The sequence below is a fragment of the Macrotis lagotis genome, chromosome X, assembly GCF_037893015.1.
Source record: "Macrotis lagotis isolate mMagLag1 chromosome X, bilby.v1.9.chrom.fasta, whole genome shotgun sequence".
Classification (NCBI taxonomy): Eukaryota; Metazoa; Chordata; class Mammalia; order Peramelemorphia; family Peramelidae; genus Macrotis; species Macrotis lagotis.
In genome coordinates, this window is record NC_133666.1 from 496,958,720 (window position 1) to 497,448,164 (window position 489,445).

Consider the following 489,445-nt stretch of genomic DNA (forward strand, 5'->3'; position numbering starts at 1 on the left):
CTTACATTTTTGTGTCTTTAGGCTGATAATGTGAAATTTTTTTGAAATGTGTGACCAGCATGAAAACATCACTTCCCTGTCCCTCCTAAAATGTTTGGCTATAAATTTTCCTGTAAAAGAAAGACATTTGACTTCATTTCAGGATTTAAAAGTTAGGAATAAGCATACAAAAATTATTCTGAATTTTATCCTGTATTCCCCTTTGGCTTTATATATGAATGACTTTGTGAGTGGATGAGGTACTAGAAGGGCTGTATGGGTTAATATTGAAAGATTTTTAGCCTATGAATTAAGGAAGAAGACATCTTAATTTTTGGAGCTGTTGTTGTGTTAAGCACTTTACAGCCAGACTCCTCTTTGACGCTAAATCCAATAAATCTGTAGGGCTGAGGGACTGGAGACTTATGCATAGCTGCTAATGCATGCCAGCAGTAGTTTCCCCAGTGAAAGGAAACTGTAACAAGCAGTGCATAAAAAACATACATAGGCACACACATGCATTTAAATTCAGGCCCTTGCTTTACCTTGGCACCAGCCTTAGCTAAAGTTCATTCTCTAAGTGGTGAACATATGATTGCTGTCAAAGATAGATGGCAACATTTTGATTCAAGGAAACCTGCCCGGGATGAGGGTTAGATAGAGACCATTCAGCCTCACACAGAGATAGGAAGCGATGACAAATTCCAAAGAAAGCCAAGAAATGCCATGTGACTACATGTGTCACCAAGCCACCATCATGTTAGCTTGGGTGTTTCCATGATTCAGTGTCTTACCAATAAATCCTTCTTTTCCTCCCCAACCTATCTATAATAAGCTGATGCTCCCAAATGATGACAAAATTTTAGTAAGCTTGAAAAATTTGTATATATTCCATTTATATCTCAGAATATGTCTGCACAATTAATCCAAACTAATCACATCTATTATACATAACATTGGTTTCAGAGCTAAAAGGAATTCTGGAAATAATCGAATCTCACCACATTTTTTAGATGGGGAAATTCTCTATTTCAAAGCTAATTATTCAATTTATTGAGTACTAAAATCAAAGAATGAATAAAAAAGGGATATCTATCAGTGCCTTAGAGAAAGATAGATTTCCTATTTATGGTGAGATTTTCCTAAATGCTACTATTGTTTGATGACATTATATTAATTCCAAAGCTTCACTGGTGAAATCCACAGTAATGAGAAAGATTAATCTAACCATTCATTCTGGCAAACCAAACTGTATAAAAAAAAATACAGAGACTATGATGGAATTAAATGAGCAGGTCATCAAATTAATTCTTATAAATGCAAATATACATCTTACACAATAAGAAGAGAATAGATGGAGGATCATATTTGAAAAATCATGTATCATATTATTTTATCCTAAATTTCTTGCTGCATCAAAAAACCTATCTAGTTAACACCAATATTTTCGCAATGATGCTATTCAGCTGATAATCATGATATATTCATAGTCCAGCAATTTTAAAAAATGACCCAATGAAACAGACCAAATAATGTTTAATAATTATTAATAAACTAAAAAATGAAAAGAGTAAATGATTGAGTGAAAAGAATATTTATTAAAAACTTAAAATGCACTCAATCCTGTGAATACAGATATAAAAGTAAGACAACATCTACTCTCATGGAGTTTCCATTCTAAAGGAGATAGTATGGAGAAGAGGTAGTCAGGGTGATCAGGAGCTGAATCATATTAATAATGATGAAATGTGTTTTCAGGGATATACAAGTCTAAAAAAGGAAGGTGGGAGCAACACTTTTAAAAATAAAAGATAATATATAGTCTAGTGCTATTATAGCTATAATGCTGATTTGATTTTTTGCATATTCAACAAATATTTTCAAAAAGTTAGCTATATGCATGACATAGTACCACTATGTACCAGAAATGAATGAAGAAAACATCAAGGAGATTTTAATCTAGAAAACAAGAGATAGAAATAACTTTAATATACATTAAATAAGGCAATTACATGGGAAGAATACAAATAAAATGGCATGAGACCAGTTCAGATGAGTTCTCTTCAATTTATAGTCCTAGAAATTAAGTGGCTCACAGGATTACATCTTTTGTTGTTGTTTAGTTGTTTCAGTTATTTCTGATTCTTTGTGATGCTATCTTTGGGGTTTTTTTTTTTTGCAAAGATACTGAAGGGGTTTGTCATTTCCTACTCCAGATCATTTTTCAGATGGGGAAACTGAGGGAAACAGGTTAAATGATATACCAGAGTCATATAGCTAGTAAATGTCTGAGGCTGGATTTGAACTCATGAAAATAAATATTCCTGATCCTAAGCCCAGTTCTCTAGCCACTGAATCTAGCTAGGAGCTAGAATAAAACATAACTGTTGTTCATCAGGACATAGTAGCACTGTAACAGGGATGCACTGGAACCAGATGTGGAATCAGCTCAAGGATTTTCAGTGTAAATATTTAGACCTCAGACATCTACAAACTACAAATCAAGGCTTGGTTTATTGTTTTGTTGACTGTCTAGATTTACGAAAGTGATGGGAAAGATGCTAATGATACAGATTAAATTTAAAATACATCCTGCATTCTTAGAGATCTCATGATTGAACATTAGCAGTCTATACATTAAGGGACTAGTATAAGAAAGAATAAGAAGAGGCATGGTATAGTGGAAACAGTTTGAAACTAGGAAGACCTGAGTTCAAGTCCCATCTTTGACAAGCACTGTCTTAGGCAACTCTCTACAAGTTGCATGGAAGGTGCCCACCTGCATTGTTAGAGGGATTGTAGAGGGAACTCATCTGTGAATCTCCTGTTCAAATTAAATCACATGTACAGCAATCTGTAGCCAGAAATAAAGAATTAAACACTTCAGATAAGACAAGAATATTAGCTTTCTCTTAGATTCTTTCCATTGGTATTTAAATAAAGCAAAAGGAATCATAAACATCATATATATATATATATATATATATATATATAAATCTCATTTAATCCTCCATTCATATTTCTGGGATAATAGTGTTTCTTAAGTTTTTAATCTGTTCTTCCCTTAAAAACTCTTCATGGAGGGGCAGCTAGGTGGTGCAGCAGATAGAGCACCACCGACCCTGGAGTCAGGAGTACCTGAGTTCAAATCCAGCCTCAGACACTTAATAATTACCTAGCTGTGTGGCCTTGCAAGCCACTTAACCCCATTGCCTTGCAAAAACCTAAAAATAAAAAATTGAACTCGATCTCCCTGACCCCAAACCCAGAAGTCTGGGAACTATGGCACCCAGTTGCCTAGATCACATTATTCCCCTACATATCCTCAGACTTCAGACAAATTGATACTTTTACACCTCTCTCAGTTCTATTTGTCATATTCTTCCCAAAACATGGAGAGTTTTCCCATCTTTTCTTTGACTTTTGGATTTCTACTCCATTCTTAATTCAAATGCTTCCTTCTCTGGAAAGTTTTTTTCCAATCCCTTTCAGTAAAGACTTTTCCCCCTCATTCATGCAATCCTTTTTTTCCCCCACTCTAATATTTTCCCAGACAGCTGCACACAGCATATGTTTAATTAATAAATGTTTATTGACTGATGTGGCAAAATTGAAACTCTGGACAGCTACATGTAATGCAGATATATATGGAGATCGGCACAGGATAGTCAAAGCTTGCCTGGAATAACAGGTATGGACCAAACCCTAAATCAGGGGCTGTTAACCATTTTGTATTATGAACTTCTTTGGCAGTGAAGTTTATGGAAACCTTCTCAGAATAGTTTTTTCATACATAAAATATAAGGAAATGTATTATACTAAAGTATAATTATCAAAATATATAGCTTTTAAAATACAAATTTATCAACCCTTAGTTAAGAGCTTCTGCCTTAGAGGTATCCAGAAATTGTCATTCAAAATTGACATTTGGGATTATGAAATTCATAATTAGGTTTCAAATTCAAAATTAGGTTTCACATGGATGGACTAGGTTAGAGGATAGTAGCGGATTAAAAAAAAACAGGAGCCAGGAGAATACAGATAGCAAAATAGCATCAACATTTATATAGCACTTTCAGGTTTACAAAGTACTTTCTGTAAATGTTGATTGAACTTCACAACAACCCTACAAGTCATATTTGGTTTGGGTTATGGAAATTCTAGTAAGAATGAATATCATAGATAATAATAATAGTTATGATTTAATTAGCACTTACTTTATAACAGGACTGTGCTAAGATTTTATTATTTTCTCCTTTTGATCTTCACATCAACCCTGGGAAGTAAAGTGTTATTATTATTCTCATTTTATGAATGAGGAAACTGAGGTTGACAAAAGTTACCTACTTTCCCAGAGTTGCATGGCTGAGGCAGATTTGAACTCAGGTTTTCCTGGCTCCAGGTCCAGTGCTTTATCCACTATGCCAACTAGTTGTCCCTATTGCCCTGAAAGTAATAAAAAGGATTTGGGGAAAAGGAACACAGGGCCTATCTCTCTCTCTAGCATTCACTTTTCTTGAAACAAAGCCAGAGGCAACATTATTTTCTTTGGATCTGGTTCCCAGCCTGACCCAGAAGCTCCTTATTCTAATGGGAAGAACAGTAGCCTAGTATGAGCTCTTACTCTCCTTCCCCATACACATTTAACTTCAAAGTTGTATCAAGGATGCTCAATGGGGCCATTGGAGAAGAAGTGATTTATAATAAAAATTTCATTCTATTTGCAAGGATGTTTGTTTCTTTATATTTGAAGATTTTCTGTCAAAAATTATATTATCAAGTTGTAGAAGTAATATTTTGTTTGTATATTTATATTTGAACTATCCCTGATTGCCCAAGAACCACAATGGAAATAATGAAATACCCTCCTACCCCATCAGAATGTCATATCTGTTTTATTGAGTGATATTCATTTCAACACAATACTCTTTCAATGATTTCCTTTGGAATCCTGAGAACTATTAAATAGGAAGGGAATTGAAGGAAGGATGATTGAGGTAGAAGAGCACTAATTTGGGGATCAAAGGACTTGGGTTCAAGTCCCACTTCTGATATTACCTGTGTGACCTCCCTTGAAACTCAGTTTCTGCATCCATAAAATTAGGGATTGAACAGATATTCACTTAAGTCTTTTCTTCCTCATTTCTATGATTTTTTTCTATCTTCATAACAGACTACCAGAATATAGATAGAATACTAGCAGACTCAGAGAGAAATGTTTTCAGAAGACTAGAGAAAAACAGAGACATAAATAATCAAATAGAAGCTCAGAGGGCTATGGGTGAAGCATGCCTGCCCTGGCCTCTTGTTATAGAATTCAGGGATGGGGAATCTTTGGACCTTGGGCCTTATCAATTTGCCAAGGCAAAACACAGGCAGGGACTCAAAATTCAATAAATCTATATAAATCTATTCAATAAATCTTTTTAGGGGTGAATTAATTAAATGTTTGACCACATATAGCCCTTGAATTATGTTATAAATATCCAAATGATCCTTGACAGAAAAAAGGTCATTCCTGGTATGGAAGCGTCATACACCATAAGATATGGTCAGTGAGGTGACTTGTTTAAGGAGGCATCAAGAAATGGCAGTTTTATATCCAACATGTAGCACAGTGCCTAGCTCATAATAGATTCTTAATAAGCACTAGTTGGTTGACTATATATTTTTTGAAAGCATCAATAAACTTTAAAAACCTTAAAGGTCTAAAAGAAGGAAAAATTAGCATAGTATTTTAAAAAAAGACAAGACACCTTTATTTTATAGATACAAAAATTAGACTTAAAATGTTAAAGTGATTTGCCTAAGGTCACACAACCAATAAATATCAGAGCTAGGGCTTTAAACATTTGAAGTTCTGGCACTTAAAGAAAGGTTTGCTTTGTTTTGTTTGACTCTAGTGGGCAGAACTAGGAACATTGGGTAGAAGTTGCAGAGAGACAGATGTCTGTTAAATAAAAGGATCTGACCTCAATCTATTTTTCCAGTCTCATTGTACATTATTTTCCTTTCCACATTCTTCCATCAAGCTCAACTAACCCTCTTTCTGATCTTTACACTCCAGTCCCTGTCTTTATGCCTTTGCCCTGGATGTGCTTTATTCCTGGAATATAATCTCTCCTCCTGTCCCCCTCAGAGAATCTCTCTTCCTTTAAGACACAGCTCAAGCACTACCTTCTACACCAAAATTTCTTAACCTGAGCCCTTTTAACTTATGTATTTTTCTTTTATTTTTTCCCTTAATTTTTTATTTATTTAAGGTAATGGGATTAAGTGACTTGCCCAAGGTCATACAGCTAGGCAATTATTTAGTGTCTGAGTCCAGATTTGAACTCAGGGAATTCAGGTATTTCTGACTCCAGGGCTGGTGCACTATCCACTGTGCCACTTAACTGTCCCCCTTTTAACTTTTAAAAATATTTTGATAACGGTATTTGAAAATAATTAATTTCCTGTGTAATCCTACATATGTTGTTTTGCACATTTGAATATATTATTCAGAGACAGGGTCCATAAGTTTTACCAAACTACAAAGAGGTCCATGACCCAAAAAATGTTAATGACCTCTGTTCTACATGAAGACTTTCCTAATTTAATCCAATCCCAATCTAGTAAATATTTATGAAGCACCTAAGAACTAAGGATACAATAAATAAAAAGAAAGACAATCCTTCCCTGATGGTATGTGCAGTCTATATGGGGAGACAGCACACTAACAAGGCAAGAAAGCAGGGGGTAAGGAGATCCCCCTCCATGGGGTATCTTGCTCCAAGCAGCTGAAACTAGACAGAGTTACAGATGCAAAATGGAGGGAACTGAGAATCAAATTTCTGGTCTCTATAAAGAAAGGTATTGGGAGGAGTTTGATACTCTATCCTCTAACCCTCCAATCGGAGACTGGAGGGAAGTGGTTTCAATTGAGACTTGAGTTAGAAGTGTCGTGGTGAGTTTAGAAGTCATGAGTTTAACCTGGGAGGGGTACCTTGTACCATGAAACTGAATCAGACAGGGCAGCAAATGCAAAGGGGAAGATGCAAAATCATCTTAATTATTAGTGGCCTCTCTCCCAACTACCTTGTATTTCTATTTAACTATTTGTTAAATATTTGCTCTCTCTCTCTTCTTTTTTCTTTCCTCTCTCACTCTCTGTCTCCCCCCCACCCCTTATATCTTTATCCATGTCATCAATGCCCATTTTAATTAGCACAAGGTAAAGCATAGATTGCTGGGATAGTTTGGAAGTTCCCTTCCAAATTGACATTGAACCCTTAAAGATTACTCTCTGAATCTAAATATTCAACTGATTTCAAATCCACTAAATTCTTTTATTGTCCACACCTCTTCATCTCTTTAAAATTATCTGTTTCCTGATTTCTTACAGAACAACATTCATATACTACAACTTATACAGTCATGATTCCTGAGAAGTTCCATGTGATAAGTTGGTTTCTTTTTAAGGTCAATTGTAAGGGGCAGCTAGGTGGCACAATGGATAAAACACCAGCCCTGGAGTCAGGGGAATCCTGCCTCAGACACTTAAATAATTTCCTAGCTCTTTGACCTTAGGCAAGTCACTTAATCCTATTACCTTGCCAAAAAAAAAAGTCAACTGTAAAAAGGGGTCCTGATCATGTCATCAGGGCACACCCTTCTTTTTTACCTCATTATTAGTTTCTTTAATTCTTTCTAAGGTTATGAGACTTCTCGAAGAATGGGGATATCTGAAAATTAATGTAAAATAAAAACACATCTTTAAGACATTTTTTAAAAATTAAAAGAAAAGAATGTAGGAAGGCAGTATTCTGAATTTGGAGTCAGGTCAACATGGATTTGAATTGAGTTACTGCCATTTTAATAGCTTTATGATCTTGATCAAGTCGTTTCCCTTTTCTAGGCCTCATTTTCTTCATATGTGAGATAAGGGTTGCCACAATGACCTCCAATTCTGAATGTGTGATCCTTTGAATATATACACATTTGGATTTATAAAGTAGGTTTTAAATATCTGGTTTAAGATTAATCCACCCAGATCCTAGCAAAAGATAATTTCACATTCCAATAGTGGTCAACAACCACAATTAGGTGAAATCAAACATTTATGTAGAGATGGGGAGTAGTTGAAGGTTGAGCCAATAGAAAGCCTGTAAGCTGATTTCTTGTGGGCCAAGACTCAATTGGCAGTAAAAGTAAAAATCAAGTGTATAAAACCACAGTACTTGTGAAGCTAAGTGATTGGAGGCAAACTTCTAGCCTCTGGGCTGTCCTACAGGAACAATTCCTTTCCTGGACTTCAGGTGCCTCACTCAGTGGGACTAGTCTGCTGGCTACTTGAGTTTGGTTTTGCCTGTGAGGAATCATTATTCATGCTTGGGAAAGCAAGGGTGAAAATAAAACAAAAATTTATTAAAAGAAGTTACAGTACAAAAAAGGATCTGGGAGAGCGAGAGCAAGAGAGCGAGAGAGCAAGCAAGCAAGAGAGAGACAGGGACAGAGAGAGAAAGAGAGATAAAAGAACAGCCAGGCAAAGTTGGCTGGGCCATATCTTGGTAAAGAAGACTGTGGTCCTGAGCTGGAGTTCAGTTCAGGTTTTTATATCTTACCTGTCATCCAGAGGGCAAAAGGTAAACTCCCTTTCTCTTACAGATCCAGGAATTAGGTAGAATCTAAAGCCTAAGGGGATCAAAATATAAATTTTACGTTAAACAATGAATCAATGGTACATCAAAAATGGGGATCTCCACCCAATTTGAGCAGCCTTTATGATTACAGTTGTTTCTGTTAGAATCATAATTCTCTACTTATAGTCAATTTACATCTCAAGAGTAGGTCTTAGTCAATTTGCAACTTCACCCAATTTTCTTTGTTATATTCACAATTCTCTTCCTTGAACTCATCTAAGGCTTACTAAAACTAAATGTATGTCATTTAGAAACTACCTCTCTATCAATACTCCCAGTGTGGAAGATGTCCTACAGAAACCTCTTGTCTTCAGAGAGATGGCACAAGCTAGCATGGCATGGAAGAAGAAGGTTAGGAAATGGCCACTGGCATCTAATAATCAGGGTGCCAACATAGTTTGGGATGCCAAGCATGTTACTCCCCTGTCCTTGGTTGTTCTATTTGTCTTATTAGTCAGAACCCCACTCAGCATGAATGAAATTACTTTCCCTCCATTTATACATATTTGAAAAAAACAGAGATTTCCAATCTCACCCATAAGCAGTTTTGAAATGCCTGCCTGGCAGCATTCTGTGCTGCCCTTTGGCATGGTGCTGGGTACCCGTGTTCTCTTTATACTCTCCTCCAAGTTTGAAATTCATCATGGAATCCAAACCAGATGTACCGAATCGAGGGAGGTCTTGAGCAGCATTGTTTTGTTTCTGGTGGGAATGCCCTGAATAAGCATGTTCTCAGGCAGACATTTCTGATAAGATCCAGGCAATAAAAAATCCCAGCATGCTTTAAACGCAGCCTTTTTTGCCATTTGTGTCAAAGGAAATTTCCAAGGGATGGATTACTAAAGGAGAACTGACTGAGTTTATGGCTCCACCTTTCACTGAAATATTCGCATTTGGAAGATGTCACAGACCAGAGAACCAGACATTTGGATTAAGAGGAAGAAACAGTGTTTGGAGGGTAGAGCTGCTCACTCCATGTATGGACTGTAATTCAGTGAACTAAGATATAGAACAAATGAGACCAAATTTGCAGATTTAATTCTGGCATGGGTCAGCCATTCACACAGGTATGGATCAGAGCATCCATATCATTCAGAGATGTTACTTAGACAGCCTATGTTAGTGGAGAAAAGAACCAGATTTGGGAATCAAAATTCCTGAGTTTGTAGATCACTCATTAGTTAAATCAGTTAAATCTGAATCTCATTTTTTCTATATTTATAAAATGAAAATAATAATATTTTATACTCCCTATCTAATAAAGCATTTGTAAAGATTAAATGAGATAATAACAGTCAGATAATAAGCACTACAGAAGAGAGTAATACATTAGAATGCCAGAAAGATAGAAAAGGACCAAGTTATAAAGGGCTTTAAAGACCAAACAGAGTATTTTGCATTTGGTCCTCAAGGAAACATGGAGTCAGTGGAGTTTGCTGAGTAGGTTGGTCTGGGGTTGGGGGGGGGGGGGGGGAGTGAGATCATGAAGAGTTAAACAAACTTAAAAGTATGCTGGGGGCACGGCTAGGTGGGGCATTGGATAGAGCACTGGCCCTGGAGTCAGTAGTACCTGAGTTCAAATGTGACCTCAGAATTTAATAATTTAATAATAGCTGTGTGGCCTTGGGCAAGCCACTTAACCCCATTTGCCTCGCAAAAACCTAAAAAAAAAACTAAAACTAAAAACAAAGAAACAAAAAAGTATGCTGGCTATGATATGAAATAGAAAATGACAACTACACAGGAGAGCTATTAATAAATATTTATAAAAATCAGAGGAAGAAGAAATTACTTCTAACTGGCAGTGAGGAGGATCTAAGGAAGCTTCATGAAGGAAGTGGCATTTGAGCTAGACTGAAGTATGGATATTGGGGGAGTTGTTCAAATGCAAATTGTGACTTTTACTGAGTAATTCCAACAATAGAAATTGAGAGGGTTGGTAAGGGCATCCTGGGCATAGCAAATGAATAGAATAAATTTGAAGTGGCAAGTAAATGTATCCTTTGGCAGGATCATGGAGTGCATAAGGTGGAAATGTATAAGGTAAGGTTGAAAAAGGAAGTTGAAATTAGATTATTAAGGGCTTTTGATGTGACACTAAGGAAAATGGACTTAATTCAACAGATAATTTTGAAATTTAAGGTATTTTTTTTCTAACAAGGGAGGGGAAAGTAAATAAAATAAAGCTTGATAAAGTATGGAAGAGACTGAAGACAGAGAAGAGAGAAAGTAAGATACAAAAATGACATGTGTTTTAGCTACTGATTAATGTGGGAAGATCACAGAATTGCAGAATTTCACTGTTAGAAGAGAACTCAATGGCCAACTATTCCAAACCATAACTGAAAAATGATAGCTGTTAAAAACCACCTGGCAAAGAAACAACCAGCTTTTGCTTAAAGACTTCTTTGTAGAGGGAGCCCTCTCGCTCCTAAAACAGCCCATTCTCAGTTTTGTACCTTGTATCAAAAAGGAGCAGAGATAGAAAGATTGCTCAGGGTAGGGCAAAAATACTTGTTTAAAAAATAAAAAAAGAATCTGATGACCTTTTTTTGCCTTCACAATTCTATTTTTGGAGAAATTTTCAATTCTGTCTAGCTAGAAATGAGAGGAAATACATATAAAAATAGTTGGAGATTATTAGCATTGAACCAAATACCAAAGGACAGGAGGATATGAAGACCCATTAAAAGCCCTCTGGGGAAAAAAATGTGCATACCTTTTGATCCAGCAATACCACTACTGGGTCTATACCCTGAAGAGATTATGAAAAAAAGGGTAAAAACATCACTTGTACAAAAATATCCATAGCAGCCCTGTTTGTGGTGGTAAGAATTGGAAACCAAGTTAATGTCCTTATTGGGGAATGGTTTAACAAACTGTGGTATTTGTATGTCATGGAACATTATTGTTCTATTAGAAACCAGAAGGGATGGAAATTCAGGGAATCCTGGAGAGATTTGCATGAACTGATGTTGAGCGAGATAAGCAGAACCAGAAACATATTGTATACCCTAACAATAACATGGGGGTGATGATCAACTTTGATGGACTTGCTCATTCCATTAGTGCAACAATCAGGGACAATTTAGGGCTATCTGTGATGGAGAATCCCATTTGTATCCAGAGAAAGAATTGTGGAGTTTGAACAAAGACAAAAGACTATCACCTTCAATTTTGGGGAAAAAAATACTATTATCTTATTATGTAATTTTGCTATTTCTTATACTTTATTTTCCTTAAGGATATGATTTCTCTCTCATCACATTCAACTTGGATCAATGTATACCACGGAAACAATGTAAAGACTAGCAGACTACCTTCTGAGGGGGGTGGGGGGGAGGGAAGCAAGGATAGGGGGAAAAATTGTAAAACCTGAAGTAAATAAAATCTTTCTTAAAGAAAAAAAAAAGCCTCTGGTCATCATTGTGGGAGCAGATTTAGGAGTATGAAAGCAAGTTAGGTCTTTGCATGTCACTAAGTTTCTGGAGCAGTTAGTTCCAGGGTAGTACCTCTGAGATTTTATCCCTCCAACAAGACAGGTTAAAATGCTTTCTAAAACTTAAAAGGCAGGTCAGTCACCCCCTTAAAACAACATAGGTCAATCTTCTGACAATGAGATTCTCCAAACTTAATATGACCCATCTGCCAGACAATAGTACATAACACAGACCATCACTAGACCCAAGCTTGAAGACTTTCCAACTTGGTAGTGTCTGTCATGTCTTTTCCTCCTTTGGTACATGTTGGTCCCCTCTGTGTTCCAATAAGGCATTAAAGTGAGATTTTAGAGGAGGTCATGAATAATCAATCAAGAAATCAATAATCATCTATTGTGTCTTCTATGGGCCAGGCAAAATGAAAGGGGCTGATACAAAGACTAAAAAAAAAAAAAAAGTGAAGCAATCCCTGCTCTTAAGGATTCTATCAGAATAGTAATAATGCTTGTCATGATAATAGTTCACATTTATAGAGTACTTCAGTTTACATAGTATTTTTAATACTTTTATCACAACACTCCTGTGAGGTAGAAAATTGTTATCTCCATCTTACAGATAAAGAAACCGAGACTTGGGCTAGGTTAAGTGATTTGTCCAAAGTTACACAGATAGTAAGGGAAGTGGCACCCTCAGAACGTGATCCTGCTGAGCTTTCTTGTGTGGGAATTAAAATGCACTGACCCTACCCGCCTTCAAAGGCACTGAACTCCCAAATATTTGCTCATCCCTACCCTTAGAATACCCTACTTTCTCCTTTTTTTTTCCCCCTGTCAAACTCCTTTAATCTAAAATACTTTCTCCTCTAGGAAACCTTTTATCCCTCCAACTGATGACTATAAGACCTCATATTGACACTTAGTTTTTTAAACAAACTCTAATACAATTAACATGCAATTTTATATTTTACAGTTGTCCATGTTTGTGGTTTATTCCTCTACTAGACTGTTAATTTCTTCACAAGAGGTATTGTCTCTAACCTAAATGTTGCATCCCCTTTCTTCCCTCCCCAAGCTCCCAGCACAGGGCTCTTCATATGATAAATAGTATCTAAGAAATATTGAATAAAAGAAGTCGTCTTTTATAGCTAGGATCCAGTGGAGAAAATTCCACTAAAAGCCTGCTTTTGTGGCAAATACTTTAATTCAATGGAAAACTACTTATTTAGATCCTTTATTAAATGGGCACCCCCACAAGAATACTTGGCAGAGCACATCACTCTCTATTTTATTATTGAAATTTGAGGATTTTGAAGCCCTCGCTTGACCAGCAGCAGATGGAACAATTGGAGTGCCTAGCACTTAGTATCACCATGAATAGACAGTGAGATAGCACTCATTGCTTGGTTGCAATATATCATAGTGCTGCAGATTTCCAGAGGCAAATAAGAAGGAGCAGCAAGAAAAGTTGCTCCTGTGGTGAAAATATAAAATACATCAGAGATCAGATTCCCCATTCATAAATGGAGTAAGAAAAGCACATGCATATTTAATATGATTTAGTAGAAAGAACACTAAACAGAGAATCTGGGAACCTGAGCTTAAGTCCTCACCAATATTTGCTAGCCATATGATGTAAAATGGATTGGAAGGGAGAGTTACTTCTAGTTCTAACACTATGGTTCAATAATTCTCTTCAAGTCTAATCTTCTCATTTTAAATATGAATAAACAAAAACTCAAAGAAATCCATTATCACATACACAGTAAGTGGATCCAGGATTCAACGCCAGGTTCTCTGATCTGAAATCTCATGCTCTTTTTATTACATCAAATCCTTATAGCAAGTATCTGGCAAATTTTGTTCCATGGAAGAATTGCAACTTGGAATCACAATTTAAGCCTATATGAATTAATTCATTTTGCCTAGTTTTAGAAGAATCATGTAAGCATTTATCTATTTCCAGGAGTTCTTCAAATACCTTAAGCCATGACTACAATGATATAAGTTGAATATCATGGGTAGTTTCCTGGAAGAAACATCTTCATTTTAGAGTCATGCTTTGTATAATATAGATAATATGAGAGAAACAACAAATAAGTAAATGAATGAATGAATAATAGATTCATTTTGTTTTGTTGATATTGAATTTTCACTTTTAAAAAATCAAGAAGTATTTATTTGAATCCCAAGCCAGCCAACAGTGTCTTTGTAAATGAATATACTTGAAAGCAAATGCCTAGTTTACTTTTCATCCAGCAGTACCTAAAATGGTTACAAAAGAAGAAAACAATGAGGTAGAGAGGCTATTGGAAGAAGTACACACCAATGCACCACTGATGGACTTGTAAGTTAGATTATCTGTTTCAGAAATCAATTTGTATTTATCCAAGAAAAAGCAGTGCACTGTTCCTATCCTTTTACCAGTAATCTCTCCACTGAATATAAGCCTCAAGGATGACAAGGATCACAAAGTGATAAACTATTAATAGCAACAATCATATGTTTGCAAAAATATGGACACAAAACAGTTGTCTTTCAACTAATTATCATCTATAAATATAATGGAAAATTGTTGTGCTATAAAAAAATGACAAGGATGTGGAATTCAGAGAAATGTGGTTAAATTATGTAAAAAATGATGCAAAAGAAATAAGTAGAAGAGGAAAAACATATTCATAAAGACTATAATATAAATAAAAAACAACACTAAACAGTAGTCAAATTCTGCTATAATGATCAGTATTAACTTTGGAAATGGATAATGAAGTATATTTTTCTCTACTTCATAGAGAAACAGGGGACTATGTATGTGAAATGTTGCATTTTCTATTGGATGTAATCACCACTGGAAGTTATTTCTTCTTAACTTTTTTCCATTTTTGCAAGAAAGGGTCTGTTATCTGGAAATGACTATGATGTAAAAACTAAATGCATGAATAGAGCTATTAAAGTTATATTTAAAATTGAACTGTGTTTCAGCATGCTTAGTTTGGACAAAAAATTAACAATAATATGAAATTTCAGATTTACAAAGCACTTTCTTCATAGAAGGTAGGTAGTATAAGCATTATTGTTTCCATTTTGCAGACAAGAAAAGAGGGTAAAAAGACTTAAGTGATTTTCCATTAAGAATATGATAACTGAAATCAGCATCAACTTTACATTTACCCACAGTGTACATTCATTCCAAAGCCGGGTCTAGGTTATTCAGAATGACCAAGCTATTTATTGCTGGCATTTAGCAAATGTAAAGTAACAATCATAAAAATTGCTTCCTAGATTTAATGTGAGAGAAGTTTTGCTCAAGAGAAATTTCTAATCTTGTTGGTATCAGGTATGTATCATCACACACAATTTACACTTAATGCTGCTCATTTGACTGTGTATTACAAGCTTTAATTTTTAAAACAAAATGACAAAATATATCAGTGTTATAAGCAAAGGCAACTTGTAAAACCTGGGCTTCAGGCAAGAATACTGCGTTTCAAACACTAGAAAGAGTGGATAAATGGAGCGTTGTAAAAATACTTAATGTGAATGACATTAATGGATTGTCGTAAGAAGTAGACCGAACTCTGATTGTTAACAACAATGCCTTACATCCATGTTAGTCATATGGTCAAAGGAAACACTGTTTGTAGCAGAGGGGAAAAAATGACTTTTCCTGGCATCATCTGAAAATTCTCATCCCCCAGGACATAGCTGCAATACTTTTTCCTAGAGATAAACAAAACTTTGATTGAGGCTTTTCTGACCCTACATGTTGAGCCTGTTAGTTAAAAGTTGACCTACTTTATATCCATTCCTCTCCCACCCACACTTTAGAAAACTAATTGGTGCTTTCTTCGAGTACTGTTATATGTTTTGCTTCAAGTCATAGCTGCAGAATAAAGATGAAGTGTTCAGTCTGCAAAGAAGGGGGGGGAGAAGTAATTCACCAAAATAGAACACAAACATCTTCTGTAGTTTCACTGTTTATTAATAACACATTTTCTTGCCAGCTTATTTCTTTGTAGACCACAGAAGAGAACAAATCTCATTTATGCTGAATACAGACGTCAGTGAAAGTTGTAATGCCCTTTGATTGATCCCTTGGAAGGAAGTTTACCTCATTCCCCTAAAAATAAAAGCAAACATTCTAACCTGAGAATGTCTGTCCCCTTTCTAAAGGAAAAGTTCATTCAAATAGAATATGCTCCATGGCTTAAGTAACTTCCTTGCTTTTTCCTACGACATGCTAGAAATATTAAGAGTTTGGATCAAATCTGCTATTGTAAAAAAATTAAGTTCAAATTATAATCAACATAATTGCAGATGAGGAACAATCTTAATTTAATTCCTATTGATCAGTGTCCTAAGTACAAGACTATAGCAGTCAATATCTAGGTGTCATCATCTCTATTAAAATGTGGCATCCAGAATGCTAGCTAGTATAATATACAGTAGGACTATTATCTTCCTTCAGCCAGTCCTATAACTTACCATGCTTGGGTTGTCATGAGAATCATGGACATTATATCATATTGTCAGCTATTATTATTGTTACTATCATATTGATTAAAATCATCAAAAACCTATGATTGCCTTAAGTTTTTTTGGAATCAGCATCGCATTGTCAAATGAGTCATATTGAGCTTGTAGAAAACAAAATCTCCTAGGTATTTTTTCACATGAACTACTTGCTATCAAGACAGCCATGTTTTTACTCTATATTTGGACAATTGCCTTTTTAAAATTTAACTCAATTCAACAAGCATTTATGCAGTAACTGTAGGTGCCAGGAACTGTACTAGGCTATGATGACGAAAAGACAAAAGTAAAAATAGCTTCTGCTCTAAAAAAGCTTACATTCTGCTGAGAGAAGCAACATGTACACAGATAAATAAACGCAAAATATATACAAATAAATACAAAGTGATTTTGAAGGAACAGGAGGCATAAGTGGGTGGAACAGGAAAGAACATGGTAGGAAGTGAAATTTGAGCTGACCCTGAATGGAGGTAGAGACTCCAAAAGGCAAAAGAGAGAAAGGTGGGGGTTGGGTGGTAGCAAAGCATTCTAGGCTTGTGAATAGGCTATAAAAAGGAGGAAGGTGGATGACAAGATGTTTTATACAGGGAACAGCATATTGGCCAATTTGACTGGAATATAAAGTTGTATGAGAGAAATATAATGGTAAATAAGCCAGGAAAGATTATAGATTTAAGTGGAGTGGGACTATATTTATATCTATTATTGCTAATTTCATTAGCCCCTTCTGAAAATTTTTATGCTAACATCTACTATAGTGGCTTTCTCTTCCAGATTTGTCATTTTCAGAATTTTATAAACTTGTCATAAACTTTGCTATGACTTTGGAGACACCCTATAATTTTACAAGTACCCCCAATAAAAATATTGAGCAGAAGATCAAAAATCAATCTCTACAACATGCCATTATAGACATCTCAACAGGATACCATCAACCAATTAACTAATGCTCCTAAGGTATCCAATTATTCAACGAAATATGAATCCAATCAACTATATTATCATTAAGACATGAAGGCTTTCCAAGATTATCTTATTAAAATATATAATATAAGGAAATACAGGTAATCTTGGAAAAACTTCATATCTTAATGATAAAATAGTTGATTGGATTCATAATTGGTTGAACAATATTGCATATTACATATACCCATACCAAAATCACATACAAAACACATTTAAAAAAAGAGTATGTGATAGAATTTAAGCTCCTTGAGGTCAGTAGCAATTTTGGTATTTTTTTTTCTTTGAATGTCCTATCACCCAATAAAGTATGCCATTAAGATAGGCATGTAGATTAAAATATTTTTTTAACCTGAAGAGATGACTTCGAGCTGAGCTTTCAGGGAAACTAGAAGTTCCAAGAATCTAATATAAGAAGGGTATGCATAACGGACATGGGGACAAGTTTATCCAAGGGCACAGAGAATGGGGATGGAATATCATTAGTGAAGAATAGCAAGATGACCCATTTAACTAGACTAAAAGAATATGTGAAAGGAAGTGATGGATATCAAGGCTGGAGAGGTAGGTGGGAGCCAGGACAGGGAAAACATTATATTCCAAGCAAAAGAGTTTATAAGTGATATTAGAGCTAATAGGGAATAACTGGAGTTTATTGAGAAAGGTTTGATATCATCAGAACTGCATTTTAGGAAAGGTACTTTGATAGTCATGTGACATATAGTTTGGAAAGAAGAGAGATTAGTTTTCAGGGAGCCCAGTGAAAAGAGACTTTTGCAATCATCCAAGTGAGAAGTCATGAGTTGATTAGAAGGGAATAAGAGATACTTTGAAGATGTTTAGACTCTTCATAATTGCCTTTAGGGTTTTCATAGAAAAGATATTGTAGTGGTTTGTCATTTCCTTCTCCAGCTCATTTCACATATGAGGAAACTGAGGCAGAGCTCCACTGTGCCACCTAGCTGTCTTGTGAAGATAGAATCAACAAATCAGGAATTATGTAATTAAATGAAACAATCAGCATCCCCAAAACTGCAATTAACCTCTCTTCCCTAGATCGTTTCTGTTAGTGGTATCATTACTTTTCTCAGTTTTCTAGATACAAAACATTAAATTTTACTGGATTCTTTACTCATTTTTCACCTTCTATATCCAGTCTCCCATCAAATCTGATTGTTTCATCTTTCCACTGTCTCTTGGCTTTATAGCCACACTGCCACCCCCTTAGTCCAATTGTTATCATTTCAGTCCTGTAATAATTGTGAAATCCTCCAGAATGACCTTTCTGCATCCTCCATCTTCTCTCTTCACTTCAGTTGATCATGTATATTACTGACTACAAATATCTTAAAAGACCACTTTAATCATGTCACCCTCTTGCTCAAAAGTCTAACAAATATATCCCTTTTACCTGCCATAAAAATTCCAAGTTCCTCTATTTTGTTTTCTAAACCTTCTGTAAGCTGGCCATCATTTACTATGCTGCCACTTTTAGCTTCCTGTTGGTATTAACCTCTGACAGCTAGGGCAACTAGATGATACAGAGGATAAAGCACCCAGTCCCAGAGTCAGGAGGACCTAAGCTCAAATCTGGCCTCAGACACTTATTAGTTGTATGATCTTGGGCAAGTCACAATTCTGATTGCCTTGCATTCAGAGCCATCTCCAGTTATCTTGATCCATATCTGACTACTAGACTCAAAAGACTCCAGAAGAGAAAGTGAGGCTAGTTACTTTGCACAGCACCCCCACACTCAAATCCAATTCATGTGCTTATCATGGCATCACTTCCCTGATGTTGTAGTCTTCCCTGAGAACAAAGGACAAGCATCATCACCATCATCAATCTCCTGAAAACTAATTCTTGACAATTATTGGTCAGTAAAAAATTATGAATATTAAGGTTACTGTTTTTAATTTGATTTGTCTAGAACCAACCACTGAATATTTAATACTTGAAATGAAGTTTAGTCTTAGTTTCTTTATCTTTAAAAATGGGAATATTAATATCACCTATCTCACAGAATTGTGAGCATAAAATGAGATAACTTAGTTTGCACCTGTTAAACCACATATAAATGCTTATTATTATTATTGTTAGTTTATGATAAAAAAAATATCTTGGATTTGGGACCTCCCTAGGTTTAGGTACAAATTTCATCTCTGCCTTATATCTAGGCTTCCATATCCTTTATTTATAAAATATGAATATGCTAACTAAAGGAAGATAAAACAAGATAATAGTATACTTCGCAAAGTTTAGACCATTAAAATGTTAATTATTATAGCAAAACTGAGAAGATATTGTTTTATTTTTTGTGTTCTTGTTCCCTGTTAACACAGTACCTGGCATAGGTGCTTCATTAGTGTTAGTTTGATTGACAATGAAAGTGGCTGTTGAAAATTGCATGACTTCACGACAATAATAAGAAGCCAATACCAGGTATTTGGCAAAATATAAGGCAAGATAACAGTAAAAGTGCCACCCAGGAGTGAACACTGTTCAAGGACGAACCATGGTCAAGCCAAAGATGAAGAAGCTGGGTGGAATGGGGCTACAGTGGAGATTTGAATAGAGGCTGTTTGAATATGAAGTTAGAGAAATGGAAATTGACAGCCAACCTTTCCTAAAACCCTTGAATATTAAAGGAGGAATTTAAAAGGCCTTGCTAAAGGCTGGAGCAACCCCAAGGGATTTTAGAACAATTCTCCCTTGGTGGGACTATAATATTCATGTAGCTTATGTCCCCTGAGGTGAACCTGCTCGAACTTGTCTGGTATACAAAGTTGGAAGAAATTAAATGCTTCTACTTAGTAGTAAGACTAAGTGAGCCTGAGTTGAAGAGTGGAAACACAATTCCCTAGAAGCCAAACTAAGTCTGAGGCTGCCTGGCTTGGTTACATAGAGTCAACCATCAGGAAAGACCCAAAAGACATCCAGGATCTAGGGTAGACCATACACAATTACCAAGTGTATAGAAACTGCAGGGATAGGGATAGAAGATTTTCTAGCTTTTGCCTGACTTGCCACTTATAGGTTTCATGTGTTAGACTTTATTTCTACTATTCTCATCAAAACTTTTTTTTTATAATATGCTCTTGTTGGAGCAGATAGGTGGCACAGTGGATAGTGCACCGACCCTGGAATCAGGAGGACCTGAGTTCAACTCTGACCTCAGACGCTTAATAATTACCTAGTTGTGTGACCTTGGGTAAATCACTTAACCCCACTGCCTTGCAAAAACCAAAATAATAATAATAATAATAATAATAATAACAACAACAATAATAATAATGTTTCCTTGTAAGTGGCCTTCAGTGAAAGGAGCACAATGGTTAAATGGAAGTGGCCTGCTGAATGGAAGCGTACAAACTATAAGATTTAGTTGAAGGGTATGGTCATATTCCCCAGACTGATGGAAAATTTAGCAGCAGAAAGAAGCACTAGGTAAGTAACTTAACATCTATCCTGAGAGCACATGGAGACTGGGGGTGTCTCAACTCTGCCCTCCACTGCTAGGTAGATCTGGCTTCCTTCCCTCCTGCTTCAACCTTAGTCCAAGCGTACCCAAGACAATGAACAAAGTTTTGTGCCTGGGCAGGTAAGGACAGAAAGAAACATTCTCTTGTCCCACCTATAAAACCCCACACTGATTACCCAATAGAACCTATTGAGTACAGTTGGCTTGTTTTAAACATCAGATATAATTGATGACAAATATTCAATTACCTGGAACCTTAATTTCTAGATAGACAATTTTTCATCATTTTCTTCAATTTCTCCCAGAGGGACATGAAAGAGATTATTACAGTTTGATAGACATAGTAACTAAGGAAGTTGCTAGGTGCCACAGCAGATAAAGTGCCAGACGAGAAGGTAGAAAGACTTATCTTCCAGATTTCAACTCTGGCCTCAGACACTTACTATCTGTGTGACCCTGGGCACCTCACTTAACCCTGTTTTAAGTCTCTCATCTTTAAAAAAATGAGCTGCAAGGGGCAGCTAGGTGGTGCAGTTGGATAGAGCACTGGCCCAAGTCAAGAGGATCTGGGTTCAAATTCGGGCTCAGATACCATTTTCTCACTGTGTGACCATGGGCAAGTCACTTAACCCCATTGCCTCTCTGGGGAAAAAATAAATGAGTTGTAGAATGAGATGGCAAACCACTCCAGAATCTTTGCCAGGAAAACCCCAAATAGGGTCACAAAGAGTCAAAAATAACTGAAATGACTAAACAACATCAGCCAAGGAAGAGTGTTATACATTGTCAAATGACGGAAACATAGAATAGAATTTAGATATTCAAATTAAAAGTTTATTGTTTATTAAATCTGAATGGATTGTTTCTATTCCAAGCTGGAATGAAGTAGTGAATGAATTTGTTGTGTACGTCCAAAATATAGAATTAGGGGGAGGCTAGGTGGCGTAGTGGATAAAGCACCAGCCTTGGAGTCAGGAGTACCTGGGTTCAAATCCAGTCTCAGACACTTAATAATTACCTAGCTGTGTGGCCTTGGGCAAGCCACTTAACCCCATTTGCCTTGCAAAAACCTAAAAAGAAAAAGAAAAGAAACACAAAATATAGAATTAGGAAGGACTCTGATCTTACTTAGTATCTATCTCTCTCTCTCTCTCTCTCTCTCTCTCTCTCTATATATGTACATATATATATATATATATATATATTATATATATATTCTTCCTTCAAATGAGCAAGATTTACAATTTTTTTTAGGTTTTTTTGCAAGGCAAATGGGGTTAAGTGGCTTGCCCAAGGCCACACAGCTAGGTAATTATTAAGTGTCTGAGACTGGATTTGAACCCAGGTACTCCTGAATCCAGGGCCGGTGCTTTATCCACTGCACCACCTAGCCCTGCCCCCAGATTTACAATTTTGACCTTATCTTTAACTCTTCACTCTTTCTCACCCTACATATCCAGTCAGTTACCCAAATCTTATCATTTCCAATTCTGGTATCTGCACCATCCATCTCTCTATTCAGATAGCTATAACCCTAGTTCAAATCATCCTAGTTATCACTTCTGATACTACTGGAATAGATCCTTCTTTGGGTTTCCTTCCCTAAGTCTCTTCCTCCTCTAATTTCTTGAAATGAAGATCTGACCATGTTACTCCCCTCCTGCATAAATTCTAATGGCTCCCAAATGCCTCTAGCCAACCTGGAAACTAGGTGGAGCAGTGGGTTAAAGCACTGACCCTGAAGTTAGGAGGACCTGAGTTCATATCTAATCTCATTCACTTGACACTTTCTGGCTGTGTGACCTTGGGCAAGTCACTTAACTCCGAGTTAATTCACATCCAGGGTCATCTCTAGTCATCCTAACTCATAACTGGTCACTAGATTCAGATGGCTCTGGAGGAGAAAGTGAGACTGGTTACTTAGTAAGTACAGCACCCCCTTACTCAAAGTTAATTCATGTACTTGTCATGGCATCACCTCCCTGATGTCATGGTCTTCTTCAAGAATGAAGACAAACAACTACAACGATATCAACTTAAGCTGCTCAGTTTAGCTTGCTAACGACAAATGACATAGCCCCAATTTCCTCTCCAATGCTATTATATATTTCAATCTTTCTTGCACTTTATAGTCCATCTTAACTGGCCTTTGTGATTTTATCCATCCTTGGTTGCTCAAATTTTATCTTTGTATTGACTTCCCCCGGACCTGAGCCTCTTAGACTCTTGTTTTCTTAAAAAAAAATGAAGAGAAAAGAAAAGGAAAAACTGCTTAAGTGCTACCTTCCATATCAGGAATGGGGAACCTTTTTTTGGCCGAGGATCATTTAGATATTTACAACATCATTTTCCTGGTATATTTGGCCAAACATTTAATTAATTCATCCCTAAAGAGCTCCTAGATTTATTGAATTCTGATTCTTGCCTACAGTTGTGGGATCCAGCAGAAATGATTTCATGGGCCTTATACAATCCATGGGCAGTTCCTGCCCCAGGTCTATGTGACACCTTTTCTTATTCTCTTAGCTGCTATTGCCTTCCTCCCTACCAAAAACAACAAAAGACAACAATAAAACTAGCTGGTATTTATTAATGTGTATGTGGTTTTCACATAAAGTACAGACTGCTATTTTTTTATATTTGTGCCCCAATACCTAGATTAGATCCAAACACATAATAGGTGCTTTAAAATCTTTGGTGATTGATTGCTTTGTAGAGGGAATAAGATTTGAATGTCCTGGTCAAAGAAGAGACCAGTAGTAAAGAACAGACTGTAAAAGAATGGGCCAAGATACTAGTCATAAGGAGGAGTTCTGTGGGATGATGCAGAGGCGGGGGGAAAAGAGTTAAGGTGACATTTGAAAAGAAACATCACAAGCAAAAGCAACAAAAAAGAAGCACATATCCAGAACAAAATTGAACAAGGAGGAATGAGTGGTATCTTTAAAGTAGAGAAAGTAAGTACAGTATGAAGGGATCAACTGTCTTATTCTCAGCTTAGTGAGTAAAAGTAATGGGTTATACATAGGCTGTGCCTGTACACATCTGACAAGTGACACTGTGGTTTAGATTTGTAGCAACAAAAGGTTCCATTTTTATCAGTCAATTGCACAAAAATTGTCTTGAGGCAGGAAATAAAGGCATACAGCAAAAAATGTCTTTTATCCTCCTTCATTTTGGAGATGAAAGAGATCATATTTTTCAGAAAAAATAGCCTATTTTGGCACTATTTGAAAAAAATAATTAATGCTATGTTGAAACATGTTTATCTTGGGTTCTAGAGAAGGAGTAGCAACAGGATAGTCAGTCAGATGCCAGGAATGGCCTACTCTACATTTTTTCATGATATCCAGAATTTGACCCTGGAATAGCAGTTCCTATCAGTTAAATTGTGAATAGATATTTGCCTTGCATACTTTCTTATGGAATCTACATCGCAGTAAGGGTACTTACAAAAATGTGAAAGAATGAACAATAGACATTGTTAACCATTACCCTTAAAATACCAAATGTCACAAAATGAATGCTTCAGCAGATGGCAAGATGCCCTCCTCCTCCCTGGCCAAGCACCAAGAATATTAAATGAGAGGATTTTAGAAAGACTTTCCATAGGCTGAAGCAACCCTGGGGGATTTGGCCCTATTCCTGTTTGGCATCAATTTGGAGGCTCAAGGGTCAATTTAGAAAGGTTTTCTTTAAAATAATTCACTTTCACCTGTATTCTAAATGTGTTTCTGTGGAAATTCAGCTTTCTATCAGTCCACAATTGACTTTTCACTAAGGGAATTGTTTTAGTTTTGATGTCTGATCATTATCACCTTTCAAAGGGCTCAATACTAATGACAGAAATCATTAAATTAGACACCATGCCTGGGAATTCTGCCATATAAATATGATTCTCAGATACAGAAAAATTTAGAGGTGATGAGGGTATAGATTTAACATGAATTTTGAGAGAAGAGATACAATTTATTTGCTGTATTCTCTTGATCATCAATTTAATAAATCCTTGCTAAGAGTTCCTTCTCCTTGCCCACCCCTGACAAATCACAGAATTTGAGAGTTAGAAGTGATCTTAAAGGCTGTTTAGTCTAAAGCATGCCTGATCAAAAATTCTCTATACAACATACTTATAAAAATGATAATTCAGGCTTTATGAGGCAGAATTCACCAGTCATTTTCCTGCATCAAACTTTAATTTGCCTATCAGAAATTTTCTCTAATGAGCCAAGTGTTTTTGTTATTGTTGTTCAGTCATTTCAGTCATGTTTGATTCTTCACTGACCCCATTTTTGACAAGATACTGTAATGGTTTGCCCTTTTCTTCTCCAGCTCATTATGAGGAAACTGAGGCAAACAGGATTAGGTAACTTACCCAGGGTCATACAGCTAGTGTTTGTTAAAGGCTATATTTGAACACAGGAATTTGAGTCTTCCTGAGTCCCAGATCCAGCACCCTATCCGCTGTGCCACTAAATGACTAGTGAGCCAAGTAAAATGAGTCTAATCCATCTACCACATGACAGCTTCTTCAAAGTCCTGAGGACAGATATCATGTCATTCTCTCCCAAATTCTTCTCTTCTCCAAGCTAAACATTACCAGTTCCTTTAACCAGTCTTCATTTGGCATGGCTTCTAGTCCTTTCACTTCAGTAGTCACCTTCTTCTAGACATGTTCCAGTTTATTCTAGGTTTTTCTAAAAGGAGCATACTCAAGAAAAGTTTTAATCAGAAAAGAGTACAGTGGTTGTATCATCTACCTAGTTCTAGGGAATTATAGTGTTAAAACTCTTTTGACACGTTTTGAGATCTTAGGTCACTGAAATCTCCAGATCTTGTTTACCAGAACTGTTTCCTAGTTATGCCTTCCTGATCCAGTACTTGTGGAGCTGATTAAGGTGGAAAAAAGATCTAAGTATAGAATATTGCATCTATCCCTAATAAATTTAATCTTATCCAAATCTTTGGCCAATTGTTCTAGTATATAGAAATATTTGGGGATATGCTGACCATGTCATCCAATCTGTTAAGTCTCCCACCTGTCTTGATGTCATTGCAAATTTAACAAGTGTACTCCCTATAGCTCCACCCAAGTAGCTTGCAAAAATGAAAAAGGCACAAGCCCAAAGACATATTTTTTCCTTTATAAACATAAAGGTATACACCAGGCTATATCAGGTTTTCTTCCCCTTTGCCCTCACCTTCTCTTGATGAATTGATCCCCTGCCCTCAAATCCTCATCTTTTCTACTTCATCAACCAGGATCAGGTCCATGGAAGCAATTCCTTACATTGCTTCCTCTGTCTTTTGAAGGATAAAATGATCATTAAGGCATGTAGAGAATTTATCAGCTGCTCTGCCTTTGTCAGGAAGAGCACCAACAAATGTCTGAATCTTCAGAGTTCCCCCATCACTATAGTATCAAGTCTCTGACAAGTTTCTGACATGTTTCCCAAACTCTTTTTCTAGTTCTTTCTTCTGTTTGTAGAATAGGCCAGTGATTATTCTTGTTTCTCCCTTTGTCCATCCTCATTCTCATGTTCTCTCTCATGTTTTTTCTGATTGGATCCCAGTTTCCTCTGAGCCTATCTTACCATACAGTGGTACTCCATCAGTCTTTTTTTTAATAATCTATTCTTTTTCTTTTTAATAAGATATTCTGATACATATTACAGCCATATGAATCTCATCCCATCAAGTGTAAGGAATATTTCTGAGGTCTAAATTACTTCCTTGGTGATGAATTTTTTTTTAACCAAATAAGGGATAGAGATGATAACAAAAGATAAAATGCAATTTTGATCATATGAAATTAAGTAGATTTTGTAGAAATAATATTTATTCGACTAGGATAAGAAGATAAATGACTAACTAGTAAAACATCTAATGTTCAAATATATATAGGAAATTAATAAAAGATAATATATATAGGAAATTAATAAAAGATAAAAGACAATCAATTCCCAGTTGATTCATAATCAAAGGAAATGAGTAAAGAGTTTTCAGATTAGCAAGTTTATATAAATAATCATTTGAAAAATCATTACAAATCATTTATAATATAAAAATCAAAGTTACTGAAAATTTGCCACACACAACAAATTGGGAAAGATGACAAAAGATGGAAATAATCAGTGTTGGAGAGATTACAGAAACATAGCATACCAACACTTCTGGTGTAATCATTCCAACTTTTCTGGGAGACAATTTGAAATTATGCAAAGAAAGTGACTAACAGTGACTTTGACCCAGAGATTCCACTATTTAGACATATAATTCAAGGAGATCAACATTATAAAAGAATCCATTTAGATCAAAATATTTATAGGAGCATTTTTTAAAATTTCAAATAACTGGAAATAAAGATCAAGATTAAGGATGATCAGTTAGGAAATGAAAATATGGTGATACATAAATAAAATGTAATATTGCTGTCTAAGAAACTGTGAGTATGATGAATACAAAGAAGAATAGGAAAACACTGGGAGGGATGTAAAATAAAAGTGACAAGAATTAGAACAATGTTTACAATGATTATAACAATGTAAATGGAAAGAACAGCTAATCTGTTAAAACTGAATGGTATGATATTATAAAGATCATCTTTGAGCCCAAAGAGGAGATTCTAGGTACCTCCCTGTTTTCTTAAAAGAAGAAGAGGACCATGAGAGAGGAACCTCTATATAACATTGAATTTTTTTAATATATTGGATTATTTTGTTGCACTGCTTATTTTTCTATTTTTTAAAAAATTATTTTATATTGGGGCAGCTAGGTGGCGCAGTGGATAAAGCACCAGCCCTGGAGTCAGGAATACCTGAATTCAAATCTGACCTCAGACACTTAAATAATTACCTAGTTGTGTGGCCTTGGGCAAGCCACTTAACCCCATAGCCTTGCAAAAACCTAAAAAAAAAAAAAATATTTTATATGAGATTGAATGAGAGGTATAAGGGGAGAGATATATTAGGAAATGTAAGAGATCAAAATATGTCAATAAATGTTTATTTTTAATTGCCTTCTTACATTAAAATCTGTAGTTCACTCTGTTATCCCTATACACAAAGTATATATATCTAGACATCTGAGGACATGTGCTTTCATATCTTCTTATGTTAACTGCTATCACACATTGATAGACTCGGCAGATTTCTGTGTGTAGTACTTTTCTTCTCTCCTCTTTTAATTTTAAGTCCAAGGACTCCAAGCAGATAAATAAGTATATACAAATGCATTTGTGTGTGTGTGTGTGTGTGTGTGTGTATGTTGAGAAAGAAAGAAGAGTCCCCCGCATTATAATATCAAATGTATAGGTGTATGTATGTCTTTGTGTTTCTCTCAAGAGAATTTGACCAGATCTCATAATTCCAATATTATGTACAATGATATAAAAGTCCAAGTCACATCCTAAAATACCATTTTTCTCAGTCAGCTGTTCATTCCCCTAATCTATTAATCTCTGTGGAAAGTTCTAGAATTACCTTTACCAATAGGATAATGAACACCCCTTTATAGATCTTAGCAATACTTTCTAGTTGTTTTTTTCCTGATGATAATGCAATCATCTCCCTATAAATACAGATGTGTAGACAGTGGCTATTGGGTTTAACAGTTCTTGAAATGTTCTCTGTCATACCTCAGATTAATAACCAGGATAAACAGACTGTTTCAATATCCCTCAGCAGGGAGTCGCCAATGACCACTCTTCTATCTCTACTCTGACAATTCAACTAGGTTAAGAAGGTAAATGACTGACTAGTAAAACAGCTAATGTTCAGATATATAAGAAACTAAAACAATTATAAAAGGCTGATTCAATTCCCAGTTGATTCATAATCAAAGGAGATGAGTAAATCATTTTCAGAAGACTAGCAAACTTGCATAAGCAACCATTTGAAAAATCATTACAAATCATCTGTAATATAAAAAATTCAAATCAAAATAACTGGAATTTTACCTCACACACAGCAAATTGGAAAAGATGACCAAAGATAGAAATAATCAATGATGGAGAGAATGCAGAAAGATAGCATAGTAGCAAACTATTGTGGATCAGTCCAACTTTTCTGAGAAGCAATTTGGAATTATGCAAAGAAAATGCTAAATGTGACTTTGACTCAGGGATTCTACTGTTTAGGCATATAATTCAAGGAGATCAACATTACAGAGGAATCATTCTAGGATACACATCAACATTCCTCTTGATTCCTCTTGAGATCATCCAGTTTCCTCAACTAATGGAAGACTTCACTACACACCTATTACTTGGCCTCCAATGTTCAGTGATCTTTATTCTTCCTTTTCATCTCTGTCATGTTTACCTCTAACTTCTCGATACATATCAGAATTCTCTTCAACCTTTTCACATCCCCTCTTTTATTTCCTCCTTGCATTATGTCACCTACTGTTTTAAGGAACATTGTATTGTCACTGAAAAACCTAGAGATTAGAATTGCATTCTTCCAGACCTGTCCTCTAGGAAGAGACCTACTTACACTTTCTATGTAGAAAAGACTGCTTGAAGCTGACAGTAGAACAAATGTAGCAGACTCTCAGCAGATCACTGAGCAATTCTCTTTGTTTTGTATATTTACTTGAAATCAGATCCTCAATCCTTTGTCTTCTTTTTTGGTAGTTCACTGGTGAACCCTTGTAACTAACGGCCTGTTTGCCACACCTGTTTGCTGAAGCAAACTCTAAAGATTGTAAATTCTGGAGTGAAGTTTAATTTGCTTAGAATATACTTGCTACCTTTTCTTTCAATAACACCCTTTAACTAGCAGTTAGCATATTACTACCAAACTCTAATGTAATTTTTGGCAAAGTCAGGTAACAGCAATATTGTAGGATGTTCAAATGTGAATCACTTAGCTATTCTCAGCAATACAATGATCTAGGATGATTCTAAACGTCTTAAATGATGAAAAATCTACCCACCTCCAGAGAAAGAACTGATGAAGTCTGAATGCAGATTGAAGCATACTTTTTTTAAACTTTATTATTTTTGAGTTTTTTCATCTACTTTTTTTTGGTAACATGGCTAATATGGAAATGCTTTGCATGCCATACTATCAAATTGTCTTTTCCAGGAGGGGGAGGTAAGGGAGGAAGAGAAAGAATATGGAACTCAACATTTAACTAGATGACAAAGTGAAGAGCAACCCTGGAGTCAGGAGGACCTGAATTCAAATCTGACTTCAAATGTTTGACATTTACTAGCTGTGTGACTCTGAGCAAGTCACTTAACTCCAGTTTCCCCTCCAAACCCCAACTAACTAATGTTAAAAATATTTGTTTACATGTAATTGAGATAAAAAATTAAATTAAAAAAGCAACAGCAGACTTTTGTAGTGGAAAGTGGGATAAATTCTTACTTAGAGGATCTCTGTTTTAAATCTCAGCTTCTGCCACTTGCTACTTGTATGACTTTGGGCAAATAGGTTAAGCTCACCAGTTTCAGTTTTCTCAGCTAAAAATAAATAGGCTGACTAGATGATATATAGTCCTTTCTAGTTCAAAATCTGTGATTCTTATTTAGCTATTTGCCTTTCTCATTCTCTCAATTTCTGTCAAAATCTCCTCCATTCTTCAAAGATCCATTTTATATGACACCTTCTCCAGGAAACTTTCCTCTGATCTTGTTGGCTAAAATATTTCCCTCTGAATTAGAATAATAACTGATATTTATCTAGTACTTTTTACTTTACAAAACATTTTCTTTACAATAACTTTGTGGGATCAGATAGTATTGTCATTCTCATTTCACAGATGAAGAAACAACTTCAAAGAGTTTAATTAATCACATCACAGTTTTATTAGTCACATCACAGGTGGAACTGGAACTTGAATCCATGTCTTCAGATTCCAAAGCCCATACTTTCCCCCTTTATCCTTAAGTCCATTTAAAGTTTTTTAAAATTTATTTTAAAAATCACTCTTATGTTTCACTTTTGTGGAACAGAAATTGGACTTGTTCTGCCTGACTTGAAAGAACAGAACTAAGAACTAGTTACCAAAAGGCACATTTTAATACCAAATAAGGAAGAACTTCCTAACAAACAGAGTTATCAAAAAATAGAGACCATGTTAGGAAGTTTGCTCCTTGTCCTAGAGAGATTCAAACAAATCCAGCTGATGACTTATCAGGATTGTTATAATGAAATGGGTCAAGAATTGGACTGTAAGGTACCTTCCAAATTCAGGGTATAGCCCCAAGAAAGAAAATACTTTTAAAATGATAAAAAAGATTTCTATCTAAAATAATCAGACAATTAACTGCCCCCCCAAAAAAGAAGATAGCTTCTTGTTTCCAAAAGTAAGTCATGAAATTTTCCTTGAAAATGAAACATCCTCTTTTCCCGTAGACTCTTGGGCCTCTGGATTTTAACATGCTTGTTTAGATCCTATGTCTTTCTTAAACTTCCTTGATTGACACACTTTCAATCATGAAACTGTCTGCACATAATTTGCCTGTAGAATAGACTTAATTTTTTTCCTTTTAATTTTTAAAATTACTGTCACTTCCTCCAATAACACCTCTTTTTTCTTCCTTCTTGGTGATGACGGAAGGGGGAAGAATATGTACTTAAATAAATCTCTTTTGTTTCTGTTCTATTCTTCTGTGAGCTTAATTTAAGCTCCATTTGACCTATTTTATTAACAAATCTCTAACAAGCTCCGTGCTGTGTGGCCACCCTTCATAGATACTATGTTTGCCAACTGGTGGCCAAACCCTGGCACTGACTCTTCCAATTAGCAGAGCCCTCCATCTGGTGGCTGAACAGCTGAGGTGCACATTTTTAGGTCTGTTATTTTGTTTTTAAATTTAAACAAGACTCTCTGCCTGAAACCTTTGTTGTCCAAATTCTGCAGTTTGACCAAGCAAAGCAAACCCAAGCCAGGGTGAAGTTTGGCTAACCTCTTCTTTAGAAGTAATTTTTTTAGTGTAGCAAATTCAATGACTTGAGAAGGACCAGGGACAATAATACTTTGTGTTAGGATCATTTTTTTCTATTGGAGGGGCACAAGATGACTTCTAGTACTAAATATTGGGTATATTCTTCCTTTCATGTTGGTGCCTGGCTAACATATACCCATTAAAAGAAAATTATTTGGGTAAAGGGAGATGTGTTATGAGGAGATTGCTAAAGCAAACATATTTTAATTAATTAGCAAGTAGTTAGAAAGAAATTGCAGGGAAAAAATCATCCATTATATCCAATATACATATCATTTATTACTAATGGAAAGAGATTGTGATATTGTCTCTAAAAGGAAACTAATTCTTGGAGTATGTTCCATGAAGCTACTATTGTATTTCTAATTATAAAATGTATATTGATGATATGAATTTGTGACTACGAGCTTAAGAGCATTTCCACTAGCTGAAGATGGAAGATAATGAGGAACTTGTAAACTGAAGATGGAAGATATAGTCCTGGAATGTAGTTTAGGGTGTGCTTTTGGAGTGTCCACTACCTGGGATCTGGAGTCCACTGGAGACAGAGGTGGCTCTCTGAAGGCTTGCTCAATTTCTAGGACTCCCCAGTTGCTGTAGGTCCAGCACACTCCTACTCCTACTTTCTTCCTCAGCTTTTTCCTTCCTTCCTTGAAAATAGAGTGCAAAGAAAAGAGGCCTATCTAGAGTCTCAGGCAGCTCTTCCATTCCAGGTCTCTCCAGGACATTCTTACAGACCTTCACAGAAGTTCTGCCTTGTCTGTTTAATGGTAATTCTTCCTGCTAGAGTCAGTGTCAGATTCTACCAGTGTCAGACAGATTGTCCAACCTCTTCTTTCTCAACCCCAGGAGACCTGCGTTCCTGTGTTGGGACTTCTGCTACCTATAGCCAGAATCAGGGTGGGGAAGAATCATCTAGACAACCCCCCCCCCCCATTTTAGATTATTTGGACACTCTATGTTCCAAGGTTCAGCCTTCAGTATATGGTCTGGGCCTCTAGGTGTTTGTCAAAGAATGCAGGAAAGTTAAAACTCTACTTTTTAAAAAAATAAGTCTTGTCATTCTTTAAATTCCTTTCAAAATACAGCATTAGGGGAATGGGGTCCAGTTGGAAATATGCTTTTTAGCCAAGAAGGCTAAGTCAAAAAAGATTGTTCACTAAGGAGAAGAAGGAATTTTTGGAGTTTTTTTGGTTTTAGAAGTCCTTCATAAAGTTTGTACTCTAAAGTATAGTTGTTAATTTTTAAAGTATTTTTAGTTTGATTGATGATATAAACATAAAATTTATATATATATATATATATATATAAATACATAAAGACATTTATATAATATTTATATAGAAATATTTTATAGATTTATTTACATGATAAATATAAATGATTTAATGATTGACAAGGTCTTAAGAGGTTATCTCTCACAACCTGTGCACAACCTGTGAGAGAGGTGATATTTGTTATCCCCTTTTATAGATGAGGAAAACTAGGAAAAGAAAAGTGAAATGAGGTGCCCAGGATGAGATGGCTAAGAAGTGTCTTAGAGCAGGTTTTGAACACAGGTGTCTTCAGCTACATGCCCTACCTTCTATTTACTGGACCACCCCATTACTGAATCAAGTCATTCATAGGCAAATTAAATAATTTCTTTTATGTCAGAGTTAGCCTTAAGAATGTTAATATAATTCTCCTCATCCATATCTTGCTTTCCATACACAACACACTCACTTTTTTTTATTGTTTATTTATATTTATGTTATTGTATTCACTGTGAAAGAATCAGTATAGTGAAGTAGTCACTGACTGCTATGAACATTTAGGATTAAAAAAGTGAAGTGTATAATGTACTTTGGATCTTAAATGAAGTTTTGGTTAATTTTGCTAAACTGCCTTCCTTGTCCCTTTCTTCTTATTCTGCACTGACAGAAAAAAAGAAAAGATATATTGGGAAATTAAGTTAATTTTTTTAAAATCTTTTTTTTAAAGAATGAACTCTATGATTCAATTGTGTTTCTTTGATTTGTGTGGGTGACCTTGAGCAGCAGAGCAGGAAGCAATGTGTTACACCCAGAAGAGCACTAGATTAGGAATCAGAATACCTAGGTTTGAGACCCAGCCTTCTATTTATCTACTGGCTGTCTAACTTATCCCACTTCCTCTCTCTAGACCTCAGCACCCTCACTTATAAATAGAAGATATTGGGCTAAATGATTTCTAGGGTCCTTTCTAGCTATTTCCAGTGACCAAGCTTACCCTGATATTATAAATTATCCAATGATACTGAAGAAAAGAGAAAAATTGAGAAGTATCCTTCAATAATGGATACAGAAAAGCATGACAAGACCTATGAGAACAAATGCAAAATATAGTAAGCAAAACAATATGCACAATTATTAAAATCATGTAAATGAAGAACTTAAAGAAAGGCAATTGAACCTGAATTTTTGAAATTATATTGAGTCATAGAGCTAAAAGAAAGCTCAGATGCCATCTAATCTAAACAGTTGAGAAAACTGAGGAATGGGAAGGCTAAATGATTTGACAAAGGTAGCAAGTTGCCAGAGGCAGTATTTGAAGACATTTCCTGATTCCAGAGCTAGTTTTCTTTTACTGTACCAAACTCCCTTCAATAACCAAACTACACCCTAAAGATGAGATATTGAAAAGCTATCTCCCTGATCCCTTCTCTGCATAGATGATAGAAAGAGAGTATAGAACACTATTCATACATAGGTAAAGATATAACTATAGATATATATATATGTCAAACTTTTTCAATATTGTGCCCATGATGATAATGTTGATTTTGCTGAAGAATATTTTTCTTCTCTTTTTAATACTTTGCTAAAAGGGGTCTGGAAGGGGGAAAGGGAAAGAGAGATACTGGGAAATGTAGATATTATTAAAATGAATGATGTCAATAAAAATTCATTTTGGAAAAAAAAATCAGCTAGTGCTCTGCAACTTGTACAGGTACAGTTGCCTGGCACTGAGATGCTAAATAATCTGCCAGAGTTACACAACAGTATATAAAGGAGAGAGCCTTAAGCTTGGATCTTCTTGATTCAAGATTGGTCATGCTACTTCTTACACAATAAATATAATAATATAAATAAAATCAGTAAGATAGAGGCCCTAGGTCCTATTTCAGACACATACTTCCTATTAACCATAGCAGGTTTCTTGACTTCTCAGTCCCTCCAGTGAGCCCCCTATAAATTTCAGAAGAATGTATCAGTGGAAGAAGTTTCCATATTGGAAGTTTCCTACACTGTGGAAGGAAGGAAGGAAGGAAGGAAGGAAGGAAGGAAGGAAGGAAGGAAGGAAGGAAGGAAGGAAGGAAGGAAGGAGGGAGGGAAGGAGGGAAGGAGGGAGGGAGGGAGGGAGGGAGGGAAGGAAGGAAGGAAGGAGGGAAGGAAGGAGGGAAGGAAGGAGGGAAGGAAGGAAGGAAGGAAGGAAGGAAGGAAGGAAGGAAGGAAGGAAGGAAAATACTAATTGACAAGACTCAGGTCTTATACTTAAAGATTATTGGTGCCTGGGGCAGCTATGGTGCAATGGATAGAGCACCAGCCCTGGAGTCAGGACCACCTGAGTTCAAATCTAGCCTCAGAGACTTAATAATTAGCTGTGTGATCTTGAGCAAGTCACTTAGCTCCATTGCCTTGCAAAAAAACAGACAAAAAAAGAATATTGATGCCATACTGTTGCAGTTTAAATACTTATTGTTCTTTTCTTTTAGCACTTGATGAACAATGAAAGTGAAAAGTGATATGTACAATCAGCAACAATCGTAGTTAAGCTACCACCTAGCTGTTTTGCTTAACTGTTTCTGGGGAATGAACAGGGACAGGAAAGAGGATGTCACTGTATTTGTTGGGAGTTGTCTGTTGTGACAAAAATAAATAATTTTTTAAAATGTCATAAAAAATTGTTCTTCAGCAGCATCCTCTTTTGGTAGTAATTTAGAAAAGGAAATACTGATTCCTCTGCCTTCTTGGAGGTCTCTCATCTGTGACTGCCAGAACTATACTACACAATGATAGAGAGTACTAATAATGGTAAATGAAAATATTAATGATTACTAAGTTCTTTGGAAATGCCCAGTTCTAATCTGACCTCAGCTCTGCCATCAATAGAGAGCAATAACTGTACTTCAAATATCTTCTTTCTTCAATAATCAAACCATCAAGCATTTATTGGGACTATGTGTGAGGCTAAACATTGGGATTTTAAAGAAAGGCAAAAGATAGTCCCTGATCTCAAAAAACTCACAATCTAAAGGGTGAGAAAATATGCTCATAATTATGTACAAACAAACTATATACAGGAAATTGGGGATAATTAGTAGAAGGAAGGCATTAGAATTAAAGAGGAATGGGAAAGTTTTCCTGTAGAAGGTGAGATTTTAATTGGGACCTGAAAAAAATCAGAGGAGACAGAGAGAGTTAAAGATAAAATTAAGTTGACCTAGCTTCCCTGTTGAGGACCCAATATTTTCCTTAGACTCTAAAGTTTAGAGGAAAAACCTTTCAGAGTAGTGGGGGGGGGGGGGAGGGAAGGAGGGGAAGTAGAAAGTGTAAGTCAACAGAATGCTGCTCTGGGAACATAGGGTGATGATGTTTGTCCTTTGTTCTTGAGGAAGACCCTGATATGAGGGAGGTGATGCCCTGACAAGCATATCAATTGGATTTTGAGTGAGGAAATGCTATGCTAAACCATCAACTTCATTTTCTCTTCTGGAGTCATCTGAGTCCAGTGGCCAGATATGAATCAGGACAACTGGAGATGGTCCTGGATGCAAGTCAATCAGGGTTAAGTGACTTGCCCAAGGTCACACAAGTGTCAAGTGTCTGAGGTTGGATTCAAACTCCTGTCCTTCTGACTCCCAAGTTCAGTGTACTACCTAGCTGCCACAACATAGGGAGTGTAAAAGCAGAAGGAAAACAAGGCTAAAATCCCAGAGTGAAGTAGAAATGACAGAGAGGTCTTATTCTCTCTCTCTCTCTCTCTCTCTCTCTCTCTCTCTCTCTCTCTCTCTCTCTCTCCAAGGAATCCCTGCACAATACAAAGATACATCCATGGAAACTTCTACTAGTTTGCAAATATACCAGGGAAGTTTTTCTTGATTTACTAGTAGAATTCCTTCCATTCTTTAGTGAATGTTATAGTTTAGATGGGCAGCTATATAGTACAGTGAAAAAGAGTGCCAGGCCTGAAATCAGGAAGAATCCTTTTATTTGGCCTCACATACTTACTTGTGGTGTGATCTTGGGCAAGTCATTTAACCCTGTTTGCTTCAGTTTCCTCAACTGTAAAGTGTTCTGGAAAAGAAAATGACAAACCACTCCAGGATCCTTGCCAAGAAAATCCCAAAAGGGTCAGGAAGAGCCAGATGTGACTGAAAAACAACTGAACAATAACAATAATGGATTAGGGTATAGTGATAACTCAAACCATGGTGCTAAGTAAGTGATAAATTTTGTTGAATTGAATCATGGTCTCAGAACATGTAATTAGAATAAGTAAAGGCAGGTAGAAAAATTAACGTTGGAACATATCTATTTGGTGACAGAATAGAGGTGAAATTCCTCACTTTTCTCATTTCTAACAAAAATCATTAAAATTACTCGATTAAATTAAAAGAAGTAAAAAACAAAAAGATTTACTGATTCACCCCAATCTACCAAATAGGCAGAAAATAGGCAGATTCCTGAATTGTGGTGTTTTGTCATAACTTCACTATTGAGAATTAAGTGAGTGTGCGCTCGCTCTCTCTCTCTCTCTCTCTCTTCCCCCCTTCCTCACACACACACACACACACACACACACACACACACACACACACAGCCCTAGATACATGCAAGTATGCAATCCCATCTGTGTTTTAACCAAACCTCCCTGCAGCTGTGTGTTTTTTTTTAAACATGCCCTCTGATTATGACATTACTCACAAACCTCCCAGAGAGAAGGTGGAGATGAATAAAGGACAGGAAACCAAAGCAATTGTTTCACTGTTCATTAGGTTGGAAGCCTCTGTGAACCTTCTGACAACACCAAGCTTAGTCTCTTTAACGTAAGACTTTCTACCTAACGAAACTAAGGAGAGATTTTGCTCCCTATGAAAAAGTACAGAATTTCTCAACTCAGCCTGCTTCCCCTCCTCCCCCCCTGTCCTGCTCCCACATCCTGATTCGTGACATGTTCTGTTGGGGTCTGCCAAGGAAAAAGAGAAGTGTGAAAAGGAAATACTCTAAACAAGTATGTATCTGCAAAGTCAGCAGTTACAAGGTATGGTTGTAAAAACTTGGTAGTGAGTCTTTATTGACCCTACCCTCACTCTCTTCTTGCTGCTTAAATTATGCTCTGGAAAGGCCAAATACTCTGAGCCATCCCACTGGCAGCATTTATTGTCTATGACATTTTACAATGAAAATGATAGAGCAATACTTAAACATTGGAAATTAAAAACAATTTGTTTCTGATGACAGCTCTTTGAATACAGGGACAATGTCTTATATTTCTGTACTTCAGGAGCTCTTAATAAATGTTAATAATTAAGTAACTGCAATAGTAATAATATTTTTGTATGTGGTTAGAAATATAGTTGAATTATCATTTCTTGGCAAAATGCCTGAGCTAAGGAAAAGGATAGTTAGAACAGGAAGTCATTTGTGAGTAAAGCTGGGGACTCCTTTACCTCTGCTCATTAAGGTAAGGTGTTAATGAGGCAAAGGTGGCAGATTAAATTCCTCTGTGCTAGCACTATTTGATATCATATCATGGGTGATCAAAAAGACAGGATGAAGAAGTAGGGATGAATCAAAGCAAATTCATTCTTCCAAGAAATATTTGTTAAGATCCTCTTGTAGATAAGTATGTAAGTATATACTGTGCTACCTCAGAAAGATTAAGCCATGGCCTCTATCCTCATAGAGTTTACAGTCATATAAATTTATGACAAATCATTTAAATCTGTGCAAGCAAACCGTATTTATATACAAAGAATAATGTTCATAGACAGCAGCAATCTGGAAGAAAAATGGAAAGAGTTGTAGACTTGGAGTGAGGCAAGACACCTTGAAATCAAATCTTGCCTCACACAGTTATGTGACCTTACAAAGTGTTTTCAAACTTTGACGCACTATACAAAATGCTGCCTATTATTAAGTTCAATAAAGACAAACTATCAAACACAGGAGATAATAGTATGATAGAAAAAGTAAGTAAAAACACAATTATGTTTGTCGTGATCATGGAAATTGAAAATAGCAATATCTGTCATTTTCAACCTGATTGAGGAGTCATTAGAAAAAAAAGATTAATACTTGAATGGATCTGCCTGGTATTTTAGAATAATCTCCTTCCTATGTAAATAATTGCTGAGGATGCAACTTGTTAGTATTATTGATTCATTTTCAGTTTTGTCTGATTCTCTGTAACTCCATTTGGCGTGTTCTTGTCAAAAATACTGGATTGGCTTGCCATTTCCTTTCCTAGCTCATTATAGATGAGAAAATTGAGACAAACAGTGATAAATGACTTATCCTGGGTCACACAGCTAATAAGGGTCTGCTGTCAGATTTGAACTCTGGAAGTTGAGTCATCCTTACTCCAGGCCCAACACTCTATATACAATGCCACCAAGATGCCCTACAATGCAGTTAAGCTACACCAAAAAGATATTATGTGCTAGATACTTCTAGCACTGTAGCCATCACCCTGAGGGACATCATGTGCCTCCAAGTCAGAGAATGCAGCATCCAGTTATTTTCTTGCATTTCTTTTCTTCTTTTAACATCTAATAATGAATCAACTAAGAAGATGCTGTACTCTATAAGCAAAGCAGAATTACAGTAACTGGAAAGAAATGTGAGATGTTCAAATTCAGACATCTCCACCCCCAATGTTCATGTGGGTTATCTGTGCCCAACTATGTTAGAGCCTTCCAAGCTCATCTTGATCTGATCCACAACAGTTGGACACAATGTACACTGATCCCCGACCTAATGATGTCATATTAGTCCTTTCAAATACAAAAGACAACAATCAATACTGAACCAACCAATTCTGCATGTTCTTGATAGTGCCCAGTTATTTCTAACTACACTCAAGTTAAAGATAAAGATAAAGTTATCTGGCCTAAACATCTGATCCCTAAATCCAGATGAAATAGAACTGGTTGTGCTAGCAAAACTCTGCAAGTTACAGAGAAGGTGCCAATCTACATTGATTCACTTGGAAATTCCCTAATGAGGTCTAGTCCCTATCCTTATTTTGATACTAGTGACCTGAAGAACAAATACGTTGACCTAGACTCTATCATCATTTTATGCAGGCATAGTTCACACCTTGATGGGAACAGAGAGAAGCTGTAGTAGAGATATGATCATACTGGGATATCAGAAGTTTGTTTTTGGTTTTGGATTGTTTTTTGTTTTTTTTTAGTTTTTCGGCAGTGGGATTAAGTGGCTTGCCCAAGGTCACACAGCTAGGTAATTATTAAGTGTCTGAGACCGTATTTGAACTCAGGTACTCCTGACTCCAGGGTTGGTGCTCTATCCACTGTGCCACCTAGATTCCTTGAGAAGTTTTAATGCATAAGGACACACACACACACACACACACACACACATACCATCCCAGTTATTTACATACTTATAGGCACAAGGAATAGAGCACCAAGTCTGAATTCAGGAAAGTCTGGATTCAAATCCAGCCTCAAATAATTACTAACTGGTTGAGCAAATCACTTAACCTTTATTTACTTAACCTCACTTAACCTCAGTTTTTCTCAACTGTAAAATGTGGAGAAAGCAATAGTACATACCTCCCAGGGTTGTTGTGTAGAACAAATGAGATAATATTTGTAAAGAGCTCAGCACAGTGCTTGTCATGTAGTTATGCTATATAAAGGTTAGCTATTTTTATTATACCATAAAAATATCTCATTTGAGGATAAAATGACTGCTTATGGTCATACTCTGAAGCCACATTTTAGAATTCCTCTAAAGAGCTCCATGACTCCTGTAAGTTTGTAGCATCTTATATATTATTTTTCTTTCATGAAAACTAGATATTTTGAGGAGATACCTGTTGCAAATGAAAAGCAGCATGTGCAGCCACAGTTGATCTCAGTTCCATGGTCTGATGATCACTGTGGGAGAATTCCCAAACTGAACAGGGATTGAAGTTTACAAATAGAATCAGTATAACTTTGAAGGCAAGAGAGAGTGGCTGTGAGAAAAATTATTAACAGGATACTGTAGGTGGGGCTAGGAGTGTGTGTGTGTGTGTGTGTGTGTGTGTGTGTGTGTGACTTCTTATTACTCTTTTGCTCTCCATATGTAAATACTGGTTGAATTTATATATATATATAAATTTCCAGAAGACAAAGACTCCAGAAGACAAAAAAAGTTCTATCGCTTCAATGACTAACCTGTAAATGATGGAAATGATGCTTTCCTCCTGAAAACATGAATGCAAATTCTCCCTGAAAACATGAATGCAAATTCTCTCACTATAAACAAACAAAAAAACCACATAGGATCATGGGTTGGAAGGGACCTTAGATATCCCTGGGTTCAACTGGCCTCTCTGGACTTTTCAACTGAGTGTGTATATAAAGGGATTCAATGGCCTGACCTTTTCTTTTTTCTAGCCTGGTTGCATTTGAGGAAGGAAGCAATAATTGCTGAAGTCTCTGGGTAGAGAGAGTGTCAGTGCCTATTCTTCATATATGTATTGACACATAGGCCATTGTTCCTTCTGTCTGTATTGTATCTGTTCTTTCCTGCCTTAGGTAAAGGAGTATTGGAGATGGAATGAACTAGTAGGCTATGACCTACTGAGCTGCAAAAGGAGTTCAGGAATTGCAAGTCATACTCAGTGAGAAGCAAAACTCCAATTATTCCTCTACCCAGCCTTGCTGTGAATTGACTCCAGTAGTGGATTTTGCAAGCAAGAAAACAACTCTTCTATTTGTTTTGCCACTTTCAGAAGTGAACTTGGAAAAATACTTTATAACAACCACTTCAAGTTGATCCTACTTTCTCCAGGGACTGTGGTAGTAAAGGGGAGAGAGTGCTCTCCCATTTTGCACCGTTATCTCTCAGAAAATAATTTGTTGTAAAAGCTAATAGGTATGAATAGATTAAATTAGTAGTGTCATTTTCAAAAGAAAGGAATCCCTTCAGGCCACCCATTGATTTAGTAAACCATAAATTAACATTAGCTATATTCTGTTGTATTTTTATTAATTTTGTTAAATATATATACCAAATGCATTTAAAGTTGTCTTAAGAAGGGTTAAATAATATTGGGGTGCTAATCACTGAGTCAATAAATTTCACTGGCAATTGATTTAGTGGAAAAGATACTAAATTGGGATCATAGCCAAATGCAATACCATAATCCTTACATCCACCTCCTAGGACTCTAAAGGAGAAATGCCCCTAGTGAGTTTGGGGATATAATCCATCAGTGAGAGTGAGAGGATATGTAATTCCACATTGAAATGCACTCCCTACTACTACTCAAAGAAGGATAGAGTTTCTACATGGTCATTCACAGAGAATTTCTTGTTTTCCCTAATCCTTTATCTCACATCATTCAAATGCCCTTCGCCATTCACCCCTGTCTCAAATGAAGAGGTAGTCCTTCTCTTTGCCAAAGCAAACCCCTTCTACATGCACAAGAGACCCATCCCATCCTGTCTTCTGCAACAGATTGCCTCCTCTTTCATCCCAGTTCTCTCACTTATCTTCAGTCTCTTTCTATCTACTGGCTCACCTCTGCTACCTACAAAAATGTCTATATCTTCAAAAAGGGGAAAAAAAGCTTTCCTTGATCTAGCTGTCTCCATTGACTACCATCCTACATCTTTGCTCCTTTTTGTGCCTAAACTCATTGATAAGGTCATCTGCAACTGATGCCTGTATTTCCTTTCATCTCACACTCTTCTTAACTCATTTGGTCTTATGACCCTATCATTCAACCGAAACTGCTCTCTCCAAAACTCATTGATCTCTTAATTGCCAAACCTAATGACCTTTTCTCAGTTCTCAGCCTTCTTGACCTCTGCTCAACCTTTGATGTTGTAGATCATTCCCTCCTCCCTTATACTCTCTCCCCCATCTGCATGACCATTCCTCAATTAGTCGATAAACATTTATTGAACACCTACTATGTGCTAAGTGCTGGGCATGCAAAGAAAGGCAAAAGATTGCCCCTACTCTTGTTAAACATCACACAGTTCTATTATATGAGAAAGCAATCACATAAGTTATGTACAAACAAGCTAAAAGCAAGATAAATGGGAAAAGATTAATAGAGGGAAGAAGTATTAGAATTAAGAGGGAATGGATAAGGTAGAAAGTGGAACCTGATATTTACTGGAACCTGAAAAAAAGTCAGAGAAGTCAAGAGACAAAGATAAGGAGGGAGAGCATTATAGGCAAAGAGATTAGCCAGTAAAAATGCACAGGGTAAAAAAATGGGATGCCAATAGAATAGGTAAGTAGGACAGTGTCATTGGACTGAAGATAAAGTGGTAGTGTATAAGGAATATGAAGACCAGAAAGTTTTGGGGGACCAAGGTACAAAGGGCTTTGATCATCAAACAGAATTGTCTGTTTGATCCTAGAAGGCACCGGAAGCCACTGAAATGTATTAAGTAGAGAGATGACATAGTCAGGCATGCACTTTAGGAAAATCAATTTGACAGTTGAATGGAGGAAGTATTAGAGAAATCTGTAGTAGAGACCAAATATCAGGTTATTGTAATAGTGCAGTCATGAGATAATGAGGGTGCACCTTGCATCAGAGTGATGACAGTGTCGGAGGACAGAAGGGTGTATGAGAGAGAGATTCTGAAGTTAAAGGTAGCAGACCTTCTAAAAGTTGGGCATGGGTAGGGAGAAGGGGTGAGAGGAGATGAGGAGTCAATGATGACACCTAAGTTGAGAGCCTAAGGAACTCAGAAGATGGTCTTGTCCTTGACAGTAACTGAAAAGTTTTTGAAAGGAGGGAGGGTTTGGGGCAAAAAAAAGAATGAGTTCAGGGTTGGATATATTGAGCTCAAAATATCTATACACACAGTTCTAGATATTTCATAGGCTATTGGAGATGTGAGATTGGCTATCAGAGAGGTTAGGGCCAGAGGTGAGGACAGCTAGGTGGAGTAAAGGAGAGAGAACAGGGTCTGGAGTCAGGCAGACTCATCTGTCAAATGATGAAGGTCACGAAGAAAATGCCAAAGAGAGTCAAAAAAGAGATGAACATGACTGAAAAAATGACTACAACAACAACTATAGATTTGAGAATCACCAGTAAAAAATAATGAACACTTCTGCAAATGGACTTTTCTCTCAAGCCCTACCCTTTTTTCCTATTACAGTGGACAGCATTAATTATAACCTAGATATCATCCTGGATGCCTTACTTTCTATTTATTACCCTACCCCCATATCCGAACTCTTGCTATCTCCTTTGGATTTCACCTTTATAACATTTCTCATATATGTCCCTGAGGGAAATTAATATTAGCCAATTGTTAATTTCTGATCCATCCTATTTTTATCAAAACCCCAGTCCAGAAAAGACCAAACTGTCTCTGAAAGTTGTAACTGAGTAGTGTGATCAACCCTAGCCCCCAAGGTTACCTAAACAGGAGCCCTTATTTTTATTTACCCTGTAAACAAAAGGGATGGAGTGGGGGCAAAGTGACTAAGTCCTTCTCAGGGGGAGATTCTTCTCCTGTCTCGTTATTTCTCTCATCAAGATTTGAGACCATCTGGTCTAAGACCAAATTAGTAAAAATCTGATTGAGATGGCTTATGTTTTTCTGACCAGATTTGCTAGAGGCAAGCTAGGTTTCATAAATCATAAATTTCATAAGTGCCAGACACTGTCTAGTCAGCCACATTTGAAGGACATTTTCCCTAGCTATAAAATGATCCATTCAATTGAGGATTAGACCTTTATCTTTGGTGCAAATGGAGGCAAACCACTTTATTCATGGTGGGTAGGTGATGCAATAGATAAGGCATCAGCTCTGGAGTCAGGAAGATGTGAGTTCAAATCTTGTCTCACGAATTTGACACTTACTAACTGTGTGACCTTGGACAAGCCACTTAATCCTGCTTGTCTCACATCCAGCACTAGCTCCAGTCATCCTGATTCATATCTGGCCACTGGACTCAGATGGCTCTAGAGGAGAAAGTGAGGCACAGCACTCCTCATTCAAATCCATTACATGTGCTTATAATGGCATCACTTCCTTGATGTCATGGTCTTCTTCAAGAACAAACATTATTCAATCCATCAACGGCATGAAAGATACTAATCTCATAGAAACCATTCTTTTTTATGAATGCAATGTGCTGTTTCACTTGTTTTGTGTGTTAAATAAATATGATGACCAGAAATATTAAAAAAACACAAAGATTTAGGGTGGGATGACATTTGTGGTAGTGCTGAGTCCCTCACCTCCTCAAATGTTTCTCCTATTATTCTGAGAATAAAGTACTGATGATGGTGTTGATGATGATGATGATGAAGGGCAAACTCAATATCATCAGCAGCAGCAGCAGCAGCAGCAGCAGCATCATCATCATCATCACACTACTTTGTTCCCAGCCTCATGCCCCTGCAAATGAAGAATATCTGATCAGAGAACTCTTTCAGATTGCCCTTTGTTAAATTTCTGCAAAAACATTCCCTTTTCTCCTCACCCTGATCAAGTCTCTTATCACCTTCTGCCCGGACCATTGTAATAACCTGATACTTTGTTTCCTGTCTTAAGTCTCTCCTTACACCAATGTCTCTTCTACTTAACCTAGTATTCAAGTCCTTCATACACTAATCCCTTCTTTTCCTTCCTGTCTTATGGCACCTTACCATTCCTCTCTCTCCCCCATTTACTCCGTGATCTAGTGAAACCAGTTTCTTGTTATTCATTGCATTAGACTCTCCATTTCTCCAGGCATTTTCTTTTTTTTTTTATGTTTAAAATACATTTATTTATTTATTTTTGAAATTTAAAATTTTTACTCAAATCTCGCTTCCCTCCCTCCACCCCCCACAGAAGGCAGTCTGTTAGTCTTTACATTGTTTCCATGCTATACATTGATTTGAATTGTATGTGTTGAGAGAGAAATCATATCCTTAAGAAAAAAGTAAAATAAAATATAAGAGAGAGCAAGATTACATAATAAGATAACAGTTTTTTTTTTAAATTAAAGTTAATAGTCTTTGGTCTTTGTTCAAACTCCACAATTCTTTCTCTGCATACAGATGGTATTCTCCATCGAAGATGCCATGAAATTGTCCCTGATTGTTGCACTTATGAAATGAGCAAGTCCATTAAAGTTGATCTTCAACCCCCTGTTACTGTTATGTTGTACAATGTTCTTTTAGTTCTGCTCTTCTCCCTCAGCAAATCCCTCCAGGCTTTTCTAAATTCCCATCCCTCCCTCCAGGCATTTTTTCTAATTGTACCCCATGCCTGAAATCCTCTCCCTCCTCATCTCTGCCTCCTAGCTTTCTTCAGTAATTTTTTTCAGATTCCTCTAAAGAAGTAATCTAAGTAAGTAATCTTTTTCAGATTCCTCTAAAGAATTTTCCCTCTGTTGATTTTCTCCAATTGATCCTGTGTGTGTGTGTGTGTGTATGTTGTATCTTGTTATATGTAATTGTTAGACTCTCCCATTAGATTGGGAGTTCATTGAAATAAAAAATTGTTTTTTACCTTTTTTTTGTAATGCCAACATTCTGCACAGTGTTTGGCACACTGTAGCATCTAATAAATGCTTATTGACTTGACTTATCTTCCCCACTTTCAGAGAAAACAAATGACAGGCAGGAAAGAAGCTCATGGATGAAGGAGCACAAAATGGAAGAGAAGATTTTGTTTGTTTATGAAAAATCATCTTAATGGACTTTCCAAGGGGGGAAAAAGTCCATATAAAGAGAAGTATTTCCTTCTGAAAATTGCTGGTGTGTCAGATTTTCCCTAATGAAAGTAGGCACTGTATATTTACCCCAATATCATATGCAAGAATTTTGACCCTAGACATAGAAACCAATTACAAAACACTTTCACACTGATTATTTCATTGGACCTCAGAACAATTCTATGAGTTAGGAGGGGAATCATTACTATTATCTAAGATGACCTCTAAGGTTCCTTTCCTGTGCTAATATTCCAGAGTTCTTTCCATGAGTTTATTAATTTGCTCTTTTTTTCATGAAGCAAATCAGTAGCTCAATTTTCTACTCAAAAAGCCCCAGAAATAATCATGGAGCACATGACACTATAACTGCCTGGGGTGGGGGAGCTTTTTATTGGAATGTGGACATCAAAAAATGAGAAAATCTTCACAAATACCCAAGTGTGACTATGGCCCTGAGTGGCTGGGTTATGACCTGGTTTATCTGGGTATACTAATTACAGAGATGGATTGGTTAAGCCTCTGTAGTACAGCAATGGTACTTAATATGGTCAGGATATCATATTCATGCTTTGGAACTGTGAGACTTCTTTCCAACTTTGTACTGTTTGGCTAAACAGGCAGTTTCAAACTTCTTTTCTAAAAACTCCTTTTAACTCTTAAAAATTGTTGAGTGCGGTGGCTAGGTGGCGCAGTGGATAGAACACTGGCCCTGGAGTCAGGAGTACCTGAGTTCAAATCCGGTCTCAAAACACTTAATAATTACCTAGCTGTGTGGCCTTGGGCAAGCCACTTAACCCCATTGCCTTTCAAAAACTAAAAAAAAAGAAAAAAAAATATTGAGCATGCCTCAAAGAGGTGTTATTTATATAGGCTATATCTGTAGACATTTGCCATATTTGAAATTAGAATGCCTTAGTATAATTGTGACTATTTTGACCTCATAGAACCCTGAAAGTTCTTAGGCATCCCAAGGGCTCAAACACAGAGAACATTCTTCAAATATGTTTCAAAAATTTCCCTCTTTTTTCTTTCCATCCACCCCCAACTCTGGCCCTATTCAAATGGATCTCATATGGACCTGTGATTAATTTAGCTAAACATTCCTTTTTCTTTTCAGTTGCTCACTGATATAAAACTGATCAGATTCTTGACATTTTCACCCCAAATTTGTTTTCACACAGTTCATGTAAGGACTGCTTCTAATCTTTCACTTGTGATTGAAAAACCTGCAAGTGAGTTAAGCGATTTTATCTTCAAGATTACTGGATTAGATAAATGCATGTAGTTTAAATCTTCTCTTCTATTTCAATGTCAGGGAGGAACACAATTAAAATGGAAAATATTGAACTGGACTAGACAAACAAATGCTCCCTAGTCTTAGGCTATAGTTTTCTTCCAACTTGCTTAGGTTTAAAGATTCTATTTGAAAGACCTCTCCTTAAAATATTCATAATGGATTGTGTCTACATTAGCATTTCAATGATGCAGAGTTTCCATTGTGCTATAGAGACCTCTTTAGTCTGTCACATTGATTAAATAAGAGAGGCAGCCAAATGTTCCGGTCACAGAACACAGCAAACATTCGTAAAACTTACCAATCTAAGGAGTAAGATTTAGTCAGGGTCAAGATGACTGAAAGGTCATTATTCCTTGTCCAGAAAATTCATGGAATCTATTTTGCTTCTGGAGCAATAGGATTTCTGTTGAAGAGCATGGTTTCTGTAAATTTTTACCTATTGGAATCAGTCCTTCCCCACCCCCCACTCCCTATGGCCCCAGAAACATAGGCCGTTGGGTGAGGAGAGATAGAGGACTCCTTTCCTCTAACTCCTTTACACATTTGCCTACCTAGCCAGATTTATGCTTGGTTACCCTGGAACGTGGTCTGACTGCTGATAGCAACTGCTCTCACTGTGTGGGAAGTTAGAAAAGTAACAAGAAAAGGAAAAAAGACTAATAATAATGCCTAAAATGATCATAGGATTTAGCAGTTTGTAAAGAACTTACAAAGATTTTATAATTTGATCCTTATTACACTGAAAAATAACAACCACCACAAGAGCAATAATATTGCAGATGACCATTTTGAATAGTGCTTTAAGTTTTGTATAATGTTTGCACACAACACATGATCACACTTGAGGCTCAAAACCCTTGGTGACCTCCATGAGTTTGGCCTTAAAAAATTAAACATCTGTTAGCTTCTAGAGTTGTCCTAATAAAGGGCAAATAACTCAAAAAAGAACAAACAGAATTAAGTTAACATGCACGTTTATTAATATTTCTCTAAACTGGCTGATTATGTAGGTGTTGGGGGAGGGGAGGAGGAGGAGGACAGTTAGAGAACTAGGATTTTGATATAATTTTATTATAAGAAGGCAAGATCTGAAAAACTATTACTGCATTTTCTTCAAGGGAAAGGCCCTTTACCTAGGATTGGGAAGGGGAATGGGGACATCAGACATTCCATTAAAAGGAGTGCCTTATCAGTCATGCTAAAGATCTCTACAAAGCAATGTAAATCTTCCCCCTCCAGGTGATGCCCCTCAGTGATTGTTAATGGAGATCAGAGGTCTTCATCCTTTATTATCACTCCCATTTAAGAATGAGGATATTAAAATTATGTGGTTGACCAGATGATTTCTAAGGTTCCCCTCTTACTCCAAAATTCTATAATTTTTCCTATTTTTTCCATGATTCTGTTAGTTGCTAAAGGTCTCATAATGAATTATTGGCACACTTTAGAAATATGTAGTCTAATTCCTGAACTGGAAATGTACTATGTATAAGACACTCCCAAGTAAACAATGAACTTTAATTTTGGGACCTGAAATTTGAAAAAAATTATTACATAAAGTTATTGAACTCAAGTTTTATTCATCATAAAATTCATACAACTTCTCATCACTGTCAAAACTCCCATCCATCAGTTCATCCTCATCTGTGTGTGATGACGAATCACTGTCTCAGGAGAGTTTCTGACTGCTCTCCTGCCTGTGCTCTGGTCTATGGTTGACCAAAAGCTCTTCCTGGTCCAGTCTGGTGCATGGACACATGCTTAGTCCATGCCATTTCATGAACCTGAAGCACCAGTTGTGTCCTCCTTTGAAATCAGTCATTTCTTTTTTCATTAGCAATTCTTCTGGACTTCTGCTGAAACATCTTTGTGAATACAGAAATTCCAATGGCCCTTGGCACTTCAGTCTATATCTTCAATTACCTCTTTAACTCAGGCCATTTGGTTGAATTGTCTCTCATGGCCTTCTTCGGCTGTGGCTTTCTCAGGAGTGTTTCTTCTTCCCATGGCCAGTCTTGGATTATTTTCTCAGTTGGAGGAGGACTAGACTTATGTTCAGCAGCACAATTTCCATTCACTTTTGCAAACTGGATCACTTTGAACTTGAATTCAGCACTGTACAAAAATCTTTTCTGAGCCATTTCTGGGCAGAAGGTGGAAAAATGTAACCTTAATATACTGGTAACAAATGCAAAACAATGAGTGCACAGACAGCAATCACCAAAAAAAAAGCAGGAAATGCAAGTAAAAAAATCTACAACCACTGTATAAGATGTTCCCAGTTTTTAGACCCCAAATATTTCCAAAAAGGATGTGTCTTAAATATGGGGAAATATGGTAGTTAGACAAATGATGATAGAAACATTTCAAGGGATGCTAACTTACTCTACTCACATGTGATGCTCAGGTCATTGCTTCCTTGGGGGTTCTAGAGCTAGCATAACCAAATAAGAGTTGGGTCATGTAATGAAATGAAACAAAGACACATCAAAGGAGTACAGATTCAGTTCCAAGGTTGCTCTTTTTTCCATCTTCTATAGTTGTCAGATCTGATATGTCTTTCTTAAATTTTATTTTATTTTATTTTTCAAATTTTATGCAAAAGTAGTTTTCAGCCTTTATCCATTTGCAAGTTTATGAGTTCCACATTTTTCTATCACCTTCCCTTCCCTCCCCTGTCCCCATGGTGGCAAATAATCTGGTAAAAATTGTACATGTACAATTGTGTTTAACATAGATGTGACATGTATTAATGGAAATGACTCCTATTCCCCAGTCCCCAATTAACATTTTCTATTATTACTTTCTCCCATCTCCTGGAAATTATTTTTATTTTTTAATCTTAATTTTATTTACTTTGTATTAATTACTTAATCTGTTTACATGTTGATCTTTCTAATAGAATATAAACTTCTCAAAGGCAGGGACTGCTTCATTTTTATCTTGTATTCCCAGAATGTAACTGAATGTCTGGCACATAGTAAATGATGGATAAACACTATTTGAATGAACAAATGATTCTCCAAAAACAGTCAATATATCTCATAGAAACTGTCCTATTTCTTTTGATTGGATTTTCTTTAAAGGACTTCTTATTACTGATGTTTAATCATTTTACTATCACTCTTTGTAAAAATAAATATTTGTTTACTAATTAATTAAGCTCAAGACTAGGCTTGATAATCAATGATCAAAAGGAATAATCTAACTTCATAGTAAAAGACTTGAGTTATTTAAATGTAATTATTCCCTTTCCCTACCCCCCCCCGTAATACAGAGTTCCTTGAAATCAGTCTCTTTGAGATTTTTTTTCTTATGGTGATTGTAAGGAGTATGTAGGGATTGTTGACTTAATCCATAACCCTGTTTAATAAATGCTTCTTGACTTGGCCCCTCTCATAAATTAGGAATAGAAAACTATACCCCAAGGTGATAAAGAGCAGCAGCTATGGTTGATCTTTATATGATTTTGTAGATGAGATTGACTTCAGTTTATGAAAAAATTCTAGCACTCATTTTTAAAGGGAAAGGTCAAGAGAAAAGGAAAGACAAAGAACCAGCTGGGCTTCATCAAGAGCTAATAACATCAACCTAACCCTATTTACATTTTTTGACAAGGTTACTTAAGGGATAAATCAGAGAAATGTTATTTTAGAAAGATTCAATATATTCTTGTAAACAGCTTTCAAACAATTAAGTGAAATTAGAACTAGTTTGATAATTGTGTCCAAAGATTAGTAATTAACAGAGCCAGGTCAAACTGGAAGAAGCTCTCTACTGAAGCATTGCATGTATCTGTTCTTGGTTCTACATTATTCAATGTTTTTTACCAGTGAATATGAAGAAGGGATAGATGGTCATACTTATCTAATTTGAAAATTACTTGAGATCAGGAAGGATAGCTAGCATATTGGAAGACAGAAACTCTAAAGATCTAAGTGGCAAGAACAATTGGCCAAACCATATAAATTGAATTTTAATAAGTATAAATATGATACTCTATACTTAAGATCAAAAAGTCAATTCCACAGTAAAGAAAGAGAAATCATGGTTAATCAATAGTTCCTATGAAAAAGACAATGATTTTGGTGAACTACAAGTTCAATATAAGCACCAAAAAAATTAACATGGTCTTAGAATTCATCTTTGATGGGGCAGCTAGGTGGCATAGGGGATAGAGCACCCACCCTGGAGTCAGAAGGACCTGAGTTCAAATCCAGCCTCAGACACTTAATAATTACCTAGCTGTGTGTCCTTGGGCAAGTCATTTAACCCCATTGCCTTTCAAAAACCAAAAACCAAAAAAAAATTCATCTTTGAAAAAAGATTTAAACAAAATTAAAGGGACAATGTATTTTAAACCTTGTTAGCCAGTATCTGGAGTTCTATGTTCAAAGGTCAGAATGTACATTTGATTAGGGAAAACCTAGGATGCCAGAAAACTTAGAATTTGTAAGCAAGTAATTATGGCTCTTCATTGTCTGGTCTTCCCTTACACTGCAGTTACTGCTTCTGACAAAATGTGAAGATTTCATAGGCAGAAACTATAGAGTGGAAAAAATGTGGTTTTTCTCCATCCCTCAGATCCTCCCTTCTTCCTGGAAATTGCCTGGATGATCCCTTAACTGGTTCGGGCAGTCTAAGCTATTTATCTGTATTTGTATGTCCATTTATTAGATATAATTTTTATTGCATTGTGGTCTGAAATGGATATATTTAATGTATCTACTTTTCTACTTGTTTCTAAGATTTTAAAGTCCTAATACATGGTCAATTTCTGTAAATGCAATATACAACTAAGAAAAGGTGTAATCCTTTCTACTCCCTTTTAATTTTCTCCAGATGTCTATCAGATAAAATTTTTCTAAAATTATTTTCATCTCCTTAACTTCTTTCTTATTTTATAGCTAGTCCTACAAAGGAAAAGTTGAGGTTCTCTGCTAGTATAGTTTTACTATCTGTTTCCTCCTGCAATTCATTTCATTCATCATCTTCCCATATAGGAATGCAATCAACTTAACTATGTTAAGTCCCCTATGATCTCTTTTTCACGTTTACCTTTTTATGCTTCTCTTGAGTCATGTGTTTGAATGCCAAATTTTCTACTCAGCTCTGCTTTTTACAACGGAAATGCTTAAAATCTTCTCTTTTATTAATATTCATTTTCACCTGAATGTAATCTTAGCTCACTTGCCTTTCAGAACATCATATTTCAATTCCTCTGTTCCTAAATGTTGCTAAATTTTATGTGATACAGATTGTAGCTCCATGATATTTTAATTATTTCTTTTGAGATGCTTGTGATATTTTCTCCTTGACCTAGGAGTTCTGGAATTTGACTATTACCATATTTCCCCATGTATAAGATGTATCTTTTCTTGAAAAAATTTGGGGTCTAAAACCTGGGAACATCTTATACAGTGGTTGTAGAGGTTTTTAACTTGCATTTCCCACTTTGTTACTGGTATATTAGGTTATATTCTGCCATGTTCTCTCCAGAAATGACTCAGAAAAGATTTTCATACAGTGCTGAATTCAAGTTCAAAGTGATCCAGTTTGCAAAAGTGAATGGAAATCGTGCTGCTAAACTAAATCTAATCTTCCTCCAACTGAGAAAACAATCCAAGACTGGCCATGGGAAGAAGAAAACCTCCTGAAAAAGTCAGGGCAGAAGAGGCCATGAGATGCAAGTCAGCCAAATGGCTTGGGTTAGAGAGGGAATTGAAGATATGGACTGAAGCACCAAGGGCCATTGGAATTCCTGTATCCACAAAGATGGTTCAGCAGGAGGCAAGAAAAATTGTTGATGAAAAAAGAATTTACTGATTTCAAAGGAGGATACAATTGGTGCTTCAGGTTGATGAAACAGAATGGACTAAGCATGTGACCATGCACCAGACTAGACCAGGGAGAGCTTTTGGCCAACCACAGACCAAAGCACAGGCAAGAGAGCAATCAGAACCTCTCCTAAGACAGGGATTCCTCATCCAACACAGAGCTAATGGATGAGGGTTTTGACAGTGATGAGGAGTTGTGTGAATTTTATGATGGATAAAACAAGTTCAATAACTTTATGAAATTCATTTTTTTTTCAAAATTCAGGCCCCCCAAAATTATGGTGTGTCTTACATATGAGGAAATATGGTATATTCCTGGCAGTTATCATTGAATTATTTTTAAAAAGTGGTCAGTGAATTCTTTCCATTTCTATTTTGCCTACAATTCTTGGATATTAGGACATTTTCCAGGATACTTTCTTTTTTTTTCTCTTTTTTTTTGCAAGACAGATGGGGTTAAGGGGCTTGTTGAAGGCCACACAGCTAGGTAATTATTAAATGTCCGAGGCTGGATTTGAACTCAGGTACTCCTGACTCCAGGGCCAGTACTCTATCCACTGAGCCACCTAACCGCCCCACAGGATACTTTCTTGAAATATTCTGTCTAGACCCTTTTTTTTTTTGGAACATGGTTTTAAGATAGTCCAATAATTTTTAAATTTTTTTCTCCTCAATCAATTTTCTAGATCAGTTGGGTTTTTTCCTGATGCAATATATTACATTTTGTTCTGTTTTTCATTCTTTTGACTTTTTTTAGTTGTTGCTTGATGATTAATAGAGTCATTTACTTCCATTTGCCCAATTCTAATTTTTACAGGATGATTATCTTCAATGAATTTTTGTACTATTTTTTCCCCATTTGGCTAATTCTGCTTTTTTAAGGAGTTCTTTTCTTCAGTGAATTTATGTGTCTTTTATCATTTGGCCAGTTCTACCTTTTAAGGTGTTATTTTTTCAGTTGTATTTGTGTGTATGTCTTTTACTAATCTGTTAATTATTTTTACAAAATAATTTTTCAAAATTCTTTTTTAAAAGCTATTCCAGGAATGATTGTTTGACTTGCATATAATTCACATTTTTTTATTTGAGACTTTGCTTGTAGTTGTTTTAACACTATTGTCTTCTGAGCTTGTGTCTTGATATTTCCTGCCACTTTTTAATGGTCAGGTCTTCTTTTGTTGTTTGCTCATTTTCTCCAACTATTTCTCAACTTTTAATTTTATGTTAAATTTGGGCTGTGCTCCCAGGGTGTGATTGGGATAGCACTGACCAAAAATTCAAGGATTTTTTGCTTCTGTTTTCAGAGCTAGATCTAGGAATCTAAGTTTTTGAGTGTTTCCAAGGTGGTATTGATGTAGAGAATTGTGAATGTAACAAAAATAAAAGCTGTTGAATTGTTGGAGGTTCCTGCTTTTGAGATTCTGCCTCCCTTGGACAATGTTGATTGTATCTTGTCCCTATTTTCCACTTAACTTTGACCTGGATGCTGGCAGGCAGGAAATGTCACATTCAAAGGACAGGAAGGATCAGTACATTGGGGTTATCTGGCTCCAAAGTGTAGGACCACTCCCAAGCACCACCCCCTGACCAACCCACCCCAGAAGGAAGCACTACCCCTTTGAGCTCTCTTGCTTCTTCTGGCCTCCCATTCAGAAGGATTCGGCTTTCTCTGGCTTTTCTTTAATGGAGCTCCATGGGCCCCACCATGTGGCCTGGTTAGCACAAGTCTCATGGTTGCTGTCCCTTCTTCTTAACTTTCCTATTACTTTCTTTGTGTTGTAACTTCTTTTAATAAATCTCTTTTAGGGAAAATGAATGACCTGGAAAACAGATCCAGAAGATACAGTCTACAAATCACTGGGCTACCAGAAAGGCTGGACCAACAAAAGAACCCTGGAAAACATCATACAGGAAATTATAAGGGAAAAGTGCCCCAACCTATTAGAACAAGATAACAATATAACAATTGAAAGAATCCATAGAACCCCTCTAGAAAGAGACCCCAGGATAAAAATTCCAAGGGCTGTAATAGCCAAATTCCAGAACCCTCAAATGAAAGAGAATATTACAAGCAGCATAAAGAAAACAATTCAAATACAAAGGGAACACGATCTGACTCAACATTGAAGGATTGAAAGAACTAGAATAACATATTTCAGAGAACTAAGGACCTGGGATTACAACCCAACAAAATTCAGCATATACTGTCAGGGGAAAAGATGGATGTTCAATGAAACATAGGACTTCCAGAACTTCCTGACTTAAAGACCAGAGCTAAACAGAGAATTCAATTGCCAAATACACAACCGAAGAGATACATTAAAAAAAAGGTACATGAGAAAGGTGACTGAAAAAAAATTGTTTTAAACAAATATTGGTCTCTAAAAGGAAAGATACAACAATTCTAATTCTTTAGAATTTTAATTCTCTAAGGAAAATTAGAGATTAGAATGTAATTGAAGAGAATGAATCTAAAGGATATGAGTATAATTGGGTCTTGTCTCCCAACTGAAGAGGTCCAAGATCACATCACTATGATTGAGATGAAAAACCCTGAAAAAAAAAAGCAAGGGGTGTTAACTTCAACTTAAGTGTCTCATTATACTATGATTCACTTTAATCACAAGGTGCTAAGCATCTTGTCTAAGGAGAGCATCTTAAGCTTCAAGGACCTGAGACAGTATCTATTACTTACTCATTTGTAAGGTTCTCAGTGAGACTTCCAGAGCCTCCCAATACTTAGAGTTCTTCAAGATACAGTTAATTAGATCAGCATGTGGTGCTTCACTTAACAAGGGGTAAAGTAGCCTGGTGGTGAGGGGAGGTAAATGTATGAAAGAAAATAGGCCTGGGAGGGGCTGCTAGGTGGCCAAAGTGGATCAGGAGTACCTGAGTTCAAATCCAGTCTCAGACACTTAATAATTACCTAGCTGTGTGGCCTTGGGCAAGCTACTTAACTCCATTTGCCTTGCAAAAACCTAAAAAAAAAAAAAATAGGCCTGGGGGGGAGGAAAAACAGTTCAAGAAATGATATGACTTTGGATTATACATTGTCTCATGAAGAAGATTGTGTGTACTTGAAAGATCCTTGAAAAGGGGATAAGGTAAAAAAATGATTATAATTACAATTTGATACAATTTGAGTCAATGCTGCTTATCAAGCAATCAAGTAAACAATCTGTGATGATATCTTGATAGGAGCTTATCAAGCAATCAAATAATCAAACTGTGATTGATAATACCTGATTAATAATATTAGAGCACCAAGGGAAGAGACACAAAGATTTATAATTTTAGAAGGAAAGAAGAGAGAATGTGAATGCTGAGTAAATTCTTTTCAATAGATTTAGCCCAGTGAGGGAATAAGATACATTTCCATCTGGGTTTAAAAATCTAACAATTTACAAGGAAGGGGAGGACAGGGAATGGGAAAGGGAAGGGAAGAAGAGACTGATAAAAGGGAAGGAAAGGTATAAATGAAAATAAACTGCAAGTTAAATTCCTAAAGTAAAAGTCAAAAGGGAAAGGTAGTAAAATTTTGATGAGGAATAAGAGAAAAGAAAAGAGATAAATATAAATGGAGAAAGATAGCATGGAGGGAAATACAGAATCAGTAATCTTAACTGTAAATGTGAATGAGATGAACTGTCCCATAAAACAGAAGCAGATAGCAGAATGGATTAAAACCAGAATCCTACAATGTGTTGTTTACAGGAAACACATTTGAAGCAGGGTAGAGGTAAAAGGTTGGTGCAGAATATATTATGCCTCAGCTGAAGTAAAAAAATCTGGGGGTAGCAATCCTAATCTCAGACAGAGTAAAAGTAAAAATTAATCTCATTAAAAGGGATAAGGAAGAAGGCTAGATCTTCTTAAAAGGCACCATTGGTAATGAAGCTATATCATTACTAAACATGTATGCATCTAGTGGTATAGCATCCAGATTCCTAGAGGAAAAGCTGAGTGAATTACAAGGAGAAATAGACAACAAAACTTTAATAATGGGAGACCTCAATCTCCATCACTCAGAACTAGATAAATTTAACATTAAAATAAATAAGAAAGAAGTTAAGAAGGTGAATGAAATCTTAGATAACTTAGATATGATAGACCTCTGGAGAAAAGTTAGTGGGGATAGAAAAGACTATACCTTTTTCTCAGCAGTACATGGCACCTTCATCAAAATTGACTGCATATTAGAGCACAAAAACTTTAAAATCAAATGTAGAAAGGCAGAAATAATAAATACACACTTCTCAGACCATGATGCAATAAAAATTACATGTAATAAAGGGTCAGGGGAAAGATAAGCCAAGAACAAATTGGAAATTAAATAATTCTATCTTAATTAATGGGATGATCAAGCAACAGATAATAGAAATAATCAATAATTTATCCAAGAAAATGATAATAATGAGACATCATATCAAAATTTATGAGATGCAGCAAAGTCAGTTGTGAGGGAAACTTTATAACTCTAAGTGTCTATATGAATAAAATAGAGAAAGAGGAGATCAATGAATTGGATATGCAACTAAAAAACTAGAAAAATAACAAATTAAACAATCCAATTAAATCCCAAATTAGAAATTCTGAAAATCAAGAGAGATTAATAAAACGGGAAGCAAGAAAATCATTGATCTCATAAATAAAACTAGGAGTTGGTTTTTATGAAAAAAACAATAAAATAGACAAACCTCTGGTTAATCTGATTTAAAAAAAGATAACCAAATTACCAGTACCAAGAATTAAAAGGGTGAACTCACCACCAATGAGGAGGAAATTAAAGACATAAATATTCAGAGCTATTTTTCCCAACTATATGCCAATAAATTGGACAATATGAATGAAATGGATAAATATTTACAAAAATACAAACTGCCCAGATTAACAGAAGAGGAAATAAATTAAATAACCCCATTTCAGAGAAATAAATTGAAGAAACCATCAATGAATTCCCTAAAAAAAAAAGTCTCCAGGTTCAGATGAATTTATAAGTGAATTCTACCAAACATTTAGGGAATAATTAATTCCTATTCTATGTAAGCTATTTTAAAAAAAATAGAAGAGGAAGGAGTTCTGCCAAACCCCTTTTATGACACCAACATGGTGCTGATACCTAAACCAGGAAGAACCAAAACATTGGTTTGATATAATAATATTAGATCACCAAGGAAAAAGGTACAAATATTTATAATATTAGGGGGAAAGATATAGACCAATTTCCTTAATGAATATTAATGCCAAAAAAATTTAGCAGTGAGACTACAGCAAGTTATTACCAGGATAATTCACCATGATCAGATTGGATTTATACCAGGCAGGCAGGGATGGTTCAACATTAGGAAAACACTCGACATAATTAAACATATTAATAGTAAAACCAACAGAAATCATTTAATTATCTCAAAAGATGCTGAAAAATCCTTTGATAAAATACAGCATCCATTCCTATTTAAAACATGGGGGCAGCTATGTGGCACAGTGGATAGAGCATTGGCCCTGGAGTCAGGAGTACCTGAGTTCAAATCTGGCCTCAGATACTTAATAATTATCTAGATGCGTGGCCTTAGGCAAGCCACTTAACCCCATTGCCTTGCAAAAAAAAAAAAAAACTTAAAAAAATAGAACAATGGATCAGTGGATTAGAATAGGTTCAAAAGAAACTGCAGTAAACAACTACAGCAATCTACTATGTGACAAACCCAAAGACATCAACCTCTGGGATAAGAACTCACTATTTGACAAAAATTGTCTGGAAAACTGGAAAATAATATGGCAAAAACTATGCATAGATCCACATCTCACACCCTATACCAAAATAAGGTCAACATAGGTTCAGGATTTAGACATAAAGATAAATTAATAAAACCAAAAAACTCTATCTATCTGATCTATGGAAAAGAGATAAATTTAAGACCAAACAAGAATTAGAGCACATTATAAACTACAAAATGAATGATTTTGACTATATTAAATTTAAAAGTTTTTGTACTAATAAAATCTATGCTGTTAAAATTAGAAGAAAAGCAGAAAGTTGGGAAACAATCTTCACAACCAGGAGTTTTGATAAAGGTCTCATTTCTAAAATATATAGAGAATTGCATCATTCTCCAATTGATAAATGGTCAAAGGATATGAACAGACAGTTTACAAATGAAGAAATTAAAGTTATATATAATCATATGAAAAAATGCTCCAAATCACTATTGCTTAGAGAAATGCAAATTAAAACAACAATGAGGTATCATCTCACACCTAATAGATTAGCCCATATGAGAAAAAAGGGAAGATGATCAATGTTGGAGAGGTTGTGGGAAGATTGGAACATTGATGCATTTCTGGTGGAGTTGTGAATGGATCCAAATTTTCTGGAAAGTACTCTGGAACTATGTCCAAAGAGCAATAAAACTATTCATACCCTTTGACCAACAATTCCAGTTCTAGGATTATATGCAGAATAAATTGTAAAAAATGGGAAAAGTCCTACATGTTCCAAAATATTAATAGCAACCCTTTTTGTAGTGGCAAAGAATTGGAAATTGAGGGGATGCCCATCAGTTGGGGAATGGCTAAACAAGCTATGATGCATGAATACTAGGGAATACTATTGTTCTATAAGAAACAATAAATGGTCGTACTCTAGAGAAGTGTGGAATGCCTTATGGGATCGGATGCTGAGTGAAGGGAGTAGAGTCAAGAGAACTATGTATACATCAACAACATTATGAGATGAACAACCTTGATGGACAGAACTCCTCTTGACAGTCCAGAGAGCTAGGACAACTGAATTAGACTGGTTATGGACTATATTAAACCCAAGCAGAGGAAGAAAAAACAAAACAAAACAAAACAACCAGAACAAAAAACACCCCTACCGAATCTGATGAACACTTTATAAAAAGTATCTCTTATGTATCTTTTTCCCTTAATCCTAATTCCTCATGATAAAAATTACTAATTTGTAAATATGTTTAACAAAATATGTATGTAAAATGCTAACCTGACTATTTCCTATTGAGGGGAGGGTGGGAAGGAAGGAAGGGTGGAGGGAAATTTTGTAACTTGGAAATATGCATGTACAAATAAAAATAATAAATCTCTATTTTCTTTTACACCTACATTCCTGGTTCAAAAGAATGATTCTTCACAGGCCAATAATCGATCAATTGGCAATAGTATGATCTAAGAAAAAGTGTGGTCACCCTTCTCCTGGTCTACATCCAGGTTTATAACTCAAGAAAGGCCCTGCTCCCCTGTAGCTTCAAGGACTAGTACCTCTTTTGGCCCTGAGACTAGAACCAGGTCCCCTTCTCTCCTGTTGCCAAAAGTATTATTGCTCCTCTCTTCTTTGGAAGTGATACCAGGTCTCCTGCTCCTTTGTGAGCAACCACAAGTGCTCTTCTCCACCCTGGTATTGTACTCCCAAACGCTCCTCTCTGTCTTGGAACTAGGACAAGGATAAAGACTTCTGTTCCTGTGGCAACAAGTGCTAATGTTCTTTACCCTAGAATTGCAATCAAGAACTATATATGGGTAATACAATAGGTTCCTGAACTCAGGGCAGAAAAGGGTCCTCTATAATCTCTTTTTGACCATTTGTTCAATCTCTTTGCCATCTCTGGATTGAAAACTTCCAAGGCTACTGCTGCTACTGCTGTTGCAGCCACCTCCAAGGCCTGCTACTACAGTTCAGTTCCAACCCCAGCATTGAAGACCACTCCTGACAACTTTCTACATTGTTTTGAACTGGAAAAATATCTCACACTGATTTTTTTTATTGGACACAGAATTCTATTTGAAGCATTATTTTTAAATTGTTTGTAGAGGAATATTGAGAGAGTTAAGTTAGGTTGTTCCTCTGCTTCAACATCTTGACTTCAGTACCTCAGCTTTATGAGTTCTTGATCATCTAAGAGATACTGCTTAAACAGTTCAAGGGAAGTCACTGACAAAAATAGGCCCTATCACATCTTACTTGCCTGCCTGAACATTACAGATTCATTCCCTTGGGCATGAAGACTCCAAGATTCCACTGTTAAAAGGAACTCTGGGGGAAACTAAGTGGCTCAGTAGAGCACCCCCTCTGAAATCAGAAGGACCTGAGTTCAAATTTGACCTCAGATATGGGACATTTATTTGTTTTGTGATTCTGAGCAAGTCACTTATTCCAAATTACCTAACAAAACCCCCCAAGACAAACAAACAAACAAGAAAGGAACTCCCCCTGGAGCCACAATACATTAAACCATTTTCAGTCATGGTTGTCTAAGCCTGAACCGTATCATATTCTCAATTTTCAGGTTCCTGAGACTTTAGGTCCTAATGGAACAGGACTTAGGACACTTGGATTTTGTTAGGAAAACAAGTGGACTAAGTTCTGAGTATGAGATGGGATAGAATAGTGCTGGAAATGTATAATAAAAAATACTAATTATTTTGTTGTAAATCAAATGAATATAGTGTTATAAATATCTAAAAGATCTGGAAATGAAACAACTGACACTCAGCTTCCTTAGAGAGAATAAGTAAGCCAAAGAACTCTATATACAAAGAGAATGGTGTCACACAGTCTGATGCTTATATAAATTCCTTCCTTTCAATTCTGAAATCTTGTGATCTGTTCTTTTGTTTTCGTAGGCTATCTTGGCATTTTTGGGGGGTGGAAAGGGCTTAAGAAAATGTAAGAGTATTTGCTACTTGTTGACAAGATAAAAGAATTGTAAATAACTTAGCTTTTTCTTTCTCTTCCTATAAAGAAAACCAGAAAACAATAAAGATCTTTAAGAGAGTGACTCTAATTTGAATAAAAACTCAAGAAATGATATAATTCATTGTTGAAAATTAATTACAATCATGAATATAATATGCTCTTGAAATGAAAATTATTCCTTTGCTAAGCATCTACAAGAGATGTAGTCTCATGTCTCAAATAGATAAAATAATCTTCACAGCCTGGAGAAATGCACAGAAAGGTGAACAGAAGAGGCAAAGAAGAATGTTGTCAAGATAATCATTATCTTTTTCAATTAGAGAGAGATAGGGTGGTTGTGATAGGATGGGAAGGCAAACCTGATTGTCAGTGAACTTTCTCTTGGTAAAGAATCCAGATCATTGATGGAGTGCCTTCTTTTCCTTTATTAATTTCTCTTTCCCCTCCTTTTTTATCTGAAGGGAAAGATGTTTAAATCCAGTGTTCTGTGTCTCCTTTCAAATTGTAATTTACTATTCTAATAGTATTTTAAATCTGATTTTCTGTAGATAAAAGACAAGATTTATCTTAAGTGTTTTGCAAGTATGCTTTTAATTGCATGCTTAGAATGCCAACTGGGAAGCCTTTGGCTGTTGAAATACACAGATTTTAATTGGCTGGGAAGTTTACTTTTCAGCTTAGTGGCAGAGGCCACTTGGGACTTTACAAGCTGTTATAATTGCATTAATAATCAGTGCAAAAGGGGACTGGTGAGTAGACTTAGTGTACTTGGCTGATGCAATCTCCTCATTGAAGAGGCTGAAAAACTTTTTGCTGGACAGGCATGATAACATGTAATGAATGGACCCTGCATCTCAATTTGGAGAATATATACTCATTCTATAACTAGCTCCATTCTGCTAACCACCTGATAAAAAAGACTCTGCTACTGTTGCCACTAGATTTGAGTTTGATTCTGCCTGTGAAGAATCACGATTCAGATCCAGGAATTCAGGTGTGGAAAGAAAAATAAAGACTTATTAAAAGAAGTTACAACACATAAGAAACTGATAGGTAGAGACAGTGAGAAAAGAATAGTTAAACAGAGTTGACTGGGCCAGAGTCAGAGAGGACTGGTCTCTAAAGGAGGTCCCACCCAGATTTTTATGGTCTTGCCATGGGAGACCTCCTCCCAATTTAACAAGATTTAACAGCTTTTAAGATTACAAATTTTGCTTCTACTACATTCATAATTCTCTACATCTTTTCCTTGCATCACTACTGGTCACATAATTAGGTCTGGGGTGGATACAAAAGGTATTAACTGAGCAATAAGAGAAGGGGGTCCTCATTCCTGCCTGAATGTGTTTACATGAGGAAGCAAGGACTCAATTCTTGGTGGGCAGAGAGGTCTCATTCACTCATTTATTTATGTCACCATAGGGGCCATGTAATTCAAGAGTTAAAAAGCCAGATTGTGCAGAAGTTCTTAGCAACTGACCCTGTTGTGAGCCCAGAGTAATAGAAATATAGGTCCATTAATCCATTTATAGTACCAAATATTATGGGGCAAATATGATCTGAAACCTCTTGAATCTGAGCCAACTCTCCCAAAAGATTGAGGAGGGATTCCCTCTCCTCACTTCTAATGCTAAAATACCTTAAAGTAATTATATCTTGCTACAATCTCACAGTAAATATATCTTTCCAAAAGTGAATTAATGGTAATTTGTTAAGTAGAAGTTGGGTCTAATCACTAATTGTTACACATAAGGCCACACACTTATAATGCAAGATTGAGTCAATAGTATTAGGGGAAGCCATCCCATCACCTTGCAGAGGTATCATAGAGTGAGTTCAGTCTTGGTACACTAGTATTAAGAGTATGGTTTTTGGGGTGGCTAGGTGGCGTAGTGGATAAAGCACCAGCCTTGGAGTCAGGAGTACCTGGGTTCACATCTGGTCTCAGACACTTAATAATTGTCTAGCTGTGTGGCCTTGGGCAAGCCACTTAACCCTATTTGCCTTGCAAAAACCTAAAAATAGAAAAAAAAAGAATATGGATTTTTTTTCAGCCAGTCCACATTATCACAGGAAAGAATTCTTATGAATCTGGACTAATGAGAATGGAGATAAGCTAGTCATTGTTCATAGTTTTAGCAGGTCACTTGATCAAGGATGCCAGGGACAGACAGATAGACAGAGACAGAGAGACAGAGAAACAGAGACAGTCAGAGATTGAGAGAGACACACACACACACACAAACACACAAACAGAGTGAAACAGAGACAAAGAAATGAGAGAGACAGAGACAAAGAGAAGCAGAGAGAGAGATTTAAGGAAGGTTAATACTTAAAAAAAATTACAACCAGGGTCAAATTTGTTTTGTTTTGTTTTTTAGGTTTTTGCAAGGCAAATGGGGTTAAGTGGCTTGCCCAAGGCCACACAGGTAGGTAATTATTAAGTGTCTGAGGCCGGATTTGAACCCAGGTACTCCTGACTCCAGGGCCGGTGCTTTATCCACTGCGCCACCTAGCCACCCCTACAACCAGGGTCAAATTTATGGACAAAAAGAAACATAAATGCAATCAAGAAAGGATTCAACTCTTTCCATTCCCAGAAAGAAGGGTACTCCCAGCCATTGTGTTCAGGAAATAACACTTGATTTGGGGTCAGAAGATCTGAATGTAAGAATTGGTTCCAACATATATTACTTCTTTGTTTATATCAAAATTTATTGTTCCACTGTATTCCTATAGCATTAGGTTGTGTGTCATTTATTTGGCATTTAGTTTATCAATCAATTAATCAGCTACATTTATATTAAGCTTATAGGATTTGCTAGGCACTTGGATAAATGCTGGAGGCAAAAGACAGTCCTTGCCCTCAAAGAGCTTACTATCTAGTAGGAGAAACAATAAGCAAACAATTATGTACAAAAAAAGGTTTATACTGAATAAATGAGAAATAATCAAAAGAAGAAAGGCTTTGGAAAGGTTGGGAAAGTTTTCCTGTACAAGATAGGATTTTAGTTAGGACTTAAAGGAAGCCAGGGCAGCCAGTAGGCAGAGATGAGAGCCAGGAGGGAGAGCATTCCAGGCACCTGGGATAGCCAGAAAAAAACACCCATGGCCAAGACGTGAAGGGTCTTATTCAAGGAACAGCAAAGAGCCATTGTCACTGGATAGAAGAGTATGTGGCAGGGAGTAAAGTATAAAAAGACTACAAAAGTAGGATGCTAACTTCTTTTGTGAAAGTCCCTTAAAGAGAGGATATGTTGAAATTATTGCCTTTTTTTTTCCCCTGCAGCACATAAAACAGAGCTTTGTATGATAGGTACATATTAAATATTTGTTGGATGAAATTAAAATATAAGTATGTGCAAATTTCTGCTTATACATATATTTTTCAAGTATATATCAGAACTACCAGAGTATATTGTAAATTTAAACCTAGGAAGGAAAAAAATGTGATGTAGAAAAATGCTCCTCACTTGAACAAAAAAGAATTGGCTTCTAGCCAAGACACTTTGCACTAACATGCAAGTTATTTTATTTCTCACAAGAGACTAAAAGAAATACATCATCAAGACTCAATTTTCTCATGTGTAAAATGGGAATGATAATACCAGCCCAGTTTATCTCTGAGGATTGTCATGAGGATCAGATGAAATACTGCATGTGAAAATTAGAAAATGCTATGAAACTAAAGATAATTGTTACTTAAGGTTTGGGATTATGTTTAAAGTTCTTTTTTTATCTCTCTAATAGGTAGTATAGTGCTTTACATCTAATAAATGCTTAACAGATGTTTACTGACTATAATATAAAAGCATGATGTTTTTCTTTAAGTATTAATCATCTTTTTTAATTTAATTTAATTTTTTTATTCTCATTTTGTACAAATGGTTTTTTTTACATTAATAAAATATTCTTGTTTAAGAGTAAACAAAATACCCCTCCCCCCATGAATATAGACTCCCTTGGGTGACAAGTAAAGGGGAGAGAAAAAAAATTAAAATAAAAAAAATAATAGTAATAATTGTAGGTATGGCCAGGTGGCAAAATGGATGAAGCACCAGCCCTGGAGCCATGAGCACCCGAGTCCATATCCAGCCTCGTAAACCCAATAATCACCCAGCCATGTGACATGCAAGCCACCCGATCCCCACTGCTCTGCAAAAACCAAAAAAAAGACCTAAAATAAAATGAAATAGTTATAATAGTAGGGTGGATAGACAGAGTAATAATAGTAGGGTGGCAGACAGAGCATTGGCCCTTGAGCCAGGAGCACCTGGGTCCAAATCCGGCCTCAGACACCCAAAGATCAGCCTGCTATGTGGCCCCAGGCAGGCCATCCAGCCCTACTTGCCCTGTACCCTCCCCCAAACAATAACAATAAAAAATGTGCTTCAGTCTTTGCTCCAACACCAACAACTCTGTCATGGGTGGATCACATTCTTTATGATAAGTCCATCACAAAAGTTACTTCCATATTTTTCCAAAATTGCCATTGCTGATCGCAACTCCCTCCTTTCTTATTTCTCCACTACCATGTACTCTATTTTCTCTCTCCTTTCATTCTGACTCTGCTGTAGGGTCGCTGAGTGGTGCAGCAGACAGATCCCTGGTCCTGGGGCCAAGAAGCCCTGAGCCCCCATACCACCCCTTAGGCCCAGCATCCACCTGGCCCTATGGTCCTGGACAGGCCTTCCAATCCCAGCCCCTTGCAAGAAGTAAAAAAGAAAATGTGTTATATCTGACCACTCTCCCCCCATGGTCCATCCTCTCCTCCTTTATTCACATCCCCACCCCTTCCCCCTGCTCCCCGCTCCTTCTTACTCCAGATGCCTATACCCCATTGAGTATATTTGCTGTTTCCTCTCCTAGTCACCTCTGATGAGAGCAAAGGTTCCCTCATTCCCCCTTGCCTCCCCACCTTCCGTATCATTGCAATAGCTCATTGTAATAAAAAAAATCTTATTATATGAAATATCTTGGCCTATTCCCTCTCTCCTTTTTCTTTCTCCCATTACATTTCCATTTTTTTCTATTGACTCCATTTTTACACCACATTTTATCTTCAAATTCAGCTTTCTCCTGTGCTTCAACTATAAAAGCTCCCTCTACCTGATCTATTAACTGAGAAGGTTCAGTATTATCAGTGTCATTTTTCTATGCAGGAATACATGCAGTTCATCATCATTAAGTCCCTCATATTTTTCCCCTCTCCTCCAATCTCCATGCTTCACCTGAGTCCTGCATCTGAAGATCAAACCTTCTGTTCAGCTCTGGCCATTCCAAAAGGAACATTTAAAATTCGCCTGGTTCATTGAAAGTCCATCTTTTTCCCTGGAAGAGGACATTCAGCCTTGCTGGGTAGTTCATTCTTGGCTGCATTCTAAGCTCTTTTGCCTTCCTGTATATTATATTCCAAGCCCTACGAGCTTCCAATGTACTTGCTGCTAAGTCCTGTGTGATCCTGACTGCAGCATCATGATATTTGAACTGTGTCCTTCTGGCTGCTTGTAATATTTTCTCTTTGACTTGGGAGTTCTGGAACTTGACTATAATATTCCTAGGGGTTGGTTTTTTGGGATCTCTTTCTTGGGGGATCGGTGGATTCTCTCCATTTCTATTTTGCCCTCTGCTTCTAGAATATCAGGGCAATTTTCCTGTAGTAATTCTTTTGAAAATGATGTCAAGGCTCTTTTCCTGATCATGACTTTCAGGTATTCCAATAATTTTTAAATTATCTTTCCTAAGTCTGTTTTCCATATCAGTTGTTTTTTCAATGAGATATTTCACATTTTCTTCTAATTTTTCATTTTTTTGGTTTTGAAGTATTGATTCCTGATTTCTGTTAAATTCATCAATCTCCCTGAATTCTATTCTTTGTCTGAAGGATTTGTTCTCCTCAGAGAGTTTTCTTATCTCTTTCCATCTGCCCAATTTTGCTTTTTAAGGCATTCTCCTCAATAACTTTTTTGAACGGTTTTATCCATTTGACCTAAGCTGGTTTTTAGCATGCTATTTTCTTCAGCATTTTTTTGGATTTCCTTGACTAAGCTGCTGACTTCATTTTCATGTTTTTCCTGCATCTCTCTCCTTTCTTTTCCCAGTTTTTCTTCCAACTCCCTCATTTGATTTTCAAAATCTTTTTTGAGCTCTGTCATAGCCTGAGCCTAATTTCTGTTTGTCTTGGAGTCTTTAGATGCAGGAGCTTGTGCTTCCTCATCTTCAGACTGAGTATTTTCATCTTGGGCTCATTTGCAAAATATTTCTCAATGGTCTTCCTTTTGTTTCTCTGCTTGCTCATTTTCCCAGCCTGGGCCTGGTTTTGGGGTGCTTCCTGAGCTTTTGGGACACTCCCACAAGGGTTTCAGTGTGTGAGGTTCTGTCCTCCCTCCTGGTCTGTGAATGACCATAAGCACCACCCTCTGCCATGGGGCTGAGGTGGGGGGGGGCCCTGCTGTTCTATGGGGGGGCCTAGACTGCAATCAGGATCTTAATGTGGTCAGAGCCCCAGAGTCCTGTTCCAGGGGCAGAGGACAGAGCTCTGCAGTTTCTCTCTTCACTTCCCTCCCTCAGCTCAATGGGCTCATGCTCTGGGGGCTCCTGCTTACCAGCTGCCCCTGCTTCTGTTTCTGGATCTGAGCTGCAGAAACACCAAGCTACTCTCTGCATGCCCAGAGGGCTGGGCTCCACCTGCTCACTCTGGCAGAGGTCCCCAGCTGTTCCCACACTTTGTGCCCAGTGCTCCCCCCGGGGTGCAGCTCAGGAGACTCCCCACTGCTGTGAACCGTGGCTCCCAGCTCCCTGGGGCTGCCTCCGGGTAGCTGATGTTCTTTCACTCTGGTGGGCCAACCCTCTGGCGGGCCGCCCCTCCGACCCCGGGGAGCAGAGCCTTTCTGCTCTTTTCCAGGTTACCTTGAGTAGGAGAACTGCCTCACTGGGTCCCTTTGTGGGTTCTGTCTCTTGAAAGTTTAGTTAGAATCCTTAGTTTCAAGTTTTATCAGAAAGCGCCTAAGACTCATCCCTTCTTGTCGCCATCTTGGCTCCACCCCCTCTCATATTAATCATCTTAACTCTATATATTTATCCTGTATTGGGGGGAATAAAGAATGCTTCCATTTTCTCCATTGTGCTCAAATTTTATAATAATGCTACTTGCTAGTATCTTTGTGGAACTGTCACAGTTTTATACTTAGTATAGTGAAAAGAGTAGAGAATTAGGAGGATAGACTGTGAGATTTTGTACAACTCCCCTAACTTGTCTATGTCTCAAGATCCTAACTTATAAAGTATATACAATGGAGGAGAGTAAAAGGGAAAAAACCCTCACTTTTTTCTGATGCCCTGAGCAAGAGGCATGGTGCCAATAAAAAGAATTCTATCCCCTTAATACCTTGGGCCTAAGATGTAGATTTTTATTTGAGGAGAGTTGAGATTTATGGGAACATGATATTGCCACTATCCTTCCAGGCTTCCAGGTTCACAAAATTAAAGCTTTCTTTGATTAATCCTTCTCCCTCAAACTCCATATTCAGTTATGTCCCAAGTTTTGTTGACCTTATCTTCACAGCACCACTTTAATCCATTTCCTTCTTACTACTTATACAGCTAATACCCTCATTCAGGCTCTACCACCTATGAAAGCTCTGGTGTGGATCTGGACATGAACTTCCAAGAGTCAGGTCGAGTAGAAAACATACCCAAACACACAAGGTTGGGGTGTAAAAATCTAGTAAATTTACTTTGGAAAGTTAAGACTTTTTATAACAAAAACTTATCTCAGGAATGACTGGTTAAAGGAGACCCAGTTTCACAATTTCCTGGGTAAATTTACAATATTTGTTCTTAGAAATCTGCATACTTTTCTACCAGATAAACCTTTTATAACCACCTCCAGAGCCACAGGTCAGGGTTCACAGGAAAGTCAACAAATCCATACAATGAGCAATGATACATACATATCTCTGATAGAAAAGGTCATGAAGGATATGTGTAAATCACTCCCCCGGCTGGCCCTCTACAGATTCCCCCTTCTTAGACATGCTGAAGCTTTAGATGGTGTGTTAGGGCATCTATATTTTGTCCCAGTGAAAAAAGACATTTAAAACAAATGGGAATAATACACAATATCAATAATAATGCAAAGATACCAGGAAGCATGATCATTAATAGGCTCGTAAAATGAAAAGGATGAAACCTATTAACAGAGTTAAACGAATTATCAATATCTGAGTCCATTTCCATTCTAGGTACCAATACAATATCATTAACGATTTTATGCAATTGATTCATATCCATAGTTATAGAATCATTATACCATATTCCACTCAAATAACCTTTTATATTATCCCATGGAATAAGTGAAGTATTATATTTTAAAGGAGTAACACATATAGCAGAAAATTTATAATCACATTGCAACTGTCCCTTATGTTCATTACAAAGGTTTGTAACACATTAATCAAATGATAAAGATCTTTATTAACTCTCTCCTGAGCATTTTCTTGTAATTCTTGAATATATTTAGCTTCCATGTTTTCTTTATTCCCCACTTGTACAGAAATAGGCACTGAAATGGCTGCTATAATGGCTGCTATGATACTTAATATTCCAAACACAATGCAACTAATGCATCTCTTTTGCCTAATTTTCTTAATACCTTTTCTAAGAACTCATCAGAAGAAGATATATACCAGCCTTCCACCTTGGTGAGTATTATAGCAAATTTTGGTTTTCTTATCATGAAAGCAACATCATCATCCATCACTTCCTTATTTATACATGATCAAATAGTGCAATTGTAACAGTTAACATTATACCCCCCTTTTTTCTCTGATAATATTGGCATCTTTGAAAGATCCTCTCATGAAGGCAATATCTGGTCCTGTGCATGCAGTCACAATTTCTTTTCTGCATAAGATGTTTTGTCCAACATCTTATTCCATTGTATATACCTTATCTCATCTATAGATGCTATAGCCTTCCCTATCTGAATTAGCTAATCCAATTTCTAGGTATATAATTGGTTTAATACCCAACAGAACAATTCTATCAGGAGAATTCCACACTTGTAGCAAAATAGAATGATCATAAATTCTTCTATTAGGGTATGACAGGAAACCCAATGTGGAAAACATTCATTTTTGAAATCCCAAGCATGTAAATTTAAACAAGGAGGTTCTGTAGGAAATATCTTTCTTCCTTCAATACTTTCTACAAATGTAATTCCTGATATTTCTAAGGTCCTAAATGCTCCCATGTTATAAATATTTGGATGAGATGAATGATTAGTTTTACTAGATTTAACACATGGTTCAATAATACATGTTTTACAAAAACATATAGGTGTCACAATATTTAAAACAGAAAAATTATGCCTAACTTTTCTTCTCAGCATCTCTTCTTTGATATCTCCAGTAGGAACTTTGTTATATCTCAAATAATCTGCAGCTTCCCCTATTAAAACAATTTCAGCCATACTCTCTCCCCATTGTAGAATAGTGACCCATGGAGGGTTTTGAACATAAGTCCAATATTCAATTCCTTTTGCAGTCCCCAAATTGTTCATGAGTCATAAATTGTCCCATAAGTCCATGACATATTCTCCTCTCATCTTTTCCTTTTCAATTTCTTAAGTGTAAGTTATTCATTTTCTATATTATTTAATTCATCTGGTCTACACGGTCTGATGTTTCTTTCTTTCTTTTTTTTTTCAAGGTTTTTGTAAGGCAAATGGGGTTAAGTGGCTTGCCCAGGGCCACACAGCTAGGTAATTATTAAGTTTCTGAGGCCAGATTTGAACCCAGGTATTCCTGACTCCAGGGCCAATGCTCTATCCACTGTACCATCTAGCCACCCCGATCTGTTTCTTTCTGGTACCCAGGAAGTTTCTCCTTCTGTGGACAAAACAGAAGCATACCCTCAACCCAGGTTAATAATTGATCCAGTCATTTTCACGTGACCATGCCCTTCTCTTCATGTTGTATATCCTTTAAAAAATCTTTCTGCAGCTGTTAATTGTTTATCATTCAATGCTAAAAAATTCATGGCATATAAGACAAGATTTATTCTCTTCTTTTGTTTCCTCTTTGTCCCTATATATTCCCCTTTCTTTTGCACTTCCAGAAATCTCTGAAGATCTTTATGTTTTCTTTCTACTAAAGTTTGACCAGTGGGGCTATAGGGAATGCCTCTATGTTTTAAATTGTAATATAGGCAGAATTGTTTAAATGCCATAGAAGTATATTGAGTGCCACTATCTGTTTTTATGGATTTTGGTATTCCTGCAATAGCAAAAAAATGGAATAAATGATCAGTCACACCTTGTGTGGCCTCTGAACTTTATGCTATTGCCATTGAATATGCACTTGATCTTAGCCAAAAAGCCAAGAAGCGATATTGCCATTGTATATGAACTAAATGTATCTACAGTAACATGAATGAATTTCATTTTTCCAAAAGATGCATAATGAGTCACATCCATCTGTCACAATTCATTAGGAACTTGGCTTCTAGAATTCTTAGAATAGTTTGGAGGGATAGGTAAATATGGAATGCATAGTTCACATTCCTTGCTTGCTCTCTAGAGGCATTCTGATGAAATTTTTTGTGACACTGCCTAGTTTGCTCTTCTACTAAGCTTATAAGAAGTGGAAAGGTTAATTGATCAGCCCTATGATTGCCTTCATATATAGGCACAGGCAATCCAGTGTGGGAATGTATGTATTATCAATCTCATTATTATAGAGATTATGTCTATCTCTTATAACTTCTTATAACTCTTTAAAGAGTTGATATAATTCTTCATCAGTGCTATGTTTAACAAAAGCTGTTTCTAAGTATCTGACCACATGATAACTATACTTACTATCTGTAAAAATGTTAAGGGTTTGTGGCTGTTCTACTAATACCATTAATTGGGCATATAATTCATTCTTTTGTTTTGATTAAAAAATAATTTTTTAATTGCATTTATGCTTGGACCTACAGGTCTAGAATAAAGTCCATCATAATGTTTAAAAATTTCAGGAAACCTAGACTGTCATAACTTCAGATGTTTCCCTCATCACCTCTACAGAGCAATCAATCATTAACTCCGGGGTTTGACATCATTACAGTAAAATAGCTTATGTTGATAAAACTAGATCATATAATTTTTCAACATCTTGCTCCTCAGTAAATTACCTAACTATGGGTTACATAATTTTCAATTTCCCAATCATTTTTCAAAACCTCTCACATTTATTCAGTATTATTGGAAATAATTGCAGTTAAGCTATATACTTCCCAATTTCTTATACAACCTTCTAAGGTTACCATTTTTGCTTAAGATTAAACATGGGGTGGCTAGGTCGCACAGTGGATAGAGCACCGGCCCTGGAGTCAGGAGTACCTGGGTTCAAATCCGATCTCAGACACTTGATAATTACCTAGCTGTGTGGCCTTGGGCAAGCCACTTAACCCCCTTTGCCTTGCAAAGTTAAGAATTTAATGTTTAATCTTTTAACTTACATAAACACAATATTTCCATGCTGACATTTCATTCTCTTAAATATCTATTCTCTAAATATCTGTTACACATAAATTTCTTTCACATCTCTGTTTTATAAGCTTATTTTCCTCTAGTTCAAATACACTCCTATTTTCAAAAAAGAAAATAAGATTATATGAATCTAGTTTTATATATATAAAATAACTCCAAAAAATCCATTGTAAAACTTTTACCAATGCCAGGGTTACAGGATAACATATATAATTTCTTCTTTTTAAATAGCAGATATTACATAAGTTATTTTGATCTTACATATAAATATTCCCTTTAAGAAACACTAGGTGGAAGAGTACAGCTTTTCACAATCTCTCTGAGCCAAAAGACCTTGAGAAATATAACCTTGTTGTCAAGGTATTCTCCAGTTTTCTTATAACAAATCTTTACAAAGGTGATGGGTGATCAATTCATCCATTGTTTGAAATTGTAACAGAATCTTAAAGTTTCAAAAAATTGTCTGAATCTGTTCTTATACAAAGTTTACTAATTATACATAACACATTTCAATTTAATGTATATTCCCTTTACTCTCTAAAACTCTGTAATACATAAAAATTTCTTGAGAACAGATGTTTCTAAAATCCCTCTTTATGATTACAAGATTTTCTTTATAGTTCTCTTAATAATCTTATACATTCCAAATTCATATTCAAAATTACCTTATTTTCCTTTTCAAAATATAAGTTTGCAAATCCTTCTTATCTGTCTCAGTGCTATTCTAACTTATCAATGCTCTAACTTAAAAGAGCTTTCCATCCTCACTGACACAATGATGTTCTGGCAATTGAACATTCCTTAAATTTTTTTAATTTTTTTAATTTTTTTTTAGGTTTTTGCAAGGCAAAGGGGGTTAAGTGGCTTGCCCAAGGCCACACAGCTAGGTAATTATCAAGTGTCTGAGACCGGATTTGAACCCAGGTACTCCTGACTCCAGGGCCGGTGCTTTATCTACTGTGCCACCTAGCCACCCCAGAGATTCCTCACATTTTGAGATATCTAGGTAGTATGCACTAATTATTTACCTTTACTCCTTGTTAAACCCCCCCCCAATTTTTATTTCATATATATATATATATATATGTATATATATATATACATATATATATATATATATATATATATATATATATATATATCTTAACAAGGTAATTAAGACCAGTCCAAAAACTAATTTTAGGGACAATTTCAATTGTTCCTAAGTCCCTTATAAGTATAATTTGCTAAATCAGTAAATACAATTCTATTAGTCTATCAGACCAGAAAAGAGATAACAGAAAATAAGAGAAAATAATAGAACCTCTTCTCCTCCAAAAATAACATGATTCTCAGGAAAATTTCCTTTTTTTGGCACCAATCATGAGTTTTTGGAAAAAAAGATCTAATTTCGAAAGGAGAGAATGGAAAGAAGATTGGTCACTCAGAACACAGAGACATGACAGCAGGCCGGAGAGACAGCAGAGAGCTTCTCTCTCTGTCTGTATTTTAAAACAAACATATATAGACTCATAAACGGAGCATTTAGAACTAGATAGGCCCTCCAAAAAAATCCGGGGAAACCCCACTCTGCTCAAACTAGAGGGTCCCTTTAAATATTACTCAAAGACAAAAAAACAACAGGATACCAGATAAACAAAACAAACAAACACCAAAAAAGGTGATAAATCTTCCAAGAGGAAAAATGCAGAGAACATTCTATTTTTCACAATATATTTTTCATTCAGAGGTTTTGATATCTAACACTTCTTGATTTTAACTATAAATAACTATAACTTTTTGAGAAGGCAAACAGTCACTCAAAAATCCCTCAGCCTAATTGGAATATTCCCTGTCCCCTTTCAGTTTAGAGTAAATCAAATAGCTTCTTTTTAAAGGAATGGTCCTAAATCTTTTCTGGGAGAGGAGTCTTCTATTTTTAAATCCTCAATCCTCCCATTATTTTCTGTAATAATCAAATTATGTACTTTAAAATGAACCTGATTATCTTGTCTTTTTGAAATTAAATAGCATTTTTAACATTTTATTTTAATTTTATCAAGTCTTCATGAAACAATTCTCTCTCTTATCTAGTGCTTTTTCTTAATTCCTCTCTCAGTTAACTTCAAGAGCTGGATAAAGGAGCCAAGAGTAAACAAGCTGTATGATCTCTCACACCCATTGTCTCCTTCTTTTTCAGGCAATTTTAACCATGCCTGTTCATGTGCCTGTAAATTATACCCAATTTGATCGTCTACTCCTACCCATGGACCAGTGTTAGAGAACATTTCAAATGTTATTCTTAACCCTGCTGTTTCATATCTTTTAGCCTGACTAGTACAATTCTCAAAAAATTCAGTTTTCCATATTAAGTAATCTCCTGGTGTAAGAGCAGTTTTTGCCATTGTGGTCCAATCTTCTGGGGCTAATATTTGTCTACCTAATATTTCTATTATATTAAAAACATATGAACTGGTGTTACCATAGGTGCTTGTTGCTGATTTTAATTCTCTAAATGTTTTAAAAGCTAAATTATAGTATTCTCTCAAAACAATCCCTGGAATCTTTGGATCAGGTCTCTCAAGCATGGGAAAAGAGAACAATAACTCTCTCATGAACCATGGAATCACTGCTTTTTGAATAGCATTTATCTGCCCCTTATCTCTGTTAGTGTTTTCTTCTTTAGACCATAAAGGAGCAGAAGGTAGGTTATTAGAGTTAGGAAGAGGTGGAGCTGGTTGGGGAGCTGCCACAGCTGCGGCAGCCTGAGGGGGTGGGGCCCGGCATCCTGGAGACTCTCCAGTACAAGTTCCTAAAGCAAGAGCCAGGAGGAGGATTCTCCTGGGAAGGTATTGCCTCTCTTTCCAACCCAAGGCAGATGGGGTCAGGAGATGGCATTGGAGGTAAAAGCCACCACATTTTTATTCTTATCTTCCTGCTGAATAGTTTAAACATCTGCATCAACTTTCAATATCCTCTGAGCCAAAGGAACATCTCCAGGTGGAGTCAGGCAGAATTTTAAAATATTCCACAATGAAAAGATTCCTATAGGAAATGTCTCCTGACTTTCCTGTTTAAAATGTTCACTCATCTGTTTCTCTACTCATCTGTTTTCCCATTTTTCAATACTTAGTATTCCTTCTTCTGGAAACCAAGGACAACATTTTTGTATACATTCAATAAATTCTTCCAATTGTTTTGTTGTTATTAACCAGCCTCTTTCTTTAATTATCTGCTTTAGCACTTTCAAATAATGTCCTCTATCCTTAGACTGTCCCTGTCCCATTTTAATGCTCTCTGTTTTAGACCTGATGAAAAAGTAAAAAAAAAAATTATTTCCCTTAATTACCTGCTGTCTCTTTAAAAGCACTCTTGACCCACAGGTGTCCAGACTTTATCTTTCCTTTCAAGATTGATTCCCCTCCAGGTTCCTCTGTCCATCTGTCCATCCATCCATCCGTCAGTCCCTGTTCAGGCACCAACTACCACCTGTGATAGCTCTGGTGTGGGTCTGGACATGAACTTCTGAGCGTCAGGTTGAGTAGAATAACCATACCCAAACACACAAGGTTGGGATGTAAAAATCTACTAAATTTATTTTTGGAAACTCAGACTTTTTATAACAAAAACTTATGTCAAGAATGACCAGTTAAAGGAGACCCAGTTTCACAATTTCTTGAGTAAATTTACAATATTTGTTCTTAGAAATCTGCATACTTCCCTAACAGAAAAACCTTTTACAACTACCTCCGGAGCCACAGATTATCCCAGGTCAGGGTTCACTGGAGAGCCAACAAGTTCATACAATGACAATCATTCATATATACATATATATATGTATATGTATATGTATATGTATATGTATATATATGTATGTATAATGGAAAATGTCACCAAGGATATGTGAAAATCATTCCCAGAGGCTGGCCCTCTACAAGGTTACAATCAATTCTTTCATGGATTATTGCAACAACCCCCTAATTGGTCTCCCAACTGATGAACTCTCTCCTGTCCAATCCATCTGTCACATAACTGCCATATTGGTATTCCCAAAACACAGATGTCCTCATATTATTCCCTTTCTGAGAAATCTTCAATAGCTCTTTTCTCCTGCCTCTATGATAAAATATAAAGTCCTTTACCTAGTATTAAAAAGTCTCTTGTTTCCCCCTATGGTCTACTAAATGAATGCCCAAAGATCAATAGTTTCTAAACTTCTCATCCTAAAAATATTTTAATATTCACTTTCAACATATGAATATAACCCTTGGTTTCTCTGTATGTTAAGGAGAAATGAATGCTGGGGATGAAATCTGGCTTGCCAAAGTCAGAATTCTTTGTGTAACTGGCATCCAACCAAGACTGGGGCATTTTGTATACTATTGTAAATCTGATGTGACTGGATTGAGGGAGAGAATACTGAGCCTAATGCAATGCTGTGTATATACATGAGTAAGAAACTTAATGAGTTGGGATCACAGCTTCTTTGAGTAGAGACATATTTAGTTCACATGGCTATTTAGGAGAGATAGATGTGAAGAGAGAAACTGCACATGTAGGGGAAACTGCCTGCTTCACCTTGTTTTCCTAATGACTGTTGAAGTTGAACACCTTGGGGGAAACTGGGCTCTTTCCTTTGGTTTATATTCACTCCCAGCTGAAGGGCTCATTCACATATGTGTATGCTCCAATGCTTGCTTTCTATTTTGCCTGGATAAATAGATTTACTTGATATTTAATATTTTCTGATGACCTTTTGTGTAACCTGCATTTGTTGGGAAAAAGCTGAGTTGGCATGAGTAAGGCAAGGGTTACCATTTCTCTTAGTAAGTAATTTTCCTTGAGAAACTTTAAACATCGTTTTGCTAGTCCAGAGGTATTTAGTGCAAGAGAGTGGAAGATAGTTTTAATTCTAGCCTGATTCTCTTCATGGAGAATGGATAAATGAGTTCCCACTTCCTAATACTCCTGGGACCTGCTAACTCCTCTTCCTCTAAGCTCCCTATCAAAGCTTATTCTTGACTCTCCTTGTCTCTTGAGGTAAGCATGTGTCTGGAATGGGTTCAAATCTAGTTTGTATCTTCTTTCCTTTTTTTATAAAATCTTGTGAGATTTCAAAAAGCAATAGTTACGATTCCCCTGGTTAACGATGCAGCCACAGAGGAGTTACAGTAGCGAGTATCAACCATAGAAGTATACTGACCAAGTGAAATAGAGTGGCCTACAGAATACAGAAAATAAAGATCCCTCTTGGCACTGATCAGTCTGTGCTCAATAGAGGTAGATTGTAAAATAGCTAATGAGAAACCCTGTAGCAAAGCCTCTCATCTAGTTGTAATCATTATATGATTATTGCTTAGAATTTCCTTTTCTGTATTTGGGAAGAAAACTGCCTATTCCATATCTGATTTGTGTTTGTGTTCTGGGTACCATTTTATTTCCCTATCCTCATCATCTGCTGGGAAGTATCCCTTATATTAGAGTCACAAATAGAATTGTTCCTCAGGAATCCTTAGAAATCTGTGGTGTTGAAATTAGAATACCAGGAAACCTGAAAGCAATGAACCCAGAACAAATAGGAACTGGTGAAGCTCCCCACCCTCTTTGACCAGCCCTCCAGACACCTTTGGTGCCTGGCTAATGGCTGTGATAGATGATACAGACAATTTGGTCATTATTTCTCCTTATTTTTGTATCTCATTATCTCCTAATTGAAAATTAAGAATACAGTAGAAATGCTTGTTTTATTCCATAAATTCAAAATAAAATAAATAAAAGTGAAAAATTTTTAAAGAAAAAAAGGGACAGAGAGAATGGACTGTCTATAAGAATTCTGTATTGACTGGGAGCTCATAAACAATGTGACAGAGAATTATTGATTGTTCTATTGTATCAAAATTTCCAAAACAAAGTAAAAAATGTGCATCCTGTCCTTTAGTTTTCTTCTAGCCTAAAGGAATTGTGAACTTAACATTAGTATTGGAATCCTGGTGCATGCTGGGTGCTGAGTTACTCTACTTTCTTTCTTATTCTCTTTTGTGTTTGCTTAAAGAAATCTCTCTGGCATGAGTGGACCTAAAAGTGGTGACCAGAGAATGAATTCTACTTGGTGGGAGGACAAGGAAGATGGCTAAATAAAACTCATATTCTAAAAGTGTCTACAAACATCTATATTCCAAGGGTGAGTGCCTGGAGAGAGGTAGGAGTACCTTCCTTCATAAAGTAGTCCAGGTAAAACTTTTTTTTCAACTTTCAAGGAAATAAACCTCTAACCTTTCTTAAATATCCTGTTGGATAAATATTTATTTCTTTATTAATTATATATATCTCCTATTATATCACTGATATTATATATCAAAAAATCAAAAAATTCAGTATTTTTTTAAGAAATTAAATAAGTTAAATAAAATTTAATTCTAGAAACAATAGAGAGCCAATAGAAGTTACTGAATAAGGGAGTGACATAATGTCACCTCAGTTTTAGGAAAAACACTCAGACAGTTATGTAGAAAATGGATGATAAATGAAAGAGTCTTAAGACCATGGGACCAATTAGGAAACTACCCAGGCTAGAGGTGATAAGGGCCTAGAATAGAGTAATGAATATGCTGGGGATGGGAGACAAAGTAAAGGGAGATGGAGAGGAAAAGTGAGGGGGAAGACAAAGAATTTTGCCTATGTAGCTTTTCTGGAGACCATTAAAGTCACAAGAAGTAACCACAGAGATGCTATGCCTGGGGATAGATGTATGATTGGCCATTGTGAGAGGAACAGAGTAAGAAAATGTTGAAGGAGCTGGGTTAGTTGTATTGCAGACAATTCTATGATTAGCCATGGTGGAGAAAGGTCACTGTTCCCATCTTCTGATTGACTGATTACCATCCCTTGGTGTCAAGCCACAGCCACCTTGGGGTCATTCCATGTCCCTATATTAGAGACCCCTAACCGAGAGGATAAAAAGGGTCACATAGCTCTACTGGGTTCAGGTTTAATTAGAAGATAGCCTTCAAAGGTTACAGAGATGGGTATAAATGACATCAGAAATAGGGTTGAAAGCAGACAGGATCAGAGCTGAGATAGACACAGTAGCCACATCTTCTCTTATGATACTCATTATACCTCCAAAACATAGTAATAAATTTCTGTTCCCAGAGCAAGGTCATATGTCCCCTTCATCGTCCCAAGTTAAACCTGAGGAGTTGGGGGGAATCTCTGGTGCTATTGGCTGAAACCACCCACTAGTATGCTTGCCCCTGAGAACTATTTAGGCAGGCAGTCTCATGTCCTTTTACAAAGGGATATTTACTGAGTGGCACAGTTAAAACATTTAGTACCAAGCATCCTCCCAAGTCTGCAACACATTCTCCCTCAAAGTATGTGGAGATTCTAGGGGGAAATAGGCTCAAGCTGAGAGAGCACCTGGAAGAAAATGATGTCTCATGTCTCTTAGTTATTGAAATCTCTTTTCTCTTATTTGTTTCCTTAAACATGGTCAATCTGTTTTGTCTGTCCTTGGCTTCTAATGTAAACACTGGCATCGGCTGAGACAAGGATGCTATTAGAACACTGGTGAGAAAGGGAAATCTCCAACTTCCCTTGGACCCTTTAAAATTTTCCTATGACCAAGCTAAAATTATCTCCTCCCTTCCAAGTGCCACTTTCTTAGGAATTTAGGTGGAATATTCTCTCCTCATTCATTGATCATTGGATTCTTTTTCTCTAATTTCAGTTCTTTTATATAGGAGAAAGAAAATTTACAGTTCTACCAAGTTGCAATTTCAGGAACAAGATGCCCCTCCCATGATAAACTTATTATTTCTAATCTCTGCTTGGATACCATCTCCTCTCCCCTCCCCTTACTCTCTAAGCCTTCCTTTATAGAGAGCAGAAATTGGACTCAGCTCTCTCCATTCTCCATCTGTAGCTCTGATTTCCCTTCTGTAAAACAAGATACCCCTTACTAAGTCTGGTTCTACATCAAGCAGCTTTCCAACATCCTTTTGTATGTTGTCTATCTCCATTAGATTGTAAGCTCCTTGAGGGTTGGGGCATTCTTCCCCACCTTACTTGTATTTCTAGCACTTGGTATTTAGTAGTGTTGCATGCTACAGTGTTGGTTCTCCTTAAACAGAACAATCAGAAGACCCAGCCTGGAGAACAAAAGGGTATTTGGTCTTCTCAAGAAGAGGGCACAACCTCCTTAACATGAGTTACAGTTCTAGGAGGAGTGCAAAGTGTAGAGGCATGCAAGCCCCTTTTATTCCAGTCCCTAAAGTAGAACCCCGACCCCCTGGCCCAATACCTAATGGCTAGATAGCTGGGCTCACAATCTTTCTGCAAGTATCTAGCCAATTGGCACAAAGCATTTTCAAATCCTATTTGTATAATTATTCAGATTCAGTTCTACCCTATCAAAGAGAGAAAATTCGTTTTACCCTATCAAAGAGAATTCTGTATCCTTCCATATATGGGAGTCAATCAGTACAATGCTATATAATCTTTGTTACCACCTGACCTTGAAGAAGTGGAAACTTTGCAACTCTTGCTGACTTAACTTTGGGAAAAAGGAAACCTCATTGAAATCATGAGGGAGGCTTCACCAGTTATAGTCCCACTCAGTAGGTGCTAAATAATATTTATTAAATTGAATTGAATATTAGAAGAATTTCCTGTCTGGTATCATATCACTTCATCTAAGAATTTTCAAAGACTGAAGTGCCCTAAGCTCAAATCTAACCTTTCTTGCATAGCTTTAATTCTAATAAACAGATAAATAATATTTGACCTGTCCTACCTCATAATTTATAATGTTTTAAAACTAATTAGAATAATGGATATGAGATCATTCGGAAAGTATTGGAAAAACTGAAGTTTTTTTTATTGTTGCTAGTAGCATAATTTGAGATTAGCTCCTGTCATCTGAAAGCCGAATTCTGAATATATGGGACACAAGTTAGGTATGTTTTATAGACTGAGGGTCCTCAAACTTCTCTGAAGAGGATTGACTGGTTGGGAAGATCCCTTTGCAGAGAAGACAGCTCCTGACCAGTAGGTGAAGATACTGTGCATTTCCCATGGGGTCATTGAGAATTGGCAGGGCTGAAGAAAAGGGAGGGAAATAATGAAGGTTTATCTTACTTATAGGCTAAGGTCTCCTTTCTCCTTCCTCATTTCAAGTCAACTCCTCTTAACAATGATCTAGTAGAAAGAGAACTGGATTTATACTCAGAGAATCTGGGTTCAAATTTGAGATTTGGGGGCAGCTAAGTGGCACAGTGGATAGAGCACTGGCCCTGGAGTCAGGAGTACCTGAGTTCAAATCCAACCTCAGACACTTAATAATTACCTAGCTGTGTGGCCTTGGGCAAGTCACTTAACCCCATTGCCTTGCAAAAACTAAAAAAACAAACAAACAAACAAATTTGAGATTTGACATTTATTAGCTATCTGATTTTGGACAAATCACTTAACATTCTGGATCTCCATTTCCTCATTTGTAAAATGAAATTCTGAGATTCTCCCCAGCATTTAAGATATGACACTGTAATAATAAACATATATAGAAGTCATTTATAGTTTTCCCTATCAATCTTCTCTTTTCCTGACTACCTCTAATTCATTCACCATATTCTGTAGAGTGTAGAGAAATCACATGAAAGGAGAACAAGTAATCTATTCAAGTCTTCTTATATCAAATTCCCTCTCACCAACACCACCATTTACTTGGCAAACCAGTGACACTGGCCTCCTTACTCTCAAACAAGATCCTCCTCCTAAAACTAGGCATCTTCACTGGTTGTACCCCATACCTGGAATGTTTTCCTTCTCATTTCTGCCTCCTGGCTTCCTCAGTTACATTTAAGTCCTAGCTTAAAATCCCACCTTTTACAGGAAAATTTTTCCAATGCTCCTTAATTCTAATGCCTTTTCTCAGTTGATTATCTCTAGTTTATCCTATATGTAATCTATATTGTTTGGACATCATTGTTTCCATGAGCTCAATTAGATTGTGAACTCTTTGAGAGCAGGGACTGGCTTTTGCTTTTCTTTGTATTCCCAATACTTAGCACAGTTCCAAGCACTGACTGACTTCTCAATCAAAAATGCATTTTCTTAGATGCTGAGAGTTTCAGCCAGGACCTGGTCTGCCCCCCAGTATGCCAGAAAGAGGATAGAATTTCCTGGCTTCATTCAGGAGCCAAGTTGTACAGCAGTCAACTCTATGGCCTCCCATTTCCACATAGATTTCATTATTTCAGATACAGGTCTTTCTAGAGACACAGGAAGGAGGAAAACACTTTGGAAAAGGAATTGTGGAACTCTTTTTTTGTGTTGACAAAGAACTGAAAATTGAGAGGATGTTCATCAATTGGAAAATAACTGAACAAATTGTAATATATGATTGTGATGGAATACTATGGTGATATAAGAAATGATGAGGAGGATAGTTTCAGAAAAAGTGGGGAAGCTGTGAATTAATGTACAATGAATCGAGCAGAACTAGGGAAACATTTTACACAGTAACAGCAGTATTATAATGGTGATCAACTATGAAAGATTTAACTACTACCCTACACAATACAATAACCCGAGACAATTCTAAAGGTCTGATAATGAAAATATTCATCTCCAGAGAGAGAGAACTGATGAATTCTGAGTGAAGAATGGAGTATTCTTTTTTCACTGTTTTTCTTGCTTTTTTTCTGGCAGTATGGAAATATCATTTGCATTATTTCACATGTATAATCAATACCATATTGCTTGCCTTCTCAATGAATGGGAAAGGATCAGGAAGAATGGAGAGAATTTAGAACTCAAAATTTTACAAAATGAATGTTAAAAAAGTTTTAACTTTAAAAAATATATAAAATTTGTCTTTAAAAAGAAAGAGAGACAGAGAGAGGGAGAGAGAAAGGTAAGGAGAGACAGAGATAAGGAACAATCGAGCAGAGTTGATTGGGACAGAGAGAGGAGGCAGCCAGGAGCTAAGGTCTAACTCAGGTTTTATAGCTTTGCCCCTTCTCTGGGCAATGAGGGCAAAAGGGGAACACCCTCCTCCTGACAGATTCAGGTAGAGGGTTGAAGAATGGCTTTGTAAATAAGGAGATTAGGATTCAAATTTTTCATTAAACAATGAAACAATGGGAGTCAATTCATTTCTCAAGAGCTAGGAACCTCCACCCACTTAACAAGATTTAACAGCATTTAAGATTACAGAATTTTGTTTCTGCTACATCCATAATTCTCTCATAATTCTCTGTATCACATGCAGTTAGGGGTTCTTAGACCTAATTAGAAATTTTTATTTTTGTTTTAAAATTCCTTTTTGTATCAGCTAATAGGGAAGAAGGGAAAAAAATTCTCTTTTCCTCCCTGCCCTTCAGTGAGCCTCTACTCTACATTCCATCCTACATGTAAATATTAGCTTATATTAGTTGTCTGGAAGAATAAAACCTATCATGTTGGGAAATACTTCAGATATAATGCTAAATTGCATAATTGGCTACATTCATTTAAATACCTTGTACCATACACAATCAGATTGATTAGTTTAGCTTAACTATTTTTTCTTTATTACAAAGGAAAGCTCACTGTGGGTATAGGAGGTAGGAAATATATCTTATAATGTCTGCGATATAAAAACAAGAGGCATCAATCAAACTTTAATTAAATATAAAGATATACTTTGAACCAAAATAGTCTTTATCTTCAATGAGCAACCTGCAAAATTTTGGCTTCAAGATAGTGATTTTCTGAAAGGAATATCAAAACATCTAAATCCAGGGAACACTCTAAGCCCATTTTAGGAGCAATGCAATCTGATTTACTTCATTTTCTAAATTGCCCTTCAGATCTGGTAGGCCACCCTATACAATAGTTTAGATAGAAATTCATTTTTAGTTATTGATGGGCAGAGATTTTTAAATAGCAGTTCATCTTAGAAATGTTAAAGCAGCTCATTATATTTCCCAGCAGCACCTCTGCCAAAGGTGCTATTTATTTACAGTATTGCAACTTATTGCAGAATAAGCCATTTCACATGGGGAAAGAGCATGAATTGTCTCCCCATCTTTGCTTTCCAGTCTGTTTTCTCACTACCTATTTTTGAAAGTGAAGTTATAAATCTTAAAACAATGTAAATTCTACATGTAGTCTAAATGACTAGGCTATAAATATAAACATAATTAATATTTTGGGTTTTTTCTTTTTAATCTGATATCTGGAATTAACTTAATGAAGTACAGTTAAAAGAAATGTTTTTCTGCATCCCATTTACAATAGGTGTATGCCCATTATATATAGCTTTAGAATCATTCGTTGATGGGAGAAGTATTCATTCTTTGTGTTAAACAATTCCAAAATTAATCTGACCTGGATACTTTGGGGTGCATTGTTTGAGAATGACTTTGGCTTCAGTATCAAACTTTCAGATTCCAGTTTCCTTAAGGGTTATTCCTCTGAGCAATACATGTAAAGTTTCCCTCCCCCAGACACTTCATCTAAAAGAGGATAGTCGCAGTGTAGGTTGGATTTGCTTGACTGTTTTTCTTTGTGACAAGGGAGGACTCATGGTGGTAGCAGTGGGGGAGGACACCTCAGGAAATGACTGACGCAAGAACAAAAGACATTAGTAAAACTTATTTTATTAAAAGAGTCTGTGAAGGAACATTGTTCACCACTCTTCTCTCCACAGTGGTCTTGAAGCAGCATAGTGGGAGACAAAGGAGAATAGTTGGTTGTAGAAGTAGAAGAGAGGGAAGAAACATTTCATGGGATCATGGATTATTGGATCATAGATTTAGAGATGAAAGAGGTCTTAGGGAAAAAGGAAGAGATCAAATATTTATATAACAACTACTATTTGCCAGATCCTATTCTAAAGCTTTATGAAAATTATCTCATTTTATCCTCACAGCAATCTGAGGTACTGTTATTATTCCTATTTTACAATTGAGAAAACTGATTCAAATAGAAGATAAGTAACTTGTCCAGGGATACTTAACTAGTTAAGTGTAAGAGATCATTTTTGAATTCAGATCTTCTTGAGTTCAGGAAGTTCCAGTGCTTTCTCTACTATAGTAGCCTAGAGACTAGAGAGTCCAACTCCTTTAATTTCATAGAAAGTGAAGCTCAGAGAAATGAAATGACCTTGCCCAGGGTCATACAGTTCATACAGTTAGTAAATATCTGACGCCAGATTTTCTAACTCTAAATCTAGTGGCCCATCCTCTTGGACCAGACTGCTTTGTGCTATGTTCATAGAATCAGTAAATCAGAATTATTTATTTGTAAGTGTGGGAAAGAATCAAGTGCTTTCAAAGGTGAAAAGGGGTATTGTCAGAGTCTCACAGATATCTCTGAGGATAATATATTACAAAAATCAGGATATCTGGTCTTTGTGGAAATCCAAGAGATGCCAACCTGTTTACAGAAAGGAGAGAGTTAGGACAAAAGGAAAAGGTTAAATAACTTTGCATAGGTTGAATGGGAGAATGTGCTATTGTCCCTTGCCCCTGGAGAAGGAAGTAGCTGTTCTTGCTCATTAGTATAAAGAGCAAGGTAGGAAAAACAGATGGGGGCCAATGTATCAATTAGATTTGTGACCCCAGCCAAAGACTGGTGTGAAGGGGGCAGGAACAAAGCTTTTGAAAGTGCATATAAAATCTAGCTTTGGGGGAGTTTCAGGTCCCCTCTCCCACCTTGAGAGAGGTGTGCCATTAAGATATCTTAATAAAAAAAAATTTTAATTATTCTGGAGTAAGTATTCATGAACCATTTATGACAATTTGGGGGCTTGTTTGGGATATTATAATATAAATCTCCCCCCACCCATTTTCTAGGAAGAACACAAGAAAATAATGCATGCAAATGGTTTGATTTCAAGCCCACTTTCTTGGTGTTCTCTGCAGGGAAAATATCTCAGAGTTCCTGGGAAGACTGGCCCGGGTTTGGAGCCAAGAGTGATTGAAATGTCTAGGGGTAAAACCACAGTAAGGGGGCGATCTCCGGGGTGGTGAGGTGGTGGTCAGATCCGCCCAGAGAAGCCCTCAAAGAAGGAGAGGCCAAAGGATGATAGGGTGCCCCAAGGGAGGGAGGGAGATTTGGAGTCTCCTCCTAGGAAGTTCTCCAAAATCCAAAGCCAAACAAGGGGAAGGTTGCAGGTTGGGCACAGGAGGCCAGGGAACCTCTTGGCCTGGAGCCAGGAGTCTGTAGCCAGTAATTGAAAGGTAGAAGGAAGGAAGCTGCCAATTGGATCTAATGTGAGTATGGGGAGGGGGCAGGTATGTTTGGTGTGTGTGTGGTATTTTGTGTGTGTTTTGTTTTGTGTAGGTGCTCTGGGTTAGTTATTTCAGGAACAGTTTAAGTTTTAAATTGGGGGAGCTGAGCCCCAGAGTTTCAGAAGATGGGAGGAGGATGAAGAAAAGATCTGCAGTTCACAGTGACTCCCTCGTAGAGATCAACCTCACCCCCACTGAGCCACAAGTAGCAGTAGCTGGTAGATGGAGCTGGAGAGAGAAGGGGGAGGATCTTGAAGAGAAAGCTGTGCAGGGAAGAGTTTAAAAGGAAGAGAGAATTTGAAGGGAAATGATGATTAAGACTGAGAAATTATTGGAGAGATGATTAACTTTAACTCTAAACTTAAGTCTGGCTGGGGGAGTGGGGGGGGCACAGGAGACTTAGCCTTAAAAGGAAAGAGACCCCATCACAGGTGTGATATGTGATTGGGAAAGGAAGAAAATGTAAAAACCAGGAGTTTGAGGAAGCACTCTGAGGATTTTTAAAGAGGGTTATTAGTATTGCTACATTCTAATAAAATTTGTACAGAATGGGAGTAATTAAATAATTTAGATTGTTAAATTGGCTTGGGATCTTAAACTCTATTGAAACATCTTTGAGTTAAAGGAAAATGGTATTGTGTTCCTGAGAGAAAAAATATAAAATTATGTTATCAGGGATATTTACTGATTTCTTTTGGGAAAAAGCAATATTGTACTAAATTCTGTGATCTGATTTGTTATGATGTTAAATTGATATTGATAATACATCATCAACAATCTAATAAGGCCTTTTGTTGGTAACGGAGGAAAGTTGGTAATAATTTTGTCTTATCGCATGTTTGTGGAAGGGAATAGGTGTGTGTATGTATATATATGTATATATGTATAAAACTAAAAATGAAATCTTAACATCAGTTATTTGAAAATAAGAAAATGTATTAACAGTGCCTAGCATTTATAGCATAAATAAGAATTGCATTGGGGTTTTAAATGTATCATCTGTATGAGATTGGAGTCTTGGAAGATCTGGGTAAAGAGGTCTGCAAGACAAAAGTGTAAAGATAGTGGAATATTCATTTTTCTCTTGTTCTAAAGGGAATTAAATGTTTAAATAAGAATATTACATTTAAGTAAATTAATGTTTGTTTAATTTTAAAGAAGTCAAAAATTGGACTTCACTCTTGGCAACTGCAGACAGCTGATGCAAGGGACTCTGATGGATGACTGAACAAAAATCAATTGTGTAGGACAAGAAGGGATCGAGTCTTAGGAGCTCTCTGATAAAACTCATCAGCTAAGGACTCTAACTAAACTTTCGAGAGACAGAACCCACAAAGGGACCCAGTGAGGCAGTTCTCCTACCCAAGGTAACCTGGAAAAGAGCAGAAAGGCTCTGTTCCCCGGGATCGGAGAGGCAGCCAGCCAGAGGGGTGGCCCACCAGAGCAAAAGAACTTCAGCCTCCCAGAGGCAGCCCCAGGGCGCTGGGAGTCTCAGCTCACAGCAGCAGGGGCGTCTCCTGAGCTGCACCCCGAGGAGCACCGGGCACAAAGTGGGGGAACAGCTGGGGACCTCTGCCAAAGCGAGCACCTGGTGCCCAGCCCTCAGGGCACACAGCAAGCAGCATGGTCTTTCCCCAGCCCTGATCCAGGAAACAGAAGCAGGCGGAGCCGGTAAGCAAGAGCCCCCAGGGCATGAGCCCATTGAGCTGAGGGAGGGGAGTGAAGAGAGACTGCAGAACTCTGTCCTCTGCCCCTGGAACAGGACTCTGGGGCTCTGACCACATTCAGATCCTGATAGCAGTCTAGGCCCCCCCCATAGAACAACAGGGCCCCCCCACCTCAGCCCCGTGGCAGAGGGAGGTGCTTATGGTCATTCACAGACCAGGAGGGAGGATAGAGCCTCACACACTGAGACCCTTGTGGGAGTGTCCCAAAAGCTCAGGAAGCACCCCAAACCAGGCCCAGGCTGGGAAAATGAGCAAGCAAAGAAACAAAAGGAAGACTATTGAGAAATATTTTGCAAATGAGCCCAAGAAGGATGAAAATACTCAGTCTGAAGATGAGGAAGCACAAGCTCCTGCATCTAAAGACTCCAAGAAAAACAGAAATTGGGCTCAGGCTATGACAGAGCTCAAAAAAGACTTTGAAAATCAAATGAGGGAGTTGGAAGAAAAACTGGGAAAAGAAAGGAGAGAGATGCAGGAAAAACATGAAAATGAAGTCAGCAGCTTAGTCAAGGAAATCCAAAAAAATGCTGAAGAAAATAGCATGCTAAAAACCAGCTTAGGTCAAATGGATAAAACAGTTCAAAAAGTTATTGAGGAGAAGAATGCTTTAAAAAGCAAAATTGGCCAGATGGAAAAAGAGATAAGAAAACTCTCTGAGGAGAACAAATCCTTGAGACAAAGAATAGAATTCAGGGAGATTGATGAATTTAACAGAAATCAGGAATCAATACTTCAAAACAAAAAAAATGAAAAATTAGACGAAAATGTGAAATATCTCATTGAAAAAACAACTGATATGGAAAACAGACTTAGGAAAGTTAATTTAAAAATTATTGGAATACCTGAAAGTCATGATCAGGAAAAGAGCCTTGACATCATTTTCAAAGAATTACTACAGGAAAATTGCCCTGATATTCTAGAAGCAGAGGGCAAAATAGAAATGGAGAGAATCCACCGATCCCCCCGAGAAAGAGATCCCTAAAAACCAACCCCTAGGAATATTATAGCCAAGTTCCAGAATTCCCAAGTCAAAGAGAAAATATTACAAGCAGCCAGAAGGACACAGTTCAAATATCATGGAGCTGCAGTCAGGATCACACAGGACTTAGCAGCAGCTACATTGGAAGCTCGTAGGGCTTGGAATACAATATACCGGAAGGCAAAAGAGCTTAGAATGCAGCCAAGAATGAACTACCCAGCAAGGCTGAATGTCCTCTTCCAGGGAAAAAGATGGACTTTCAATGAACCAGGGGAATTTCAAAGGTTCCTTTTGGAATGGCCAGAGCTGAACAGAAGGTTTGATCTTCAGATGCAGGACTCAGGTGAAGCATGGAGATTGGAGGAGAGGGGGGAAATATGAGGGACTTAATGAGGATGAACTGCATGTATTCCTACATAGAAAAATGACATTGATAATACTCATATGAACCTTCTCAGTTAATAGAGCAGGTAGAGGGAGCTTTTATAGTTGAAGCACAGGAGAAAGCTGAATTTGAAAATAAAATATGGTATAAAAATGGAGTCAATAGAAAAAAAGGGAAATGGAATGGGAGAAAGAAAAAGGGGGGGGGAATAGTGCAAGATATTTCACATAAGATTTTTTTTATTACAGTGAGCTAGTGCAATGATATGGAAGGGGGGAGGCAAGGGGGAATGAGGGAAACTTTGCTCTCATCAGAGATGGCTAGGAGAGGAAACAGCAAATATACTCAATGGGGTATAGACATCTGGAGTAAGAAGGAGCAGGCAGCAGGGGAAAGGGGTGGGGATGTGAATAAAGGAGGAGAGGATGGACCATGGGGGGAGAGTGGCCAGATATAACACATTTTCTTTCTTACTTCTTGCAAGGGGCTGGGATTGGAAGGCCTTCCCAGGAGCACAGGGCCAGGTGGATGCTGGGCCTAAGGGGTGGTATGGGGGCTCAGGGCCTCTTGGCCCCAGGACCAGGAATCTGTCTGCTGCGCCACTCAGCGACCCTACAGTAGAGTCACAGTGAAAGGAGAAAGAAAATAGAGTACATGGTAGTGGAGAAATGAGAAAGGAGGGAGTTGCGATCAGCAATGGCAACAGTGGAAAAATATGGAAATACCTTTTGTGATGGACTTATCATAAAGAATGAGATCCACCCGTGACAGAGTTGTTGGTATTGGAACAAAGACTCAAGTACATTTTTTGTTATTATTTGGGGGAGGGTGCAGGGCAAGTGGGGCTGGATGGCCTGCCTGGGGCCACATAGCGGGGTGATCTTTGGGTGTCTGGGGCTGGATTTGGACCCAGGTGCTCCTGGCTCAAGGGCCAATGCTCTGTCTGCCACCCAGCCACCCCTACTATTATTACTATTTCATTTTATTTTAGGTCTTTGTTTTGGTTTTTGCAGGGCAGTGGGGATCGGGTGGCTTGCATGTCACATGGCTGGGTGATTATTGGGTTTACGAGGCTGGATATGGACTCGGATGCTCGTGGCTCCAGGGCTGGTGCCTCATCCATTTTGCCACCTGGCCATACCTACAATTATTACTATTATTTTTCTTATTTTAATTTTTTCTCTCCCCTTTACTATTTTCGCCCAAGCAAATCTATCTATATTCATGGGGGAGGAGGGGTATTTTGTTTACTTGTAAACAAGAATATTTTATTAGTGTAAAAAAAATTTGTAAAATTAGAATAAAAAATAAATTAAAAAATCAATTGTGTAGTCCCACTGTAAGGTAACTTATTGATAAATAAATTGTATTTATCAGTTATATGATACTGTTTTATAACTGCAAAGAGATTGTATTTATAATATTTGGTTGTCTCTTGTGAATATATAAGCTATTTAAATGTTGTAATGTTAAATCTTAGGATTAACAGGATTGCTTTGAAGGGGTAATAAAGAGAATACCAAAACTTATGAGCCCTTTTGGGATGGATCTGTGGGTTCATGTATAATATAATAATGGAAGGATTGTTTTGTTCAATCTAGTAATTTGTGTGATATTCTTATTGCTGTTTTGTTATATTGGAATTATTAACACATGTTGGAAGTTTTAAGTCATCTAAGATGTTCTAATGGTTTTAAAGAACTCTGAAAGTAATAATTTATATGTAAAGGAGTAGCTAGGTGGCACAGTGCATAGAGCACTGGCCCTGAAGTCAGGAGAACCTCTGTTCAAATCTGGATTCAGACACTTAATAATTGCCTAACTGTGAGACCTTGGGCAAGTCACTTACTCCCATTGCTTTGCAAAAACCAAAAAAAAATTAATTTGTATGTTAAAGATGGCTAGTAGCTAAACAAGTTTTTGTATAGAAATTTCTAGCTAAATATGTGAATTGGGAATATTTTGGATATATATTCCAAAACTGTGGTTGTTTACTTTGAAGTAAAAGGACCTAAAAGAAAGATTAAACACAAGAAAAATAATTTGATATTTTTCCGTGACAATATTTAGCTTAATTGTTATGTGAGAATTTAGGAGATGATAGGCAATGTCCTAGCCAAAGGAGGTATTTATTTGTTGTATAATACAACAGGCTAGAAGGAGGAGTCTCTAGCCAAGGGGAATCTGATATAACATCTTTATATAGAGATAGAATAGATATGAATTCAGACAAAGGGATCTGGGTCTGGAGATCAGAGGCCTGGAGTAAGAGGTAGGAGATGAAGCATGTAGGGTCAGTCATAGTTAGAATTCCTGGTTTTAACAAGAATCTAGGAAGGGCACTCACTTAGGTAGGGAATTCATTAATTGGGACCCCATTAAGACTATAATTGGGATTTAGTGAACTCACTTGAAATTCTAATTAGGTAAAACAACTATTTTAGATCATGGGACTTTTAATCAATTTTCTCTTTTTATTTCAGATAACAGACTAGTCAGCAAAAAGGAAATATCACTGGGTCAATGTGTTTGTTCTTAGAGCCAAGGAAGTCAATAGGCTGAAAATGTCAGGTGACAGGTATGTGCAATTGAAGTATGACCTGAGGTTGGACCCTTTTGACTTGATTTCCCCAAAGTGACATTTGGATAATGTCTTACGTGGTAGAATAAATCTGGCCTAAGACATTTAACTACCCACATGACCTCTGCCTGGACACTGACATTCAAAAATTATATCTATAAAGGAATTTTCCTTTGATGTCCTGGATTTTTATAGTAACTAAGCAAATCTGAAAAAAGAAGTTTTAGTTCAATTGGATTTCACAGCCAGTTAGGTTAGGTGTGTGGCTCTTGGCACCTGCTGTCAGTTACATGTTAAGATAGGAATTAAGATTCCTTAATTTTTATGTTAGGGGGATATTTAGGTAAGAAGAAGAATGGGAAGTTTTTAGGATAATTACAGTTTCAAGGTCTACTTTAAGGAAAGGAATGTGAGTCAGATAAGTACATCTAGAAAAAGGAAAATCTATGGTATATTTGGGAATATTTTAGGAAAGAAAGAAATTCATTTTGGTTAAGGATGTTTGAGTCATTAAAGTAATGAGAGCAAAAGGTTAAGAAATGTATATGTTATAAGCTAAAGTTAATGTGGTATTTCTCAGTGGAGTTTACTCATGTGGTGAAGCACTTATGGAATTGATTGTGTTAAAATGAAGTATGTATGTCAATATGACAGTCAAAATGTAAATTGGAATAAGCTCCAGAATCTCATTGTCTTGTGATGAAAACATGTGTTTTATCTGAGTAAAATGTTAAGCAGTTTCTTTACCAGAAGAGAAGGTCTCAACAAGTCACCTGAGCTGGAGAGGAGGACCTTTTGGAACAGACTCAGTAGATGCAGAAGGACATAGAATGTCACCAGTGGAGCGGAGAGACCCTGGACCAATTCATCTCCACCATCTCTCTCCTCTGTGTACATTGTGTAGTCAATGGATCTATTCCTTTTGATATCTGTAACTTCCTCTCGTTTCTCTAAGTGTGACATCCCTATTTATGCCCCTCTCCTTATGGAAAGGAGGAGGAGAGGCAGGGTGAAGATGTTCACCATTGAGAGAAAAGAAGGTTGAAATTATTGGGTGGCATGATTATATCCTACATGAGTCTGTATATCCTATCTAGGGAGAGTCCTATCTTCAATTTAGACAAAGGGGTATTAGTAATGGTGAGAGGAGAATCTAGCTGACAGAAGTCATTACCCAGTCTTTTGGTGTGACTAACTGTTGGACTTGTGGTGGTCCACAGAAGTTTGAGAATTGGCCTTGGTGCCAGTCCCCAGAGCCCAGACTAGGTCCTGGTCAGAGGTGCACTGTAGCAGAGGATTCTCATCCAGAGGAGAGAAACATGAGTGGCATATGACTGAGTCAGTTCAGGGTGACTATTGTTTATATCAGTCTGGACAGGATATTTTCTTGGAGAGTAGCAAATGGCTGTGACCTTATGTCCAGAAGCAGGGTACACATATTCTGGACTTTACAACTTACAGAGATAGGTGAACTGAGACTCATGTGATATGTAATGATGGAACCTGGATCTTGTCAGGATCCATTATGGTAAAGAAAATTGTGATTTCCACTGCATATACCCATTTACCAAGGGTTGGTAAGGGAGTTGTTATCTAGACTTATGGGCCTGCAACCTGGGCACAAGATGGGAGTTAGGGCTATGGAACCCCAATTTATATCCTGATCAGATTCTAAGCTGTAGTGGAAATAATTACCAATCAGACAGCTAGGGCCCTGGACTTGCTGGCTGGCTAAGTCACACAAACAAGAGGGAGAGTTATGTACCATCTGTTGATTGGAGGAGGAATTTGTGGTAAATTGAATCTTTCAAGTTGCTGCCTATAGATGACAGTACTCAAGTAGTAAAGAAATAGGCAGGGACATCAGAAAGAAGCTGGAAAATAGGATGGGTCCCTTCCTATAATGAGGAAGTAAGATCTTGATAGAAAAAGTCAGTAGTCATGTCAATAATAAGGATTATGATTTGAAGGAGGAATTACTAGGAAGGTGTGGAAAGCAAAATTGATAAAAAGGAAAAAAGGGGGAAACTGTGGAAAAGAATTAAATGTTTTGCTTTTACAAGGGTGAAAAAGGGTATTGCCAGAATCTCACTGTGAAGATAATACATTACAAAAACCAGGATATCTGGTCTTTGTGGAAACTGAAGAGAGGCCAACCTGTTTACAGGAAGGAAAGAGTTAAAGACAAAAGGGAAAGATTAAATAACTTTGTATAGGTTGAATGGGAGTCTGTGCTATTGTCCCTTGCCCCTGGAGAAGGAAATAACTGTTCTTGCTCATTAGTATAATGAACAAACTATGGAAAATGTATGGGGAGAAGGGTGAATATATCAATTAGATTTGTGACCCTAATCAATGATTGGCATGAAGGGGCAGGAACAAAGCCTTTGAAAGTACACACAAACATCTAGCATTTGGGGGGTTTGGGTCCCCTCCTCTCTCACCTTGAGAAAGGTGTGCCATTAAGATATCTTAATTAAAAAAAAACATTTTAATCATTCTGAACTAAGTATTCACAAGCCATTTATAAAAGTAAGGAACCTCAGAACTCATCTAGTCTGATCCCAACCTAAATAGGAATCTACTCTGTAGCACTGACCTAATGAACAAATGGTCATCTAGTCTTTACATGAAAACCTCTAATGATCAGGAACTTACAACCTCATGAGGAAATTTATTTAACTTTAAAATAGCTCTGACTGCTTTAGGAAGTTTCTATCACTGGGAAATCTCTCTCTCTCTCTCTCTCTCTCTCTCTCTCTCTCTCCCTAACTTCCATCCATTGATTATAAGTTCTAACTTCCAAGACTGAGTCAAGCTAAGATATAAAGACAGTAATCATGTCCTATATAAGTCTGCCTTTAACTTTATGCAAGTGCCTCTTGGGACACAGGGAACTGAACATTAAAAAGCAAAATCCAGTTGGTAGAACCATGTCTGTTGGCTTAGATTCATGGTTGGAAGAATTCTAGTGTTTGAAAGAAATGAAATATTCTATATTCTATAAATTCCATAAAAAGAAGTACTCAGTAAAATACAGAGGAGGTAGCTAATCCATGTAACTGCATTTTGATTGAACAATACCAAGTAGACAAGTAGATGAACATTTAAATCAAGATCAATGTAGAAGTAGGATGATTTGGGGTTACTTGGGTTCATTATTCTGACCATTGCCTAATAAGCTTATACTTATTAACTTCTCCACCCCAGGTGGAACTTGAGGTTAATTATAATAACATGTGATGTATGTGGAGGCATGACCAGGGTTGAGGAAGATATCAAGGAGTAAAATATAAGAAGTGGACCAGAAAATTGGGAATTATAGAATCCCCAGCTATTGAAGGCCTAAGGGAGGGAACTGAAGTTTCAGGGATAGAGAAAAAAGTCACTTGTTTTTTACTTCTGTGTGTGTGTGTGTGTGTGTGTGTGTGTCTGTCTGTCTGTCTGTCTTTGATGACCACACCCTTCCTACAGTATTACATTTTTGAGTAACTTCATTCACCCTGGAGTCTTTGTTTTTCTTTTAAAGATTTCTTTTTGTTTTTAAATTTAAAAAAAAAAATTTAGGTCTATTTGTTTATTTATTTATTTTCATCCATATTCACATGTATATTTTTAAGATACAAAATTTTCTTCCACCCTCCCTCTCTTCTCCTCAGTGGTGAACAGCCAGGTTAGCATTGTATGTACATATATTTGACAAATATATTTACAGATTAGTCAATTTCATTATGAGGAATTAGGATTAAGGGAAAGAGATACATAAGAGATAATTTTATAAAGTGTTCATCAGATTCTGAAGGGGTTTTTTTTGTTTTGTTTTTTCCTTTGGATGGGGATAGCATTGTCCATAGCCAGTCTAATATGGTTGTCCTAGCTCTCTGAACTGCTGAGAAGAGCTGCTTCCATCAAGGTTGATCATCTCACAATGTTGTTGTTAATATGTACATTGTTTTCTTAGCTCTGCTCCCCTTGCTCAGCATCAGATCCTGTAACTCATCCTATGCTTCTCTAGAGTCAGATCATTTGTTTTCTGATAGAACAATAATATTCCACAGTGTTCATGTTCCATAATTCATTTAATCACTTCCCCAACTGATGTGCATCCCCTCAATTTCCAATTCTTTGCCATTACAAAAAGAGCTGTTATGAATATTTTGGAACATGTAGAACTTTTCCCACTTTTTTATAATTTCTTCTGGATATAGACTAGAATTGGAATTGCTACATCAAAGAGAATGAGCAGTTTTATTGCTCTTTGGACATATTGCTCTCTAGAATGGTTGGATCCATTCACAACTCCACCAGCAATGCAACAATGTCCCAATCCTCCCACTACCTCTCCAACATTGATCATTTCCCCTTTTTCTCATTAAAGATTTATTTTTCTCAGTGCTGGGTAGAGATGTTCTGGCCCAATCTCCCAGAGCCAGGTCAACTACATCTGCCCTCAGGGTTCTAGGGTATCCTGAAAAGTTTGTGGTTATCTATCTTTACTGTCAGTGACTCAAACTCCTACTATCTATGTTCTTCCCTCCGCATATAGGTACCAGTGACCAGTGACTCAGTTCCATTTGACTACTTTACATTGATTAGCTTTGGTAAAGAGATATTTACTTTAAACTTATTCAACTACTGTTCAGATGAAGCCCTTCTTCATTTCAGCCTTCCAGGCCCTCCACAGATACACTCCTACTTGTTGCAGCCTAGCCTTCGAGTTTCTCCTCTGAAGTCATCTAGGTCCAGTGAACAGATATGGATCAGAACAACCAGAGATGGTCCTGGATGCCATTAGGGACCTTGATCTTTTTCAGCTATAATTTTTAAACTTATTGCAAGAACAAAGTTACATTTTTCTCAATATCTAAGGATTCATTCTCTTCTATAACAACTCAGTCTCTGAGGAGAGTAATCAGTCCATCCTGAGAGATAGGAAAAAACTATTTCAAAGGAATGGATGGGTGACAGCTCCATTGCCCTCAGCTGATCAAATGTGAGTTGGGTTCCAAACAATCCTGAAATGCAGAGTGACAGAGATGGGAACGGCAAGTTATCCAGTGTGGTGCTACAACCAATCTGGGAGAAAGTAGTGGGCACCCTAAGGAAAGTTCTCTTTGTGATTAGACCATGACTGGTGAATCTAGCCTCAGATAATTACCAGCTGTGTGCTCCTAGGCAACTCACTTAACCCTATTTGCCTCAGTTTTCTCATCTGTAAAACAAGTTGGAGAAAGAAAGGTAAATCTCTCTAGTATCTTTGCCAAGATAATCCCAAAGGGGATCCTGAAGAATCATAGATCATTGAAGCCACTGACTTTAGAAAGATTGGCAGAATCCTATAAGAAAGCTGTCAGGAGTGCCAAAACCAGGATGAAATAAAATTGGTGATGAATGCTAGGGCTTTTTAATTTTTTTAAGCTTTGTTGAGAGCAAGAGTGAGATCAAAGAATAAGTAGGGTTACATCAAAGAGTTAATAGAATAATGGTAATGGAGAATGGAGAAAAGGCAGAACTATTACTCTTTAATTTTGTTTCTATTTTCTTTGTCAACTAAAATGATATTTGGGTTGAGACAGATATGTAAAAAATGTTTAAAAGATTATATAAAACCAAGGTGAAAGAAGACAGTATTATTCTTAAGAATTTCAAGTTACCCTGCCCTTATGAACTAAAGACAGTGTAGTCAATGTAATCTTTGACAAGTGTTCAGAGATCTTTGAAAATTCAAGGAAGAGTTGGGCGGGGGGAGAGCACATTGACTATCACCATTGTAAAGAGAAGTGTAATTAATACAAATCACATGGATACCAAATAAAAGACCAGAAATTACTAGCAAATATGTTCCAAGTAAAGAGAAAGTACTATGTTCCAAGTTTTCCAAGTAAAGATATTAGTTGTTTAGAGTAAAAATTCATATGCAAAATATGGAGGAATAAGACATTAGATTTTGGAAAGTATAGAATGAAAGAATGTCTTTATTTTTTCTATTTCCTATTTTTTGGGAGTTAATGACATTTAAATATGTTTAGTTGAAACTGGTAGAGAAACATTTCTTCTCCTCTTTATTTTTCATTTATTTGATATTTATTTTGATCTTTGCCTTAACTAGTTGATGACCTGTATTTACAAAACAACTAAATCTGAAATAATTCTTTCATCAATAGTCATTTCCCAAGGGTAGTTTTATTTTTTTGCTGTTTTTCACTGCTTGCCAAATCTAGAATCTTCCAACTCTCTTCATATATATCATATTCATGGTATGCATGCATATGGACTCTAAGTTATCTATACTTTGTCCTCTTTCATTTCTTGATGTTAAAACATTTTAAAATATAATTTTCATCATTCCAAATGGTGAAATCTGTTATATAGATATGCTATAGAAGTGAGATTGAAGTCATTGAGCATCAATTCATAAGTTACTTTAGAATGTCTTTAGAATGTCTTCCTGAACCAGACAGGAGGGCATAAATAGGCCTGGATACATAGGACAATATGTAGACATAGGTGTTTACAGGATAGGACATAATTTGATCAGTACCCATGGGCCTTATGCCTAAGCCCCAGCATGTTTTACCAAGTGTGACATGCCATTAAGTTGTCTTGGTTTTTTTTTTAATAGAACATTTTTAAGGTGGTGACAAAAAAAATTAACATGGGCGGGGGAAGAAGAGGGAAAGAAACAAAGGAAAATAGAGACGGAGAATAGAGAAAGGCAGGGCAGAGCAGGAAGAATAAATCACATTTGAAATTGTTTCCCACCTTACCTAAAGAGATATAATCCAAAAAAGTTCTTTTTTTATTTTTAGCCTACTTTTTCTTTGCTTTATTAAAAGGAGAGTGCAAGGAAGTAAAATCATAAATAGCACTGAAAGGTATACTCTGCCTCAGAGACTGGTGCTAAAATGTATAGAGGCTCCTTTAATTCATTTTCACCATGTTTATACTGAGGGAAGGCAAAAAAATTTCACTAAATTTGAAGTATGACTTTCAGAGAACATTATTTCTAACAATAGTATTATTCTGACAATATTGTAAGATCTTTCTCTTTTTTCCCCCTCTCTCCTTTAAGTTTTAGGAGTGGAATCACGAAGAGATCAGATGTAAAGTAATCATTGCTTCAGGATGACATAAGTTTTAATCACTCCAGCTTCGTCTGCTGAGGTGTTATTATTATTCCAACTATAGAGATGAAGCACAATGGTTTTACCTAAAAGGATTCCGAAATCAAAATCTAATGTCACCGTGACTAATTTTATCCATTGAAAATGTCATGGGGCCCTTTCAGAACAAAATAATTGATTTTAAAAGTACTCTTCTTTAGTGAAAGGAGAGAAAACAGTACTGTCCCCAAAATAAAAGCTTATCATCATCACCTCCACGATCTGCCTGCCTGCCAAATGCACACACACACACACATACACACACACACACACACACACACACACACACAATATTATTCTTCACTGAGCAAAACTTTTAATGACTTGAATGACAATTTTGGAGGTAGAACAGTACCTTAAGCTGGCGAATCAGAACAATAACTGTGGAGATAGAAAAAGATCTTCCTACATACACATAGGAACTGTGCCTCCAAAGTGACTACCTCTGTACTGTCCTAGACATGAATCTTTTAAAGGTAATATGGATCAAGGTGGGAATGAGGAACATTAGTCAGTGTGAGGCTACAGTTCTTCTGTCAGTGCAGCTTATCTATCTATCTATCTATCATCTATCCATCTCTCTATATTTTTTTAAGAAAAAAGGGAAACTTCATAATAATGCATGCCTCAGGTAGAGATGTAGTTAAACCTAGATCTGTAACTAGGGTAGGATGGCTGGGGATCTGTTCCTGGGTACCACCATCTAAGGGACACATTTTTCCTCAAAAAGATCTGGATACCACCATCCCTGTACCTCACAGTTAGAGTCAGGTGGTGAGGAGCCAGCCTTCAGAAGATGGGGACTACAGTGACAAAGACCCGGGAAATGGTAGCCAGAGACTGACTGAGGCAATAGTTTGAAAAACAACAAAGATGCGGATACCTGCATAGGGATTTTCCTCTGGACTGCTATTATCTTTCTCTCCTTCACCAATCTTCCCCAAGCTTGTGACTTCAGATGAAAAATTCCTATTTATGATTCTGGTTTGTAGTCATCAAGTAATAAACCAACCATAATTCAATTCTCCAATCCATCCAAGTATAAATTTGGCTAAATCAAAGCATATGGAAGAAAAATGGAGAAGAGTTTCCTCCTTCTTGTCTAGAAAGATCCATAGTTAACTGTTGCCTGGACCATGTAAGCATAAGAAATAGTAAAGGTTCTGCCTCTATTTAGTTGTGTGGCCTCGGGAAATCCACTTAACCTTTCTACTATGCTAGGTCTCATTTTCCTTACCTGAAAATGAGAATATAACACAAAATAGTCTGATCTTATCTAAGATTTCTAACTTTAAAATTCTTTGATTCTGAGATTCTCTTTTATCCTCATTGTCTTCTAGTCAAAATCATTTAAAATAGTTTTTAGAACTTTCCTATATCCTATGAAAACTATTCTAATGCTCTTAAGAGTGAACATCTATATCACTGGTCAAGTTGTAAAAGCTGATTTTCAGTTAATGTTTCATGAGTAAACATTATTATGTATAAATTTCAAGCTATGGCCAGATGGAAGTAAAGAGTATAGAGAAAAAAGAAAAGAGAAGAAAATGTCTCCCTTCAGATCACAAAAGATAAGAACTAAAATGCAAGGGATTAATGGAAAGATCTTAATTTGTTCTCTTTTATGACTTCTGCTAATCTGTGTGGAAGGATACAAATTGGTATCTACTTTAGGATCTAAGAAAGAGAGAAGGTGAGTTTGAGGACTTGATTTTTTTTCCCCAGGTGAAAATAAAGAGGGATGGAACATCAAATTTAAGATCTTGGGTAAGAGTCTGATTGCTTTAGTCTCATAAGGCCATTTCTCAGAAATAAATTTTACTGCTAACAATCTAGTGAACTGCTTCCTCCAATTCCCCACAACCAGATGAACATTTTATCTTGTAACCTATGGGTTAAAATGATGATGTGGCACACAATTATTTCTATTTAATACTAAAGAACACAGGACATGATTTTGTTGTGCCAGTCTTTAATGGGTCAACTCAGAGATAAACTCAGAAACCTGTACTACAGGTAATTTGGGGAGGTGAGAGTTACAGGTACAGAAATAGAGGAATATACTTGTTCACAAAGTCCTAATTCTTTGAAATAACATGGACTCCCCACCCTGCAATCCCCTTTTCCCAGAGGAAAAAAGATGGGCAGATTGAGAAAAAATCAGAATCAGCTGCCTCTCTGAGGCTGATTTTTATAGTCTCTGGCAGATTTACTCCAATAGGGGCACTCACTGATGAGAATATACCTTAGTGGCACCATTTGTCATCTTCTCTATCATTTACCTGTCTCCTCATATTCTCTTAGTCTTCCATATTAACTGCAAAGCTGCTACCTGTGATGGTTTTGTGGGCACTACTTGCTTTGAGTGCATATGTATCTGTTTATTTACTATCAGATATCTACACTCCAGAACCTCAGAACATTATCTTGCTGTCAGCTATGATAGATTTGAACTGCTGACAGCCAATATCAAAAATAGCTATTACTGTGAAGGTAGCTAGAAGGTCTTAATTCCAGGAATCTAGTGGGTTTTTAACACTTGAGTTAAAGAATGATTTAATGTTAAAAACTCAAGGAACAAAAGTAAAAAAGTGGAAGGATTAAAATTCATAAAAGTTAAGAATTAGTGAGAAAGACCTTTATTGTCAGCACTATGTGAGAATTGCAGAAGAATTAATAGCCAAGAGCCACCAATATTCCTGTGGGAAGTTAATGCAAATGAAGTAACCAGAGAGCAGAGGAGGAATCATCAATTTTCAGGAAATAGTCAGAATTGTAAACTAAACATGAGTTGAATTAATAAGAATGTGACACTGAGAGAAACAGAATAAGGCAAACAGAACAAAGTAAACTAGAACAGAGAAGTCAGAAGTCAAAACCACAATGAAAGTATACTTTCCAGGGATGTACATAGATGATGAGGTTGATGTATGCATTGCCAGAGCATTTGGAAGGCTCTGAAAGAAGTCTGGAAGAGAAAAGGAATTAGGTAGCATGCTAAAAGTCCATAGAACTTTTGTACTGTCTTCATTATTGGATGCCTTGTGGAACATGGATAGTCTACAGGGCTATTCCATTTGGATTGTCTGAAAGTTCTGAAGATTACCTGGCAAGATAAGAAACCAGACAATGAAGTTCTCTCTCAAGCTGAACTGCCAAGCATTCAAACTTTACTGCAGAGAATTTGGGTCATATAGCTCAAATGCCAAATGTACTTACCTAAAAGACTATTTTACAGAGGATTTGCACAAGTTAAATACTCACATAAAGGTCAGAAGAAATGGTACAAGGAAGGTCCCTGAAGGACTTTAGTATCAATTGTAAGACATAAAAGATGTTGGCATAGGACTGCTCAGCATGGCAAACCTGCATTAAAGAAAGTGCTGTTCAATGAGCAAAGTAGAAAATCAGAATAATAAAGGAAATGTGAGATGAGCAGATTTAGCCATCTCCATCCCAAATGTTCAAATAGACTGTTTGTGGCCAACCTGTTGCAGAGCCTTCTGAACAATATGGGACTGATCAGCCACTGTCAAACACCTATATCTGGATTCCAACGTCCACAACATGAAACTAAGCAAAAATGAAAAGAAATTGTTGAATGTGAAAGAATTCTGGGGCACCTGAATATGTCAGTTTTACAAAATATAGTTAACCAAATATGGCTAACTCTTGGAAGAAAATTTTATACATGAAGTTAACATCTTAGATACATTGTTCCTAAGTGTTTATATTTCTTTTTTTTTGTATATTCACAAATGTTTAATTGCTGAATCAAGTTTTGGGGGTGACCATGGATGCACTAATGGCACATCTCCATGCAACTGAATCCTCCAAGTGCATTAAGTTTTAAGTATGGCTACAGATGTAGTACTAATGGTACATCCCTAAACTGGACTCTCCAAGTGAATATACCACTGCTATTCACATACTAAGAACATGTCTGTAATCTTTCAATTCAACAGGTCTTCAAAACAGGTGCTTAGCAAGTCAGGAGATCCTATCTCCAACTGAACTCCTGCAGTGATGGGATGACCTTTACTTAAGTCCTTAGACAATACACTGAAATGCCTTTCAACAAGTTAAAGGCAGTATTTAATGAAATCATTGTAATTAAGTTACTTATGCACGAAGTTAGGGAACTTAAGATGGATTCAATAGGACTGGCCTTTGGACAGGCTAGGGCATAACCCCCCCCCCCCCACCCCAAGAACAATTCCCCCACCCCCAAAAACCTGTAACAGGTAAAAGTCATATGAAATTACTGAGTAGGCTTTCCCCATAGTTTGGTGAAAGAAGCCAGATTTAATTAAAACTTTTCTAAGATGTGGGGCACATAGCCCTTGCTTTAAAAAAAAAGTTGCCTAAATCTTTTAAAATAAACATTCAAGTGTGACAGCTTGGTTGTGACTGGACTTATGGCTGAAACAGAGAGAAGGGATCATTTCTTATCTAAACCCAAGCCTACCTAATCTACATAATTTCTCTATTAGAACAGCCATTCATGATCGAAATGCTCAGGTCGATGAAACCAATTTAAATAGGGTCGTTCTGGTACACGTACAAAAAGGAAAGAAGTCTTATCGGCTGCTTTTTAAAATAAATAAGGCAGAGGACAAGCATTACTCGTTGGTGGCCTTCTTCAGGTAGGCTATCAAGTCGGCCCTCTCGCCCTTCTTCTTGATGCCCAGGAAGATCATCTTCATCCCGGGGATGTACTTCTTGGGGTTCTCCAGGTATTCCATCAAGGTGTCCTCTCCCCAGGTGACCCCTTTGTTCTTGTTGGCGTCACTGTAAGAGAAGCCCGCGGCCTAGCCCATTTTGCGGCCAAAGAGCCCGTGCAGGTTGGGGCCAGTCTTGTGCTTGCCGCCCTTCTCTACCATGTGGCACTGGGCGCACTTCTGCACGAAGATCTTCTTGCCCTTCTCCACGTCTCCCATGGCGGCCCAGTCCCCGGCTCGGCCCGCTGTGCCCGGTGCTGCCTCTGCCCAGTGTTTATATTTCTTTAAATTTTGCTCTAAATTGTGTTATTTGTAACAAGATGCCTGCAAACAAATTCTTGTCTTCCCTATTCCAGAGATTCTTAATTTAGAGTCTTTGGACTTGTTAAAAAAAAATTATGACTATTTCAAAATAATTGCTTTCCTTTGTAATCCTATGTATTTTTAATTCCCTTAAAAATGTTATTCTAGGGGAGGCTAGATGAGACATTGGATAGAGCACTGGTCCTGGAGTCAAGAATACCTGAGTTCAAATCCAGCCTCAGACACTTAATAATTACCTAGCTGTGTGGCCTTGGGCAAGCCACTTAACCCCATTGCCTCACAAAAATCTAAAAAAAAAAATGTTATTCTAGGGGCGGCGCCAAGATGGCAGCTTGAAGGCAGCATTTCCCAGGAACTCCTTCCTCCCAAACTCCAAAATAGCAAAGGGTGGCTCTAGCCAAAATTTAGAGGGGCAGAACCCACAGAAAGACTCAGTGATACATTTTCCCAGTCCCCCAGTCCAAGACTTAAAAGTTCCACGGGAAAGGTGTGTTTTAGGGTGGGGGGGAGTGTTGGAAAAAAAGTCAGGGCCACAGTGTAGCCCAGCCCAGCCCAGCACAACCCAACTTGAAGGAGCAGGGAGAGAACCTGGGTGAGTGTGCAGTGGGGGAGTGCCGGCTGCAGAGCCTGCAGAAGGGATCTGGAGAAAGCAGCCTGCACCCCCAGAGACTGTAAGGGAAGTCTGCAGAGATTTTTCTGCTCTCCCTGCTGTAGAACTCTGCTGTTTGCCTACACTCAGACCCAGGTTGCGTTGGGCTTCCATACTAAGATAGCAGGATCCCTCCTTATAGCCCCAGGATAGAGGGAAGTGGGGGGCATCTACATATCAAAGCACAGGCAAGAGAGCATAAGATATTGGAGAAATAAAGGTCCCAGTGGGGTGTCCCCCCCCAAAAAAAACCCCAAAACCTTGGAAGTGCTGTCTTGGGCTGAGGAAATGAGTAAATAACAGAAAAAGAAGAATCTGACCATAGAGAATTACTTTAGTCCCATGGAAGATCAAAACACATACTCAAATGTTGACAAAATTGAAGCTTCTGTATCCAAAACCTCCAGGAGAAATAGAAAATGGGCTCAGACTGTGGATGAGCTCAAAAAAAGACTTTGAAAAGCAATTAAGGGAGGTGGAGGAAAAATTAGGAGGAGAAATGAGAGCAATGCAGAAAAATCATGAAAACCAAATCAAAAGCTTGGTGAAAGATATACGAAAAAATACTGAAGAAAATATGTTAAAAACCAGTTAGGGGGTGGCTAGGTGCACAGTGGATAGAGCACTGGCCCTGGAATCAGGAGTATCTGAGTTCAAATCTGGCCTCAGACACATAACAATTACCTAGCTGTGTGGCCTTGGGCAAGTCACTTAACCCCATTGCTTAGCAAAAAAAAACTCAAAAAAAACAGTGAGGCCTAATGGAAAAAAGCAAAACAAAAGGCAAATGAGGAGAAGAATGCCTTAAAAGCAGAATTCACCAGCTGGAAAAGGATATAAAAAAGTTCTCTGAAGAAAATAACTCCTTCAAATGCAGAATGGAACTAAAGGAACTGATGACTTTGCAAGAAATCAGGAAGAAATAAAACTCTTCCAAAAAAGCCAAAAATTAGAAGAAAATGTGAAATATCTCATTGGAAAAACAACCAACCTCAAAAACAGATCCAGAAGAAATGATTTAAAAATTATTGGGCTACCTGAAAGTTTTGACCAGGAAAAGAGCCTGGACTTCATTTTTCAAGAAATAATGCAGCAAAATTGCCCTGAGATCCAAGAAGCAGAGGGAAACACAGAAATCAAGAGAATTTACTGGTCACCTCCTGAAAGAGATCACAAAAGAAAAACTTCCAGGAATATTATAGCCAAATTCCAAAACTTCCAAATCAAAGAGAAAATTCTAAAAGCTTCCAGAAACAGACAATTCAACTACCAAGGCTCCATAGTCAGGATTACACAGGATCTGGCAGCATCTACATTAAGGGCTCATAGGGATTGGAATATGATATTCTGAAAGGCAAAAGATCTTGGTTTATAACTGAGAATCAACTACCCAGCAAAACTGAACATCCTCTTTCAGGGAAAAGACGGACTTTCAATGAAACAGGGGACTTCCAAACTTTCCTATTGAAACAACCAGAGCTGAACAGAAAGTTTGATCTCCAAGTACAGGACTCTGGTGATCCATAGAGGGAGTGGAAGAGAGGGACTAATTATGAGGAACTTCATGATGTTGAACTGTTTGTATTCCTGCATGGGAAGAAGATATTGATAACTCATATGAACTTTCTCATTTATAAGAGCTGTGAGAAGGAACATGTAGGGGCGGCTAGGTGGTGTAGTAGATAAAGCACCGGCCTTGGAGTCAGGAGTACCTGGGTTTAAATCCGGGCTCAAACACTTAATAATTACCTAGCTGTGTGGCCTTGGGCAAGCCACTTAACCCCATTTGCCTTGCAAAAAAAAAGAAGAAGAAGAAGAAGGAACATGTATAGACAGGACATAGGAAGGAGCAGAATATAATGGTATGATGTGGTAAAGGGATGGAGTCAATGAGCAATGGGGAAAAGTACTGGGAGGAAGGAAAAGGAGATGAAGAAGAAACTGAGAGATTTCACATAAGAGTCAAGGAAAAGCTTTTTCAATGAAGTGGAAAGGCGGAAGGCAAGTGGGCCTTCATTCTCATCAGAAATGGATCAGAGAGGAAATAACATACACACTTAATAGGGTGAGAAAATCTATCTTACCCTGGAGAAGGATGGGAGGAAAGGGACGGGATGAGGGGGGCAATGGGGGGGGAGGGAAGGGGGGGAAATAGGTGACAGAAGAGAGGGAAGATCGAGAGAGAGGGTATTCAGATTCAACACACTTTTGGACAGGGCCAGGATGAAAAGAGAGAAAGAGAATAGAATAAATGAGAGTGGAGAGAAATAGAGTGGATCAACTATGGGAAAAATACTGAAGCAAATTCTCTGGTGTATTTATGTATGATAAAGAAAGCAACTCACCCCAGAGGACAGAGCCATTGAAATTTGAACACAGACTAAAGTACAATTTCTCTCTCTCTCTCTCTTCTTGAGGTTTCTCATCTTCTTGGGGGGGGGGTATGTTTGCTCTTATAACACATTCAATTTACATCAATATATGGCATGGAAACAATGTAGACACTGTCAGACAGCCTTCTGTGGTGGGGGGGAGGCAAGGGAGGGTGGGGGGTAAAATTGTAGAATTCAGAGTCTTGCAAAAATTGATGGGTACATATTACTACTGTATATAATTGGAAAAAAATAAAACGTTAAAATGTTAAAAAAAAAAAGTTATTCTAATAGGGAGTCAATAGCCTTTCCCAGACTGCCAAACAGGTCCATGAACACACAAAAAGTTAACTCTTACTCTACTTTTTGACTTACTAATATTACCATGTGATTGATAAACTCCCATTTCTTGGGAGGGAGAGGACAGTGAGATTAGTGATGCCCAAGAATATACAACTGGAAATGAGCAATTAAGAGAAAATGAGTACACTGGGAAGGGGGTCAGAGCCACCATTAACACTAGCACAAAACTTGAGAGCCAATGATGCTACCAGATAGAGATGCAGAGCTACCTTTAGTATGATGCCAGGGGAGCAAAGACAAATTTCAGTCAATCAATAACTATGTTCTAGCCATTGGGTTAAGAAGTAGACAAGAAAGGATGCATATTGTAAGTGCTGGCTTTCACAGAACAATGTAGTTAGTCTAGTCCAGTGATCCTCTTTTTTTATTTTTGCAAGGCAGTGGGGTTAAGTGACTTGTCCAAGGTCATACAGCTGGGTAATTAGTAAGTGTCTGAAATTGAATTTGAACTCAGGTCCTCCTGACTCCAGGGCTGGTGCTCTATTCACTGTACCACCTAGCTGCCCCTAGTCCAGTAATTCTTAACTGATATTTGTAAACTTGGTATTTAAAAAAATTTTTGATAGCTGTATTTCAATATAACTGTTTTTCTTTGTATAATTGTTATGTCTTGGCCCTTTTTTCTCAGCAGCAGTTCTACCACATCCATGCCTCCCTGGGATATGTGTGGTTTGTCTTTCCTCTATTTCATTTGGTTCAAAATCCCAGTGAAGGGATCAGTGACTAGTGTCTCATTCCATTTAGCTGCTTTGATATGACCCTGACTCCTAGATTCTTTTAAGTAACACTTCTGATCAGCACAGAAGACTTTATTCCCTAACCCTAAAACAGAAAAGAACAACGAGTAGGCAAAAACCCCCAAACAGTTTGGAGCATAGTGGGCTCCTAAGGGCCCCTCCTTTACTACAGGATCTCACCAGGAAACCTTGAGTTAACAGTTTACCTTGCTTCCCTGAAATGTGAATGCAGCAGAGACAGCCAGAGTTGATTCAGGCCCATTTTGAAAATGTCAACAGTTTTAGCTATAGAACTAATGAAAACAAATTCCTCTTAGCCCTTTGGTAAGCTAACCAGAACAAGTTACAGAATGTCCACACATGTTCCAGTCTTTCCAAAACACTTCCCTTACATGTCATCACAAATTTCCAGAAGGAGTTCCCCAGCATCCTCCATGTGGAGGGGCACCATCTCAAATGGTCTTGACGTGTGCCAGATCCAGTTAAATTTATAACCTTATGTATCTTATTTTTAAAAATCTAAGTGTGGAAAGGGGCAGCTAGGTGGTGTAGTGGATAAAGCACCAGCCCTGGAGTCAGGAGGACCTGGGTTCAAATCTGGTCTCAGACACTTAATGTGTGGCCTTGGGCAAGCCACTTAACCCTGTTTGCCTTGCAAAAAAAAAAAAAAAGCAAAAACCTAAAAAAAAAATCTAAGTGTAGATTCAGGAAGATATAAGTTCAAATATGACCTCAGATATTTACTACTTGTGTGACCTTAGACAATTCACTTAACAGCTATTTGCCTCAGTTTTTCAATTACAAAATTGGAATAATAAAAGCACCTCTCAGGATTGTTGGGGAGGATCAAATAAGATAATATTTGTTAAAAAAAAAAAAAACCACTTATCAACAGTACCTGGTGCATAGTAGACACTATACAATTTTTTTAAATGCATTTCAAAACTGAAAAGTTCATAGATTTCATTGGATTGAATGGAATCCACCACATAAAAAAAATGACTTACAATTTTAAAGTGCTAGAGAAGGGTTGGTGGTATTGTCTTTTATTTCCTGTTTTTTAATCCCTTCTGTGAGTCCAGAACTTTAGGCAACAGAATCAAGATTTCTGGCCTATTTGCATTTTTTGTGGCATCCAGTAATAGCTCCTCTGAGGATGCAGAGCTCCAGCTATCCCAGAATCCATATAGCTCTGTTAGCTCAGCTTACTAACAGCTCCTGTGCATGGAAAAACAAGAATGGATGTACAGCCAAGGAATTGCCAGGTACCAAAGGTCCTAGTTGATTCTGATTACCAAAAAGGCAAAGAACTAAGTTTTCTTGATGTTATAAGGAGAGATAATGTTACTGTAGGATTTGTTGTCAAAAGTGAATGAATTCACATTTTTGCCCTGGATTTGAAATAAGCTTAAAATTTATTTTCACAGGGGCCAGCTAAGTAGCATAGTGGATAAAACATTGGCCCTAGAGTCAGGAGGACCTGAGTTCAAATCCGGCCTCAGACACTTAATAATTACCTAGCTGTGTGACCTAGGGCAAGTCACCTAATTCCATTGCCTTGTAATAAAATCCAAAAAAATTTATCTTTACAAGCCTGCAAACTTTACAAATTAAAACTCTCCTCCTCCAGGAAAGTCTGTAAGCAGCTTGAGGACAGGGGTGCATAACAAAAGGCTAGGTGAGGTCCCTGAGAGAAAAGAGAGTGAAAAGGGAAGCAGCCAGGAAATCCGGTTGAGCTGAGTGTGAGAGGGAAAGGAGAAACAACCATAAGGGCTGGCTTAGACTCAAGGGAGTGGGGCTACATGGCAGAGAGGCCCATGGTTCTCCAGTGGCCTAGGCAAGAAGCACATGGCTCTAACTTAGGGAGAGAAACCACTATCATTGCAGTGTGTAAGTAGGGTGAAGAAGAAGGGGGTTTCTTTTCTGGTCTGACTTAAATGCATTTCTGTAGTGAGTTGGACAAGAATAGCACTTGAGGAGTGGTCCTGCACCTGGCTCCAGGTATTCTCCAACAGGTAAGCTGCTCTTTCCTGTTCCAAAGTGTGTGACCTCCAAGTCCAACACATCATTTCCTGTGGAAGATGATTATCGTACCAGCATAAGCTTGACCCATCCATGATAGCATGATCAAGGTCAGGTAAAGACTGGAAGCCAGAAGATGGAGGAGGGGGAAGAGTTGAGGCCTTTCCCATTTTGGAGAATTTACATTTAACAATGGACTCACTTTGAATAATAATAGGGAGCCCTCAGGACCAGCATCTAATCACAATATCTCCTACATCCATAACTCTTTGCTTCAGCTGTATGTGGCTGAGATAACATGCAGTAGGATTCTAGAGACACTGGCATAGGCCACCAATATGTCATGCCCTCATTAGAGAGGGTACAGCACTCTACATACAAGGCAGAATTGAAGCAGCTCAAAGGAAATGTGACATAAGTTAGTTTAGAGTACCCACCCCAGGTGTTCACATGGACTATTTGTGCCCAACCTCTGGTAGAGCATTCCGAGCTCATATTGGTCTGATCAGTCACAGTCAGATAATACTGTGATTTGTCCCAAACAAAATGATGTAATTTCAGTCTTCTTCCATAACAAAAGATAAGAATAAGACCAGAAACCAGACTAGAATTCTACAAAGTCCTTAATAATGGTAAGTTCCTTAAGCAATCTGTTGTCATGAAAGCAAAATTTCTTTATAGGAACCAGAAGAAAAGAAATGATGATTAACTACAGAATTTTGGAGATGACCTTAAGTCTTATTTCAAAATAATGTATTCTTCATAAAACAATAGCAAACTTCAGAGAGTAACCAAAAATTTATTTCATCTGTTATTCTTACCAGAGATTTAGCCCAGTCTTTCTGGCTCCTACATGTCAGGAATAGAAAATAAATTTATAAATGCATGTATATAAACAGAGCTAGAAAAGCCTCAGAAGAATTATTGAGAGATTGTTGGGCCCACAGAGACTAGGTATAACTTCATACTCTGTTCTATATCAATATATATGACCTTACTGGGCTCAATTCTGGGGAGGCTGGTCTTTTATAGGGGGCAGATCTTTTCTCACACACAAGTTATCTCTTTAGACTGGATAGGTATAAGTATAGTTATAGCTACATTAAGTTTTGTATAGATGTGGGAATATAACTATATCTTAGATTATGGCCCAAAAGACTAGTTTTCACCAAAGAGGTAGAATAAAAAAGGTATTAGGTACTCAATATGAATCAGGGTATGGGTCATATAATTTATTCCTATGCACAAAACAGAATATTAAACATCAAACATTTATATGGGTACTTGACAGGATTTAGTAACTTAATTTTTTTTGGAAATAAAACAAAAATTTATTAAAAGAAGTTACAACACATAAGAAAATGGTAGGTAAAGAAAGACAGAGACAAAAGAATAGAGCTTGACTGACCAGCAAGTCAGAGAAGACTGACAGCCCTGAGTGAAGTCCCACCCAGGTTTTTTATATCTTGCCTCTCATCCAGAGGGAAAAAGATGAACTCCTTTCTCCTTACTGGACCTTACTAAGTAGAATTAGGTAGAAGGTGAAGCCTAAGGCAATCAGGATGCAAACTTTACATTAAACAATGAAACAATGGTAGTTGATTTACAACAAGAATGAGGATCTTCACCCAATTTGACAAGATTAGCAGCCTTTAAGATTACAAATTTTGTTTCTGTTACAACTAGTCAATTTACATCTCTAGAGTAGGTGGTAGCTAATTTACATCTCCATCCAATTTCTACATTTATAATCCTCTACATCTTTTCTCTGCATCATTTCCCCCTCAAAATTATTCGGGACCTGGGTCTTTCCAAGCCCATTAGGAAATGAATGCATTACAGCAAGGACTTCATTGAGGCAGGGTCCAGAGAATGATTGGCTGACACATCTGATTGGCATCCTGCAAAGACTGGTCTTGGAGATATACAGCTAGAGAAACAAAACTCAAGAAAAAAAATTGAGCAAGCAAAAACCAGAGATATTGTAACAGCAAAGGTTATTTATTTAACAGAGGTCCTATAATTAGGAAAAAGCTAAAAGGTCTATAAGGGGCAAGAATTATATTTTATGATCCTAAGCCAGTATCTATATATCAGTATACCTTTTATAAGAACATGGGTTCCAATTTAACACAGATTTATACAGATTTACACACATAAGTTGTAAAGAAAAGCTTAAAAATAGTATAAACAAATGTTCTGGAAAAAATGCATTTTAAAACTGCACATGTCCAAAAGGTAATTTGCAACAAAATTTTCTATTTTGCTTTGGCCACGTTTAGAATGAACAAAAATTCTAGTTGAAGAATGGATCTGTCCTTTAAAGCCGTTAAAAAATATACCAATAAGGTATTATCCTGATATAAACAGCCATACTGATATTTCTTTTCCTTAAGGGAACTTGTAGTAAAAAGTCACATCCTATGTTCAAAAGCCAAGGCAAAAATTACTTGCCAATTAATTAAAATTTAGAAGATAGAATTCCAATGGCTCACTCTCATAGCTAATTATGATGTACCTGGAATGATCATGGCAATTTGCTATTACAGAGTAGAGAGGGACAAGAGGGCATGTCCCCTTATGAAGTCATACAGACAATCCTTTTCTTTTCTTTTTTTTTTTTTTAGTTTTTTTGCAAAGCAATGGTGTTAAGTGGCTTGCCCAAGGCCACACAGCTAGGTAACTATTGACTATTGAATGTCTGAGGCTGGATTTGAACTCAGGTACTCCTGAATCCAGGGCCAGTGCTCTATCCACTGCACCACCTAGCTGCCCCTAGACAATCCTTTTCAATGAGCCAGGTGAGGGATTCCTTTAAGAGAATCCTATCCCAGTTGAGGGTCATCTTTCAAAGGTCACTTACTCTGTCAGAAGCTTTTAATATCAAACCCCATAGGGCTAAATGACTTCATTGGCATATTGTCTTTCTATTTTAACATACCTAATGTCAGGCAGATCAATTATCAATATGTTGCAATATAATAATTACCTATAACCAGAGCTTCAGGTGACTTGAGCACTAAGGAGAACCAAGGCTGTAATTTAATATAAGAGATCCAGGGGAAAAAATTAAAATTCAGTTGTTGCTCATGTACCTAAGGATAGTACTGCTGTAAATGAAATGCAATAAACAGATTCTGAAATGTAAAAAAAAAATGCAATAACCCTAACTCATATATTTTTTTTTTGGCAAGGCAAATGGGGTTAAGTGGCTTGGCCAAGGCCACACAGCTAGTTAATTATTAAGTGTCTGAGACAGGATTTGAACCCAGGTACTCCTGCCTCCAAGGCCAGTGCTTTATCCACTGTGCCACCTAGCCACCCCCAACTCATATTTTTTCAATGAAATCAACTTTTTTTGTAATGAACTCATTTAGTTATTAACTGTGTTGAAAGTAACTAAACATCTCCTTCTGGCTAGGAGGTTGCCCATCATCTCCATACTTTTCACATAACAATTAGCTAGAGATTGCCATAGCGAAATCTCAAATCATCACCATTATTTTATCTTCCTCATGTTACACAGATGCTCACCCCTCAAAGCAAATAACCATAGTTTAGCCCCAGTTTACATAGCTAGAAACTTCTATACATAAACTTTTTACTACTAGCTATTTTCACAATACAAATTATTACTTTCAGAATTCTTAAAAAAAATTAGAACATCTTAGGTAAACCTTAAATTTGTAACATGTTATTGATTCCAATGCAATTAAACAATAGTAAAAACAACCAGGCGTTCAAGTCAATTACAACATGAGTGATTATGCATGAATCCACAGATATATCACAGAAAGGGGCCATAATTTGTAATATTTCCCTTACTACCTCTTCAAAGCAATTACATGTTAATTCCAGGCCTTAACATTACAGTATTCAAATAGCTTACATGTTGACAAGAAAACCAAACACTGTTAATATAATTTCTTTGAAGCTGCAAAGGAATATCATATAACTGATAAATACATATACATGTATATTCTGTTCCATAAATATCTAATGATAGATAAGAGACAAATATTATTACAAATTTCCTTCTCTTACAAATAAAAGACCTTTGTGAGATTGTTGACAATTATCAATATTGATTTAACATCAAAACAAACCAGATTACAAAATTGCAATATTTCTTTCCCCAAAGAAATCAGTAAATATATTATATATGATTAAATATTCCCAAATTCCTTGACACACAATTTATCCTAATTATATCTTCCTTATTAATAACACATATAAATTCTTAAGAATTGTTACAAACTTTCAAAGGTAACTAAATTACTCTCAGATTGTTTCTGTTTTTTTTAAACACAAGATGGTGACTTTTTCCTGTCAAAGGCCTTCCCTCCCTTTTCAAAGCCTCAGGAAGTCTACCTACAAACTTAGCAACTTAAAAACTTTCAAATGGTATAGGCAGATCCCAACTTCATTAATTACCTAAAATTAGATTTTTAAGCAATTAAATTAAAAAACCTAAACTAAAAGGAGTAACATTTAACTCAGGTAACTATTTCAGATCTGAATTACAGACAGGCACAAACACACAGAAAAATTTCTTTTATATAAACATTTCAAATTTACCAAAGTGAGATTGATTCCCTGGCTGGTACCAAATCTTAGAATACAGAAACATTTTCCCACCTCTCCAGGCCAGTAGAGAGATGTAAAAAGTTCCATTGATGTTTAAATACACACATTTTTATTTTAAGTATTTTTTAAATGTACCAATTAAAACCAGTCAAAAATTAACTTTTAGAATTAATCAGAATTTCTTGGGGGAACCTCATATATATATATATATATATATATATATATATATATATATATATATATTAAGATTTTGAAGTAGTCAACCAATAGTTACAATTGAATGCATTCTTAAGTAACTTTATAAAGTTCAAATCCAGTTACTCTATTACCAGAGATATTAGTTATTAGCACAGGCTTAATTAAAAGATGAAATCTAAATTTCCTAGTCCCAGAAAAAATTATCTAATTGACCATGAGGCTTCTCAATCAATCTGCCCATTTCCCCTTCCCCCTCCCAAAGGTGAGGCTTTCTCAGTTCAGCTATTGACTTTAGGGAATGGGGTTTGGAACTGATAAAATACATGTAGTCTAAGAACAACATGGTCTTTTTCCCCTCTCCTCCCCAAAAGCAGGAAGAAGGCATGGGAGTCCCCTATTTTAAACAATGGGGCCAAAACAAGTTTTGGGGGATCTTACCCTTCCTTCAGTAAAGCATGTATTCCATCTGAAACAAAGGTTTGAGTTTTGAAGTTCTTAAAAGGAAGATTTCACTCTCCCTCCCCCGCTCTGCAGAGGGAGGGGGCAACAGAGAATGAGAGAGAGCATTTCAAAGAGAGAGAGAGTTCCACCCAAAGGTAATTTCCAGGAGCTCAGGTGTTTTGCTTTTGTCAAATCTAATTCCTCCCAAGGAACAAGTACACAGTGGGGGTCTTTGGTACAAAATTTCCCCCATGTTTTAATCCTCCATCAGTTTATAGGTAGGCAAACACATCAATTGGACATATGCCAAATGTCCTTCCCTAACGACCCTCTCTGCAAAGTGAGTATAATCAAATGAACCTCAGAACTGCCTTTTCTGCTCAGTCTGAACAGAACACAGGCCACACCAGGGCTACTGCAAAACACCACAGCAGACCAGCTGAGCTGACTCCCCACAATACGCAACCTTTTCCCATTTTGCAGTAAAAGGGAAACACAGGAGGGCTAGAGTCCAATAATTTTTCTTTTTTTCTAAAAACCATCTAGGATCTAAAAAAACAAAAAAAGGAATGTGCTTCTCATCCATGGAGTTAGATCCAGTTTCCCAAGTCCAGGCAGAGAATTTTATCCTGGCTGGCTTGCCATTATGTAGCTGCTGGTTACTTGAGTTTAGATCTGCCTATGAGGAATCATTATTCAGGCTCAGGAAAGTAAGGGTGGAAATAAAACAAAAATTTATTGAAAGAAGTTACAACACATAAGAAAATGGTAAGTAAAGAGAGACAGAGACAAAAGAACAGGATTGACTGGATCAACAAGTCAAAGAAGACTGGTAGTCTTCAGTAACTTAAGTTACAATTACTTAGAATTACAAAGAGCTGAGAGGTGTTTTTGTTTTGTTTTGTTTTGGGGTTTTTTTGGGGGGGGAAGCAATGGGGATTAAGTGACTTTCCTAAAGTCACTCAGCTAGGTAAGTATAATGAATCTGAGGCTGAATTTGAACTCAGGTCCTGCTGACTCCAGGATTGGTACTCTAGCCACTTTGCCACCTAGCTGCCCTAATAAGCTGAGTGATTATGCTTCATCACAACATAAAACACTTAATAATTTCACAAGGGCTCAATACTGTCTAAACAGCACTATTGGTAAGTTGGCCTTGCTTGGGCCAATCTTTTTTCTGTAGTCCTCCTCTCTAAGAGCACTGGAATCCTGAGTTGCTCAGGAACTTTTCTCTGGCTTTCAGCTCTAGACCTTTTAACTTATGAGATCATAAGCAGAAACAGGACAGGTTATATGTGATTGAAGTAGCATGCACGATAACTCTACAAAGTTTCTGGTAAGGGTAAATTCCCTAAGCATTCTATTGTCATAAAGGCAAATTTCATCAACAGAAACCCCTGAAGAATAGAAAAGATGATTAGGTGTCCTAAGGCAAAAATGCCACAGAATTATGGAAAAGACCTTAAGTCTTATCTCAGAAACAATTTATTCTCTACAAATAAATTTTGGAATTGGTTATGCTAAATTCTAGCACTGGTTACTTTAAACAAATAAACAAATAAACAAAAGAAGATACAGATAAATAGATATTCATATGTGTATATACATGAATGTGTATATATGTATATATATATATACATATACACACACACACACACACACACACATATGTACATTTGGTTTTACAAAGCCTTAAACCTTACAAGGTCACCCCCACTCCTGGACACATGAACCTGAGTTCAGGAAAGAACAAACACACAAGAGGTAAAGGCCACCTAGAGCCAGCTCAGCCTTACTTATCGGTAATCACTGTGCATTAGAGTTGTCTATGATTTCGAGGTACAAAAGACCTACATGTCCTTACCCATTACTCACTGGAGACACATTCTACCTGCTGGAGAGAGATGAAGATAGGAAATCAAGCTGTCTTTTAATAATTGCTATAGTATCCATTCCCCCTCTCTCCTGTCCACTCTCACAGAGTTTAGGTACAACTAAGGAATCTTTCATGGTTTATCACTTAAAAAAAAAGGAAACTGTATTCTGGCAGTTTATTATCCCCCAAAAGCGCATGTCCTGGAAACCTGAGATTATACTCCCTAGTAGAACCCTCTGTGGGACCATTTGGCTTCCACAATAGACACCAGGTCAAATAGCTCTTCTAGCTATATGTGTTTACTCTACAAACTAATCTTTTTTTTTTAAATGAGGTCCAGAGCAGAATGTAAAGAAACAGAGCAGTTAGCTTTCTAATGCACATAGGAATTCTCATCTAGCAAGCTTCTATCATCTCTATGAATTCGGAGAGAGGGGGTAGTCCAGTTTGGAGCACAGAGTACTAACAGGGGAATATTGCAATTGAAATTAAGGTAAACTGAGGCACAAGTTTTTAAGCATATTCAATTTATTGGTAAGGCTAGCAATTATAAATAAAAGGAAACTTGACTCCTCAGACAGTCAAAAGGTCACAGTTTAGGGCTTATTAACCTTCATATCATTTTGGAAAATTCAAGAGCTCAAAGAACAAGAAGCAAAAAAGAATATGACTGATTATAAAGTCTGAAGTATCATATATGATAGGAAATTATAGGATTGGATGGAAGTCAGGAATGCAGAATTAGCAACAGCCATTTCTTCCATCTTGTTGTTTTGGAAAACTCTTTGGTGGTGTCTTCTTGTATTTTGCAAGGCTTGTTAGTAGGATAACAGTTCTCTTAATTGTCCATGAGCAGTAAGATATGTAGACAATATATTCCCTTAAATTAAGGTGATTTATAGGACAACTTAACTCAGAGAGGAAAGCTAAACTTCTGAACTTAACTCAAAGACAAAGGAACATGACTTAGGTGATTTTACAGCCTATTGGGAGGATCTAGAATAGAATTAATTACAAAATGGAATCAAAATCAATTTGATTTTCTCAGGAGTAATAAGAGAAAAGTTGAAAAGAGTGTGAAAATCAAGTTACAACAAGTCTGTATTTAAGTGCTCAGTATGTGTTGTGAGCTGCTTTAAGCATTACAAATACTGATGCAAAAATAATCAACAATCTAATGGGGAAGAAAATATGCAAACAACTATGTACAAATAAAATGTATATGAGAAAAATTAGAATAATTTAGGTTGGGGTTGGGGAGGAGGGAAGAGATTAGTATTAAGGGGCAAAGGGGAAGGTTTCTTGTAGAAAGCAACATTTTAGCTGAGACTTGAAAGAAACTAGGAAGCAAAAGCTAAGAGAAGGAGCATTTCAGGCAAGGGCAACAGTCAAGGAAAATGCATAGTCAGGAGAAGGCTGTCTTGTGCCAGGAAAAGCAAGGAGACCTGTCTAACTGGATCAGAGTGCATGAGGGTTGTGGGCAGCAAAGACAAGATGTAAGAAAGTAGTGTTCAGGAATTCCTGGTGAAAATTGCCCAGAGTCAGCAAAACAAAAAACTAAAAAAGTCAAACATAGAACTTTTGAAAGTGGAGATAAGAACTGACCAAGGTCAAACTGAGGTCAATAAATCAAGAAACAAGATTAGGAGAGAAAATGTTTAATTAGCATAACCTGATAAATACTCCCCAAGGTGCCTGAAAAACTCAGAACAAAGGAAGATACAGATAAATAAATATTCATATGTGCATCTACATGAATGTGTGTGTGTGTGTGTGTGTATACACACACATACACACATATGTATATTTGGTTTTACAAAGCCTTAAAGCAACATTATTACGGGGGGGGGGGGGAGATCTGTTTGGTGAGGCTATTCAGTCAATAGAGTTGAAAGTTGAGAGGTTGAGTAATGGAGGCAACAGTCTAGTGATGGGGGCAGAAGTTTTAATTTTGTGGTAACTTGTCAATCTCGTTGTTTCAAAAATGAGCAAAGATCAAGGCTTATTCTGGTGGGGGGCTTCTTTGTAGTTAAGCCCATCAGACCATCTGGGGAGCTGGTGTTCTGGAGTTAAAAGCATCAGATATTATCTAAGTGAAACTAGAAATTTCAAGAAAAGGTTGCAGCCTCCTTCTAGATAGACACCATTGTAGGCACAATATTTACCATAGTCTAGACATGAAGTGATGCTGAGAGTGGTGGTGTTATGAAGATTAGGTCCTGGGAATCAGGAGGATGGTGGTACCCTTGATAGCAATAGGGAAGTTAAATATAGAGGGTTAGATGAGTTCAGTTTTGGACACATCTCAGTTTAAACTAACATATTTCCCCCATGTATAAGATTTTGGATCTAAAAACTGGGAGCATCTTGTACAGTGGTTGTAGATTTGTTTACTCACATTTCCTGGTTTTTAATGTTTGTTGACTTTGCACTCATTTTTTCCATTTGCCACTGGTATATTAGGTTACCTTTTGCCATGTTCTGCCCAGAAATGGCTCAGAAAAGATTTTTGTACAGTGCTGAATTCAAGTTCAAAGTGATTCAGTTTGCAAAAATGAATGGAAATCATGCTGCTGAATGACAGTTTAATCTTTCTCCAACTGAAAAAACCATTCGAGACTGGCTACAGGAAGAAGAAACCCTACTGAAAATGCTCTGGCAGAAGAAGGCCATGAGAGGCAAGTCAGCAAAATGGCCAGAGTTAGAGAGAGAATTGAAGAGATGGATCAAAGAGTAAAGGGCCATTGGAATTCCTGTCTTCACAAAGATGGTTCAGCATAAGGCAAGAAGAATTGCTGCTGAAAAATAAGTGACTGATTTCAAAGGAGGACGCAATTGGTGCTTCAGGTTCATGAAACAGAATGGACTAAGCATTTGTCCACACACCAGACTTGCCCAGGGAGTGCTTGTGGTCAGCCACAGACCAGAGCACAGACAGGAAAGCAGTGAGAGCCTCTCCTAAGACAAATGACAGCAAAGACAGATGAGGATGAGCTAATAGATGTGGGTTTTGACAGTGATGAGGAGTTGTATGAATTTTATGATGAATAAAACTTGAGTTCAATAACTTTATGTAATACTTTTTTTTTTTCAAATTTCAGGGCCCCAAATTAAGGTGCATCTTATACATGGGAATGGTATGGTATCTATATGACATCCATCTCTGGATGTCTAATAGGAAATGGTAAATGTGAAATTGAAATTCAGGAGAGAGGTTAAGACTGGATAAATACATTTGAGAATCATTAGACTAGAGATGATAATTGAATCCATAGGAGCTGATGATGTTGCTTATTAACTTACTGAAAGTTTAATTTTTCACAAACACATACACACACACACATATATATTACTTCATTTATCAGTGTTTTATGATAAACCCCATGTTTTTATACAGTACATTACTTAGTTTCACTTCAGAAGATGTATTTTTTAACTGCCTCTTTTTAATGGGAAATGATAAAAATTTAATTTTTATCATTTCCCATTAAAAAGACAGTAAAATAGCAATTAATAACTAGCCAACTTTAAGAACATTCTTCTAATGACCCACTATTTAAAACTAGTACATGCTCTTGACTCAAAAGGGAAAAAAAGAAGATATTTCCATTTAGGTATTTGTGTTTTTTCCTCTATCCTGTTCTATGTTCAATCTATCCATCTCTTTTTTCCTACACTGGGCCTCCTTTTTATTGGCCAGTGAATCTCCCTAACTAATGTGTGAGAACTGAAACCCTTTGAAGCATCTTTAGATAAGCTCTAAATAGGATTTAAAGAGAATTAATGAGTCATTGACTTGATTAAATTATTCAACATATTCTTTTCTGAATATACAACTGAAACATTATCCCCATAGTCCAAAATCCAATTGCTTATGCTTATAAGATAGAGATGAAACTGAAAAATTATCTTTGGTCTTCTGAAATTCTCTTGAATTTGAAACACAACACAATAGAAACTATTCATATTTTTAGCAGTGAAAATGCCAGATAATTCTAAATGTCTACAGTGCAGGTTTGTGGATCCCAGAAACAGCCTTAGCAGGCACAGCAGGAGGTATACTAGTGAGAAATAAGAATTAACAGTCCAGGAACAACCCTATAAATCTCTTTCCTTTATTACTACCCGGGTGAAAAGACAGGGAATGCTTGTAGGTACCAGTCAGGATAAGAGAAATCATTGACTTATAGAAACTCAGGTATTTTTAACTATCTCCATTTAATTGTAGCTAGTGAAAGGGTGGAGGTTGGTTGATACAATCAATCACCCTTCTCATATTAAAGTAACTTCTAAGATCTCCTCTTTTTAACCCATATTTTTATCAGGTGAGAACACTTTGATTCAATCAATCAAAAGCTTTTAAATCAGTTGCAAAATGTTCTAAATTAATTTAGAAAGAATAAAAACCACTGGATGAAATGAAATGATACATAAGAAATATCCTGAGATTATTTAAAAAGACTCAATCACGCCCTATGAGTCTTTTGGGAAAGTTGGGGTTTTTTTTTATTGTTTTCTATGCAATCTTTTTCTCTTTTTTGTAAGGCAATGGGGTTAAGTGACTTGTCCACGGTCACACAGTATTGTGTCCCCCAGGTCCTCCTGACTCCAGGGCTAGTGCACCACCTAGCTGCTCCCTATGATTCTTTAAATAAAAAGCAAACCAGTTCAAAAAATGTAGAATTCTGCACTCTGGTCTGCCCAGTAGTGGAAGCAGTTTGAGCCAATCCCCAGAGAGAATTCATTGAGGTGGACTGGAAGAGGAGAGTGCTTCTTTCTCCTGACTTCCTCTTTAACTTGAGGTTGACCATGGTAAATTTCAAAGGAGTCTTAACAACATCCCTCAAACAGCATGTGTGTCAGGCAGTTGGGGGCAAATTAAGTATACTGAGAAAAGATCTTCAGCAAGGCAGTTGGTTAGAGGAAGATCTGAGTTCAAATCTAGATTCTGTCAATTATGGTATTTCTCATTTACTGTATTTCCCCCTGAGTGGAATATTCCCTCTGAAGAGTTAACATTCCTAGTGAAGTCCTCGCAGGACTAAAAATCATTAAAACAAAGACAGACTATTACTCTTAGACTGTTCTTAGAAGAGGGAGAGAGGCTTTGCATTCTCAGTCAAACACCCTCCCAATTCTGCTAGGGATTGAACAGTGGACTATTTCTTTTTTGTAAATTTTTTTTAATTAAAGATTTTATTTATTTTGAGTTTTACAATTTTTCCCCCCCATCTTACTTCCCTCCCCCCACAGAAAGCAATTTGTCAGTCTTTACATTGTTTCCTTGTTGTACATTGATCCAAATTGACTGTGATGAGAGAGAAATCTTATCCTTAAAGAAGAAACATAAAGTATAAGAGATAACAAGATCAGACAATAAGATATCAGATTTTGTTTTTCTAAATTAAAGGGAATAGTCCTTGAATTAAGTTCAAACTCCACCATTCTTTATCTGGATACAAATGGTATTCTCCATTGTAGACAGCCCCAAATTGTCCCTGACTGAAGGAATGAGCAAGTCCATCAAGGTTGATCATCACCCCCATGTTGCTGTTAGGGTGTACAGTGTTTTTTCTGGTTCTGCTCATCTCACTCAGCATCAGTTCATGCAAATCCCTCCAGGTTTCCCTGAATTACCATCCCTCCTGGTTTCTAATAGAACAATAGTGTTCCATGACATACATATACCACAGTTTGCTAAGCCATTCCCCATTTGAAGGACATTTACTTGATTTCCAATTCTTTGCCACCACAAACAGGGCTGCTATGAATATTTTTGTACAAGTGATGTTTTTGCCCTTTATCATCATCTCTTCAGGGTATAGACCCAGTAGTGGTATTGCTGGTTCAAAGGGTATGCTCTTGTTGCCCTTTGGGCGTAGTTCCAAATTTCTCTCCAGAAAGGTTGAATGAGTTCACAGCTCCATCAACAATGTAATAGTGTCCCAAATTTCCCACAACCCTTCCAACAATCATTATTATCCTTTCTGCTCATATTGGCCAGTCTGAGAGGTGTGAAGTAGTGCCTCAAAGAAGCTTTAATTTGCATTTCTCTAAAAAGTAATGATTTAGAGTAATTTTTCCTATGACTATGGATTGCTTTGATCTCCTCCTCTGTAAATTGCCTTTGTGTATCCTTTGACCATTTGTCAACTGGGGAATGGCTTTTTTTAAAAAGTATAACTCAGTTCTCTGTATATTTTAGAAATGAGTCCTTTGTCAGAAACTTTAGTTGTAAAGATTGTTTCCCATTTTAATACATTTCTTTTGATCTTGGTGGCAGTTGTTTTATCTGTGCAAAAACTTTTTCAATTTAATGTAATCAAAATCATCTAGTTTGTTTTTAGTGATGTTTTCCATCTCTTCCTTAGTCATGAACTGCTTCCCTTTCCATAGATCTGACAGGTAAACTAGTCCTTGATCTTCTAATTTGCTTATAGTATTGTTTTTTATGTCTAAATCCTGTATCCATTTGGATCTTATCTTGGAATAGGGTGTGAGGTGTTGGTCTAATCTAAATTTCTTCCATACTAACTTCTAATTTTCCCAGCAGTTTTTATCAAAGAGAGAGTTTTTATCCCAACAGTGGACTTTTTCAAGAAAGACCTTGCATTGATTCTGTTAGGGAGGGAAATAGTGGAATACTTCCAGAGAAGAGACCTTGAAGTCTTAGTTAGCCACCTATTTGATAATAGATTGTAAGAACAGTAGCCTGCCTTCTTTTGTTTGATGATTACTAAACTAAGAAGATAGTAGAGTTCCTTAGAAGACCTTGCATACTCAGGCATTAATTCATTTACCAGAAGGTCATTAGAAATCTTCTTCTGATACTCTCACCATCTGGATGGTAAGGTAATATTCTATGAAAACATTTTATTCTTCTCTTTGTTGCTGGGTAGATTGTAACTCTGAAAACCTTAACGAATCACGTTGGAAGAGAGGGGGGCTAGGGAGGGGGGAATCATGCTAGGCCATATAATCGTGCTTGACTGTCACTTCGGGACAGCTCCTTGATCTTCACTACCTTTGTAAGACTTGGGGTGTGCCCTTTTCTCGAGAAAAGCCAAAATAAACTTTCTTTTTTTTTCTCAGAGGAGTCTCTGTATTTTTTTAAGTGGACTTTTTATCCCACACGTCCCCAAAATAAAATTGGGTCTTATATTAATTTTTGCTCCAAAAGATGCATTAGGGCTTATTTTCAGGGATTTCTGGAGAGATAGGCAGTCATTCCTGTGGGAATCATTATTTACTCTATTCTTTTCTCTGTAAGACATGTTCTTCATATCTTTAGGGTGGTAAGTGTGGGAACACAGGCTATTCTAATGGACATGACTCAGATCATTTCCAAATAACCGCCACCTGGACACAATCTCAGGAGTTGGCATGCCACCCTGAGAGATAAGGTGCCCCCAAGTCCTTGGGAGCTGGTCTTTCCACCCCACAGACCAAGGGCACAGGACACAGCTGTGTTTAACCGCCTCCCCACTAACATACCCCCTTATCCTGCAACACAAGTGCTGCATGTAGACTGCTTGAACATCCCCCCATTTCCTCATTTTCTTTATTCTACCCCAGAAGACCTAACAGTATATATGTTAGAAGCTAAGCAGTAATAAATTTGAGCTTGAGGCATAAGGCAGTGTGGCTTGACTCCTTATTCTCAGCTCCCCTCCAGGAGGGAGGTCATCGCTGAAAGGTGAAGCAAGCTGCAACAGGTGAGTACTGGTTGAATCCCAGATTAGCACACCTCTTTGGCCACCTCACAAAAAAACTGGCAGCATTAAATTGATCTGCCCACTTCTTTACAACTTGTGTGTCCTGGGCTTTTTTGGTTTCAAAAACAAAAATGTCTGAAACACTTCAATCTAATCTTTCCTCTCTTTAGTGTTGATTAGAGGTAGGGCTTTTTTTCCATCTAGATGTTATGAAATAAGCAAGTTATTTGTGCATTGTGTCTATACTGATTGGTCATTGGGTAATAAGTTTTGAGCTATGTGTTTACATAGGTATTTACCTCTTGTCCAAAGGCGCCCACTGGGGTATTTACAAAATTTTAATTATAACCTATATTATCATTTATTTTAATTATTAATGTCAATAATATTATTTATTTATATTTAATTATATATAATATTATCATCTTATAATTCAATATATCCATTGTGTGTTGCAACAGATGTACTAAATGCATCCATCTGACTGGTATTTTTAACTGGGACTTATTTTCGGGATAAGGCTTATAATTACAAATCTGAAAAAATCATGCTAGGCTTATTTTCAGAGAAATACAGTTTTAGCTATGTGACTTTGGATAAGTCATTTAATCTCTATTTCCTCAGTTTCCTCCTCTAGATAATAATATCTACCAAAAATGGTTGTTGTGATGATGAGATATATTTGTAAACCTTGAAGTGATATATAAATGTTGTTATTACAGGAATCCCAGGAGACAGTTACACAATAAGGGAAATTTCATGAAGATCCCATGAAAGGTGAAGCAAGGAATCCTAGCAACCAGTAGTTTAGGAATAACTGCTTTGTCATATGAGCTCTCTAAACTTGAGCATACTTTCTCTTGGACTCTGCATGTTCTTTTAGGAAAATGTGGACCTGATTGGTACCAATTGTTCTTATTCTAACACCTTAGTCAATAATTGTTTCTAAAAGTTAATCAACTTTGGGTAATTGATATCAACTGAGCCTGAAGAGAAAGGGAAAGAGAGAGAGGGAGAAAGGGAATGGGGTGGGGGGAGGAACATACTAATGGGGTAGATAGATACCCCTACCCACTCATGGTTATCCTTAGATCTCTGAGAAGTAGTAGCCATGCTCTGGAGACCCAGCCAATGCAGGGCTCAATTTCCCAAGTGCAGATTGAGTTGGTGAACCCCAAAGTATCTGCTATGTTAGTAAAATGGTTTGAATAAAATTTCTCTTGCACATTTCAAATAAGAACAGGTTTTTGTTTTAAGTTTTCATATAACATTCATCCAATAAGCCTTAATATCTTCTACTTTTTTCACATTTATTTTCATGCATGTTTTCTCCTCTACTAAATTGTAAGCTCCTAGAAGTTAGGAACTAGGCCATTTTCATCTTCACAGTCTTAGAATCTACATGTATACATAGTAGAAAATTAATATTCACTGAATGTAATTGAATGAACTGAAAGGGTTCTCTGTGCAGTTCCATTCCATTTCAATATTCACTAGCATGTTTGATTACTTTAGATGACATATAATCACCCAAAATATGTTAGCCATAATATACACATGCATACACATGTACATATATATATATATATATATATATATATATATATATATACATACACACATATGTGTGCATATTGATACAAAAAGATAGGTGGCTACCTCTGAGGTGTGTGCCCAAGACAAAACATTACTAGGCAACCTGATCCTTCTTGCTAATGCCTAATGAACACAGCTCCTTGTCACCTTCTATTTCACAATAAAACTGGTAGAAAAAGTACAAGTGTTGGAGTTGAAAGAGTGAGTTTTATGATCAGGAGCAAGACACAGTCTTCAGGTTGTATCCACAACCACAAAGTTGCTTCTTTGTCTTCTCTGTCACAGTTATTAGATCAAATTAGGTAACTAATGTGGATGCTCTGTGAAGTTTTTTTTTAGGTTTTTGCTAGGCAATGGGGTTAAGTGGCTTGCCCAAGGCCACACAGCTAGGTAATTATTAAGTGTCTGAGGCTGGATTTGAATTCACATCCTCTTGACTCCAGGGCCGGTGCTCCATCCACTGTACCACCTAGCTTCCCCCAAGATAATGATTTTTTAATTTAGAAAGACTACCAGCATAGTCTCTTTTGTTTCTAAGCAATCTGACTCTTCTTAGACCTGAATGAACTCCTGGTTCATATTCTACCAGGCCAAGGGTCTGAGTTGCTCTACTTTTCAGTATATAGACTACCATCTGCCCATTATCCCCAAATAGACAGTTATACCATATCAAATGGACTCTACAGCAGTTTGTCAAGACATAATTAACATCAGCAGCAGCAGCAAATTCATATTGGTTTACAAAATTTTTACTTTCAAAGGTTTTTTTCTTTTTAGAGCATACAAATTTCAGAAATAGACTCCTTTCTCTCTCTCTAACTTCCTCCAAGCATCAGTTCCTTTGTTCTAAATTTCTGGGGTTCCAAGAGCTACTAAGGACAGGGAACATGTTTTCTTTTTAACCCCAGTATTTAACATCGTGCCTGGTACATTGCAAATGCTTAAGAAGATAAATCAGGGGCAGCTAGGTAGCACAGTGGATAGAGCACCGGCCCTGGAGTCAGGAGTACCTGAGTTCAAATCTGGCCTCAGACACTTAATAATTACCTAGTGGCAAGCCACTTAATCCCATTTGCCTTGAAAAAAAAAACCTAAAAAAAAAAGAAGGAAGGAGGAGGAGGAGGAGAAGGAAGAAGAAGGCTTAAGATGAGGCACAGTAATGCTAAATCCCCACTGTAACATGTTTTACAAGTGGTCACCTTCCTCTGCCTGAAGAACTCCAATGAGAGGTAAGTTGCCTCTTCCTGAGGAAATCCATTCCATCACTGGCTTGCTCTAATTATAAGAAATATTTTCCTAACATCAATCCCAAATGCTTGTTGAATTCTGATAAACTGAACTAAGTCTATGCAAACAAAAAAGTCCATGAAAGATAATTTAGTTGTTTTTCAAATCTAAAATAAAGTTTAGTCCATTTGATAGTCTAAGTTCTGAAAATATCTATTGGAATATTTTAGAGACTGAAAAGTTTGTGACTGAAGAAATGAAGATGGGGAATTCAGTCCATCATGATCATGACAACTGTATGGTTCAGTTTTTCCATACAAACCATAGTCATACCATTTCCACTAGAAGACAACTAGAAGGGGAGAAATGACAATAGGACTCCAACATCCTATACTTATAACCTTTAATTGTGTTTATTCTTCAATTGTTTCAGTCATGACTGACTCATTGTGACCTCATTTGAGGTTTTCTTGGCAAAGATACTCAAGTGGTTTGTCATTTTCTTTTGCAGCTCATTTTACAGGTTGAGGAATTGAGGCTTACAGGGTTAAGTGACTTGCCTAAGGTCTCACAGCTAATAAGTGTCGGAAGCCAGATGACTTCAGGTCCAATATTTCCACTGTATCAACTAACTATCCCAATTTATAACTCTGGAAACTGCTAAAGGAATCCTCAGTACCCAGCTAAAGGGAGAATTTCAATTTGAGAATGTAGCACTCACTGATGACATTAAAGACATTGTCAGAACAGTTCTAGTTGACTTGATCTCTTAAGACCCACAGTTTCAATTTAAGTGGGGCAACTGAAACCAGACTCAGTCCTAATCTGAGGCATATGATTTTTGATTATATACTAGACCCATTTTAATCTTAGATTACCATTTAGCCCTAGGCTTGACTTTCTGAGAAAATATCTGATCACTTTAGTTCATCCTAGGACTGACTTTTGCATGCCTCTGATTAAGCCATGCTTGTCCTTTGTCAGTAATATCCAATCATCCCTACTTTTCCAGTATTAACTTTTGTTTGTCCCAGACCAGTTTAACTAGCTCCTGAATACGTTTGTCTTTATATCTCTATATAGCTATAGATACACACACACATGAACATATATTCACATACACATATACATATATGTAATTTTACATGATGGCTTACTATTATCATCATTATTTTATTGTTTTTATGTTTTTTGATGCTTGATACCTACTGATAATTAAACGTGTATTATGTTGCTGCTGTTAAGGATGTAACAAAGAGAGCAAATGGCCAGGTATCTGACTGAATATTAGGGAATCTGCCTGTTGGTGGCAGGGCTTTTGGTCCATGGTCAAGACTTCAGCTTTGCAGTCTAAGAAATTAACTTATTTCGTTCTTGAATTAGACAGGATAATACAAATCATCCAATCTAATCCCTTCATTTTCATGATGAGGAAGATGAGGCACAACAATGTCAAATCTCCATTATAATCTACTTTACAAGTGGTCATCCAGACTTTGCCTGAAGACCTCTAATGAGAGGGAACCTCCCTCTTCCTGAGGAAATCCATTCCTGGCTCTAATTGTTAGAAATATTTTCCTGATGTTAATCCTAATTAGTTACTATGTGATCTTCACCCACAATTCTGGTTCTGCCTTCTGGGAAGATTCAGAACAAATCTAATTACTCTCCCACATGACATCTCTCCAAATATTGGAAGGCAGTTACCATGTCCTCCCTAACTATTCTTTTTTTCCCAGACTAAATAACCCCAGTTCCTTCAATTGATTCACACAAGGAATAGACTCAAGGTACTTCACTATCTTGATTATTCTCCTCTCAGTGCTCTACAACTTAGCAATGTCCTTAAATTAAATTATGGTACCCAGAACTACTCCTCATTTCTTCCTCTTTTCCACAAGAATAATAGGAGATACATTTGAGGAGGTGAGAGACTCCGTTCTAAACTTTTGTTTTTAATAATTCTGATCATATTTATTTAAAACACAAAACAAGTAAAACAACATACTACATTCATAAAAAGGTTGCTGTTTTTATGACATTAGTATTTTAAATGCTGTTGATTGAATGATTGATTTTTGTACTTTGTTCTTGAAGAAGACCATGACATCAGGGAGGTGATGCCATGACAGGAATTAGATTTGCGTGAGGGGAGGGTCTGTGCTAAGTCACCAGCCTCACTTACTCCTCCAGAGTCATCTGGGTCCAGTGGCCAGACATGGATCAGGATGACTGGAGATCACATGCTGTACAGTGACTTTGAAGCTGCAGCTGGAGCAAATATTTTATGGCTTTCCAGCATAAGATACAATGATCACATCAAGAGAAAATCACATGACTGAGTCTGAATGATAGCAAGACAATGAGGAGATGTTCCCAAAGAGTACATGGTCCAGAGTTCTTTTTAACAAAATCTAGCTGCCTATAATAAATTTATGTATGTATACCTATGGTAGTAAATGATACAATAGAATAATAGCACATAGTATTTTTTTATTTTAGTTTTTTCCAGTTACATGTTAAAGATAGTTTTCAATATTCATTTTTTTTGGTAATGTTTTAAATTCCAAATTTTCCTTCCTTCCTTCCTTCCCTCTTTTTTTCTCCCCCCTTCCCCATAACAGCAAGTAATCTGCTATAGGTTATACATACAATCATTTTATACATATATCCAAATAATATATAATATTTATGCATTTATGACATTTTTTCCTTTTTGGATATATGAATCATTTGCAATTTTTATGAAGCACACTGCAAATCTCTCAAAATTCTCATTTAATTATCAATAACCAATCTGGGAAATAACCAAAACTTCAATTGTGAAACCCATGAACATTGAGAGATGACTGTTCTTTATAAATTATTTTGCTAAAGTCTCAGTAAACTGTATCACTAGCATATGTTTGTTTTACTAGTTTATTAATCTGTCCAAAAAACTTAATGAGTTTCATTTGGCATTGTTTTTCATGTAGCTATACTGAACTAGATCTTTGTTATCACCACTTCTTTTTTCTGGAGGCAACTATGCTGCACAAGGGATAGGATATTTGAAATAGAATCAGAAAGACCTGAATTCAAATGTACTTCAGATTCATACTCCTTTATGATCCTGTCCAAGTCACTTATCTAAAAACTATCTGCTTCAGTTTCTTCATGAGTAAAATTAGGGTAATAATAGCACCTACTTACCAAAGTTATTGTGAGGATCAAATTAGATAATGTTTGTAAAAGAGCTTTATAAATTTTTAAACAACTATATAAATATGAGTTAATTTTTAAAAGTGTTGACTATTTATAATGATATATTCTATGTCACCCAGAAATCAGAATCAAATTTATTGATCTATGGTTTTATTTCTCTTTTCTTTTTTTTTCAAATTTGGAACATTTGTCCTTCAATACTTTTCCCTTTTTTTGATCTTTTGAAGACCACCAACATGACTTAGCTATCATTTCTGATAGTTCTTTCAGAACTCAAAGATGTGGTTTATCTGGGTGGGGTAATTTGAATTCATAAAGGACAGTTAGGTGTTTTCTTCCTTTAGTCTTAATTATCTAATATTAACAGTTTGTCTTTTGTGTTCTATTGTTTCAAATTCAAAAGTCATTGGCAGAGAAAACTTAACAAAATGAAGACTGAATACTTCCATATTTTTCTCATTTGTCAGTTTTGACATACCTTAAACAATAGTCTTATTTGCTTACTTGATCTTCCCCTTTCCCTTTATTTAACTAAGGTCACAGGTAGTAAGCAGCAATGCTATGATTCAAATCCAGAGTATCTGTTGCTCAACTAATCAATCAAAGAACATTTATTAAGTATCAATGATCTACCAAGTGGTATATACTAGGCACTAAAAAAAGATATAAATAAAATGGTCCCTGATCTTAAGGTTAGTGTTCTGCTGACTTCTGACATATCCTGAATTTTCTTATTTTGCATAGTAGGTATTAACATTGTTGTCATTATTTGTCCTTCATACTTGAAGAAGTTGATGACATCAGGGAAGTGATGCCATGACATGCATATGAATTAGATTTGAGTGAGGAGGTGCTGTGCCATGTCACCAGCCTCATTTTCTCCTTCAGACCATATGGATCTAGTGGTCAGATATGAATCAGGATGACTGGAGATGGCCCTGGATGTGAGGTAATCAGGGTTAAGTGACTTGCCCAAGGTCACACAGCTAGTAAGCGTCAAGTGTCTGAGGGCTATATTTGAACTCCAGTCCTCTTGATTTCAGGGCAAGTGGTCCATCCACTGCATCACACAAAATATTAAAAAAACAATACAGCAAAAAAACAGAAGTTGAGAATAGTTGAGACTGTTTGCCCTGGAAAAGTGCTCCAATATTTGTATCCATAGTAGGGTCCAACATTGAGTTGATATATTTTAAACAAGACAGATATATAACAATTGTTAGTGTTGCTCTATAAAGCAGTCCTTCCATAAATTTGTGGATATGGTAGACAGAGAGTCGGATGAGTCCAAGGGGAGCATGAGATGAGTTTTAATGGCATTTCTAAAAGACAGAGCTTAGTTTGAAGTGCATTCCTGTAATACTGTACCACTGGAGTATATTGAGGAGGAGAGTAGATCTGAGCTTAAGGAAAATCACTTTGACAACTCTACATTTATATGGCTACTCCTTTAGTTCAAGCCTTCATCAAATCTGCTGAAGCACTGGATAGAGTGGATAGAGCACTGGCCTTGGAATCAGGAGGACAGGAGTCTGAATGTGGCCTCAGACACCTGATTCTAGCTGTGTGACTCTGGGCAAGTCATTTAACCCTGATTGCCTTGCATCCAGGGCCATCTCCAGCCATCCTGATTCATATCTGGCCAGTGGACCCAGATGACTCTGGAAGAAAAAGTGAGGCTGATGATTTAGCACAGCACCCCCTCACCCAAATCTAATTCATGTGCTTGTCATGGTATCACTTCCATGATGTCCTTGTCTTCTTCCAGAACAAAGGACAAACACCATCATCTTCATCAAAATCTCACTGAGACTTTTGAAATAACCTTCTAATTGATCTTCCTGCTTCAAATCTCTCTTCTCCTCATCCACCACTTAGCTAGAGTGGTAAGAGAGTTGTGGCAATGACAACAATTTCAGTAGTCTAGACAAGAGCCTAATTTAAGGTAGCTTCTACCTAAGTAGAAAGAAAAGGAAAAGTAAGGAAAACAAGGAAGCTTCAGCAGACTGGGAACTCCAGGAAATTTTCCTTGTGTTTTACAGGGATATCCATCCCTTTAGGAAAGGAGATTAGAAGGAGGTTTCCTATCTATGTCTTTCTATACTTTTTCTTGTACTGCCTATGTTTGTTAAACTGCCTCAAGGACCAGACACAGCTAATAGAATAGGGAGGACATGTCCACATTCAGACTCCATTAAAATTGCATACTGGTTTGGTGCTTTCAGAGGTCATATTTGTCCTAGGAAGAAAGTTTCGAGACTTGAACATAATGCCAAGCATGATCAAGACCTAGAGAAAATGATTTATGCAAACAACTTATAAGAGACTGATCTAGAAAGATATTCCAATTTACTAATTTACACTGAAAAATATAGCTGCCAAAAAATCAATCAGAATATTGATGTCAGATGGTCTACACATTTGTTCCTGAGTAGAAAAGTCTACATGGGAAAAATTTTTATATCAGGAAGTTAGTTGATAAATAAAAACTCAATATGAATATATTTGGATGTTTTCTCAGAGTTGGATGGAATCCAAAAGGTCTCAAGAGAAATCCTGTCAACAATATGCCCAACATGTGATAATTCAGCTTCCAGTGAAAGGGAACTCAATGCCTCCTGAGACAATTAATGACCCTTTTGATAAAAAAAATTGACATTTTGACTGAATAACCCTCTATCATGAACTGTTCCTTCTGTGAAATAATTTCAAGACTCCCCTTCTACTCACCTTTCTGGAGATGTCTAATTGATTAATTTCCTTCTTTAAAATATATTTTAAAAAAACAGCACAAGAGGCAGGCTAATACATTGAAAAGAGTAAGAGACTTGGTAATAGACCACTTATGGTTTAATTGATAATGCACTAATCTGTGGCAATCATTAAAATGACTAAATTGACTGAGCCGGGGATCATCTAGCTATTTCTCAGGAATAAAAGCACAGGATTTAGAGAAGGATAATTTGTATAGGAATCTATAATTTTTTATCTCTGTGACTACAGATAGGTTCTGACCAATTAACCATTATTCTGAACACTCTATGTGATTCAACTAATGTCAGGTCAAGGATGCATTAATGTTTTTGACAGCCATATCACAGTATTGATTCAAATTAAACTTATATTCCACTAAAAGCTTCAGTTCTCTGTTGCCTTCTTTCTATGCTAGAAGAACTGATTTTTTAAAAAACATAAATTCAGTACTTTACATTTATTTTCTATTCATCTCATCTTATTAGATTTTGGCTCAGAGTTTCAGCCTGTTGAGAATTTTTTGAAACTTGGATATGTCATTCAGTTTAATAATCATAACTCATGGGTTTTGTCTTCTACAGATTTGGTAAGCTTGGTATTGCCATTTTCATTAAAAGTTTGAATAGGATTGCATCTAAAGTCAAAAAACATGCCACTAGAGGGCTCTGGAGTCTCAGTCCAATATTCTTTCCACACTACCACAGCTCTTCGCAATAGTTTAATTGATACTGTGCTGACCTGGGATAATCATTAAAATAGTCTAAATTGCCTGGGCTCTGGATCATCTATATTTCACATAAATTCCATATTAATGTATCATAAAAGCACAAAATTCAGAGTTCAAGTATTTGGATAGGAATCTATAATCTTTACACCTTCACCTCTCCAGTTCTCAGAGTCTTCATTTCTGAAATGAAGTAGGTGAACTAGATATCCAACTGCCATTGTGTACCAAAATTTTTAAATTTTGTTTCCAATGTTATGGGAAGTTGATGACCCAGGAAATGTTTTGATAATGTATAGATTTATTTTCGCTGTGATGAATGCCTAGCAAAGGAATGTTTTATTTGGAATCCCATTTTTCTTATGTCTAGTTAATTCCCCTGAATCCACTGGAAGAATTTGAATCTGTTATTTCACTTTATTTAATCCCTAGATGAGAGATGATAATGAGTTTCCTACTGACCCCTTTATAGAGGCATAGGATTAGAGCTGGATGATTTGTTGTTGTTATTCAGTCATTTCAGTTGTATCTGACTTTTCTTTACCCCATTTGGGGTTTTCTTAACAAAGCAAACCTTTCTTCTACAGCTCATTTTACAGAAGCAGAAACTGAGACAAACTTGCCCCAAGTCACACAGCTAGGTAAATTTTGAGGCTGAATTTGAACTCAGATCTTCCTGATTTTCTGATTCCAAGTCCAAAATTCTAATTGTAAAGATTATCTAGTCTAATATACTAATTTTAGAAATAAAGAAACCAAGATGGTTTAAAAATGACTTGCCCCAAGTCACACAGAGAGTAAGTGATAGAGCAAAGATCTGAACCAATGTCCTTTGAACTCCAAACCAGTATACTTTGTGATACCACACTATTACTTTAATATTAACCAAATCATTTAGGATGAAGGGATTTTTAGTTTTGAAATATTTTGCAATTGTGGTGCTATTTTCATTTTTTTTTGTTCTACACCTATGATTTCAAAGATATGGGGAGTTTCTGATGAGGAACTTCCCTCTGTCAGTATAGGCCAACAACAGTTCCTCAATTTAACTCCTTGTCTGGGGCACTGAGAGATGGATGATATGATATGCTCAGGGTCACATAGCTAGTATATGTATGTCAAAGGCAGAACTTGAACTCTTTCTATTTCTAAGCCTATCTCTCTCTAACCACTAAGTCATATTGTCTGTCATTCATTCATTCAGCAAGCAAAATTTATTAAATACAGGAGTATAAAGAAAAAATTATTCTTGTTTCTATTCTCACGGAGTATTTATTCTATCGGAATGGAGGAAGAAGGGTAATTTGACGAACACAAATATGTAAATATAGATAGTGAAGGGGTGAAATTGGGAAGTTTATCTTTGGGGCTCCTAGGGTGTCCCCTCTTCCTAATAAGCCCAAGAGTCCTAGTTTCATACACTTAGAAACAGAATGGACCTTAAAGCTCATCTAGTCCAACTCCCTCATTTTATAGAGGAAAAAACTGAGGCCCAGAAAGGGGGAGAGATTTGTTCAAGAAAAAAATTAAATTAAAATGTACTAAGAGTATAAGGGATGACTCTGAGATAATGGGGAAGAGGAATACATGGAATATGTAGATGATGTAAAAATAAAAGATAACAAAAACTTATTTTTTTAAAGAAAGAATCTACTAATTGCATAAGAGATGTCAAACAGAGAAGCAGGAAACTGTCATTGGCCATCTCAGAGATAACTTCTATCCCAAAGCTTTCCATGACATTCAGTCCAGAGCTGATCTTCCCTCTCTCTGAGTTCTCATTATACTTTATCTGTATGTCTTCTCTTTGTCTCCCCTGGCTCTAAGATTATTAGACTGGTAGAGCAGGGGAGTGTCATAATGATAGGATACCTGGAATTTAAGGCTCTCCTGCCAGGCTGGAATAGACATAGGCTGGATGAGAGAAGAGATAAGTGGATATAGAGGTGGCAAAATATTAGATAAATAACTAAATCCAAACAAAAAGTGATGACCAGCTCATGTCAACCCAACTGAATAGTGACATACTCAGAAATTTGTGCTCGGCCTTGATTTTTAATCGGTTTTATTGTAATGGTTAATTTGTTTATGCTTCTCATGAGCCTAGTTAAGACACATCTGAATATCTTATGAAATAATGTTTCTTTTTGCCTTTGGGTACAACTGTCTTTTTTTGTCTCTCTGAGGAGGACCAGTCAGCCGTTTTTTCCATTTAGCTTCAACTTCTGCATAAACTTAACTAGCAATTTTGTTACCAGGATAAGCAGTATGCCGGCCCAGGGCAGATAGTATAGATTGAATCCTGAATCAACCTTGTAATTCATGATGTGAGAAGAGTCCAAGAGACATTTAAGACAAATTGAGTTGAGCTGGAGAGGAAATTACTATAGTGGCTCACAATGAATGTTATTAAAAATTTGCTCACCAAATGGCAATTTTGCTTTCTCTAAGGTCAGGTTTTTATTTTTTTCCTCTCTGTACTACTGAAGGATAGAGTTGTTAAATTTTTCACCCTTAAACTTTGGTGCCCTGGGACAAAACCCTGTCACCACACCTGAAATGTAACTCTGATCTTTTGATATAATTTACAAGAAGAATATCAATGTGGCTATGATTAATTTCTTTAAGATTATCAGTTTCTTAGTATCTGACCAAACACTTCACATTTACAGTTTTAATATTTAAATTTATAATTTTAGTTGACCTAAAAGCCATGTGATTTCTAGATCCTCTTTACTATCACTTTGGTACCATCATTACAAAATCATCATCACAGAGGCTCATATTTTATTTTTTTCTGTTTAGTAGCTAAAATATTCATTGTCTAGTAGTTAACCATCTGATGATGAGCTATTTTCAGGCAGGTAGACTAATCCTTAAACAACAAATACATACTTTATGCAGTCTTTTTAACTTGTTGGACTTCACCAGAACTTAATACATTACTTTAAAATAGCTTCTAGTGGTGCAGTGAATAGAGCACCAGCCCTGGAGTCAGGAATGCCTAAATTCAAATCCGGCCTCAGACACTTAATAATTACCTAGCTGTGTGGCCTTAGGCAAGCCACTTAACCCCATTTGCCTTGCAAAAACCTAAAATATACATGCATACATACACACACACACACATATATATATACATATATATATATATATATATATATATATATATATATATAATAAAATAACCTCTAACATGTCTCAGAGTAGGACTATTTTGGAAAACTGAGTCCTCTAGGAAAATATTATTTCCTTTATCTGACCATAAGAACAAAACTATAAAAAAATTTAATTTTAATTATCCATTGATTTGAAAACACCTTTTGCTTTTCACAGTGAATGATTTTCATCCTTCTAATTTGAGTATAAGGAAATACAGGTCTGAGATGCTAGAAATTTCTAAATCTGGCATAACCAATGTGATTTTTCAAATGTCTACTTTTTTATCAAAGTCACAGCATGACACAAATGTGTATAAAATGCAAAAAAACTAAGGAAGGGGAAAATAAAGTGATGTTAGATTAAGATAAGGTGCTGCTCTCCTTTACAGGCATCTTATTAGTAAAAAAGTAGCATTATTACTTTGCTTCAGACAAGTCAGCATACATATAACTCCCTGTAGAGAGCTCATCCAGAAATAAGCTCAGAGGTTTGAAGCAAGCTGGATAATTTGATTTTTCCCCCAGATGCAATTTATTTCTATGATTCCAAATTCTGTGTACCATTCAGAAAGTTTTATTGGTGCTTTCCTTTGGCAATTGATAATGTCTTGGTAAAAGACTCCAATAAATCTGTCGCTTCACAGAAATATGCAAAAGAATGTCAACCCCCAAAGAGAAAAAATATTTTCCTTTTTTATTAGGCCATAAAATAAGGATTCATCTTGCTTAAAATGGGTCCTTCTGAGAGGAAGAGACGGGGACTTATCAGTGTAGGGCAGTGTTATCAAACTCAAATAGAAATGGGGATAAATTGTGTGTGTGTGTGTGTGTGTGTGTGTGTGTGTGTGTGTGTGTGTGTGTGGATCCTTGTAGCCTGCCTAATGATTTAAATTTTAAAAGGTAATATTATCTATTTTATTGTATTTTTGTTTATTTTGTAAAATATTTTCCAATTATATTTTAATCTAGTTCAGGTGTACTTGGGAGTGTTGCAATCCACGTGCCCCCCATCCCTATATCTATGGCATAGAGAATGATTCTAAGGTGGATGGTGATTGAAGTTAACAAAACTGGTTAACAACAGGGATTGAGTTAAGAAGGATAATAAAAATGAGGTATAATCCAATTTTCTCTGAAGATCTAAAGTCATTTATCTCATGCTTAACCCTCTTTATTCACTCAATTGATTAATAACAAATCAAGAAGCATCTATTAAATGCCTGTTAATAAATTATGTACTTTAGGATAAAGGCATAAGTTTAGGATAAAAGGATAAAAAGGCAAAGTTAGAAAGTCCTTGTTCCCAGGGAACTTACATTTTACTAGGAAGAAACAAAATATATTCAGGAAAATAAATACATGAGATATGTACCAAATAAATACAAATTGTCCCTTCTTTTCTAGTAATAAATCACACATATAGAATACTATAATTTAATACATACTTTCTTCATTACAATACTATAAGGTAGATGGTAAAAGTATTATTCCCATTTTACAGTAATGAAGATTCAGTAAAATGATTTGCCTATGACTAGAAAGTAGTGAAGTCGGGATTTGAACTCAGGTCTCCTGACCTCACATCAAGCAGAGTGTCTTGCACATAGAAGGTGCATTAATAATTTTTTCCAATTGATTTTATTTTAATTTCCTTTATACTAGAGAGTATTTATCAACTAAGTGTTCTTGGCAAACAAGAAAGTATGTAGACTCCAGGAATCTTTTTGTAACAAGTGATTTTTAAAATAATAAAATGCCAAAATGGAAATGAAGGGTACATGAACAAATAATTGACACAGCTATTTGAAGAATTTTATTACTGCAACTTTGGAATCATAAATAGATTCAACACACAGTTGATTGGTGAATTATTACTTTTCATTCCTTTCACAGTGTCACAGAAAATAAACTTTTAATATCATTTGAATAGTTTTCATTTTTAACTCAATGGAGGAAGTTTTATATGTGTCTGAGAAAATTAAATATGTTAGGTGAACATTTAAATTCTAATGCTTCTGACCTGTTTTGCATAACATTCAAGTCTATGAGCTCCCCTTGGATCTGGAATATTTGACTAGAGTTGACCTGTTTCTCTGCCTTGACCTATGGTAGCACAGTGGATAGAGCTCCAGGTCTGGAGTCAAGAATACCTGAGCTCAAATCCAGCTCAGACACTTATTAGTTGTGTGACCCTGGGCAAGTCATTTAATTGTTGTTATTTGCTTCAGTTTCCTCATCTCATCTGTAAAATGAGGATAATAATAGCATCTACCTCATAAGGTTGTGAATGTCAAATGAGCACAGAGCTTGGTAAACAGTAAACACTATAATACAGAAATGTTAGCCATTGCTGTTAGTACCTATAGACTCTAATTTTGAAACACTCAGCTAAATTAATCAAATCTGCTCTCTTTTGACTATTAGTTCTTGGATGCTTATTCAGATGTGGTCTGCATTCATGTGAGTTCTCTATCTCACATTTTCAGCATTAGTCATAATCCTGGTTCCAGCATCATATTCCATCCTCTGCTACCCAATGCTTACCATAACCTCAGTGTAGACACCTATATTTAATCTTTAATAGATATCCATTGTTAGAAACACCTCAGAACCTTAGGCAGATATTATCAAAATACTCATTGCATAGACTAAACAATCAATCCAAGGAGAAATGAATTAACCTGCAACAGGAGGAGTAAAAGCATCCTCTAAGTGCTTTGATCCTGTCCAGGCTTTATTTGGATTTTGTTTGGAGGTTTATTTTTTTTTCATGATCACTATTGTAGTTTACTTTTAAGCTCTGTCCATTTGCCTCCTGAGAAATCTGCCAATCATGGAGAGGTTAAGGAATAATTGAGGATGGAAAAATATGAATTTCTAAAAAGATAAAAGGGAAAGGGAAGAGAAAATAAATAAAAATTAAAAGGGGGTAGAAATGTGGGGCAGGGTTAGGCTCTTTTTGTACTGATTAAAATTATGTACAAATATATAGTTATGTATAATATATAGTTAAAGTTCATAATGAAATTACAGAATCATACAGAATCTCAGCTGAGAGGTCATTTAGTTCAACCTTAACCCATTCAGTAACTATCTACAATATACTTACCTTTCTAACCTAATCACATACTCTGCACATACACATACTGTAAGCACTCATCTTGCTTATCTTTATATGTAGAAAACGCTTATTTATCATCTCTACCTCTTAGAATCTTGAAAGGAAATTGCAATCTTTTCAACACTTAGCTTAAGTACCACTTTCTACATGAAGACTTTCCTTTTCTCATTTCCAAATTACCTTGCACCTATTTTCTACATTTTTTTACATATACTCACATCAACACAATTGGTTGTCACTTTGGAGTGTAGAGTTGACTAATCAGTTGTTGTTGAGTGTTGTTGAGTGACAAAAGATACTTGATTGGTTTGCTATTTCTTTCTCCAATATGTGTTCTTATTTTATTGAGAAACTAAGTCAAATAGGGGTTACATGACTTGCCCAGGGTTACACAAGTAGTATCTAAGACCAAATTTGAATTGAGGTCTTCATTTAGTCCACTCTGACACCTAGATTCCTAGTACCAATCCTTTCTGCTCCTTGCACACTGCTGATAGGGTGGAGTTGAATCTTTCTTAGCTTTCCCATCTTCTCCCTTGGGAGTGTTTGGGATAAAGACTTCTGACTTGGTCAATTCCTTCCTTTCCCTCTCCCCTTCTCTTTGGAGATTTGAAAAGATATATCTTGGTTACAATTACCTCCATTTTTAAGCTTCTAAGATCTTTTCTTTCAAGTTTCCCCTCCATCTTATAAAGAAGGGAATATAACTAGTAGCTTCAATCAGAGCCTTCTCTTTGAGATGCCTATAAAGTCCCAAATGTATTCCTGCCTTCTCTGCTGAAGTTCTGTCCTCCTTTAAATTTATCCTTTTGATGAGATGACTGGACCTCAGTAAAAGATCTTACTACTCATATATACCTGCAGATGTTATAATTAAGGGACTAAAAAGAAATGCCATTTTTCTTCTAGATTATATTGAGCAGGAATATTGCAAAAGTATTCAAGGTGTCCTTTCTTAAGTCCAGAAGACTGACTTTCTTCCAATTCTGCCTAAGTGTGAGACCTGTGGTATAGAAGAGGACTGTCCTGTTGTGCTGCAAGTTCAAAACTATTATTCCCTTTCCAAGCCACTCACTTGGTCTGTGATATCCTTCAGGGAGCAGGGTACCACCTTCTCAGAGAGCACTGGTAAAGTGCGGATTCCTTTGTCAGAGTGCAAGGATCCCTTGGCAGGGTTTAGGAACCCCTTGACTTCCCTCAGCCTATCTGGCTGACTGCTGAGGTGCTGGCTGTGGAAAGTAATTGACCTTTGGGTTTACCTTGAGTTAAGCTGGAGAGAACTGGAACTAGAGATAATATCCCACATTGGGCACCAAAATATTTGGGTAGGCTTAAGTGGGTTGCAGGTTATCTTGAAAGAATTCAAAACTCACACTATCTCCAATTCAAGAGAAGGCATTTAATTGGGGGAATCATGTTCCCCAGGATCGGGTTGGTCTCTCAAAAGGAGAAAGCAACTGATGCAGGAAGATGAAGTAATGGGGAAGTGTAGATGAGGAGCAAGTAGTTCAGAAACTTAATCTTTACAGCTATGAAAAAGGGCACAGGCTTGTCTTGAGCCTGGGGCGCAGGGATTTATTGAATCTCTATTGGGGAGCAAGACTAAAATTCAGTCACCTCATCACTTCTAGTATCCTATGTTCAGCCCAGGATCTTTTCCAGTCCAGTTTGTAAAGCATCTACTCACCCCTTCCTCTCATTCTTTTCCTTCAGCCAGCTTCACTTCCTTCCTTCCTTCCTTCCTTCCTTCCTTCCTTCCTTCCTTCCTTCCTTCTTCCCTCCATCCTTCCTTTTTTCTTTCCTTCCTTCTTCCCTCCCTTCTTTCCTCCCTCCCTCCTTCCTTTTTTATTTCCTTCCTCCCTCCCTTCCTCCCTCCTTGCTTTTCCTTTCTTCCTCTCCCTCCCTCCCTCTTTTTCCTCTCTTCCTCCCTCCCTCCCTCTTTCCTTTTTTCCTTCCTGTCTTCTTCCCTCCCTCCCTTGCTTCTTCCTTTCCTCCCTTCTTTCCTCCCTCCCTCCCTTTTTCCTTTCTTCCTCCCTTTCTTCCTCCCTCCCTGCTTCCTTTTTCCTTGCTTCTTCCTTTCCTCCCTTCTTTCCTCCCTCCCTCCCTTTTTCCTTTCTTCCTCCCTTTCTTCCTTCCTTCTTCCCTCGCTCCTTTTTTTCCTTCCTTCCCCCTCCCTCCCTCCCTCCCTTCTTTCCTTCCTTCCTCCCACTTTCTCTCTCTTCCCTCCTTCCTTCCTTCCTTCCTTCCTTCCTTCCTTCCTTCCTTCCTTCCTTCCTCCATTTCCTTCTCTCCCTCTGTCCACATAAGGGTATCTTATCCTTACCTGTGAGTACTCTGCCCAAAGTAATGTGAATTTTGATCACTGAAACCTCATATCTTGGGGTTTTCAGGCTATATTTCTTTCTTAAGGGCCATGTGTTAAATCTAAATCTCTCTGACTTGATTGGCTAGCAATAGGTCTCAGGCTAAAACTTACTTGATCATTTTGGGTCTTGATAGCTGAAAGTGAGTGTAAATAATTGTATCTGTTTTGGCCAAAATCCCTGAGGATCTTCCATCCTAGATAGATTTTTTTTTTGACTAGGTAAAAGAGACCATTCTTACCTTACCTTATCATTGAACAGGTGTTGTTTTAGTCAAACTGAGACCTGGGAAAGATCTTAACTAAATATGGCCAAGGTTTTCTACTGCATATGAGCTATTTCTAGTCATACTGTTCTATATCTTGTCACTGGTCTCAGATGGCTATAGAGAAGAGAGTGAGACTTTGCACAGCCCTCCCTTAATTAAATCCAATTCACTTGCAAGTCATGGCATTATTTTTCTGATGTCATAGTCTTTTTCAAGAAAAGAACAAACAGCTTTCTCAAAGCTCTGTTTGTCTCTTTTAAAACTCTCAGGTATGCCAAAGAGATATTAAAATGTGCTTACTCTTTGACTCATTGATACCATGACTAAAACTACCTCCCAAATTTCAAAGATAAGAAGATTCTCTCTCTCTCTCTCTCTCTCTCTCTCTCTCTCTCTCTCTCTCTCTCTCTCTCTCTCTCTCTCTTTCTTACACACACACACACATAAACACAAACACAAACACAAACACACATACACACACACACACACACACACACACACACACACACACACACACTTAGAAACTTAGAAGCTGCCCATTAACTGAAGAATGGATGAACAATTCATCAATATATGTTATACATATTTAATGAAATACTATTATTCTATAAGAAATAGCAGAAGGAATGGTTTTAGAGAAACTTTGGAAAACCTATGTAGACTAATACAGAATGAAATGAGCAGAACCAAGTGAAGAGTTTTCATAATTTGATCAATGCAATGATCAACCAAGATTCTAGAGGTCTGGAATGCTTAGTAATATTCACATCTTCCTAAGAGAAGAAAGACTAATGGCCAATATAAGAATTTATTTTTCTTGACTATGCTTATTTATTACAAGAGTTTTATTTTTTCCTTTTTTAAAAGTAGTTCTGGGAATGGAGAGAGGAAAGAAGTAGGAAAAAAACAAATTCTTGATAATTATAAAAGATCAAATTTAATTTAAAAGAACAATTAAGGGGGTGGCTAGGTGGCGCAGTGGATAAAGCAACAGCCCTGGAGTCAGGAGTACCTGAGTTCAAATCTGACCTCAGACACTTAATAATTACCTAGCTGTGTGGTCTTGGGCAAGCCACTTAACCCCATTGCCTTGCAAAAATCTAAAAAAAAAAAGAATAATTAAAATCCTGGACATCACTTTTGCTCTCCTTCATGTTCAAAAATCAAAATGGCTTAAATTGCTCTTGGATCTATGAGTTCCCTCTAAACCACAAATTCCAGAAAGTCAATAAATTCTCAAGTCCATTATGACCTATCAAGATTTTTCTAGATCTAGATTGGTTTTAGGGGATTTGAGAGCTGACTGGAATGTCTAGATTTAGATACATGCTACTCATATTATCTTTGCTAATAAAAAAATAAGTTCTTTGAGGGCAGAGATTGCTTCACTTTTGTCTTAGTATCTATCCTCAATATCTTGTAAAGTGTTTTGCACATAGTTGTCACTTATAAATGTTTATTGATTGATTGATATCCAAGTGTTTATTAAATTCTTATCCTCCTCACCCTCACAGTAAAATTACAAAAAAAGAAGAGAGTAAGAAAAAGGAGAAGATATAAGGGGAAGGGTGCTGGGTAAGGGCTAATTTTGTATATCCTATTTTGGAAAATACTTAATAGTGTTGCATAGAATTAATTTTAAATTAATTGACAATTGTGTTTCATTGATATTAATGATGATGTGTTTTAGATCCAAAGATGTTTAAGCTAAGTTTTCAGGGTTTTTCTTTTTCTTTTTCTTTTTTTTTTTGCTTTGCTTTGTTCAATTTCATTTCTGTTTCTAAATACAATTACTTCTGCCTCACTCATCATACCAAAACATCTATATCAGTTACAAAATAATAAAAGCTAAGTTATGTCTTCTATCTTGCTCTTGACTTGCTTATTATGCCAATTGTTATAAGAATTTCAGGTTACTCTGAGATCTTTATTATGATATTTTGTTGTTTACTTCAAAGCTTCAGCACAAAGAATTGTTCACAATAATGTGAAAACCTTCATATCTTCTTTTTTTTTTTTAGGTTTTTGCAAGGCGAACAGGGTTAAGTGGCTTGCCCAAGGCCACACAGCTAGGTAATTATTAAGTGTCTGAGACCGGATTTGAACCCAGGTACTCCTGACTCCAGGGCTGTTGCTTTATCTACTACGCCACCTAGTCGCCCCCCCCTTCATATCTTCTTGTGACCACACATCATGCAGTTAATTCAGCTTTACCATAGTTTTCATATCTGCAGTTTCTAGTGTGCCTTAATGGTCTGCTTAAAAAACAATACAGAGACATGATCTCTATTGAAGGGTATCAGTTGATCATGTAACCAATAGCAAACAACATTCTGTTGCATTACATTATGTCAAACAAAACCCCACAATTATTATAAGAAAAGACTTAGAAGGATAATTACAGGCAACCTTTTTGGGGATGAATATACTATAACTGAGGCTTGTCTATAGGAGAAAAATAATTCTCATGGAATCAAGAAAACCAAGAAGTAAAGATAATATGAATCTTATGCATTGATTTTCTATATTGCTTTCTTAGAGCACTTTTTTTCTGGATTTCTCCTTTGACCTTATCACATCCTGTCTTGGATTATACTTACATATGTATATATTTTGTTCCCCCTTATGAAATAGGGATAGAAATCTTATGCTTGGTTTAAAAAAATCACATTCACAAGCTAGATATTCATTTGCCTGGGAAGATTGGGAGGAGGGAGATTAGTAGACTAAAACATAAAAATCTACAATGTAATTAGGCAGCCAAAAAAGGCTAATGTGATCTTAGAATGCACTTAGAGATAGTGTACAGAATGAGGGACTCTTTTGACTTAGTTATCCCCTGTGTTCAGTTCTGGAAGTCATATTTTGAGAAGGTTATTGATATTCTAATGAGAGTCTAGGGGAGGGTATTTATATTGGTGAAGAGTTTCAAGATACGAGGATCACCTGAAGAAACAAGTGGTATTTAGCCTAGGGGGGAAAAGGACTTGGGATGTATATGATAGTTTTCAAGTATTTGGTTTCAAGTATTTAAAGGGTTGTCATATGGAAGAAGGATGAGTTTTTTGCTTTGTTTTATTTAATTTTTTTTTTTTGCTTGGCCCCAGTGGGTAGAATAGAAGCAATGTGTGGAAGTTATAGAGACAGATTTAGGGTTGATGTCAGGAACAGCTTAAAAAATCAAAGCTATGCTAAAGTGGAATGGGATACTTCAAGAGGTAATGGAGTTTCTAGAGAGTTTCAAGCAAAGACCAGATTTCTAGTATTTGGAAATATTAAAAAACAGGTGTTTTTTCATATGTGCTTTGAAATAGTTACTCCCTGAGGTCATTTGCAAGCAGAGATTTTATGATTCTGTTTACAAACTTGTTTTGTAAACTGTATAATATGCTATTAATAAGAAATATTATTATAAAATTAATAATTGTAAGATGTAAAGAGAATTCAAGGAAAAGATAAATAGAGCCATGCTTCTGACAACCCACTATATATATTAACAAGAATTTAGGAAAACTAGTATTACTTCTAAGCTGTATGTGCCTGAGTAAGGGATATTTGTTGCTTGACTTTTAAATTTTTTCTTAATCTTGATCCTGTCTTACCTTTCTAGCCTTCTTATTGTTATTCCCTTAACATACTTTATAATCCAAAAATACTAGCTTTCTTGGTATTCCTCACACATGATATCCCATCTCCTGATTCCATACCTTTTTTTTTTTTTTAGGTTTTTGCAAGGCAAACAGGGTTAAGGCCACACAGATAGGTAATTATTAAGTGTCTGAGACCAGATTTGAACCCAGGTACTCCTGACTCCAGGGCTGGTGCTTTATCCACTGCACCACCTAGCCTCCCCTACATACTTTTTTTTAATGGCTATCTCAATGCATAAAAAGTTTTTCCTCCTCACCTCAATATCCTGAATTCCTTGGTTTAGTTCAAGACTCAGTTCATATCCCAGCTTCTCTAAGAGATCTTTTCTGATCGTTAATCAAGTCATAGCTACTATTTCTTTGATGTCTCTTTTGCAAGAAACAATAATCTTTAGACTTACAACCCAGTGAAAATACTTTTGAAAAGCACTTTATCTGTCATCTACTCTTGTTTTCTTTGTTCTTTTTCTCTTACCTCTCAAACCTTGGCAAATGTCTACTCTAGCTAGGTTAATCCTACCAACTCTTTTTCTGCTTCTATTAGAATTCATCTGAATGTTGCTAGAAGCCTCAAAATCTAGCTCCTTAAAGTACATCACAAATTTTGCTAAATTATATAAATCTGCCCTTTCCTACTTCATGGCTATTCTTTTATTCTTCTTGAATTGACTGTCACACATTTCACAATGACTTTTCCAAACTCCCTATTAGATATATTCATTTTATTTTTTTTTTTAGTTCCATAGATATCTTAAACTTAATATATACAAAAGTGAACTTAAAACCTCTCTTCCTTCTAATTTTCCCATCACTATTTAGGATAAAACTATCCTCCTAGGCTCATAATCTAGTCATCATCTTTGACCCCTTAGTCTCCTCTATCCAAAAGACTGAACAATACTATCTTTGTAATATCTCTGCTAGATACCCCATTCTCTCCTTTGACACTGCCACCACCCTTACACAGGCTTTCATCATTTTATACCTATTGCAATAGCTTCTAATTGGTCTCCCTGTATTGTCTCTCCATACTCCAGTCTATCCTCCTCTCAACTATAAAAATTATCTTCCTAAAATGAAGGTGTGACCATGTCCTACCTGTCCTGAACATCCCCAACATAAAACTCTTGTAGTTTTGATTACTTCTAGGATCGAGCATTAAATCCTGCTTGATTTTTTTTTTTGCAGGGCAATGGGGTTAAGTGGCTTGCCCAAGGCCACACAGCTAGGTAATTATTAAGTGTCTGAGGCTGGATTTGAACTCAGGTACTCCTGACTCCAGGGACTCCAGCCACTGTACCACCTAGCTGCCCCCATCCTGTTCAATTTTTAAAGCCCTTTATAACCTTTCCTAACTTCCCAATTTTCTTACATTTTGCTTTCCTCTGTGTATACTACAATTCATGCTTTTCTTCACACTTCAACTAGAATCCCTGCAAGAGATAAAGAAGAGATAATAAGAGGGGTGGCTAGGTGGTGCAGTGTATAAAGTACCAGCCCTGGAGTCAGGAGTACCTGGGTTGAAATCCAGTCTCAGACACTTTTGTTTTTTGGGGTTTTTTTAGGCTTTTTCAAGGCAAATGGGGTTAAGGGGCTTGCCCAAGGCCGCACAGCTAGGTAATTATTAAGTGTCTGAGACCGGATTTGAACCCAGGTACTCCTGACTCCAAGGCCAGTGCTTTATCCACTATACCACCTAGCCACCCCTCAGACACTTAATAATTACCTAGCTGTGCAACCTTGGGCAAGCCACTTAACCCCATTTGCCTTAAAAAAAAAACTAAAAAAAAGAGAGATAATAAGAGTTAAAATTTTCATAACTTAAATAAAAATATTAGATCAATATTTTTTTTAAAAAAACGAGAACTGTGGAAAAAAAGAATTGGATAGTAAATCAATAACTTTGCATAAAAAGTACAAAACCTTACCCAAACAACAAACACTTTAAAAATTAGAATGGATCAAATAGAAGCCAATTATTTGATGAAGGTACAAGAAATATTAAGACAAAGGCAAAAGACTGACAAATCAACCCAGCAATCAATAATTATTAAACATCAACTATGTGCCAGGCTCTGTGCAAAGCCCTGGGACTTATGAAAAGAGGTAAAGATAGTCTCTGCATTCAAGGAGCTTACAAGTTTAATGGGAGAAATTACATACTAACATAGTTAAGCACACTATATACCAGATAAATAAAAATAATTAATAGAGGGAAAAGACTAAAAGTAAGACAGGTTGAGAAAGACTTCCTATAAAAGATGAGATTTAGGGGGATTTAAAGGAAGCCTGGGATGTCAGGAGACAGAACTGTTAGTATGTTTTTTCTCCCATTAGACTTGTAAGCTCCTTGAATGCAGAAATTATCTTTACCTCTTTTCATAACTCCCAGGACTTAGCACAGAGCCTGGCACATAGTTGATGCTTAGTAATTATTGATAGATTGGTTGATTTGAAGCAGGCAAGCCCTCCAGAAAACTATAGCAGAAATTCAGGTATAAGATGATAAAGTCTACACTAGAGTGGTGGCAGTATCAAGGAAAAACAGAAGGGTATATTTGAGAGATTTTTGCAAAAACGGAGTTGACAGGCCTTAGTAACAGAATGGATATGGGGATGGTGGTATGCAGAGAAAGTGAGGAGTCAAGGATAACTCTTAGATTGCAAGACTGAAGGACTGAGATATTTGGATATTGTTGATATTGTTTTTATATTGATGAAAAATGTAGAAGGCAGGGAAAGGTTTAGGGGGGAAGATAATGAATTATTTTGAACATATTGAATTTAAGATGTCCACTGGACAATCAGTTTGAGATGTCTAAAAGGCAGTTGATGATGTTAGATTGGAAGTCAGTAGAGAACAGGATAGATAGATTTAAGAATCATTAGCAAAGAGATGGTAATTAAATCCACAGGAGCTAATGAGATTACTAAGTGAAACAGTACAGAAAGGAAGCAAAAGAAAACCCAAAACAGAACTCTAAGGGACATCTTGGGTAACAGTGTATGATCTAGTTAAAAATCCAGCAAAGGAAACTGAGAAATAGCACTCAGACAGTTAGAGGAGAGAGTGAATGGAAGAAAATAGAAGAAAAATGTGAGGCATAACATACCAAAAACAGATAACTTTGAAATAGATCTAAAACAATAAATTTAAGAATCAGTGGAGAGAGTAGAGCCAAGATGGCAGAGAAAGGTCAGGTATTCAACTGAACACTCATAAAATCTTCCCTCCAGACAATAAATAACACTTCAAAACAAATTTTGAAGTGGAAGAATCTACAAAAGGATTGGGGTAAACAATTTTTAAGCCCAAGACAACTTAGAAGGTTAGTAGGAAAGGTCTGTCTCATTAGGTGAAAATGAAATGCAGTCCTTCTCAGGCAAGACTGCATCAGGCTTTGGGGACAATTGATCAGGAGTAGTAGCTTCTGGAACCCTCAAGCCATATATGGTAGGGGGATTATAAAATTGGTCAAAAGGAAATTACAGGGATTACTTTGCTGGTACTGATTGCAGGATTTTAGTGCTTGAGCAAGAAGGGGTACTAGAACACCAGAACTTGTGGTTGCAGGGGAATGGGGACTCTGATGATAATTCAAAAGCAAAAGCAAAAAAAGTACTTGTGGTAATTCACAAATCAGCACACAGGCCAAGAGAGTAGTAAATACATTGCTCTTTAGATCATACCATTTTGGAAGAACTGAATTTACAGACACCCAGAATTAGCTCTGGAAACAACTGAACAAAAGAAATAAAGAAACCTGAAACCTGGGATAGTGTCCCTTCTACTCCAGCAGAGAACAAGTTTGTCAAAATTTAAAAGTTAAGAAATAGACTAGAAAAATGAGCAAATAATAACAACCAAAAAAACAACCTGATTATAAAAGTTACTGTGGTAATAGGGAAGAGCAAAACCAAATTCAAAAGAAGACAAGAAAGTCAAAACTAATATATTCAAAGCCTCAAAGAAAAATATGAATTGATCTCAGGTCTAAAAAGAATTCCTGGAAGAACCCAAAAGGTATTTTAAAAATCAAATAAATGAGGTTGAGGGAAAAAATGAAAGAAGAAATAAGAATGATACAAGAAAATCATGAAAAAGTTAATAGCTTAGTAAAAGAGGTACAATAAATATTGAATAAAAATCATTCCTTAAAAGACAAAATAGGCCAAATAGTAAAAGAGACACAAAAAGTAACTGAAGAGAAGGAGAAAAAGTAGAATTGGTTACATGTTAAAAGGTATACAAAAATTAACTAAAGAAATTAACTCCTTAAAAAAAGTAGAATTGGTAAAATGATAAAGGAGGTAAAAAACTTACTGAAAAAAATTATTTCCTAAAAATTAGAATTGGGCAAGTGGAAACTAATGACTCCATGAAAAATCAAGATGGATTCAAACAAAATGAAAGAAAAGAAAAAATAGAAGAAAATGTTAAATATTTCATTAGAAAAAAACAACTTTTGTGGAAATTATATCCTGGAGATATCATTTAAGAATCATTGAACTACTTGAAAACCATGATTTAAAAAATCTTTCAAGACATCTTTCAAGATGTTATCAAGGAAGACTGCCCTGATATTCTAAAATGAGAGGGTAAAATAGAAATCAAAAGAATCCTCTCTTCTCTTCCTGAAAGAGAACCCAAATTAAAACTCCCAGGAATAGTACAGCCAAATTCTAAAGCATCCAGGTCAAGAAGAAAATATTGCAAGCAGACAAAGAAAAAATTCAGATATCTTAGTGTCGCATTTAGGTCAACACAAGATTTAGAAGCTTCTATTTTAAGGGATCAGAGCACTTGGAATATGGCCAAAGGGACTAGGATTACCGAAAATGAATCATTTACCTAACCAAAATGGTGCATAATTCTTCAAGAGTAAAAATGAATATTCAATGAAACAGAAGATTTTGAAGCATTCCTAATGAAAAAGTCAGAGCTAAATAGGAAATTTGACTTTCAAAAAGATTCAGGAGAAGCAGAAAAAGGTAAACAGGGAAGAAAAATCATAAGCAATTCAATAAAATTAAACTATTTTCATTCCTACACAGGAAGCTGATACTTGAAACTCCTAAGAACTTCAACATTATTAAAATAATTAAAAGTATACATAGACAGAGGGCACATGTATGAGTTGAATATGATGGGATGATATTTAAAAAATAATATTGAAGGATGAGAAAGAGAAATATACTGGGAGAGGAAAATGATAATGATAGAATGGAGTAAACTATATAAAAGAAGGATAAAAGAACATTTTTAGTGAATGGAAAGATAGGGAGGTAAGGGGAAACACTTGAGACTTACTCTCATCAGAACTGACTCAAAGAGGAAATGACATATACAATAAGTTGGGAATAGGAATCAATCTCCTACAGGGAATTAGTTGGGGAATAAGGTGTGAGAAAGGGAGGGGACTATTAAAAAGGAAAGTAGATTGGGTTTACAGTAGTCAGAAACAAAAAAAACGTTTTGAGGATGGAGAGAGTGAAAGGAGAAAAAAGAACATGATAAACAGGGAGGAAATAGAATAGAGGGGAATAAGAGTAATAACATTTGTTAAAAAATTTTTAGGGCAAATATCTCTGATAATGACCTTATTTCTCAAATATGTAGAGAACTGAGTCAAATGCTCAAAGGATATGAAAGGGCAGTTTTCAGATGAGTAGTCAAGGCTATGCTTAGTCATAAGAAAAATGCTCTAAATCATTATTGATTAGAGAAATTCAAATTAAAATAACTCTGAGTCAACACCCTCATACTTATCAGATTACTTATATGACAGAAAAGGGATTAATATTGGAGGGGATATAGGAAAACTGAGACATTAATGCACTGTTAGAGTTGTGAACTTATCCAACCATTCTGGAGAGCAATTTGGAAATGTGTCCAAAAGGCTACAAAACTATGCATACCTTTTGATGCAGCAATAACTACTAGGTCTTTATCTCAAAGAGATCATGAAAAAGGGGAAAAGACCCACATGTACAAAAATATTTATAGCAGTTCTTTTTGTATGGCAAAAAATTGGAAATTGAGGGGGTGCCCAAAAATTGGGGAATGACTAAACAAGTTGTGCTATGAATATAATGGAATACTATTGTTCTATGAGAAATCAAGAGCAGGCAGATTTCAGAAAAATCTGGAGAGTTACATGAAATGATGTTGAGTGAAGGGACAGAACCAGGAGAACACTATAAACATTACCAGCAACATTATATGATGATCAACTGATATTGATATTCTCAGCAGTTGGTGAAAGACAGTTCCAAAAGACTTGTGATAGAAAATGTAATCCACATCCAGAGAAAGAGCTATGCTATCTAAATGCATATCAAAAGCATATTATTTTCACTTTTTAAAATTTGCTTTTGGGGGGCAGCTAGGTGGTGCAGTGGATAGAGCACCAGCCCTGGAGTCAGGAGTACCTGAGTTCAAATCTGGCCTTAGACACTTAATAATTACCTAGGTGTGTGGCCTTGGACAAGCCACTTAACCTCATTTGCTTTGCAAAAAAACCCAAACCCCCCCCAAAAAACAATTAATTGAGAGCAAATAACCTAATCTTAAAGAAAAAAATGATAGAAATTATAAATTTATTGACGAGAATAATAATGAAATAAATTGAGATACAGCAGGTAATAGGGAGAAAAAAATGTGCTTGAATGTATACATCAATAAAATAGAGAAAGAACAGATAAATAAATAGATTATACAATTAAAAAACTGGAAAAAAGAACAATTTAAAATCCCCAATTAGACATCAAATTGAAAACTCTAAAAATTAAAAGTGAGATTAATAGAATTGAATGTAAAAAACACATTGAATTAAAAAAAAAAAAGCTAGTAGTTGGGTTTATGAAAAAGAACCAACAAGCTTCCTATCATTGTTTGTAAGGTTTTGAATTTTACCCTTACCCTCCCTTCCCTCCCCCCCACAGAAGGCAGTCTGATAATCTTCAGATCAAAATTGAATATGTTGAGAAAAAATCATATCCTTGAGGAAAAAATAAAATATTAGAGTTAGCAAAATTATGTAGTACATAAGACAACTTTTTTTTTTTTATTATTTGAAGGTAGTAGTTTGGTCTTTGTTTGAACTCTACAATTCTTTCTCTGGATACAGATGACATTCTCTGTCGAAGATACCCTAAAATCGTCCCTGATAGAATGAGTAAGTCCATTAAGGTTGATCATCATCCCATATTGCTGTTTGGGTGTACAATGTTCTTCTGGGAGAACCAACAATATGATAGAGAGAGAGAGAGAGAGAGAGAGAGAGAGAGAGAGAGAGAGAGAGAGAGAGAGAGAGAGGAAAATCAAATCTCTATTATCAAAAATGAAAAGGGTAAATATATTACTAATGAAAATGAAATTAAAGCAACTATTAGGAATTGTTTTTCTCAATTATTTGCCTATAAATTTAACATTTAAAAATGAGCTTCATAAGAAAAAAGCATCAGGATCAGATCTATTTTCACATGAATGCTACCAAACTTTTAAAGATCAGCAAATTCTGATATTAAATAAATTCTTAGGGATAATCAATAAAGAAGGATTCCTACCAAACTCCTTTTATATATGAAACAAATATGGTGCTGATACAAAGACAAGGAAGAGCAAAAACAGAGAAAGAAAATTATAGACCAATTTCATTAATGAATATGAATAAAAAATACTTAATATATTACTAGCCAGAAGACCACAGTAAAGAAGACTAAAGTATATCACAAAGATCATACATGTTTACCAAATGAGTTTTATACCAGGAATGCATGGATGGTTAACATAAGAAAAACTATTAACATAGTTAATTATATCATTAACGAAAGTAACAAAAATCATATGATTATATCAGTAAGTACAGAAAAACCTTTTGACAAAATACAATACTCATTCCTATTTCAAACACTCAAAAGCATGGATTTTTCTTTAAAATGATAAGAAGCATACTTTTATATTTCTTCCTTAAGGATATGATTTCTCTCTCATTACATTCAACCTAGATCAATGCATACCATGGAAACAGAGTAAAGACTAACTGTCTTCTGTGGGGGGTGGGGGAAGGGAAGCAAGATTAATGGAAAAATTGTAAAATTCAAAATAAATAAAATTTTTAATAAATAAATAAATGCAATTATAAGAAGCATTTACCTTAAACCATCAGCAAACATTAGTAACAGGGATAAGCTAGAAGCCTCCCCAATTAGGAGTAAAACAAGCTTGCCCATTATCACCAATATTATTTAATATTATATTAGAAATACCATCAATAAGAAGAAAAAGAAATTAAAGGAATCAGAATGGGCAATGAGATAATAAAATTTTCCCTCTTTGCAGACAATATAATGATATAAAATTCTAGAAATTCATCTTAAAAAGTTAGTGATTCAGCTTCAAAAGAAGGCTTTAAAAGAAACTCACATGAATCATCAGAATTTCTATTACCAGAAGAGATAGCAAGAGATACCCCATTTAAAATAACTGTGATCTGTATAAAATACCTGGGCATATATCTGCCAAGACAAACTGAGGAACTACATGGACACATAATTATAAAATATTTTTTTATACAAATAAAGTCATATTTAAATAACTGAAGAAATATTCATTGTTTATATGTGGTAAAAGTCAATATAATAAAAAAATGACAACTTATCCCAAATTTATCTTCTTATTCAATGTTATTCTAATTATCTAATTATCTAAATTATCTAATTATCTAAAATATCTAATTAAATTACCAAAAAGCAATTTTATTGATTTAAAAAAGTAATAAAATTATTTGGGAGAATAAAATGCCAAGACTATTAAATGAATTAATGAAAAATGTAAATAAAAGAGGTTTAGCAGTTTCAGATTTTAAACTATATATATATATATATATATATATATATATATATATATATATATATATATATTGGCAAGACACTGGGGTTAAGTGACTTGCCTAAGGTCACACAGCTAGGTGTTAGTGTCTGAGGCTAGATTTTGAACTCAGGTCCTCCTGATTCCAGGGCTGATGCTCTATCCACTGTGCCACCAAACTGCCCCTAAACTATATTATAAGATAATAATTATAAAACTATTGAGTATTGGTGGTTCAGTGAAATAATTCACAATTGTAAATGGTTTCAGTTACTTTGTGTTTGACAAATTCACAGATTAAAAGATAATGGGATAAGAATACACTATTTGGTTAAAAAAATGTGGGAAAACTAGAAAGTGTTATAGTAGAAATTATGCCAAGATAAGTTCAAAACCAATAACAGAGAATGTTATCAAATATATAAGTATATGTCATTCCCAAATTGATAAAAAAGACAAAGGATCTAAACAGGCAGTTTTTCTATGAAGAAATGAAAGCAGGGACAGCTAGGTGGTGCAGTGGATAGAGCACCAGCCTTGGAGTCAGGAGGACCTGGGTTCAAATCTGGTCTAAGACACTTAATAATTATCTAGCCGTGTGGCCTTGGGCAAGCCACTTAACCCCATTGCCTTGAAAAATCTATTAAAAAATAATAATAAAGTATAAAAAAAGAAATGAAAGTAATATATAATCCTATGAAAAATGTTCTAAATCATTATTGATTAGAGAAATACAAATTAAAATAACTTTGAGATATCTCACACTTATCAGATTGTCTAAAATGACAGAAGAGGAAAATGACATTTTTTTTACTTTTTCTAAGGCAATGGGGTTAAGTGACTTGCCCAAGGTCACACGGCTAAGTAATTATTAACTGTCTGAGGCCAGATTTGAACTAGGGTCCTCCTGACTCCAGGGCTGCTGTTCTCCATCCACTTTGCCACCTAGCTTCCCTGAAAAATGACAAATGTTAAAGGGAATGTGAAAAAAATTAGTAAGTTAATAGACTATTAGTGGAACAGTATATTGAATCAACCATTTTGGTTGTGTATTCCCTTTGACCCAGTAATACCATTATGAGATCTGTTGTGTCCCTTTCCTGGACTTTTATGTTGAGTCCCACTTCTGAACTCCTTCAATCTTCCCCAGGCAAGTGTTGGAGGGGCAGGAGACAGGGAAGACAAGGGAGACAAGTACTCCATCAAGATCTCCAAGTGTTCCAAGTGCTCCATTTATTTACTAAAACACCAGTGCCTAAATACCTTTCCAGTCTCTAATCCACTCCCACTACTGTGGCACTTAGTGAGATAAGACTCTGGTGTTCAAGGACACCAGGTAAAGATAATTTATAATGCCCCCATTCACAATGGTTTCCAGTAGATATCTGCTTTGCAAAGTCATCTGGAAAAAAGGGGGGGAAAGTCTATATATTCTAAAATATTTGTAGTAGCTTTCCTTGTGGTGTCAAAGAACAGGAAATTGAGGAGATCCCTGTCAAGTGGGGAATGCCAATATAAGCTATGGTATATTATTGTGGTGGAAATACTATTGTGCTATAGGAAATGTTGAGCTAGAAGATTTTAGGAAAACATGGAAAGAATTCATGAAACAATGAAAAGTGAAGTGAGCAGAAGCAAGAGAACATTGGATACAGTAACAGCAATATTGTCCTAAGAATAACTAAGAACATCCAAGTTATTCCACATACTACAAATACTCAAATCAATTATAAAGTATGAAGGAAGATGCTAACCTCTTTCAAAAAGAAAGAACTGATAAACAAATGTTAATATAATATTGTTTTACTGATATTTATAAATCTGTGTAAAATGGTGGCCTGTAGTGCAGGGTGGGTTGGGAGGGAGGGAAGAAAAGAATTTGGAATTTAAAATGCAACAAAAGATATGTGTATATACATAATATATATATATATATCTATATATATAAATGTATATTTGTATATATACACAAATATGTAGATACATATATATTATATGCATACATATCTATATATATACATATATCATTTGAGTTTTTTTTAGATTTTTGCAAGGCAGTGGGGTTAAGTGGTTTGCCCAAGGCCACACAGGTAGGTAATTATTATGTGTCTGAGGCTGGATTTGAACTGAGGTACTCCTGACTCCAGGGCCAGTGCTCTATCCACTGTGCCACCTAGCTGCCCCATATATATATATATATATATATATATGTGTGTGTGTGTGTGTGTGTGTGTGTGTGTGTGTGTATATATTTTTTAAATTATTCAGGGAAAAGTAATTTTTAAAAAGTTAAGGTATATAAATGTAATAGAATATGATTGTACTGTAGGAAATTATAAAAGGGATGATTTCAAAGAAACTTGTGAAGACTTCAATGAATTGATATAATGTGAACAAAACCAAGAAAATAATGTATACAATAACAATTTGGCTGAATAGTGGACAATACTCTCGAGATTTCCCAGTCATCAATTGAGTGAAACAAGGATGTGTCCTTGCTCCTATGTTTTTTAGCATGATGTTTTCAGTCATGTTATCAAATGCCTTCAGAGGATGAACACGGCCTCAAGGTCAGCTACCGCACTAATAGGAAGTTCTCCAACTTGAAAAAGCTGCAAGACAAGACCAAAATGGAGGGAGCTTTGGTGTATGATCTTCTCTTTGCAGTTGAATGTGCATTCAATGCAGCCTTTGAAGCTGAGATGCAACCAAGTATGGATTGATTCTCTGCTGCTTGTGCTAATTTTGGTCTAACAATGAACACTAAGAAAACTCAGGTGCTCCATCAGCCAGCTTCACACCATCCACATGTGAAACCATTGATAACAGCAAATGGAGAAGTTTTGAATACTGTAGACAAGTTCACTTACCTTGTCCTTTCCAGGGAGGAACACATTAACAATGAGGTTGACACTTGCAAGGCCAGAGTTAGCTGAGTTTTGGGAGGCTCCAAAAGAAAGTGTGGGAGAGAAGAGGTATAAGATTGACTCCCTACTGAAGGTTGACAGAGTTGTTGTGCTGACCTCATTGCTAAATGCCTGTGAAAACTGAGCAGTCTACCAGCATCATGTCAGGAAACTCAATTGCTTCCATTTAAATTGTCTTAGGAAGATTCTGGAGATCACTGGAAGGAGAAGATACCAGACACTGAGATCCTTTCTTTTTTTTTTTCTTGAGCTAATCTGCCTAGCATTCCAACATTAGTACAGAGATGCAACTATGATTGGCTGGACATATTGTTAGAATGCCAGATGTACACTTGCCCAAAACACTATTTTATGGAGAACTCACACAGGGGAAGAGCTCACAAGGGGGTCAGAAGAAGTGATACCAGGACTCCCTGAAGGTCTCTCTAAAGAATTTAGAATTGATTGTACAATATGGGAGACACTGGCACAGGACTACCTGACATGGCATGCCATTATCAGTGATGGGGCTGCCCTCAGTGAGAAAAACAGAATTGAAAGAGCTCAAAGGAAATATGTCAGAGTCATATAGTCTCTAGGTGAATCTTGGAAGATACGCTCCTGATTATTTTATAGCTTCTGCATTTACTTTGACTGAAATTTCTTTTTCTAGTTCTTGCTGTATTTTTTAGTTTTATACAGGAATTCTGATGATTTATTTAATTCATTCTATATCCTCTTTGTTGACATTTAAATTATTTTAATTGGTTCTTTAGGATGTTTTTTAACAAAGGAATATTTTTTTTCTCTATGTCCATGCTTATTTCCTCAAATTTTGGTCTTATCACTATAGTTAGCATTTCTGTGTTAAGTAGTGGTGGTAATGATGCTTTATCCCTGACTTTACAGTAAAAACTTCTACCTTTCTCCATTTCCACATAATGTTTGTTCTTAAATTTAGATAAATAGTATTTACCTTAGTAAGGAAAGGTCTATTTATTCCTATGAGTTCTAGAGTTTTTAATAGAAATGGTTATTGGATTTTGTCAAAAGTCTTTAGCATTGGGGTGGCTAGGTGGTGTAGTGGATAAAGCACCGGCCCTGGAGTCAGGAGTACCTGGGTTCAAATCTGGTCTCAGACATTTAATAATTACCTAGCTGTGTGGCCTTGGGCAAGCCACTTAACTCCATTTGCCTTGCAAAAAAAAAAAAAAGCTAAAAAATCTTTAGCATTTATTGCCTTATATTTTTAAAGTGGTTTATTTTATTTACAATCTTTCTCATATTGAATCAATGTATTTGTAATATAAAACCAATTTTGTCATAGTGTATAAACTTTGCAATATGTTGTATTATTCTACTTGCTAATATTATATCTATGTTTATTGGGTATTCTGATCTCTTTTCTTGCTTTGTATTACCCCTGTTTAGGCATCATGACCATATTTGTATCATAAAAGGATATTTGAAGGGTGCCTTTTATTAATATTGTAAGTACTTTGTGTGGTATTGTTCTTTGAATGGATGGTAGAATTCATTTGTTTATACAACTTTTTATTTATAGCTTTTTAAATATATTTTCCTTTATATAGAGTTATTTTAAGTCTTTGTTAACTTTGTTAACTTGAGTATTTTATATTTTTCTAAGTATTGAAGTGAATTGAAATATTGGAGGTATCTTGGAATTGGTCTTGAAGAATTTTCCTGTGCAGAGGAGGTTATAGGAGATAAAACATGGAGAGCATTATGTATCTAAAATAATTTCTTTTCACTAATTATAACCACCAAGAAGTAATGAACCTTGTAATGTGTGTCATATATCTTGCTATTCAGCTAGTTTTTTTATAATTGGTCTCACCCATTTTATCAATATATGATTGAGTATCTAGTATGGAAAACTCATTAGATTTGGTGTCAGAAAACCTGTATTAAAATCTTGGTTCTTCTACTTACCTATGAGATGTGAGCCAAGTGATTTTAGGTTTCTGGATCTCATTTTAGGACCTCAATTAATATAGGTAAAAATAAGGTTCTTTCGAGGTCAAAATCTTGTAGGTTTAACAATCAATTGGTTGAAAATCTAGGTTAATGTATTTATTTCTGGAAAGACTATTGAAAGACTTATTTGAAAGACATGGAAGAAGGAACTGGAGAATGTCCAGAGGATTTTGATGAGAAGACTAAGACCATGCCATAAGTTGAAGAAATTGGGAACGCTTAGCCTGAAGGAGAGAAAATGTAAGATAACTATATTTGTCTTAAAGTATTTGAAGGGTCATCACAAAGAGGGAATTGACTTGTTTATCTTTATCCCAGTAAACAATGTTTGGAGGGCATAAGAAAAAGAGGTAAATTTTTGCATTGACAAACAGAAAAAACTTTATAACTCTTAGTTATCCCAATGTGGAATGACTTTCCTTGTGAGACAGTATGCTCCCCCTTATAGATGATATTTAAAAAGTGATTAGCTGACTACTTGTCTAGGATGTTGAAGGGAGGATTCCTGTCAGATTCCAGTTTGAATTAAGTGACTTTTGAAGTCCCTTGTATTTTTTGAGATTCTGTGAAATATGTATGCCTTAAAAGTGGAAACACTAAGGAATAGCAGTATTGTGAGGTTTTAGAAATTTAAAAAATGTTACTTGAATATAAGGCAGTACTTTAGTGGCTAGGAGATGAACTCAAATTTATGAATGCTGAATGGGATCAAATAGGCCTCTCCACAAATCTGGCAACCCAATAGAATACCATGCCTTCTTTGAGCTATTGGATTGGCGAATGGCTAAAAATAATACAAGGAAAGGGAAAGGATGAAATCCAAGATCTTGAGGGACCAAAGGTAATAGTATTGTACCACAATGCTCCTTTTATTTTTCTTCTCATAGCAATGTTTGACTGGTTACCAGGTGTTCCTAATTTGATTCATTTCATTAACTCCTTGCAACTTGTTCCAGTAGCTCTTCAGATAATTGATTTTATTGCCATATGCTTCAGAAGCTTTCTGTTCTAACTGTCTCTGCTATGTTAATTCAGTCCTGAGGACAAACCATACCTCTTGGGAACTGCATATGGAATTAGTCCCTTTCCACTTAATTTCAATCACTCCTCTGTAGATTATTACTTGCTTTTTTTCCTTGATTAGTTTCTTTATGCTGTAAGTGGATCTTCTATAAACATATTTTTTCTGTTGCAAATTTCCACCTTTTGAACTAATATCTATTACAGCTTGGCACTTTCTTTCTGAAATAACAATTATGCTCTACATGCTGTAGCAGCCGCTGACCTTCACAGAGACAGTGGAGAAGGTGAAGATATAGAAATGACATAAATCAATTCAATATTCGGTATTAAAAGTTTTTTTTAATACATCTGTAAATAAAAGGCAAGTTCTGTCATTCAACCAAATTTCGTTTTTTTCTTTTTTCTTTATTTTTTTTGTTTTGTTTGATTTTATTTTTTTAATTCTCATTTTGTACAAATTTTTTTTACATTAATAAAATATTCTTGTTTAAGAGTAAACAAAATACCCCACCCCCCATGAATATAGACTTGCTTGGGCGATAAAGTAAAAGGGGAGAGAAAAAAATTAAAATTAAAAAAATATATAATAGTAATAACTGTAGGTATGTCCAGGTGGCGCACTGGATGAAGCACCAGCCCTGGAGCCATGAGCACCTGAGTCCATATCCAGCCTCGTAAACCCAACAATCACCCAGCCATGTGACATGCAAACCACCCGATCCCCACTGCCCTGCAAAAACCAAAAAGAAGGGAAAAAAAGATCCAAAATAAAATAAAATAGTAATCATAGTAGGGGTGGCTGGGTGGCAGACAGAGCATTGGCCCTTGAGCCAGGAGCACCCAGGTCCAAATCTGGCCTCAGACACCCAAAGGTCACCCTGCTATGTGGCCCCAGGCAGGCCACCCAGCCCCATTTGCCCTGCACCCTCCCCCAAATAATAATAATAATAATAATAATAATAATAATAATAATAATAAATGTGCTTCAGTCTTTGTTCCAACACCAACATCTCTGTCATGGGTGGATTGCATTCTTTATGGTAAGTCCATCGCAAAAGTTGCTTCCATATTTTTCCAACGTTGCCATTGCTGATCACAACTCCCTCCTTTCTTATTTCTCCACTACCATGCACTATATTTTCTCTCTCCTTTCACTCTGACTCTGCAGTAGGATCGCTGAGTGGCGCAGCAGACAGATCCCTGGTCCTGGGGCCAAGAAGCCTTGAGCCCCCATGCCACCCCTTAGGCCCAGCATCCACCTGGCCCTATGGTCCTGGACAGGCCTTCCAATCCCAGGCCCTTGCAAGGAGTAAAAAAGAAAATGTGTTATATCTGACCACTCTCCCCCATGGTCCATCCTTTCCTCCTTTATTCACATCCCCACCCCTTCCCCCTGTCCCCTCTCTCCTTCTTACTCCAGATGTCTATACCTCATTGAGTACATATGCTGTTTCCTCTCCTAGCCATCTCTGATGAGAGCAAAGGTTCCCTCATTCCCCCCTTGCCTTCCCCCTTTCCATATCATTGCAATAGCTCATTGTAATAAAGAAAAAAACTTATTATATGAAATATCTTGGCCTATTCCCCCTCTCCTTTTTCTTTCTCTCATTATATTTCCCTTTTTTTCTATTGACTCCATTTTTACACCATATTTTATCTTCGAATTCAACTCTATTAACTGAGAAGGTTCATATGAGTATTATCAGTGTCATTTTTCTATGCAGGAATACATGCAGTTCATCATCATTAAGTCCCTCATATTTTCCTCTTCTCCTCCAATCTCCATGCTTCATCTAAGTCCTGTATCTGAAGATCAAATCTTCTGTTCAGCTCTGGCCATTCCAACAGGAACATTTGAAATTCCCCTGGTTCATTGAAAGTTCATCTTTTTCCCTGGAAGAGGACATTCAGTCTTGCTGGGTAATTCATTCTTGGCTGCATTCTAAGCTCTGTTGCCTTCCGGTATATTGTATTCCAAGCCCTACAAGCTTCCAATGAAGTTGCTGCTAAGTCCTGTGTGATCCTGACTGCAGTTCCACAATATTTGAACTGTGTCCTTCTGGCTGCTTGTAATATTTTCTCTTTGACTTGGGAGTTCTGGAACTTGGCTATAATATTCCTAGGGGTTGTTTTTTTGGAATCTCTTTCTCGGGGGGATCAGTGGATTCTCTCCATTTCTATTTTGCCCTCTGCTTCTAGAATATCAGGGCAATTTTCCTGTTGTAATTCTTTGAAAATGATGTCAAGGCTCTTTTCCTGATCATGACTTTCAGGTATTCCAATAATTTTTAAATTATCTTTCCTAAGTCTGTTTTCCATATCAGTTGTTTTTTCAATGAGATATTTCACATTTTCTTCTAATTTTTCATTTTTTTTTTGTTTTGAAGTATTGATTCCTGATTTCTGGTAAATTCATCAATCTCCCTGAATTCTATTCTTTGTCTGAAGGATTTGTTCCCCTCAGAGAGTTTTCTTATCTCTTTTTCCATCTGGCCAATTTTGCTTTTTAAGGCATCCTTCTCCTCAATAACTTTTTTTGAACTGTTTTATCCATTTGACCTAAGCTGGTTTTTAGCATGCTATTTTCTTCAGCATTTTTTTGGATTTCCTTGACTAAGCTGCTGACTTCATTTTCATGTTTTTCCTGCATCTCTCTCCTTTCTTTTCCCAGTTTTTCTTCCAACTCCCTCATTTGATTTTCAAAGTCTTTTCTGAGCTCTGTCATAGCCTGAGCCCAATTTCTGTTTTTCATGGAGTCTTTAGATGTAGGAGCTTGTGCTTCCTCCTCTTCAGAGTGAGTATTTTGATCCTTCTTGGGCTCATATGCAAAATATTTCTCAATAGTCTTCCTCTTGCTTCTCTGCTTGCTCATTTTCCCAGCCTGGGCCTGGTTTTGGGGTGCTTCCTGAGCTTTTGGGACACTCCCACAAGGGTCTCAGTGTGTGAGGCTCTGTCCTCCCTCCTGGTCTGTGAATGACCATAAGCGCCCCCTCTGCCATGGGGCCAAGGTGGGGGGGGGCCCTGCTGTTCTATGGGGGGGGGGCCTAGACTGCGATCAGGATCTGAATGTGGTCAGAGCCCCAGAGTCCTGTTCCAGGGGCAGAGGACAGAGCTTTGCAGTTTCTCTTCACTCCCCTCCCTCAGCTCAATGGGCTCATGCCCTGGGGGCTCCTGCTTACTGGCTCCGCCTGCTTCTGTTTCTGGATCTGAGCTGCATAAAGACCAAGCTGCTGGCTGTGTGCCCAGAGGGCTGGGCTCCAGGTGCTTGCTCTGGCAGAGGTCCCCCACTGTTCCCCCACTTTGTGCCCGGTGCTCCCCGGGGTGCAGCTCAGGAGGCTCCCCCGCTGCTGTGAGCTGTGACTCCCAGCGCCCTGGGGCTGCCTCCAGGAGGCTGAAGTTCTTTTGCTCTGGCGGGCCATCTGTCTGGCGGGCCACCCCTCCGACCCAGGGGAGCAGAGCCTTTCTGCTCTTTTCCAGGTTACCTTGAGTAGGAGAACTGCCTCACTGGGTCCCTTTGTGGGTTCTGTCTCTCAAAAGTTTAGTTAGAGTCCTTAGTTTCAAGCTTTATCAGAGAGTGCCTAAGACTCATCCCTTCTTGTGGCCATTTTGGCTCCGCCCCCCTCAACCAAATTTAAGAGACTATATTGATATACTAATTGAATTTGGTGAGAATATCAACACAGCTATATGAACAAAAGTTCCAGCTTTATTTAGAATCCTCAAGTTGGAAATTTGCTCACTTTGTAAAGGCATAATGAGAAAATAATCATTTTTTACTACTTTCAAGTCATAGTCTGATGCTGAAAATATGACACCTTTCTCTCATATTCTGGTTACATTTGTATCTGAAATTATATTTTCATATATACTTAACACATATAAAATGGCTTTCAGGTAGCCATCATAAAATCTTCAAGATTTCAAAAAAATATCAGTCCCAAAATAGTCATACTTTCCACACTTTCTAATATTGAAATAATACTGAATCTGGTTTTAGTGATTAACTTACTGTCAACTAAAGTATAGTATCTGGGCAGTGTCTCATATTTTCAGTGTCAAAATAATGTTATCCAGAATGTTCATTCATATAAAAGAAAAAATAAGATAAAATATACATGGAACTGGTACAATGAATATTGCATATTCAAAAGTAGAAATAAATTACCAATATCAATAGACAAAACTGTTTAACTTCCATAGTAATCAAATTTTTTTTAAAAATAAGAGAATAGGTTTTTTTTTAGGTTTTTTGCAAGGCAAATGGGGTTAAGTGGCTTGCCCAAGGCCACACAGGCCGGATTTGAACTCAGGTACTCCTGACTCCAGGGCTAGTGCTCTATCTACTGCACCACCTAGCTGCCCCAAGAGAATTGTTAATTCACCAAAACAGCAAAAGTAATCCTAATTGGTGCTGGTTAACCTAAAGATTAATGGAATCTTCTTGGAGAGCTGCCTGTAATTTGCTGTAGAACTCAAAAAACAATCATGTCTTTGCCCTAATAATTCCCTTATTGAGATAATACTGCAAAAAAAAATCTATTTAATTATCTATTTAAATTAATCTATCCCAAATTATCTATTTAAAATATTTTATCAGCATTATTTTAATTGTTGAGAAAACTGAAAATATCTCAATGTTGAGCAGTTGAGGAATGATAAGAAATCAAAACTAAAATAACATTTCTCTAAAGTTAGAAGGGTCCTCAAAGGCCATCTAATCAACCCTCTCATTTTATAGACAAGGAAACGAAGACCAGCGAAGTTAAACGATTTGTCTAAGGTCATTCATGGAATAGACATCAGAGATAGGATTTGAACCTAAGTCCCATTACTCCAAAGTCAGTGTTCTTTCCACAGTTTGCGTATTGACTGATCATATAAAACAGAAATACATTTCTCTCTCCATATACATATATAAATTTATATTAGAGGTATAGATTTTAATATATATATACATATATGTATATATACATATATATATATATATATATATATATACACATTTGAAAGGGGAATGAGGAGAAAGTAATATCTTTCTATAAAAAATTTAATTAGGGGCAGCTAGATGATGCAGTGAATAGAGCACTGGCCCTGGAGTCAAGAGTACCTGAGTTCAAATCCAGCCTCAGACACTTAATAATTACCTGGCCGTGTGGTCTTGGGCAAGCCACTTAATCCCATTGTCTCGCAAAAACTAAAAAAAATTAATTATTTGGTTTTTATTATTAATTGTTTATAGTAAAATATATTAATGTTGTAATTAAATTTTAATATAATTTATTTTTACTATTACCATTAGTATGGTATACTTTGCAAAATGTTATATGGACACACTCTTCAAATTTATTTAAATGCCTTAAAGTTTTATGAGATACTGTGATCAAAAATTTCTCCAAACATAACAAAACTAATCTTGACCTTTTTTGAAATATCTAACTTCATAGACTGTACTAGATTTTACCTGTCAAAGCATAACCACTTTAACATTTTTTGATCCTAAGTCTCTTACTCCCTCCCACCATTCCTCCACTCATTGAGAAGGAAGAAATGTGATATCATTTATACATGTGAAATCATGCAAAATATTTCCATATTAATCATATTGCAAAAAACAAACAAAAACAAAACAAGAAAAATAAAGTGAGAAAATTGTTTTTCAATCTGTACTCAGACTCCATCAGTTCTTTCTCTGGAAGTAGATAGTATTTTTCTTGATAAATCCCTTGAAATTGTCTTAGATCATTGTTTTGATCAAAATAGTCAAATCATTCACAGTTGTTCATACACAGTATTGCCAATACTGTGTAAAATATTATCCTGGTTCCTGAACTTCACTTTACATGAGTTCACAGAAATCTTTTCAGGTTTTTCCTCTAAGTTTTCCTGCTCATTATTTCTAAGAGCAGAGTAGTATTCCATCACAATCATATACCACAGCTTGCTCCTCCATTTTCTATAAATATTTTTGTACATATAGTTTATTTTTCTTTTATTTCTTTGAGACCTTGTAGTGATTTTTCTGGGCACACACAGTTTTATAGCCCTTTAGGCATAGTTCTAAATTGCTTGCCAGACTGGTTGAATAATATCAACTTCACTAGTGTTTGCATTAGTGCCCCATTTTTTCCATGTCACCTGCAAATACTGTCATTTTCCTTCTCTGACATATTTGTCAATCTCTTAGGTTTGGGATGGCACTTAAAAGTTGTTTTAATTTATGTGGTTCTGATCAAAAGTGTTTTTAGGACATTTTTATATGACTAAAGAAAGCTTTTCTTTCCATTGAGAATTACCTTTTTATATATTTTGACTTTAGAAATTGGGGAATGACTTGTATTTTTATAAATTTGCCTCAGTTCTCTATATATTTGAGAAATTAGTGAAACTTATAATTCTTGTAATTCAATGAAATCAAAGTTATCTATTTTACTATCTTTTGTTTGGTCATAAATTCTTCCCTTTTCCAGATATCTCATAGGTAAAATGTTCAGTGCTCCCCAATATGATACAATTCTTTAGCCAGTACCTGCTTTGAGAGGCTTCTCTTTAAGTTAATCTAAAATATTGACTATCATCAAGATTGGGGAAAAGTATTTTACAAGTTGATATTAATAGAAAAATGATACAAAATTTCTCTTATCAATTGATTTTCCAGGTCATTTTTTAAATGTGAAAGCTCACATATTATTTTTTTATTATTTTGACTTTGTTTTATTTTTTCTTGTTGTCTCATGGAATTGTTATCCTTCATTTTCATATTTCTACATTTTAATAAGTTTTTGTACCTCTTTTACCGTTTGACCAATAACCAATTCTGTTTTTATAAGGTGGTGATTTTTTCAGTATTATCATTTTTGTGCCTTCTTTACTAAATTGTTGACTCTATTTTCATAATTTTCTTGCATCAATATCACTTCTTTTCCCAGGTTTTTCCTCTACCTCTCTTAATTAAAAAATATATTATTAAAGCTCTTCCAGAAATTCTTGTGGGGCTTGTGTCCAATTCACATTTTTCTTTGAGGCTTTGTCTTTAGCTGTTTTGACAACAATATTTTCTTCTGAATTTGTGTCTTGGTCTTCCTTGTCAACATAGAAGTTTCTTATTTTCAGGTTCTTTTGTTCTCATTGTTTGCTTATTTTCCAACCTATTTTTTGATTTTTAACTCTATGTTAAAGTTGGGCTCTGTTTCCAGTATGGAGGGTCACTGTTTCCAACCTTCCGGGTTTTAGTGCTGCTGTTTTCAGAGCTAGGTCCAGGAATCTTCAAGTTTTTGTTACTTCCAAGTTAGTATGATTCAAGAAGTGTGGTCACTGCTCTCCTGGTCTATGCTCTGGTCTTTACCCAGGAAGAATCCCTGTTTTCCTGCAGATACAATTGCAACTGCAACTGCAAGTGTTATAGTTCCTTTTGGCCCTGGAACTTGATCCAGCTTTCCTGTAGTCATAAGCTCTAGTCCTCCTTTCTACCTTGGACCAACCTTTCTCTTTGTGAGTGACCACAAGTACTCTTCTCTGTCCTGGAACTACAACCAGGGCCCCTCTTCCCCTGCAGACACAAGCACTAATGCTTCCCTTTGCCCAAAATTGTTATCTGGAATTGCTCATGGGTAATGTATCAGGTTGATGACCCCAATGCAAGCACAAGATTTCCTGCAATCTCTTTTTGACAATTGTCTAACACACTATCTCTGGGCTGAGATCCCCTGAAGATATTGCTGTTGCTGTCATAGCTGCCTCCAAAGTCTGCTGGTGGCAATGCTGCTGTTGGACTGTGTTCTTAGGTGAACCTCCCCTTACCCCACCGCCACCCCAAGTCCAGTGTCACAGACCTCTCTTGACTACCTCTTGAATTATCTGGAGATTGGGAAAATGTCTTACCCTAACCTTTTGTTGACTCCTCTTTCTTGACCTTGAAGAGATTTCCAGTCAACTATTCCAGTCATTCTTTCCATATGGAAGGAGAAGAAAGGATTTATGCTTGAGTAGACTTCTGCTCTGTTTTCTACTTCATTCCTACCATGCTGCAAGGAAAAGATAGGTGGAACCTGGGAGCTAGTCTACCTATAGGCTATTGATGCTTGTAGCTCTTGCTCCTACCATTGAACTGGAACATGGTGATGGAAGAGCTAGATAGATCCTAGACAGCTGTAATAGCTTCAACTTGAGACTGTGCCAAGATGTTGGAGTGTGGGGCAAACTAGTACCCAGAAGTAAATAGGGAGCCAGACTGAACTGAACTGGCAGCTACCCCAAGCCATGGATGAAAATCATGTCACCCAGGATGAATTTCAGTGTTTTTCCACACTCCTGTCACATATAGATGAGAAAATTAAGCCTAGGTCATTGAAGTGCACAGCTAACTAACTGGAGAAACTAAATTTAGCTTGCTTCTCTCAATAATTCTACTTTCTGCTATATCACTGATAAATTAAAGATTCATTATCATTCCATGTATTTGTATCCTGAACATCACACCCCGATACTGGACAGCTAATAGGGGCTTAATAAATGTTGATTGATTATCTTCTAGATACTGTTGGGAATAAAAATAGAAAAGAAAAAATTTCTCAGGGAAATTTTAGGTCCTATTTTAAACTTCTCATTTTCCTAGTTTTTTTTTTTCATTTGAGTGAAAGAAAAAATATGTAGGACTAGTAGCAGCTTGCACCATGGCCCCTCCTCCCAGATGAGCTGAGTAGATATTGCCCACATACTATTTGAAGTTAATTTAAGCTGAGTGTTACATAAAAGTTCTCATTTTAGGGGTTGAGTTGAGTTGATTAGGTTTTTTTGCTTCCCAATATAATCCATAGAAAAGAGCATTTCAAGTTAGATTTTCTTTTGACCAGGAAAACTAAAATTCCAAGTTGTTTGTTTTTCTTTTTCCACTAGAATCTGAATGAAAAGTTTCTCTATGAACCTTAGTGAACAAAAATTTTCTGGGAGAATAAACTTCAGTTTTCAGCCAGGATTGAAATATGCCTTGCAAATTGCTACAGGGCTATGTTCCCATGGAGTATCAGAGTATGCAGTGTGTTTATATTTATTTAAGCAGGAAAAAGACATCTATCATGCTTTTAATATGGCGGGCAGCTTATGTTAGCAAATTTACACACACACACACACACACACACATGCACACACGCACACACAAACACACACATTCTTGAAACTTTTTATGGAAACTTAAAATCCAAAGACTTCTAGAAAATAATGAAGCAAAATAAATCTATCTTTGATTTAATTAGATAAGGAGGAAAGCTGCAAGAGTTTGGGAAAGGGTCTCTGATATAATCACACAGTTTATCTAGTTATCCCTTACAAAGGTTTATAATCTATTTAGTCCATGGGGTCAAAGGAAACACAATCTCTGCATTTTTTTATGACCTAGCACAGCTTCCTAACAGTTTGATTCCTCTAGCAATAAAATGAAGAAAAGAACTTGCATGAGCTGCTGGTCCATGATGAATTCATTCTCTGTAAGAGATAAACGCACTATAACTTTTCTTACATTCTGTCTCATTCTCTCCAACTGAAATGGATAGATGAAGTCGCATTGTTTTACCCCAGTTCTCTCTCTGTAGGTGAGTAAAGGAAAGTTCTTAGCAAGGAATAAAGGTGGGGGGATAATTTGTGAAAGATTTGGAACAGAAGATAGAGGAGGCGTTCCTTAGTGATGAAGATGAAACATTTTATAAAATTTCAAGATGTCACAAAATTGAATAAAATGCTTAATTATCCTTTTTTGTGATATGGGAATATGAATCAAAATTTTTATGACTCATCCTTGTGATATTTTCCTTATTATATAGCCTTGGGAAAATGAGTGTTCTTGATAACCGAGGACTGTAACATGGTCTGTGACATCTAAATTCTAGTGCTAATTTCCCCTGAACTTCATAGTTCTTTTTATTTATTCTAGCACCTCAGTTTCTTTACTTCTCATCTACCCAGCTGGCAGTCACATGCTGAGCGTTTAATAAGCAACTTGCTCCCTAGTGTGTAAAACATTACTGAGAGTAAGTTAAGTGCATGGAGAAGCACAGTAATGTTTAAAGGGCACTTGGGTACTATTTGTTGCATTACTAGGTGGCACAAATGTATTAATGCTACCATGCATTAAAGGGGACTCTAGGGATAGAAAAATTTACTGACTATTTAAACCACAAATGAGACTCTCTAGAAGTCTGACAGGCACAAGATTCATAGAAGGTTATACATGAATTTTTTAATACTTTATTCTCCTATCCACCCAGTCTTCTTCATATTCAGCTTTAATTGTTTCCCAATGCTGATATTTGTGAAGCTATACCTATCAAACTACTACTAAGTTCAGATTCCATATTTGAATCATTTTCAATCTGGGAATAAATCAAGAATTTGTGTTCACCTTAGTGTAGATTTTGGAAATGATTTTAATTTGGGATCTCTGAATTTGGCAGGTACTAGATTAATCCCAGACTTGCAAACTGATCCTCAAGTTCCTCTCAAGTTCCTAATGTCTTAGGGATGATCTGGCATCTGTTTAGACTTCCATCTTCAGGACTATTTTGTATCAGCATAACTGCTACCCCCTACAGTCATTGGGTCTATATCCTAGGAGGATGGATAAGGACAGTGGATAAAAAAAAGTCAAGGTTACTCCATAGTATTCAATCCTTCATGATTAATGAGGTCCTCAAAACTTTAAAATAACTTTCATATTAGAAGCTCATCAAGGGTATGCTTATATTCTTCAGTAATTACTGAGAGTACTAAATTTGCATTCTATCAGCTGGTTCCTGAGACAACTCAGACAAAAGTTAAAAATCCCCAACATTATTGCTATTGGAAAACATGCTAAAGTTTGGTTTAAAAAAAGTTAATAGGAGTAAAAGGGATTTCTGCTGTTTTCAGAATTGTTTTCTGAAAAAAGTTCTTTCTCAAGATTTGAACATTTTTTGGTACAGTTGGCAAAAATTTATATTGCAAAACTGGCTTCAGTTTGTGGGTATATTAATTTTTTGCTAACATCAATTGAGTTAAATGACATCTTACTGACTCTTGCAAGTAAAAGTCATGAGCAAACCATTGATTTATTACCACATTTAGAACAAGAAACTAAGATAAATGCAAAATGACTTTTTTGACATAATTTTATCAAGAAACAGTGGAGAGCAACACAGATATAGACATATTATTAGCCAAACTCCTGAAATATATTTCATGTGGTACTGTAGTTATATCCTTAAGTCTAGAAAAAAGCTATATTTTTAGATCCAATATAAGTACTTTTTAAATAAGTTTTAACGAGAATTACAAATGGTAAGACTCACCTGAACAGACACATTCAAAATTCCCAATACTTCAAATCCAACAGAAAATAAAGAAGTCTAAGCCAGAAATTTCTGATCAACACCTCATTTTAACCTCAAACCCATATGAGTAACATGTGATAAAAGCTAGCAGTAATTAAAGTAAGCTGAACTAAATGAAGATAGATACCCTCATATACTACTGGCTGTGCTATAACTTGGTTCACCCATACTAGGGGGGAAAAAATCTAGAATTATGCAAGAAATATGAGTCAAGTGTTTTTGCCCTTTGATCCAGTGAAACCACTCCTGGGTTTTTACACCAAGGAAGTTGAAGAGACAAGGAAAAGTCCCATGTATATAAAAATATTAATAGCACCATTTTTTTTGGTTGTAGCTAGAAACTGGAAATAGAGAGGGTGACTAGTGATTGGGAAAAGCTGAATGAATTATGGTATTTGAATAAAATGAATATGGGATATTATTGTACTATAAGAACTAACAAATATGAAGAATTTAGAGAAATTTGAAAAGATCTTTATGAACTAATACAGAATAAGGAAAAATGAGTCAAGAAAACAATATAAACAATAATAAGATAAAGGAAAAGAACACTAAAGGAAATCAGAACAATGTATTGACCAATATTGATTCCAGAGGAATGATTAGAAAATGATTACAGGTAAAAGTTTGTACATTATCACTGTATTAGTTGGTTTTACATAATTGTGCTTTTTTAATTGCAAGAAAAGGGCTTATGGGAAGGGAAGGAAAGGAGGATATAGGAAAATGACCACATAAAAAGGAAAGGAAGAAGGAAAATGGAGAAAAAAAATGAGTCATGCAGTAGAACTACGAAAAATTGACTAAAATGATACTTTTAACAGTAAAATTGGCTAAATAGAAAAAGACTCTGTTCTTTTAAAAATAAAGAGTGGATAGAACATTGGCCCCAGAGTCTGAAGGACCTGAGTTTAAATTGGACCTCAGATATTTAAAAAAATTACCTAGGACCTCAGATATTTAAAAAAATTACCTAGGGGCAACTAAGTGGTAGAGTGAATAGAGCATTGAGTCCTGGAGTCAGGAGGACCTGAGTTCAAATCTAAACTCAGACACATAACTACCTAGCTCTGTGACCTTGGGCAAGTCACTTAACCCCATTGCCTTGTAAAAAAAAAGACAAAATTGAAAATTAAAAAAAGAAATATTCACTCCCAATTGGGTTTAGAAATTTATCATCCCCTACAAGGAAGTAGGAAGGAAAGAGGGGAAAGGACTAAAGGAGGCAGGCAGTCCTCCAAAACAAAACAATGGTGAGGAAAGATAAAGGAAAAGCAGGAAGAAAAGTATACATAGGGGAAGATAGGATGGAATGAAATGAAAAGGTTTTGCACAAATAAAACTAATGCAACTAAGATTAGAGGAATGCATAAACAATGTTCACAGTTGGGCAATTCTGATAAAGGACTCATTTCTAAAATATATGGAGAATTTTTAAGAATACAAGTCATTTTAGAAAGGAAAATGATCAGTGCTGGACGGGACATGGGAAAACTGGGACACTAATGCATTGTTGGTGGATTTGCAGACTGATCCAACCTTTTTGTAATTTGGAATTATGCCCAAAGGGCATAATTCCCCTTCCCTCTCTCCCCTCCAGGGCCAGAAGTCTGGCCTAGTGCCCTCTTCCCCTCCCTGTCCTGTCCCTCTCCCCATCCCTGTCCTCGCCCCGGGCCGCCTTCGGGGCCTCACACAATGGCTCTGAAGAGAATCCACAAGGAACTGAATGACCTGGCACGTGACTGACCCCCAGCTCAGTGTTCAGCAGGTCCTGTTGGAGATGACATGTTCCGTTGGCAAGCTACAATAATGGGGACAAATGATAGTCCCTATCAGGGTGGAGTATTTTTCTTGACAATTCATTTCCCAACAGATTATCCCTTCAAACCACCTAAGGTTGCATTTCCAAGAATTTACCATCCAAATATTAACAGTAATGGCAGCATTTGTCTTGATATTCTACTGTCACAGTGGTCACCAGCACTATTTCAAAAGTACTCTTGTCCATCTGTTCTCTGTTGTGTGATCCCAATCCAGATGATCCTTTAGTGCCTGAGATTGCACAGATCTACAAAATGGATAGAGAAAATTACAACAGAATAGCTTGGGAATGGACTCAGAAGTATGCGATGTAATTAAAGAAATTATTGGATAACCTCTACAAATAAAGATAGGGGAACTCTGAAAGAGAAAGTCCTTTTGATTTCCATTTGACTGCTTTCTATGAGCCCACACCTCATCTTCCCCTGTGCACATGTTTACCTGATACAGCAGTGCTACGTGTTGTACATACTTGGAACAACAAAATAGAAATACTGTATTTCCTGTACCAACATTGACTCCTAGCAAAGAAGTATGTGTGTGTGAAAAGCCAGTTCTTCAGTCATAACCTAGTTGTGAGACTAAAAGCTTTCCTTATTGACTTAATTGAATAAACAATGCAAGGGCAGGGGTGGGTGTTGTATGGTTTGGGGTGGGGGAGGACAGTTACACTGACCTGTGGGAGAATTTTTTATAAAGTGGAATCCTTTTAAATTCATAACAGTTATGAAAAGTGAGGTGAAGAACATCAAGCTGTTTATGTATTCATATTATTCTGAAGGACCTACATCTTAGGTAAATGTTTCAACCAACAAGATTAAACTGTACCCACATCCTGTCTTTTAAGGTCTAAGTTTAACTGGTCAACATTTAAATGGATTGGAGCTATTAGTACATAAAGTGATGGGTGGTTTTTTTTTTTCCAGCTCTTCTCCATCACCCCTCTTCCCTCCCAATAACTTTTTTGGTTTGTATGTGGTTTCTCAGTTAATACATAGCTAATAGCTCTTAATTTTTCTTATGTTTTTTAACTGCTTAGGTCTATCTGGATGTAAGGGTAAAAATTCATTTGACAGAAATACTTGTGTATATTTAAATACCCAATTGCTCCTCTGGAGCTTGTACGTTCAAGAATGATTAATCTGTGTAATAAACTGATTACTACAGTCATTATATAAAAAAATTTGCATACCCTTTGATCCAGCAATTCCACTGGATCTGTATCCTGAAAAGATCATGAAAAAGGGTAAAAAAAATCCCTCATGTACAAAAATATTCACAGTAGCTCTTTTGGTAGTGGCAAAGAATTGGAAACTAAAGGCATACACATCAACTGGGGAGTGACTGAACAAATTGTGTTATATTTATGTGATAGAATACTATTGTTCTATCAGAAATCATGAGGGATGGGATTTCAGAAAAGCCTAAAAAGACTTCCATGAATTGATTCTGAGTAAGATGAGCAGAATCAGAAGAACATTATACACACTAACAACATGGACTTGTTCATTTCAGCTGTACAATAATTTTAAAAGACTTGTGATGGAAAATACCATTCATATTCAGAGAAGGAGCTATGGAGTTTAAATGAAGACCAAAGCTAATTATTATCTTCAATTTGGGGGAGGTTTTTTTGCAAGGCAAATGGGGTTAAGTGGCTTGCTCAAGGCCACACAGCTAGGTAATTATTAAGTGTCTGAGATCAGATTTGAACCCAGGTACTCCTGACTCCAGGGTCTGTACTTTATCTACTGCGCCACCTAGCCACCCCAATTATCTTCAATTTTTAAAAGTTGTCATATATTATGTCATTTTTTGTAATTTTTCCCCTTTTGTTTGGTTCTGATTCTTCTTTCACAGCATATTCAATATTGATCTATGTTTAATATAGTTATAAATATAGAACTTATACTGCTTTATGTCAGGGGGAGGGAGGAGGGAGAAAAATTGTAAAACTCTAAACTTTGCAAAAAAAAAAAGATTGGTAAAAACTACCATTGCATGTAGTTGGAAAAACAAATGAATAAAAAAAATTTTTAAAAAGAATTCTTCAATTGACAAATTGATAGGAGTAGTCAATTTTCAAATGAAGAAGTCAAAACTATCTATAGTCATATGGAAAAATGCTCTGAATTTTTAGTAATCAGAGAAATGCAAATTAAAACAATTCTGAGGTACCACCTCACACCTATCAGATTGGTTAAAATGACAAAAAAGGAAAATTAGCAAAATTGGAGAGGATGTGGGAAAACTGAAACATTAATATACTTTTGGTAGAGTCGTGACCCAACTATTCTGGAAAACAATTTGGAACTACCATAAATTCCCATGTATAAGACATACCTTAATTTTGGGACCTGAAATTTTAAAAAAAATGTATTACATAAAGTTATTGAACTCAAGTTATATTCATCATGAAATTCAAGGACCTTCTGCTCATAACTTTCAGGCATCTTTTGGGCAAGTCTGGTGCATGGACATATGCTTGGTAGATTCCTTTTTATGAACCTGAAGCACCAATTGTGTCCTTTGAAATGAGTAACTTCTTTTTCATCAGCAGTTCTTGCCTAAAGTTGAATCATCTTTGTGGACACAGGAATTCCAATGGTCATTTGCTCTTCAAATCATCTCTTCAATTCCCTCTCTAAATCAGGTCACATTTGGCTGACTTGCCTCTCATGGCCACCTTCTGCCATGGCATTTCCAGTTGGGTTTCTTTTTCCCATAGCCATTCATAGACTGTTTTCTCAGTTGGAGGAGGACCAAACTTACATTCAGCAGCACAATTTCCATTCACTTTTGCAAATTGAATCACTTTGAATTTGAATTCAGCACTGTACAAAAATCTTTTCTGAGCCATTTCTGGGCAGAATGTGGCAAAATGTAACAAATTCAAAACAATGAGCACAAACACAAGCTAGAAAAAAGTAGGAAATGCAAGTAAAAAAATCCACAACCAATGTATAAGATGCTCCCAGTTTTTAGACCCCAAATTTTCTTTTTAAAAGGGTATATCTTATACATGGGGAAATACAGTAGTATGCCCCAAGGGCAATCTAACTGTGCATACCCTTTGATCCAGCAATACCACCACTATATATCCCAAAAAGATCTAAAAAATGTGAAAAAGGCCCACATGTACAAAAATATTCATAGCAGATTTTATAGTGGCAAAGAATTGGAAATTGAGGATATGCCCATCAATTGAGGAATGGCTGAACAAATTATGATATAAGAATGCTAATTGGTCAGACTAGATTTAGAAAAATCTGGAAAGACTGATGCCTTTCCAGAAGTGAGTAGAACCAAGAGAACATTGTCCACATTAACAGCAATACTGTGAGATGATCAACTATGATGGAACCAGCTCCTCTCAGCAGTTTAGTAATTAAGACAATCCTGAGAGTCTTGTTATGGAAAATATTATCAATATCCAGAGAAGAAATTATAGAGTTCTCTGAATGCAGAACAAAGCATATTATGTTCACTTTTTAAAACTTCTTTTGTGTTGCTTTTTTTCTCTCTCATCATCTTTTTTCTCCCTTAGCTCTAATTCTTCTTTCACAACATGCCTATTATGGAAATATGTTAAACACTATTGTACATGTACAACCTATATCAGATTGTTTGCAGTCATGAGGAGGGGGGAAGAAAACGAGGGTAGAAACACATGCTACTCAAAAGGTTGCAAAAGGATAAATATTGAAAACTATTGTTGCATGTAATTGGAAAAAAATTTTAAAAAGGAGAGAAAAAAGAAAACTTACATTTTTAAAAAGAATATTAGATAAATACCTCATATTATGTGCTTTTAATTAAAGACAGATTCTCCAATAGTAAATCAGACATTGGGGTGTCAAGGTTGAAACCAGGAAGAAATTTCTCTTGAAACCAAGAACAAAAAGTGAGTGTAATAAGGAACAAATCTAGTGTTTACTAGTATTTGCAGAATACTTCACTGTTGATAGTCATCATGTGAATGTATAGACATTTAGCAGCTGTTCCACTGCTAACCACCTGGTAAAGTCTCTTTAATTCCCTGCATAAGCTGAATTAAGGCTATGTTTAAAAGTCATCAGAAATTAAAGCTATATATAATCATATGAAAAAATGTTCTAAATCATTACTGATGAGAGAAATGCAAATTAAACCAACTCTGAGGTTCCACCTCACATTTATCAGATTGGTTATGATGTTAAAAAGGGAAATGGATCAATTTTGGAGAGCTTGTGTAAGGATTGAGACATTAATGTATTGTTGGTGGAGTTGTGAATGGATCCAACCTTTCTGGAGAGCAATATGGAACTATGTCCAAAGAGCATTCCCTTTGACCCAGCAATTCCAATCCTAGATCTATAACCAGAAAAAAATCATAAAAAATGGGAAAAGTCCCACAAGGTTCCAAAATATTCATAACAGCTCTTTTTGAAGTAGCAAAGAATTAGAAATTGAGAGGATACCCATCAATTGAGGAATGGTTAAACAAGTTATGGTATATGAATGTTATGAATATTATTGTTCTATAAGAAACCATAAATGATTGAACTCTAGAGAAGTATGAAATGAATTACAGGATCTGATGCTAATCTAAGGGAGCAGAATCAAGAAAACATTGTACACACATTAACAATAACATTGTGAATTGATCCACCCTGATGGATGCAGTTTCTCTCAGCAGTTCAGAGAGCTAGGACAATCCTAGGAGACAAGCTATGGACAATGCTATCCCCATCCAGAGGAAGAAAAACAATACAAAACAAAAAACCAAAATTCTTCAGAATCTGAATGAGCACTACATTCACTTTTTAAAAATTTCTTTTTCATATTTCTTTCCTATCTCATGGTTTTCTTTCTTTTCCCTTAATCCTAATTCCTCATATGGAAAATGATTAATCTGTAAACATATTAACCCAAATGTATATGTACAATATTCACTTGACTGTTCACTGATGAAAGGAGGATGGAAAGGAATTGTGTAACTTAAAAATTTGCATATATATATGTGAATGAATGTTGAAAAACTTTCTTAACATTACATGTAATTGGAGGGGCAACTAGGCGGTGCAGTGTATAGAGCACAGGTCCTGGAGTCAAGAGGACCTGAATTCAAATCTGAATTTAGATGTTCAACCTCTGTGACCTTGGGCAAGTCACTTAACCCCATTGTCTTAAATAAATAAAAACAATTTTTAAAACTGTATAATTGGAAAAATAAAAGAAAATGTCAATTAAAAAAAGTTATCTGCTTCTCTTGGTTGGACTTCTTGGTTGAAAGACATTGGGACCATATCATCTGATGCTGACATATTCTGTGAATATGAGCTTCCTTTCTTTGTTCTAACATTCATTCTTTTATTTTAGGTGAATATGAAAGTTACAATCCTGTGAATTTTAAAAAGAGCAGAAGAACAAGTCACAAAGAGGTCCAGGAGTAGAATCTATGCTGGGATTTGTAGCTAGCTAACCTCATAGTCTCCAAGGCCTCAAATCAATCTTTAGGACTCAAGCCAGTAGAAATTGAGACATATAATCATTAGGCAGAAATGCTACATTTGGATGTGACCATTAAATTTGAACCCATTCTCCCTGAAGACCAAAGTAGTACAAGTAGGAAGTGGGAAATAGTCTTTCTGAGGTATTGAGTATGGGAGTAAATGTGTTTTGTGTTTTTGTTCTTTCTAAATCTTGTTTTTATTTGTTTTTGCAAGGTAATGGGATTAAGTGACTTGCCCAAGAACACAGAGCTAAATAAGTATTAAATGTCTGAGTCTGGATTTGAATTCAGATCCTCCTGACTTCAGGACCAGTGCTCTATCCACTGCACCACCTTGCTACCCTGCTCTTTCTATATTTTCAAAGAAATATTCCTTTGTTAAAGCTCAGTAATATTAATTAGTTAAACACAAACCAAGTTCTAGTCACAGGTAGCTCAGAATGAAGGAAGAACAAGAATGGGGGCTCAGGTGGGAGAATGAGGGGAGAATACATGCTGCACAAATCAAAGCTTGTTAATTCATAAATAAATGCATAGAGAAGAGAATTGAATAGGAATGGCTCCGTTCTTTCATATTCCATGCAATGCATCTTTCCTGACTTAAACTTTCCACACTATCAAACTCTCACAAGATACTTTTCCCAGTGCTCTTAAAAGGTCCTCACCTCTGACATTAACACTTCTGCTCTTAAAACAGATTGCTTCTAGTTCCATGTGATGGTATTTGCTTCTGTCAGGGATAGGCAAGTTTCTCATTCACCTCTTCTTTCATGAGCTTTCAAGTTCCACCTCCATCTCAAAAACTATGGATTTTTCTTTTTGCCTCCAGAGATAAGTAAAAACTCAAAACTCTGTACATATATATTGGTCCAGACCACTTGTCTTACCTGAAGAAGAGGCAGAATCTATCTACCCTCTCTTCTCAATGTTATGCCATGGGGAAAATTTAACCAATGAACAAACTGAGACATTTCATCAAGCATAATATCATTTATTAATAGGGGGAATATGATATTAATAAAGAACAAGTCAATAGCAGGCCTCCAATTGCTCCAAAAGCCCAAGTGAGAGAGGGTAGGGTCTTTTATACCTGTGTGTATTCCTTTTAATTGACCTGATAGAACATCATTGGGATCTCCTCTGGCAATTCCTATTGGTGGATGCTTTAATGAGGAGGTAAGTTGAGTTTTGGGGTCACCAGATAATGATAATGGATAGAGCACTGATTCTAGAATCAGGAAAACTCATTTTCATAACTACAAATCCAGCCTCAGACTTAACTGTGTGACCCTGAGAGAGTCACTTAACTCTGTTTTCCTCATCTGTAAAATGAGCCAGAGTAAAATATGGCAAAACACTCCAGGATCCTTGCTAAGAAAATTCCAAATGGGGTCAAGAAGACACTACTAAAACCACTAACAAAAAACAAGCTAAGAGTTCTCAGCTCCTTCATATAAGATAGGGAGAAGACTGTGAACAGGCCTTCAAAAGATCACTCTCCTTTTTGACTCCAAAGGAATATAAACTGTGAGAAAAACAGAAGCCCTCTCATTTAGGTTTTCTCTGACTAGTTCTATCTTTGTAGATCAGGTCATCCCAAACTTGAATGAAGGAATAAGAATAAAGTTCATACTCCCTGGGAAAGGGTCTAACTCAAACTGCCTTCAGTTTATAGAGTAACTAGAAGGATGGGTCCTATTTGGGTGGAGTCCAGCAAAATTAGTTAATTTGCAGATAGATGCCTTTGGGGTAAGGAGTAATCAAGTTGTTCAGACACACCTTTCAGTGACTACAGAGTTTTTTCAGGAATGGGGTCTTGGAAAAAAAAGCCAAAAGGGAAAAGTATGAATCACAAATTAATAGCTGGTTATTACTATAAAAGTATAATATTAATTTCTTTCAGTTGTTACACAAGATATGTAAACTATGTAAAACATCAAATGAATATAGGCAGGACCAGGTAGTAGCATGATCATCATGACATTTTCCCCTCACATCATTCATTCATTCATTTATGAAGTAATTAATAATATAATGCACTGTGCTAGATTCTGGAGGATATATTAAGCCCTCACAGAGTTTACAATCAAATAGGAGGATAAGATATGCATACAGTAAATTAATCGCATTTTGATATTTGAAAAGATTAATAAGGTCCATGCTTTATTTGTTTCATGAATTACCATGGCTAAAAAATAAAATTTCTATTACATTGTAATCAGGAAAAGATGGCCTTAATATTTTTACTTTTCTTAATTTATGAGATATTTCTCTTCTGATATATGGTCAATTTCTGTTAAGATGTCGTGTATAGCTGAGTAATAATGCATGCTTCTTTCTATTCAGATTTAATAATTTACAGAGATTCATAATTTCTAACTTTTCTAAAAGTCTGTTCAGTTTATAAACTTCTTTCTTATCCATCTTTTTGCTAGATTTGTCTACATATAACAGAGGAACAGTGAAGTCTCTTTATAATATAATTTTACTGGTGATTTTTCCTTATAACTTATTTAGTTTTTCTTAAAGTAATTGGATGCTATGCTATTTGGTGTATGTGTTAAACATACATTATTATTATGCTAAACATTAATTATCTATTTGTCCAAGGAGATAGAGTGGAGGTCTTGGAGTCACAAAGACCTGGGTTTAAATATAACCTCAAATATTTACTAGCTGTGAGTCATTGGGCATGGTGATTAGCCCTGTTTGCCTCAGTTTTCTCATCTGTAAGAAGAGATGGAGAAGGAAATAATAAACAACTCCAGAATCTCTATTAGGAAAATCCCAAGTAAAACTCATGAAGAGTTGGGCACTACTGAAAAGCCTCAGCAATATTTCTGCTTCTACTTTTACCTTGACTAGAGTCCGTGATATCTATTCCTGATTTTTTTTAGTTTAGTTGAAGCATAATAAATTTTACTCCAGCACTTTAGCTCTGTGTGAAACTTTATGTTTCAAATGTGCTCTATAACAATATTATTGGATTTGACTCCCATTTGGCTATATTTTTCCATTTAATAGGTGAGTTCATCTCATTCATATTTACAGTTGAATCATTAATTATATATTTTCCTCCAAACTATTCTCATACCTTTTTCTCTCTTTGTTCCCCTACCTCTCCTTTGTTTACAAAGAAGAGGAGTTTGTTGAGGAGTATATTTTGCATCAGTATTCTGTGCTTGATGAAATCTACTTCTACTTTGTTGTATCTCTTCTCTCCCCATCTTCAAGTCTCCAATCACAGATTCTTACTTTCCTTTCTTTTAAAATTCTGTTCACCATCAACAGAAGTTAGAACTTGTTTGTATAGTAGTCTACTAACTGAATACCCATGTTTTGAGATAGCAAATTCCCCAGTCTTTTTTCTTTCTTCCCTTCCTTTTCCTCTACTTTTTCTTTCTTCTTTTAAGATTATTAAAATATAACAAAATCATTCCACTTTATTTTAAGTCAAAATCTGACCCTTGATTACATTAGAGTTCAGAGGAGACCCCTATCATTTCCTTTTATTAGAACATGAACATTCTATCCTTATAAAGCCTTTTTCCAATTGCTTTCTTATGTTTGTCATGACCTTTGTCTTTGTATTTCAAAATTTCTTCTTTTTTTTCATCAGGAACATTTTGAGGTCCTCTATTTCATGAAAGGTCCATTTCCTCTTATTGTATGATTATATTTAATTTGCTATTTAAGTTATTCTTAGTTGTAAATCTAAAACTTTTGTCTTTTGAAATGTTGTATTCCATGTATTCCATGCTCTCCACTCCTCTGTTTTTGCTATTATCTGCTATGATCTTGGCTGTGGCTCCAGGTTCTTTGTATTATTTCTGTCTGGTTCTTTGAAATGTTTTTCTCTTTGTACTTTTGCTATGATATTCCAGGAGCTTTCATTTTGAAATTTCTTCTGGAAGTAACTAGTGGATTCCTTTTATTTTTATTTTGTCCTCTGGTTCTAATTCATCTGGGAAGTTTTCCTTTATAAATTCTTGTAATACAATATCCTACCTCTTTTTGGGGTCATAGATTTCAGGTATTCCAATAATTCCAATTTCTTTTTCTCCTTGAATTGAGTTACAGTTGTGATTGGAGCTCTACCTAACAGGGTAGTGGGGATCACTACCCCAAATTGGATAAGTTAGTTTTTTTTTTTCCCTGAAAGGGCAACCAAAGTGAGCCCAGGATTTGATTGGCCTGGAGTGTGAGGCTTAAACTACTAAGCAACCCCTGGTCACAATGACATGTCTTCCTGGTGACTTAAGGTCATTAAAAAACCTACCCCCATGGAGTATGGTCCCTTCAGATTTGGTTGGACATCTCAGAACTCTGTGAGTTACTATACTCTGCTTGCTAACTGGATATTTCCGCATGAAAGCTTTAAATTAATTTGTATTTTAAACTAGATTATCTCCCTTATTCTTTCAAGCTTTAAGCTTTTAACTTTCTAGCTTCTAATGATCATTGAGATTTATTGTAATAGTAAAAGTAGGCACATATGAGGAAGTTAACTTGGAAAAAATTATGTAAAAGAATTTAATTGTGATTAGTACATTCAAAGCAGTACCATGGAAAGATATTTATTTTTAAGTTGAAATAACCTTATATTCTCTATCCATGTCACATCTCTCTTTTCTATGTAAGAAATAATCCTATTGCTATCATTTGCAGAGTACTTTTTTAAGTATCCTTTTTGAGAGATGGGAATATTCAATCATTATGGATTATTGTAATAAATACTTAATTGTTCATTCATAATTATTTACTATGTTAACTTATATGTCTTATGCAGTGCCTATTAATCTCCATGTCTCTATTATTAATAATGCTAAATTTAAATAGTTCATATAATGAAGGTTATGTCAGTTCAGAAACACAAGGTCATATTATTATAAATGGGGAATTATTTTAAGTGTGATTGTAGTAATTATTAATATGAAATAACCTTCCTATAATGCTAAATCATATTCTTTTAAAATATAGTGAAATTTTACATATGTGTATATAGGTATACACACATATGCATATATATACACACATATGAAATGAGTTCAACAATTTTTTTCCTTATGTAAAGATATCCTCTAAGACTTTGTTCATATAGATGAACCCTGACCTGAAACACTATTTCCTAAAATAGCTTTAGATTACAATATTTGAATTTTCCTTAAAATGGAAAATATAACTTTTATCTGTTATGGTTATTCTTTTTTTTTTTGCAAGGCAATGGTGTTAAATAATTTTCCTGAGATCACACCATTAGATAAAATGTCTGAGGTTAAATTTGAACTCAGGTTTCCCTGGATCCAGGACAGGTACTCTATCCAGTTATGGTACTTCTTTGGGCTAGTAGTGCTCAAAAAAAATTTAGTTCATTGTTTGCAAAATGCTAAGAGAAAGGAGATAGAAAAATTACATCAAAAATTTAAAGAATCTATATGGAAAAGGATCTTTAAAAGGAATGAAAGAAAAATCAATCAATTAGCATTTATCAAGGACCTAATGAGTGTCAGAAATTCTGCTAGGCACTGAGAATACAAAGACACAAATGAAACCACCTTTACCTTCACCACCCCACTTTGGAGTAGTAATCCCCACTACTCTTTTAGGTTGAACTCCAATCACAACTGGAACTCAGTTCAAGGTGAAAAAAAAATAAGAATTATTGGAATACCTGAAATCCCTGACCCCTAAAAGGGGTTACACAGAAACAAAAATAAATTATATATTAAATAAAGAGAAAATTATTTGACAGGATGGGGGGGGCATTATCAGAAACATTTTCCTATAGAATGTGTCAGGGCCTTGAAAGAAGCAGGAATTCTAAGAGGCAACACTGAAAAGGGAGCATAAGCCAGGTGTTCAAGATAGGCAAGGTGATGGGAGATGGAATGTCATGTACAAGGAACAATAAGTGGTCCAGTTTGACTGGACCATGGAGTGAGTGAAGGTGAATAACGTATTTTAAGGTCATAATGCTATTTGTAACAAGGTTGTCAAGGGCTTTAAATGTTAAAAGAGGAGATTCCATTTGAAGCTAGAGTTGCTTTAGGAAAAATAACTTTGATAACTGATGAGAATGAAGAGATTAGCAGTCCCTAAAAATATATATTCTCAACATTTTGCAAGTATACAATCTAGGTAAATAACCTAGAATGGTTCAGTTTTCTAAGAACAGTCCCAAGTAAAGTCTGAAAGCCCTAGTATAATTGAATGTGATTAAAAAGCCTTCCTTTCTTCATTTTAACTTTTATGTCACAACCACTTTTTCTTAGAATTCACTTTAAGATCAATTATTCCACAAAAGCAATTTCTTATTAATTAGAATAAGAATACATTTCTAGGAAGACTCTTCTCTGTCCTTTGTTCAGGAAGGAGGGAAAAGTATTTCTTTGAAAGGAATAAGCATAAATAAAACCATCCTTTCTTGCATATTAATTAATATAAAGTATTTTAGCAAACCAAAATGTACAGTTATTCAATAGTCAGCATACTGGTAGTATGTGAACTTATTTGGCACAGTTTATATACATCTGTACATAGTCTAACACATTCATCCCTTCTTTGAGATTTGCAACATTCTTTTCTTACAACAGCTTAAATTTAGGTAGTTAACTAACAGTTTTATCCCATTTTATAAATGAGGAAACTGAGCCTCAGAGAGGTTAGGTACCTTGCCCATGTGTGTAAGTATCAAAGTTAAGACATGAACTCAGGTTTTCTTAGATAATAGCTCTCACAATAACATTATACTAATGTGCTATAGCCAGCTTGAACCAGTGCATCAATTATTCAATTTTCAGTGTGAACATTCACACTCTGGAAATCAGCAAATGCTACAAATCAGACCTTGATTTAATATTTTGCTGATTATCCCCACATAAAAAACAGAGAGAAAGTATTAATAAGGTAAACTTAAAAGTATATCATGAGTACATTTTTTTCAGCTATTTACCAGCATACCCCTAGACTGTTTTTATATTTAATGCTTGATATTTAGCAAAGCACTGCTCTTACAACAACCGGAGGCAAGTAGTTGAAGTATTATTATCCCTATTTTAACTGAGAAGAAAAACTGAGTCTGAGAGATGAAAGTGATCTATCACCCACAGTCCCATGGAACCCTGTGGCAGAGCTTAAGCTCAAAGGTAAGTGTCCTGATACTAATTTCAGTGTATTGTGTTATACACATCTATAATAGGCAATGTTGGTTGAAAAATAGTTGTAGCTTTTCAGAAATAAATTTCTCTATATTTAAATTGTACTTTATTCTCCCAAAAGACATCATGGAGAAGAACAACAATAAAAGTAAAACTTTTTTCCCAGTATAAATTTTACTGAAAAACACAATCATATGACTGAATCCATACTTTTAGATAGTAGTAAGTGTTCTGACCAGGGAGGATAGCTCTGTTATCTCTTCAGTGAGATTTACAATTATAAATTGAGTCCCTTAAGAATATTTTTGTTTTTCTTTTTTTAAAAGACGAAATTAATTAGTATAACAGAAACAAACTCTATTTCTAAGACATTTTAAAGAAGAAAAATATGTAGGAAATGATAATATGCTTATAATAATTATACATTTAAAGTCTACTGGAAATAATAGCATATATAATCTTTCAGTAGTCACTTACCTTGTGAAGTGGGTAAAAGGAAACATCAGGGTCCTCCTCTTGATTCAAGTATCTTTTCTCTTAACCCCCACATGTCACCTATTAAGAAAAGAATCTGGATTAACACTTCCTTCTTAAAATGCAAATATACCCATTAGAGGTGTCTGTGACATAGAATTTTAATCATTCACACCTCATTGTATATAACTGCTCCTAATACTTTGTTAGTAGTTTTTGCTGTTGTTTTTGTTGTTATTTTTTAAGGTTTTTAAGAGATTCCTAAGGAAGCTTTAAAATTCCTTTCTTAGGTTTTTTTTTCTTTTAATTCCCCTTCTACCCCAATCCAGGTTGTGATTGCCAGGTGAGAGATGGAGTCATATTTATTTTGCTCCCTTAGTTCATTCACAATCCAGGCTAAGGTTATCGAGTACAGTTTTCCTATCTACCCCACTCAGCTTCTTGAAACCTCTTTTCATGAGGGTCCTTGATATTTCAGCCTTTTTCAGAGTTAGTGAGTGATAGTTTGATGGTTTGTTTTCTTCTGTCTGTGTTATTCCCTATGCTCTCTGCCATTCTCTTTTGGAGCAACAGCTCTAGCATTTTTCAAAACTTCAAACATTATCCTAGGAGAGTTAGCCTCTATACAACACCTCATCTGTTAACTAAGTGCTATGGTGGGGGTAGCATTCTCTCTCTACATGCAGAAATGGCCAGTGCCTACAAATAAAATGGCATTATAGCCAATTAATTAATAAACATTTAATAAATACCTCTCATTTTATAGGCGTGGTGCTAAGTTTGGGTGCCTGCAAATGGCAGTCCTTATTCTCAAGGAATGTTTTGTCTACTGAGGGAGAGAACATGCAGACAACTATTTACAAATAAGATTTTTAAAAAAGGATAAATTAGAAATAATCAGTAGAAGGATGGCATTAGAATAAATGGAATTTGAGAGGCTTCCAATAGAAGATGGGTTCTTTTTAGGTTGTTTTTTTTTTGCAAGACAATGGGGTTAAGTGGCTTGCCCAAGACCACACAGCTAGGTAATTATTAAGTATCTGAGGCCGGATTTGAACCCAGGTACTCCTGACTCCAAGGCTAGTGCTTTATCTACTGCACCACCTAGCCACCTGAAGATGGGTTTTGTTTTTTTTTTTTTAGCTAGGATATAAAAGAAACCAGAGAAGCCAGGAGGCAGAATGAGAAAGGAGAGAATCCCAGGGGTACGGGATAACTTCAATGATTTGGGATTAGGATATAGACTCATTCTTCTACCTCTTTTAAGAAGTCTCTGAGAGGTGGTCTGAGATTCCCTTAGACATATGGTCAAATTGATAGAATTCTACTGGGGAGAAAATATAAAAAAATCTTGATGTCAGGTTTGTTTTTGTTTATTTGTTTTGTCATTGGAATCTGACATTACAAATCCAAAAACTGACTATCCAGCCAGTAGTCCAATGCTTCTTGACATTAGGTATTCTCATGAAAATATAATACTTCTTAAGAATAAATTTCTTTCTTTATTTTTTCCAACTACATGCAAAGATAGTTTCAACAATCATTTTTTGTAAGGTTTTGAGTTTCATCCCTCCTTCATCCCTCTTTCTCCTCCTCTTGAATCTAATATAGTTTATACATGTAAAATTATGTTAAATATCTTTCCATGGTAATCTTTTTGTGAAAGAAGAATCAGAACAAAAAGAAAAACCCATGAGAGGGAAAAAAACAGAAATAAATTTTAAAAATTGAGAATAATAAACTTTGATCTGTATTCAGACTCCACAGTTCCATCTCTGAACATAGATGGTATTTCCCATCACAAGTCCTTTAGAATTGTCTTTGATTATTGTAGTGCTGAGATGAGGAGGTCCATCATAGTTGATCATTACACAATGTTGCTATTAATATGTACAATGCTCTGATTCTGCTCACTTCACTCAGCATCAGTTTTCAGACTTTTCTGAAGTCTCACCCCTCATGATTTCTTACAGAACAATAGCTATAAATATTTTTATATTCCTACTTTTTCCATTCCTGTTTCTTTATTCCTTTTCCTATTTCTTTGATCTCTTTTAGGTATAGGCCTAGCAACTATAGAGCTTGGTCAAAAGATATGAATTGTCAAATAACTTTTTGGTATATAATTCCAAATTATTTTCCAGAATGGTTGTACTTTTTAATAGGTCCATCAAAAAATGCAACAGTGTGCTTGTTTTCATACCATCCTTTCAAAATTTATCATTTTCCTCTTTTGTCCTCTTTGTCACTCTGATTTTTGAGTTGTAATCTCAGAATTCTTTAATTCTCATTTCTCTAATTAGTAGTGATTTGGAATAGTTTCCCTATGTCCAGTCGGTTATTAGACATTTATTAATCATCTACTATGTGCTAGCCAGGGAAGCTAGTTAGGTAGCATAGTAGATAGAGTACTGGGCCTAGAGTCAGGAACTCCTCTCCCTGAGTTCATTTCTGACCCCAGAAAGCTACTAGCTGTGTGACCCTCACAACATCTCAAATATGCAGATGATACCACTCTGATGACAGAAAGCAAAGAAGAATTAAGAAACCTCTTCATGAGGCCAAAAGAGGAGGGTGTAAAGGTTGACTTAACATCTTAAAAAACTAAGATCATGGACACTGGTTCTATCATTTCCTGCAAATAGAGGGAGAAGAAATGAAAGCAGCATAAGATTTTATATTCTAATGCTCAAAGATCCCTGCAGACAGTAACTGTAAGCATGAAATTAAGACACTTGCTCCTTGGTAGGAAAGCTATAGTCAATCTGGACAACTTGCTAAAAAGCAGAAATACCACCTTACTGACAAAAGGCCCATGTAATCAAAGACATGGTTTTCCCAAAAGTAATATGTATGATTGTGGGAGGAGGACTATGTAAAGCTGAGCACTATAGAACTGACATTTGCAAATTATACTGGAAAAGACTTATCTTTTGTATTGAGAGTCTCATGGACAATAAGGAGATCAAATCAGACAATACTTAAAGAAATTAATTCTGACTATTCATTGGAAGGTCAAATACTGACTCAATCTTAAATACTTAAACCACATAATGAGAAGACAAGATTCTTTGGAAACGACCTTCATGTTGGGAAAGGTTAAAGGTAAAAGGAAAAAGGGATGGTAGAGGATGAAATAGTTTCATGGAAGTAACAAATATGAATTTGGAAGACTTCAGGAGATAGTGGAGGATAGACAGGTCTGGCATAATATAGTCCATGAGGTCATTTAAGGTCAGATATGAGTGAACAAATGAACAACAACAAATGTGAGATCCAAAGAAAGGTAAAAAACAGTCCCTGTCCTTAAGTAATTAACAATTTAATAGTAAAAGACATCACATAAAAAGAAATTAAAAAAAGAATGAGGGAGGAAGAATAGCTGACGTTTCAGCTAGGGAGAAAATTATGAGGCTTCCATCCTAGGCCACATCCTTAAATAGAGTTTAGGAGGAGTTCATTAAGATATCTACCCTTTACCCTCTCCAAAGAGAGGAGGCCCAGGGTAAGAGATAATAAGATGTGATTTTTGAATCTGCTTTCATAGGATAATGAGTTTCTGGAAAGAACATATTGAAGTCTAGGTAAACAGTCAGATACAAAGTGCTATGTATAGATAATTGCCTTGTAAACATCCTTAAACCATTTATCAATTGGAGACCAGTTCTTATTCATATACATTTGAAACAGCACCTTATATATTGTGGTAATGAGACTTTTATCATAGAATCTTGCTAGAACATTTTCCCCCAGTTATTTGTTTCTCTTCACTGGATTTCTTTCTGCAAAAAAGTTTTTTGTTTTGTGTAAGCAGAATAATTCATATTATCTTCTAGAACTACATTTATCAGTATTTTTTTAATTCAGTGACCCAAGGTTAGAGTTAAAAATCATGGAACTGAATAGATTGCCTGGCTACTTCTCTCCATTCTTGGTTTCTCTCTGTAGTTTCATACTCAGCCAGTCTTTCTGCTTTCCAAGTTTTATAGCATATCCAAAGTTAAACTTCTTGAGTTATAATGATGAGGCAAACACTACATGAAAAAGATTCATTGAGGTGTGGAGTTTGGAGAGATTTTTATGTGCTCCTCTCATCTCACCTATTTTCATGATGAGACATAACTTATTGGATTCCTTTCCTGAAGAACTTGGGAACATTTATTTGGGTCAAGTTGAAAATCCTAGAAACGTCCAAACATATCAATGCTGCAATGTTTATTTATTCTTTTTACTGATGTCTACTATCCTCTCTGAAAATTACAAAGAAGTTAAAATATATCCATAATTTATTTATGCCACAGTAGGGTATCCTATTAGTGACTACAGGGGACACACTTAAAATTTGATTACAGAATGTCTTCTTTATAACAGTTATCTGGATCCCTGGTCAACAACAGCTGAATAACATAATCCCTTTGACCTTCACAAAAAGCCAGGGTAGCTTGTGTTCTTGGACACTTCTTGGTTCTTTTCTTTTCCTAAACTTAATAACTGTCAATGAAAACATACTTCTGAAATATAAAATAGGGGTGACTAGGTGGTGCAGTGGATAGCACACTGGCCCTGGAGTCAGGAATATCTGAGTTCAAATCCGGCCTCAGACACTTAATGATTACCTAGCTGTGTGACCTTGGGCAAGCCACTTAACCCCATTGCCTTTCAGAAACCTACATAAATATATATATATATAAATATATATATATATATACACACACACATATATATATATATATAAAATGATCTTTAGTCTGAAGCATCACTTTTATATTTATTTCTACAATAATGATGGTAAATTGATGGAAAAGGAGGGAAAGGGAACTAAGAATCAGTTTTATAACATGTGCAAAACACCATGTTTAAAGTCTTGGTATGTAAAACAAAATTAAAAAAAATAATCTCTACTTGAAGTAGAGATTCTAAAATAGGATATAAAGATATACAAATGTAAAGTTATCTTTCTCAGAAGCACTTCCCAACATGTATGCTGGGTTCCTAAGAGTACAAAAGAAACAAAACCAGAAAGAACAAAGAAACAAAAGAGTAATAAAAGAAAATGGAGATGCCAAAAGAACTCCATTGTATGTAGCATCCTGTGCACTTCCCCCAAAATCACAAGGAAGATCCCTCAGGCAATGGATAGAAGGTTTCAGTATCTTGATAGGCTTATATATTAAGCAATGAAACATTTTCATGGAATTGGGTTACAATTATTCACAAGTATGCTCAGCATCAGCAAGGAGAGTGGACACACAGGCCACAAACTGAAAGACAAATACATAGAGAACACTTGAAGTGCGAAAGTATGACCAAGGTCATATTTATCAAATAGAGACAATTCTAACCTCCAATGCTGCAGGATTGCTGATACCTTTACACTGCTTTCCTGACTCGCACCAAATCCTCAGTTGAATTCTTTGATAATATCAGTATACTTTTCTTTTTCAAAAACTTCATTTATTTATTTATGTATTTGTTTGTTTGTTTATTTATTTATTTTTAGTTTTTGCAAGGCAATGGGGTTAAGTGACTCCAGGGCCAGTGCTCTATCCACTGCACCACCTAGCTGCCCCATAAAAATTTTATTTATTTAAGGCACTGGGGTTAAGTGACTTGCCCAAGGTCACACAAGGCAATTATTAAGTATCTGAGGTCAGATTTGAACTCAGGTCCTCCCGATTCCAGGGCCAGTGCACTATCCATTGCTCCACTTACCTGACCCATTAGTATACTTTTTCAACAAGTTTGTTTAAAAGAGCAGGAAGTTTACCCTAGAACTAAGAGAAAGTCTCCTTTCTCCTTCCTCAGAAACTCAACTGGGATGCTTCTTCCCAAGGAGGTTCTGAAACCCAACTCTGTGGAACAAAAAGCCTAACCTTTTCTTCTGACAACCCTTTGTGGTTCAAAGTTGGTTCAATTCAGTCAGAGATTGTACCATAACCTAAAGAGATTGTCCAAGATACTTCCCAAATGTTCACCTCTGAAGACTCAGCTACAAATCATATACTGCTTATTTATCTATTATCCAGCTCTAGGCTAAAGGATTCCCCCCCCACCACTTATGTTTCTTTTATTTGTCTATGTAAATGAGTGGTTGGAGGAAACGTACATTAGAGATCAATGCTAACTGGTCAGTCGCATTCTTGTTTTCTTTCCTATTAAAATATGACCACTCAATTTCTGAAAGGACTTTCTGTCCTACATCGTTACAAATTGCACATGAGGCAAATCAGACCTGTTAGCCATGAAGCAGTAAAGAAGGATATAATATATGAAAGATACTATCAATATAGACTTGGCACAACTTTGGCAATTGTTTTGGAGGTGGAGGAAAAACAAGGATTTGTCAGAGCTCTCCATAATCCATTCCAAATACCTTTAAATAATGATGATAACCAAATTCTACAAAAAGACTAATTTTCCAGCTTAAGAGAACTTGGAAATTCTATTAGAAGGCTTTGTAGCACTGGGTGAGTGGAACAAACAGGATCTAGCTATCCAGAAACAGTCTGCGGAGTGCCTGGGTCCTAGGGGGCACTTGGGTCCATGGCAATGGTGGCAGTTTCCAGACCTCTCAACACAGGGATTGACAGGGGCAATTGGGAAGCTAGCAGGAAAACTGAAACATCAGAGTGAGAGAGGAGTCCAGTCCAATGCAGGTCTCAGTGTAGACCTGGTCCCAGGAGCAGGGTGCTACCTGGCAGGGAGTCATCCAGTTGCTGCTTTCAGAGCCCTGAGCCCACAGGTAATAAAGGGGTTGGAGGAGATTGCAGAGGTCTCTTTGCTATCCCTGAGGTATGCTTTGTATATACTCAGATCTGAGTTCCAATCTGGGGCCCTAGTCTCTACTTGACAGTCTTAGAGGCACAATACAGCTTGATGCCTACAGTGGAGGCAGGATCCTCCTCATAGTTCCAGGTTAGAAAAGCATGCTTGTGGTCACTCACAGACCAGAGCACAGGTCAAGAGATCCTACAGAGCCTCTCCTAAGACCTTGGAGGAACTTGCAGGTCCCTGGCAGGATGACCCTGAAAATAGCTGCAAAAACCCTCAAGTGCTTGGGACGATGCGCTGTCCACCCTAAAAGCAGAGCCCCACCTTAAAAAAAAGTTAAAATCAAGTCATAAGCTGGGGAAATGAGCAAACAATAGAACGAAAAAAAAACTAATCATAGGCAATACTTTGGTCCATGGAGAGTCAAAACTCAGAAGATAACAAAGTCAAAGCTTCTATATCCAAAGCCTCTAAGAAAAAATAGGAATTGGTCTCAGGCTATGGGAGAGCTCCAAAAAGATTTTGAAAATCAAGTAAGGGAAATAGAAGAAAAATTGGAAAGCAAAATGAGAGCAATGCAGGAAAATCAAATAAACCAAATCAGCAACTTGGTGAAAGAATTACAAAAAATACTGAAGAAAATAACATCTTAAAAATCAGTTTGGATCAAATGGATAAAGCAATCCAAAAGGTGAATGAGGAGAGGAATGCTTTTAAAAAGCAGAATTGACCAGATGGAAAACGAGATAAGAAAGCTCTCTGAAGAAAATAACTCCTTCAAACATATAATGGAGCTAAGGGAAATGGATGACTTTGTAGAAATCAAGAAACAACAAAACCAAACCAAAAAGAATGAAAAACTAGATGAAAAATTGAAATATCTCATTGGAAAAAACATCTGATCTGAAAACAGATCCAGAAGAGACAATTTAAAAATTATGGGACCACCTGAAAGTCATGACTTTGCATTTCAAGAAACTCTCCAGGAAAACTGCCTGGATATTCTAGAAGCAGAGGGTAAAATAGAAATTGAAAGAATCCACTGATCACCTCCTGAAAGAGATCCCCAAAAGAAAATGACTAGGAATATTATAGTCAAATTCCAGAAGTCCCAAGTGAAGGAGAAAATAATACAAGCATCCAGAGAGAGAAACATTTCAAATATCAGGGAGCTATAGTCAGGGTTACACAGAATTTAGCAGTGTCTACATTAAGGGATCAGAGGGGTTGGAATATGATATTCCAGAAGACAAAAGAACTTGGATTACAACGAAGAATCAACTACCCAGCAAAACTGAACATCTTCTTTCAAAGGCAAATATGGATATTCAGTGAAATAAGTGACTTTCAAACTTTCCTGATGAAACAATCAGAGCCAAAAAGAAAGTTTGAGCTTCAAATATAGGACTCAGGTGAAACACAGAGAGGGTAGATGGGAAGGGCAAATTATGAGAAATTTAATGATGTTGAATTACATATATTCCTGCATGGAAAGATGATATTGATAACTCACATGAACCTTCTCATTTATTAGGGTAATTAGAAGGAGCATATGTAGATAAGGCACAGGAGGGAGTTGAATTTGAAGGTATAATATATTTAAAAGATGGAGTTAATGGGGGAAAAAGGAATGTATTGAAAGAGAAAAGAGAGGAAGAATGGGGTAAGTTATTTCATGTAAAAGAATCAAGAAAAAGCTTTTGTGGTAGAGTGGAAGAGGAGGGGGGCAGTGAATGAGCCATACTCTTAAAAGAAGTGATTCAGAGAGGGAATAACATATACACTCAATTGGGTATAGAAATCTATCTTATCCTAGAGGAAAATAGGAGAAGAAAGGCATGAGAGAAAGGGCATGGGAGAGGGGAGAGGAAGTTTAGGTGATAGAAAAGAGGGAGAGGATAGTCTGATGCAACATACTTTTTAAACATTTTTTACCTTTTTTTTTTGCAAGGCAATGGGGTTAAATGACTTGCCCAAGGTCACATAGCTAGGTAATTACTAATTGTCTGAAGTTGGATTTGAACTCAGGTCTTCCTGACTCCAGGGCTGGTGCTATATCTAGTGTGCTACCTAGCTGCCCCTCTAGAACCTTTTAAAGGTTGAAATCACCATCAAAGAAAGTCAAGAGATTATTAGAAGTTCCTTATTTGGCAGACAAAGGTCCAGAATATATCCAAATTATGAAACATTTCATCACTACTCACTGCTGGATTAGACCATTGTACTAGACTTGTGAGCTATTTCCTGAATCTTTCCTCTCTTTTAGTTTTCTATATAGAGTCTATCTAAATAAAACTATTATTTTTCCTATCTTTATTCAAATGTTGTCTTAAATGCTTACATCAAAAGAAAGATCAGATCAATGAATTGAAAATGCAATTTAAAAAATTCAGAAAAAAGGTCAAATTAAAAATCTCTAATTTAATATCCAACTGGAAATCCTTAGCATTAAAGGTAATATTAAAAAAGTTAAATGTAAGAATTAATAAACAAATTAATAAACAAAACTAGAAGCTGTTTTGTTAGAAAAACAATAACAAAATAGGTAAAATTATTTTGTTGGTTAATATGGTTTTTAAAGCAAGAGAAGGAAACCAAACTCTAGTAACAAAAAAATGAAAAAGTGAGTACACCATTAATAAATATGAAACTAAAACAATTATTGGAGTTATTTTACCTAATTATGCACCAATAAATTTAACAATTTGAGTGAAATGTATTTATATAAAAATATAAATTGCCTAGATTAATAAAAGAGGAAACAGAAATAGAAAAAGAAATTGAACAGTCATAAATGAGTTTTCTAAGAAAGAATGTACAAGTGAATCTACCATTAAACATTTAAAAAAGTTAAAGATCAACTAATTCCAAAATTGAATAGTAGGCAAAGAAAGAGTTCTGACAAACTCCTTTGATGGGACAAATATGGTGCTGATACTGAAGAAAAGGTAAAACAGAGAAAGAAAATTATAGACTAGTTTCATTAATAATTATTGATTCAAAAATCCTAAATAAAAGCTAGCCAGGAGACCAAAGCAATATATTGTAAAGATTACAAATTGTGAGCAAGTGGGTTTTATTTATTTATTTACTTGAGAAGGATTTAAGTATTTTAATGTAATTTACAGCATCATAGAATTTTAATAAGGGAAATATAATTATTCTCTTTACTGAAGTTTCCCCTTTCTCCATTCTTTCTTCAGCCGATGTGGCTCTGTAAACACTTGAATGTCAACCTCATTACACTGCAGAACTTAATGTGGAATGAATTTTCAGAACTAGCTGCTAAATCATTTCAGATCTATGAAACAAACAAGGTATGAATTTTTTGCTTTTCCTCATCCCAGGCTTTCTCTGCTTGGCATAGGGTGGTACTGCTGTTAAAATGTTAGTTTATAGACAAACTAGTCTTAATTTCTGTTTGGCTCAAATGAAGGAAAATCACTTTCTTCAGGGTATGATATATCAGAGAGGTGATGCCATGATAGGCACATGAATTGGATTTGAGTGAGGGGGTGCTAGGTCACTAGCCTCACTTTCTACTCCAGAGTTATCTGGGTCATGGTCAGATATGGATCAGGATGCCTGGAGATGTCCCTGGATTCAAAGCAATCAGAGTTAAGTGACTTACTCAAGGTAAATCTAATAAATGGCCAATGTCTGAGGCAGGATTTGAACTCCCATCCTCTTGACTTCTAGGCCACCTAGCTTCCCAACTGTGCATGACACCTTTATATAAATTGACCATATACTTAGTGGAATTTAAAAATCTCATAAATAAATACAGAAGTGAAGAAATTTATTATATTTTACAAATTATAATATATTAAAATTGTAATCAATAAAAGGTCCTTGAAGAAAGGATTCAAACTTAAATGTAGATTAAATCATTGCTATGTCAAAGAACAAATCATAGAAATAATGGATAACTTCTTCAAAGAAAATGACATCATTAGATAATGTACCAAAACATTTTAAACACTGTCAAAGTAATCCTTGGCAGATGCCAAGGCAGATGCCTAGGGTAGGGGGGTGGAGATTTTCTAATTTTTTTTTAACCAATAAAAGAAAGGATAAATTATAACTCAATGAATTGAGTACACAATTGAAAAAGCTATTATAACACTAAATCTCAAAACTCCAACTAAACACAAAAAACAGAAATTCTGAAATTCAAATAAGTGGTAAACAAAATTGAATTAGAAGGGGGGAATTATTAACATGAATGATTGTGATAAAAAAAAAGAAAAAGTACATCAATGAAACTTAAAAATATATAGAAGACAGGGAAACTTCATTTAGAAGGGGACACAGACAAGAAGTGCAGCGCAGTGTTTGTAAAACCAGACTGAATTTGATGCATATTTAAACAAGTCCATGCCTTCATATACAATTTTTTTCTTTTTGCTACATGTTTATGTTTGTTGATGACTGTCACTTTATGGTTTAAAAAAATTTAGAAATATTGTCAATGGTTTGCTGTTGCTCTTGCAGTCAAAAAAACTACTGCTCAGCCTTACATCAGACTCAAATCTAGATTTCCAATGAAACATGATGCTTTGACACTAGTCTATTGGGGTCAATTGGAGTTACTCTAGACCCTTCAGAGTGACTTGCAGTATTGGGGTGTTCTTTCTCCATAACCAATGACTCAAGCCCCCACTGACTTGTATTAATGACATTGTTCAACAACCTAACAACAATTAGCTTTTACAAAAAGGATATTTGCTTCAAACTATAGCAAGAACATTTTTCTTAAAGAAATACTTTTCTCTACATTCCTCAATTCATTGCAAGTAGGTTAAAACTTAGTTCAATTTCTATATATCATTGGTCTCATTAAACCCATGTTCAGATGTAGCATGGCAACCAAGTGAGTTTTTCTGTTGGTCTGGGTTTTCACTCTCAGATTGAATTTATTCAGGAAGTGCAAGGGACATTGTTGCTGTTTTAACTAAAAATTCCAGTCTAGGTTCTGACTCCTAGCTTCCTGCAGTTTTTTCCCAAGTCTTAACTCAAGTGCCTCCTACCTGAAACTTTCTTTGATACCCTGTTCTACCCTCTTCTCCCCTCTCCCCCCCTCCATTTTTGAGGCTCCTTTCCTCCTCAAAATACCTGATAGTAATTTAACTATGTACAGGTTGTATTCTTTTTTTAAAAATTTTTTTAATTTCAAGTTGTATTCTTATAATAAACTGTAAGTTCTATGAGGGCCTGGAGTTTCATTTTGTGATTTTGTGAACTATCTTGCTCAGTGTCTTACAACTAGTAAACACAATAAATTTATGTTTAAGGAAATGAAATAATGCTCATTAGACTCATTAATTCTACTTCTAGTGGCAACATGAGCTGTTACTCTATATTGGCCATTGCAATGCAGAAGATGCATTTATATATTTTTATATATGTAAATAATCTGTAGCAGAAAAGTAGTGAGCAGTTTTCATAGATTTGGCATACAATGCTGCTACATGGTATATACATTTACCAGATTACTCACAAACATCAAGATTATTTTGACAAAAATGATAGGGAAATTCAGAACTGCTAACTGAAAAAATGAGAACTCCACAGAATTTATCAACAGGATAATGTATCCTTCTCTAGGAAGGCAGCATTTAATTCCATCAAAAAGTATAAGTATGCTTAGTATAGAGGCTGCTAGGTGGCGCCATGGAGAGAGAGAGAGAGAGAGAGAGAGAGAGAGAGAGAGAGAGAGAGAGAGAGAGAGAGCACACTGGCCCTGGAGACTGAAGGACCTGAGTTCAAATCCAACCTCAAACATTTATAAATGGCAAATCACTTAACCCCATTACCTTGCAAAAAACCTAAAAAAACCCAAGTATAAGCAAAGCTTAGAGTGATATGGGATTTTTGACTCAGTAAGACGCAGTTTTACCCTGATAGCAATAAATCAAAGTGCTTTTTTGATGTCCTGAGGCTATTTATGAATCAAAGAAGGTGCATCTCAATTACTCTGCTAATGAACAAAATTATTTAGTGATAAGGACATGATTCTGGAGAGTTGGCCTGAGCAATTACATGGTGTTCTCAACATGCCATCATAAACCAATGCTGAAGCCATTGACTGTTTACTTTAGATTTAAGTCAATCCCTCCCTAACTGAACTTTCAAATGAAAAAGAAATTTTTGAATGCCATTCAAAATGGCACATGGTTCCTCTCATGTTGATTCTATTCTGACAGGGGGTTTACTGTCCATTCAAAAATTGACTAAATTTTTCTGGGTTATATAGTAAGAAGAGGTTATACCCCATGAGTTCTGGGATACCAGTATTGTCCATCTATATAAAGGAAGAGAAAATAGGTTGTCCTGTGATAATCACGGTGGGTGGGTGGGTCTCTCTCTCTCTTAGTCACTGCTGGCAAGATTCTTAATAGGTTGATTCTTCACCTGGAAGATGATCATCTATCTGATAGTAGTGTGGCCTTAGAAAGGGTCAAGGAATGTTTGGAATGGTGTTTGTTGCCTACCAATTCCAAAAGAAATGCCAGTTACAGAACAGACCTCTGTTCTGAAACACGGCATTCATCAATCAAAGCCTTTGATATAGTGGGTTGTGAGGGTTTGTACAAGATGATAGCATAATTTGGTTGACAAGAGAAATATTGACTGAGAAATATTATTTTTCTATTATTAAATTAGGTTTAATGTTTTTCCCTTTATTTCCTCATTCAGGGACCAGCTCCCAGAGGCCAGTTAGTCTCTGAAGGATTTTGCTGATAGATGAGATTGTCCTAATCTGCTGAGTTCCTACTTTGGGCTCTTGGGTTGGACCTCATGCATGAATTCTTGCTTTTAGGAAATAAGCCCTGTCATTGAACCACTCCATTGGAGTTTAGAGGAGTTCAATTTATGAAGGAGAAAAACTCACCAGAGTGGGTAGAGATCAGGGTAGAGATGAATTCCTTTGTCGAAATTGTTGAGGGAACTGAATTTCATGATCAAGCCATGTTTTCAGCAAGAAGGGCTGAAGACTTTTATTCTGCCTCCTCAATAATATGTCTATCCCTTCATTAATTATTCACTAATCAGAGATAGTTTTTACCTGCCAGGGGTATCTCTTTTATTTAAGCATTCAGTGATTTTGCCTTTGGTTATCAAGAGAAACCATCAATCATAGACCTGTTGATTATTTGCTAGCTTAATTAATAAATTTATTAATTACCCAGAAAGTTTCTCTGGGTTTTCATTTGTCTCAATACTATATGCCAGTTTCAACATGGCATGCTTGCATGGGTAATGGATAAAACTCTTGCACTTTCCTGGTCACCAATGGAATGAAGCAGGACTGTGTACTTATTCCCATGTTTTTTAGAATGATGTTTTCAGTAATGTCAGACACCTTCAACAAAGACATCAAGGTCAGCCACCACACAGACTAACTTGAAAAGGATGCAAGCCAGGGCTAAAGTGGAGGGAGAGTTGGTGCATGATATTTTGTTTGATTGAGAGGCAATAAAGTATTTTGACTCTCTGCTTGCTTGTCCTAATTTTGGTCTGACAATTAACACCAAGAAAACACAGGTTCTTCACAAGATAGCACCACATCATTCATATCCACTGGTTACTGCAAATAGAGAAATTTGAATATTATAGATAAATTCATTTCCCTTGGCAGCATTCTTTCCAGAGATGTACACATAAATGATGAGGTTGATGCATTCATTGTCAGAGCTAGATTCTTCCAGCCACTCACAAGCATTGTCACCTGTCTTTATTCAAGGATCAAAACACTCCAAATTGATTAAAGATTCTCACCTACTTCACTTTTTTTTGATAATTTGATTATTGATTAATTAAATTTAACTCCCCATTTCCCATCAGCCCAAGTGCTCTGAACTGTCTTTGGTATTCTCCATTATGACTTCCTTCCCTAGGTAAATCATCACTGAGAAATCTCATTATTTTACATGATGGAATCTGCCCAGGACTCACATTTCTTCAGTATTTTCTCTCTCTCTCTCTCTCTTTGAATGAACTTACTAGTTATGTGACCCTGGGCAAGTCACTTAATCTATTTGCCTCAGTTTCCTTATCTGTAAAATGGGGATAATGATATCACCAGTCTAGTTGGGGTTATCATGAGGATCAAGTGAGATAATAATTGTAAAGTATTTAGCACAGTGGCTAGCATATAGAAAGGTCTATATAAATATTAGCTAAAAATTGTGATTATTATCCATATTATATACACATGAACATATTTTCATGTATATATACACATATGCTACATCTGGTTCTTCTCTATGTGTTCATAGTTTTTTTATATAATCCAAAATTATAGGCTTCTTTATTCTTGACAATTCCCTTCCTTAATATTACTGTTTTTAAATTATATTTCTTATTCCTGGTCCATCCAAATCTTAATTTTTCAAAGTCTGCTCAAATCCCATCTACTCAAAGATGATCCTCATCCCCACCCCATTAACTCCCCTCCACAGTGGTTTTTCCTAACTTTGGACTTTTGGAACAGATATAGTCTGTTTTACACAATTCATTATACACATCTATCTATCTATCTATCTATCTATCTATCTATCTATCTAATTTTTATGATCAAATCTTGGTTTTCCAACCAGAATACAAACTTATTGAAGATGGGAACTTAAAAAAAAACTTCATTGGCAAAATTAATCATAGAACTCAATTTTTTCCAATAACTAGCTTGATGAAAGATGTAGAAGTTTATAGCCCTCCCTTAAGAACTTTTCTCTGCATCCTTTTAGTACCCACTCCCTCCTAAAATTATATCACATTTACTTGTCATGTTCCAATGTAAAGAGTATCCAATTTAGAGTTAGTGGACCCAGGTTCAAAAATCTATGCTTTTTCATTTATCAACTGTATAGCCTTGGGCAAGTCACTTAACTTTTCTGGGTCTAAGATTTCTCATCTTTACAATGGAGAGTTTGGTTTAGACTTCTCAAATCCCTTCCAGCTCAGAATCTGTGATCTTTTTCCTGATCTCTATAAATGTTGCATCTATCTCACTGGTCCCCTCTTCCTCTCCATGAAAGCTAAGGAGCTTTCCCTAAGGCAGGGATTATTTTAATTTTCATATCCCCAGGTTTTAGCATATAATAATCTCTTGGTGAATTTAAATATTCTATATGTACAATATACTCAATATTGTTAGCCCTTACTGGTATATAAGATCACTACTTTAAAATATAACAAATTTTTTTTGCATAATCTGACTGCTTTTTTGAACTTGAACTATCCCTCCCGCCAACGAGGTCATTTTCTATTCCCTATATCCAGGCTTTATTTTTAGAAAAACTGAGAAATCTTGGCAGAACACAAATTACTTGTGAATTTTTCTCTTTGAAATAAACTATTGCTAGGTATCAATACAGTAATTTAGCTAATCCATACTTTTTAAAAATTTAACTTTTTTATAGTTTTCCAATTATATACAATAGTAGTTTTTACTTATTTTTTGTAAGGTTTTGAATTTTACACTTTTTCCCCCACCCCCCAGAAGGCAGTCTGATAAGTTTTATATTGTTTCCATGCTATATATTGATTGAAATTGAATGTGTTGCGAGAGAAATCAGATCCGTGAGGAGAAAAATAAAATATTAGAGATAACAAAATTATGTAGTACATAAGACACTTAAAGAAAATTGAAGATAATAGTGGTCCTTGTTTAAACTCCACAGTTCGTTCTTTGGATACAGAAGGTATTCTCCTTCGCAGGAACTCTAAAATAGACCCTGATTATTGCACTGATGACATGAATCCCCACTTTCATAATCCACAAATATATTTGTATAAAGCCTGAAAGTGAATAACAAAGCTTAAGAAAAAGGCCATACATGCAGGAATACTTCAACTTCTATTAATTCCTTCAGTAGATCTACTAAACTTAGAAAATAGTCATGGTTTGGTAAACTAGAATTAAAGCTGAGAAGTTTTATTTTTAACTCAAATACACAACTGTACTTCATTAAGCAGTTTCAAGGGCAAAGTAGAAATATTTACCTATGCAAAGTGTTTTGGTTTGTCGAGTTTTTTAAAAAATCTAGTCGGGGGTGGCTCGGTGGCGCAGGGGATAGAGTTCAAATGCGGCCTCCGACACTTAATAATGACCTAGCTGTGCGGCCTTGGGCCAGCCACTTAACCCCGTTTGCTTTGCAAAAACCTAAAAAACAAAAAGTCGTGTTTTCTAAGAGCGTCCTCACGTGCACCGGTCTTGGCTTCACTAGGGCCGGCACTGAATGGCAGGTGCAACGGGAGGGGGAGGGGGTGGCACGTGGGTGAAGACGAGGAGGGCGCCTGCCCTTGGTCCTCGCGGACGGTGGTGCCACCAGCAGGGCAGGGGCTGGGTGTGCGGTGAGGCCGGCCTGCGTGGCCGTCCTCGCGGGCCAGGGCCCGGGCAGCCCCAGTCCCGCCGGCGCGCGGCCCGCCCTGGAAGGCGGGCAGGAAGGAAGGGCACGGAGGCGGCCGCCCGGCCCGGCCCGGCCCGGCCCTGCGCGGCCCTGCGCGGCCCCGGGGCCCCGGCCGAGTGCCCGGATGCCGGTCCGGGCCGAGGGGAGGGGGCGCTCCGGGGAGGCCGCCACAGCCAACGTCCGCTCCGCCCTCCCTCCTCCGCCCCGCCCCGCCCCGCCGGCGCGCGCCGCGTTCACGCGGCGTGTTTCGCGCGCGTGCGCGCCCCCGCCCCCGCCGGCGCGCCGGCCCGCCCGTATGTGTGCGCGTGTGCGCGTGGATGTGTGTGTGTGTACACACACCCCGTGAAGGGCTGGTCCGGCCCCCTTCCTCGCTGCACCCGAGCCGCCCTGCCCCATCGAGCCAGCGCCGGGGAACTATGCCGCGGGGCCGTCCTCCGAAAGCCAAGGAGCCCAAAGCGAGCGGCGAGACCGGTAAGGCGGCCGGGGAGGAGCCCGACGGAGCCCTGGGCGGCCCCCGCGGCGCTGCGGCCCGGCCGGGGGGCTCGGGGGGCCGGGGGCCGCCGGAGAAACGTGCTTTTCCGCCGCGCATATAGTCCCCGGATGTGGACGGGGCCGGGGAGCCGGCGCGGCGGCGGCGGCGGCCGAAGTCGCCCCCATTGTGCGAGGGCAGCGGCGGCCCGCTCCCGCCTCCGCCTGCGCCGCTCCCGACTGCGGCGGAGGGCGGAATGATACCGCGGCGCCCAGGCCCTCCGCCTCCGCCTCCGCCGGCGCCGCGGCCTCGGCGCTGGCCCTACTTTTGTCTCCGCCGCGGGAGGCCTCGGGCGGCCGCGGGCCTGCCCGCTCCCGCCGCCCGCGCCCCCGCCGCGGGCCTCCCCTCCCCCACCCCCTCCTCTGGCAGAAGTTGCAGGAGGGGCGCAGACCCTCCCCCGGGCCCCCCGGCGCGCCCCGCGCGCGGAAGAGGACCCCAAAGTTTTCTCGGAAATGATAGACTTTGGGATCGCCGGCCCTTGCCCCTCCTGGGCCGGGATGGCGCCGCCCTGCCCCCCATTGTCCCCCCTTCCCACCCCACTGGCATTTGGTGAGGCTTGCATTTGGGAAGACGGTGCCACCACCTATTCTGTAGCCGGGGAAGCTTTTTGTTTTTGTTTTTCTTTCATTAAGGTCGGGGCTTGCTTTGACCGTGTTGCCAGGGTTTTACAACGTCGACTCCATCGGGTCGTTTTTATTCTTTGGAGGTTGGAATCTTGTACGTTGTTAAAAAAAAGAGAGACATTCAGAATGGCCATACATTATTTACTTTGATTTTGAGTCACCGAATAAAGGGTTGGACCTTTTTTTTGTCATCTTTTTGAGGACGATAGAACTTTCCTGGAACTAAACTTTGAAAGATTTCTGTATGGGGTAAGGGTTTGCAAACTACATAATCACCTTATTTGATCGGTGAACGGGTATTGCTTTGTTTTTGCTACTTTTACAAGTTGATAAGCTGTGAATTTTTCATCGGATGGAACTCAGATCTTGCACATAATAGGGGCTAAATAAATGACTGATGGGTTGTTGGGCTAAGTTCGTGGTTATTAGCTACCTTACTGAGAATGGAAGAGAAATTTAAAAGATTTTCAAAAATGGCAAGAGAATACAATATTTTTAGGCCCAGAAATAAAAGTGAAAAGAGGCAGCTTGATACAGGAGATAGAGATAATCTTAGGAAGACTGAAAGTTGAAATCTGCCAGAGATAGGACACACATCTCAGTGCCCTAATCAATTCTACAATTATAGTTGCAGAATAGAATTATTGTGAATGAAATTTAGTTTTCTAGCAGAAAAGGTTAACACTTGTGAAAAGTGATTATGAATATTTACCAATGTAAATGATTAAAATGACTTGTTAAACCTCAATACTATTTTGTTTTCTTCATTTTCCTCAGAGAGCTTATGTTTGTTTGAAACTGTACAAAAAAAGAACACACACAGTGATCTCAACGTCCATTTACTTTGCTTTAATTTTTCCTTCAGCTAATTCCTTAGATTTAGCCTGTGTAAATATTTTGTTTACTCTGAAGGTGGTTTTATATTGATGCTAGCTAATTGTTTTTAGAAGAATCTTAAAATTGTAAAGTTAGGACTTGTAGTGATCATTATTAATCGAGCCTCTGAATTATCAGAAACCCAGGGAGATTAAAATTATGGATATCCCGAACCAGACCTATGAGCAGGAATTGGTGTTTTTGGTAGCTAAAAGTCTTGGCTTTCATTACTTACTGTTAGGTGATTCAGTGAACTGTTGGGTATTGTCATCTTTTAGATAAGTAAATATAGATCCATTATAGAACATTAAATAGGAGAGATGCTAGATATTGGAAGAGATAGTGGTCTTCTGATTTTCAGAATAGAAAGTTTAGAAGCTATAGCCCATTTACTTAACTTTGTTCTTTGAAAATATTATATAGCATAGTTTATTAAGCAAATGCTTCATGAGCCCTTAGGGAAAGAAAAGAGAGCACTGGGAACTGACAAAAGTTTGTTATGAATAAATCAAGCTAAAACAAAATTCTCAATGGCATTTTTGGATGAAGTTACTAGACTGGCATTAATGAGAACTATAATTGTATCATGATTTTTGACCAAGTACTAGACATTTTTCATGTACTTTTGGAAGCAGTTCAATGGATTATAGATCAGAATCATGGATTTAGAGAATTTTTTTAGACTTTTACAGATCTTTGGAGTCCACATCTCATTTAACAGATGAAGAAACAGAAGCATAGACTGGTTAAGTCACCTTGTACAGAGTGACATAGCTAGACTCAGGCCTTTCTTTTTCCAAATTAGTTTTCTATTCATTGTGTCTTAAAGTAGACAGTACAGTTTGTAAGTGTTTGAACAACTTTACCTAAAGATATTAACATTTCAAACTGGAGAGTGGTTTCTAGAAATGTTCTTTAGGACTTGTCTGTGACTGTTTCCTGTTTGACATTTAAATCACTGACTTGGATGAAAATATGGAAAATGAGATTTGATGGCTATATATTAGATGACAGAGTCAAGCTTTAAAATTATCTCTGTGGGCTGCAATGAACAAGATGAAGTTTACAAGAAGTAATGCTAATAATAATGTTTGTCCCAAATTTTTGAAGAAACCTCAACTTCAGGGAGGTGATGCCTTGACAGGCACATGAATTGGATTGAGTGAGGGGCATGCTTGTACTAAGTCACCAGCCTCACTTTCTCCTCCAGAACCATCTGGGTCCAGTGGCCAGATAGGAATCAGGATTAAGTAACTTGCCCAAGTTACACAGCTCAGAGGCTGGATTTTGGCCAGATATTATTCAGGACAATTGGAAATGTCCCTGGATGTGGTCAGGGTTAAGTTAAATAACTTGCCCAAGGCTACACAGCTAAGTTAGAGACTGGAACTGAACTCCTGTCCTCTTGATTCCATGGCAAGTGCTCTATCCACTGCACTATCTAGCTGCCCGTAAGAAGTAGTTCTAAAAACTTGGGGGCTTAACACCACTTACTATGAAAGAAATACAAGGATTTTAGTTGACCTTACTGTTCAGTGTGAGTAACGGTAGTGTGATATGGCTGCCAACCCCCCCCATAATTGCATTAATAACAATATAGGGGATATATATATATATATATATACACATATATATGTATATATATATATACACACACACACACATCCATCTCAAACTGGCCAACTTATAAGAAGAGTTGGTTTTTCAATTAGTAAATACTCAAAGGATAGGAATAGGTAGTTTTCAGAGGAAAAAAATTCATGCTATCAGTAGCTATATGAAAAGATGTTCTAAATAATTAGAGAAATGCAAATTAAAACGAATGTGAAATAGCATATCACACCAGATTGACTAATTCTGAGGTACCATCTCACACATCAGATTGGCTAACTTGGAAAAAAAATGACAGATGCTAGAAGGACTGTGGGGAAAATGGGTAGTTTAAATGCACTATTGGTGGAGCTGGAAAACAATTTGTAATTATGCCCAGATAGCTAACAAACAGCATAGATATATGCTTTAATCCAGAAGTATCACTGCTAAGTCCATATTCCAAAAAAAGATCAAAGAAAGAGGAAAAGGATCATATATACAAAAATATTTATAACAGCCCTTTATGTGTTTGCAAAGAATTGGAATGAAGAGGTACCCATCTTTTGGGAACTCTTTCCTTTCCCTTTCTTTTTCCCTTTCCCATTATCCTACAATGGCTAATACAGGAATTTGTTTTTCATGATTGTACATATTTGTTTTGTGTTTTGTGCCTCTCATTGGGAAGGGGTGAAGGAGGGAGAGATTTTTAGAATTGAATATAAAATTGAATAAAAAAGATAGTGCCTATATCCAGAAAGATAATGGGAAAAGCAAAAGGATATCATAGAACCTGAGATGGAAGATACCCCATCTATAAATATGAAGTGCCTACTGTGTGCCAAGTTCTGGGAATACAAAAAGAGGCCAAAAAATAATCTCTGGCCTCAAGTCACAATACAGAAGAGGTGACAAGTAAGTAAATATGTATAAACAAGCTATATACCAGATTATCAAGAAATAATTAACAGGGAAGGTACTAGAATTAAGAGAGGGTAGGGAAAGGCTTCCTCCCTTTGGTGTAAAAGTCAGATATAAAGGGAATGACCATTAATTCCTATCTGAGGATTGAGGATCGGGGGGAGCACAGCATATTGATTTGGAAAAAATCACATATTAACATTATGTTCTAAAGTGTATTAATTTGTTTTGTTAAATATTTCCCACTTATATCTTAATCTGGTTGTGATATTGCTGAATCTGTGGTACTTCTAAGCAACTGCCCAAGGCTTTTAATTGCTAAAATAGTGCTGACTTTGAGCAGGTAGAAGGATTTTGCTCTTTAGGAATTTCCTACACCAGTGAAATCCCTAGGCTATTCCCTTTCCTTTTTCTTCCCAAGAACAATTCAAGGAATTATAAGACAATATTTTATAAGACAAATAATAGAAAAACTAGTAGTAACTAGCATAATTGTTGCTTGTCCTTGGTTCTCCAAGAGGACCATGACAACAAAGAGATGATTCTGAGACATGCAGGTGAATTGGTTTTAAATGGGGACCAGGTGCTGTGCAAAGCCCACAACCTCCTTCAGCAGTGGTATGTAGGAAAAAAAACACCAGGAAATTTGGGTTTTAATCTTGTCCTTACTACTGTTTGAGATTTTTGACTAGTCATTTAGTTCTGTGAACCTTAGTTTATTCATCTGTAAAATGGGGATAATACTTGTCCCATCAGTATCACATTAAGTAGAAAAATGGTATATAGCTATATAATATTAGCTCCCATTCCATGAACATTAGCGAATCAATAACAGAATGAGAAGGGAGGTTGAGTATTGCATGGCCAGGGCTTCAAATTTTCTATGATTAATATAGAAGAAGTGAAGGAAATGAGCTTTTTATAGCACTTACATGTTAGACCCTTGGGGGCATACAAAGGCAAAAAAAGATAGTTGCTGTCTTTGAAGAGCTCACAATCTAATAGGGAAACCAATAAGTCACCAAAAGTAGTTGGGAAATGCTTCCTATAGAAGATTTAGGATTTTGATTGGGACTAATAAGCCAGGGAAGCTAGTAGATGTAGATGAGAAAATAGAGCATTTTAGGTGTCGGGGCCAATTGGAGAAAATGGCCAGAGTCAAGACATAGAGTGTTTTTATTCCTGGAAGTAAGACAAATGTCGGTGGATTGAAGAGTTTGTGGGGGGGGGGGGCAGGTGAGTTTTGAGGAGATTGGAAAGTTGGGTTGTGATGAAGAGGTAGATTATGAAGGTTTTTGAATGCCAACGAATTTTATATGTATTCCTGGATAGGGAGCCACTAGAATTTGAGTTGGGAATTGACATGAACAGACTTTCACTTTAGGAAAATCATTTTGGTGGCTAAGTACATAAGTAGAGGATAGATTGGAGTGGGGAGAGACTTGTTGAAAGGAGATCAACTATAGGCTATTACAATAGAGTGAAGAAATGAGGGTCTGAATTATCAGAGAAAAGAAGGGAGCCTATTTCAGAAATGTTTCAAATATGAACTTTATAGTCCTTGGCAACAGAATTGGATTTGGGGCAGGCAGGGTGAGAGAAAGTGAGGAGTTAAGGTTCACCTATCTTGGTTTTTAAGCCCGAAGGATTTTGGAGAATAGTGGTATCCTTGGCAGTGAATAGGGAAATTTGAAAAGGTGAAGATTTTTTGGGAAAGATAATGAATTTTGTCTTTGGGCATGTGGGTTTATGATGTCTATTGGACATCCAGTTAGAGATGTCTATTAGGGAATTAGAGATGCCAGACTGCTGTAACCAGGGAGGTTAGGGCTACTAATTAGGTGGATTTGAGAGTCATCAGCATAGAGATGATAAATAAGTTCATTGGAGATGATGAGATCACCAAATGAAGGAGTACTGAGGGAGGATAGGACAAGAGGATAGAGGTCTGTTAGACAGTTTGGGGTTATTGGGTATAATCAGGAAGATGATTTAGTAAAAAATATTGAGGATCAAGGACAGATAGGAGGATTATGCTCATTGGAACATTTTTTGTTATAGTCTAAAGATTACTTTGTTTAATGTTTAGAAAATTAACCTTTTGAAGAAAATGTTAAGATGATTGAAATTTGGAGGAATTGAAAAACTCTTTTTCATTCCTTTCTAATCTCTATGCTAGAAATGGATAGTATTTTTTTTAATACAAAGAAAAAGTAGTAGGTTAAGTAGAAGTTCTATTTTGTTTTTTAAACTTGTTGCACATCTTGTTCACTGTTTCTTTTGAGTATGGTAAACTGCTTTAAAAGATCTTTTTGTGGGAGCTGAATATACATATAGAACAGAACCTTAATTATTATTTTTTGGTCTTTCAGCATCATTTGGAATAAGACTAGATATAGCTAGTGTTGACAAAGAAATGTTATTGGAGTAAGATGATGGATGGACTAGTGATGTCACCAAGTATTTGAAAGCTGAGCCATTTGCAAGGATGAACATAATTCATATAATTCACAGATGGATCAAATCAAGATGATTTTACTGCATTTGTAAGCTTTTATGAAACTCACCTATCTTTATTTTTTTAAATCATTGAATAGTGCCATATGGGGAAAAAAGAGGGATTGAATTATTAAAATAAGCAAATTTTCCACAAATATTTGTTGGTTAACTTTATTACATATTTTGTAAAACATGATTTATTTGACAAAAAAAACCCAAACCTATTTGGTGACTTAGTTTGTTTGCCTGAGTTAAACTTGTTCTCCAAAATTTTATTCAGTTCAATTCAGTAAAAAAAAATTGTAAATGCCTGTGATGGTTAAGGCACTGTGCCAGTTGTTGGGGGCAAAAAGATAAAAAAAAAATGACCCAGTCCCTGTTGCTTAACAAATTTGTACCCTGAGAAACTGATACATTCAAAGTTCTCTAGAAAAAAATTTCAGGAGAAGAACATTTTGGAATGGTCATGGTAGGGAATGGGGGTGGAATATCAGGGAAAACAGTTAAAGGTAACATCTGATCAAAGCCTTTAAAAAAGAAAAGGATCCAGAAAGGATGGATGAGTTGGAAAACATAGTCTAGGTCTTGGTAGATGGAATATGATATATGGAATTGGGGGACTAACTAAAAATCCAATTTGTGCATTAAGGTCGGAAAGGCCTGATTGGAAAGTTTATATTTTTATTTTATGAGAACCATTGAAGTTTTTTTTAAATATAAAAATGATATGGTTACATCTGTGCATTAGGAAGATTATTTTGGCAATTGGGTGAATGATGTTAGGGTTATTAGTTTAGGCAGTAAAGTGATGAGGGACTGATTTAGGGAGAGAGCAAAGTGAGTAGAGAGAGGTGTTGATTTTGAGATGATGTGGAGGTGCTGGTTTGGGGGAGTGATGGATAAGATGGCTCCAGTCATTCATGCTTTTCAGCTTGGGTGGCAAGGATGGTGAGCAGAGCTGGAGCCTAGAGGAAAGAAGTTTTTGATAAGTTACCATAGGTCAATAAAAGTATTATTTTTGTTCATTTCACTTCTGGCCAGCTCTTCTTAACTCCTTTTGGGGTTTTCTTGGCAAAGATAATGGAGTTGCTTGTTATTTTCTTCTCCAGCTCATTTTAGAGATGAGGAAATTGAGGCAAGCGAGTTTAAATGACTTGTATCTGAGCCTGAGTATGAACTCAGGAAGATTAGTCTGGTGTTCTATCCACTGCATCACCTAACTGCTCTATAATAAAACTACTTAACTGCTTCAAAGTCAGAAGAAAGCTTAGCTGAATTGATAATGAACCTAGCCTGCTTAATTGGACTGGGAAAGATGGCTAGATGGTGCTCCAAGGTAGAAGAATTGCAGTGTAAACAGTAGATGAAATTTAGTGTCTAGACTGTGAAAAGAAAGGGAGGCAACAAGGTTCTGACATAATTCAGGTCATGTGAACATCCAAGAAAGTACTTAATGCTGAATAGTGCTTGCAGAGGTAGGGTTAGAAAGTGGCAAGTGGTCTAGGATAGGCAAGAACAATCCAAACTCCCCATGAGGATATAAGTTCCTTTATGGCAAGATGTGTTTTAGCTTTTTATTTGTGTTCTTAGTTCTTAGCACAGTTCTCCGTATTAATAATCACTTGATAAGGGCTTGTGCCTATTTTTGAAGCCTTTATAAATTTGGTTCATTAAAAAAAAGGTAGATGAATTTTAATGATAGTACTTTTACGTGAGAAACCTCAGACTTGATCCACAAAACAGGCACGTAAAGGTCAACTTGAGGAACATATTTATTATAAGGATATTACTGACAGGACTGTTATTATTGATATTGCAGTAAAGTTTTTGGACAGTTTTTGATCTGTGATAATTACATTAATAGGTACTAACTTACTATGATAAAAAGATAAATCTGAAAATTTTGAAGCATGAGTATTTCATTGAAATTTCTCAAGTCTTTGGCAGTTCAACTGCACTGATCTGTCATAAATTGAAGGTAAAGCTAATTCTTATTACTTACTGACTTGGAACTGACCCATACGTATAAATGACATCTGCTCTGTCTTCCTACTGCTAAAACTGCTCCTCCTTCTTTGATGCTTTAGGAACTATTGATGCTTGAGGGTTCAAGCATTCAAGGGTTCGGTTCAAATAACTTGAAGAGAAGTCTGTGTTTCTCATGGTTTTTTTTTTTTAATTAAGGTACAGTAATATTTCATTATATTTATGCACCATGGTTTATTCAACCATTCTATAGTTGATGGGGGGGGTAAGAATTTTGTTTCCAACTTTTTGGTACCACAAAAAGTGCTACTAGAATATTTTGCTGTATATGGAAGCATCATTTCAGTACAACTTTATTGGGGTCATATGCTGGGAAATGAGATTTGTGAGTCAAAAGTATGACTCCAGTTACTTTTAAAAATTATTTTTGATATTTGCAATTTGTTTTCCACAATAGTTGTGTAAATTTACATATTTATCAACAATATACCTGTCTGCCTGTAGCCCACTCCAGTATTGATTATCTTTTTGTTTTATCTCCTTTTCTAAGTTTGCTAAAAACCTCTTCTTATTTTACAGTTGATATTGAAAATTTAGGAAAGTGACTTGCTCTGAGTAACATACCTTACTTATTAGTAAGTTCCACAACAGGGATTTGAACAAGATCCTCAGACTTAAAAATTCAGTGCTCTTTCCTCTTAACCATATAGACTTAAAATTCAGTGCTATTTCCTCTTAACTATACTATCTCCCAAATAGGGACAAAAAAATTATCTTTCAAATGTTTGAATTAGGAAGACTCTCTTGGGGAGACAGGATTCTTGGAACAATGTAAAACTGAATTTTGAAGCACATGACAAATCAATACTTATTTTCTTATTTGTTGTCCTAAACAGGACAATTATTTTGGAGATTTTCAGCTTTTTTTTTTTTCATATGTGACTGTGTGTGCCAAGGAGCTTCCTTACCATGGACCTCATGATAACTAACTAGAATGTGTAGAAGACATTCTGACAATCCATAAATTGGGGGTGGGGGGATGGGAAGTGAGCAATCAAACCAAATGGGTAGACTTGAAGAAGGTATCATGGCTGGGAGCCACCACTGCTACCATTCCACTCCTATCTCACCATTGTTTTTGCTGATAAGGTAAGAGTCATACCAGGTTAGGGCTGCTCAGTTTACTTGTTTGTTTTTCGGGGAGTAGGTATTTATGTCTTTAAGATCAACTCTTAAATCACAGTTGACCTGTTAAAGATACCATAATTTGTGATATGATTTTGCTACCTTATACTGCTAAAGTGAAACCGACTTATTTCAAAAGATAGAGGTCAGGCATATCTTGCTTAATCATTAATTGATTCCATGAAAATACTGTATTAGGTGATAAGATTTTTTTGGGAGCACTTAGCTCTTTAGGAACCGTTTTTATACATGGAATAAGTAACATGGTGGCAGAATTTATGGGTTACATTTTACATGATTGGAGGGAGTAGTAGTACCACTTTGATGAGATTACAGGAGAATCATGGCAATACTGAAGAAATATGTACAGGTTCTGATTAAATAGAAGGAATAAAAATAGCCCTGCCCTCAGTGAGCTTACATTCTACTGTGCCATCTGTTATATATGAAGATAATTTGAATAATAAAAATAATTTGAGGAATCAACACTAATCATGGGGAGAAGGGAGATGTTCATAACATTTGTGCCGAAACTTGAAAGAAGCTAAGGATTCTAAACCAAGGGACGTAGATGCAGAGGGAAGTCCATTCTATCTACAAGGAGCTGCCTGTGTCAGGATCTGGAGATGTGGGGTAGAATGTACAGTTTGAGAACATCAGGTAGGCTGGAATGTATGGAGCATATGAAGTGAAATGTCTGGAGAGGTAAATTAGAACCAAATACTGGAGGTCTTTAAATTCCAGTTAGAGAAATTTTTATTTTATTCTAGAGGCACTAGGATGTCACACTAGGGGAGTGTGCATAGTCAGACCTGTGTTTTAGAGAAGATTACATAAGGTGCTGAATGGTAGATAAATTGAAGAGGGAAATACTAGATACTGGGAGACCATTTAGGAAAAGGCTGTTGTAGTCGGTGGGAAGATGTGAAGGCTTGAAATTGGTGGTCTTGTCAGTGTGAAGAAAGGCACTGATCTGAGAGATGGGAAAAATGTAGAGAAGACTTGGCAATTGATTGGATGATGGAGGTTAGAAAAAGGAAGCAGTAGAGTATAAGTACTTTCAAAGCTGAGTGATTAAAAATAGGTGGTGCTTTAATAAGAGGGATGAGGTTCTTTTTGAGACATTTTAAATTTGAAATACTTATGGGATATCCATGTCTAGTGAGCCTCTAGTGATATAGTACTGGACTTTAATAGAAAATTAGGGCTAATTAGATTTGAAAGTCATATATGTAGAGGTGATAATTTAATCCATGGTTTTGATGAAACTTTTAAGAGAGAATATAGAACAGGAGTGAGTAAAGTATAAATTTAAAACCAGATGGTCACATACTTTTGGTGTATGGTCTACAATGCCGTTTATAGGATATACAACACAATCATTTTAAAATGTAAAAAGCATTATTGACTTTTTTGTCTTACAAAACAGTTAGTGGTAGGATTTGACTCTTGGAAAGAGACAAGAGTCTAGACTAAAGTTTTAGAGGCAGGAATTAGATGAGGATCCAATAAAAGAAACTGAGAAAGAGGAATCAGAAAATTAAGGGAGTAATTAGAAAGTCTTATCATAGATACTAAAAGAAGAGAAATTATCCAGATTGCCACTGTTATCAGAAGTCTTAAAAAGGTTTGCATTTTTCTTGGTGTTAAGATTACTTTAGCCATTGAAAATTCACTTCAGTAGTTTCATAGATTGCTAGAAATGCTTTGCTTATATTTTCCTTCCTTCCCTTCTGATGTCTCTTCCAGTGCAGATCATCAACTATTCAGCAACTTAGTCTTAGAGAGTTAACTGTTGGGATCAGGGTCACACAACTGGTGCGTTTCAGTGGTAGGACTGAAACTTAGAACTTTCTAACTTCTATATGACAAGTTTTGGGCTTTGGTAGGTAGGATTGTTTTCTAATTTGTTGATTTTTTTTTTTAAGGCATCAATAGACCATGAAAACATTAATATTTAGTTTGATATTGATTATAAAGAAGTATTTAATTTAGTAGTAAAAATGGGGAAAAAAGGATTTATTAAGTATGTCCCAGACTGCATGAGATAAACAAAGCACTGACTTTTAAAATACATGTAAAAAAAACCATATGGAGGATAAGATAGAATAATAGTCTTATTTTATTTGTTCTTCTGATAATCAGTATATGGTGACGAATAAAATCAGGCAAGATATATAGGTTTACTAAAGGTGTTAGACACTGTCATGGAAGAGAAGTCCAATGAAGATTCTGGGTTGAGGAGGGACCCTGGTGTGGGGGAAGGCTACAGATATTTGGGTTTTGGGATGATACTACTGATTGTGTTAACCTTTGGAATATTGCAGAGGTTTTTGATGATATCCATAAGTATTTATCAGATGCTCTCTATGTGTCCAGTGCTATGCTAAAGGTGGGCATGCATTCTAGTGGAGATAGATAATATGTAGAGAAAGCTCAAAGGGGAGGAAGAAGGTGCCTAAAAGATGGCATGTACAGAAAGTCAGGAGTGTCAAGACTAGAGACTGAAAAATAATGAAGCTTGTTTCTTTTTTAGATTTATTTTTGTTTTGTCAAGTATTTCCCAATTACATTAAAACTTTTTTTTAACATTAATTTAAAAAAATTTTGAATATCAAATTACCTCCCTTCCTGCCCCCTCCCCCCATTCTTGAGAAGGCAAGCAATATGATATCACTTATACATGTGAAGTCATAGAAACAGTTCCACATTAATGGGCATGTTCTTGAAATGAATTTTTGAGAGGAGATGACCAGAGGAAGCAGCTATGTGACAGAGAGTACTTTCAGAGTGAGGAGATTGCAAAAGCAGAGTAACCTTCCAGGGTGAGAAGACTGCTGTAGCTTATGTAGAACAGGGATGTCAAACATAGACTTATTGCATCCCACAACATTCCCTAATTGGAAAATATTTAGCAAAAAATATATATATAATAAGATGTAGATAATATAACATTTTAAAACTAAGATGACATACAGCTTGTAGGTGGTTTTCAGTTTGACATTGCTAATATAGATAGTCCCAAGAGTTACGAAAACTTAGGAATGAAGACTTGGCTGGCATGGGTACTTCGTTTTTGGCAAGGTAATGGGGTCAAGGGTCACACAGCTAGGTAATTATTAAGTGTCTGAGGCCGGATTTGAACTCAGGTCCTCCTGACTCTAGAGCTGATGCTCTATCCACTGTGCCATCTAGCTGCCCCAGTACTTTATTTAAAATGGAGTTTCTGGGATAGGATGACCAGGGTTCCCAGGAGATTAGAGTTTACTAAACTTTATGGTATAAGAAATCAACTTGACTATTCACACAACAAGACTCAAGAAGATTGCCTATTAACCAAACTATGAATTGCAGTTGGATGATAATAGAACTTACCTATCATTATATTTATCAAGGACAGACAATGAACAGCAAGCATGGCTGAGAGTGGAACCAGAGTTGAAATGGCTGGATTGCAGTTGATGTTGAAGTTTTTGAGAATAAACCTCTCTCTTTAACTGGACTCCTTAAATATAGTCTGTCATTGGACTCATTTTATGAGTTGCATAGGCACTAGAAGAACTGAATTCCAGACTGAGAAGTATCACTGAAGAAATAGTGCTTTGAAGGATTCCAGGTTGCCTACCAAAACAAACAAAAAAAACCCAACGCATTTATTTAACATCAATATTTTCCTTGTTATGCATACAACTCCATGCTTTAAATAATCAAAATTATATCTAATTTAAAGTACAACGGGTATAAAGTGATAGCACCTTACAAAAATGATGAACATGATTTCATATGCTAATTGATCAAAAGACCAGCAAAAACATGTACAAACAGAAAAGGAGATGGGTTTATTATGTGGCAAAAATTAAATGCAATAGATACATGGTCCTGGTAGCATATTCTTAGCCAAGAGTGTTTAAAAGAATGAGGCCTTAGCTACATTGAAAAGATCCTTTGTGGTTATATATGGAAATTTGTGGATAAGAATTTTGCAGAATGAGAAGATACAGAGGGTTTCATAGAACATAACTTTAGCCTGGAAGACACCTTAGAGTCCTGGGGTTCTTAGGCCTTTTATGTATCATGGTATCATGATTCAGTTTGGCCATCAGGTGAAGCATATGGACCCCTTTTCAAAATTATGTTATTTACATTCATGATTGAAGGAAATACTAAAGTTAAGTTATAGGGTAATGAAAATTTTCAAAAATATTTTTCCCCCCATTCAGGTTTATGGACTGTGGATCCCAAGTTAAGAACCTCTTAATCTAGTCCAATTTTCTCATTTTATTATTATTTTTAATGTAACTTTTTTACTTTTTAAAATTAAAAATTATTTATTTTCTCTTTTCCCCCAGCTTACTCACTGGAAAAAATAAAGAAAAATAAAATATTTGTAACAAATGTGGATAGCCAAGCAAAACAAATTTCTGTGTTGACCATGTCCAAAAATGTTTAATTCTGCATCTTGAGTTCATCACCTTTCTATCAGGAGGTGGGTAGCATGGTTCAGCATGAGTGAACTCATGCTGAACCATGGTTATTTGCATTTATAAGAGTTGGTCATTGCATTTAATAAGAGTTCTTACCTCTTTCAAAGTTGTTTATCACTACAATGTTGTTATCATATAAATTTCTCTCTTTAGTTCTGCTCACCTCACTCTGTACCAGTTTAAGCAAATTTTCCCAGGTTTCCGTAAAACTCTTGTAATTTCTTATCATATAGTACAGTTCTGTTACGTTCATATACCAAAATTTGTTCAGGCATTCCTTTTGTTTCTAGTTCTTTGTCACTACTAAAAGAACTTTTATAAATTTTTGAAATTAGAAGTGTTTTTCTTCTTTCTTTGATTTTTTTTTTTTTGATGATCTCTAGCCAAATATCCTTCTCCAGCTCTTTTTTACAGATGAGGATCTGAGGCAAACAGGATCAATTTATCTGCCCAGGGTCATAAAGCTAAATTAGTAAGTATATGAGATCAAATTTGAACTCAGAAAGATAAGGCTTCCTGACTTAAGGCCTGACACCACACACACACACACACACACACACACACGCGCGCGCACACACACACACACACACACACACACACACACACACACACACAAACTGTACCAGCTAGCTGCCTTTCAGTTCATTATATATTTATATATCTTGGAAATGATCCCTTTATCAGAGCAACTTGCTGCTAAGGTTTTTGTTTTCAAGTAATTTTCATTCTTAATTTTAATTGCATTGATTTTGATTGTGCAGAAATTTTCATTTTATGTAACCATAATTATCCATTTTGTCTTCTTTGATCCTTTCTACCCTGTGTTTGATCATAAACCATTCTCCTATTCAGAATATACTAGGAATCTCTTGCTTCTCTGATTTGTTAATAATCTAACCTTTTCTTCATATTCTTTCTTCTTGGTACTTGGTATGTGGTGTGAAGTATTCATCTAAATCTAAATTCTGTTAGTTTACTTTCTAGTTTCCATAACAGTTTTTGTCAAATAGAGCTTGTTTTATACCAGTGGTTGGAGACTTTAAGTTTATTGAACCCTGGACTATTTAGTACATTTGTTTTTGTAGTGTACCTAATCTATTCTACAGATTGCCTTAATTATTTTTTCTCTAGAAGCAACTTGTTTTGATGGTTACTGCTTTGTGATATAGTTTTGAGATCTGGTACTACTAGATAGACCCTCTTCTTTCCCACTTATTTTTATCATTTCCCTTGAGATTCATGATGTTTTTATTCCTCTGGATGAAGTTTGTAATTATTTTTCTAGTTCTCTAATTCTATAATAATTTTTTACTGGCATGAACTGAATAAGTAAATCAAATGAGGGAGTATTATCATTGTTATGATAATGGATAACTGTGACCAAGTTAATACTCCTCCAAGTACTCAAATATTTTTATTTTCACAAATAGTGTTATATTCACAGACTCTAAAGTTTTTATATAATCTGTAGTTATTAAAAATGAAGTTTCTCTTTCTTTTTCTTCCTGCCAGGTTTTGTTGGAAATATGCAGAAATGCTGATGATTTATGTGGTTTATTTTTTTATCCTTTGCTGAAAGTTATTGTTTCAGTTAATTTTTGATTGACTTTTCAAGGGTTTCCTAAGTGATAATTTGTTTTCTCTTTATCTCTGCTTTCTCTTTACCTCAGTTTATTTTTCTTGTATTATTACTCTATTTAGAATTTAGGGTTAACTGCCTTTAAATGAAACCTATAGCTCAGTGATTGTTCTCTTATTCCAGAATTTCTATCATGGACCTAATATTTTTGGTGCACTCATAAAATAGGAAAATATATTTCACAAAATCCTATCATTTCATATGATTTCAGGCCATTTAATCCAACACATTTGAACAAGAATCCCCTTTATAATATTCCTAAAAAGTAGTAACCAAAAGTCTTTCCTCTAAGTAAGGCATTTGGGGGTAGGGGTAGGGGATGAAAGAGAAGAGAGAACCACTATCTTGTATGACTGAATGTTCTTGTTTGAGTAGTCCCAACTTTTTTTTTTTTGGTTCCTATACCCCTTCACTTTCAGCAGACTTTGTTATATCCCCTATTAAGTATAAAAATAAACAAATACTAAGTTTTACTTTGCATATGCATGTGTAACAGTGATTAATTTTTCATAAATGATATTTTCTTTTAATATATCACTTTTAGTATATATTAAATATTATAAATGTTGTTAAATGTTTATCAGGATATAGTCAAATTAATTAATGAGGCTCTTGATTCTGCTTGTTGTCTAACAGTTTTATTTTCAGTATTAGTTTTAGGGTTTTTTTTTTTGCAAGGCAAACGGGGTTAAGTGGCTTGCCCAAGGCCACACAGCTAGGTAATTAGTAAGTGTCTGAGACTGGATTTGAGAACCCAGGTACTCCTGACTCCAAGGCTGGTGCTTTATCCACTAGGCCACCTAGCTGCCCCTCAGTATTAGTTTTAAAAGAGAAACTCGCATATCATGTTTAGTTTCCAGTTTGTTTCTTTCTCTGGAGTTGGTGGATGGAGAAAAACAGTAAAAAATCTTGATTCATTGGGATATGATGTTATAAGTAGAATTGAAGTTTTGTGCGCATCTTCAGTAAGAATGGGATATGTTTTTCCAAGGGTACACTACAAATATTGTAACTTCATCATTTGGAATGTGGTTTAAAGTTTCTGGTTATTGTGGTTTTCATTGAATTTGTTTGGAGCCCCCCCTCCCCATATTAAAAGTTGTATCTAAACTCCATTCATTTCATTTTGGCCAGTTGGAATTTTTCTCTCAACTATCTCTTGCAAAAATTTTCAGATATATTATAATCCTATCCTTTTCTATTCTGCCTCTACCTCCTCACCATTCTCCCTCAAAACCACATTTCCTTTGTTCCCTAACATCTCTACTTTTGGAATACTTCAATGGAATAATGTCTCCTTTGACAACCTTCTTTAACCCTTTTAGATACCCATATCCCAGATTAAGAGCTCTTCTCTAATCTTTTGGATTAACAACATAATTCTTTTTGTTTGAACACACTATTACTTTAGTTTGGAAAGTGTAATACTCAGCACTATAGAATAATGTTGAATAGATAGATGCTTCTTAAACTCAAGCAGCTTATCATGGCTGGCCATCTTCTGGTTTAGGAAGGACCCAGATCTATTTAGTTTTCTTTGAACCCTTCCAAATAATCCTTCCAGTTATTCCTGTTTCCTTGTTTGGATTTTATCTTTTTGTTTCTATTTGTGCCTTAAAGCAAAATGATATCTTTTAAAGTCATCCGCTGTTGTTCAGTCATTTTTCATTGGTTCTAGCTCTCCTTGACTCCATGAGGGGTTTTCTTTGCAAAGATACAAAGAAAATTGCCATTTTCTTCTCAAATTCATTTTACAGATAGGAAAACAGAGGCACACAGGTCAAATGACTTGCCCAGGGTCACACAGATAGTAAGTGTATGAGACTAATTTTGAACTCAGGAAGATTAATCTTCCTGACTCACAACAATGAATGTGTCATTTGCTGCCCAAATTCATCCAGATTTTAAGAAAATTAGTTTGAACTGATAGTTTTATTTTGGAAAATTGGCATAGAACATTTATCTCAAAGAAAGAAGACTTTTTGATGGTGGCAAAATATGCGGGGGGTGGGGAGATTATTTGAGGCATTTGAAAAAACTAGGAAGAAGTCCAAGGAGGTATAAGCATGCAGAAAGAATCTATTAAGTTTGCCCAGAGTCTAAGAATGTTATTTTTAAATGACCAGAGCAATGACCATGATTTCTAGTATTGTATCCTGGAAGCAAATTTTAAAGTTATTTAATTAGAATTTTTCCTAGAGTAGAAAAACAGAAACATACTTTCTCATGACATAATGTAATTTCAATTTCTGTTATCTTATATACTTAGTACCAGTTAAAATCAAATTACTTTGTAGTAAGTACTTGGGAAGAGGTTTATTGAAGAATGTGACTGATTTGACAAGATCCTGATTTTTTTTTTTAAAGGACAAAGCTTTTTTATATTGTGAAAACCTTTTTGAAATGAATTAAATTTTTTAAAAAATAATTTAAATTTCTATATTTGTAATTCTAATTTAAGTTTATCAACTTTTTTGGATAATATCCTTTTTAATTGTAGCGAATAACACTTGTTAAACAACTTGAATGAATGTTTAAAAAATTTCTCTATATTGTGAGAATTTTAATTGTTACAGATTTTTAAAACATTTTGGATTCCATTGAAGAAATTTTATTATGTTGTTGAATGTTAAAGGGAATGTTTTAGAATGGGTATTGCATTCCTATTCTACTGTATTTCAGTGGAGATTGTTTTTTTAATACCTTAAGTTCTAACATTTCTTAGATAAGAATTACAAAAGAAAGATTATATCATTTAATATATTATTTTTATTTGAACCTTGAAAGTCTTAAAACATTTTACTCTTTGAGAAGACTTTTTTATTTTCAAGCAAAATATTAGTGTAGGCACGATGGATAGAGAAGCATAGATGTATATGTCTGTGTTTGTATATAGATCTTATTGACTTGAATATAAATTATACTTTTTTGAAAAACCAAATATGGTTCTTAGTATTATTATAGATATTATCTGAAACCTTTCTGGTCTCACTAGGAGTGACAACTTCCTCATTTTGTAGAATCTGTTAAAGGAGGGTGATGAACCTTAATACTTAATTAACTATCTGATACTGGTTTCTGAGTTCCCTAGAAATAGATTTTATACTGCCAGTCTTGGCAAGGCCCTCTCTTTTTGCAGCATCCTGGAGTCTAGAGGTAATTAATTATAAGTGCTAGATTGGGGTCCTGTACACTGGAAAGAGAGTTTTAATTTCTATTCAGAGAACTTGGATATGAATGTTGTTTTTGGTTCATTTGTGACTTTAGGACAAATGACTTCACCATTCTAGGACTCACTCAGTTTTCTCATCTGTAAAATGAGCTAGATAACCTCTAAGATTGCTTGTTCCTATTGTTCATCAATACTTTATTCAGTGACTTGGACTACCCACCTTAATTGTAGAGTGACTGGAAGATTTTTGTCACACAACAGAAAAGAGTTAGGGTTAGGGTTAGGGTTGGAGAGGCTGGGGAATTATGCAGTAGCAGTGGATTTCCAAGCCTTATGTCTTTTTTAAATTTTTTTTTAGTTTTTTTTTTGCAAGGCAGTGGGGTTAAGTGGCTTGCCCAAGGCTACACAGCTAGGTAATTAATTACTAAATGTCTGAGGCCAGATCTGAACTCAAGGTACTCCTGACTCCAGGGCCAGTGCTCTATCCACTGCTCTGCCCCCCCCCCCCCAAGCCTTATGTCTAAAGGAATATGAGTGGGCCATCTGTGATTAGACTTTTTATCAGCTGAGTAAACCCTGTGGAAGATCTGGGTATTTTTGGGGGGGGGGGGTGGATCTCCAAAATAATATCCTTGTGGACTTTATCTTAGAGTTCTCAGAGAACCTGAATTTTATCCAGAGCTGAGATAGGTCACTGAGAGATGAGTTTTGAGTTTTGAAGTATGGGAAAAGAGGGGAGGGGAGAATTTTATTTTGATCAGTCCTGACATCACTGTATCTGGGACCCTTCCCCACATAATAAAATTTTTGTGCTTAATTCAATTCAATTCAGCAGACATGCTAAGCACTTAAGTGTGCCAGATAGTGTGCCAAGTTCTCAGGATACTCAATCAGTAAACACTTATTTAGCTACTGCTGTGTGCCATGTGCGCTTCTAAACATAAGAATACAAAAAGAAGGGGAGGCTAGGTGGTGCAGTGGATGGCCTCAGACACTTAATAATTACCTAACCATGTGACCTTGGGCAAGTCACTTAACCCCATTGCCTTGCAAAAACAAAAACCAAAAAAAAAAAATCTCATAAGAATACAAAAAGAAACCAAAGAAGTCCCTGCCTTCAAGGAGCTTGCAATCTAACATACAGTATAAATAGGAAACAGTTAACAGAGGGAAAGCACTAAAATTAAAAGAGGTTGAGAAGATGAGATTTTAATTGGAAGAGACTTTAGATAAGTCAGTAGGTAGAGTTGAGGAGAAAGAATGTTCCAGGTATGGAAGTAGCCAGAAAAAATAACCTGCAACTCAGAGTTGGAGTTCATGGAACAGCCAGCAGGTCAGTCATTGGATTGATAAGTATGTATGGGGGTGGGGGGCAGGGTGGGGAGTAAGGTATAAGAAAACTGGTCAGAGAAGAAGGGCTAGGTTATGAAAGGTGTTGAATGCAAACAAATGCAAAGATAAAATCAAAACTTAAAAAATAATTTCCTCAAGGAGTTTGCAGTATTATTATAGTAGAACAAACATTTTATACATAGAAGTTAATATTTAGTACATCTAGAAAAACAAAGAAATTTCAAGAGATAGGAAGTAGTAACAACTGGGGTAAGAGTGGGTAGAGATCAGAAAAGACCTTACTTAGGAAAGAGGCCTTAGAAATGCTTTCTCAGCATTCTCACATTTTTCTAACTTTCCCTTTTAAAGTTACGAGTTTTTGGCATGTCTGTTGGTTTAATTTGGAGAATTTTATCAAATTCTTCATTTTTAACATTGAATATTTGTGTATAACTTGCAATTTACTTTCATATGAGATAAATTTGTTAGTATAATTATCATAAATATTTCAACATATAATTATTATAAATATTATTACTGAGCTATTCTTTGTCAAGAAAGATAGGAATTGGTGTGAGGGAACATTTTGTTTGGGAAACTGCTAACAGGCAGGTTTGACTGGAAGGGGGGTGTAAGTGAGGAAGTAATAGTATAACTGGAAATTGTATAAGGGAACCAGATTGTGAAGGACTTTAGATTGGATCAAGAAATTTGTATTTTATTCTTGAAGCAGTAGGGAGATAATTGAAAATTTTTGAGTAAGAAGGGGATAAAATCATAGCCAGAGATATTATTCCTAGACTTTATGTATTGTGGGATGTGGTAGGGTTACCTTTACAGATTGGAAATAAAATTAGATTTAGAATTTTATAATTTCTGCTAGATTTTATGTATGATGAAGTACCAGAAAGTTTTCTTCATTATCATCTAAAGTCAGTATCCTCTGTTTTAGCATAAACTTAAATACTTTAAGTTTAAAAATACTTTCATAGTTAAAATTCAATTTTTCACATGAGATAAGCTATATAGTACTTTGCAAACCAATGATAGCTATTTTTATAAATTACTTTGCCATGATGCTTTATATTTGTACTTGAGATGTTTCTTAACTTTAGAAAAGTGATACATTTCTCACAGTTAGGGCAGTGAGTTTTTTTCCCTTAAATTTAACTTTGTTACACAATTACACAGTCCTCACCATAGTATAGAAATGATTTGGGCTTCTTAACGGTTATACCAGTGTAGTTATTATAAGTTATGGCAAGTCTTTTCATACTAGAAGTGCTTTGAATATCCTTACTTAATATGGAACGACTCATCACCAACTTCTAAGTGATGTATTCTTTAGCCCTGGCCACCCACAAAGCAAAAATACAAAATTTCCCTCAATCATGTGTAGTTTTTTTTTCTGTGATGATGCTGATGCTGATGATAGTGATGGAAGAGGAGGCAAAGGATACTAAGATTCATAGTTTTAAAGATGGTCTATAAATTTCAATTTGTCTGTTGGTACTCGAAAATGAGAGATCCTTTTATAGTGACCAGTGAGTAGTTTATGCTGCTAGAAAAGTTGAATCATATCTGTCTTGATGTCGTCAAAGTAAATCAAATCAGAATAAAGAAGGTTGCAGTTAAATGAATGGATAGCTTACCAGTTATTCAATTGAGAGGCAAAGGAGGAGTTGGCAGTTTACCATATGCATAGAGACAGCAAGAAATATTTATTTAATCATCTCATGTTGAAATATTTCTGATATTTATATTTATGAAATTCTTACAATGAAAATAATTGCAATGTCTGCATAAACACTGGTTGCTAAGAATGAAGATTTTTGATAAAATTCTCCATATTATATCAGTATACATGCTGAAAATATGATGATCTTAAGAAAAAGTGAGATGGTGGTGGTATGTGGGAAATCATTCCTGCCAGAAGCATAAAAGAGGCTTTAAATTATAGTCTCATGACTTTACATCATGAATACTTTGAGAAAAGACTTGAAAGGGGCCTGTATGTGGCATAGTGAGTGCCAAATCCCTGTCCAGTATCAAGTACCCCCTGTGTGTATGTGCCATGCACTCTTCTAAGCAGAAAGACAGTGCCTGACTTGAAGGAGTTTACAGTCCATTGCAGGTGGGCAGTATCCAAAAGGAATCAGGAAAGTGGAAAGGGAGACCAAGGGGCATCTTGTTGAATGGAGTTGAAACCAAGGAGGGCAACAGATACAGAGTGAATTTAGTGGAAAAGTCCAATTCTGACCATTATAATGGAAGGCATTCGTTGGAGAAGTTTTGTACTCCACTCTCCATTCCTTCAATTAGAGGGAATAATGGAAGAATAAGATTAACTGCTATGGGAGTTAAATCTGAATCATCTCTCTGTGCCCTCTGATCACTAGCTTGTCAGAGCAAAGATCAGTAGCATAAAACACTAGAAGTGACGACGATGATGATGATGTTGGAAAAAATTGTTAGAGTTGAAACAACTCAATTCTGTACCTCTTAAATGAACATAAATTAAGGTAAATAGGTGAGGAAAAATTGACTATTGAAATGATATTACCACCGATTTTAGTAATTTCATATGAAAATTTAACTGTTATAAATAAGTTGCACAGCAAAAAGATTAAAAAAGCCCGGAAAGTGCTTTAGTAACACTTGCCTTACTTAGGCAATAGAGAGTGAGATTGGACCTGTCCTTTTACTGATATTGGGGAATGTTGTGGGCTATTGACCTCTTTGCAGTTCAAAACTTTCTCATGCTTCCAGCATGGTTAAGTGATTTATCCAGGTTCTTGAAAATTGTCTTAAGTCAGAAGAGGGCATAAATCCAGGTCTTGCTGTCCCTGAGTCTAGCTTTTTAGCTGTATTCCACATAGATTTACTTGCCAAATAGAAATTTGTTTGAGATCAAAGGTAACACATACAGTATAGTTTAATTTGTAACATCTTTCTAAGGATGATGGTTACTTATGAGCTGCATTATCTCAAAATGGTACATAGAATGAAGCATTTTAAAAGATACGTCTGGAGATCTAACTAAACAAAGATATTCCAAAGACATATAAATGTAAGGTGAAGGTGGAAGTCAACAAACAGAAGAAAATGCAAAAGGTCTGCCAAGATTTTTACAACAAATAAATACACTGTATTTAGACTTTGTAGAGAAGATAGAATTGGCCATAAAGAATATGAAGACGGGGGACGGCTAGGTGGCATAGTGGATAAAGCACCGGCCCTGGAGTCAGGAGTACCTGGGTTCAAATCCGGTCTCAGACACTTAATAATTACCTAGCTGTGTGGCCTTGGGCAAGCCACTTAACCCCTTCTGCCTTACCAAAAAAAAAAAAAAGATGTAAAGAATCTGAAGACTGAAAAAGCAACCAAAATGCATTAAGTGTATGTAGAAACAGTATGTGCTAAAGATAATGATTAGTTTTAGAGTAAACTCAAGGGGAAACAGCCAGAAGTAGTTAAACCTTAGAAAACAATTACTATTCTATATTCCCAACTTCCAACTTATGTATACGAGATCCTTCTGTGTTTAGTGTTTAGCAATATAAGAAGCATTAAATTCAGTGGAGTAAAATTCTACTTTAAATGTAGAATTACATTTAGAATTGTAGAATCAACAATTATCTCTATCAATACGTTAGAAATATTCAAAGCTTGCCAAAGATGTTTCCCCTGTGGTAGAAGAGATCCAGTATGGAATTGAAGAAGTATTCCCTTTATATGGCAAAGTTCTCCAGATGCTCCTGTTTGTGTATAGCATTGTATTGGTTGCATTTAGCTTTGGAATGTTGTCTTTCTTCTTAAATAAATTTGTAAGTATTCAGAAGAGGACAGAATAAATGTTCATAAAGGAAAGCACAAATAGATGAAACTTGTTCCAGATTGTGACAGGAATTTAGATCAGTGCCTAGTGCCTCCTCTTATTTAATGTTGAGTTCAACCTAAAACTTCAAAAATTTATCTACAGTGGTGTTCTTACCTATATAACTTTTCCATATCCATAGCTATATCTATATCATCTATATATTTATCTCAGATAAAGTGAACTGGGCCCAGATTGCCTTTGAGAAATTGCAAAATACCTTTAATCTCAAGCTTACATTGGAAATAAAAGGTCATCTTTTTAAATACTGATATTCTAAAAATGATGCCATATGACAAGAGATGGAATGAGAATAAGAAATAAATGTCATACACAGGGAAATGGAGGTAAGAGCATGGTAAGTATGCAAGCTCTAAAATATGACCTAGGAGGAACCTCAAAGAACAAGATTAAAAGATGTCATCAAAGAAATCTATGATTAGGAAGATGAGTATATGGTGAAAGCAAAGACAGCCATTGGATATGGGCAAGATATGTACAGGTTGAAAAGTGAAGGATGTGCTACATGTTATAATCTGCACTGTTGAAGTAATCAAAGAAATTGACTGGATTACAAGTATTTTTATTTTTTCATTTATTTATTTGTTTATTTAATTTTATTTTAGGTTTTTGCAAGGCAAATGGGGTTAAGTGGCTTGCCCAAGGCCACACAGCTAGGTAATTATTAAGTGTCTGAGACCGGATTTGAACCCAGGTACTCCTATCTCCAGGGCTAGTGCTTTATCCACTACGCCACCTAGCCGCCCCGTACAAGTATTTTTAATATTCTAATAATAATGACAATAGTAATAATATTTTTTATCATGCTTTAACATTTGTAACATACTTTACATGAAATGTCATTAGGTCTTACAACAGTCCTTTGAGGTGAGCTACCTATTTTGCAGATGGGGAAACTGACTTGTTCAGAATTACACAGCTAGTAAATGTCTGGCCCAAAATTCAAACTCATGTCTTTCTGACTTCAAATCTAGCACTCTGTCCACTCTGCCTAATATTTCGTTAATTTTGTGTGATTTTTTTTGCATGTATGTGTATGTGTGTGCTTGCATGTTCTATGGATGTTCTATACAGCATAGAGAGCCAGCATTAAAGACAGAAAGAACTGGCTTTAAATTTGACTTCTGACACTTACTTGTGTTCCTGGACAAGTACTTTAGCTAGAGCTAGAAATTATAAAATTAGAAATTGTCAGGAAGGTGCCAGTCTGCATTGGTTGAGGAAGTTTGCTCATTGCACAGTTCATTTTATCCTTGAAATCTCTTTGTATACAAATACACATAATGTGCGTGTGTGTGTGTGTGTGTGTGTGTGTGTATCTCCATGTAGAATGCCTTTTAAATAGGTATTATTTTAGAAATATTACCTATATTCAGGGGACAACTTGGACCTTTTTTACACATCTTTTCTTTAAGTTGAATAATTTTAGATGTGAATATAAAAGAATCTCAGAACTGGAAGAATTTCAGAAACAATCCCATACCAGAATAAGAATGCCTTCAACAACATACTCAACCCATGGGGGAATCTATTCCTAGGGCAGTCCATTTCATTTTTGGAAGATTGTTAGGGAGATTTCCTTTATATCAAACTAAAATATGTCTCTTTTAAGTTGTTGCATTTCATTTTCTGGAATCTAGAAGAATAATTATTTTCTCTTCTACCTGATAATCCTTCAGATACTTTACATTTCATTTTCCTAATCAAGACTTGCAGGAAATGATATGCTTTCTGTTTCTGAACTTTTTTTAAAATCAGTCCCTGGAATACACTCCTTTCTCACTTGAACCTTTTAGAATTAGGTTTTTTAAAATGTAGTTTAGCATAAAATGGTTCTTGATCTTCTTAGCTAGTAATGTCTTCCTCTAAATCACCTTGTATTTATTTTGTATCTATTTTTATATGATTTGCTTCTCCTGCTAGAATGTAAAAACTTCTTGAGTAAAAGGACCACTATTTGGTACCTCATAACTTCTAATACATTTGTTGATTGACCAATTGATCATAAATTTAGAGCAGGAAGGAAAGAGATTATCTAGCCCAGACCCCTTACTTTATACTTGAGGAAAAACTAATTTGAATGATTTGCTCAGTGACGCACAGGTGGCAGAATCTGCTTTTTTTTTTAAATGAAGGAGCTCTTCAAATACAGTTATTTTACTTTTTATTATGACTTTTTAATGTCTTGCACAAGTTCTTTTGCAGTATGCTGATACCTCTTTCTTTGCCAAATGACCTTTTCATTGCCCTTATTTGTACATACTTACTCTATGATTTACTGATGAAGCAACTTATAGAGTTGTAAAATAATTTCTGGCTCTTTTTTCAATAAGTAGCTTAAAGATCAATGAAGTAATTTTGATTACTTATTTCGTACATGTATATTTATTTAAAGGAAATGAATTGTCTCTGAGTAGCCTTTTGAAGGGGAAAATTCCCTTCCAAATTATTTTTTTAAAAAAGCAGGCAGAATAATTGTTAATTAAATATTGAATATTATCATTAACCTGTTAATTTTACTTCCAGTTTGTGGTTTAAAACAGTTGTACCTCTATTTTCACATATATGCTTTTTTGGGGGTTATAATTAGTATTTACAATAAGTGTAGGGTAATTTAGAACATCCATGCCATTTCTTGATGGCATATTTGTTTAGCATTTCTACAGTTTATTTGATGGCATGGAACACAGTCTCCAGTTATAATAATTCTGTGGGCTAAAGTTATTCACTTTAGGATTACTAACCTAATGAAGATTTTTAGGAACAATACCTAATAGTGAAAAGTAGGGTTTGCTTAGCTATTGCTTCAAGAAAATGATTTATCTATTAAGACTGTAAGCACCTTTAGAGAGGAGACTGACTAGCTTTTACCTCTTTGTATTTGTATTTAGCACAGTTCTGGCACATAGTGTGTTTGTTGATTGATTTAGCTGTTATTTCATAGTTCATAGAGAGCTACATAAAATATTTTTATGCTTAATGTTAGAAGTTTATGTTTTCATTATATAAATCAGTTTTAAATTTGTTACTCTTGGTAAGGAACTGATAAAGATAGAAAAGGTTAAAGGTTTTGGTAAACAATGAGATGTGATATGGCTAGATGATAAGATGTAGTGAAATGGAAGTGACATTAAGTTAATCTTTAAAGTAATGTCATCTTAAATTTTTTTGTTCAACTAGCTTTGAGAATTTAATGGATTCTTATTTATTTAGAAGTATATTTTAGAATTATTTTAATGACCTATTTCTTTATTATAAATTGCTTATCTGTAATTTAGAAACATCCTTTAGTTAGTTTGAAAAGAATTTCCTTAATTTGACTTCAGACTCTTTCAGGTAATAGTTTTTTTCACATTCATCACCATCATATAGCTTTTCAGCTAGCCAAATTACGTAGATATATTTGTATAATGAGAATGACAACCGATGTTTATTGTCTATACCTGTGCAATTTTGTAGATGGAGTTTTAACATTGAATGCGGAGAACACTAATTATGCCTATCAAGTTCCAAACTTCCATAAATGTGATATCTGTCTGCTATCTTTTCCAAAAGAGACACAGTTTCAACGCCACATGAGGGATCACGAGCAAAATGATAAGGTATGTATTTTTGGAAGGGAAAGCAAGAATGTGTGCGTTGAAACTGTAGGTACCTATTAAGATTAAAAACCCCAAATTGGATTTTAATTGCATTATTAATTAGAACTTTTTGACTACATATTTAAGGTTTATAAAACTTTTCACATCTTACTGACTAAAAGAAAAGTCACTATTTTGGTTATTTTATTTATAGTATTTATTAATTTTGACTTATCAGTAGGTTTGTAAGTTTTTAAAAGAGATTGGAAACTTATTCCATTGAATTCAGATATTTGGATTAATTATGGATGAAGAGAGAAATTGAATTTTGTACTTAAATTTCTTTATAAAATATTTTACATTTTTCAGAAGTTTTATCACAAACTATTGACAATAAAGAGTACCTATTTTCTGTTATTAATTTTGTAACTTCCATTTAAGTATAATAGTATTCTGGACGATATTTTAGGATAAACTTTAGAAGGGAACTTAACTCTTCTGAGAAGAGATTTTTAATCTTCTCTGTGAAACCCTATTTATGTTATGAATTGTGAACAGCATCTCCATGGAATTAATTCCTTGACACATAAAAAAAAATACCGATATCAACTGACCAATTCTTTCTTCTTTCCCTATATGTGTAGATAAATTTAAGCTAATGGGCTATCTGAGACCAGGAAAACACAAAGGATCTTTTTGCCAGGGAATATGGGTATGGCCAATCCAGGCTTTATTTCCAGAATAAAGCAGTGACATCACCAAAACCTTGCTTCTTTGTGCTAATATGTACGGTATTACCCTCTTCCATTCAAAACCCAAAAGAATGATTCTTATCAAAATGAAAATGCTTGACCATTTTATTAGCAGGAAGAATGTTGGAAATTAGTTGCCCCATTTATTTCTTTCTAGCTAAAATTTCAAACTATGTTAAACATCCTTTTTTTGATTTGAACATTTTTTATGTTTGAGATCTATGGGTTCACCTGAAGTGTTCTTTATCATAGTCTGAGTTTGGTCACAAATATGGGAGAACCTAGCTTAATGTTTTATGCAACTTTCTTAAATATTGTTTTCTGAAGAACACATACATCATAGTATGTGTGTGCAGTAATTTTTGTAATTTTCTTTTGCACTTGTATACTGCTGGTCTGAGTCTTTTAAAAGTGCTATAAGGGCTTTGCTTATGTGCATTTTGGAAGAATTTCTAGATTTTCATTACCGAAATTAATTCTAGAAGTTACCAGGTAGTACTGTATTCTATTGATGGTGCTTGTTAGTATTTTAAAACTTTTTAATGTACAAAGCATCTGTGAAAGATAATTGTTTTTCAGTGGCTTTTTTCACTTTTCTCTCCAAATAGCCACATCGATGTGACCAGTGCCCCCTTTCATTTAATGTTGAGTTCAACCTGACACTTCATAAATGTACCCACAACGGGGAAGATCCTACCTGTCCTGTCTGTAACAAGAAATTCTCCAGAGTGGCTAGTCTCAAAGCGCATATTATGCTACATGAGAAGGAAGAGGTAATGATTTTGGCATCTACTTTTGAAAATGATTTTTTTTTTTTGAAAGCATGTCCCAGTGGGAAGAAGTTTTAGGTGTAAGTCAAGGACAGTAACTATATATATAAGGATTAAGAAAATTTTTTTCCTCTATCAAAATTGTTTTGGCCAGTCTCATATTCGCCGATTCAGTTTCTAGCTGTTAGTCTTTGAAAGTCAGAGGCATTTTAAGGTAGTATATTTCCAGAATCAAAATATGATTGACAAATGGAATGCTACCATGGAAGATACTATTGCCACTCAAGAAATAATGCAAGACTTTCCTTGTCTCTGAAGGGAGTCATATTTCCTAGACTTTGCTTTTTGACTTGCCCCATTATTGAAGAGTTTAATTTAGAGAGGGTAATTTTTAAGTAGTGTTAGAGATGAAGTATTAGAAGAATGCTAGTCCAGTTTCCCAGAATGCCAGAATAATTACTGAGCAGACTTCTTTGCTGGTAGGAGAATGTCAGTGTGAATGACATTACTTTGATAAAACCAAGTTTTAATAAAAAAATTAAAAAATCATTAGAATTAAAATAAAATTCTTTGTTCTAATTATTTCTAAAAATCAATTAAGTGAACTGGGGAATTTCAAGTTTATCGATTGTACAAATCCATTTCTACATTTTGACAGGTTTATTGTTCATCATCTCATTACTAAATTTCGGACAAAAAAATTTGTGATTCAAATCATTCAGTCTAATGAAACTATAATAAATAACCATAACTATAATAACTATAGTAGATATCTACCTGATGAAAAATTGGAAAGGAAAGAAAATGAAATGAATTGTTCAGGTATTACTTTTTCTTACTTAGAAGAATTTCATGAAAAATTAGTGCTAGAAAGTTGGATATGAAACTTTCCATATTATGGCTATAATTAAAAATTATTACTGATTTTTTTTACTGATTGACAAACAAAAATTGGAAAGCAAGAAACAAATGGTGATTAGTTGATCAGTCATAAATATATTCAGTAAGTACCTGACATCTGCCAGATCCTGAGTTTTGGCAGAAACTAGAGATTTTAAGAGTTGGGGGGAGAAAAAGATATTGGGAAATACAAGTCTTAAATGTAGGATATTAAGAAAACTAGCCCATTTGACTAGAGTATAAGTTCATGTTCAGACCTGTGCTTTAGGAAAATCACTTTGATTGCTATGTGAAGGATGTCAAGTAAACTAGTTATTAGAACATTTTAGTTGTCTAAGCTAAAAGTGATGAAAGCCTGAACTAGAGTAGTAGTTCTATGAGTGGAAAGAAGGAATTGAATATGAATCAGAAACTAACAAAGGAGTAGCTTTGTGGGTCAAGGAGAGAGAGAGAGAGAGAAAAATCAGGGATCACATGCAGTATGCAATCTCAGTAGATTATAAATGATAGAACCCTTGACATTAATAGGGAAGTTTGGAAGATGGACAAGTTTATGGGAAAAAGAAAATGAATTCTGTTTTGGACTTGTTAAATTTTTAATGCCCATTAGACATTCAGTTGTAAATGTCTAATAGACAGTTGATAATAGGATATGGAGCTTAGAAACTAAAAAACTAGGGCTTATAGATCTTGAAATTATGTAGAAATGATAATTAAAGTAATAGGAAATAAAGTAATAAAGTAATCATAAACAAAGTAATGGGAAATGGATCACCAACTCAGAAAATGTAGTGAGAGAAGTGATAAGGTTAGAGCCCAAAGCATAAACCCATTATTTTCTATCTATCTGGATAATCCAACAAAAGAGACTGAAAGGAGTGCTTAAGATAGAAAGAGAATCAGTAGAATACAGTTATGTGAAAAATTAAAAAAAACAAAACAGGGAGGAGAGAGTATCAAGGAAGAGTGACCAGCAGCTTGAAATGAACCATAGAGATTAAGAAGCCTGAGGACTGAAAAAAAGGCAATTAAGCTTTAGCACCTAAGAGGTCAATAGGAAATTGGATAGACAAATTCTTGAATAGACAAGTTAAGTATTGAGTTTGAGAGTGCTATGACAAATGGTTGAACTATGAATGACATAGTATCATGAACAGAGAGTCATTCTCAAAGCCCAGAAGACTCCAGTTCAAGTTCCAACCCTGACATCCTACTGGCTATTGGGTTCCTGTGTAAATCACTTTTTTTTTTTTGCTAGGCAATGGGATTAAGTGACTTGTTTGAGGTCACATAACTTGGAATTATTAAGTGTCTGAGGCCAAATTGGAATTCAGATCCTCCTGACTCCAGGGCCAGTGTTCTATTCACTATGCCACCTAGCTGCCCCATAACCTAGAAAAATTATGTTATAAATTATATATCTAAAGTTATAAGTGCTACCCTGCATTGATAGAGGGTGTTTCCTCATTTAGGAGTTTCCTAGTAAAAAAAAAAATGCCATTAAAATCACAGGTTCACACCCTATCACTTGACTTTGAAAGGGAGGGAAGATAATGGAATTTTAGAGGGTGATAGAGCCCAGTGACAGGTTCCCCTCCCCCCTTTTCTTTTTCCTTTAGGAAACAGTAGACAAGGAAAATTGAAAAATCAGAGTCAGGAGATAGTTTGGGGGAGGCATTCTGTTGGAGGGGATTGGATTAAGAAAACATAGCCAACCCAAATCTCTATCAGGGAGCTCTTTTCTATCAACTCCTCTCTCAACTCTTCTCTCCTCATTTGGTAACATAATCTTCTCCCATGAGTTTAATTATCTTTTTTTTTTTGCAAATGATTCCAAGGTAGGTATGTTTAACCCCTAGCTTTTCTCCTGAGTTCTAGCCTAATAGCATTAACTATTTAATGAACATTTATAATTCAGTATCTATCAAATGGACACCTCAAAGTCATCATGTGCAAAACAGATGTTATCTTTCTTTCCAAATTCATCCTTCCCCAAAATTTGCTTAGTTATAGTGAAGGCAGTATCACCATTCTAGTCTCCCAGGTTCAGAATCTTGCATGAACTTTGATTCCTCACTTTTTCTCACTCTGTATATTCCTTCAGTTATCAAGTCTTGTCTATTTTACTTTTGTAACATCTCTTCAATCTTGACTCCTTTCTACTAACATAGCCATCTCAATAGTTCAAGCCCTTAATCACATTTCACCTTGACTACTGCAATAGATTCCTTGGTGGGCTATGTACCTCATATCTCTGTGTTTTCCATTCCATTTTTCCCTCTACTTCCAGCTTGAGTGAAATAAGGAGATTGATTGATATAGAGAAATTAGTTTTGGTGAGAAGAGGTCTCCCTTTTTGGCAGAGACTGGAATGAAGGAGAATTGGGGATGATGTGGTTTTGAGATGTAGAGAAGAAAAGAGAGAGCTCAGAGTGAATGATTTTTTTCTTTCTTAAAAAAAATCAGGCAAAGTGTTTCATTGAGGCAGCAGTTCCCAGATGATATGAGACTTAAGAAAAGAAGAAAAGTTTTAGAATATCCATTGTGAGGAGCATAGTAGAAATTCTGTTAGGGATGTGTAAAAGGGTTGCTTTGCTGTTGTGGGGACTGAGATAAGAGTTTCATAATAGACCCAAGTCAGGAAAGTTGTTTGACTTCACCCACCTTTGTGCACCAGCACAAGAGTAGTGGAAGTAGATATAGATTTGGTAGAACAAGAGTGGCAAGACAAGAGATTTGAGAGTAAAGAGAGCTTAGAGATATCATTTTGCAGCTTGAAATAGTCTACGTAGAAAAGATAATTGGTTTGGTGTTAACTTTAAAAGATATGCTGGAATTACTTGAGTTTACTATATTGTTCCTCCTGACTCCAGGGCCCATGCTCAATCCACTGCGCCACCTAGCTGCCCCTTAATATAGTGTTTATTAATTTAATTTTTTAAAATAGTTATCAAGTGTTTTATTTTTTCCTCTCCCAGTTATCCACAATTTAAAAAATAATGAAACCCCAAGCAGACATACATAGTCAAGCAAAACAAATTCCCACATGGGACATATTTAAAAAAATATATCTCATTCTGTATTTTGAGTCCACCAATTCTTTGTCAGAGCTAGGTAGCATGTTTCAAAACTGACTTTCTGGAATTTTATTTTAACATTAAAGTTTTTTAAAATGTCATCAAATATTTATCAAATTCTTATAATTGATAGGTGCTGAGAATGCAAGCATACATATGAGGTACTCCCTACTCTCTAGCTGCTTATAGGGGAGATAAAAAACTAGTGTGGGGTCAGTATTAACAACTGGGAGCATGTGAAAAATCCTCTTGAATAAAGGCAGCATTTGAGGCAAGTCTTATTGGGAGCTAGAAGTGCAAGAAGTGAAGGAGAGAGGAAAGCATCATAGTCTTGGGAGCAGCCTGAAGATAGAGAGGGTCCTTAGGGGCAGCTAGGTGGCACAATGGATTGAGAAAACCAAAAAAAAAAAAAAAAGATGGAGAGGGTCCAGAGAGAAAGTGAAGAGGCAGGTAAGGTAGTGTGCAGCCAGACTGGGACAGCCACTAAAGGTCAGATGAAAGAGTTTATGGTTTATCTTCAAGACAATGACTGTATCCATTGAGGGAAGCATGATGAGAACTGTGTGGAAGAGAGACCCAGAGATTCAGAGCCCAGGGAGAATGGGCACAAGAAGACAAGGAGGTGAGAGGCCAGTCAATCAGGAAGCTAATTCAGTGCCTCCTGTGTGCCAGATTCTAGTCTAAGCACGATGGATATGGAAGAGGCAGATCTAGAAACTCACAATCAAATAGAGACAACAGTTTAACACTATAAACAACAGTTTTACAAAAGCTAAATACAAGATAAATGAGAACTAATAAACAGAGGGAAGACATCAAAATTAAGAGAAATTGGCAAAGGCTTCCTGTAAAAGGTGGGAAATGAGCTGGGACTTGAAGGAAATAGGGATGCCAAGAGGCAGAATGAGTAGTGATGGGAAGCGAAGGGAGATTGTGGGGGGAAAGAAGAAGGGAAGAAGCTTTTATATAACTCCACCACATGTCAGGCACCATGCTAAGCACTTTAAAAATATTATCTCGGGGGCTGCTAGGTGGCGCAGTGGATAAAGCACCGGCCTTGCAGTCAGGAGTACCTGTGTTGAAATCTGGTCTCAGACACTTAATAATTACCTAGCTGTGTGGCCTTGGGCAAGCCACTTAACCCCATTGCCTTGCAAAAAAAACCTAAAAAAAGTATTATCTCTTATGATCCTCTCAACAACTTTGTGAGGTAGAGAAAACTCATTTAAGTAAGTGGCTTAAGTGTCTGAGACCAGATGTTAACACAGATCTTTTGATTCTAGATCTGGTCTTAACTACTCTACCACTTAGCTGGGAGCATTTTAGCTATGGGAGACAGCAAACAGGAATTCCTAGTATGAGGAGATGGAGTATATTATTCCAAGGTACAGCAAGGAGGTCATTGAATTTAAGAATATATAGAGGTTAGGATGCAAGGAGTAAAAAAACAGGAAAAGAGGGGTAAGTTATGAAAGGCTTTGAATGACAAACAGAAGATTTTTATATTTGATCCTGGAGATGATAGGGAGCTGCTGGAATTTGTTAAGTTAAGAGGATAACATGATAGAACCTGTGCTTTAGAAAAACCATTTTGGAGGCTAAATGGAGGATGAATTGAGGGAGGGAGAGATTTGTAGCAGGAAGACCAGTCAGCAGGCTATTGCAATGTCCAGGTAAGAGTAAATGAGAACCTACATCATGGTGGTGGCAATATCAGAAGAAAGAAAATATTTTATTCAAGAGCTCTTACAAAGGTGAAATTGATAAGCCTTGGAAGCAATCTGTCATGGGTATGGGGTGAGGGTTGAGAGATGAGGAGTCAGTGATGGTGGTATCCTTGATAACATTAGAGAAATCTGAAAGAAAGGGAGGTTGTCAGGGAAAAGACAACAGTTAAGTTTTGGAAATGTTGATTTGAAAAATCTCTATTGGACATTCAATTCAAGATATTTAGTTAGGAGTTGGAAATTTGAGGCTGAAGTCAGCTAGAAAAATTAGACCATAGGTAGACTTGAGATGATAATTGACTTCATGGAAGTTGCTGAGATTACCAAGTGAGACAGTATACAGGGAGAGGAGGAGAGCCCAGCAAAAGAGACTGAAGAGAAGTGATAGATATGAGGAGAGCTAGGAGAGAATAGTATCTGGAAAACCTGGAGAGAAATGACTATCAGGGAAAAGAGGGAACTGACTATGTCAGAGACTGCAGAGAGGATAAAAATGAATGAGGAATAAGAAAAGACCATTGGATTTGGCAATTATGACATCATTGATAATGTTTCCTAAGGTTAGTACTAGATGATAGAGAATTAAGAAAGCAGTGAGAGGAATGGAAGTGGAGGCACATAATTGTTGATGACCTTTTATAGGAATTTATCTACTACAGGAAGAAGAATAATAGAATGATAGTGGGGATGGAAGGATCAAATGAAAGTTTTATGAGCCTGGGGAGAAATGGACATTTTTGTAGACTGCAAGGACTAGCTGTTTAACAGGGAAAGATTGAAGATGAGTGTGGGAATGGGGTTAATAAAGGGGTAATTGTTGGAAGAGACAGGATGGAATGGGATCACTTGTTGGGGTTGGTCAAGGCAAGGAGAGTCACCTTATCTTGTTACACAGAAATAAAGAAGGAGGTAATGATAGAAAGCATTTGAGAGAAGTAAATTAAAGAAGGGAGAAGGAGTTCTGGACAAATAGCCTTGGGTTTTTTGTTTGTTTGGTTTTTTTTTTTTGTTCGTTTGTACAATATGAGGTAAGCTTTCAACTGAGAGGGTGTTAGGAGGGGAGCCATGAAATAAGAGATGGAAAGATTTGGGAGAATCACTCTAAGTGAGTGGTAAGTACAGTGTATAAATGTTGCCTTGAATCAGTAGGGAACAGTTGAGATTATGTGATAGAAATTTGTAATGGAACCAGCCAGTGAGGATGGTTTTATGATTGTCTCCACCTTCTATTAGCAACATATGTGTAGAAGTGAAGATAGCACATGAGAGTGATCTGAGACTTGACAAGGAAGACCAACAATGAGATAAGGGAGCAAGACCAATAGTGGGATAGGGGGGCAAGGGATTTGAGAATAAGACCAACTAGAATTGAACTATTTCACCAAGGGGTTAAGATGGGAAAAGGGGGAGAGAGAGTGGCTAGTGCAGTGGTGATGATCTGGTAGAGAACTGAAGTTTTTTGAGGTAATGTAGATTTTAGAGTGGGCAAAATAGTTTTTGGTAGGGGAAGGCAGAAAGAAAGATTGAAAGCCAATGGGTTGTGATATAAGGAAATTTTAGAATTCGTGAACAAGAAGATGGTGCTTTTATGGGTTCTAGCAAGATCAAGAGAATGACTATCTTTGTGGGTGGCTAAGATGGAGTATAGGAGTAAGTTATGGGAAGTATGTAGGTTGAGGGACTTGACTGGTTAGGGTCTTTACAGGAAAGTCATTGTGTATGCTTAGTTCCTGGATATGAGGGCAGGATTTAGAGAGGAGAGGAAAATTATGAGTTGGGATCAAACTTATTGAAGAAGGAAGAGGTGTGTTTTGGACATAGGTAGACAATATCAGGATTTTGATTGGGTGTTTAATGTGTATTACATGAATCTCAAAGGAGGAGAGATTACTGAGTGCTGGAGGTAGAGGGAGAACCTAGAGATGTCATTGTAGGACAAGGAGGGCTCCAATTTCACCACTATGACTAGTGTGCCAGCAAGAACGATTGAAATTGCCATCAGTTGTAGTAAGGATGGGGGTGGGATGGGGAGAAGGTGAAAACCAGAAGGTTTGTTTATGGAATAGGAATTTTAGAGGGCACAGTGAAAAGGGTAAGAAGAGCTTTTTGTTGGGACTTTGGTGGGGGTTTGGGGTTGTTTGAAAGGAATGGTAATAGAGAATCATGCATTAGGGGATGTGGAATAAGATGTACATGATTATCTATGAAGATTCAGAATTTCTGGGTTGGGGAGTTTGTTAAGTATGCTCTCTGGGCAGTCCTTTCAGAGTTTGGGAAAGTATAAAGGAGTAAGAATTTGTAGCAGAAGTAGTGATTTGCTTCTTCCTCTATGAAATTTAAATGTACCCTCTCCCTTCATCTCAGCAGTGGAAGACTGGTATGGTGGAATGGTGCCTTTCTTCTTTCCTTGCAGTCTGGAAATCAGGCAGAAGACCCCTGAGGCATGATGGTATGGTGCCTCTTTCTCCTTCCACTCTCATCAGATCCTAGAGACAAAACAGGAGATTTGTGGAGATCAGACTTAATGATAATCTCCCTTCTCTCCTCTTCCTTTCCTCTTCCCTTTAATGACTTGTGACAGAAGAGAAAGAGATATACCCAGGTTGAGTGCAAAAGATTACATTGAAGGCTAATGAAATAGTTGAGGTGACAGTTCATGTGTGTGTAAGAGAAAGAAATAAGAGTTGAAAAGAACATTGATATGACTTGGTACACTGATCATATATGGGGAAGGGGGGGTGTGAGTGAGAATTAAGAGTTGATGATGAACCTAAATGGGATGAAGAATAGTGGAGACCTAGACAGAAGTAGGTAAATTAGAGGAATAAATTTACAGCAGGGGTTTTTAAACTACAGTCTAAGATACCACCCCCAAGGTATCTGCAAATAGATTTCAGGATGTCTATAAACTTGGATGGGGAAAAAACAAATTCATCTTTCACTAACCTCTTACTGAAATTTACTGCTCCTTCAGTTATCAGTATAGGCAATAAACTTTCTGAGAATAAGCTTTATCATTTGCCAAAGAAATATATGACACAAAAAATGTTAAGAATCCCTAGTTTAGAGAGAAAGAAAATGAGTTTAATTTTGGATATGTTGAGTTTATGATGACTTTAGGACATCTGAGTAGAAATAGATTCAATTAAAGTTGAGTGGATCATCATTGGAAAGTCTTTCACTAGGGGATCACAGGTTCTCAGAGTTATAAGGAACCTAAGAAGGTATCTATCTAGTCATAGCTTCACTTGCCCTCTGTATTATCCACTGCAGCACACAACTTTGTCTAAAGACCTCCATTGAGGAGAGGAATCCATGATGTTACCAGGGAGTGAATTCCATTTTTAGGTAGCTTTCAGTCATGCTTTTCAGTCATGTCTGACTTTTTTTAACCTCATTTGGATACTGGAGGGGTTTGTCATTCCTTCTCTAGTTCATTTTATAGATTGAGTAATTCAGGCAAACAGGGTGAAGTGACTTGCCCAGGGTTAAAGAACTAGTAAGTATCTAAGGCTGCATTTGAACTTAAGTTTTCCTGTCTCCAGACCTGGTGCTTTATCCATTCTGCCACCTAGTTAGGTGGTTCATTAGATAGAGTATAGGACGTGGAGTCAGGGAGATCAGAATTCAAATCCTCCCTAGACACTTAGTAGATATATGGTCCAGGCACATCACTTACCTGTTATGTGCCTCAGTTTCTTCATCTATAAAATGAGATAATATTCCCTCCCTCACAGTGTTGTCAGGAGAATGAAGTGAGACAATGTTTGTAAAGCACTTTGTACGGTGCTTAGCTACCCTTTCCTTTGATAACTTCCAATACTTGAAGGCAGCTATTATATTCCTTCTTTTTCATTTACTTATTATGATAAGCTGACTGTCCTTTTCCGGACTTTTTCCAGCTGTTTTTATGCTGTTCTTAAAATATAACCCGCAAAATTAAATCTGCTTCTGATGTGGTCTGATGGAACCAAGTACAAGACCATCACCTCCCTGGTTCTGGAGATGGAGCCTCTCTAGATCGCTTGAACCTTTTAACTAGCTTATTATTTTGTCATGATGCATTTTGGGAGCCATACTTTCGATAAAAGATAGAGAATTGTAAAATAGCTTTCTGTTCTGCACCATCCCCTTAAAATTGAATGCTTGCTTTGTGTCAGACACCATGATAAGTGCTGAGGTGGAAACACAAGCAAGCAAGATACTCCCTCTCCTCTATTCTAATGGAGGAAGGCTATTGCCTTCCTATAGAGGGAGCTGGAAAATGAGGGGAGATGGGGAAGGTAGGGTTGTTCTTCAAATACTGGTCCCAGGGAAGGAGTTACCCATCAGGAGAGCAGGGCCTCAGGGTGAAAGGAGAGGAGAGGCAATCCTGAGCCAAGAGAGTGCCAGTGGCAGAAAATACAGCACAAGGTGCTAAAAATCAAATTGGTTTACATGTATGCCATTATTGATGTAAATGTTAATATAGTTATGCATTATATATCATGTTTATTCTTCAGCTATTGAGTTTATGCACTATATAAATTTTTACTGAAATTCTTGCTATAAATGAAACCTGAATAAGTTGCAACTATATGAAAGGATGACTCATAGGTTCTTTTTAGAGAAGTAAAATGAGAGTTAGAGTTGAATTCTTTGAGCATTTAAAGGAAGAAAGAAACATTTCCATAGTTACTTGGTCATCTTGTCTTACTTAACTGATTGTGAGAACAAGCAAACAATTGTGTTATAGTAATTTCAGTATATATGCCAAAATCTGTCATATCAGATGAAAAAATTAGAGAATTTTCTAGAATCTTCCAGACAAAACCGTTAATATTTGATGACTTATGTGAAAGAGAGTAAAAGTACAGGTACTATGTTGGAAAATTATATTTGGGTTCAAGAAATAGATCAAATTGGAGATTTTTATATTATGAAGAATTTTCATATCTTATAGGATATATACATTTTCCAATATTATTTACCATTGTCACTTGAATTAATATAAAAGTTAAGCAAAATTTAACACATTTGAGATTGTTTAGATTATTTTGTACCTGTACTGTCCCACCTCTCTTCTTATCTTTTTTCTTGATATTTTATTTTTCCAGTTACATGTTGTGAAAGCTTTTTAACATTCATCCAAATGTATATCCATATTTTAAAATTATATAATTTCCTTCTACTCTTCACACATTTGTGTTTTACATGTTTTTTACAGATTAGTCATTTTCTGTATGAGAAATTAGGATTAAGGAGAAGAAATGGGGTAGGAAAGAAAAACATAAGAAAAAAAAAATTTAAAGTGATATAGGGGCCTCAGACACTTACCTAGCTGTGTGGCCTTGGGCAAGCCACTTAACCCCATTGCCTTGCCAAAAAAAAAAAAAAAAAAAAGGAATGTAGGGGCAGCTAGGTGGCACAGTGGATAGAGCACTGACTCTGGAGTCAGGAGGACTTGAGTTCAAATCCAACCTCAGACACTTAATAATTGCCTAGCTGTGGGCACCTTGGGCAAGTTACTTAACCCCATTACCTTAAATAAATAAAAAAATTTTTAAAAAGGGAATGCAGATTAATTCAGATTCTATAGATTTTTGGGTTTTGTTTTTTCTTCCTCTGGATGTATACAACATAGTACATGTTTTCCTAGGGTTGTCCTAGCTCGTCCTGGCTCCCTGGACTACTGAGAGCAGCTATATCCATTAAGGTTGATCAACTCACAGTGTTGTTGTTAAGGTGTACAATGTTCTCTTGGTTCTGTTCCCTTCACTCAATATCAGATCCTGTAATTCTTTCCCTGTTTCTCTAGAGTTTGATCGTTCATGGTATTTTATAGAACAATAGTGCTCCATAGCATTCATATACTGTAACTTGTTCAGCCATTCCACAATTGATAAGCATCCCCTCAATTTGTAATTCTTTGCCATTACAAAAAGCACTACTATGAATATTTTGGGACATGTAGGTATTTTCCCACTTTTATGACTTCTTCTGGATATGATATTGGTATTGCTGGGTCAAAGGGCATGATCAGTTTTATTGCTCTTTGGGTATAGTTCCATATTGCTTCCCAGAATGATTGGATCAGTTCACAATTCCACCAAGAGTGCATTAATATTCCAATTTTCCCACAGCCTCTCCAACTTTGATTGTTTTTCCCTTTTTGTCATCTTAGCCAATCTTATAGATGTGGGGTGGAACATCATAGTTGTTTTAATTTGCATTTCTCTAATTGATAATGATTTAGCATTTTCATATGATTATATATAGCTCTAATTTCTTCATTTGAAAACTATCATATCCTTTAACCATTTATTAATTGGGGAATGACTTGTAACTTTATAAATTTTTAAACATTTTAAAAAAATTTTATTGTTTTAGATTTTTGCAAGGTAAATGGGGTTAAGTGGCTTGCCCAAGGCCACACGGCTAGGTAATTATTAAGTGTCTGAGGTTGGATTTGAACTCAGTTACTCCTGACTCCAGGGCCAGTGCTCTATCCACTGCACCACCTAGCCGCCCCCGTAACTTTATAAATTTGATGCAATTCTCTATGTATTTTGGGGGAGGCTAGGTGGTGCAGTGGATAGAGCACTGGCCCTGGAGTCAGGCATACCTGAGTTCAAATCCGGCCTCAGACACTTAATAATTACCTAGCCGTGTGGCCTTGGGCAAGCCACTTAACCCCATTGCCTTGCAAAAAAAAAATTCTTTATATATTTTAGAAGAACTTGATCAGAATCCCTAACTGTGAAAATTGTTTCCCAGCTTTCTGTTTTCCTTCTGATTTTAGCAGTATTGGTTTTATTAGTGCAGAATCTTTTTAATTTAATTTAGTCAAAATCATTCATTTTGCAGTTTATGATGTACTCTCTTTCTTGATCATAAATTTCTCCCCTTTCCATAGATCTGATACAGAGTATTTCTTGATCTGTTAATTAGTCTATGATACTGCATTTTATGACTAAAACCCATTTTGATCATATTTTGGTATAGGGTGTGAGATGTGAGGCTACGCCTAGTTTTTGCCATACTATTTTCCTGTTTTCCCAACAATTTTTGTCACATAGTAAGTTCTTATCCCAGAAGCTAATGTCTTTGAGTTTGTCAAACTGTTGATTATTGTAGTCATTTACTTTTGTTTTGAAGCTATTATAATCCACTGATCCATTACTCTTAACCAGTATCAGATAATTTTTTTTTAAGTTTTTTTGCAAGGCAAATGGGGTTAAGTGGCTTGCCCAAGGCCACACGGCTAGGTAATTATTAAGTGTCTGAGGCCGGATTTGAACCCAGGTGCTCCTGACTCCAAGGCCAGTGCTCTATCCACTACACCACCTAGCCGCCCCTAAATATCAGGCAATTTTGATGACTGTTGCTTTATAGTATAGTTTCAGATCTAGTAGAGTTAGGCTACCTTCTTTTACATTTATTTTCATCAGTTCCCTTGATATTATTGACCTTTTGTTGTTCCAGATGAATTTTGTTACTACTTTGACTAGTTCTGTAAAGTAGTTATTAGGTAGTTTGATTGGTATGGCACTGAATAAGTAATTTAATTTGGGTTGAATTGTCATTTTTATTATCCAACCATGTGAGCCATTGACATTTTTTCCATCATTTAGATGTGACTTTATTTGTGTGAGAAGTAGTTTGTAATTGTGTTCATATAATTTTGGAGTTTGACTTGGGAGGTAGATTCCCAAGTATTTAGTGTTGTCTGCATTTACTTTAATGGAATTTCTCTTCTCAACTCTTGCACTTGGGCTTTGTGGTTCATATGTAGAAATGCTGATGATTTATGTGGGTTTATTTTATATCCTGCTACTTTGCTAAATTTGTTAATTGTTTCAGGTAGTTTTTTAGATAATTTTCTTCAGTCCTCTGAGTATACCATCGTATCATCTGCAAAGTGAAAGCTTTTTTCCTCTTTGCCAATGCTGATTCCTTCAGTTTTTTCTTTTATTACTGAAGCTAACATATATAATATTATATTGAATAGTAATAGTGATAATTGGCATCCTTGGGTGAAACCTTTTATCTTGTTGGAAATGCTCCTAATTCCCTTTACATATAGTATCTGTTGATTACTTTAGATAGATACTGCTTATTATTTTAATGAAAACTGTTTATGCCAAAATCACTAGTATGTTTAATAAAAATGGATGTTAAATTTTGCCAAAGGCTTTTTCAGCATCTATTGAGATAATCATATGATTTATGTTGTTTTTGTTGTTAATATGTTCAAATATATTGAATGTTTTCCTAATATTAACCCATCCCTGTCTACCTGGTATAAATTCTACCTGATCATGTTGTATTATCATAGTAATAATTTTGTAATCTTTTTGCTAAAATTTTATTTAAGGTTTTTGCATTAGTGTTCATTAGGGAGATTGATCTATAATTTTCTTTGTCTGTTTTGGAAAAAACTACATTCTTCCTGGTTTAGGATCAATACTGTATTGGTGCCAACTCCTTCTATTTTTAAAAATAGTTTATATAGAATTGGAATTAATTGTTCCTTAAATGCTTGATAAGAGTTCACTTGTAAATCCATCTAGACCTGGAGACTTTTTCTTAGGGAGTTAATTGATGGTTTCTTCAATTTCTTCTTCTGAATTGGAGTTATTTATAAGTATTTTATTTCCATTTTTGTTACTCTGGGAAGTTTGTATTTTTGTAAACATTCATCCATTTCACTCAGATTATGAAATTTATTGGTGTACAGTTGGGCAAAATAGCTCTGATTTATCTCTTTAATTTCCTCTTTATTTTTATTTCCTCTTTATTAATTTCCTCTTCATTTTTGATACTTGTAATTTGGTTGTCTCCTTTATTTTTGTAAATCAGATTAACTAAAAGTTTATCTATTTTATTGATTTTTTTCACAAAAACAACTCTTAGTTTTATTTAATAGGTCAATTTTTTTTGCTTTTAGTTTTATTAATCTCATCCTTGATTTTCAGAATTTCTAATTTAGTATTTAATTGGGGATTTTTAATTTGTTCTTTTTTCTAGCTTTTTTAGTTACATACCCAATTCATTGATCTCTTTTTTCTCTATTTTATTCATATAAACATTTAGAAAGATGTAAAATTTCCCCTAAAAACTACTTTGGCTGCAACCCATAATTTTGGTTTGATGTCTCATTGTTATTTTCTTGGCTGAAGTGATTGATTATTTCTATGATTTGTTTGTTCTAATCATTCTTTAAAATGTTAGTTTCCAATTAATTTTTGGTTTATCTTTCCATGGCCCTTTACTACTTGTAATTTTTATTGCATCATGATCTTATTATTTCTGTCTTTCTACATTTGATTGGAAAGTTTTTATGCCCTAGTACATGGTCAGTTTTAGTATAGGTGCCATGTACTGCAGAGAAAATAAATATTCTTTTCTATACTCATTTAGTTTTCTCTGGATTTCTATCATATATGTTTTCTAAAATTTTATTCATCTTCTTAACTTCCTTCTTTATTTTTGTGCTTAGATTTATCTAATTCTGAGAGAGGTATGCTGAGGGCCCCCCATTATTAAAGTTTACTGTCTATGTCTCCTTGTAATTGACTCTTAATTCTTCTCTAGGAATTTGAACACTATGTATTTAGATGCATGCATGTTTAATAACAGTATATCTTCATTGACTATGGTTCCTTTTAAGTAGATGTAGTTTCCTTTCTTATCCCTTTCAATGAGATTGATTTTTGCTTTTGCTTTTTCAGTGATCAGGATCACTACTATGATTTTTTTAACTTCTGCTGAAGAATAATATATTTTGAATCAGCCTTTTTCCTTTACCCTGTGTGTATCTCTACTTCAAATGTGTTTCTTGTAAACAATATATTGTAGTACTGAGTTTTTTAATCCACTCAGTAAAAATTACTAATTCTGTATTTCCTTTCATGCTATCGTTCCCCATTTATACTTTACTTTTTCCTTTCCTCTTATTCCTCCTCACCAGTGTTTTACTCCATTTCCCCTTTAACTTTTCTTTTAAATTTTGACTTTCGATTTATTTTCACTTATACTTTCACCTTCCCTTTTATCAGAACTTTGTTCCCTTTTTTTCCTTCCCTCCCCTTCCTGTAGAGTAGGAAGGGCCAAATATATTTATTGTTTTTACCCTGTCTTGTACTTATATTCCATTTGTCAAATTACACTTTTTCTTATCTGACCCGATAGAAGTACTATCAATCAAAATACCAGTGAAAGTTGAATGATTGATTGCTTGCTTGATTGAGAAACTCAAAGTACTATCAAAGTACAATCAATCAAAGATTGATATGTTGATTGCTTGAGTGCTTGATAAGCAGCATTGCCAAATAGTCACTAAGTACCCTTCCCTTCTCTGTTTTATTAGAAATATACTTCTCAACAGTCATGAATCACATCAAATTATAATCACTTTATAACTTACATCTTTTTTTTCCATGTACCTTCCATGGATACACAATCCTCATGAGCCATAGCATCATCGAAAGCCAAATCATTTCATGAACTATTTGTATCCCCCCCCCCAACCATACTCCCACCAATTGTTAGCCAAATCATCCAGCTACGCAAAATTTTTTCATGATGTTTTCATATCCAGTCCCTCTAAATATATTCTCTCCTTCTATCTCTTTAGTTTTCTAACCATAATCCTACAGCCCTCCCCAAGTACTCTTCCCCAGACTCAGCTCCCCAACCAGGGTACTTAAACCCTAGTTAATTTAAATATGGATTAAGATAAAATCATTTTCTAATCTCTTTGTCTTCTCCTGTGATACTACAAACCTCTAAGCATCAGTAAAGTCACTTCAGATTTAATTAACTGTAGAGTCTCTAAGTGCTGAAAGTCTCTCTTAAAAACTTTACAATTGATTGTAGGTACAGGAGACACAGACTCAGGACTGCCCAGCATAGGATGCCCCTACCAGAGAAAGTGCTTAACTCTATGAGCAAGACAGAATTAAAGTAGGTCATAGGAAGCTTAGATACATAAGTATATATACATACTCCAGCTTTTTTCACCCAGCTATTTGTCTCAAATTTAAGATTGCCGTTTTGGTTCTCTTCAATGGATCTTTACCCCGATAGAATATGCTGAATTTCGGTTGTAATCCAAGGTTCTTTGCCCTCCATAATGTGGTATTTCAGGTCCTTGGATCCTTCAGTGTTGAAGCTGATAAGTCCCCTGTAATAAATCCAATTGTAGTTCCTTTGTATTTAAATTGCTTCTTTTTTTTCTGCTTGCAGAATTTTCTCCTTTATTTGAGAATTCTGGAATTTGACTATGATAGTCCTTGGAGTTTTTAATCCTGGGGTCTCTTTTTGAATGAGTTCTATGTATTCTTTCAGTGGCTATTTTTGTCGAATTACTCTGGACAGTTTTCCCTCATGATTTACTGACAGATAATTTCCAGGTTCTTTTTTTTTTTTTTTTGATCTAGGCTTTCTGGTCCAATAATTTGTAAATTATCTCTCCTGTATCTATTTTCCAGGTTGTTTGTTTTAACTACAAGTTACATTCTCTTCAATTTTTTTCTGTCTTTGTACTTTGTTTGATGGAATCTTGTAGTTACTATTTGTTCAATTCTAATTTTTAGGGTTTTATTTTCTTCATTTGGCTTTTGTGTTTCCTTTTCCAATTTTACTTTTTTTTTCTGAGTTGCATTCCCTTTCCAATTGGTTGATTTGAGTTTTAGATGAATTGCTTTCCTTTTCCAGTTTTTCAATTTGAGTTTTAGTCAGTTGGTCAGTTTTTCCAGTTGGTTATTTTTACTTTCTTTGGTCAATTTTTCTAATTTTTCTTCACAGTTCTCATTTCTTTTTTTTTTTTTTTTTCATTTTTCTTCTTTGGTTTTTAAATTCTTTTTTTAAGCTCTTCTATGAATTTTTAGATTTGAATCCAATTTCTAAATTCTTTTGAGACTTCCCAAGAAAGTAATTTTCCACTGCTTTCATCTTCTAAGTTGGCACTTATCTTTATCTGCATAGTAGCTTTCTGTAGTGATTGCTCTTTTAGCTTTTTTGCTTGTTTTGATTGTTTGAGCTTTTATGCTTGGGTATAGGGATTCTAGACCTAAACTTTTTATGCTGGGGTCTGATCCCTGGCTTGTCATTGACTAAGATGTTTACTGTGCAGTTTAGAACTTGCCTTTACAGAGGTTTGTTTCCTCCTTTTTTGTCTAAGTTCTGCCTATACAGTGGTTTGTTCCCAACCCAGTCCTGTCTTTTGCCTCAATGTTCCCAGGGTTCAGATTTTGTTTGGGGTTGGGACCCTCCCTGCTTGCTTGCTATCCAGCTGCCAGGACCACTGCTGTTGTCAAACTGTTGGGATCTAGATTGCCCTGTTGCTAAAAGCCTCCCACTGGCTTTCCTGCTCTTCTGCCTAGCTGGGCTTTACTTCCTCCTTTTCCGCAAAGATACAGACCTTCACTGAAAATCTGTTTTGAATTTGCTTTTTTTTTTTTTTTTGTGGGATCTGTAGTTTTAATGTCTGCAGTGGCTTCACTTAACTTTGAGTAGAGAAAAGCTTCCCAGAACATGCTAGCTTCAAGCTGCTATCTTGACTCCAGCTGGTGAAGTCTATCCCATCTCTCTTGCCTAAATGTACTTCATCGTCTGTTCTTTGGGTCCAAGATTGGTTATTGCAGTTATGCTTTTTAGTGTTGGTTGCATTTTTATTTCCATTTTGTGTGTGTGTGTGTGTGTGTGTGTGTGTGTGTGTGTGTATGTATTCTTTTCTGTTTTCTTCACTCTGTATCTTTCAGTAATTTTTCCTGAATTCCTCATGTTGTTGTTTCTTACAGTGGAAAATATTCTATTATTTAATATGAGTCAGTGAATTCAACCATTTTCCAAGAGGTAGGCATCCACTTTGTTTCTGTTTTTTGTAGTTTGGTTTGGTTTTGTTTCTTGGTGCCTAAAAAAAAGACTGTTGGAAATATTTTGACATATCTCTTTGTCTTTATTCTTGGATCCTATGCCCAGTAATAATATCACTAGGTCTAAGAGTATAAACAATTTCTCTACTTTCTTTTCCAAGTATATTGTTAAAGTGATGGATTTGTTTTTTGCACACAAATTTCATTAAAATGAAGTTGTCTACAACACTTCTTTTTGAAAAATATGGGCTAATCGTGTATTGAAGATGCATGAATATACTATTTTTTTTTGGATAGAAAATAACTTGAACTGTTGATCTTAAGTAATAACTTAAGAGATTGCTCTTTAGGATTTTTTTTGTTGAATGATGTCTGCCTTTTTTGTTTATTTTGATGGATTTTAGTGCATATTTTTTATAATACATTTGCTTGGAAAAGGTTACATTTTACATGTAGAAATAATATTGTCTAATTGATTAAAGTAGAGGTAAAAGGAAGCTTTATAGTGATTTATATTAGGTTGATTTTTTTTTTTTGACTGAAATGGTTTTGGAAATAAGAGACATTCTCTCAAGTTTATACCATCTGTGATTTTGTTATTCACAGGGATCCTAATTTCATGGTTCTTTTTGGTTCTGGGACTATAGACAATATAGATTTAGAGAAGTCCTTTTGCTTAGTATAATGTTGCTAACTTCACTAAGAAGTAGAGTGTCGAGGTTCATAATAAATTTATGTTGATTTTTAGTGATTTTGTTATGAGCCTGAATCTCAGTTTTGAGATTCATCTCATTAGGAGGAAGAATGTTAAGCCCTGAAGGACTGAGATAACTTTATGGGAAATATATTTTTAAATTTATAAAAATACTTTTTCAAAACTAAATAAATACCATATTTTTCCATGTATAAGATGCACCTTAATTTTGGGGCCTGAAATTTGAAAAAAAATGTATTACATAAAGTATTGAATTAAAGTTTTATTTACCATGAAATTCAAGGACCTTCTCCTTATAACTTTCAGGCATCTTTTGGACAAGTCTGGTACCGCATGAACATGTGCTTGGTACATTCCATTTTTTGAATCTGAAGCACCAATTGTGTTCTTTGAAATCAGTAACTTCTTTTTCAAGAGCAGCTATTCTTTTTTTTTTTTTTTTGCAAGGCAGTGGGGCTAAGTGGCTTGCCCAAAGCCATACAGCTAGGTAATGATTAAGTGTCTGAGGCCAGATTTGAACTCAGGTACTCCTGACTTCATTCAGGGCTGCCCCATCATCATCACCAGTTCTTCTTGCCTAAAGTTGAATCATCTTTGTGGACAGAGGAATTCCAGTAGTTATTTGCTCTTCAAATCATCTCTTCAATTTCTTCTCTAAATCAGGTCACATTTGGCTGACTTGCCTCTCATGGCCTTCTTTTGCTGTGGCATTTTCAATTTGGTTTCTTCTTCCTGTAGCCAGTCTCCAATTTTTTTCTCAGTTGGAGGAGGACCAAACTTGCATTCAGCAACACAATTTTCATTCACTTTTGCAAACTGGATCACTTTGAACTTGAATTCAGCACCATATGAAAATTTTTTCTGAGCCATTTCTGGGTAGAGCATGGCAAAAGGTAACCAAATATCCTTGTAACAAATGCAAAACAATGAGTGCAAAGACAGACAAGTGTGAAAAAGTGGGAAATGCAAATAAAAAAATCTGCAACCACTGTATAAGATGCTTCCAGTTTTTAGACCCCAAATTTTTCGAAAAAGGGTGCATCTTATATATGGGGAAATATGGTATATGCATGTGTGTGTGTGTGTGTGTGTGTGTGTGTGTGTGTGTGTGTGTTATGTTCTCATTTTCCTGGTGATTGATATCAGTTAGTAGCAAGTTATCCTGCTGATAATTGCCATAGGTAATGCTTTATGTTTTATCATTAAACAAATAATCCATAAAGCTAGCTTCACAGGTTTTTCTTTTGGTTCTTACTATACCATTTTACTAAATCTCCCTTTCTAGAGATACGTTACTTCGTGCAGTTTATTGGAATTCAAAAGCTCCAATCTGATGTGATACCAAAAAAAAAGAACAAATTAAAAATAACATTGCCATAAAATCAACTTAAATAATATCGCCTTACATTTTAGGTGGTGATCTAAACAACACCATTTCTTGATGAATTACTGACTGAATACTGACCAATAAAGTACAATAAGTAGGCACTTTGGAAATCTTCAAGCAATTAATTAGTTTTTTTAGGAAAAGGTGTATACATTAACAGAAACAGTTGAAGAATACTTAAGCAATAAGTTCTCATGGATGATATCCAGCCCACCTTCCTAGACATAATTTATGGCACTTTCCTTTATCTAGTTTCAGCTATTTTGGATTACCATATAAATTTTTTTTTGTATGCATCTACCTACTTCCATGTATTTATGTGCTCTTCCTTTCTTATTTGTCATATAATCTCCCTCTCTTCCTTTCAGAGTTCTTATCTTACTTCCAGGCTTAGCTCAGATGTATTTTATCCTTTTATAAGCTTTATCTCCTTCCATTTCTACTTACCATTCCTTCCTCAACAACCTCCCACCTCCTTCAATCTTCTTTGAGATTGAAGGACAGAAACATTAGGATGGGAGCATTTACCCCTATTCAATCTAAACGTATTCATCTCATTTTCTACCATCATTTTTATTATAAGAACATTATCCTTTTTTCCCCTTATCAAATTCCTTTTTTTTTTTTTTTTTTTAGGTTTTTGCAAGGCAAATGGGGTTAAGTGGCTTGCCCAAGGCCACACAGCTAGGTAATTATTAAGTGTCTGAGACCGGATTTGAACCCAGGTACTCCTGATTCCAGGGCCAGTGCTTTATCCACTGTGCCACCTAGCCACCCCTCAAATTCCTATTTTTAATACTTACCCATGTACCTATCCTAGTTTCTTTTCAGGAGACTATAAACCTTTATGAGAGCAGACTCTTATGTAAAACAAAACAATATGAACTTCTTTTTTACCACCAGTGCATAGAATAGTGCTTTGCACAGAGAAAGCACTTAATAACTATTGAGTTTAAGTATTAATACAAATTGTATGGAAGTGAATCGTTAAATGAATAGAATTATATGGAATCAAACTTAAAGGACTTGAATTTTGAACCTAGTTTTGAAAGATTTGAGTTCATGAAGTGGAATATAGGAGGCAAGACATTTCAGAAAGAGGAGGCAGGAGAATTTTTGTAGTTTCTTTAGGAAAATTAGTTTGATTAGTACTAGGGAGCTCTGTAGAATGAAATTAGTGGACTTTGTAACCAGTTGATATTAGGTCTGAATATTTATTCAGACTGATTGAATTTAGAATAAGTAATTGTTATGGGTCTTTGATCCTAAAGTGTTGTGATAAAAATAGAATTTGCATAAGATTATTTGAATAGCTCTGAGTGGAAAGAATTGTGGTTGAGTTACTATTATTTGGAAGACCAAATTGGAGACCATTAAGAATTGTGTGTGTGTGTGTGTGTGTGTGTGTGTGCGCGCGCGTGTGTGTATGTATGAGAGAGAGAGAGAGAGAGAGAGAGAGATTAATGATGATTCCTATTTACATGGCCATCATTTGTTTTTTTTGGAGTTTGGGGGGAAGGAGTCCCCGGAAGATGCTGCCTTCATGACACCCCCCCCCATTCCTATTTACATGGGACAGTAAGATTTACAGAGTATTTCTATCAACAACCCCAAATGTAATTATTTCAATTTTAAAGAAATTGAAGGTATTGAGATATTAAGTGTCTTTCTTATGATCACACAGCTAGCTGAGTGACTAAGGTGAGAATGGAATCTAGGTTTTGGAACTCTCAAGTCTAACACTTTAGCCATCATACTTTTATGTTCTCTCTTTTTTTTAAGGTTTTTTGCAAGGCAAATGGGGTTAAGTGGCAGGCAAATGGGGTTAAGTGGTCATACTTTACTTGATGAACAAGTTAAAGATGATGATGATGATGATGATGATGATGATGATGATGATGATGATGTTGTTTGTCCTTCATTCTCAAAAATGATTGTGACTTCAGAGAGGTGATGCCCTGACAAGCACATGAGTTGGATTTGAGTACGGGGGTTCTGTGCTAGGTCACCAGCCTCACTTTCTTCTCCAGAGCCTTCTGGGTCAAATGACCAGATGTGAATCAGGATGACTGGAGATGGTCTTGGATGTGAGACAATCAGGGTTAAGTGACTTGCCCAAGGTCACGCATCCAGTGTGATCAAGTGTCTGAGGCCGAATTTGAATTCCTCTCCTCCTTACTCCAAGGCCAGGCTTCATCCATTGCATCACCTAGCAGCCCTAATTAGTCTCCTACTAATAGGAAGTCTCAATTGCTATTTAAGAAATAAAATGTTACAAACTATGCAAGAAAGTAGATGGTCTCATTGTTTTTTTATAAAAGCTTGTCAACCTGGATTCTTCATTATTTCTCACTCTCTGCCCCCCCACCCCATATTCAGTTTTTTTCCCCAAGGTCTGTCAGCTTTATCTTAAGAACATCTTTCACATTTGTTCCCTTCTTTTCCTCTGACTCTGCCACCATTCTAGTCCAGGTTTTCATCATCTTACATCTGGATGGAGTACTAGTGAGTCTGCCTTGACTCCAGTCTATTCCCCATTCCAGTTAATCCTCAACCACTATTCTCTCTCCACTCCTGAAAACTTCTTGGCTCCCACTCAGTACTCCAGCAACTTTCTTTTGCCTTCAGGAGAAAATACAAAATGCTCTTAGTGACATTCAAACCCTTCATAACATACTTCCTCCTACCTTTTCAGCCTATTTACATCTTTCTCCTCAACATATATTTTTTGCTGCAGTGACATTGAACTCCTAATTGTTCCATGAACAGACCCATCATTTCTTGGCTCTGGACATTTTCTCAGAATATCCTCCATTCCTGAAATGCACCCTCTTCTGTACTCCACTATTGACCTCCCCAATTTCTTTAAGTTCCACCTTCTACAGTAGATCCTCCTCAGTCCCTTCAGTTCCAGTGTCTTAACATTTTTTGGGGGGGGGTAAGGCAGTAGGGTTAAGTGACTTGCTCAAGGTCACACATCTAGGTAATTATTAAGTGTCTGAATTCAGATTTGAACTCAGTTCCTCCTGACTTCATGACCGGTGCTCTATCCACTGCACCATCTAGTTGCCCCCCAGTGTCTTAACATTTAAAATTATCTCCTATTTGCCCTTTATATAACTTGCTTTGTTTATATTTATGTTATTTCTCCCATTGAATTGTCAGCCTCTTGAGGGCAGGGGCTATCTTTCTCTTCTTTTTGTACCCTCAATGACTGGCACATAGTAGGGTTTAAGGTTGATTAATTGATTAATTGGTTTGTTCCTTCATTTCTATAATTTTATGTAAATGGACTTCTTTAACATTTGTAAAATGTATTTTGTCATCTCTGCCTTGGAACTGGGACATTTTCTCATTCCAATTACAAACCTTCCAGGTACATGGTGAATGTTCCTTGAGAAAACCCCTGTTTTCTTTTTTGCTCTATTCTTTCATTTTCGTTAAATGCTTTACTTATCTATCCTGTGTTTCCACAGATGCTGCTGAACTGCATACTTCCTCTCAGCTGGCTTGAAAAGATATAAAAACTAAATCTTTGCCATGGGAAGTTAAAGTGCTATTATTGAGAGCAGTCTTTCTTAGCATACTAATATTAATACCCTTTTTTGCTTTCAGTTTGACCTATTTTTGACCCCTAGTCATAAGAACTCTGTTGGTGGGTACACTTTTCTCAGGAGAGAGAATGCCCAAATAATATCCTCTTAGATTGAATGATTGAATGAATGATGGATGGATATGCATATGTCTGTGGATATGTATATATGTATATCTATACACATGCCTAATATGTTCACATACATATAAAAAATTGGATTGATTTATATTCAAGATATGTTTACAATTGAGTTTTTCCTATTGCCTACTTATCATTAAGTAGCTGTTCTCCACACATTTTGTGGAATGGAGTCACTTTGGTCATTTCTTTTTTTAGTCTTTAGTATTGAGCCAAGGGGCAGAGTGATTGGAGTACTGATTAAGGCGACTAATGTACTGTGACAGTGGTGAAGGTGGGCTGCTGAAGCACAATGTCATCCCTATGCTGAATATTACTTGATGTTCTGGTGAGTTTTAGGAATGATGACATGTTTTCTCACTGAAGCTTGCTATCATATTACTTGATGTTCTGGTGAGTTTTAGGAATGATGACATGTTTTCTCACTGAAGCTTGCTATCTGTATAAATCATTCAATTATACGGAGCTGATCTGTGAATATCTGAAAACTTATTCCATGAAATTGCAGTGAGTCATAGGAGAGAGGGGAAGATCATAGTGACTATTTTGAACACCCTCGTCCTAGACCCCCATTCGTGTATCCTGCCCCCTCCCTTTTTTTTTCTTAAATAATTAGGACAGGGACAAGGGAAACTAGGTGGCACAGTGGATAGAGCCCTGACCTTGGAGTCAGGAGGACGAGAGTTCAAATCTGGCCTCAGACAGTAACTGGTTTTGTAACCCTGGTCAAATTACTTAGCTCTGATTTTCTACCATCTGGCGCCATCTCCAGTCGTCCTGATTCATATCTGGCCAGTGGACCCAGATGACTCTGGAGGAGAAAGTGAGGCTAGTGACTTAGCACAGCATCCTCTCACTCAAATCTAATTCATTCGCTTGTCATGACATCACCTTCTTGATGTTGTGGTCTTCTTTGAGATTGAAGGACAAAAACATTAGGATAGGAACATTTACTTTTATTCAGTCTAAAGGTACTCATCTCATTTTCTACCACCATTTTATTATTACTTTTTTTATTTTAGGTTTTTGCAAGGCAAACGGGGTTAAGTGACTTGCCCAAGGCCGCACAGCTAGGTAATTATTAAGTGTCTGAGACCGGATTCAAACCCAGGTACTCCTGACTCCAGGGCCGGCGCTTTATACACTGCGCCATCTAGCCGCCCCTTTCATTATTACTTAAAATGACTCATTCACAAATGTGAATTCATTTCAAGAAGGAGAAGAAAGGATAGCTCTTATTTGGGCTAAGTAACTTGGTTTCATCGAGGGTAATTAAATACTTGCTTATTATTTCTTTATCAGAGAGTTATTGATTCTCATTTGGAATTTTTATTTCAACATTTTCAGTACAAAGAGCATTCTCCTTGACTGAGAAAACAGCAAATTGTGGATAGAATGGTTCTGTCTTCTCTTTGTTATTATATATGATTAAATTTTCTACCCCTTTGTGTAGATAAGCAAATTCTATCCTTACTTTGTTCCTCATATTTTTCCCAAATAACTAAACATTAAAAAATAACAAACAAAATCCATCTTTTTATTGTCCTTAACTTCCTTTATCAATCTCTGTTCATTTTGAACTTTTGCACTAATAACACTGTACAGTTGTGCTTTTGTATTCTCTTACATTAAAGTCTTACTTTTATCTTTTGTAAATTTCTTTAAAAAAGTTAAGTTTGCTCACGATTTCTGAATGGATTTAAATATTGGTCTATTCAGACAGCTATTAGAGCAGGTAGTAGTGCAGCAGATAAAGGCAATGGTTTGAAGTCAGGAAGACTTTCCTGAGTTCAAATGTGACCTCAGACACTTAGTAACTATATGACCCTGAGCAAGTCACTTAAACCCCTTTGCCTTAGTTTCTTCATTTCTAAAATGAGCTGGAGAAGGAAATGGCAAACCATTCCAATATTATTAGAAAGAAAAATCCAAATGGGGTCTTGAAAATGATTGATTAACAACATTCAAATATCTCATTTTACCTCCTCATTGGGATTGTTTCCCATTTTTGACTTAGAATTTTAGTCTTGGTTCTCTCCTATCCCACCTATACTTTTCCCCTCCCTTCTCCCCCCCCCCCCCCCCCCCAGTAAAAATTTGGGCTCATGGGATCTAACTTAACCTTCTAACCCTTTGAAATATGCTTTCCCCAAATCTGGAATACATGTCAAGCTATGCTTAAACCCTGGAAAGGAGTGGTTCCTTTGTTCTAGCTGTCCACCATATTTCCAACCCAGGAACTCCTGGTTCTTTTTGTGAGATTCAGATCTAGAATAGAATTTTTTTCCCTTTTTCCAGATTTTGAAGGATGGAAATCATGGTCAAGAAGTTATTACCTTCTTTGCTTTTAGCTCCAGAAGATAATTGGATAATTATAGTACCCTATAATGATAGTGTTATGTCTTTGAGCCAGACTTATGTTTCCCACACTACTCATTTGTTTCCTCTTTCTGCCCAGTTGTTCTACTTTTATTGAAATGCTCTCTACTGTGTTCCTCTACCCATAATGTAAAGTTTCTCACATAATTATGCCTTAATATTCAGTGGTATATCTCTGCCTCCTCTAACCATCTTCTGTTATGGGTTTCGTCCTGTTAAGTTTTAAGGATACATATGAGGTCAAAGTTGCCTCCATAGTTTCATACTACTTGCTTGAAAACTAAAAGTGTTTAAAATGTTTTTATTCTGTACTTAAATACCAAAATATAAATGAATTTTCATACTCATAGCATAGCACAAAAGAGGACTGTATTAAATCATGAATTTCCATTTCATAATGCTTGCTTTTAAAAGCATAATAAATTCTACATATTATCTCAAAATTGTACATGACCCTCTTTTTTGACATCACTATTACAAACTTTCTCTCCCCAATGAAAAACTAAGAAAAATAAAAAAACTATAGCAAACTTTTAACAATAGTCAAACAAAACAAATCTAAACAGTGACTATATCCCAGAATTTATTTTTCTTTCTTCACTTTGTGGTTATCACCTGTCTTTCAGAAGTGGGCTAGCATTCTACATCTTAGGCCCTGAAGAAATGGTTAGTTATTGTAATGATCAGAGTTAAGTCTTTAAAAATTATTTTTCTTTCCAATATGACATCCTTATATATGTTGTTTTTCTAGTTCTTCTTACTTCACTCTGTCAGTTCATGTTTTCCAAAGTTCTCTTAAATCTTCTCTTTCATTTTTCCATTAGTGCCATAATATTTCGTTGGTGTTCTGTAATTTGTTCACTCATCAACTAAGAAGCAGGCTTAGGCACTCTCTTAGGTATTAGTTCTTTACTTTTCTCCTCTTCTTTGACTTTTCCTTCTTCACACCAGGATCCCAAAAATTCTTTTGCTTGCAGCTATTCCTTTACCCCCCCCCCCCTTTTTTTTTAAAGATTTTCTTTTTTTGCAAGGCAAATGGGATTAAGTGGCTTGCTCAGGTACTCCTGACTCCAAGGCCGGTGCTCTATCTACTGTGCCACCTAGCCACCCCTTCCTTAATCCTCTTAAGATATTACCCTATCCTATTTTCTCTTATTGAATTGGAGATAATTTTATCCCAAGATATTTGTGTATATTCAGTTTGCCTTTTGTCTGTTGCAGATAAGAATGAGATTTATTGGATGCCCTCTATCCCATGCCTTCTTCCATGTTTTGTATGTTTTTCTTTTGACATTTTCAAATTATGAAAATTAGCAAAATTCTACCTTTTTTATCTTTGTATATAAACTAATGTTTCCTGTATTTTTCTCTTAAAAATCTTTAAAATAGAATGAGTCAGACTGTAGTTCTTTGTTTTCCTATTTTAATTCTGAAACAACGGTTTTTCCCCCCATTAGTGTTTTTTAAGAAAGATTTTTTTTATTTTGAGTTTTATAATTTTTTTCCCCATTCTAACTCCCCCCCCACACACAGATGACGGTCTGTTAGTCTTTACATTGTTTCCATGGGTATACATTGATCTAAGTTGAATGAGATGAGAGAGAAATCATATCCTTAAGGAAAAAAAATAAAGTATAAGAGACAGCAAAATTACGTAATGAGATAACAGTTTTCTTAAAAATTAAAGGTAATAGTCTTTGGTCTTTGTTCAAACTCCACAGTTCTTTCTCTGGATACAGATGGTATTCTCCATTGCAGATACCCCAAAATTGTCCTGATTGTTGCACTGATGGAATGAGCAAGTCCTTCAAGGTTGAACATCACCCCCATGTTGCTATTAGGGTGTATAGTGTTTTTCTGGTTCTGCTCATCTCACTCAGCATTAGTTCATGCAAATCCTTCTGGGCTTCCCTGAATTACCATCCCTTCTGGTTTCTAATAGAACAGTAGTGTTCCATGACATGCATATACCACAGTTTGTAAGTTATTCTTCTAGTTCCTAAAGTAAATGTACCTTTCTTCTGTTTCTTGTGTTGGTATTTTAAAATTCCTACTCAGATGTCCTGATTTCATCAGGAATGCTTGAAAGTCTCTATTCCATTAAAATTCATTTCTTCCCTTATAGGATTATTACTAGCTTTTTTTCAGGATAAGTTAATCTTGATTGTAGGACCTTTTGAGCTATTGTATTCCAAGAAATTCTCTTAATTTATGTTAGAAACTGCTAGGTCTTGTATGTGCTAGACTGTGATTTGATTGATTATTTCTAGGTGCTTGTATTGTTATTTCTTTGCTAAGGGAACTTTGGATTTTGGCTAAGACGTTCTTGGGGTTTTACTTTTTGCACTTCTTTTTAGGATATGATTGTAGAATTCTTTTTGTCTTTGTCCTCTGCTTTTTATTTATAATCTTTCAAAATAACAGTATCCAGATTTCCAAAAGAAAATCATAAGTTACTTCTCTCTCAGATTATCTCCAATTTATTCTTTCTATATCTTGCTTTTTTTACATTGTTGTTTACATTTTTCTCCCCCCCACTAATGAGCTTCTTGAGAGCAGGAACTTTTTTAAAAAAATACAATTTTATTGATTTTTTTTGTTTCTTACATTAACACAATATCCCATATACCCCTTCTTCCCCCTCCAAGAGAACCATCTCATATGACATATACTATTTTTAAAGAAAAAAATAAAGTAAGCGTAATTGATTGATATAATGAATTGATATATTGAAAAGGCCCCAAAATATGTGTGATGGTAACACCTATGAACCCCAGCTCATTGAAGAGATAGGTTGGTGGTATCTTCTCATATCTCTTTGAGTCACATGTGATCTATATAATTTTGTTATATTTATTTTGGATTTTTTGTTGTGTTGCTTTCCATTTACACTTATAGTTACCTTTTATATTGTTTCCTTTGCTCTGCTTACTTCACTCTATATCAGTTTTGTGCTATGTTTTTATTACACATGTAATTTCTTACAACACTGATATTCTGTTATGTTCATATGGTATGTCCAATTGATATGCATTTGTTTCTAATTTTTTAACTATCTTAAAAAGTGCTGCCATAAATGTTGCATATTTAGAAACGTTTGTAATAAGCTCAGTAATGAACTCTCTAGTTCAAAGGGTATGGTCACTTTAGCTCCATTTGTATAATTCCAAATTACTTTCTTAAATGGTTGTACCATTTCATAGTTCTACCAGCAATGTATTGGCTTGCCTTATCTTTCTACAACCTCTCCAACATTGACTGTTGCCATTTTTGTAGGGTTTGAGGTAAAATCTCAGGATTATGTTGACTTGCATAGGTGGTGCAATGGATAGAGCACTGGCTTTGGATTCAGGAGGCCTGGAGTTCGAATGTGACCTCAGACATTTACCACCTACTAGCTGAGTGCCCTTGGGCAAGTCATTTAACCCTGATGACCTCACATCTGGGTCATCTCTAGTCATCCTGATTCATATCTGACCACTAAACCCAGATGACTTTGGAGGAGAAAGTAAGGCTGATGACTTAGCACAGCACCCCCCTCACTCAAATCCAACTCACATGCTTGTCATAGCATCGCCTCCCCAATGTCGTGATCTTCTTCGAAAATGAAGGACAAACAATATTCTATTTCTCTTATTTTAATAGTGCCTTGGAGAATTTTTTCCTGTGATTGTGAATATTTTGCAGTTCTTTTGAGAACTATTTGTTTATATCCTTTGACTATCTATTGAGCAATGCCTATTAGTCATATGCATGCTATGAACACACACATTATTCATTTTATGCATATCTGGCATAGCTTATTTAGCCATTCCACAATTGATGACTATCCCCTCAGTTTTCCAATTCTTTGCTACCACCAAAAGAACTGCTGTGAATATGCTTGTACATATTGTGTTCATAGCATCAGTTCTCTCAGGAGGTGGATAGCATGTATGTATTCATTAAGAATCCTTTGAAATTGTCTTGAGACATTTTGTTGATTAGAGTAAACAAGTCTTTCAGAGTTGATCATCATTACAAATTCCTGTTACTGTACACTGTTCATGTTATCAGTTTGTATAATTCTTTCCATGTTTTTCTGAAACTACCCTCTTCACTTTTTTGTAGCACAATAGTACTCCATCAAAATCATATGCCACAACTAGTATTGGTTATTCTCCTTGATTTCTAATTCTTTCCCACTTACCAAAAGAACTGCTATAAATATTTTTGTATCTCCTGGTCCTTTTCCTTTTTTTTTAATGTCTTTGTGATAAAGACCTTATAGTGGTATCACGCAGTTTCATTTTAGGCATAGCATAGTACCAGGTTTTTCCCCTTATATTTATGGACCAGTTTACCACTTTACCCGCAGTTCATAAGTGTACCTATTTCTTTTTTATGTTCTCCACTATTTGTCATTTCTGGTAGTTGTGAAGTGTACCTCAGAGTTTTTTTAATTTACATTTCTCTAATCAGTATTGAGTTAGAGTATTTTTTCATACGATTGGATAACTTGATTTCTTCTAAAAACTGTTGGTTTATATCCTTTGATTATTTACCACTTGGGGAATGACTCTTATTTTTATAAATAAAATATAAATATATTTTTGACTAAGTTCTATATGCATTGGAGAAATTTGCTGTAAATTCTGTGTATGGGTTTCTGTCATTTCTGTTGTTATTTTCTTTACCTTCTACATTTATTCATTCTTCCTTTTTGTTGTTTATTTGCTTGAGGGACAAATAATTTCTTTAATTCTGGTTTTCTTTCTAAAACTTTTATACTTATATTTATACTTTTATATTATTGAATACTTATCCTTTGTCCTATATGGTTAAGCTTATATTTGCAGGATAGGTCACCCTGGACTGCATTCTGAGCTTCATTGCTTTTTGGAATACATTATTCCAATCCTTCCTCCTTTTTCTACTTGAAGTGAAATATAGTCATGAATTATTTTAATATTCTTTACTTTGTATTTGGAGATTTTCTCTTAATGACATATAAAACTTGTTTTGCATTTGTTGTTAAATTTAAACACTATGTGTCTTGGAGTTTGCAGCCTGCAGGTTTTTTTTTTCTGAAGACAGTATTTGAATTCTTTCCATTAGAATTTAATTTTCTATGTTTAGAAACATTGGACAAGTTCACTAATATTATTCACCTCATTATTATGCTAAAATTTTATCCATTTATATTCTTTTGAGAGACCTGTGATCCTTAGGTTGTCTTTGTGCATTCTGTCCTTGAGTTCAATATTTTTTCTTGCATAGTGAGCATATTTTCTTTTAATATTACTGGGATTTTTTTCCTGTTGATGTTCAAGGTCTTTGAGTTTTCTTCTTCCTGGAATCTTCAATTTTCCTCCCCATCCCTTTTGGTACTTACTTTTTGACTCTCAGTTCTGATTGTGATTTCCTTTGGGACTGGATTTCAAAGTGTCCCAGTCTCCTTTCACACTGAACAGTTTACCATTCAGCAATTTAGGTCTCCGCCTCAACCAATTTGTGAGTGGTCAGTCTTGGACCTAGCTGGATAACTGTGCTCTTCTCTCACATTTAATAGACTGCTGCTGCATATCTTCTTACATACACAATGTCTTGCATATACATATACAATGCCCTGTCCTCATAACCTATTTCATTTCTATTCTTCAATTCTCTGGTTCAATACATGCAGTTTAAAACCTCTTTTCTTTGACCAATGCTAGTCAGAACTTTGCAGTACTGTTACTTCCAGGTTGTTGACCCAGTAGGTTTTTGTTCCTTTATTGACTGGCCAAGCTGGTTGATAAGGCCATGAAAACTTCCAGAACCTGAACTGGGATCTCTGTGACATTGGAAAGAGGGAAGGGAGGAACAAAATACAGGTTGTGATGTAAGTCTGTCTTAGGTCCATCCTTGAATCTTCTCATGTTGGTTCTCTGTTGGTAACTGGGGGATGGGGGAGAGGTCTAAGTGAGCTCAGGGATGTTAATCATTAGTTGTGTTTTGTTTTGACCTTCTTTTTAGATTCTGGGTAATGTAGGCCATGAAAACAACTGAATTTGCTTTATCTTTTGGGGAGGTTTGAGTGGATAATAGGGATCAGAGAAAATAACTAGTCTGTCATCTTTTGCTCATGACCCAGAAGTCATTTCAGGGATTGGTTTTTGCTTTTCTTTGTTTCCCCCCCCACACTTAGCACAGTGCCTTATACAAAATAGGAACTTAATAAATGTCTGCTAACTTGATTTACTGGGAGTTCAGTGATGTGTGTGTGTGTGTGTGTGTGTGTGTGTGTGTGTGTGTGTCTGTGTCTGATATCTTTTATTTTATTCTATTTTCAGTCTGATTTTGTTCTGTTATTTCATGCTGTCATTGATTTATATTTGGTTTATTCTTGGGTACATCTTGGGTATACAGTTCTTGAGTACATCTTGGGTATACAGTTCAGTCTTTTCAGTTCTAAGTTTTTAATATCTTTTCATCTCCTTTTATCTCTTGCTTCATTTTCTTATTACTATTTATGCAGTTCTTGTAGAAAGTTCATTTTATTTTCACTGAAAAGGAAAAAAGTTCCTTGCTTGTAGTTTTTATAGTTACTTTTACTTGTACTCTACCTCTAGAGCACGAATTGTATCTGAGTGAGTGGGACTGTGCTAAATCACTAGCCTCACTTTTTCCTCCCAAGCCACCTGGGTCCAGTGGCCAGATATAAATCAGGACGACTGGAGATGGCCCAGGATTCAAGACAAGGGGCAACTAGGTGGTACAGTGGATAGCGCACTGGCTCTTAAGTCAAGAGGACTGAGTTCAAATTCGACTTCAGACACTTGACACTTACTATCTCTGTGTCCCTGGACACACAGGGCCATTTCTAGTTAATCCTGATTCATATCTGACCACTGGACCCAGATAACTTGAGAGGAGAAAGTGAGGCTAGTGACTTAGCACAGCACTTCCTCATTCAAATCCAATTCACGTGCTTGTCATGGCATCACCTCCGTGATGTCATGATCTTTTTTCAGAATGAAGGGCAAAGAACACCAGCAATTTCTAGACCAATAATTACCTTTTAATATTCTTAGCATTTTTCTGTGATTTATTAAGTGCTCTGGGCTTAGTTCTGAATTGGAACTTTTGTGCCATGTCCAGGGCCCACTCTCCGCTATCCCCCCCCCACTCCCTTTTCATTTTTGGATGGATACTTGATCTTTCCTTGAGTTACAGTAGATCCTGAACTATCTTTGCTTCTCAGGTTTAGTTCTCTGAATCTTTAAGGTTCAGAGCACTTGCCTCTTCTTGGCAATGAGGACATAATGTTAAGGTTTTCAGAGCGCCTTGATTTGTGGAATATAGAAGTCTGAGTACTCTAGCTCTATGTTTATTGCCTACTGCTACTTCTGGGCAATTTCAAGATCCCTAAATTGGGGTTTTTCTCAGGATAGCCCTCTACTTTTTCTGCTTCTGGACACAGAAACTTGCAGGCTACATGTCTGATTGGTTTTTGGTTGTGTGATAGATAACTCTTGACTTTTTTGTTGTCCCTTTTTTCCAATTTCCCTTGTACTTCTGGTTATCTTCTGTTGTTCTAGTTCGGCAGAAGTCTGTAATTTTTCATTAGATTTCTTGATCACTATTCAGTTTGGATTGTTATCCTGTAGTAGGTTTGTGGGAATTTGGTAAGGCATCTCCTCCCTTGAGAGACATCCATCTTGACTAGTTTTTTTTATGTAAACTTTGTATATTTGTGTCTCAGCATTTGCAGTGAAGGTTTGACTGGTGCCATCTCCATAAGGTAACATTTCTTGTGTCCTTAGGGTTTCAACTGATATTTTTCTCTTTTTCATTGTTAATTATTTTGTGTCTTCTCATCTAACATTTTATTTAGTTTAAAATTCATGTGATTAACTTTCAAAATGCATTCTTTTTTTTTGTCAGTCTGAGTTTCTATTTATTTTAAAACAATGGAGTGCAGTGGTTTGTGGTTAAAATAACCTTTGCTGGAAAAAAAAAAACTGGAGCCCACATAAATCAAGAGAGCAAACTCCAAAAGACTGAACTAGCTGCCTTGCTACCCCAGGGGACAGAGTAAAGGATAGGGTTAAAACAGAGGGTATAGAAAAGGTAAAATGAGAAAGAAAAGGTCATTTACAGTCAAGTACAACTTCCCAAGGCAATACAATCACATTAAAAGAGGGTGGGTAACACTTAAATTGGACATATTCAAAACTACAAGCCCCACTCTACCTCCCCGAGTCTTTTTCTTAAAAATTCTTTTTTTTTCCCCCTTGAGGAGGGAGCAATGACATGGTGATTTCCTGAGGGTAGAGGATGCTCAAATGCATTTCTTGACCTTTTTAGTTAGGTGTCTCTCATCAATTGCATCATTGAACAAGTACCTCCCATCCCTATATATATATTTTCAGATGTCAGCCTTCCAGTTTCAAATATCACCCTTTTTAGCCTGCTATTCATTTTCCAGATAATTTTTCCCCCCTTCTTTTGCTTCCTTACTTCCAGTGAGCAACAGCAAGAAGAGTACAGCCTGGCTCCCTATTATTATTCTTACCTAAGACTTTGTAATATCTGGCAGTACTTTTTCATTTCCTTCTGCCATTCTTACTTGTGTCTAAATAAATAACCAGAAGTGGGAAATAGGCATCTGTTTTGACAAATCTTGGAAGGTTTTCAGTTATGTTTTGGATACATGGTCCTTAGAAGGTGACAGAACTTTCTGTTGCTCTTATCTTATTAGTAGCTATCTCATTACACCTGCTAAGTGAATGATCGATTAACTACTACTACCCTTTTCATCTTTTGATCCTTACTGGATGATCTCTTAGATGATAGCTTCCATGATTATATCTTTCTTTGGAGTATAGGCAACTGTTCAGAAAGTCTCAATTCTGTTTTTAAGTCCTAGACATAATGCTATTCTTTTCTGACCTTTTACCTTATAACTGTCTTCTGCCCTGGACAAGAGTCCAGTCTCTCTTCTTTCTTAGATTAAATTTTTTCTTTAGTAGAGAACTTAAATATCCTTCAAAATTCTGGAGTCCAAAGTCTTTCTTGAGGCTCTTTACCTTGTCCTCTAAGAGAGAGATCAGCCTTTTCCCCTCCTAAGTGCATACCTTGTATTTAAGTGAGGCAGAGTTGCACAAAGTCATCAGTCTCACTATCTTCCAAGTGGCAGGATAGAATCAAGATGACTGTTGATGGCTCAAGATGTAGTGGGTGACCCTAGCATCTATAAGCTCTAAGTGCTCCACAGTACCTGCTTCAGCTGCTTTTCATGGCCTTTGGAACAAATTGTTCTCATCCACTCATTCTACCAGGGAAAGTCTTCACATGCTTTGGTTAGACAACTCTAAACCTTTAACTCCCCAATGGGGGTTTGAACCCTCTTGGTTACCTTCTACCTGGGTTAGCCATTCTACTGAAGAGGTTTTCTGGGATGTGGCCGCTGTTCTTGCTACAGTTTCTTGGAGCCATAGGTGAGAGTTAGGTGGATCAGGTAGACAACAAAGGAGGAAAGCTCTCTGAAAGGGCTTGGTAGTCCTTATACCAGAGGTTCTAGTCTTCCTTGATCACACATGTTCATCTCATGTAAAATATAAATAAGTCACTTGGTTGTGGCAGAAATACAGATATTATGAGTGGGCAAGCTGGCTGAGTGATGTGAGCAGAACTAGGAGAACATTGGACACAACAGCAACATTTTATGATGATCAATTATGATAGACTTAGCTTCTCTCAGCAGGATCCTCAGAACAAGGATAATTCTAAAATATTTGTGATAGAAAAATACCATCCACATTCAGAGAAAAAAACTGGAATTTGAATGCAGAGCAAAGAATAATATGTTCACCTTTTCTTTGATGTTTTTTCTTTTTTATGGTTCTCCCCCCCACTTTGTTCTGATTCTTTTTTCACAACATGACTAATATGACTAATAAACATGATTGTACATGTATAACCTATATCAGATCACTCACTGTCATGAGAAGAGGGGAGTGGAGGGAGGTAGAAAAACTCAATCTTAGAAAAAAGATGAATGTTGAAAACTCTTTACATACAAAATAAAATAACATTTTAAAAAAGGAATTACAGATATCACAAACTCAATGCAAATCATTCTACACTGTCCTCAACTTTTCATAGTGGTTGAGATTTTCAGCCTTTCTTTAAGAAGAATATTTTCTTTCAATGATCAAGCACTTTTTTCCATCCTTTTGCCCCATTCTTCAGGGTAGGGAGAAATAAAGAAAAAGAAAGTCCTGTAACAAAAAAGTTTAGTCAAGAAAAATAAATTCTCATATTGGCCATGTTAAAAAGCATATTTTTCTGTTACCTTGCTGGCAGTAGGTAGGTATTCTTCCTCTTTGGTTTTTCTAACTAATCCTTGCAGACTAGTTTCTTAAGTCATGAAATATTATTCATTTTTATGATATTGATATTATAGTATAAACTAGATTGATATTATAGTATAAAGTAGTCTCTTGGGTTTTTAAATTTTATTCTGTATTTGCCCATATCAGTCTTCCCAGAATTCTCTGAAACTGTATCTTCATTTCAGCACAATAGTATTAAATTAAGTTCATATACCATAATTTGTTCAACTATTCCTCAATTGATAGACATCCCCTGAATTTCTGGTTCCTTTCCACCATACAAAAAGCTTTTACAAGTATATTTTTATAAATATTTTTATTCATTTATTAATTTTAAAGTTTTTTAAAATTTAATTTTTTCCAATTACATGTTAAGTTAGTTTTTAATATTGATTTTTTTGTAAGAGTTTAGTTCTACATTTTTCTGCCTCTCTCCCTTCCCTCTCCCCTCCCCATGACAAATATTCTGATATAGATTATAAATGTACAGTTATGTTTAACACATTTCCATATTAGTCATATTGTAAAAGAAAAATCAGAGCAAAAAGGGGAAAAATCATGAGGAAGAAAAAAAGCAACCATCCAATTTAAAAAGTGAAATTCTAATTTTTGGTCTCATTTAGACTCCATAGTTCTTTTCCTCTTGATGTGGATAGTATTTTCCATCACAAGTTTTTATAAATATTTTAGTACATACAGAACTTTCCTCTTTCTTTGATCCCATTGAGGTATATGACTAGCATTGGTATTGTGGGGTCAAAGGGTGTGAAGAGTTTAATAACTTTTTGGACCCAGTTCCATATCGCTTTCCAGCATGGTTGTATCAACAGAGCATCAATTTTCTTGTTCATCCATAGTCTCTCCAATATTAGTTATTTTACTGTTTTTGTGAGGTAAGAATTGTAAGTTTTTTACTCTTTTTTCTTTAAAGCTACTTTTTGCTATTCTCACCTCCTAACTTAGGTTTGTTTTGTCTGTAAATAATCTCTCTCTAAGTCTGCTCTCCTGTTATTCCTTTTCCTTTTTTTTTAGGTGTCCCTGATGATTTGAATCAATTTCCACAACACTTACACCAAAAGGCACATCTATATGTATTTTATCTTCTTACCAATTCAGAATAAATAAATTCAAGTGTTGCTTGCTCTCCTACCCCTTCCTCTGATCATATCATAACTCCTCACCTCCAATTATTCTTTGCTAGTTTACTGTACCTTCTCCTTCCTCTTCTCTTTAATATCATCAAAACATAACAAAAAAATTTTTCCCAGGCACCCTCTTATTTGACTCCTTCTCTGACCCGTAATGACATTATGGTTCTTAGCAATACTTGTATCAATCCTTCCCCTCAATCTTACTCTCTCTTGGAATGAAAACATATGTTTAGAAGTCCTCTCTTTCATAAAAGTCCATTTTTTCCAATAAGATTATACTAAGTTTTGGGGTAAATTTATTTTGAGCATAACCCTCTATCTTTTTGCCTTATGGAATTATATTACAAATGCTTCTTTCATTTACATTGGCATCTAATCTGTTAAATCTTTTGTGATTGTGACTGTGGCTCTACATTAGTTATACTTTTTCTTTCTATCTACTTGCTGTATTTTTTCATTGACTTTGGAGCTCTAGATTTTCACTGACAATGCTGGAAGTTTTTTGGGGTTTCCCTTAGGAAATACTTTGTGGATTCTTTTTGGTTCTTACTTTATCTTCTGTTTCTAGTAGACCTAGGCAGTTTTCTTTCATAATTTCTTCATATTTGAATTACTGGCTTTTTGGGGAGGAAGAATGTCATGGCTTTCAGGGAGTCCAGTGATTTTTTTTTTTTAAATTAAAGAAAATAATGTTTTATTTTCCCTCTATATTACATGTAAAAATAAGTTTTGACATTCATTTTAAAACTTGTTTCGAATTCTCTCCCTTTCTTCCACCCCACTCCCCTTCATTGAGAAAGCAAATTATTTGATATGGATTAAAATTGTGTAGTCATGCAAAACATTACCATAATCGTCATGTTATAAAAGTAAGTATAACCCCCCCCCCCAAAAAAAAAGAGAAACTTCAAGAAAAATCAACTGTCTTTGGAATGAATGGTACTCTTTATTATAAAAAGTCATGAGGATTGTGTTGGGAGATAGTATTGCTGAGAAAAGATGTCATTCACAGCTGATGATTCTATATTGCTATTACTTTGTATATAGTATTTTCCCCATTGATTGCATCTACTCATTTAAATTTTTTTTACTGATAGTATTCTGTTTGGTTTTTTTGTTTGTTTATTTTTGTTTTTAGGTTTTTGCAAGGCAAATGGGGTTAAGTGGCTTGCCCAAGACCACACAGCTAGGCAATTATTAAGTGTCTGAGGCCAGATTTGAACTCAGGTACTCCTGACTCTAGGGCCAGGGCTCTATCCACTGCGCCCCCTAGCTGCTCCAATAGTATCCTGTTTATCACTTCTTATAACAGAATAGCATTTCATCTTAATCACATGCCACAATTTGTTCAGCCATCTAGTTCCTTGATATCAAAAAAAAAGCTTCTATAAATATCTTTATTAATATAAGTCTGCTTCCTTCCTGTTTTTCATCTCTTCTGGAGTATAGACCTGGTAGTGTCATTATTAGGTCAAAGCGTAGGCATGGTTTTTATAGTCCCTTTGGGCATAGTTCCAAATTGCTCAACATTAATATCTCATTTTCCTTACTCCCTTCCAACATTTGTCATTTTCTCTTTTATGTTCTGTTAGCCAATCCAATAGATATGTTAGGATTGTTTAATTTAAATTAAAAACTCAGAATTGTTTAATTTGCATTCTCTTATCTCTCTTTTTTTAATGTGGCCATAGATAGCTTTGATAATCTAATCTGAAAACTGTAAATATCTTTTGATCACTTATCAATTGGGAAATGGCTCTTATTATTTACAAATTTGACTCAGTTCTTTAAGTTTGAGAAATGAGATCTTTATCAGAGAAACTTGTTATATTTTTCACAGTTACTATTTCTAACTTTATTTCCCCTCCATCCTTTCCCCCTTTCTATTTTCTTTCTCCTTTCACTTTGACTCTCCTCAAAGTGTTTAGTGACTGACTACTTCATCCTATAATCTTCCATCTCTTCTATCACCCCCTCCCCTCCCCCTCCTACTTTCCTCTTAGGGTAAGATAGATTTCTATACTCGATTGAGTGTGATTGATATTCTCTGAGCCAGTTCAGAAGAGAGTAAGGCTCACTTACTCCCCCCCTCCCCATTGTAAAAGCCTTTTTATTCCATTCTACTACTCCTTTTCTCCCAGTATATTCCTCTCTTACCCATTATTTCCATCTTTTTAATATATTATCTCTTTATAGTCAATTCCTACCTGTGCCTTGTTTACATACGATCCTTCTCTAACAGTCCTAATAAATGAGAATGTTCATCATCTTCCCATACAGAAATATAAGCATTTCAACATCATTAAGTCTTATGATTGTCTTTTTCCTGTTTGCCTTTTTATGCTTCACCTGAGTTTCATATTTAAATATCACAATTTTTGTTCAGCTCTGGGCTATTTATCAGGAAAGTTTTGAAAGTTCCCTGTTTCATTTAATGTCCATCTTTTCCCCTGAAAGAATATGTTTAGTTTCTCTAGGTAGTTTATTCTTGGGTATAATCTAAGCTCTTTTGTCTTCTAGACTATCATATTCAAAATCCTACAATTCCTTAATGTAGAAGTTTCTAAATCTTGTGTTGTCTTCTCTGTGGCTCTAAATCCACTGTGGCTCTAATTGAATTTTGTTTTTCTGACTTGTTTACAATATTTTCTCCTTGACCTGGGAACTCTGAAATTTGTCTATAATATTACAGGCAGTTTTTATTTTCAAATCTCTTTCAGGAGGTGTTTGGTGAATTCATTCAATTTCTAGTTTACCCTCTGCTTCTAGAATATCAGGGCAGTTTTCCTTGATAATTTCTTGAAAGATGATATCTAGGCTGTTTTTTTAAAATCATAACTTTCAGGTAATCCAGTAATTTTAAAATTATCTCTGCTGGATCTGTTTTCCAGGTCAGTTTTCCTGGTGAGATATTTCCCAATTTCTTTCTAGTTTTTCTTTTTTTTCTTTTTTTTGGTTTGTTTTATTGTTTCTTGATTTCTCACAAAGTCATCATCATCAGTTTCCCTTTGCCTCCAATCTGTACTTTAAGGAATTATTTTCTTCAGTGAGTTTTTTATTTCCTTTTCCATTTGGCCATTTCTGCTTTTTTAAGATGTTGTTCTTCTTCACATTGACTTTTTTTGGGCCTCTTTTCCCATGTGGTACTGTCGGTTTTCAAGATGTTGTTTTCTTCATTTTTTTTGTGTGTGTCTCCTTCACTAATGTGTTGACATGGTTTTCATGATTTTTCCACATCACTCTCATTTCTCCTCCCAATTTTTCCTATGCCTTCCTTTCTTGATTTTCAAAATTCCCTTTTAACTCTTCCCTGCCTGAGATTCAATTTTTATTTTTCTTGGAGGCTTTGGTGTAGAACCTTTGACTTTTGTTATCTTTTGAGTGTGAATTTTACTCTTCCTTGTGACCATAGTAAATTGTCTATGGTCAGTTTTTTTTCCCCTTCTGTTTACTTGTTTCCCCAGACTATGACTTGATTTTAACTCTTTGTTAGGGTGGGACTCTGCTTTCAGGGTGCAGGGTAAACTGTCCCAAGCTTTGGGGTTTTTTGGCAGCTGTTTTCAGGGATATTTCTAGGGATCTACAAGTTTTCAATTCTTCAAAGGTCTTTTATTCTAAGAAGAAGTTTGTGCCACTCTCCTGACTTGTGCTGTGTTCTGTAGGTGGCCACAAGCTTTGCTTTCTGCCCCTGGAACTGTGAGGAGGGTCCCTGCTCTATTGCACCAGTAAGCTCTGTTATGCTTCTACTTTTTTTCCTGAGACTCAGACCCAAGAGTTGTGACCCAGATCTGAGTATGGGTAAAGCAGTAGAGTCCTGCCTCAAGTGCTAGCAGAGAGATCCCTGTAATTTTCTTCTGATCCCTTTACTATTCCTGGACCCAGAGTTCCAGAAGCATCTACCACGCTGATTCAGTGGCTCCCAAGGCCTCTCCTGGCTGCTGGTTCTGCTCTGTGCTGCTGAGACCTGCACTGGACTGTGCTCCACTGTCACCCCCATGTAGCAGACTTTTCCTGCTGACCTTCCAACTGTCCTTAGCAATCTTTGGGTTGAGAGATCTGGAAACCTCCACTGCTGCTTCTGACCCAGTCGCCTGGCTGCCTACTTCTGGATTGCTGGGGCCTGGTTTGCTTCAGCATGGTCTGGGCTGCTCTGCCCTCCTCTTTGAACCTGGTGCAACAGACCATTCCCTAGATCTTCCAAGATGACTTGGGCATTCTAGAATTTGTTTAGAGTCATTATATAAAGGTATTTGGAGTTTTTTGGAGGGAGAACTCCTGAGGAGTCCCTGCCTTTACTATGCCATCTTTGCTCTGCCCCCTCTAGTTCAGTGATTCTCAAATTAGATCTGTTTTCCAAGTGAGTCAGTTTCAATATGAGCTACCTTTTATTTTCTCTTTTTTGTAGTCTTTTGATTTTGTTTAAAATTTACTATTGTGTCATGAATTTATCTTTTGTTTTGACTATCCTAATTTTTAGGGTATTTTTTGTATGTAAGATTTTATGCTTTTTGAGCTAAACTGTTTATTCTCTTTTGAAATCTCTTTTCTGTAGGTCATTTCTTTTCCAATTATTTCCCTTATTCTCATTTCCCTTGTGATATTTTTCAAATTCATTATATTTTCTAGTAATTATAATCATATGTGCAAACTGTATTATTTTTGAAACTTTGCCTGTGTAGGTGTTTTGATTATTCTCTTCTGAGTTTGTATCTTGGGCATCCTTGGCACCATACCCCTCCCTTTTTTTTGTTGTTTGTTTACTCATTCATTTGGTAATTTCTTCTGGGCAACTCAAGAGTTTCATTCTAGCTGCAAGTTAAGGGGGCATAATCTTTGATCCTGTGTTAAGGCTCTCTCTTTCCCTCTCCTTTCCCCTTTCCTTATTCTTCTCTTCTGAATAGGGGCCGAATTCAAGATCTGCTCTAGACTAGAGGGGTCTTGGGCTAAGTCTGTTATCCCTAGCTTCTTTGGGAAAATGTTCCTTCCTTCACGCTTATACTGACCTTGATCTGGAGTCGTGTGTGTTGTGTGTGTTGTGTGTGCGTGTGTGTGTGTGTGTGTGTGTGTGCACGCGTGCATGTGTGTGCCTGTGTTGCTAGGCTGTCCCCTCTGCTGTTGTCTTGGGTTGGGACCTGAATCTGAGAAAACCTCTGTACCTCCTGATGCTTTTGCTATCTGATGTACTCTGGGCCCTTCTGGCATAGACTAGAGATTGATTGGTCCAGGATCTTTAAGTCACTGCATTGCTTTTGGCCTAGTTCAGAACCCTGAGTATTGAGTTTGTATCCTGGGCCCCCTAGAAGACCCTGCACTGTTGGGGAGGACCTCTTTTGCTTTTGAGCATCTGGAATTGAGTCAGTGATCGGGTTTGCTGACTTAGCTCAGCGCTCTGGACTTTGAGTCCTTGATCCCAGCCTGTTCCTTGACCATTCTAATTGCTTTAATTGCTTGATTGTAGTTTTTATTAGAGATTGGAAGAAGAAAGTTGACCCGTTGAAGTTTCTCTTTTGATTTCAGTGTGGTGAGGGAGGTGTGAGAGTTTTTTGCATATGGTCAAACAAGTAATAAGTAGCAAAGCTGGTGATGTATTTATTTAATGGAAATGATTGACAAGTTCATTCCAAGTATAGCTTAATCAAATATTATTTTACTAAAGAAAGCTTAATCAGTTCCCCAATTCAAAGTTTAAAAAGTCATTGATTGTTTTATATGGATAAGATTTTAAAACTGGAGAATTTAAGGTCTCACTGAGTACCATTACTGAGTTTCTATATTCTGACATATCACATTCCACTGAAATGTATTAAAGATAAATCATTTCAATGAAAAAACTTGTCCTTTTGTTTTATGACAATTGAATGAATACTTAATATAAGCTAATTCCAAGTAGGGTTTATTTCATTCTTTGTGCTTGTCAGTCAGTAAATATTTCCTAAGTGCCAGGCACTGCTAAAATCTGTAGATACAAAAGAGGTAACAGACAGTTCCTGCTCTCAAGCATATAAGGATCTAATGGCGAAGATAACAAGGAAGGAAATATGTATACACAAGCTTTATACAAAATGAATAGCAAATAATTAACAGAGGGGAAGCACTGAAATTATTTGAGATAGGATTCCTGAAGAAAATGATGTTTTATGGCATTTTAGTTGGGAATTAAAAGGATATCAGAGAATCCTGTAGACTGAGGATTAGGAGATGTGGGTGACTGCCAGAGAAAATGCTACAGCCAGAAAGGGAGTATCTTTTTTCCTGGAAAAATAAGGAGGCCAGTGTTAGTAGATTAAGGAGTAAGTACTGGGTGAGAAGTAACAAACGAATAAGAATATGTATCTGGTGAGGAGTAACATGTAAGAATGCTGGAAAGCTAAAGGGACTGGAGGGGGAAAGGAGTTTGGGGGGAGGAACGATAAGGAACCAAAATAATGTTGTCCTTGATTTTTGAAGAACACCATGACATCAGGGAGGTGATGCCATGACAAGCATATGAATTAGATTTGAGTGAAGAGGTACCCTGCCACTTCACTTTGTCCTCCAGAGCCATCTGAGTGACCAGTGACCAGATATGAATCAGGATAACTAGAGATGGCTCTGGAAGGGAGGCAGTCAGGAGGATTGAGTGACTTGCTCAAGGTCACTTGAGCAATAAATGTCTGAGATTATATTTGAACTCAGGTGCTCCTGACAAGAGCCAGTGCTCTACCCAGTAAACCATCTAGCTGTCCCTATAGGGAACCATTGAAGTCTATTGAATAAGCTGGTGGTGTGGTTGATTTGCACTTTAGGAAAAACATTTTGGTAGTTGATTGAAGGATATAGTGGTGAAAGCCCTGAAGCAAGCTTTTTAAATGCTCCTTTTGGGAGGTGATAGATGAGAATCTGTACCAGAGTTGGAGACAAAGGAGAGTAAAGAGCATTTTTGGAGAAATAATACCAAAATTGAAATTATAGGTCTTGACAAGAGTTTGGATATTGGGGTGGGAGTGAGATGGGGTGAAAGATAATGCAGAATTCAGGATGATTCCTAATTTGTGAACCTGAGGGACTAGGAGAATAGTGTTTCCCTTTACCGTCATAGGGAAATAGTAGACAGGGAGTGTTTAGGGGAAAGATGAGCTCTGTTTTGGATATAATAAGTTTAAGATGTCTTCTGGATATCCAGTTTCAGATATCTGAAAAGCAATTGGAAGTGCCAGATTGGGAATCAGAGAAGATAGGGCTGGATAGGTAGATTTGGAAATCATCAGCAAAGAGAGAAGATCCATTGAAGTTTATGAGATCTCAAAGTGAGGTAGTATAAAGAGAAAAAAAGAGCAGGATGGGAATAAGGAATCAGGGGGTGGGGAATGGGGAATGACCTGCAGGGCTTCAGAATTGCTGAGCTATTTGGGGAATGACAGGGTTTGGGAAGGTTCATTATTGAAGACAAAGCTTCACTCCTTTTCCCAAGAGAAGCTGTAGATCAGACTGGAGATAGATGCAGTAGCTGATAGATGGGATATAGTCAGATGAAAGACCCCATTTCACTATTCCTTTTTCTTTGAAGATTGTTGATTAGACTGTAAATGGCACTGTGGCAAGCTAGGAGATAGAAGGGGGCACCTTTTTTAAAAGAAAGTCCTCCTTCTAATACTCTTAACTGCAGTGGGACAAGTCCTACAGAAGGGTGTTTTGCCTTCAAGGGAGATTGCTGAGGGGTGTTGCCTTGAACTGCTTCATATGCAAATGAGCTCAGCCTGGCTCCTTTTGCTACTGTCCCTCTGGGCACATTCCCAGAAGAAGTTGGAGGGGAATGGTCTGAAGAAAGTGGCTCCTCTTCTGACCCAAGGTTAGCCAGAAATGTAGGGGATGTAGGGGGAGAGGTCAATTTAGGGTGGTGGCATATCTCTAGGCTTTGGAGATAGGCTGCACTGGAGATGGAAGGTTAATGTGTACCTAACCCAGAGTGCACTTAATAAATGCTTGCTGATAGAATGATTGATTATGTGGACCTTAGTTATCACCCTAGGTTTCCTCTATGTGCAAATTTTTTAAAAGTTATTTTGGCATATAGAAGCAAATGTGAAATACTCATCATTCTTGAAATAGTCTTTAATAAAGATAAAATTGTATTTCTTGTATAGTTTGTTTTTCAGTTAATCTTTTGTCTTTCATCATAGTTCAACTTATTTCTATTCATGTAAATAAGTTGTCTTTTAGAAATGAGAATATTTTGAAAGTAGGAAAAGAGGTCATTTCTGATAAAAATATTGCTTTGGGTAGTGACCTAAAATATATATATATATTCTATTGGAATAAAACATTAAAAAGTAATGATTTTCAAGTAGCTATTTTCCTTAGTAATAAAAAGTATTTTTAATATATTGGTTATTGACAAATATTTATTTTCAATTTTATAGAATCTCATCTGTTCTGAATGTGGGGATGAATTTACTCTTCAGAGTCAATTATCCATACACATGGAAGAACACCGGCAGGAATTGGTTGGGAACCGAATTTATGCTTGCAAATCTTGCAAGAAAGAGTTTGAAACTTCTTCACAACTCAAGGAACACATGAAAACTCATTATAAAATAAGGTAGGAATTTTATGTTTACTGTTTATGTGAAGCTGTGCAATAAATTAAAATTAAACTGACTTAACAATGATAAAGGATTTTTATTTGGGTTAAAATATTTTTATGATTTATAAGGAGACAATGTCTACAATAGAGAAGGAGAGCCAGCAAATTCATTGTTTAAAGTTTGGTTTATGAGGTTGAATCCCATCTTAATATCATTATAAGGTTTGGTTTTATTTCTAGTCCCTTTCTAGGGACTTTTTTCTTACATGGGTTAGAGCGTAATAAGCTTTTATTGTGCTCATAAACTTGAAATAATACATGAAATCATAGGTCCTTGAACTCAGTAGACATTTAATGCTTTTGTTTCCTCCTCTCTTATCACCAGTATTCTAGGTATAGGGTTAAAACAATTTCTGTCCTTGTAGAGCTTACATTTTAATGATGGAAGACACTACACTAAAGGGAAATGAAAAATGGTGGGGTATATGGTAAAATGTTAGGAAGGTAGGATAATACTGCAGTACTGAAAGTCAGAAGCATTATTATTATTATTATTATTATTATTATTATTATTATTAATTATTTGCATTTTTTACTTATTTAAGGCAATGGGTATAAATGACAGCCAAGCAATAATTAAGTGTCTGAGGCTGGATTTGAACTCAGGTCTTTCTGACTCTAGGGCCAGTGCTCTATCCACTATGCCACCTAGCTGCCCCCTATTTTAATTATTATTAATAAAAATAATAGTAATTTTACCAGTGGGGTAATGGGTTGGCATGATGAATGGGTGTTTCTCAATGAGAAAGTCCTAAATGCTTAGGGAGAGGTTTTGGGGTGAAACTATAACAGACAACCTGGTATGTAAGTTCTGAAAGTCAGATGAACTGGGGAATATGACTTCAACAAGCTTTAAAACAAATGAGTTTGTCAGGGCAGCTTGCCTATTATTTGTTTAATTAATGAAGATATTCTTCTGGTAAAGTACATACCTGCATTTGTATACATTATATAATCATATATTCTTGGTGAAATTTGATAGTTCAAAAAAAATTTGCTTGTTATGTTTTGTAGGTACCTAAATTTCTTTTCACTACAGTTTAAATTTTTTTTATTTTTCCCTCAATTAAATGATTTGAAACATTTGTTGGGTTTTTTAAATTTTGAGCACTAAATTTTACACCTTTTACCCTTCCCTTCATCATCCTCTCTGAGATGTTTAGCAATCTGATAATAGGTTATGCAGTCTTGTAAAGTTTCCTCATTATTCATTTTGTGGAAGAAAAGTTAAATAAAAAATGAATTCACTCCTTTCAGTTTTTGATTTTCTTTCCTTTTCTAATCATATTACCTGAGACAAATGAAAAGCTCAAGAGAGACAGTGTATCTGGGTAATTAAGAATCAGTATATTAGACTAGTTAATAAGTTGATGATTAGTGATTTCTTTTGGTAACTAAAGACAAAATCATGGAGATCACTGAATGCCTTTGGAAAAGGAAGGTACCCCTAACATCTAAAAATCAACCCTGATTGGTGAACAGTTAATAAAAGGATGGACTTTTGGATGAGGAAATGGGCTTAAAATCTTCATTTCCTCCTCTTGAGAATGGTTTTGATCATGAGAATTAGCCACCACCAGCAATCTGGACAAAGAAATCCATCTTTATCCAAACTATTCTGCTTGGCTTTCTCCTTTTTAAGCTAGATTCTAATAGACAAATTGCAGGGACATAGACTTAATTCTTATGGTCAAGAATTCATTCAGATTAGATGCTGTTTGTCAGGTCTTCTGGTTGGGTGGGGTCCTGGTCAAGAGCTTGTACTAGAAGGATTTGGCCAGTCTCATTAACAGTGTCCTTCAGAGACTGGCTGGCCTACAGACTAGTCCTTGAATTGTAAAATAAAGAGGGAAAAGACTTCAATCCTAATTAAATAATGGTTTATTAATATAATAGAAAAATAATTACTTCTCTTTGAAAAATTAATTTCTTGATTGTATTTAATAACTAATTATAATATTAGAACCAAGGATTTTCATTCTCATCCAGAATCCAACCAGTGTTACCCAGAGGGACAGCTAGGTGGCCCAGCAAACAGAGCACTGACTGGAGTCTGGAGGATATGAGTTCAAATCCAGAATTTAATAGTTACTTAACTTTGTGACCTTGGGCAAGTCACTTAACCCCATTGCTTTGCCAACCCGTGCCCCCCCCCCAACAAACAAAGCAAAAAATTTTATCCAGGTCAAGATTTAATCAGACAGAAAAAAAAAATTCTAGGTTTGGACTGATGGGTATGTTTCTGTTGTGTTTTTTGGACAGATCTGGGAAAGTATTGATTTTCCCTTTTGTCAGAATAGAAATAAAGGGAAATTGATATTTCTTTAACCAAGATTTGGGTGAACCAAGTCACCCAAAACCTTGATTTTAATAGGGACTACCTCCCATTATGTTAACTGGTCAGAGTTGATTGTTACCCCTCTGGAATGCCTACTCTTTTAAGGGCATATAAACTGTGAACCCACCTCCATTAGGAAAGTGATTAATTACTCAGAATGTATGACTGTCAAATCTTTTTAACCACCTCATCTCACAACAGGTGGTTTTATTTCATATATATATATATGTGTGTGTGTGTGTGTGTGTGTGTGTGTGTGTGTATATGTTTTCATAAATACATGAAAGTTCCTAGTTTTATTTATTAGTTCAGTTTTCTTCCTTTCAATTTTATTAATCTCCCCTATGATTTTCAGGTTTTCAAATTTGGTGTTTAATTGATAATTTTTAATTTCTCTTTTTTTCTAGTTTTAAAAATTATTTCTTAGTTGTATGCTCAGTGAGTGCATTGATCTGCTCTTTGTTGATGTAAGCATTTAAAGATATAAATATTCCCCTAAGTACTTATTTAGCCATATCTCATAAATATTAATATGTTGTCTCATAGCTTTCATTTTCTTTAATGAAATATTGCTTCTATGATTTGTTCCTTGATCCCTCTTATTCTTTAGGATTGGATTATTTAGTTTCCAACAAACTTTAATCTTTTTTCCACTGCCCTTTATGAAATAGAATTTTTAGTGCTTTATGACGTGAAAAGGATACATCTTATATTTCTGCTTTTCTTGATTGGTTGTGAGGTTTTTTATTTCCCTCACATTGTCAGTTTTTGCATAGGTGCCATGTACTGCCAAGAAAATGGGGTTGTGTTGAGTGAGTGAGTGAGAGACAGAGAGAGTTTGTGTGTGTGTGTGTGTGTGTGTGTGTGTGTGTGTGTGTGTGTGTTCCTTTCAATTCCTATTCAGTTTTCTCCAGGGGCATATCATCTCTAACTTCTCTAAAATTCTGTTTACCTCCTTAACTTCATTCTTGTTTTTTTTTTTTTATTTTTATTTTTTGTAGATTTACCTAATTCTGAGGGGGGGGGAAGTTGAGGGCCCCCCACTAGTTTTGCTGTCTGTTTCCTCTTGTGACTCATGTAATGTCTTCAGAAATTTAGATACTGTATCATTTGGTGCATATATGGTTAGTCTTGATGTTAGTTACTTCATTGTTCATAATTCTGTTTAGCAAGATTTGATTTTCCTTCCTTATCTCTTTTAATTAGGTGTATTTTTGCTTTTGTTTTGTGAGATCATGATTGTTACCTTTTTTTCTTTACTTCAACTGAAATTGATTCTGCTTCTCACCTTTTCTCTGTGTTTCTCTGTATTCCAAATGTCTTTCTTATAACCAACATATCTAGAATTCTCATTTTTAATCTATTTTGCTATCTGTTTCTGTTTTATGGGTAAGTTTATCTCATTTGCATTTACTCTTACGATAATTATTTCCTTCCATTCTAGTTTTCATTGTTTATTCTTTTCTCTCTTGTTATTTACTTCTGGCTACCACCTCCCCAAGCCTACCCTCCCCTCTATTTTTCTATTATATTAATAAACCATTATTTAATTAGGATTGAAGTCTTTTTCCTCTTTATCTGTTAGTATCTGATACTATCTGATAGTATCCCCCCTCTCCATCTTTATCCTTATCTTTTTTACTTCTTTTTGGGGTATATTAGATTTCTATATCCAACTGAGAGTAAGTTTCAAGTATTGCACCCATGCCCCTATCTTTACCTCTACTGCAATAGCTTTTATGCCTTTTTTTATGTAAGATAATTTACCCTCATTCTCTTTCCCTTTCCTTTTTTCTCAGTGTAAACTTCTCCCACCCTTTCATTTTTTTTGTATATCATCCATCATAGTCAACTTTCTCACATTTTATCTATATATATTTCAATTACCCAAATACTGAGAAAGTTATTAAGAATTATAAGTATCACTGAATCTCTTATGTTTTCTTTCCTGTTTACATTTTCATGCTTCTCTTGAATCTTATACTAGAAAAATCATATTTTTTAATTCAACTCTGGTCTTCTAATTAGGAGTGCTTGAAAGTTTGCTATTTCACTAAATGGTCAACACCCCCCCCCTCCCCCCAAAGAATACTCAGTTTTACTGGTAATTCTTGATTATAATCCCTAGGTCCTTTGTCTTACAGAATATCATATTTTATGGCCTCTGTTTATTTAATGTAGAAGTTGTTAAATTCTGTGCAATGCTGACTGTGGAGCTCCATGATATTTGAATTATTTCCTTCTGACTGCTTGTAATATTTTTTCCCTTGGCATGGGACCTTTGGAATTTGAATCTGATATTCCTAAAAGTTTTCATTTTGGAATGTCTTTCTTGAGATTATTGGTTGATTCTTTCAATTTCTATTTTGTCCTCTGGTTTTAGACTTCCTTGATAATTTCTTGAAAATTAATGCCATACTCTTTTAAATTTATTTAATTATAATTTATTATATATTATATGATAATTATATACTGTGTTCTCTTTTGTCCTCTGGTTCTAGACTTTCTTGATAATTTCTTGGAAATTAATGCCCAGACTCTTTTAAATTTATTAATTTTAACTTATTATATAGTATATGATATAATTATATAATATATACACTGTATTGTATTATAAATTAGAATTTATTTTTCTCATAGCTTTTAGGTAGTTAGTAATTTTTAAATTATTTCTCTTGGATCTATTTTCCATTTCACTTTTTTCCCCAATAAGAAACTTATTTCCATTTTTTTCATTCTTTTGATTTTGTCTTATTGATTTTGATGTCTCATAGTCATTAGCTTTCATTTTCCCACTTCTAATTTCCTCAGTGAGCTTTTGTGTCTCCTTTTCCATTTGGCCAGTTCTTTTTTTCTTCTTCTTCTTCTTCTTTTTTTTGTTTTTTTGGTTTTTGCAAGCCAAATGGGGTTAAGTGGCTTGCCCAAGGCCACACAGCTAGGTAATTATTAAATGTCTGAGGTCAGATTTGAGCTCAGGTACTCTTGACTCTAGGACCTGTGCTCTATCTACTGCGCCACCTAGCCACCCGCAGTTCTACTTTTCAGTGAAATTTTTGTACCTTTTTCCATTGTTTTTGTGCTTCTTTTCCCAAGTTGATGATTCTATTACATTACTCCAATTTCTTTTCCCATTTTTTTCTACTTATCTTTTTTTGTTTTTTAAAATCCTTTCTTCCATTACTTTAAGGGCCTGAATTCAATTCACATTTTTCTTTGTGGCTTTGCATGTAGCAGTTTTGACTTCGTTTTTCTCTTCTAAGTTTGTACCTTGATCCTCCATGTCACCATAGTAATTGTTCTATGGTCAAATTCTTTTGGTTTATTTTTGTTCACCACCGTCTCTCCATTTTGTGATTTTGGGTACTTTTATGTAATTTTTTGGTGAAAGTTGGGTTTTCCTCTTGAAGTGGAGAGGGCATTGTCCCAAGCTTTTCTTATGCTGGGGCTTGGGGCCTTGACTGTTGGTTTGCATTGCACCTGCAGTTCTAGCTGCTGGCTTGCATGGAGGGTGGGGGTTGAGATCCCTAGTGGCTTGCCCCAGGTATGGTGCCTCATTGCTGGCTTGCCCTGGAAAAAGGAACTTAACTATGGTCCTGGCTGGTACCTTAACTTGGGACTTGGTCTGTACTTCTGGTCTGTACTAGAGGTAGGGTCTCAGTGGTAACTTACCCTTAGACCCAGGGCCTCATTGCAGGTTCCCCTATGGTGTGATTTGGGGTTGCTGTGGCTCTCTTCCACCCCCATGAGACATACTTTTACTGCTGATTTTCTAAGCTATACTGAACTGGGAAGCTGCTTTACTGCTCCAAAATTAGTTCTGAGGCAGGAGGGGAATTTGGAAAGACTGAGGAGTTTTCCTGTTTTAATCTGCCACCTTGGCACTGGAAGACTTCACTAACTTTTTGGGTTTTTTGCAAGGCAATGTGATTAAGTGATCCGAGATCAGGACTGCACTTTTAATAATGATGTTTATCCTGGTTTTTGTTGATCAGGCTAGTTAAAGTTGAGCTAAGTTTTCAAGAAGTCTAATTTCCCAAAGCATCTATCATAAACTTTCTGTATTAATTTGAATTAACCAAGCACCAGTATCTGGTAAAGATGTTAATCTAAAAAACAAACTCACTCTATACTCAACCATCATCAATAATTTTCAAGAAAGTAAGATATTGTCTGAGGAGCCAAAAACATGTGACAGAATGTCCCCTGATGGCAAACAGAACAACTCATTGTTTATTTGGTGATTATTCCCAAAGGTACTATAACCTTTTTTTTTACCACCTTTATTGATTACTGTAAAACCTTTTTCTCAGTTTCAGCAATAAACAATATGCTAGTATATGAACTCAATCCAATTATAGTAAGAATGCTAGAGTAACTTGATGTACTGGAAACTGTATATATTGGCATGATCACTTGCTTTAAAATGTACTGTCTTCCAGGGAGACAATTTTTGGATAGTGTTCATGCTTAGTCCTACATCTGTTATTAGTCCTTAATAGAACCAAATATGACTTTTAGTCAAAATATAATATTCTATAAATCTCTTGGTATAAATGGATGACTTTAAGTTTCATGGCTCTGTTGAAAAGCATATCAAATGCTAATTCATCTCCTTAATACTTTTTTCAATAATGTCAAAACTTCATCGAATTAAATAACTTTGCAGCATTTTTAATGTCTTAAATGTGTCAAATTTTAATGTCTTAAAGGAAGAATAAAATTTAAGACTTTGAGTTTGAGTAGGGAGGTGGAATTGTACCACTACTTTAAAATACTTTGCTTTTTTATAACCAGAATATTGAAAATAGAAGGACAGTCAAGGAGAAAGCTGAGGTTTGTGAAACTGACACCTTGAAATCAAAGCTTAATGGGGAAAACATTTAGAACAATATCTATGCAATGTTGATCTTTTTTCTAGTTAAATTTTATCTTTTCTATTATAAAGTACTTTTCCTCCCTTACTACCCTATCCTTTTTCACTACCATCCCCCCCCCCCCAAGAGTAGGAGGAGATGAGAAAAAAAAATCAAACCCTGGTTAAAAAGACAAATTGACTGGCAAAACAAATTCCCATGTTGGCAATGTTGAAATTTGTGTATCATTCTACTTATTAGTTATCTTTCTGGTAGGTGAAAAATTCCTCTTTGGTCAATCATTGCCTTGATCAAAGTTCTTAAATCTTTGATCATTTTTACTTTGTTATGTTATACCGCTAATTGTTCTTCTGGTTCTACTAACTTCTTTTTTCATCAGTCATTCCAGGTTTCTCTGAAAACTGTATCTTTCTTATAATAGTATTACATTAAATTTACATATCATAATTTGCTCAATCACCCCCCCCCCAGTTGATGGAAATTCCCTTAGATTCCAGTTTCTTACCACTACAGAAAAACATCCACAAATATTTTTGTTATATATAAGACTTTTCCCTCTTTCTATGGTCACTTTGAGGTATAGGCTTAATGGTGGTAACAATGGATCAATTGATAGTCAGAATTTAACTTGTAGACCTATTTGCAAATACCTTTCAAAAATGCATTAGTATTACTGCTTTCCTATAGCCCTTCAAACATTTGTCAGTTTTTGTTTTTGTAAATTTGTCATTTTTTGTAAATTTTTTTTTTTGGCAAGGGGAGGTGACAGCTTTTGCCCGTCTAATGGGTGTGAGGTATTCCTTAGAATTGTTTTAATTTGTATTTCTCTAATTATTAGTGATTTGGGACATCCCCCCACTCCCTCCATATATCCTCTGATAACTTGTATTTCTTCCTTACCATTTGTCAGTTGGCAACTAACTTTTGTTCTGATTCACTTTCTTATGTAATTTAGGGATGAGATTTTTTAATATGTGCAATCATATCAAACATATTTCTGTATTAGTCAAAAGTATGTTTTGATCTGCATTCAAACATCACTAATCCTTTCTCTCAATGTGGATAGCATTTTTCCATCAGAAGTCCTTTGAAATTGTCTTGGATTTTTATATTGCTGAGTAGAGTGTAAATCATTCATAGTTGATTTTGTTTGTGTGTGTGTGTGTGCGCGCGTGTGCGTGTGTGTGTTTATGGAGATGTGAATCAGCTTTGGTAAACAATTGGGAATCTTGCAAATAAGGTGATTTATAAGTAGAAAAGGTCTATAGTTGTGGTACAAATCATGTATTTTCAGACTTATTCAACGTATTTGTCAGTTTTGGCCCTCCCTTCCCTGCTTCCTTTTCCACTGTTCTTATATTTTAGTCCCCTTCACTTTTCAGTAAAGTGGTACAGACCTCCTTACTGTTCCTCAAACAAGGTACTCTGTGCCTTTTCATTGCATCCTGACTGTCTGGAATGCTGTCCTTTCTGATCTTTTGCCTCCTGGTTTCCCTGCCTTCCTATAATACATGTCTCATCTGTAATCCTACCTTCAAGAAACCTTCTTAGGTTCCCTAAGGCTTGACTTCTCTAATTTATATTGTCTGTGTTTATCTTCCTAGTTCTTAATTTACTCGTACTGTATCTAGTTCACAAGTAGTTTGCATTTATTAAGAGTCTATTATGTACCAAGTGCAGGGATACAAAGAAAGGCTAAATAAAGACTGTGCTTATGCTCAAAGAACTCAGTCTAATGCAGGAACTCATCATGCACTCACTGCTTAGTACAGTGTCTGGTACATAAAAGCAGTTTAATAAATGCTTATTGGCTGTTTCTATCTAGTAACACTTTGTGTGTGTGTGTGTGTGTGTGTGTGTGTGTGTTAGAAGCTTGCCAAATATTTTTGGAATTAACTTTCTGCATAGTAATAGTACCTGCACATTGGTTTTTGCTTTCTGATTAATTTATATAAGATTTATATGAAAAGTCTGATGAACTTTCTGATAAGATTAAATTTTGAATGCATGTAAATGAATAAAATTTAAAAAATGAACTTTCTTTGTCATCAGGGTATCAAGTACAAGGTCATATAATCGGAACATTGACAGAAGTGGATTCACATATTCTTGTCCACATTGTGGAAAGACCTTCCAAAAACCAAGTCAATTAACTCGACATATTAGGATACACACAGGTATGAAAAAAATAGCTTTAAAAAAATTAAAGACTCATAAACAGAAATAATCAGGAATTTATTAAGTCCCTACTATGTTCAAGATCTTATGTTAATACTGGGGATGCATATGCAATAAATGGGATGATCCTACTCACATGCAGCTTATGTTGTAATTGAAGAGACAGAAATACATTCAGAATAAATACAAATAAATCTGAAATAGTTAAATACAAAATAGTTTTGAGAGAAGACATTAGCGGTTGAAATGCTTCCCATAGAAAGTGGTACTTGAGTTGTGACTTGAAAGAAAGAGTGGGATTCTGCAAAGCAGAGTTGAGAAGAGAATACATTTCTAGGCATTGGGAGTAATCACTGCAGACTCAGACAGTAAAAGTGCCACTTGGGAAAAGTCTAGGAGGAAAGTTATAACCATAAACTTTTGACATTTTGTTTTGAAGTTTTAAAATACTTTAGATTACCATTGGTTCTGACTCCTCTAAGATTTTTATCCCTCTACTATCTGGTTTTCTTAATAGAAAGAAAAATTAAACTGTCCTTTAACTTTTGGTTATATATCATATTTAATTCTTTGTTTTCATTGAACATTGGATGGTATTTTGAAATGTTGATCTAGACAAATGTGAGGTGGTTTAACTTAAGATATTTGTTGAGATCATGATTTGCTGCTTATTCTCAATAGATATTTAAAAAAAGTTTTATGGAAAGGTTTTCATGTTTGAAACTAAAGCATTCAGTTTTAGTTCATTTCTATTTATGATCAGGAAAGGTTTAAATTCACTATACTTTTAGTGCTAAATGTATCTAATGCTCTAAATGTTTTTAAAAGGCTACTCATTTTTATAATGTAACTCCATTAATTTTTAAACTGAAATAAAACTGTTGTTTATTGCTTGTTTAATTTCTTTTTCTTAGATTAGGTTATTAGAGTATTCTATTTTCTCTTCTGTTAATTTCTTTACATTTTTATAAATATTCATCTGCTTCATTTAGATTGTAATTTTTATTTTATAATTGAGCAACATAGTTTCTAATAATTACTTTAATTTGTGGTGCATTTATCCTTTTAATTTTTGATATTTTCTTTCTATTTTTAATCAAATTAGTTATTTTTCTATTTTATTCCTTTTTTTAAAAAATAAAGCTATGTCCTAGTTTTATTGAATAGATTTTGGTATATTTTGTTCACTTGTTTCTTTTATGCTTTTTTTTTATCAATCCCTCCTTTGATTTTTAGGGTTTCTATTTGGAGGTTAATTGGGCATTTTAATTTTTTTTTCTAGTTTAACTTTTAGCTGTATGTCCAGTTCATTGATCTGCTCCTTGTTTGACTTTTAAAGGCCTTCATAATTTAACCCCTGCTTTATACCCCACACCTCAGTACCTCTACCTCCACCATGTTTCCAGTATTCTTATACCTTAAAATCTTCCCACATAGTTTGTGGCCTAGTCTCACTGACTTTGCTATTCCTCAAGCAAGACACTATATCTAAACCAGGCGTTTTTTTTTTTTTAGATTTTTGCATGGCAGATGGGGTTAAGTGGCTTGCCCAAGGCCACTCAGCTAGGTAATTATAAAGTTTCTGAGGCTGGATTTGAACTCAGGTACTCCTGACTCCAGGGCTGGTTACTCTATCCACTGTGCCACCAGCTACCCCCAAACCAGGCATTTCTACTGACTGTTTTACATGCCTGAAAATCTTTTATTTCCTTATCTTAGCATTCTGTTTTCTTGCTTTTTAAATTGCCAACTTAAAATTTCTTCTGTAAGAAACCTTCGCCAACCTTTCTTAATTTGGGTTCCTTCTGTTGATTATATCTAATTTATACTGTATATTACTTATTTTTACATAGTGGCTTGCATGTTATCTCCACCATTTGACTGAATTTCTTGAGAATAGGGATTGACCTTTGCATTTCTTTGTATTTCCTGTGCTTTGCACAATATCTGGCCCAATGTTGTTACTACACACTTTAAAAAAAAGTTTGTCTGATTACTAGAGAGAATTTCCTCAATCCATATCTCTTTGAGTCTTAATTTAAAAATAAAGAAACCTCTTGGAGACTTTAGACAACATTATTCTTTCCTCATTTTTGCCTGTAAGGAAAAACCTTTTATTACCCTAACAAACATTTTTCTAACCTTTGAAGCCTTTGAGAATCCTATAATACATTTTAAAACTCTGAGAGACCTTAAAGAAGATCTTGTTTAAACCTGTCATGCATGCGCTAAGAAGTTAATCAGTTGTGAAAGAAATATTTGGCTAGTCACAGCATTACCTCCCTGAGGGATGGTCTTCAATAAACGTTTCTTGAATGTTCTTCAGTGGGTCTTATCTTTTGCATGATTTTTAAAAAATATTGAATAATTTTAAAATGAAATTTAAAACATGGACATTATACTTATGGGTGTTTTAGTAACTTTGTATATCATAAAATGAAGCATTTGAGACATGAAGGCATTCATAGAGAAAATTGCAATATTTTTGAAAATTGTTTAGGTTCTTGACAGATAATTGATGTTCAAATGATATTTCTCAAATAAGTTTATATTTTTATATATTTATATATTTATAACATAACATATAAGTTAATATTATATATGCCAAATGTTGAGTGATATGCAAAAGAAAGATAGTCCTTATCCTTAAAAACTTCTAGTAGGGGAATTTGCATAGACAAGTTACTGTTTTTATGGAACAGTAAAAAACTTAAAAGTACAAAATGTTAGACTTGCAAGCATGGTGAGGTGACCTCTAGTGGTGGGGGAGCGCTTCAACTGGGTTTTGAAGAATGAGGTAGAATTTTATCAGAGGAAAGGGTTTGGAGATGGGGCTTGAAAAACATTTGAGGCATATGGAATGGCATTAATTAGCAAAGTGATATAGTTGAAAAATCTAGAGACATTTCAAGACACTATAATTTTTCTATAACTGTTAATTTCTCGAAGACTGTCACATCAGGGAGGTGATGCTGTGATAAGCAAGTAAATTGAATTTGGGCGTTAGGTCCCACTTTCTCCTCCAGAGCCATCTGGTCAGATATGAATCAGGACTATTAGAGATGACCCTAAGATGCCCAAAGTCACACAGCTAGTAAATATCAAGTGTTTGAGGCCACCTTTATGCTCAGGTCCTCCTTGACTGCATGGCTGCTGCTCTGTCCACCAGCACCTAGTCCTGTGATGCACTTAGATTCATAGATTCATATACTGACTGGCTCAACTTGTATGGACTTGATGCTGGAATTCCCAGTAAGTGCAAGTCATAAGTACTATTGCCCTTTGTACAACTACCCATTGCTACTACTAATAGGACAATTTAGTGAAGTTCTCAGATCAGCCTACTCTGGTCGACCCCATGCCCCCGCAGAGCTGAGAAGATGGTGGAACTTGACTATCTAGATGAAGTAAAAATAGTAACAAGGTTTCTGTCAACATGTAAGTATCATTGTAGCAAAGAGTAGTTGCAAGTTCCTGGAGTAAAGAAACAGTTAGAAAGCTTAAGTTGAGGTCAGAGGGTGGAGAGCCTTGAATATCCAGTCAGCCACTTTGACTTTATTCTGTTGCTTTTATGAAATTTCTCTGAGTTGTTCAACTCATAGTTGAATGGTTGTCATGCATGTTTTTAAAAATTTGTTCAAGAGGTTAGAGTTTAAAAATTCACAGAAGGAAAAAAACTTTATGTCCTTAAGTTTCTTAAATAACTAGTTTTTATTAAGATCCGAATATGTATTAGGCATTTTGCTAGTCCTTTAGCATACAAGCATAGAAAATGAAATAATCCCAACTCTTAGGCAGTAAAGCTATTAATAATTATCTGTTATTGAATGTCATTTATTCTTTATTGAGTGAAACTGTAGAAAATTTTTTCAACTTGGATTTTTTTTTCTCTTTAAGGCAAATTATGGTAACTTGTGCTTCTACAGTGATGGGATTTTGTTTTTTATAATCCTTTCATTTTAGGTGAAAGACCATTTAAATGTAGTGAATGTGGAAAAGCTTTTAACCAGAAGGGGGCATTGCAGACCCATATGATTAAACATACTGGTGAAAAACCCCATGCCTGTGCCTTTTGTCCTGCAGCCTTTTCTCAGAAAGGAAATCTTCAGTCACATATCCAGCGAGTTCATTCAGAGGTAAGTTTGCTAGTTAGTGATGCATTATCATGAATGGAATCTTCTTTATATGCTCACCTTTCTTAAAAAAATGTAGATTCAGAGTTAATAATTGGAATAGTCTTTAAATTTTATACTTGGAATTACTGCTTTTATTTTTCACTTCATTTGGAAAGATTGATTTAATTGGCTATATGGAATAAATATTTCGATATTTTAATTCTGCTCTGCTATATATGTATTTGAAGAATGAATGTTGCCTTAGTTGATTGTAATGAAATTATCTCCAGTTAGAACTTAAGGATCTTCCTTATTCCTTTAATGAAGTTAAAATATTGATGTAAAAATGAAAAAGGAAAATAAAATTAGAAAAGTAATTAATAAAATATTTTATAATTATGGTCCTTTGAATATTAATGGATCCTTTCATATGCCCATTAGATTTGTAATTTATCTTACACCTACTATATAATTAGACATCTTGTATCTGATCAAGGAATTAATTATATTAGGCTGTTGTTTAATTCTTATGCTGATTCTAAGGTAATTTTTCAGGTTTTTTTTCTCTTTTGTGACTTATTTCATTTTATGTTAATTTACTCAAGTGAATGATATATTCTACTTGTTATTAGGAGACAGTATAAATAATTTTTAGTTTTTATCTGAGCAGTTTTCAGCATCAAGAAGATTCATGAACTGTTCAGACTAAGAAATTTAGAAATCAGTCAACTCAGCCCTCTTATTATGCATGGAAAAAACCAAAGCCTAAACTTGTCAGACATTATTCACATAGAGCTAGCATTACAACTCAGATATTCAGACTAACAGGGCCAGTCCTTTTTTCACTGTGAAATCTACCTTTTGATTTTCTTTTCCAAAATTAGAGTTGTCCTTTGCTTTTAATGATGTGCATTTTTCATTTTTTATGTATTTCAATGTTAATCCTTAATGTAATTAGTTGAATTTTAACTAGGGATGGATATTATACTTTGATAGTCTCATAAATATATCAGAATAAATCTAATCAGACAAATGTAATATTTCCCCAAACTTCTTGTGGGAATATCCATTGGGTTTGATTAATAATGTAATAAGCTAGAAATAGTTCTAAAAATCAGAGTTAAAATAATCAGTTTGAGAAAATCAATGATAAAAATCTCTAATACTTATTCAGGATATAGAATCTGTGCTACAGAATCCAATATTTAGTGTTTTTTATAATTCATCCTTTTTTCTTATATATTAGTTTTCTAGTCCAAAATTGTAACTGTCTTGAAGGTAATCAAAATATTTTATTGGGTTCGTAAGAATTTTTTGAGCAAAGCTCTTTGCTGGTTCCCTGACAAAATTTCTTTGACAAAGTTAAAATATTTTGAAACTTTCAGAGTAGTTTAAAAATCTGTAAGGAGTGACAAAATTCAGGATGGCTAAAATCAATAAATTTAAAACAATTAAACAATCATTTGTTAAGATGACAGGTGATGTTCTGGGGATGCAGTGACCAATATGAAAACATTTCTTACCTTCAAGCAGCCTCAATTTTTTTATGATAGCATATATGTAGGTAAATATAAATAAAGTAAATTTGTAATTTGGGCATAGTGCTATTAGAGAGTGCTAATAATTGGATGAAATCAAGAATGGGCTATAAGATATACAGGCGTACCTCAGAGATACTGCAGGTTCAATTCAAGACCAACACAAAAAATCAAGTTATGTAAATTTTTTGTTTCTCAGTGCTCAGTGAAAGTTACGTTTATTCTGTATTATAATTTCTTAAGTGTGCAGCACATTATGGTTAAAAAACCCATTGTACTACTTTAATTAAAAATACTTTATTGCTCAAAAAATGCTAACTATCATTTGAGCCTTTACTGAGTCATAATCTTTTTGCTATTGTAGGGTCTTGCTTAGAGGTTGTTGAAGATTGAGGTGAATGTGGCAATTTCTTAAAATAGGACAGCAATGAAGTTTGCTTCATGGATTGACTGTTCCTTTCATGAAAGATTTCAGTGTAGTAGGCAATACTGTTTGATAGCATTTTGTCCACAGTAAAACTTATTTCAAAATGGGAGTCCAATCTTCTCAAAATCTGTCGCTGTTTTATCAACTGAGTTTAAAATGGCACATAGTATTGTATTTTAGGAAAGAAAGAGGCTTGAAAAGAGAAAGGGAAATGACTAGTTAGTGGAAAGTCAGAACACACATTTATCAATTAAGTTCACTGGCACTGTTCGTGGTATCCCAAAACAATTACCATAGTAACATTAAAGATCATAGATCACCATAATAGATAATAATTAAAAAGTTTGCACTATTGTGAGAATTACCAAAATGTGACCCAGAGACAGATGTGAGCACAGTCTATTGGAAGAGTGACACCAGTAGGCCTGTTTGACACAGGGTTGCTACAAACCTTTGATTTATGGCGTGGTTTCTTTTTAATGCACTGTCTGTAAAGTTCAGTAAAGTGAAGCACAATAAAATGAAGTAAGCTCACATCATACTTGAATTGAACCTTGAATGGTACTAGAGATTCCAAGAGATGGAGATGAGGAAGGACATTTCAGACCTGAGGAATAAATGGAGCAAAGGTTCAGGTAGAATTGAGGTGGGATTAAAATTTGGTAATGGATTAGCCAAGTTAGTTGAAGTAGAGGGAAGAGTTAATGATCACTCTGAGGTTGTGACTCTGGGTTTTTATGAGTGGTTTGTTGCCCTAAACAGAAATATTTAAATAATGGAGAGGATGGTGTTTAGGGGAAAAGATAATAAAATAAGGAACTAAACTCATAAGAGTTACAAAGTCCTGTCAGAGTCTTATATTTGCCTGTGGTGTTCACAGCATCTCACCATGGGATTGATGAATCAATTGACAGATATTTCTTGAATGCCTACTATGTATCAGATGGGCATATGATGACATAAGAATGAAGTAGTTCTTGCCCTCAAATATTTTAAGTTTTATTAGAATAGATAGCATGTATATAAATAGAAAATAATTTTGGTGTAGATAGTATTAACAGCTGGTGAAACAGGAAAGGAGTCTTATTAGAAGGTAGAAAGTAAACCTGGAGCCAAACTTTGAAGGAAACCAGTGAGTCTAAGGAGCAGAAGTGAGAAGGGAGTATGTTTGTGGCATGGCGGAAAATCCGCACAAAAGCATGGAGACAGGTAATAGAGTGTCATGTATGAGAAATGATAAGTTCATATTGGTTGAAGCTTGAAGGGTGTATGAAGGGAAATCCTGGAAAGGAGTCAGTCTGTGAAAGGGCTTAAATGTAAATAGAGAGGTTTCAGCTTGATCTTAGTGGCATTAGGGAGCCATTAGAGCTTCGTGAACCGAGGAATAATGTGCTTGGAATCTTTTCTAGGAAAAATCACATTGGCAGATAACTGGATGTTCTAGAGAGAAGGAAAAAAAATTGAAGCAGGCAACCCAGTGTAGAGATTAATGTTATAGTTCAGGTGAAAGTTGATGAGGATCCTCAAATAAGGGTGGGTAGAGGAGAAAAAGGAAGAGTTCAAATGTGAGAGATATTGTGGAAATAGAATTGACTTGGTAACCTCTTGGGTATGACTGTTGGTGGAGTAGTCAAGTCTAACTGACTGGATATATGCTTATATATGCATATGCCCAAAATAGGTAAGTTTGGAAGAAGGATGGATGGATTGACTATGAGGGAAGAAGATGAATCCTTTTTTGGACATGTTGCATTTGAGTTTGATATTCTGTTTGAAATGTTTAGTAGTCAGTGGATTGCCTACTGGAACTCAGTATGGAGAAAATTGAGATTATATTGATCTTGTGGTCGGTCATCAGCAGAGATGATAATTAAACTAATGGGAGTTGGTGAGTTAACAAAGCAGAGTGTAGAACATGAAGAGATAGGGCCCAAGCTAAAGTTTTGGAATTTATGCACAATTAGAAGGTGCAGCTTGGATAATAATGCAACAAAGGAATAGTAAAGACAATTAGATTGAGAACTGAGAGCAGTGTCTAGAGTAGAGAGTATGCAGAGAGAAAAGGTAGTCAGTAACAACATAAGTAGCAGGATTTAGTCTTTAGAGAACAGTTTTAGTTGATTATGGAATCAGGAACTGGATTGAAAAAGCCTTAACTATGAGAGGAAAGAAAGAGGAACCAACAAGAACAGACTTTTTTTCCTAGGAGCTTCACTATAAAATATCCATAATGCTTGTTTCTTGATGTTTCTAGTTGTTATAGCCCTCTGCCCTAAAATTATCTGGTATTTATTTCATGTATTTGATGTGTTTGTACACACATTACTTCTCAGGATAGTATATGAGCTCTTCAAGGAAAAGAGCTTTTCATTTTTATTTTCATAGGCACTTAGTAAATGCTTATTGATTGATTCAATAATACATTGGTTGATCTTTAAAAAATATTAACCTGTTCTTTATACTTATTTTTCTCTTCAGGGCTTTATTAAGACTAATGGTCATTTTTAGAACCATCTGGTCGGGCATTTTTGAGCTTTTGTTCAGATTATACCATAAACCAATAAAGTATGTGAGTTTTTAAAAATTCTCTACTGCCATATCCCTCCATAATCCCAGAAGATAGGAACTAGAGCAGAGAATTAGGAAATCAGGGGCAAATTAGTGCAGGGGGAAAAAGAGTTATAGCATCACCAAATTTTAGAATGGAAAGGAAAGCTATTTTGGCTGTTAATATAGTGGATAAGAGTCAGGAAGACCTGAGTTCAAATTACTACTGTGTAATCTTGGTCAAATCACTTAACTTCTCTGTTTCAGTTAATAGTACCCCTTGTGAGGGTCTCACATGAAAACATTGTACAACACTTTGCAAATCTTAAATTGCTTTATAAATGCTATTTTTATTGTCATTTTCCAGTATAAACCCATATCCAAAAGGAATCTGTACTCTACCACTCTGAAGAATTGGTAGGGGAATGGGAACTCAGCCCATTCTGCTAATTTTAGGTCATTCTAATACCAAGTGTAAATTTACCTTTTTTTTTACATCTTCCACATTATTCTTAATTTTGCTCTCTAGGCCCAAGCAGAAATGAGTTAACTTCACCTACATAATAGCTCAGTGACTAATTAAAGACTATAGCCATCCCTTTTCTCTTCCAGGCTAAACTTCCTCAGTTCCTTTAATAAATATTCATATGGTATAGATTCAAGGCCTTTCAGCTTCTTTTTCTTTTTGGCAAGGCAATGGGGTTAAGTGACTTGCCCAAGGTGACACAGTTAAGTAATTATTAAGTATCTGAGGTTGGATTTGAGCTCACGTCCTCCTGCTTCCAGGGCTAGTGCTCTATCCATTGTGCCATCTAGCTGCCCCTTGCCCTTGACTTTTCAGCATTCTGATTGCTGTCCTTAGAACATTTTTTTTTCTATATTCTTAAACTGTGGCATTCAGAATGGAATACAATACTGCAAATATAGTTTTTAACAAACTAGATTGTAGGGGGATAATCATCTCCACATTCTTGAAAACTTTACCTTTCTTAATGGACCTAAAAATCACATTAGCTTTTGGGACTGTTGCATTACCACTGCTGACTTAGTTGGTACTTGTAAAGTTGTTTTTTTGAACTCATGTATGACTTAACAGATTTTCCTCTTTTAAATCTATTCTTTATGCCAGTGTCCAAGTAATTCAGCTGTTGCATAGGCCTGTTCATATTCTTAAAAAAAATTTGATGTCCTATCTCTTACTAGATTAATACACCACCTACTTATTTTAGTCAAAGCCTTCTCCTGCCTGGCTCCCACTTAATTTTCTAGCCTTATTTTAAACTGTTTCTTTTCATTTGCTTCTTTTCATCCCTTTTGCTACCACCTGTTTTTTGAACTTCATTCCCCTCTTTGCCTAACCCATTGCAGTAACTTATTGCCCATTAGAACATCTGCTGCCCCAGATTGAAATAGTGACTGTTATTTAATCTCCTCCTTCCCTCCCTGTACCCCAGAAGATAAAAGTTGTAAGTTTATTGTAGAAGCCAGTAAATTTAATTATTTTAATTTGTCTTAGTTAATTTGCAAAGCATTGTATATCTGTTGAAATTTTCTTCAACAATTATGGCACTACCTCCTCAAAAGCTTTCCTCTTCCTTAAGGTAGTAGTTTTCTCTCCTTTTTTAAATTTGTATTTATTCTCTCCTGCACACTTAAAGCATTTGAACTTGTATTAAATTTGTTTTTTTATACTTAACCCTTTGGTGTCCTGGCAATTCATTCATATTACATGATACACTACAGTTGCTAATGTGAAATGGTAAAGAGAGATTCCTCAGCAGACATTTTTTTAAACATCTATTAAATCAGAGATTTGGGACTCACCCCCCTCCCCCCACCACTAAAATTTACTATTGAGCTCATATTGGGCAAGAACTATTGTTCTTCCTGGCTATATGCCTACTGTGTATCACAATGTCATACTCAGAGATTAATAAGTATTTGTTAAACAATTGAATTGAATTCCGGTCTTAAGGTAATGAAAATTTTTTTCTTTTTCATTATCTTCAAAGTTGTATATTATTGTCTGAAATGTTTCATTAAAATTGTGGGTCCATTCAGACACATCTCATGAAATGTGACTTCGATAACCTATTCCCTTGAGCTATTAAAAGTTGATATTTAGGGGCAGCTAGGTGGCACAGTGAATAGAGCACCGGCCCTGGAATTAGGAAGACCTGAGTTCAAATCCGGCCTCAGACACTTAATAATTACCTAGCTTTGTGACTTTGGGCAAGTCACTTAACCCCATTCCCTTGCAAAAACCTAAAAAAAATTGATATTTGAGTCCATATGGAAGATTATATTATTCATGTTTGTATTTTTATGTATGATATGCTTAATTATGTCAAACCTAAGTTTCACTGCAGAACTTCCATTCCATATCAAGATCCATAGCAGCTCAAAACATTTTTAAAAATCTGCATATCAAAAAGGGATATACCATGTTATGTTTCAGTAAAATCAGAATTGACCTCTCTATACATGTTTTTCTGATTTACATTCAAGATGAAGATTAGGGGTGGCTAGGTGGCGCAGTGGATAAAGCACCTGCCCTGGAGTCGGGAGTACCTGGGTTCCAATCCGGTCTCAGACACTAATAATTACCTAGCTGTGTGGTCTTGGGCAAGCCACTTAACCCATTTGCCTTGCAAAAAAAAAAAAAGATGAAGACTAAGCTGGGGCTAGAATTAAATATAAAGAAAAGATTAGGCTATATTACATTTGAGAAATTACTCATCATGTGGTTGTGAATTTGCTTCCTAGGTGTTTCTTAGATCTTTATCTCCAATCATATCAACTTATTTGCAACTCTTTTTCTGCATTAATGACTGCATGCTAGATATCCTAACTTGAGACCTCTCAAACTCAACATATCCAAAATGGAATTTATTATTTTCATCCTCTCCTTTTTTGCCAAATGTCTCTATTTCTTTTGAAGTCACTGTCATTCTAATCAGGTTTGAAACTTTGCAGTCATCCTGAATTTGTTTTTTTTTTTTTTTTTGCAAGGCAAATGGGGTTAAGTGGCTTGCCCAAGGCCACACTAAACTAGGTAATTATTAAGTGTCTGAGACCGGATTTGCACCCAGGTACTCTTGACTTCAAGGCCCGTGTTTTATCCACTGCGCCACCTAGCCACCCTAGTCATCCTGAATTCTTAACTTTTACGCATTACCCTATTTCTAGTCATTGGTTGGGTGTTCTCAGTTATATGAACACAATATCCTTTATGTCTGTCTCCCTTTGTACTTAGAAGACCTCCCAAGACTTTATTCCAGACTATTGTCATATCTCAAGTAGATTGATATATTAGATGTTGATGTGTACAAGTCTCTCCTCTTCATAATTCAACCTTTTTTTGTCAGGTACAGTTCTGATTGTGTTTATTTTCCTCTCAAAAATCTTTAGTGCTCCCTGTTTCCTTTAGGATAACATTCAAAATTTCTTAGTCTGCCTTTAAAGCTTTCTACCGTGGGTTTTGCAGCATCTTTTTCTCCAGTTTTATCTCACATTATACCTCTTTAGGCACTGCATTCTAACTCAAATAATCTCCTTAGCTATCCCCTGAACTTGACATTCTTGACTTTAGTGTTTTTCCCGCACTCATTTTCAAATTGCATCCCTGTAAAGCTTTTCCTAATTCCAACAGTTTGTTAATATTGTCTTCTTCCTTGTTTTTACTTATCTACATTCATCTGTCTGTAGACTGTAAGCTCCTTAAGGACAGGAAAGTTTTGAGGGTTTTTTGGTCTTTGTTTTCCAAGAGGACAATAGTATCTTGTACATAGTACCAATACTTTCCCGGTGATGATATATGTTCAGAAATCATGAAATTCTGAATCTCTCAAAGATTTGAAGTTGAGAATCATGCAAAGAACAATTGAAAATAGAATCATGTGTATGACCATAAATGTGCTTTAGTGTGAACTTTATTATTACAAATAAGGAATTATCCAGGAGAATTGGTGTAAAGGACATGATCAAAGAAATGTAATTTAGAAAAAGATGACTAAGGTGCATAGTGAGAGATTGTGGCTAGCCACTGTGCTCTACTTATATCCTTAGCAATAGAAAGAGAAGGCTCAAAGAAGGTAGCCAGCATGTTGGTAGACCTTTATATTAAATATTTGATTTGACAAGGTTAAATTGAGCTATAGGAATATATTGTAATCTTTATTTCCTACTATTTGTCCCATGTTAAAATATGTGGAATGCAGGAGTGGTATTCACTTAAAACATCAAACAAAAATTCTCCCCCCCTTCCCCTAAATAAAAGTAGGGTTCCTTTGTTTCCCTATTTTGTTTGGGAAGGAAAATTCATTAGGATGAAATTTGATTATGTTTACTATAATTTAACATTGAATAAATGATTGTAAGAATCTAATTTTCTTTTCTTAAACAATTCTTTAAGGTCAAGAATGGTCCAACATATAATTGCACAGAATGCAGTTGTATATTCAAAAGTTTAGGTAGCTTAAATACTCACATCAGCAAGATGCATATGGGTGGACCACAGAATACAGCAAGTTCTACAGAGACTACTCATGTTACAACGGTAATGTAGTTTATAAAAGTATATATAGTTCTCATTCTGTGTCAGTGGATTGTTCACAGACCTTTACATAGATGTTTGCATAATGTGAATTTGCTTGTGGGGGGGGATGAGAGCTCTGCCCTTGTGGCAGAAGGGGGCTGACCCATGGTTCAGGGAAATTTGGGGATCAGGGACAGAAAAAAGGAAGAGCAGGAACAGGAATATATGAGGACCAGGGCCATGTGGAGGCCCAGCTAGAAACACTAGGATGAATGGGAGATGGAGGCTGGACACAGACAGAAGAGAAGGGATACAGGTTGGGGCCAAGAAGAGCCTCCTGAAGGAAGGAGTGGGTGTGGGGTGGGGACAGGGGCCGCACAAGGACAAAGGTCTCTCTTGGTGCTAGAGGCCTCCAGCCAAGCCCTGATTCCATGGTAGCAGAGTCTCTCCGCAGTCCTTTCTTCTACTTTCACTTGGAGTGGTTTTTGTTGTTGGGGGCGGGGTGGGGAAGATTCGGGGAGTGGGGGGGAGGTTACCATGGAGTGCCGAGCTGAGGGGCAGGATTGGAGAGAGTCCAGTACTGTACAGTAAAGTCCCCATTGATGTTTTTTTGAGATATAGAGTTCTTTTAGAATTCTTTACTTAAAGTAAAATTTGAAAAGTACAAATTTATGTAAAAAGCAAGAATTGTCTGTATGTGAAATCTTTGTGTTTATGGTTGAATTGTGTTGTCTGAATATTGTAATTGTTGGCAAAGTTAAATTTCTTATGAAATTTACTGGATAGAGCTTTGGTTATGAGAAAAAGTTATATTTCTTTGTTTATAGAAATAGTAATTGACCCCAATTAATAGACTTTCATCAGAATTAGAGAACATGAAATATAAGCTTTCATTTACAGAAATCATACAGTTACAATCGAATTTATCAATAATTACAAGCCATGAATTATAGAATTACTTGTCTCCTTAACCCATAAATTAAAAGGTTATTGTTCATTAAGGGTTAAATTTTCCCACGTCTGAAGTGCAGATTTTTCTTAAATTGTTTATACTTTGTGGGAACAAGAAAATGAGTTGTAATGTTTATTCTTTTTAAAATTTTCTTTTTTTTTGCTGCTTTTATTTTTAGGATTCAATATCTCAGTCCCAAAGTACTGCTTCTTCTACACTGTTACAACCAGTTGAAAATAAATGGAAAAATGTAAGTATAGAATTATATAAGGAACATTAAGATATAATTGACCCTGGCAATTGTGATAAGCTCAAAATTTTGCTTTTGATAAAACTGATTGTAAGAATAACATTTTTGGAAAAGGAATAGCCCTTTATTAGTAATGAAAATAGATCTAGTTTTTTATTGCCTTTGTAGTCTTATTTTTTAGTTTATTGCTATTTCTTTCAGGATGTTTTACAACTTTTTTGGTTGCAGACAGGGAATAAATTTTAATTAAAAATTCTTTTTTTTTGGAGGGGGGGTTAAGGCAAATGGGGTTTAAGTGGCTTGCCCAAGGCCACACAGCTAAGTAATTATTAAGTGTCTGAGGCTGGATTTGAACTCAGGTACTCCTGACTCCAGGACTGGTACTCTTCAGTGTGCCACCAATCTGCCCCTTAATTAAAAATTAATAAATTTTAGAGATTCTGCTTTAAGGAGTAGCCTAAAGCTTTAACTCATCCATCCATATTCTTTGACTATCTTTCTTAAAATTAATAGCACAGATTGTGAGACAACCAGTAGGGATTTGGAATATAATAATTATGGATTAGAACAAATCCAATTGACATATATGTGGTATTGAACACAGTGAATCAATGGTGAACTTAATACTGGAGAAATAAGGAATTTTTTTTCTATTAAAGAGAAAAAAATCATTTAAGGGGTCTCATATTTTTAAATCACATAATTTTGTTTGTAGATTTATCTATATGTCTAATATATACTATAACTTTCACAAGTACATATAGTATTTAATTAACAATATGCAAGCAGATTTTCAAGGTTTAGTATTTTTAGTTTTATCCTGACTCTTTCATGACCCCATTTTGGATTTTATTGCAGAAATACTAGAGTAGTTTACCAGTTCCTTACACAGACACAGACACAGACACAGACACAGACACAGACACAGACACAGACACAGACACACACACACACACACACACACACACACACACAAACACAAACACACAAACACACACACACACACACACACACACACACACAGAGTCTCTGAGGTTAGAACTCAGGAAGGTGAATCTTCTAGACTCTAGACCTAGCACTAGATTCACCGTGGCACCTAGCTGTCCATCTAAAGTGCTTTAAATTGTAATATATATGCATGCGTATGTGCATGTGTTTATGTATATGTATGTGCACATGTGCATATAAGCACACAGACATTTAATGGACATGATGGTTTTAAATTGATTATAATGCTTTGAAACTGAATTACTGGTGATGAACGTAGACACATGTTAAGTGTCCTCATGAAATCATAATAAAGTAATTAAAAAGATCCTCTGGGCAGATTTGTGGGAAGAAGAACAAGTGATTAAACAGTCAGTGAATAAACAAAGACATTGACAAAAATGGAGTGATGATAATAATAACAACTACAGTTTATGTAGCTCTTGCTATGTGCCAGAATTATGTTAAAGTACTTTACAGTGATCTCATTTGATCCTCATGACAACCCTGAGTGATAATTGCTATTATTATCCCTATTTTACAAATGAGGAAACTGAATTAAACAAGTTTAATACCTTACCCAAGGTCATTCAACTAGTAAATGACTGATGACACTTGTGAACTTGGGCCTTCCTCACTCTAGGCCTGACATTCTATCCTCTGGGTCACAGACATAATATTTAACCTTACATATTTTACATTCTCACCAGGGAAACTGTGTACTTGTATATAGCCGCATACAAAATACATACAAAATAGATTCAAGGTAAACTTTGGGAAGGAGGATTATTCAGGAAAAACTTCATGTGGAAATTGATTCTGAGATGAGTCTTGAAGGAAATTAGAGAGTTTAAGAAACAGATAAAGAAAATAATTCCAGGTGTGAAGAACATAGTGCAAAGGTAAACAGAAAAGAGGTAGAACAGTGTTGTGAAGAAGAGAAAGAATACTATTTTAGCTTGGTTATATTGTCTGAGGAAGAGCAATATTCTTTTAAGGTTGGAAAAGTAGGATAGGGCCAGTTTGTTGTAATTCACATTCATATTACTAGAGAAAATATATTAATAAAATTACATATATTTAAGGATGTATGTGATATTTTATTTCAGTTTTAACTTTAAGAAATTGAACATTAGTTTTATGTTATGGTCATTTGGGGGATATAAAAGAAGAGGGGAAAAAGTGATAGAAAAAGAGGAAAAAAGGAACCAGAGAACCATATTAGCTTTTGACCCGAATACATTTGAAATGAGCTAGGCTGATCCCACATTGACTTTGGTGTTGAGTTTATTTTTTCATTTGAACTTGTGATTTTATCTGTGTAGGAAACCCCTGGTGAGAAAACTTGGTCTTTTCACTGAGGATCAGCAATTATGATACAGTATATATTTAGAGAGTTGCCCCAGGCCCAATATAGTTAAGTGAACCTGTGTTGTCAGTAGATCAAGAAAGATCTTCCTTTGTTAGACTACAAAACTTGCTCTTTATTTGTTCTCCCTTTTTACTTTTTTATAATTGGTTGTCATCTGTTAATGTTCTTTTTTTTTAAGGTTTGGTTTTTTTTTTTTTGTAAGGCAAACGGGGTTAAGTGGCTTGCCCAAGGCCACCCAGCTAGGTAATTATTAAGTGTGTGAGACCGGATTTGAACCCAGGTACTCCTGACTCCAGGGCCGGTGCTTTATCCACTACACCACCTAGCTGCCCCAGTTAACGTTCTTTTAAAACTGGTTTTCTTAACCGTTTTTCTTTAGTAGACTTATATGAACATAATGTTTTTTGAATGCATAAAATAAAATATATAGGATTACAAAGAAAACTAATTATATTTAAGTAAAGATGTAATTTTTTTTCATCCAAGTTCACAGAAACCTTGAAATCTATCCATGAATCTCCTCTACATCTGGGGACTCTAGGTTAAGAGTCTTTATTTTAAGGGAAAATGCTTTGAAATCCTTATTATCTAGCACCTCCTTTTTTAAAAAATAGAAGATCTGTTCCTAACTTTATTTTCACACTTGAGATGTTAACTTTGAAGGAAAAATTTAGTTTACTATGAAGTTATAAATGATTTAGGTATGTGTGGAAGAATTAGTTTAGGTTTAGAAATGTTTTTACAGTTATTTATAAAGGCTTATGGCAACTTGTTGATGGGGAAGATAGTGCCAAATCTAGAGTCAGGGAAGACTCATCTTCTTGAGTTTAATTATGGTATCAGACATTTAATATTTCTGTTGTTTGGCCCTGGGTAAACCTTTTAACCTTGTTTACCTTAGATTCCTCATATGTAAAATGAGCTGGAGAAGGAAATAGTGAAGCATTCCATTACCTTTACCAAGAAAACCCCAAATAGAAGCATGAAGAGTTAGATGGAACTGAAAATGATCCAACAGCAACTTTATAAGTTGTTAGTCCTTTGAGCTATCTGCAGATCTCTTTTAATATAAAAGTTGTTTTATTCTCTTTGCTTTAAGAAATCAAGATTGCTTAAAATTACAATGAAATATTTATTTAGTTGTTCTGAGGCTATTCCCTCCAGCCTCTGGTTCCTGTTTTAAAAATCTTTTTTAATCAGTTTATCTTAGCAGAAAGAAGTAATATAAAGATATATTTGAGAGTAACTAGTGCTTTACAACACTTCTTTTGCGCAAACTTAACAGAACTACTCACTTTTGAATGCTCTAATTACATACTCTTTAATTCTATTCCTGCAGCTGATTATAAGGAACTAAAATCTTGAAACCTTATTAGATTTCCTTGCTTAACTAAAAAAAAAATTAGTGTAAAGAAACTCATTTGAGGTTTTTTTTTTTTAATTTCTGACCCATAACTTTGTATTTTTGACAGTTGGTAGTTATCCAGGTGCTTAAGCTTTAAACTCTTGATACTAAATTTATTAGTTGAAAGTCTGGGTTTCTAATGAAAGTCTAGTGGTTCAGTTTTACCTCCTTTAATGTTAAAATTATTAAAATTGTTAAAAGAATTATCTAATAAAATCTATGATATAAATATTTCAAAATATTTTTGTTTTATTGCTTACTGGTTACATTTCTGAAAAGCCCCATTTTTTATGTAGAACAAGTGTTCACTGTTAAAAACATGATTTGGTCAGTGTGAAATATTATTTCCATTTAATTCTATTGAAATATATTTTGAGGAATCTTGAAAGAGCTGAATTTATTTTGCTTTATGAAAAAACTGTTGATGATCTGGATCTGTTCATCTACATTCTTCACTTCCTTGCAGTTTGGTGCATTAGCTTCAAAACTTAGTCATGTAATAAACTTTAAAAAGCAGTGGTCATTAGGATATGTCAGTCATTTTTTAAATGTATAACTACATATATATATCATAGGAAAATAACAGCAGCATTTATTAAGCATTGTGTGCAAAGCACTGGGGAGGGTAAAAAGAAATGCAAAAAACCAGTCCCTCCTCATAAGGAGCCCCACATTCAAATGGGGGAGATAACATGTAAATAGCTGTGTACACGGAAGAAAGATACAGGGTAAATTGGAGATCATCTTAGAGGAAATTCACTCTAGTGGTTGGGAGAGCTTGGGAAAAGCTTCTTGCAGAAGCTAAGCTTGATCTGAGTCTTTTTTACTTTCTCCCTCCTTTTTAATCTGTCCATTCTTCCCTTTCCTCCCCCCCCCCCCCCCCCCCCCCCCGTTCCCCGCATTCCAATTGGGAATGTAATTCCCATGTTGGACCAAATCTATTGAGAGTAAGATTTATTCAGTGCTCACCACCCTCCCTTCTTTCTCTTTACTATAATAGGTCTTTGTGGCTTCTTCATGTGGTTTTTAAATCTTCTAATTCCTCATATATTAGCTATTAGAAAGTATAAACTTTCTTTTCATGTCTTGTTTTAAACTTGTCTAGTCCTACAACCTCTGACAAAAAAAATACTCCTTTAATCTATCCTGTTAGACCTTAAATTCTCAAGGATTGATTGATTGATCCATTGATTTGTAAGTATCATTACCTCATAGTCACTTCATATCCACAGCCTCTGTCCAAGGACATTTTTCTCAACTGTCCCATTAGAAATGGAATTCTCAAAAGTTACAATCATTGTCTTCCCATGTAGGAAGATGGTTTAATGTTTTCGATGGTCCCCCCCACCCTTTTTAAATTTTTTTAGGTCTTCTCTTGAGCCTTGTATTTAAAGATAAAATTTTCTGTTCAGTTCTGATCTTTTTTAGTAGATAATTCTGAAATTTCTTTATTTCATTAAAAGTCTATCTTTTCCCCTGAAAGAAAATGCTGAATTTTACAGGAGAGTTGATTCTTGGTTGTTAAGCCATTGTCCTTTGCCTTCTGGAATCTCATATTCCAAGCCATCTTCTCTTTTAATGTAGAAACTGATAGGTCCTGCATAAACCTGCTTGTGGTTCTTTGGTATTTAAATTGCACGTTTTTCCAGCCTTTTGGTTTTGTTTGATGGAATATCATAGAGTTGTTAGTTTCCATTTGTCCAATTCTGTTTTTTAGGGTTTTATTTTCTTCAATTAGCTCTTGTGTTTCCTTTAACAGGTTGTTTATTTTACTTTATGATGTTGGTCATTTTTACTTATAAAGGAGGTGATTTCTCTAGGAAGTTTTTCCATAATTCTCTGGCATAGCTCTCATTTCTTTGCTCCGTTTTTCTTCTTCCTCTCTTCTTTGGCTTTTAAAATTGTCTTTGAGCTTTTCCAAAAGGTCTATTTTGGATTTGAGGCCAATTCACAAACTTCTTTGAGTCTTCACATGTGGCATTTTGTCATTGTTATCCTATTCTGAGGTGACATTTTCATCAACCCTATCAGAATAGTAGCTTTCTATGTTCAGTGCTTTTTTGTTTTTTGTTCATTTTGATAGTTAATTTCTGTTTCTTGGGAACAGGAAATGTAGTGAACAAGGATCTGGTCTCTGGCTTATCACTTGCCTATGTATTTATTCCTCCTTTAGGATACCCCTGGCTTTCTGTTTGCCAAGGCATTGCCTGTGTTAGGATACTCAACCCACCCCTCTGTTGCTCCAGCCTTCCTAGGCTTGAACTTTGGCCTCCTGTGGCTGGTGTGCTGAGCCTTGACCTGAGCTGCACTGTGGCTAAGCCTCCGGCTGGCTTCCCGGCTCTTGTATCTACACTGGTCTCAACTTCCCTTTTAACTCCAAGACCTTTACTGAATATCTTGAGTTGATAAACTTGCTTGACTTTTTTTTTTTTTTTTTTTTTTGGTGAGATCTTGTAGCTTTAAGGCCTGTGTAGGGGCTTCATTTAAAGTTGTTTTGGGAAAAGCTTCCTAAGTTTATGCTGCCATCTTGACTCCACCCCAAATGATCTGAGTCTTGAAGGAAACAGAGTTATAATTGGGGGCAATAAGGGTGAGTATTCCAGGTGTGGAAGTCATCCGGTGAAAATGCCCAGTATTAGGAGACATGGAGCGTATAGCTTGAGTATGGCAAGGAAGTCAATGTTGCTAGACCGTGATTATATAGAGTAGAATAAAGGATAAAAAGATTAGAAAGGTTGGAAGGAACTAGATTGTGATGTTCTTTATCAGTCAAACAAGATTTCATATTTGATCTTGAAGTAATTGGGAGTGATGAGTTTGAGTAAGGGAGTGACATAGTTTTCCTTGTGCTTTAAGATCACTTTGACTGCTAAATGGAAGATTAATTGGAGTGGGGAGAGAACTGAGGCAAATAGACCAACCAACAGGCTACTGCAGTAATGTAAATGTGAGATCATATTGATGTGTGTTAGTGGAAATATGAAGATGTATATGAATACTATTTCAAGGGTAAAAATCAACAAGCCTTGGTACCAGGTTGGGTATGAGGAATGACAGAGAATGAAGAGTCAAGGATGACACTTAGTTTGGAGGTCAGGGTGACTGGAAGAATATTTGGTGGCTTTGGTCTTGAGGGAGAAGTTAGGAAGAAGACAGGGTTTGGGGTAAAGCTCTGTCAAGTTTTTTTACTTGCTGAATTCAAGATGGGACATCAACTTAGAGATTTTGGAGATTAAAAATTTGGATATTAGGAGAGAAGTCAGTGCTGGATAGATTTGAGATTTATCTGCATAAAGATGATAATTGAATCCATGGAAGCTGATGAGATCACTAAGCAGGATAGTATGGCAGGAAAAAAGGGTCCAGAGTCTTGGGGTGACATGACCTGAATGAATATCTATCAAGAAAGACTTAAGGAGGGATGGGTCTAAGGAGTGTTAGATAAGGGGGTGAACCAGAGTGTGTCATGAAAACTTAGGGGGGGAAAAGGATATCAAGGAGAAGAGGGTGATTGATAGAATCAGACTGCAGAGAGAGATGAAGGAAGATGAGGACTGAAAAATGGCCATTGATTTGGCAATTAAGAGAGCATTAGAAACTCTGGAGAGAACAGTTTCATTTGAATAATGAAGTCAGAAGCTATATTTCAGAGAATTTACAGTTGAATGAAAAAGTGGCAAAATGGAAGTACCAATTACAGATACCTTTCTCCAGGAGCTTAGTTACAAAAATGAGGAGAGATATAAGATGATAGATGATAGATGGCAGGAATAGTTTGATCAAATGAGGATTTTAAAGGTTTGCTCATTTGGTTTTTTTTTTTTAATGGTAAGTATCTTTAGGTAGCATGGAAACAGCCATTAGGGAGTTACTGAAGATTAGTGATAGAGTAGGAATGATAGAAGAAATGAGCTACTGCACAAAATAGGATTAGGATGAGGTATGCACGTTTCCCTTGGCACAAAAGAATACTTATTAATTTTAAACAGCTGTGAAGGAGATCTTTGAGAAAGATATTTTAGTGGTATGGAATGAGAAGGAAAAGGAGCAGGAGAGAAAAGGGTCTCTGAAGTATGAGGCAGAAGAATGGAGGGAGGGGAGTTGGAGATTTGAGGAGGTAAGAAAAGCCTTGGAATAAATAGGCAGTGTGGTCCAAGAGTAGTTACTCCTTTAGAGACAATCCTGGTACAGTGAGAGCTCATTTGAGATTATATAATATAAATTTATAGTGGACCCAGCACCACTTTGTGATCTTCCTCCCCCTGCCCCCCCCACCTTTTTCCGTTCAACAACATTGAATACTAATGATGGAAGTGAAAAGTGGGGCTAATAAAAGTTTTGGGCTTAATAAGGCATAATAAAAGATAGGATGAAGGTCAGGGGGCTAACTGGGTAATCTTTGGTTTTATTGAAAGAAGATATTGAGGTACAAATAATAGCAGGGAGTGGTATCTTCAGATATTCTTAAAAGTGATCTCTGAAACCTTGATTTTATTGGAATTTTCTGAATATGCCTTTATGAAGTCACGTCAACCTTATTGTTGGGATCATTCACCTAAAATGTTCACCTTTTCGAAATTGAATTGAATTTTCCTATAGCAGTATTCCTATAAAGACTTAAGGAGTCCAGAGAATCTCACAATGTACTTTACTCATGATATAGTTAACTTATATTTTCTGTAGACCTATAGATTCTAACTAACATTTATCATTGTTTCTATGGGAAAAATGTGTTCCGAGTTCTAAAGAGGGAAGCCAAGAACATATTTTTACTCTGGTGATCCCAGTGACAAGAAGGTTTTTGCCATCTGAAGTGGGGTTTTTCTATTCCTTCTTTGCTTCTTTCCTCACACACACACACACACACACACGCACAAACACACACACGTAGACATACATGCACACTCATAATCACCTGGTTCCTAACTCTGTCAGGGAATGGGGAGATTGCTGATGAAGGGGGCTCCCAGGGTTAGGAAATGGGAAGAGGACTTTGGCATAGATAGGAAGAGGGAAGGTCAGGGACTCTGAAAATGGAAATCTTGGGAACTAGGACTTTCAGGGAGGTTGTGTGTGTGTGTGTGTGTGTGTAGGGGGTTGGTTAGAATTGGAGAAAGAAGGCAGCATTTAGGATTAGAAAGCAGAGTAAGCTAGAGGATATCAGAAATGGACAGCTGTGACTGCAGGGCATATGGGGTGGAGGCATGGTCTTGAATGGAATTGCTGTGGTCTAACAGTTTCACTCTTCAGTATAACAAGAGTTTTGATTGGTCGAGGGGAAGACAATTGTCATTATTTTATGTAGTTCATTTGTAAATCAAGTATTCCTAAATAGTACACTGCCTATATTTTTTATGAAGAAAGTAGAACAAAAAATAAAGCTTAATTTTGTTATGTTTTATATAAATATTATATATTTCAGGCCACACTTTTTCAACCTTCACCTCTCCAACAGACAGAAACCCCAGCAACTTCATCTGCAAGTCAGCAGGGTCCACAGGCAGTGACTGATGTCATCCAGCAGCTTTTGGAACTGTCAGAACCAGGACAAGTTGAAACAAACCCATCTCCACAACCAGGGCAGCAAATAAATATTACAGTGGGAATTAATCAGGACATTTTACAGGTGAATCATGTTTATGTAGAATTATAGAAACACCATGATACCTACCTAATTATAACAATATTAATACTTTATTCTCCTCTGACTTTATAATACTGAGTTATCAAGCATTAAAAAGTAAAATATCTGAAATTTTTTAAACAGGCAAGTAATTTTGAATACATCATCTACTAAGCTGTTCAGTCCTTTTCAGGAGAAGGATACTTGCCCTCAGGAAGTTAACAAATCTTTGAAGTATTGAAGTGTGTCTATAGTGAAATAATTCTTTTGTATTTTCTTTTTGACTAAGTGAAAAATCTATATAATTTTATTTAAAATTTTTTAATTAGTAAAAAGGGTTGTCAAACAATTGGTATTTCTTTTAAAGTAAATTTGGTAAAATTTACTTTACTAAGAGAGATTTTAGGAATGCCTTATTAAAGATTCCCCTTTTTTCCCTGAGTAGTAATTGTATAGCTTCTAATCATCAATATTATTGTTTCAAGCCAAACATAAAATTTTTATTCTGAGGAATTCTTTATATGAGTTCCTAATAGGACACATAAGAGGAGGAATCATTCAAGTTTTTCATCTATTAATTTTACCTTCTCTCCATCCATATTCTACATTTACTAACACGCATCTTCTCTAGCCTATCTTCATTATTATAAACAATTCTTCGTGGAGTATGTCTTCATGGTTTCTGAAGTATGAAGAAACACTGTAGGAAACATTATTTTAAAAATAATAATACTTAACAATCTGTTTTCTTCTCCAGTTATCCTAATATAAGATTAATCCACTTTAGTAACTTTGTGAAATCCTGAAAATCAAACTAATTTGAATCCATTTTTGTATGGTAATTTAAGTTTATATTATACAATACTTTGAATGGGAGTTGAGAAAATCAGTGCAGCAAAATATCATAACTGAGGGAAGATTATGCCTTGCTACTTTACAATGATCCTCTAAAATAGGAATTTTTTGTTTTCAGTTGATCACAATTAGAATTTCATTAAATAAATGTCATATAAGTTATTTGGAGGATATTACTTTGGTAGGCAGATTTGAATTCTTCCATTAACCTTTTAGTTTTGTTCTATCTTAGCAAGCCTTAGAAAACAGGTGGGCTGTCTTCAATTCCAGTTGCAGCACATCCTAATGACTCCAACCAAACTAAGACTTGTGCGTCCCAGATTCAAAAATCCAGATATTCACAATGTTTCCAAATGAGCCACCAGACCCCACAGAAGCAGAACAAGATAAAGAACAGGAAACTTCAGATAAATTGGATAAGAAAGAAAAAAAGATTATAAAGAAGAAGTCACCTTTTCTGCCTGGTAATTTTAGTAATATTTCATTGTTTGGATCTATTTTGAAACAGTATTGGATAATATATATATATAGTAAATTGTTCTTAAACATTGATCTTTTCTTTTTTAGAGTTGGTTCTTTTATAGAATTGTGTGTGTGTGTGTGTTTTACAGCTAAAGTTAAATAACTAAATATTATTTGTTAACCTCTTTATTTGAGAAATAATTCTCCAGTCATTTAGACTTATATGCACATATGTATGTACTTATGCATATATGGGAATATGTGTGTTAATGTTAATGGAATCACCATTCTCCCATATTTTAAGATTTCAGGGTTATCTTGAACTTAGGATCACAGATTAGAACTGAACAGGATTTTAAAAGACATCTAGTTCAACTTGTTGTTTTAACAGATTAGTGAATTGAGGTCAAAGAGAATTGACTTGGAAATAACTGGCAGAATTATGAACCCAGTTCCTTTAGTTCTGAAACTGATTCTTTTTTTATCCCATTGCATTTACTTCTCTCTGTGTGTGTTTGTGGGTGTAGGTGTGGGGTATGTGTGGGTGTAAATAAAATTTTCAGTTGATGGCAGAGAGATTTTCTGCCAACTTAAGTGTATTGAATTTTGATTATTTTATTTATACTGTCAGGTATGTTATTGGGATTTTTGTTTTAAGATCCCATTTCACATATTTAAATTAATATACATTTTTTAAAAATCAAATAATTGTTCTCTTAAGAATTAATGAATAAACATTTATTAATTGCCTATTATACAGGGGGTGGGTACTAGCAGCTGGGAGAATAAGGAACAACTTTATATAGAAAGTAGTGCTTGAAATGGCTTTGAATAGCCCAATAACTCAAAAGGGAGTGTATTCCAAGCCTATATTGACTTCTTAAGATCAAAGTTATTCATTTTTGTTCTTGTAGTTTCAGTACCTGTCACAGAGTAGACAATTATGTGTCAGGTACTGAAACTCAAAAAACAAAAATGTAGACAATAAATGCTCATTGATTTCACTAATAGAAATGTGGATATCCTGGGAAAGAACTTATTATTTCACTTTTTAAAAATAAAAGAATAATATGACAATTTTCTGCACATTCATTTGCAGAAATTTCCTAATCTTCTCTAATAGGAAAATTAAAACAATCTACAATTTGACTTAGCTAGACTGATTTGTTTTGCCTATGCACATGCATAATTTTTTTTATTTTTTCTATGCAGGTTCAATTCGTGAAGAGAATGGAATAAGATGGCATGTGTGTCCATATTGCACAAAAGAATTTAAGAAGCCCAGTGACCTAGTACGCCATATTCGAATTCATACTCATGAAAAAACCATTTAAATGTCCACAGTGTTTCCGGGCCTTTGCTGTGAAGAGCACTCTTACTGCTCACATAAAAACTCACACTGGCATCAAAGCATTTAAGTGCCAATACTGTATGAAATGTTTTTTCCACCTCAGGAAGCTTGAAAGTTCATATCAGACTTCATACAGGTAAGAATTAAATGATCTCCTATTTGAAAACCTGAAAAAGGTTGTTTTGTTTTGGACGGTGTATCTGATAGCCAATTATACCCCAAATCTTGTGTATGTGTGCCTTTTTCCCCCTCTAGAAAAACACTTATATACGAATACTTTTATATTCTAGTTCCCAATTGTATATTTGAATTTTTTAAAGATGACACATTTCTCCTTCAGGAGATTCAGTGAATCTCCCTCAGTCTTCATTGACAGCATGTTTATGGGATAGCTAGGTGGCCTAGTGAATAGATCACCTGTCCTGGAGTCAGGAGGACAGTATGTCTATTAAGGGATATTGAATCGATAATAACAAAAATCATAAATATGACCACCTTGGAAATATTAATGCAACACAAAAGTTTGAATTACAACATTTTAGTGTGCTTCTTCTCTTTTCAAGCACTTTCACATCTGTTATGTGGGAGTTTTATTGCTTAATTTGCTACATTTTTCTTTTGGACCCTATAACAGTCTAATGAAGTGATTAGGAGAAACCCAGACACTGTCTCACATGGGGACCCTTAAAGATTACTGCTTATGAACCATAATATCAATCAGAAGAGCAAATTGCTATTTATTTTTCCAAATTGTGAATTTAGATAAATTATTTTTTTTAAATGTTCAGTTAGAAATTAGCTCTATTACACTGAAGGATTATCCTAGCTACAGCGCAGAATGAGCCTGAGATTTTACCCGATTAACATTATTTTTATTTCAAAAGTTTAACTTGATTTTATAATCCTCTGCTGACAACCATTTATTCATACATAATTGCAACTTTTTTGAACTATGGAGAAGAAGGAAAAAATCTTTCTACTTCCTGGGTCCTTTTCCTGAATAAAAATGGAAGAATGGGTTTTATCCCCTCCATCACGTTGTCTTTGGGGGAGAAGTTCTGTATCATAGGATCTCCATTTGCAAGCCTGCCATACAAATCGGAGAATTTAAAGTTGCAGTTTCAAATTCATTTTATATGTGAACTCAGAGTAAATGCTAATACTTGAATTTTAGGTTCCACCTTGTAATAAGAGAAATTTTATATATATATATTTTAGAGGACATTATAATATAACATTTAGTAAGTAATTGTAAATATTTCTCTACTTTGTTTCCCCAATAAATTTGCATATTTATATTTCAAAATTCTAAGGCTCCATTTTAGCAGTGTTGGTAGTTCCTCCTTTGATATCTTTCAAAATCTCTGTTTTATTTATTAATATTTTAGATTGTGTCTGAAAAAAATGCATTACTCATTGAGTGTTGAAGTTTCTGGTGATGAGCTTCTGCAAATTTATCAAATTTCTTTTGATATGATAAACATAGAGCTGAAACTTGAAGACTTTCTAGCATAGGAGTGCCTATTGGAAATTAGGCTTTTGCTAGCATAGTTTATCCAACAAGGTCCCAATTAAGCATTACTATATTCAAGGCCATTGTACTAGATGATGTCAACAGGCTGAAAGATAATACTTTCACACTATAAGTATGAAAATACCTACACACTTCAACTCTCACAAATGTTTAAAATAAGCCAAAAAGAGACCTAAAAAATTCCATTTTAGGAATTAAGATATCATTAATAACTTTGCAAAGAGTAATTTACATTAATTATTGAAGTCAGAAACTAGATAGCAAGAAGTAAATAGAGTAGAAGAAACATGTTATATATATATATATATATATATATATATATATTTACATAGCATTTTCTTTGAGTTTAGCTGTTGAAGGACATGATGGGATGATAGTTTGGGAAGGTGACAGACTTAAGTAAAGATTTTTAAGGATGGGGAGAATGTATACAGGCCAATGGGAAGAAAAACAGTATATAAGTGGTTTAAAAGACTAGAAAATAAAGAGGGATGATCAAAGAGGTAACTCCTTAAAGACATAGATAGGGAATGAAGTAGGTAGGGAAAGAATTAAAAACCCAACTTGAGGGGATTGGCTTTGAGGAAAAAAACACCCTATTTTCTTCAGAAATTAGGACAAGGAAGAGAATAGATAGATGATGAGACTTCTGAAGACTTTTTAGTTATGGAACAGGAGAAAAGAAACTTAGATCCTCTACATTTTTTTCCTTTGAAATAGGAAATGAGGTATTTTCTTAGGTGGGGACAAGGTCATAGGAGGTTTGAGAAGATGTTTAAAATAACAGTTGTAAGATTATGACAATAGTTACTTAGGGAAAAATAAAAGTACTGTCTTGTACAATGAAGACCCAATCTAGGTTAGGGAGCATAGATTGTATTGGATCTAATTTATATGACTTAGTTCAATAGCATTCAAAGGGGTTATTTCTGTGCTCTGAGGCAGCATTGATTAAGAATTTAGCATTTTTATAATCAAAAGTGACACATATTCTTTAATTTGTATAAATTATAAAATCTATGTACATTCTTCTAGGCAAAAGAAAAACTTTTTTTTAAATAGAAATACATTAAGAATTGTTTAAGTGCCTATATGATAAGCAGTATGCTCAGTACTGGAATTTAAGGACAAAAACAGCTGTTCATACTTTTAGGGAACTCCTGATGGGAGAAGAGGACAAATCTAAAGTCATTGGTGGGGAAAGGAGCAGTGGAGAGGGAGGGAGAGAATAGGGTATTTGCAGGCTGAGGAAGAAAAGGCATCTTCAGAGGGATTGAGGAGATGCTTCATTCTAGCCCTCTGGTACAAGTCTGTTCAGGTGCATGGAATTTGATGTTTTGATGCTCTCTGAGCAAAAGTAAAAAGTTCAAGTTGAGAAGAGATTGTAGAGTTCATGAAAGGGAGGATAATGTGCAATTAACCTGGAAAGGTAGGTGGTTGGAGCCAGGTTGTGAAGCGCTTTTAAGTATCAAGCAGGAATTTATATTTGCTTCTAGAGGTGTTAGAAATCAATTAGAGTTTATTGAACAAACCTATTCTTTAGGAAAGAAACCAGGTAGAGCAATTAGTGGGACATTACAATAATCCAGGTAAAGAGTCTTCTTGTAGAGGTGGTCTATGTGCAAAATTCTTGTAGTCTCAATTTTGAGGAAAAATATGAATGCTTAGTTCATAGAAGACACATTTTAATCTAATTCAGATTGTAACAGTTTTAAATTTCATAGCATTTGGAGTGCTAAAATTTTAGAGTACTTAACCTTTTGTTTAATTTATTAATTTAAATAATTTGTTATGCAGTTGATAAATTTTATGAATTATTATTTGTTTCAATACTTTAAGATTAATAATTATCAAGAGTTGATTTTTAATTTTATTTTGAAAAGTGTCAAGGAAAGGTTAATGATATTTTAAAAAACCTTATTTGTTACAAAACTTCGAGTTAGTACAATCATTTTTAATTTTACATAAAATGAAGCACTGTGATAATGTAATAGTTGATAAAAGATTGACCTCTTAATGCAGCAGATGGCTCTCTAGACAAGTTGCTTACTGCCTTAGTAGAGAATGTTTGGGGCACAGGTATCTCCATGCCAGTGAAAGCATAACTCTAGAATAACCCTTCTCTTTCCTTATTACTATTGACCTCAGGGAAACCAATGATGGTGAATCTGCTACATAAAGATTATTATATTTATAAAATAAGAAATTTGTGATAATCTATTATGAAACTACTTTAAGTATTGAGAGAAAATCAACTGTTTTTAATATCTTCATGTAATTAATTAATAAACTGATTAATTAAAGAATAGCCAAATATTCAAAAGACCAGCAGCAAAGAAGAAAAGCTGCAAAAAAATCTAGAAAACTTTATAGTCATTAAAGAGTAAACTACAAGGGGCAACTAGGTGGCACGGTGGATGGAGCATCAGCCCTGGAGTCAGGAGTACCTGAGTTCAAATTCGGTCTCAGACACTTAATAATTACCTGGTGTGGCCTTGGGGCAAGACACTTAAAACCCGATTGCCTTGCAAAAAACCTAAAAAAACCCCAAAAGAGTAAGCTTACTATATAACCATTTTTGTACAAAATCCCCATTTTTTGCACAAAATCTTTACCAGAATTATAATTTGTTAATGTTGCAATTTTTGTAGTTTTAAAATCACAGCTAAATCCTTTCATTTTAAAACATTAAGTGCTTGGCCTTAGTTCTCACTTCAAATATTTCTGTGGTATACCTTCATTTCAATATTCTTTGTGGGAGGATACACAGGTGATCACAAATTCAGTTATATAATGATTTTTTTTGATACTGTTCAGCTTTTTTTTCAGTAGTTTCTAACTCTTTATGACCCCATTTGGGTTTTCTTGGTAAAGATACTGTCATGGTTTCCCATTTCCTTCTCCAGTTCATTTTATACAAGAAAACTAAAGCAAACTGGGTAAAATGACTTACACAGGCTAACATAGTAAAGCATCTGAGGCCAAATCTGAACTCAGAAAGATAAGTCTTTCTGACTCTAGGCCTGGTACTTCATCCATACCACCATAATTAATTTACACATTACAATAATTATTTTTTTGAGGTGTAGTATTTGTCACAATCATGTTCATTTGTGTTTTTTTATTTCCATTAGGAGTTAGACCTTTTGCCTGTCCTCACTGTGACAAAAAATTTAGAACATCAGGTCACAGAAAGACCCATATTGCATCGCACTTTAAGCATACTGAACTAAGGAAGTTGAGACATCAGCGAAAACCTGCCAAAGTTCGAGTAGGCAAGTCGAATGTTCCAGTGCCAGACATTCCTTTGCAAGAACCAATTCTTATAACTGATTTGGGTAAGATATGTTCAACGTTTTATTATTAGTTTAATATCATTTCATACCCTCTGGAATTGTTTAAGTATAAGAGACTGTTGGTTTGAACATTTTGTTAATTAAATTATACTTAATGGTATCAGACCTTTTGTGATCCATTTATCAGTGACTAATGATAAAAAAAAACAAATCTTGATATTTAAGTCTCAAATTGACCTTGACTTATGTGTGACCAGCTGAGAATGTTTTCATGAATACATGTTTGTAAGGAAAAAGATAAAAATTTAAACATTCCTGAGCTAAAGAAGAGATAGGGACATGATAGTGATGCCTTATTTTATATGAATTTCAAAACATTTTCCTAAAAGGCCATATAGGTGCATTCTCAGGAACTAAACAACAAAATAATAAATATTAAAAGGGAACTACTTTTTGTGATATACTCTGTGCCTTGGAGATGATAAAGAAGACCTATAATCTACTCTCCAGTGTTTTTTTTCAAAATTTACAGTATTGCAAAATACTTTTTCAAAACCTGTAGCAGTTTCCATAAAATATCTCTCCATAGTTCTATTATTTTATATACATCTTACAATTTCATGTTAAGGAAAAATACTTCGAGTGAATCTTCAGAAGAAGACTCTTAAGAAAAGTTTTCTAATTATTCCTGTTCTCCATAATTCATTTCCTCTCAGCTGGATACCCCCCCCCCCCCCTTGTTTTTATCTTTCTTTAAAAATTTAGCTCAGATATTACCTGCTCTTTCAATAGTAGCTAATATACGTTCTGGGTCTACTATGTGCCAGACCCTTGATAAGCATATAAAGTTATTTCATCTCCATAATAATCTCAAGTGTTAGGTGTTGTTATAAGAATGATTTTACAAATGAGGAAAATGAGACAAACAGAGGTTTAAGTAATTGTCTAACATTATACAGCTAGTAAACAACTGAGACTGGATTTGGACTTGGCTCTTCCTGACTCCAGACCCTGATGCTAACCACTGTACTACCCAGCCACCCCAATTTACAAACTTATTTCTGATCCTCTTGCTCCCTTCATGCTCACTTCTATTTTCAAGTTGAACTTCACTGTTTCCTGACTCCCCTAGTAATTTTGTAAGCTCCTTGAGGATTGAAGATAGGGACTTGTTGCATTTTTTGTGCTTGAATTCCTGTTGCTCAGTACAGTACCTTTCATTTAATTTGCATCTAATAAATGCTATTGAAATGAATTCATGGATAAAAAAAGAGCCTTATGGTGCTCATAAACTTCGGTGTCATTTAAATACTTTTGAGTACTCCCCTATATATCAGTAATGTCTTGAGGATATTCAGTGAATTTCTTTTATTCTAGGGATTTTGGGAACCTCCTGTGACTCTAGGTAGGACTAGGAATCTATTGAAGCAATTTTTAAATTACTCATTATACTTCTTCGACTGAGATTGTTGGCCCATCTGGAGTAGGCCAGTTCAGAAATTTATTGATGTCATAGGAATAGTTATTTCACATTTGGTTTTCTAGTTTGGCTCCAGAGATCCAAGTAATTCTTAGGATGAGGTTGGTTATTTGAAAGTGCCAGCCTTTCCATTATCCATCTATTTTACTGTTGTCAATAAGGACATTTTCAGTGCCTGTTATATTTTTTATTATATTTATTTTATTTAGGGCTGACTTAGGAAAAGGATCAAAGAAGTTAACCTGATTTCTCAAGGATTAAAATATTGGGGATCATGCTACTGGAAGGAGGATCTTTAGACTTTGGGTTTTACATGCTAACACCATATTTCTTAGAATCTTGTCTGTGATTTTAGGAGATTATGATAACAAACCTTATTTCAGTATATTTTTGCTGCTTTGTACTATAATTTTCTCTTAGTAATAAAATTATGCCATATAATACCTTCTTATTTGATATGTTAAGAGAGTGGGAAACTTTATTATTATTATTACTTTAGTTATTAGAGTAATCTTGTATAACAATAAGATAATCAATTTTGAGCAATTAGAATATAATCAAATATACTTAAAACTATACAAATGTTTATTTTTTCTTAATGACTTCACTGACATTTCAATTACATTGTAAATATAAATATATCAAATGCTAGAACTCTGACAAAATTATTATTTTTTAGTTATTCAAATTTTTTTTGAATTTTACAATTTTTTTTCCTTCCCCCACCCCCCATAGAAGGCATTCTGATAGTCTTTACAGTGTTTCCATGCTATACATTGATCAAAATTGAATGTGTTGAGAGAGAAATCAGATCCTTAAGAAAAAAATAAAATATAAGAGACAGCAAAATTACATAAGGTCCCCCTCCCTTTTTTTAAATTAAAGCTAATAGTCTTTGGTTTTTGTTTAAACTCCACAATTATTTCTCTGGATACAGATGGTATTCTCCATTGCAGATACCCTAAAATTGTCCCTGATTCTTGAAATGAGCAAGTCTATTAAGATTGATCTTCAACCCCATGTCACTGTTAGGGTGTACAATGTTCTTCTGGTTCTGCTCATCTTGCTCAACATCAGTTCATGCAGATCCTTCCAGGCTTCTCTGAATTCCCATCCCTCCTTGTTTCCAATAGAACAATAGTACTCCATAATGTACATATACCACAATTTGTTCAGTTATTCCCCAGTTGATGGACATTTACTCTATTTCCAATTCTTTGCCACCACAAACAGGGCTGTTATGAATATTGTTGTACAGGTGATGCTTTTACCCTTTTTCATGATCTCTTCAGGATATAGACCTAGTAGGGCTTTTGCTAGATCAAAGGGTTTGTACATTTTTACTCCCCTTTTGGGCATAATTCCAAATTGCTCTCCAGAAAGGTTGGATGAGTTCACAGTTCCACCAACAATGTATTAGTGCCCCAGATTTCCCACATCCCTTCCAACATCGATCATTGTCTTTTCTACTCATATCGGCCAATCTGAGAGGTGTGAGGTGGTACCTCGGAGATGCTTTAACTTGAATTTCTCTAATAAGTAGTGATTTAGAGCAATTTTTCATATTTTATGTATCGCTTTGATTTCCTCATCTATAAATTGCCTCTGCATATCCTTTGACCATTTCTGACAAAATTATTTTGCATTTATTTTGTGCATTTTTTTTAGAATTGTCCAAATTAAATATATTTTACATGTCATGTACATGTACCATCTCTTCTGATAGAATGTAAGCTTCTTGATTGAGGGCAGATCCCTTTCATTTTTGTCATTGTTTCCTTAGAGCTTGGCAACAGTCCCTGGCACCTATTAGGCACTTTAGTACTTGTTGATTCATTCATTTGTTTGCTTTACTGAATCTAGTAATCATTTTTATTTATCCATTGATAAGTTTTTTTCAAATAGTTGTGTCATCTAAATATAAGGATAACTTTTTCATTTCTGATATTTACAACTTGATTTCTGCATCTTGTCTTATTACTGTATTTGGTGGTTCTAGAGATATGTTTAACAATAGTAGCTGTATTTGACATCCTTTCTTTTCCCTTTGACTTTCTGTAGGAAATCTAGGTCTTAAACCATAGTAGTTCTTGGCATTAAATAAATACTTCTTTGCTTATTAAAGAGGTTGTCTTTCATGTTTGTTTTTGGTTTTTTTGGCAAGGTAATAGGTTAAGTGACTTGCCCAAAGTCACACACCTAAGCAATTATTAAGTGTCTGAGGCCGTATTTGAACTCAGGTCCTCCTGACTCCAGGGCCACCTAACTGTCCTAATGTCTAGACTTTTAACATTAAATAAATTCATCATGCTTTTTTAAAAAAATATGAGTTAAGTACTGAATTCTCTAACTACTGAATTTTTTTGTGTGTGTGTATAATAGACACCTTTGGCAATCTAGCGAAACCTCTGGATTCCTTCTTAGAATAATGCTTTTATATTTCTAAAAATGCTGATAGTATTCTATATTTTTTCCAATTACATGTAGAGATACTTTTCAACATTTTTTAAAAATGTTCTCCTTTTTCACCTACCCAAGACAGCATTTTGAAATGGGTTATACATGCACAATCATGTTGAACATTTCCATATTAGTCATGTTATGAAAGAAGTAGAACAAAATGTAAAATAACATGTAAAATAAATGTAAAATAAAAATAAATTAAAAATGAAAATAATATGCTTTAATCAAAGGCTAGGACTCTGACAAAATTATTCCGCATTTGTTTTGTACATATTTGTTTAGAATCGTCCAGATTTTATATATATTTTACGTGTTACTTATACATCTACACGTACTATCTCTTCTGATAGACTTCTTAGTTTTTTTTCCTCTGGATGTACATGGCATTTTCCATCATACATCTTTTAAAATTGTCTTGGATCGGGGCGGCTAGGTGGTGTAGTGGATAAAGCACCAGCCCTGGAGTCAGGAGTACCTGGGTTTAAATCTGGTCTCAGACACTTAATAATTACCTAGCTGTGTGGTCTTGGGCAAGCTACTTAACCCCATTTGCCTTGCAAAAACCTAAAAAAAATAAAAATAAAAAAAATTGTCTTGGATCAACTGTATTGCTAAAATAAGCTAAGTCTATCATAGTTAATCATCATGATGTTGCTGGTACTGTGTACAATGTTCTTTTGGCTTTGCCCACTTAACTCAGCATCAGTTCGTGTAAGCCATTCCAGGTTTTTTCTGAAATCTACCTGTTAGTTATTTCTTAAAGAATAGTAGTGTTAGTCACTGGACATATTCATTGCATTCATATTCCACAACTTATTCAATCATTTCCCAGTTGATAGGCATTCTTTCTATTTTCAATTCTTTGTCACCACCACCAAAATAATGTTTTTAAGTGTATAGAGTTAAAATGCATAGAATTACAAAGGAAACCAATTATGCTGAAATATAGTTATAATTTTTTTAAAAAGTTAATAGATGGGTGGCTAGGTGGCACAGTGGATAGAGCACCGGCCCTGGAGTAAGGAGGACCTGGGTTCATATCTGGCCTCAGACACTTAATAATTACCTAGCTGTGTGGCCTTGGGCAAGCCACTTAACCCCATTTGCCTTGCAAAATCCTTAAAAAAAAAAGTTAATAGATGCCAGATTAAGAACCCCTTATCTAAAGAATATTTGTAGGATCACTATATGAACATTTTTTGTCTTTTTAAAAAGGAATATTATATTACCTTATTTGAGTCATTATTGAATTTGTGAAAATCTATTACTTGAATTTCAAATGTGTTTAAGACCACTGTTTTTTAAAAATAACTTATGATTGAATGAATGAAGAAAGATACCTGATTGAAGTAGTTTTGATAGGTTTTAAAATTATTTTACCTTCTTTTAATCATTAGGTTTTTCATGTAAATAGCATTATTTTTAACATTTAACATTTAATATGTTCCACCTCATGGAAGGTTCCATCACTTAGTCATATCTTAAATGACTGAATTATTTAAGTATAGTTTTCTAAACTTAGTAATGACCAAAAAGTATTGCTCTATTTTTTTAACAAATAAAAAAAGTTTCCATTTATTTTCTTTTTATAACTTTTTTCACAGAAATTTCTCAGAAAATTTTACATTATTGACCAAAAACTGTATATTTATGAATATTTTCTATGAAAAGTATAATGGCAAATCTAGAATAAGATAGAATTTGACAGAATCATCTCTGACATTATAATAAATTATATTGCTTAATTTATACTAGTAGCAAAAGATATTCAAGTTCATGATATATAAACTTTATATAAATCTATGAAGCATAAAGCAGTGTTACATAATTAAACTTCTGGGTCAGAAAAAGAGTTGATGTTTTATCCTGGCTTCAAATTTTGACTGTTAGTAGGAAGACAGCCATGTTCTTTAAATGTTTGATTTTTTTTTTCCCAATAGCAGCACAGGGCTACCTCATTTAAAAGAAAATGAGGTCTGTAAAATTTGAATTTAAAGTATGATTAGTTCACTTTACAGATTCATACATTTGTATTTATTGATCAACTCTTGTTTTTAAAGTTAGTTTCACTTATAGAAATACTATAACCATAGTTTTTCAGTAACAGTTTATTATGAATTATAAAATTATAACCTATAATTAAAATTTTAAAATTGCTTTGACATTGAACACAGAATTTCTTTTGATTTCTAGGTCTTATCCAGCCAATTCCAAGAAACAGCCAATTTTTCCAAAGTTACTTTAATAATAATTTTGTCAATGAAGCAGATAGACCATACAAATGTTTTTATTGTCATCGAGCTTATAAAAAATCTTGCCACCTTAAACAGCATATCAGGTAAGATAGTACATAAGGAATATAACTGGAAATTCAATAAAATTAGAATAATATTTTAAGATTTTCATATGGATCAAATGTGATAGAGTATATATGGTGCTTTGTAAATTTGAAAGTGTACTGTCAATATCAGCTGTTTGGGAGAATCAGTGTGGTAAATTAGGTTAAGTATTACTAGATATGGACATGGAATAACTGGAATTGCATTGCAGGCATTGATTATGTGACCATGAGTTTAATTAATCCACTTACTTTCTCAGAATCTCAGTTTCATCATTTATGAAATGAAAATGCCTCCGCATTAACTTTTTCACATTAGGGTTGTTTTAAGGAAAATATTTTGTACACTTCATTTAGGATGATTCAGTGGCCTTAATGACAAATGGCAGTGCTGTGGTAGAATTTATGACATTGAAGAGAGTAAAGCTGATTTGGAAAGCTCAGAATTCCTCATTTAATCTGGAATAGTTTGATGATTGGATTATTTAATTTGGATTTATCTCCTAACTCCTTGTATGGTGGATTTCTTTTGCCCTATCTCATTTTATCCATGACTTTGTTGAGATTATAGGGAATATATTATAATAAGCATCCATAATGATTTTCATCATCTGTATTAATAGAAATACTTCAACACTTCCAGGAGCCAGGATTTTATGGATTGTGGGTTTTTCCCTCTAGCATTGTAAATTATAATTCCTGTATGTCTTAGTCTGTAGACTTTCTCAATTTTTGTGGCTTAAAAGAAAATTGTCTCATGATAATTAGCCTTCTGGTAAGGAGCTCTCCTAAACTGACTGGGCATAGAATAGAAGTACCTAATTGATCAAGGGTACCATAGTCAATTACTTCTTAACTTGTTAAGAGATGTGAGATTTTTATTTTCTGGTTGACATAGGTTTTTAGAGAGCCAACTTTTGTGCCATAATTAGGTAGCATTGCATTTCATAATTTCTATTAATCTGTAGTTTTTTAAAAAATACTTTTCAGGCTTATTCTTATATAACCAATGAAATTGAAGAAGACATAGCAATTTGATCATGAGAATTATAGTAGGAAAAAAATTGAATTTATAATCCCATAATCTGATTCTAGCTCTTGCTTTTTATTTAGTGTTGGACAAATCCTGAAATAGGCTTAATGTGAGAATCATTGAGATAATATATATATAAAAAAATGCTTTGCTATTTTTAAAATGCTGTACTAATTTAAGATATCACTCACTTTCCCCTTTTTTTTTCGTAGATCACACACTGGTGAGAAACCATTTAAATGTTCTCAGTGTGGAAGAGGCTTTGTGTCTGCAGGAGTGCTGAAAGCACATATCCGAACACATACAGGACTAAAAGCTTTCAAGTGTCTTATATGTAATGGAGCTTTTACTACTGGTGGTAGCCTGAGAAGACATATGGGCATTCATAACGATCTTCGACCTTACATGTGCCCTTATTGTCAAAAAACATTTAAGACTTCATTAAATTGTAAAAAACACATGAAGACACATAGGTAGGTATTAATTATATTATTTGTGGTATCACTTTTAATCTTAAGAATTTCTATACTCAGTACTTCATTTTTCTCCATGTTAAAATTGTTCTTTTATTGAAGTAGTAATAGTTGTGGAGTTGATCAGCTTTGGATTTAGGATATTTATATTTCTACCTCTGAAACATTATGTCTGATCATGACATCTTTGACTACCACATCACATTGTTAACTTATGTTGAACTTGTAGTTCAGTAAAATCCCCAGATCTTTTTGGTATGAATTGTTTATTTTGAATTCTCTATAATCTTCTATGGCCCTATTCTAGCCATTAATCTTGTCTTAAGAAGATTCAGAAACAAATTTTTTCCTGTACCTTAACATATTTACTTGACCTTAATTGTTTATATGCTTTGTGCATTTGTGTTAAAGTATTACAGGATATTAATTTTATTGTTGGCTCCTTTTTTGGATTTTTGTCTCCTGTGAATTTATTAGTGTCTTTATTGCTATTCTTATTACTTCATTGTACCTACTAGTGTATCTAATTTGGTGACTATATATATAGGCAATCTTTTTTCCTACCCTATCATTTTCTGTTTAAGACTATTTTAATTAGATTTGTGAGATTTTAGTCAATTAACTTCTTAAGCCGCTTGATAGAAGCATTCTGTCCTTGTTTGAAGAATTTGTCTGTCTTTATTTTACGCTCTGGTCAAAAATTTCAAATCCCATTCTCAAACACCAAATTTTTTTATTTTAAAATAAAAAAAAAATTTATCACTCTTACTTAATAGACACTAATATATAAATATTTCCACAAAGAGGGAAAAAAGGTCTTTGTATAAAATTGCAAATACCAAATTTATGTAGCTTTTTAAAAATATATTTTATAAATTTAATGCTTGACTTTCAAAGTTACCTTGCAGTCTGTTTCCCTCTGACTCTCTCCTTCAGTTTTCCTTTATGCATTTTTCTTTAAATGCTTCAGTGATCCTTTTCTCTTTTTTTTTATATAAGTATCATCATTCCCTTCTTCCTACTTCCAAATTAGACAAAAGTTTTCTTGTGATAAGTATAGTCAAGCAAAGCACATTCCCCACATTGACCTTGTTTAAAAAATATTTTACATTCTATACTTTGTATCCATTGCCTCTTTTTTAAGGTAACTTGATTCTTCATTGATTCTTTGGAGTTGTGATTAATCATGGCATTGTTCAAAGTTTTTAAGTTCTAAAAGTTTTAGTGTTGCCAGTTTTATTATAAATTCTTCACCTGATTCTATTAACTTCACTCAATTGCAAGTCTTCCCACATTATCCTTTTCATCATTTTTTATGATAAATTATTTTGCATGATAATCATATTAATCATATTCTTTAATTTGTCTAACTGTTCCGAAATTGATGACATGTCCATAATTCCAGTTCTTTGCTACAATTTAAAAGCTCCATGTTAAATATTTTTTTAGGTTTTTTTTTTTTTTTTTTTTTTTTTTGGCAAGGCAAATGGGGTTAAATGGCTTGCCCAAGGCCACCCAGCTAGGTAATTATTAAGTGTCTGAGACCATATTTGAACCCAGGTACTCCTGACTCCAGGGCTGGTGCTTTATCCACTGCACCACCTAGCTGCCCCACACTTTAAATATTTTTGTTGATATCAGACTTTTCTTTTCTGATCTCTTTTGAGGCTATTGTCTCCAAGGGATTTTACTAGGTCAAAAGGCATGCAAAGTTTAATTACTTTTCTGTGCATAATTTCAAATTGCTTTTTAGAATGACCAGATCAATTAACAGCTCCACAACAACAATAATTATTTTATTTCCCACCACTCCTCCATTTGTTCTTACCTTCTGTCTTTGTCAACTTTACCAATCTAATAAGTGTAGAGGAGAACTTTAGAATTATTTAAATTTGCATTTTTCTTATTATTAGTGATTTGGAGCATTTTTTCATATGATTGCTGAAAAGTTCATTTTTGTTTTGATAGCTGACTATATAATATCCATAATTTTTCTGTTAAGGAATAGCTTTTGTTCTTCTGTATTTGAATCATTTACCTATGTATTACTATAAGATTTTTATAAGAGAAACTTGCTGAAAATATTTTCCCCTAGTTAATTGCATTTCTTCTAATTTTAATTGTATTTTATTTGTATTATATTTATTTCATTAACTGTATTATATTTTCTGTTCAGTTTAATGACTGTTTAATTTTCTGATCTTTTATATCCTTGGTCCAGAACTCTTTCCTAGGGCATTTATCTTTTTTGAAATTTATTTTGGTGTGTGCTATAGGGTTAGGTAGTTAGGAGCAATTAGGTGAGTGGATAGAGTGCCAGGCCTAGAGTCAGGAAGACTCATCTTCCTGAGTTCAAAAAGGCCTCAGGCACTTATTAGTTGTGTGACCCTGGGCAAGTAATTTCACTCTGCTTCAGTTTCTTCATTTATAAAATGAGGTGGAGAAGGAAATGGCAAATCACTTTAGTATTTTTTACAAGAAAACTCCAAGGGATCATGAAAATTCAGATATGATATGACTGAAATGCACCGAACAACAACCGTGACAAATAAGGTCAGGGGTGTGCTGACTCTGTTTCCATCTATCTCTCATTAAATTTTCAGCATGATCATTTATACTTTAGACAGTGTCATTTACCTACACACCAGAACCTGATTTATTGTTTTTTAATTGTTCTATACTTAGTGTAGCTAGCATACATTTTTTACCTAGTTGTTAAAAGTTTAACAACAGAATACTTTATATTATTTATTAACAGTATTACTTTATAAATATTGCTTGTCCTCAATTGAAGGTTCTGGGAATGAAGTCATCACCAGACTGGAGGACAATAGTGATAGGCACTATAGAAGTTTTAAGTTTTACAAAGTGTTTTGCATGCATTATATCAAACCCTACTCTATGCAGCATTCTTCTTTTTTTTTTTTTAAGTTTTTTTGTTTTTTTTTTTGCAAGGCACTGGGTTTAAGTGGTTTGCCCAAGGCACACAGCTAGGTAATTATTAAGTGTCTGAGGCCGGATTTGAACTCGGGTACTCCTGACTCCTGGACCGGTGCTCGGTGCTCTATCCACTGCACCACCTAGCCACCCCTGCAGCATTATTCTTAATGTAATTGCTGCCAGACTATTTTCCAGTGTTCTCTGAAGTTCTTTTTGAATTGTGAGAATTTAACCCATTAGTTTGAGTCTTTGAGTTTATTGAATGCTATGAATCTTCTGTCAAAAATAAAAAGAGATCAATAAAACAGAAGTAGCTAAGTGGCTCAGTGGAGAGAGACCTGGACCTGGAGTCAGGAAGGCCTGAGTTCAAATTCAGCTTGAGACATAGCCAGCCAATTATACTCTGTACATCTCAGTTTCCTCAGTGTCAAAGGGGGAGTCTAAACACTACCTCTCACTGAGTGGTTGTGAGGATGAAATGCCCTTTAGTTTGGAGACATGTGGGTATTAGGCAATTAATAAATACTTGTGTCTTTCTCTCTTCAGTCGCTTTGTTATGATGAATATTTAATCTGTTCTGTTCTCTTTTTTTTTTCACAGAACCAAATCCGTTTTTTATAATAAGAAATTTTTAAGCAGTGAGATAGACTTCCTTTCAAAATAGTAAATAATCATAAAATCAAAGGGTTTCGAGTTACAAGTAATTGTCATCTGTCATTTTACAGTAAAAAAATACTGAGCGAATAAGTTTGGACAAATCATATAGATAGCAAGTACAGTTAAGATTATATCCCAGGTATACCCTAAAGTTGTTGTTCTTTTTATCATATTTTACTAATGAAGGAAAAAGGTGGTTAGTAGAAGAGGAAGATAAAAATAAAATGTTACTCTAGTTCATAAAAATTTTCTACATAATTTTCCTTAAAGATAATTATAACAACTTCTGACAATTGAATTTCCTTTTATTTTTTTAAAGATATGAACTTGCTCAACAGTTACAACAGCACCAACAAGCTGCTTCTATAGATGATACCACAGTAGATCAACAGACCATTCATGTTTCTACTCAGATGCAAGTGGAAGTTGAAAGTGATGAATTGCAGCAAAATGAAGCTGTTACTACTGATCATGAAGCTATTTTGGAACTGGACCAGCAGCATGTAGTAGGTCCAGAAGAAACAGGACTTGGCCAGCAGTTGACAGACCAATCTTTGGAAGCAGATGAAGGTAATTTTCCAAATGTTAAAAATATTTTTTAATTGTATATAGAATAATGGAGTTGTCCTTAGACTCCTCTGGTTCATATTGAATTCTTCATGTTTGTAATCTCTTAACAGCTTCCCTTACTTGTCCTGTATCTTGATTATGTCTTGACCATTTTTTTCTTATCATATATAGCCAGTCATCCACAGCTATTTCTGGCTTTCCCTGAATATTAACTAAATCATCTTTAAAGAAGAATAAAAATATAATTATAAATAGAAAACTAATACCCAATATAGGTTACACTTCCTTTCCTAGTGATTATATAAACTTTTAGGATGAGGACTGTATTTATACTTTTTTTATTCTCATAATGTTATTCTATAAATGTTTGTTGAATTGACTTACAGAATGTTTCTTTCAGCATTTTTGAACTTTTAAAGATGTGTGTTTACATTTTCTCTACTCTGTGATTTTTTTGTGGGGTTTATTAATGCCTTTTGTTTTTATATCATATATATATATATATATATATATGTATGTATATGTATATGTATCCTTTCTACCATCTAGTAAGCTTTCCTTAACATCAATGATTTTTAAAAAATGTTCAACAAAAGATTTCATACAAGAAATGGCACTTTATCTTCGAAAGAAGTTAGTAATTCTGAGAAAATTATTGGAGAAATAAAGATAGTACATACCAGACCTGAAAGATCATGTGCAAAGAAATTGAAATTGAAGGTGAAATGTTATGGAAGAATATTGAAAGCAAGCTAATTTTTTTAGGGGAATGACATGGTTAGGCATGTACTCTTAATATTTGTTTGATCACAGTTTGGAAGATGGATTGGAAAGGGGAGAAACTTGAGACAGAGAAACAAATTAGAGGACTTTTGCCATTTTTGTGGTGAGAGAGATATTAAAGACTTAAAGCTTGCTGGATACTGGATAGAGAAAATATGATAGAAAGAGTTGTTTTTAGAGATACAATTAATGAGATGTGTCATCTGATTGGATGTATAAGTATGGAGAGTATTGAAGAAGGAATCAAGGACAACTTCTGTTAGTTTCCTTAAAAGAAATAAGGAAGTCAAAAAAAGAGACAGCTTTTAGAGAAAAGACAAATTCCTTTTTTTAACATGTTGAATTTATGATTTTGCTATGATAGTAATACTTGATTATGTAGAATTGTAGTTCAAGAAGGTCATTTGTGGAAACGCAAGAGCTGGATGTATAAATGGAATTCATAACCAGTAGAAAGATGGAAGTACAGGAACAACTCCCTAGCAGCATGTTCAAGGAGCAAAAAGGAAAGGGATTGATGAAGCAAGTTTGTGATCAAACTCACCAATAATAAGCTTTTGAAAAAAAGACAAAAATATCACTTTGAAAATAATTACAATTAATTGCAGCAACATTGGTTCTTAAAGATGGAGTAAGAGATTTAACATAGTAGAACTGCTCTCCCATTTAATTCAGCTTATACTGAAACTTAGTTACTTCTGAAAAAAAAAGTAGAAAAAAGTGTATGGAGAAACGTGGTTCAGGAATAAAGAATGAGAAAGGCCAAAATTTTGCAGATAATAGAACCCCTATCTTTGTATCATGAATAATTCCTTTGAAAAAGAAGGCATTTGGACATCTTGGATAACAAATAATATCATAAAAATGAAAGAAATTGCATTTTAACAAATATGAAAAATATCTATTAGGGTTAAAGCAAAATTACTCCTAAAGTATTCAGCATTTTGAGCCTTTTTGAAGCACTGCTTAGATTTCTGAAATGTACTTCTAGAATCATCTCTTTTCACTACTCAGTGTGGGCCTAACTCATTATCTCTCTGCAATGTTTGTCCAAGATACATGTGTTCAAATATTTGTTTTGGGTTTTTTGGATTTTTGCAAGGCAGTGGAGTTCAGTGACTTGCCCATGGTCACACAGCTAAGCAAATATTAGGTTTCTGAGGCCAGATTTATATTCAGATTTTTCCTGACTCCAGAACTGGTGCTCCATCCACTGTGCCACCTAGCTACTCCTGATACATGTATTCATATATTCATGCATGGTATGTATTATTATGTATTTCTTCCAAATGATTTTGGATTTTGTTGAGCAGTACACTAAAATTCCTTCAGCTGATCTTTGAACTAGGAGAAGATACCACTTGATTAGACTTATAACTAAACTGAAAGGGTTTCTGAATCTTCTTTTTTGAGATTAAGTAGTTTTAACTTTTAACTTTAAATATTAAATACTAAAAGTATTCTTTGTATTAATAAACGTTTAAATCTCTTACATTTTGCTTTGTGCCTATGCTCTTGACTTTAGATAGATATGTGACTTCCGAACATACTCTCCAAGACAACATCAATCAATTTGAACAGCAAACTATCCCACAGCAATCTTATGAATCAACAGGATTATCTCAAGGTTAGTGTGTTATAGATAAAAGAAGTATAGCTTTTTTAAAATTTAATTTGCCACAATTCTTGATTTCTTTTAAACTTTACTTCATTTTGTAACATATATGACTGAACTCACCTATATGAACTCACCTATTCCAAATGTTTATGTTTGCATTAGATCAGACTTTTTTACATCTCTCCTCAGTATGATTCAATAGCTCTCTATTACCTACAAAATGAAATAACGAATTTGTCTACCATTTAAAGTCCATAATGCTTTGACTCCAACTTATCATTTCTAAGCCAATTGCATGCTTCTTCCATATTAGGCACTCTCTGCTCTAGATGAGCTGGTCGCCTTGTTCATACATGATGTTCTATTTCCTGTAACTGTGCCTCTGTACAAGGTGTTGCCTATTCTTTTAAGAAGTCTTTGCTGTGTCCCCCCCCCATATTTTATATTTATTTTGCATGTACTCTTTATTTTCTTCTGTGTTAGCATGTTGTTTCTCGTGTTGAATATGAATTCCCTGCAGATAGGTACACCCTCTCTTTTGAATTTGTTTCTCTGGAGTATAATGGTACCTGGCACAAGCTAAGAACTTAATAAATACTTGTTGATTGACTGATTAGGTGATTCTAAGATAGAGTCCCACTTTGTAGTTTTCTCAGTCCTCAAACAACAAGCTTTAAACATTTAATAGTGTTAGTTTTTAGGGTTTCTCATGGGCCAGATAATGATCATTAGCAACTAAATTGGGGATTTGGTAAAAATAATTAGATGGATAAAAAGGAACCTTATATGTTAAATTTTTATTACCCAATGCAGGCTCCTACTAGGTCTTACGTTGTACAAGTTAATTTTGCATGATAATAATGCACGTAATTTTGTTCTGGTCTATTAATGAAATTGTTGATATAAGGTAGTAATATAATGGAAAGAAGCTCGAAGTCAGAAGTTGAATCTTAGTCCTAATACTTATTAGCACTGAAGACCATGGGCAAATGATTTAACTTTTTTAACCTTCAGTTTTTCTTATTTTAAAAAGAGGGTATGATAATGAGCCACCATAGTACTGCTACAAGAACATTGTTAACTTAAAAGCTGTTTGGATATGAGGGATAGTATTCTTCCTAGATTCCACCTCCAAGTGGGAAATACTCCTGAAAATTGGTTTTTAAGATCAGACTACTTCATTCTGTAATTTGTATTTCTCTATTTTTAAATTTTATTGTTGGGGCGGCTAGGTGGTGCAGTGGATAAAGCAGTGGCCCTGGAGTCTGGAGTACCCAGGTTCAAATCCGGTCTCAGACACTTAATAATTACCTAGCTGTGTGGCCTTGGGCAAGCCACTTTAACCCCATTTGCCTTGCAAAAAACCTAAAAAAAATTTATTGCTCTCTTTCATTTTCTTATATCATCTACATTCTCAATCTCTCCCATCTTTCACACTTTCCCAGAATTTTTCCTTAAAACAGAGACCAATAGAGGGGGAAAAAGTTGGCAAAAACCAGCCAGCTTTGTGTATATTTAATATTTTGATCTCTACTCCATGTTTTCATATATAGTTCCAGTGTTTCTTTCATCTCAAATAGCTTCTTTTTTTGGTAGACATCTAAGCAGACAAAACACAAGGCCAACAAGGTAAGGAATTACATAAATATATATATATATATATATTATATATGTATGTAATTTAAATGTTTCATTAGAAATTTAGCATCAAGTATTAATAAAAATAATTATACTCAATAATTATTTATATTTAAATTAATTTTCTTGCCATCCTCAAAGACTTACTCTGATTACCCTTGGTGACATGGATCTTGACTGTGGAATTTGGAAAGGTATTGCAGAATACAGGCAGAGTAGAGAGAGGCTTATCACCTATAGGTTCATTATTTGCCAATAAATGCTTTGGCCATAACATTTAATGAAATAAAATTACAAAGAGGACTGCCAATATTATATGTGCTCTTTCTGCTTTTGCAGTGACAGAGACAGAGTGAGAGAAAATGGAATAATAATGCTAAGGATCATAGATTTTAGACTGATTTAAAAACTTTCATTTAGTTGTAGGTACTCTAAATAAGCAACTAGTATCCACACTATTAGAGGAACTGAATCCTATCATTGACATTCTTGCTAATAATTAAATGAGAAGAAAGATAAGAGTTGCCTAAATTGAAAGTTAATCCACAGTTGTTATGGAGTCATGTGTGAAAGTCTGTGTGTGTGTGTGTGTGTGTGTGTGTGTGTGTGTGTGTACATGCATCCTAAAACAATAAGAAATATAATTTCAGAGAACATTTGGTTGTCCATTATTGCAATGCTTAGTCAGGAATAATATCACCTTGAGTAATTGTAGCTTATGTAACATCATCTTTGGAAGAATTAAAATGTATTGAAATTTAAAGAACCTTGATAAGATCCCTAAATTTATTAATTTGAGTAAGAATATGCTTTGATATTTGATGATTTCAGTGCAAAGTTGTAATAGAAGGGAATAACAAAAAAATCAATCAGTAAACTAAACTAAGCAATAAACTAAGCATTGGGGATACAAAAAGAGGGGGGGGGCAGTCCCTTTCCTTAGGAATCCAAAGTCTGATAAGAGCAACAACATTCTAACAAAAATATTCAAAGCAAGCTATAAATAGGAAAAAATTAAAAGTGGGAAGGCACCAGAAGTAATAGAGGTTAAGGAAGGTTTCCTGTAGAGCAGAGATTTTAGTTGGAACTTAAAGGAAGCCAAAGAGGTCAGTATTCAGAGCAGAGGAGGAAGGAGTGTTCCAGGTATTACATAAATGGAGATGTTTATATAATTTTAGCTGGTAAATCAATCTACTTGGAAAACCAGCAAAATGCTGACAAAAGTACTCTTTACATTATTATGGTCAGTTTTTTTACAGCAATTGAGGTAACAGTTGACTATCTGTGAGAAATTATGATAATCTAAATGAGTCCTTTCTTCTATGTATATAAATAAGGTCATCAGAAAAAAGATAAGAGTATCTGATTCCTAGAACAGTGTGCAGCCCACCTAGTGTCACTGGATCAAAGAGTACATGTGGAAGAGTAGGGAGGAAGTGGAGGAAGAAGATTTGAGAGTGAACTTGGTAATGAAGGGCTTTTCTTGCTAAATAGTGCATTTTGTATTTGTTCCTGAAGGCAGTAGGGAGCCAGGGAGTTTGTTGGGTGTGTGTGGAGTAACATGATCAGTTCTGTGCTTTAAGAAAATCACTTTAGTGACTAAATGGAGAATGGATTAGAGTGGGGGAAGAGACTTATGGTAGGCACACCCACAGGCAGATGATATGGTATTTGAGAGGTAGCAATATCAGAGGAGAGAAGGGGACAGTGCTGCAAAAGTGAAATCAGCAGGCCTTGACAACAACTTGGATAGGGGAAATGAGAGATAATGAGAAATCCAGCATGACTCCTACATTGAGATCCTGAAGGACTTAGGAAGATGGTGTTGCTTTAGCAGTAACTGGGAGTAGGAAGATGAAAGGTTGCAAGGAAAAAGATAAGCTATCTACTGGGCTTGGAGAACAAGATGTCTGAAAGCAGATTAAGAGTTACAAGAGAGATTGAATCAGGAAAGGTAAATTTGAGAATATTAGCATAGGTTTTGTAATTAAATCAGGGGGAGCTGATAAGATCACCAAGTGAAATAGAAGGGTGGAGAGAAGAGAGTTCCTGAGCAGAACCCTGGGGAGATCTATAATTAGATAGCCTGATCTGGAGGAGGATTCAGTTTAGGAGATAGAGGAATAATAGGGAGGGAAAAACAATCTGGATAAAATGGGGGTCCAAAAACCTAAAATATACCCTAGAGGGGAGTGAATCAGGAGATCTATAAGAAAGAGAATTGAGAGAAGACTATTATGTTTGGCAGTTAAATGAATCATTGATTTAAAAAGCAGAGAGCTTTTCTGATGGCATGGGAAGGGAGAGAGAATAAAGACCAATAAACTACCTGAAAGCATCAGGCTTATATTTCACAATTTCTTTTCTTGAGGAAAGAATTAAGTGTTTTGTATGTAGAAAAAAACTATCATAAAAGATAAGATTGATTATATTTTAGCAAACTTAAAGCTACTTGTTACTGATATAAGAGTCATTCTATATAGTTAGCTCTTTGTATAAGGTAAACTTACTAATTTTTTAAATAAATGACTCTGCCCTTTTGTGGATCACCACAAAAGGATAATGAGAAAAAAGCTTACAATTGAATACTATCTTGACTCAAATTATTGATGATAAACAATGGAATATACATAGAAGAAAGGGCACAGGTTTAGATTACCATAATTTCTCACAGATAGTCAACTATTACCTCAATTGCTGTAAAAAATTGACCATAATAATGTAAAGAGTTACTTTTGTCAGCAAACATTTTGCTGGTTTTCCAGGTAGATTTATTTATCAGCTAAAATTATATAAACATCTACATAAGCCCATTACAGGCAACATCATCTGATAAAGCAAAGAAAAGTAATAGGGGATGAAACTAATTTGAAGAAAGTTTTGTAAGAGACCTAATTAAGAAAAAAGCATTCTGAGGCATCTTGCTAGATGAGCTGGTGAATAGAGGTTGAACTTGGAATCAGGAAGACCTGAGTCCAAATGTGCCTTTGGATACTAACTAGGGCCAGACAAGTCACTTAATCTCTTATCTTCTTCAGTTTCCTTGGCTGTAAAATAAGGATAATAATAATAATGCCAATCCAGGTTGTAACAATTAAATTACATAATATTTATAAAGGTCTTAGTACACAGTATCTGGCACATAATAAATCCTTCTTTTTGCTCCTTTATATTACTCTTCTTTTTCCCTAAGGACAATAAAGGATAAAAATGGAAGAAGGATAATAGGAAAAAAAATAAGATAGACAAGAATGTTTTTAATACAGGTTTCTCTTCCCTTCTTCCTTTTAGTATCAACACAGTAGAATACTTAGATTCATCATAGTCCTGAATATGATGATAAATTAAAAGCAATACTGAACTAAGTAGATATCTGTGCTGAAAGTTGCATAGTTATAAGGACACTGAAGGACTGATCCATAAGTCATCTGAAAGATATCAAAGAAATGGAAAAAAATTAGACGTTATTCATATTCATATTCAGTTCCAAAGGTGATGGAAAGAATATTAACAATTGATCCCATATATATAACAGTGTGATCCCATTTTCCTTTCTTTTTTTCATAAGAATAATTGCCCATGTATCAAAAGCATCCTTGAAGCGGTATTAGTAGGGATGGAACAGGTTTTTTTAAGTGACAATGCACTATGGACTATTGTAATGGAAAGTTGTAGGAAAAAATTCACTGTGCTTCTTGTTTGTAATTGAAAGCAGCAATATTCATTTGATTAAATAGTGGAAAATAATGTTATCTTCCAACCAAGATATCTTTCATTAAAACCATATGAATCTGTTTAAGATTCCATAGAGGTAAGTTTGATGTTCAAGCAGTTAGATGAAAGAATAGATATAGAGTATTATAGTTGGAGTCAGGAAAAGCTTAGTTTGAATCCTGCCTAAAATAATTCCTAACTCCTGAGTAAATCACTTAATTTTTCTCAGCCTCAGTTTCATCATCTGCAAAATAGGGATAACAATAATAATAACACCTATCTTTCAGTGATCTTGGGAGAATCAGATGAGATGCCATAAATAAAGTACTCACAAACCTTAAAACTGTATAAGTTATATTTATATTTATTATTAAGCAAATCTCTAATTTTAAGAAACAAATGAAGCGAAAATAGGGAAAATGTACACTTGCTATTGATATTCACCACTGACATGAAGAGGATCCCAATTCACATTAAATGTTGAGAATTGATTCCCTGTAGATATGTAGGTTATTGTGTTTCTTGCAAGTGAGACTCCTGGAAGAGATCTAAAACTTTCAAAAGAATTTTTGTGAAACCATCCATGTCAGAAAAGACAAGTGAAAGAAAAATGTCTGTTATAAATATTATGACTTGCAATAATATTTTCTATCTATTGAGCTTGTCCATCAGTATACAAATCTTGGACAGTTACTACAGATGGACAGTAAGTCAGGCCCTAAATTAAGCAAGAAGAAAAAAGCAGACTGGATTGTCTTTAGGAAATTGTGAGCCCCTTTAGTAAATTCAATTTTTCATAAAACCTCTTTTTAAAAATATCAGTTTTCTTCTGGAGACATTATTTGGCTATAAGTTATGGGATACTGCTGTTGTTGAATAGTTAAAAGATGAGGAGTCCTCACAGGGCAATGTACAGGCATGGGTGGGGTGGCATTAAGTAGACTCTAGCATAAATAAGAAACTATAAAGAAAAAACCAGAGTAAAAAATGTCACCTGAAAAATGTATTAGTAAAAAAGATGAACTAATTGTTTAGGAAAAACAAGATGTAGGTCAGTTGCATGTTCATCTGTTATGTTAAGAGAAATGTGGAACAATAGCACTTCCTCATCCCACTTACCTCACTGCCCCAGAGATACATGTTGTATGAATCCTTTCACAGGAAATTATGAATATACATCTGTGCTATAGGTAAATATAGCTAACTTGCAATTTGTAATATTTGTGGGAATACCTATATGGATGAGAATATAAATCTGAGTATTTTTCTTTGCCCCCTCCTCACATGCTCTCCTCTTCCCCCTCTACTCCCATCCCAGAGACCAGATGTATTAGATTTTGTAATACATCTTGTACAAATATGTAGATATGTGTCATTTAGCATATTATTTCCATTATATTGAATCATAACTAGTCATTTCATTGATAAATTATTCTCAATCTTTCAGCATTATTAGTTTGTACAGTAGTACTGTCATTATATATAAATTGCTGTCCTGGTCCTGCTCACTTCACTTTGTATCAGTTCATACAAGTTTTACAGGGTTTCTCTGAAAACTCCTTTTGTTATTTCTTATGGTTGAATAATATTTAATTATATTCATATATCATTTTTTTTCAGCCATTCTCCACAAAAGCTGTCATAAATATATTTTTGTAAATATTGGGTCCTCTTGTTCAGTCTTTGACCTTTTTGGAAGGGGGTGGTATAAATCTAATATGATTATATCTGGGTCAGTGAATATACCCAGTTTATTCACTTGGGGCATATTACCAAGTTACTTTGCAGAATGGCAGTACCAATTTATAGCTGCACTAACCTCAAATTAATGTATCTGTTTTCCCATAGCCCTTCCAATATTTATCATTTGCCATTTTTATCAACTTTTTATCTACTTTGCCAAGCTCATCTGTCATAGGGCCTCCAAGGTGCTTTATTTTGATTGGGAAAATTTTTTTTCATATAACTGAATTCTTTTTCTGCTCATTTTCATTTATTTTCCTTCATTTGATCCTCATGTTTATTCCCTTCTTGAGATTCTGCTCTTTTAGCAAAGTGTGATTTCATTAAGGTCAAATCAAATGTTTTTGTATTCTAGGTCTATAGATTTAGAACTGAAAGAAACATTAGAAATTAATCTAGCCATGTTATTTTATAGCTGAGAAAAATGAATTCTAGATAAATATCAAATAGATGGTAAGAGGCATGGTTGGAATTTGAACCCTAGTGTCATAACTTCAAATTCATTGTTCTTTACACTGTATCACATTTTGTTCTTACTTTCTTTATGGAATTTGACAATTAGTATGCCACAACTGATTTTGGTCATTCCCATTTTATTGGATATTTCATTTCCTTGATTTTTTTCCCCTTTTCTGGGAGTGTGGGAGAGTGTAATGATAATGTTTCAGGGAACATCTTGGGAGCATAAATTTTTTTGAAATAACCTGTACACTTTCATGGTATTTTCTTAGCATGGAATTACTGGATAGAAAGATAAACTTATTTTCTTAATCATTTACTACATATGATGTCTTCCAAAGTGATTCTACCAGTTACATCACGATCCAGTTTCTCCACAATCCTACCACTGCTGATTTTAATTATTTTCACCAACTTGGTGTGTGGGAAGGTTCTGTCTGACAATTGTTTTAATTTATATTTCTTTAGTTATTATTGAAGATAAGAATTCTTATATACCTTTAAAATTTGTATTTCTTCTCCTGAAAATTGTCTATTCATTTCCTTTGATCATCAATCTATTGTGAATTAGGAGTTAACACTGACTTTTTAACTGTTCCTTAAGTATTAATGATGTATCTTTTGCCATATTTTCCTTAACATTATTTTTCTTTTAATTATTTCTTTAGATTCTCAAATCTTTTTATTTTAACATTGATCTTGATATCTCAGTCTATTCCTTAGAATTGTTGAAATTAAAAAAAATTATTTATTTTAGGTTATGGGGTTAAGTGACTTGCCCAAGGTCACACAGCTAGGCAATTATTAAGTAATCAAGGCCAGATTTGAACTTAGTTCCTCTTGACTCCAGGGTCAGTGCTCCGGTCAGTGCTCCATCCATTGCGCCATCTAGTTGCCCTTAATTGTTGAAATTTTTAAAAAGTATCCTTTCTAGCAATGAGATAAATATTTCATTCCATTAAAAAATTTTGTAGAAATTTTAAAAAAATATCTATGATACTATCATGTGGAATTTAAGGTATGACATTGTAGGTCCAAACTCCTTTCCAATTAGATTGACAAGCAATTTTTCTATTTTTAGGTCAAATGAAATATCATTTCTTCAATTTTTATTTGTAAAGATTTGTCAAGTGTAATAGTTTGTGCATATTTACATTTATATATAACTTTTATTTTATTGATCTAGTTCTCTATTTTTTACATATTTACATTTATATATAACTATTTTATTTTATTGATCTAGTTCTCTATTTTTTGCTTAGCACTAGACAGCTTTTATAATGATCACTTTGTAATGTTAAATCCAAGTCTGTAAGACTCTCATCATCAGTTTGTCTTTAGTTTACCATCTTCTTGTTTCCATCCCAGGGTATCTTCTACTTCATTAACTCTTTTATTTTATCTATAATTATCTCCCTCACTCTAGAAGGTGGCTTCATTTATGAACCTTGATTCTTATTTTTGAGTCACTGATTCCTTATAGGCTCCTTTGTCCTTAGTTTCTCTTTGCTGTCTTCTAATGCATCAACATCCCAGTGAAAATCCATTAACCACAAATTGAGGGGTTTCTCTGATGGCACACAATATCAGGACCCCTAACTTTTATTCTCTTCTTTATAAAGTGTCTTGTTCCCTTCAAGTGCTAGCAAGTTCCCCATGGTTCCCTAATGTTTTGTTCTTCATTCTCGAAGAAGACCATGACATCAGGGAGGTGATGGCATGACAAGCACATGGATTGGACTTGAGTGAAGGAGTGCTGTGCTAAGTCACCAGCCTCACTTTCTCCTTCAGAGCCATCTGGGTCCAGTGACCAGCTGTGGATCAGAATGACTGGAGATGGCCCTGGATGAGAGGCAATCAGGGTTAAGTGACCTGCCCAAGGTTACACAGCTTGTAAGTGTCAGAGGCTGGATTCAAACTCCAGTCCTCCTGAGTCTAAGGCCAGTGCTCTATCCCATTGCATCATCTAGCTATCAGTGGTTCCCTATTTTAATATTAGAGATCTGTAAAATGTAGATTTTTGAGTTTATACGATCCACATTTTGTAGCATAGAAACATTACATTTTTTTATTGTTTATATAAAACTATCTCCTGCAATAGTGTTTCCTCTAGATTAATATCTTATTCTAAGACCAATTTAGAAATGTAGATGGTTTATCTTTTAAAAAAACTCTTAAAATAGCATATATATATATATATTTATATGATATATATTTTAAAAAGATAAGCATTATTTTGTACATCTAGAAACTGAGGACTGGGGAGATTATTTGGACCACCTCTTTTTTAATTTGTTACAGGTTTTGCTGTGACTGATACGTATAATCAGAATCAATTTCCACCTGTCCAGCAACTGCAAGATTCCAGCACACTAGAATCTCAGGCTCTTTCAACCAGTTTCCATCAACAGAACCTGCTTCAAGTTCCTAATGCAGACACTATTAATGTAGTGAGTATTTATTGAAAAATAACTTATGACTAATAAAAGAAATTAATTTTTTCTTCTATATATTCTAGATTATTTTCCCCCCAAATTTTGGTTGAGTCAGACAAGGCCAAAGAAAAATAATTAAAGAAACAGAGAAAACTTACTGCTAAAAACCTGATTGTATCACTTGTGAAATTTTTGAAATGTTTACGTTATAAAGGTGTTTTTGTTTATCTTAAATTTGTAAAAATCATTTGGATTTTCTCCTAAATATGTCAATACCTTGATATTGCAATCACTTCTTGATTTTAAACTAGGTCTGGCAACCTTTTAATGGGTCATAGATCTAGGCCTGGAAAGGACCTCAGTACTAATCAAATCCAAGCATGAAGTAATAAGAGTCTGGAGTAAGTGACCTCTCAGGAATCACACTGTATGTAAAATTCTGTCATAGGATTTGAACACTGACCTTTCTAATTTCCAAGGCATGGGGCGACTAGGTGGAGCAGTGGATAGAGCACTGGCCCTGAGGAAGACCTGAGTTCAAATCTGGCCTCAGACACTTACTAATTACCTTAACTGTGTGGCCTTGGGCAAGCCACTTAACCCCATTTTCCTTGCAAAATTCTGAAAAAAAAGAAAAAAAATCTAATTTCCAAGGCAAAATGTTTTATCTGTCTTATGCTATATATTATGTTATCTAGGCAAAAAACTCCAGAAATAAATCTTGCTTTCAGTAATTGTTCTAAAGACAGTATCATAGAATTAGAAAGAAAAACATATTGAAGAAATAATCTTGTTAGTATTTTTTGTGTAACTTCTGTAGAGGATGAGTTCTTTGGTTTATTTTCCCTTGGAACCTTGGAGGGATTTCAATGCTCAGTATATGTGATATCATCTGTTTTAAGTTAACTTTATTTTTTTATGTTGTGGTAAGATGCACAATATAAGAATAAAAATTTGAAGATGTGTGTATGTATGTATGTATCTATCTAAATACATATGTATATATTCACACTTGTGGAAATAACAAATAATGAAGTTGTAATAGATGCCTTAGCACCCAAGATTTAATTTGTGCTCATGCACAGTAAACATTGATTGATTAATCACCTAAAAATAATAGATTTGGTATATATATATATATATATATATATATATATATATATCACAAAATTTGTAGTGAAACTATTTTCTTTAGTTAAGGAAGAGACAGATTATAGATAGATTATAGCCCTTGAATATGACTTATCTGTCTTCATCATGTTGACCTTCTTAGCTCTTATTCTGAATTTGGAATTTTTCAGGGATGTCCTATGTTGCTGAACATTTCTATCAATCTTGGACAAAAGAACTGATGAAAATCTGTCACATTTTCAAATACAGAATTAGGAAGGATGACTAATTTACTGGATGACTGAACCCAAAACATTTTTGATATCTAGGACATTGGGCTGAATCAGATAAATGAAATGGGAATAAATCTTATACTAGGGTTCAGAGACCCTGACTTTACAAGTACAAGGTGAAAGAGACATGATTTGTCTGAAAAAGATGTAGGGACTTATATGATCTTCAAGTTCAAATGTATAGGATGACAATCTGAAAATAGATGTCATCCTGGCCTCATTAAAAGAAGCATATTCTGGGGTGGATAGGTGGCACAGTGGATAAAGCACCGACCCTAGAGTTAGGAGTACCTGGGTTCAAATCCGGTCTCAGACACTTAATAATTATCTAGCTGTGTGGCCTTGGGCAAGCCACTTAACCCCATTTACTTTGCAGAAAAAAGAACCCCTGTTAAAAAAAAAAGAAGCATATTCTGCTCTATAATGAGATAGTAGTCGTACTATAATTTATCCTATTATATTCAAAACATTGACTGCCAGTGTTGAGAAAGTACATTGATAAAAAAATTTCTAGAGAAGGATGAATGGAGTGGTGAAGAGTTTTTATTTAAGGATATATAAGATTGTTTGAAGGAACTGGGTAAAGCCTGAAGAAGAGAAGCTGGTAGACATGAGAGCTTTTTTCAGATGTTTGGTGATTAGCATCTGAAAAAATCTATAAGATTTCTTCTTTTTGGATACAGAGAAAAGAAATAAAGCAATGAGTAAGAGTAAGAATTAAATCATTTTTGATTGATGCAAAAAAAATTCTTAACAAGCTATCTGAAAGCAAATGAATCATATCAGGCCTGCCTTAATGTAACTCTTTGAGAATAACATCATGTCTACTTTATATCAGGCAAGCCAGGTGATGTAGGCTATTTGGATCTGTAGTCAGGAAGACTCATTGTCTGAATTGAAATCCATTTTGAACCATTTATTAGCTGAGTGACCCCGAGCAAGCCTCTTAAGCCTGATGGCCTCCGTTTCTTCATTTGTAAAATGAGCTGGAGAGGGAAATGGCAAACCATTCCAGTGTCTTTGCCAAGAAAACCCCAAATGGGTTCACAAAGACTTGGACCTGACTGAAACATGACTTAACATTAACAAGTACTTTTATATCTCCCTGTGCTCAGAATAGTACTTTTACCATAAATGTTTAATGAATCTTTTGACATACAGTTCTTTTTGAGGTGAAGTCCATGAAAGAAAAGATTATTTCCAGGTGGTGACACCCTGGAAGAAAAGAGAACTGAAAAGAGTATTTAGATAAAAATCAAAGAAGTAAAAAGGGAAGCCAAATAATTATTTTAAATTTCAAGTCACCTTCACAGAACAAAGAAGTAAATTGGAAGTTCAGGAAACAGAATGCAAATGGGCGTAGGCTAGTAATGATGGGGACATCTTTAGTTATCTTGATACCTGCTGGATCTCTTTCTGTCAGAAGCACAGCAGTTTATAATTTATTGTACTGTGTTATTGATAAGTGATGCTTTTATTCTTTAAAGGTAGAGGAACTAAAAAGGGGAAATTCTCTTCTGTAATTGATATTCATCAATAAAGAGAAACTAGTTTTTAGGATAGAAATATTGGGAATCTTAGTTGAAATTGAACTTGTCATCTTAGATTTTGCAATAAAGGAGAAAAAAAATTCCTGCCATAGTCTAATACTCACCCTTGAATTATGGAGGATGGATTTCAGAGTATTAAGAGAAAGGATAGGCATAATTCCACAGCCTGAATTTCTACAAGGAAAATCAGCTTACGAGGGAGAAAACTCTTGACAAGTAAATTCTGAAGACAGAGAAACATTTTCAAAGATGAAGAAAAAAGGAAAATTGTACAGAATGCCTTATATAAAGGGAAGTCATGACTCAACTGATTTTTTTAAGAATATATGTTCAGAAAAAGAGAGCAAGGGTAGGTACATAACTGAATGAATTAGATAGTATGACTTGTTTCCAAAGGAATATTAGGGGTTCCTCCAGAGATAGTGCTAAACTTTTAATAGAATTTATCACCAGACATATTATCATTGGCTGCCCTTTAGTACCACTACTAACAAAATAAGATTTTACAAAATGCTAGATAATAGAATTATCCACCTTTAAACAGATAAAATGAGAAAATTAACAGAAATCAGTATCTATTATGTTCTGAGACAGACTTTTGTGTGTCTTTTTACAATAAGGATTACAGCAGAGTTGGCAATTTTTCTAACATGATCAGTAGTAGAATTATGATTTCCTTTTTTGAGGAACAGAAAATTCTGAATGTATTTAAGACACAAGTACAGAGGCAAAAAAAGGATGTGATATTGTAGAATATTAAAAGGAAAATAAAAAGAACAATGAGTACTAAAGCTAAGTTGAAGGGTGAGGGAGGGAGTGCAGGGAAGGATATACTTGGCCTGATAACTTCTTCATCCATCATATTTCCCACATTTTCTTTCCTAACCTATTTCTATCTCAAGTTTTGTAAAGATTAGTATCTAGTAAAAGATAGTAGTGATCACAAAAAGCTAACCCACCATAAAATTTACCTAATTAACTTTATTTCCTTTTTGAGCATCATTTACTAAACTGATAGATTAGAGAGATTTTACAGCTATGATGTACCTTCATTTTAGGAAAGAATTTCATAAAATATCTGTGCTAATTCTTTGGAAAAGTTGAAGAAATAAGGTTAGGTGATAGTATATTCAATGACTAGTTCTTAAAAATAGGTGAATAATTTAATATCCACTTTAAAGGTCTCCAGTGACATTTCCCCCTGGCAAACTTATCACAAATGGCACTAAACTGGAAGAGCCACCTCACTCTGTAACAGTCAGGATCTAAAAAGAACTTGATGGACTAGAATGTTGGACTGCTCTACTAAGATGAAATTTAGTAGGGCTAAATGTAAAGTCTTAAAACCTGGGTACCTAAAAAAATTGATAGTAAAATATAAATGGCATATCTGAATGGTTACAGATACAGATACAAAAGTATCTGAAAATTTTAGAGGACTAAAAACTCATATAAGTCACACATTCTCGGCAGTCAAGAGGAGAGTTTAAGAGGCTCAAGTTGGCTTTTGACCCAGGATTTGCACTCAAATACAGGATTTTCCACACTATATTAAGCTTACACTTGAAATAAGCCTTTAATATCTGTTCTTTCTCTCCTCAGTCATATTCCAAAAAAGATAAGGGGTAAAAAAAAACAACAACAACAACTCAAAACCCTTTCCTTTTGCTAGAAAAGTTTTCAGGAAATTATATTTGAGTTGGGATGTGAAGGATGGGTAGAGTTTTAAGAGGCAGGAACAAGAATAGGTATGGGAGTGGTTTGAGACATTCTAGGGATGGAGAATTATTAGCAAAGATAAAGTTTGGAATGTGTTCCTAGAAAGCAAATTTTAATCTAATTGAATTGTACTTGAAATAGAGAAGTGTTAGATAAAGGTAGAGAGTAAGGCTGTAATCAGATTTAAATAGCCTTAGGCTTAACTAAGGAGTTGGGATTTTGTTCCTTTTAGGGGGAATCATGGAATATCTTGAGTAAAAGCTTAAAGTAATCATATTTAGATAAAGAAGATTAATCTGGAAGCATATAAAGAAGTACATTTGAATGCAAGCAAAATCAGGAATAGGTAGACTAAAAGCTATTGAAATAGTTTTAGTTTTAGGTAATAAAAAATCTGGATTAAGATATCATTAGTGGTAATAGAAGACTCAGAATGAGGAGTTTTGCATAATTTGGAAATTGACTATATGTGTGTGTGTGTGTGTATACATACATACATATACATATATATATATGGAATTGATGCAAACTTTTTCAGAATGTGGAAATTTAAGTCTGGAGTTCTTAATCTGCTGGGGATTCTAAACTGGGGAAGTCTGTAGAGCTTCTTAAATAGAAGTTAAGAAAGAAAATGTTTAACCTTGTCATTCTCATACTCTCATTAAAAAAGTAGAAGAGGGTAAATTTGGAGGAGGGGGAAATGGAGGAGAGGAAAGCCAAGTAGCATGAATAGATCAGGGAGGCTTTGGAGAGGTAGAAAGAAACAAGACACTTTGGAGTCAAAGGTTTATAAAAAAAAAAAAAGGAAGATGGTAATGCTAGTAAATAGGCCCTGGGCAGATATGAAGGATTTGAACTGAAAAAAGGTATCTGGATTTGGTTGTTAAATCTACTGATGACTTCTGAGACATTAATTTTAATAGAGTGGTAGAATGATGCTATTTCAAAAGAGTGAGTGAAGAATTAGAGTACAGGCAATGAATATAAACTTTGTCAATAAAGTTTGTCAATGAAGAGTAGGAATGAAATGTGATAAGAAGTGGATAGGTGGTTTTGTTACATTTTGTTTTATGATAGGGAAGACTTGAGCATATTTTGTAGGTAGGTAGGAGCCAGTGTTAAAAGAGGTGGATATATTTGCTTTAGCAAGAACTGTAGATAATCATTCATTTGAGACAGAAGGAAAAAGAAAGGTCAAATCAGAGTTCTAAAGTTTGGAGGGTGAGAAGGAAATTTAGAATGCACAAGTCAGATGTGTTTAGTCTTCTTAATAAAATTAAGTATTAGATTATACACTATAATGAGGTACAGATTTGAACAATCTGAGCTTGATAAAATAAAAGATTTGAAGTGGTTACTGTGAGAAATGCATTCCAAGTTGCAAATAACTTTTTTTCTTTTTTGGTGGGGAGGGGTATGCAACCTGTTTGTAAGTTGTATACTGCCAGCTCAAATTGCCATTTTATGGAGTTTTCTAAAATAATTCTGGGTTTTTTTTGCTTTTGTTCTAGGATATGACACAGATCTCAAGACACCGGGCTTGTGTCTCTTGAATTTCTTCTCTTCAGTTCTTATGGGAGCCAAGAAAATATTAAAAATCAGTCTTATCTAGCATAGGCACAATACAGCTTGAGGCATATAAGAGGAATAATCTTAATATTAAAATTGTATGGCTTCATAGATTCATTTACATGTTTTTAGGTGTTTTAATTTTCCTTCAAAGGCTCCTAAGTTTAAAACTTGAAAACCTCTCTAAGTATCTTAACCTTTCATATCTGAGAAAATTTAGATCCAGTGGTATTAAATAACTCACCCTGGGGGCATTCAAATAGTAAATATTATACTGGTAGTTAAGTGACTTGTTTTTTTTTTTATTTTGTCTCACGATAATCTGAATCTTTTTAATTTTAGACAACTCGTTTGATTCAAGAACATTCACAAGAAGAACTGGAACTACAAACTCAGCGACCCCAGTTTCTTGAGGAGAGTGAGGATCAAATTCGACGGGCCTACAGGTATACCTATAGCTATTTTCTCTACTCAAATAATTGTTTAATTGGGATGTGTTTGGAGACAAAATATATTGTGTCTTTTTCTGAGGATCCAGTTATTCACAGCAATGTGTGTGCCTGTGTGAGTGAGAGAGATACTTAAAATTAAATCCCCTTACATCAGACATACAAATAGAGACACAGACACATACATAGATAGGTACAGACACACAGAGACAGAGACACAGACACACATACAGATACACACACTCTCTTCTCTCCTCTCTCTCTCTCTCTCTCTCTCTCTCTCTCTCCAGTCTGGTCTTGAAGACAATGACAAGCTTCCCTCTTCTTACTGACATTGGTTCTGAAAAGTTGGAAAGCCTGTCACCAGTAGGTTGGCCATGAGCAACAAAGTTGGATATGAAGGAGGAAGGAAGGGACTAAGAGTTTTCTGTAGAACCTAGTCTTGCTGTATACTATGCTGAGCACTTTTTAAAAAACAGGTATTATTTTATTCGATTCTCATAGTCCTCTTGTGAGGCAGGTGTTATTGCCCCCATTTTACATTTGAGGAAACTGAGGCAATCAGGTTAAGTGACTTAACAAGGATCACACAGCTTGGAACTGGATTTTAATTCAAGTTTTCCTGATCTGATTGTGTGTGTGTGTGTGTGTGTGTGTGTGTGTGTGTGTGTGTGTCTGTGTCTGTCAGTCAAGGTGGAGGTGGAGGAGGGGGAGCACATATATTTAGATATCTGTAGATGTGGTGAGATGATGAAATATGTGACCTTCAAAAATTTATAATTTATAATTATTTGACCAGACCTATAATTTCCTTTCCTCTTCCCGTCCTTTTTCTTTTCCCTCCTGGGTGGTGTAGTGGAGAACTTGCTAGTCAGTATGACCTGAATTCAAGTCCAAACTCAGAAGCTTACTAGTTGGATGACTCTGGCATTTATTTGTTGTCTACTTTAGTTTGCCCATCTATAAAATGAGAATATAATAATACCTGTTTCCCATGGCTGTTGTGAGGATCAAATGAGATATTTATTTGTTTTATATTTTAATAAGGTACTTTACAAACCTTCAAGTGCTATAGAAATGCTAGTTGATATGGTGGTGATGATGATGACGATGATGACGATGATGATGATGATGACTGGGTCTACCTATCTTGCTCAGGCTGGACATGTAAGGACTACTAGCAGAATTGTCTCACTCTGATCAGTATGAAAGATACACCCGCTCCATTTCCAATCTAGATTGTTTCACTTTTCTTTTGGCAATCTAATGACCCCCAACTCCCAGGGGCTCACCATATTAATGACTAGCTTATTTTGGTCATTCAGCCTAATTTAGCTCAGAACTCTGACTCAGATATGTAATTTCATTGTTGTAATGAAGAAACCTTTTCTAACAAGAATACTTCTCAGAAATTTAGGCTCAGAAAAATTGCCTGGGAAACAATAAATTGTAACTCATGTGTGTGTGTGTGTATACATCCATCTATCCATGTATGTATACACACACATACATAGATATATACACACATATATGTACATATGTACATAGCTTTCTACACACACATACACACAGAGGTATATGCATTTTATACATGTATATGAAATTTATGTAGATACGAAAAATGGCATTCTATTGTGTTTTCTATAACATTGCCTAACCAAGGTCATGTCATTAGTATATTTTAGTCAAACATACATAGTTGTTGACTAACCACAGAGTGGTTGTCAGGTGGTCATCAGTAAAATGAGAGGGTACTTCAGCCTTACAGGTATAATTAATTGTACTGAGAACCAGGAAATTTGCTGTTATGATGTTGAGTACTATTTGTATATAAACACTATTCCTTTGGAAATGACTGTTTTCCATAATGTTGCTTTGCCTAATGTTATATTTTCTTAGAATTTATTAAACTGAATTCATCAGGGTAAGTTCCCTGTTGTTTTAGATTGATCTGTGCTTAATATAGTTTTTCATACTAAATAAACATTACTTTGAATATTAGGAGTATTATATTTGTGTATCTCTGTTATGAGCTTCAGTAAGGTACAGATAACATTTTGGTTAATAGATAATGATACAATATCCCATTGAAATTTAGAGCTGCATGAAAATAGTATTATATAATGACCATTAAGTAGAGTCTATTTTTATTTTTGTCTCTAGGTTCACATTTAAAAAACACTTGAATATATAATAAAATTATTAAATTAAAATATGTAATAATTGTAACTTATAAATAATTGTAAAATTTTAAAGTAATAATAAAATGCTTATTAAAACTTTAAAAACTCAACACATCAAATTGTGTTTTTTAAAAAAGCTTCAATTTTGTTAACTGTTTTATATTGCATTATTAATCAGTAATCTGTAAAACCAAGCTATCGTAATCATTAGAAAGCAGCGTTTATTGTTATGCAAAATATTATGTCCCTGAGGCAATATAATATTCTAAAGTTACTTGTGAATCTTTTTTATGACAAAGCATTTTATTTTATATGATCCAGGAATGTGGCATTCTGGTTAGTAAGGTATTGTTATTTGCAGTATACAAGATTAAACTATATTAAACATGACTTGATATAAACTATAATAGTAATCATGATTGCTAATTATATGTATATGTTAGAATTTTCTTGAAACTTTCATATATTTCTAACTTTAATAATAGGTTTTTAAGATTTAAATTTCATTTTCATTAAATTTCATTTTTTTAAATAAAATTTCATTTTATAAAATGTGGTAGTGTAGTATTTTTTTCACATTGCTCGTTTTAGTTTCATAAGCCTGGACAAGTATCAGTTCTTTATCTTTTCATTATAGATGTGAATATTGCAATAAAGGTTTTAAGAAATCCAGTCACTTAAAACAACACGTTCGATCACATACTGGTGAGAAGCCCTATAAATGCAAGCTCTGTGGACGTGGATTTGTTTCCTCAGGTGTTCTCAAGTCCCATGAAAAGACACATACAGGTAATGAAGTCTGATTTTTATTTGGAGTTGACTGTTATTATCATATTTTCTTCTTATACATCAAGCACATTCCTTTTTTTTCCTCTTACTTTTTGCTATTATAGCTTAATATATTGTTGCTTGGCATGTACTTTATATTTTATGTTTATTTGCTTCTCTATACTTAATAAATTATAACTTTTAAATATTGAAAAAATAATATTGTAGAAAATAATTCTTTTAAATCTTTTAATCTGCTAGCTTTTACATTTCGTGATATGCAAAACCCAATTCTGTAGAGAATTATAGAGCAAAATTTAATGTCAGCCTGTTACTTGAGGCAGACCCAGTCTTTGACTGTCCCTCAGACAAGGGAATTGCTACAGCATGGATTATGAAGACTTCATTTAGTAAGAGTGAAGCTCTGAGTATGTTGGCAATTCAGACTTCCAATAGGCTTGTATACTTGAGAATATGAAAAGAACACAGTGAAATTAGAACATTTTCTTATCCTGTCTTCTCCTAACCTCTTCTGTGATCTTAGGTATAACCACTTACCTCTTTACTTTTTCATCTGTGAATTAAAGGGTTTTGATATAAGTCATTTATTTGATCCTTTTCAACTCCATAAATATTTTGCATTTTAATGAGTTCTTACACATACAGCAACTCTGTGAGATGATGATGATGATGATGATGTTTGTGTTTGTCCATCATTCTCAAAGAGGATCATCACATCAGGGAACTGATGCCATGACAAGCATGTGAATCAAATTTGAGTGAGAGGAACTGTGCTAGGTCACCAGCCTCACTTTCTCTTCCAGAGCCATCTGGATCCAGTGACCAGATATGAATCAAGATGATTAGAGATGGGTCTGGAGGCAATTAGAATTCAGTGACTTGCCCAAAGTCATAGAGCCAGTAAGTGGCAAGTGTCTGAGGCCAGATCTGAACTCTTGTCCCCCTGACTCCAAGGTCAGTGCTCTATCCACTCGCCACCAAGCTGTCCTACCTCTGTGAGGTCAGATAGCAGATATCAGAACCTTTTTTTTTCCTAGAAGAAACTAATCTGGAGACACTAAATTACTTAACCAAGTTTGCCTAGTCTAGTGAGTAAAAAAGAGGCTTAAAAGCACAGAGTTTTTCCCCATTAAATATTTCTACTTATCATTTTAAAACATTCTGGACCTCCAGCAATATTGATCTGATATTGCCAAGGCAACTGCAGGCTGGACTTGAAATTCAATAAATCTAGAAGCTTTTTAGGTGTGAGTTAATTAAATGTCTGACCAAATATAACCCAAGAATGATGTTGTAAAGTATTTTATTTTATAAATTAGTGTAATATGTCCTTCAATTTCGAAGAAAACCATGATATCATATGATGCTATGACAAGCTCATGGATTGTGTGAGTGAGAGGGTCTTATGTTAAGTCACCAGTCTCACTTTCTCCTCCAGAACTACCTGGGACCAGTGGCTGGGTATGAATTAGGATAACTGGAGATGATCCTGGATACAAGGCAATCAGGGTTAAGTGACTTGCCCAAGGTCACACAGTAAGAGTCAAGTGTCTGAGGTGGGATTTGAACTCCTATCCTCCTGACTCCAAGTCTATTATTCTATCCACTGTACCACCTAGCTGCCCTAGAAAATTTTTAATTTAAAAGACAGTAAATAGAGTGTGAAGCTTGGAGTCAGGAAATCTGAGTTTAAATTCAACCTTAGATGCAGTAGCAGTGGGTGACCCTGGGTAAGTAACTGAAGCTCTGCCTGTTTTAATTCAACTGTAAAAGGGGGATAATAATAGTATCTACATTCTGGGGTTGTTGCAAAATGATCAGATAATATAATATATATAATATAATAATATAATAAAAGTATTCAACCTGTTGCTATATGGATAACTTGTTCCTTTCCCTTATTGAACTGTAAACCATTGCTTTGACCCACATGAAATGTGCTTATGTGAGCAGTTTATGAAAATGTTCCTTTCTGAAATATAGACATTAAATGGATAAGATATACACAATTAATCAAATTAGGGAATTTGAGGAAGAATTGCATCCTTTAAAGCTTAAAAGAGCCATATTTTAGTGCAGATAAAAGAAGTGCAACTCTATATAGTTGCATGGGTATTCCATGAGTAAATTTTTGAATGCATTATCGTCAAGAGATTGTCTAGATGGAAAATACAGTTTAAAATTGTTTTTAATGAAATTTTAATTAAAGTGCAACATAAATGTAATAGTACTGAGGAAAACTTAAGCTATTTGAGAGGTTTATTAACCTTGGATGTTGCTGTTCTGTCTATATCCCTTGGTACCTCTGTCAGTTATAGAATTATTGGAGTAGATAATACAAAGAATCTGATCTCTCAGTGGAATACTTATGTTTTTAAGACAACTCATTTCCTAGAAAAAAAAATGTAAGTAAAGCAACCAACCAATTTTTTTTTTTTTTTTTTTTTACTAATTTTTGTTTAGGAAGAGAATTGTGACTTTTAAACCTCCTGTGGTCTTTTCAGAGTAGCTGCATTGGTTTTGATAATATTGTTTTTGTTGCAGGCGTAAAAGCATTCAGCTGTAATATTTGTAATGCATCCTTCACTACTAATGGGAGTCTCACGAGACATATGGCAACTCACATGAGTATGAAGCCTTATAAGTGTCCCTTTTGTGAAGAGAGTTTTCGAACAACAGTTCACTGCAAAAAACATATGAAGAAGCATCAGACTGTCTCTTCTCCAGTAGCGAGTGCTGGAGAGGGAGGAGGAGGTGGTGAATTTTTTTCTAATTATAAAAATCTACTCATTTCTATATTGCTAGATTTTAACTGTTAACTGCTAATGTACTGTTAAAAATAAAACAAAAACATGCTGAAAATGTAAACTATTGTTTACATTTTTTTTTTGAGTTACAGCCATGTTTTTGGGGAGGTTTTTTTTTTTTGCGTGTGTTTTTGTCATTTAGATACAATTAAGTGGTACAGTGGATAGGCAATGTGAATCTTGAAGTCAGGAAGACCCGAATCTTTAACTCATACATCTGTTGACTAAATGACTCTGGAAAAAGTCTCTTAAACCTGTTTCATAGTTTCACATATGTAGCATAGGAATAAAATATTGGGGATAAAAATGGATAATAGTAGCAACTTGAGTCTTGTGAGGATCATGGGTTAAAGTGCTCTAAAAAACTATCCACTACTGGTATTATTTATTAATGAAGTCATAGAGATAGTAAAACTTTGAAAATGATTACCAAAGTAAAGCAGAGAAATGACATTGCCTTTCTATATTAAAAAGGACTTAACCTACACTCCATTGCATTTTTTTAACTTTTTTGTGGGTAGGAGAAGAAAAGGGACTTTTAGAATAAACTTGTTGAAGGTAAGGTTTAAAAAAGATTCTTTGTATTTCTATCACCCAGCTTATACTGGATACTTAGAAGATTAGAGTTCAAAAGAACCTCTGATGACACCTTTTAAATTATGACAATGCTTGCCATCATTTCTCATTCCATAAGTGCTCTGAGCTTTGAACCTACTATGAGCTATAGAGCTTAATTGTTTTCTCAACAATTACATTTTTTCCTTCTTGACCCAAAGATGCATTGAGTTTCTTAAAGGGATACCTGTTAGGCTTTTCCTAGCTTTTCATTGTGTACTTTTTCTTCCTCTGTACTATCTCACTTGATGATCTTGTCAGCTTTCATTGATTCAGTTATCCTCTCTGTGTTGATGATTTTCAAATTTATATATTCAGCTTTAAACTTTCAGTTATCATTGTTCATTTGTTTCAGTCATGTCTGATTGTTTGTTACTTCATATGGGGTTAGGGTTAATCCAGCTAGAAAGCTAGTCCTGGTCACACAACCTATAAGTGTCTGAGACTATTTTGGAACTCAAGAAGATGAGTTTTCCTGACTCCAAGCCTAGTATGCTATCTAGTTGGCTACTAACAACCACAGTAGCTTTCTAGTGATCTCTAATATTGCATCCTCAGTAACCTGTTAGATATCTTAAACTGAATGTTATGGAGTCATTTTGGACTCAAATATAATCTAAAACTGAATTCACATAATAGTTTATTTTCTTGGGTCGCTTTGAGGTATAGAAGTAGTCGTGGTATTGCCAGTCAAGGGAGATATGCACAACCCTTTAAGAATAGTTCCAAAATGTTCTTCAGAATGGTCTTACAACTCCACTAGCAATGCATTAGTGTTCCTGTTTTCCCATATCCTCTTCAGAATATATTACTTTACTTTTCTGTTATGATAGCCAGTCTAAAAGGTATTAGGTGGTACCTCAGTGTGTTTTAATTTGTATTTCTCTAATTTTTAATGATTTAGAGCATTTTTTTATATTACTTGATACCTTTGATTTCTTTGAAAACTGCCTTTACCAATCCTCTGACCATTTATCAGTTAGGAGTTTCTCTTATTTTTTAAATTAATTTTTATTAAAGATATTATTTGAGTTTTACAATTTTCCACCCAATCTTACTTCCCTCCTCCCCCACCCCCCACCCCACAGAAAGCAATCTGTCAGTCTTTACTTTGTTTCCATGTTGTACCTTGATCCAAATTGGGTGTGATGAGAGAGAAATCATATCCTTAAAGAAGAGAAGTCTAAGAGGTAACAAGATCAGACAAAAAGATATGTTTTTTTTTCTAAATTAAAGGGAATAGTAGTTTCTCTTATTTTTAATCATTTGACTTGGTTTCTTATACAGAGTTTCTTATACAAAGTTGTCTTTACCAGACAACTTTGCTGCAAAGATTTTTTTTTCTCTGTTAACTGTTTCCTTCCTATTAATTGCACTGATTTTTGCTTATACAAAAAATTTTTTGTTTTATATAATCATTTTTATCATCTCCAATCTTCTCTATCCCTTGTTTGGTCTCTATCCTTTGACCATTTATTCTTCCTCTATCCAGGGATAAGAGGAATTTCTTCCTTGTTCGAATCATGGACCAATTTTAAGCTTAGTTTGGTAGATGGTTTGAGATGTCTGTCTATGCCTGGCTTCTGCCACTGCTTTCTAGTTTTCCTAGCAGTTTTTGTCAAGATTGGGAATTCTTTTCCTAGTCACTTGGATATTTGGGTTTATCAAACTTGCAAATGGTTGGTCAATGAAATTTTTATGTAACACCAGATTATTTTGATAAATCATTGTAGTATAGTTTGAGATCTGACTGCTAGTACCTTCATTTTTCCCCCCATTGATTCTCTTGATAATTTTGACTTTTTTTGTGCCAGATAAATTTTGTTACTATTTTTCTTAGCTCTCTAAAGTAATTCTTTGATTGCTTGATAGTTATATCACTAAATGTCAGTTTTTCAAAATTTAAAAGTAAATTAAATTTGAATAGTCATTTTTATTATGTTGGCTTGATCTCTAAAGCTCAATTAGAATTTTGTCAGTTGCTTAGATCTGTCTTTATGGTGTGAAATGTGTTTTGGTTTCGTACATTTCCTTTGTGTGTCTTGGCAAGTTTTTTATGCTTTCTATAGTTATTTTAAATGGTATTTTTGTTTTCTATGTCTTTTCTGCTAGGTTTGGTTGGTAATATATGGAGGGTTTTAGAGGTCAGCTAGGTGGCCAAGAGGATTCAGGAAGATGCATCTTCTTTTCTTCAAATCCAGCCTCAGTTACTTATTAACTGCGTGACCTGGGGCAAATCACTTAACTGTTTGCCTCAGTTTCCTTATCTATAAAATGAGCTGTTAGAAGGAAATGACAAATCATTCCCATATCTTTGCCAGAAAAGTCCCAGTCACAATCAGGTACAATTGGAAAAAATGACAGAAAGGAAAGCCAGTGTGCTTAGTATTTTAAGTTGGATGGAAAATTTGCAGTCCTTTTTAAAGGTTCACTTTGGGAGAAATTCATTTTTCTAATTAAAGCCTTCCAGTAAAGGGGAGTGAGTGGAATAGACAACTGAATAAGCTGAGAAGGTGTTGAGTATCCAAGCTGAATCAGTCACCATGATGATGAGATTTCATCAGAAAGCAATATGTTCCTGGAGTTGGGAAATGAAGTTCTTTTGAGCTGAGCCTCTTATACTTTAGTTCTGAAAAGCCAGAGTCGGTGTTTTCAGGTTCTAGGTTACTGGAGCTAATTCTGGCTTGTACTCTGCCCTGTTCAGAGTAGGCTCAAGTCTTTTTATGAGTGTTACCTTAACTTGCCACCCTTGGTTCTTTTTCTTATCTCTGGTTCACATGTACTCTTGATGGTTTTCCTGGTAAAACTATTTTTCCCAACCTCTTCTGGCTTCAGATTTATTTGCTAGTTAGTGCTGGCTTTCTTGCCCCTACTTTTCTCCTCACTTCTGCCAGCTTCCTTGTATGTCTCTATTCATCCTGGGGTCCCTGATGAGACCTCTCTACTTGTCTTCATTAATTCTAGCCTACCATTGTTTTTTCTGGGATCCTTTTAAATAGTTGCTGAGATTTATATGAAAGAAATGAAGTACTCTGATGTAACATTTCATTTGGTCTTCTTAACTGTGGAAGAATTCCCCTTTACCTTCTAAGACAAAATTTATTCTAAATGCAATTTAAGAAGTTGTTAATTAGTTTCTTCCTTACACTTGTCTCTTGGAATCCCTGGCTTCCCATAAGACCTGAGACCCAAATTCAAATGCCATCTTGTATCTTGTACAGGAGGTCTTTTCCTTATTTGTCCCAGTTGCTAGTCTTACTTAGGTATTGAGGTGACACAGAGAGTAGAGCACTGGTCCTGAATTCAGGAAGACATGAGTTCAAATTTGACATCAGATATTTACTACTTGGGTGTCCTGCGCAAGTCACTTCACCTCTATTTGGCTTAGTTCAAAATGGGGATAATAGTACCTCCCTTGCAGGTGTGTTGTCAGGATCAAGTGAGATAAATGCTTAGCACAGTGCCTGGCATATAGTAGTACTTATATAAATGCTAACTCTCAATCTGATTATTATTTTAAATAAAGTATGCCCACCTTTTATCTATACCCTTGGTACAATCACAAGTTTAATCCCTTCCACTAAGAACCAGTGTCCTCTACCAACATTGTATTCAGTTTTTATGCCTTTGCATTAAGATAGTTAATTTACCCTTCCTTGTTAACTGTACTGAACAGATTTACTTATATACTTCAGAGGGCATGGGTTTTATTGTTGCTTTCTGTTTTGGAATTATTTCCTGAAATTTCTAGATGTCATTACTACTTTTCTTCTTCCTACTTTATATCTATTTTCAGTTAAGCTTAGATCAACATAAGTAATTTTATCCCTTCTTGTTTCCTTTCCAGTATGAAGCACTTTGATGAAATTTTCAAATATGTATTTGGTAGTCCTTATAATTTATACTTCACCCTGATTTAGAATTCACTGTTTCTCAATTTGAAACTGTTATCCAGAAATATTCTTTTAATTGAAATTGATTAAATTCAGGGAATTAAACCATTCTGCATTCCAGGGTGTTACTCAGTTTACCTTTTTTTAGACCCGTTGTCCTTGAATAGTTAGCTGCTCACTCATAACCAGTAAATTTACCACTGAGATAATTTTAAAATTCATCCCATTAAAGAAAAAATTAACTTATTATTGTTATGTTTGAGATTGATACTTTGGTATAATTTTAATATTCTTATTTTTATCTCCATAGCCTAATGTGAACTGCATAACATTAAGTCCTTTGAATCCTTTTATTTACTATTCAAATTTAGGCATTTTATTGTTTTTTGTTATTATTATTAATCACAGCTTCTTTTAGTTCCTAAGTAATATAAGATGAATCATATTTATTCAGATAAGTTAACACTATCAAATCATATTAATTTCCTTAGTTTATGGAAATATTAATTACCAAATGACTATTCTTAACAGTCTAATAAACATTCCTATAATTTAGGATGTGTTATTCTTCTCTTAGTCTATTCCATTTCAAATATCTGTAGCAATGCTTTATGAATATGTAAAAAGAGCTAATTTTATTCAGTGAGTTAGGGAATTCCCTCCACCAAGGCAAGTCAAACACATTTATGATATACTAGATAAATTCTGCTTTGTTGCTAGAGATACTTAGTGATTACATGATTTGTTTAGTAAAACTGAAATTTAAATCTGAGTATGATATTGTCAATAGTAAAGTACTTCAGAAGAATAACAAAGTATATAATTCCTGAGTTATAGTCCTCACATTTAAAAAAAATGTGTATTTTTAGTGCCAGCAATATTTTTTCTTAGTGAAAGTAAAATTTTTCCTCGTTTTCTCTATACCTTTTGAAAGATTAAGTTACCATAAAAGCAGCTCAAGAAGTTATAAACTGTTTTTCTTTTGGCACATTTCCTTTAAGTGTTCAGAAATCTTTTGCCAGTGTTTCTATTTTTTCTGATCATTGATAATATTAAAACTAATGCTTTTGGAATTTTAATACCCTGGTTTCTGGGTAACTGGCCTTTAAGAAAGCGAACTTATGAAGAAGTACTATATCAAAGCAAATATACCTCAAAAATCTATTTCAAGATATTGAAGTATTAGTTGTTAAGATACTAAAAAGAGGGAGAGGGGAAGCTAGGTGGAGCAGTGGATAGAGTACCAATCCTGGAGTCAGGGAGGATCACAGCAGTTGCTTAATAATTACCTAGTTGTGTGACCTTAGGCAAGTCACTTAAATTCATTGCCTTCCAAAAACTTAAAAAAAAAGAAAGAGGGAGAAATTTCAAATGACTAGGAAGAAAAAAAAATAACAAATGGAATTAGCTAAAGGATTAGAAAGGTGATAGGAATTGCATCTTAGTTCTAACAGCTCATATGCCCATTTTCCCCATTGCTTACAGTCTTTTTGAAAATAATGCATTAACATTAAAATACCTAGTATTAAAGGTATCTTTGATTTTTAAAAGGGAAAAAACAATTTAGGAAAACTAACCAAAATATAAAAGGAATTCTGACAAAGTATAGAGTTCACTAAAGCAATAGACCCCCAGTTATACAAAAGGGGTGTGGGGGGGGTTGTAATGCCATCCCATATTTCTTCTTTAGGATATAGCTTGGTCATACTTCAATAACATTCAGTTTTGTTCACTTTAATGTTGCTATTTTTTCCAATTATATTGTATTTTTTTTCCTGATTCTGCCAACCTAACTTTCTTTCCATTCATTTAAAATTTTGCATGCCTCTGCTTTTATTATAGTTGTTGCTTCTTACAGAACAATAATATTCCATTATACTTATTCACTAGAACTTGTTTAGTCATTTCTTAGTGAATTGTTACATATTTTGTTTGCAATTACTTGCTATTATAGGAATGTATATTTTGAATATATATTCTATATATTCATATATATGTATATATATATACACACACATACATACAGGCATTTAAATCACTGTCTTTATTATAAATTTCTTTGCAAAATTGTTGGAATAATTAATTCTTCTACAACAGGATAGTATACCTCCCCCCCCCCACCTCCTCAAGTCCTTCATGATTATTTCCATCTTTTATCATCTTTGCCAATTTGCTTGGTGTGACTTGAAACCTCAGAGTTGTTTTGGCTTGCATTACTTAATTGCAGTGATTCAATTTTTAAATTTAAATGTCAAAAGTTAATATTCTTAGTACTATTAAATATTATTAATATGTTAATATAGCCAGCTAGAGGGTTTAGTAAATAGACCTGGAGACAAGAAGATCTATGTTCAAATCCAGACTTTGACACTTATTATGTTATCTTGGGCAAATCATTTAATCATCCTCATCTGTGAAAAAGGAAATAATAGTAGAACCTCTGGTTGTTCAGTTATTTTTCATTGTGTCTGATTCTTCAGGACCCCATTTGGATTTTTTTTTTTGGCAAAGGTACTAGAGTGGTTTGTGATTTTTCTTCTCCAGCTTATTTTACAGATGAGGAAACTGAGGCAAACCAGGGCTATATGATTTGGCTAGGATCATACAGCTAGTAAATAAACATCTGACCCTGAATTTGAACTCAGAAAGATGAGTCTTCTTGACTCCAAACCTGTCACTCTATCCACTGGGCAACCTAATACCCAAGTTCCTACTTCCCAGTGTCATTAGAATAAAATGCAACAATATTTGTAGAGTGTTTTATAAAGTCTTAAAGCGTTATATAAAAGTTGACTGTAATCATCATTTTTGTTATAATTATCATGTAAAAGTATTGTTGCTGTATTTAAATCTTAGGTATTTGTTTAATACTTATAAGTTTATGAATGTTTAAAAATTGTAAAAATGATAATTCTCTTTTGTATTTTTGATTTAGTTGTGTGCATGGAAGAAGAAGATGAAAATTCTGAAAGAACTGCTCCTAGAAAATCTCGTCCAGGTGTCATTACTTTCACAGAAGAAGAAACAGCAGAACTGGCAAAAATAAGACCACGAGAAAGTGCCACAGTTTCTGAAAAAGTGCTTGTCCAGTCTGCTGCAGAGAAAGACCGAATTAGTGAAATAAAGGATAAGCAGGCTGAACTTGAAGCAGAGCCAAAATATGCCAACTGCTGTACCTATTGTCCCAAAAGCTTTAAAAAACCCAGTGACTTAGTGAGGTAAATTTTATTCAGGTTACTGTTGCATTGTTTAGAAAGCAGTAACTTTCTTCTTGGAGTCATCGTGTTGAAGGAGTTTCACTGCTTTGTACATATCACTTAAGTTAGTTTCAGAGATTTATGGCCACTTTTATTTGCCATTTATCCTAACTATCCTCTGGTCTCATTTTTGTATAACTTTAGACATCTCTTATTTAAGTTCTTTTGGAAGTTCAGCTTTGAACATTGACTTTTTGTTGATTACAAAACCTTACTAGACTTTTGAAATGATAGTCATAAGAAACCAATATTGAGCACCTGCTGTGTGCACAGTATTATGCTTAGGTACCTTGGCAGATATAATAAGAAATAAACAACATGTACTCTTTTGATCAAGGTGAAACAGTATATGACAGACAAGATAATATCTATCAGATTGTACCTATCAGACCATGATGATGATGATGATGATGGTGAAGATGATGATGAGTCTAATCACTCTGACATCTGAGCCAAGGTTAAGGGAATTGTGAATATTTATCTTGAAAAGGAGAGAACACTTAGAGGGATCATGAAAGTTATCTTTAGATATTTGGAAAACACATGTCGAAGAGGTGCTAAAATTTGTGCTGTTCCATAGCTCAGAATTAGGATCAATGGGTAATAGTTACAGTTAGGTAGATTTAAATTCAAGGACAAGAAGTCTATTAATGACAATGAATTTCATGTCAATTGATATATTAAGATAGAAACTATAGGATATTGGTGTTGATAATAATAGCTAACAGTGCCATAGCTTTTAAGCACTTTATATTATCTAATTTGATCTTCATAAATACCCTTTGAGATAAGCAATAAATGTACTATTTTTTTTTTCTTTGTCTTGCTGGTGAGCAAACTGAAAGATTGGGTGTTTTACCCAGGATCATGGAGGTCATGTCAGAATCAGTACTGATCTCATGTTTTTCATTCCATGGCAAGAAATAGAATACACTTTACACTGTAGGGTTTTTTTTTTTTCCTGCAATTTTCCTCTTAACTCTTAGACTGTTCTGTAAATTTACAATTAGGGAAATGAGGAATGGTTTCATGGAAAAGATTTTGATAGGCAGAGTAGGGACAAAGGAAGAAGGCAAGGGATGTTGAGAAGGATGTTGGCTTGATAGCAGGAAGGAGGGTGCAAGGAATGACTCTGGTGCTTAGAAAACTAGAGATTTTATGAGTTCTTTCTTAGCAGGAGAGCCTGATTAAGAGAGATGTTGTAATGGGAAGAGTTTTTTAAAGCCATAGGTGTCCTGCCTTGACATTTATTACCTGAACCTTGGACTTTTCTTCTAATTTAATGATATTGCTTTCCTTTATTGTCTTCTATAATATGTTGATAATAACAACCATAGCACTCGCCTCTCAGGGTTTTGAGGAGCAAATGAGTTTCAACATTGACCTTTTGTAGATTGTTCATCTAACAGTATGGTTTTAAGAGTATACATGCAGTATTTAAGCAGCCCAATTAGACTTTTCTTCTGACTAGTAACATAATTAGATCACCTCCTTTTCTGATGAAAATATTTAAAATTTCAAAGCTACAGTTTCCTCACCTATAAAACAAATAAGAATAGCAGCATTTCTTACCTCACAAGATTCTAAAGATTCTTTTTTGCTAACCTTAAACTCCATTAATGTCAGCTGTTAATTCTCCTTCCCTCTTTAGTTTGAGTGCAGGGATATTTGGAGCCTCCTCAGCTCCTATTTTAAAAAGATACTAAGCGGATGTTGAATAAGTAAAGGTTGTTAAGTCATTGTTGAAGTGACTAACCATTAGAGTCTAGGCTGGGAAAGGAAGTTTTTCATAGTTAGAAAGTTAGTAGGCTAGATTAAATGGAGAGGTAGAACTATTGGATGGTAGAAGGTAGAGCTAAAGGATGACCCTGTGAGAATAAGGGCTGAGTTAGTATTTATGGATGAGTAGAACAGATGACAGTCAATAAACACTTTTAAAGCATTGAACTAAATTCTGGGGATACAAAGAAAGTCAGAAGACAGTCCCCACTTTCCAGTAATTCACAGCCTTATGGGGGAAACAACTGCAAACTAAGTGTGGACTTTTATAAGTAGAAATGTAGCATTTGGTGATGTTCATCATCTGACTGCAGTGATGGATGATTGATGAAGAGTATGGACTGAGATTGATGAATCTGAACTCAAAGAATTTTGACAGTAAAATGATTAAAGTATAACTATTGGAAAAATAATGAAATCAATTGTAATTATTGGAGTAGTTCACAAACACCAGAAAGAATACTATATATACTTTTGTCTAGGCATGTGCGCATCCATACTGGAGAAAAGCCATATAAATGTGACGAATGTGGAAAAAGTTTTACAGTTAAGTCTACTCTGGATTGCCATGTAAAGACACATACAGGTAAAGTAGCTATCTCGCTGTGTGAACATTGGGGTCGGTTGAGGTCATTTTTTCTTTCAAAGACTTCATTTTAGCAATGGGAATTACTTTCATGGGCAACCTACACTCTGAACAAGATGGTTATCTAAAGCACCTGAAAAAGCAGTTCAAATATAAGTAAATTTTATTAGCATAAGCCTAAAATATGAATATTTCTGACAGTAGAAAAGTTTGAATTAATTTTTTTAACTGAATCTATGATTTCATTAGTGATTCAAAACACTTGATTAGAAATTCTTCTATAAATACTGATCAGTATGTTTTCTGTAATATTTGCTTGATAAACAGATTTAAAATCACAGCCAGTTTTCTGTTTAACCCAGTTCTCGACTCTGAGGCCAACTTTCTATCCAGTATCCCACATTGCTTGGTTTACGTTAAATGGTACATGGAAATAGGAAAATATGATGATCTTAATGAATTTAGATAATTGAATTGTGTTGTTGCACAGGTATAAATTATTTTAATACCACATTACCTTTTAACATATCTAGTGAAGTTGAGTATATTTTATATAATTGTCAGGAAAATTAGGGTCTTTTTATTTTGTTATTGGCTAGCTATTCTTTTAAGGATTTAACTCTGAATGCAGTTCCATAATAAAATAATCAAGGAATGGGGCAGCTAGGTGGCGTGGTGGATAAAGCACCGGCCCTGGAGTCAGGAGTACCTGGGTTCAAATCCGGGTTCAGACACTTAATAATTACCTAGCTGTGTGGCCTTGGGCAAGCCACTTAACCCCATTTGCTTGGCCAAAAAAAACAAAAACCTTGAAAAAAATAAAATAATCAAGGAAAGTTCTCTTTTATGCAATGATTTAAAGTTAAAATAACTTATTTGATAATTGTTTGGAAGGGGAAAATTCTTAATGAAGGACAGAGAGATAGCTTCAATGACATTTTCTTTTTTCTTTTTCAAGAATTGAAAGAATGATGCATTTATTTAAATGTATTATATGATTGGGTGGAGAGAGCATTAAATTTATTATCAGAGAGCTTGAGTAAAAATTCTACTTTTGTCGTTATTTGTATGACCTTGGAAAGTCTTTTAACCTTTTTGGACTTCAATTTTCTTACTGTAAAAATGATTGAGTTACAGTAAATGACCTCTTAAGGTGGTTTCTTAGTGTATAGTCCTTTGAACTATTTTTTCATATTTTCTGTATTTTCCCTCTCCTTTCCCTTTTCTTTTGGATATAAAGGAAAGTTTGTTAATTTTCTTTTTTTCTTTATTTAAGGCAATGATGTTAAGTGACTTGCCCAAAGTCACACAGGTAGGCAATTATTAAGTGTCTGAATGAGGATTTGAACTCGGAACTTCTGACTCCAGGGCCAGTGCTCTATCTACTGCACCACCTAGCTGCCCTGGATATAAGGGAAATTTTTTTAAATGACCAAAAAAATTCCTAAATGACCTTTTTTTTAAAATTGTAATTTAAAATCTTCACAGTTTTAGGATGCTCTAAATGATTTGGTAAGATTTGGAAACAATTGAAACATAAATTTGCTAATTCAATTTTCTTGTATTTAATATTGTTCTCCATTACCTCATTTGGTTCTTTTGTGTTATCTCTGTTTTGTGCAAAACAAGTTACATTTTGTTGATTTATTTTTATTTATTAAATTAGATGTTAAATTTCAGATGGACATATGAACAAAGACAAAGGAATATTTTCTAGCCACAATAATTATAGATGACAGTCACATAATGCTTTGTATTTTACAAAATCCTTTCCTTAAAATAATCTTATATAGTGTTAGTTTCATTCTTGTTATTCTCATTTTACTTAAGGAAGCTAGGTGCAAAGGTTTAAATACCTGCCCATACATACTAATTTATACCTTTGTTCTCCCTCCTACCCCATTGCCATATTTTCTTATGGAGTCCAAACTGACCCTGATCGCTAAAGACCACAGTTTTCTTATTGGACTAGAAGTTAAATTGTGATCTTTTATCCAACACAAAGAGCATTAAAGGAAAAAAATGAATGGTGTGAAGAATTAGTCATTTAAAATCACACATGTAGCAGAATCGCACAGTAAGCAGAAGTTAGATGTAGACATAAAATTACTTAAATGTGGTACCTCTCTTGGTACTACATAGTTTTAACATTTAGTGGTTTTCTCTGACTGATTTATCCCATTGCTTTTCCAGGTCAGAAACTGTTCAGTTGTCATGTATGCAGTAATTCTTTTTCTACAAAAGGAAGCCTGAAAGTTCATATGCGTCTACATACAGGAGCTAAGCCTTTTAAATGTCCACATTGTGATTTACGTTTTCGTACTTCTGGAAGAAGAAAAACACACATACAATGTCATTATAAACCAGAAAGCAAGAAAGTTAGGAAACCCATGGCCCGTAGTCCAAATGAGAGCCTACAGCCAGTCAACCTCCTTAATTCTTCTTCAGCAGACCCCAATGTGTTTATTATGAATAACTCAGTGCTGACAGGACAATTTGATCAAAATTTGCTTCAGCAAGGACTTGTTGGTCAGGCAATTCTCCCTGCTTCCATGTCAGGTAAATTTTTAATTTCTTTAGCTTCTACTTATTAATATTTTTTCTAACTTTTGTTTTTTATAATTAAAACTCTCTTTTCCTGCCTCCTGTTTTCTTTTTACCTCTTCCTTTTTTGTATATTTATTACATTTATATGACTTTTTATCCACTACTGATTTCGACATGCCTACCCAAAAAGTACACTTACCTAAGTTCCATGTTTACACACATTTGTAGACTTATTCATAAATTTTATTTGTAAATTTTTTGCGGTTCTAAAATCTTTTACTTAAAGTTTCCTCCACCAATTTTATATGAAACATGAGTCAATTTCATTCAGCTCTCATGAAGGGAATTTATTGTGTCAAATAGGAAGTCAGTATGTAAGTGTTATGGGTCATCATCATGACTTTTTTAAAATATAGTGAAACAAGAAAACTTTTGGTTGCACTGCTTCTAAGTTACACAGTAAAATTTAATTCACTCTTCTGTTAAAAAATATCACAATCACAACCATATTAATACTATCATATCACACATAAATTTTCAAAGCATGTTCTTCATAATGAATCCCCAAGGTAGGAATGTTATTATCATTATCACCATTTTGCAAATAAAGAAACTGACACTTTAATTTAAATCTCAGCATCTATTCTAAAAGGTTTAGCTCAGATGCTATCTTCACTGGAAAGCTTTTCCTTATTCTTTGTTGTTATATTTTCTCTCTTGTTTTTTAGTGCAGATTACCTTGTATTTGGTTTTTTGAAAGTTATTTTGTTTTTTCAATTACATGCAGATAGTTTTCTACATTTGTCTTTTTGTAAACTTTTATTCTGTTCTCTTGAATTTGTAGAATGTAAGCTCCCCAAAGGCAGAAGTTAGTGTTAATGTTATCATCATTATTATTTATATCAATTGTGCCTAGTATAGTGTTTTGCACATAGTAAAGAAGTACTTAATAAATATTTTATTGAATTAAGTGATTTGGCTAGCAAATTTCATTATTTTGAAAAATTCTGGGCACTAGTTTGGCATCTTCTTTATAAAATACTAAATTGAGTATAATTCTTTTTTTTTTTTTTGCTTACAAATGCCAAAAGGCATGCATTTCTTGGTGGCTACCTTTCTGTATAATGCTACATTGAAATGGAAGTCAAGTCATAAAGTATGAATTGAATATCAGTTTTTTTCAGGTGCTACAATGTTTTATGACTTCTAACATTTCATAGGGGAGGGGAGGATGTACGTTTGTGAGAAGTTTGGTGTTTAAGAACTATGACCAGGATCATTTTAATAATATTTGTATGTCTTTTTTTTGGTAGCTGGTGGTGATTTAACTGTGTCCTTGACAGATGGTAGCTTGGCCACTTTGGAAGGCATACAGTTACAACTAGCTGGTAATCTCGTTGGACCCAATGTGCAAATTTCTGGAATTGATGCCTCTAGTATTAATAATATTACACTACAGGTAGGAAAGAAAGCCAATCATATTTATTAATATTGTAATGTCATTTAAGCTTCTTTCAGATGTGAAATTTTTTTGTTTTTCAGATTGATCCAAGTATTTTGCAACAGACATTACAGCAAAGTAATATACTTGCTCAACAGCTAACTGGGGACTCTAATTTGGCTACGCAAAATAACTCCCTTCAGACATCTGATGGTACAGTTCCAGCCAATGTTGTCATTCAGCCAATTTCAAGCTTATCTTTACAGCCCACAGTGACATCTTCGGCTAATATGACAATAGGATCATTATCTGAACAGGATTCCATGTTGTCCTCTAGCAACAATGGTAAGAAACATTTACTTGGGCAGTATGAGATTCTTGCCTTCAGTTATTTAATTACTATTCTGAAATCATGCTATTAAAGAAGTAGCTCTTAACACTTTTAAATGATAGATTATATCTATGCAATACATGCATTGCAATTGAGTTTGATTTAAATGATTAAGTCTATTTAATATAGGTTATGTATTTACCCATAACAATTTCTTATTATTTTGAATTATTTATTATGAAAAATCCCCAGTTTTTTCTCACTTATTACTATCAGAAAGTTTAATTAAAATAGTTAGATATTAAAACAGGCAAAAGAACTTAATGGATGCAGGATATGTGTATTTGTTTGCACACACACACATACACACACACATATATTTAAATCATTTGTTTATTTAATCAGGTACTCAAGATCTTTCTCAAGTGATGACCTCTCAGGGTCTGGTATCCACTTCTAATGGTCAGCATGAGATCACCTTGACTATCAATAATTCAAGTCTTAGTCAGGTTTTAGCTCATGCTGCTGGTTCTACTGCTACAACTTCTTCAGGATCTTCACAAGAAATTACTCTCACCATATCTGGTTAGTATTTTTAATTTATAGCAGTGTAATATTTCATTTTTAGGTAAATTCACTTATTTTGCTTGCTAGTTTGTCTTAGACATGAGGAAATCATTTCATGCTATCATTTCTTTCGTTTTTAGGAATTAAGTTTTATATGAATTGCATATGTTACAGGTGCTAAGTTAATCTATGAAGTTACTCCTATTGTGAATGAATGTACCTCTAAATTTATATAAAGGGAAAGTTTTAACTTCATCAAGGATTATCAAATACATGTAAAAATGGTGGGTTTCTGGATAGCAAGCAGCTTTAGCAATATGATTATCTGGATGCTAAAATTCAGTTGAAAGTGATTTAGCATTTTGTGTTTAAAATCGAAATTTTCTTAGATACTCAAAGATTGGATTGTATGTATGTATGTATGTACATATATCTTTTGATTTTTATTCATAAATTTTCTGAAATTTCTTTTGAGCTACATATTCACACTTATTTTAAAGACTTCAGTGTTTTGAATGAATAATTGACTTTTTGGATAGTTAGTTATAGACTCTGTCCCACTTTTATCAGCCTTTATATATATTTTTTAAAGATAATGTAAACTGACACATTTCATAAAGTAACAATACCTTGGAAGACAGTGTCATCTTGTAAAAAAGTAAGAGTTCTTTGGGCCATTAGTTTAACCTACTGGGCAGTTTCTTATATTTTATTTACTTTTCTTTAACATGTTTACAATGATAGTACACATTGTAGAAAACAATTTAATTTTATCCTAAATAATGATAAAAATGATTAGAAAAAGAAAACACTTAAGAGTTTGAGCTTTGCCTTTCAAATAACTTGAAAAAAAGTACTAATGAACAACAATAACAATTGTTACTAATGATATTAAATAAATTTTGAAATTATCCAGATTGTTCAAATCAGTAAATATTTATTGATACATATCATATGTTAGATATGTGATCAATATTTTAAGGGATACAAGGTCCTTGACCTCAAGGAGTTTATCTGGATTGTTTATTTCCTTTTTTGTTCCATATAAAACTTTCTCTTCTCTTTATCTTAGTCTTCAGTTTACTAGATCTTTTGACTATTTTGTTTCATTATCTTCTATACTATCTTGTTAGTGTTGGTCAAACTAAAAAAAAAAGCTAATTTTTTTTATATTTTAAAGATTTTAAAGATTTTGATCTAAGGAAGGTTGAAACAAATCACTGAAATGAGGTTATTAATTTTTTTGTTTTTCCATATTATAGAATACATTTTGTTTTCACAGATACAAAGTCTTGCAAATTTTTGTGTGTCCTAGAGTATGATTAAATCTTTTCATTAATATTTTATGGAAATATGGTGAATAATTACAAAATTTAGATGTGATCTTAACTTATTTCTTAAGAAAGCCCTGTTTTTCCTAAATTAATTTAGTTTTTATTTATATTGTCATTTAATGTGACCAAAAGCCTTAATTACATTGAAAGTGAATTCTTAATTTAGTTAACTGTGTCTCCTTATAATATGGTCTTCATTTCTCACCCTGTTATTTGAATTTTGAGGTTTTTAGAGAAGTCTAATAGTTTTAACATTTATTATTATAAAGTTGGTTTTTTTTAAGTTAACAGAATTAATTTCTACTTAGGTCAAGATCTTATTCAACATAATACAAATGGAAATAGTGAATTAAATGGAAGCATCAGATTGTCAGCTCCTGCCATCAATAATCAGCCTCCTGGTGCCACATTAACAATAAGCAATGATCAGCTTCTCTCTCAGAGTACAACATTAAATTCTTCAGGTATGCTGGAATGATTTAGCCAAGAGAAACATTCCAAAATTTCTCTTTTCATTTCTTTAAGCTTACGTAAATAAATGTAACAATATGCATTGTCTTTCAGCATGAAAAATACATATGGTTTTCCCAAGTTTATAACCATGTTGAATTTTGTCTGATTTTTAATCTTAAGGATTAAAATTATAAACTAATTTCTATAACCAATATGAGCAATTTTAATCTGAAAATTAAAGACAGTAGCTATTTAGCATTTTTCTGTCCCATATAGAAGAGCTTCCTTTCTTAATGATGAGATCTTTTTCGGATAGCAAAGTTCCCCGATGTAGATTGCTGTTTGCACTGCTGTATACTTTATTTTTTGCCACCAGGGTAGCATTTAGTTCATAATAATGGACACATGAACTGTGCCTTTGCTGAGATTAGAAATATACTATTGATAAAAAATATTGCATTATTTCTATATTATTCAAAAAACTAAAATAATTAAGAAAAGCACTGATGCAATGCACAATTAACAGACATAGAACTTGATAACAATATGAAAGAAATTACAGTAGTTTACTGTTTCTCCATTAACTTGTTCCATTATAAGCTTTTCTACGTAAATCTTTTTCTAGTTTTGCAAGAAATTTTCTCGTTACATTTACCCTTATTTTCTTCTCAAATCTAGACTACCAGTTCTTTCCATAGTAAAAACTTATTTGATTAAATAACTCTTAAACTATACATAAAATGAGCACATAAACAAAATTTAGTAATATGCTATCTAACTCATTCAATTTTTCCCTTTTCTTTCTTTCTTCTAAGAAAAAATTCTTCTTTCTTTCCCTTAATGTAAGGTAAGAGAAAGGAGATGATAGGTCTCCAGGAGCCTTAAAACATTATTTTTAGTTGAAAATCTGAGATATAAAATGCTTAAACTTACTAAAAGAGAGGATTTTTTAAAAGTTTTAGAACTTCAGTTGAAGCAAAAGGAAAACATAAATAAGATTTTAACTTGAATCATATTAGAGATCAATCTGATCATAGAATGTTAAAAAAGGAAGAGTTCTTAAGAGATCTATCTTTATCTAACCCCTCTTCATTTTATGGAACCTAATTCTGGATCAGTGGAATTATAGGCTACTATTATTTTACATTGCCATAACATTACTTCTCTTATTTTATCATGCTTTTGACTCTATTAATCACTTCATTTTTTTATTCTTCAAGATTTATTGTGAATTTGAAATAAGTATTTTTTATCATTAAATCATCAAGTCATTGTGATAATCTAATAAAAACTTGTTCTCAGATGAGCTCCTTGTAACTTAATCCATAATATTAGGTGACTGTTGTCTTAGCTTCTGTTGGTATCTTGCTTTAGGAATCATTCATAATCAAACAATTAATATCAAATATCTTATAATAACGTATTGATCTATGAATTTTAGTTTCCAAGTAATTGCTAATCAACTACTCTGTTGATCTCTCTGGAGATTCTGGAGTGTGAACCTAGCTCCCAAAATGTGCAGAAAGGGCAAAATAAACTCTCTTGCTCTTTAAGTGATATTTGTTAAGATGCAGGGGAATATAATAATTATAATAATTTCCATTTACTTTAACTTGAACATAAAAGCAATTTTAATTATCTTCCCACTTACCTTTTGGTGCATACAAAAATGTAAAGGCATATTTTCCTGTGTGGATCTTTTGTTGATGGCAAGGGAAAAAAATGTGGATCATTCCTATTTTTCTGGGAGCTTTGCATTCAAGAGATTCTAGAGTTTTTCTATTCTGCTTCATTGAAAAACAAATTATACTAACAGTAGGCCAGAGGGTAGTTAGTAGTCCTTATTACTGTAATTTTATTGGGGATGTTCAATAATTTTTTGGCAGATTGATGGAACAGGATATGAAGTTAGATAATTTCTGGTTTAAATGGAAGAATATGTGGTTGTCTCCGCCACTTGGATATCCTGATGTTTGATGGCTCAGTAGAAAATGGAAATGGGGGTTATAATGGTCCACAAATGGATGGAAAATAATATGCAAATACACTGATCTTAATTCTGTCCACAAGTTTTCTATTTAAGGGTACTGTCAATATAGTATGAGTAAAGATGGTTGGGCATCTTCATAAAATTGCCCCCATGGATATATACTGATGGAGTCTCACACCAGCAGGGACAGTTCCAGAATCTTTTAATGCAGTATAGCCAATGTTACTAAAAATGCCTGAAAGCAGCCAATATATTATATCAATGATTTCTGACTAAAGAAGGCAAATAGACTTTTTACTCAGGAATTTTTATTTTTTAATCATTTTGTGAAGTTATGTTTCAAAAGTTAGCTGAGAGATTTCTTATTTTTATTAGATTTTTTTAAAGCTTATTTTACATATCAGTCTATAAGGATTAAGATCAGCGTCTTATTTTGTTTTGTGAAATTGTCCAGTGGATAAAATATAGTATCAGATTAAATGCTATTCAGGAATTTTTTTGAGTTTTGCCTTTCTTGTGTTGACTGTCATAAATATAGGAGTCATTATGATGTAAGCAATTAAGTTGTGTTCTCAGTTTTCGTTCATCTCTGAACTAGATTGAATTTAGGCAGATTATCCTAATCATTTACATTTTTTCCTTAATGTCAAATAGTTTAAAAGATAATAAGATGGGGGGGGGGTTGAGTAGCTATCAGTACTGGTTGTAGTTAAGGTGTCAGCTATAATGGTATTGTATATTCTCATTCTTAAACATTTATAACAGAGTAAAAATTATAACTAGACTCAGTGTCTGTCTACTCTGTAAACCATTATAAACACTAATTGTAGAAGAATTGTTTTGTTCTCAGACTCCTCTTTTTGTTGAATTTACTGATTTAGAGTAGTCATAGGTCCTTCCATTAAGCGAGATTATTCTAATACCAATATAATAATTCTGCTAATTATTTTGTAATAATTAGACAGTTCTAAAGTGTCTTTCAATAGCCATTATTATGTATTAAACAAATATTGTCTTTTGTATTATTCTCTTGAACTGGGAAAGGTATACTGCAAATTTTAGAAGATTCATCGTTAATTATGTCAGTTCCATTTGAAAAGTTTAAAGAGAAGAAAAAATATTTAAAGAGGAAGGGCATTATGTTTTAGGTGTAGAAGTTCTCTTAGGAATTAGGAAACATTTTATGGTGATATTTATAAAGTATACTTTGTTCTTGAGGGATTTAATGTGAATATTTAGTGCCTCTTTTTGCCAATTATTGACATCATCCCTTAGAATGTCAGTTACAAATGAAGACAAATTCCAATACAGATAAATTTCTGACAAGGACGGTTCAACTTCATATAAACATCTGCTCAAAAGCAGTTGATATTAGTGAAAGCTTAAAATGAGACATGTAGCTCTTTGAAGGAATTAATAGCTAATTAATAATATTAACAGTACTCAATATTAAACATAGAATAGTCCTGATAAAATTATTTTATTTTCATCTTTCAACACAGAAAAATATATTTACTTTCCTTTCCACTTTCTTTCCATGATATACTCATCGTTCATTGGATTCTGTCATTAAGATATTGGAGTTATACCTTTTCTACTAGCTCAGGAATATGTTTATTACTTAATTTACAAATACTTTCTGAAAATGCAGATGCTATTAAGTCATCATTTCAGACAAATCTGAGATGATCAGATACTGGGTAAATTATTGTAATGGAGGTTTTTTTTGGTTATAGTTTAGATCAGTTTTTTTTTCGGGGTGGGGGATGGTTTGTTTGGCTTTTGTTGTTGGGGTTTTTTTTACCGTGACATCAAGAAGTTGATTCCATGATAAACACATGAATGGGTTTTGAGTGAGGGGGAGCTGTGCTAAGTCACCAGCCTCACTTTCTCCTCCAGAGCCTCTGGATCCAGTGACCAGATTTGAATCATTATGACTGGAGATGGTCCTGGATGTGAGGTAATCAGGATCAAGTGAATTTCACTCAAGAGTCTGAGACTGGATTCTCCTTCTGACACTAAGGCCAGTGCTTTATCCATTGCACCACTCAGCTTCCTTTAGATTAGATGACAATCACTGAGATATTATAATTTTTTAGAGTGAGGTAGAACAGTTGTTTTTTTTTTTTTTAGGTTTTTGCAGGGCAAATGGGGTGAAGTGGCTTGCCCAAGGCCACACAGCTAGGTAATTATTAAGTGTCTGAGACCGGATTTGAACCCAGGTACTCCTGACTCCAAGGCCGGTGCTTTGTCCACTACGCCACCTAGCTGCCCCTTGAACAGTTTTATTAAAGTACTTCAATATTTGTATGCTAAAATTCTCTGGAAACAAGCACCTGTTTATATATTTTGGGTCTAGAAATCTACACTTATTTTAAAAAGTCAATATTTGATTCTCACCATTAAGGCAAATCCCATGCTGTCAATCCTTCCTTCATTTCTAATTTTTGTTAGGTTTCAGAAATTTGAATTGATATCATTTAAATTCTTGATGAAAGCCAGATCAATGTTTTAGAAGAATGTTTTTTTAAAATACTGTATATTTTCACCCTGAAATTTTTGATAGTGTTAGGTCAGATAAAAATCCTAGTAGAGTTGACTTAAATCTTTTTTAAGTTACCTTATTTGAACAGATTTTAACTTATTTCTTGTTCTTATAACTCAAGTCACCTGTAGTGTGATTAAGAGTTGTCCATCACTAAAGTTATGAAAATTTCTAGAAGACTTTTTTCTTTTTAAGGTTTTTGCAAGGCAAACAGGGTTTGCCCAAGGCTACACAGCTATGTAATTATTAAGTGTCTGAGGTCAGATTTGAACTCAGGTACTCCTGAGTCCAAGGCTGGTGCTCTATCCACTTCGCCACCTAGCCACCACTCTAGAAGACTTTTGATTTGTACAAATAGTAGTTTAAGTAGGAAAGTTTTTATAAACAAACAATAAAAATAATTATTTCCTTTTCTTGTAATGTATTTTATTTCTTTTTCTAATATCTTATAGAATCAGTATTAAGAAACAAATAAGAATTATATCAGATTATGTACTTCCAATCATATATATTTAACATTGATGTGTTCTCTTCCAAGTTTCCTTATAGTCAGAGAGGACAATTCTATTTGAGTTTGTGTGTGTGTGTGTGTGTGTGTGTGTGTGTGTGTGTGAAGTTGGATTTTGTAGAGATTAAAACTGGATTCAGGACATTAGTCACTCAATGGCATGTTCCTTTGAAGATTTGATATAGCTAGAAGAATACAGAGTTTTCTTTTTTTTTTCCTTGTCAATGATTCTTTCTTATTAGATTCTTTATGCTGCACAGACCTGGAACCTTTTGATCAACCATTTATCATAAAAACATTTGGAAACATTTTGCCTCAAATAACTTTTGACCCCCTTGAGGAATTTTGTTAATGTTTGAATATCTTTGTAAGTAGGACCTATTTTAGATAGTGATAGAGTATATCAGCTTTGCTTTGATAAAGGAAAAATGTGACTTCTTTCCTCACTGGCACTCTAGTAGCTTTTCCACAGGTATTTTGCAAGTTATGCCAGTGGAGAAGTCTAGGTAGGTTATTTAGGTCACAGCTTCTCCGTAGTGTTTTTGTTGGACACAAATTTAGGTTTCTTATTATAGGATAATCTTACATGAATTTTTTTTTTATCTTTTTGTCTTCTTCAACCTACCTCTATAATGATTGGTACTGATTAGTTTGCAGGAGTAGGGATATGTGGAGGCAATTTTATGAACATTAGGTTGACTAGTTTTCTGGTAACTGGAGTACTTAGAAAATAAATCCTCCACAAATCCACACTCATTATTCTCTTACCTTTGTTTGTCTTAGGAGTCCTCTGTAGTCAGTTTGTCAGAAAAAGAGAGAGAGGTGGGAGGGATCTTACTGTCTCCTTATGTAGTAAACTTTGGAGCCCCCGGTGGCTGCTTCAATGCACTAGACTCCTAATGGTTATACTGCTTTTAAAGGTTCCAGGTCTGTGCAGCACAGTGTGAGACTCCAAGAGTGTGGATCTATGGAGGCAATATATTTGGAGAACTCCAGTTACAAGTAAGTAACCTAGTTTTCCTGTTGGCTCCCTGACTGATATGAGGAGGCTCTCTCTGGACTGGTATAACCAAGTCAGCAAAGCTTTAACAGGAGGTTTTTTCTTAAATGTATAATTAGTAGTTAGCTTTCTGATAAACTAGGTTATGGAAACATCTCCATTTTTTAAAAAATAATTTTTTTAAATGGGAATATAAAATTGAACTTTTTTTTTTCCAATGTCTACCAAAAGACTTTGGCAAACCCATACTGAGCCAATCTCATCCTGGATAACAAAGTTTGCCTTTTTTTTGAATAGCTCTCTGAAAAAGGAAAGTATTAGAGGATCCTCACTCAGAAAACCTTCCCTTTTCATCATTCATTAGAAGGAAAAAATTAATCCTACATAGATCCTTGTGGGAACCAAAAATCTTTTGCTGTCTTTACTAGAGAATATTAATATTTCAGAGAAAAACATTATTATTGAACTGGATGTCTGTATTTATGCTTGGCCATTCAGAATAAGAGAAAAGGAATAAAGAAATAACATAAGTAGAAAAAAGCCTTAAAGACCTAAAATATGAAACTGGTGGTTGCCCATTTGATATTTGATCCCTTTTAATTGTATTTTGATCTTAATTCTGAGCAGCACATAAGTAGATAACCAAAAAATTAAACACTTAATTCTGTATTCTTTCTTGATGGCAGAAATCTCTGGGACTAGGTTGTTCCATTCTTTCTTTTGCTTCAACACATCCTCCACAAATATTTAGAAAGGCACAGTTTATCTACTTGGAGAAAAATAAATTAGGCAGTTAAAATGCCTTTTAGTAAAATTATTATTGACAATATTCCATCAGCCTAGTTGATCAATGGCCATAAATTTATCTGCCACAAAATTGTGGTTAACTAATAGCCATTCTTCCATACCACAGTTTTATATACCTAGCTTATATTTTGATCTTCTTTTCCTCTATTTTGTTCTGTTTTATAGACCTTAATACTACAATTGGAAATCTTCCTTCAGCAACATCTATGTCTCCATCTACCATAGCCACTCAAAATCTTGTAATGTCTTCATCAGGAGTTGGAGGCGATGCCAGTGTCACGTTAACTCTGGCTGACACTCAGGGTATGCTTTCTGGTGGCCTTGATGCAGTTACACTTAACATCACTTCCCAGGTCAGTTCAATTTCATAGTTGTTTTTACTTTAACTTTCTCAGTGGACTTCATATAGTGCTATTTAGGAGCTTGTCTTGTTTGGTAACAAAAAACTTCATTTCATATTCACATTATAATTGAATATTCTTACCATAGGGAGTAGGCATGGTAAAGGTATTTTATCCTGAGTTTGCTGTTGTTTTGAATATTTTTGTATGGTAAATCATCACCTAAGTCTTTCCTTTTCATACAATGCAATCTTTTTGTATTCAAAGTGCCAAGCTGTACCCTGAGAAGAGAAGGGCAAGGTTTTTGCATTTCTTCTGCTGCATCGTTGTTATTCTTCATCTCCCCTCTCCTTTTTCAATTGTAACATGCAAAAGATTCCAAAGTCTTTACCAAACCAAATATAACAAAGCAGATCTAGAAAAAGAATTGAATTCATAGAACTGTATTCAGGTTCCAAGTGTATTGTGTATCTCATAACCTGTAAGGAACAAAATGCATGCACACACGCACGCACACACCTTTTTGGTTAAAGGAAGTTTGAAAAACATGAAGTAATGGAATGAGGGTATGATTTGGAGATGGAAAAACCTGGATTTTTAAAATCTATTATTTATTATCTTTATAATGAATTACTCTGAGCTTCATTTTCTTCATTTATAAAAGGAGTAGATTGTGCTAGATCTCTGAGGTTCCTTCTATGATCTTTTAAGTAACCAGACAAACAAAAACAGTGAAGGAGATAAGAAACTTGATAAACCTGATTATGTATTTTTTAGTTCTTGGACAAAAAGGGAGTGTTTTGGTTGCACAAGAAGATTGCTATTTTTGTGAAATGGAAAAGTGATAATTAAGAAGATTAGAGAGAAAGGGAAAAATAATAAAATTATTTAGTGATTTCAGATGACCCACAGGCATCTTAACCTTAAGACCAAAACAGAACTATCTTTCCTGTCCCAAACTGTGCACCCTTTTAAAATTATATATATGACCCTTTATAATCTAGCTTCTTACTCCTTGCTTTCCTTCATAATTGCTTTTTCCCTAGATTTCAATTCATTATTAGTATTTAGGTATCTCTTTGGTATATTTGCCTGACACAGTAGATAAAACGCTTGCCTTGGACCTAGGAAGACAAGGGTTCAAGTTTTGCCTCTTGACACATACTGACTGTGACTTTTAGCAATTCACTTAAACCTCTCGGTACTCCAGGAGCCTCGCTAAGGTCATAAATTGCAAAAAAAAAAAACCCCAAAAACCCAAAACTGCTGCCCCACATTGGTAGAGAACATTTTATTATCAAGAGTTCTCTATACCTAAAAAAAAAATCACAAGTCTAGTAACTATTCCCTATTTATTTTGTCTAAGCCTGTGTGTTGTTCCCCTGATAAGAGTATAAATTCCTTTAGGGCAAGGTTTATTTCATTGTTTTCTTTTCATCTCCAATAATCATCTAATAAATACTTGTTGATTGATTCACAAATAAGAGATAAATCTTGTAGGTATGCATATGTCTTTTTAAAGCAGTTACCTGCCACTGTAGAACACGTGTAGAACACGGTAGTACTGTTTGTAGCCTACACAGTAATACATGAGTAGCACAGAGAGCTAAGTAGATCATAGAAATTGTCCTGTGATAATGGATTTAGTTTTCCTTTCAATAAAAACTAGAAGAAATGAAAAAAGATTTCGCCAGCAATTAAAGAGAAAATGGCTGTTCCTAAATTCCTTGAAAGATCAGACATAAGAAAATAATGATAGAGCAATAAGATCTTAACTCATTCATTCATTCATTCATTCTATATAACAAAATTTTTGAGTGCCTGTAGCTGATAGGTTGATTTTGAACCAATAGCTGATATCTGCAAAATATAGAGACTTACTTAATCAGTTTTGCTCTCAGAGAACACAAAATGTCAAAACTCAATGCCAGACTTTAAAAATCTTTATCAGGCTTAAATATTTCAAACTATTTGTACAGCTCTTATATATAAAGAAAGACTAGACAGGCAACATCTCAGGTGACCAAAAAGTGACAGCCTTGTATAATGTAGGAAGTTATATAAAGCTCTCATAGATATAGGATCCAGTTATATTTTGCTCATTAACTCTTAAGGACCAAAGGTGAAATTAGATCATACAAAAATGAGATACTTGAATGCTTTGAGGATTGCTGATTTCATTGTGGTGAATACTTCTTTCAATGATGCAGATCGTGGCCGCCTTTACCTTAGAAGAGCTGTAATGACCAAAAAAAAATTATTCATCCTGCAGTCAATCTGGTGGTGAGCCTCCTTGAACTTTCTTTCATTAGTATTGGATCAATAATTTGTTACCCATAATTGAACATCTGTTTGAAACCTTTTCATGCTGATAGAATCATAGTGTTTGAGAATACAGGACTACCTCCAAACCATGATGACATATCAATTTAGAATTTTATTGGAGAAGGAAAGAAGTAATATTCAGTATTTATTTATTTATAGGTTTTTGCAAGGCAAATAGGGTTAAGTGGCTTGCCCAAGGCCACACAGCTAGGTCATTATTAAGTGTCTGAGACCGGTTTTGAATCCAGGTACTCCTGACTCCAGGGCTGGTGCTTTATCCACTGAGCCACCTAGCCGCCCCAGTATTTAAATTTTAACAAACATTTATTAACTCCTAAGGTGTCTTATACCAGATGGTGAGATACAAAGTTTGGATAAAACACAGTTCCTGATGTCTTCTATTTAATTTGAGATATTATTCACATGACATAAAACCTTTCTATAAATATCATCTCTATGAAGATGACTGCACAAACTGGATACCCAGAACTCATCTCTCTCTTGAGTTCCTGTCTTATATCATCTGTAGCTTATGGGACAGCTCACCTTCTAACACAAACCATTTTTTGTAACTGTTAAAAAAATAGCTTAAATTCTTATTTTTCTAGTCTTTCTAATACTATTAGAATACAAGTAAATCTGTATTTGTAGAGTTTCTATAATGAATCTCCAATAGTCTTGAAGTTATTCCCTGATTTCCCCTTTTCCCCAATAAAGGAACATAGAAAGTATGGAATAGAAACAAGAAAATCAGGAATCAGTGATAGCAAGGAAGGTTGGGAAGGTTGAATATGTAAATTTGGAAGAATGTGATGAAATTGATTTCAGATATGTTGTGTTTTAGTTGCCAATAGAGCAGCCATCTAGGAACAGTAATGTAGGAAATAGAAATGTAGAATTTGAAAGAGCAAGTAAGGGCTAGAAATATACATTTGGAAGTTGTCTGCATAGAGTTATTAGTTGAAGCTATTGGAGTAGATAAGTGCTGAGGGAGGAAAGAATACAGTGTTAAAGGCAAGCCTTAAACCTTTGGGGAATGCATACATTTAGGTAGTAGGGAAAGGCAAAGAGAATTACAGGATTGAAGAACGTCAAAGTCCCAATTTCTCAGTTTAGAAAAGGGGATGGGGCGGGAAGGTAAGATGAAATTTGCAAATTTTAAGTCTATAAGCGTGATCGTAATTCCTGACAAAAATCTAGAACATCTTATTAAAAGGATGGCTTGTAACACTTAGTAAGGGAATAAATGAATAAAAAGTCAAATTGCTTCATCAAGAATAGTTCATGTTAGGACAGCTAGGTGGCGCAGTGGATAACCGGCCCTGGAGTCAGGAGTACCTGAGTTGAAATCTGACCTCAGACACACCTAGTTGTGTGGCCTTGGGCAAGCCACTTAACCCCATTGCCTTGCCAAAAAATAATAATATTAAAAAAAGAATCGTTCATGCTAGACTAATCTTATTTTGAAGTGATGACTAGATTAGTAGAATGTAGGAATGCTAACAATCCATTATCCCTAATTTTCTAGAAAGTATTTGATTAAAGTTATTCATGTAGTTCTTTTAGATAAAATGGTGATATGTAGGTTGGGTGACAGTGCATTTAGTTGTTTTCAAACGGACTGACTCTCCCCTCAAACACCTTAACCACTGTTTCTCAATCTACTCACTTCCTATGACTTAATCCTGTACCCCCACCTCAGCCCCACAAAGATGGTCATACCTCAACTTTGCTTCTGCTGTTGTGACAGTTCTCTTAAATTTCCTCATCAATTTTGTCCCACTCTACACAAGTTCTTCTACATCTTTAGATAACTCCTCAAACTTGGCTCCCCCTACTTTTACCCTCACCCTTTTATCTGAGAATATTGCCTCATATTTTAAAGAAAAAACTGAAGTTATTTGGCATGATCTTCCTTTTCTCCCTTTTTTCCTCATTTCATATCATAGGTGCTTTCTACCACTATTTCCTCCTTTACCCATATCTTTACGTGATGAGGTGGCCTTACTTACCACTAAGACTTACTCTTCTACCTATTTAAGCAATCTTATTACATCACATCTTTCAAGAGATTTCTTCCTGTTATTCCAATTCTATAACTTATTTTCAGTCTCTCTCCCTTTCTATTAGCTCTTTCCCTACTGCCCACAAGCTTGTCATTGTTTCCCAGTCTAAAAAAATAAAACTTACTTGATGATTAATCTCCTAATTATCATCCTGTATTTCTTCTGCCCTTTGTGCCTAAACTTCTTGAAAGGTTGCCTCTATTTTCTCTCGTGCAGTAATCTGGCTTCCAAACATATTCCACTGAAACTAATCTTGCCAGAGTTACCCATGTTCTCTTTAATTGCCACATGTAGTGACCTTTTCTTAATTCTTATTCTTGTTGACTTCTCTGCAGTCTTTGAACCACTCTCTCCTTTCATAATACTCTTTTTTTTTTCCTGGTTCTTCTCCTACCTTAGGGGTCCCTCAGACTTCTATCCATCTTCTCCTTCTCTACCACTTCACTTGATGATCTTTGCTTCCATAGATATGATTACCATCTCTGTGCTGATGATTCTCAGCTCTAGCTATTTTGCCCCAATCTTTCTACTGACTTCTTATCTTGCATCTCCAACTACGTTTCAGACATCTCAAAAAGGATACCTGGTAGATATCTTAAACTAAACTTGTCCAAACCAGAGATTATCTTTTCTCCTAATCCAGCCTCTGTTCCCCAAGAAGTCTGGAAATGGAGGCATATAAACCCCTCTTAATTCTAGTGCCTTCCTTCTATTAACTATTTTCTATTTTTCCTGTTCATAATGTGTACACACACACACACACACGCACGCATGTGCGCACGCACGTGCGCAGTTGTTCTAAAAATTTCTTTTTGTGTTCCAAATGCTTGGAATGTAGTAGGAGCTTAATAAATATTTATTAGTTGACTGGATTCAGAACTAGTTGAACAGACTCAGTGAGTAGTCATTAATAAGTTAATGTCAGCTTCCAAGATCTCTTGGTGATCTTTATTGGAGTGCTTGAAATAATTGTCCTGAGCAATCTCAACATTTTAATGATTGGTTTAGATAAAAAACTAAAAGTCACGGTTGTCAAATTTCTAAATGAAACAAAATCTGGAGGAGGTCAAGATCCACAAAGGTCTTGAAAGTCTAGAATATTTGACATGAGAAGAAATTTTGAAAAAGATACATAATACAATTAGGGTTAAAAAATGAATTTATTACTTATTGCAGAAGTATAGCTGTATAACAGGTTTTTTAAGTATCTGAGTATTTTATTATATTTCACATTCACTATGAATCATCATGATGTGGTAATCAAACAAATTAATACTTTTTTAGGTTGCACTAAGGTATCTGTCTTATCTAGAACACGGAGCATTTTATCCTGCTTTGCTCAGACTAAAATCTGGAGAGCTAGGCTTATTCAAGCACTGCTTTTAGGTTGACAGTTGATTAGCTTTAGTATGTCTATTAAGACAACTAGCTTGGTTAGACAGCTGACAATCACTCAAGGATTGTTTGAAAGAAAAGACCTAGGAAAATATGAGTTCCCTCTTTTAAGTGTTTGAAGAGTCCTTAATTGAAAATGGGATTTATTGTTCTGGATTTCAGAGGGCTCAAAGATGTTAAATAAAGTCACAAGTTAAGCCTAGAGTTGAATCCAGATTCTCTGATTCCAAATCCTCTTTATATCCTTCCTTTGATAGTACTGCTATGACTTTTAACAAATCACTAAACATCTCTGGACCTTGATTTCCTCATTACAAAAATGAGTAGATTGGGCTAGAAGACCTACAAGGTTCTTTATTTTTTTCTATAATATTTTTATTTAAAGTTTTGAGTTCCAAATTTACCTCTCCCTCCTATCCTCCCTTCTCTGACCCCTCCCTGAGGTGGCAAGCAATCAAATATAGCTTATACATATTACATATAGCTTATACACATACACATTAGTTATTTATGAGGTTCTTTCTCATTCTAAATTTGTGATCTGTAACCATATGGAAATATAGTTTTCTTTTACTAAAACAAATGCTTGCTTGTGATTTATTTTGCAAGGTTTTTAATTAATATATTAAAGATATTTTATAAGCCCTATTCTCAACTGTGGTATCTCTTAAGTATATTTAAGTATATTTCCTTTTCTCAAACAGCCACCACTCTAATTCAGAACCTCATCTCCCTTCACTTCAACTATTATAACAGTCTTCAAATTGGGCTCTGCCTCTATACTCCATTCTGTCTTCTGCTTAGCTGCCAAAATGATTTTCCTGCAGCACAGGTCTGCTTATGCCACTACTCCATAAGCTCCATGGACTTCCTCTTACCTATAAGATCAAATATTGAGTACTCTTTGACATTTAAAGCTCTTTATAACCTAACTTCTTCCTGCCTTCCCAGTGTTCTATATTTTAGTCCCCTTCAAAAGCTCAGGATAAATAGGTCCACTTGCTGTACCTCACATCAGATACCTTATCTCTCACATTTATGCCTTTGCAATGACTATTCCCTGTATTTAGTGTTCTCCCCTTTTATCTTTTACTTTTTGAGACTTTTCTCATTCCTTCCAGTTGGATCTTATATCTTCTATGTACATTGTTATTAATATTTTCTCCACCTCTTAGAAAATGAACTACTTCAAAACAGGGACTTATTTTTGGCCTTTTTTTGGTATTCTCAGTACTTATTACATTGGCATATAGTAAGTGCTTATTAAATAATGTCTGTTGCTTTCCTTTCCTCACCAATTCCTTTATATAGGAGTAAGATAATATCAATAAGATAAAAGAGTAGATGATCTTTTACTTCCTCTCTACCCACTCATTCTCAGTCTTTATGTAGAACATCTTTTGCTCTGAATAAAATTGCTTTCTACAAAGGTCTTAGAAATCCATCATGATCAGCTAATGTTGCTGGACCTATAGAGTGTTGTGGGATATAATTCATTGTGAAAGTTTTGACTTTTTAATTGTTAAAAGAGCCACATACCTTTTCTGGTTCTTATCATCCCAAGTAGCATTTTGTCTTGTCCTTGGACTCTGGTGACTGAGAGAGAGTGAGGTTGACAATTTTGTATAATTATCTTTACTTAAATCCAATTCATTAAGGAGTTGCTACAGTGACATCATTTGATCCTCTTTGAAAAAGATGAATAAACAGTAACAACATTCACTATATCACCTTCCTTGCAAATTCTAACAGCCCTGCAAATTAACTTAGAAAACCACAAATTAACATTGTCTATGTTATATTTTTATTTATTATGTTAAACATTTTAAATTAAACATTAAACATTTTAATCTAGTTTGGGCAGTGAATTTGACACCTTTGCTCTAAGGTGCCTTCCAGCTCCATGTCTGTGATTCTACTAACTTAGTAATCAACATATTCAAATATAAAATAAATGATCTTCATACAAACCAACTTTTCTCATTGATTTTGCTATTTTTGTTAATGGCAGTTATACAAGTAATGTAGGTATGAAATCTTGAAATGATCTTTGACTTCTCTCTGGCTTTTCCATCTTTTTTTCTAGTCATTCCCTAAATCTTATGGCTCTTAGGACCTCTGCTACAATATATTCTTGTTTCTTCTGCAACAGCTGTTTTGCAGATTCTCACTGTCTCTCATCTGAACCATAACAGTAGCCATTTGTTAAAAATTTTTATTTTTAAGGCAATGAGGCTAAGTGACTTGCCCAAGGTCACACAGCCAGGCCATTATTTGGCCAAATTTGAGCTCAGGTCCTCCTGACTCCAGAGCTGGTGCTCTGTCCACTGCACCACCTAGTTGCCCCTAACAGTAGCCTTTTAACTATATTTCCCACATCTGGCTTCTTTGTATTTCAACTCACCCTCTATTGTTAAATCTGTCCCTAGTTGAAATTCCAACTAAAGAAGAGGTTTTGAATGCCATGTGGCAAAGCAGCTAGTACTGATTCTATTCTAGCTGAGATTTACAAAGTGGGGTAGTCCATTGCTCATGCAAAAGGTGACTGATATTTTCAACATTATGGCATGTAGAACTTATCTCCCAGGAATTCAAGGATGCCTCCATTGTTGAACTCAGTAGAGGTATAGGAAATAGAACATCCTATGACAATCACAGCGATGTTTCTCTTTTAGTCATTACTGGTAAGATTTTTGCCAAAGTTCTTTTCAATATTCTAATCCTTTATCTGGAAAGGATCCCCTCCCTAAGAACTTCAGAAAGTGTGAGGAACAGTTGGTATGGTGTTTGTTGCCTGACAACTCCAGGAAAAATGCCAGGAACAGAACTGAAGTCTATATACAATGTTTGTAGATCTGACCAAGGCCCCTTGGTACCATCATGAGAACTTCTGGAAAATTATGTCAAATATTAGTTAGCTGGTGAAGATACATCAGTATTGTATATCATTTTCATGACATCAAGTTTGTCCAGGGTCTGCATAGTGGACGATGCTCTCGTGATTTCCTGGTCTTCAATGGAGTGAAATGAGGTTGTGTCCTGGCTCCCAGTCTTTTTAGCATGATGTTTTCAGCCATGTTCTCAAAGTCTCCATTGAGAATGAACATAGCATCAAGGTCAGCTACTGCATTGTTGGTAAATTCTTCAACTTGAAAAGGCTACAAGCCAAGAGCAAAGTGGAGGGAGTATTAGTGCATGATCTTCTGAAGCTAAGATGTGACAAAGTATGGATCTATATTCTGCTGCTTATGCTAATTTTGACCTAACAAGTAACACTAAGAAAATCCAGGTGCCCCATACACCAGCACCAGACCATGGAACCATTGGTTACAATAAATGGAGACATTTTGAATACTGTGGCATTGCCTGTTCCAGGGAAGTATACACTGACAATGAGGTTGGCACTAACATTACCAGACATAGCTCAGTATTTGGGAGGCTCTAAAAGAAAGTGTGAGAGAGAAGAGGTATTAGACTTCTACTAAACTGAAGGTCTACAGAGTTGTTTTGTGACCTCATTGCTGTATGCCTGTGAAACCTGGACAGTCTACTAGAACCATGCCAGGAAACTGAATCATTTCCATTTAAATTGTCTTAGGAAGGGGCGGCTAGGTGGCGCAGTGGATAAAGCACCAGCCCTGGAGTCAGGAGTACCTGGGTTCAAATCCAGTCTCAGACACTTAATAATTACCTAGCTGTGTGGCCTTGGGCAAGCCACTTAACCCCATTTGCCTTGCAAAAACCTAAAAAAAAACAAAAAAAAAATAAATTGTCTTAGGAAGATTCTGAAGATCACCTGGAAGGAGAGGATACCAGACACTGAGGTCCTTTCTTAAGCTAAACTGCTAAGCATTCAAATGTTACAGAGAGCACACCTACCTGGACTGGCTATGTTGTTAGAATGTCAGATGTATGCTTTCCAAAAAAACTTTTTTTAATGGAGGGCAAGCATTCACTAGGGGGTCAGAAGAAGTGACATAGGTACATAATGAAGGTCTCTCTTAAGAACTTTAGAATTGACTGTGCAATATAGGAGACACTGGTACAGGATTATATTTTTGTCCTTTGTTCTTGAAGATGCCATGATAAACACATGAATTGGATTTGTGTGAGAGGGCACTGTGCTAAGTCATCAGCCTTATTTTCTCCTCACTTTCGAGCTGTGTGACCTTGGGCAAGTCACTTAACCCTGTTACCCACCTAAAAAAAACAGTGCTGAGTAAGCTGTCATACTATTTAAAGGTTTTTATGAGAGTCATAACTCTGCAGTTCAAATTACTCACAGTTTCTTACATTAAAATAGGGAAACTACTAGCAAGAAAGACAAAAACTGAAATCTCAAATCTAGAAAGTGTGGATAACTATTTTATAGAGACATTTTATGACTGTTCTGTTTGTAGTTAGTCAGGTATCCATTCTTCATGCTCATATTGTACATAAATTTATCTCCCTTCTAAAAGAGGCTTTATAAAGGCTCACTGAATGCCCCCCTACTTTCTAGAATATTTCAGGAAATGAAATATATCCTAAGAACTAAAAGAAAAAAAAACCCTGAAAGACGAGAATGTCAACACCATTGTCAGAATCTCCTGGAGCAGCTTGAACTCTCATTTTCCTGTACAACCATATCATGGTATTGGTCCATAGTAGTTTTGAGCACACTGGAGCATCCCCGACTCATTTAGCAAGTACTTTGGGGCTGTCTACAGGGATTTGTACAGTACCAGAACTAGGTGAAGGCAATGGCTTACATAAGCACACTGCATCTGTATAGAATCTGAAAAAAACTGTACAGGGATGACACTTTTAATGAACAAGATCCCATACAGAAAAATTCTTTGTCAAAACCTATAGATGTGAAATCTTTTGATATGACCTTATCATTAACTCTTCTCCTTAGAAAGGTGGATCACCAGATGCTGTGGCCTGTAATGGATAATCAGTCTCTATTGTTGGGCACATTGCTGAGATCAACTGTAAATGAATTTTTAGAACCACAATTTATTTTTCTGTAGCAATTATATTGACTTTATGAGCAATATGGAATTTACTAAATAAGTAGCTCTGGTGGTAAACAAATCTCTCTGGCAAGGTGAACATCATCCCTCATTCATTGCCTTTTGGATTGCAATCATCATTTTCACATGAAAATAAAGAAGAAAAAGGTTCTAAAAAGTTAAAAGGGAATCCTGAGATGTCAAGAAACTGGATAAAAGAATGTCACAGTTTTGAGGGAAAAAGAATCTCTGAACACTTGGATATAACAAATTTATTGTTCTTCTTAAAGGAAAAATGATGCTGTAGATCTACAGCTACTGTAGATACTTACTGAATACTTCCTGAAGGAATTTTGAAGAATTACTAAAGATTGTACAGACTTAGGCAGGAAACTGAAGATGTGAGGACCTCAAAAGTTATTTTTGAACCACTGTTGTCTTATTGAAGGCTAAAGATTCAGTAGACCAACAGACTTGGGAAGTAATCAGGTACTTTGAAGAGTGCACATTTGAATGGATTTGTAATGCTGAAGTGATCACTAAAGCATAGGAATATCATACTTCTTGTAAGCAAGAGCTAGGAAAAATTTATTTGCCTAAAGTCTTATAAATCTAGTCAAAAGTACTTTAAATGTCTAAGCACAATCCACCAAACTAGGTATAACAAAAATTAATTACAATATAAAAAGAAGAAAAGCCGAAGCACCCAGAATTTCACAGAAGTTTTGGTTTTATTTTTGTTTCTTTAATTGACCTACTTGGCATTTATTAAGTGCCCACTATGTGACATGCTAGACCTTGGGAATACCACTCTCAAAGAGATCCTATAGTCTTATTAGGGGATACAGCATGAACATACATATACGTGTGTGTGTGTGTGTGTGTGTGTGTGTTGAAGTACATACAAAATAGGGGATCAGAAAAAGCTTTATGGGAGAAAGAAGTAGAATTTACATTCAAAGTTATAGGGGAGCACTCTGTGAAAAGCCACTGTAGAATCACGTGTGAAGAATAGTAAAGAGACCTTTGAATAGTCTGTAGAGTGTGATGGAGAAGTAAATTGAGCAAAGATTGTAATGGCCTTTACTTGTCAAACAGAGACATCTATATATCATTCTAGGACTATAGGGAGCCACATGACCAAAAAAATAACAAAGTTCTATTCTTTAGAAAAGTCACTTTGGCAATGAGCATAATGGATTGGAGAACATAAAGATGTAGGACAGGGAAAATAATTAGTTGGCAATTATAAGAATCTAGGCAAGTATATTTCAAGTATATTTTTGTAGCCTTCTTTTGGGGTTGAGGGGATGGAATAAAGTAAAGAGTGCACAGCAGTGAACAAAAAGAAAGAAAACCAACAAGGAAACAGAAACGCTGGACAGCTTTGAAAACAATGTGTAGTATTTCTTATATAGGATTTCTTGATATGGAAATTTATTCTTTTAATTTGAATCCTTTGTTATGATCTGTTGTGAACTTGCCAGTAAGTTTTTTTCTTTTCTCATTTTGTATTTGTGTAAAATAAAAATTTACCAAAAAAAAGGAAGAAGAATTTATGCAAGAATTGAAGACATAAAAAGTATGGGGGCCTGTGAGTAGGAAGAAAGGAACCTTTACTAGAAATATAGGGGAAGAAAAGAAAAGATTTGGCAACTTGATGAATATGTGGGGTGAAGGAAAATTGAGAAGTTAGATAAGACTACAAATGTTGGAGGCTGTAAGGATGTTACTATTTTTGAAATGAAGTCAGTTTGGGAAGAAAGGTTCTATTCTATCCATGGTGAGTTTGGGATGCCTGATAGAATATTCACTTTAAAATGTCTGATAGACTGTGATGAAACAGTACTTGGGGCAGCATTGAGAGAGAGACAGACAGACAGACAGACAAAGATGGGTGGGGGGGTGAACAGTTAGAGAAAAGACAAGAATAGACTAGATTAAAGTCTAGAAGAAGACTAAAGTCTAGAAGGATAGATCTTTGGAAATCTCTGTTATCAGATGTTGTAAGAATAGCCATTTCAGTAAAGTAAATAGGGTAAAAAGAATGTTCATCTGTGTGAGATGTATCAGATAGATTAAGAAGGATGAAGATTTGAGAACAACTCTCATGCTTAGCAATTAATATTAGTATTAGTTTAATGGAGTTGGAGCAGTATTAATTTAGGAATTGGAAGCCATATTGCAAAGGGTTGAGAAATGAGTTGAAAGGAAAGAAAGTAGGCAACAATTTTTTTAATGTTTTTTCCCCCTTTGCCTTGGGTGCCAAAGACAACAAATGACTTAGAATATGAACTTGTTTGGCAGAATAGCTTATAGCTGTGCTTAATGACAGATTATGAGCAAGATTGCTTAAGTGGAAAGCAAAGTTTATTGAAAAACTCTTGCTAACATAATAATCCTGAGGACATTTTAAAATGAAGCCATTTGGAGGACAGAAAACCAAAAAAAAAAAAAATCCTATCCAACAGAAAAACTCTTACACAAATTGTGTATAACTACTCAGTTACACTTTAATTAAATACCTACCATCTGTCAGGCACTCTGTTAGACAACAGAGATGCTAAGACAAAAATGAAATAGTCTCTGCCCTAAGACATACACAGTCTTTCAGAATATAGTAGACTTAATAATCAATCATCAAGGATGATGTAGCCATCACTTTGGGGTTCTTAATATCACGGTTCTAGGTGTACTTATTGAGGAAGATAAAATGACACTAAAGTGAATAAGATACAAAAACAACTGGGACCAACCATTTATGTATATGAAGAGAAGGTCTGTAGGATTTGGGAGATACTGAAAAATTCATTCTGCAATCTTTTGAAGGAGAAGATGCAAAAAGCATGGGAAGAGTTTTGGATCATAGTATAACCAAAAAAGGGTGATTAACAACTTACGTCTGTTTTCTCATCTATATTACATTTTTATAAGTGTATTCTACTAACAAATAGTGGGTGAAATTTTTGTGAGAAAAATCTAAAAACATGAAGATACAGAGAAACAGGCAGACTTTCACATATTATATTCCACAATAGATTTCCTTACTGTCACATAGTTAATTGAAATAGAGAATACAAGATTAGCATTTAACCTGGTTTTGCATTTGGTAACAGTCTCATATTAACTGATTTAGATGCTTTCTGAGTCTTGTTTTCCTTGTCATTAATTTAAGTTGGCTAAACTTCTGAATAAAATTAATATAATTACTGTTATTATTTTTTAACCATTTCTACTTTAAAATTTTCATTTACTTGTTTAAGTAGTTGAATTAATTAGTTGGATTAGTTAAATTACATGATTTCAGTTGTATGTCAGTATCTTCAAATTTTTAAAATCAAATTCTGATGAGTAGATGGTTTGTTTATAAAGAAGCAATTGCCTCAGAGACAACAGTGTCTTTTCCTGTCTGTTAAATATTATTTCGTTCTTTATAGTTTTATGTCATGGCCTTCATGACCTATAATTTTGAATTCTGTGACAGTTTCTCAAAGAAAAAGTATTCACAATATAGAGATATAAGACTATGTATTCTACAAGTTTTTGACTTCTCTTCCTTTTTCTTCAGCTGTGCACTTGTCTCACTCTTCATGTCTTTCCACTTTTACATTGAAGACACAAAGTAACAAAGTATGTGTTGATTTAATTTGAAGAGTCTTACAAGGTTCTTAAATAGGATTTCTCTATAACTTTATCCAGTATTTTATCCAGTTGTAACTGTTACTACATAGTAACCAGTGTTGGTGTGTAAGCTGCAATGATTATTTTTGTAATCTTTTTGCAGATACTTATCATTAGTATTGTACATGAAGGCCAAATATTTCATGAGATAGTGTTTCTTGTTTCATTTAGATGTATAATAGATCCCCTGGTGCCAACTCTTTTCTTTGCCTTTCCAAGGAATATTTATGAGCAATCTTTCCATTTAGTTGCAATAGTTTTTCTTCCAGTTTCATTATTTATTGCAAGAATTCAAAGATTGTTATGATTCAGCTCTTAGCAGTAGGTTGGTTTCCTTATTGGTCATTGAACAAGGATGTCTTATTTAAATTACCAGTAGACAGATCAGTCAATTGCCTCCTAATTGTGCCAGCCAATATACTAAGTGCTAGGGATTAAAAAAAAAAGTTGAGGCAATCTCCTTTTTTTTTTTAGTTTTTGCAAGGCAAGGGGGTTAAGTGGCTTGCCCAAGGCCACACGGCTAGGTAATTATTAAGTGTTTGAGACTGGATTTGAACCCAGGTACTCCTGACTCCAGGGCCGGTGCTTTATCCACTATGCCACCTAGCCGCCCCCTGGCAATCTTTTAAAAGGCAAGGAGCACACAATTTAATGGTGAGAGATAAATGAATACATACAAACAAGCTGTATACAAAATAAATATGAAATAAATTTACAGAGAAGGCACTGTAATTAATAGGGGATGGGGAAAACTTTCTGTAATATAAAAAAGAGATTTAGAGAAAGACAGGAAAGTTCCAAGGCAAGAGCTAAGGAGGGAGAGTGTACCAGGTATGGGGAACAGCCAGAGACAGAGCTGAGAGATAGAGTGTTATTTTTATGGAATTACCAAGAGATGGAGCATCATTTTTTTTTTCTTTTGGAACAACCAGGAGGCCATTGTCACTGAATTGCAGTTTGTGGTAAGAAGTAGAAGACAATGGGAAAGCCAAGAGAGGTCTAGGTTTTATGAAGGGTTTTGAATGCCAAATGGGATTTTGCATTTGATTCTGGGGGCTATAGGGAATATTGGGGTTTATTGTGTTGAAGCAGGGGAGGGAGGAATAATATCGTCAGATTTGGTCTTTAGGAAAACCACGTTGGTGGCTCAATGGAGGATGAATTGGAATGAGTAAAGAATTACAGAGGGGAGCTAGGTAGCACAGTGGATAGATCACTAACACTGGAGTCAGGAGGACCTGAATTCAAATCTAGCCTCAGACACTTAATTACCTAGCTGTATGACCTTGGGCAAGTCCCCATTGCCTTGCAAAAACAACCAAAAAAAAAAACCACAAAAAAGAATTATAGCAGGAAAACCTCCCAGAATTGTAGAGGCATGAAGTGATCAGGACCTGCACTAGAATGGTGGCAGCATTACAAGGGAGAAAGGGTATATTCAAGAGATGTTGTAAAGGTGAAGTGGACAGGCCTTGGCACCAGAGTGAATATGGCATGGTAGAGTGAGAGATATTGGACTTAAGGAAGATATCCAGAGAGGTTGGGAGGATGTTGTTGCCCTCTAAGGTAAATAGGGAAGATAGAAATGGGAAAGTGTTTGGAGAAAACATAATTCTGTCTTGGACATAATGAGTTTAAAATGCCTCCTGGACATCCAATTTGAGATTTCTAAAAGTCGGTTGGAGATATGAGATTGGAAATCAACAGAAAGATTGGGACAAAATAACTAGAAGGGAGAATCATCAGCATAGAGATAATAATTAAATCCATGGGGACTGATGATATCACTGAGTTTATTTAGAGGAAGAAGAGATTTGGGCGAAGGACAGACTCCTGAGGAACTTTAGTAGTTTGAGGACATGAATGGAATGAGGATTCAGCAAGAGAGAATGTAGATGGGTTGGTAGGAGGAAAACCAGGAGAGATGGTTGTCCTGAAAATCTAGAGAGAAGTGAATCCAGGAGAAAAGGGTGATCAACAGCAGGAATGTCAGAATTCTTGATGTGGCATGGCCTAAAAGCAGTGTGATTGTTGGCTCCCTTGATACCCTTTCTTACCACCATCACCTCAGAAGCAGAGGACAAATATATAATAACAAAGACGATTTTTTACCTTTATTACATGGTTCACCACAGTCAAGCATATTCATTACGAGTTGGCACATCTGTTGGTGAGGTGTCTTTTCTAAACTCCTAGGAATGGTCTTTGAAAGATATACTGTCTATTACTGGGACCATACTCTTAAGACTTGAGCATAAATTGTTCCTGCTAAAATCTTGACTGCATTGAGAACCTAGGATTGCTTCCAGTTCAGCACTGACATTTTTTCCTTAATTATGCCCTATACTTGAAATTCTCTCCTGACTTCCTTGAAGTTAAAGCAGGATGCTAGTGCCTTCCCTCTGTTATTGATCTTCTGTTGATTTTGTCTGTAACTTTGATTAGATAGTTGTTTACATGCCCCATCGGACTGTAGGCTCCTTGAGAGCAGATTGTTTTCTGCTTTTCTTTGTGTCCCCTGCCCTTTGCATTGTGCCTGACACATAGAAGATAGTCAATAAATGCTTGCTGATTGACTGACATCAGTAGTAGTACCTTATAGAGAGGATGTCATGAATAGAAATATAAAGTAATATTTTAGTCCTGTGAGACTGAGAGACAATATTCAGACAAAAATGTACAATTGATATATACAGGATAAACTGAGGGTAAACTAAGAAGGAATACACTAAGATTAAGGAAGACTTTGAAAGGATTCTGACTGGGACTTTGAGAGTTGAAGGAAGCTAGGAAGGGCAGATGAAGAGGGAGACAGCAAAAAGAGCACATTTTGGTGGGGGGGGGGGGGGGTAGGGGACAGGGAATAGAGAAAGGAATTTGAGTCTGGGAAGATATTGGACCATGAGGCAAGGCAGTAAGTAGTTGACACTGTAACCTGAAACTTTGATAGTATTGATTTGACCTTAGAAGTGAGATTGGAAAGTCAGGAAAAGTCAGCTCTTAGAAGCATGAAAAAACATTGACTTTAATGCAGCATGGTCCAGCACCAATAAGAAACTGGGGGGTGGGTGCAGTTTGAAAAATACTCTTCAGTTTTTATTTTGTTTTGTTCTTATAAAGGAACAAGACAGATTACTTTATATATTTATCCTACCTGCATATTTAACTTGGTAGAAAAGTTATATGTATTGCTTTATACATTTTCATCAAATGTTCTAACTTTATTAGGATGAAAGTAAACTTCTAAATGAACAAGTAATTTCTTGAGAGTAGAAAAAAGAAAAATAACTGATGCTATTCAAGTACTTGCCCTTGGTGTTCTTATTCTAAAATTGTACTATAGTCTTCTCCTCTTTGTGATTGTATTGTTATTCCTACTGTGTTTAGACTAGTTAAATGAATTGTCTAGATTTATACATCTTTTAAGTGTTTGAATCAGTAGTTGAATCCTGGCCTTCCTGAATTCAAATTCAACACTCTAGCCATTGTATTTCTGTACACCTGTATACCTGTAATTTTCTGCTTCATTCCACTTTTTAAGTTTCAAACAAGAAATAATAACTCTAAATCACCATTTCACTAATCCACCAGAAATGTGTATCTATGTTAGTATCTTCTATTTGTGCTTCTAAGTTCACATTATACTCATAATTCTCTTCCCAGGGTCTAAGTTCTCTGAAAAATTCATTACCAATATCTTTTAATTCCTGACTCCATAATCCTCTTAAACCACTTCTCTTTCTCACTTCACTGTCCCTCTGCTTATTGCTTTTCAAAATAAAATGAGTTTGAATCAAGGCCATTAAAAGTTCTGGGACTTAAATTCCCCAGTGTAATTTCATTTGGGGTATATCAACCAATTTTAACTCCATTTGATTAGCTATGTTCTTTATAATTAATGTCACTTTCATTTTGTAATAGCTTGTCATTTTGTAAAATAATGTATTCATTTTAATTTTTTAAAGTATAAATCATGAACCTCTTTGGGTCTCAGTTTTTTCTCTGTCAAATAAGAGAATGAACTAGATGATTTCCCAATATGCCTTCTGCCTCTGAAGCTTTGATTCTATTCTCACAATATATGATTCATCTTTAATGTGTATGATATCTTAAAAATTATTTTTTACTTTGACAAAAACTATACTCATAAAATCATATATTTTTCCTTTTATTAGGCTCAGCAGTTTCCAGCTCTACTAACAGATTCCTCACTTTCTGGCCAAAGTGGGACAGGGTCACAGCAAGTAATATTAGTGAGCCACACACCACATTCAACTACAGGGAATTCTGATGAACTCACCTATCAGGTACAACTTACTGTTATTTTTGACAATTGTTAGATTTCTAAAAACCATAGATTCAAATAAGATTAAAGTTAATCAGTAAGTATTAAGGAATATCAGGAGGGGAATTACTTGTAAATATGAAGGAGGGATTGCCTTGATAAGAGAATAGCCAGTTCTTCATGTGAGACTAAAAATGAAGAAAATAATAGAAACCATATGAGTTATGAGTTTTAATTATTGTTAAGCATTGGGGATTCAAAAAGTCTTTGCTCATATAAGAGTTCAGGCTCATGAGTATGATGAGAACTTGCACAGAACTGTGTCCAAACCAAATACATACAGGATAAATTGCAGATTGTCTTAGAGGAAAGGCATTCAGATTAAGAAGGAATGGAGATGAAGGAATTGATATCTAGTAGAAATGAATAGATCAAGTGAGTTTGGGTTTTTTTTGAATATGAGATAGATGGAGACATTTATAGGTAGGAGGAAATGGCCAGTAGATTAGATAAGGCAAGATTGAAGGTTAGTGAAAGGATAAGAATGACAAAAGGAGCAATCACTTAAAAAATATAGAAGGGGGGCAAGGTGGATTGCCTTGGCAAAGAGAAGAGCCACCTCTTCATATGAGACAGAAGTGAAGGAGGAGATGTAAAAAAAGTCATCTGAGTTATATGAGATGATAATAATGTTTGTCCCTCATTTTCAAAGAAGATAATAACATCAGGGTGGTGATGCCATAACAAGCACCTGAATTGGATTTGAGTAAGGGGGTGCTATGCTGAGTCACCAGCCTCACTTTCTCCTCTAGGGCCATCTGGGTGTAGTGGCCAGATATGAATTGGGGTGACTAAAAATGGCCATGGATGCGGGGCAATTGGTGTTAAGTAATTTGCCCTAGGTTACATAGCTAGTAAGTGTCAGAGGCTAGATTTGGACTCCCACCCTCCTGATTCCAGGGCCAGCGCTCTATGCTTTGCACCATTTAGCTGCCCAATATATGGGATGAGGAAGGGAAGAGAAGCAGGAGATCTTTGTGGAGAGCTTTAATTTTTTTTTTTTTTAATGAGGCAGGATTTTCAGCTAGGGCAGGGGAGTAGGGGTCGGGGTAGGAAGGACAGTGGGAAAGAATGGAAAGGGAGAAATCTGAGAGATTTGAGGAATTAAGATGTTTATTAATGCAAAATGATTGATGATATTCTCTTACATGTTCATCTTTTCCCCAATTAATGGGCACCCACTGTTTCCAGGGTTTGACTGTCGTAAAAAATTAATATTTATATGAGGCCTTTTTCTCTTTGAGCTGCATTACTTATATGCTCAGTAGAAGAACCCTGGAGTCAAAGGGTCTGAGCAATTTAGTGACTTTCATTGCTTAATTCCAAATTGTTTTTTTCCAGAACAGTTGAACTAGTTCATAGCTTCACCAACAATGAATTTTATGTTCCTTCCACAGTCAGCCAGTCAATAAACATTTATTAAATCCCCTGCTATATTTCAGGAACTATGCTAAGCACAAGGGATTCAAAAAAAAGCAACCCTTGATAAACACACTTTCTAACGAAAGCACCAACATAAAAATAACCAATACAACAACCTGTACGTAGGATACCATCCCACAACCCTTGCAATAGTTATAATTTCCACTTTTTTATTTGCCAGTTGACTGAGTGTGAGATAAAATCCTGGTATTATTTTAATTTGTAATTCTTTAATTTTAGTGATTTTTAGAGCTGGAAGTGTTTACTATGGTCATTGATAGTTTACAGTTCTCATTTTGAAAATTGTTGATATATTTGTTTTGTCTGTTGGGGGATGACTTCTGATCTTATATATTTACCTCAATTTCCTGTGCATCTAGTATATTGACTTCTCAATGATATATGGTATAGATTTTTTTTTCCTACTCAACAATTCTACTGAAACTGCTTTCTCCAAAGTTACTATTGATCTCTTAATTGCCAAATCTTAAAAGTTCCATACAAATATTAACTTCTTATTGTTTTTATATGGCATGGACTTTGAGGAGGAGGGAGTACCTATGGGATGGTGTCAGAGGAATAGCCTGGATGTGGCAATGGGCAATAAGAATTTAGAACAAACATGCTTACTGGAAGATCAGTCTTCAGTGCAGAGTTTTAACTGAAGTGAAATGTGCAGAGAAATATAAAGTTTCATCCAAATTGAGGGATAGTAAAGTGTGTTGAGGAGACAGGAATCCCTAGCAAGAGTCCAGCTTCTTTGTTTGTTTGTTTGTTTTTGCAAGGCAGTGGGGTTAAGTGACTTGCCCAAAGTCACACAGAAGAGCAGAGATTCTTAAAAGCCAGGGTGGAGTAAACAAGAGGAGGAAGCAATGTATTTAGGAATTGTATTTAGAGAATTGTACAGTAAAAGCAGTATAATATGATAGAAAAAAGTTAAGGACATAATATGAGGATTAGGAGAGGGAAGTTTTAAGTTATTTACGTCTTTTCTCTCTACATTCTATCTACATTTATCTCTATATTCTATCCCCCAATACAATAGAAACTCCTCTTGTGCAAAAAAATACCTCATTTTTTCTTTGTACTTCATTGAATTTTTGAAGTTGAACATTATATTCTCTGCCTATGGGGAACTTAGAGTCTAGCTGTGTGGTAGGAAAGGAGTAGAAATAAAAGTAATATCATTGTAATATAATTTTTTAAGTCTGGTTAAAATGTATTGATAACGTGATTACAAAATTACCCTAATTGGGGTGATAGTCTACCTATAAATGGAGAATGACAGAATGCTTATATGTTCTGTTTTTTTCTTAGTTAATCTCCTCAATGCCCTTTGAAATTCTAAAGGAACTCTCTTTTCTCCTATTAGAAAGTTGTAGTCCCTTCCAAAACTGCTCAAGCAAATATGCTTCTCTAAATTCTCTTAACTCTTGTATTTCTACTTCAAGATTCCTAATCTCCTGTTCTTTTCATTAGAAATGTTTGCATATTATATTAAAGTGTTATTTATTTTTCCATGTAGAATTATATTCAGCTTAATTAGAATAGGTTATGGTTGTAAGCTTTTATCTTTTGACTTTTGGAATATAGTAAATATCTCCCCATTTTTAGTAGAAGCTGCCAGATATTGTGTAGTCTTGATAATGGTTTCTTAGATCAGTCCTTTTTTTCTGGAAGCTTCTAGTATTTTTTCTGCTTATAGTTTTGATTTTGATATTCTGAGATTCTTTTGGGATTTCTTTCAGGAGCTGAGCAGTGGATTCTCTTTATCTTGTCTTCTAATTAAAATAGATCTTGACAGTTTGCATTTATATTTTCTTGAATAGAGGATGCAGCCCCCCCCCCCCCTTTTAATAGTTTTCAGGTGAGCCCAATGATTTTTTTTTTTAGGTTTTTGCTAGGCAATGGAGTTAAGTGGCTTGCCCAAGGCCACACAACTAGGTAATTATTAGGTGTCTGAAACCAGATTTGAACCCAGGTACTCCTGACTCCAGTTCTAGTTCTTTATCCACTGCGCCACCTAGCCACCCCAGTGATTCTTTAAAACAAGTTTTTATTGACATTTTCTGTTCCTTAAAAATTTTGTAATAATGCCAGGTATCTTTTCATCCATCACTCCTATAGAGCCTAGCCCATAATACAAATCATGCTTTTTATATATTTTGAAAAACATGTGTAATGTGTAATAGTTATCAACCTCCCAACTCCATAAGGAGTGGTTTGAGAGTGTGTTCTCATAGTTCTTCTTTCAAGTCCTTCTTGATTTGTTATCACTTTTGATTTTTTTGGTATGTAGTTTGTTCCATTTGCATTGTTGAAATTTTTTTGTTTATCTTTTTTTTAGCTTTTCTTACTTCTTACTATATCATTTGATACAATTCTTTCCATGCTTCTTAATATTCATTACACAAGTCATTACTTACTGCACAGCAATATTCTGTACATTCGTAGATCACAATTTGTTGAGCCGTTCTACAGTTGATAGGGCATGTACATTATTTCCGCTTCTTAATTATTACAAAAGTGCAGTTATAAATATTTTGGAATATATAGGGTCTTATCATTGTCTTCTTTGGCATTTGAGCCATTTGGTTCAAAGTATATGGACATTTTATTTTTATTTAATTTAAGGCAATGGGATTAAGTGACTTGCCCTAGGTCAGACATTCTTAAGGGTCTGAGGCCAGATTTGAACTCAGATTCTCCTGACTTCAGGAAGAAGCCATCTAGCTGCCTGTGTAGGGACATTTTAGTCACTTTATTTGTATTATTCCAGATTGTTTTCCAAAATGGTTATACCATATCCTAGCTTCACCAGTAGTGTAGAGACCATCATTTCACAACTCCTCTGGTAGTGATTATTTTCATTTTTCTAATTTATAGGATGTGAGGTAAAATCCCAAGAGTTGTTTTGATATGCATTTCTCTTATCATTAGTGATTTGGTGTACTCTTTCATGTGGTTGTGAATACTTGCAATTCTTCTTTTGAAAACTACTTCTTTATATTCCTTTAACTCTCTTAGGGAATGAATTGAATTTTTGAGTAAGGGGTTATGGTATTAAGTCACCAACATTACTTTCTCCTCCAGAACCATCTGGATCCAGATAGGAGTTAGGACTGGAGATGGCCCTGGATGTGAGGCAATCAGGGTTAAGTGATTTGCCCAAGGTCACACATCTAGTGTGTCTGTAGTATCAGATGTTTGAGGTTAGATTCGAACTCCCTTCCTCCTGAGTCCACTGAGCCATCAAAGCTGCTAGGTGACACAATGAATAGTGCATTGACCTTGGAGTCAGGAGGACAGAAGTTCAAATTCAGCCTAGACACTTGACTCTTACTAGCTGTGTGACCATGGGCAAGTCACTTAATCCTGATTGCCCTGCATCCAGGACTATCTCCAGTCATCCTGATTCCTATCTGGCCACTGGATCCAAATGTCTCTGGAGGAGAAAGTAAGACTGGTACCACTTCATACAACTTCACTTTACTCAAATCCAGTTCATGTGCTTGTCATGGCATTACCTCCCTGATGTCATGGTTGTCTTTGAAAATGAAGGACAAAAATATTATTATTATTATTATTATTATTATTATTATTATTAGGAAATACAGGCACATTCATACAAACACATGCACATGTCTGTTTAAATAATGTATATATGTTGAATACCAAAATCTCACCAGAGAAATTTGATACAAAAAAATTTTCCCCATTACACCTAACTTCCATTCTTTCTAGATATATTATTGTTATCTGTGCAGAAGTTTTTCAGTTTCATATAAACATAATCTTTTTAAATGCTCCTACCTATAGCTATGAGAAATAAATAATCTGTTTCTCTTCTAATTTTAAAAATATGATCTTTATTATTAAGGTTATGCATATACATGAAGTATATTGTGGAGTGAGTGGTATAAGATATTGGTCTAAGCCTACTTTCTGCTAGTCTGATTTCCAGTTTTCATAGTAGTTATAATTGTTGTTTAAATCAAATAAGGGAGTTTTTTCCTCAGCAATTTTTTTCATTTAATTAACCATTAAGTTATTGAGTTCTATTGTTTCTGATTCTACCTTGCCTAATCTGTTCCGTTGATTTATCTCTACTATTTTTTAACCAATTCCACATGATTTGGATAACTGTTGCTTTATAATATAGGTTAATGTATAGAAATACTAATTTACCTCTGTCCCTACTTCTTTCATCATTTCTCTTAATATCCTAGGTGTTTTTGTTTTCCCAGATGAATTTAGTTTTTTTTATCAATTTTTAACATATTCCCTTAGTAAGTTGATTAGTATAATATTAAAATATATTAGTTGATTTTGTCAGTATCTCCTTTTATCATCATATTGGCATGGTCTTAATTTCAGTGTGCTGAAAGGAGCATTTTGAATTGAATTTATACATGTCTTGGGTATTTTACTAGGTTGGGAAAGTATGTGTAGCTTGGATGAAAATTTGGTGTTGTCCTTCATTCTTGAAGAAGACTTGTGACAATAGGGAGGTGATGTCATGACATGCACATGAATTAGATTTGGGGGGTGGGGTGCTGTGCTGAGTCACCAGCCTCACCTTTTCCTCCAGAGCCACCTGGGTCCAGTGGCCAGATATGAATCAGGATGACCAGAGATGGCTCTGCATGCCATGCAATCAAGGTTAAGTAACTTGCCTAAGGTCACACAGCTAAATGTCTTAAGGCCAGATTTGAACTGAGGTTCTCCTGATTTCAAAGTCATTGCTTTAACCACTGCACCACTTAGCTGCCCTGAATGATTATTTAAGGGTATGGGTGTGTATGGTTTTCAAACTGTCAGCTAAATTATTTAAATTTAAGTAAAAATAAAAGGAAATCATGACATGTAAACCACTGTTTTTAATGACCTGTATGCAAACATACAAAAAGAATAAACATGTTTGTTAAAAATATAAAGTAATTCTTTTGATAAATTTCTCTAGGTGACTGATGTTTCACCAAACCTGAATAAAAATAGTCAATCTGAAAAAGAAGGTCGTGTGCACCTGTGTTTTGAATGTAATCGCACTTTCTCATCTGCAACCATGTTAATGCATCACAGCAAAGAAGTTCATGGCAAAGAGCGGATCCACGTTTGTCCCATTTGTAGTAAAGCCTTCAAACGGGCAACACATCTCAAGGTAATTTTTTCTTTAAGAAAGGTTAAATGTCATCATTATTGAACTTTTAAACAACCATTATTTTATTAAAAATATTTGGGTATTGGACATAAGCCATTGTGGTTTTGTTAGGACTTGAAATCCCTCCTTTTTTTTCCTATAAGGAAATGTTATTAATCCTACTAAGAAATTAATGGTCTGGGGAATCAAGAATTTCTCAAATGCTGTGTAAAAATGGTATTCATTAGTGCTCAAAATACAAACTTTTACATTTCTAGTGTATTTAATAAATGTTCTTGGAAACATAATTCATTAATGAAATTAGGCTATATTAGATCTCAGACTTTTCTAACTGACCCTTTTTAGAATGTGTCTATATACTAGCAAATTCTTTTTTCTATATAAAGCTTCTTAACACTCTCATTTTCTATACTGCCCATCCTCCCATTATGTTTTTTGGTTCTATTTTTTAAAAAATTCAAAATTCATTTTATAAGATATTGATTAAAGGATTCATTCCTTCACTATACAGCCCCAGCATGAAATTGGACCTGCAGGTTTATGCAGAAGAAAAATATTTGCTATTAGGCATGACAGTCAGTAATCCTTTCTAAAGAATCTGTGATGCTTCCCTCTCCCTATCTTAGGCCAGGTAACAAAAACAGAACCAGAAAGATTCACATTTATTTATTACAATTCAGCAAGCATTTTAAACATTTGTTTTGTGCAAGATGCTATACTAGTTATACATAGGAATCAAAGACAAAAAAAAAATGGTCCCTTTATTTCCTTGAAGTTATGTTCAGATGGATATTACAACATATATATTCACATATAAGTTAATGCAAATTATATTCAAAGGAATTTCTGGGAGCCAAAGAACACTAACACCTCTGGGAGAACAGGAAAGCATTCGTAGAAGTGGTAGCTAAGTTGAATGTTTAAGGAACTAAGAGGTTCCAAATAGGAGGAAAGAAGGAAAAGCATTTCAGGAATGAACTGTCTACTTATTCAAAAAAATAAAGGTGGAAGGAAAGAAAGTCTTCCTCAGAAATAATAAAAATGCTAGTTGTAGCTACCATGTAAAGTATGTGAGACAAGAGTAATGTGAAATAAGTTTGTGAAGACAGAGTGAAGCTAGACCAGGAAGGACTTTAGGTATTAAACAGGGGAAATTGCATTTTAACCTAGATACAATAGGAAGCAACTGATTTCTTGAGCTGTGAAGTGACATGTGGAGTATAGATTAGAAGAGAGAAATATATACTTTGTTGATTTTGCTACTATGTGCATGCAGAGAAACATCTGAATTACGGAGACCAATTTGACTATTGTAATAGTCCTTGGAAGAGGTGATGGAGTACTGGTACAGTGACCCTGTGAGTGAAGAAATGAGAGATTATAGATGGTATAACCTATTATGTGCTACACTATGTTCAGTGCTGATGTTGATTTTAAAAATAAATGTAGAAAAGTTTTTGTTCCTGCCCTTATGACCTTATACTCAAGCTGGGAGATAATAAGTATAAGAGAATTATGAAAGGTAAGGCTTTGTGAGGGAAGATTTTCAAGTGAATGTAAAGATCTAGGAAGGTTTGCTGAGGCAGTGCCATTTGACTTGGCTTTTAGATCATAGGTAGTAATTCAGAATGTGATGAAAGGAGGAGCAAAACATTTTGCCTATAAGAACCAAAGGGAAAAGGCACTAACTTGCTGATTGCCTCCTTTAAATTATTATAGTAACTGCCATTGTTCCCAAACCAGAACTTCTTTTTTTCTGAAAAAGTTTACAGGCATTTCCCTTCCTTTTTTTTTATTTTTTAACAGTTTAGTTTTTATTTCACTATCATAAATTTAGCTTAAAGAATGGCCATCTAGTTATAATTATAGAAGAAAAAAGGGAAATGAAATACAGGGAGAATTTATGATAAATAAAAGTACTAGGATTATGGGGTATGGGAGCTACAGAGGAATGGTTTAGTGGGGAAGACAAAAACAAACACTTGTGTCCATAGTCAGAAATAGTGATTTTCTTTCTGTATTGCCATCCTGGGAACTGAACCTCTCCATGGTCCATGCTGTTCATGCTTTCTTTCATTTGACTAAAAACTATATGCTTTCAGCCCAACAGAGCAATTTTAGCAATGCAAATGAAAGGCTAGGAGTCTTTTGTATTGAGTCCAGCAATTGTCCTAGGCAAGATATCAGGGCTAGTGTGCTTCAGAATGAAGTTGTCATCAGTAAATTTCTCCCTATGGATGGACTTGACACCAGTGATATTATAGCATGTGAAGTCATTACCTTGGTTCATAAACCCAGCAGTAATTCAGGGAAAACTTGCTACCAAAGAGATTGATCATGCAAGCTTCCTGCAGTCTTTGGAATTTGTCTGCAATTATCTTGAAATAAACCAACCCTGAAGCTCATTATCAATAGTGACATATACATATATGTATATATGTATGTATGTATATGATGCCGTTGGTCCTGAGTGGTTTGGTGGTGGGAGTGAGGGGGAGCAGCACTAGTGTGAATAAAAGACTTGAATGAATTTGAGGTCTCCTGGTGGCAGCATTTGCAAAGTCTTTTTCAATATTCTGTTCCCCAGTAAATGTCATATGCCCCTTAAATGTATTTTCATAGGGACTTAGTGTGAAGTACTTTATGGAACCAAATAAGGGATAGTGTGGAGGCTTCAGTAATAGTTGAAAAAAGTGATAGTTTGAAAGGTTACAAAGACTCTTTTTTTCCTATCTGACTTCCTTCTCCATAAATGTTATTTATTGATTCTACCATTTCTTAACCCTTTAAGCTCTTCTACACCCTTCAGTTATGAGATGAGAGACTTTGACTCTTAAGCAGGCTCCCCTTGATCCAAACTTAGTCTTTCTATGGCATACATTCACTTCTGTTTTAAGTCCTAACATAGTACTTAGTGAAAAAAGATACATCCCTATTAGAGTCTCCCAAGCTTTCTCTCCCCATCATAGTGATATCTCAGACTTAGACAATTGTCTTTCATCTATAGCATTTCCTCTTTTTTCCCTACTTTTCATAGGATTCTTTAACTAAACAAAATGGTCAAGGGACACGAAGAGGCATGGGGCAGAAGGTTTGTACTTTCTAATCTGGCCCTTTTGGAAATTTGTCCGCCCTCTTGCTTCTCAGAATCATTTCATTACAGGGATAATAATAGGAAATTAAGATCAAAATAAGAATGATTTGAGACTCTCCTGAGAAGGATTGGAGACAAGAGAAAAAATTAGATTTGTGTACTCAATGGCATAATATAAAATCATTTTGAATGCTTAATAATAGCAAAATTACCTGTCATTTATTTATAGCTTTTCATATAAAAATGAAAATATATCAATACAAGGAAGGTAGAATGTAGTTCTCACTAGGGAATTTTCCTTTTTATATTTGTCATAGTAAGTATATCATGACCATGATTATTAGCTCTTGATAAGTTCTGGGTATTCTGATTCAACTCTCTTATAACCCATAAAATTATATGCCAGACAGATTTCTTTTTTTAAATGACATCTCTCTTTACTGGTGAACCAATATAAATTTATATTGGCATTTGAACAGTTGTTAGCTATTGACATTAAGATAACTGACACTAAATATAGTCAGATAGTTTATTATCTTTGATAGTTTACAAATCTGCATTTTGACTTTTTTATGGAGAAGCCATTATTTTCCTTTAGATATTCTTATTCTTGCATCAGTGCTCCAGGTGAAGATATTCTTTTGAACTTTGTAAGCTAGACCATTTTAGTATTTAAACTCTGTTTGTTGATAAAGTGCTGGCCCTGAAATCAGGAAGACCTGAGTTTAGATTTTTCCTTCATCTCTTATTAAGACCATTACCCTGGACAAGTCTCCCAATCTCACTAAACCTCAGTTTCTTCTTTAAGATAGAGAAAATAATAGCCTCTGTGTCACAAAATTGTAGCTTAAATGAGAGAATATATGTAAAGTGCTTTGCAAAATATAACATACATTATACCAACATATGGGAATTTCATCATTATTGTTTTGTAAAGCTAAATGATTAGCTTGAAATTAATTTGTTTATTATCATACTCTATTATTTATGTCTAGTAGAAATAATCTGATCTGGTTAAAGCATTTTTAATCCTGTTTATGATTGTAAAGGGGAAATGTAACTTTGGGTCATAAAATTCTGTGAATATTTCCTAACAAAGCTAATTTTGGGCAACTTTGTTACATAAATCCCCTAAAAGCTATCTATATCTATATATCTATCTATATCTATATCTATATCTATATCTATATCTATATATATATATATATATATATATATATAATTCCAATCTCAGTGTACATGATGATGTTTTGAAAACACTGTTGTTCCTCAGTTGATAGAGGTGTAGATACCAAAATAATTTTTCAACCTTGTATTTGTGATTTTAAGGACATATGGCCTTTAAAATATGTATACATAGCACATTGTTCTAAAGAATTGTTCTAGTTTATTTGTTATTGCTTAGCTATCACTACTCTTCATGGCTAGATCTCTTTTAAAGTAGCACAGTGGTATTTTCAATTCTCCTTTGAAAACATCAGCTGAAGGTTCCACCAGTTCTTATGTCCAGAAATGACTTTATTATCTCTTACTCCATATCTCTTCCATTTGACTTCCTTCTCTCAATTAATGAACATCATGTTCATTGATTTATTTAGCTCCCCCCCCCCCTCCTTTCCACACATCTCAAATCAGGCCTACTTCTAAGATGTCTCATATCCATTTCTTCCCTTTCATTGCTAATAACAGCATCCTATTTAAGTTATCTGTATTATGTTAGTAGTCTTCTAACTGACTCCTCTGCCATTAATCTTTTAATGGCATTTCACACTCCTAAAACTCATTTCAGTCAGGTAGTCACCAACTATATGTATTGACTATATTTCAGATGTGGTCAACAAGTGGATTTATTTCGTTTCTTTGCGTTTATTTGTTTTCCTTTTTTTTTTTTTAAGTTTGTAGATCAAGGTATTTCTTGTGGAGAAAGCTAGTGATGTTGCCAAGAGAAAAAGAGAGAGAGAGGAGATAGGGTAATTTAAAAGAAAATGAACAGAAAAGAGCAGAGACATAAGGAGACAGACACACGAGACAGCTTTAAAAGTAATGTGAAATTATTATAGCTTGTTTTAAGTAACAAACTTCTTAATGACATATACAAATTTCACTTGTAGTTTTCTTTCTTTTTGTTTTATTTTTTTATATGGAAATGCTCCTCTTTTGGTGTTAAGTACAGTGTATCAAAAGTATTTATTACACTTATGTCCCAGTCATTACATACTTACCACACATTGGGGTAGAAGGATTAAAATGAAATAGTCTTTGACCTCAAGGAAGCTTAAATCATATCAAGAGAGACTGTACCCTTATATATATACTTGGTATGCAAAATAAATAAAATTTGAGGAGAAAGGCAGTAGCAATTTGAGTGATCAGGAAAGGTTTCATGTAGAACATGACTTGATCTCTCTTTTAAAGAATCCTGTAGATCTTAAAAGACAGTGGTGAATAGGAAATGGAATCTAGGATTAGGAAACAACTAGTGGAAATGCATGGAGATAGGAGATTCCGGAGTGTTGCCTGGGAAGAACAGTAGGAAGACCAGTTTGGCTCAACCAGAAAGCACATAAAGTTTAGTAATATATAAAATGGCTGAAATGTAGAGCTTTAAAAACCAAGCATTCTCAGGGATTATAGGGAGCAATGGGCTTTATTGGGGAGTGACATGGTCAGATTTGGGCTTGAGGGAAGTCAAATTTGGCATTTGGAGGAGAGATTAGAAAAGGGAGAAACTTGAGACAGGGAGACCAATAGAGGGCTTTTGGAATAATCTAAGTTAGAAGTGATAAGGATATGAATGACATCAAATGTCAGTAGAAAAAGAGACATGCAAAAAATGTTGAGGAAGAAACAATAAGATTTGGCAACTGATTAAATATAGGGACAGGGAGAGTCAAGAATAGAAGTTGACATTGAAGTTGATTACATGGATGACTGGATGGATTATGGGTGCCCTTGACTTATACAGAAGTTTAGAAGGAATGAGAATTTGAGGCATGGGGGAACGATGAGTTGTTTTGGACATGTTGAATTTGAGATGCCTTTTGGACATCCAATTAAAAGTTTTTATAAGGTAGTCTATTGGTAGTGTAGGGCTAGAGCTCAGGGGAAAGATGCTATATATCTTGGAGTTATCTTCAGAGATAATCAGTCTGTGAAATGAAGTGACCAATGTAGAGGATGTGAGGAAAGGAAAGAATTGAACCCAAGACAGTGTTTTGGAGTAAATTCACATTTAGGAGTTGTGATGAGCATGATGAGACAACAAAAAAGTTTAAGAAGAATTTATTAGGTAGGAGGAGAATCAAGAGGATAGTGTCATAAATGCCCAGAGAGGAGAGGAGAGAGTGTTCAAGAGGGAGGGGATAGTTAATAGTGTGCAGGGTTGAAGAGAGGTCAAAAAATGATGTGTAGTGTATGTGTGTGGGGGGGAACTATTAGATTTGGCAATTGAGAGAAAATTAAGAGGGAAAAAACCAAAGGAATTGTACTCTACTAAGAGGAAATAAGTATATAATTTGAAGCAGAAAACTCTAACTGGAAGAAATCATTAAAGGCATCATGAAAACAGCTAAAAAAGATTATAAGTAGTGTCAGGAAGAAGAATGGTACATATTCCAGGCATGGCATGAATATCAGAAATTTAATGTTAAGTTTGGAAAATAGCTAATAATATAATTTGACTGAAATTAAGAAATGTTTGAGGAGGTGAAGATCTTTATTGCTCCCTATGAAATAAGTCTAAAAGTGTTTTAGGAAAGTCTGAAGAGAGGGAGAATTTTTTCAACTGACTCAGATCAGAGATGATGTTAAGGATGTTGTAGTCAGCCCTAGTTCCAGAGTCTAACTTATTAGTCTTATTTTTTGTGATTAATTAGATAAGTGATTTAACCTCAATTTTTGCATATCTTGAAATGTAAAACAAAGATTTTGTACAAATGACTTGTAGATGTCTTTCAATTTCCAGGTTCTGTGATTGTAAGTAGTATAAAAAAAATTGGCAGACTATATAAGTGTGTTCATCTCTGGTTTTGTTTCCTCGTGTACCTGCCAAGTGAGGAGATTGTACTAGATGACCTCTTGGGGAACAAAATTCTGTAGGTTTAAGCAGCCTAATAAATAGGACAAATTAGAGAAGTAATAAAAGACAGTTACTTTTGTTATCTTCAATTTGTTGGAATGTTTTATTGTTTTGGGGGAGGGAGAAGGGGCCACTGTTTTTTCCTCCCCTGCCATTCCAAATTTATATCTTCCCATTAAAGTCTCAAAAAAATTCATTCTTTTGTTTATTGAACAGGAGCATATGCAGACACATCAAGCAGGTCCTTCTTTAAGTTCTCAGAAGCCAAGAGTATTTAAGTGTGACACTTGTGAAAAGGCATTTGCTAAACCAAGTCAACTAGAAAGACATAGCCGAATTCACACAGGTAATTAATGATTACAGAGTGGTGCCCTTTTATTTTAATGATCTCCGAAATTAAGTTGTTAGTCACTGGGAAAACAAGATTCCAAGTGCAAATATTCATTTAATATGTAACTTATAATAGGTGTATTTAACCTGTAAAGGAAAATTAATTTCATTCAGTACTTAATGAATTTGTTCTTTTACATACCTTTTAAAAGTCAAATATGGTTTTTATATCCTACCCATATAGCTTCAAAATTGCAACTATTTATTTAATTTGTTTTTACATTGACTTTAGAAAATGGGGGAAAAGGAATAATTTTTGAATAAGTGAGTTTTAATTTAAATAGTTTATTTCCAGTGTACATACAGAAGTTTAAGGTATTGCTAATGATACTTAAATATAGGAATACTTATAATAGTTAAGTTTTTAATCACAAAATAATTTCAAGTGTTACTGCTTTAATGTAAAAATTTATTTTTTTTCTTAGTTTTGCATTGTTATAGGGGATAATCATATTAAGAATAAACTTAAATGTTATTTATAAGTGAGGTCTTGAGTAAAATAGAATTTTAGATAATTGTAATTTTAAAAAAAAGTAATTTCAAGGGAATGTTAATAATGAAGGTTTTATCTTTGTAATTCTGTGGTCTTATTCAGAAGACACAGTTGGAATATCTATTTTGGTCATGGAATTTGCCATTTAGGGTTTACACATACATACACTACACACACACACGTACACATACACTACACACACACACATATATACACACAAACAATCTGAAGATGTTATGATGATTGATTCAATTGAAGTTTTTGTTTATTGTTTTTGTACTTATGATGTGGGATGCTCAAGAATTAGAAAATAAAAAAGACATAATCCCTTCAAAGAGGTCTAATCTTATACAAAAATAAAATGCACAGATAGCTATCATACAAGTTAATATGAGAGGTTAGACAGAAGTATGAGAGATTTGAAGAGATAGAGGTTTAGGAGAAATCAAGGACAATTTCATAGAATTGGCAAAATTCCTCTCAAATCTACTCCTTGAAATTTCACTTTCTGTTAAAGGTACTTGTATTTTGTTTCATAGTCTTAGAATTATATTCCACTTCTTCCTCTCCTCATCCTTGATATCTCTTCTGTCTGTCCCCTTCTCTCTCACTTAGTCATTACTCTTTTTCAGTTCCTTATTCCCTCTCATCATCACTATAACAGTAGCTTCTTAATTGGACTCTTGGCTTCCCATCTGTCTCCAGGCCAAGCCATTTTTCCACATAGCTACCTAAGCAATCTTCCTGATGCACAAGTCTGGCCCTGTCACTCCTTTGTTTTAGAATCAACCCATATTCCTGTCATTTTAAGCTCTTCAAAATTTCCAGGCTTTTTACATATGATTGTCATTCATCCCCAATATATTTCAGTCAGATTTATCCATTTACTAGCCTTTGAACTCAGAAATAGTCTCCTCCCTATTTGCATTTACGTAACTATAGCCAGGGTATAGCATATACTTGCTCCTCACTTCTAACTCAGAATTCTTATCTTCTTCAAGAGTCAGGTTAAGCACCCATTGGGTGGATCCCCTGTGATGTACTGGACAAGAGTCACCCAAGGTAGATAGGCATGACTAGTCTTTGGAGGGAATTTTTATACGTGGCATATACATTAGAGTATCTTTCCAGTAGAATATGAACTTGAAAACAGTAAGGATTTGTTCATTTTAATTTTGTCATTTTATGTTCACCATGTATCATATTGCTATAAATATAGTCAGTGCTTGATTGAAATGCTTGTTGACTTTTAGTGGGGGTAATCTTGAAATAAAGATTTTTCTATTTAATTAGAGGCTAATCAATATTTTCTCTCAAGTCTGACCAAAAATAAAGGTACAATGTGTGCAATAATACTTTGACTATATGTAATCCTTAAGAATAACTGAGGTATTTTCCATTTAACCCTACTACTTTTTTAAAAACCATTTTAGAGAACAATCTTGATTGTATACCTTTTCATTCTTAAATGAGATACACTGAAAATAATTTAACCACTAATGTGGCCCAACAAGGACCTGATGTACAATTTAATGAAAACCATGTATTATTATTATTATTAAAATCTTAGAAAACCAAATATTATTAATATCTTTATTCTTTTGTGGGGTTTTTTTTTTTTGGCTAACTATTTCTGTGTTACATTGTAAGTTGATCCTGGCCTTATCCCAGATTGTTTGTTGCCTGCTAACTCCTGGCCATATGCTTGATACCACTAATATAGAGGGTAGATTGAACAAAAGTAGACCGGAGGAAGGAAATTCATAAGTCTATCACAACAGAATGGATAATAAGATAGGAAGGCCTATTTTAGGATGTTTTTCTTGGAAATAGAGAGGAGGGATTAGATTCCTGGGACCCTTGTCAGCTGATAGGATATTAAACATAACTATATGGTGCCTAGAAAGATGACAGAGACAATCAAAGAATGAAATTAGGGGAAGAGGATAAGTGAAAAAAAGTGATAACTTCACTTTTAGACATGATATATTTGAAGTGCCAGTTTCAAATCTGGGTGGAGATAATATTAACCTGAAAAAATTGGAAATGTTTGTTCTATAGATCTAGAAATGATAAATACATATTGAGAATAGATGAGTTTTTCAAAAGAAAAAGAATATCAATATTAAAAATGTAGAGAGAGGATAGAACAACACCTAGGACAGAATTGGGGCAACATCCTAGTTTAAGGAGTTGGAGAAGATTGGCAAGCCATGAAAGGTACTAGAAAGACAGAGACAGGAAATATGTTACTAAAGAGGTTGAAAAATGAGGCTAGAACAAGAATGATAGAGGCCAAAAAGGAGAGAGAGAGAGAGAGAGAGAGAGAGAGAGAGAGAGAGAGAGAGAGAGAGAGAGAGAGAGAGAGAGAGAGACAGACACTACAGATATATGTCTCTCTTTTCTACTTTATAGTGTATTTTTATTTGTTTTGTACAGTATTGCCTGTTCTGCCTCTAAGAATATAAATTCATTGAGGTCAGGACTGTTATTTTTTAGCTTCATACTCCTAATCTGTAACACAGTGACCCTTACATCATACATACAACAACATCATAAAATGTTATTGAATTGAAAGAGCTTTAGATTTAACACATAAACTTTGAAAAATTTTTTTCTAATTCAGAAATCTTTTTTTTTTGCGTACTTCATGTTTCTTGGTCATGTTCCAAAGTAGTTAAAAATTTCCACTTAGCTGAGTTTTCACATAAGTAGAATGTTATGTTATCTGCCATGTATAGAAAATATGAAGGCAAAGGACTGTTAGAAAATTTTATATTTGTGGGTGGCTAGGTGGCGCAGTAGATAGAGCACCAGCCCTGGAGTCAGGAGTACCTGAGTTCAAATCTGGCCTCAGACACTTAATAATTACCTAGCTGTGTGGCCTTGCGCAAGCCACTTAACCCCATTGCCTTACAAAAACTAAAAAAAAAAAAAGAAAATAAAAGAAAATTTTATGTTTTAAGAGAGTCAAACCAAGGCCTTATATGAAGCAAGATTATTTTTATTTCTTCAACAGAATACACAGGGTTCTAAAATACTAAATAATATGTGGCATTTTTCTGTGTCTAATTAGATGAATAAAGGAAATATAGAATAGCATAAATATCCCTGAAAAAGTAGGCTTGTTTCTTTACTTTTTTAAAAATCAGTAATACTTGTAACTTATTTTAGAAAGTTGGTGGTTGGTTTTGTAAGAGAATACTATGAAAGTATGTATATACATATCCTTAGTTTTTGTGTATTGACCTGAATTATTAGTTAGTAAATAAATGTCTTAAAGTGAACCTCTTTTAGAGAACTGTTTTTAGAGAAAATTGTTAATTTTGTGATTTAATTAATAATAATTTAAAAACCAAAATTTATTTGAATGCACTGAGAGGCAGTAGTTTTGAGGAATCGGTGTTTGGGGGTTATTAAATGTTTTTTATACATTTATATGTTATTATGAAATAGATTTTAAAATTGTCTGAGCCATGACTTATTCATTAAGTAGAAACCAATAAACGTATGAAGAGTTTTTGTCTAGGGGGTTTCAATTCTATTTCTGGATGAAATGGGCAATATAATTATCAGAAAATAGCTTTTCTCTAAATAAGAGGAATTTTCCAGAGTACTGTGAAATAATTTATAGAGGTGCACAGTGTTTATGACTGAATTATATGAAAATTTCTGTTGATTAAGTGCTGGAAATCATTTTGAGTATCATTTTATTTGTAGAATTAATATGTAAAATTTGCATAAGAATAGCTCTTTGGGACTTTTTAGCTACATAATGGAAAAATTTTTAAGTAGAAAAAATGTGAAGGTCTGTAAGTAGTATAAAAATCTAGTTCATTCATTACTTTAAAAAAAATCTCTTTGTATTCTTGATTCCCTCCTTTCTTGCTTTTCCATGCTACCATTCTTAGTTCTCTGGTTTCTGATCGTTCCATCTCCATATCCTTTAAAAATTTATTTCTCTTATTTCTTCTTGGCCATCTTCCATTTATATTCCATTTACTTTGTTAAATTCATCTACAACTTCACTTATGGAGATGTGAATGAATCCTAAATCTATATTTCAACCCCACATTTACATTTCTTTGATGAATAGCTCTTCCTAAATATTTTTTTTTTGTGACCTCAGCATCTCCAAAATTTAACCCATAGTTTTCTCTAATAACCTTGGCCCCTTCTCTCAGTTTTCCTATTTTAGTATTTTCCTAGTTACCCAAGCTCAAAATCTTAGAGTGAACTTTTGACTTCTTTTCCCCTCATTTTTAATATCTAGTTATTTTTCAGGTTCTACAATATCTACAATATACCCAATATCTGGGTATAAAATATTTTGTTCAGCTTTTCCTACCTTTCCACTGCCACCTCCTTGTTTCAGGACTTTGTTTTCTTTCAGACTATTGGACAAAATCTGAACTCTACTGGCTGTGCAAAATGTCTCTTGGAGACATTTTAAACTGAAAAAGAAGTATTTATTGAAATGCTGCTTACATTTCTTGTCAAACTTTGTACTAGATGCAACAGGAAATAGAAAACTGTATAGAATAAAGTCTCTTACCTCAAAGAGTTACTAAGGAACTTTAAACAAGTGCCAGTTAATCTTTCAGTTTGGACTAACTGGGATAAAAAAGTATGAATTTTTTCAGTGATATGGACATTAAAGTTGGGCATTGTTTTTAAAATAACATCTCTACTTTAAAAAAAATCTAGACTTGTTTTCTAAATGTGGCTTATTTTTACTAGATTTTGATAAAGGATATTTAAAAATGTTTTCCCCTTCTCTTAGGAGAACGTCCATTTCATTGTACCCTTTGTGAAAAAGCATTTAATCAGAAGAGTGCACTCCAGGTACATATGAAAAAACACACAGGAGAGAGACCTTACAAATGCGATTATTGTGCAATGGGCTTTACCCAGAAAAGCAATATGAAACTTCATATGAAACGGGCACATAGTTATACTGGTAAGTATTGTTATTCTGATTTTTTTTTTTTTTTTTTTTTTTTTTTTTTAGTACATTGAAAGGCACCAATGGAAGAAAATGCTAAGGCTAAATAATATCAGTGAGTTTTTTTATAATCACAACTATTGATCTTAAGACCATTGATCATAGGATGTACCATACTTAGAATATGTCTCAAAATTAGATCATAAGTCATAAATTGAAAATTGAAAATAGCCTCTTAGAGAATCTGTTTCAAGATCCTTTGCATTTTATAGTTGAAGAAGCTTGTGACCCAGCAACAGTGACTTTACCAAGGTCATTTCAGAGATAGAATTTGAATGCATTCTTTTTAAATAATGGCCCCATGCTCTTTCCTATTGTTCCCAGTTAGAGAGAAAACTCCTTCTGATGGTCCCATTAAAAAGAAGAGCAATAAAGCTGCAGATCACTAGTGGATGAAAGAACAGGCATCTAAATAGCTACTCACTGACAATTCCTGTAGTCCTTTGAAACATGTGAAAGAGGGACCTTGGGAATTTGGGGAGAATAATTTGCTTCAGGACCTGGCATTTAAGCCAAAAATGCTAAAACAGTGGTTCTCTATGACTTATAAGAGTATTCAGTATTGACCAACTTGTCCCCCTGTTTCTCAGAGCTCTGTTGAGGTGCTTCAGTGTCAAGTTTGGAATCCAGAAGTGGCTTATGGACATTAGAAAATTTTAAGGAACAACAGTCCCTGTATTTTTATTGGTAAAGAGAATTACTAATTTAGAATCTCTTTCATTTGATGCAAAATTATCATAACTCATGTAAAACCTAGAGTCTTAAGTGAGTTTTCTCAGGTGTCAGTGAGGAATTAAGTGACTTGTTTATGTTTACACATCTGGGCTGTTTTGGGGGCCGACTTGAAAGCAGGACTTGTTGATTCCAAAACTGACTCTGTCTCCTTTATACTTTGTTGATGTTTACAATGTATACTATACAGAATATCCTAATGTCCACCCATTTCCTAATTTAGACAAATTTCAGCACTTGCTAATTTCCCTCACATCCTTGAGCACCTTCTCCTAACTCTCCTCTCTCTCCCTCATCCTTAGATCTGACCCTCAGCAGACCCTTAGACTTTTTTTTTCTGCTTCAGTGTAAGTATAGGAATAAGAATAAACTTGTTATTTCAAATACTGTTGAGATCATTTAGAACAATAGTGTGACAATAACAATTCTTCACTGTGCCAAGAGAAAATGTATTCTCTTCCCTACATCTGGATGCCTCTTTTTGACCCCTGCCCTATCTACATTGTTCAGTTAAACACAAACTTTTTAATTATTGCATTGTCTGTGACATCCCCACATGGTTAGGAAAAAGTCTTGGCTTTAGGAACAAGAACTCTCATTCCAGTGTCTTTAAGCTCTCTGAGCCTCTGTTTCTTCTTATTAAAATAAGGGGATATTTATAGTTATACTACTCACTTCAAAAAGGCACTACAGAGAAAGTATTAGCAAACCTGAAAACTGTCTAAATGTGAGTAGTAATTTTTATGGTAATCACCATCATCATCATCATCATCATCATCAACAGTCACCCTAGTTAACAACAATTCACCCTGCCCTTCAGTTGTTAAAAACTTGGTTTGCATTTACTGTCTGTTATTTTTACTTTGTTGGGGAGGAAAACCAGGAGACCACAGTGCTGGACTTGGAACCCGAAAGACTCATCTTCTTGAGTTCAAATTGGCCTCAGATACTTAGTAACTTTGTGACCCAGGGAAAGTCATCTCACTTTCTTGCCTCAGTTTCCTCATCTGTAAAATGAACTAGAGAAAACAATGTTAAACCCCAAATGGGGTTAGGAAGAGTTAGACACAACTGAAAAACTACTAAACAGCAGCAACAAAACTGCATATATATACATATATATATATATATATATATATATACACACACACATATATATATATATATATATATATATATATATATATATATATCAGAGCTCTGTGGAGATAGAATAGATGGTGCCTATGTATTCTTTAATCTTAATATCTATCTTAGCACCTCAAACTTTGCTTTAGTGCTTTATACATTCATAACAAATGTCAAATTGAATAGGACCCCATAGTATTATTCAACTTTATTGTCCTCCTCCATTGATTCATCTCAAGTGAAATCCTGCACAGTGCCTTGCTCAGAATTATTTAATAATTTGAATGATAGAACAGGAACACAGATCAATGCCAGAAATCTAATAGCTCCAAGTTTCTAGTTTTAGGTTTGTTTGGTTTTTTTTGTTAAGACTATCATTTAATGAATTTTTTCCCTCTCCATCTTGTACTACTGGTGGGATTCAGCTGATTCACACCAGTTTGGCAGATCCCATACCTAATTTTATGTTGAGTTCAGCAAACTTGTTAATTTATCTAAATCCCACCACTGACTCCTCCTACCTTGGTAGATAACCAAATAACCGAAGATAATATTTGCAGTTCCACTCATTTTGCATTCATAGGACTATCTTAGTTTAAAACTTTCCATACATTTTATTTCCCCAGGTTTAAATATAATGAAAAGAGGACAGTTGAAGGAAATCAGTTAGAATTATTGGAAATGGTAGAATCGGGGCAACTAGGTGGTGCAGTGGATAGAGCACCAGCCCTGGAACCAGGAGAACCTGAGTTCAAATCCTGCCTCAGACACTTAATAATTACCTAGCTGCGTGACCTTTGGCAAGTAACTTAACCCCATTGCCTTGCAAAAGAAAAAAAAGGAAAAAAAAGATGACAGAAGTAAAATTTTTAAAATAGATTATATTTGATAATTGTTAATGCTATAGAGAGTAAGATTTAGAGAAGGGGGTAAAGTTTGAAGTATTTATTGGGATAGAGTTTAGCAAAGTATACCTGGTGATAAAGATTACAGAGAGTGCATGGAAAAGGAAAATTTGAAAAGGAATTGCCATTCATTTCCTTTTTACCTTACATCTAACTTGTAATGGTTTGATTTTTCTCTTTCTCCTCACTTAGAATTAGAGACAATGCAGTTTTCTATTTATTAAAAGCTGTGATTATTTACTTCATAGGGTGGTTATAAGGATTAATGATAGGATATGTATATTTACATAAAATGCTGTGTAAAAGTGAGCAATTGAAATAATATATGCCCCTTGTTCAATTTGGATAGTGAATAATTATTTAACTGCATTATGGGTGCTTTATATATGGCTCAATTCATGAAGTAGAGATAAATATTTAAGACATTCATTTATAACTAAATTAATTTTTTTTTATTGGGAGGTAGAAATTAAATCATGAAGTTTCATAATTATATTACTTAATCTTTGTTTTAATTTTGAGGTGTTTATTTTTTACACTTCATTTTTTTTTCTCTTGTAGGTACTTTACAGGAAACAGCTAGTCATCAAGAGCAAGAAGGGGAAGATCTCCATCATGTACTCCATTTGGAAGAGGTTGGTCAAGAAACTTCAAATGAATGGCAGAGCTTAACCAACGTCTTTCGATGATAATTTAAATAATGCGTTCAATAACCAAATTTCTGAAGTTAAATTTTGCAAAGGGAAAAAAGCATTTGGATTTTTTGTTTGGAACTTCAAGTATTGAAAATGTTAACAAAATTGGTGGTTTTTAGTTATCAGACATTATTTAAAAGAATCATTGTCTTTCATAAGCTTATAGGAGAAAATAGGAAAAAGGTAAACTGTTTTGTGCTCATTGATCAACAAATCAACGAACTCAGGTAATGCATCAGGCAGTTTCATCTTCTAATCCACAGCCAATATATCTTGTTAAAAAAAAACAACTTTCACTGGATCTTATCACTGAGGTGTGATTTCATTGTATTAGCAGATTGCCAATGGGGGAAAGTGTGAGAATTTATATTTAACACTTTCTGTTATAAGAAACCTAGCTTAATATTAAAAAGAAGATAAGAGCATGAAGTACAGAAAATATGTGCAATGCACAGTGAAGTTTTCCACCCATTTATTTTCTTTCTGTATATTTTGGCTAGTGGTAATACAAAAACTTTTCTGTTATATGGTAAATTAATTAAACTGATATCCTGAGAGATGGCTGGACCAATTCTCTCTCAAATAAAAGTAACTAATCATTAGTTAGCATATAGTATCTGGGACATGAAAATAGCAAGTAGAGTTCAAAGGGTGAATCTAAAATACAAGTCAAAACTAAGCTGTCCAAACAAAGCGATTAGCATTAGCATATATACTGCATATATATTCAACTCTTTGAGTTGGATTCTTGCAGAAAGCACAAGCCATATTTTAAAGGCAGGAGGTACCTACCCTATTAAACTAGACTCTTAGTGCTGAAGCTCTTGTAGCTCAGGATACCCCCCCCCAAATAATTAATATGTTTCTGCTGTGTCCTGTAAGAATCCAGAATGCACCAGTATTTTTCCTTTGTGTGTAAGCAAATATATTTTTTATTTCATTGAAACTGCCTAAGCAAACTGCTTAATTTTTTTCTTAAAGGTGCCACATAAATATGTCCATAACCAAATTCAAATCTTATACTGGAGTCTAGTGCAAGTCATCCTTTCAACATTCCAAAGATGGAAAATTCTTTGCTTCATTTTAGTTTGTTCTTTTGAGATTATTTATATGTTCTATATATAAATATGTATGTATATATACAGATATATGGGCCTCTGTGTGGCTGAACAGTATATTTTGTAAATATAGTACTAGTCCCAATTATAGAGAGTTCATCAAAGTTTTCAACTTCACATGAGCACTTCTAGATCAGTATTGTATTCATTTTATTAATAAATGAATCTTCATTTTATTATAATGTAATATAAAGCTGGGTTTTATTTTATTTCCCCAAAAATAATTGTTTTTATGTGCCCACATTGCTACCTTTGTTTCAGAAATACATTTGTTTGATTGTAAATATTATGTGGGCTGTGTGTACTAAGAGACAAGATCATTTCAAGTCATTGAAGGAAGAGACATTTCACTGTTATTTTGATAGGGCATCTTTTGATTCTTTTGTTAACTTTTGGAATATGTATATAAGTAATATAGTTGGTGATATGAAAATACCTTTTGTTATGTGGAAATATTTAAGTCAGAAAATGTTAAATAATATTACTTTTTTTCCAAACGGCTTTGTGTATTGTATATTTTTTGGGGGAAAAGTTCGGTTTTTAAAAAAAAACCTGAAATAATCTTCTTGTGGTACTGGATTTATATAAATCCTGGGGATTCCGATAAATGTCAGTGCTAAACCTGACTCCAAACAATTTGTTTTGGAGAATTGTAATTGCCCTTGAATGGTAGAGATTATATTTTTATGCACTTTTCCTTTGAAACAATGTATGGCACTACTTTAGGAATATTGATAAATATCAGTGGCTTTATGGGCATTCCCAACATTGAAGTTGTTTGTTTATTTTATCATTGAACTTAAGACAAATGAGGTTTTAACAGGGGTTTGCTCCATCCTTTCTATATATGATGTCTAGTTAAGTCAGCTATATTGGTTACTTTTATCCTGGGCACATGCAAAAGACTATTAACAAACTTAGAGTCTAATGATAGTTTGGGAAGAAGAGTTTTGAAAGAGAAGACATTCACCTACCATCTATTCTGTGACTTCTTCCAGTTTAAATAAGCAAGAAAACTTAATTTGTACATGTTCACTTTTGAATGTAATTTTTCAGGTTTGTTGTCCTAATATTAAAAGCTGCTCCTATACAATAAATTTCTTGTATGAGGCCTATAAAACAATTTAGATGTTAATCTAAACTTTAAAAGGTTGATTTTTATAATAGAATATTTTTTTAAAATCTTCCTTAGAAAAATTTTTTTCTTTGCATATAAGAAGGGTTTTCAGACATTGAGTATATTAAGAAACACCTTTTCTCACATCTCACATAATATATGATGTGATTTAATTAAATGTGGATCAGAAATAGTTACTCAGAAATATGACCATTTTCTTCTTCAACTATGAGTAAAGGTTAAAGATGGAGTTAGATCTTCTAATTTCTTAAGTGAGGGGAAAAAATCAAATTCAAATTGTCTTTAAATATGACTAATTTTCTTTGCTTCTAAAGGTTAACATTGTAAGTTTTGACATAAATATGTCAAATCTCTCTGGAAGATGAGCTGCAAATAGAGTATTTTATTTGAGAGTTTGGATAATAGATATCTCTCCAGATGCTTTGACTTTTTTCCTAGTCATTGACCATCCTAAGTAGTGCTCTCCATAGTAAATTGAAGTAACACTTTTCAACCTATAACAACACAGTGCTTAGAGGACTTCTGCAGTAAAATAATTACATAGCAGTTAACATGAGTAATTCCATTTCAAAGGTACTTAACTTAAAACTGGGGTATGTTTAAAAAAGTATTTCATTTAGTACTCAGTCTGGTTAATTATATAGGGGGAAGGGTAATAGCATTCATAGTTTTATAGTGGTAAAAGCTGGAAATAAAAAAAAAGCTTTATAAAATGAGAAACTAGACTTTGTCCTGATAAATCATCTTTTTTTAAAAAAATTCAATTGGACTTTAATTACCCCCAAATCTACAGTTTAATTGTAATCCAAACTATATTCATTTAAATGTTTTTTAAAAAATATTTCATTTGCAGTATTGATAAAATTTTCCTTTTATAAATTCTCTTAGTAATAATTTACTTTCTATAGATGCATGCATACATGTCTGATTAAAAAGGAAAAATTGGGCTTGTGTTCTTCATGTGAATTATCCTTTTCCAGAGTAGCATTTGTGATTTCTGAAATACACTTTTTTTAAGTCATTTGATCTTCACACAGGATTTTATGTCAGTAACATCTTTTTATAAACAAGAATACATAATTGTACATAAAATTACTTATGTGAAAATTCATTTGAAGAACATGTTGCTTTTGCTTAAGGATATTCCCAGAAGCTTAGATTTACAATAGTTGTGTGCCAAAATGGTCAATCAAAGATGTGACTATTATTAATAGTTTCCTAGAAATTGTAATGTAAGAATTGAAGTTGTCAAGGTAAAATCCTCTAAGTGGTAATTTGATCCAAGTTCTTTTTCTTTTTTCCCCCACTTAATTTATATCTATAATTATTTAAGCTTCTTAGATTTTTTTTAAGAGCCAAAATTTGGAAAAAATCAGAGGTTTTGGTTTGGGTTTGCCCTAATATATAATCCCTGCTAGGGTGCCTATGGACCTTTTTTAATTTAATTTTTGATAATTTTAGTAGCACAATGAAAATGTTGCACTTTTAAAGCCCGTTTATATCTTCTAGAGTCTTTAAATGGTGAGAATATAAGTATTTTTGTGCCAGATTGTTGGCTTTCATATCCGTGACATAGAGACTTCTATTTATCTTGGTAGAACTGATAAATCATGTGAAAAATTCAATTAATGTTGTCCAAATTTGAATTCATTCCCTCCCCCAAAGAAAATACACTATTGTAGCTTGTTTTGGATGACTATTCAAATGTTTAAAACAATTAAAATACATGTTACTCAATGTAAATTATGGGAGAAACAAGTAGTTTTAACAAACATTGCCACTTAATCTTTTATGTGTATTGCTATATATAGCTTGATGACTTTTGTATTGATGAAATCAGGATTCATGTTTTATTCTTTTACATATTCTACCATAGCAGAATGATCTGTTTTTGGTGGTTAACAACTGTAGAAAATTTAGAAAGTTAATTTTTTAAATTATGGAAGAGTTACTTTTTTTACCTTCAAATTGGTTTCGTGGTTTATTTATACATCAGATGATATTTATTTAATCCAATTTTGTATTAGAATTGCATAAGCAGTCCGCCCAAAGCCAAATGTACTGGCTTTGAAAAATAAAAATAGTATTTTATATTATTAAAAAGCTCCTGCATATTTAATTATTTTGTGCTTAGGGGAAAATTACTTTGTTGTTTTCCATCAGTTACATTTTTATGCATTTTTAAACTCCCTGGCTTAAATTATATTTTACAGCCTCAAAAACTGTGAAGCTTGTCTACATACACAGACAACAGATGCTGTTTGGGACAAAATCCCTCAATACTTGAAATTTGTAGAAATTCTCTTTTTGTTGTATTCTATATGTTACTGAACTATTCTTATTGTGTTGTTTCACATACACTAAATATTAGCATCTGAACTTTTTGTAGTTGTGAATATATTCTTATCTCTTCAGAAATTGAATTATGAACAGAAGAAAAGCAGATTCAGACATATTAGTCCACATTTTTATTGAAGGGAAGTCATGAGCAATATAGTGTTCTAAGCAGAAGAGTAATGTCACTCTACTGTCCACAAGCCTGTCCATATCCTGGTGCCACAATTACTGGAGAGTTCTAGGAATGGGCATTTCTAGCTTAAAAAAAAAAAAAGAAAAAGACACATGAAATAAAAACATAAGCTGCCTTCCCCATCTACATTGCTGTCAGGACGATGGTCCAGACTGAGAAGGCAGACTCATTGGGGTCAGCTGCAGTGAAACAAAGTCTAGCTTCTATTAAAAATACATCAAGTCCAGTTCAGTATCTATGTATGCTGAACCCCCAGATTCCTAGAAAAGTTTCCAGAAACAGAGTGTTGTGGTAAGTCTGTGGAAACAACCCAGCTGCATTCTATGTATGTTTGCTAAAAATGAAGGATTGGTGTCTTAAATTGATCATGACCCCAATTGCTGTGGTTATAAAATGGGTCCAATATTTTTTGAACTCTTTAATTTTTAGTGATTGTATATAGTATGGGGTTTGAATGGTCTGAAAAGATATAGTCTCTTGATAAAAGATATCATCTCTTGATAGTGATTTCTGTTTTTAGGTTCACATGTTTAAGATAATGAAGAAAGTTTTTAAAACTTTTGAAACTTGAAAATGGAAATATAGAGCCAGTACACCCTATATATAGAATGTTAGGATTTCCTTGAAATACTACTCTAGTTTTCATATATGCCATTTAAAGATCTTTTTAAAGAACTGAATGTTAAAGTAGCACTAGATTTAAAGTCAGAGGATCTGAGTTCAAATTTTGACTTTATTTGTGTGACTTTGGACCAACTTCTTGGGGCTTCAAGTTCTCTCCTCTGGAAAATAAGGGGTTTGGACTAAATGACTTAAGAATCTGTCATATTTTAAATATATGGTCCTAAACACCTCTAAGAGTTTAGCTTATATCTTCGTTGTCCAGTTGAAATTTCAAACTAAGAATTCATCTTTGCCTCAGTTACACTCTCTGGCAACATAGAGGTAACCTCTTAGTCTTAAAAATCTAAAAACTAAAATCATTTCCTCATCTGGTAAATGAAGCCATTGGTTGAAATGGCTTCTCAACGCTTGCAGTTTTACAGTGTAGGATTTCACTTACTGCCATCTTTAAAACTTTTGCATTTTGCCCTTTACCTTAAGTTTAATGTTCTGAAGGCTAAATCCTTGTTAATTGGGAAAAAAAAAATCACCTCTTCATTATTTTTCCTCTATTTTTAAAATCCCCCTAATACCAGCAGTTTATAAAGCACTCTGAAATGAATTTTTGTAGAGCATTTTTTTTAAATGAAATATTGAGGGGTCTTGATTCAGCATTGTTATAAAGGAAAAAAATACTGATTCTGGGTTCAAAACCAGCCTCTAATGCTTTTTGGGTACTTTTTAAAAACCCTGAACAAGTAATTTTAGCTCCCTGAACTGCAATTTCCTCATCCGTTAAGTGACAGATTGGACTAGATAGCTTCTGAGGTGCTCTCTCTGACTCTAAATATGTGATCTGAGGATCTTGAGATCAGCACAATTTAAGATCTCAGCATTTTGGAATATTTTATAGGAAAAAAATTCTTCCTTGATTGTTGAGTCTTTTCTTGTAAAAGCAACTACATGGCACTGTGGATAGACCATTGGACCTGGAGACATGAACACTTGAATTCAAATCTGTCATCAGACACTTCCTAGCTGTGTGTCTTTGGGAAAGTAATGTTAACCTCTGTTTTCCTCAGTTTCCTCAATAGCACAATAAGGATGATGATAATAGAAGTTATTTTACAGGGCGTTTTGAGGATCAAATGAAATAATATTTATAAAGGGCTTACTCACATATTAGATATTTTATATGTTTCTTTGTGCCAACATGACTTTATTATTAGGAAAAATAGTAGATTTATCCATCAGTTACTATACAAAGACCAGACTGGGAAATGAGATACTCCTGTTACTTGTGATCTGACCTTGAAAAAGTCATTGATTCTAATCAACTGTCTCCATTTGTCAGCATAGATTGCTAACATCCATTCCAACTCTAGAATCCATGGATTCTGTACTTTTTTGAAGGTCAGTATTTAGCTAATAACATACCTATGAGTCCTAGAAGTCATTAAACATGTGTTAAGGTTGGCAAGCATCGTGCTAATAAGCACTGGGTATATAGGGACAAGCAAAAACGACCATTTCCCTTAAGGAGTTCACATTATAATGGGAATTATTTTAATTCATAATCAAATTTTGTCATTTATAATTATGGAAAAACCATATCATATAAGTTTCTAAAATAAATTTTATTTCATATAAAATTAGAGTTTTAGGTATGTAGTGTCCTTAAAGTTCCTAATCACCTAGGCTTGCAACACTAGGTGACATCCTTTGCTCCTCACTCCAGGCTGGCATGTTAATATGTTGTCAAATTCTATTGATTCCATTTCTCATTTCCCCTTCTCTCCTGATATTACCAGAACCCTGCTTCAGATCATTATCACCTCATTTGTTGGCTATTACAGTAACTTTTGTTTCTCTACTTCAATTCTGTCCCCTGCGATCCATCCTCCATTCAGCTACCAAAATGATCTTCCTGAAACATAGATCTGACCATGCCATTTCTCTATTTAATAAAGTCCGGTGCCTTCAAAGTCAACAATAAAATCCTCTATGCTATTGCGAGAATAGTTACATGGCACAGTGGATAGTCAGGAAGACCTGAATTCAAATCTGGATTTTCTATGACTCTAGGCAAGTCACTTCACCCTCATTGTCTCAGTTTCCTCATCTGTAGAATAAATCGAAGGAAATGGCAAATCACTCTAGTATCTTTACCAAGAAAATTTGCAAATGGAGTCACAGAGTCAAACAACAAATAACTTCTAAACCACTTCTGAATTTGGCCACTTTCCTACTTTTCCAGTTTTGTAACTTACTCACCTCTGGATACTTTATGATCCAATGACTATTGCTATTCCTTACATACAATGCTAGCCTCCTTCTCTGTGTCATTTCACTGCATGGGCCTCCCCAGCCTCTTCTCCCCCACCCTCTGCCCCGGCCATGCCGTGCCTATAATTGCCTCCCTCTTCACCTCTTATTACCTAGGATTAGGTTTAGGTTCATTTCCTTTAAAATCTCACCACCTATAAAAAAGTCTTCATACTCAGTGCTCGTGGTGCCTTCCCTCTGACATCTCCATTTTATTGCATGTTTATGTGTGTATGCTTACCTTGTTTGTACACAGTTGTTTGCACGTTGTCTCTCCCATCCCCAGTAGATTGTGAACTCCTTGAGGGCAAGGACTATTCTTTTCTTTGTGTTACCAGCTCTTGGCTTAAAGAATAGTTAGTTGCTTAATAAATAATTGTTGATATGACTTGAAATAATAATACCTATCATATAGCATTTGTTCTACACGTGCAATAAATTCTTTCAAATGCATGACCACATCATTGAAAATAGTATAAGTTTAATTCTAAGAATATTTTTTTCCCACATCAACTTCTTTATTCACCTCAGTGTGCATTTGGGGTTCTAAATCTTGAAGATAACAGTTGTCAATATTTTTAATTTTATTGATATTTTTTATTATACTGATAATTTTTATTATTGATTATTGATAATTTTACTCCTTCAATCAGCTGTTATTTGTAGTCCTCTTTAACTTATTACTTTCCCGTTCAGTTCTAATTAGAAGCAAGCCCTACTAACTTGTCTTTTTCTTCTTTCCATTCTTCTTGTTACCATGCCCTGGCCTATTTAAGTAACCTCCTATTGGTTTTTCCATTTCCATCTCATCCACTACAATCCTAAACACTACTTCCAGATCAGTCTAATGTACTTTCTCACCATTTTGCTCCCTTTGTCAGATAAATTCAATAATTTCTCATTTCCCACAAAATAAAATCTCTTCTTTGCCTGAAGTTGTTTAGTATCTTTTTCTTCTTTAGAAACATCTCCCATTCTACAGCACTATGTACCTAATCCTTCTTATTACATTGTAAGTTCCTAGAGACTTAGAAATGGGTCTTAACTCATCTTTGCATCCTCTATACAGCAGTACCTTGTATGCTATAGGTACTCGATAGAATTGAATTTAATATCTATATGTACAATAGAGAAAGAAAATGTAACAAATGTGTTTGCAAACAAGCATTTTTTTGTGTGTGGAAGAGAGGAGGAGAAAGAGAAAAGAGGAACCAGTTGAAAGCTTCTGTATTGAATAGAAAAGTATAAGTTGAAAAATGTATAATTTGTTTCTCATAAAATTGTCCTCTGTTTATCTAATCCCCTTTTTCCACTCTAGTCATTTTTCCATCCACATGTTCCTTTTCCAGTTCATCCTTTCATTGTTTACCTTGTTTCTCTATAACCGTCTATTTAGCAATCCTCTCTTTGGATCTGATGTGTACCATTAACAATGCCTAGTAATTCTTTCTGTTCTTTCATTGTCATGAATTAATTGTTCTACTTTGTTTTATGTTAATGCCAAGGGTGCTGCTTAAAGGTTGAATTGAATGAAGACAAGTATTTTCTGTAAAGGAAGACATTAATTAAAAAAATTTTTTAGTGAATCCAATGAAAAAGAACAACTTAACTTTTAGGTTTAACAAAGTATCTTGACATCTGAATCTGTTAACATATATTCCAACAGTGGGGGGAGGTGGAAAAATTTTCACTCATGGGACTTTATATATGTTGATCTTAACCATGTAGCTTCAACTTATTTTAGCAAATAACTTGTAACTTAACTAACTGATCTAGATTTTCTTAGATATGGATTCAAAAGCTAAAGTCAGATATTTTTCTCATTTTTCATTGAGAGCCACCCTATCTCAAACAAGAGGGCATCCTATGGGAAAGAAAGGAGGTGGCATGAACTTGCTACCATCTTCCTTGCTACCACCAATATAATTGCAGGTAAACCCAAGAGTCCAGGAAATGGTGGCATTCCCCAGCCTAATGACCCTTCTTCCATTGCCTTGCTCCAGAAGCCATCATCCTAAGAAGCATTTTCCCATGAGGATGTGGCAAAGAAGGTTCTAGATTCCAAAGTTCTTGTCACTGTAAAATGGTTCAATATCAGAAATTAATGATTTGTCAGTGGTGATGGCAATAAATGCATTATGACCTACTTTGTCAATGTATCTTTAATGGCCATGGACTTCTTAATTGCCATCTATTTTGAAGCTGAAAACTTTTAAATGTTTGATCTATTCCCATTAAAATGTGTTGAGGAGGCAGCTAGGTGGTGCAGTGGATAGAGCATCAGCCCTGGAGTCAGGAGGGACCTGAGTTCAAATGTGAACCTCAGACATTATAATAATTATCTAGCTGTGTCACTTAACCCCATTGCCTTGGCAAAAACTTTAAAAAAAAGCATTGAAAGTACTCTTTTTCTATTTGTCTAGTGTTTTTACAATAAACTCAATAAATACTTTTTCTCTCTCAAGTTAATCTATCAAAAAATTGTGGATTCAAAGAAAGAACAGGATTTTACCTCAACTACATTTATTTAAAATTTTTACTTTTAAATGTATTGAAATAACTTAAGATATCTTTTAAAATTTTTAAATACTTCATCAACTACATGCAATGGTAGTTATTACTGGTCATTTTTTTTGCAAGGTTTTGAGTTTTACAATTTTTCTCCCACCCTCTGACAGAAAGCAATCTGATATAAGCTCTATAACCATGCTAAACAGATTGATATTGAACATATAACCAAAATAACTTTATAGAAACTTTTGAAAATAGTTTTTTGAGCTTTATGTAATTTATCTGTCTCCAAAACAATAAAAAAAGGGCAGACATGAAATGTTTTAACATATGGACACCTTAGTATTTATCAGAGTCATCTTTGACCTCACCTTTTCCTCATCATTAGTCTTGGTGTCCTATTGATTCTAAATCAGTCAATAAACATTTTTAAGCACCTACTATGATCTATATGGATACAAACCTAAAAGTATAAAATAATTAGTCTTGCCTTCAAGGAACTTAGATCCTATCTCAGAACTATACTGTTGTCTTCATTTTTTCTTTTTTGGAAAGGCATTTGGGGTTAAATGACTTGCCCAAAGTCATGCAGCTACATGGTATCTGAGGTCCGATTTGAACTCAACTACACCTGACTCCAGGACCATTGCTCTATCCACTTTACCACCTAGTTGCCTTGTTCTTCTACCCTTGACCCAGATGACTGCAGTAGCCTCTTAAATGATCTCATTTCCATATTCTTCTCTCTCTAAATGATTTGCCCACCACTCTCCTCAGAGACTTTTATTAATCAAAATAATTTGCAGAATTAAGTAAGACTTGACACTCAGAGTATGTCCCATCCCTTAGGTGCAATGTCTTTCTACCTATATGTCACACTTCATTCCTGCCCAACATCCCATACTGAAATACTCCCTTTTTAAACTTACCATCTTAGCTCATTATGTTTCTCCTGCCTTTATCTTTACCTGTCCTTAATGCTGTGTTAAGGCCCATTACAAAAATGCCATCTCCTCCATGAAGTCTTGATTCTTCCCAAAGCAGTTATGAGTCTTCCCTAGTCCAAAAGCTCATCACAACTTTGTACTCTTAAGGCAGTTTTATTTTTCTTTATGTTGTCATTTTCTGAATGCTTGTCTCCTACTCTTCCCAAATAATAAGGCAAGCATAGTTAATGCATTTGTATAGCCCTCACCACTCATACTAGACCTTTTGCATATTAGGATCTCAGGAAATATTTCATGAATGAATTAGGTCCTCAAGTTAGCAAACCTTTGTATAAAGGCAAGATTTAAAAATCAATAATACATTTTCCTCTATAAATCAGAAATGACCAGCTGTAAAAAATGAGCCAATTGTTCCCATTTCTTATCTCCAAAGAACTAGTGACAAAAGGTAAAGAAAAAAAATTTCAAAATAAGCTTTAAAATACCAATGTGCATAATAAATGAAATGCCCAATGTATTTCAAAATAACCCTTTTGGGATTTTTGGACTCTAGTAATTTATAAATATTTCCATTAGGTGCTTTGAAAAATTTGCCCCTTTACTCATATTTCATTGTTATCTAAACCACTCTAATAAATATTTAAGAAGAATCCCTAAAGTTGTACAATCTTTATTTCTATGATAGGTGCTACAAAAATCAACTCTTAAGACCCAAAGCCCCTGCCTTATAGGCACTCACATTTTGAAAGTCTTTACATAGTGAAATAAGACATCTCATCCAAATTGCATTAAATATTTATTTTTATTTCAATCATTTTAAAGTTTTCCACTTTTGAGCACAATGTAGACTTTTAAACTCAACTATATTGCAGAGTTTATTTTGGGGAGTGAAGCTACAAGAGAGAAAACACAACTACAGAGAGAAAATATATCCAGCAACCTAGTTCAAAGATGTAATATATATATATATATATATATATATATACATATATATATATATATATATGTATATATATATATATATATATTTTTTTTTTTTTTTTGCTGAACAATTTGGAAGGTTTTTTACTCCCTAACTTTGTTCCTGTTTTTCCTTACCCTCTCTTCATTCATTGCTACGTGTTAACAGACATTGCATTACACGTACATTAAACATTTAAAGGTGGACTAGAATTAAAAACAGTACTTTGGGGCATTAACTCTTGGTACTCACTAACATTAAAGAAAGCTGGATGCCAACAATGGATGCTCTGCTGCTGGCTAGAAAGGATATGCTAGAACCAAAATATCTGGATCAATGAATATATTAGAGTTAGTATTAAGAAACATGAAACATTTGGTTTATTTAAGTTAGAAAACTGCCATTCAGAAAAGCTTTTTTTAAAAATTCAAATATGGTTGGTGCATTCCAGACCACATATAGATAGGTCAGTATATTCATAATAGTTACACATCTATGTCTAATTCATTATTTCTAGTTTATCTCTAGAAGGCAACTATAGTAGTCAGGTTTTCACAGTAGCTGGGGACTGGCTTACACACTGCCATTAAAAACTTAGGACTGGTTTCATGGTTTCAGAGCAGCTTACCAGTGTGACACTGCCAGGCCAACCAGAAAACTATCAATACTACTGTGAGATGTGCAGAACTATCTGAAAATCTCCTAGCTAGCGAGCGGGCTTCCTTTAGGAAACTAGACTTCTTGGTTTTTACTGTAGGAAACTAGATTTCTTGGTTTTATTACAGGAAACTAGCCTTTGGTTTTCATTACTGCTAAAGAAATACTATGATATCTTTGCCTGTGTGGAGCAGCAGTGACATCCAGTGGCCACATGTACACTCAGAATTGTCCATTTTGCTGGGAAATTCCTGTTTCCTGTTTTAAGGCAATAGCCCAGCCCTAGTTTGTCGTCCTTTTCCTTTCTCTGCCACACGCTCGAATTCAAATTTTTTGGGTGTGAGGAGCAAATACAATTCTGGAAGGATTTCCTTCCCTCTCTTTTCTCCATCACATTAAAACTGTTAACAGCTGCCCTGTCCCACATTTCACATACCTGAAGCTCCCAACATTTGTAAACCCACTCTGTGACTGCCTAATCCTGTTATGAAAAATAAAGTATTTTTGAGGTGAGAGAATGGGGCATTAAAAGAAAAACAAAGCTTGGATCAACAGTCCATACCAACTCTGCACATGTGTTTTTCACAGTGGCATGTCTTCAATGGCAGTGCTCAGGAACAAAAGCTTTGGTTCTCTAGGGCCATTCTTGGTCAATGAGAAAGAAATCCAAAAATGGAGAGATTTGATGGAATGAATTTTGATAAAATGAAAACCAATTGTATTTCTGGATGTGGAAAGGGGAATTCTGAAGTGGAATGAATACACTGAGGAATGTTACTTATTTTAAAACATAAAAAAAGCTCTTAAAACTACTGTGTTTCTTAATTTTTCTTTTCCATTCAACTGTTGGCCAAAAAATTGCCAGTAGGATGTTGTCTGACTCTGCTTACTGCATGCACAACTCAATAGACACATTAGGTGAGAAATTGCTTGTCTATCTAGGCAATTTATGCAAATATTAAAAATTTAAGGCAGTTATATTAAGAAGCCAAGTACATAATATTGTAAAGACAATGAAGAACTTCAGCGTCTAGCCATGGGTGATCCAGATCGACTATCTCTTCCTCCCTGTGGAAAAGAAAGTGCCAAAGATTAGATGAGAGCAGTTCTGGGCTGTACACATCTATCAACACAGCCACTTCATGAAGGTCTATAAATATAGGTCCTTCTTGTCGGCCAGCTGCTTGTTTTGTGTTTTAGATTGTGAGGGCAGCGACTGGGTCAATTGTCTTTGTATCTCACCCCAGTGGCTAGGGCAGTGCTTTGTAAATAGTGTTGGATAATTGGATGAATTGATGGCTACTAACTACAGATTGACCACTAAAAATTATGGCACCAATGTTTCAAGTTCAACAACCACTTAAGTGCCAAGGAGCTGGAAGAGACAGGATTACTGCAAGGAGTTTACAATCTAACAAATAAAACAAGCCACATAATGCAAAACAACATGAGTGCATAAATGAGCTCCAAAGAATGTGCAATTCTGAGCAATTAAGAATAATTTTTAACTTGGGGAAAGAGGGAAAGCTTCATAAAGCAAGGGTATGACTTGAAGAATGGGATAAGTGTTCAATAGGCAGAAGGGGGAGAGAGAAAAGGGTATGGTAATGCAGACATAAGGAAAGATAAAAAGCACTGGCTGTTGCGGAGAATCTTGACTCATTTGTTAGACTGGAGACAGAATGGAAGGTTTAATTACCTTCCTGAATAAAGAGGATGACCTCTCTTCCTAGGCAGCAGGGAGCCTTAAAAGGTCTTAAGCTGGGGAATGAAAGGATCAAAACTATCCTTTAAACATAATCAGGAAACCATGTGAAAAATGAAGCTTAGTAGGGAAACACCGGGTCTTTAAATTTCACTTCTCAGGTTAATCCTTTGGTTCTTCTAGCTTACTGAATTTTTGAACTCTGTAGGGTGAGTTGTCCCCTGAAAGTAGATATACTCCAACACAAACTACTAGAACTTACGTTTTCTTCTACTGGTGTTAGTCATAAATAAGTGATCGTTATTCTTTGAATAATTGGATGAAATAACCTCTCAGATCCCCAGGCCAATTTTGACTAACCTCAAGCATACACACAGCCAAGTTAAGGTTAGCAAAAATAGAGTGAAATGAAAACAATCAAGTAACAATTGTCCTTAGGAAATATTTCTGTTTTTTTTTTCAACAGTTTGACATTGTAGGACAGGTAATTATAATGGGAAGTATTTCAGTGTGCCTTTGAATTAAGGAAGTTTTAATTCAGTATCATGGTTTACATTGAAATTTGGTTTGAGAAGAGGGTGCAAAACCAGATTCTGGTCCAGTTCTAGCCCAGTGGTAAAAATGCTATTTGGGTATATGTCCTCTGTAAGAAAAAGAAAGATGCTTTATCTGTTTTCCAGAATTGTAGGACACCTCCCCCAACAATGAGTCATCCTTCACTAATTTAGTTTAACTCAGGAAAGAGTTCACTGACTTTCTGTCAAATTTGGAATGAAATATTTAAATGTATCCAAATTGGGATATTCATCCTTTCCCCCATATGTTATTATAGTTCAAATGTACAGGTCCCTGACCTATTAAGTCCCTCTTTGTTTCTTTCAAAATTTATTTTTGACTATGGGCCACAGGAAAGCAAGATGTCACTTAGCCATGAAGAAAATTAAAGAGCCTTTTAACAATTATTGGCCTGTTCTTATTCTATTATATATAATTTTAAAAATGAAGAAAGCATCATTCTAAAGCAGCAGCTGGATTAACTAAAAAAAACACTGGAAAAAAATTAACAATCACAAAGAGTTTTTGTTTCTGCATTGTTTATGTAGGGCAGTCTTGGGAAGTGAGAAAGGGAGCTATGTGAAGGTGTTTTTTTTTCCTCCTGAAAACTCTACAAGTATGCTTCTTTTAAGAAACCTGTTAAAGAGAAGTCTCGTGGGACAAAGGAAGGTAGAAAAGAACTTTCAAAGATAAGGAATATATTACTTAAAGTAGTAATTTTTCTGTATCATAGATCCCTTTTGCAGTCTAGTGAAGTTCTCAGACTAAAGTTTTTAAACAAATTAAAATGCATGCAATCATAAGGGAAGTTAATTATGTTATCTTTTTAGGGAACAAGTTCATGGACTCCATGTTAAGACCCCTGCACTAAAGTAATTACATTTCAAATGGCTCCAATAACTTCATGGTTTTGGAAGATACTTTAGTCTTTTGTCTATTTTCAGGCAATATTGGAATCCCTTCTGGAGGAAAATCAGAAAAAAAAAAACCATTCAAAGATTTAAATACCTCCTGTGGCAGGGAGCTATTCTCTAACAAAGACCCCATTCCATCACTGGACAGTCATAGTTGTTAGAGAATTTTTTCCTCTATTGGGCTAAAAAAATATTTCCCTCAAACTTCTTCCCTTGGGGGCCAAACACAGCAAGACTGTTCCATTTGGGCAGTCTTTTAATGCCATTTGTTTGAGCGTTTTTTTTTAATGCTTAATTCTACTGTTAAAAAAACAACATAGTTACATAACCATTTATTGCAAAAAAGTAAGGTTTAGATGTGTTAAAAGCATGTGCCTATCATTCCCAGAGATATCTTATTCATCTCCTCACTGTTTTCTTCAAAGATCTGAGATCAGCTCACTTGACTTTACTTCTGAATGTGTCATTGGACACCTTAGCTGAAAGCATATCTTTAAAGAAAGAATAAATATCTTTAACAAGGGCAAAGTTATCTTGCTTTGTGGATTTTAATTGTGTACAGATTTCATTGTTCTATACTATGCCAGACTGAATTTTAAAGATTAATTCCTTAACTTATTTTTTTTTAGGATTGGTAAGCATTAAAATTGAACCAGATCTCATAACTTCCCTAAAATATTCCTTTCCAGCTGCAATTCTTGGCAATCCAAACTGCTTCTGTTTAAAGATCTGCCTGAAAATGTAACCAGCAAATTAATCTGAACCTTTCTTTGTGATGTTAGCCATGTGCATCATCATATTACACCAGTCCCTTGGTCCAGGGAGCCAATCCACTTCAGTCTTACAGAAAGCAGGGAGGGATGAGTAAAGTATGTAAGAGGAAGTTTAGATCTGAAATCTTTAAATGTGAGAGCCTCACTGAAAAGATGTCATCTTTGGATATGGTAAAAATGCCATGAGCACCTGGTGAGAAATTGTCTTGACATTTGAAGCAAAACTTTTCAATAAGTGCTTTATGGGCTTCTCTTTCCCATTAATGTCTCAGAAATACCTCTTTGAAATAAATGGTTGCTAAATACGAAATGTTGAGAAGGCATGGACTCAGCAAACTGAATCTCTTAAAAATACTGTGCCTTGAATCTGTGACAAAGTTGGCTTGTTCTATATGCAAACACTAGTCCTAATCTATTCAAAATAGAAATGAGAAACCTTCTTTCCTACATTTGGGACTCTGTTTTAGTTTAAAAGACTACAATGGTCTCCTTCCAAATTGATTTTTCCTCAAAACAACTCTCTGAGCTGACAAAATACCAACTCATTTTCCTCACCACCTCCTCATCCAGGGGGAAAAAGGGAGAAAGAAAAATGTTTAAAAAGGTAGAAAAGGTAAAAAAATTAAATTGTATAAAATGCCATTAAATCTTGGCCATCTCATTCTACTGTCTGATAGTATTGTGAATCCCCAGGTAAATGCCTATTAAGCAGGAACAAACCCCTCAGCCATCAATGCAGAAAAGTACATCTGTAATAAAAACTACTATTAAAACCTGTTTTAATTCTCTGTCTTAGAGTGATTTCTCTCTGCACAATCTCTGAAAAAAGGATATGTTAACCAAATTAATAGTGTGAAAAAGATTTCAGAAAGGATGTTCCTTGCCCTCTACCACTCTTTCTTTTCATTATTTGCATATAATATTAGTTGCAAATGATTCATCTGGGGTCTTCAAAGAAGCAGGCCTGCCTAGGCCTCTGTTTAAATTTCTTTGTGGTGGCTGGTTCCAGTTATTTCCAAAGCCATGAAACTAGAGTTCTTTTAAAATATTCTCTATTTCAGATTATTCCCTAATTCAGAACTGCCTTCTTCCATCTGTCTCAGTGAAGTTTAAGCACTTCTAATATTTTTTGTTAAAGTACTAACAATTAATAATACTATGACATCCCTTCACAGTTCCCATTTTAGACATGGTCACAATGAGTTTCTGATTCTCTGAGGTCATTTTGTAACCCCCCCCCAAAAAAAATTTGTAAACCAAAAAAAAATTTGGTTGATGCTAAAGAGAGAGACAGTAAGTTAGGTAATGGATAGAGGACCAGTCTTGGAGTCAAGAATACAAGTTGGAGCCTTTCTTCTTGACATGTCCTTGTAGTGTGATCATGAGCAAGTCACTAAACCTCTTTGAATCTAAAACTTACAAATATGTGTGTGTATGTGTTCATTTATATGAGCATGTGGATACATATATGTGTCAAATACTAATATATGTATCACAATGTATATATATATGTACCTATCTGTATGTTTATCATGCATACAAACATACATGTATATAAAATATATGTATATATACATATTGATACTATATGTACATTCAAGCATGCATGCATAAGTTCAGGTAGTAAAATAGATATAGCGCTGGATTTTGTTAGGAAGTTCTGAGTTCAAATCCATACCCAGACACTTACCACCTGTCTGCTTCCAGGCAAATCACTTAACCTCCCAGTCTCTCTAAAATTACCTCCTAGAGTTTTTGTAAGAATCAAATTAGATAATATATGTAGCTATAGATATAGATATTTATACAAAGTGCTTTGAAGTCTTAGAGTGCTATATAAATATTAGTTGATATTAATTACTCAGTAGGTACATAAATCTTGGGGTGAATGTTAAACTATGCCAATTAAAGCCAAGGGAACATGAAATCCCACTTACAAAAGTAGTTCTGGTTTAACATCCATGACTTCCTTTAGCTCCATTTGAGTAATCCATTTTAGCTATGGAAAACATTCCCCTGGAATGTTTGTTTCTTATTCTAATCTAGAAAGACTAACCTAAAACTTTTACCACTTGTGACTTTATCAAAAATTGTGTAGTATGGGAATAATGGACTTTGGTGTTTTTCTCCTTGTATCTATCTCCCTACTGATCACAGGATTGATGATTTGGTCCTCGAAGAGATCTTAGAGATCACCCAGTTCAACCCTCTCATTTTACAGATGAGGAAATGGAGGTGCAAATGAAGTAAATAACTTGGCTAAGGTCAAGCAGGTAGCAAATGACCAGGACAAGATTTTACTCCAAAGCTAGTGAGTCAAAGTCAATAATAACATGCTGCCTCTTATCCGAGACACATTCAAGCTTCCTACTGTTAATAAGCAGTTTGATAGTGGCATTTTATTGGTGGAAATGTCTGAAGTATCTCACATATAGCTGTGATCTCTAACCAGTTAAAGGCTCTCTACCTTTTGAGCCTTGCTCTACTCTCTTTTCTCTAAGATGCAGGACAAGTAAGCTAAGGTGAGATGCTCATTTCAATAGCTCTGTTGCCCCCCCCCCCCCCAATAGGCAAGGCTTTTTATACCTGAAGCATACTGCTTCTTCCCTACATTAAATACTTCTCTTCCTTCAAAGCCTCCTGAGGCACAACTTTCCTTATGTCTAATGAAGGCTTCCTTTTCTGCACAGTGGAATACGTCTATGATAGCATTTTATATGACTCTCTTTTACTCTTATCACTGCCCATATTTTTCCCATTAAATTGCAAATAAAGCACCTAGTTCAAGATAGGCAGATGCTTAATGAGCATCTGTTGACATGGATTGAGTTAATCAAATTGAATCAGAGTTTTAATCCTGACTGTTCCAACATCAGTTAAGGCAGGGGAGTGGGCTGGTTTTGCTTAAGAATAAGAAACAAATGGTAACTGTCCTTATACTGTACCGAAGAGGAAGCATCTACTTAGGAAAGGTATGGGAGAAGGGGGAAGCATTTTTATAAAAGGAGAAAATTGTATAAAAGGAGAAATATAACAAACAAAATAATAGGTCAGTGTGATAAGGTCCTCCCAAATGGAACTGTAAGTCACAGGTTATCTTTCTAAAGTCTATTCCAGCTACATCCTATGATTTTTCTTATTCAAAAGTGGATGAAGTTACTTACTTGTCCTTGAAATTATCTAGAATAATCCCCTGAGGTCTTTCTTAATTTTCCATGCATAGTGAATTAAAAATCAATGACTTTTGTTTTTTCTATTCATGAACAGAGAAAGATGAATAGGATTTTAGTCCACTGAGTGGGGGAAGACTTGTAGTCCTAGATGCAACTTCCTCCCAAGCCCCCCTAAAGTGCTTTAGGGGTTTAATAACACGGCATGGGTAACAAGGATACTTCTAGGGACAGTGATCTGGAAGTAATGAAGATATCTTATAAAGCTTTTCTTCAGGGCCTGGAATTCAATTATATTTGATACTATCTAAGAAAAATTTACTGTAAAATCCTGTTTAGAGACAGCCTCCATTCTTCAGCTTATTGGCAAGGTATTTTCAGCAATTTCTCTGAGGGCTTATACAGAGTAAATGTCCCTCCTGATACATAGATCCACCTACTCCCTGATACTGGGGGAAATCTGGTCCCCAATACATTTGGGGATAATACAGCATCTTGAACATCCTAACAGGTCTGTGACTGATGTCCTGTGCAGACAGCCACGTCTCTGTTGTCCTGTGGGCCCTGCATTTCATGGACTGTAATAATTGTTTACTTTACCAGTTTAAAGATTTTGGAAAGAGTGCCCTGGCCATCTGGGTGTGCACCCTTGTATCCCTTGTGAGCTGATTTATAGTTTGAAGCCCTTCCTCCATATCCACACCCTGGCTTCTGCCCTTCGGCTCCCTGCAAAGAAAGACAAACAGGTGACTCAGGCTCTTTCCCAGGAGGGATGTGTTGGCTGGGGTGGTGGGCCAGTAGTAACTAGGGACAATGAAAGGGAATGAAAATTGTTTCAATTGTGCAGACTTGAGTGTCCCCCAGTGGGAATGTAAGTAAATCAGTAATCACAGGAAAACATGTTTTGTTATCACATTAAAATATGTGAGAGGGGAAGACATGTAAATGTGATATCAGGGTAGAACTTGTCAAAGGAAATCTGTTCAAATGGAAAAAAATTTCGGCAAAAATGGTACTGGACAGAACAAAAGATGTTAAAAATCTCTGCAGAGAGAGAGGCACTCTTGAGGTATTTTGTTCCTGATTATTTTAAGTAAATTTGTCTTGTATGGCTTGAATTGCTTCTAATTTGGGCCTTCCAAATACTTAAACCAACAGAATCAATATATATTGAAAAAAAAGAGTTAAATTAATTCTTAGCACTTAAATCATTCAATCTCATTGAGCCTCAGTTTCTTTTATCCAAACTGTAAGGATTAGACAGAATGGCTCTCTTGTTCTAAATCTGTAAAGCTATGAAAAAAAAAGGCTCCTTACAAAGAGAACCAGGACTAGTGTCTCTCTTTAGAATGACTTCTTAGGACCCAAGGGCACCTTAACCTTAGCCCAGCATATCTAGTGTGGGAAATGGAAAAATCAAAAGAGAAATGCCAATAGCATGGTAGGTGGCATGCAATCTTCCTTCTGCTACTTTGTGTAATGTGAAGACTGGGAGTATTTGGGGTGGGGTTGGGTCAGGAGGTGAGAGAAAGGAGACCCTCTGCACATTTTTACCTTTTGCATCTTGGGAATGATTAGAATTCTCTCAGAATAACAAGTATAAACAAATGAATCCTGAGATTTCATTACTTATATCCCTAAGAGCCATCTTATTTTCTAGTGTGTTTTATTTTCAAATCAGGGGCATTATTTTTTTAAATTAAAGACATTCACAGGGAAGATATGATTAAGGTATTTTATGATTAAGATATTTTGAAGTATGTTGGCAAGACTGAGAAAGAAAAGTCATGTAACATGAGTAAAGGAGAACAAAGTTGTTCAGCTCCCACATGAGGCTAATTGGGAAAGATACCTAGAATATATACAACCCTCTCCTATGTATTATCTCCTTTTAGCTTTGTACATCCTTATTAGAGTAATATGGGCAGAGAGTCATCTTGCTGTTTTATAGATGAGAAAGGAAGCCCAGAGAAGCTGACTGACATGACAAATCATACAGTTTTCAGCAAAGCCAGGAAAACCAGACCCCCTCTTAGCACTGACCCTTCCTACCTCGTCTATAATCCTGCCTTATCCTGAATGACTCTTCATTAAATCTTGGGTAGTTCATAGTACTCCCACGCTATTTCCACATGAAAAACAATGCTCTCAGATTTGGCTTCTAGTGTTAATAAAAATGAAATAGGAACAAGGAACAGCTTTAAAATGCTGCATGAAAGCTTGGGGCCAGGGCTGTCCTTGTCTCCCTGCAGCTGCCACCAACGAGCTCTCTCCATGCTGGTTCATAGAGGAATGGATGATGGTTAAACGGAGCTAAGCAAAACAAATAAATAAAATAACTGAAAAGGACAGCGAGATGGCATTTTCAAGTTAGAATGATAAACTGCTTTGCATTTCCTGTTGCCTTCCTCTGAAGACAAAATGCCTTTAAAGCATTAGGTTCTCGAGCTATTATCAGATTAATAATTTGCTTGACTGTATTTCTCCTTTTAATTTCTCACTCGCTCTTCTGTTGGACAACCTAGAATTTATCAGGAAACATGTGGCACAAGGTTGGAAAAATGAACCACGGGCCTTCAGAATCTCCCAACAAGGTGGCTGGCCATCCTGGAAACCTCTGAAAGAAACCAGGGTACACTTTTGCTTGGGGAAAAGAAAACTGTAGACCAATATTACTTGGGCTGGAAATGGAGCAGACACAGAAAGGGAGATAAAACTTTTAGGTTAGCTGGTGGGCTGGAGTTGTCTTGTCTCCTAGAGCCCAGGAAGGTTAACCACCCCCAAACCATTGCAGCCCAGCCTCCCCACACCCCGGCCTCCCACCTGCTGATGATTCATTTTGACCCCTTTAGTTTGAGGCTCCCAGCCCAGTTAAAAGGTAAATAATACTTTAAGGTGTTATCAGTAGTTTGCATTCACAGACAGCGTGACTAAAGGATCTGACAGCAGGTTTTAACAGGTGGGGAAAAATCAGGACAATGGCCTAAGTAAGTCTGGGGAAAAGCTCTGTATGTATGAAGTAGAGGTTAAGACAGATCTGCTTCAGGCTTACCTTTGGGGGACCCCTGCTTAATGCTACTGGCCAAAGGAGGATCCCCACGAGGAATGGAATACTGCATATCACAAGGAGTATTATGCAGAGATTTTAAACAAACATTAAAATAATATGGTCATGCCTTCATTGTCTTGCTCTAGACTGTAAGCTCCCCAGGGCTAGGGCTATTCCTTACCCAAGCTTTAGGGCTCAACCAGCTACAGTAGCACATTGCAGCTACTAGGCAATGATTCATATATACTTGATGACTGACTGAATAAATGAGTGGTCTGGGTTTCTCCATTCCACTTTGGGGATTCTCAAAAGCCCTGACTTCTCCCCCTGCACTCTCCTGCTGCCTTCCCTTGGGTCACATTACAGTTTGCTAGCACCTCTGCCAAAGGTAGCATGTAAACAAAAGGAAGAAAAGAAGTGAAATTCCTGGTCATTTAAAACTGAGCCATTATTTTGGCTTGAAAGGTCTGGAGAGGAAGGCAGTGGAAACTAAGGGTTAGAATTGTTTTTGTGAATGGTCCTTATCCATACCATCTTTGTCTCCTCTTACCACAGATAATGAAGAGTTATGTACAGTTTTCTGGATGTGGGATAGCAGAGGAAAACTTCTTGATGCTATTTTTCTCCCTGTTATTCCCATGGCTTTGGAGAGAATCACTGAGAGTTCATTCCATGGGATCAAGCACTCATTTTCTAAGACATTTCTCCAAAATCTCCTTTATTGACTCTAAATCCTAGAAGCAAAGGCCTGACTTTTTATTATCAATATTCCATGAGTGATATTATATGACTGACTCATGTAAACACTACTGTGTCTGGAGAATTAAAAAATGAGTATCACATTCTGGGCAAGGGAGAGGCAAATGGTGAATATGAGCAGGCTGCAACATACAATGAGTAAAGAACTTGGAAAAACTATCATCAAAGAAATATATGATAGAAAGAGAAGATGGGCTGGTAGCGTGGAGAGAGCAAGGGATGACAGGTGGATGGCTCAGGGATCGATCCACTAGTCCCCTAGCAATATCAGAGGAAAGCAAAGGGAGGTCCCCAGAATGGTGGGCGGACCCCCTGTGGCAAACTTGTGAATGGACATAGCCAAGAGTCACACAGGATGGGCAGGTGTAGATGGGTTGTCATCAGGAAGGATCGTGGAGGTGAGACAAATAGATGATATCACATATCTATTTGGGTTTTTGAGGGGTTTTGCATAATTTTCCAAAAAAGCATCCCAGTTCTGCTGCTCTGTGTGACTTTGGGCAAATCATTTGACCTTATAGGCTTCTAGATTTACAGTTGGAAGAGACCTTAGTGATTGTCTCATTCCAATCCAGATAAGGAACCTGGTGACTTGTCAAAGGTCACTAAGGGTAGCAAACAACAGATCCAGGTTTCCAACTCAGACCCTCTGATTCCAAGTCTAGTATTCTTTCCTTTTTTCCATTCTATTTCTGGGGGGCCTCAGTTTCCTCATCTATAAAATGAAGGGTTTGGCCTTGATGGTCTCTAAAGTCACATTCATTTCAAAAATTATATCATGACCACAGTCAGTACTGGAAGAGACCTTAAAGATAAATTAGTCCAACTTCATCTTATAAATGAGGAAACTGAGGCTTGGAGGGTTTGATTTTCCTAAGGTCATACAGTTAGGAAGTAGCAGAGTTGGGATTTAAGCCAGATCTTGATGATAAATTCAGTGCTCTTTTCCCTATAACAAGTTGCCTTTAAAAAAAATGTATATTGGGGTTCTTTTCATTTGCCAATGTGATAGTCACTTATCTAACTTTTTAAATAGTTTCCCCTCCTTGTTTGTTTTTTAACTTTGTGAACTCTATTTGTCAGAGACATTTCTGGAAGTTTTTCCAGAAACTGTATAGATTTTGCCACAGGCAAAGTCCTCTGGGAGGGAAGGGGTTGGGAGGTAGGGTCTAAGTGTTTTGCAAATTTGTGAAGCAATCTGAGGAACTGATGAAGTGTTTAGATGAGGCCAGATTAGGATAGCTCTGCTTGTGGATACCTACAGTGCCAAATTTTCCCATCTCTGCTCCTCATGTCCCATTCCTTTTGCTGTGGAGAGAAGAAAATCTTCTATTGGACACTCCTATTTTAGGGAAACTGAAGTCTCCCACCCCCTCATAAATCCTGCTAAAGACTTCTCTTTGTATATCCACCCCACCACCCCAACCCCCCACCCACATCCCAGGGTCAGAGAATCAGGGCTCAGAAAAAATTTAAGATCACTAAAAAAAAAGGGGGGGTCCTTTCTCATAAAGTCTTACTGGAATGCTTCCTCCTGATTTGGAGGTGACCTTGGATTTTCAGACTATTCCAGTGGAGCAAAGCTCATACAGACTTAACCACACAAGAAAAGTCCAGTGACAGAATGCATGTCTGTCTTCCAGGGTCCACTAACCAAATTTGGAGAGGTTCCTCCTTAGAAGAGTAATCATTGGATTACTGTTTTTTTTTTTCCTAGCCACATTGGCTCATGAAGAACACCTAGGAACGATACCAACTGCTTGAGTGCAATGATGGAATTACTGTCCCTTGGACTCCTGAAATTTAAATAATAGAATAACTTAGAATTCATTCCAGAGAAAATTTTCTCAAGATCATTCAAAAATTTTTTTCCTTACAGTCATTTAGGACCTCCTGGAAGCATTCTGTTTTTATGTCTCCAGCAAAATGTATCATTTAAGTGATTCCTTGCCCCTTCTCCTGCACTTTATTAAGAGAATGGTACAGTCTGTGAGTTTGTGAAATGGGAATCAAATACAGCCTACTGTACAGTAGTAGCCAAAGGTATCTGCGTCTGTAGAGAATTGTATCTACCTCAACTGGGAGACCTTTGAAGAATAAGTGAGAGATCATAAGGTCATAGTCATTTCTAGTAAACAAGAGAGAAAAGGCAAACCCTACAATAGAGAGTTTGTTTATTGAGCCTTGTGGTCTTGCTCTCAGATGTCTAAAATTTCATTTTTTTACTTGATTTTTAAGTTAAAAAAAGTTTAAAGACAAAATCTTATTTTAAATGAAATTTTCTTCTTTTTCTTCTAATAAATGGAATTAGTTTTTCCCTCAAAAGCTCCACTGAAATGTCATGTTTTTTTAACTCTTTGTCAACACTGCTGCCCTCTTCCAGACCCCAGGATTCACTTCCCTCATTTCCTATACCTGAGAAAAAGTTTAAGTTGGCCAAATGAGGTGCTACCGCTCTGTATTATAAGACAAACCAGTGTTGGATAACCAACTCTGGTTTTATCTTTTCCCCATTCCTCCCATCCTTCCAAAAATAAAAAAAAAAACAAAGAAAGAAAAAGAAAAAGAAGGAGAGAAAGGTAGAAGAAAAGAAAGAAAAGGAAAACAGCCGAATCTTCCAGGTGCCTTGAAGGAGAAAAGATGGTGTGCTATGCATGAAGTGGGTTTGACCCACTTGCACTAAAGCAGAAGAGTTGAGTCACTATGGAAAAGGTCACATTTCCCATTCAGAAGCAAAGCACCCAGATTACAGCCACAAGCACACTGCTGCTTACAGGGAAGAAAAGGATTGAAATAGGTTAAGCAACTGAAAAGAAGATCAGAAAAGAAAAGTCAAATGGCTGCAGTGACTAGACAAGGCAGAGGGAGCCAAAGGAAAATGCAGTCATCACCTACCCAGCTAAATCTGCTGAGGGATAATCCTCTTCCCTATACAGGAAGAGAAAGAAACAGTGACATGGTCAACAAACACAGAGGAGATGGCTTCTCAAGACCCCACTGACACAAAGAGCCCAGAATCCAGTAAGCACAACATAGGCACTGCTTTCCACGTGCGCTGGCTGGCGATGAATTTTTCCTGAATGAGAGAGAATCAGTCTCCCTCCTACTTGCTTTAGGGACTTCCAGGGGAAAAACTAAAGAAAAAGGATGGCTTTAAAAAAAATCAACTCTGGCTACCCTTTTTCCACCTTCTCATCCCCATAGTCCCTCCAAGATCATGTCTTACCTTTCCTTGTCCTGCAGGTGGTGTCCGAGGTGACACCTGGAAGACAATGCAGAGTGGTGAAGAAGAGATCAAGGGATTGATGATTTCTCAGGACCTTTTTGTTCACTGCCCTTTGGGCTGCTAAGCATGCCTCAGCATTGCTACTCTATCTAAGTTAGGTAGTAATTATCTGAGATGCCTAGTGTCTGAGAAACATGAGATCCCAGCAATTCATGTCTTGCTGCTCCAGGTCTGAAAACAACCTACAGGACTTGTGACTTTAGCAATAGTTTGAAAAGCAACAACATTATTTTATATTATTTTTGTAATATTTGTAAGTTGCATTATAAGCTATTAAGAGTAGGGATTGTTTCATTGTTTTTCCTTTGAATCCATAGTATCTAGTCATAGTAAGTGCATAATAAATGCATGTTGGCTGTGTGATTGATGATAGTGTCATCAATATCAGGTGGGTTCTTTAAATAACAATCAATCATGAAATAATATGTTTCAATCAATCTAAGAATAACACTCATAAAATTATCATAGAATTTGTTTTAAAAAATAAAATAAAAAAAGCTATTCTATGTAATTTAGTCTCATGTAGTTCTCCAAATACATAGAAGGATCGATTTATAAAAGTAGAATCAAGAAGAGCTTGTTTTAAACTTTTGAGCTCTACTTGCTATGTATCTCAATGACCAATCTCACCTTCGGAATCAGGGCCTAGTACTTTCAAGATAGGAAAGCTTTTCTGCTGCTTGTGGTTTGCCAACAATAGAGCCATTCATTCCAGTACTTTCCTTCAAGCTAAGGGTCATGCCACAGAGCAATCTAATGATCAATTTGTTCCCCAACAAATGTCTTTCTTTTTCCAAAGAATCCACAAAGAAGTCACTTACAATGTTCTTGAAGAAGTGAACTACAGGGTTGTCATCATAACTGCGGCCATGCTGAGACTTCTGTGGCAGGGAGCCATAGTGGCCAGCTCTTGCATGGTGCAAATCCTGGAAGGCAAGATGGAAAGCTTAACATGAAAATAATGCAAAGTGGAGATGAACTAAAAGCCATAGAAAGGCAAGATTAGAGGGTTAAGAATGAATACCTGAAAAAAAAGCCTTTTTTTTGAAAATGTAAGCATTTTTCCAAATAAATGACATTTTTCTATTCTAAGGTAGGCAGTTATTCATTTTCCATTATAATATGGAAGAAATATACATGTTACAATATATATTTTATTGAAAACATGACCTGTAACTTGCTTTGGAATCAGCTTGTCTTTACAAATCTACTGGGTCTATATGTCTGTTGAAGTTACAATTTAGAGCATCAGACAATGGCTTATCCCTGAGTGTTAGGTCAGAAGAAGGGCAATTCTGTTTAAGGCCAAATGAAGGTTGAGGAAGACACACAAAGATATCATTCTGTTATCCAGGCTGTCAGTTTTGATGAAGGGAAATATCCCAGGAACTACCCATTGACTAACTAGTAAAAACAAAAGAAGTACCAGATCATTAACTCTGAAGTGGTTACATAGCATGAAATAGCCTTGGTCAACTGAAATGGATGTCTTGTGCTCTAACAATAATGGGGTCTGCACAATTTGGCACAATAACTGCCACATTTTGATTTAACAGGAGGTAAAGATGTAAGCACTGTTGGGTATGAGTGACCCATGGCAGATTCATGATCACTGGGAACCATAACTTTCTAGCTCAGTAAATACAGCAATAACAAGGGGGGCCCACAGTAGTCACTAACTGAAACCATTTCATCATAGTCAGTAAAAGAATGAATTCAGAAATAGAAACTACTGCTCTTTCAGAATTCATGAGTTCTAAGGACAATAATAAAATTCCCCAAAACTCAATTTTACCAATGACTTTTAAGATACATAAGAGGAAAAGAAAAAAGCAAGGAAGTCAATCATAGAAAATTCTATAGAAGAGGTAAGGAAGAAGAGATCAGCAAAAAAAAAAAAAAAGAAATCAGCAAAATAATCAAGGAAAAAAAGGTGAGTTGGTTATCCTGTGAGACCAAAGGATAACTAAAAGACAACCCATACTATCCCTACAAGGTCAAGAAAATGAACTATAAAGGTCCAGCAGGTAAAGTGGACTTTATGTGGTAGATGTATAAGAGGACATGAGCAGGGATGGGAAAATATGACTGGTTTGTGATATCTATCCACATCTCAAAGGTCATATATACATAAGATTGTAACAGTAAAGAGAAGAAATGAGTTCAGATAAAATACAATGATGTTTGGATGGGTCTGGGGTGGGGGGAACCCTTATTAAAAAGCATACCCAAATTAACATTTGGCAAGTAGGTGGCAAAGTGGTAGAGCTTAGGAACTAGAGTCCTTCAGTTCAAATCCTAATCTACATGTTTATATAGCTAGGTAAGTCACTTAAACTCTCTGAGCCTCAGTTTTCTCATATGTAAAATAAAGATTTGAAAAATAAGGTGGGTAATTTCAAATAATTTGAAAAATAAGAGTACCCACCTTCTTTGTGAAGATCTAAGGAAATACTAGATGTAAAGAACTTTGCGATGTTTTGAGTACTATGTAAAAAATATTTTGAACTATTTCTTGTATGCCCTTTTTTGCATTAGTCTGCCTTGGTTTTTCTCTCACAAGCATAATTGTATATAAATACACATGTTCTATTGCTTGATTGTGTTATGAATGTGCAAGAAAAAAGAAAAAAGAACAGAAAGACTTTCTATTTTATAAGTTCAGGTTAACTTGTCACAGCCATCATTCCATGAAATATAGTCAAACCACTCACTCTGTGCAATAAAAAACAATTTTTCCCCTAATGTGTTTATTTTTCACATTATTTTTATGAGAACTACTCTCTTTCAAATGGATGTTTTGATACAGGCAAAATTTGCAAGTGTGCCATGAGGATTTTGATATTCTTTTTTCTTGATTGTGGTGTCAAAAGTTATAGTATTACAGAATCCTGCAGGAATTGTTTAATGTTTCCAAACAATTCCAAGTGGGCAACAAAGTAGATTTCCATTGTTTTCATCAGCTTGGAGTAATTTTATTACATTGGGTTGTTATCAAAAAAAGGTGAACAGGAGCTGAAATAAACATTGACAACCAAGAGGAGAGTTGGCTTGATTTCTAAGGATAAAATTTGGACTCTACTATTAACAAAAAAGGGCATGTTTTAGGGCTAATGGATAATGTTTATAGCATTTCTAACCTTAACGAGATCAAATATAATTTTTTTAATTAATAGAATGAATATAAGTCAAATGAAATCTGGTTTAGGCGATCCCATGAAGACTCATGATTGGTTGTTTGTTTTCTGGTATTACTATCATTTCTCCTCAAACCAGTGCTCCCCAGCTAACATTGTTTCTGGCCTCTGTCAATGATACTACTATTCTCCCAAGTTACTCAGGCTTGAAATCTTGGAGTGAACTTTGATTTATGCCTTATATCAAGTCAAAGACAATACCTTCTCTTTCAAAATCACATATTTGCCCTTTCCTTTCCATTCACCCTTATCTAATCTTTTTTGTCACTTCCCAGACTATTGCAACAGCCTCTTAGCTAGTCTTTTTTAGTTGATGTCAGGTTCTTTTCAAAACTCTAATGCCAACATTCATACATTATATCTTACTCAAAAGGATCTGTAATCTCATCTACAAAAATCTTATCCTCAGCAATGCTGATTGAAACTCATTCATGAATTTTTTTAAAAAAATTAAAAAAAAAGAAATTCATTCATGCATACCCAACTTGTGCAAAATTGATCCTGGTCCTTTCTTTAGTGTGCCATTTGGAAGGCTACCCAATACACTGGAGGCTTTTCTTTCTCTTGATATTGCTTGCTCTCCCTGAACGAATGTCTTATATTATTCAATCATCTATTTTTTTTGATGGAACAAAGTAAGTAGAATTAGGAAAATAATGTACATAATGATTACCAAAAAAAAAATGAAGGGGAATGTTGTACAATTATAAAGAACATGCTTAGACCCAAAGAAAAACTATAAGAAAATGTTTTCCTTCACTCCTTTGCAGAGTCAAGTAGGTAGAGGTGGGTGGGATCCACAGGTGTGTAATATGGCATATGACATCAGATTTTGTCAATGTATTAATTTTGCTACAATTTCTCCACTTTTCCTTTTCTTAATTTTTTAAATGGATGGCATTCCAACTTTACTAATGTTTTTCTTTATATTTGAAATATCTGTCTGCTTAACCCAAATATGCCTATACTTCAAATGGAACGAGTCAGCATGCCTTTAGTACATGTCTACTGTGAGCAGAGCACCATACTAGATGCAGTGGGGGTAGAGTGGGGGAGAAGATAAGAAACAAAGTTTAGGTAACAATGAACCTTTTCCTTCAGAAATTTTACAGTCATGTTGGGATGGGGGGGTAGGGGAAAGTATAGGCATCAATAACCTACAATATTTATAAGCATGATGGATGGTTACAAACCAAAGTGTTGAATGGGGTTTGACAAAGAAGGGGAAGGCTTTGAGAAGGAGGTAGTGCTTGGCCTGGGCTTTAAAGGATGACTAGGAAAAGATGGGGAACTGTGGAGAGGATGCACATTGTATTCCTAGAGACCCATGAAGTGCCAGTAGTAAGATATGAAAGGGGCCTGGAGAGTGTCTGAGAGTAGGACAGGGAGCTGCCCAGTATGACTAAAGTATATAATACATGGTAGGGAATAAGAAGAGATATGGATGAAAGGGAGTATGCCTAATGGATTTGCAGTTTCATGGTATTTATCTTCTTTTTTTATTGTACTATGTTATGGAAACACTTGTTTTATTCCATAAGTTAAACATAAAATTTAAAAAAGAAAAAAGAGAGGCATAAGATGCCATTAGATACCATAAGATGGTAGAGAGTCTGGAATGCCAGGAAAAATAGCTAGAACTTGAGAAGTAATGAGTCATTTAAACTTTAAAAAAACACTATTAGTTACTTAACAGGACTTAAATTTAACAAATATTGTTCTGGAAAAAACTGGATGCATGAATTAGATGCACTTGTGGGAAGGCCCAGCTCTAATTTCTCCCTGAAGACTTCCCTAAACTAAAACAAGTATAGTCGGTAGCATATAGTTTAGCATTTAGCTGTCTATTATTATCTTGTAGAGCTGATTCCTGTAAGCCTGTGTCTTTAGCAAGATCAGCAAAGTGACCACAATACAAAGAATATGTGGCCCATGCCTACCTCCTTCACTGGCTTCTTATGAGGTATGTGAAAACCTTTTGAAAAAGCATGAAGTACATAAAAATGTAAGGCATTTCATTATCAACCCACAGAAATGTGATTAGAATTACATAGACTTCATTCAAAGTGCTTGACCTCCTCATGAGAAGACTCCTACAGAAAAGAGGACTTTCAGATAACAGACTAGCATGGAAAATAGCAAAAGCTCTTCAGTTAATGAGCCTAGGGGCTGCTGGGAAATGGTTCTCTTCAAAGCTCTTTAGCTCTTAGGGTTTGGAAAGTGTGCCCAGAGAGGTTATTTACTAAACACTACCCCCGTGGCCTGAAAGAATTAATGCATGCTTAAAAAAAGAGCATTTTATAAAGTATGATGAACAGGCTAAGAAAATAGGAGGCATTTTTCACATGCTGAAAATTATTTCCTAGCTATATAGTCAAGGTATTTTTATTCCAAACTGAGTCACAGCCAGCTTTTGATGAATTGTAAACAAGTTATCTTAAAAATGAGAGGAAAAAAGAAGAAAGAGAGAGGCGGAGAAATAGAGGGAGGGACAGAAAGGGAAGGAGGGAAAGAAAGAGAGAGAGAGAAGAGAGAAGAAGGAAAAGAGAAGGAGAGAGGAGAGGAGAGAAAATATTCATAGAATAATGCATTCCTTTATAATGAATTTGCATAAGGAGTGAAATAAAGTATAAATATGAAAACTAGTGCTTGATATCAGTAATGATATCAGAAGGATACAAAGATGAGTGCTGGCTGATGGCTTTGTAGTGTAGATGATTGGTTACTGATTACTGCAGTCACACTAAAATTTCAATGTATATGCATGTGGAAATGTTTTTTTTTTAAATTTGCTTTTATTTCAGTTCTAGATAAAAAGGTGAGTATCATAATTCAGGATACAGGATAATTATAAATGACATAACATATATATTTATATATAAAATCCAGGTCATATACTTACATAATACTAAGACAGCTGACTTCATATAACACTTAGTGCTATGTTTTTTCACATGGTACTTTGTGGACATCATTTCTTTTGATCTTCACAACAACCAGGGATTTAGTAGTGTAAGGAATATCATACCTGAAGAAACTGAGGCTCATAGATAGTAAATAAGGCCAGAACTTACACTGAGACTTGTGATCCCCAATTCAGTGATCTTCCTATTCTTAAGATGACCAAATAAAACATGGTATAATGACTAGAGAGTTGACTTCAGTCAGAGAGAACCCCTATATTCTCCTGCTAGTGATAACATACTGGTTGTATAACCTAGGGCAAGTCATATGCCATCTCTCAGTGCTTGAGCCCAACCTCAAAGACAACAAATTGCAGAGAAGTTATACATTAATAGAAAAAGGACCCCACCAGGAGCTCCCTTCATGAATAAAATAAAAATTTCCTGTAAACATATGTATAGTGTATAAATATATAAGAAAAAATATATAATACATACATATTACAAACTTTGTACATATTATACCAAATAGTTTTATTATATAAATACTATATAAGTTTAGATAGGTCAATGTACATATAAGAGAAACTTGAAATTTTATCAGTTTGGAAACTCTATTGGAATAAAGATTTGTAATTTCTCTCCAATATTTAGTCTCCAAGAGGATTTCAGGAACACTGAGCAATTTCCCCATTGTAATAATGGTAATAAATGTACAACCTGGGACTTAAACCCCAGGACCTTTTCTCTGGTCTACTTCTAAATAGTACCTAATGAAGGGCTGAGTGTTTAGGAGTAATTAATAAATATTGGTTGAAGGACTTTGGTATTTTGAGAGTGAGGATTGTTTAAATATTTTTTCCAATTTTGACTAATCCCTGCTCTAAGAATTGTGTTTCATACATGCAATAGATTATGCCACTCTCAAGATATTCCTTTTAGAATACAAAAAAGAGGAAACACAGATGTAATATTATTATAATAAGCTCCAAGGATCTATCCCAAACTGAAACTTTGTTGTCCAGAATTTTTCATGAAATAAGTAGACTGGAATATCTTTTTTGTTGTTATTAAAGAGAGATTCTTATTTCACTTGTTTGTTAATGGTTTTGACCTATAATTATATTTGTTCTTTAGTGAATTTAATATGAACCATCATTTTGTGGCTAGAAATAGAAGCAGAGAATGTGGAAGGACCACCCCTGAGTACTGGCTGAAGAATTTAAAATAGTAATTTAGCAGCATTTCTTTCTGGTGCCCTTTCAAATCCATCTTATTATTTGCTTCTTCGTATGCCTTAAAACAAAGCGGTGAATCCAAGGGTTAAGAAATTCACCCTTAGCTGATAAAGCAAGAATGTCAACTAATTATGGGAGCATCTTCATTTGGTCCTTTTTTACAACTTAAAGAAATGTTTTTCAGCACCATGTATAGTAAGTACTGTGGGATAATCACAAGGGTGTATAAACCCAGGAAATGGGACTATTTCATTCCTCTTTTGAAGCTTTTTAAATGAAGGTATGCCATTAAGTCATAACTCAACCTTCCTTAATGGTCCCAAACTAGCACCTACCTGGCAATTGATGACTTCATTTTCAGAATGAATACAAGCAAGAGGACATTATTATGTTGAAACCATTTGAATGGTCAAGCACCTTTTGAAGAAAAGAAATTAATGCCTTTCTGCTCTGCTGAATTCTGTTCATAATCAAGACAGTCACAGGCAGAGGAAATTGTACCTTTGGGGTGACTTATCATGGAGTCATAAAATTTAAAAGTCAAAAACCATCTAGTCCAATCAAACCCCAGAGAAGCCTACCCTATAACAAACCTGACAAGAGGTCTCTCAGTTTTTTCTTAAAGTTCTCCAAGGAGATGATGCCCAATACCACTTCTTGAAGCAACCCATTACACCTGTGGACTTTAAGTTTTCCCCACAAAGTCTTTTCACTGCCCCATTTTTCAGTGTTTCCCTATCTCTGGGTTTCTCTTTAAAATCATACATTGTCCTGGAACGGAAATCTCTAACTACCTAGAGGGACTTTCTCATTTTGTTTTCCCAGAACTGAAGGGATTAGGCCCCCAGAGAGCCCTGGAGAGAGACCAGAGTTGGAAAAAGGAGGGAAGAATTACTAAAGGCACACTTTGCCCATTTTCTAAGTTTCCCCAGGGTCAGAATTCAATCTAAGAAACACTTGGAAATAATTGAAGCTATCACATTTTGAAGTGCAGTTGTTGAAAGCTGGCTCTATGGGAATGACTAAACAAATTGCAGTTATATAGGCTCATAGGATCACAAATTTTTAGCCGAAAAGAGGCTGCCTTAGATGGGTGCTTATAGTGTTGTTCATAGGTGTAAAGAGTTAGGGTTTATGGTTAGGGTTAGGGAGAAAGTTTGGGAAAATTGTATAAAATGAAGAACTGCAGTGTGAGAACCTTAAGCACAACCAAAATAACACTACAAATAGTGACTACAATGATGTAAATGAAGACAATACAAAAGGACAATATAATTTGGTCAAAGACAGTGGACAATACATGTATCAAATGACAAAGGTTAAGAAGCAACCCTTCTGATAAGAAACAAAAGTAGAAAGTGTCATGTGCTGTGAGTCACACAGGCTCTTTTTGACCTTTTGTGTCACTTTTCAGAGCATGTGTATTGTGGAGGCTTTGGGTATTTGTTGGAAACTTGTTTGCTATATCAAAATAAAATATCCTTAAACATTATTTAGTGAGTCTTTGTCTTACAAAATTTTGGAGTTTCCTTGAACAAAGAACTTTCCTAATTTTCTGATTAGGCATTTTTAGATCAGCACTGAGATGTATTTAATTTGCTAATTGCTTACTGTTACCTTAGCTTTTACTGCAAATCTCAAATCAGTTTAGAAGAGCTAATTTTCCTGAGATGAAAGATCAAAGGAATTAAACAGACTGCAAACTTTAGGATAATAAAAAAAAACACCTGTAGACAGAAACTCAATATCTAAATAGATTTTAGAATGATTTTGAGGACTGCATTTGTACATTATGGATTGAAGTAATCATAAAACATATTGATCTGAAGAGGATCTTGAAAACAAATAATCCAATCCCCTTTTCATACAGTTGATGAAGCAAGAGACCCTCATTGCTGAGTAAGATTTAAATGGGTTTTTTTTGGTTGTCTTCTTAGCTGGAAGTGAATTATGTAAGGAGGTAGAATATCAATGGTGGAAAGAGAAGCAGAAAACTTTAAGTTAAAGCCTAATTTTGCCCTTTGTGTTTTTGTGATCCTAGACAAAACAGATCATGATTTGGGGCCTGAATATGCTGACTTGTAAGTGGGAACTGGCCTGATCTCTTTGAACCCTCTTATCTCTAACTTCCTGCCCTTCAGAGTTAGAAGGAATCTTCTTTTGAGTTCATTAAGTGAAAACCCACTTTCCCTTGCTCCTAAAGTTTTTTAATCCCCATGTACAACTATCTGATTGCTTAATATAAGAACTTGCAAAGGTTAAAAATTCCATTTAAAGAAGTCATTTATTGTGTCGCCCTATTTTGCTCAGCCTGAGATAATGTTCTTCACCAGCAAGGGGAGCTCTTCTTCATTTCTTTCTGATTTATTCTCCTTTAACTAAGAAGACAATATAAAGAAATTCTCATCTCAATTTCTCTCAAGTTGCTTTGGGGCTGTGAATTGTTCACTTTTTAACTAATAGCAGACTAGTATTCCTTTAATATGAAATGAAAATGAATCCCTTTGGACAGTATAAGTGGAATTGTGAACAAGGGTTTAAAACATTATTTCCAATGAGCTATTCATTACTTCTCAAAAAAGAAAGTATTCAGCAAAGATTAATAGCCACTGCTTTTAGTATTTCTGTATCAGGAAGAAGAAGATGAATGTGAGGGAACAGAAAGTTTGGAACTCCTTCTCCTGGAATCCACAATTAAGCAGATGGAAAGAAGAAAAAGAAAACGGGGAGGGGAAGGGGGTGGTAGTAGCCTTAATAGAATGAATGAAAGAGAAGAAATAAGGAAAAAGAAGGAAAAAAGAAGAAAAAGAGAGGAAGCAAGGAAATGATAGAACAAAAGAGAAAGTATGAAAGGAGGAAAGAATATTTATCATAGGCATCTTACCCTCACACCATTTCTTCACTCAGAGTGTTCATGGATTTGTGGCTTCCAAAAGGTGGTCAAGTAAAGATTTTGATTTATTTTTCCCCTTCCTTTTCATCTATCTTTTGGTCTATAGGCCTCCTCTTTCTTTTAATGAATCAATGATACTGAATGAATGATAACGAAGAGAGAATGTAACAATAATCATTCTAATAAAGCCCTGGTATAGTGGTGATTAAAACTGAAATTTGCCTGAATAGTCTCCAAATTCTTTGAAGGCACATGTGAATTAAACATAAGCTATTATCTGTGACTGTAGTAGCCAAAACTTCCTATTGACCAACCCTCTGTCTAAGAGTCATAGAATATAAGACCTGAAAAGGATCTTAGAGACTATTTACTGCAATCTTCTCATTTTACAGAGGGGAGAGAAACTGAGGCTTAGAGGGGGAAGTGATGTCATTACAATTTAATGATAGAGGGTCTTAAAAATAAAATCTCTAATAATATGGAAGGTAATGAAGCATTTTACTTATATCACCAAAGAGAGATTAAATTGTGTTTGATATTGTCAGTGTTCTAGTTTATTGAAGATTGATAATCGTATGATCTACCTCATAACTCTTTTTAATCAGAATACCTCCATTGTTTCTCCGGGCTAGATAACAGAATGTCTTACAATCACAGAACCTTATATTTGTTTATCCTGTTTGTTAGACAAAAATCCTGTGAGGTAAGAGGTGCTGTGAGGGCAACAATTGTTATTTCCATTTTACAGATTTAAAAATGAGGCTCAGTGATTTGCCCAAGGTCACAAAGGTAGTGCCTGGGGGATCAGACCAAGAACTCTGGCACCTGATAGTTTTTTTTTTATTTTGGTGATTTTTTTTAAACATGTTTTGTAAGCATAAATTTAGGTTCCAGGAAAATCCTAGTGAAGATAATTATGTTAAAAATGTGTCCTATTCATTGCTACCTGTTAGCAATGTATTGCTAACTAGTATCCTCTCTTTAGTTTATTATCATAGGAGCTTTCCAAAATGTTTAATGTACTCCACATGACATCTGGGAGGGATTTTGTGACTTGAATAATGGGAATTATATCAACTTTCTACAGATCCTTGCAATTAAGTGACATTGATTGTATGATCACACAAGTTGTTAGGAAGGTATAAGAGGAAAACTTTTTTTTTTTTTTGGCCTTGAGCTCCATTTTAGTGACCTGTCCTGGAATAAAATGTAAAACTAGAAACATATTAAAGAGAAGTAATTAGTATCACTCTTTTAGCTATGGCAGTTATTAATTTATTGGATAAGGAATGTAGTTTTAATTATTCTCTTTACTTTTTAAAGCATAAACCTCTAATTATTTGGGTAAACACCAATAATTAAATACATACAAATATATTTGGTTATTGAGTTTCTACTAAATTTAAGATTTCTCAGCTTCACTTTATTTTGAGGATTATGTTTAAGGATTAGTCACTGTACCACCTAGCTTGTAGTCAGTGTTTAATAAGTTTTTATTGACTGATTGATTGAAGTATGAGCCTGAGAAAGTCTCTTCCATCCCTTTAAATTCTACTGTGATTTTAAATAGCAATGGGAAGTTTTGAGGTTAGAAAGAATATCCTTAACAGGGGATCGTTAAATAATTTCTCTTTTTATCCTTCAGTAAACAATGATTTACACTTTAACACAGGAATTAGACCTATTTACTAGTATGGGTAACTCTTAGATGAGAAAATTCCCTCTATCAGCTTATTAAGTTCTCAGAGTATTGCTTAAGTCATCAGTCAACTAGCATTTTTGATGTGTCCTAAATGCCAAACACTGGCGATACAAAGAAAAGCAAAAGATAGTTCCTGCTTTCAAAGAGTCTACAGTTTAATGGGGGTAGACAACATGCAAACAGTTATATAACAGGATAGACTGGGGATTATCTCAGAGAATTTATTACATATAGGGAATGAGGCAAAGGGATGTAAGTGTCTAGGACACTAGTCCTAATGAGAATATTAACTTGGATGATGGTATGCTCAGCAGAATAGGAAAATACAGAGAAAGGACAGTTTTGAGGGATATAAATAGGCTTGATTAGGAATATGTTGAGTTTGAGAAGTTAATGGGAAATCTAGGTGATATCTAGTAGTGACTAGAGAATCAGAACTGGAATTTTGGTGAAAGATTAGTAATTGTTATATATAGGTAGAGGAGTCATCTTTGTAAAAATGATAATTGAACACTGCCACCCCCCCCCCATCTATTATGGATTCTGACCCAGAAAGGACTTTAGAGGTCATTGAGCCCAACACCCTTGGAGACACATGTTGAAAAACAGAAAGGAATACAGACTTTAACAAAATAGTAATAACAATGACTTTTGCTAGCCTCTTCACAGTCTGCAACTACTGTTGCTTTTGTTTATTACTCAGTTGCAGCCCAAGCATATATTATTTTTGTCAGTGTTTCTACTCTGAATCCCTTTGTGTTTCTTTTTAATCCTCTTTCTTGCTATTTCTAATCATTCAATAATATTCCAATTTCATGGGCAGAATACAATTTGCTCAGCTGAATTTTTTTTCATCTCTTTCTTTTCTTTTGAAAATAATTCAAATTATTTTGAAACTGTTGAATAGAAGAGCCTAAAAGAAATCTATAGAGGAGTAGAGGTAAAAATGAAATAAGTGTGTCTGGAGGGTAGAATAGTATTACATCATTATCTCAAATTTCCCAAGGCAGAGTAGTGAGTCTACCAGAATACAGCCAATAGATTGTTTCTAGTATAGCCCTTTCTACCACCTGCCTCCTCACTTTTCCTAGAAGACTAGGTTGAATTTAAGGTTGGATCCAAAGAAGTAAATTATTAAGACAACGTGGTTCTAATTTATTGTCTTTTTCTGCCATAATTTTGTATCCAAAGAAATAAATTATTAAGACAACATGGTTCTAGTTTATTGTCTTTTTCTGCCATAATTTTATTTATAGGCATAAATGCTTTTTAAAGGAAACAATTACAAAATTGCTGGTCAAACAGTTTCTAATATGATGGCTCAGGGGAACTATTTCTGATGAGGTTCAGGCAGTTTAGAATTTGTGTTTCAGAGAAGATTCTATTCTATATGATATGTCTAATTTTTGCTTTGAACTTTTTAGAATTGAATAATATGGTTATTCTAAAAAAAAGAATTAAGAAAGTAAAAATAAAACTGGTTTTTTTTTCATCCATTATGAAGAGGAATTCTTCATATTCATTCCCTAGAGAAATATATAGGTAAATCTTACGTTTCTGTTGAAATTTAGATGTTATTTCATGACCTATCAGTACTTTGTATACTGCATCAGGGAGCCTACATGTTAATCAACTTTCCAATTGGGAGTGGTTATATATATTTGCTCATTTGTCCTGTGTCATGCTGTAAATATACATTTTTATATTTAATAGATGCATATATATATATTTCTGCATATACTTATCTTTCTAAATGTATTGGAAATTGATTCTCCCTAATTTCCCTAGGGTGGAAGTGTAACAGCCTCTTATGAATATATAGTCCTACTCTGAAACATCGTTTCCTTTGTCTTTTCAAGATGAGTTTGCTTTGTTGCCTAGACTTTCCTTTGGGAAAGATAATTTCAATGCTGTTTTTAATAAGCCATTACCTGAGAGTAGATGCATTTCTATCTGTTTCTTTTCTGCCTCTCTTTCTCTGTCCTCTTTGTTTCTCTTCTTTTTCTTTTTTGTCTATCTTTCCTCTGTCTTTCAAATTAGTTCAATTTCTAGTGATTAAATTCAATAAAAAATCTCTTAAAGGGTCTATTGGGAGCAGAATGCTATGATAGATGCTAGAAGGGATGTAAAACTTAGTTCCTATGCTCAGGATGATTATATTCTAGCTTAGTACTTTGTGGAAGACTATGTGGTCACTATTAAGTATGGGAAAGGCCTGAAAGAACGGAGATTGATCAAAGACTTGGAAAATACAAGATGAAAGAGGGGTGGGTCTAGCATAAGTGAAAAAGTAGAAGGAAGGGAAGATGTGGTCAGAAATTAGAATTTTAAAGTGAAGGATTTCAGAGCTAATATACTTCTCTTGAACAAGAATTATAGGATTTAGAGCTGGAAGCTACCTTAGAGTTCAGTCCTCATGGTGTCAACTTCTTCATTTCATACATGATTCACAAGAGAGTAAGTATTCACACCAGATAGTATATATTAGAGGCAGCATTTGAATTCACATCCTCTGATTTCAGAACCATTGTCCCAGAGTCAGCCTAACATTCTGCTCTCTTGTGCATTTTAATCTGTAGCTAAAAGGATCCATTGAGATAGCATTTTGTTATTATTTCATTGAAGAGCAGTGAGCAGGATCAGAGGTCTACCCAAAGATGATCAAATAATAGCAGTTCTGAATACCTGATGTCTTGGTCCAAGTGATAAAATTCCAAGTGCAATGCTTTAAATACGATGGTTCTGCATATGAAATAAAGTTCTTTGATGACTCTTTCTCTTCCTTTTGGATTTAGCTTGAGTACAGAGAAAGCTTTGATTTCCATTCATATTGTATTCCTAACTTTGTCCCATCTGTTCAGACTTTTTGTCTTTGGTCTGTGAGTGTACATAAGTGAGAAGAGAAAAGAATATAGCCAGAGGAAATTGGATCACCAGCAAATATTCTGTTCAAACTTGTCACGAAGTCATAAAAAATCCTTGTCAAATCCTTTTTTTCATAGCATTTATTGCCTCCTCTCTGCTCAGATGAGCTTATTCTTTAACAGAATTATTTTGCTGCAGATAAGTCATTTAGAAATGATCTCTTAATAAGCACAGAGCCAGGACAGCATATTATTATCAAATGAGCAAAGATAGTCAACTCCTTCACTCCTCTGTCTTTAGAAATCAAAGGAAATCTCACATCACATTTACTATGGGCTTATATCTATATGGAAGGGAAGCTAAAGGAAGCCTTAGTTTTCCAAAGTTTCAGATGAATATTGATTTACCTGACCACATTTAAATGAATGAATTCTCTTCACTCTCTTTACAAGCTACCCATCCTTGAAAAGTCAACTCAATTGCCATACCCTTCCTTGATCTTCTTTTGGTATCTTGGACTCTCATATGACACTGGTAATTTCAGAGAGTTGTCATAAAGAAAATTTGCCTCCTCTAACCCCCATATATATATATATGAGAGTCAGCTGGTTGAAACAGGCCCCGCTATAAAGTAAGATGTATGTTCTAGTGAATTTTATATTGAAACACATTTCCAGTCTCCATGCCTTTGCTTTACCAGATAACATGGCTGGAATGTACTTCCTCTTTACCTCCACTTGATGGAGTCCCTCTCTTCTTTTAAGATACAGCTAAATCAACATCTTGTACATGAAGCCCTTTCTGACCTAACCAAAGCAAATGCCTTCCCTCCTAAACTACTTTGGACTTATTAACTTTGTGTAAATTTGTATTAATTCACTTTATATTAGTGCTGTGTGTGTGTGTATGTATATGTATACACATATTTTCATATGTACTTGTCTCTCCAATTAGAATGCGAGCTCCTTTTTTAGGAGGGACTACTTGTTTCTTGTTTCTTTTTCTTTTATTTCTTTTTTTTTTGGTACTTGTATCTCTATTCCTAGCACAGGGCTAGGCACTGGGTAGGTAATTAATAAATACTTGTTGATTAATCGAAAATATCCTATAATATACATAATGATCCCTTCTTCAAAGTATGAACTTAAAAAGTTCAAATATGGGGCAGCTAGGTCAGAAGGCCCTTAGTTCAAATTTGGTCTCAGATAGATAATAATTACCTAGCTGTGTGACCTTGAGCAAGTCACTTAACCCCACTGCCTTGTAAAAACTTTTTTAAAAGTTCAAGTTTAATGTTTTCTACCTCATGACCACATCTTTTATATTTTCTTCTCCAGCTCATGAGGAAATGGGGAAACCAAGGCAAAAGGGTAAAATGAATTGCTTGGAAATTTCTGAGGCTGGATTTGATCTTATTCCTTACTAGAGTATAAACTCCATGATGTAAGTTCTGTGAATTATCTGAAGTTTGGATCTTAGCAAAGTGATTTGTACAAAAGAGGCATTTAATGTTTGCTGAGACATGTAAGTCACATCTCAATGTGCATCAGTAGAGAGCTAGAACCAGATTGTAACCTCAAAAGGGCAGTGGCCCCATTGACATTGTACTCTGACTCCAGTATTTCTGTATTTATATTAAGAATGTAAAAAGAATATGCTTCAGGTATCAATTCAAACCAAATCATGAAATTCCTGGGAAGGTCCAAACGACTTATTTAAGAAAAAAGAAAGAGAGATAAGTATAGTATGTAGTGGAAAGAAGGAGCTATAACCCAATACAGTAGGGTTAGAAACCAGGCAATTGGAAATTGCCCACTTACCTGTGGGACTATAGGCTAGTCACTCCTGATTTTTTTCCTCTTGTGTAAAATAAGTTGATGTATCTTTAAACTTCCTTCTAGCTATAAGAGTTTATAATTTTATGCAAAAATAGCACATTTACAGGTAGCTAGATGGAGCAGTGGATAGAGCACCTGCCCTGGAATCAGGAGAATCTGAGTTCAAATCTGACCTCAGACACTCAATAAGTGTCTAGCTGTGTGACCTTGGACAGGTCACTTAACCCCCATTACCTTGCATTATCTAAAGTGCACACATACACACACAACACACACAAAATGGAGTGGGAGCAGGAGAGACTTTGTGAAAGCCAAGTTCTAAGTTTGTCACAATGTGTTTAAAACTAAACATGACTTAGCAATGCAGCCTTGAAGTTTAAAAAAGATTTTAGGAAGCATATTTCATTCCAGACAAGAGTGAGATCTATTGGCCAGATTTTTCTCAGACAAATGCCTTGCCTAGGTCCCTATAATTAAGGCATGATACTGAGGGCTCAGAGCAAACAACCAAAAAGATTATTTTTTAAAATGGACCTATTTAGGAAATGATAGAGAAATTGTATAAATTAGGACTGAGGAGAAAAGAAATGATAGCTTTTTATTCTGTATGAGATAAAATGAATAGATTTTCCATTTTTTTTGGTACAAGCCAGACCAGATGCAACAGATGTAAGTTGTAACAGGAAGTCTGCTTATTTATCATTTCCTGACTATCCTTTGATATATTCTCTAAAGTTTTCTATCTTTTATTTTGGTAAAAATGAAATAAATACCTTAAATCATAGGAATAGTCTGGTCACTTGGTCCTAGACTTCAAGAAACAAGTTGACAAGAAAGGACAAATGCATTCACATGAAAAATTAATAACATAACCTCAAGAGCAGATGTAACATGGAGCAGTGTAATCAAGGCTTGAACTGAAGTCAGAGAACCTGAATGTCTTTGGACATGTTAATTAATTTTTCTGAATCTCAGTTTTCTCATCTGTAAAATGCAGGAGCTTGACTAGATAGCCTCTAAGGTATTTTTAAAGTTCTAAATCTGTGATCCTGTAGTCCTAGGTAGATGAAAGGCACCAAAATGTATAGATAATAAGGACATCAGGAAGTCATAGCTGGGTAAGATCACTGGCAGGGGAATTGAACAAAGTTTATGGAGTCCAATTTCTAATCATTTCATTAGGAATTGATATAAGTGACAAAAAAGAAAAGAAAAATCCACTGTTTCCTTGACATAAAAAGGGCTAAATCTGGGGAAACATAGAAGAAACTGGCTAGCTGGGCTCCCAACAGAAAAGAGAGGAGAGAGTTGGTCTTGAACTCAAGATTTCTAAACAATCATGATGTCTAAACATCTTTACCTTCTTCCAGTTTGGCATTAAAAAGTTTGGCAAATCTGAATCTAGGGAAGGCAGACCATTCTATAATAAATCAATTCAATAAATCATTTATCAAGTGCATATAGATGCAGAGAAGTGTGGTACGCAATGAAACAGCCAATGACCTGAAGCAAACCTAGTCAGCTCCTGCTACATAAATCAAAAAATACTGAGTAGAGAAAAAGTCATTTCAAGAATATGTGTGGTAATAATTTTGGGCAATAAGAAAAGCTTCTGTTTAGGAGGCAATGCTCAGACATACTGTGATATTGATTCAATGAGGCAAAGGTGAGGAGAGTGCATTCCAGAACCAAATAGATGCTCAAACACTGATTTGATGACCTGAACAACTTGATAAATTGGATGAAATAAATGGAGAGAAAGAGAATTTGAATATGTTCTTTACCCCATCCCCACTCTCAACTCCTTTCTCATTTGGCCCTTGTGCCCGATGCCTATCTCAGTTGTTAACATAAGATTTTTCTAGAAACTATTTTGATCTAGTATATACCTTACCCATCTCTAAGAAGCCAAGTTTCCAGGTGGCATAATTAAACATAGCTTCGGATTCAATGGAACCACTTTTCATCCTTGTATTCCCCTCTTTTTTTTTTTAGCTGCAATCATGAACTAATCATGAACTAATTCAGATAAATAGAACTATTCTATTGTCCAAGATGATTTCCCAATTTCCCCCATCCATTTTATGCCTTTGCCTTAGTTGCTCCCTCAGTATTCTTTTTTTTTGACCTCCTGTTGGAATTCCTAGCAACACAGAATTCTTGTTCTTGGGTAGAGCATGGGGAATTTCTGAAATCTAAATACAGAAACAACTCCTCACCTCTCACCTCTTTCCAGGGTGCCATGGGCTTTAGATTTTTCAGAAAGCTCATTCTTCAAGGAAGATGGAGAGAAATCCTCAATCTTGTAAATTCCATTGGCATTGGTTAGGTTAAGATATCAGGCAAACAATTCATCCTTGGAGGAATAACCTCAAGGTTCAGTGTTTATAGCTTGAGACCTGGTATTCTTTGTCTTATTGACTTAGAGCTTTGACTTAGTTTCCATATTGCTCTTTCAACCAAATTCTATTTCAACCAAATTACCTCTTGTCTATGGAGGGAAGTGGTAGAATGTGATTAATTGATGCCAAAAGTATACTGAATTCTGAATCACACAGGCAGGATTTTTTCCTATCCTGTCATATCAATTAATTGTTGAACATTATAGAGAAGCTATGTTGGCTGGAGTTTTTATTATTTATAGCCCCTGTTGCAGCAATACCTTCCTTCCCACCCCCATTCATAAATAAGATCCTTAAAGTGAATTTGGTCCAAGTATATTCTTAGCCTTAGTTCATCTATTTCACAATGATGAGGGCAATTTTTTTGAAAGAGTAGCTAACTTGTGGCTATTTTGTTCTTTAGATGGATTTGTTTGGGACAAAGACATTAAAATTTCTTTTTGTTATCATCAAAGGAGAGCATATCTAACTCAGTTGAATAGGAGACAGGCAAAGTCAATGAAAGGTCTTTCATAACAGAAGGGAGAAAGATTATGACTTTACTCTTTACTCAATATAGAAACAACCATAAGATTGCAATTCAATATTGCCCTACTTAGATAATGATAAACTTCAATGAATTATAGGAGAAAGTGTTGACATGGAATTCAGAGAAGTTTCCCAATCCTGCCACTAAAATCTACCCAGAGGGAGAAGTAGCATGTTGGTCTTTTACCAAAACATATTTGGGAAACTGGAATAAGAAATAGAAATGTTCCTCTATGGAAAGAAATCAGCTTAAGACTATCATTATTATTATTATTATGCTATTTTCTTATCATGCCTTAGTGTATTGGGTAGTGGTATTGGATATTGTAAGAATGAGGACCTGAAAACTTTTGTTTTCTGATAAAATGTGATTTTACAAAGGTATATATTGACCTAGTATCACTTGAATTTTAATAACCACATGCTCCATCTACAGGATGACAAATAGCTCACTGAGAAGTGAAAAATTCAGCCAACCATCCAGATGTTTGGCACTGTGCAAAAAATAAAAGTAGAGATGGGTGATTGAATTTTTCATTTTTCATCAAGAGCTTTATTGCTGTAGAGATTTTGACTTAGTCTGGAATGAAAGCATGCTTAGTAAATGATTGGATGTATTATAAAGTTCAAATGCTTCATTTGACAGATAAGGAAAATGGTGTTCAACATCACATGGTTGGTGGCATTGGGACTTAAATCCAGATTTCTTCTAATTTAAATGTCTGGGCTCTTTTCTTCTTCAGCCCCTTTCTTACCCCCATTAAAAGAGATTGAATTTGTTCACAAATTACTAAAGCTTTTATAACTACAAAAAGGGTAAAAGAAAATGCATTCTGCTTTCCAGCTGTTTCACTGGAGAGTAATCCTTTTTCAAGTTTAAGAGTCATAGGTTGGCTCTCTCTCATAGTACTAAAGGAAATGGTGTGATTTTTCTGTCATAGTAAAAGTTATTCAGTGTCCTGGAAAGCATTTAGGGAGATCACTTCTGTATTGTTTCATCTGGGAAAATGAGCCCTTAAAAGATAGCTATTTGATGGACATTCAAATGACAATAATAATTCAGTTTGATGCATAATCCAAGGCTACCTCAGGGTAAGACTCATTTTTAGGACACCAGTTACTATATTCTTCCTTCTAACTTCATTGAACTCTAGTCTCTGTAAGTTCTTAGCTTATCATTACATTTTTCCATAGTGACTATCCTACATTTCCACTGGGAAGATATAATGGTATTCTAGTTAGGGCAATTACAGTACAAATGTACCAAGCATTGCCAGTGCTGTGTGATCAGAGCTACAGAAAGAAGGGGGACTGAACATAATGGATGGTGACACAAAATATAATATTCCAAAATTTCAAAATTTTGATTTTACACAGTATAAACTGGGCAGATGGGTGGGTGGGAATTCCATAGAAGAGAGTATTTACAAAAGAATTGTTCATTGAATTGATCTATTATCAAGTTTCCCCATTGAATTTTGAATGGAATTAGAGTTATAAACAAACTTTTCAAGAAAATTGTATGAAATAAACCCAGCCACATTTGTTCTATCTACCACCAGTAGCCCAACCAATGCCGGTGGAATTCACAAGGTTGAGGATTTCTCTCCATCTTCCTTGAAGAGTAAGCTTTCTGAAAACTCTAAAGCCCATGACACCCTGGAAAGAGATGAGAGGTGAGGAGTTGTTTCTGTATCCTTTGGGCAACTGGTCCTTTGTATCTCTGTCTAGCATAGTCTCAGCTTAGGGTCAGAGTTCCACTTTTGACTCCTCATCCCCCATTTTCCACCCCCCAATCCTGTGTAGCAAAAAGGACAAATTCCAGTATTGATGTCTTTTTGTTCTAACATGTTACTCATAGTTGTCACTATATTTAACTAATCAATCCCATGGGGAAGGCTGTTAGAGGTAGACATCATGAGGTTGTAGAAAAAAAAATGGCTTGATTTGGCATAAGAGGAATGGGTTTGAATCCCAGCTCCATTAAGTAGCTGTGTGACTTGAGGCAAGTAACATCCTCTCTGAGCCCCATCTCATCTGTAAAATGAAAGTTCTGGACTAGAAGGGGGTCCTTATTGACTCTTAATCTGTGATCCCCCTTAGGTTCCCATCAAGCTTGGTGACCTTGGACACATTACTTAACCTCTCAGAACCTCAGTTTCTTCACCTGTAAAATGAAGAAGATTGAACTAGACCTCTAGGGTCTTTTCTACTTTCCAATAGTTAAGACCCTGAACTTAAATCTGGAAAAGAAAGAATCCTGGGAAGTCTACTGAGCTACTTAGGCTGGGACCCTAGGGTTGGAATCAATGCAATTTACTGACAGAAGTCCCAGGGAAACCATATTCTGAAAACTAGTTTAGCAGTAGTCATTATTGTTGTTGTAATGATGATTATTATGCTAGAAAGAACATATGTTTACAAGGAAGGTACACATCTATTATTATTGTTTATTATCTTGAAGCTGTTAATTTACTGTTGGCCTTATGATCTGATACTTGAATCTTAGCAGGCAAGTCTACCCTGCAAGTTTGGTCCATCTTCTGATGGTAACTCAAATGCACTTCTCCACATTATTGTGTTTTTCCCAATTTGATTCTCAACTCCCCTGCCCAATTAAATTTTTTTTTTCTCCTCTTTAATGGCTTGTATGTTTATGATTCACTAATACCATTTGGGAATGAATCTGAACCCAGCATCCTCTGTCCTAGAACCAGGTCATAGTTACTAACCACCACATTTAGTGTTGTCTTGTACTTTAGGGTCTGGAACTGAGAAGTATAAGGGTTGTTTTAGGAATTCTCCCCTACCCACACCTAGTCCACACTGTGCAAGAAAAGGAACTCAAGAGAAGCAAGCTATCTCGGTTCTTTCATTTTGGTAACACATAGCTTAGATATTCTGAGGCAGTTGTGATTTCAAAAAAAGAAAGTTGATGTTTTAAGGAGGTTTTGCAAAAGAACAGGCATTATACCAGAAAAGATGCTTAGAGATCATTAGCCCAATGCCATTATTTTACAGATGAAGATGTTAAACTATAAAGGTTAAAAAAGTGACTTCTTTTTGAACCACAAAGGTGGTTCAAACTCAGTTAATTTAGCTCCAAATTCACTGAGCATTTTCTCAGTGAACCACAGCACAGCACAGTATTCTCTATCTGACAGTCTCAACTCTTGCCTTTTTGGTTGGATATAATGGTCATCTATAGCACAGGCATTAGTTCTGGGCTAGTTGCTGGAGGAAGAGCCAAGGAATTTACCAGGAAGGGAACCAAGTCAAGGATTTGAGACTAGTTCAATCCTACTTGGGTAAAGTCTGGAAGAAAAGAACTATAGGGTTCTTCTTTCTTTCTAAGCACTGAACTAACCCAGGGAAAATAGGAAAAAAGGAAAGGAGAGAATGCATGAGAGCAAGTAATCAAAGATATATTCATAGGTAGAGAGACAGTGGAGAAAGAGAAAAGAAATTAGAGCCAGAGAGACAGAGAGCAGCAAAAGGAGACAAAGTCAGATCACAGAGAAACACAGAAATGGAGTCGAGAGAAATAAAGACAGAGGCACAGAGAGATAAAAGGAAGACAGAGTAGAAAGAAATAAAGATAGAGATATAGAAACAGAGAGATGGATCAGAGAGAGCCAAAGAGAAAAAAAAGAGACAGGAAATAGGAAGATAGGGTGAAGACAGAGACAGAGACACAAAGTCAGAGAGAAAAAAAAGAAAGAGGAGTAAGACTGAGAGTAAGTGAAAAGACAAGAAGTAGGTAACCAAAAAGACAGAGGGGTTGGCTCAGAGAAGAAAAAGACAGGAAAAGATCTCAAAGAGCATTTTCAGTTACTATATGATGTAGCCTATTTTATTGTAACTGTGACAATCACCAGAGACCTAGGACTTGCAGTGAGTGTTAGAATAGTCCTATGCTTTTCATGAACATGGCCTCTTGTACATTGTCTTATTTGGATTTCATAAGAACTCTATAAAATAGGCAAGATACATATCATTATCCCCATTTTACAGATTAGCAGAGAGTATAAGTGTCAAGGGTCAAACAGGAGAACAAACAATCAGGACTTGATACTTGTGATCTTAGGAAAGTCACCTGCCATCTCTGAGTCTCATGTTTGATATGGCTGGTCTAGATGATCTCTGTATTCTCTCTTACTTTTAAATCTCTTGATCAGAACCTAAGTTCCTCTCTCTGTTCATTGTATGACATTGACTCTACTTTCTAAATTTATAGAGATAAAATTCATTAATTACTTTTAAATATGAAGCTATTATATTTAACAATATTTTTATAATGATCACTTTTTCCTCTTAAAATAATGTATTAGCATCAAAATTGGATTTCCAACTGGAACCTAAGAAATACCAAACAAGTTTCTCAGTTTTCTTACTTTTTATACATATAGTACTTTCCCAGTTTCTCCACAGTTAAGGCAATTTTAAATCTAAAATATATTCTTTAAAAACTTCCCTAATATCAGACAAGTGGGTTTGGCTCAAGTTTAAAATCCATCTCTGATATTTGTTGCCTTTATCGTCTTGGGCTTCCTGAGCCTTCGTATAATTGAATAAGAGAGTTGAATTAGATGATCTCTGACATCTTTTTGCCCTCTAGAGCTATGATCCTTTGTAATTGAGAGATGTAGTTGAAAGACTTTGGAGTTGGAGTGAGGAGAGATGAATTGGAATTCTGGGCCTACCAGTTTAATACCTGAATGACTTCAGAAAAGCTTCCAGTCTGGGGGTTTCCAGTCTTTGTTCAATAGATTGTTTCCATCCCAGTTATATTTCTTTTTTTTCCCATGCTTAGGACTCCCTTCTTTTATGGTCTATTGGGCTGAAAAACATTCATCCTCTGTTCTATACATCTTTACTGGGATCACCCTGCCTGTGACATCTGAGATAAGATACTAATTGGAGGGGTGTTATTTTTGCCCCTACATAGAAACCACCAGATTCTCTTGAGCTACCCTGGTTTTAAGAATGAGGATGGGAGTGATGAAAGTTTTGTAGAAACACGTTCCCATTTCTTTCTCCTTCCAAGGCTCCTCAAGAAATCTGATTTCTTTCTCATCCATTTGGTTAATCACTGCAGACATTGGTAGCAGGGGTACTGAAAAGGATGAGTCCATCTCTAGTTTCTTCTTTACTCAATCATTCAACATGACCTCATAAAGCACCTACTACCAACAAGGGGTACAGTGGATAATACACATTACCTTGAATTAGAAAAATTTACCTGAATTCAAATTCAGTCTCACTTACTAGCTATTTGACCTTGAGTAAGTCATGTAAATTCTGTGTGACTTAGTTTTCTCAACTGTAAATGGGGATAGTAATAATACCTACCTTGCAGGTTTGCTGTGAGAATAAAATGAGACAATATTCATAAAAAGCACTCAGAACAGTGCTTTGGTATATCTCAATTAACATTTATTAAGCAAAAATTATGTAACAGGAACTGTGCTAAGTGTTGGGGTCTGGGGGGGAGGTTAGAAAAAAAGGCAAAAGATATTGCTGTTCACAGTCTAATAAAGGAGATAAATTAAAAATAATGATGTACAAACAAGAAAAATACAGAATATATTGATCATAATCTCAGAGGGAAGGCACTGGATGTCCAACCTTTTAGCAATTGTGGGCAATATTGTCCAGCAAAATCTTGTCAGTGGTTACATATAGAATTTAATATTTATTCATAACTAGAATATAATCCATATTACCAATAATAGTAGTAATAAAATGTAATAATAATGCATGAATGGGCTTTGAAGGCTGCATGTGGCCCGTGGGCTGTGAATTGGATACACCTAAAGGAAATTGGGTTTGGTATTGCTTGTTTTTGAGATTAGTCCAGATTGTACACTTAATTATAGAATTATCTGGAATCTGTAGATGTCTTTGTGCAAGATCATCTACAATGTCATGCCTGTTCCCTCATTTGTGAGACAGCTGGACAAGGTGGGGAAGGCAAGTATATGGGTGGGAAACAGTCTTCCTCTGTTGTTTGCTATCCCATGACTATGACTTCATTAGTCTCATGTGCCTACAAAATGCCTGGCAGAAAAATTAAAATAAATATCTGACCTATTTCTATTTTTCTGTATAAGAAAAAAAAGTTTATTTCTTGTAGATTTTATCAGTGTTTGTTTGAAAACCAAACACCTTTTATTGGTAGAATTAGAAAACCAAGAAGAAAAAAAATCAAAGGATGTGGAACTGGATAGAATCTTGGAAGTCACTCAGTCCAACCTCTTATAGATGAAGAAACTGATGGTCAAAGAGGCTAAGGGATTTAGTCCAAGGTCCCATAGATACTCTGACTCTAAATTGAATGATTTTTCATTATACTGTACTGGTTTTTGCATACCAGACTATGACATTCTCTAAGGTTATTTAGGATAGGACTCCCAAGATACATTATATCATTTTCTTTAGCTCAGGGTTACAGAAACATCAGGAAAATACATTCTTCTTCACCCCCTTTTAAGATTTAGAAGGAAGAAGTAGATTTTAAGGTGTCTAAAAATCTATGGTTATTACACTGAGGTGAATTTATATAATGTATGAAATAAATCTGTTTTATATATATATATATATATACATATATATATATATATATATATGTATATATATATACCAATCAACTTTAAAGTATTAAATTACTGGGTTTCTCAAAGTAGTTTGATAACTACTTTTTTTTAAGAATAATGAGATGAGCAATCAGAAATTAAACTGTCTTTCCATTGCCTAGTATTAAATCATTAACCCCATAGAGAAAACCAGTGAAATTGAACAGGACTATTTGGTAAATATAACCAGTAATTCTACTTCTAGCTGAATGAGTCTTGAATCTCTCTCTCTCTCTCTCTCTCTCTCTCTCTCTCTCTGCCTGTCTTTCTGTCTCTCTCCCATCCCACTAATGGAAACTAGGTCTTCTTGCTTTGTCTAGGCCTCTTATGACATAACCCTATTCTGAATTTCTTTTGACTTTTTGAGATGAACAGAAGCAACTAGAAGGTTCTTCTACATTTGGGATTCTCATAGTACTGTTTAATAAATTATTGTCTGAAAAAGAGAACAGATCCGTCTCTGTGTCTTTCTTTGTCTCTCTCTCTCTCTCTTTGAGAAGAAAGAGACTTTGAGGTATAAGGGTCTGAGTATAAATTGCAGACCTGCCATTTACTTCTAGTATAACCATGAGTAATTCAAAACCTTTTGGATCTCAGTTTTTCTCATCAGTAAAATAAAAAGGCTTGACTGGATTATCATTTATGTCTCTTCCAGGTCAATTCATATTATCCAATGAAATTGTCTGTAATTTATACCCTTAGAGAGTTTCTAGGGTGACTAAGAGGTTAGCCCCATATTCACAAAAGCTGGTCTGTATCAGAGGCTAGAACTGAACCCAAGTCTTTCTGACTCGAAGGCTAACTTTTTATGTACTTCACTAGGCTACCTCTCATTGCCTTTCATGATAGAGAAAAATATTTATTTGGAGAGCTGACTATAAGGTCATTCATTCATAAATTATTCAGTAAGTATTTATTGTGCTACTACTATGAAAGGCAGTATGTTAAGAATAAGAACATGAGCATTTTATAATGCAAATTAGTACTGAACAGCTTGAAAACAAATGTTGTTAAAAATACAGCCATAATGACATTTGAATACTCTGAATTGTTGAAATGAACAAAAACAATGATTGTAAATACATAAAGGAATCTGTGATACATTCTGATTCAAGCTTATAGAAGTAATTAGAGGTTAGACCCTTACAACCAGCAAATGCCCTTCTCTTCTTCTAAATAGTTGATATATCTTGAGGTCATAAAAATACAACTTGAAACCCAAGGAAGTTGTCTGGTTTCCTGGATGAATTTTTTTTCTTTGTTGTTTTTGTTACACCAAATAAAGTGATTAAAAAAAGTATGCAATTAGTACAACATTTCTGTTAAACAGTTTAATAAATGCACAAGCTTATTATAAAGCAAAGGATCAAATTAAAATCACATTGTAATACAATAACTACAGAGCTAGTACCATTAAATACAGAGGTCATTTACATGCTTGCCATTTAAACAGCAAATATACCCAAATAAACAGCCAATACAATGACAATCAAGTCTGTTTTAACAGTGTTCTATTTAAATAACAATAGGCAACTAAGGTAACGGAAAGATACAGTCAATTTCTGGCAATTGAGTCAAAGATTTGGGTAACCACTGATTAATAACTTCTTTAAGATGATATTACTTCACAAGGAAATTCAGTAAGAAACTTCAAAAATGTCTATATGAGACTGGGGGATAAAATAACATTCTATACATTTCTTACTTCAAAAAGATTTTCATGGCAATCATCTGGCAAACACATGCTTTGACTAACCACTTTAGCCCATTTAATTGTGGGATTCCCTCTGGTGTTTTATATACTACTCTACTGGAAAGAAGAGAATGAAACCTGGTAGATGAAATCATTATTAGCAGAAGAGCAAACAAACTAAAAAAACAACAAAAATAATTGCTTAAAAATGATAGATGTTGTTCCACTTATGAAGCAGCAAAATGAGAAGATGACAAATAGACTGATGAAACTAAACTTGGGAATTTATACTGAAGTGATCTGAAATCACAAATGAGTTTCAAAAATGATGTCCTTTAAGCTATTTTCAAATGCTAAAATGTTCCATGCAACAAAGTTTACAACAAGGTTAACATGATGTTAACAATAAGGGATTATGGAATTAAAAACCAACTAGGGTGGGGCATGGAAATAAATCAGGAAAAAAATTCAAGTAAATTAATTTGCAAGGATACTTTTCAAATTGACTATATTTTGACAGAATTTTTTAAAAATGAAAATGTTTTTATTCCATGTTCTTAAATTCACAAAGACATATTATAACAACATAAAACATAAAGTACTGGAAAGAGGCTTACTTTAACAGAGATTTTAAGGAAAATAAAACCGAGTTGAGAAAGATATGTTCAGCTTAAAGGCTTTTCTCCCTACCCCAATACAAATGTAGTTTTAAGAGGAAAAATAAGTCACTTAAAAATGATGGGGAATGTGTATGCCTTGTATTTTGATGTATTAATTGTTTGAGTGTTGTATCACACACAATATTACCTAGGGGCAATAATTATGATTTTATCTGATTTGTCTCAAAGGGAAAAAAACAAACCCAGTTTCTATATGTAATATTTCATAGTTTTTGTCATGTTTGGACTGAGTAGTATGAAGCCAATTAGCATGGCATTTGGAATGGGGGGGCATACAATGAAAAAGATAGATAATTGAAGTTAGGGGAAGCAATCTCCTTCAATATAAAAGCCAAGTAAGTTTTATTTTTACCCCAAACTCCTACCCATTCTTTGTATTGTTCCAACATTCCAGCAGATGGGAGAAGCTCTTTCCTCAAAGGAACAAGAGTCATTCTTTTCCTTTCTCTTACAACAAAGGGGGTTGTTATGTGCTAAGCCTGCTTCAACTCTGCCTATCAAAAGAAAATGCCTAATCAGGGAATTTGTAATGCATTTTCCCTGAATGTCAACTCTCTTTGGCCTCACAAAGAGCAAGTGTTGTTAGGACATTCCATGTTCCTGGTGTGGGTAGTTCTGAAACATGGCACCAAGTGGCACCATGATACTATTATTGGGAGGGTAGTGGAAGAGGGCAGGGCAAAACAAACAAACCAACAAATCAACCCCTCTTCAGTGCCTTAGTGCAAAATCTTGACATTAGGAAATTTCTTCTAATCAACAAAACATCAATCCTCTCAAAACCTCTCTGCAATAAATATCTTTTTAACAAATAGGTAGCTTGCAGTTCTATCGTAAAGTGGTCTTTGCAGATTCTTAGCTATTATAGTCATTCATTTTTATAAAGGCTTTTACAAAAGACCAATGTGCTGATATGGTTAGTGACCTCAGCTACCCTTTCCAGTTTTGGAAACTTTGAAGACTCTCTAGAATATTGTCCTATCAGCAAGACTAATAATTAATATGGTCCTATTTTCATTTTCCAAGGAGAACAACAAACAACACCACGACTCTAATTGCTCATCACCATGAATAACACTAGAATTTCACAATGGCTCTGTGAACACAGCTATATTGAACTCATTTTTTCACTATTCAAAATAAGCAAGGAAGCCAAAGCATAAGAATCAAGTTTAACCAAATATTGCCAGTATGTCTATATGCTTTCAGCAAAGATGCTCCATTGAACTGTCTAACTGTGTGTGTTCAATGAACTTGCATGTTTCTTTTAACAAAGTACTGATGTTCTTGGTTGATGGTTCAAAAATCATCCACAACAGCCAATATTCCACAGTTGCTGGAATTGGTATTTCAAACACTAAAAAGCCATTATTTTAAAGGATGTTTGATTTTTTTTTCAAGAACCAAAAAAGATCTGTTAGAAAGGTTTTGATTCATCCAGGATTATTTGGTCTTTTTTTGCATGAAGAATGACTCCTTCAGACATTGGTAGCATTCAAATGACCAATTACTGAAGATTTAACCAGTTATGAGCACAGCATAGGCTTAAATCTTAAATGTATATGTATATGTACAGATTCATCTGAGGTACATTTTCACAAGGACTTATAAACAAAGCCACAATTTATATTTAGTTTAAACTAAACTATTTAAACCAGAACTGAAATTTATTTTCTAATATGTAAGACCCAGCTGCTTAATTTTTCATGTGTAAGATTAAATAGTTTACTTGAGCTACAAAGAAAAATTTAATGTTCAAAACTAGCAGTATTCTTGAATACAGTACTTAGCATAACAGCAAGACTTGAGTTAGTCAAACTGAATCCACAGCAATCTATTGTGGTTTAAGAGTTATTCTTTGGAAACCATTGTAAATTGTCATCAAGTTGAAAAGTAGGTCAGATATCGTGACTACTGTTGCAGGGGGAGGGAGGCGGTCCAGTAAAGCCTCAGAAAAAACCTGCTTAAACAACCACTGTAGCATAGTAACCAGAAAATGAATTCAATAAGCAGTTGGGTTATTTTAAGTACAATTTACAAGTAAAAGAGATGACAGACACCAAGACCTGTTAAAGAAATGAATGAACTTAAGCCTTGGTGTTCCACTATAAAAATGAGATTGGCATGCATACATAAAGTCCAGTGTACACCTTTTACTGATTACAATGGACTTCTAATAGGCATACTCTGTTATATGAAGCACTGTAGCATGACTTTCAAAATCTTGAATCAAATTTTTAAAACTTTCAGTGTAGAATGAAGGAAACTTCATCTTTGTAATTCAAAGATGCTTTCATATGCTACTCACCATAGTAATAACTACTATATCACCACCACAATGGTCTTTAGAGAGAGATGCTATTATTCATGAAGGAATTATATTTTTTGGTTGTTAAAATTCCTTCAAATCCCCCAAAGCAGTTCAATAAACTTGTCATAAACACAATATATACTCAGGGAAAAAGGTACATTTAAGAGACAGTTGTCAATACTCAGGCACTTATTTTGAGACAAACAAAAGCTCAGCATTCAGAAATCAAATGAAAATCACTTTAAAAAATGTGAACTGCTCTCTGGGAACCAATTCCTTAGTTCATAAAGACTGCAGACCTCTCAGTTCATTCTTGGAGCTCTTGGGCTAACACTACATGTCTCTAGCAGTATTCCTTTTTGTCTACTATATATTTTCACTCACTAATGACCACAATATTTATGGTTCAATTTATTGAATAATACATTTAAGAATAAAGTCTTGCTTTAAATACAACCAGATTATTTCCCCTTCCTTCCAGACAGATGAGAAAGAAAAAAGCAGATTTACATATAACATATCAGAGATTTCAGAAGTATATTCTACAGACCTCCAATTCTCCTTTTTATCATTGCAAAATCACAGGAAAACTGTCATCATTTGTTCTATAAAGCAATGGAGCTGAGAAAAGCATAGATGAGGACATGTTGGGAGTAGAAGAAAACTATCCCCCAAACCCCCAAAACACATGGTCATTTCTTTCTGCATTGCGCAAGGATCCCCTAGGTTCTATCTCCCTCTATAAACCAGGGATTCACAGTTCTCAGACGTTCTGAGTCTCACCCTGATTTCCAGTCTCACCAGGGAAGGACTGGATAAAAAGTGGAAATGCCCTGAGCAGCAAGCCAAGGACATTTCCTTGTGCTATTCTGTTCATTTGTTTTGTTTGATGATTTTTTTTTTTGTTTTTGATTTTTTTTTTTAAAGCAAGGAGCAGCATTGCATAAAGCCCAGTGAGTCCCCACTGTCTGCTATTTAAATTAATTCTTGCTCCATGGTAGTGACTTAGTTCAACTACTTCCTTTTTTCTTTCTCTTAGCTTTCTTAATTTAAAAAATGAATGAGCATACATGTTGCTGTGGTCCCTCTAATCCTCAGAGCTCACCTTGCCTGAGGCCCTCCTGGGCACATCCCTGTCACCTCCAAAGAATCTGCCCAGTGAATCAAGTATACCCGTGTCTCTGTGCCTCGGGTTGAAGCCATGCCTAGCATGATCCATGGTACTTGCAGTTGCCAGGTATTTTGATCCGTGCCTCTGAGAAGATCTTTTCTGTGAAGCCATCAACTCTGAGCCTTCCAAAGCTGCTGTACTGTCTTCTTGGATGGTCTGAAGCTCATCTGACTCTGAGGGCCGATCTTTGAAGGTGTTGTCCTCCCTTCCCGGAGCATCTCGGGAAAAGAGGCGGATCAAGTGGGGGCGACTCCCGGTGTCAGCTGGGTTGGCCTCGGGCCAGGCATTCTTTGGGTCCGCTGTGCCCTTGGAGTCTGTCACCACTGTGTCCCTTAGAGGAGGGTCCATTGTTCTGGTTCACATCTGCCTCTCCTGCAAACAACAAGGATGAGATATGAATAAGGCCTGTGAAAAACAGGGCGTTGGAACAATGTGGCTTTCTTTGACTTGTCTTGACTTAGTTATTTCATACAAAATCCATGGAATATGGATCATTGCAATGAAATTGTACCCCACCTCCTAAACTGTTTTTGGGAAAATTGTCCTTGTTGGGGATTTGGCAGAATTTTGCTTATGAATCAATGAGTAGGATGCAGTACCATTTCCTAATGAAACAAATACAACAGCTATCAAGCATATTCTCTACATTGCTGATGTAAGCAAATTCAGGCTGGTCAGACACATTGATAATTTCATATAATGGTTTTATATGATTATTGTTCAAAAATTACTCATACACACATTAAAATTAACAGCCTATTTAATAGAGTATCACATTGAACACTTGAAAGTTTCCCAGTTAAATATTCAACTTTCTATTTATTTTGACATTCCACTTTTGTGTAGCTTCAGGAAGAGGACACTTGGAATTTCTGAATCCCCCAAACTCCACTATTTGGCCTCTCTCATAGGAGAATTGACCATTCTTAGTGATTACCTTGGAATCTTCATCATGAAATTGGGTCAACTGGCAGAATTCAAGGGTGCCAGGGATTTTTCAGGTTGTTTCCACCATTTGTCAACTTAAAAAAATTATTTTATTATTTTTTTCAAAACCTTATTTCTCCTGAGGACAAGCTCCTCAAAAGTTTTAGAGAAAGGAAGTCAATCTCAATTCATTTATGCTCTTCCTAGGCCTTTTGTTCTATAAAATTTATCTATTGGTTTCTACGCCTCAAATAATTCTATTCTATTTTAATAAAAGATAATCAGAAAACAATGAAATTGCACTGGGAAGAAGGATGCTTTTCTGGGACAACTCTTTCTCAAATTCAATAAAAATACTTCTAAGGGTGAGACAGTTCAAGAAATTCAATCCAATCCAACAAGTATTAAAAGCACCTTCTCTCCTGAGCATTGTGACAAATACTGAGAATAGAAAGACAAAAATGGAAACCTCTTTTTACATTCTTATTATATTCATACAACTTTGACTGCTTAAGGCTATAAAGTTATTGCCACAGAGAAAGAGTTTGCATCAATTAAATGCAATTCAACTAACATTTATTAACTTCCTATTATAGTAAATCACTGTGATGGGTACTGAGTACTGATACCCAGATGAAGAATACCACACCATCTTCTTCTAGTCTCTTTAAGCAACTTAACAGTTCTTTGGGGGGAGGTTTGAGACAAGAAAGAATCTGCTTTGTACAGTGCAGTAGATCAAAAAAAAAGTGCCATGAGAAATTTTAGGAGGGAGAGATTATTTTTAACAGGTTTGAGGACAAGACATATGGAGAAGATGGTACCTGAACTAAGCCCTAAAGGAAGAATCGAATTTCTAAAGGAGAGGAACAGGCATTTATTAAGCATCTGCCATGTATTAGACATTGTGCTGAGTGCCTTTCAAATATTATTTTATCTGTTCCTCTCAACAACCCTGTGAGATAGATGTAGTATTCTTGTTTTGGAGTTGAGGAAACTGAGCCAGACAGAGGTTAAATGATTTGCCCAGAGTCACATAGCTGGTAAGTGTATGAGGCTGGATTTGAATTTAGGAGAGACCAGTGTCACAGAAACCAAAGTTGGAGGCATTCTCAAGGAGCAGGATAGATAAAATGTATGATAGAATATAAAACTCTTGAGATCATTTCATTTTTGTCTTTGTATTACCTTTGCATAGCACAGTATCTGGCAAGGACGAAGCACTGAATAAATGCACATGGAGTATTTCTTATCCATATCAAAGGATGCAGAAAAGATGAATACTCAGAAAAGTTCATTGGATTCTAGCAATTAAGAGTTCATTAGTGACTTTTAAGACTGCTGTTTTAGTAGAGTGGTAGGCAAAGATGTCAAATTACATTGAATAGCTGAGATTAGTGGAACAAATGTTAGCTTTGATAAGGAGGAGGGCCATCTTATACAAAAGGGAAGATGATAAGAATGTTATGAGGGTGAGGAAATAACATATTTGTATATTTATATATCATACACATTATCTCATTTCATCTGCACAT

General features: G+C 35.3%; 2 protein-coding genes, 1 long non-coding RNA gene and 2 pseudogenes across 5 annotated transcripts; 2 read left to right on the forward strand and 3 right to left on the reverse strand.

Moving 5' to 3' along the window:
• Window positions 1-106,077: 106,077 nt before the first annotated feature.
• Window positions 106,078-106,395, reverse strand: LOC141502645 (cytochrome c, somatic pseudogene; annotated as a pseudogene).
• Window positions 106,396-177,379: 70,984 nt separating this feature from the next.
• LOC141499746 (ubiquitin-conjugating enzyme E2 D2 pseudogene) lies at window positions 177,380-178,024 on the forward strand (annotated as a pseudogene).
• Window positions 178,025-208,156: 30,132 nt separating this feature from the next.
• Window positions 208,157-430,823, forward strand: ZNF236 (zinc finger protein 236). Its single transcript, XM_074202830.1, is given in 37 exon segments — window positions 208,157-208,287; window positions 236,010-236,152; window positions 237,492-237,656; window positions 284,343-284,521; window positions 293,831-293,955; window positions 297,920-298,092; window positions 306,998-307,141; window positions 308,251-308,322; window positions 317,509-317,721; window positions 318,807-318,890; window positions 318,892-318,915; window positions 318,917-319,028; window positions 320,239-320,348; window positions 320,350-320,466; window positions 320,468-320,513; window positions 325,046-325,249; window positions 331,344-331,488; window positions 332,734-332,994; window positions 336,911-337,161; window positions 339,470-339,571; window positions 349,418-349,566; window positions 356,135-356,238; window positions 359,062-359,213; window positions 361,758-361,967; window positions 369,464-369,746; window positions 372,047-372,150; window positions 374,344-374,709; window positions 376,011-376,156; window positions 376,240-376,483; window positions 376,875-377,054; window positions 378,679-378,834; window positions 385,839-386,026; window positions 404,654-404,785; window positions 411,209-411,406; window positions 418,795-418,924; window positions 424,245-424,421; window positions 427,793-430,823. Coding segments are annotated over 37 exon segments (5,772 nt in total). The 5' UTR covers window positions 208,157-208,232; the 3' UTR covers window positions 427,921-430,823.
• On the reverse strand, window positions 220,577-254,532 carry LOC141499992 (uncharacterized). The gene is made up of 4 exons (XR_012471817.1): window positions 254,347-254,532; window positions 245,704-245,843; window positions 221,401-221,646; window positions 220,577-220,921 (listed from the first exon to the last, which is right to left on the reverse strand). It is a non-coding gene; the product is annotated as an uncharacterized LOC141499992 (long non-coding RNA).
• Window positions 430,824-440,110: 9,287 nt separating the features above from the next.
• LOC141499976 (myelin basic protein-like) lies at window positions 440,111-487,326 on the reverse strand. 3 transcript variants are annotated; one of them, XR_012471807.1, is made up of 7 exons: window positions 486,918-487,325; window positions 455,749-455,853; window positions 454,868-454,903; window positions 454,537-454,569; window positions 452,904-452,949; window positions 448,434-448,559; window positions 440,111-441,784 (listed from the first exon to the last, which is right to left on the reverse strand). XR_012471807.1 is itself a non-coding variant. In XM_074202805.1 (6 exons), exons 1-6 carry the CDS (start codon window positions 487,092-487,094, stop codon window positions 441,740-441,742), a joined length of 522 nt encoding a protein of 173 aa, XP_074058906.1. In that variant the 5' UTR covers window positions 487,095-487,326; the 3' UTR covers window positions 440,111-441,739. The 3 variants fall into 3 exon arrangements, 2 of the variants coding, with proteins under 2 accessions (XP_074058906.1, XP_074058907.1); XM_074202805.1 differs by lacking the exon at window positions 452,904-452,949 and having other exon boundaries at window positions 486,918-487,326; XM_074202806.1 differs by lacking the exons at window positions 452,904-452,949; window positions 454,537-454,569.
• Window positions 487,327-489,445: the final 2,119 nt, after the last annotated feature.

What these genes read in the sequence shown, in the direction of transcription:
- LOC141499976 (XM_074202805.1), bottom strand. Translation starts at nt 487,094, where the DNA reads ATGGCTTCACAGAAAAGATCTTCTCAGAGGCACGGATCAAAATACCTG. An exon ending in CCAGGAGGGCCTCAGGCAAG is followed by an intron (nt 455,854 to 486,917) that starts GTGAGCTCTGAG and finishes CTTGCCTTCCAG; the next exon opens with GATTTGCACCATGCAAGAGC. An exon ending in CACCTGCAGGACAAGGAAAG is followed by an intron (nt 454,570 to 454,867) that starts GTAAGACATGAT and finishes CTTCCTGTATAG; the next exon opens with GGAAGAGGATTATCCCTCAG.